Raw genomic sequence first — 576716 nt, forward strand, 5'->3', positions numbered from 1 at the left:
AAAAATGAAAAATGTAATATTCTTTCATATAGAGAAATATATAATAAACATATTTTATTATGCTTGAAAATATAACTGATTTTTAGAAAAGTCCCATATGTCTCCAGTGTGCTAATACCAAATATGAATAGTTTAATGGATAACGGTTAGGTGGAAAACACAAAGCAATACCAACGCAATGAACTACAAATAAGCATATCTTAGTTAATACAGTTAATCAGTAAAAATAAACCTAACATTACTGATGGGCAAAATTTTTCACCAGCCATGGATTCTCAGCAAAGTTTTGCATTTCACATCTGCAAATTTTTTATAGCGAAACTCAAAACTTCGCAGTGGAGAAATTTGCTGTGACAATACTGTCACAGAGACAAAAAAGTTGCCCTAAGAAAAAAAACTCCCATTGACTTTAATGCATTTGGTCAAAAAAGTTGCCATAAGAAAAAATGCTCATTGACTTTAATGCATTTGGATAAAAAGTCTCAAAGACAAAAAAAAGTTGGCAAAAGAAAAAACTCACATTGATTTCAATGCGTTTTGCGGCTTTTTCGCTGTTTCACAAATCTTTCGGCAAAACAGGACAGATTCGTTCTTCACTACCTAACATACTGTAGGTTAACCACAGAAAATCTGTTAAGTGTGTCAATAAATATAAGGTCATGCATCTGGGATGTAAAAATATTTGAGTCATGTATGCCCTTAATAGGAGTGCACTAGGCAAATCCATAACGGAGAAGGACCTTGTAGATAATAAACTTGTTTCAAGCAATGCCAGGCAGCAGCTGCACAGAAAATCAGAATTTTTCTGTTCTACCAAACTAAAAATATTTGCTGAAATCTATCCATGATGTGTCATTCTTGCAGCATAATCTTGGCAATCTGGGTGGCTAGTGGCAGATGACATTCAGTGTCGATAAATTTAAGGTCATGCACCTGGGAAGTAAAAATATTTGCGTCATGTATACCCTTAATGGAACTGCACTACGCAAATCCATAATGGAGAAGGACCTTGTAGATAATAAACTTGTATCAAGCAATGCTAGGCAGCAGCTGTAAGGGCAAATACAGTTTTGAGCTGTATTAAAAGGGGCATAGATTCAAAGGTTGGAGAGGGCCATTTTTCTACTTTACAGTGTGCTGGTAAGGCCCTATCTAGAATATGCTGTGTCTTTTTGGTGTTCCAATGTGATATTATTGAATTAAAGAGTCCAAAGAAGGACAACTAAGCTGGCAAAGGTATTGGAAGGTTGGGGTTGTTTACACTAGAAAAGAGGAGCTTAAGATGAGGTATGATAACTATGTAAAAATACAGTATATATGGGGATCAGAAAATAACCTCGCTTTTGCTTTATTTACTAGTAGGTCCTTCAAGCAGACATGAGGGCATCCATTCCAACTAGAAGAAAGGAGGTTCCATCTGTTTGGAAAAGGTGTTTTAGAGTGAAGTTGTAGAATCCTCTACCTGAATCAGTTGTACTGGCAAATACATAAGGTTTTAGAAGAGCTGGATTACTTTTTAGCAAGTGAGAAAATACAAAGTTATTAAAAATTAGAGAGGCTTCAGAAAACATCCCTTGTGATCTAGGGTACAAAGGCAAAAGATCATTAAACTCTTCTAACCAGTTTGGTACACTACAAGGCTCATTTACGAGTGCAGACACAGTGTGCAAAGTACAATATCAGAACCAAGATGCCATGTTTTTTTAACCACAATGATGCATTTTTACCCATAATCCCAGTATAAATCAGTCACAAAGTGGTGATGTGCCTGACACAACTGAGGCTGATGTGTTAAAACATATGCATTTGTACATATGATTTAACAGAATTAGAAATTATAATTGGACTGAAAAGCTGAAAAGTTTTAAGATTTTGTCATTTCAGGTGCTTTGTTTCTATATGATGTCTCTGCTAGGGATGGGTGAAATTTTTCGCCTTGTTTCGCAGCGGAAATGACGCCCATAGACTTGTATGGCGTGGTGCGACAAAAAAAAAGAGAAAAAAAATTTGACACCCATAGGGCGTCATCGACATTTTGCCGGCGGCTAATTATTGGCAGATCTAAACGGGTCAAATTCGCCAATCCCTAGTCTCTGCCTGTTTTTTAGGCAAATGTTTGCTGTGTCAATTGACATAGCCCACTGTAGGAACTCTTGAGCTAGAGTCTCTTTAGAGTATCTTATCTTCCACTAGCTCTTGGGTACAAAAATATTGCTCAGGAGAGATGTGAAATTCATATTAAGAACAGACAGATACAACCCAGTTAACTCCGCACGCTGCTTAGCGGTCATCTTTGACTAGTCCCTCTCCTTCTCTAATCATATTAATTATACTTCCAAAACCTGTTGTTTCTTCCTCCTCAATATAGCCAAGATACACCCATTTCTTTTGCAAACAACAGCCAAAACATGAATCCATGACCTTATCTTATCCCCCTTAATCTCCTCCTAACTGGTCTTCCTGAATCCCATCTCTCTCCCCTTCAATCAATCTTAAACTCTGCTACCAGGATCCTTCTGCTCTCTCCTAAAAGGAAACCTGCTCAACCCCAACTAAAATCCTTAGCGTGGCTGCCTGTTAAGCAAAGGATAGCATATACAGATGAAGCCACTTTGTGTTTGTGTGTTTGACACAGAATAACTAAACCCAGATATCCCACTTATACCATTTAACACAGAAAATTGAGTCACAGCATCCCATCTAATTAAAGCATTCACCATTGTGAACAATGGTGCTTTGGTATGCTAATGAAAAGGTTAAATGCATTAAATGAGTTAAGGTGACTTTAGATAACACAGTTTCTTCAGTTAAGTCATGACGCATTTAACACACAAATCCAAGTGGCTTGATCTGTAAAACCCTTCTAATAACATTCAAAGCCCTTCACTCCTCTGCTCCTCATTACATTTCTTCTCTTGTCTAACTATATGTTCCTGGTTGTCTTCTCCGCTCTTCACAGAGCCACCTTCTCTTCACACCATCCACATCCACTGCCACCTCTTGTCTCAGAAAAAAAAGGCCTGTTTACAATGTGTTTCACAAGATTTACACCTTTTGTGCATTTTTTCGCTCATCACTAACTGCAACTGAAGTAGAGCCTTTTCACTGCAAAAAAAAAAAATATTTCACTCCCTTATTAGTGCAACCACAAGTGTGGTGTGCTAAAACAGCTGCACATGCCATTCATAAAGAAATACTTGCACCCATACACCCACTGTGTGCCCTGTGCTAATGTATCAGAAGTGATGTATTTACAGCAGAGCTTTCTAGACTCTGTTGTAGCTGTTTTGTATGTTTAACATTCCTTTAACAATACTATCTTGCCACACACAACTTACTTATTCGCTTATACAGGGTGTATTCCATCCCGGACCACTTCCACATCTAACATACCTTCCAAGATGAGTGTAAGGATGAAGCACATCCATTTTTCAGCAATCTTGCTTCATCACATTTATTTGCAGAAATACAAAGCACCATTTTTACAGAGAATTACATCACTCCATATATCAAAAATTCACAGTGGTCTTCATGTTTCGTTATCTGAAAAATGTAACAAAATATACAATAAATACAAAGTATCACTATACCATTCTTAAATACATAATATCAAAGTTTGTATAAAGTATCAAAATGTATAAAAAAAGGATCATAAGCTAAAACTTTCGTTAAAACCTAAGGGAGAGATGGAATCCAATTTTTTAATCCATATTGCTTCTCTTCTTAATAAATGTTGACCAAGATTACCCCCTCTAGGCAAATCAACTTGTTCCAATATCACCCATCTTACTTTGGCTGTTGTATGTTTTGCATAATAAAAATGTTTTGTGACAGACAACTCTGATGTATATTTCTTTGCTCCCTCCTGTTTAATCGTTTCTTTTTTTTTCTCCGGACTGTAATTTCTTATATTGCTTTCATGTTCATTCAATCGGGTCTTAATATTTCTAGCTGTCTGTCCCACATAGGGTAACCCACTCGCAAGGGCGATCCTGGCCTCTCCGCCGCCTAAGGCAGCAGCAGTTGCTGCTGCCCCCCCTCCCCCAGAAATTCGCTCTTAAAGTACCAGGAGCAGCATTTTTGCCGCCCCCTGGTACCTAGTGGGGCACTGCCGCCTGAGGCGACAGCCTCAACTTGCCTCATTGGCGAAGCACCCTGCCCACTCAGGCACTTTATCAAATAAATGACCCCAGAGCTATTACAAGTATAGTGTCCTTTGATTTCAATTGGTGTACCTTTAGAGGGGTGAGACATAGTTGCACCACGTATAAAACCCGTACAATGTGCACATTGTCCACAACTAAAGGTAATTGTCCCAAGGCTTTTCTCAGTAAAAAATTTTTTCTTTATTTAAATTACCATTAAAAATTCGGATACAAACTCACCCCACCAGGCCCACCTTACGCGTTTCGCACCTTCCGGCGCTTAGTCATAGGTGTATACACCTATGACTAAGGTGTAGGTGTATACACCTATGACTAAGCGCCGGAAGGTGCGAAACGCGTAAGGTGGGCCTGGTGGGGTGAGTTTGTATCCGAATTTTTAATGGTAATTTAAATAAAGAAAATTTTTTTACTGAGAAAAGCCTTGGGACAATTATCTTTGGATAAAGGAATTTTTGAGTGCGATTGCCTTAGAACTGGGGCGAGTCCCTGGGGCTTAATTAGATAGAGATCAGATGTGGACTCCCAACTGATGCATAACACAACTAAAGGTACCCATTGTTAATGGGGGTAACAAAACTCTTTCCTTCTCTTTCTGCAAAACTTTTTTAGATAACATGCCTGTATGAAAATAGTGGGGTGTCCCTAAAAATCTTACCCATTTCTCTAACCGATTGTTGGACTTTCCAATGTTTCAATATGATCTTTTTATATATGGAGTTAGGGTGCCAAATGTAGAAGCAAACACTGCCCTACCTAATCTAGTTGTCTTTGGTTTTTTTTGCTGCTCAAAAAATACTTAAATTTTCTTAAAATCCTGTTTGATCAGATTAAGGTATATTTCTTTGTAACCCCGTTGTACAAACTTTTGAACCATTCCTTCTGCTTATATTTCATATGATTCGTCATCTGAAGTGATCTGTCTCACTCTACTTAGCTGACTATGAAGAAGACTTGTAATTGCCCCCGGGGATGGCAACTGTTAGGTAATAAGATGGTATTACAATCAGTGGGCTTATAATGCATGGCCGTTGCCAACATACCATTCTTAGATTTTATATTGACATCCAAAAAAGCCAATCAATGCTCTGAAGTAAATTTAATAGTTTTGTGTACTTGATTCAGTTCTTGTACCATCAATTCAAATTGTTCCACTGTGCCATCCCACACAAGGAATATGTCATCCACATAGCTCCAATAATGCAAAATGTCGTCTTTTTTCCAAGGTGTGTTATTTAAAATAAATTGACTCTCAAAATCATACATGAATGCATTTGCATATATTGGCGCCATGTTGGCTCCGATTGTGCAACCCATTACCTGTACATAAAATTGCTCAAGATACATGAAATAGTTATTAGTTAAAACAAGTTCCAGGGCTTCACAAGCAAAGTTAATCTCGTGTGTTTTTAGATTAAGTTGTGCCAGATATTTACATTTACACTCTATGCCCTCTGAATATGGGGCATGGACAGATTGATCTTGTTTAAATTTGTGGATTTTTACCAGCATTAATTTGCGTTCATATTGTTCCACCTCTGATCCCGGACATAAAAGTCTCCACGTCCTCACTGTTCTTCTGTACTTCCTGTTGTCACAGTCGGCACCCTACACCAGAACAGATGCCAAGCACCCTGGTCTCGGCTCGACTTCACCAGTTAAGTGACCGCCTTTGGCCTCGGGAGGAGCCCTCGGCGTACTCAGATGCCACCTGGACTTAACGAGAGGTGCAAGGCATAAGTTCTGGCAGGCAATGGGGCACGACTGTTTTACAAGGATGCTGGAAGATAGTAAGCCACCAGGAACAGGCAGGCCGGGCCAGCACAAGCAGTTAGAATAGTCAGACAGGCCAGAATCAGGATTAGAGATCGTAGAATAGTCGGAAAGCAGGCAAGGTCAGGATTGGAGAGAACAACGTAGTTTCAGGCAGGCAAAGGTCAGGATTGGAGAGGTCAGAGTAGTCAGCAGGCAAGCAAGGGTCAAACACAGCAGATCAAATAGGAATTACACAAAACAAACACCCAGGAACAAACTAATTGAACCTAACAACGGGCAACTTGCTGAAACCTAAATTCCCCTTAAATACATTTGAATTTCGCGCCAATGATGGCGCCAGTGCGACTGTGCCTTTAAATAATGCACGCGCGCAGCATAGGAGGAAGAGGGAGCTGCGCAGAGGGCGTCCATGCCGAAGGAGCGGCGGTGGACCCCGCTGCCCACTAGACCACCAGGGTAAGTCTTGACACCTGTCCAGCAAGTGTAATCTCTTGTTGTGTCTGTTGCATAGCCATCTGCAAATGTTGAACAGTTAATGTCATAAGATCCATTGAGCAATGATTTTAAAAAAAAAAACTATATCATTCTTAAATACATAATGTCTTTAAAAGTTTGTAAAAAGTATCAAAATTTATAAAAAGTATTGCAAGCTAAAAATTTTGTTTAAACGTAAGGGAAAGAGGGAATCCAGTTTTTTAATCCACATTGCTTAGTCAACATTTATTAAGAAGAGAAGCAATGTGAATTAAAAAAATTGGATTCCCTCTCTCCCTTCGGTTTAAATGAAAGTTTTAGCTTACAATCCTTTTTATACATTTTGATACTTTTTACAAACTTTGAGATTATGTATTTAAGAATGGTATAGTCATACTTTTTATTTATTGTATATATTGTTGCATTTTTCAAATAACGAAACATGAGGACTACTGTGAACTGTGAATTTTTTAAAAATGGAGTGATGTCCTTCTCTGTAAAAATTTGAATATATCACATGTTTGTACCACATGATATATAGGGTATTTAAGGACTTTGTGTTCACTAACTTGTATTGTACTTGAGGAAGGGGTTGTGCCCCGATCAAGCAAGATTGCTGAAAAATTGGTGTTCTTCATCCTTAAACACAGCTACATTCCTTTAAGCCATGCAATGCAGTTATAGAGAAGCATAGCTATAGCCTCACTGCACTTTCTGTTTTGCTGAGCCCAAAGCCCAAAGCACATTCTAATTAACTGTTCTTATAAAAGCACACAGCCAAGGCTGCACACTTTGAACACTTTGTGCTGGAAAAATCAGTTATAAGTGAGAACAGATGTAGTTATACTGTACATTCCAGTCTGCCAGGCAAAGAACTAATAGGTTAATGTCATATAAGGGTGCAAACATTGCCCAACAATGTCCTTAATGTGAAGCTTCATGTTATGTTATGCTGTTTGCACAAGAAAATAGTTTTTCTTTGCCAGTTTTGTGGAGTTCTCATAGCAAAGTAATACTGACACTTCCAAATATCACTCTTTACTAGAATGATTTGCAAGAACATTTTAGTTTTACTAAATAATTTGTACGACGGTAATCAGCAGTGTGTTCAGGACCTTAGATTTAATATTGATTACATCATACTCTCCTATAATATATATGGATATTTAAAGTCACACAGCGGTTTGGTAACCATACAGTATGAATTAAAAAGGCTGCAGGTTGAGTTATACAGGTCAGGTAACTCTGAGTTTCACTCTATTATAAGTGATAATTTACCATGTACATTAAATTATTAAGCTATTTGAAGTCACTGAGGAGTTCTATAACCATTAAACCCTGCTGGCCGATTAGGTCACTTGCAAACTTTTATTGCCAGAAAGTTTTTTGTTTAACATTTAGTGCTCTTTCACTTTAGGGACCTTTCCTGGAGGGGACTTAAAGTTTACCCTGAAAAACAATATATTGTTTTTTTCAAAACAACCTTAACTTTTAAAATATGCTAGAATTTTGATGTAATTCCACTTCTGTAATAAGATATAAGCGTCTAACTGTTAAAAAAAGATTTTCCATAATATAAACAAATGTAGTAGAAACATAATTTACTTTATGCATGAAATTACAAATGATTTGGAAAAGTCCTTGTCTCCAGAACACATCAATACCAAATATATAGTTGGAGGTTCCTGATTTGTATAGGACAAAAGCTCCCAGCGTACTACTACATTTCCTAAGCGCTGCTCCGGAAACCAGAATACTTCTGATTTTGACAGCAAAAACTTCAATATCAGTGCGCTTGCCCTAAAAACTAAACATTTTTGGAACATGTCAAATACAAACTAAGTAAATATGTCTTTCTATTCCAAACTACCCAGCCACAATGCTTTCCTAAAGTTACCAGTTTATATAAAATCTTCTGATATTTTTGAAAAATTAACTCAAAACCTCAAAGCTTCTAGTTTACATTATCTTATCTTCCACATATCTTTAGGTACTAAGATAAATCACCCTAACTATGAAGGCCAGGCATCCACTGAACAGTTTGGTGCCCAATTTGCATAGTTTTACCTAAGAATGTAGCCTCCAGTGGCCCTAAATTAAAACACTCCATATGCTCTGTCATTTCTGTCCTTCACGCTACTGCAACATGAACACATTTACTGCATTTTATGTGGGGTAAAGCTACAAAAAAGTAAGCTAACTCCAGAAAGTCATATATTTCTGAAAGTATACATCCCAAATCCAAAATGGGTAAACACGTCTTTCTCCTCCAAAGCACCAAACAGCAAAGCTTTCCTAAAGTTAGTGATTTTGATGAAATCTCTAAAAATCACCTCAAAGCTTCTACTTTGCAGTATTTTATCTCCCACGCGATCCGATTGCATCTGCTCCTTGGAGGTCAGCCCTGCAAAGATCACATCACAGGACCGATGTGAAAAAACTCAATACGATTTGCTGCCTGATTTATTTCAGGCATTGATCACTCACTAAACAGACACCCTTACTTTAAAGACAGCTAACTAAGGGAGCATATTTATTTCATTTGCTAAGTCATCAAACTCACTTTTTGCTAAGTCATCAAATGTCACTTTGATGGAACAATATGGGAGGATGAGTGAATTTTATTTAGTTTATGCTACTTGAAAGTGACATTTGGAGGACATACAGGTAGAGCTACTGTGACATAGTTACATAGTTAAATTGGGTTGAAAGACAAAGTCCATCAAGTTCAACCCCTCCAAATGAAAACCCAGCATCCATACACACACCCCTCCCTGCTTTCACATAAATGCTATATAGCCATACCTATACTAACTATAGAGTTTAGTATCACAATAGCCTTTGATATTATGTCTGTCCAAAAAATCATCCAAGCCATTCTTAAAGGCATTAACTGAATCAGCCATCACAACATCACCAGGCAGTGCATTCCACAACCTCACTGTCCTGACTGTGAAGAACCCCCTACGTTGCTTCAAATGAAAGTTCTTTTCTTCTAGTCTAAAGGGGTGGCCTCTGGTACGCTGATCCACTTTATGGGTAAAAAGGTCCCCTGCTATTTGTCTATAATGTCCTCTAATGTACTTGTAAAGTGTAATCATGTCCCCTCGCAAGCGCCTTTTTTTCCAGAGAAAACAACCCCAACCTTGACAGTCTACCCTCATAATTTAAGTCTTCCATCCCTCTAACCAATTTAGCTGCACGTCTCTGCACTCTCTCCAGCTCATTTATATCCATCTTAAGGACTGGAGTCCAAAACTACACTGCATACTCCAGATGAGGCCTCACTAGCGACCTATAAAGAGGCATAATTATGTTTTCTTTTTTATGTTTTCTTAATGCCCTTTTTTATGCAAGACAGAACTTTATTTGCTTTAGTAGTCACAGAATGACACTGCCCATAATTAGACAACTTGTTATCTACAAAAACCCCTAGATCCTTCTCATTTAAGGAAACTCCCAACACACTGCCATTTTGTGTATTACTTGCATTTATATTATTTTTGCCAAAAAATTAGATTTGATATATTAATTATATTAATTGATATATTAATAATTGTACAGGATTTTTCCTCATTGGATGAAATAATTGAACCTGACATGTGATATTAATCCTTTGTGAAGCCAAGGAAACATTCTACAATTTTTTTTAATGTCAATTTTGTCATCCTGGACAATGCTATAGAACAGTGGTGTCCAATTTCTGTGGTATGGTATTTTTCTGGCGTACATGGTGGAGGGCCGATAATGGAAGCCAGTGTTGACCACTCCCTGTTTTGAACCACATCCATGTTACCACAGGAAGTTTTAAGACTATATCCACATTAATGGTGGTAGCACACCATAAAACAAAATGGTTGGTGCTCACTGCAGGGATATCAATCATATGTGAAACAAGTTTATTAAACCATATTAAGACATACCCTTAAATCCCTATGCTTCATCCTCCCCTGTGGATAGCACAGCAACATCTAGCACATGAGTAAACACCTTGTGGACTCCCTAACAAGTATTTCCAAATGCTAGCAAACCCCCACCAGGTTCACTTCCCGCAGACAGAGCATGGCACACAGACAGTGTATGGCACACACAGGCAGCATAGGGAAGGCAGAGTATGGCTCATACACGGAGCATAGGGTAGGCAGAGTATGGCACACACAAGGAGCCAGTGGAGTAACTAATTATTATTGGGCCCCACAACAAGATAATTTTAGGGCCCCCCAAATATGCAGGGGTTGTCCTGTTTTACCAATACATACTAAAATGGATAATTAATTAGTACACAGGCCCCATATACATCCTGCAGAGTCGGCTTTCTCTGTAGATATCTGCAAGGAGCATAGTGCAGGGAGAGTATGGTACACACAGGCATCATAGGGCAGGTAGAGTATGGCTACCACAGGGAGCATAGGGCAGGCAGAGTATGGCACACACAGGGAGCATAAGACATGTAGAGTATGGCACAGACAAGGAGTGTAGGGCAGGCAGAGTATGGCACAGATAGGGAGCATAGGGCAGGCAGAATACAGCAGGAGACTTTATCAGGACCTGGTGACCCTCCAGCAGTTTGTATAAAGTGTGATCAATGTGGGCATTTATAGTCTGGGATTGAGGTGTGAAAAGTTATGGGTGTGAACAATAGAGATGTCATAGCTGTGAACAATTCACGGGGGATTAAATTTTCTCTGCATGAATCTAACAATTGCATAGCTTCTAGTGGTGGGCATGCAAGGTGCTAATTCGAAGGATTTTAGACCTTGATAAAAGTTGTTTATCAAAGGGTATCTTTAAATATGGTAAGTTTATTTCATTATCATGTCATTTTATCATACTGCAAAGTTTTTTTTCTGAGAACATTAGTATGGTTGTAGGTCTTATATATATAATAGAATAGTTCTGTGTAAAAATAAAACTGGAAAAATAGATGGACTGTGTGAAATAAATAATGCTTCCAATATACTTAGTTCTCCAAAAATATAATCTATAAAGCCTGGAGTAAATGGATGTCAACAATAAGCCAAAACCGAACTTCTCCTATGCAGTTCTCTAACCTCTTATTTAAGGTGGCCATATATTGGTGTTTGGTAACCTTGCCAAATGAATGAATCTTTCCTCCGATATGCCCACAAAAGGTGTACAAGGCATAGGTAAAAAGAAGTCAATGTAAATTCTATGTACAAGTAATTGTATATTCTCATTAGAATATCGGAATAGCTGATATTTATTCTTCTGCATCATCTGTGAAATCTTCTTTAGCAATATCCTTCTTGTTTTCCAATTCAATTATTTTTGGCCAAGACTTTTTTAAATTTGTTATTATCCCCACTAGTGATGGGAGAATTTATTCCCAGGTATGGATTTGCGACAAATTTCTGCATCTCGCCAACTGAGAATTTTTATGTGAAAACTGCTGCAAAAATTTGCCGCAGAAAAAAAATCCCTGTGACAAAAAAACAATGATGGCTACCTGCAGAGTTCAATGATGCCACCTAAATCAGCAATTTGACTCAATTGTTCACCACAACTACTGTGGTAATGTAGTTATCTCCTAAATAGAACATCTTTACTTTTAATTATTTGATATTTGGTATGCTTAACTAGTACAAGAAGAAACACCCATAGCATGAATAAAGGGTTCTTTAATGTGCCAAGAATATTATGTAAACCTTATGAATTTTAAGTAGGAGATTGTTTCATTAATAAAGGCTGAGCAGAATCCAAGCAAATATAGTCATATAGCATTCTGCTTTGCTCATCCAAGTAAGTTTTTATTCACCTTGTATTTATTCACCTTCTCCTAAACAAATGGATTCCTTAAAATATCCAGCATTTAGTATGATGCTTGTAAAACAGAGAATGTTCTGTTTCCATCTAATGTGCTACTGTGTGCATTCTGCCAACTCAAGCAAGTGAGCAGTTTCTCTTATATGCTAATCATGTAGGCCAACAGCCACAAGCAGCAAACCCAGAGGCATTAACTATCAATATAGACAAATTTATAATTATGCCTCCTCTGAATTGAAGTTGTTAATTATGTGGCAGAAGTATTAAACAAAAGACTCAAATCCCAATGATAAAACAGAACATCATAAGACTGACTATCTAGGCTGAAAAATGACAGGTTTCCCTATTAGAGTGGATTTCTTGAAGCATTCTAGCTGCCTCCTTTTCAAAGGATTATAAATACATGCCTTTAAATTAAGGCACTATTGAAGACCAGATAAATATATTTTAAGGACTGTGCAAATTCTTAATGTATTCATTTTAATTTTACCATGAAACTGAATTGATTGAAGCTTGAGACCATAACCTCAATAGCTCATTTTAACCAGTAATGTTTTTAACATCCCGGAAAAGGTAAGGGTTACTGGAAAGAGCATTTTGATCAAGTGATGCATGGAATGGCTTCTGTGGTTTTTTTTAATTAATGACCATAGTGGAGTTCCAGTGGATAGGGGAACCTACCACATCATTCAGAACATGCAACATGAGGTGCACTGTGGAATGCATGCAGATAGGAAGTGCCATTTTTAATGCATTAATGAGTTAAGTAAAGCACTCTTTGCTAGGGATGTAGCGAACGTCGGAAAAAAAGTTCGCGAACATATTCGCGAACTTGCGCAAAAACGCGAGCGGTTCGCGAACGGTTCGCGAACCCCATAGACTTCAATGGGAAGGCGAACTTTAACATCTAGAAAAGACATTTCTGGCCAGAAAAATGATTTTAAAGTTGTTTAAAGGGTGCAACGACCTGGACAGTGGCATGCCAGAGGGGGATCAAGGGCAAAAATGTATCTGAAAAATCTGCCTGTGTGTGCTTGGAAGAGATAGTGTAGGGGGAGAGCTGTTAGTGATTTCAGGGACAGATGATAGTAAGTTTGCTGGCTAGTAATCTGCTTGATACTGCTCTGTATTGGAGGGACAGAAGTCTGCAGGGATTTGAGGGACATTTTAGCTTAGGTAGCTTTGTCCCTCCAATAACAGAGCAGTATCAAAACGATTACTAGCCAGCAAACTTTCAACTGTCCCTGAAATCACTAACAGGCAGCAGCTCTCTCCCTACACTATCTCTTCAGCACACACAGGCAGAGTGAAAAAACGCTGCAGGGCTTCGGTTTTTATAGGGAAGGGGAGTGGTCCAGGGGAGAGCTTCCTGATTGGCTGCCATGTACCTGCTGGTCTGGGGTGAGAGGGCAAAAAAAAGCGCCAACAATGGCGAACCCAAAATGGCGAACGTCGCGCGACGTTCGCGAACTTCCGGCGAGCGCGAACACCCGATGTTCGCGCAAACAAGTTCGCCGGCGAACAGTTCGCGACATCTCTACTCTTTGCACTTGACAGTGCTCCAGCTCTGTGCCTTCTGCCAGGGGTTTACCCTGCTGCAAGGTTCAGAGCACAGCTTGAATTTCCAGTGGTACAAGCACAAGAGCTCATTTGAACTTTTGCCTTTACTTTTGGCACATGAGCCCATATGGCAAGTGTTAAAAGCATCCTCTTCTGTAAACATTTATACCATTTACTAGCTAATTAAGATAATCCAGCTTCAGATTTTACAATTTTGTTTTGCATGCAAAAATAATTTGAAAATAAAATGGGAAAGACTGACATTTGATGCTGAGTCTCAAATCTCGTACAAATAATATAATAATACTATTATTATTATATCTGCTATAATGCTTATAAACATATAAAATGACACAATTCTTTCAGAGATTAAATTGTCAGAACTAGCCTAGACAGCTTTTAAAATGGAACACCTTTTATTTTTCTTTTACATACAGGTATGGGATCCATTATCCAGAAAGCTCCGAATTATGGAATGGCCATCACCCTTCAGTTCAGTTTTATCCAAATAATCCAAGTTTATAAAAACAGTGCCTTGAACTTGATCCAAACTAAGATATAATTATTCCTGATTGGAAGAAAAAACTGCCATGTGTGTTTATTTAATGTTTACATGATTTTCTAGTAGACTTAAAGGGCAGATTTATCAAAGGTTGAAGTGAAAATTCGAATTTGTATTTCGAATTCTGAAATTTGGATTTTCAAGTATTTTTTGTGGAATTCGACTAGCGAATAGTTAAAATCCGATACGAGTTTTTAAAATAATCCAAATTAGATTTTCAAAATTTGTCATGTACCTTTAAGAATTTGCGTTTGGCTATTCGCCACCTTAAACCTGCCGAATTGCTGTTTTAGCCTATGGGGATATCGTGGGATCAATTTGAAGTTGTTTGCAGCTTTCCTGAAAATCAAGATTCTAATTCGATTTGACTTTGCGGGATGATCCCATTCACCAGAGTTTGAAAAATTCAATTTTTTTAATAATCTGTTGTTTTTTATTCGAATTTGAATTCATGGGAGTTTTTACAAACTCCCATGAACTCTAAATTCAACCCTTAATAAATCTGACCCTTAAATTATCCAAATTATGGAAAGATCCATTATCCAGAATACCCCAGGTCCCGAGCATTGTCCAATACCTGTACTAAAGTACTCATTTACTGCCAACTTGAAGTCGCACGCCAAGTGCAGCGGTAATGTTACTATATTGCACCTTTGGATACAAGTACCTTTAATGCATGGCATAAATGCACTCAATGATTGCTTCAAGTTTTAAACCACTGAAAATACTGCTGCAAATCTTAAATCCTCACCTCTTGTCACTAGTTGCTGAACCTTATGGCCAGCTGCATGACAGTGTATATGAATACTGTACATGTTCTAGGTCAACTGCCACCATTAACACCTTCCTCATATTTTTTTCTTCCTTTTAACATTGACTTATACTCTAGCTATATATATATACCACACCTATTTTTTTCACAGTGATGTCAAGCAGTGTTTTGTTTTCTATGTGACAATTCATATCTATATCAGGAAGTTTCTAGGACAGCAAGGCACAAGGATAAATTAATCCCTTAAGACACTGATGATGGACTCCAATGTCATCATCAGATAAACTGCAGTTCTACTGGATACTAAAATAAACATAAGAATAGTGTTATTATTACTGTTAGTAGAAAGTTAAATTTTTTGAGACCTGTTTTTAAATTTCAAGATTGTTTGCAATAACAATGGAACAGACAGTATTTTAAAAAGTAGACTAGAACAGGATACGTCTGTAAATGTATCCATTACAGAGCATAGACAACATTCACAGCATTAATTCAGAATAATTGTTCAAATCTCCAGAAATAAGTAGTGCAAATTAGACTGAACAATTTGTAATATATAAATACAGTAGCATGTGCAACACCATCAATATCTATAAAGATATTCACTGCTAATTTCAGATCTCCTAGTCCTTATTTAGGTCAAAACTGTTTGCTGTAAGTAATAACTATTACCAAAATAGCCCTTGAGGTATGATTTATATTATTCCAACCTGATTTTCTTGACTATGTAAAATCTAGGCTAAACAACAAAAGGCAAATCTCTTTGTGCTTTTCAAAACAGGATTGTACAGATTACCTCAGAAAGGCTACAGGAGTTTTGTACACTTAGAATAATGATGCAATGTTACGCATCACCTTGTGTTAACTTCTTTCTCTGTTTCCTTGGTGACCAGTTCAGCAGAATCCTTTTTATGATATTGTCTATGTTTATTTATACAACAATTTCTCTGGTAGCTTTACAGTTTATTTTTCAGGCTGCAGCTATGGTTTTTTTTGTTTATTAATTATACAAAGTGAGAGTGCTTACATTGAAAACAAATTAGAAAGTAATGTTACACAACAAAGAGGGCTGACAGTAAAGGCCTAGAAAAAAAAATTATATTTAGAACAAGAGAAAAGTCATACGGGGGAATGTAATAAAAATCGCTAACGGAAAAACTATTCGCAATGCGAAAAGTTATGTCTTTGCACGAACAAATTTTGCTTTGTGCGAATTTAATATAGCTTTTGCGAGCCCGGAAACTGTTTAGCGACCACTTCCGACAGTGAAAGACAGTTTGCGAATTTTATAGTTTGCACCAATGCGCAGTCAATGTAATAAAACTTCTTACTGAAAAGGTCGTTATGTTTGCTCCAAAAGATTACGACACCTTCAAGCACTTCTTATGAGTGTGCAATTAAAATTTGCAATGCGCAATTAAAATTCGCAATGCAATTACAGTTTAAGTAAGAATATTACATTGCAAGATGTGGATTTTTAGGCTTATTGGTGCGAATTGTTTTGCTCTTTGCAACTTTTATTACATTCCCCTGTTAGAATAAATTATAAAAAAAAAATGAAAATTTTGTCCAGTAAAAATCCCTCCATAGCCAGTTGAAATATGAGATCTATCCGTCCGTCCGTCCGTCTATCTATCTATCTATCTATCTATCTATCTATCTATCTATCTATCTATCTATCTATCTATCTATCTATCTATCTATTATCATCTATCTATCTATCTATCTGTCTGTCTGTCTGTCTGTCTGTCTGTCTGTCTGTCTGTCTCTCTCTCTCTCTCTCTCTCTCTCTCTCTCTCGCTATCTATTATCTATCAATCTACTGTATGATTGTTTTTAGCACTTTGTTTGGCTTCCTTTTTTCCTTTTAGAGAATACATTATGGGCTTAACTTCTAAACCTGGCTAGAGGATACATAATACATTATAATCAGGGTAGACTGTTATGCCTGGCTAGGCAATGCATAATGACTTCATTATAATTAAAACATACATTTTTTGAAGTAAAATACATGGCTTACAATACATTATATCTTAGTTTGGACCATGTACAAGGTACTGTTTTAATATTATAGAGAAAAAGGAAATCATTTTTTAAAATTTGGATTATTTGGATAAAATGGAGTCTATGGGAGACAGCCAATCTGTAATTCAGAGTTTTCTGGATAACAGGTTTCTGGATAACGGATCTCATTCCTGTAGTAAATAAAAGGCACATTTAGTTACATTATTTGTAAAAAGGATGAATAAGCTAACATACTTCTTAAGGCAGTGTCATTGAATCAGATAAGTACAAAGGTATCATTCTTGGGGGTGTCATTGAATCAGATAAGTACAAAGGTATCATGCTTGGGGGAGCAGACCTGCTGCTTTCTTTATCTGGCATGACCTTTTCCAAGAAACTATTCAAGTTTTAAGTACTTTCTTATCTTAAAAAGGCAGGGGTTGAAAGAGCTAACATTTATTAAAGGTCGAGTTGTAAAAATCTCCAAAAATTCAAGTTAGGTTATTCACTAGAAAACTTAAATTTTTAGAGGAAAGAAAACTGTTGGTTCTTCTTTTTAATGTAAACCAATAAATATGGAATTTTAGTTTTTTGTACAAAAATCCTGGTGTGCATCTTTTCCCTTGATATACATATATATATACAGACCAATAAATACAATCACATATAAAAATATATACACACATATCTTTGTGAAAAAGATCCCCCTCTATTTGTCTATAGTGTCCTCTAATGTACTTGGAAAGAATAATCATGTTCCCTCACAAGCACATTTTCTCCAGAGAAAACTACCACAACCTTGATAGGCTTTTCCTCATAGTTTAACTTTTGTTTAAATTCTTTTTAGAATTTCGTTTCACATATGTACACTTTTCCAGCTCATTAATATCCTTTTTAAGGACTGGGCCTTAAACTGAACTGCATACCAATGGGAAGGTCTTACCAGGGACCTATAAAGAGAAAAAAAATATGTTTTCATGCATTGGAGCAGTGATCCCCAACCAGTAGCTCGCGAGCAACATGTTGCTCTCCAACCCCTTGGATGTTGCTCTCAGTGTCCTCAAAGCAGGTGCTTATTTTTGAAATCCTGGCTTGTAGGCAAGTTTTAGTTGCATAAAAACCAGGTGTACAGCCAAACAGAGCCTCAATGTAGGTTGACAATCCACATTGGGGCTACTAAATGGCCAATCACAGCCCTTATTTAGCATCCCAGGAACATTTTTCATCCTAGTGTTGCTCCCCAACTCCTTTTACTTCTGAATGTTGCTCACGGGTTCTAAAGGTTGGGGATCCCTGCATTGGAGTAATGCCCTTTTTATGCAAGACAGGACTCTATTTTCTTTAATAGCTACTGAGTAACACTCCCTAGCTCTAGCCTAACACAGTTTATCCACAAAAATCCCTAGATTCCTCAGTATTGAATTAATGGTGTTTATAGTTTTTCAAGTATTTGTACATTTAGGGGCAGATTTATCAAGGGCCAAATTTCGAGTTGATGGGAGTTATTTTTAACTCCCATCACCTCGAAATTTGAATAAAAAAGACTAACGATATTTATTAAATAAATCGAATTTTTTTAACTTTGGGTGAATAGGCTGTATTCGATCGTTCGAATCAAGTTCGGAACAAATTTGACTCTAAGTTTTTCCCAGAGTCTACCATATGACTCGAAATTGGTTCTACAAGGTCCCCCATTGGCTAAAACAGCAATTTGGTAAGTTTTAGATGGCAAATAGTCAAAGTCAAATTTTTAAAGAGACAGTACATGATATATTTCGATATTCGAATTTTCCATTTTTTTTTCAAATTAGATTTGAATTTGGACTATTCCCTAGTCGAAGTACACTAAAATTACCTCAAAATTCGAATTTAAAAATTTGATTTTTCAATTCGACCCTTGATACATCTGCCCCTAAATCTAAAGTAGTATTTACTACACAGCTTGTTCTAAGTCTTAAAACAATGTAGTAGAAATCAGCTCTTTTCTAGCCAAAAATCAAGGGGGGTTAGTGGAAGCACTTTTAAGGCTAAATCAAAATATATTTAAGTATAATGGAAGTGCTACTTACAATGCATTTCCCTGGTCCCCTGTCTCATAAGTAATTCAATATAAATGCAAATGCATATGTTTACAAAACAGGGGTTTTTAGTTACAAAGTTATGATCATAAAGTTGAAAAGCCACCATACCACGTCAAGGTAAACCCCACATGGCGGTCCCTAACTTACTTAACTCAGGTATATACAATATAAAAAGATACTTCTCTGCATAATAGCATTACCTGTACACAATGTGTCTTGTGCATTGGTTTCAATCTGAAAGCTGAATCCTCCCCCGCCAGTAAGAGCTTTTAAGAGAGAGAGATTGCTCAAACCAACGCCCATATTTAAAAGCATAGGACCACCATTAGTATAAAGGGGTGGGTATGGGGTGCTTTTAAAAAACCACATAGAGCTGAGCCACAGCTTCAGGCGAATATACAAAAATCAAGGGAGGTTAGTGGAAGCACTCTTAAGGCTAAATAAAAATATATTTAAGTATAATGGAAGTGCTACTTACAATGCACTTCCCTGGTCCCCTGTCTCATAAGTAATTCAATTAATAACCTTGCAGCCTCCCATCCCATCTGAAAGCTGATTGGTAGATATGGGTGACTGCACCTGAGCTCTTGAACATTGTGCCTTTTTATTACATAACACCATTATAAGTATTTTAATAAGTTTGATGTACATAGCATCTATTTTGTATATATTAACATAGTTACACAGTAAGTTCATCATCAAAAAAAACAAAAAAAACCCTGAAAATTCTCAGTTTAGCCAGAAGGGGATAAAAAATATTACTGCAATATGAGTTATTTGTCCACAAAGGATGTTCATATTTCATTGGCATATGATAATATGACATCCTACCCATTCCAAAACAAAAAGAGAATAGTAAAATTCAGGCTGGTAAAATACCAAGCATTTTGACAATATATTTTTAAGTGATTTAAGGGATGAGCATCATCTAGCTTGTCCTAGAAAGATACTGCAAGACGGTAATAGAATTATGTGTTTCTTTACAGCAAAGGGCAATAGGAGGACAAAGAGCAAAACCCAGCAAGCTTGTTGTATCTATTCCAAGTGAGTTTTTGCACTAAATGGCATAATCCTTAATATTTCACTAGCTATAGCAAAAAAATAACAGCCTTATTTATTGTCTAAGATTTTATTAGTATATACTGCAAATTTTCTTTATTAGATCTTTGCTATTCTGCAAATAAATAGAGGCCTCTATCAAAATTCAAATTTGTATAATTCTAGGTTTTATCTACCGCGAATAAACTCACAATTTAAAAACTTCAGATGTTTGCTTATGTATTAAAAAAGCCAAATATGAAAAACTTGATTATATAAAATTGTGAAAAAAAAACTTGAATATTCATAATTTTTTAGTGATCTGAAAAAACTCGAATTAAGGGGGTTATTTACTAAAATTTAGTTTATCGCCTATTTTAAATACAGTAAATAAAAAAAAAAAGTTTGACTGAACTCCCATCCCCAATTTTGACTTATTTATTTATAAAATAACTCAAATTATTCAGATTGGGGAAAAACCTGCTAAAAATCTAGCAAAAACCTGAATCGCTCAATTTTTTCAGACTTTTTTCTTGATTCACTTGATTTTTTATGTTTTTTACCTGAAACCCTGAATTTATTGGATTATTGGGCTAAAACCAGCACAGACCACAATATCTTATAATTGGGATAGGTGAAATCTCTCGTTGATGCATACATGACCTCGACAGGTCTGAGATGGCAGATTTTCGGAATTGTACTTTTTGCAGCATCGAAGTTTCGATTTTTTTTTCCACGAAAAATTCATGTTTTTGGGCCAAAAAGCCAGACCAGATAAAATTGAGATTTAGTGATTAATCCCCTAAATAAATCATTTAAATACTGGCCATTAATTTCTACATGTTTTTAGATGCCGATGTCTACATTTGAGTTTTTGTGCTTTGAGCACTTAACGAAAAACATTTTAAAGTTTTTTAAAAAAGCAAACAAAATTAATGATTTACCAAGTAGTAATGATAGTTACTATTTGGTAAAACATAATTTTTTATTTAACAATCTGTTTTCATAGTGGATCAAATTGCTCCAGAGAAGAATCAAAAATGTCTGAGTCATTCATCTCTGCTTGAGATTTGCTTTAGGAATTAACAATTTAGATACTGTAGATGTTATTGCGTTGATGCCAACATGAACACCTCATTGTGAATGAATGCGTTCAGTTGCTCACAGTAGTCATATACATTTGGATGTCTTGACACCTATATTGACTTTGTTAAATTTGTAAATTCTTTAAAACTTACCTTGCAAGAAAGTGTTGGAAAATGGAGGGAGAAAAGCTCAACTGCTGAGATGTCTTCTGTACTGTATTTTCCAGTTCAATCTTTCATAAATCAGACTATCACCTCAAAAATGTGTTCCCTGTCTCCTTGAGACTCATGATGAAGGTGTTAGGTCTGATGACAGCTTCCATAGAGGCTCTTCCTTGGTCCAGGCTACACACGCCCTTCAACAGTAGATTTTGATGCTCTGTGATAGCTCAGAAGAGTTTCTAGAATCTACTTGGATAGTCTGCAGGAAGTCAGAGACTACCTAGACTGGATGCTTAAGTAGCCAGATGTGCCAAAGGGAGGCCGATTCAGGATCCAATGGGGCTCTTACTAACACAAATGCCTCTGCCAGATGATGGGGGGCTTAACTAGGAAAGCACACTTCTCAGAACCCTTGGGATTCCATAGAGAGGTTGCTTTACTCCAATTTCAGATAGATGACAGTGGTATTCAATGCCCTTGTGGCTTTATCCAATTTTATCTGAGGTCTGGATGTAATGATACAATCGGATAAATTAACAGTAGTCTCCTAATTGAATCATCAGGCCGGAACCAGATCCTGGATTTTCCTAAAACAATCCCTAAGAATTCTATATTGGGCAGAGAAGAATCTGTTGAATATTGCTGTGATTTTAATCAAGGGAAGGACAATCTTCTTGCAGATCAACTGAGCAGAGTAATGCTGGATCTAAAGAAGTGATCATTGAATAAGGAAATACTTGACAGGTTAGTCAGACACTGGGGAGTCCTGGAGGTCGAATGGCAACCGGGGAGAATGCCAAGCTTCCCAAATTCTGCTCCCGCTATTAACAGGATCACCCATGGGTTCAGGATGCAATGACAAGCAAATTGGGCTGGCCTACATCTTTCCTCCTGTTCCTATGATCAGCAGGGTTATCAGGAAGATTTCAGATGTTGCCATTCTTCTCTTCTGGCTGAAGAGGTTATGGTTCTAGCATCTGGTGAATATGTGTCACGGGGACTAATGAGTTCTTCCACAGACAGAGCAAGTTTCAGTGCCCCGAGCTGAGTCATCTAAGACTTTCAGCATGGAGGTTGATTGGCCCCTTTTAACCTCCTCTGGCCTGTCTGATAAAGTTCTCAGTACGCTCTTTCAATCCAGGAAATCATCAACTAATTGGGCTTATTCAAGAGTTGTCAAAATCTTTCAGAAGCGATGTTCTGTATAAAGGATGAATTTTTTGCAGCAGGGTTTTGACATGAGTTAAGTCCTAAGGTTCAAGTTTCTGCTATTTCTGCTACTTGGGTTCCTGAATGTCTGTTGACCCATTGATAAGGGGATTCCTTAAAGCAGCCCAAAGGATAAGGCCTCCTGTCCTGAATCCAGTTTCCCATATGGGAACCCCTGGAGGCAATATTTCTGAGGCACCTTTCCTTTAAAGCTGCATTCCTTACATCTTTAACCTCTGCCAGAAAGATAAGCGAGATTCTAAAGCTTCTAAAGCACCTTATTTGCATTTCTTTCCTGATTAGGTAGAACCTCCAAAGTAAACATAAATCAGGAAATTAGGCTTCCTTTTGCCCAAATCCATCTACGGAGGAAGAGTTGAGGTATCATTCCTTGGATGTCTGCGTGTAGTTAAGAGATGTTTACTGCAGACAGAAAGTTTCAAGAAGTTGTAAAATCTCTTTATAGCTTTTTCTGGGAAAAACAGAGGTCTAACTGTTTTGAAATTGACCCTCTCTAGATGGCTAAATAGCAGCTAACTTGTCTCCTCCAATTTTCATTAAAGCCCATTCTACCTAGGCAATGGCAACCTCCTGGGCAGAGCATCTTCTGGTTCTGCCACTACGTAGTCAAGCCTTCATACTTTCTCCAGGTATTACAGGCTGGATATTGTTGTTTGCAGGAGGTGGCATTTTGGGTACAATCCTTAAATTGGTGCATCAGAAGAAATACAGATGAAGCCACTTGGATTTGTAAATTAAAAGCATCATGACTCAGGATTAATTGAAGAAACTGTGTTATCTAAAGTCATCTTAACTCATGTAATGCATTTATTAGCATATGCTAACCTTTCATTAGCATACCAAAGCACCATTGTTCACAATAGTGAATGCTTTAATTAGATGGGATGCTGTGACACAATTTTCTGTGTTAAATGGGATAAATTGGATATATGGGTTTAGTTATTCTATAACACACAAACCAAAGTGGCTGCATCTGTAAATTGTCACCCACCCTGTTGTTATGCTATGTTATGCTATGTCCCATATGTGCTGCAGTATAGGACATAAAGGAAAGAGGAATTTTTACTTATCATTATTTCTTTTCCTTCAAGTCCATACAGCAGCACAAATTGTTTCCCACCCATAATAATAATAATAATAATAATAATAATAATATTAAGAGTTATTATGTGCATATGCTGGAGTATTTTTTTTTAACATGCATCATGTGGGGGGCGGGAGTATTATAATCTGCTTAATTAACTCTCACTCGTCCTACCTGACAGGAAGGGGGATTTAACCCATATGTTCTGCTGCTGTATGGACTTGAAGGTGTTAAGGAAAAACTGTTGGGTAGGCCAGTTCGATTGACGATAAGTTTATTCATGTGAAGAGAGTATACAGACAACTGTGACAGAGATGTGCAAAAGTGATACTCTGAATGCAGCTCAGAAGCACACACTTAATAGAGAGTACAGTACTGTATTCTGTTAGCTTCTGTTAGTTCACAGCCTTGATTGGGTGCTTCCCGGAGGCTTCAAGAGCACTTAAGTAAGAGGATAAAGTGATTTGTACTCACACAACCTCCGTATCTCCGATTCCGTCCTTGCCATAGGTCATGGGTCTTAATATGCGGACTGTATGGGTGTTGATTAATTAACAGTCTCAAGTGGATACAGAAGAGGTGCTCTTAGATGGCGATCTTCCGGCTTTACTCCACTCCGGGGTAAAGTCTCCCTTTCAGCCTGGTGTCTCCAGTTCAGGCATCTCACAGGTTGTCTGTACTTAAAGGGGAAGCCCCATCTGTACATAATCTTGTGGGAGCGTAAGGTCAGGGTCACCAGACGGAGATCCCTCCTTTTCTTTAGTGTAAAAAGAGAAATGTCATTAAATATCTGACGCCGTTGTCCTTGATGTTCAATATAGGGAGAATTGTGAGTCTTGCTGATGATACCTTGCCTTCATAATAATGCAAACAGACTACTATGTCTTTTGGTCTGGATGCTCCTGGTAGTCGCGGCGCAAGGGCTCTGTGAGCTCGATCAAAACACCAAGCTTCCAACGGGAGATCTGGATTGATACTTGAAAAAAAGTAGCGGAAAAATGTCCTGATCTCTTGCAGGCCCACTTCCTCTAAAATGCCTCAGATCCATAGGTTTTGGTGCCTAGACCTATTCTCTAGGTCCTCTGTGTATAGCTTACGTGTTACTACCTCCTCTTGTAAGGCAGCGTTTTTATCTTCCAGTACGTTATGAATGAGGATAAGATCATCTACGGTATTCTCCATCATCTCTTTCAATTCTCCTAGTACATTGACATCTGTGCGTATGTCTTTAGGTGCAGTGTGAATAGACTCCGTAATGGGCTCTGTGAGTTTATCATGAACTTTGGTAGCTGGGGGAAGAGGCCCATTGAATTTAGGTGGCGCTCATTGTCAGAACCTTCAGAGGCCACCGGGTTTTTTGTAGAAATGGCGACTTTGTGCCTGCCTGCTCTCTGGTTCTGCATCTCCCCATATAGAGATTAGTTTCCCACACCTGCTAATGTGCTCAGTGTGAAAAAATTAGTGCGAGTATTGGTTTGTTAGCGAGCAGTGCTACATTGGGTCACGGAGCTCTGTGAAGATATGTCTGCTCCTACTCCTTGCTGTGCATGCGCCCCCCCAGGTGCAACATTCTTTACCTATAATGGTGCAAAGCCCACTCTCAACTGCTAGTAGGTATTAAGGGCCATTATGTTCTGTAAAGCTACCTTTCTAACTTGGGTCAATTTCTCATGTATAATCTTAATAGAACTAGTGGTTTTATTGATTATCCCATCCATTATACTGGCATACTTATTTAGTCTATTTGCCCGTTGTATTCCCCATCCTGTCCATGCAGGGGCCCACATTCACACCTTATCTGCAGCAGAGAAGAACTCTTTTTTATATCTATCTCCTTTTAAATGTATCCTATGACCTTCAATTAACAAAATATTCAGGTGTGGTCTGATAGCAGGTACAATTCTTCCTATAGTACAATTTCCCCACGTCTCCACAGGGTACATTTTATTTCCACAAATGTACTATAGCCCCTGCCTCAGTACCCTAGGAATTATTGTACCGTGATAACTCAGCCATAATTGCACAGTGTTGAATTCACACTCTGTACATTCCAGCAGTTCCCTGACTGAGAGTTTTAGCCTCTGCCGCTGCTGTTTCAATTTGGTTAGCAACTGTAATAGCCTTTGCAAGGGTTAAATCCTGCTCTAGGAGCAGTCTCTCTCTAATGCGAGGTGAGTTTGTTTTTTCCACTATTTGGTCTCTTAGCATTTCATCTGTTAGAGTCCCAAACTCACAGGTAACAACCAGCTCTCTCAAAGCTGCTACAAATTGTTCTGTGGATTTGTGGAATTTATATCTTTCAGCAACCACATTTACTCTTGGCATGAAAAAGTTCTTTATAGCAGTAAGTGCAGTTTCATACATCTCATCAGGTAATGGTAATGTATAGACTATACGCTTTACCTCTGCTCCCAGGTAGTGAATAAGTAAAGCAAACTTTCAAGCAGCAGAAATCTCCCCTTGGTCAACAGCAATGATGTAATTTTTAAACATCCGGATCCAAGCAGTAAAAGGTATGGTAGGCTCACCAGGGTTCGGAAAAAAAGGTGCAGGCTGCTGCAGAGGTAGAAGTGACATCTTGTCACCAATTTGTTATGTTTTGGGTAGCTGAGGATGAGTAGCGTATAACAGTGCTGTATTAGCAGGCTCATGCAGCCATTACACAACAGTAAGCAACTCTAACACCACAAGCTGTAAAGAAAGTATGCACAGTATAAGGCTTGAGCACAGTGACATCTACAGGCCATTTGTATAAACACCACATATATATATATATATATATAAAAAAAATTATTTCCACGTTTCGGCTCCTATATTCCTGAGGAAGGCTCCAGTACAGGAGCCGAAACGTCGAAAGAAAAATATTTTTTTTGCACTTTTACAAGTCCTGTGAGTGCGGTTCTTGTACAGATTGGTTTACCTAATATTGTGAAGCTGGCACCCAGGCAGTTATTTTACAAGATTGCTCCAGTTTTGATGAATATAAATAAATATATATATATATATATATATATATATATATATATATATATATATATATATATATATATATATATATATACAGTATATACACTGAACCAAAGTCTGTTTTAGCCCAGAAATATACGTTTGTGCTCCCAGAACTGTAAAAGTTAGTACAGTGATTTATTTCCCCTAACTTCCAAATTTAGTTACATTAGCAAAATTAATTTTGACTAAACTCTTTTTTAGACTTGTCAACCCCAGTCAGTTCTAGACCTGTGAAGCAGAAGTGGAAAGGCTAACCAGCTCCTAACCAACAATAATGTGGAAAAACGGTATCAGCCGTAAGGAAATATGAGCTTTAAAGCAGAGTTATAAATTCCACTAATTAAGGTATCTGAAACCTTTTGTGCTACAGCTTCTGCTGAACTATAGCTCCCAGAGCATGTGACAGGCAGCACATTAAGAGGCACAGAGAGGCCTGTTTAACTTCTAGTAACATTTTATGAACACCTTTAATTGCTCTTTAATAATTAAAAATGCATTTGAAAAATAAACTACAATAGTAGTTTAAGCTCTATTTTGTTAATTTTTACTTGCATCAAATATTCAAAGTATACTGTAGTGTCATAGTAAAGCAGCCTTGTGTACAATGTGATTGTATAATGGTGGCAATTTACTTTAATTAGCAGCAGACACTTGTTTTTTTTTTTTTTTACATTGTGACTATAGTATACAGCACGTTAATGTCATAAAAGAATGTCTACTTTTGCTGCAACTGACAAGAAAAAACACAGTACAAATGTTTAGCAATTATATAGCTGTGCTGCTTCTGTAATTGTTTTCCTTTCTGTTGTATTGTTATGCATATCAAGGAAATGGGAAAAATAGATAACAATAGTCAATTCTGATTGCAGTTAAATGCAAGTCAACGTACAAAAGCCAAACACAATATATTGATATACACTTTTTTTCTATCTCATTTATCTATAATGTTTATTTGCAGCCAAATGTTATTCATTTGCACAGTATATATTACCTTATAGATCATTTCCTTTGTCTTGAATGTTTTTAGCTTGGGGTAAAAAGGAATTTTGTTTTACCTGCAATGGCATTGTTTTTGAATAAAGCCTTTCAACACTTTGGGAGTTATTTATTAAAATCAGAATGTTAAAATCAATACAAAAAATTTCCCTAAAAAACTTGAAATTTTAGAGGAAAAAAAACCTTGAATATTTCAAGATTAATTATACCCCGATGCTGCAAAAATCCCAGAATCCAAAAATTCACCATCTTAGACCTGTCAAGGTCCTGTATAACTCAATGGAAGAGACACCAATCTCAATTTGAAGTTTTCAAGGTCTGCTCTTGGTTTTGCCTGAAAATCTGACTTTTTCAGGGTTTTTGGGCAAAAACTGGAAAATTCATGCAATTCGGGAAAAAAAAACCCAAAGAATTTTCGCTCGATCTTATTGAGTTTTTCTGTGATCCAATTAAATCATGTCTTTTTTTTATCAATAAATAAGCTAAAATTGGGCATGAGAGTTTGGTTGTGGCCTTTTTAAATAAAAAAATTCGATAAATTCAGATTTTAGTAAATGACCCCCTTCACATAAGTTAATTTAACATTTTATTTTTAAGAAGAACTGGAGTCAAAATAGGAGGTATGTGGGAGCAGGATTTCTGATGTAATGGCAGTTCTTGCAGCTACATATGTTTTGCTATACTGTATATCTTCATGCAGAACCTTAAATGTGTTTTTAAGTGATTCCCTGTTTTGTTCCCAAAATTAAATAAAATTTCTGGATGAAGAATCAGCCATTATTACAAGGCTTGAGACAAAAACACATGAGAACAAGTCAGCTGAAAGTAATTAGACCATTATAGATCCTAGAGTAAAAAGAAGCATGGATGGATGGCATATATTATATTTCATTATACACCGATGCTCAATTAATTAAAACAGCCAAGTAAGGCTCTTCACTTAGGCCCTGATTTCATTTTCTGTCACTCCTAGGTGGTCTGGTAATTCATTGTATCAGCTCCTCTGAAGTTCTGTGGAGCCAGAAGTGACAGAAAGTGAAAATGACTTTATATTCTTGCCAGACATAAGCACAACCATATATAAATCTTTTTTTTTTTCAAACAATAAGCAAGTATACAAGTATATTCAGCACAAGTCCCATTTATTGAGCTCATGTTTTAAATGTGTGTGTACTGTTAGATAGTTAAATAGTTAAATTGGGTTGAAAAAAGTCCATCAAGTCCAACCCCTCCAAATGAAAACCCAGCATCCATACACACACCCCTCCCTGCTTTCACATAAATTCTATATACCCATACCTATACTAACTATAGAGCTTAGTATCACAATAGCCTTTGATATTATGTCTGTCCAAAAAATCATCCAAGCCATTCTAAAAGGCATTATCTGAATCAGCCATCACCCGGCAGTGTATTCCACAACCTCACTGTCCTGACTGTGAAGAACCCCCTACGTTGCTTCAAATGAAAGGTCTTTTCTTCTAGTCTGAAGGGGTGGCCTCTGGTACGGTGATCCTCTTTATGGGTATAATGGTCCCCTGCTATTTGTCTATAATGTCCTCTAATGTACTTGTAAAGTGTAATCATGTCCCCTCGCAAGCGTATTTTATTCAGAAAGAATAGAATAACCCCAACCTTGACAGTCTACCCTCATAATTTAAGTCTTCCATCCCTCTAACCAATTTAGTTGCACTCTCTCCAGCTCATTTATATCTCTCTTAAGGACTGGAGTCCAAAATTGCACTGCATACTCAAGATGAGGCCTCACCAGGGACCTATAAAGAAGCATAATTATGTTTTCATCCCTTGAGTTAATGCCCTTTTTTATGCAAGACAGAACTTTATTTGCTTTAGTAGCCACAGAAAGTAATGCCACGGATAGCAACAAGGATAGGAGGAGTGGCATCATGACCCAGGCTTAACACAGGCAGGACCCTATTGGAGGGTTAGGGGAAAGGGGGGTGGTTAAGCCTAAGGGTGGGTAATGGAATCCATTTTAGTGGCAAAGTAATTGAGGAGTGCCCCCATTTGATAGTAGGAGAGAGAAGAGAGGTTTCCCACCTGCCCTCCTTTAGAAAAGATTGATAGGAGTGGTCAAGAGGGTTGAGGGGTATTTGGTTAGATCTGGACAAAGTGGGGGTTATGGCAAATCTAACCTAGTTGAGATAATAGTCACAGCAGAAAGTGGTGGGCCCTTGTCAGTCTGCTGGGTACTAAAACTGTGCCACTAGGAGAGGCATACTCATGATGTGATGGTTTAACCCCTAAGGTGGGTGACCATCGGGGAAAATCAGAGGCAGGCAATTTATGCAGCATTAAAGGCGGGCTCCAGTTAGGGGAGGCTCTAAAGGATTTTGAGGCTGACGGCGTATCCTCTGAGCAGGATGTTGCGGCTAGAGGATATTGCTTGGGTCAAGGAAAAAGCAGACTGACATAGGCTCATGGGGATATTGGTTTACACAATATCAATGGTATATTCTGATGTTATAAATGTATAATACAATTTGGTTATGTTATATATTACATACACATGATGTTAATGTTTGGAGGATTCTGTGATAAGGTTAATAAAGCTGTGGCCAGGAACATTCCAATAAAGAAGTGTCACGCTGTGGTTCTTGTTAGATGGAGGGGATGTATGCAGTGGTGAATGCCTGGGTCATGACACTGCCCCGAATTAGACAACTTGTTATCTACAAAAACCCCTAGATCCTTCTCATTTATGGAAACTCCCAACACACTGCCATTTAGTGTATAACCTGCTTTTATATTATTTTTGCCAAAGTGCATAACCTTGGATTTATCAACATTGAACCTCATTTTCCAGTTTGCTGCCCAGTTTTCCAGTTTAGACAAATCACTCTGCAAAGTGGCAGCATCCTGCATGGAACCTATAGTTCTGCACAATTTAGTATCATCTGCAAAAATAGAAACAGTACTTTCAATGCCCACCTCCAGGTCATTAAAAGATATAAGCAGTCTGCAGAATGTCTTGTGAATCAAGAGCGCTCTTTCTGATTTTAATAACATATCAATATATAAATGGAATGAGACATTATTTCAGTTATTCCAGTTATTCAGCTCTAATGTATAAAGAAGACTAAACATTTGAAGACAACATGTATAGTAATTTATGTAAATGGAGATGTGTAATCACAAAAACAAGTTATTATTTTCAGATATCTTAAAGAAAGACAAAAAAGTCTAAAGGTAATTACCTTTCAAATTTTATCAATAGAACAATTTGATACAGTTCTTTATTCTGAATCCTTTTGGGGAAATTTTGTTTCCATGACAACACATCACAAAGTTTAAATATAGCAGTTAATATTTTAGGTTGTTCTGCTACATGTCAGACAAGGGATGTTTCATTTAAACAACTGCCAACAATAACATATAAAGTACTGCAGAAAACTATGTAGTCTATACATCACAGATCTTTGAAACATCAGACATAGAAGCTAATAGTGCATATTTATTAAAATATTTCTTATGTCATAAAATAAAAGAACAGAATAAATGCAATGAACAATTTGAAATGAACTAGTATTTGGTGTCAGATTTAGAGGAAGATTTATTAATGTTCGAGTTGTGTTCAGTTGTGTTTTCCATGGAAGATTCGAGTTTTTGAGTCAAAACTAGATTTTCCGGGTTAAAAAAAACTCAATTTTTTTCAAGATTTATAATATCCCAACCCTGGAACTAGCTTGAATCCGAAAATACACCATCTAAAACCTGTTGAGGTCATGTAGACGTCAATGGCAGAGGTTCCTTGAACCATTTGAAGAGGTTAACAGCCTTTAGGATGTTCAAGTTTTTGGGTTGTTAACCTCTGAACTCGTTGATTCAAGTTTTTTCTTAAAGGGGATGTATGGTTGAAATCTATAATCTTTCCTAGGCTTTGGGGAATGATTATAAGGCTATTTGTAATTGCCATGTATTATTTTTTTTTTTTACGGCTTTGATTCTCTAATAGCCATTACCTTGTCTGTCTGTGCATTCCCCCAGAATCAGCTCAGTTGACTTGTAAAGAAAACCTCATGGCCTGTGGCCATCTCATCTGCCTAACCTGCCCACCCACCAATGAAAAAACAGTAGGTGGTTATTTTTTTTCCAGAAGCACACACAGCTGAGGGGGAGACTCGGGAGAGAGGGGGAAGCCTAACACAATAAATTAAATAACCGTACAGAGACCAGCACATTGCTTATTTTTTATCCCCACCACACAGTGTTACCAAATCAGCACAATCTCCTTCCTTTCTGTGATTATATTCATTAATTAACTTGCCTTTGACATATTCTAGAGTTATTTCTGACTCTGGTCTGACTTCAATGGCATTTATCAGAGGACTATATGATTTAGGAAGGCTGCAAAGGAGAGCTGATAAATGACTGTCTATAATATCCTCTCCAATTCCTCTGAGCTGTTCTGCAATTTCTAAAGTTGGATTTAAATGTTCCTGCATTTCTTGATTTTTTTTTTATAGCTTACAGCAGGTACAGTTTATTGTTTAAGTTTGATCTCTCATGGAGTGCCTGCAGTGCATTCCATATACCTTTTGCTGTAGATTCCTTCCTGATGTTAATCAGTTGATCATCTTCCTCCAGTCGGCTAATAACTGCTTTAGACTGTCTGTTTCTTTTTATCCCAATCCTCAGGATTGTTTTCTGGTCTCTCTGTGCTGAGTACCTGAACTGATCTGAACATGTGCAGCTTCTCTGTAAGTGAGGACAGACACACCAACTTCTGTGTGAACAGTAACTTGGTTGCTTTATAGAACCCAGTATAACATGTCTGCAACAGGAACTTTTCATAGAGAGCATACACAGGAAGAGGAAGAAGAAAAACACACATGGTTACAGGTCAAACATAGTAACATAGTAACATATACCCTCCCTGCATTAAGTAACATGCGCTGGAACAATCTCTGTCTGTTATTTTCCAACATATTTCTTCCCTATTTGGGTTATTTGAGAATGTGCCATATTTATCTCAGTCTTGTTTGCGTCAGTGATTCAATGTCTGATCTAGATGGCAATGAGAGAATATGTGCTTTTAAAATTATATCTAATGTTGTTGATGGTGAGATATTAGGTTCAATCATGGTATCAGAGTTAGGTTCTGCTTGTGTTATTTATCCATCTTGATTAAAACGTGTTTGGGTCAGTAAAATTTGTTTGCTCTAACATGGGGCACTTTTCACCTGTGTCTCTTGGCCATGGCCAGACCACTCCCCCTAGATCATATTTTTTGCTAACTATATAAGAAATATTTGTTTGCACAGCCTATCTATTTACCAAGTTTTATTTTTACACCAAATTGTTCCTTTAAAGGGACAGTATACCGATAAAACACCATTGCTAAAAATAAGTTAAATAAAAAGGACTTCTGCATTCTGCATATTCTTTTCATTAAAAGTAAGATTTTTTCCCTAAGTGTTTGCCATTCTAAAGCACTAATTTAAACACTAGTTTTTTTCCACTAAACATCCTTCCCCTCCCTTTATAAAGTGGACAATCTGTTCAGAGCTCCTTATTTGTTCAGAGCTCCTTTAAACAAACAAATCCCTCCCTTTTCTAAGCAGTAGTCCTTAAGTAAGTTATTATCAGAGGGCTTCTCAGTGGACAGGTAATTGTGCTATGCAGGACCAGGAAGTAATAGGAATTCTAAAAATGAAATTGGTTTACTGCTAAAAATAACAAACAATATAGCTATTACTTAATTAAAACAGTAGGCAAAAAGCACAGAAGCTGGCCTGTTCATTCAGATCATTTTAAAAGGAGTTGTAAACTGTACGTTCCTTTGGAAAAATCTGCTTTATTCCTTAATAGCAAATACATTTAATGTTTGGTCAGTAAATTTATAAATATATTTTATTGTATGTTGTTTATATAGAAGTGACACATTATATGAAATACTTCACAGAAATGATCTCTGGATCAGTGGATAATACAATCTAGGCCCACTACCAGATTTATCAGGTTATTTAACCAGTTAATATGCCTGTATGTTTTTCGAGTGTGAAAAGGCACATAAGAACCCAGTAAAACCATACAAAATCATCCCTGCCGAGTTAAACTCAGGAGCCCAGCACTACAAAACAGAAGTGCTACTCACTAAGTCAATGTGCTGCCCATGTAAATAAACTTATCTTAAAACCTCCATTCCTTTATTCTCTCTTGGCTCATTTTACTCCTATTAAGTGTTTGCACAATTTACAAGTGGTGTATCTAGATTATTAATAGATTTAACATACCATTGTGGAAACTCAGATTAGATATAAAGGTTTTCCATGTCTAAGCCAAATAAAAATGACTGATAAATTGCAACTGAACTATTGATAAATAAGTCTCTTTGACTTTGACCTTGCCATTAAGTAATCAATTTTATCTAAAAGCTTCTTCTAACATATATTATATAAATGTTGATGAGCTAAGCATAATCCATCCACAGTCAAACAATTTTTAAAAGTTAAAGCTTTCAGAATCATACACATTAGTTATAATTGGGTCTTACTTTATAATCTTTGTACCTATAATCATTCAGTTGTTGTAACTCAAAAATTTCTATAACTCCTACAAATGTTTCAGACTCTGGAACACTGGAAGAACCCAGTGAGCTGTGGCACCAGTTGGCAGTTCCCTCAGTCCACCTACCTAGCTGATCTCCTTCACCACTGTTCATAGTATTAGTACTCTAGGAGGGTTGTTTACTAAAATCAAAATTTTATTTACTAAAATCAAAAATTTTCTGATTATTTAAATAAAAAAAAGTCAGACCAAACTAGAATCCACAATTTAACCTTATTTATTATTAAAGGGATCCTGTCATCGGAAAACATGTTTTTTTCCCAAAACGCATCAGTTAATAGTGCTACTCCAGCAGAATTCTGCACTGAAATCCATTTCTCAAAAGAGCAAACAGATTTTTTTATATTCAATTTTGAAATATGACATGGGGCTAGACATTTTGTCAATTTCCCAGCTGCCCCTGGTCATGTGACTTGTGCCTGCACTTTAGGAGAGAAATGCTTTCTGGCAGGCTGCTGTTTTTCCTTCTCAATGTAACTGAATGTGTCTCAGTGAGACATGGGTTTTTACTATTGAGTGTTGTTCTTAGATCTAACAGGCAGCTGTTATCTTGTGTTAGGCAGCTGCTATCTGGTTATCTTCCCATTGTTCTTTTGTTTGGCTGCTGGGGGGGAGGGGGTGATATCACTCCAACTTGCAGTACAGCAGTAAAGAGTGATTGAAGTTTATCAGAGCACAAGTCACATGACTTGGGGCAGCTGGGAAATTGACAATATGTCTAGCCCCATGTCAGATTTCAAAATTGAATATAAAAAAATCTGTTTGCTCTTTTGAGAAATGGATTTCAGTGCAGAATTCTGCTGGAGCAGCACTATTAACAGATTCACTTTGAAAAATTTTTTTTTCCCAGGACAGTATCCCTTTAAAAAAAAGCTTGATTGAATCGGTTTGGGTAAAAACCCGATAAAATTGAGCGAAAGCCTGAATCGAACAGTTTTTTCCCAAATCACCTTGGTTTTTTTTCAGAATTTTTCACAATAAGCTTGAAATTTTCAGATTTTTGACTGAAAACCCCAAAAGGTCAGATTTTCAGGCTAATTCCAGAGCAGACAACAGAAACTTTAAAATTGGATAGGGACCTCTGCCATTGACTTATACACAACCCTGGCAGGTCTGAGATTGTGGATTTTCAGATTCAGGCATCAGGCTTTAATAAATCTTGAAAAATTTGAGTTTTGCCCCAAAAAGCCTGACTGGAGTTTATTAAATAACCTCCTAAGTGTTGTCTTGTGTCAAATAAATATGACCAAATGGCAAAAGAGATGCAAGAGAAGAGAAAAAATTATATTAAGGGACTTCATGAATGAAGAAATAGGAAGGTAGGAATAAAGAAAATATTGGGGAGAAAAATCATGGGACAAATAGATTATAATATTGGTAAATAAATAGAAAACAAAGACCAATAGAATAGAGGAGGTGTTTGACAGTCTCCAGGAGGTTAGTCCAACACTTCAATCAGCATGGCTTTATAAAGAATAGGTCATGCCAGACAAATTTGATTGCGTTTTATGATGAGGTAAGTAAGATGCTGGACAGTGGGGGGGGGGGCAGTAGATGTGATTTATTTGGATTTTGCCAAAGCGTTTGATACTGTGCCCCACAAACGACTGCTTTCTAAACTACGGTATGTTGGGCTTAATGAAGTCTTTTGCACATGGATAGGAAACTGGCTACAGGATCGAGTACAGAGGGTGGTTGTTAATGGTACATTCTCTACTTGGAGTAAGGTTCTTAGTGGGGTCCCTCAGGGCTCGGCATTGAGTCCACTTCTATTTAACTTGTTCATTAATGACTTATGGGAGGGTGTTGTAAGTAATGTATCAGTGTTTGCAGATGACACAAAACTACCCAGCACAATTAATTCCATCCAGGATGTGGCATCCTTGCAACACGATCTTGACAAACTGGCAATCTGGGCAGCTAAGTGGCAAATGAGATTCAATGTTGATAAATGTAAAGTCATGCACTTGGGATGTAAGAATATCCAAACCACTTATACCCTTAATGGGACTGCACTAGGCAAATCCATTATGGAAAAGGATCTTGGAGTCCTTATAGATGATAAACTTGGCTGTAGCAAGCAATGCCAGTCAGCAGCATCAAGGGCAAATAAGGTCTTGAGCTGTATTAAAAGGGGCATAGAGACACGGGAGGAGGGGTCATTCTTCCACTGTATAGAGCACTTGTAAGGCGCCATCTAGAATATGCCGTACAGTTTTGGTCTCCATCACTCAAACAGGACATTATTGTATTAGAGAGGGTAAACTAAGGGCATCTAAGCTGGTAAAAGGTATGGAAAATCTTAGCTATGAGGAAAGACTGGCCAAATTGAAGATGTTCACGCTGGAGACGCTTAAGGGGTGATGTGATAACTATGTATAAATATATAAGGGGATCATATAATAATCTTTATTTACCAGTAGGTCTTTCCAGCTGACACGAGGTCACCCATTCCGATTAGAAGAAAAGAGGTTCCGCCTAAATATTCGGAAGGGGTTTTTTACAGTGAGAGCTGCGAAGATGTGAAATTCTCTCTCTGAATTGATTTTTTAGCAATTGAGGGAATACAGGGTTATGGGAAATAGCTCATAGTACAAGTTGATCCAGGGACTAGTCCGATTGCAATTTTGGAGTCAGGAAGGAATTTTCTCCCCCTCTGAGGCAAATTGGTGAGGCTTTAGATGGGTTTTTTTTGCCTTCCTCTAGATCAACTAGCAGTTAGGCAGATTAAAAAAAAACTAAAAGTTGAACTTGATGGACGTGTGTCTTTTTTTTGCAATTGCAGTTTTATTGGTGATGAAGTGCTTCTCAATATACAGACTGTGCATAATGTCTTATAAATGATTAGTATTTTGATCAATCCCTTACATATGTTAAAATTACATGCAAGAAATTAAATACCACAAATGTATCAGTCAACTTGCAGCTTTTCTATGCCTGCCTATAAGTCATGCATGAATTGAACTTATTAAGTTGTTTATTAAAATGCAGTGAATTGTGAAAGAAGGCAAAATAATTAAACTGAAGGTACAATAAGTAACATTATGTTATCAGTGCTGTGTTTAAAGAATTACAGTAATATTTAATATGAAAGCATTAACCACATTTCATAGATTGAAGTTACTCAGTAAGTGGTTACATTAATTTACTAATTACACAAACTAAATTGTCTAAAGGGTGGGTTGAATTATAAGGACATTCAAATGTTAACAAATATATTGAATGGTACAAATAGTTAATCCAATGAACATTACAATGGCCCTTAAAACTAATTTTTACTACACTGAGATTCAGAAGTTTTTAGACTGTCATCAGCAAATAACAAATGACAAATGTATCAAAATTTGAGGGGAAAAAAATGTGTGAAAAAAACGTGATGATTAGTCATGAGCGAAATTTTTCGCCAAGCTTTGCACTGAAAATGATGGCGATAGACAAATCTTTGCTAGAGCAAAATGGGTCAGACTCCCCATCACTACCTGTGATAAAACACAAAAGACTTTTTATTCCTCAATCATTGTTTTATTTAAAGGCATTGTTCACTTTTAACTTTTAAATTAACCTTTAGCATGTTGTAGAGCGTGACATTCTGAGAAAGCTTTAAAGGGGAAATTAAAACTCTAAGTATGTCATAGAATGGCCAATTCTTAGCAACTTTTCAATTGGTCTTCATTTTTTTTTATTTCTTATAGCTTTTAAATGATTTGCTTTACTTTTTTTTCTATTTTCATCAAATGGGGGTCTCTGGCCCCAGAAGCCAAAAAATATTGCTCTGTGAAGTCAATTGCATTGGTACTTTGAAACCACTACGTGGTTGCTAGGTTAAACTTCACACAAGCTGAAATTCCAAGCTGTTCAAAAAAAACGCTAAATAATTAAAAAAACATAAATAATAAAAAATGAAGATCATTTGCAAATTATCCCAAATCAACTATATCTACATCACACTAAAACATAATTTAAAGGTGTATAACCTCTTTAATGAACTTGGGAAATATATAATTTCACTAAATTGCCACTAGTCCCACCCACTAGATTAGAACCTCCGCAACTTTTAATTGCCAAGTTTTTTCTGGTGATCTTTTTTTTGTCAGAAGTAGACAACAAGCGGATAAAAGGTCTCTGAATCCACTCAATTAGAAAACAAACTTAGAGGAGTTTTTTGGCTTGTATTTGTCCCCTGTCAGCAGAAGAGCCTGTTGTAAATACTGCACAGTGAGAGCTCCAAATAAATTGGGTATTGCCTCCTAGGTTACAATAAAAGCATGGATTGAAAGTTAAACCATACTGTTTATCTGGTCCCAATTAATTAACATTTGATTTTATATAATATAAACTAGATATTTTAATGCAAAAGGCAACTAACTCTCCTCATATTTACAGGGATGTTTTAAGGCCAAAATGTGGGCTATAAGAGGAGGCTCAGTAATTAACGGTATACAAGGAACTTTTTAAGGGAAAATAATTTCCTTGAAAAATATTGCTTCTCAATATTGTTTAAAATTCTCAAGGTGATTAGCTTGGTTTATGAGTTAAATTACAGGGAATAGAGATTGTCTGTAGAAACTCTGCATAAAACAGTGTGTAACTATGGGCCTCAAAGATTACATGATTAGTCAAATTCATCATTTATTTTTCTGATTTTATAATACAAGTTTAGTGCATGTCAAATTACTTAGATTTTTGGAATTGAGCTATAGAACATTCTTATATTTGAAATATAAAATATTAAATGGCGACAAGCTGGAAAACCATTTTATTTACTTCTGAAATGTAAGGAGACAAAATAAAGCAGATATTGGTAAAATTGATCTCTCTCCTTCCTATATTTAATACACCTAGTCAATTATTCTGCTTCTATTCTGACACTTTGAAAGCTGGATTTAACTACCTTACTGACTTCAGGCTTTTCTTTAGCCCTCTATGCTAGTTTCATACTTCTGATAAAAGAAAAAAAGAACAAAATAGGATTCACAGACCTTAGAACAGAAGTATAGTAAAGGTCAAAGCATTCGAGCATATTCAACTCTTCTTTCTTCTGAAAGGTGAGGAACATGTAGATCCTTGCTTCCCAATCTGCTTAGGGCGGGTGAAAGGCTGCCTGTGAATAGGCACTCTTTATTTGTTCAGAACACAGAGCACTTTTTCAGAAGTGAGCTCTTGCCACCCTATGGTGTATTTAAGGTAGCTGACTGCTGTAAAGTAGATATGTTAAATTTACTGTGAGCAGCCCATGCCCAGGGGGGACATGGATAAAACTGTCCTTTTTAAAGTCTTTCTTTGAATGACTCAGTACACTGTCTGTGCCTTTTACTCTGCTGCCCAGGTTTTACCATTCTAAACTTTAAAGAAAAACGAATTCTTCTCAGATATGTTATCATTTGTAAATGAGAAAGAATATAAAGTACTTTGCTGCGAGGAATAATGAGTATATGGTTATTAGGTTTTCAAAGCACTGTGTAGTATGAAACCTTAAAGAGAGATAAATAAACTGGCAACCATTGGGAGTAGAAGAAGCAGTACTACATAGAGATGTCGCGAACTGTTCGCCGGCGAACTTGTTCGCGCGAACATCGGGTGTTCGCGCTCGCCGGAAGTTCGCGAACGTCGCGCGACGTTCGCCATTTTGGGTTCGCCATTGTTGGCGCTTTTTTTTGCCCTCTCACCCCAGACCAGCAGGTACATGGCAGCCAATCAGGAAGCTCTCCCCTGGACCACTCCCCTTCCCTATAAAAACCGAAGCCCTGCAGCGTTTTTTCACTCTGCCTGTGTGTGCTGAAGAGATAGTGTAGGGAGAGAGCTGCTGCCTGTTAGTGATTTCAGGGACAGTTGAAAGTTTGCTGGCTAGTAATCGTTTTGATACTGCTCTGTTATTGGAGGGACAGAAGTCTGCAGGGGTTTGAGGGACATTTAAGCTTAGGTAGCTTTGCTGGCTAGTAATCTACCTTCTACTGCAGTGCTCTGTATGTAGCTGCAGTGGGCAGCTGTCCTGCTTCTGATCTCATCTGCTGACTGCTGCAATAACAGTAGTCCTTGTAAGGACTGCTTTTATTTTTTTTTTTGTTGTTTTACTACTACTACTACTACTACTACTATAAGAGCCCAGTGCTATTAGTCTAGCAGTGTTGGGGAGTGGGACTGGTGTGCTAATCTGCTGCTCCTAGTAGTTCAGCAGCACCAACTTTAATTTTTTTTTTTAATATTCATTTTTTTTTTATTTTACTACCGCTGTAGTAGTGTATAAGTTGACCTTTTAGGCATTATTTGCCCTGTAGGCATTATTTGCACACTGTTTTCTTCAACCCGCCATCGAGCTGTGTGACCTTGTTCACATTCTGTCTAAATATCCATAATATTACCGTCTCCAGAAAAAACACCGGAGTCACTTTTTTCAAGCAGCCATAATATATTTTACGTAATCCGTATCCACCGCTGTAGTAGTGTATACGTTGGCCTTGTAGGCATTATTTGCACACTGTTTTCTTCAACCCGCCATCGAGCTGTGTGACCTTGTTCCCATTCTGTCTAAATATCCATAATATTACCGTCTCCAGAAAAAACACCGGAGTCACTTTTTTCAAGCAGCATTCATATATTTTACGTAATCCGTATCCACCGCTGTAGTAGTGTATACGTTGGCCTTGTAGGCATTATTTGCACACTGTTTTCTTCAACCCGCCATCGAGCTGTGTGACCTTGTTCACATTCTGTCTAAATATCCATAATATTACCGTCTCCAGAAAAAACACCGGAGTCACTTTTTTCAAGCAGCATTCATATATTTTACGTAATCCGTATCCACCGCTGTAGTAGTGTATACGTTGGCCTTGTAGGCATTATTTGCACAGTGTTTTCTTCAACCCGCCATCGAGCTGTGTGAGCTTGTTCACATTTTGTCTAAATATTGATAATATTATCGTCTCTAGAAAAACCACTTGAGTTACTTTTTTTCAAGCAGCATTCATATATTTTACGTAATCCGTATCCACCGCTGTAGTAGTGTATACGTTGGCCTTGTAGGCATTATTTGCACACTGTTTTCTTCAACCCGCCATCGAGCTGTGTGACCTTGTTCACATTTTGTCTAAATATTGATAATATTATCGTCTCTAGAAAAACCACTTGAGTTACTTTTTTTCAAGCAGCATTCATATATTTTACGTAATCCGTATCCACCGCTGTAGTAGTGTATACGTTGACTTTGTAGGCATTATTTGCACAGTGTTTTCTTCAACCCGCCATCTAGCTGTGTGTATTATCGTTTCCAGAAAAACCAACTGAGTTTTTGTTGTTGTTGTTGTTTTTTTAAAAATAATGCCAGGCAAAGGCAGGCCGCCACGCAGAGGCCGTGCTAGGGGCCGTGCTGCTATGCAATCCTGTGGCCCTAGCAAATTGCCCAGTTTTAAAAAGCCAATGACCCTGAACTCCCAAAATGCTGAAGAGGTAGTTGACTGGCTTACACAGCACACCCCATCCTCTACCGTTTCTAACTTTACCACAACATCCTCCTCATCCTCCACTGCTATGGCCACCCCACGTAACACTTCCTCCACCACCGGTGCCCCTTCTTCACTGGGGTCAGAGGAGTTATTTTCCAATGAGTTTCTTGAACTGAGTAATGCGCAACCATTATTGCCAGAAGAAGATGAAGGAGATGAGGACCTTACACCAGATTTAATTCTGGCAGAGAACACGATAGAGATGGACATAATGAGTGATGAGGAGGAGGTCCCCGCTGCTGCTTCCTTCTGTGATGTGTCAGAAGAAATTGATGCATCTGAGGAGAATGATGATGAGGAGATTGATGTTTTGTGGGTGCCTAGTAGAAGAGAGCAAGAGGAGGGTAGTTCAGATGGAGAGACGGAGAGTCAGAGAGGCAGTAGGAGAATAAGACTTAGAAGAAGCAGGGAGGACAGCCCGCAGGGATCAGTAGGGCAACAACATGTATCGGCACCTGTGTTCAGCCGGCCAACGCACCCGCCATTGCCGCCAATACCGCCAACTCCGCCAACTTCTACTGTTACCGCCAGATCGCACACTTCCAAAAAGTCAGCAGTGTGGGATTTTTTTAATGTGTGTGCCTCTGACAAAAGCATTGTAATTTGCATTTGTAGGCATTGTTTGCCCAGTTTTTTTGGCCACAGCCACTGAAGCACAGAGGCAACTGTGCTTCAGTGGCTGCAACCAAAAAAACTGGGCAAACAATGTCTACAAGGTCAACGTATGGCGAAAAATTACTATTTTCAGCATTTATATGGCATATTTTTTCTGGCAACTGTGCTTCAGTGGCTGCGTCCAAAAAAACTGGGCAAACAATGTCTACAAGGTCAACGTATGGCGAAAAATGACTATTTTCAGCATTTATATGGCATATTTTTCTGGCAACTGTGCTTCAGTGGCTGCGTCCAAAAAAACTGGGCAAACAATGCCTACAAGGTCAACGTATGGCAGTTGTTTAAAGAGAACAGTAGATTACTAGCCAGCAAAGCTACCTAAGCTAAAATGTCCCTCAAATCCCTGCAGACTTCTGTCCCTCCAATACAGAGCAGTATCAAGCAGATTACTAGCCAGCAAACTTACTATCATCTGTCCCTGAAATCACTAACAGCTCTCCCCCTACACTATCTCTTCCAAGCACACACAGGCAGATTTTTCAGATACATTTTTGCCCTTGATCCCCCTCTGGCATGCCACTGTCCAGGTCGTTGCACCCTTTAAACAACTTTAAAATCATTTTTCTGGCCAGAAATGTCTTTTCTAGATGTTAAAGTTCGCCTTCCCATTGAAGTCTATGGGGTTCGCGAACCGTTCGCGAACCGCTCGCGTTTTTGCGCAAGTTCGCGAATATGTTCGCGAACTTTTTTTCCGACGTTCGCTACATCCCTAGTACTACATAAAAATACTACATTGAACCATCAGGACAGGATCTTAAAGGATATTAACCTTTATATAAATAGAAAATATTTCAGAGATTATATAATTTGGATTATATCATTCTAATCATCAACTGCCCTAGATTATTGAACAATCTAAGGACACCATCACATTCACGATCAATTAGTTACTGGAAGAGTATCAATATAGCAGATGCAAAGATCTTCTTGTAGGTACAGTAACTGCGTAACTCGTAGCCCAGTCTCCCTGGGCCAAAAGAATGTGGCTTTATAACCAAGTGGATATAGGTGTGTCTGTACAAGTGAGAGTTTCCCTCACCAAACTCTACTATAATTTGAAAGAATAACCTATCCTGTCTTTCTAAGATTCATTTAATGCCAAAATATCAGGGTCAATAAGCTGTATAATGTATACTTGACTAACTGGTATGTTATTTTGTTATAGAGTTCCTCTGATAAAGGCCTCTGCAGTACATGCATATTTCTTGGGCTTCTGGTGATTAAGCAGTGTTCCTGGGAACTGGCTTTCTTTTAAGATACTTGCAACCAGTGCTGTAAGCTCTGTAAATTTGGAAGGAATATAATTTCAATTTTTTTTCACAAATCTAAATTTTTCTCTGAAACATTGTGGGTTTCTTAATTTCTCTAAAACTCTAAAAATTCAAGATTTATAAAGTGTAAAAACCATGAAAAACTCAAATACAAAACTTCAGCAAGTAAAAGCAGCCAAGGTCCTATAGAAGTCAATGGGAACTGTGCTGATGCCATTGGACCTTTTTTTTAGCCATTCTCATTTTATAGATGTTTTGATTTTTTTTTCACTAGTAATTGTTTGAAAAACTTGAATTGTTAGAGTTTTCGTATTTTTTTAGCACATAGTTCAGTAGGGATGTAGCGAACTGTTCGCCCGCGAACTAGTTCGCGCGAACTTCGACCGTTCGCGTCCGCCGAATGTTCGCGAACACTTGGGAACGTTCGCATTTTGAGTTCGCGTTCGATCGTTCGACCATTCGACCATTCGAATTCCTTCGACCGCTAAAAATCGAACGATTTCCATTCGTTCGAACGATTGTAAGCATTCGATCGAATGAAAAGCATTCGATCGAATGGCTTCGATCGTTCGATTCGAATGATAATCCTTCGATCGAACGATTAAAATCCTTCGATCGTTCGAATCGAACGATTTTAGCGGGTGTTCGAAGTTCGCGAACGTTCTCATTTTTTGCCGGTGTTCGCGAACGGCGTTCGCGAACACCAAATCGCCAGTTCGCTACATCCCTATAGTTCAGCATACTTTTCATATTCAGATCTTTTAATGAATAACAAGACATTTGTTTTTAGAGTAATAGAGTTTAATCGCGGTTTTAAAAAACTCTTAACCCACTAAAATTCGAATGTTGCTAAATGTGTAGGAATGACAATGTGTAGGACCGACTTCGTGTGAAAATGCAGGCAAAGGAGCAGGACTGGATTTGTGGGCTGGCCACAAAGGCCTGGGCCTAGGGCTGCAATATTCAGGGGGCAGTATGTGCCACCGGCTGGCAACATCTGGAATGAGTATAAGTGCTGGTGGTCAGGGGAACAGCACTTGGTGAGTAGAGGAAAGTAGGTGAAAGAAATATGAGCGGGAGTATTTTTTCCTCTCCATAGAAATAAAAAAAATGTTAAATAAAGAAAAGTGTGAAATGAGGTATAGACCAACAGCCACAAACCACTATTCTTCCAAGTATACAAATGAAAATACAGTTAAGCTGTACTGTACATTAATAGACATGCAGTATGCAGGAGAGACACACATTTCCATACAATAGCATGACATTACTCAGTCTGGTCCACCCTGCAAAAACATTTCCAGGTCCCCACCTGTAAACAGTGCACATGCTTACCCACCAGAGCATCATAAACTATTCCCCCACCATGTACACTTGCAGAAGACAGCAAGGGGCAGTGGGATCTTATAGACAAACCCTGCAATTGGCCATATTTGATAGTAAAGGTGGCCATACACGGAGAGATCAGCTCGTTTGGCGATGTCGCCAAACCAGCGTATCTCTCTCCGATATGCCCACCTTGAGGAGGGCAATATCGGGCTGATCCGATCTTGGGCCCTAGGGCCCAACGATCGATCCTAACGAATGGGAACAGGCGGACGGTTCGCGAGACCGCATTAACGAACAGATGCAGCCGCAATCCGACAGGATTTTTTTAAAATTAGCTTATAGCATGTAGACAATTTGCAGCTAACTTTTTTGTGATGCACTCCTTGGCATTAAAATGCTAAACATCTAGATTATTTTTATTAATATTAGTAGTAGTAGCATAATTATTATTTATTTATATATCAGTTAAGGATCACTTTATGGATGACAATAACGTCGACTTTTTTTTGATAAAAAAATTAAATAAACTCGAGTTTTAGTAAATAATGCTCTAAATGTTTTTTTATTATTTACATATAAATCACAGAAAAATATTAAACACAAATTCATTCTGTTTATTAACTATTTTTCTTTTATTAACTAAGTAATTGAAGTAGAAACCAAATTATGTAATTAATTTAACAAGTGTTTGAATCTGTTTTAATTTTTGGATTGAGTTAAATATCAATAAAAACATAAGCATACATTGATTCAAACAGAATCAATATGTGAAAAGGGGCCAAAACTCCTGCATGAAATACAATATGAGCAATAAAGAAAACAACAAAATAATTCATGTTAGAACAGAGATGAAAGTTGACGTAAGAATCCTGAATATGAAAATGTATTACTATTAGCAGTATATATATATATATATATATATATATATATATATATATATATATATATTTGTTTGAACAACAACATATTTGCCGATGAGCACAATAAATTTCATTCTTTATACATGTTTGAATCATCTTTTATGCATTTTACTGGCAAGCCTGAGTACATGTGAATGAACAATCTTTCTTTTAACTTATAACAGACACACTACAAATGGGTGGGGGGGAGGGGGGAGGACAGGGGTTAGGCCATGGAGATTACCCAGTTTACTCAAGCATTTCTGTCCTAAGTGTTATTTTATCTGTTGTCTTGTGCTGTAGCTGAGTACAGTGTGTCTGCCCACAGGCCCAAGACTTTCAAAATTTTGTCTGGACAAAGCTTTCCATCTTTTCAGGGTGGGTTAGTTGGGCAGCTTTCACGACAGAATAATAGTTTTCCTAGCATAAAAATACAAAAGTCTCAATAGGGAGTGCCTGTGCTTGTCAGGTACTATATTTTCCACCAGTCCCAGGAGACATACTTCTGGTGATCGCACCTTTGGCAAATCTAGAGTTTGTTCTAAGAACGTTGTTACTTTTATCCAAAATTAATCAATTAGTGGACAGTTCCAAAAAGTATGTATGAATGTGCCCGGCTGGCTCCACATTTAAAACATAGGTTATTTGACATAAGGCCCATGCAATGCAACCTCACTGGTGTGAGATATGTTCTGTGTATTGTATGGTACTGTATCAGAGTATCATTGCTACCAATTACAGAAGGTAAGTATGAGTGGGTAATGTCCTCCCAATTCTATGAGTCTAACAGATGCCCATTTAGTATAGCTTTGTGCAAAGGAATTACCCGTCTGCTTGTTGAGGATAGAATAGATCTGGGAGGTTAGCCCATTCGGGACAGATGCCCTGAGCCCTTCCTAGAGGGTTGAGAGGGAGACCCTGGTGGGAGTAGGAAACTTCTAGAGAGGTTATATTCTGTTGCTAGCGTTTCATAGGACTTAACATTTTGGATTTCATATAATTGTCTCAAATATTTGATTTTATATTTTGCCCACAGTGCTGGGTCTGGAATGGACATAAAATGGCTCATATGAGGGTTACACCATATAGATGTGAAGGGGGAAACACTATTTTGTGTCTCTTTTCCATACTTGAGGGCTTTTGCCCATATCCCAGGTGGGTTCTAGCAAATGCCAGAGGGGCTGCTATAAGGTGCCATAGAAAGTCAGTATTTAGTGGGCTGGTGGGGGCTGATTGGGCCTCTGTGTACTTGAAATGCCAGGGCCTATTTTAATTCTCAGTCCAGCTCTGCTTAGAGTAGAGGGGGGCAGCCCATTTCAAAAGTCCCCCATAAGAAAACGTTAGCAAGTGATTCAATTGACCCTGCTGCCTCCGATATGGGAAAGACTGTATTGTCAGCTGAGGAAGAAAACCACCATGCTACATAAACTAACTGTGTGTAATACAGGAAGAAGTGTGGCATTGACAACTCACCTTTGCTTTTGGGGGCAGTTAAGGTCTTCTGGCTTATGCACAGTTGTTTATTGGCCCATATAAAGAGGCGAGTCATTGAGTCTAGCTTGGCCAACATATTGGCAGGGAGAGGGGTTGGGGAGTTATGGAATAAATATAATAATTTGGGCAGTACTACCATTTTTTAGTTTTGTAGTAGGATCTAACAGCTACTGCTGCAAAGTGGATGAAGCCCTCACAATAAATTATGGGTAGTGATGATCTAATTTATTTGCTAGGCATGAATTCGGGTGAATTCCTGTGTTTTGCCACTGGCTAATAAATTAGCAAATTTGCTGTGAAAATTCGCTGGTGTCACAGTTTTTGTAAGACGCACCGGGAGATTACCAACAACTCTTACCTCCCGGCGCATCTTTCCTAAGCTGTTAGTGCACAGGTGCGCACTTCTGCATTCTGGCCCCAAGTGACGCTGGCGTCTGCGCTGTTTGAATTCTTGGCGCTAAATCAGCTTTCAAAGGCCAGTTCTCCATCTTGTGAATGACCAAGCTGGTTCCAGTTTTACTGATCCTGCCGAAGCATTGTTTTGTTATATTGATTCCTGGCTTTTGACTTTTTGCCTGACTCTTGACTACGATTTCTGCTGCCTGCCTTGAACCTTTTGCCCAACCTCGACTACGTCTTCTCTTCAACCCTGACGGAACCTCTCTTACGGTTTTGCTACGCACTTCCTTTTTGGATTCCGCAGCAGAAAGCCCTGGGCCCCAAAAGGGCGTCAGTGAACACCGGAACCCACAGGGTTCTTCTGTGTGTCCACAAGGTACAGTCACTGAACAAGGTTGCTGATAACGTGGTCGTTACAGTTTTTCAATGCCGGGGCTGGTTTCGCTGCCGTCAACAATTTAGACGCATTTCGCACATTTTTTTTGGCAAATGTCCCTGAAGTTGTTTCTTGACATTGTGATCTGTGCTGGATAATCTGAAAAATTCTGGGGTTTTGTCTGATAATCCAAAAAAATTGAGTTTTCGCAGCAAAAACACATTAAAATTGAGCATCAGTTTGTACGATCCAAATTGAAGCTTGAGATAAAAACATTCTTTTTGTTGTTCTTTTAGTGGAGTAAAGGCTTGGAAAAATATCACTTGAATTGTTTTCACTGGACAACTCCATGCCATACTTACCGGGATAGCCCCCACACCTGTGCTCACATCAGAAGGTCCCTCCCCAAAGCTGTAAAAGCCCAGTGTCTTTTTTTTCCTTCTGCTTCAGTTTATTATTGTTCCTGTTAGAAGCAAGTTTGGGTGAAGCATTAGGGCTTGCTGAAAAGCGTTCTAGGGACTGGGGTTTTGGCCCTTCTGATCCTTTCTGATCTTTTTCCCCTCCAGTGTTTTTTTCCCCCCTAAAACACTGATGTCTTCAGTGTTTCATCATCTGGATCAGGTAGGCACAGTGTCACTTCCTTCTTTTTTTCCCCCTATACTGGGGTATCATTTTTTTCTTCTGGAGGAATTTAGGTTTCAGAGCCAGCTGCCTCCCTCACAAGTCTTTCCCAAGGTTGGGAAAAAAAACCTGGGGCCTTTAATCTGCTGGCAGTTAAAAGCTAAGCTTAAGATGGGAATGCCATCCTGTTGCTGGAATCTCTTAACTTTTAAGAATGGATGAGCCTGTTTGGCCATTGGTGTTCTATGTGCAATGCTAATGTAATGGCAGTGATAATGGAATACTGATCTCAATGTTCTGGGAGCAGTGTTAATGCAATGATGATCTGCAAGTTAAGGCAAGGCTGGTCTGTATGTTAAGTGAGCATTGTTAATACAATGCTAGTCTCCTTATATGAGCAGTGTTAATGCACTGCTGATCTGCATGTTATGTGAGCAATAGTAATATATTCCTGTTCTGTATGTTCTGTGAGCAGTGCAAATGTTATGCTAATATGTATGTTCGGTGAGCAGTGATAATACAATGTGGGTCTGCAGGTTCTGTGAGCAGCAGCTGTAGGTAATTAGGTAATTACTCTGGAGGTCAGTGTTAAGGTGCAATGAATGAACAGGTAGATTCCCCTCCCACTCCCTCTATTAGTAGTTCAGATTGATTCTCAGCATCAGGTAAGATTCTGTGTTACTACTCTATTCTGTTATAGTAATGGTTAGTTAATTAAATTAACAGGTACTTCTTTTACTCTGATTTCTGAGTCTAGCTAGCTTAGAAGCTAAGGCAGTGCTGTAAGGGCTCTTACACATGAGCGTTCTGACCTGCGCTCCCCTGCGTTCCGTTTTTTGGCGTTCAGCCGCAGGGGAGCGCAGGAATAGACGCAAGTCATTATTTGAAATGGGGCTGTACTCACTCAGGCGCGTGTAGGCGCAGGAAAAATGCAGCATGTTGCGTCTGAACCTGCGTTCGGCGCCTACACGTGCCTGAGTGAGTACAGCCCCATTTCAAATAATGACTTGCGTCTATTCCTGCGCTCCCCTGCGGCTGAACGCCAAAAAACGGAAGGGGAGCGCAGGTCAGAACGCTCATGTGTAAGAGCCCTTAGGGAGTAGCACACTGTTCAGCCAGCGTATGAGTGTGTATGTGTGTGGATACTGGCTAGCTGGGATTTGGCAGCCAGAGAGTCTGTCCTCTTCTGCATAATGTAGCAACCAAACTGAACATATATGTGGAAACATTTTAGTGGTTCTGAAACTGGCAGTAATAACAACATTTGAATGTATATGTTATACATTTCTTGGTCCTGGCACTGCTTAATATTACAACCAACCTGTATGTATATGTGGAAACATTTCAGTGGTTCTGGAGCTGGCTTTAATAACCAAATATGAATGTAGACGTTATACATTTCTTGGTCTGGGCACTGCTTAATATTACAACCAAACTGCATGTAGATGGGGAATTATCAGTGGTTCTGGGGCTGGCTGTAATAACCGTATATGAATGCACATGTTTTACATTTAATTGCTCCTGCCACTGGTTAATATTATAACCAAACTTTTCAGTTTGGGGCTTTGGGGCTGACTAAGGTAATAACCAAATATAAATGTACACATTTCTCTGGTTTGGACACCAACTAATATAACAACCAAACGGAAGGTAGGTGTTAAACAGCTCAGTGATTTGGTGTAGGAAGGTTTTAGGTATTTCCAGATGGCGCCTATACAGCCTCCAGGTTTGTAGGTAAGCATGGTAACACAAGTCACTGCTCCAGTATCTCCATGTCATGTTTGTTTAATATAACATTTGAGTTAGGTTATAAGCATGGATTACTCTTGTAAAACAAGCCAATTGGGTATCATACGTTTGCTTAAGGTAATAGTTAAGACTGGCTTAAAGGCGGGAGCCAAGTCAGGTATAGGTATTATGAACTTAATTAAGTATAAGTATTATACTCTTATACACAGCAGTCCATAATGAATTAGAGGACTGTGCCCTGGTAAGTATGACCCAACCAATATATAAGTTATAGATACAGTAAATGTGATAACTGATGTAGACATATATCTTGTCCAAATGGATTGGCTAAGGCAAATTCTGACTCTTACAAAGGCTATGTAGTATATAGGATTATACACAGGCAAGATAAATGATCTGCATATTCCGATGATAAACCAAGGTCTATTTACAAAACTGGTATGATATTCATTAGGATCTCCTACTAAGAAAACAGGGTTTCAACTTATTATCTAGCCTCAGTCCAGAAGACAGTGGGAACATCAGTCAGTGCAAATTTTAGTTACTTTTGTATATACTGGATTCACTACTGCCTCATGGTTTTAGAGCCTTGCTATGAGGTATACTATAGCACAGACCTGTCCAGTTTGTCTCAAGTACAATAGGGGTCAAGTTAGCTTACTGAGGATATACTCATGGGCCATATTAGATTAATGGGTGCCATATAGATGTGGCTATAAAATAAGGTTCACACCATCAATGCAGCTGTAGCTAAAGTTTCAGACCCATAAGGGACATTAGGGGAAAAAAAACCTTTTCATCCCACAGGGTCATTATAACAAGTTATTTCTCTCATGTTAACCCTTATTGTGGACAGGAGGCATGCAATTATGGCATGCTGGATTTTTTCTAAGGGTCTATGTTACTTTGTGTCTTGCCTGTCAGACCACCATAGACTGGCCAGGCTAGTTGGGGTTGGTATCCGATAAGTTAACATCAGGACAGGGTGCTTATTTTGTCTTACTGAGCTTATACTTTCTAGACCAAGGCTGCAGTGTTTGACTTTAGGCAAGGCCCTGGTTATGGCATGTCTTAACCACAGGCTTGGATATGCTAGTATAGTTAGTAGGGGTGTTCCATTCCAGAATAATAGGTGGATAATTATATCCCCATACATAGATTAATTTTACTTAAGAATGGTCTCTATGAACTGTCCATGTTCCAGGCTGGAGCCCTAGGATAAGAAAATAACCTCTAATAATCTCTAGCAACATTGTATTGGTTGTTATTCCACCTGGAGTCAGTCAAATTCCTTCCTTTTGAGTAGATCCGTGGGACCATGCCAAACAGATTTTGGTTCTAGGCCCTTTCTATGGGATGACTAAATAACTTCAGTTATTTCCAGGTCAAATCTGTGAAGGCTCAAGATGACTATATCATAGCAAGGTTATGCATATTTGCATGCATTTCTGTTACGATGCCCACTCCATAGGGCATGCAGATTCTTAATACTATCCAGCCTTGTTAGGTGGAGGATCATGAGCTAATGATAAGAACAATTTCAACCCGTACAGGCTGCAGAATGCTCCAAGATAAATCACAGGGCAAATAAGGTATGCCCGCAGTGGCGGAAGTCCGTCTCCTCATCTTTGCGGCGACCAATCTCCCCAAATGCCTTACCTCTGTCTTGTGCCGGCTAAAATGAAAAGTCGCCTGCGGCATGGCACACCCGTCGCTTCGTATTCCAAAGTCGCCCGAAGTTGCCTCACGAAGAAACTAACCGACGCGTGTACCATGCCACATGCGACTTTTCATTTTAGCCGGCACAAGACAGAGGTAAGGCATTTGGGGAGATTGGTCGCCGCAAAGATGAGGCGATTATTTGCCAGGCAAGTAAATCTCCCCAAATTACCCACTGTGACCTTACCCTTATGTGGAACAATTACCCTCCCATTGGGGATATTAGCTTGCTAAGTCCCGGTAAGTATGACATGGAGATGTCCAGTGAAAAGGGAAGATTGTATCATACTTACCGTGATCTTCCTTTTATGGACAACTCCATGTCATAGTTCCCATCCCTTTTTCGGCAGTTTATAGAAGCTTATTACGAGACACTGGATTGTGGGGTGGGGTTGGGCTTTTAAAGCTTTGGGGAGGGTCCTTCTGCTGGGAGCACTGGTGCGGGGGCTATCCCAGTAAATAAGACATGGAGTTGTCCATGAAAGGAAGATCACGGTAAGTATGATACAATCTTCCCTTTTACTACGTCTAGAGACAAATTTTGGTCCAACAATGAATCCATCCTAAGAATATCTAGTCTGTTCTCAATTATTTTCCTAGTTTGTATAGCCTGCTTACTATACAATATAGGAATATAAAGAAAGTAGACTTAAGGTCATGTTGTTGTGTATCCCTATTATTTAGGAGGCTATACAATTAGGAAATAATTAAGAAAATACTAGATTTTCTTAGGATGGATCCATTGTGGACCAGACAAATTTGGACAACATCATTAGATTTACATTAGATAGTAAAACAATTTTGAGTGATATTTCTCTAAGCCTTTACTCTCCTAAAATAACAAGAAAAGAAGGTACACAATGGTTGATTAAAAATGGATGTTATAAATGTAGAAAAATAGATGTAAGGTATGTAAACATATATTGGTACAAGATACCTTTAAGAGCAACACAACAGGAGAAATAAACAGCCAAATAAACAACTATATTATACTTTTAAATGTTGTCAGATAAAATTAATTATGTATTTATTAACCACATTTCTTTTCTGCTTAAATGAAGCGGCCATGGAAATGACTAAATCTAACAATTACATTAACAAATTACTGAAACTGTTTAATGTTTTCTGTCTTTAAAATATTGAGTCAAAGAAGGTTTAACATGGTTGATAGTCTACATTTCTATTACTGATATCACCAATTATTATGCAGCTTCTAATTCTTTTAATGATAGTTACCTAAGGTAGTATATATTCTTAACAGGTAACAGATTCATGACCAATGAAACATAGATAAATTAAAAAAGTTTAAATAGGAAAAGGATTACCGCAATTCATATCTTGCTTTTTCATATTTACATTCAGAATTTAAATTGAAGTTTACTCTGAAATCATTTCAGTAAACTGGAAAAAGAAAAGACTAGATTTTCTTAGGATGGATCCATTGTGGACCAGACAAATTTGGACAACATCATTAGATTTACATTAGATAGTAAAACAATTTTGAGTGATATTTCTCTAAGCCTTTACTCTCCTATAATAACAAGAAAAGAAGGTACACAATGGTTGATTAAAAAGGGATGTTATAAATGTAGAAAATAGATGTAAGGTATGTAAACATATATTGGTACAAGATACCTTTAAGAGCAACACAACAGGAGAGGTTTTTTCAATACATAGTTATATTAACTGTGAATGTAAATGTGTCCTATATTTGGCTACATGCAACTGCGGAAAGCAGTATGTAGGTAAAACTTCAAAAGAGCAAATGAGAGACCCCCAATAGTTGCAATCAAGCAAGCTCACATCACAAAAGAATTTCAGCCAAGTAAACACATCATGCTAAAACATAGTGGTAAATTTAACCAAATAAAATTTTAAGGTATAGAAAATGTTAAATAAGGAGTGAGTGGAAGAGATATGCATAAAATTACTGATGAGAGAAGTACAGTATACTTGATATTCACTTTAAAAACTTGTTTTCCCCACGGATTAAATAGTGATTGGGAAGTATCCTGTTTTTTCTATATAGTATAATATTCTTTTGTATATTTTTGAAATACAGTATCTGATATAAAGCTTAACTTCCCAAATAGTTGTTCTAAACATAGTAAACATTGACCTGTGATGGACTGGATTTCTATTTTGTAAATTTTAATAAATTGATGTTTTTATAAATATCAGTATACAGGTATAGGATCCATTATCCAGAAAGTCATTATCCAGAAAGCTCAGAATTATGGAAAGACTCCTATAGACTCCATTTTATCCAAATAATCCACATTTTTAAAAGCAAATTCCTTTTTCTCTGTAATAATAAAACAAAAACAAAAAACCAACAGCAAAACCAGCCTACAGTATGGGGTTTATTTAATGTTTACATGATTTTCTAGTAGACGTAAGGTATGAAGAGCCAAATTACAGAAAGATCCATTATCCAGAAAGAACCAGGTCCCGAGCATTCTGGATAACAGGTGCCATACCTGTATAAGGCATTGAGCACTTACTGAATTCACCTCTGATGAAGTGCCAGAACGAGGCATGAAAAGCATCAGGTGATCATATTTGTCATAGTCTAGGAGATAAGTCTCATGAATAATACCTGTTAACTGTTTTTAATACAAGCTTAGCAATAAAGATTTTTTTAAAAATTTTACTCATGGTTTGGTTGACACCTTGTTGACCTTTTGTTCTACTAATTAACACATGAATATTCCCATCTATGCATAGGAGGAACAGTACCTAGTTGTGCAAACTTTAGAAGTTTAGCGCCCTTTTAATGGGGCAACGTTTGCCAAAGCCTAGTAACTTACAGCATCAGATCCTTGCTTTTAATAATCGAACCGAATGGAGGCCACCATTGATGACTATGAGTTACTAGACCAGTAGCAAGCATTTCACCTATTCATTACATTACTCCGATAATGTTTTGCTTGGCAGAATGCCTTTATAACTTCCCTTAAGTAGGGATGCACCAAACTAATAATTTTGGATTCAGTTGAATGCCAAATACTCCATAAAATATTTGACCAAATGCCAACTCTTATAACATTTTAAATGTTAGAAAGACCAAAGAAACATCATCATCTGCATTCCAAACTAAATCCTAGATTCATTGCATCCCTAGCTGTGGCCTTTGTAACTTCTTTGCAGCTGTTTGCCAGTATCTCTGTTTTTTATAGCAGAAGGAAATGTACAGTGCAGATGTGACCATGTGCTTAAATAACTGCTTTGCCTTACAGAATGTAATGCACATGAAAGTTGCAACTTCTCCATAGCTCATTTAGCCAGCAGACCAAATATCAAGAATTAAGTTGTAATTTTCAAGTATTTAATTATTATAGTGCTAGCATCACGTGCCTTAACAGTATTAATCACTTTCAAAAGTCTAATAATTCTTCTCTATATTTGGTACAATTTTTTTTGTGGATAGCTGATATGCATAGATAATACATTAATTGCTGTTCCCTGTGCTGCTAACATTGAGCATTGTAGATTTAGTTCCACTGACGGGTTGAAATCTTCCACTGCAAGATTTTTTATTGACAGAATCAATTTGTTGTTGTCTCACTTTTTCACAAGCTTATGTGCGGAAAGGAAAATGCTATAACTGATGCGGAAAAAAAGAGTTTCATAAATTATATGCAGCCAAATAAACAACTATATTATACTTTTAAATGTTGTCAGATAAAATTAATTATGTATTTATTAACCACATTTCTTTTCTGCTTAAATGAAGCGGCCATGGAAATGACTAAATCTAACAATTACATTAACAAATTACTGAAACTGTTTAATGTTTTCTGTCTTTAAAATATTGAGTCAAAGAAGGTTTAACATGGTTGATATTCTACATTTCTATTACTGATATCACCAATTATTATGCAGCTTCTAATTCTTTTAATGATAGTTACCTAAGGTAGTATATATTCTTAACAGGTAACAGATTCATGACCAATGAAACATAAAGTAAATTAAAAAAAAAAAAAAGTTTGAATAGGAAAAGGATTGCTGCAATTCATATCTTGATTTTTCATATTTACATTCAGAATTTAAATTGAAGTTTACTCTGAAATCATTTCAGTAAACTGGAAAATTAATATTTTAATGTCTAGCTCTCCAGTATTCAGAAGAGGCTAAAATGAAATAATACATTTTAAAGATGACAATATGTTTGTAGTTGCTTTAGTGCTTCAAATTGTTTTTTGGTTTTTTTTGCATAGTTTTTATAACAACAACATGAAGCCGATGATGGTGATGATGACTTTATTATCATTTATGTTTTTTTTTATATATTAATATATTAAGAATACTTTGCATTTTCCCTGAAGAATGTATAAACATAATCTAATAAATAATTCATTATTCTAACAATCTTTAAGGGATTACTTCATCTGTGAAGCAGTCCATGGTGCAGTATTCATTACAGGTAGTGAATCACTTATTAACATTTGCCATATTTATTTCTGGTGAAACATTTGATTTAAAAGTATTTCTACCATGACCAATTAGACATGCTGTTGCAGCTTCTTCTATTTAACTCTTTGTGGATTAACATTATCTTTGAACATGCACAGATTTTAAAAGAAGTGATTGGATATTCATCACTATTTAAACAGCAGACTGAGAAACCCATATGTTGTCTGTGAAGCAATGACTTTTCCTGTATTCTTGATGGCTTACAATCTGTGCTGCCACTAAAAACAAGTTGCAGTTAAGTGCAAACTAAATAAATCACTGTTTTGTTTGTGTTTAAAAATGCACAACATTAAACAGTGTATGCATAAGTATATGAAAAATAACATCAGTCTGTGTGTCAGTAGTGTTTTTCTAGCTAAAATTAATTGCATATTCCTTCTAGTTGGCAGATGCTGACCAGTTAGTTCTGAAAGCTACATTATGAGAACTATACTCCAATTATATAAATACACAGTTTGACATCCTTGCTCTAAAATGTTGAATTTAAAGACAGGATGTAATATTTAGCAAGATCAAAGTAAATGTTGTGTCCCATGTGGGGACACTTACTACATAGCCAATGGTGCCCCAGTCCTTCCATTCAGGATGCGGGTAACTGCAGACACAGGGAGGCCCATACATCAACGTTCTCATTTATATGGTTTAGTGTTTATTTTAAACCACAAATAAACTAATCATCTTTAAAATCATGAATGCCACATGTTAAAATATCCAAATATAAAAAGCCTGAACAAAAAAAAAATTGGAACAATGCACTAAAAAAATACAAAAAGCTCTAAAATCATCGTCATCGTCAGGGACATCTGTCATTAACTTCTACATGACCGCAAAAGGTTTTAGCTGGAGTATTTTAAAATTCAGATTTTTAGCAGCTTTGTGGTATAATAAATCTCTAAAATTCAAGATTTTTTACTCTCTATAAATTCAAAAAAAGCAAGGTTTAATAAATAGGCCCCTAAAAGTATGAATGGATAAATATAGTGTCCAATAGGATTAGTGCAGCTCTCATTGATTCTATGGGATCGTGACTGCTTTCACTTGGCAAAGTTTTTTGTGCTTTTCACACTTAGCGGCACATTTATCAGGGGTCACATTTCGTATTCATTTGTTTTTTTTTTATAACTTCCTTCAAATTTGAATAGACTCAAGATTTGACTAAGGGGGTTATTTACAAATCGAAAATCTAAAATTATGATGAATTTTACCGACTAGACAACTTGAATTGAATTCGACTCAAATTCGACCAAACTTGATTAGAGTCTTTCTTAGAAAAAAACTTGAATGTCAAGACGGCTACAAACAACTCCAAATTGGTCACTGCACCACTCCCATTGACTTATACATTCATTTGACAGGTTTTATGTGACAAATAGTCGAATTTGAACTCTTAAAGGGCCAGAGTATGATATAGTTTGAAAACTGAATTCAAATATTTAAAAAAAAAATACTTGAATCGAGTTTGGATGATTCCCTAGTCGAATTTGACAGTTTTGACCATAAAAAAAAAAATTAATTAAAATTTTCAATTTAACCCTTAATAAATCTGCCCCCTAATAAAGTTTAAACTAAAAAAAAAACACCTTTTATTGAAAAAACATAAGAAATGTGAATGTTAGTAAAAAGGCCCTGTAACTGGATCACAAAGCAGGACAGGCAGTATATCCATTGTAACAGAATGGCTTAAATACAGATAATTAATCCTCTAAAACGAATGGTGTCAACCCAGTCTAGCAGTCAAAGAGGGTTCTCCTCCACCCTTAAAAGACACTTTTCAAGATAGGATTGCTGTATACCTCAAAGGCAAAAACCATTGAGGGGGAAAAAACAGACAAATAATATAGTGTAGTACTTATGAGTAAAATGTCCACATATACTCATGTGGGCACATTTACTAAGGGTCGAATATCGAGGGTTAATTAACCCTCGATATTCGACCATCAAAGTAAAATCCTTCGACTTCGAATATCTGAAGGATTTTACTCCATTGATCGAAGGATTTTCCTTCGATCAGAAAAAGCTTAGCAAACTTATGGGGAAGGTCCCCATAGGCTAACATTGATGAGCGGTAGGTTTTAAGTGGCGAAGTAAGTAGTCAAATTTTTTTTTTAAAGAGACAGTACTTCGACTATCGAATGGTCGAACGATTTTTAGTTTGAATCAGTCGAATCAAAGTCGTAGTCGAAGGTCGTAGTAGCCTATTCGATGGTCGAAGTACCCAAAAAAAAAAACTTTGAAATTCAAAGTTTTTTTACTTCGAATCCTTCACTCGAGCTTAGTAAATGTGCCCCTAAAAGTTGTTCTAAGTGCTAAGTTCACACCCAAATTCCACAGAATGCATATGTATTAAGGTGGCATGCAACAAAAAATTTGAATGTGAACTTAGCACTTAGAACAACTTTTAGAGTATATGTGTACATTTTACTCATGAGTACTACACTATATTATTTGTCTGTTTTTTTCCCCCTCAATGGTTTTTACCTTTGAGTTATACAACAATCCTATCTTAAAAAGTAACAGAATGGCTGACAGAACACCTGGGAAATTCCTGGACGCAGTTTCTGTTTGTCCGAGTTTCTGACAGAATGGTTCCGGGCCATGTAGCTGCCCAGGTTTTCTTGCACTCATGTGAGCTAATTTAAATAGCTTTTCCCAGTGTATGAAAGAGTGTGTGAGTAGCTGAGAAAGAAACTGGCTGTTTCCATGCTGAGCTGCATCTTGCTTAAGTATCACCAAATGACTTGAGAAAGGAAAAATCCCTCCTAAGAGACTGTGTTTTGAAAGTTTGACAGAGGACTCTGGGACTCAATACTGCTCATGCTGTAAGTGCTGGACATTTGTCTTTCTGTATACAATGTGGGTGTTTAAGCGGGACTGCTATTCTAATGTTGAAGCAAGTGTGCAAAACCTCTTTATTTTGTTTATAGGCAGGGGCAAAGCAAAGCTTAATGCATTTCATGCCTACCTAAAGATGCTTCCTCAGAAACCATAGTGCCCCCTGCGGAGACAGTGGAATTTATAGCCCAATCATGTCAAAACATCACTCATTAAGTCTACAGAGCCCATGATGACGAAAGGATGCATTCATGATAATGACGAAAGGGCCACATACAAAACTATACGTTTAGTCTACATGATACAGCAGAATTAAATATTGTACATAATGTATGTTGCATGTATATGTATATCTTATTAGTGATGGGTGAATTTATTTGCCAAGCATGGATTTGCAGCAAATTTCTGTAGTGACAATTTGCTGTGGAAAATTCGGTGTGACAAAAAAAATTATTCAGATGGCCATTGCCTTTAATGCATTTGGACAAAAGATTTGCGCGTATAAAAATTGTCGCTCATGTCAAAATTATTTTAGTGCCCATTGACTTCAAATTGCATTTTGCAATTTTTTCGGTGTTTCGGAAATGCCGCTTTCCTTAGGTCAATTCCGACCCAAAATGAACAATATATACATTCTAAAATAGCCTTATGCACACCTTAGTAAATTTAGCACACTATGGTGTATGCAAAAGCAAAAAATGCTTTAATATACTTAAAACATACATACAGCAATATATCTATATTACAAACAATAGCATGTACATACCACCAGTGTTCAAAGTGCAAATTAGCAAATATTTAAAGTAGACATGTATGTTTTAAATATATTAAAGCATTTTTTGCTTTTGCATACACCATAGTGCTAAATTTACTAAGGTGAGCATTGGGCTATTTTAGAATACACAATTATGTCAATCAATTGAAAAGAAACACACAATCTGCCTTGGCATTCAATACAGTGTTTTGCAATAGCTGAGTCCATGTTTCTTCTAGACACACACAATTAATTGTAACATAATCGTCAATCAGGAACCTTAAGAGGCAACGGGTACACTCAGACGCACTAGGAAAATCCCAGCGGTTTCCGGTGTTCACCGACACCCTTTTGGGACCCCGGGTTTTCTGCTGTGGAACCAACGAGGAATAGTTGTGTTAGGTAGAAAACAAGTCCGAAATGAGGTACCAGCAAGGATTAGGCAAAAAACGTAGTCAATCAGGCAAAAGGGTCAAGGCAAGCAGGAATCAAGGTCAAAAAACAGGCAGGAGTCAAAAAACAGAATTATCCAATAGTATATAATGATTCCGCAGGGTCTGTAAACATAAGACAGCTTGGGCACTGACAAAATGGAGAATTCCCCTTATAAAAGGAATTTGGCAGCATGATGCTCGGCATGAAACGCGTGCATAATTACGCTCAGCGTCCATGCCGGCGAGCCGACGTCAGTGTCAATTCCCCTGTGACACCAGCACTGGTGCACGCCTGTGCCCGCAGAGCCGTGTCTTAAAAATAAGCATGGAAATAAATTGCGTTTTAGCAAGAGCCAACAGTAAGTAGAGTTAAGTATAATTTTTCATAAATCGTGAAAATAGGTATCTGGAGTATATCCAACAATGAATCATTTATAGTAGGTCAGCATTACAACACATCTCATAAAATACTTATAGAAAACCAGGTTAAATAGAAGCATTGTGTTTCTGTGATTCTGTGACAACTATTCTAAGTGTTGTAAATAAAGCTAGAATGCCCCCCAAAAGCTTTAAACACATTCACAATATTCCATATCAGACAGTTGACAGTGACTATTTCTTGAAATAATTTTGTCTTTTAGATTTACTAGATTGCTTTTGACAATCAAAAGTTCATCTTTATTGCTTTGTTATTAACAAGCACTTTGCATGTCTTCAAATAAAAACACCAAACCACACATATTGATTTTTGAAACTATGCCTCTGGAATGCTCTCCCACAGTCTGTCCGACTTTCTCCCAACCTTTCTGCTTTCAAAAGATCCCTTAAAACACACTTATTTAAATAAGCCTACCCTCACTCTGTTTAGCTACCAGATGCTTATGTACATCTCTCAACTGCTTATTTTTGATCTTGCCCACTTCCGCACCTTGTGTCTCATTCCCTTGACCTTTAGATTTTAAGCTCTTTTGTACAGGGCCTTCCTCACCTTTTGTACTGGCCCTCGTGGTTATGTTTGTAACTCTGTATGTTCTAGGTACGGTATGTAATTCATGTGATTTCTTGTATAAGCACATTTATTTTACAGCGCTGCACTATATGTTGGCACTATAAAAATACATGTTAATAACAATAATAATATTAATGCCTAGTAGTATGTAGACTTTGGCAGTGGCTGAGCTAAACATGTGCAGTATGTTATTCTGGATAACATGCCTCATACCTGTATCAGAATATATGAGAGTGTCATTTTTAATTATTTATTGGTTGAAATACCACCACCATAAAAAACAATGTATGCCATCATTATCTGTAGAAACTGGTACACCAAATCCTTGTATTTACATGTTTTATCCACTAATAAATGGCCAATGCATCTTTAGAGAAGCAGCGTGATTTCTAATAAAGGTGAGTTCAGGAGTCTTGTAATTTGCAGACAAATGTTGACACGTTGTTCCAGTTAAAACACTGAACAGTTTTGCCTGCATGACAGACTCATCAATATTTTTAACCATGCGCACTTGTAAGTTCATCCACTTTTAAATTAAAGTGCACAATTTCTTAACATTCCAGTAACCTGCACCAATTCATGATGCAATGACCTCAGCAATATACTGTGATTAAACCTAGTATTTCAAGATATAAGGCTCATTTACCAACACAGTCCCAATTATATATTACTTTAACAAAACACATGGTTGATGACTGCATGCACATTCTGAGCTATCCTCAAAATCGTTACCCAAGTGGAATGGCACAATAAATGGGAATGGGAATGGTTTCCTGCTTTTGAGCCTTTTTCATAAACTTTTACTTTTTATACTTCCCTACTGACGGTGGTGGGGGGGAGATGCATAATCTCTTATTACTTCGTTACCAAAGTTAACATCATCTTGACCTTCAGTTACCCAAAGTGGGTAAATCGGACCCATTTCGCTTTGCCAAAAATCTGCAAAATGGCAAAAAGTCGCCAAATGTACTGAGGTTAATCAGCATTTTTCACACAACAATTTTCAAACCATGCAACACTTTCTTTTAACTATCCATAGTCTATAGGTGTTTTTTTTTTATCGGCAAAAGAAGGCAAAATATTTCGCTCATCCCTAGCTACCCATATTATCTCAAACAAATATGCTCCTTCTTTTACTCCTCTATCCCACCTCTGCCTCTAGTTTAATGGACTGTGCGCTTGAGCCAATCTAATTTTTTATCATGATTTTACTTAATTTGGGGAAAGTAGTGCTAGGAGTAGAAGTGAATGGATAAATCTTTGAAAACTGAATAAATCACAAGTGACATGAAAAGGAATTAGATCAAAAAAGGAGCCACAAAAGAGGACCCTATAGCCTGTCTGACTGATTGATTAAATAAACAGATAATTAATTAATTTTGAGCATATACTTGAATTACAGTGCAAATGTTAAAATTACTCTTCTTAATTATGTTTGTCCTCTCTATGTTTTCAAAGGCAGGTTCTTTCTATATCCCTCCATTTGTCAAAAACTTCCTTCCTGCTCCCTTTCACATACAACTGTTCATATACACAATATAACTTTCAGAAAAATCTAGCTCTTTCAACTAATACTTCACAGAAGCATGGCCATTTCAAACCCTTCTCTCATACCCACTCTCAACGATTCCTATCACCACTACTCGAGTGCTCTTCTCAGTACCAACTCTGATCTGGTTTTTATCTTTTTCATCTTTTCATCTTTTTATCAGAATGATAATGCCGTTAAGGCAGCTCTTTTTATACTGATTTGTTCATTTCTCATACATAAATCTATGCCTCCTTTCTTCCTGTTTCCTTCTTTTGATTTGCACATACAGAAACGGAACCACCTTTTTTTTCATGTGTGGCTGCTGTTTACATACCTTCTTCTGCCACATCCTCTGCTACATTCCTCTCTTATTTTGAATCCTGGCTCTCATTCTTCCTATGTTTTTACAACCATGCAATTATCTTTGGTGATTTCAGTTGCCACATTGAATTATCTTTGGTGATTTCAGTTGCCACATTGATCAGTCCTTTCAGCTCTGGCAATCTCATTTCCTCAATCTAACCTCCTCCTTCCATCCTTAACAGTGGACAGATATAACCAACCAAAAAAATAGTCAGTTTCTTGCTTGAATCTTTACCAATGACCTAACCTTCCTTTTCAAAGTTTATTAATCACCCCTTCAGTATTTAATGACACCACACGTTTGGAGCTGAGCTATTTTTAAAGTGTTACATTTTACAAACCCATAAGCCTTTTAAACACATTACTCATAAGGAATTTTGGGCCAGATTCAATTCAGTGATAAAACGTTATCTCATGGTTTATCATGTGAAAACTCGTGGACAAGATTCAATTTGAGGAGAAAACTTTTCTCCTAATTCACTCTCAGAAATACAAAAATCTAAAACCTGTTGAGGTCATGTAAGAGTCAATGGCATAGGTACCTTGAACCGTTTGAAGATGTTAATAGCCTGCATGATGTTTTTTTGAAGGGTTTTGCCGGAAAAATTGATCAATTCGAACCATTCAAGTTTTTGGGTTTCACAACTCTTAGCTCGAGTGAAGGATTAGAATAAAAAATACTTAGAATTTCGAAGTATTTTTTTGGCTACTTCGACCATCGAATGGCTACTTCGACCTTCGACTATGACTTCGACTCGAATGATTTGAACTAAACCATTTGATAGTAGAAGTACTGGCTCTTTAAAAAAAACTTTGACCACCTACTTTGCCACCTAAAACCTACCGAGCACCAATGTTAGCCTATGGGGACCTTCCCCATAGGCTTTCCAGGCAATTTGGGATCGAAGGGAAATCGTTCGACCGATGGATTAAACTCCTTCGAATCGTTCGATTCGAAGGATTTAATCGTTCAATCGAACGATTATTCCTTCGATCGTTCTATCGAACGAATTTCGCTAAATCCGTCGACTTCGATGACGAAGGATTTAACTTCGAGGGTCAAATATCGAGGGTTAATTAAACCTCGATATTCGACCAATAGTAAATGTGCCCCTTAAAATAAAGTTGTTTTTTTTTTAGTGTTTTCTAAAATAAGAAACCATTCGAGTTGTGAGTTCATTCAACTTCATTTCAGGTATAAAAAACTCTACATTTGACCTTTGATAAATAATCCCCTTAATATCCTCCTCAGATTCTCTGACTCTCTCTCATCAAACATTTCCTTTCTGCATATGCTTTCTACATACCTTTTTAATCTGTTCTCTTGTTCCTTTTCTCACTTACATTGCTTTGGTATATTATTTTATTTGCTTTATTATTTGTTAGTTCTTTTGAGTTGTATTGTATACTACCACAACACATTATATATCTGCAGACCTTTGAAGAATACCAATATTTAATTTTCACATAAATATAAAGCAAAATTATTTGCATATTTTTATTGTTGATGCATATACAAATTGTCATTCGTTTGCAAAAACACCATAGGAATAATCAGACATATTTCTAAGTATATTCTGCTGTTAAAGACAATTTACCCTTAAGCTTTGATACAATAAATTACAGTATCAGGTGAAATATTCCCTTTAAATAATTTAATATATAAAATATATTACATAATCTGTATTGTTCTTTCATGAGAAAATAGTTTGAATAACGTTGATACTTTAAAATGAACCATTTCAAGCCAGAGTGATGTTGTAATAGCAAATTTGAAGCAGAAAGAAAGGGAAGAGAATGGATTTTGCACCAGAGTAGCTACAGCTAACAGAGGGTGAAATTTTCATTACCTGCACTTCTACCTATACAGTACTTATCCTTGATCTAGGTAAAGGACTTCATAGTTCATGCATACTACTCTAGGTTATTATTATAGATGTTGAAAGTGTGGAAATCAGAAGAGATAGGAGCTAAATTTTAGATAAGAATTGTCAAAACTGTTCAGCTATTTATATAGTCATTATTTATCTTTTCATTATATATAGTATATATTTATCTTAGCTAAATGCACCCACAGAAAATCTGAAAATTAATAATATAAAAATAGTATATTATTTAATGAATATTACAGTCCATTAGGGATTGGCATCGGGATGTAAAACACGAAGTAAACCGCAGGTTTAAATTACAAACATATTCAATCACCACTCACTCTCTTGATTTCAATATAGAGGGTGTTATTTCTTAAGGTTCACGTTGTGTTTTCCACAAAAATTCGAGTTTTAGGTGGGTTTTTTGGTAAAAAAAAAAAACTTGAATTTTTGGAGATTTATCATTCCTTGAACCATTTGAAGATGTTAATAGTCTCCGTGAAGTTCAAGATTTTTTCAGAGGGGTTTGCCCAAGTTGATTAAGTCAAGTTTTCTGGTTTTGTAAACTCTAACTCACAGAATCAAGTTTTTTTTTCACTCCAATTTTTTCTTAAATAAGAAACCATTTTAGTTGTGAGTTCATTCGAGGTATTTTTATATATTGCAATTTGTATCCCCCTATTTGTACTACTACTTCATTCTGTATATTCAGTTTCACTATAAGAAAAAACATACATACATTTCTTTGTGGATTAATTCATTAAATGTGATTATTTGCACAGTGATCAACATATTGCTATTACATTTTTGACCATATATATACAGTATCTATATATATATATATATATATATATATATATATATATATATATATATATATATATATATATATATATATTTCAACATTCATGCTGGTTCATTTGATCTGAATAGGGATCTATTCAGATACTGAGCTCTTGCGATATTTATTTTAGTGTGCAGGCCCTTTTGGTTTCATTATTGTGGTTTTAATCTACAAGTTATTTCTAATATGCATTTTTTAGAACTGATGGAATTGTGTTGAGTTTTATACTCATCCACATATTTTGCTGTTGCCTGATTCTGTTTCTGCCTGACATGAGATTGCAAGAATGTACCAGCTGAACTAATTCACCATCCAGGAGCTGTATGCTTTGTTTACCAAGACCAGGAGCCCAGCAAAGCACAATGCAATGCAACTTCCCAACTGGTATCAACCCATCTGATTGGCACCCTATAGGGCAGATTTATTATGTGGTATAAAAAATGGTGGAATAATTTCCCACATCTCGCCAAGCATCGCCGTTTTAAAAAAAATTGTAAGAATGGCTTTTTCTTTGAGCATCTTCTGCCGGAACTTACTTACAAACATAACATTGGAAAATCTGGCGTTCACATGGCATAACTCAAAACACACCTTGAAAAATGTCCATTTATTTTACACACCATTTTTTACACAGCATAATAAATTTACCCCTATTTGTAAGCCAACATTTAGCAGGTTACTGATTCAAGCTGTGATTCTAATAATAACACAACCAGAAAGAGTGGCAAAACATATTACTATGATGCTTATTTAATTTGTAAGTCATCTTTCTAATTTTATTTCAGCCTTAGAGTGATTCCAGAGGTCATGCTTTTTGGTAACTAAATTTGCCTAAAACTTTAAATCTAGGCACCATTTGTTCTTTTGTGGGACTGAGATCAGTTTTCCCCCACGATGCCCTCATTTTTATTAAAAATATCTTCAACAGTATTGCTCATTGGTCCCTCATCCCCATGTATAGTTTATATCCTTTTAGACACCTTCTCTCCCAAACAGCTTCACCATCATTGTCATCATCAGGGTAAAGTCTGGTGCTGCAAAGCACCCTATGGCCAACAGAAAAACCAGCCCAGTTCTCAAAAAAGAAAAACCCAAGGTCACCTCCCTGCACAAATTAATTTTCCAAATATCCTGTTTCTTCCAATTAACTGTATATCTGCTTTTCGCCTAGTTTTCTGAAGTCATTATTGACAACTCTTGCTACAGCATCATAAAAATGATTGGATTAATGAGCAATGATAAACAACCAGATGCAGGGGAGATGGGTTGGCTCAGATGTTAAGTCAGTTTTGGAGGCTTGGTGTAAAATCCCTTAATAGTATTGTAAAAATAACACCATTATATTAAACAAGATTATTAGACTGTATGAGAGGTCAGGGGACCTTACATGATAAACATGATTAAGGTCGTACATTAATCAATTCCATATTATCCTTAACACTTTTGAAATTAACTTTAAAATAACTCATTTTATTGTATTAGATCTTCTTCAAATAAATTGTTCTGAATCATTTAGAAGCATGCACTTGCTTGAATACATTCCATATGCATACTGATTGCAATAAGACACAAACCATAAGGGCAAATTCCCTAAGTGGCACAAATTCGCTAGCGACTGCTTCGCCCACTTTGCAACACTTCAAAGTTGCGCTACCGTTGGCTAATGTGCATATGGTGGGAAGTGAAAGTTGAATGGACGTATATGTTGCAGCAAATATACAGTATTACATTACACAAGACCAGGGAACCTTAAAGAAATAAAGTTGTTATAATGCCCTACACATGAGCCCAGTGTATAGTTTATGTGCCATATGTTACGGTCTTTTGCACCCTGAAAAAGTAAAAGATGTCATTGTTTTTTTGGGACCTATAAAAATCTTCAACAAAAAATTGAGGAAGTCCTATCCACTCTATTGCACTTCTCCTGGTCTGAGGTGGTGAAGGCAAGTCTGACGCAACGTTTAGTAAAATCCGCATCTTACTGAATTTTTGGAGTGACGCTATTTAGCCAGAGCGAAAATGCGCCTGGTGTTAGAGTGTGAAGTATCGCTAGAGTCTATCTCCTTTGCTAGCGAAGTTATGCCTGCGCCTGTTAGGGAATCGGCTTAGTTTCAAAATAACGCAGTGCTGGCGAATTTTCGCTAGCGTTAGTCACTTTGCCCTTTAGGGAATCTGCCCCATAGCCTTATATGGATCATTATTTTAGGGGTGTGAGGTATGGAAGTAATAGAATTCATGGAAAATGTTAGTAATTAATTTTGATTGATACCATCATACTTGCATAATGAATTGATTTGACTAGATAGGTCACTAGAATAAAAACTAGATGTTAGATTGGATTTACAGTATTTGAGCAAAATGGTTTAGGCAGTCTCTCTCTCTTAAAAGCCGCTCAGCAGTTGGCGGGGGAGGATTTAGCACACAGTTTGAAACCAAGGCACAGGAGATGTTTACATAAAGAATAGTTACCAAACAGAGGTAAAATTCCTTTTTTACTATGATTAGAGGTTAATAAGTTAGGGACCACCATGTGGGGTTTTACCTTGACGTGGTATGGTGACTTATCAATATTATGATCATAACTTTGTAACAAAAAAACCCAGTTTCAAAATTACATGCACTTGCATTTTTACTTGAATCATTTAGACAGGGCTCTAAACGTTTTGAAATTGGCCTCAGGTGTGCACCCACAACCCCCCATTTTTATACTAAAAGTTAACTTAAATGTGAGTCACCTCCATAATGTATGTAAAATACACTGTAATATATAATATATATATATATATATATATATATATATATATATATATATATATATATATATATATATATATATATATATATATATATATATATATATATATATATAGTTTATGAGTGTACATAACAACACAGAGATGTACTTCTGTATTGGAGCTTCCAAAATACAGGTATGGGATCTGTTATCCAAAACCTGGGGGTTTCTGGATAAGGGGTATTTCCGTAATTTGGATCTTCATACCTTAAGTCTACTAGAAAATCACGTAAACATTAAATACACCCAATAGGCTGGTTTTTCAATAAGGATTAATTATATCTTAGTTTGGATCAAGTATATGTACAAGTTACTGTTTTATTATTACAGAGAAAAAGGTACTCCTTTTAAAAATTTTGGATTATTTGATTATATTGGAGTCTATTGGAGATGGCTTTTCCATAATTCTGAGCTTTCTGGATAACAGATTTCCAGATAACAGATCCTATAACTGTACTCAAGAAGAGTAAAAACTAAAAGTAGTCAAGAGAAATATGGGACAGTTAACAATTGATCATGTGAGGTGGTACTCATATCGAGTGGAGCTTTAGAAGGTACAGGCTATGTATAATAGATATAACGAAGAATATGTGTCAGATAACATAGTAAGTTCAGTTGAAAAAACACACACGTTCCTCAATTTCAACCTTAAGTCTGTATATAACCTGCCTAACTGCTAGTTGATCCAGAGGAAGGCCAAAACCTCCATTTGAAGCCTCTCAAATTTGCCTCAGAGGGGGAAAAATTCCTTCCTGACTCCAAGATGGTAATCAGACCAGTCCCAGGATCAACTTGTACTATGAGCTTTCTCCTATAGCCCTGTATTCCCTCACTTTCTAAACAAGCAATCCAACCCCTTCTTAAAGCTATTTAATGTATCAGTCAGTACGACTAATTACTCTCACTGTAATAAAAACCCTTCCGAATATTTCGACAGAACCTCCTTTCTTCTCATCAGAATCCCCTTATATATTTATACATAGTTATATCCTCCCTTAAGCTCCTCTTCTCATGCTTGAACAACCCCACCTTGGGCAGTCTTTCCTCATAGCTAAGATTTAGCATAGCTTTTACCAGTTAATTTGCCCCTTCTCTGGACCCTCTCTAATACAATAATGTCCCATTTGAGCACTGGAGACCAAAACTGTACGGCATATTCTAGATGGGAGCTTACCAGTGCTCTGTACACTGGCAGAATAAAAATCTGAATATTGTATTAATTTCAGTGACTTTAAATATTACAAGACATTAAATGCTGATTGAAAAGTTGCAAAATATGTGATATGATTACGCAAGTTCTGGTCTAAGCCTTCATTTTCCAGTTTTAGATATATTTTTTTTTATGCAGGCACTCTAATACATTTTCTGACCATATGTGTTTTTGCACTGGAGGACTACATATGGCTTAATATCTAGGCCACAAAGGTTAATGTGCCCTCAAGTCAGAAAGCTGGCCGACAGCTTGTGACTGAACAATGTGTATGATTTATAATACAACAGAGAGAAACACATTATACCGTGGTAAATTAAATGATAATAGAACAGGGGAGCAAAGAACCAGAACATAAAAGGAACTTTCTAGAAAAAAAATCCATGAATAAGGAATTTAAAAATGTTATGTAGCAATAAAGAATGTATCAAAGTATTAAATGCAATACAGACATTTTTTGCCTCTGTTTGATCACATTTCTGTAAAATTAATTTTGTGTTTGGCAAAATAAATTAATAACAATTATTTAGCTGTAAGTGTAATACAGTTGATACTTAACCATCTGGAACTGGTGAATTTGTCTCTGTCTCAATACTAAATCTTGATATGTAATTGTATAGTTTTGTTACAGAGTATTGTACAAGAATTTTGTACAAGAATTTTGTTTAATACAATGCACCAAATATGTTTTTTTTATTACCAATCATTAAAATATCAGCACTTTTATCTCTTGCATCTCAGAGAATGTATTACATTTCTTTTATTTGTTTGCACCACTGATCTAAGTGGCTTCAAGGTTCTACTGTTTTATTACCCAATCTACCATGAGTACGGAGAAGACTGACAACTTTCGTTTAACTGTCAAGTTCTTCTGGGGTACACAAGTTCCTGTAAAATAGCTGTGCATTTCACTTAACGAACCATGAAGATGGCAGAGCCAATAAAAAAAAAAAAAAAAAGAAAAGATTTCATGGCCTTATAGCAAGAGATTGGGTTCATCTTCTATTAAAGTTGTTAAACAGCCCACAGCTATCGCCGGAGATGCTGAAAAAAGGTGAAAAGTCTATGTATTAGAGCTCCTCGACTAGTTTAATGAAGCAGCTGTTCTAAAAATATATAGTCACATTTCTCCTAATAAAAGAAAGTTTGACAGAGCTGGCAGAATAAGCCGCATGGAATGAGATATCATATTTTGTCCAAATTCAAAGAAAAGAAAATGTCGCTGATCTAAAAATAATACAGAGTAAAGCAATTTAGAAATGATTTATTTCATTGCAATAGAAAAGAAATATCTGTAACAGAGTCTGCATGCCTAGCATTATTGCATTCTAAAGTAGCTTCACAAATAAAATCATACATATACATCAGACAAATGCTGGCTTTGGAAGTAATTGAGTGGAAACAGTGAAAGCAGCCGGATGTTTGTTAGGAACAGTCCAGCGGTATGTATATAATATGTATCCAGGGAAATTATTTCATATGAAACATCTCCAGCAAGCTGTGCAAGATACATCAAAAGGTTAGATATACCCATCTTATAAAAAAAAAAAGATTCTGTTCAGTGAGCTTCTTTTGTAGAACAAGCGCTTGCCCTATAGTTGCAGCCTTTTAAATCCATACTTTAGAAAAAAAGGTTATTTCATATTTAATCACCTCTATTTCATTGAAGCAACTGTTAATAAAAAGAAGAGTTACTTTCAGTCCAAGATGACCCAGCTCGCAGCTTTAGTGAAATAAAACACAGACCTGTTTCTTAAACCTATACTGCCTCTTGTGGTTATTTCTTTATGTAAAAAGTAAGTCCATTTTGTCCATTACTTACATGTTAATTACTCTTTTTATTTTACTGATTTGCTTATTGCCACTTACCTTTAAGTACAGTAAAATAGATTAATTAAAAATAGAAATAACATGACACAATATCGGTTAGAAACAAACTGAAATTGAAAATATGAAATGTGTGCTTAATTATGAATTCAATTCCAAACCGGAAAACTCGATTGTTTGGAAACTTGTAAAAGCAACTTATACGCAAAGAAATCACATGCTAAATTTCCTTTTTTTTTGTATGCCAAATTCACAATTAATCTACATTAATCTACATTAAAACTACAGAAACTTGACAGCTTTAACATGCAATTTTATTTTTTTTTTTTATTGTGCTCAATAAATCTCAAGTCATGTTCTTGATCGGGAATGTTGCTAAATCTGCCCCCTAGTTGCATAATACTTTTCTAAAGGTCCAAACTGGTCTGCAAAACAAAATGTGTTATTTACAGTTATTTACAAATCTGAGGACCCTAATTCATGCTACATCATAATCATGAAACTTGTTTTAGAAAAACAAAGGTCTTATGCACCCATTATACTGTATAATGGGTATTATTTGCCAATTATGTGTTATAAGTTGACACAGTTTTCATATTTCACTCTTGATCAGAGGCACCCTCCATCCACTAACTTTTTTATGTATATATGTATGTATCGCTATATAGTGATAGGAGTGATATTAGGAGAAAGAAGGTTGGAGAAAAGGGAGAATCTGCCTACTTCTATGAACACTGTAACTCTGTTCATGGGGGAAATCTTAAAGATCTTATGTTCTTGTCGATAGATGGAGTTCCAACTTTGAAAAGAGGAGGTGATAGGGATAAACTTTTGAAATGTAGGGAACAAAAATGTATATTTGATCTGAATGCCCTTCATCCAAAGGGTTTAAATAGTAGATTTGAGTTGGGACCTTTTCTGTAGGAGAATATGCTGGTTATAAGCTGAATGTGTTTCCGTTTTGATGTAACATGATTTTAAAGGCTAATATGCTTGTGGTCCCTTTAAGATTAGGGTATTTAAAGTGAGGTACAACATCACTTCCGGTTTCTAACTGCTTGAGAAAGCCCTAGTGTGGCGAAATGCGTTGCAGTACCCAGGTGGGATCATCCCTTAGGTTGGACTTTTAACTTTGTATGCTTTTACTTCAAATATTGAAAAAGATCGTGAAAACCTGTACCTTGTTGGTACTTCGTGATCTGCTAAATTGCGAAGATCGTGAAATCGGTGAAGCAGTGTAAAATCGTTAAAGAAAGATCCGGAGGATTGTGTTCTGCTGTGGAACGCACGCACTGAAACGAACTAGGCGCCATCTTGGCTCTTCGGGAAAAGGGCATCTGCCGAGTGGAGAAATCATAAACAGGCTTGAGATTATTGAAACCCACCTGCGCCTACGAGGAAAAACCAGAACAGAGAATCTGGTGAGATCAATCCAATTACTTTTTGGGGAGCTCTTACAGCTGGAAAGGAGGAGGGAGTGGGGGACTCCCCAGTATATCTCCTTGGAAATTGGCTTTACAAAAGCATGGGTACCCATTTTAGATTTAATAGAATGTATACTTTCCAAAAAACATATGGTTTTGAGGGGTACACATATATTTCTGTGTTTTTACCCCAAAAAATGCAGTCAATGTATTGATTTTTCATTAGCTGAAGTTACCCACAGGACTATTTGTATGTGCTAAGTACATTTTGGGGCCTCTTAATGCCAGATACTTTGGTAAACCTATGCACAATGGGAACCCAACTGTTTGGAGGACCCCTGGCAATCATATTTAGAGTGCTTTTTCTTAGTGTATAATGATACATGGGCTATATGATGCTTGAAAAATTGAAGCAATTTTCAGGTATTTCATCAAAACCGACAAATTTGGCTAAGGCTTGTGACTTTGTAGTTTGGAGTAGAAAGGCATTGGTATCCATTCTAGATCTGGTAGAATGTGCACTTTGTAAAAATATATAAAGTCCCGGACAATTTGGATGCAATAACTTCATATTGAGGTCTCTAAATGCCAGATACTTTGGTAAACCTATGCACAATGGGCATCAAACTGTTAAGTGGACCTCTGCCAATCAAATTCAGGGTGCTTTCTCTTGGTAACTAATACAGTGTGGGATATGCAGAGCAGCAAATAAAACCTTTGAAGTGATTTTATGAAAACCGCTAAGTTCAGACAAGCTTTGATGTTTGGTAGTTAGGAGTAGAGAGACATAGTTACCCATTTTGAAATCAGCAGAATGTGTACTTTTCTGCTGGCTAATATATTCTTCTTCCTTGTGCCTATGTCAAAATGAAGTGTTGTAAAAGGTGCATGGGTGTAGAATCCTCAAGCCCCTCAATTGAGTGGGATATATCGCATGCCATTTTTTAGAGGATGTGATTTGCAAATTGGGCTCTGCATTTGGTCATTCTTCTATTGTCCAAATAAGACAGTACAAAATACAAGAAAAGAATACCAGACGAATGGCTAGTTGGAATCAAAAATCTGCTTAAAGAGGAACTAAACAAATAGGCTACACATGCTTCACATTTTGAAGGGATGACTCATTACGGTTATATGGCTACTGCTCTGGTCTGGTACATTAAGACCAGGGCATAATATACAGTACTTGTAGACATTTTTATGTATTATTTTTTCTTTCTAAGAACTAAAGAATCAGTGGCACAACTACAGAGGCAACAGCCCCGCGGGTTAGTGGGAGGGGCTGGTCTGTTTTCTATGCAGGGGGTCCACTGGGTTTTTCTGCCCGACGACTCCACCATGATTTCAGTAAGGGTGACCTTGTAAAATTTGTAGAACTTCAAAGCTTTCATTCTTCGGTGAACTTTGGGGCAGGACCCCTTAAAACGTTTTTTTAACTGAATACATATTTCTATTACATTTTTTTTTAATTTATGCTTTCTCTCCAGCATTTGAATGTCCCGAAGTCTGCAAATACTTGGTTGCAAAACACTAAGAACACCAGTTGTTTCTGTTTTCTCCCCTCTCTAAGAACAACATCCAACATACGCAAGCTATGTATAGCTTTACCATAGTTTGCATTAACCTTGTGCCACAAAAATGAAAGCAGGATTTCCTAATGTTGGTTATTTATACACTCAACCACTATACTGAAGATAATCATAGTAATATAAAAAGAACAGTTGGTATATTTATGCGATTCAGCACAATGAAGAAGAGGCAATAGAAGCAATGCAATACCAAGGCAATCAGTTCATTACTTTAGAACACTTTGCATTCACCTTCCATATCGAGGGGTTAATGGGCATTGAGGGTGGGAGTTTAAAACAAACATACAGTTAAATATCACTCCTTTAGAATATTGTTGAAAGGAAATAAGGTTTTAATGGCTCACAGTTACTATATATATTACTAATTGTTTGCTTTTTTGACTTGTACGTATTTGGTTTTGTAGAAATTGACAAAAAACGCAAATGCTTTTAACAATTATGTTTACTGAAAGCTACAATGTGCATTTGATCAGTAGTACACAGAAAATTTTTCAGGGTGGAGCAAGTGTAGGTAAAAGTATCACAAGTAAAACATCTACAAATATTTTGCTGGCAACAACACAAATCTAGAGGCTGGAATTGTTAATACACTTGAAAGAAAGAACTATTGTGCAGCTAAAATTGTTATAGGGGTTAATTAGCCTGATGGCGAAAAAGAAATGCTCTGCAGAGGAAATGATATAATAGTGTATAGAGGTCATAAGCTACACTGGACTCTGAGCCAATGTGGCCATCTTTATCCACTTTGCAAGCAAATCCATGCCTTAGGCTCACACATTAGCAGATGAGCCAATGCATCAGATGCAATGGTCAGTAACCTTAGTTTGTCTTATTTAGTCAAGAGTGAGTTTATTCTCATTTCATCCATATACATTTGAACAGTACACAGTGGAATGAAACAACGTTACTCTAGGACCATGGTGCTACACGACACAACATATATGTACCGGACAACAGACAAAAAGTGCAAGTGCAAAAATATGCAACTCTTGCAAGACAGGTCAGCAAAGTGCAGGGACAGGACAAGACAGTGCACACTCAGCAGATGTAATATGTTAACTAAATAATGCTAAACGTCAAACATGATGGGTGTATCATTGTGACATGACAGTAGCAAGAACATGATAAAGAACATGACAAAGTGCAGATGTGCTCATAGGGAACAACTGCATCCAATGGCTATTCATCCATGGCGTACAGTGGCTGTGTAACGTTGTCGTATATAGTAAGGTAAGATGGAGTGTGTGTGTGAGAGAGATCTGTCCGGTCCCTGAGTATTCAGGAGCCTTATGGCCTTATGTTACACAGTCTGGTAGTGAGGGCCCTAATGCTTCGGTACCTTTTTCCAGATGGCAGGAGTGTGAACAGTGAGTGTGAGGGGTGTGTTGGATCTGCCACAATGCTGGTGGCTTTACGGATGCAGCGAGTGGTGTAAATGTCTGTGATGGAAGGAAGAGAGACACCTATGATCTTCTCTGCTGACTTCACTATCCTCTGTAGGGTCTTGCGCTCCATGACAGTGCGGTTCCCAGCCCGACAGTGATACAGCTGCTCAAGATGCTCTTGATAGTCCCTCTGTAGAAGGTTTTGAGTATGGATGGTGAGAGATGGGATTTTCTCAGCTTGCGCAGGAAATAGAGGCGCTGTTGGGCTTTCTTGGCTAAGTAGCTGGTGTTGTGGGACCAGGTGAGGTTCTCCGCCACGTGGACACCAAGGAATTTGGTGCTTTTGACGATCTCCACATTAGAGCCGTTGATGTACAGTGGCAGGTGGTCACTTCTAGTCTTCCTAAAAGTCAACAACCATCTCCTTTGTTTTGTCTACATTGAGAGACAGGTTGTTGGCTCTGCACCAGTCTGGTTACTCGTCATTATTGCTGATGAGACCCACCACAGTCGTGTTATCAGCGAACTTTATGATGTGATTTGTGTGGTGCTTGGCTGCACAGTCATGCGTCAGCAGAGTGAACAGTAGAGGACTAAGCACACAGCCTTGAGGGGCTCCGGTGCTCAGTGTGGTGGTTCTGGAGATGATGTTTCCAATCCTGACTTACTGAGGTCTGTCAGTTAGGAAGTCCAGAACCCAACTGCAGCCGGAGGTGTTCATTCCAAGCAGGCTCAGCTTTTCTATCAGATGCTGAGGAATGATAGTGTTGAATGCTGAACTGAAGTCTATGAACAGCATATGAATGTAGGTGTCTTTTTTTTGTCCAGATGAGGGAGGGCCAGATGGAGGGTGGTGGCTTTTGCATCGTCTGTTGAGCGATTTTGATGGTATGCAAACTGTAGGGGGTCCAGTGCTTGTGGCAGCAGGGTTTTGATGTGTTTCTTGACAAGCTTCTCAAAACACTTCATGATGATAGGGGTGAGTGCCACAGGAAGGTAGCCATTGAGGCAGGACACTGATGACTTCTTCGGCACAGGGACAATGGTGGTGGTTTTGAAGCACTTCGGGACAATGGAGGTGTTCAGGAAGATGTTAAAAATGTCAGTGAAAACATCTGCCAGCTGATCTGCACATTCTCTTAGCACTCTTCCAGGGATATTGTCTTGTCCTGCAGCCTTCCGTGGGTTTACTCTTTCCAAAGTCATCCTCACGTCAGCCACCGTCAGGCGCAGTGCCTGGTCACTAGGCAGAGTGATGGTCTTCCTCATTCCTGTGTTGTTCTGTGCTTCAAACCGTGCATAGAAGTCATTCATCGCATCTGCAATGGAGGTGTCACTGTCACAGGCAGATGGTGTTGACCTGTAGTTTGTGATAGCCTGGATTCCCTGCCACATGTACCGTGTGTCGCCATTCTCCTGGAAGAAGCTGTGTATTCTATGAGTGTATGCACACTTAGCTAATCTGATGGCATGGGAAAGTTTGGCTCTCTCTGTTTTCAAGGCAACTTCGTCACTTTCCCTGAAAGCAGAGTCTCGGGCCCTCAGTAACACACGTACCTCTCCAGTGAACTATGGCTTCTGGTTGAGGCGTGTAGTGATGCACTTGGAGACAGTGACATCATCAATGCACTTTGTGATGTAGCGGATTACAGATGACGTATACTCATAACAGACCTCCACCACGATTCTTACCACTCAGAGCAGCGACTCTTGTCAGCTCGAACTGTGACTAGCCCATCTAGTCCATTTTATTTTCTATAGAGCAGATGTTAGAGAGTAGCATGGATGGGAGAGCGGGTCAGCTGGGATTAGTTCTTAGCCTAGCACGGACTCCTGCTCACTTTCCGCACTTCCGCGTCCTCGTACACCGTTTCCGAGCGCTTCTCCTCCCGCCATTGGCCCCGACTCACACATTTGCACTTAGTCTCTGGCTAGTGAGAAATAGCAGATCAGCTGGAATCCACTTGCTTTGGGTCGGCCTGGGTGCAAACACACAGAGCAGACTTTGAAGTGAAAACATGCATATGTGCTGAAACCCATTCAGTGTTTCTTTTACCAGGAAAACACAGTGTCAATTCAGTGCAGAGACCTAAGCAAGTGGGTTGAGGCCCAGAAACACGTATGACACTAGGCTGAGATGAACACACATTTGCATTGGGAAGAAAGAACGGCATTAAGTCAAAGTAAACTTTATTGCCATCTCAACTGTATACGAATACACAGTGAGACGAGACTACGTGGCTCCAGCTAGTACATATCACAAAAAGGCACTTAAAAATACACAATAAATATGTAAACATGAAATGTGCAATATATAGGCAGAAATTGGATATATACATGTGTAAACCTTTAGAATTGTGCAAATAAATTAACAGTTTACAGAGTTAAGTTCAGATGTGTCTGGAATGTAGTGGGAGGGTAGGCAATGAGTTTGAGTCTGATCGCTTGTGTTTTTGATGCAGCCTGGTTGTTCGGGCTTTAATGCTGTGAAAGCGTCTGCTGGATGGGAGCAGCGTGAACAGTCCGTGTGAGGGAAGTGTGGAGTCCAGTGCAATGCAGGAGGCGCTAGTAGAAGATGTCCTGCAGTGATGGAAGAGCTGCTCCAATGATGTTGCCAGCTGCTCTGACAGTCCCATGTAGAGTTTTCTGGTCAGCAGAGATGAAACTACTGTACCAGATGGAGCTCATCAGGACGCTCTCTATGGTGCCCCTGTAGAACACTGTGAGGGTGGGAAGCGGAAGGCTGGCCGGTTTCAGTCGTCTTAGGAAGTGAAGACGCTGCTGAGCCTTTTTGGTGATGGAGGCGGTGTTGGTGGTCCAGGTGAGGTCATCAGAGATGTGGAATTTGGTGTTCTTTACTGTCTCTACTGTGGAGCTGTTGATGTTGAGTGGTGTGTGAGCAGGGCGAGTTCTACTGAAGTCGACGATCATCTCTTTAGTTTGAGTTAGTGAGAGGTGGAGAGCAGAAGATATGGCATCCTCAGTTGACCTGTTTGCAAATTACAGTGGGTCCAGTGAGCGGGGGGAGGGTGCTCTTGATGTGTGCCATCACAAGTCTCTCGAAGCATTTCATGATGACGGGGGGAAGTGCAACAGGGCGGTAGTCATTCAGTCAAGATTATTTTGCAAGAGATACTTCTTTGATTCATTGCACAGTATTGGTGCGGGAGCTCCAGTCTGCAGGCACAGACAGAGGGTGATGTTTTGGTGTGAAGAGGCTAATTACAGCAATGTACTCAATTATTTGTTTCATAGTCAAATGGCACAATAATTAATGCAAGTACATAGAATGCAGTACAGTAATAGGATTCATCCAGAAACCCATTATCCAGAAAGCTCCAAATTACAGAAAGGCCTTCTTCCATAGATTCCATTTTATCCCAATAATACAAATATTACAAAATGATTTCCGTTTTCACTGGATATATTTTTATTCATCTGTTAATTAGGGTTAAAGAATACTGGGAGCAGTAAAATAAAATTCCTATAGCAGAACTGCTTTCCCGAGCTTTCCAGGGCCAGCAACCCATTTGATGCAAGAAGATCATCCAATGAGAATACTTGTCACCTACTCTGAAAAATGAAGGGGCTCAATTGAAGATTTCTGCAATAGGCTGTAATTGCCTTTCATGGTGATTTTTTAGGGAATGGCCAAGAGTTAAATCATTTGAAAGAACCCTTTTAATAATTTTGCCCTTTCACATGAAGTATGGAATACACTTCACTCATGGCATTAATTCTAAAAAAGCTACACATTTACTGTAAGCATGCAACATCAACCTCAAGTGTATAGTATCTTGTGCTTTGGATATAAACATGATGTTCTGTTTGTAGTATCCAGATTTAAAGTACATTTCCCACTGTCAAATTATTCTATATATCTTCAAAAAGCTTGTGAGCTGAAATATAATATACAGCTATGGACTTGAATTTTCAATTTCAGTTAGAAAAGATTTACAATACAGAGATATGCAGTTTCATTTTTTTCTCGCATTGAATCTGTAAGGAGCCATATAACAATTTCACACACCACTATTTTCATGCAGCAACCCATTATACATAACATTGCATTTTCTACACTTATTATTGCTGTAAAAGTTTCATTCCAAAAGGCTTCTCTCTCTATTCCGCTCTTCTTAAAATAGAAATAAGAATATTAAGTGCTTTGAAACTTGCTAGTTCAAACGTTTCATATCAGGCAACTTTGAAAATATAACACACTATGAAAAACAAAAAAAGCTTTAGCAGGGAGCAGTACCTGAAAATGCAGTTGCACAAAGATCCCCTTCAGAGGTAGTAACACCTATAAGTGCCCCTAATCCTTTACTCACCTATAAGTGCTGAGTAAGCACAGCGGAGCTCGCGGGTGCGATCTTCTGTTTCTTTGTACTTCTTCACCGCATTGGCACATGCGCAGTTGGAGCCATCTTCCAGTTCATAGAAACTATGCATGCACCAAAAGTGACGGAAATTGCTAAAGGGAAGGAAGATGACCTGAAGAAATCCCAAGAAATTTGGATCTGCCATTGACTTTATACATGACCTTGACAGGTTTGAGATGCCATGTTTTCTGGCTTTTTGCAGCATCAGGGTATAATAAATCTTGACAAGCCCCACCAGAAAAAAATAGGTTTAGTAAATATCCCCCATAGTGTTAATTTTTTTTCTTCTTTTCTCCCATTTTCCATTTTCTCAATCAGTTGTAAATAAAAGTTGTATGATGCCATGAATTATCCAACAGTAATAGATAACTTCTAGTGCTCCACTTTAATTACATAACAGACTCTAATGATTTTCACTTCCTGCTCTTCTGTAATAATTTCTGTGTGCTCAATTATATACAGTAGCTGTTACACCTTTTACAGCTGGTCTTGGGGCAACCAGCTGAGACCAGACATAATGTTTACATGCAGTCAAAAAGTCTTCAAAATAGTCTTTTATCATCTAGATAGAAAGGTTCTTCTAGAGGTATATTCTAGGTGGCATTACCCACTCAGCACCTGCTTGACAATAAAGGAATAAGGAACTCCACAACTGGCCATAGCTAAGCACGAGATGTTGGCCAAACCTAGGGTTATCAAGTCATACCTTTAATTTCTGGCTGTGTAAATCTATGCAAACTTGCATGAGATATATTTCATAAGCATTCTTGATTTTTAAAAAAATCTAAAACCTTCATTTTTTCAACAAATCTCAAAAAATTTGTTGTTTCCCCATTTTCTTTAAAAGCTCTAAAAATGTGAGATTTATTTAGTGTAGAAACCAAGAAAACCTTGAGGTCCTATAGAATTTAATAGGATCTGTGCTGATTCTATTGGACCGTTTTAAATCAATTTGGACTTTTAGAGGTTTTTGGATTTATTTTCGCTAGGAATTGCAAGAAAAACTAAAATTTTTAGAGATTCTTGTATTTTTAGCTCATTGTTCGGGGTATATTTTCATTCATACTTTTTTTTATTTGGATCTTTTAATAAATGTCATGACATTTGTGGTTTTAGAGAAAGAGCTTAGTCGTGGTTTCAAAAACCTCTAAAACCACTAAAATGCCACCTTTGATAAATAGTCCTCAGCTCCACTAGTTAGTCAGTCTCAGTGATCCTTAGGGAATGATACATCACATAGCGCCACAGTGAGCAAAGCTGTCGCTTATATGATCATGGCCTCTCACTTAAGCAGCTATTTCCTGAAATTAGCTATTGTATTAGGAAAGGTCTTCGATTTAAATTTTTATTTAACAAAATATGAAGTAGACTTATCTTTTCTAACTGTTAAAAGCTTTGAACAAGTTTATTGAGGGTCTTTTCAAAGACTAGTATGACCTTGAATGGCTAGAAATTAACAGGGCAATAAAAAATAATATACCAGGTTTATGCACTGATATGTATTTAAAATTCTATTTACAAATTGTCTTGACATATTATAATTCAGTTCTATGTTTTATCATTGCAAAATTCTTGTTCTGTGCATAGAAATAGAAGAGATTTCTTTTAAAATGTGCTCAAATCTTGTATGTTAATACAATAACCTAAGAAGGTCACTCACATAATCAAGCATATAAAACTTGCAGATTAGATTTCTGATTAGCAGACCCAATTGCAGATAAAAGTCTCATGTATGTAATGTATGACAGTACAATCTCCTTACTAATTGGTTCTTCTCAAGTGGAGTTAATATTGAGGGTGGTTTAAAACTGATGAGTGCAATTTGGCTCTGAATTCTTAATTAGCCTTTAATAGCCCAGGGTGAAAAAAATGGGTGCTGCAGTAACCATGTTGTGCTCTAAGTTTATCAAGGAGCATTTTAGTGCATGCTGCTTCACATTATGTTAAAATCATCAATTTGAGGTTATACATAAAATAAGAAAGTAATTGAGATGCATTCTGTAGACTGAACTGATTTGTGTGCAGCCATGCAACATGCATTTAAATGTATTACGAATTTGCCATACAGCATGTGAATTCAATACGTTTGATATTAAATGGTTGAGTGGGCAACCCTAAGCACAGGTTTGACATTAGCATTGCAGGGCACTGTTTAACGCATAGAGTGTGGGTTTTGCATTGAGAATAAGCACTACAGGGCTGATATACAAACACAGGTGCACAAGTGCAGTTGCCAGTAATAATAATATAATCAGGTTTGTGCTCCTGACTACTCAAATCTTATAGCTGAATGGTTGATATTGCCAACTACAATTTAGCAACTGTGCTCATAAATTATTAATATTTGGCTTTATGATCAATGCAATGTCCATTGACTCCAATGCATTTGGCAAGAGCTTGGAGAAATCTGGCCATGTTCTCAATGTTTTTCTTTGGTTTCACAATTTTTTGAAAAAGCTAAATGAGGTCGTTTATCGTGTCACTAGTAACAGGTTATATGTAAGTATTAATATTCTTTTTCATTAACAGCTTAGAGCCGTGTAGGTATGTGCCCATTTCAGATAGATTTACCCATAATAATCCCACCTGAACACTCCATAAACAGGAGCAAAGCTGCAAGGCATTTCATTATCAATACGTAGTATAAACCTTAAAGCGGTATTGTTGGACTGGATGAAAGGATGGAGGTTTTTGAAAAACCTGCTGTATTTCAATATACATGAAATAGAGACATGTACTGGTTAGGAGTACACTAGTCAACAATGGCTGGTAATGACTTTCCATAGTTAGCATTAATAAGTATGACCCCTAACCTGTTCCTAAAAATAATAATTAGCAGGATCCTGAGCTTCTGGAATCCCTATATTTTCAACTGCATACCTGTTAAATATCAGTTAAATAAGCTGTGTATATAAATATATATTAAATCCCCTAACAATTCTGTTCTGAAATAGCACAGTAGATTTGTAGGGGCTTTATTTGTATATTACTTTTAATAAGATGCATTCGAGTCTGCACTAGGGTTTGCTTTGAATTTAATTGGCATTGCTGTGGTTAAAAAAAAACTAATTGAGATGGCAAAAAAGGTATTGATTTTGTGGTTTTAGGCTCAGCTACAAAACAAACATTTCACATAAGAACCATTTTTAAAGCACTTAAAGCAACTTTCCATGCCTTTGGGCTTATAGCGCTTTGATTCCTTGCAATCAGCTGAGCAGCTACACTGTGGGATTATAAATTCTTTTTTTTTAATTGCTTTCACTTAAGGAGTGGTTACTTTTGACACATATATATTACACATGTATTGGTATGTATATAAAATAAGCAGACTAATGCAAGGACTAATAACATGTTACAAACTCGTTTCTGGCTTTGTTAAGGCTTATAAGTGTAGTTTACAGGTTCACTTTAGGTAGTGCAATTTAAGTAAAACATAAAATTATTTTTTTAATGATTATAGAAAGACCCCTTATCTGGAAAATCCCAGACCCCAAGCCTTCTAGATGATAGATCCCATACTTGTATACTGTACATATAATATAGAAATGCATGGGGGGGTTATGTTGAAGTGTGTTCTGTTCTCAATATGCATAATTTATAATAAATGTCTTACAGCCTCACATTTACTTATTTGTGCAAACTAAAAACATAACTAAATAATGATTTTAGGATTATCATTTCTAAAAAATACTGACCTTTCAATCGTATTATCTTGCCTCCCTAACATTGTAGATACAGATTGCCTAGTTTTTACCTGCTGGGTTGCTCATATACTGGCAACATTCCCATTTATCCAACAAGAATGGGATCCCTTATATAGAAACCTGTTATCCAGAAATCTCCAAATTACGGGAACCAAATAATGACCAAATAATTATATTTTTTTAAATGATTTCCTTTTCCACTGTAAAAATAAAACATATCAGTATAAGCACAGTATATTGTATGGGTACTAATTTCAGAACTCTAGTCAATACATTTGATATATTTTAATTACAAAGTAAGGGTATCACAATTAAATACATACACTTTAATACAGAAAATCTTTCACCTGAGGAAAGGATGTTCCATCAAATATTCTGAAAGGGTTTGGAATTTTCTCGCTGAATCAGTTGTACTGGCAGATACATTAGATAGCTTCAAGAAGGCAGCACTGTATTCATGAAGAACCGTTTGGGAGAGCCATATAGGCATCTATCCTTACCCATCCACTAATATGCACAATGCTCAGGTTAGGAAGAGGAAGCGGATGCAGGATGTAGTATGCAGAGTGCAATGGGGCCCTTAATGCTCTTGCACTTCTGTTTTGGGTCCTTGTAAATGACCCCTTATATATCCAGGATCTAATTTTAAGGTTTGCAATAATCTAATCGCTTGGTGTTTCAGAAATGCATTACTCTTTCATTTCTAATTGGAAATATTTTTTTCTGGTACAGATCTTTTCAGTTTGTGAACATTCTTTAGAGAAGGGAATGTTGTAAATGTCAGTAGCTGAAAAACTAAATTACAGCACAAACACATTTGATATTTTCATGATTTGAAAGTGTGAACATATTTATTTTTATAATATTGCATTTTATTTAAAACAAGAAAAAAGCTTCTTTGGTGACCTTTAAGATATTCCAAAGAGTAAAGAATTTGGTCATTACTGATAACCTTTCACCAGCAAGTACGTAACAAACGTAAACCTTTTTATTGTAAAATGCAGGATGTGAGTTAGATTGTAGCATTTTCATCTAGTCAGGAAATAATATTCCATATATATGGCATTTATTTGTAATTTCAAAATTAAAGAACAATGCAGCTAATTTTACTTCTTACCCTGTTACCATACCAAAAATAAAAATGTTAATTTATACCAATGCTTTCTTGACTCCTCAGTTTTATAGTTTATCTTAAAACTTGATTAAAGAAAGAAAATACAGATGAAGGCATTAGATACACCAAAGTTTTGACAGAATCGATATTCTTGCTTACATCTGGGGGCACATACATCATGATAAATTGCCCATTATGCAAAAAATCATGGCTAGGCACAACTAATAGCAGTTAGACATTTTTCAGCTAATTGCAATTTTGCACATATTTAACAAAAACACAAATAGGTTAATTACATTTGCAAGTCTTAGAAAAAAAACTGTATTTACTGCAATGTAGGTTGTTATATTACTACAGTTTCTAGGCCTGTGGTTGTGCCAAAAAGAGCTGATCTTGCAGCTTTGTTGCAAGTGGGTAAAATGAGACTGGATGAGTAAAAATGTAGTTGTAGATACATCAGATACAGGTGAAGGTGTAATATTATTAGTGAAAGGTAGTGATGGGCGAATCCCGAATATTCTCGAAACGAATTGGTCTATGGGCGTCAAAATAATTTTGACATGCAACAATTTTTGACGGGAGCGACAATTTTTATACACGTGACTATTTTGTCCAAATGCATTAAAGTCAATGGGCGTCCAAATAATTTTGACACATGACAATTTTAATGCGCACGGCAGTTTTTACGAGCAACGATTTGCTCATCACTAATCGCTATGTCATACAGTGTAATCTCCAAGGTTACCAGCAGGGACATATGAAACAAAAACGAATAATGAGCACAGGTCTTAATGAAAAGCAAAAATACAAATGACCTTATTGGGATCTTTCTTAAGACCAACAAAGTAAAGATAAAAAGATTTATCTCCTATAAATACCCGAAGTGGCACCCTTTTGCTTTGAGTATTTCAAAAGGATGGCAACATTAATGCTTCCTCCAAGTGTGCTCCTACAATAATGTATACAAAGCAAGCAATTAAATATAATATTACCATGACATTATTCAACATGTCCTTTCTCAGAATTTTAGGTTATCATCCCTAGCAGGCATGTGGCATACTTTAAAATCACTCACCAGAATGTTGAACACCACTAGTGCTTACTGTAGTCATATTACATTTATACGCTTCAAGGAACCAGCCCATTTGCTAGGAATTTTGGATGTTCAAAATCAATGAAGCTATATATTTTTCCAAGTTATATATACTGTGTATCACTTAAAAAAGAAGACAATTGCCTTATAAATTGATGCTTTAAAATTGCATTACTTTTCAAGTATAATTCCATTGCTATAATGTACTACACAATTGTAGGGGTATTGAAAATTCTGCCTTGCTTGCAGGATGTATTCAACGCCTTGCAGAGATTCAAGAAGAAACTAACATAATGGAACAGACTCATTAATCTATCGATAAAGTGTTGCCATCATTACAAGGTTAAGACTTTAGTAATGTTTAAAAACAAGTTGCTCTAATTGTCAGAAACAGGTTGTAAGACGGAGAGAGATCTATACCCTAATGGAATTTTTGATTGTTGCATAATGTAAGTTGGTTTCCAGCTGGCCAGGAAAATATATTTCTGCAGGCATCTTTACAAAAACTGTCAATGACAAGTAGTTTTTTTTTTTTTTTATAGAAGAGCAGTCATAGAGTTTGGTACTTGCAGCTTGTTACAAAGGTAGAGGTTCATGTTATTTCAGAGCGCTCTGTGTAACACAACATTCCACTTCAGCATAAGAAAATAGAAGTTCACATTAAAAAAAACTTCTGTCTAACTGAAAAATTGCAAAGGCAGCTTTGTAGAAGAGAATGTTTGTGTATTATAAAATACAGCAGTGTATTTCTAAAGGCCTTCTTGACAATGCAATAAGTTCTCATTTGTGAATATTGTGTCCATGTTTTTGTGTTAGTTAATGGGGGCTGTAAAAGTGTACCCTATACGATATGTACATTGCACACTGTAAAAATATAATGTCTGCTATAACAGGTTGTTGTAGCTTTGTTTCTTTACATGGTCAAAGAACTCCTTGGTAACGCCTAATAATATTTAGAAGTATATCAACTATTTGTCAGTTACTAAAGAGGGACAAATACAGTATAAAAGGTATAAGGGTATAAAACAACTGCATTGTGTAAAGTGATTAGATGCAACCTGCCCACAGCCTGATCCATTATCAGGAAACCTGCTATCCAGCAAGTTCCGAATTACAGTTAGGCCACCTCCCATAGACTCCATTATCCAAAAAATCCAAATCTTCAATAATGATTTCCCTTTTCTCTGTAATAATAAAACAGTGTCTTGTACTTGATCCAAACTAAGATATAATTAATCCATATGGAAAGCAAAACCAGGCTATTGGATTTATTTCATGTTTTTTCATGATTTTTTAGTAGACGTGGGGGTTATTTACTAAACTCAAATTTATCTGGTTGGGGCAAATACTATTATAACCCGATACTGCAAATAGCATGAATCCGAATATCTGCCAGATCTCAGACCTGTTGAGGTCATGTATAAGTCAATGAGAGATGCCCCTATCCCAATTTGAATATATTGTGGTATGCTCTGGGTTTAGCCCGATAATCCGATAAATTCTAGGTTTTTGGGAAAAAAACACAAGAAATCAAGCGATTCGGGGAAAAAGTCAGAAAAATCATACAATTCAAGTTTTCCCTCAATTGTATCTTACTTTTTTTCAGATCCGATTTATTCAAGTTATATTATTAATAAATAAGGCAAAATTGGGAATGGGAGTATGATCATGCTTTTTTAATTTTAATTATGAGATAATTTCGTAAAATTTTAGTAAAAAAAAAACCTTTGATGTGTGAAGCTCTAACTTACTCCTTTATCTGCAAACCCCAGATGCCTACATTTCTGGATATGCTATGGTGAAAAGCAATTCACCTAGTATTATGGTTTTACTGAATTATATGACAAATCTGTGTCAAACCCTTACTTCTAGGTGAAGCCCCAGAATAGTAAGCTCTTTCTGAAAAACACCCTATTGACTCTTCATGTGACTCTAGAGCAGGGGATAATGGTTCTAGATGTTCGAAACACAGCACATCATTCTCAAACATTTTCTGCAAGTATTTGAATGTTCCAAGTGAGGGAAATTTTTGGAGCATTGAGATTTGATATAGAGATTTGTGGTGAAAGTATTTTTTCTAAATATATCTTGAATAAGAACATTAGAAAACTAATTTTAAGTTTGAAGGCACCTAAAAGTATTTTTAGAGTTTCTCTCTTGCCAAATTGGTTATACAAAACTATATGGAAAATATAAAATATAAATGGGTATACACAAAAGTGTTCACATATAATTGGGAGTAGGATCCAGATCTCACTATCCCCAGTTAATGTCTTCACATTGGGGGAAAAGAGAAAATATTTTGCTTCCACATTTTCCCTGTGAGAGATGTATCTTCAAAGTCCAAACAAAATGCTGTAATAAACTGTTTGTTACAAAGATTAATGCTGGATGCCCAAATTTCCACTTGTCAAAGAGTACATTTTGGCAAAATCACATAACTCACAAAAGGACAATGTCAATGTCAAATGCAAAAGCGCCTTGGCTACTCCATTAGGTTTATACTTTGTTTCACAGGGATTAATAAATATTTCAGAGTTCTCTGTCATCACTGAATAATATACACAACTGTGGTACCTGAATAAAATGTAATCTACAGTAAACACTGGAGGGTACAGGGTAACAGGTTCAGAGTGGTACTACAATAACTAAGAAAGGCACACAACATGGATCCCCCCCCCCAAAAAAAAGTATAGGTACTAGCTAAGGATGGGTCCAAATACTTTATGCGAAATTGAAGTCAGATTACTGTGTTTTTTTATTTTGCAGCTAAAGCTTTATTGTTATAAGAAACAATATACTGTAACTTTCTGCATAGAGCTGCATACTCTATATACGCAGTAATATTATTTTTGTTATAATTCACTTGACAACATATTCTGCAGCTCTGCAGACCTGCAACAAGTGATTCCTTTTCCTAGGATAATACTGTTTGTTATTAATGATTGGTGGGTATTCCTCAATGTTTTGTAGAAAGCAGCGCACTCCTGGGCCCTTTTCAACTTATCGCATGTTTTTCAGACCATAAGTAAAAGCATTGTTCTTTATTTAAACATCAGATTAATTGTGAACAGCGTCTGAGGTCTGACGTGTTTCGTGTTTGCTCACTTCCTCAGAGATGTTGCTGCAAACACAAAACGCATCAGACCTCAGCCGCTGTTTGCTGTGTAGCCTTAAACAAATGTATGGGTATTCCTTAATGTCACTTTAGTCAGAGATCAATAAAGTGCTCTATGTGATATAATGACATAATTGACCCTCATTTTGCATGTGATTCCACAAGTTGTGTTGTGTGTGTGTGTGTATATATATATATATATATATATATAGCGTGCGTTAACTCATATGTGGCGAGTCAATCCACTAATCCAAGATTCCAACAGAGTCACACACCATAATTGTAAAAAGTTTAAAACGTAGCATTTATTGTCCATCATACAAAATAGATATGCAGCTTAGATCAAATACTAATCTAATAGATATGCATCTTAGATCAAATACTAATCTATGTTTCAGGGGCCATCCACACCCTTTTTCAAGCTTATCTCCATATGAGTCAAACAGCAATAATGATAGAAGCGTCTTTAAACTCCTAGGGGCAGATTTATCAAAGGTCGAGGTGAATTTTCGAATGAAAAAAATTCTAATTTCAAGCTATTTTTTGTGTTCTTCGACTAGGGAATAGTCCAAGTTCGATTCGAATTTGAAAAAAATTTGAAAAATTTGAATATCGAAAATTAGCATGTACTGTCTCTTTAAAAATTTGACTTTGACCATTTGCTATCTAAAACCTGCTGAATTGCTCTTTTAGCCCATGGGAGACCTCCTAGAACCTATTTGGAGTCAATTGGTGGACTTGAGTTTTTTGGGGGAAAAACTTTGAATCGAATTCGATTGCATGCGCTATTTGATTCAATTGAAAACCGACCTATTTGACCCCAAAAAAAAACTGACTTAATTTCGGTTGGACTTTTTGAATTCAAATTTCGAAGTTTTTTCAATTCGAAATTCGACCCTTGATAAATATGCCCCTTAGTGTCTGCAACAATGGATGCACAGGTTGAAGTAACTGAGTCCAACTGGATTAAATAAAGATTTAGATCTTTATTTGCTTATTAAATAGTGTTTATTAATCTGTTAGTCTGTTATTGAATGGCACCTTTAATATATATTTATTTCGAGGAATGAGTATGGGCTCTTACAATACTGATGAGCCAAGTGTATGTGTATATGTGAGATATTGCGCCAATATTGCGCCAATATTAATTTGCCTATAGACTGCTTGGTGGGAGGATAGAATAAGAACATAAAGTTGTTAAATACATTTAGGGCATTTTACACACCTACAATACGGCTCATACTACTGTGGTCAGCGGATGTGCGAAGAACGCTTGTTGTGACATAACGTAGGGACGCATTTTGCACCATGTAGTCATGGTGACCAGTCAGCTCCGAGAGAGATATATGTTGGTCGTTCTTTATGTGATTTAATAAATGAGCTGCAGTCTTTTTCACCAAAGATATCGGGTGTGTTTTTAGGAGGGGCCAGTCAGATTGATGCTGCCCCTGTCATGTGCATTTTTAACATTTTGGACCATGTGGGTGTAGTTCCCTTCTTAATGTTTTAGCACACAAATGAAGCAATACATTGCAAATGATAGAAAGAAAATCTGAAATTCAAACTTGCAGTCAAATTCTAACTTTTGGTAATCCTTTTCAATGTTAAGCGTACTGAGGCATTGAAAACTGACAGTGAAGGATGGGAGACCTTTTTAAACATTCGAGAATTATGGCAGGTTAATGTGTATTTTTTCTGACTTTTTCATCTCTATATTGAACATGACACAAAATGTGATATTAGTAAGCACCGATCCATAACAAAATGCAAATGAAAATGTCTCGGAAATTCAGTATGTGAGCATATGGGACCCCACGGGGCATTTAATTCAGCCTGTCATTTTCTTAACTTCTTTATGTTTCAAAGTTTGCTAATTTTGTATGCAATTATACTTTTCGACTATTTGTAAAAAGGGTCCCTTGTTACTTTGTTAACAATGCTATTTAATACTTTGCATAGTTACAGTCAGTTATAAAGTTATTCCCCTAAGGAAGGTTCATGTTTGTATTAACTAAAATGTTCTTAATGCTTCTGACCATGTTTCATTAAAATACAAAAAGAAAAAGGAAACATAAAAAAAACCCTATATTTCTATTTTAGTTACAGAAGGTAGAAAAAGCTTCCTTCTAAAAATATTTTATGTATTAAAAATTACAAATAGTGATGGGTGATTCGCCGCCGGAGAATAAATTTGCCCATCACTATTTGTAATTTTTAAGCCTTACGCTTGTTACCATTTTCACCAGCTCCCCCCTTAGGGGAGTCCCTTCCGCTGCGACATTATGCTAACACTGCCCCCCTGCCCCAACGAAACGGCTGAGAAATTTGCTGGTGGAAATTCGTCCGTTTTTTGGACGCCGGTGCATTTTCACCAGCCAAAAAAATGGACGCCAGCGTCCAAAAAACGGACAAATTTTCGCCAGTGAATTTTCAGGGCCATTTCGCAAATCTTTCGCCGTTTCAAGAATTTCACGGGAAATTCGTGAATTTTTCGGCAAATCTAAACCATGCAAATTCGCTCATCACTAATTACAAATTATTTCTTCCATAATGTGTCAAACACTTTCTCCAAAATATACATCTTGTATAGATCATTACTCGATTGCAATATCTGCAATATAAAACAATCAGTCTATGGTGTTTTTGAGCAACATTGAGCTTCCACATTCCTATTGTACTGAATCCATAAAGTATATATAAATATACAAAGTGACCATACCAAACCCATATGAGCAAACCCTTTCTTAATTTTGAGAATTTATTGGAGTTATTAATGTAGTTAATCTTGTTGTAATATTTCCTCTTTCTGGAGGATGAACGTGTAAATATGGCCCATGCTGTTATATAAATCACTAAAAGCTATATATGAAATGTATTAACCTTATTTTTATGTATTATAATTTATGTATTTTAATTAATAATCCCCTCTGCAAGCATTGCAGTATTTGTGTCTGGATAACTGCCCAGTTTTTGACAAACGTCATCCCAACCTAGATATTAAAATTATTCTTTATTTATATATTCCAAAATGCTTTATAGAGAGTATACATCATTTACATCAGCCAATGCCCCAGTGGATAATATGCGGCTCACATTCAGGAACCAACCAGCCTTCCTGTTTTTTTGGAAATTCAATGCACTAACCAGGCAGTTGCACCTTTACATTACATTACTTTGATTAGATTCCTTGAGATTAATCACTTAAGACCAGGCTAGAACATTTGTGTGTTTTTCAATTGAGAAGGCCTTGAGAAGAAGAGCGTAAAAATGTAAAGTTACAATGATGAATGTATATAACAGAAATACTTCCATACCTGTACAGATATGGGACCTGTTATATTAGAAACTAGTGATGGGCGAATCTGTGCAGAAAATTTTCAACGCATTGAAGTCAATTTTTATACGTGCAACTATTTGGTCCTGTAACGATGGCTTACCCTGGTGGTATAGTGGCCGGCGGGGATGCCCGCCGCATGCTTCCTCTCTCCTTCAGCGCCACTTCCGGGTTTCTGCGCAAGTGCAATGATGTCACGGTGCAATGGCGCGAAATTCAAAAGGGATTTAAAGGGATATTCGTATTTAGGAAGTTGCCCATTGTTAGCTTCTATTTGTTAGTTTCCTGGGTGTTATTCTACGTGAACCCTGCTTGATATTCCTGATTGTGACCCTTGCCTGCCTACTGACTATTCCATGCTCTCCAATCCTGAACCCGGCCTGTCTGTCCACTCCCTAGTAACCCAAAAATCCAAGGCCTTATCCATGTGTGTAAACAATATGCATTGTAAAATTTTCTTTTCATATTCTTGATGGTTCTTTGTCCTCATTAATTCTGGGTTTACCACGGCTACAGGTACACAAACCCCACATTGATTTGGGTAACTGTGGAGGTTCCAAGTGTAAAGATTCTTGTCTAGTTTCCACTCTTATGGTGGCAGTTACTTCCCTAGAGAATCTCCCTTATGTTATGCATTGTTCTGGGACTCATTCTGGGGTACATGATTCCCTTTTGGCAGCTATACCTGCTCAAAGTCAGCCATTAAGTGCTGTAGGGAGGTATCCAAATATCAGGTTGGGGACTTGGTTTGGTTATCCACAGTAAATATTAAGCTTAAAACCTAGGGGGCCTGGGTTTAATGGTCCATATCCTAATGTGGAGATTGTTAACCCTACCTGTCTGTCTCAAGCTACCTGATATGTTTATGTTATCTAACTTATTTCATGTTTCAATGGTAAAAACTGTTGTACAGGTCCACCAGCAATCATTTCCTCCTCCAGTGATGGCAAAGAGTCGGGCCGAATCTGATGTCAGGGCTGACCACCTTAGGAGACAGTTCCATCTCAGGTCTCCTGGTAAGCTTGAGGGTCCAGTGGCCCCTCCTCGAGGGGGGTAATGTAACGATGGCTTACACTGGTGGTCTAGTGGCTAGCGTGGACGCCACTCCGGTGGGGACACCTGCCACATGCTTCCTCTCTCCTTCAGCGCCGGTTCTCCTATGGCGCGCGGCCGTGAGCTTCCCTTGCCTGCCTACTGACTATTCTACGCTCTCCAATCCTAAACCCGGCCTGTCTGTCCACTCCTTGTACTCTGCCTGCACCGACCTGGCCTATCTGACCGTTCCTTGTACTCTACCTGCACCGACCCGGCCTGTCTGACCATTCCTTGAACTCTGACTGCACGACCCGGCCTATGTGTCTATTCTTGTACTCTGCTTTTGGTGGCCCAGCCTGCCTGACCACGCTATATTGTCTGGTCTGTCTTCCCAGCTGCGTTGCCTTCCATCCAGTATCTTTGGAAATACGATTGTGCCCCTTTGCTCGTCCAGAACCTTTTGCACCTCTCATTAAGACCTGGCAGCATCCATTTAGCTGAAGGCTCCTCCCAAAGTGAAAGGTGGCCGAGCGAAAGAGCCTAGCACTGGCTCTATGGTGCAGAACATGACAGCTCCAAATGCATTAATGTCAATGGGCGTCTGAATAATTTTGCCGCGCGTCAATTTATACAGGTCATGGAACTCCGAGGTTACAAAAATGACATCACTTCTGACCGTTTATAACTAATGACATCACTTATAGTGGTGAGCACAACTTTCCCTTGTTTGTTATAGTTATACAGGAGCAGTGACCAGCTCCATGTTGTAGCTCCCACCCCTCCCAGCTATAGTCAGGTGCTCCCACTGGTGTCTAATAAAAGGGCAGCCAAGTATGGAGGTTTACTTTGAAAGCAGCAAGTAAGTTGCAGGTAAAACCTAGTCCCTTTGTAAAATGTATAATGATTCAATAGAATTCTTAATGAATCAGATAAAATTGAGCATAGGACTGGCCAGATATGGGATGACTTTGACGTAGTTGGCCAGCTTAAATATATTGCAATATATGGACAAACAATCCTCTGTTTTGTTTAAAGGGTAAGGCATTTTTTAGTAGCAGTATGCACAAAATGTCGCTGTCTTAAATATATTGATAATGGGTTGAGTGCAGAGGACTCTTGTGTTTGACTAATGACATCACTAGTCACTGTTTATGGATATACGGTAATTTACAGGATATTCATGGCTTTTGTGTATTATATATATATATATATATATATATATATATATATATATATATATATATATATATACACATATACAGACCTGTAGAAAGGCAAAAACTATTATACTTACTGTTCTTTGTGCCTTGGCTTCTTCCTTCACCTAACACACTCTATGTAAAATTTAGCTAAGTAAAATATTTTTGCTTGTGTGTGTGAGTGTGAAACTCTAAGATAAAACTGTGAATGCAGTCAAGTGGCATGTAAGGTAACTCAGCTGACTATTAATGGTAAAAAACTAGATTACTGAGATGTTGTTCACAGGCTGTATTTGATCTGTATCAGTTGTAGCTCTTTTGTTCTCAAGATAATGCTGTCCTATGTATTATAAACAAAAGATGAACTATAGTTCACTTCTAAAAATAACCTGAATAGATGTATGTGTTCTTTTCATTATCCTTATCTAGAACTTATGGTCTCTAAAAGGCATGCAGCAGGTTTTTTTTTTACTGAAGAATACTAAAAAAAAAAACAGGCCCATGTTAGGAATAACATTTATTCATTTTCCCTGTAGTACTCTCTTCAACCTAAACCACCATATGTAATAAAAGGAAACCAAGAAGAAGTTTGCTTTGAAACAGGTGACCAGGAAATAATGATTGGTTGCATTAGGAGTTAAGAACCATAACTTCACTTTATATTACATAACCCATTAGGTTTTAAGGGAACTTGATTATCTGTACATGTTAGAAAATTCCAGCAATTCTGAGCTTAGGGTGAAAAAAAAAGCATAAAATTGTTTTATTGTAGCAGAAACGTTCATATATTCAAATTGTATATAGTTTTATACTAGTCTTTAATTGGGCCTAATCAAGAAAGTGCAAATCTGCAGACTTAGCTCACTAAAGAGAACGCATTTTAGGTTTTGCATCACTTCCATTCCCAACCGTGCATACACACATGTATTTCATATTGAACAAATCAGGTCTGTCAGCTTTTGCTCACTCATAGTCTGCATAGGCTTCCTAGGGACCAATTTCTCTTCACTTTGGCACTTCAGAAATATGAGGGCAGCAAATAAGTTGCATCAATCTAGTCTTTTTTTAATACATTTATGCATGTTCTACATAAATCTGTGTATACTTACACATGGGAAAAAATCTTTGCACATGTGATGCATGCATTAACAAATAAAAAAAGAACTATAATTGTAGCATAGGAAAGAGAACATTCTTTCAGTGCAGCAAACCTGTAACCTCTTAGGAGTAGACTAGTAGCTCCCGCATAATGTTGTAACCTTCCAGAACCTCAGAAGGTCAGAATTGACTCTCAAAATACTATTTAACCCTTCACTTGCCTGGCAACCTAGATTCTATATTTTGTAACTTAAACTCTCCCAGTAAAATGTGTCCTCCACAGAGTTACACTGAGCTCTGCTCCACTACCACAGTCAAAAAAAGAAAGGTATCATAATAATTAAAGGAAAACTATACCCCCTGAACAATGTACACTGTAGGTCTCTATACAAACATATTGCATGAAACAGCTCATGCGTAAACCCCTGCTTCATTTAAATAAACCATTGTCATAATAATATAGTTTTTTAGAAGTATGTGCCATTGGGTAACCCTAAATAGAAATTTCCCATTCTAAAAAATAAGGGACACCCCCTGGGATCCAAGCATTCACAGTGCACACAAACCAAACATGCTGAAAAAAGACAAAGTCCATCAATTTAACCCCTCCAAATGAAACCCAGCATCCATAGATACACACACTGACCCCACCATACACTCACATAAATTATATATACCCATATCTATACTAAGGGGCCGATTCATCAAGGGTCGAATATCGAGGGTTAATTAACCCTCGATATTCGACTAGGAATTGAAATCCTTCGACTTCGAATATCGAAGTCGAAGGATTTAGCGCAAATTCTGCGATCGTACGATCGAAGGATTATTCCTTTGATCGAACGATTAAATCCTTCGAATCGAACGATTCGAAGGATTTGAATCCAACGATCGAAGGAATATCCTTCGATCAAAAAAACTTAGGCAAGCCTATGGGGACCTTCCCCATAGGCTAACATTGACTTCGGTAGCTTTTATCTGCCGAACTAGGGGGTCGAAGTTTTTTTTAAAGAGACAGTACTTCGACTATCGAATGGTCGAATAGTCAAACGATTTTTACTTCGAATCCTTCGATTCGAAGTCGTAGTCGTAGTCGAAGGTCGAACTAGCCCATTCGATGGTCGAAGTAGCCCAAAAAACACTTCGAAATTCGAAGTTTTTTTACTTAGAATCCTTCACTCGAAGTTAATGAATCGGCCCCTTACTATAGAATTTAATATCACAATCGCCTTTGATATTATGTCTATAAAAAAAAACATCCAAGCCATTCTTAAAGGCATTAACTGAATCAGCCATCACACCATCACCCGGCAGTGCATTCCACAACCTCACTGTCCTGACTGTGAAGAACCCCCTACGTTGCTTCATATGAAAGTTATTTTCTATAATGTCCTCTAATGTACTTCTAAAGTGTAATCTTGTCCAGAGAAAACAACCCCAACCCTGACAGTCTACCCTCATAATGTAAGTCTTCCATCCTCCTAACCAGTTTAGTTGCACATCTCTGCACTCTCTCCAGCTCATTTATTTCACTTTTAAGGACTGGAGTCCCAAACTGCACTGCATACTCCAGATGAGGCCTTACCAGGGACCTATAAAGAGACATAATTATGTTTTCATCCCATGAGTTTATGCCCTTTTTTATGCAAGACAGAACTTTATTTGCTTTAGTAGCCACAGAATGACTGACCAGAATTAAACAACTTGTTATCTACAAAAAACCCTAGATCCTTCTCAGTTAAAGGAACACTATACCCCTCAAACAATGTAGGTATCTTTAAAAATATATTGCATTAAAACAGCTCATATGTAAAACCCTGCTTCATGAAAATAAACCATTTTCATAATAATATATTTTTTTAGTAGTGTGTGCCATTGAGTAATCATAAATAGAAAATTGCCATTTTAAAAAAATAAGCGCAGCCCACTGGGAACGATTCACAGTGCACACAAACAAACCGTACATGTTAGGTCACATGAGCCAATTAACATACAGTATTTTGCTTCCCACACTTCTTCCTGTTACAGTTAGAGCTATAATATTTCTGGTCAGGGGATCTCTGAGGCAGCACACAGACCATACCGAAATGGTGATCCAAGGCAAAAGATGTAAAAGGGCAATATTTACTTACTTATATATACTATATATATATATATATATATATATATATATATATATATATATATATATATATATATATATATATATATATATATAGCAAGTCCAAAAACTGGAGCACACTTTTATATAAAGGCAACTGCCCAGGTGCTGGTTAAATTACTAACTTGTATATATCTCCATACAAACCGCACACATAGGACTTGTAAGTCCTATGTGTGCGGTTTGTATGGAGATATATATATATATATATATATGTATATATATGTATATATATAAAGTTTGGTAGGATTCTTTAATATGCCACTTAATTTGATATAATTTTGATATAACTGTTGCTCAAGTATTCATTTTAGTTTTCCTTTACGGAAACTCCCAACACACTGCCATTTAGTGTATAACTTGCATTTATATTGTTTTTGCCAAAGTGCATAACCTTGTTAATTCTAGTTAAAAGATAAAAAACCTAGCACATTTACACAAATAAAACACTTAAAGATATATAAAACATAATAGAGAGTAGCCATTATGGAAGAAAACGGCACCCTTTTCTATATCACTAGGTCACTATTAATCCTTCTTAGGAACTGATTCTTTGTATGCACTAATCCAAGATTTAGAGAACCCTGGCAGATGATGCATGGCAATAATATGATATAGGTGGGTTGTGTAATAAATATAACAAAAATAAAACAAAATAATACAATAGGTACAGGAAACTTGCCACAATAGCCTACATTTACCTTCATTGTGATGCAATCGTTTTGCTAAACAATTGGATCAGCGTGATATCACCGACCTCAAGATGTACATGTCAAAGAAAGATATATTTGTCTGGCAACCTTGCCAAATGAGCAGATCTTTAAGGGGCATATTTATCAAAGGTCGAATTTTGAATTGAAAAAACGTCGAAATTCTAAATCAAAAAGACCAACCGAAATTAAGTTTAAGGTTTTTTTTGGGTCGGATAGGTCTGTTTTTGATCGAATAGGTCCGTATTCAGCAGAATTTGAATCACTCAAATCGAAGGAATAGCACATTCGATCAAATTCAATTTGAAGTTTTTTCCCAAAAAACCTTGTGTTTTTCAAAGTCCACCAATTGACTCCAAATAGGTTCTTGGAGGTCTCCCATAGGCTAAAACAGCAATTCGGCAGGTTTTAGATGGCGAATGGTCGAAGTAGAATTTTTAAAGAGACAGTACATGATAAATTTTGATATTCGAATTTTCTAATTTTTTGGAAATTTGAATCTTATTTGGACTATTCCCTAGTCGCTAAGTACACAAAAATGACTTAAAATCCAAAAAATTTTAATTCGAAAATTCACCTCGACCTTTGATAAATCAGCCCCTAATAATATGGTCAGCTTCACATGCAAGGTCTATATTTTGGTTATATACTTTACATTAATGTAGGAATGAACAATTCATAGATAGACACTGTTAAATTCTAAAATATGCAGGATCTGCTGAGTTTCTATAGGAGGTTTCTTAGGTTTATTTATTATATAGGTGCCAAGCCCTATAAACCTATCAGTATAACGTATTGGTGGCAGGCCTGGCAAATATGGTTATTATTGTTGCGCCTAGGCACAATTATTATGTAAATGTGCATTTCCTTACACCTACAGTATTTTTCATTATGTATTGATGCTTATTGACCTGTTGAGTACTGTCTTTGACTACTGATAAAATAATTCTGTACATTTTGAGTGTTCCAGTAATTGTCCTTTTTTCCATTTTGAGTTTCTTTATTTTATTCACTAATCTCTGTGCCTTTGTGTAAATAATTTTAATTGCTCCTCTTGGGCTTTCACATAACCCACAAGTTCAGATTTTTGAATGCACTTCAAAATTATATGTTGAGCTTTTCTTTCTTTTTGAAATTGATTCTTAGCCTATTAATTTTGTGTTTCATTATTTTTGCTCATACTGTCTTTCTAATTTGCTTCATGTACAACTAAAATTTATCCTGCACTTACATTTAATAGCTCGCTCGTCTTACATTGCTGCCTATTGCGCGCAGTGTTACACAGTGTTCCTTCGTAAAACTAATGGCATAAACAAATTGTGAAAACACATCCGTCTTAACAGAAAGCTCAACATTCCATCACAGTGATGTTACCATATGTACAGGGATGACTGGGAACTAAAGTTTTGCAATTTGGAGCTTATTTGAAACACATTAAAATTAATGTGAACAAAAATTTCAAATACTTAAAAGTTATTTTACTATTTAAATCTCACATAAACATTGTCTGAGAAAGAAAAGCTAAAAGAAGATATGATTCTTTCATATAGTTCTATGGCCTGAATATCATCTGTAAATTACTGGAAGTCAGCATCTTTATTTTGAATTTAATTCCTAGTGCCATATGCTTTAATAATACAAAGAAATAAATATTATAGAACAATTAAAGTTTGATTATGGATGTCAGCATATTTTCTTTTTCTTTTTTTAGCATCTGAAGATGTAGTCATTTTATATGGAAGTATTTGGATTGCTGAGATTCTAGGGATTAGAATTTGTTGGTGATGCACCCTGAGTTTCAAGTTAGTTAAGAGGAATGTAAACCCCAAATATAAGAGTTTCATCCTCCAGTCAAGCTAACCAGAGTGACTTCATGTACAGTAGCTTACAGTACTGCAGGAGGCTAGTAGGTGTGCAGTTGAGAAAACACAGGCACTACTAGCAACTGTTCAGAGTCTTGAATAGAGAAGTTTGATATTAAAAGTCTTCTGTATATAAGCAGCTGCAGCCCCGGTACCATTGTGCATATTCAGTGATAACAGTAAATATATATCAGTACATTGATGGACAAGTAGCAAAAGGCAAACTTTTACAATTGTTCAAGTTTTTTTTAAATGTTGTGCTAATAGTTAATGCATTTTCTGAAACATTGTAACCAAAATGATGTTTGTGCATTAAGTAGTAGCAGCTATCTCAAGAAAGTTAATCATTGACCAGGTGTGGTAAACAATGAACACAAACAAAAATATAGTTCACTTGTAATTAAAGTTCACTCACTTGTATTACCCAATTTAAGGTTGTGTACTGGACACGCGTCCATCTTTTTGTGTTTAAGAAGAACAGGTGTTTGGCTTCATGGGTATCAAAGAGTTTGTATAGCTCTAAGAATTTGGGGGCAGTTGAGCCCAGGTTGCGTTATAAGGGTTATTTTAAATGTGGCCGATCAAGGTGCAAATTATGCCAATATATAAAGGTGTCGAAAGAGTTCAGGGCTACGAATATGGGAAAAACCTATGTGATTAACAGATATTAACAGATATTATAATTGCACATCGAAAGGAGTGGTATACTTAGTGACATGCTTATGTGGCTCTCAATACATAGGAAAGACTGTGAGAAAAGTGGGGACCCGCATCCGTGAACATATCTCAGCATTGGGTAGGAAAGATTATAAATCTACAGTGGCAAAACATATCCAGGATGTACATGAATAAATTATTAATATTCATTTTCAGATAATCGATTAGCCACATTTTGACGTAAGGGGTGGTGATTTCAACAGGAGACATTATGATGTGTGAAGCATGTTGGATTCATCAGATGAAGTGCATAGAAACCTATGGGAGTATGAACCGAGAATGGGAGGTGTCATGCTTTTATTGAATGGTTTGGGGGATTTTGCCTCTCATGTAATATATTTAAGGCTTCTGTTTGTCTACGGTGAAGTTTTTAATGTGAATGATACGTTGTATATATATGTCCCCTTTTTTTATGATATATCTTTACTGATACTCTTTTGATACAGGCACAATGTTACTAGTTCAGAGGGATTGAATTCTTACCATATTTGTATGTTCACATGCTAAGTGATTGGATGCATAATAAGTTATTGTTGGAGCATTTATTCTTAACACTCACTACAAAGGGTTAACAATGGTTTTGTATGTAGTTGGTGGGGGTTGTGCACATTTAAGGGAGGTGGAGGCTGGCTGCCGACAGCTTCTGATGAAGTGGCAGGGAGCCACGAAACGCGTCAAGCGAGCAGCCTAAGTGTGTGTTTTGCTGCTGTAATTATGGAGAATTTGGGAATGTAACAGATGAAATGCTAAGAGACCAAATAGTGGAAAAAACAAACTCACCTGGCATTAGAGAGAGAGACTGCTCCTAGAGCAGGATTAAACCCTTGCAAAGGCTATTACAGTTGCTAGCCAAATTGAAACAGCAGTGGCAGAGGCTAAAACTCTCAGTCAGGGAACTGCTGGGAATGTGCAGACTGTGAATTCAGCACTGTGGCCTAATAATTCACAGTCACAGGCAAATACAGTGCTAAGGAAAGGGATTCACCTACACTGCAAAATCGTGCAGCAAATACAAATAAAAAATACTGCTTTCGCTGTGGTTCAACACAACACACTGCAAATTATGTTACATGTCCTACAAAAGCTGTACAATGCTGCAAATGCAAAAAAGTAGGACATTTTGCTAAGATCTGCCGTAGTTCTGCTAAAGATGTTCATAAAGTCACTACTATAAATGTTACGGTATTAAGTGCGGATAAAGCTGATACATTTATTCCAGACAAGTTTATATGCACTGTCAGTGTCAATACTGCTTCTGCTGACAAGGGACACTCCATTAACCTGATGCTTGATACAGGTTCAGCTGTTTCTATACTACCAAAGGATATTTTCTTGAAATACTTTGCAAAAGATCCACTTGTTGCACCTGCCCTGAGACTGGTCAGTTACTAAGGATCCAATCCCTTTGCTTGGTTGCTTGCCAGTGACTGTACACTTTGAATGAAATACTGCAAAATGTGACTTTTACATTGTGAATTAGGGTACTGCTATACTTTGAAGGAATCTCTTTGCTGCATTAAACCTACAATTAGTTTATGGTCTCATTACTACAGCATCAGTGCCTGTCACACAGCCAGTGTCTAAAATTTCACCACAAAGCAACACTTCACTGGGTTCTGCAAAGACATTTCTACACAAAGTTAAAATTAATGCCGATGTGGTAACTGTGATTCATTCTTGTTATCATGAATCATGACAAAACAGCTATCACACATACACCACCACTTCAGCCAATACCATTCCCTGATTCAGCAATGGAAAAACTTGCTGTTGATATTGTCGGTCCTTTTACAGATGCTCCTATAGACTGTAGATTTGCTATAACCTTGATAGACTATTACAGTAAATGGCCTGAAATTGCATTTGTTTCTCATATAACATCAGCTAAATTAATAACATTTCTGTCTACAGTCTTCAGCAGAGAAGGTAATCCAAAGGAGTTAATATCAGACAACGAACCACAGTTTGCCTCATCTGAGTTTGAATTTCTTTCTGAGAGAGAGGAATATTGTGCATTGGAAATCTTCAGTGTATTACCCACAAGCAAATGTACAAATGATTCAACAGAAGTCTAAAAGAAGCACTACAGACAGCAAATCTTACTTGGAAATCTTGGAAAGTATTTACAACAGAGTTCCTACATAACTACAGAGCAACGCACCATGCAACAACCCAATCATCTCCAGCTGAATTATTACATGGCAGGTAACTAAGTTACATGTTGCAGACATCAAATTCCACAAAATACTGTGCCTACAAAATCATCTACTGCTGACAAATGCAAGGCTTATACTGACAGAAAACGTGGTGCAAGAGAAGTACACTTTCAGCCTGGATCCTTAGTCAGAATTAAGAAACCAGGATTCCTGATTACTGATTACACTACACCACTTGAAGTGAGACGCCAGCGAGGACCATACACATATGAACTGTCTGATGGACGCCCATGGAATGCAAGTCATCTTGCTCATTTGATGAAGGACATTTTCCTACTCCTGATGCCAACTGCAATAGGACTGAAGAAAGTGAACCTATTAGGCGTACTGAGAGAATCTGAAAATTACCTGCATGGACGAAGGACTATGTGATGTGAATAATGCATAATATTGCTTTAAGATGCATACTGTTTAATTGTTGCTGTTTATTACATTTGCCCAAATGCTTTCCTACTATAGGGGGAATATGTGATGTTTATACAAAGGGCCTGTAGGTGTCACTGTGCACAAGAGTTATACTGTGTACATAGTACTTTCTAGACTGTTTTTAAAGTATTAGAGTTGAAGTGTAATGGCTGCATGAAGTTGCTAATAAAGCACGGTTATACTTTACTCATCCTCGGTTATCAAAACATAACACTTAGCACAATTACTAGCCAGCGGTTATAGAATGTTATTCCATCTAGAGTTCTAGTTACAGCTGGATACATACAGTGAAGCCTTCATTTTACATACCCCCATTTTAAGTTTTTCCATATTTTATACCATTTTTTTGTGGTCCCACCAATATATAATGCATAACACATTTCCCTGACTTTACACCATTTATTTCTGGTCCTCTGAAAAATGTAAATGGGGGTTCTACTTACATAAAGTAACATAACAACAGCAGGGAGAGGTTGTTCACAACAAAATGTCACTAGTATGTTTATATTATATTTCAGTCTAGTGGAAAGCTGCTTTGTTCCCAAACAGGCAGAAGGGTTAAATAATAAGAGTTATCCAAAAAGAAACAATGAGGTGGATACAGGACAGGAGTAGGAGAGGGGGATGAGGTGCTAAAATATATATTGTAATATTATAGCTATTTATATCTATACAGATATATAAAACGAGGCAGAGGGCCATTGGAGATGGAGAGGTGAGTGTGGGGGTAACTCAGCAGAATGAGAAGGAAAAGGGTAAAAGAGGACAGTGAATAGAGTGAGGTCATAGATAGGTGGGGGATTTAAAGGAATTGTTCAGTGTAAAAATAAAAACTGTGTAAATAGATAGGCTGTGCAAAATAAAAAATATAGTTAGTTAGCCAAAAATGTAATGTATAAAGGCTGGAGTGATTTGATGTATAACATGTCAGTCAGATCACTACTTCCTGCTTACACTGACTGGTTACCCTGGTTACCAGGTAGTAGCCAATCAGAGATTTGAGGGGGGGCCACATGGGTCATATCTGTTGCTTTTGAATCTGAGCTGAATGCTGAAGATCAATTACAAACTCACTGAACAGAAATGTATCATGTGGCCCCCCTTCAAGTCGCTGACTAACTCAGAGTTATAGAGCTGAAAAGCAGGAAGTTGGATTCTGGCTGTTTTAATAGACATCTGTTCACTCCAGCCTTTATACATTACATTTTTGGCTAACTAACTATATTAGAAATATGTTTTATTTTGCAAAGCCTATCTATTTACCCAGTTTTTATTTTCACATTGAACTGTTCCTTTAATGGAGCAGCAAGACTAGGAACTGTAGGGTTTAATGTGCTTTGTGGCAAATAGTTGTAGGCAAAATCCACAGGCAACCTGTACCTATAAGATACAATGCGTAGTTACACAGGTTAATTAAAATCTATAAACACAGGGTTTGTCAGAACATAAAAACAGTTGCCCTTACACACATTAACACTAAGGGGCAGATTTATTAAGGGTCGAAATTCGAAGTTAAAAAAACTTCGAACTTCAAATTCAAAAAGACCAACCGAATAGAGGTCGAAGGTTTTTGGGGGTCGAAGTGGTCCGTATTCAGCCTACTTCGAATTGTACGATCGAAGGAATAGCTCCTTCAATCTACTTCGATTCGAAGTCCCCCCCCCAAAAAACTTAGATCTCTCAAACTCCACCAATTGCCTCCATATAGGATCAAGGAGGTCCGCCATAGGCTAAAACAGCACTTCGGCAGCTTTTAGGTGGCGAATGGTGGAAGTTGAAGTTTTAAAGAGACAGTACATGATAAATTTCAATATTCGAATTTTGATGTTTTTTTCAACTTCGAATCGAAGTTGGACTATTCCCTAATACACAAAAAATATCTAGAAATTCAAAGTTTTTAACTTCGAAAACTCACTTCGACCCTTGATAAATCTGCCCCTGACAGTTCATTTTACACACAGACACATATACACACACATACACTGGCATTGACACTCTAAGCTTAACACAATAGATTCACATTCATCTGCCATGGGAAAGAAGCTGCTTCATCAGGACAAAATTCTCTACTCTGATTTTCACATTCCACACACAGTTAAGGAGCAGAAAGTGTCTCACAGAGGGAAGGGGCTGAATCCGGACTGCTGCTCTGAGCAGTTGAATAGGCATTGGGATGGTCCCTTATTTGAAGGGGTGCTGACCATAAGATTTAAGCCTTTTATAAGCTTATTGCAGGTTCTTAATAGTAATTTTAAGAAATATGTTAATATAAAATTGAACAAAACAATATATGTAGACATATGACAAGAGAATATCCTTTATAATAAAGTTCAAGTCCGGAGGGCCCCCCCCCCTTGCCTCTATCTGTGGATGTCGATGACTATATATATATATATATATATATATATGAATATATGTGAATGAACATACAAGATCTGGAACAGAAAATAACACATCTAAAACCAATGTAAACAAAAGGTATTACAGTAAAAGTGGTAATCATGTGATGACTGAATAAGTGATGACATAATCCATTCAAATTCCTTTCCATTGTATTAGAACTTAAATTTCCAAAATATGTTAAAAAAAATATCAAAAGTGATTGCTCATCATTTATCATTATGTCAAAGGCTGCTTTACAAGAAAGAGCAGTAGTAAACTTGTACAACAGTCATGAAACAGTAATATGAAATAAAAAAATCTAATCCAATAAAACAAATAAAATTTAGACAATATATACTTAACAGCTTGCTTTTTTATTTTATAAAAGTATTGGATTCATTAATTTATATTGCTCAGATTCACATTTCTTCAGTCGCCCATTATATGTAGTTAAAGAAAATTAAGGCTGTATAAACTTTACAATATGTTTTTAATTGCTCAATTTAACCATCCAACAGAAATTTTCATTGCAATGAGTTTTTCTTTTCTAACTACGGGCCTCAAGGTAAAATTTAAGCTCATTACTGTCCAGATAGTAGTTTTATAGTTTGTAAGACTGGACCTTTAATTTGAGGTACATTTCTATTATTAATCTTTTATTTATAAGGGGTAATGAAATTAAGTTCCAACATTTTCTGCAGTTCTGTATAAATATGGAGTGATTACTAAAGCAATTTTGTCTTGTAGATGAAAAATGAGAGAAATGATAATCAGCAAAATAAAGTCTTTGAGGTTATGGATTTCTATTTGCTGTATTTTTGGCAGAAGGGAGAAGTAAAAATTCATCACTCTTTGTTTATATTATATGCTCCATTTAATGGAGAATTCAACCCTCCATTAATAAAATACCCTACCCTACATAGTCCCACCTCCCTGCTCCCCCCCCCGCACAGGTGATAACACCTGTAAGTGCCTTTAATCCTTTAATAACCTCTCATTGCAAAGTCAGCATAGAGGTGCCATCCCTTTAGGGCTGGATTTCTGTGGTGGATGCCCCTAGGATATATGGTCCAGTCACTCGGCCACGCAGTCCTAGCACCCTCCAGCACTACCCCCCCTGCCGTGAGTTTGTGTGCATGAGCACAAGCGCTGGCAAACTGGGGTTGCAGAGCTCCCCATGAAGCGGCTGGGTTACATGCCGTCCCTACTTTTTTGCCGCCCTAGGCCCGGGCCTTTGTGGCCTCGCCACAAATCTGGGCCTGCTTTCCTTGGGCAATTTTTATGGAACTTTTGGTGCATGTGCCGGTGTCACGAACTGAAAGACTGCTTCAACTACGCATATGCCGATATGGCGATCACTTCCTGAAGGAGACAAAAAGGCCAAAGATGTCGCCTGTGAGCTCCACTGCGCTGACTCTGCAACAAGAGGTAATAGACAGATTAGGGGCACTTACAGGTGTTATCAATTGTGTGGGAGGGGAGCAGTTAGGGGGAACTATGTAGGGTGGGGGTTATATTAGTGGGGGGTTGAGTTCTCCTTCAAGGGTAAAGAACATTGAACTATATTGCACTAGTTAAGTCTCCCACATTTTGAGGTTTAGTATATGTTGTATACTTCCTGTTAATTATTTGCCCTTCTGAACTAGACTCTTCCGGCCAATTTAAGATTGCTCATGTAAAGGGATACAGTCACGGGAAAACATGTTTTATATTCCTTCAAAACATCAGTTAATAATGCTGATCCAGCAGACGTCTGCACTGAAATCCATTTGTGGTAACAGAATTTTTATTATTAATTCTGAAATCTGACATGGGGCTAGACATGTTGTCAGTTTCCCAGCTGCCCTCATTCATGTGACGTGTCCTCAGATAAACTTCAATCACTCTTTACTGCTGCACTGCAAGTTGAAGTGATGCCACCCCCTCCCTTTCCCCCTCAGCAGCCTAACAAAAGAACAATGGGAAGGTAGCCAGATATCCGCTCCCTGACACAAGATAACAGCCCCCTGCTAGATAAAAGAATACTCTAGTAAAATTCCAAGTTCCACTGCAACTTGTTCAGTTAAAATGAGTAGGAGAAACAATAGCCTGTCTGAAAGCAGTTGAATCATGAAGTTTTGGCTCGTTCTGAAAGCACATGACCAGGTAAAATGACCTGAGATGACTGCCTACACACAAATTTAATTACATTTATATAGTAGAGTGAATTAATTGCACTGTAAAAAATATTATTTAAAAATAAAAACTACAATACAAATCATGACAGAATCCCTTTAACATGACCTTACTAATCGTTGTGGGTTTCGTGCTGAGTAAACCTCTGCAATCCTTAATTTACCTGAACAGACTTTTGAAGATTAAAAAAAATCTGGCAAAGTTTTTATTTTTCAAAAATAAATAAAGAAGATTATGTAAAATTAATTAAAAACCCATGAATGGTTAATAAACTCGTATTGGGTATCCTTAAACATTGCTGATAAGTGTGAATTGGCAAATTGGCCCCTTAATGTGAGATTTTACAAAAGAGATGGGAAGAAGCATTCACAGCTATGTGGTGCAGTCCACATTTTTATTATCTTAATAAAATGGTGCTGCTGATTTTAGATTTACAACGTAGCAACTGACAACTCATCTAATGAATTTGTAATTGTTTGGTGAGCTGAAGAACCAACAGGCTTCAAGACTACAACACCTACAGAACCTCTGGTTTTCCACTTGGAAAGCTTAGGCACTCCTACTATTAAAAATACCAACAACCTCTACATCTTCCTGGGGGGATTTGAAATCCTGGGGGAGGGGAGGGTGAAGTTTATATTTCTGACTCGGGCCACTTCTATAACTGTCCCCACCATGTACAAGAAATGCATTTCCTCCCTAGTATACACTGAAGATTCACGGTTCCTCCATATGTTCATTTGCTACTATACTCTCAAAGAAATCCTTTTTCTTCTCCATCTCCAAGGCAGTAAAACACCCCCCAAAAAAAATTATTTGCTTCATTTTTCCTATGCAAAATGCTTTGAAGTCAATTGACATTTTTTGTGTTTCTTTCTTCTGCACAAAATACATTGCAGTCGGTAGGTCACAGAGGTATTTTTTCATGGAAAATGCATTTCAGGGAATTGGGTTTTTTCTGCTGCATTTTTCAAATTGGCCATTTTCATCAATCCAAACAAAATCATATCTGTTTTAGATACTGAATTCCATAGAAGACTATGGACGTATTTTCAATTCATTTTTATATTGACTGAATCCACTTTTATGGAAGCATGAACATTCTTTCCTTGGTGATGGGTATTCAATATCTTCCATAATGAATTGCAGTGATTGTTATGGATTGATCAGGATTAATAGCTCCACAACAATTGTTGACTTGCATCTTATTATTTAAAAGTTCTAGCTCTCTTGACTGATGTGAAGAGGAAGGGAACATCTGCAACAGAAAGAAAATCTATAGTCCACAAACATTAATAAATTCACTTAATTTATATCAGAAATTATGGACATGCTTTAAATTTTTAAATGGCATGGATGTTTTTATTAAATTTATCAAAATATGCAAAACAATGGCTGCCTTGGAAACTAACAATTCTGTATTTTGCAATACTTATAATAATAAATTATCATAATAAATTGATATAAGCTCCTTTTAAACTAGTTATATCTGAAACTCTCTGCTTTCAACATATTTGTGTAAATGATCACTACAATATGCAGTTTGGTTTAATGCCATCAGTGTAATTGTCTATGAAGGCTTGATCAAATGATAACTGTAAACTGTCTAATTGTAGTTGTTATTTATAATATAAACTAGCAGATATGAAGAAGCAAGATAACAGAAACCATACTGCTTTAGCCTATGGGGGACCTCCTAGAACCTATTTGGAGTCAATTGGTGGACTTTGAAAGTTTAAAGTTTTTTTTGGAGAAAAACTTTGAAAAACTTTGAATTGGATTCGATTGAATGCGCTTATTCCTTTGATTCGTACAATTTGAATTTGGCCAAGTATGGACGTATCCGACCAAACAGAAACTTCAACTTAATATCGGTTGGTCTTTTTGAATTTGGATTTCGAAGTTTTATCAATTCGAAATTTGACCCTTGATAAATATGCCCCTATGTGCTGTCCTTGAAAAGTCTCTAAAATATTTTACAATTTTACATGTTTATTCATATATATATATATATATATATATATATATATATATATATATATATATATATATATTTGGCTTGCTCTGAGTGCTCAGTAATGTAAAAATAAATCGGCTGAAGCTTAATTGGGAAAATTTCCCTTGAACCATAGACACCATGTTATGACCAATATCCTGGGATGCACCCCAAAGAGTTCCAATAAAACACCACTAGCTTGTAGCCATCTTATCACAAGACCACACAAGGATTTGCTGCTGCTATTGACCTATTATTCCAATACAAATTTGTAGAGTTGTGGTCCCTGAAGTTTTAGAAATGGCTATTTTGGTATAATTAGTATCAATTAACATTCTGGGTGCCCTTTACCTTAATGGAAATAAATTATTATCTAACTAGTTGACTATGAATTCATAGCTAGTAAATGCCCATGCCAACAAAAGTATTAAACTGTAGGTTTCCTCTTAGAAAAAAAACTATACATTTCTCTCAAGTATTCTGAAATTTTAAATTATTAAACCAAATTTTGTAATGAACCAAAAGTAAAAATTTGCCTATGCTGATTTGTTTCGTAACAAAAACATAATTTAGAGTTATCTTCCATTGCATTGTTCAGAAAAATGGACATGCTTGCTTCATTGCACCTGGAACCACAATTCTGCAAAAATTGTGTGGATTTCCCTCCCTTTCACTCATTCAATTATTGCTCTGAAGATTTACAAATAAAGATAATACATTATCTTTAGTTGCAAAATAGTAATACTGTACTTTGGCCTTAAATGACTTCAGTACTTGTATTGTGCAGGATTCTTTCAGAAAACAGTTTTAATTCTAACTACAAAATGTAAGGCATTACTGTATGGAAGTATATAAATAGCAAAACTAAAAGTAGAAAATAGTTCCTTTCAGCTGTACCTATCATCAACTTTGACAGAGTTTTATGCATGTTTTATAACCTATCAATATCTTTATCCTGAAATGTAGCAGATACTTTTCTACTCCTTAAAGATACAAATGAAACACAAAATAATAGTTAATTGCATGATAATGGGAGTGGTTGCTTCAATTGCCAATAAACATTTACTATATCCAGAAAAAAAGCAATTAGATCACAAAAGCACAGACTCATTTCAGACAGCAGATGATGCTTTATAGGAGCTTTGTGTTATTATTCTGGGGGAATCGTTCCAGCATTTGTGCTGGTTACCTTTGACCATAGTAAATGGTTGATTTAAAAAAGATTTCGCCCTTTAGCAAAGGGATAAAAATAATTATTTACAGAAACTATGACTATAGACAATATCCCCACCTGTAAGATCTGGTTCACAACCTATCCTATTTTAAAGGATAATCAGATGAGCCAATTGACAGGGGGACTTTGGGATAATTAAGAAGAGTTTAGCACAGAAAGAGAATAGTCTCTTATTATAAGGAAGATAGAATCTGCAAGAAACATTAAAAACATATCTGCAAATTTAAAGGAATATTTTGAAATGGTAATATACTTATCCATTTGTTGCTTCAATATCTGTATCAACAAATATAGAAAGGTGTGAGTATTTTTAACAGATGTAATAGAATTCTAGATACTGTATAAAAAAATCCAAAGCAAGCAATATAACAATATGAGTTTTATAAATAACAAATAAGCAAAGACATAATCTTGGAACACAGCAAAATCTGTTTGGCTAATTTGGTTAGACACTGGTAGCCAAATAAGCAAATACCAGTTCTGATCTATATGTATACCAGTCACCTAAATAGACAAATCAGGCCAGATATTATATATTGATTTAGCTGATGATCATTTATACAATTCATGCATCAAATTTATTTGCCATCATATTTTAATGGGATTTGCAGTCTCTTTCCTTATATATCACTGAGATAATAGGGGTAACATGAAATCCTCTACCACAAAATCATTCCCATTAGGGCTTAGCTATAGAGAACTTGGGTAGGGGATTTCGGCATAGCCTGTACTTTGAGCTAAATCAAGCACCAGGCTCAGTTTTGAGGACATATTTCAGCACTGTATGTAATGTCTGCTGGTGATCCTTATCTTACTCGTCTGAATGATGTGCAATTCCGGGGGCTAATAGAAGGCAGGACACGGTTACCTTCATGTTAACACCCAGCACACCTCTCATGATAATATAACTGCTTGTTGCAGGCAGCACTGTATTCATTGTAGAGGTGAAGGTCTTTGCTCTCCATTTTAGAACACAAATATCAACACCTAGGGGCAGATTTATCAAAGGTTGAAGTAAAAATTCAAATTTAAAATTTTTTAATTTTGAGCTAATTTTTGTGTAACTCGACTAGGGAATAGTCGAAATTCGATTTGGATTTGAAAGAAAATTGAAAATTCAAATATCAAAATTTATTATATATGGTCACATTAAAAATTCGACTTTGATCATTTGCCATCTAAAACCTGCCGAATTGCTGTTTTAGCCTATGGGGGACCTCCTAGAACCTATTTGGAGTCAATTGGTGGACTTTGAAAAACTTGACTTTCTGGAACTGAAACTTTGAATCGCATTTGATCGAATGCACTGTTACTTCGATTCTTATGATTCGAATTTGATCGAAAAACTGACCTATTCGATCGAAAACTGACCTATTCAGCCAAAAAAAAACTTATTCTAAACTTATTTTAATTCGAATTTCGAAGTTTGTCAAATTCAAAATTCAAACCCTTGATAAATCTGCCCCCTGTCAGTTTGCATCTGTTTTTTTTGCACTTTTTTAACTGTGTTCCATGCTAAGTAAATTAGCTTTAATAAGTTGTCATGCTACAGTCAGCCCAGAAGCATGTTACATGGCTGCTTAAAGGACAGGAAAAGACCATTGACCAGCTGAAACAGCATACAAATATGTTCCCTTTACTGTTAGTAGGGCTCCAGCACTTCCACTCATTTACTTTGTATCTCAGGCTAAGAAAAAACGCATATGCATAACAGTTCAGGCTTGCACATACATATCTAAAGAGATATGCTGAAGATTGTGGCAGCCATGAGGTCACAAAGCGGATCCAAGATGGCAGCTCACTTACAAAACAGCACTGTTTTTTACTCTCTGATTATGTAATTAGAGAACTTTTTATTTAAAGAGGGGATGGGGTTCATTCATCAGATGATCAACAGTACCGGTTTATAGCCTTTCCTTGTCCTTTGATGAACAAGTGCTGTCTATAACTTGCATCTTTCACTGAATACATACCATAGAATCTATGCAATATGCAGATATCTATGGGGTTTTTATTAAAATCTGAAATTATCTCATATTGTATAAAATAAAAAAAAACGCAACCAAACTCCAATGCCCATTTTGCTTATTTGTTAATAAAAAACTTGATTCAATCGGATTCTGGAAAAACTCAATAGTCTATGATTAAGTGTCCTTGAGGGACACGAAACGCGTTAGGCCTTTAGTTTTATACATAATGTAAAATAAAGACTTTTTTTGTACTATTCATAATACTTTGGCTCCTGGATTCCATTGATTGATTGACTTGGTGTTCCGGAGTGGTGCCTGACCACTATTCAACTTTTTCGTGTGTTACTCCCCTTTGCTGAAGGTCTGGGGCATGAGCACCCGGACCCACCGTGGAAAGCGGTAAGTTTGTCCTTTTATTCAAATAATCCATGCTTCCAATGATTCTTATGTGGGTTATATATATTAAAAAAATAAAATTGTCGAAACTATGCTTAGAAAATACTACCTCACCTAATTAAGAAGGGAAGGATTTTATATAATTTTTTTTAATATTCTCCAAATAAGCTTTATCAGAGGTTGTCAAAAAGCATTTTAAAAACATAATGTTGTCAGAATACTTTTGACATTATTCATAAAGTATGGGGTTGTCAAGGATTAGGTAGGGGAAGCTGTGGAAACTGATTAGGGAAGGGTAAGTCATTGAGGCAGGAGCTGTATATGCCTAGGGAACACGTAAAGGGAAGGCAGGAACAGGTTGAAGTGGGCGATGAGTCAGACTGAACAGGTGCAGAGCTGAACAGGATGGAGAGGGCGAAGAACAGGACTGGACTGGACAGGAAGAAGAGCGCGTAGGTCAGGACAGGAACAGACTGGATTAGGACTGGACGGCGCGGGTGTAGATCAGGAGCAGACTAAAATTATAGGACAGGACTGTGTGGTTGTAGATCAGGAGACAGGAGCAGACTAGAAGTATAAGACAGGGCGGTGCGGGCATAGCTTGGGAGCAGACTTGAGATCGGGAACAGGAGGACTGGATAGCGGGAGGAGACTGGAGCAGATAGCAGGAAAGGACTGGATAGCGAGAGGACTGAAGCAAAAAGCAGGAGAGGACAGAAGCGGATAGCAGGAGAGGACTGGAAAAGGCAGGGAAAGATGCAGAGCGAGAGGAGGGAAGATAAAGACAGGGTACAGGTCAGAATAGAAAGCAGGAACCAGAAAGGCAAGATCAGGTCATGGTCAAGGCAGAATAAGGTTAAGGCTAGATCAGGTTTGGCGTGAGGAGCAAAGCAAAATTCAGAATAGCAAGGAAAGCTGAGCAGGGCAAGGTCAAGGCAAGGTTAAAGCAAGGAAAGATCAAGGTTTAAAACAGGACCAGAGCAGAACTGGAAAGGGGAAGATAAGGCAGATCAAGACAGGACAAGGTTCAGAGCCAGGCAGGACAAAACAAGGAAGGGTTCAGACAAGATAAGGCAAGGCAAGGCAGAATAGGAAGGAGGCTAGAACAGGAACCCGTAGCTAGGGACAATGCTGCACTGCTAGTATGGGAACCAATGCTCAGGCAAGGAGTGTTTGGAGGGCTGGCCTTAAATAGGGCAGAGTCGGAAAATAGGTCCAAGGCACTCTTTAGACTATGCACCTTGCCTGGTGTATTGCACACTGAGGTATAATTTTTAGTAGAACTAGGAGCACAGAGAGAGCCTTGATCAGTGATGCCTACATAGGGAGCAGAAGGTAGCCAGTACACTGGCATCATTCAGATTGTACAAGATAGGGAACCCTGGGAGATGCAAAGCACTGGGTAATCCCGTTCTAACAGCTTGCCTATGGTAGGCCTCCCTTCTGCCTGTCAGTGAAGTGATCTGCACTTTGTGACAGAATCGTGATGGCTCATAAAAAAGTTGGTGGGAGGTTTTAAACAGTTTGGGAACTTCCCAAGTTATTAATGCATCCTTCCTGGATGACATTCTTGGGTGGGGCAGGGATGAGACAGAGGTTGGAAGGAGCGCTTGTCAATAGAGATGTCGCGAACTGTTCGCCGGCGAACTTGTTCGCGCGAACATCGGGTGTTCGCGCTCGCCGGAAGTTCGCGAACGTCGCGCGACGTTCGCCATTTTGGGTTCGCCATTGTTGGCGCTTTTTTTTGCCCTCTCACCCCAGACCAGCAGGTACATGGCAGCCAATCAGGAAGCTCTCCCCTGGACCACTCCCCTTCCCTATAAAAACCGAAGCCCTGCAGCGTTTTTTCACTCTGCCTGTGTGTGCTGAAGAGATAGTGTAGGGAGAGAGCTGCTGCCTGTTAGTGATTTCAGGGACAGTTGAAAGTTTGCTGGCTAGTAATCGTTTTGATACTGCTCTGTTATTGGAGGGACAGAAGTCTGCAGGGGTTTGAGGGACATTTAAGCTTAGGTAGCTTTGCTGGCTAGTAATCTACCTTCTACTGCAGTGCTCTGTATGTAGCTGCAGTGGGCAGCTGTCCTGCTTCTGATCTCATCTGCTGACTGCTGCAATAACAGTAGTCCTTGTAAGGACTGCTTTTATTTATTTTTTTGTTGTTTTACTACTACTACTACTACTACAAGAGCCCAGTGCTATTAGTCTAGCAGTGTTGGGGAGTGGGACTGGTGTGCTAATCTGCTGCTCCTAGTAGTTCAGCAGCACCAACTTTAATTTTTTTTTTTTAATATTCATTTTTTTTTTATTTTACTTTTTTTTATTTTACTACCGCTGTAGTAGTGTATAAGTTGACCTTTTAGGCATTATTTGCCCTGTAGGCATTATTTGCACACTGTTTTCTTCAACCCGCCATCGAGCTGTGTGACCTTGTTCACATTCTGTCTAAATATCCATAATATTACCGTCTCCAGAAAAAACACCGGAGTCACTTTTTTCAAGCAGCCATAATATATTTTACGTAATCCGTATCCACCGCTGTAGTAGTGTATACGTTGGCCTTGTAGGCATTATTTGCACACTGTTTTCTTCAACCCGCCATCGAGCTGTGTGACCTTGTTCCCATTCTGTCTAAATATCCATAATATTACCGTCTCCAGAAAAAACACCGGAGTCACTTTTTTCAAGCAGCATTCATATATTTTACGTAATCCGTATCCACCGCTGTAGTAGTGTATACGTTGGCCTTGTAGGCATTATTTGCACACTGTTTTCTTCAACCCGCCATCGAGCTGTGTGACCTTGTTCCCATTCTGTCTAAATATCCATAATATTACCGTCTCCAGAAAAAACACCGGAGTCACTTTTTTCAAGCAGCATTCATATATTTTACGTAATCCGTATCCACCGCTGTAGTAGTGTATACGTTGGCCTTGTAGGCATTATTTGCACACTGTTTTCTTCAACCCGCCATCGAGCTGTGTGACCTTGTTCCCATTCTTTCTAAATATCCATAATATTACCGTCTCCAGAAAAAACACCGGAGTCACTTTTTTCAAGCAGCATTCATATATTTTACGTAATCCGTATCCACCGCTGTAGTAGTGTATACGTTGGCCTTGTAGGCATTATTTGCACAGTGTTTTCTTCAACCCGCCATCGAGCTGTGTGAGCTTGTTCACATTTTGTCTAAATATTGATAATATTATCGTCTCTAGAAAAAACCACTTGAGTTACTTTTTTTCAAGCAGCATTCATATATTTTACGTAATCCGTATCCACCGCTGTAGTAGTGTATACGTTGACCTTGTAGGCATTATTTGCACACTGTTTTCTTCAACCCGCCATCGAGCTGTGTGACCTTGTTCACATTTGTCTAAATATTGATAATATTATCGTCTCTAGAAAAACCACTTGAGTTACTTTTTTTCAAGCAGCATTCATATATTTTACGTAATCCGTATCCACCGCTGTAGTAGTGTATACGTTGACCTTGTAGGCATTATTTGCACACTGTTTTCTTCAACCCGCCATCGAGCTGTGTGACCTTGTTCACATTTTGTCTAAATATTGATAATATTATCGTCTCTAGAAAAACCACTTGAGTTACTTTTTTTCAAGCAGCATTCATATATTTTACGTAATCCGTATCCACCGCTGTAGTAGTGTATACGTTGACTTTGTAGGCATTATTTGCACAGTGTTTTCTTCAACCCGCCATCTAGCTGTGTGTATTATCGTTTCCAGAAAAACCAACTGAGTTTTTGTTGTTGTTGTTGTTTTTTTAAAAATAATGCCAGGCAAAGGCAGGCCGCCACGCAGAGGCCGTGCTAGGGGCCGTGCTGCTATGCAATCCTGTGGCCCTAGCAAATTGCCCAGTTTTAAAAAGCCAATGACCCTGAACTCCCAAAATGCTGAAGAGGTAGTTGACTGGCTTACACAGCACACCCCATCCTCTACCGTTTCTAACTTTACCACAACATCCTCCTCATCCTCCACTGCTATGGCCACCCCACGTAACACTTCCTCCACCACCGGTGCCCCTTCTTCACTGGGGTCAGAGGAGTTATTTTCCAATGAGTTTCTTGAACTGAGTAATGCGCAACCATTATTGCCAGAAGAAGATGAAGGAGATGAGGACCTTACACCAGATTTAATTCTGGCAGAGAACACGATAGAGATGGACATAATGAGTGATGAGGAGGAGGTCCCCGCTGCTGCTTCCTTCTGTGATGTGTCAGAAGAAATTGATGCATCTGAGGAGAATGATGATGAGGAGATTGATGTTTTGTGGGTGCCTAGTAGAAGAGAGCAAGAGGAGGGTAGTTCAGATGGAGAGACGGAGAGTCAGAGAGGCAGTAGGAGAATAAGACTTAGAAGAAGCAGGGAGGACAGCCCGCAGGGATCAGCAGGGCAACAACATGTATCGGCACCTGTGTTCAGCCGGCCAACGCACCCGCCATTGCCGCCAATACCGCCAACTCCGCCAACTTCTACTGTTACCGCCAGATCGCACACTTCCAAAAAGTCAGCAGTGTGGGATTTTTTAATGTGTGTGCCTCTGACAAAAGCATTGTAATTTGCAATGAGTGCAGTCAGAAACTGAGCCTTGGTAAGCCCAACAGCCACATAGGTACAACTTCTATGCGAAGGCACATGAGCGGCAAGCACAAAGCACTTTGGGAGCAACACCTCAAAGGCAACAGGCAAACTAAAAGCCACACTCCTTCTGGTCCAGCATCTTACTGCTCTACCTCTGCTCTCCTTGACCCGTCTGAACCACCCTCCACTCCGCCTTCCACCTTGACCACCTGTTCCCATTCCCAGTCATCTGCCACCAGCCAAGTTTCTGTGAAGGCCATGTTTGAGCGTAAGAAGCCAATGTCTGACTGTCACCCCTTGCCCGGCGTCTGACAGCTGGCTTGTCTGCACTCTTAGCCCGCCAGCTTTTACCATACCAGCTGGTGGACTCTGAGGCCTTCCGCAAATTTGTAGCAATTGGGACACCGCAGTGGAAGGTACCCAGCCGCAATTTTTTTTCTAAAAAGGGAATACCACACCTGTACCAACATGTGCAGAGCCAAGTTACCGCATCTCTGTCACTTAGTGTTGGGCCAAAGGTCCATATGACTACTGACGCATGGTCCTCCAAGCATGGTCAGGGCAGGTATGTCACCTACACTGCCCACTGGGTGAACTTGGTAATGGCTGGGAAGCAGGGAATGGGTAGCTCAACAACAACAGTGGAGTTGGTGTCACCGCCACGGATTGCACGCGGTTCTGCCACCACCTCTACTCCTCCATCGCTCTCTACCTCGTCTTCTTCTTCTTCTTACTCTGCTGCTGGGTCCTCCTTCTCCTCCTCCACACCTGTGCACCCCCAGCTCCCCCTAGGCTATTCGACGTGCCAGGTACGCCGTTGTCACGCTGTCTTGGGGATGACGTGCCTGGAAAGCAAAAACCATACCGGATCTGTACTCCTGTCATCTCTGCAGTCACAGGCCGATCGGTGGCTGACCCCACACCAACTGCAGATCGGAAAAGTGGTGTGTGACAATGGAAGCAATCTGTTGGCAGCGTTGAGACTAGGCAATTTAACACATGTGCCCTGCATGGCACATGTGTTAAATTTAATAGTCCAACGTTTTGTCTCCAAGTACCCAGGATTCCAGGACGTTCTCACCCAGTCCAGAAAGGTGTCGGCCCATTTCAGACGTTCCTACACAGCCATGGCACGCCTTGCTGACATTCAGCAGCGCTACAACATGCCAGTCAGGCGTTTGATTTCTGACAGCCAGACTCGCTGGAATTCAACGCTCCTTATGTTGGAACGTCTGCTGCAACAACAAAGGGCCGTCAACGAGTACCTTTTTGAACTGGGTGGTAGGACTGGATCTGCACAGCTGGGGATTTTTTTCCCCCGTTACTGGGTGCTTATGCGCGATGCCTGCAGGCTCATGCGACCTTTTGAAGAGGTGACAAATATGGTCAGTCGCACCGAAGGCACCATCAGCGACCTAATACCCTTCGCTTTCTTCCTGGAGCGTGCCGTGCGACGAGTGACAGATGAGGCTGTAGACCAGCGTGACGAGGAGCTGGAAGCGCACGATTTCTGGTCGGAATCACCAGAACGAACCCAGGCACCTGCTGCAACGCAGGGAGAGGTGCCAGAAGTGGAGTCAGAGGAGGAAGGTGGCTTTGTGGAGGAGGAGGAGGAGGACCAACAGGAGCAGGCTTCCCAGGGGGCTAGTGGTGACCTTTTGGGGACCCCTGGTCTTGTACGTGGCTGGGGGGAGGAGACCGTGGATGATGCAGTCCTTGATAATGAGGAAGCGGAGATGGATAGCTCTGCATCCAACCTTGTGAGAATGGGGTCTTTCATGCTGTCATGCCTGTTGAAGGACCCCCGTATCAAGAGGCTTAAGGAGAAGGACCTGTACTGGGTCGCAACGCTACTAGACCCTCGGTACAAGCATAAAGTGTCAGAAATGTTACCAACATACCACAAGTCCGAAAAGATGCGGCATTTACAAACCAGCCTGCAAAACATGTTGTACAATGCTTTTAAGGGTGATGTCACTTCAGGAACTCATCAACATTCCAGGGGCAGAGGTGCCAGTAATCCTGCCACGAGCACACCTGCAAGGACAAAGCCCTTTGGCCAGTCTGTAACGTCAGACATGCAAATGTTTTTCTGTCCAAGGCAGCGCCACAACCCTTCTGGATCCACCCTCAAAGAACGCCTCGACCGGCAGGTAGCGGACTACCTGGCATTAACTGCAGATATCGACACTCTGAGGAGCGATGAACCCCTGGACTACTGGGTGCGCAGGCTTGATCTGTGGCCAGAGCTGTCACAATTTGCCATGAACCTCTTGTCTTGCCCAGCCTCAAGTGTGCTCTCAGAAAGGACCTTCAGTGCAGCAGGAGGGATTGTAACTGAGAAGAGAACTCGCCTAGGTCACAAAAGTGTCGATTACCTGACCTTTATTAAAATGAATGAGGGGTGGATCTCGGAGGGTTACTGCACGCCGGAAGACTTGTTCTGACTTCTATGCAGCTGTCCTTCTCTTCAAGCCTCATGACTCCACACACAGCTGTCCTTTAGCGTCCTCCTCCTCCCTCCGCCACCGTTACAAACTAGGGTGCAAACCCTACTGGTTTAATTTTTTCTGGCCTCTGTGCTTCAGTGGCTGCAACCAAAAAAACTGGGCAAACAATGTCTACAAGGTCAACGTATGGCAAAAAATGACTATTTTCAGCATTTATATGGCATATTTTTTCTGGCAACTGTGCTTCAGTGGCTGCATCCAAAAAAATGCATATTTTCTGCATTTATATGGCATAATTTTTCTGGCCTCTGTGCTTCAGTGGCTGCAACCAAAAAAATGCATATTTTCTGCATTTATATGGCATAATTTTTCTGGCCTCTGTGCTTCAGTGGCTGCAACCAAAAAAATTTATATTTTCAGCATTTATATGGCATAATTTTTCTGGCAACTGTGCTTCAGTGGCTGCGACCAAAAAAATGACTATTTTCAGCATTTATATGGCATATTTTTCTGGCCTCTGTGCTTCAGTGGCTGCGGCCAAAAAACTGGGCAAACAATGCCTACAAGGTCAACGACGTTGACCTTGTAGGCATTGTTTGCCCAGTTTTTTTGGCCGCAGCCACTGAAGCACAGAGGCCAGAAAAAATATGCCATATAAATGCTGAAAATAGTCATTTTTTGCCATACGTTGACTCAACGTATATGGCAAAAAATGACTATTTTCAGCATTTATATGGCATATTTTTTCTGGCAACTGTGCTTCAGTGGCTGCGACCAAAAAAATGCATATTTTCTGCATTTATATGGCATAATTTTTCTGGCCTCTGTGCTTCAGTGGCTGCAACCAAAAAAATTTATATTTTCAGCATTTATATGGCATAATTTTTCTGTCAACTGTGCTTCAGTGGCTGCGACCAAAAAAATGCATGTTTTCTGCATTTATATGGCATAATTTTTCTGGCCTCTGTGCTTCAGTGGCTGCAACCAAAAAAGTTTATATTTTCAGCATTTATATGGCATAATTTTTCTGTCAACTGTGCTTCAGTGGCTGCGACCAAAAAAATGCATATTTTCTGCATTTATATGGCATAATTTTTCTGGCCTCTGTGCTTCAGTGGCTGCAACCAAAAAAATTTATATTTTCAGCATTTATATGGCATAATTTTTCTGGCAACTGTGCTTCAGTGGCTGCGTCCAAAAAAACTGGGCAAACAATGTCTACAAGGTCAACGTATGGCGAAAAATGACTATTTTCAGCATTTATATGGCATATTTTTTCTGGCAACTGTGCTTCAGTGGCTGCGTCCAAAAAAACTGGGCAAACAATGCCTACAAGGTCAACGTATGGCAGTTGTTTAAAGAGAACAGTAGATTACTAGCCAGCAAAGCTACCTAAGCTAAAATGTCCCTCAAATCCCTGCAGACTTCTGTCCCTCCAATACAGAGCAGTATCAAGCAGATTACTAGCCAGCAAACTTACTATCATCTGTCCCTGAAATCACTAACAGCTCTCCCCCTACACTATCTCTTCCAAGCACACACAGGCAGATTTTTCAGATACATTTTTGCCCTTGATCCCCCTCTGGCATGCCACTGTCCAGGTCGTTGCACCCTTTAAACAACTTTAAAATCATTTTTCTGGCCAGAAATGTCTTTTCTAGATGTTAAAGTTCGCCTTCCCATTGAAGTCTATGGGGTTCGCGAACCGTTCGCGAACCGCTCGCGTTTTTGCGCAAGTTCGCGAATATGTTCGCGAACTTTTTTTCCGACGTTCGCTACATCCCTACTTGTCAAGTCAATATGGTGGTAGTTGTAAAATTGCCTCTGGGCTGGTGCTTTCCATGGACCATCAGCAAAGGGAAAATAAGGAGTTGCTGTTAGTCAGGAAGCTCTACATGTTAGTATATCAACACATACATTTAAATAAATGCTGTGACCTTTTATAATGCAAATTACACATTGTTTGTCACGTGATTGCTGTACAAAGGTAAGCATCAAGGTGTGTGTTTAGCAGAAAAGGGGTGGGGCAAGAATGCTTGTTGCTATGCTTTAGGGCAAGAATTTTAGACACACACAAAAAAGCAAGACCAATAACATTTTTCTGAATAACTCATTAACATGTATTATATTATTGTTCGCAATGATTGTAAATAATCATAATGTAATAGCTCTAAAGCTGCTATCTGAGTCACAACTAGTGATGAACGAATCTGTTGCTTCAACCAAAAATTAACAAATGTACAGGAAAATTCCCAAAACTGCAAAAAATTTGCAAAACACATTAAAGTCTTTTTATCTCTGGCTCTTTTTTTGTAGCAAAATAAATTAGAGTCTACTGCTGTATTTCCGTGGCACCTTTTTCTTCTTTTGGGTTACCAATAAAACATTTTTTTCTTACTTTCAAGTTTTGTTGACTGTGTTGAGTAAATCTAGCATGTGTCGCTTTGTGTCACAATTCGCAAACTATTGACTAAATTCTCTAAATTGCATTGGCGTCAATAGGAAGGCAAAATCACGTGCATTTTTCTCTCAGCTACACAGGTCCTACATTGTTAGAGGACCTCCTATCCACTAGGCAACAACTGTTTTTTCAATAGAAAAAAAAAGGCTCCCATGTTACCAATTTCTCAAATTGTTATTTTTGACATTACCCCTGGTCGGCTGGTAATGGTATCTGCTACCTAGTAGCGGTCATACCAAAAATTACTATTTATAGTTTATATACAGTATTACTAGCTTATAAATACAGGCACAACCAATAAATCAACAATAGATAATATCTGGGCCCTCAAACCACATTGGTTAATGTGGAAGGAGAGGCTAATATAATATGATGCAAGCAATTTTTCTGTGTACCATGAGACTTCTTTGTCTACCGCACAACTTTTTTGTCTACTGCATGTGGCAAATGTTTTGGTTCTGTTTGATTAAACTGTTCATCAGCACTATTCAGACCTCTTTTAATGAGTTGTTGTCCTTGATAGGTGAGTACTGCTCAGAAAAGTTTGCTTTGTGGTTTTCAAGAGTTGCTTGGCATTGGAAGCATTTTCCATAAAGCAAGAATTTCCAATTGTTTTCAACAGGATGGATATTACCTAATAGTACTTGTCATAGATGGAAAACTATCTGGATGATGTCCCTGTAATAAGACCAAGAAGCCAGTATGTATATGTATATTTTTATTTGTATAGTGCTCCTTGAGGGCACTGTACAGCAGAACAATAAATAAGTAGAACAAACAGGGTATTATTGTAATAATAAATAATAAGTACATTATTAAAATAAAATTCACATAATTATAAAGTGTAGTTATAATAAAGATTAAGTGCTCAGTGTCAAGGAGACAAAGGGATGGTGGTCTTAACCCCCTAGAGCATACAGTCTAAATGGTAGCGTAACTTACTGACACAATTCAGAGGGGTATTAAGTGCTGCAGGTTACAGTGTGTGAAACTGACAGTTCAAGTGTTATGCAGGTGCTCCAAGAGGTAGTCTTTGAGTTTAGTTCTGAAAACATCAAAGGAGGATTCTCTCCGGAGAGAGCCATTCAAAATATAAGGAGCAGCAAGAGAGAAGGGTTTGATGCAGGAAACAGCAGTAGTAGTGGGGGGTGCAACCAAGCAGAGCAGAGGTTTCAGCCAGGAACATATAGAGAGACAAGATGAGATGTAGTTAGGTGCAGAGTAGTGAAGGGCTTTGATGGTTAAGAGGATGAATTTGTAAGATATTCTTTATTTTACGGGAAGGCATGATAGGGATTTCAGCAGGGGAGGGGCCAGTATTTAATAACGACTGTAGAGGGGAGAGATGGAATTTAGGGAGGAAAGTTATAGAAGATTACAGTAATCTAGTCAGAATAGAATGAGAGTATGCATGAGCATCTTGGTTGTAGCAGGAGAAAGAAATGGTTTGATTTTGGCAATATTGCATAAGAAAAATTACATGTTTTGACAGTGGTGTTAATATGATTGCAGAAAGAGGGAAAGGAGTGAAAGATTACCCCCAGACAGCATTCTGACAGGGTTAATGAGCATGCCATCTCTGGAGATAGTAAATGGGCTAGTAGGACCAGGCTTTAGTGGAAAGATGATTAGTTCAGTTTTTGTAGGTTGAGTTTGAGGTGGCGCTGGTTCATCCAGTTGGAGATTGCTATTTGAGCCTCGGTTCCAGCTGTTAATGAAGGAGCAGATAAATAAATTTGGGTATCATAAGCATCCAGATGATAATTAAAGCCAAATGAGCAGATGAGATCTCCCAAAGACAGTGTGTACAGGGAGAAATACAATGGACCAAGTACAGAGCGCTGTGGCACCCTACATGAAGTGGAACTGGAGATGAGGTTTCGTTAGCATAGGAGACAGTGAATGATCGATTAGAAAGGTCGATCAGTCAAGAGTCAAGTTGCAGCCTGGTTACGGATACCAAGCAAATACAGAATTTGCATCAGGAAAGAGTGGTGAACCGTATCAAATGCAGATGATAGGTCAAGGAGGTTAAGGATAGAGAAGTGGCCTTTGGCAACCTGAAGATCATTTGTAACTCTGCACAAAGCAGTCTCAGTAGAGTAAGCAGGCCGGAAACCAAATTGCAGAGGGTCCAATAGATTATGGGGGTGTAGAACGTTAGTACTATGGGAGAACATAATATGTTCTAAGAGCTTAGAGGCAAGCAGTTGAAGTGACACAGGACAGTAATTCCACAGACAGGATGGGTCAAGCGTGGTCTTTTTAAGAATAGGCTTTACATTGGCCTGTTGGAAACGAGAGGGGATGCTTCCAGAAGCTAGAAAGAAGCTCAGAAGCACAGTATTTAAGCAGAGAAGAAGGCATAGGGTCAAGAGAACAAGTTGTGAGTGGGGAGAACAAGAGAAGCTTGGAGACATCAGACGTTGTTACCGGATGGAAGGAATTAAGACATGCAATAGGGGTTAGTAGAGGTAGGGATCTGATTGCAGATGGACTCTACTTTGTCTTTAAAGAAATCAGCAAAGTCCTGAGGAGAGTGTGTCAGGTTGACCGATAATGTTGATGAGGGATGGAGAAGAGCATTGAATATAGAAAACAGGCATTGTGGGTTGGATTTTTAATTGTATATAAGGGTACTGTAGTACAAGGCCTTTGGCAAGGCAGAATTGAGGCATAACAGTAGAACTTTATAGTGAATAAAGTCTGCTTGCGTACAGGATTTTTTCCACATGCGTTTAGTAGAACATGTACAGGAACGTAAGAATCTGGTTTGTGAATTCAGCCAGCGTTTTGAGTTTTGAGCACTTGGCATGTTATCGAGCAAATGAGCCAATGATGATTTTCATAGATGGGAAATTCTGCTGAAAAGGGTCAGAATTGTTGTCCATTTATGAATTTGTGCATCAAATGAATGCATCACTCATGTTTACTAAAGTGTGATGCACCTAATCTGTTTTGTGAAATATGGTAATACTTACTGTATGTAAAATGCATGAATAGCTATATATTGTCATTATACTGTATGTCGTGCTAACAATGAAGTCACTAATAGTAAATGTATATGTAGCATCATTCCCCACCATCACATACCACCCACTAGACCATCTTGCTGTATTATTTCACATTTCTCTCTGGGTGGCAAAAGAAATTGTTGAGTGATTTTGGTGCTAGTCAAGAACTATGTAACATCTTATTTTTAGTGAATGTGATAATAAAAAACCTTAATTCATTTCAAGGTACATCATTTAAGACCCCTTCCATATAACACTGTAAAAAAAAAAAAGCACTGTACATTTATGTTTATGCATGAGATATTGCTTTTAAACACCCAAAATAGAACTTTGCCTAATCAGAGAAAATTCTAAGCAACATTCAAGTATACATTCATTTCAAAAATGTTTATTTGTAGTTGCAACTGAAGCCAGTACTTGACTGTTCTTTTCTGTACTACAGGTTCTGGCTTTTAAAACAATGTAACATAAATCAGCTCTTTTAATAAAAGTATACTTGCTTACATATTCTTTTATGGTTTATACTCCCATTACGAAAGTTTGCTACTATTGTTGTTTCTACAGCATACAGCTGACTCAACTTTATATTTTGGGAAAATTATTTTTTTTTCTATCCATTTGTTTCTATTTAGTTGGAGAAAAAAACTGCAGAAGGTCATGTCATTTTGCAATTATTAAGTAATCTCTATTTACTGGTTTGAGAATATTGTCACTGATGCACAATGATATTTTTAAAGGGGACCTGCGAGCCTAAGAAATTATTCCACATTATTTTTTATCATGTTTGTTGAGCAAAATAAAACTTTCTTACGTCACATTTGTTATTTAAATTGTGTTTCCTTCAGTCTTAGAATTACACAATCACAGGACGCAGGCAAGGGCCATTTTGTGGACATTGTTATTAAGATAAGTTGTGTATCACCCCAAAATCTTTTGTATGTACCTGAATGGGAGACCTAATGCCCATACACAGTGCCCCACACAGTTATAGAGTGTGAGGAGGAAGGGGGAATGTGGGGAGAGCAGTGATATCTAGGAAGTGCTGAATGGAAACTGAAAGTAACTGACCACGCTTCAGGCATAGAGGCGGGGCAGGTAATATTTGACTGACAGCTCAAATATTTAAACACCTTTATAACAGATATGGATGCTTTAATGAAAAAAAAATGTGGGTTCCATGTTTAATTTGCAAACGACTTTTGTTATACAGCTTTGTATGTGCAGGTGACAGGTCCACTTTAATTAGTTTTATAAGCCTACATTAGAAAAAACACCCCAAAATGCAGGATCTTTCATTTCAATTGTGGCACTGTACTATTTGCTCTTTCCTTGCATATTGGAGTCTCAAGTGACAACTGTATTTGTCATGTACAAACTTTCAAAATCACCACGTCTGAAATGTTTTCAAGCCAATATATATATCAAAGCATGTCGGGTGGAATGAGATTGATAACCTTATATAAAGAGAGGGGTATTTATAATTTATATGCAGTTACGCCGGTATATCAAGTTAATGTTGGTCAAATGAAAGGCCTGACAGTATTTTACTATTCTCCAGGAGCAATTTAGATAGTGACACAGTGAATGGTGTGAATAAGCAGTCTATAGTGGTAGTTACTTGTGGATAAATGAGATGGAACTATTATTGCAGTGTCTATAATATAAAATTCATGTGCTTTTGTTCTATTCAGCTGTTTGTATGCATATTACAAGGGAAAACTGAAGTAATGTCTACAACAGACATACTTTATTAAGACATTTGGTATTTGAGTTGCAAAATGTCTGTCATTTGTCTACTAAACTGATAATATGCCAGGATTGAACCAAAAATGTTTCTCTTATCAACAAATGGCTAGTATTTATATTTAAACATATCAGGATTTATGGAGGAACATGTGACAGGCAGCCCTAGAAGCTTTGCTTCTTATTTCAGACCAGGAAAGTATTTCTCAGTTTTCTCTGGAAGGTGTCAAACAGCACAATGCTTCTATTATGAAGTGCTAAGTGCCTTGACAACAGCTCTTATGTCATCCGATTAGTAAATATTTTGTGTTATCGTGTTAAAGTACAAGTGGCGAACCCCTGGGAACTAATCACATTCATGGTATTAAATAACTGCCTTCACAAGGATCTTGCTGACCTCTACAGACACAAGTTAAAGAAAAGGGAATGACTTACTGATGTGGTGCATCTTAAGATGTTAATGGGAAACTCTTGGAGGGTTATTTACTAAATTCCAAATTTTTCTGATTATTTAAATAAAAAAAAGTCCAACCAATTTAGAACCTACGATTTTACCTTATTTATTAAAAGAGCTTAATTTAATCGGTTTGGGTAAAACCCTGATAAAATTTGGAGAAAACTTGAATCGTACGATTTTTTCCTGAGGTTTTTCCCGAATCGCTCGATTTCCTGGCCTGTTTCCAGAAAAGCCCAAATTTTTCTAATTTTTGCCGGAATGAAAAGGTTGGATTTTCGGGCTAATTCTAGACCACAGAAACTTCAACATAGGATAGGGTCCTCTGGCACTGACTTAAACACAACCTCGGCAGGTTTAAGATGGTGGATTTTCAGATTCTGGCTTTTTGCTGCATCAGGCTTTAATAAAATTTGAGTTTAAAAAAAACTAAAAATTAGAGTTTTTCCCCAAAAAGCCCTACTGGAGTTTAGAAAAAAAAAACCCCGATGTACCAGTCCTGTAGTTGTGGGCACAACTGTCACAGTCGGCACCCTAAATCCAGAACCTATTCTAAGCACCCTGTTCTCAGCTCTTGCTTCTGCCTTTAACAGCCGCCTTTCACCTCGGGAGGAGCCCTCGGCTAATCGGATGCCGCCAGGTCTTAAAAAGAGAGGTGCCAAGAAAACGGTTCTGGATGAGCAAAGGGGCACGACGGTAAAGCAAAGTCTTTGGGGCAGAAGGTCACAGTACAAGGTCTAGACGGGAAGCGTAGTCAAATCAGGCCGGATCGGTGCAGGCAGAATACAACGAAGTCAGACAGGCAAGGGTCAAAGCCCGGATATCAATCGAGAGGAGTTAAGACAGGCACAGATCGGATAACTGAGAGTAGAATATTTGAATTACCAGTCAAGAGTCAGGATATCAGAAGTCAGATTAGTCAGGCAGGCAGGGGTCAAAAACAGGAGTCAGATATCAAATAACAGGCAGGAATACAAGTACAGAGCACCAGGAACTCACGAAGATTGATCCTATAATGGGCAACTGATTCCCCTTTTAAGGCATTTGAATTTCACACCAATGCGCCTTTAAATCTAGCAGAGGTGCTCCACGCACGCACTAGAGAACCGACGCTTGAGAGGAGGAAGACCGGCGTGGCGGGCTTCCCTGCCGAGAGTGTGGCGGGCGTCCCCTCCGGCCCACTAGACCACCAGGGTGAGTAGCCCTCACAACAACAATTTGATGTGGCTTGACACATTTAAAAAATAATACATGATATAAGAAATATTATATTGTCTCTATCACACTTTTAATGATATCTTCAGCAGCAGGTATGTGGAGTTGTTAAAACACTGTTAAGACTACAATTAAAATGCTCTTATAAAAAGCAGGTTATTTAAACCCATTTACAGATGTCAACAATATGTAAATAAGTTCACTATCAGGTGGTCATTTTTTTAGGTTCTCTATCCCTGCTGGTCCAAGCATCAGGCACATAAAGCATATATATTTGTAGGGGATCAGCCAAATAATTCCCCTGTTTTTCTGTCTGTGACATCATCCAGCCCAGTTACCCCAGTGCATCCTTGGAAGAGAGGGAGTGCCTAACTTTGGAGCCAAATGTACAGGGTCTCCCACCGAGTTTAAAAGGGGAATCCCTGTTGCAGCAGCTAGAGAGAATCAGATCTGTGGAGAGTGACACGGCTGCTTAAAATGAGTTTCGAGGAAGAAGGAGAAGAAAAAGGCTGTGTTTTGCTCTGCTGGAGAAAGTATTTGAGCATTAGGGGGAGCCAGTTTCTATTTCCTGCCTGTGGATATTTTGGCTACTGTTTGTTTCCCAAGGGTTAGGACCAGGGGTGCTTCGCCAATGAGGCGAGTTGAGGCTGTCGCCTCAGGCGGCAGCGCCCCACTAGGTACCAGGGGTGGCAAAACTGCTGCTCCTGGTACTTTAAGAGAGAATTTCTGGGGGAGGGGGGGCAGCAGCAACTGCTGCTGCCTCAGGCGGCGGAGGGGCCAGGATCGCCCCTGGTTAGGACAGGTCTTGCTCGCAGGCCCGGACTGGCAATCTGTGGGTTCTGGCAAATGCCAGAGGGGCTGCTGTAAGATGCCATAGAAAGTGACTATTAAGTGAGCTGTTGGGGTCTGTTTGGGCCTCTGTGTACTAGGAATGGCAGGGCCCATTTTGAATCCCAGTCCAGTCCTGCTTTCTCGTATACCTTCCACGTGGGAGCAGCTACTACTTTCAAAGCGAAAGGTACCTTGAGGCAGGTAGCGCTACCTGGGGACATAAGAGCTCTTGGTGAAGGGACATTGAACTGACCGGAGTGATTTTGCATTTATCCACCCGGTGTGGGACTGTGGCATTGAGAGACTGTGACAGGGGTTGATAGTCCATACAGGTTCCCCAAAGTAAAAGCTATATTGTGTGATTTGCATTTACAGTTGTTAAATACAGTTTACATAAAGTTATATTTGTTTTATTGCAAACTTTATTTTTTCCTAGTGGAAATCCCCTGAGCTGTGCTCCTCAGTGTTCCCTAGGTGGAGGCACTGCACTGTAAATCCCAGTTCCCAGTACTTTTCATACGCAAAAGGGACTCAGGGCCCTGGATTGCCTAGGGTTGATTGCTATTTAAAGAGACAGTAACCAAATTAGGGTTATATACTGCTCTCTGGATTCCTGCCCCTATACACCTCTTACCAGTCCCAGCTGTGCCTAAATTTTCACGGATATAAGCTTATTCAGATGAATGTGCCATATATGCTGGGGGAAAAACAATAAAAAACAACTGCAACATAAGATCACATTTTTGCAGTGTCCCCACACTATTGCATAAACACTCCAGACTCTACAATGACTACAAAATCTTTCCATAGTTTAATATCATTTATTCCATAAAAAGATTCAACTGTTGAATGCAGCACCAGAGCATGCTTTTAAAAAGAACTACAATTAGAATATTAAGTTGATTTTATGTATGCCACTTTTGTTCTTTATCGTGTATGCATTAATCACAGAGGCTGTGACACAACTGCTTGTGTTGAAGGTTTTGGTTATGTAGTACAATTTACATATATATAATATTATGATTTAAAGTTTCTTTCCATAGGCTTCCTCATAGATTTTGTGGTATTTGTAAAATTTTATTGGAAAAAAAATATTAGTGGGGGGTCATCCAGTAGTCTCATAGGATAGACATTCAGATTTTGTAATAGAATCTCATTTTGTAGAACATTAGTGATGGGCGAATTTGCCCCATTTCAATTCGCTGCAAAATGTGCGAATTGCCAGCAAAATTTCGCGAAACGGCGAAAAATTCACGAAACGACGAATTTTCACGGCAGTTTTGCGTCACCAGTGGCGAATCGCAGGAATTCGCTGTGAATTTGCGCCTGGAGAATAAATTTGCTCATCACTATAGAACATCTATATTCACAATATTTTCAGTACTGCTTAATATGAGCTTCTTATAAAATTGTAAGTCCAAATAAATATAACCAAATCCTAAAGAGCATAACTTTTACCTATCTTTAATTAAGATGTTTTATACTTTATGTTTTCAATAGTAATAGGAAGAGTGATATGTTTCGAAACATTAGAATCAGAAAGATGTTGCCTACATGGGAGGAACAAAGGGGCCACAAGGCTAGATTATTTCACACAAGTCTATTGGTCTAAAGGCATATGGGGTTGGTTTAAGCAAATGAAACAGACCCCAATGGCTTAAAGAAGAACCAAAGCTTAACTAAAGGCTAGAAATGTTGTACATTATGTTTGGGGTTCTGTACCAGTCCAAGGCAACCACAGCCCATTAGCAGAAATGATCTGTGTCTCCAAAGATACCCCAATAGCTCCCATTTTTTTTGTTGATTCACTGCACATGCTCTGTGCTGCTGTCACTTACTGAACTTGGGGACTCACTTAAAATATACAGTACACATAGAATATAAATGTCACAATATAAGGCGGATTAGTAGTTAATACAGATAATTACTACATGGCAGCACAGAAACCAGTGCAACTAGCATGATAATAAAATATTCAGCCTTGTAGCATCAGGTTATTTTAAAGGCTAACCTAATTTTCTGCTTGATAATTTGTGACAACCCATAATCTTAGCTTCTCAACAGCTGCTCACAGCCCACTGAATATGTGAGTGTCGCAGATACTTTCTAAGATGGTGATACCCTGTGACAAGTTTAAAGTCCTGGATCATTGCTGCTATTGATAAACTGTCACTTTAGGCTGGTGCAATAAGTGCAGTACATAAAGTATGGCATTTTAGCCATATTCATATTTAGGGTTTACTTCTCCTTTAACACTGAAATCGTCAAACACTTGTCAAGTGTTACTTGACTGAAAAGCCTCTCTGTACATTTTTTTCCAGGCAATTTCATTGTTTGTTTATGGAGGCTGTTTTGCAGAGCTTCATCGTTGCATTTCTGTCACAGATTCAAGTGAATTGCCCTTATAAAAATAGACAAAATATTAACATGTAGTAAGTTAGTTTGAGAAAGCCATAACCCAATCCCATGCCTCTCTTTAAAATGTCAATTCTGTTTTAATAGAGAAAGCAATTCATGCCTAAGCACAGAAACGTGACCCTAAATTATTGTCAGTTTTTAAAAAATATATGGTTTCTTTCTTGCCAAAACAGAATGCAAACATTTTTGAGTGTCCCCAATAAATCATTACAACTTTTCACATAGCTCATAGCAGAAAAGATAGACTGTCCTATATTAGGGAAACCCTTCCTAAGCTTATAGCCACAACTGTTTTAGTATATGTTTTACCTTTATCTTGCCCCATTCTAGGTGGAAAAGCATATTATGTAATTTTGTACATATTCACTGTGTTACATCCCCTCCAAGGCCACCCTTCCACTACAGCAGTGGTCTTAAGACTGTTAAATCACTTTGAATTCCAACATCTGTCCAAGGCCTCACAACAAATTCAGAAATAAAAAAATTGGTACATTAATAAATTTGTTGTAGAATTCTGTTAAAACAAATAATTGTGAAAGCTTTCTCTAAGTGCCCACAAACTGATTGATCTAACGCTAGTATTCAGACTGGCCCCTGTATGGCCCAGTTTGTGAACCTGTACCCTAAGGGAAACTATTTTGTTACAAAACATGTATAGTCACCTTTCTTTGATTACTTTCCTGATGCCAGCAACAATTTCTCACGCCAGCAACAATTCAAACGCTGGCGACAATTATGATGCCCATTAAAGTCAGTGGGCATCGCCGGCGTCGGAATTGTTGCTGGTGTCGGAATTGTCGCCGGCAATTTTGCGAATTTATTCACTGGCGGAAATTCACACATGGTGAATAAATTCGCCCATTACTAGCCTTCAGTACTCCTCTTCAAACAATGAATTGCCTGGAATGTTTTTTTAATTCTAACTATTATCGTCTATCTCTTACTGTGTCACTTTTCTACTCAAGGACAAACCCCTAGTCCTAATGTCCTAATTCAGTGAACCAACCAATTAATTTTGATTTGATTAGCATGTGTGACCCTTTATAACACCTTTTAAGATATTAAGTAGTTTATATTCAATAATGTATTTCTGAACACATTCATTTAATAGTTTCTTTTAAATAATGGTACCACCTCAAAACCTACTATATGATAAGCTTATAGCCCCATTTTCTATCTTGCTTTGCTTCTTAGGTTATTGTTAAATATGAGGGGCAGATTTATTAAGGTTCGAATTGAAATTCATATTTTCGAGTTTGATTTGTGGTCAAAACTCACAAATTCCAGTTCGGAATAATCCAAACTCAACTTTGAATTTGAGATTTATCATATCTGTAACCTGGGAACAATTCAAATTTGACTATTTGCCACCTGCCTATTGCATGTATACGTCAATGGCAGAGGTCCAGTGACCAATTTGAAGATGTTAGTAGCCTTCCTGACATTCAGGGTATTTTGGGGGGAAAATTTTGCTTCAAGATTAGTTAAATTTGATTTTAGTTTTCGGCCGGTAATATTCATTTGACTTTTAGATATTCAAGTTTTTTCTTAAATAAGATACGATTCAAATTTCGAGGTCATTCAAGTTCATTTGAATATTAAAAAAACTCTAACATTCGATCTTTGATAAATCTGCCTCCAGGTGTTGCTTCCTCTAAAGAAAAGGGTGAAATAAATGAATTTACATGTATTCTACTTAAATGAGTTCTTCACCTTCCAACACTTTTTTCCATTCAGATATTTTCAGATAGTTACTACATAAAACAATTATTTTCTATTTACTTTTGATTGTCCTATCTATTTATTCCATAGAAATAAGCGAGATGGGAGCACCATCCATTAATCAGAGAAACAGAAAATCGTGTGCAGGGTCCATTGAAGTGATCACATGTAGGGGAGAGAGAAAGACTGACTCATAGAGCTGTACCTTCCCATCTATAAGATCCAAATGTATACATTTTAAAACATAACTAGAGGCAGTAGGCTGACAGCATTTAAATGAGCTGTTGTGGGACCAGGTATTGAACCTGCCCAACCAATGTACTATACTGGAGCCTGAAGGCACGATCCAGCAGTTTCTATTATGAGCGTTTAGGTATACCCATATGTTCAACACCCACCATCACACCCCTTCAATCACATAGTATCAACTTACTGACATATTATATTAAGTATAAGTATAAGTACGAATATATGACACAAGGTAACTCACAATAAGAAAGGGTCGGTAGGGAACATCTATCATTTGAAATGACCAAAAATTGATGCTATTATACATAGTTCAGTACAGGGTATTACACAAAATCTGGTTTTTCTATCAAATGGGTATTTAAATTAAAATAAACACATTCATGTCAATGCTTTCATTAAGACCCGTGGGGCTGAGTGCATTCATCATGAATATTCATTCACTTTAGACAGAAGGGCTGTTTCCAGATCCCCTCATCTTATCCTAAGGGAAACCTTAGCGAGACCCATGGCCTTCAGATCATTGCTGGAATGGTTGTGGTGTTCAAAGAAGTGATGACTAACAGGTAGTGATGGGCCAATTTATTCGCCAGGCGTGAATTTGCAGTGATGCCCATTGACTTTGATGGCCGCTGGCGTCAACTTTGACTCGGCGGCCATTTTGTCGCCAACATCAAAATTGGCGTTTCGAAATTTTTTTGCCAGCTTGAGAATTTTGCGCGAAATTCATGGCGAAGTGAAATGGGACAAATTCGCCCATCACTACTAACAGGTGGTAATTTCTTATTTGCTTTAATCCAATCTGGTTTGTTGTCAATACTAGTGACATGCTCCAACATGTCTCTTAAATGCACAGTTGGTTTTGCCAATATAAATCTTGTCACAGGGGCAAACAAGCATGTAGACAAAATCTTTTGTGGCGTATGTAAAACTTTGTGTGATTTGGTGTGTCTTCAAGAATCTATCTCCCACAGAATTTTGATTATACATGTATTTGCAAGCTTTACACTTGCCCTATGCAAAAGTACCCATTCGTATTGGCTTGCTCACAGGTTTGATGAAATGGCTTTTTACTATCTCTTAAATTAGGTGGCTCACCGACAGCAAGTGAGAGGCTGTGGACCAAGTATTGTTGCTAGGACTGGGTCAGTTTGCAAGATATGCCAGTGTTTTTTTAGAACTGAATCAATAACTGACCATTGCTTGCAGTATGTACCTATAAACCAGATGGGTTGTTCAGCCTTCTGCAGAGGTAAATTTTGGCCTTCTAGCAGAATATTGGCTCTCGAGTAGGCCATCGAATCACAGTTAGTGAGTAACCCCTTTCAGATAGCCGTGTGGTTAGTTCCCTTGACCTCATTTTAAAAGTTTGAAAATCAGAACAATTGTGACCTAAGCATAAGAATTCCCCAACTGGAATTCCCTTCTTTCGTGGCCATAGGGTGGTGGCTTTGAAAATTTAAAATTGAGTTAGTCGCTGTAATTTTGCGAAATAAGTCAGTAGAGATACTAACCTTCATCATGAATAGCTAGTGAGGTATCTAAAAAATCAGTGCTCTCACTACTGACGGTATGGGTGAGTTTTATATTGAGATTATTGTTATTGAGAAGTTGTAAACATGTGCAGAATTCCATTTGATCACCTGTCCATACAAACACCAGATCATCGATGTATCAAAACCAATGTGACACATACTTGGTATACCGGGATATCTGATCCCCAAAGACCCAATTGGCCTCTCACCAATCCATAAACAAATTTGCATAGGTAGATGCAAAGGTCACCTCCATTGCGACATCTCACACTTGTAGGTAGAAGTTTCCATGAAACACAAAAAATTGTGATTTAAGCAAAAATCAAAGACATCAGAAATAACATCTATATGTTGGCTATCCTAATCACTTTCAGTTTCTATGAAAAAATGAATGGCTTCATGCCCTTGTTTATGTAAAATGGAGTAAGAAAGGGATTCAACATCACACCCCACCAGAAATGTGCCCTTATCTACTCTAACATAAGGTTATTTCTGTATTAGATCACCAGTGTCTCTCATATCAGAAGGAAGAGTGGTCACTTGTAACTTAACATCGATATATTTGCTTGCTTTTTCACAAAGATTGCCATTTCCTGACACAATTAGACGACCTGGGGGTTTCAATAAATTTTTGTGCACTTTTGGAAGCATGCAGAAAGTTGGAGTGAACAAAATATCATTATGCAGTGCCTTAAATTCACTCTTAGTAATCAGACCTGTTTGTAAGTCATCTGTAATGAAATTATTATACTTTGATCTGAAACATGCAGTTGGATCATCATGTCATTTATGATAACACAGGGTATCATTACGTTGTTTGAGGTCCTCTGTGAGGTTCATTACTCGTGGTCAGATAACTATATTACCCCCCTTATCAGAAGGTTTAATGATTACATCCTCCCATGATGTAATCTGTTGTATGGCCAATCTTTCATCCTCACTTAGATTATCATGGCCACAACTGGGTATACACATGAAATCCCTCATCACTAATTCTCCAAAGGTAATTACTGTGGAGCTAGTATTCCTTGGAGGCATAAAACGAGTTTTACATTTCAAAGACCACATTGATTCAGTCTGTTCTAACAGTAATTCATTCAAATCGAGTATGGCTTGCTCAAAGGATACCCGTTCAGGCATCGTAAAGGTCGATAAATGTGATAAGTCATGGGGGTTTTGTTGGTCAGGTATAGCCATGAGGGGGTTAACAAGAACTTCACCATCTTTGTTGAAATGTTTTTTAAGTAACAATTTGTGGCAAAAAAAGAAAAAGATCTTTTATATGGGGTAAAGGGAATAATGTTATGACTGGGAGAGAAAGATAATCCCTTCAATAAAACTTTGTTCTGCGCTTCAGTGAGGATGTGGTCATCTTCGATTAACCTTAGATTACTAACAATTACAACGCCAGTGTCAATTAACTTTTAATTGTCGCCGGCATCAATTTTAGCCCGAGAGTTGTTGCCGGTGTCAAAATGCGCGTTTCAAGGAAACATTTGCCCATCACTAGCAGTTACATGAACGTTATGCCCATTATGTTTTAGTTTTAGAGAATAGTTGGAAAGTTGCGTTTTTTTATTCTGAAAAAAATATTATCTAAAACAGAAATTATGTATACATAAAACATCAAGATCCCCTACCTCTTGGGAAAGTCTATAGTACAACCAGATAATGTGGTCAAGCCGATATCAAAATTTTATAAACTTCTAATAGATAATATTAGTACTCCAAAACAAGTTGCCCAGAAAGAGTGGGAAAAGGAGCAATTCCAATTCCGGATGCTTTATGGAAAAAGACTTTGACCACTATACATAAGACATCTAGAACAGTAAGATTTAGAGAAATTAATTATAAATTGGCCATTAGATGGCACTATACTCCAGTCAAACTTAAAAAACATGCATCCAAATATTTCTGAAATTTTCTGGAGATGCAAACAAGATAAGGGAACACATGTACATATAAGGTATTTGTGCTTGAAATTTAGTGATTTTTAGAGGGAAATTATAAAAGATATAGTGAAGGTAACAGCGATTACAATAACAGATATGGATTTCCCCCTAATTTTGTTAGGCATCATAACAGAAAAGAATAGTTTAATATCAGATCCACTTACCTTACATCTACTTAATGCAGCCAAATCTTTGATACCGAGATATTGGGAGAAGACCACACCCCAAACACATATTGAATGGAGAAGTCTGGTAGAGGAAATAAGGAAAATGGAAGAAATCAGACATGATTTACTACAGTGCTATTGGAAAATCTGGAATCCCTGAATTTAATTTTTAAAAACAACGTAGAGCCCCCTTAATTTTTGGATATAGGTACAGGTATTGAGTATTTGTGTAATATATGATAGAAAGTTTTTCAGGCCATATTACTGTTATTACTAGACTGAGTTATATGGAACATGCCAATTTACTTGGTTAAATTAAGCTGCTGTGAAAAAATGGAAAATGGATAAACTGAATAGTGTAGAAATTTTTTTGTTTATATCACCATATCCTTTTCCTTCCTTTTTTTTTGCCATTTGTAACCCTTTCCTTTGAAAATGTTTAAAAAAACATCCAGACATCTTCAGTCAAATACTGTAGTTTTTAATGTCCAAGTGGAATTTTCAATGAAGCATAATCTGCATTCTACATAGTTACATAGTTACATAGTTAAATTGGGTTGAAAAAAGACAAAGTCCATCAAGTTCAACCCCTCCAAATGAAAACCCAGCATCCATACACACACCCCTCCCTACTTTTAATTAAAATTCTATATACCCATACCTATATTAACTATAGAGTTTAGTATCACAATAGCCTTTAATATTATGTCTGTCCAAAAAATCATCCAAGCCATTCTTAAAGGCATTAACTGAATCAGCCATCACAACATCACCCGGCAGTGCATTCCACAACCTCACTGTCCTGACTGTGAAGAACCCTCTACGTTGCTTCAAATGAAAGTTCTTTTCTTCTAGTCTAAAGGGGTGGCCTCTGGTACGGTGATCCACTTTATGGGTAAAAAGGTCCCCTGCCATTTGTCTATAATGTCCTCTAATGTACTTGTAAAGTGTAATCATGTCCCCTCGCAAGCGCCTTTTTTCCAGAGAAAACAACCCCAACCTTGACAGTCTACCCTCATAATTTAAGTCTTCCGTCCCTCTAACCAATTTAGTTGCACGTCTCTGCACTCTCTCCAGCTCATTTATATCCCTCTTAAGGACTGGAGTCCAAAACTGAACTGCATACTCCAGATGAGGCCTTACCAGGGACCTATAAAGAGGCATAATTATGTTTTCATCCCTTGAGTTAATGCCCTTTTTTATGCAAGACAGAACTTTATTTGCTTTAGTAGCCACAGAATGACACTGCCCAGAATTAGACAACGTGTTATCTACAAAGACCCCTAGATCCTTTTCATTTAAGGAAACTCCCAACACATTGCCATTTAGTGTATAACTTGCATTTATATTATTTTTGCCAAAGTGCATAACCTTGCATTTATCAACATTGAACCTCATTTTCCAGTTTGCTGCCCAGTTTTCCAGTTTAGACAGATCACTTTGCAAAGTGGCAGCATCCTGCATGGAACCTATAGTTCTGCACAATTTAGTATCATCTGCAAAAATAGAAACAGTACTTTCAATGCCCACCTCCAGGTCATTAATAAACAAGTTGAAAAGCAAGGGACCTAGTACAGAGCCCTGTGGTACTCCACTAACAACACTGGTCCAATTAGAAAATGTTCCATTTACCACCACTCTTTGTAGTCTATCTTTTAGCCAGTTCGCTATCCAGGTACAAATACTATGTTCCAGGCCAACATTCCTTAATTTAACCAGTAACCTTTTGTGTGGCACTGTATCAAATGCTTTAGCAAAGTCTAAGTAAATCACATCCACTGCCATCCCAGAATCGAGGTCTCTACTTACATTCTCGTAAAAAGAAATTAAGTTAGTCTGGCAAGATCTATTACGCATAAAACCATGCTGGCACAAACTCATAGTATTATGATTTGCTATGAAGTCCAGTATCTTATCCTTTATTAACCCTTCGAAAAGCTTTCCTAATACTGACGTCAGACTAACTGGCCTATAGTTTTGAGGCTGAGAACGGGATCCTTTTTTGAATAGAGGCACCACATTAGCAATTCGCCAGTCTCTTGGCACAATACCAGATCTCAATGAATCCTGAAAAATTAAGTAAAGAGGTTTGGCAATCACAGAGCTAAGCTCGCTAATTACCCTGGGATGAATACCATCTGGCCCTGGACCTTTGTTAATCTTAACCTGTTCAAGTCTCTTTTGAATTTCTTCTTGTGTGAACCATGCATCATTAGTTGTATTACTAGAATTGGGAGTGTTAAGAAGGAAACCTTCACTTACTGGTTCTTCATTTGTGTAAACAGATGAAAAATACAAGTTCAGAATCTGCGCTTTTATTTTGTTTTCATCAACCAGCTGATCCCCCTCTGATAGTAAGGGTCCCACCCCTTCCTGCTTCATTTTTTTACTATTGACATATTTAAAAAATAATTTGGGATTTTTTTTACTGCTTGCTGCAATATCCTTTTCTATAGCAATTTTAGCTTGCCTTATAGCTTCTTTGCATGATTTATTGGCCTCCTTGTACCTTATAAATGTTTCGGCTGTACCAGCTAACTTGAAAGCCTTAAAAGCACGTCTTTTCTTACCCACCTCAACACCAACGCTTCTATTGAACCAAAAAGGTTTTGCTTTGCAACGACGTTCCTTACTGACAAGTATATTTATTAAGCAGCATTTTTAAGACATCCCATTTTTGTTCTGTGTTTAACCCTGTGAAAAGCATTTCCCACTTAATATGTTGCAGAGATGCCCTTATACTGTCAAAGTATATCAATGACTTTGATGAATGAGAATTTATTAAAAAGGCCACATGGCAGACTAAAATAATTGAAGCAACTATTTCATAAGAGTTGCTACAATTATGATAGACCAATTCATTTTGTAAGAAACAGTATTTATATATAGTAGATTGTTTGCGTATACCAAAACACATGATGATAAGGCAAATTGCATGAATTATTTTAGAAATAATTAAATATTTTAAGTTTATTGTACTACAATTGAAATCATTTGTTTTTCAGATCATCTTAAATGATTCCTAGGGGATTATTTACTAAACCTCGATTTTTTTTCTGGTTGGCTTTTAAAGGGGAAAGCCTGGGGAAAAACTTAAATTTTTCGATATTTTTTATACCCTGAAGCTGCTAAAAGTCAGAATCCCAAAAAACTCCATCTCAAATCTGCAGAGGTCATGTAGAAGTCAATGGCAGATGTCCTTTTTACAATTTGAACATATTGTGATCTGTGCTGGGTTTTGTATGATAATCCAAAGAATTTGGGGCTTTTGGGCAATAATGCGAAAAAAATTTGAATTTTTTTTTGGGATTCAAATCCAAAAAAATCATATGATTCACATTTTTTCACTATTTTATTGAGACTATACCCAATCAGAATCCCAATCAGAATTTTTCAAGTTATTTAATTGTTAAATAAGGGTAAATCATGGATGGGAGTTTGGTCAGGTTTGTTTTAATAAAATAATGAGAAAAAATGGTGTTTTAGTAAACAATCCCTGTAATGTTCACAATGGAGCAAAGTCCTTGTTTAATACTATAGTTTTTGTTTTTCTTACATAATATTCAGCATTTAAATTTGCAGATTTTTAACTAGATATGAAACCTTTCAAGTAGTTCTCAAACCAGATAAAAACTCTTCCTTGAAACATGCATGAATCATGTGATAAAAAAGCCCTTATGCTGGTACAGTATGCATATGCCCATCCTTAGTCATTATACTGTACATTCATCTTCCGTGTCCTCTAGGGCAGGGGTCCCCAACCACAGGGCCGCTCACAGTCCTGAACTGGGCCGCCGAAAAATGACCCCCTCTGACCCCCCCTCCCCAACTCCTTCCCAACCCCCCCCCGGTCCTTGGAAAAAAAATGGCTGTTTTTTGGTCCCCGGGCCAAAAAAGATTGGGGACCCCTGCTCTAGGGGAAAATATAATTGGCATTACTGGGTAAGTATAAGAGAAACATGACATTGTATTCAAAACTTATTTTATAGTATTATATGATAGATACATTGTTTCTACCTGAGAGAATTTGCTTATCCTTGGTTTTTAATCAATCTGTCAAAAATCTGGATTTAGACAAACTCTACTTCCAGTTGCTGATTTTTTTTACATATTTAAAAATGCCAATATAATATACTTTAATATGTGTTCATATTAAGTGATTGAATGTCTAGAAAAAGCCATCAATAAAAAAATCTTAAACAATAACTTTAGTTGTTGAGATATTGTCAGAAATGAAACAAATAAATAGTTACTTATGGGCTATGGACAAATTGTGTATTGATTGCTGGAGCTTTAGTCAATATGTCTTTTTGTAAGCATTTTGATAACAATCAATAGAAGAAATTGCTTGGTAGCTAACAAAGTAAAGGTTCTAGCTAGTATGGACAGAATATGGATGGAGTAGGTGGTTAAGGATAACATTTGGAGGCAGGATTCTGCTGGCCCTCAGGTGGACTTTCTTTTAGTGTTTTGTAATTGGGGAGGTTATTCCTATTAGGCCTGCTTGCTGCTTTGCAAATTGAAGGTGTGTGGTGCTGGGATGCTGAGTCACAAAGCCTTGGTAAGTAGGTCAGAGTGCTGTCTGAGATCAGGATGTGTGGGCAGATTTTGCAAAGCATGCTACACCTCTTATAATCTATAGCAGCCAATCATCAGGTAGTATTTACTGGTCACCAGTTTAAAAGCAAGTATCCAGACACTGACTGGAACAATGGGGTTGCCAAGTCAGAAAAGCTAGCAGCGTTGCAAATATGCTAAATAACTGCTTTTTATTTCAGGTAGTTCAATAACCTACTAGGAATTATTTCATTTTGGACCTGGTAATAACTAATAATACCAAACAAATCTCTAGCATTTGTGTGGGTGAGCATTTAGGGGATAGTGGTCATAACATGGTCTCCTTTCAGATTATGTAGCAGAGACAACTCTATAAGGAGGTAATTTTAGGCGGGCAAACTTAGAAGAACATCTCTGCAATTCTGGAAAGGCTTTTCATAAAGTTAGACACAGCAAGGAGTAAAAATAATCAAAAATTATTTTTTTTCTAAATACTGTATATAAATAAAAAAAAGAAACAGGAAGGGGTGGGACCAGGTATCAGAAGGGGGTGTGTTGGCCAAGAGGACAGGGGAAAAGTAATTTTGTTTTCATATATTGATAACCTTCTTATAAAGTTGGAGTAGCTTCCTGTTTCCAATTCCTTGCTATAAGGAGTATTGCAGCTTCTAAAATATGCTACTTGGAGTTTCTGGTTAACGTCAGTGAATCTTATTCCAAGTTAAGGTCTGTAATTGTTGCTTTTAGTGTTAAAGTAAATCTATACCCCCAAACAATGTAGGTCTCTATAAAAAGATATTGCATAAAACAGCTTATGTGTAAAACCCTGCTTCATGTAAAAAAACATTTTCATAATAATATACTTTTTTAGTACTATGTGCCATTAGGTAATCCTAAATAGAAAATTAATTTTGGGAGTAGAGTTTTCCTTTAAGGAACATTCAATCACTATTATAAACTTACGCCCCGTGCCTCTTTAATTTAGGGCAATTCTAAGCAAAATTTCTGGAATAATAATAATCGTAAAAAACTCAAGAGGATTTGATCGGAGTGTGTAGCAGAAAATATTGAGATAAATTCGGACTTTGATAAACAACCTCCCAAGTGTCTGGAGTTCTTTATTAAGCCCTCGGGAAGGTTCCTCCAGGAAATGGTTTCACTTTAAATTTCTCTGTGTAAACACTGCATAAAGATTTATTTTGTTTTATAGGAAATAACTTCTGTGCTGTGTTAGTTCCAGGTTTAATATTTACAATAAGGTCATTTCGATTTATTTTCAATAAACACTGAACCTGTCTGGCCCTCGACTTGGAGCATTCTTTACATTTTGGCCCACTGTGTATTTGAGTTTGACACGGCAACAAAATTATCTGGCTGATAAATGGGAGGGGGCAGCAGCTTAAAAACGTACATTAGCGTGGCACTGGCAGTGTTAAGATGTGAAGGGATGCAAGTGGAAGACTGTAATAATCCATCCACATTGCACTCCACCTTGCCGGCTGATGAGCTAGTGTAAATCCTCAGACTCTGCTACTCTCACCTGCTATGCTTCCAATGTAAGTTTAGACCACCAGCAGAGAGAGGGGCTACAATGAGAAATCACTGAGCAGGGAAACTCATGTAGAGAGGTGCAGAAGTTGTGTAGTATAACATAATAAGCACACAGATATTAATTTATTTAACTTAACTACTATGCTACAGATTGGATATTACAGTAAATGGGAGCTAAAGGAATGTTTGCAATGTTTTACATTAGTGTAAGCAAGCTTGGATTTCCACAAAATAATAGTATCTATAACACAAGCCGGCGCCAGAGGCACGGGAACAAACAAACAAATATATATGGTAATATTGGTTTAAATATGTCACCACTTTCTGTGCTCAAAGGATTTGGTTAACTCCACCACAATATTTGTTAATCCCTTCCAATTTCACCACCACCATAGTTGATACAGAAGAAGTTTCTTAACTCTCCGTATATAAGATCTTTTTTTAGATGGGTACTCACAAACAGTGTATCTTCAATTTGCGTACATACATCTCATCAAATGATGTAGCATGCCTCCTGGTATGAACTGTAGGATATATGCAGCAGCAATAGTGTAAAACTACCTTTTTTATTTTTAAAATACAAATATTAAAATGCACTCACATGGCATTCACAGTTTAAAAGCATATCTTTGTGTCATCCTGTTGGGAACTGCCCCCCCCCCAGTGAAATGTCAGAGTCTTTCAGGCCAGAACGCTCAAATGGACTTGGAAACTTTCTGCAGCATTCCTTCCTCATGCTCACCAACGGGGCGCTCTCCAGTGATGTCACCAGCCTTAAAGGGGAAGGAAACCTAGTCGGCGCAAACCCCCCACCCCCCTCCCGTTTGTTGCCCACCCTCCCTCCTCCCCCCTGGCCTACCCGTCCCGCTGGGCAAATGTCCCTAACTTGTTACTTACCCTTCTGCGCAGGTCCAGTCCATGGAGTTCACAGACGACATCTTCTTCCAAGCGATCTTCTTCCTGCTTTGAACGGCGCATGCGCAGTAGGATCATTTCGCCGGTACGATCTACTGCGCATGCGCGTGACTTTTGGCGCATGCGCAGTAGATCCGTACCGGCGAAATGCTCCTACTGCGCATGCGCCAAAACGCCATTCACAGAAGAATGATCGCGTGGAAGAAGATGTCGTCTGTGAACTTCCTGGGGGGTTTGCGCCGACTAGGTTTCCTTCCCCTTTAAGCGTTTCGTTTGCGTCTTCTTCAGAGGCTTGTTTGTGCTGCTCATCTCCTCCTACTTTATACCGCACTTTTATTGCTCGTGTCACGATGGCAACTCCTTTGCAAACCTTCTCCTGCTTGCCTGTCATTACTTGCCCTGGAGACGCGTGCACACACAGATATTCTTTTTCTGCGATTATATTCTCTTCTCTGCTATGTTCTATTGTACCAGGTATAATCATCGCTCTAAAAACTTTTTACATATTACCCAAATGGGCTGCCATTCCTTGGTATAATACATCATAATAATTTACAATAACTTACTTTAAATTATAAGAAATAGGCACACTATAAATTATTAAAAACAGCTTGACCAAATATAATAAAACATTTGCAGTCCCACTATGTTACTTTTTTTTTTAAGTTGTCCCCCAAAAACCCCAACTTTTTTGGATTATCGTACGAAAACCAGCACAGATCACAATGTCAGGAAACATCTTCAGGGACATCTGCCATTGACTTCTACATGACCTCAACAGGTTTTAGCAGGAGTATTTTCAGATTCTGATTTATAGCAGCTTTGTGGTATTATAAATCTATAATAATTCAGGTTTTTTTCTCTTGATATTCTAGTTTTCCCCTTTAAAAACTTGTGCAGTCTGTCTGCAGCTTAGTTTTGCGAGCGCACGTATTTTTCACGCATGCACGCTCACATTTTTCCACGCATACGCATGTTTTTGGGAGCTATGACCAGCCAGACTGCCTAGGGTGCCTGGCCGGGTTGGCCCGGTGCTGATGGAGGGGGAGAGCAATAGGACTGAATGGAGTTGCAAAAAATTCAACTTAAAGGACTGTCATCATTAAAAAATAAAATTCTGTTACCCTGCATGGCTACAGACAGCAGTACTATAGAGTTAGCAACATGTCTGCGACCAAAAAAAACATATTGTTGGTAAATGGAATGTGCTGGTGGTCATTGCAGATAGATGCTTACCCAAAACAAATGGAATGGAATGTGCTGGTGGTCATTGCAGATAGATGCTTACCCAAAACAAAAAATTACTATCCATCTATGGTTTTAAGGGGTATACTTAAAGCAGAAACTGGAGATTTTTGTAGATAACAAGATGTATAATTTCAGGCAATTTCATTCTGTGGCTACTGAAGTAAATAAATAAAGATCTGTTTTACATTAAAAAAGGACTTAACTCAAGAGATGAAAACAAAGTTTTGCCTCTTTATAGGACATTGGTAAGGCTTCACCTTGAGTATGCAGTGCAGTATTGGGAACAGTCCTAAAGAAGCATATAAATGAGCTGAAGAGAGTGCAAAGACATGCAACTAAACGGGATAAAGGGGGTGGAAGACTTAAATTATGAGAGCAGACTGTCAAGGTTCTGGCAAGGGGACATGGTTACTTTTTACAAATAGAGGACATTATGGACAGATAGTGGGGGATCTTTTTTCCCATAAAAAGGATCAACCATAGGTCAACCCTTTAGTCTAGAGGAACATAGCTTTCATTTGAAGCAGTGTAGGTGGTTCTTCAAAGGGAGGGCAGTACGGTTGTGGAATGCCCTGCAGGTGATGTTGTGATGACAGATTGTATTAATGTATTGATACCTTTAATCGGCTTGGATGATTCCTTGGGCAAGCATAATATCAAAGGCTATTGTGTTACTAAAATCTAAAACTAGCATAAATTTTGATATATATAGTTTATATGGTGTACAAATAGGTCTGTATAAGTATGTGTGTAGATATATATATGTGTGTACTGGGGTCCATTTTTGAACTATGTAAATCTTATTGGGTTTTATTGGTTACTGCCCCTGTTCAAACTTTGTGCCTTTTATTACATACAGTATAGGGGAACATTTTTCAAGGTGTAGTAATCCATAGCAACCAATAAGATTTTTAACCAAATAAGCAGTAAATGCTACAGGTACCTGCTGATTGGTTACTATTGGTGCCTAGACCTCTTTGCACTTGTTATTGGATAACCCCCTTAGTTTGTGATTTATTAGTTCAAGACAGTTACAGAAGGAAAAGTTAAATATTAATTAGATTAATAGAAGAGGGTTACCAAGAGTTAGTTTTTTTGCATGTTGCTCGGGAGAATGATTGCCTCTAGTTAGGGTTCAGAAGATTAGTTATTAATAAAAAGTATGTTTGTACCAGGTCTTCTAAACAACAGAAACCAATAAATTGTTTGAAACAGGTGAACTGTGTACTGTATGTTACCTGCTTTTATAGGGTACTTGAGCTGGCTGAAAGTGTGCACCTTTTATTACCTCACCTGTAGGTTTCATTGTGCTAGTTAAAGCTATCTAAGGTTGATTCTGACTATTGCTGGTATATATAGTAGGTACAGCAAAATCTTTTTAGGGCTTCCGCATGACTGAAAAGCATAAAATCATGTACCAGTAAGGTTTTTTATACTCTTTTGGTGGGACTGACATTTCTATTTTCTTCCCCCAGCCCTTTTGGCTGCAAGAGTTAAATACCCCTGACAATATTTTCCCAGCAATTCCCTTTTGTAATTTCAATGGCCTTAAAATAGGAGAGGGGATCATACTTCAGCTCATATGTCTGCTAGAAATCACCAGATCATGGGCATTTCCAATAAGCTCAACAAAGGCTGAGTAAATGCACTTAAAGTCCACTTAACTCACGTGACACATTTTAAGTTCGACATTTATAAAATAACTACATATAACTACTTATGTCCTATGGCAAGGTTGCATATGTCAATGGACAATCATCTTTTATTTTGGTTGGTGATTCCTGGGATAGTTCTGTGCATTCACTAACTACCATCTCATTCCCAGATACCTATATAACACACAGTGGGGCTCATTTATTAACGCAGCGCAGCGCTAAAAAGAGCGCAGTGGCCTGACATTTGCCCAGCGCATGCGAGTATTTAATAATGTAGCGCACGATACCTTAACAGTGCGATTTGTGCGCTAATGTAGACACAGACAGGTGCGACGTGTGAAACTGCGTATCAGCTGTCGCAGTGCTTATAATAAATTGTGCGCACAGGAAGATACCGCAAAGGTAAGGATTAGTTGTGCTCATGTATGAATGCGCTGCTTTAATTAGTTGCGTCACATATTGCGCATATTGCGTTCACTTAGACGCATCTGCATTTGTTTCTGTGCTAATATTTGTTTGGTTGCAAAGGTGTTTAGCCTACCTGATACCCTTAGAGGAACCTTGGTCAATATAAACATGTTGGGTGGAAGCGTGGTTAATATGCACTTTACAGGGGTTGTTCATCTTTGAGTAAACTTTGAGTTAACAAACATCCCCACCAACAGCAGCACCATTGTATTTGCCAGAACCCAGTTTAGCAGTGTGGCTCTGCACACATATATAAAATTCTCTTTTAAGCAACATGAAACGCAAAAATGTGAATATACTAGCGCAGCTGGGCAGGAATGCGCATTTTGAAGAGCGTTACTATTACGCCACGAAGAGGCAGTCGTAAAAATTGTGGTGCTGTTGCCCGGGTGCAGTTTTGCACATATACAGACGCAAATCTGCGACGGCCGCAGTGCAAGCGCATTGTAGCCACGCCCACAGCCACGCCCCTAACAACCACGGCATCGTTTGCGACATAAATGACCAATCTTTTGCGCAATGCGCATAAACAAAACCATCGCAAAAGCTCTGTGTTATGCGCAATATCACGCAAATATATTAGCGATCACGCTCGTGATGGCGCAAACAATCTTTTGCGTCCACTTATGTGCTGCGCTGCTTTAATAAATGAGCCCCAGTGTTTGTACTGTATTTGAATAATATCATTAAAGCCAATCGTTGAAGGTAAACTATGATCTAGCTTTGACACATGCTGCTTTGATGTGTATAAGAATTTCTATTTTAGAAATGTGTGCATTTTTATTAGGTTTCTAATACAAGCATACAAAAAAGAGGGGGGGGTTTATCATTGCACATTCCTGGTTTTCTGTCTCATAAGTAATCTTGTATCTATGCAAGTGCATGTCTTTCCAAAAATAGGAATTTTTAGTTACAAAGATATGATCATAAAATTCATAAGCCAACATACCGCATCAAGAAGGTAAAAACCCCATATGGTGGTCCCTAACTATTTACCTCCAGTCATAGTATTCAAAGGCTGGCACCTTCCTGCATGGTAGCATTTCTTGGCATAAGTGTCTCCTGACCTGGGCATTGGTTTCAGTCAGTGCTTCAGGAGTGCTTAGTCCTCTCCTGCCATTAGCTTTTAGAGGGGATAGATTGCCAAGACCACAACAAAATGGTTTCACAGACCTAATTTTCCCCCGCTTGCGGCTTTTAAGAGAGAGAGAGACTAGCCAGACCAAAACCCTTTTTTAAAGGCATGGGACCATCATTTAAAGGGATAGGTACGGGAGTACTACAACTACACACAAGCATCACCTGCAGCATAACTGCTAAACTGATGCCTATGTCAGACACTTATCCCAAGAAATGCTACCATGCAGGGAGGTGCCAGCCTTTAATACTATAACAGGAGACAAATAGTTAGGGACCACCATATGGAGTTTACCTTGACGTGGATGGTGGCTTACTGTCACGATCGCCGCCCGGAGCAGGTCCTGGAGCTCCGGGCGGCGCGTCCTCCCCTGCCGGCGTCGCTCCCAAAATGGCGGCGCCCATGGCCGCCACGTGGGTGGCGGCGCCCATGGCCGCCACGTGGGTAGCGGCGCCGGCGCAATGATGTCAGTGCGCCGACGTTGGCGCAAGGACGTCAATGACGTCACAATGGCGCCAAATTCAAAATAAAAACGCCATCTAGACGCCAGAATGGCGCCCAAGTATAGGAATACTTTCCCTAAGTGTATCCTGGGTTTCCTGTGAGCTTATTTGCTAAATCTTGTTCCTGATTGATATCCTGACCCTTTGCCTGGACTTTGGACTTTGCTGATTTCTGCCTGCCTGTGAACTCTTGCCTGGATCCCGACTACTCTTCTGATTAACCCTTTGGACACCGCGACCTTGCTCCCTCCTCGATCCTGACTACCTCCCTGGAGGGACCTCCCGGCTCCCTGACACTTACCAATTTTATGATCATAACTTTATAAATATCCCTGTTTTTGTAAATACATGCACTTGCATAGAAAATAGATTATTTATGAGACAGAGGACCAATGACTGTGCATTGATCAATCCCCCCCCTCTTTCTTTTATGCTTGTAGCTAATTTGGCCAGATCAGTATCACTTCCATTGTATTTATAGTGCTCCTACAACTCCTTTTTTGCATATTAGATTTCTGAAATTACATTTGCTTGTTATTTTAAGCACACTTAAAACAAAGTAGATGATTACTCTGAGCGACAACGAAGTTACTAATGCCAGTGATATTTCCCCAGCTACAGCTGGTGTCATGTCCCAGCATAAGCTGTCATCATGTTGTTGACTCAATTTTACAGACCATGCTGTGGAAGAAGCAAGCACAGTTTCATCTCTCCTCATGGTAGCATCGCTGGTAAGCAAAAAGTTGCACCAAATCACCTCCACAGCTGCCAGCACTCCCAGAGACATTGCTGCATAGACTTTCATGCAACATTCTGATGTTGCATTTATATGCATATATGTTTATATTGCACTCTTCATTGCAATCTATTTACCCTATTTTCTGTTATTTGTTACAGTTTCACCTATTCCCCTTTGCTATCCAGTAAAATCTACAGACTTCAGTTCTCAGTCTCTTTATTGGAGTGTGGGGAGGTTTAGCTGTATGTTGAACTACACACTGCCCCAGGGTAATACGTAGGGAGGACAGAACAGCTGGCATTCTGAATGGTTATGAAAAGACAGCATTAATAAAGCCCTGTGGTACAACATGATTCCCTAATTTGATGCTGAAAGTAGGGAAGTTGAGCCTATTAGACCCCAAAACCCCAGTTGCTGCATCCATATTTACATGTGAAGTACAGTATGTTGGATCCATTAGCTGTGCAGATGGAGCTAGATTACATGCAATGACCTTGCAATAGCCTGACCCTAAATTAAATTCTAATTTAATGATGCACAAATTCGGTGATACACAAATTATGTGATACTCAAATTATGTAATTGGGTAAGTTAATTCTAAGAGTTATTTTTCTGCAGGAAGTAACATCAATTTGCTGTTTGATATTTCTGTCCTCTGATGAACAGCAGTTGCTCTGCAACACTAAAAGGAAACTGAACCCATAAGGATTTTTCAACTTTTTTTTATCTTGAAGTTTTTCAAACTTTTGCAATGTTACAGTAAATAATCATAAATAAGAGCAGTTGCATAAAGTGATGGGCGAATAAATTCGCCAGGCATGTATTCATAGTGAATTTCTGCATTTCGTCACCAGCGAATAAATTTGTGAAACTGCAGTGAAAATTTGCTGGGAAAAATCTGCTGCAACAAAAAAATTGTCATGTATCAGAATTGTTGCGCGCATAAAATTGCCGTCGGTCAAGATTATTTTGACGCCCATTGACTTAAGTTAGTTTCACAAATTTCGCCACAGATTCGCTCATCACTAGTTGCATATTATTTACAGTTTAAACTAGGGGAGAGCGCTAATACAGACCAAAAGACTGCTAGAAAAGAAGAAAGAAAAGTTCTTACAAATAATTTTAAGTGCAAACAGGAAGAGATAAGAATAATATAGGGACCAATATCCTGACAAATAATAGAAGGTCATCAATATGCTATATTACTTTTAAAGAAAAAGTCACATATATTATCCAATGTTAATGGTTATCTGTATTCAAGAGCTAAAAGTTCTGAATGTTTTTTGACTAAACAGACCATTTATACCTATAATTTTGCATAGAGTTTTTATATCTCAAATCAAATACATCCATTAATAAAGTTGATAAATTCCAGTAAATTTGAAATAGATTACTGTTTTCAATTTTTTTGCTATAAGGAGTCTTGCAGCTTTTAAATTATGCAATACTAGGAGTTTTTGGTAAATGTTGGTAATCTAATTCCAAGCTAAGGTATGCAATTGTTGCTTTAAGTGTTAAAGAGTATTCAGTCACTGTGGTTAATAGATTAGAAACTTGAGGCCAGTACCTCTATAAGTAGCGCAATTCCACTAAATATGAAGGTATCTGCATTACCACAATGTCTCCAACAGGAATTTTTAGGTGTTTGAGAATATAGTTTACTTTGTTGAAACTAAATAACAGCGGTACATGAGTTTAAAACTAGTTTCCAAAGGTCTAGTTGTTTGAGTCCCTTACTAATATGTGAAAGAAGGCCAAATGCCTGTGTATTGGGTAATCTGTTTCTATATCTTATTGCCACCAGAGTCTGGTGTTTTTTCTTAGGCACTGTTCAATTCTATCACTACCATCCAATTTTCCGCTTCTGGTAGTTTTATTGCCAGAACGGTTTTAACCATTTTGTATTAGGGGCATAGGGTCATTTTCCTGGGGGGGGACTTTTAGTTTATCCAGGAAAACTATATAAAATATGCTAGAATTTTGATATCAGAAACATGATTTATTCTATCCACAAAAATAGAACTGATTTGTAAAATCTCAAGTACACTTCCAAATTTCAAAAGCACATCCAGAAATCTGCATTCCATTGACTTGGTTTACCCTAGCAAGCCATACATTTTTGGAAATGAATATCAGGGGTCTGCTGAACGATTTAATTTCCATTGTCCATAGGTTTGTAGGGGCCGCAAAATTACATCAATATGATTCCTCATTTCTTTCATTTCAACTACTGCAAAATTAACACATTTAGGGGATTATTTATCAAAGGTCAAATTTTAGAGCTATGTGAGCTTTATTAGACCTTCATTGAACTTGAATGAAATCACAAATCTAATGGTTTCTAATTTAAGAAAAACCTTGAATGTAAGAAACTCAAATCAGTGAATTCGGAGTTAACAGCAGTGCTGTATATATCATTAACTGTAGCAAGATAGATAGATATTTACCTACCCCATCCCTGTTTGTTTTTAATTGTAAGGGGGTTATTTAACAAAGGTTGACTTTGTGAGGTTTAATATACTTAGATTTTTCAAAGTCCACCAATTGACTCCAAATAGGTTCCTGGAGGTCCCCCATATGCTAAAACAGCAATTTGGCAGGTTTTAGATGGCGAATGGTTGAATTCAAATCTTTAAAGAGACAGTACATGATAAATTTCAAAATTCGAATTAAAATCGAATTTGGACTATTCCCTAATCGAATTAAACAAAAGTAAAACTGGAAATTCGATTTTTTTTAATTTGAAAATTCACCTGAACATTTGATAAATCTGCCCCTGAATGTTTTCTGATTTATGAAAAAAACTTGAATGGAAAAAACTCAAATCAGTGTATTACTGTTAGATCTTTAATGTTTGGTAGTTATGAATCCCTTGTTATGCAGCCTGCCAAGTGTAAGTACCTTACAATGATGAACCTCTGGTGTGTTCATATGAGGAGAGAAGAGTCCTTAGGAAATCTGAAGAGAACAGTGCAACACCCAGGAAAGTACACTTGTAGGCGGGCAATATTCTTAGTAGAGCAGTGATCCCCAACCAGTAGCTCGCAAGCAACATGTTGCTCCCCAACCCCTTGGATGTTGCTTCCAGTGGCCTCAAAGTCAACTTTTGGTTTCATAAAAACCAGGTGTACTGCCAAATAGAGCCTCCTGTAGTCTGCCAGTCCACATATGAGATACCAAATAGCCAATCACAGCCCTTATTTGGCACCCCAGAAACTTTTTGCATAACTGTGTTGCTCCCCAACTCTTTTTATTTTAGAATGGGGCTCACTGGTAAAAAAAGGTTGGGGACCCCTGTAGTAGAGAATCGTGATGATAACTTCTTTCCACAGGTAATTAATGCAGAGGTCCCTATCAGAGGTAAGTATGCACAGAACAAGGACAATACTGACCAACCGGCTGACCAGACCAAGGTAAGTGAGCAGTTACCACTGGGGGCACACAGAGCAGACCTGGTGGGGATACCAGTGTAGACAAATGTCGGATGAAGCCGCAGCGTTGATCCGAGGCGACACGACTGTCGACATGCATTTTGTCGCAGCTCATTGGATTGTGCTGAAAACGTTCGTGTAGTCCTACCCTTAGTGTTGCAGGAATACAAAATTCAGCAAGGATTATAGCACAGTCTTTTAGCAGGAGTAGTGCAGCATGACATACAGTCCCGCAAGGGTTAATATCACGAACTGTTAGCAGGAGGAGTGCCGCAGTTCAGCAAGGATTATAACACAGTCTTTCAGCAGGAGTAGTGCAGCATGACATACAGCCCTGCAAGGGTTAATACCACAAACTGTTAGGAGGAGTGTTGCAGTTCAGCAAGGATTACAACACAGTCTTTTAGCTGGAGAATGCTGCATGGCACGCAGTCCCGCAAGGATTAATAGCACAAACTGTTAGCAGGAGTAGTGTTGCAGAATTCACAGTTCAGCAAAGATTATAGCACAGTCTTACAAAAACAATTTAGAGTCAAGCCTTGAAATCCGTCCAGCCGAGCAAGGTACCGAAGGGGAAAGATTGTCCATCCAAGTCTGAATACAAAAACCAAGATCAGAGCCGAAGATTTGTGGTGCAATGCTATTGGGAGTGCTAAGTATAACTGCACACCACCCTGTGCATGTGCCAGGCCTGGACTGGGAGTCAACATAGGCCCTGCCATTCCAAGTACACAGAGGCCCAAACAGCCCCTCCCAGCCCAAAAAGCCCCCTATATGGTAACTTTCTATGCAACCATACAGCAGCCACACATACATTTCCCAGAACCCACAGATTGCCAGTCCGGGCCTGGAAAATCGAGTTTTCCTGGAAAATACCCTCGAAAATTTTCTTCCTTAAAGTGTCCCGGTGCCTCATTATAGACAGTCTGTCTATCCATCACTTATGTTTCATTTACCTGGTTGAATGTTCATCAAAAAAAAAAAAACAGAAACTAATGATCTAAGCAGCAGCAAAAGTTCAAACCCAGCATGAAAAGTAAATCAGCTTCCAAGGAGATAAGAAGCATCGGCTTACTAATACATTTCACACAAAACAACATACCATATGGTTCTCAGCTCATTCTAACTATGCAATCCTAAAACCATAAGGTCCATAATCTATAGTTCACACACAAAACTTTTCTTATTTATCAAAATGGATAGAAAGGCAGTATCAGCCATATCTATACTATTGATATCAAAGCTTGCAGTTCAATATAATGGAAACCACACATGCAGCAGAAGCTAATTTACACTTATAAAATTAGATAGGAAAATAATAAAATCAAGCAAATAACAGAAATCATCCAAACAAAATAAGACATTTGATAAGTCTACAATTACAAATGTTGCTAAAATGAAATACGTTCAATCTTAAATTCATTTCTCAAAATTAAGACAAAGAGCAAAAATGATACTCTAGGATTAAAATGTATACATTCAAAATAACCCATACTGTTACCAAAAGACGGATAGCGAAAGAAGCATCTATTGAGGTGCTGGCAATACATTATTGCAAATGCACTTCCTGAAAAATGTTTTATTGGTAGCTCCAAAGCAGAAAAAAGGTGCTACAAAAAAACACTCTTACCCCCACATGTAATAAAAGGCACTAAGTTTGCCCAGGATCAGTAACCAGTAGCAACCAATAAGATGTTTGCGTTTAAACATGTGGCCAGGAAATTCTACCTCTAATTCTGTACCTCAATAAATATACTGCATAGAAAAGCTTTTATGAAAAAAATAACACAGGGCACCTTTAAAACTCTTGGACGTTTGCAGTTGTGGTGAGAGCTATGATGGCGGAGACAGCTAGACAATGTTTCTCCACAGGCCGAGAATCAGCTGCCCCGCTGGGCTTCTGCTACTGGTCTGCCTGCACCCGGAAGCATTATTTCCTCTTGGGTGCAGGCAGAAGCAGGGCAGCCATCAGGGGGGGGACAGGGGGGAGAGTTGTAGGGGGCCCGAGGGTAAGGGGGGCCCCAGCCACGCCACACTTACTTGATTAGCTGGTCCCCCCATCTTTCTGAGAGCTGTTTACACAAATGAAGAACCAGTAAGTGAAGGTTTCCTTCTTAACACTCCCAATTCTAGTAATACAACTAATGATGCATGGTTCACACAAGAAGAAATTCAAAAGAGACTTGAACAGGTTAAGATTAACAAAGGTCCAGGGCCAGATGGTATTCATCCCAGGGTAATTAGCGATCTTAGCTCTGTGATTGCCAAACCTCTTTACTTAATTTTTCAGGATTCATTGAGATCTGGTATTGTGCCAAGAGACTGGCGAATTGCTAATGTGGTGCCTCTATTCAAAAAAGGATCCCGTTCTCAGCCTCAAAACTATAGGCCAGTTAGTCTGACGTCAGTATTAGGAAAGCTTTTCGAAGGGTTAATAAAGGATAAGATACTGGACTTCATAGCAAATCATAATACTATGAGTTTGTGCCAGCATGGTTTTATGCGTAATAGATCTTGCCAGACTAACTTAATTTCTTTTTACGAGAATGTAAGTAGAGACCTCGATTCTGGGATGGCAGTGGATGTGATTTACTTAGACTTTGCTAAAGCATTTGATACAGTGCCACACAAAAGTTTACTGGTTAAATTAAGGAATGTTGGCCTGGAACATAGTATTTGTACCTGGATAGCGAACTGGCTAAAAGATAGACTACAAAGAGTGGTGGTAAATGGAACATTTTCTAATTGGACCAGTGTTGTTAGTGGAGTACCGCAGGGCTCTGTACTAGGTCCCTTGCTTTTCAACTTGTTTATTAATGACCTGGAGGTGGGCATTGAAAGTACTGTTTCTATTTTTGCAGATGATACTAAATTGTGCAGAACTATAGGTTCCATGCAGGATGCTGCCACTTTGCAAAGTGATCTGTCTAAACTGGAAAACTGGGCAGCAAACTGGAAAATGAGGTTCAATGTTGATAAATGCAAGGTTATGCACTTTGGCAAAAATAATATAAATGCAAGTTATACACTAAATGGCAATGTGTTGGGAGTTTCCTTAAATGAAAAGGATCTAGGGGTCTTTGTAGATAACACGTTGTCTAATTCTGGGCAGTGTCATTCTGTGGCTACTAAAGCAAATAAAGTTCTGTCTTGCATAAAAAAGGGCATTAACTCAAGGGATGAAAACATAATTATGCCTCTTTATAGGTCCCTGGTAAGGCCTCATCTGGAGTATGCAGTTCAGTTTTGGACTCCAGTCCTTAAGAGGGATATAAATGAGCTGGAGAGAGTGCAGAGACGTGCAACTAAATTGGTTAGAGGGACGGAAGACTTAAATTATGAGGGTAGACTGTCAAGGTTGGGGTTGTTTTCTCTGGAAAAAAGGTGCTTGCGAGGGGACATGATTACACTTTACAAGTACATTAGAGGACATTATAGACAAATGGCAGGGGACCTTTTTACCCATAAAGTGGATCACCGTACCAGAGGCCACCCCTTTAGACTAGAAGAAAAGAACTTTCATTTGAAGCAACGTAGAGGGTTCTTCACAGTCAGGACAGTGAGGTTGTGGAATGCACTGCCGGGTGATGTTGTGATGGCTGATTCAGTTAATGCCTTTAAGAATGGCTTGGATGATTTTTTGGACAGACATAATATTAAAGGCTATTGTGATACTAAACTCTATAGTTAATATAGGTATGGGTATATAGAATTTTAATTAAAAGTAGGGAGGGGTGTGTGTATGGATGCTGGGTTTTCATTTGGAGGGGTTGAACTTGATGGACTTTGTCTTTTTTCAACCCAATTTAACTATGTAACTATGTAACTATGCTGAATTCGGGAAGGCATGGACGTTTAAGGGGCCCTGGCCACCAATTTTCTTATAATGTGGGGGGGGGGCCTGGCCACCAATTGTTTTTCTCATATGGGGTCCTAGCGACCAATATTTTTTTAATGGGGGGGCCCTGGCCACAAATGTTTTTTTATGGGGGGCCCTGACCACCAATATCTTTTTTTTTTTTATTAACATGTGGGAACCCTAGCCACCAATATTTTTTTCGTTTTTTTACTGTGTGGTGGGGAGGGCGGGCCTGTAGGTGGGGCTTGCGGTGGGCGCAGCACAGGGGGCCCAGGAATTTTTGTTGTATGGGGCCCTGCAATTTCTGATGGCGGTCCTGCCACGTGGTGGATTTCGGTGCAGAAACGTAACAATTTGTGCCAAAAGGGTCATAAGTGATGACCTGAAGTTGCGTAACTAAATGTCTCATTTATGACTGCAAGAATAGTAAGCAACTTACACTTTTTCTATGTTGTGCATTAAAGAGATTGCTCACCTTTAGATTAACTTTTAGTATGATGTAGAGAGTGATATTCTGAGACAATTTGTAACTGCTTTTCCTTTTTTTAGAATTTGTTGTTTTTTGAGTTAATTAGCTTTTTATTTAGCAGCTCTCCATTTTATAGGTGCAGCAATCTAGGGTCCAAATTACCCTAGCAACCATGCATTGCTTTCAATAAGAGGTTGGGATATGAAAAAGAGAGGAACTGAATAGAAAGATTAGTAATCAACAGTCAGTAGCAATAACAATAAATATGTAGCTTTGCACAGCATTTGTTTTTAGATTGGGTAAATGACCCCCATTTCAAAGCTGGAAGAAGGTAAATAATTAAAAAAAACACTAAATAAATAGATAATGAAGACCAATTCAAAAGTTGCTTAGAATTAGCCGTTCTACAACATACTGAAAGTTAAAGGTGAACCGCTCCGTTAAATCACATTTATTAATGCAAAAAGGCACTCTTTGCACTTCGGTATAATTGTCACTCAGTCCTTCCTGCCTTCTGAATCACAGTCACAATTATGGAGCGCTCATCTCCCAGAATAAAACACTGTTGTTGTGTCAGGTGCTGAACCGGAAGACCCAATCCTGTCCTAGGGTCACATCAGTACATCGAAAGAATCCAGCAGCACACTGTTGAATTTGCAGAAGTGCTCAAATGCAGAGTTTATTTAGCCCATAGCATACATAAAGGCAATATTTCGAGCCAACCAGGCCCTTTATGAAGCGGTTCATAGTTGCAGGGTTTCCTTTACCCCCAGTATCAATAGGCACAGTGTCACTTGTATGACAGACACTGGCAGTGACACATTAAGTTTTGTGAATCAGATGCAATTGCACAAGTCGCAGCATATCTGCAACACCCTCTTGTGACAGCGACAATGCATGAATTCTGGGCAAAAATACTATTATTGGAAAAAAATTGTAACTCTGCTCAAAATTGTACTTTGCTCACTGCATTTGTGGTAGTAAATCACATGTGAAATATGTGAATGCCTGATTGTATCAGAGGGCACAAATCAGGCCTTGCACCCTTTGAAAAAGTCACAGGCCAAATCTATAAATCGTTCCTTACTGATGACAAGTACTACCTGGGGACCACCCTCCTAGCACTTTCTAAAGTCTATTGGGCAATGAACTAGCAGCAGGGCACCCAGCAGTTACTGTAGCAACTTCCTACATGTGGTACCTGCCTCTGTAACTATGCAGGATAAACCATTCATCACATTAGAACATTTGGGTCATTACATTTAGTCACTTACTACAAGGAATACAGTACAAAGCTGTGAGTATCCAAATGGTTGCTATTAAAGCTTCAAAAATGAACCTAATAGTGGTAGTGTAGTTTTTTCTGTAGTCTTTTCGCCCACATTTTTAATGATTATAAATGAATCTTTCACATTTAAAATGGTGACTACAACATGCTGTTTAATAACATGAATATACAGGCCAATAGGAGCTGTGTGGAATGTAAATACCTCCAAGACACAGAATATAATAATGAGGGGTGGGAGGGGGAGACACTTGCACAGATGCCACTGAAGCTGTTGCCAGAGGTACAGAAGAGAAGTTGTTATGCCATTATCACATATGTATATATGGAAAAGGGAAGGACCATTGAAAGACAGGACAGAATTATAAGTTGTATAGCCCAGACAGGTAGTCACTAGGTTGCCCCAGGAATCAGGAAACAGATAGAAAACAGGATAGAAAAAGCTGAAGCCCTTCCACCATTGTTAGACTACAGCCCCCCTTGCAGCCAGCTGCCAAGCAATAAAGGGATATGATTGAAGACCATAAACTGGATTTGAATATGAAAGGGGCACAGAATTTAAACTGGGTCACACAAACATATTCATAACGATTCAATGCTTCTATAAAATAAAATCAGCTGCGTGTCATTTCCTAGCCAATATGCCTGCATTGCCCGGAGGCCCCCGTCTCTTGCAGAATAGGAGAAGACACCAGGCGTAGAACAGTTTACAGCAGTTGTGGTTTCTGTGAGAAATCCCCTCGTGCCCCCCTTCACAGCCTCTCTAGTTCCGTCTAATCGATACATTCCATGTACAGCCGCAGCATCTGCACCGTGTGAGTCAATAAGTGTCTGCTGTACGCTGGGTGATGCAGTATCTCTGTGCTCCATCACCTGCAACACTCACTGGCTATGGTTGCTAAGGAAACGGCCGCATGGCAACCGGCTGAGAGCCTGGGGGCCGTCTGCTGCTGCTACTGCCGAGCCTGCTCTCATTCTCCAGAAAAGCTTCTCTCACTAGATGGTGTGCGAGCCACCCGAGAATAGAATCGACTCCTCCACTCCTCCTCCTGAAGGTTCGTAGGGAAGTCTCAGAGAGAGAGAAAGAGAGAGGCTTTGCCGTGCCAGGGATCCCAGGCTGTGAGCTGACAGGGGCAGCCCCAGCAGTGATGGACATGATGATGTTGGTGCAGGGTGCTGCATGTTGCTCAAACCAGTGGCTGGCCGCTGTCATCCTGAGCCTCTGCTGCCTGCTGCCCTCCTGCCTTCCAGCTGGACAGAGCATGGACTTCCCATGGCCAGCAGTGGACAATATGGTCGTCAGACAAGGAGAGACAGCGATGCTTAGGTAGGATCTCTATGTTTGCTTAGCCTGAGCCTACAGTGTAGCTGCTGATACTTTTTGTTATCTTTTGTGTTCATATTGTTATCAAACCTATAGCTGCATTGATTACCACAAATCCAGTTGTCATGTTCTCTGTTGCTTCCCTGTTAGAGCATGAACCTTGATTTATAAAAAAAAAAAACATGTTTATTTGCCTTTAAATGATTAATATGACTGCGTTCAACACATTGCAACTACTTTTAGTGCTGTTGGGCCAGTGGCTGCATTATGTTTGTCAATGGATCTGTCTGTGTACGGAGATAGGGGGAGCTTTAAGCAAGAGGAACAATAATGTTCCTTTTGGGGGCCACAGGGGGGACCTAGTGTAACTTGTGTAACTGTAGCTCTGATTCGCAGGGTGTTCTTTCAGCTGGCCATGGGGGGGACACTTCTGGCCCAAGGGGGGGGTAGAATAAATGGGCCAGTTATTAATGCCGGAGGCAGACAAAGCCATGTTTATATGAACACACCTGTGTCCTATTTCGTTAATTGCATGGATTGCAGCTCTGCAAGGCAGTGGAGGGGTTAAGGGGGCATGGTGGAGAGTTGAAAACAACTGCAGTAAATTAAGTCCAACTGCTTTGCATTTTAGACGGACTTGCTTAAAAAAATCCACAAAGTAAACAATGCAGGGATGGCACAGTGCTTCTTTTTCACTAATGGTTCAGAGATGGAGTTTTAAAGACCGTTTTGGTGTTAACGCCTCTGATCAGCTCTTAGCCAGAGACAGTGATCACTTTGCCAGCAGATGTCATTAAGCAGCCCTGTTTACTTCATCTACATAAACCGAATTCCAACACTCATGGCTCTCTGGTTACCCCTTGGAACAAAGTCAGCTTTAGTAAGGAGCTTGCCTTTTGGGTGACTATTCTATATGCGTGCTTTGTATATATCAGAGAAATCATAAAATACTCAGTAAAATATTTCTTGCCTTACCCTAGAACAAGGATAATAATAATTAATATTATCATGTATAGGTAGTGTAGTGCTAACATACATATTAACATACACATTACAGAACATACAAACACGGAGGAGGTAAAAAGAGTGAACAAATCCGTATAATATCCACTCTCGTAAATTCATCTTTCATGGAAAATCCAGATTATGGATGGCTTTTTTTATTGTGATCAGCTCTTTATAGCATGCTATTATCATTCAGTTGCGAGATTTAATAGAGTACATAAGATTATACCTAGAGTCATTAGTGAGCCAGTGCGTTCTCTCTGATAAGCCAAATTCTTTCCAACAAATACAGACAGTACAGTGGGAAAACACACACAGATATAAACACATAGGAAATCATGCATATCTTTCTATAAAACGCAAATGCATATATTTATCCATTGAACTGTTATAGTTATCAGACACAAAGGTACTGTGTTTTTACTTAACTGCTCACCTCACTGTGACTAATGATAAGCTATGATCTATCCAACCAGGGGAAAGCCATTTGTATGTTTGAACCCTGTATAAGGTTTAAGTGGAGGGAATAGAATGATTTGCTGATAATATCTCCAATCATGTTCAAGTCCTCCCTAGTATATGTTGCCTATATTTACATACCCACAAAGTTTTCTGCTGAGAAAGTGATGTATGGACACAGTAAGGAAAGGGTTATGTGTAATGACCTTTCTCTGCAAAAGCAGACCTAACCCTTCTTTGTGAGTCATTAGTAGACGGAGATTATAGGCTAAATCCAGCTTCTGTCATCTCTTAATGAATCGTGCTCACATATGGTCCCAGAGTCTATTCAATCAATATTTGCAGGATGCTCCTGAGCCCACTATTCCTTATCACCAGTCACTGTTTTTTTTTCTGGAAAATAAAATGGTTAAAACCACTTCCTTTCTACAGTTCCAGCCACTGTTTCACTTTAATAACAGTCCTATATATATTTACTCATTTCCTGCACCTCTAAATCAAAATCATTTTAGCCAAAAAAGCAATGTGATTAGTGTTCTATGTGCCGGTAGGAAGTGCAGTTTTTGTTTTTATTCTAAGGAACTGGGTGCAGACTCCAATGTGCATGGTGATACCTAGGTATTTGTAGTACACATATCTGCAATAATGGATCTATTAGTATCTGTTTTGCATTCATTTTAGTCATATCAAATTACCATGGTTGGATGGGATTACAGTCCAGCAATTTTTTTAAAAATGTAGCACTGAAAGCAGATGCAGCATCATATTTCATCTGATTGTTCAATCCTTCCTCAGCACAAGAATAAAATTAGAAAATAAACACAAAGAACCAAAGCGGAGATACAGTATGGGAAACCTTCCCCAGCATGTTCACCATATTACAGTACTCTGCTAGTGTCTATATGGTAACTATGAATCAACATAGCACAAAGCAATGCCAAATTCCCAAGGGAAAACGAAGATATGGAAATGATATTTGTACAACAAAATGGATTTCCTATATACAGTCATTAAGAAGGCATTTCTGTAATTTGAATTGCTGTCAGTTTGATCTTTATTGTTCTGCAGTACAATGCTCACTTTTTTTATTGTTACATACAGGCTGCTCTTACAGAAGGATAAGCAGAGAGCAAATACAGTGTAACCCTTTTCCCATAGCTACATGTTGCATAGTCTACTGGAAGATAAAGTGTTAATGCTTGTCTGGTTATTGATTCCCATGGATGCTGGCTAAACTTCCCACTTGCATGTTTTGTATAGTGATCTTGGACATTGTAGGAATTAATCAGATTGACAGAAGCTTAGGGATACATTTACCATATTTACAGAGAAATTTGCTATGAATATGTGCAGTTCTCCTCTCTCCCTGAGCCTCTTTCTGCATGTTCCAAGGGCTGTTGCTTTTTTTTTTTTTTTCCTCCTTTTTTAGTCTGGGATCCTAGGAACATTTCATCATATACCAAGCAATTAGCATCCACAACACTCTCAGATCAGAGAAATTTCACACTCCCTGTTTGACGCAAGTACAATTACAGTATTTTGATGCCAATTAGAAGACACTGCAAATACCGTACAAATACTGTACAATTACAGTATTTTGATACCAATTAGAAGACATTGCATTGCTGTGTTTAAGGGGTTGTTCTTCAAAGTCTAAAATTTACGAAACCACGAACAATGCTCTCAAATAATAGAGAATCCATTTTCCATAAAAAAGGTAGAAACGTCATTACAATAGCTACTTGTTATTCATTATAAATTAGTCCTTCTCTTGCATCTCTGATCAGTTTTCTGAAGGCATGTGTGTGGGCAATTTTGAACCTGTCACACTGAGAACTTCCGTCCCCACACAATACACATTCCTGCCCTGTGCCACACAACCATGCAACCAATCATTGATATATCATTCTGCAAAACAGGAAGGAGTGACCTTGTACTCCCTTCCTGCTCTCATTCACTTCCTCCCTAGGCTATGCATTAATAGCCTGCTATAGGTTTGCAGCTTTTTTTGGCAAAGCATACTGGTCTTCCTATATATTTAATCTTTCTTCCCTATTAATAACTTTGTTGTCATGCATATTTTTTACTGCTCAGCATGCCTACAGTAAGCACTGAAATTGCTTTAAAGAAAAAGGAAAGGCATGGTACACCAAATGTTAGGCACCCCCAAGTGATTGTACTGACTTACCTGAAACCCTGTGCCAGTGCTCCTATCAGCAGAAATCTGCACCGGCCCGGGGTTATGCCAGTGAGCACCATGGAGCAATCTACTGCCGTCTTTTTCTTTCTTCGAATTTCCCTGGGCAAACACATGCACAGTTGAAGGAAAAAGCCGACTTTTTCATTAAAGTTCGGCTTTTCATTCTACTGCACATGCGCAGCCACGTGAAGAAGGAGGAAGACAGAAGAAGATCGATCCGTGGTGCTCAATGGTATAACCCCGGACCGGTGCAGTTTTCTGCTGATAGGAGCACTGGCCTGGGATTTCAGGTAAGACAGTACAATCACTTGGGGGGTGCCTAACAGTGTACAATGCCTTTCCTTTAACTATCCACTCTCTCGCTATCTGTATTGCTTGGCAAGCTGTTCCAGCGTTCTGTGTTGTTGCTGTCTTGGAGATTTCTGATTTGTATAGTTCAAAAACTCTAAGCAGTAAACTAACACATTTCAAAAGCACAGTTTCAGAAAACTGCATACTTCAGATTTCAAGGCCAAAAATTCCACCAACAGTAGTTTTACCTCAAGAAACCATTAGTGACGGGCGAATTTGTTTACCGAAAAATTAGCAAAACACATTGAAGTCAATGGGCGTCAAAATAATTTTGATGCGCGTCAATTTCCACGCTCGCGACATTTGTTATCCGCATGCCTATTTTGTCCAAATGCATTAAAGCCAATGGGCGTCCAAATAATTTTGACGCATCACAATTTTTATTGACGCGACCCCAAATTTATTCGCTGGCTACGAATTGTGGAAATTTGACGCATTTTCACGAATTTATTTGCTGGCGACGAATCACGGAAATTCAGCGAAAATTCGTGCCTGGCGAATTTATTCGTCCATCACTAGAAACCATATATTTTCACCCCAATATAACCCTATGATCTTTCACACGGGCCCTCTGCCCAGGCAGAATGTGCTTCAAGTGCAGCTCTAGCTGCTAAAACACATTACACTGTCAAAAAATGAACGAGATAAGTTCTTTGCACTTTGTGCCTTTGCCTGTCAGCATGTAACATGTTTGCCAGGCAAATGGTTAAAGGTATTGTTTACCATAAAAACTTTTGGTATGGTGCAAAAAATTATAATTAGCATTCTTGCATTTGTTTTGGTATTTTATTTATTTAGCATTTTGTTCAGCAGCTCTCTAGTTTGAGATTTCAAGTTTCTAGGGTCCACTTTGGAAACTGGACTGAAAAAAGGAATAGACTGTTAAGTAATAAATAGTTACAAAAAAATTGAAGCCTCACAGGGCAATAATTGTTGAATGTCAACTGAAAAATTTCTTAGGAAATTTGCTAACATACTAGAAGTTTATGTAAAGGTGAACTACCCCTTTGATTTGTGCTAGTGGGATAATGGTATATTCTTCAGTATTGGAATCTATTTTATTGTATACTGCTTGGAATTGTTACTTGACATCAGTGCTGCTGGGTTATACTGTATGTGAAGGCTGGGTCTAGTGCCATGTAAAATGGAGGCACAGACTGGTTCAGGCCCGCCTTTGTATACTATACTTTTCAAGTTCACATAGCCATTCTTTCATTTACCTCCATGTCAGCACAAGCCCATGCATGCACTCTAATGAATTGCACCCCTAAATTACTTAAAGGAAAACTAAATCCTAGAAATCAATATGGCTAGAAATGCCATATTTTATACACTGAACTTATTGAACCAGTCTAAATGTTCAGCATCTTTATAGTAGTAATTATCTAGGCCTCCAAAGTTGGCACAGACCATATGCAGGGGATCAGCAGAAATGAAGATGGGGAGCTAAAGGGGCATCTTTGGAGACACAGATCTTTACTGCTGAAGGGCTGTGATTCCCTTGGGCTGATATAGAAGCCCAAAACATAATGTACAGGTAAGGGGCCTGTTATCCAAAATTCCTGGGACCTGGGCTTTTCCAGATAACGGATCTTTCAGTAATTTGGATCTTCATACCTTGTCTATTGGAAAATGGCGTAAATGTTAAATAAACGGAATAGACTGGTTTTGCTTCCAATAAGGATTAATTATATCTTTGTTTGGATACAAGGTACTGTTTTATTATTACAGAGAAAAGGGAAATTAGATTATTTGGATAAAATGGAGTCTATGGGAGATGGCCTTTCAGTAATTTGTAGCTTTCTGGATAACGGGTTTCCGGATAAAGAATCCCTTCCCTGTACAACATACCTGCCCTACTTCTTTAGTTAAGCTTAAGTTCTCCTTTAAAGGTGTTGTCAATATTTAAGTTAACGTTTACAGCTTCAAATACAGGCTACAACTGTATTGCTATATCATTATTACTTTTTTGCTTTCAAACCAGGCCTCTTTTATTTATAGAACTGCCTGGTTGCTAGGGTCATTTAGAGCCTAGAAATCAGATAGCAGCTGAAATTCCAAACTGGAGAGCTGCTAGACATAAAACTAAATAATCAAAAACCCTACAGGTAATAAAAATAAAAACCAATTGCAAATTTTCTCAGAATATCATTCTCTACGTCATACAAAAAGTTAAAGGTGGACAACCCCTTTAAGACATCAGCCGTCTTTCTATCAGGTCTCAGCATATGGACATATCTGGAATATCAGCTTTACAGAGTGACAATCATTTTTCATAGGGCAACAGAGGACATTGCTGGAAACAGTATGTATGTGCACTGCTGTGCCAAGAATATTTGAGTTCCATCACCTTATAGATTGCATGAATCACTTTCATGTAATATTTTCCCTAAGCATCGCCCGTGCCCCTTCCTTACGGTGGCCATACACATTGTTTAGCGATTTTTCCAAACGAGTGGATCTCTCTCTCCGATATACCCACTTTGAGAGCGCTATATAAATAAATGATGATGATGATGTGCGATAGGCTGATTCGATTGTGGGCCCTAGGGCTAGGAAGCCCATCGGAGGGCCACATATACGGGCCAATAAGCTGCTGACTTGTCTGTTGGTAGCTTTTATTGGCCCGTATATGGCCACCTTTACAGCATCACCCACCACAGCCTAAACATATAAAGTTTTTCTTCAGCACACCTGGACCTCAAGTTCCCCCAGCATTGGCTGCAACACTCCTAGCCCCCTCCCCTGTCTTCTATAATTTTCTCTCTTTAACCTTCTGGACTGAAATGCACCCATTTTTAAAACAAACTGCTCAAATTCACTGCTTTTTTAGAGATCAAGGCTTCCTGTAAAGAATCAGTAAGTAATCCTACTCTCGCGAGATTTCCACTCTCTGCAGCCCTTAGAACCAGTGAGTGGGAGAAAAAGAGTACAGGGAAGCACCAAGGAACTGAGCTTTATCTGATCCAGCCTTAGATAAGAAGCAAAGAGCAGCAGCTAAGCAGCTACTAGGTAATTAACTGCTAAAAGCTGCTGCTCTTTGCTTTGTTTAGTAAAGGTAACTTGTTACTGCAGTCCCTTTGCCTTTTGGATGCATTTTCTAGATTAACCCTTCAGTAAGTCAGTGCTTTCTTAATTTTTTTTATGGAAATTGACTGTTTTATTGCCATACACAGAAATACCAAAAGTAGCAGTACAAGTGGAATAACATCAAGCTTAATGAGAGTTGCTGCAGCAGAAAACATGAATTCACAGGCTGGAGAGTATAGTAGAACTGTATGTCTCAACCAGAAGTTTACTTCAAAAATGTAATGATATTCTATGGCAAAGCTGTATGTTTGTCTCTGCCCAGTCCACTGCAGGCTGCATCCCTTCAGTGGCGCGCGCACACACACCCCACCTTCTTATTACTCAGGCTGTCCTCCTGCTTTCCCTAAATGTAAGAGTAGCCCTCCTGCACTATACATACTCCCTGCAGCTCATATATGGCCCTAAGCAACCCCCTAAAGTATACTGGTAAAACCCTTGCAGTCCTCTATTGTAATTAGTCAGCCCCTACTTCTGACCTATTACAACAGAGGAATGCATTAGTGTTTCGCCCTGCGTTTCCCAGTGGTCAGTTTCAAATCGTTCCACCACAAGGGAGGGCAGGCTCAAACGCAATTAGTTCTTTCTTCCAGGGCTGTCAGTACGAGCTCTTTTCATGAATTATAAAGCACCAACATATTCCGCAGTGCTGTGCAATAAATGGGTGTGCACACTGAATAAAATGGGTGTGCACACTGAGCAAAATTCCTAGCCAGGAGTGGATTTGCAGTGAAAAATTCTATGGTTTGCCATAGTCAAATTTTTTCTAGCAAAACGTTGTTGTGGAAAAAAAAAAAACGCTCACTATCTTCAGTGCATTTTGCATGCAAAAATGCCCACTGAGCATTAAACACTGGCATTATATAGGACCAGCCTATATCAGGACTCTATGATACAACACAACATGATTTGGTTTGGTATAGCCCAAAGAAAGAAAAGAGAGGGGTGCATTTCAATATGTTTCCCCCCCCCCGAGAAGAACTTTTTACAGGATTGGTCATTGAGTCACAATTACTACATATTTTTTCCTCTGATAAGGGCTAATTATATCTCAGTAAGGATCAAGTACACGGTACTGTTTTTTTATTACAGAGAAAATGGAAATCATTGTTAAAAGTGTAACTTATTTAATTAAAGTGCAGGTGGCCTTTCCCATAATTTGGAAATGTATGGTTAACCGGTTTACATTTTTTGAATGTATTTCAAACCAGGAATCAGCACAAAACAGACAAATGAGAGTTTGTTATACACATTAAGAAAGTGTGATTTCTACAATATGTACATGCAGTGGTTTTTGTGCACATGTAGCACATGTTGAATGGAGCTGGATAGCAGATGAGTTTGCAAATACAAAGCTGTGTCTGATGCATTTTGAAGGTTGCAAGATGCCTCCAAGCTACTGTATTTGATACTGGATACACTTTATATACAGGGAATCATTCTTTTATTTGCAGCAAGAGAACATGCTGTTATGCCAGTGTACAATGGTTATGTAGATTTAGTTATTCATTTCTTTCCGCACAGGTCTTTGCTCTTGTAGCTAAGTCACCAGTTTTACACCAATGCATAATACACCTATATTATAATCAAGGTGGCAGAGGTGTCATTTCAAATGTTTCCATATATTATCTTGATGATATTCATGTCTCCTTTACCCCTGATGCTTATATCATTAGCATGTCTGCTGTTTCTTGACTTAGCTGTCTTTTGTCTGGTGCAGCTAGGGACTGATATATTATTCACCATCCTGTGTAGAATACTGGCAGAAATAAGTATGGCCCAAATATTATATGCTACATACAAAATAAATTGTAAGTTCAGGAAGATTCATTTTCAATGGATTGTACTAATGATATGTTAGAGGAGCCTAGGGTGTAACTCACCCTAATCTGCAAAGGTAAGATTTTCTGCAACCTGAACCTGCCCTACCCATGGGTTTCAACCAGTTACCATGTCATTGCAGGAGACCATTAACTTACCAGTATACTTTTGATCTATGAAAAGAAAATCCATTTGGGAGAAGAGCAGTGCCCTGGTCAGATGTATACCCAACATCTCAAACATTGTAAGGCAGTAATGCTTAACCACCTTGCAATGCTGCTGGCCACATGGGCTTTATTTTCCTTAATTTGCCCTGAGCTAACATTCCATAATTTATTTTGAAATTATACACAAAATATATATTTTATAAAATACTTTGAAGATTCAATTGTACAAACAAATTGCTGCTTTATTACTGTCACTTCCTATATTACTTTCACTGTTTTATCTCAAACAGAATTTATGCATTTCATTACCATCTTTCTGATTTCTGCTCTTTTCATTGCTCTATGCAATTTTGATGTTATTATTTGCGCCTTCTGTCCTCCTTGTCTTTTGCTTACTGTCTTCTTTTTTGATACCTATTGCTCAATACTGGAAGACTCCATTTTTCTTATGATTCTATTTTTCATGTTATTTTTCATAAGCAAAAATGGCTGAAATTAGCATTCTGATTAATAGCGTCCCTGTACCCATGGTATGACCTTTCCTTGACAGAGCTAAAATTTTAATTTCAGTATTTGTTAGCATGTACTTATTAACTGCCAACATATTCTACAACACAGTACAATAAAATACAACACCCTGGTTGTTTAAAGCATAAATAAAGCAGCACCAAGATTAGTTTTAAAGATAATCTGCTAGTTGTTTCTTTAGATATTTCCACACACATCAGCCTTTTGCCTCTCCAGTCTCCCTTGACTCCCTTGTGATTGTTTCTGTTGTTACCTACCACCTTCCTAAACTCTTGCATAGTGCTCATCCTTGGACTATGAGTCTTGGTTATTAAATATACATGTTAAATTGGGCATGAAATCATTGAATTTGAAATCATTGGGGGATGAAGAGGGGCTCCTTTCAGGCACTGCCTAGAGGCAAATGAAAGATGATATATGTAGAGCTTAATCAGCATAAGGTTTCTATGCCAGAAAATCAGTACTATAATCCTATGAATTAATCCTGCCAGATTAACTGGCTCTTACTTGGCATTATCAAACCTCTACAATTCTCTCATTGTAAAAGTTTAGTGTGTTAAATTTATAGTAAAATTTGCAGGTCAGCCTAAAGACCTTGTTATAGAAAATAGGGGGGGGGGAAGCAAACATTGTAAGTTGTAAAAGTAGGACTTTTAGTGTTGTTAGAAATATTAAACTTTTATAATTTTAGAATGTTATAATAATAACAGGGACAGAAATGTTTCATTGCTAAAATGGCTAGTTACTGGACAAAAATTAGGTCTGAATAGGCACAGTAACGATACTGCTGCTACATGCATTATTCCAAATATCTGTACCAATTGCTAGGTTTTTATAATTGTTGTCATGCAAAACTGTGTACTGTACAACATAGCTTGGGCATGATTCATTAATTCAGGATAGAAACTTGCATATATTTGGTACATTTTTCACTAGCTGTAGGTGTGTAATTGTGGATATGCAATGTCAATAAAGTTGTTGTTTGGGATTTAGTTAATTCAAGTAGGAAGGTCTGTTGGCACACCACAGAAAGGAATCACTGGAATTACCACATGCTAGAGGCAGATGTAAGCAAGAGGACATGCTGTTATGATAGTGTACAATGGTTATGTAGATTTAGTTATTCATTTCTTTCAGCGCAGGTCTTCTTTGCTCCTGTAGCTAAGTCACCAGTTTTACACCAATGCATAATATAGCTACAGTATATTATACTCAAGATGGCAGAGGTGTCATTTAAAATTTTTCCATATATTATCTTGATGGTATTCATGTCATCTTTACCACTGGTTAACGGGGGTGGCAACTGGCAAAATGCACAATTGCGCTTCTCTGCGATATCGTCTTGGACCCCCTCTACACCAAAAAGGTGAGCACGCAGGGCAGGGGGCAGCAGCATAGGGTTGACACCTTTTCTTTTGGGTGAAAATGGGCAGGGGCGCACTGGTTATGTACATCGGGGATAGGCCAGTGATGTTGGAGGGCATGGTGGGCGATATCAGTGGTGGGACTAATGACGTGGCAATCAGCGATTGGCCGATTACCATGTCATTCACTTCAGGGCAGGACTACACGGCCGATTTCGCGTTGTTGATGCAACGCGACATGACTGTAGGATGCAGACGCTGCACGCTGCATCTGTATCCGACAGTCGTGTTGCATCAACAATGCGACACGATCCGACACTGCCAATACTTACCTTGTTTCCGTCGCATCCGACGTGATGCCTGAGATTTTGCGCAGCGCGTCGGATCACTGTGAAATCGGCCGTGTAGTCCTGCCCTTAATGTCCTGTCCAGATTTTCTAATTTGGAAATCCAGACAAGAACTTTTCACCCAGGCAGTCCTTACAAAAATCTGTCTGGGTTAAATCCAAACAGATGGCAACCTTACAGCAGCAACAAGCCCCCTCAGGCGGCAAGGGGGCCAGTATCGCCCCTGGGTGGGGCTGCATCGCTAGTGCAGACAGAGGAATATTGCTCTTTGCACTAGAAGAGCTTTGTTAGTTTGCAAATACACTTCCATCTAAAGCAAGGTTCTCACTTTGCCTCATGGCAGGAGCGGCCCTGCAGGAAATTAAACTTTTCTGGCAAAATGTAAATCTGCACACAATGCACAATGGCCAAGAGCATGAGTGCAATTACCGTTTACAGTTTTAAATAAAGGCAGGTATATCTGTCATTTTTCTGTCACTTATAATACACACAAATGTCAAATACTTCCAGTTATTCATTTTTATGCAATGTCAGCTTTTATCACCATTTATATTACAAGTGGTGTCATTGTGACAGTTACAATATTGTGTGAAATCCCCCTCTTGAAAATAGACACTGGTGTGAATTTAGTAAAGGCAATATCTAGTAGATATCAAATAAAAAGGCAGAGCGTAAGTGGGAAGAGCACATGTCAATTTTACAGGTTGAGTAACTCGTGCTAATTACTTGGTGATCAAGGTGATTGGCATTGTTAAGGAGTGACCATGACTATAGCTCACTTTTATAAAAGATTTGTACTATATGGAGATTTTTACTCTAGGACTGCACAGAAATATATATTATATATAGTGTGGCTCACTGATTTATAACAGTGTTGTTTTTACATCAATTTATGATCTTATTTGGTAGCTGCAATGCACTAAAAGTTGTTATAGCAATATCAGTTGTTTATTGATTTGGTATACATGAATGCAAAATGAAACAAAATGGCTGTTCTTTAAAATTATATGAAAGCATAATAGTAGTCAGTGTATTCCCTTGGAAAAATTATTTTCAAGCATTAAAGTTCCATATATGTGGCTTAACTCACATGTAATAAGAAAATATAAACAAGAGGAAAACATTTTAAATCAGAGGAATCTAATGTAAAGGGGCAGATTTATCAAGGGTCGAATTTGAAAAACTTTGAAATTCTAATTAAAAAAAAACTGAAATTAAATCTGAACTGTCCTGATTCCCCTGGGCAGATGGTCCTGGGGTTACCATCATGTGCATGGTACCTCTGTACCGCTGCACCCTTCAGACTTTTGTTTACCCATCAGCCACATGGTATTTTAATTATTTGCCACCAGGGGACCCCATGCCCGAGTTGGCCATTGATACATTGTTCCTCCTTCTCACCGTAACCCATTATAGTTCCTCCATTTTTTAACTCACTGTTTTCCCAGGACCATCGCCAACGCTGCGACAATAATCACCTGTAAACTTACATCTTCTTCCGAGACGCCCCTTTCCTGATCATATATCATCTTCGTTACCTATTTGTGCTCTTTGATACTCTGGAAAGAAAGAAAATAAAGGGAGGGAAGTGTGGGACTGCTCCTATGCTCTGTCTTGCCTAAGGAAAAAGAAGTAGGTTTTCCCGCACTCTCTTTTTATCCCCCTAACTCTATACCCCCCCTGCCTAACCTATCCTGTCCCCTAAAACTTTCTTCCACTCCCCCATGCTTTACAGTCTTGCCCTCCTTTTCCTATACAGGCTCACTCATTTCTCAAGCTCAAAATTTGAATTTTTTTAATTCAAATTTTCACTTCGACCTTTGATAAATCTGCCCCATAGTATCATTATGGACCTAGAAATATTACAATAAGCATTCCAAGGAAACCATGAAGTTAAAATAGAAAATGGGTTGCATTTTAAGTATACCTGTATTAAAAAAAAATAGTGATGTGGTATAGAGCATGGGTCATGAAATAAAGGAAATGTTTACTTACCAGAGACACTGGAAAATCAAAAACACTTAAAGATGTGTTTTATAAGGTAAACAGGAACAGGAACCTAAAGTACTGATGCTATAGTAGTACAGAAGGCTTAACTTAAACATATTTCCAGTGGCTGGTACAAGACATTGTACAAATTGTATACATTCATGTCATGTTTACAAAGCTCTAAGCCTCATGAAATATACCCTTGAGCACAACATTTTTTTGAGCCATCATTGCCAATCTGATTTTGGTACAGATGGATGGGGAAAACCAGACTAAATTCTAATATTTATAAAGAGTTTATTTGCTGTCATAAGTTTGTAAATTTGTTAAAATTAAAATAGTAGAACATTCCTTATTTTTTTGTCATTTTGTAATGGGTTAGTAATTTGGCCCATGGATAAAATCTAATGACATCCTATAACATGATATTCTGTATGATTTACTGTATAAGAGTAAAGAAACATAAAGGGGAAGGACCACGTGATAATGCAAAATTATTACAATACAATACAGACATTATTTATTTAAAACAGTAAAAGCTCTGCTTAAAGGGGACCTGTAGCCCAAAGCAAAAATCCCACTTTCATTTCTATCATCTTAGTTGAGTAAACTAAACTTTACTTACACTATATTTATTATTAAAATTGTATCTCCTTCAGTCTTGGAATTACACAATCACAGCAGGCAGGCAGGAGCCATTTTGTTGACACTGTTATTAAGACCAATCGTGTATCACCCCAATATCTTGTTTATGCACCAGAATGGGGAACCTAATGCCCATGTGCAGTGCCCTACATAATAGAGCCTTATGAGGGAAGGGCAAATGTGAGGAGAGCAGTGACATGTAGGAAGTGCTGAATGGAAAGTGAAAGTAATTGACAGCCCCACCTCTATGCCTCAGGAATAGAGGCAGGGGCAGATAATATTTGATTGACAGCTCAGCTATTTTAACACTTTTATAACATGTATGGATGTTTTAATGATAAAAAAAATTTGTGTTTCATGTTTAATTTGCAAAGGACTTTCATTATGCATCTTTTTATGTGAAAGTGACAGGTCCACTTTAATTAGAATTTCCTTTTATGATATTTTTATACAGTATTACACTCCCTGCCATCATGTAATATACACTTTATATACATTTCATATAAAACTAAATTGAATGATCCCCAGACTTCTGAATAGATAATCTCAGGTCTCTCACTTACAATAATAAAAAACACAATGGATATGTGTGTAAATACTGCAGGACAAAAATGACGAATTTCAGTGTCACTTTCATATACAGCACCTTTCTTTGTAAAACATGGTATATTCAGTAAGATTCAGTAAAAACTGAACTTGAATAGAAGCCAGTTTAGCTAGTAAAAGTTCTTATGCTGACTATGCTGATTTCTACTTGCTTATTAGACTCCCCTAGCTTTATTCCCGCACACTTAAATTATTTTGACATAAATTCTAGTGTAACTCTGGCAAATGCATTGCAAACTTTTACATATGGACTATCAAATGCAAATTCAATTGCAGAGCAATGCCATGATTTCAGAATATTTGTTCCTAATGGACCTAAAATGTTGTGTTATTTTATAATATACCAATATTTATTCTATTTCATGTATATAATGTATACAATGCTATAGTTTCAGCTGTAAAACCAGGTCCACACTTTCTTCCAAGCTATCCAAACTGCATCCCTATACAAACTGCTCCTTTTATTCCTTTTTTATCCACTCAAAACAAAAAAAATGGAATGTATAGATGGCAGATATGAATTACTGGTGTATTATTCTTTATTATGTTTATAAGAATATGGAAGGAACATCTATTATCAAAGTTGAAAGGTTTTAGAGCACTACTACAAACTCTATGATGCATATATTTTCTAAAAACCTCTTTAAAGAGTAACAGTTCTGTCTGTGAAAAGCAATTGCTTCCCAAGGATATAGTTATATAAATAAGTATATTTAATCTGATATACATATGTGCATATGTATTCCTGGTTATGAGGATTCATTTATAAAATAGATAATTCAATCAAAATATACTTTTATTAACAAAAGCTACTGACACACATCTACAGTAATAATAAATACAAAACAACAACGAATTTACATAAAATATATAATATAATATGTAATAGCATGCATGTCTAGCTGCACACAGAGCTGTCCTTGGAGGGGTGTTGGTTAGGGAAGACAATTGCCTGTGTGTGCAAATTCTGTATTACCGCATTAGGCAACACACAATACAATGCAATGATACAATGGGTATTTCTGGAATCTTTGGCTCAGATCCAGCCAGGGCACTATTTGCAGAAGAGTTTGTATGTTAATGCCATGTTTGCATAGTTTTCCCTCTTGGTTCTTCAGTTTCTTCCAAAAACTTACAGTCAGGTTAATTAACTCCTGATGAAATCTATAGTGTGACAAGGAGCTTAGATTGTAAGCTTTATTGGGGCAGAGATTGATGTGACTGATGTATTACCTCTGTTAAGTAATGCTAAATGTGTTGGTGCTATATCAATCAAAAACAATAATACTACTCAAAGAGATCAAAACTTCACACCAAATATCTCCTTAGCCTAGCTGCTACATGCCCTACCCTCGGAAATTCCAAACCACTGCCAAACTAATCCACTGATCCACACCACAATTGAAGCATGGCAAAAAATCAGAACCAAATTATTCGGTACATACAAACTATCACTATTTCTGCCCCTATTAAGCAGTAATCGCTTCAAGATGCTAAAGCAGACCCCCGTTTCAAACTATGGCACTCCAAAGGCTTAACCATGACTCCTTAACCCCAACGCACTATATAAATTCCCAGAACTACAATCCAAATATGGCATCCCTAACAGCCATATCTTTGCATATCTGCAAGTCAAAAGCTATGCAGAGCTAGTCAGGGTATAAAAACACAATTAACAAATAATCCATTGGATGTCTTAATAAAGGCAAATAAGGGACAGCTTCTCACAACTTCTGGAGTATATGCTATCATTAGACCAAATATAGACTACAATTTACGTACAGAGGGAATATCGAGATGGCCAAATGTCATACCAAATACCACAATAACCCAAATTACAACAGCATGTATGAAGCACACAAAAGCTTTATTAGCAGTATACTTCCAAGACATGGCCCTTAGACTCTTCCATAGAGCATGTGTGTCACCCAAAATAGCACACAAAAACGACCTAACACAGTCACCCAAATGTGCAAAGTGCAATCACGCTGACGCCGCTTTAGAACATGCACTGTGGTCGTACTAAATTAAATGCTCTATGGAGTAAGGTTCTATCACATATCGCAAGTTGGTGCAAAATCACAATAACACGGATAATCCCACAAATACTGTTGGGATTATATCCCACACCCACTGACAACACCATCAAAGTTAATGTCAGAATCGCAGATATAATGGTACTAACCACAGTTAAGACCATCTTGGAATATTGGACTAACACACAACCACCTCCAAAACAATTATGGGAACGCAAATTACTGTACACAATGTAACTCCAATGGGTCTTGGCATTGCAAGACAAGGAACTCAAAAGCTCACTTTTCTTTGATATTTGGAGCAAATACCTAGACACATTGGAAGGACAAAAACAACAAAAATTAATAGCCCCCTTTCTTTCTATTCTGTTTCGTACTCCCCATCAGTCTATTTTCAAATTTTATTGTGTTAAACTGATATAAAGAAACCTTGTTAAAAGTGACTGATGTTGATCAACAAACTCATGGAACAAAGATATTTGTATACTCATTTTGTCAGAACAAGCATACAGTACAATGTACGGTTTCTCCATTTTAAATTATGTTATTTACCTTTTGAAAATACAATAAAAAGTTTGAAAAAACCCCAAAAAAAAACAAAAAAAAAACAAAACAATAATGCTTTTGATCCCCCAGCATCACAAACATAAAGGTGCCCTTGTTGCAACCATAGTTGGAGGTTAGAGATAAACAGTAAGAACAATGCATCCTGTAGACATCCTTCTCTATACAACTTTTATTTTTCCTTTCCCATTCTTTAAGAATACCATTGTGATATATGTAATTTTCAGTAAATGAAATTGCCAGACATTTCTAAGCCATCGTTAACAACTCTGTACCTCATATTTATCAAAAAGTTGTGGCTGGTTTCTGTTTGTAAATAATGTATTAAAATGTTTCAAAACTTCACAAGTAAAAAATGTCCCCAATGGTTAGAATGTAAAGAAATAAATATGAAGGCTAAAAAATGATGGAGATATTTAGGCACAGTTACTTCTAAAGAGCAAACTAAATATCGGTTCACATGTATTGTAGGTCCATTTGAAATTTACATTTTATTTCTCTTCTGTAATATTTACATACCCTTCCTGCCTCAAGGAACCAATTCACAATTGTTATGACTTCTACAAACATTAACTAACAATTTATATGGCTCCTGCTGATATGTATTTGCAGTGCCTCTTGTTTTTAGGTTTAGAATATCTAATTTCATGAGAAGTATAGCATACACTGACCATACTAAAAATCTGTAGCTTTCAGCAGGTGGTTTCAAATATTTATTGTGCCCATTCAATGAAAAAGATATTAACTAGTTTTTAAGTATTTAGTAATTTCGGAACAATACATAGGAAAACAATAAATTCTAAAGGGAAGCACCATACAGCTTTCAAAAATACTTACAGAGTTATAATGCACAGTGGGGGTTATATTGTCTCATTCTGCAGCACTGTAGGTCAAGAGCCATTTTATCACTAAATTAAAAAATGTGAACAGAGTGCATGTCATTTTATACTTTTATTTCATTTGTGGTTGCTTGAATTTAAAGCAAAGTAGTTATTTTCAGAATCCAACATGTATTTCCTAAAGTTATATTGTGATTTGTGTTGGTAAGTATGCCTTTTAATCATTACACGCATAATTCACTAGTATACCTTCTATTTTTTATATACAGGAAAACCTCAGTTTTACATCGCCTAATTTTGAGTTTTTCTGCATTTACACTTTTTTGGGTGGTCTCACCAATATATAATGCATAATAAATATATTCCCTGATCTTATAGTTTCCCAGATTTCACATTATTTTTTCTGGTCCTGTAAAAAAGTAAAATGGAGGTACTGTTGTAATTTATTCTTGTAATTTGCAATTATCAATAATAAAATGTACTTCTATATGCTTGCAAATGCATTACAGTGCCAACATATTGTTTCATTGTAACATTTTATACAGTTGTATGGCATTCTTGAAATACCCCTGCAGTTAAATTGTACTTTTGACAATATCTTGCTAATGCGTATCTCCCTATTGTGTTTTTTTACGTGCTCTTCAGAGGCCCCCAGTAAGCTTGTTATGCATAGCTCCTCAGTATCATTTCAGCTGACTTGCCACCTAGTATGTGTGCATTTGCAGTGAACAACCGCTTGGTATTTTCTACACACTGTACTTACCCCTCTAATATGAAGAGCAGCCTAACCCCTTAATATACTTTACTAACTTATATGAAGAAGGGCCAGTTCAACCACCACCTCCTATGGAACTGCTGCAGTATATGTTTCCCCTCTCGATTCCCATCTTCCCCTCTTAATCTTTCACTTAGCATCTTTCTCACTTTAATTCACATCAACGTTCAATCTGGGGCCACAGAGAAGAATAAAGCTTGTGGCTTTATATATTATACCTTTCCTTTTACATTTACTTACTCATAGTGAAGAGCAAAATATAACTTAGAATTCATCCGTACTGTCATAACAATTAATGGGGAACATCTGACGCAGACAATGTAGGCAGTGATGCGGTTGTTTATCTGGGCACATGCAGATCCCCAAAACAGCAATCCAAAGATGTAGCCTTTTTCAGTCCTTTTTATATTGGCTTAGTCCCAGGTCTGCACCAATGTATGGTCATAATGTATAACTAGAAATGTCTTATTTGCCATTCCTCGACCCAGTGTGAAGCAACTGTGCATTAAACTTCAATGAATGAGGACTATTACTTGGTGTGTACAACCCCCCATATCCCCTACAGTATGTCTTACTATTACACTACTCTGTATCAACTTGTACCTAATGCTTGACTCCATGTAACTTATATGGGTTGTTTTGTTTTAAATGTTTGAAAAACAAGAAGAAATGTCTTATTACTAGAAAGCTCTTCCTGGGGTGTGTGTGTATATATATATATATATATATATATATATATATATATATATATATATATATATATATATATATATATATATATATATATATATATATATATATATATATATATATATATATATATATATATATATATATATATATATATATATATATTGTAGGATATGGGCTTCAAAAGGGCCTAATATTGTGTGTATTTTACCAGCATTAGGCTGGTGAAGTATAAATGCCAGGAAAAAGTCTGTGTGGCTGCAACAAAAAATGCTGTTAATTCTATTCTGGCTTAGGAAAAGATGGATAGTGGGTCCTTTGAGTGAATGGAAGAGAGCAGGGTGGGCTTCCATTCTTTGATTCAGTAAGGGTTTTCAGCTGCCAAGCTAGAGGCAATAACTAATTAAGCTACAGGTGAGCTGTAGTTAAAAGGAGGTGTGGAGCAACACCTCAGGGCTTCGTCCCCTGGATATCTCCTGGAGCTGGAGGAGGGTGAGAGGCCATGTGAGGATCTTTTTGAGTTAAGGAAGGTGCCTGTGTATAGCTGGGAAGGAGAGTGATTCCCTGCTGACCTGTGTTGGAGAGAGCTCTAAAAAGACTGGAGAGGAAAAGAGAAACCCCTCCCAGGAGACAAGTGTGTCTTGAGTGTGCCCAGAGAGGATTCTGGGATTTGTGGTCCACCAAAAGCCAGTGAGGGCTAAGGAAACCGTGAGTTACAGTTAACACCCGTGAGGGTGTGAATTGGGACTGTTAATGCTTATGTGAAGCTAATGTTATCCCCAATGTGAAGCCAGTGGGCTGAAGATTTGTGTTTGTGCCAAATAAAAGTCAGCAAAGCTGCATTTAAACTTAAAGGCGGTGTCAGTCTCCATTCTCTGTGCTGAAAACTGTGCCGGGGCCTTGGGTTTCGCTACCTGAAGCTCACAATATATATTATACAACTGAAGACTAAACTGTGCTGGGTTGTGTGTAATATATATATATATATATATATATATATATATATATATATATCATATATATATCAAGAAATATTAAAAGATGTTTCCATTGTGGATACCATTAATCCACATTTGAACAATACAGTAAAGTTCATGTAGTAGCTCATTCTTTTCTATAAATATGTAAACATCAGCATTAAAAAGAAATTCAATTATATCACATATAATTACTAGAAAATATACAAAAGTTTTTTCCTTTCTCAATTTTAAATTAAGTCAATTTAAACATCTGGGCATGTGGAAAGTAAAAGTCAAATCTATAATTGACTGCAGTGGAAGGAAACAATCCATTTGGTATCTCAGCTTTAAACACAATATTCATTTTAAATTTATTAAATATTTCTTAAAATGCTCTGCTGAAGTGTTGTTCATTGAAGATATGTTAAATGGAAAATGCAAATTGTGCCCATGTTTTCCACTTCATGAATCAGGTATTTCATTGCAAAAGAAAGTGTTTCTAGAAACAGTAATGACTGAAATGTGTTCCTTGGAGAACTCTTATTCCTACTGATTAACAGGCCAGCACTTGACAGCAAATGTAATAAACAATTACAATTTAAGAATCAACCCAGGATGTCATAAAAATGCCTGTTAAATATTTTATAACTATATATAAGTCTTACATAATTTAACTATTCAAACAATACAGTTGCCCTAAGTGGAAGATTACAAATCTGTCATCACAATTCAAGCTAGTGTTGGTTTTAGTATAATGTAGAAGTATGCAAGTTTGTAAGATTAATTAAAGCTCAAGGATCATAATATGTAATAGTTAATAGTGGTATAATTATCTTACTATTTTTATTAAGAACTGTCTATAGGGTTCTCTATTTAAAAGTTAAGGTGTCAAGGCAAAGATCATGCAAAACCCAACCTTTTTATTGAGTCTAAACTGAAGGACACCAATCTTTCTTTCCAAATAGGATGCTAAAACCACCACCCTCTAAAATATTTAATTGTTACTTCTATAATTCCTTGTATGTTCTGTTTTTATCATTATTAATGTGATTTATTTTTGTGTCTTCCTGCCGTAAAGACTATTTCCCATGTGTAATATAATGAATTAAGATTGCACAGGAGCAGTAACCCATGGCAACCAATGGTGCTTCTCTCTTAGAAAATTACAAAACTTGGGTTTGGCATTTAGGGGATGTGTATGCTAACTCTTAAAAAACACTACACTGCAACTGTTCTTTGTTTATTTTTTATTTCTCTTTCTCTCTCCCTACCTTTGCAGTGCATGTATATACTATTCAATAATGTCCTGCTTCTCATTTATGACCTCTGGAAGGTCTAACTGTTTTCCATTGATATACATGCCTGATCTTTAATAAAAACAAGTTGATAAAAAAAAAAAACACTACACTAATTAATTTTTATAGATGAGCACTCATTGCTTTGTCACCTTGCTCTGCTCGGCATTCATAACATTTCATAGTATAGGCAAGAAAATGTAAAACAATATTTAGATTTTTTTTAAGCATAATAAGGGTTATCAAACCTATTATATCTAGGAAAGAATCATATTGAAGGAATTTGTTTAAAACAAGCATAATTTTTAAACACATTCGGGTTCTAGGATATCCTAAAGTTAATTTCATTCTAATTGTTTTCTCTAAGTTTTCTAGATAGAGGAGCATGTTTGTGGGTTGTTGCACAACATTGCTTAGTGAGACCATTGGAAAAATCAATTTAGTCAACCCAAGCTGAAGTAATTTGTTTGTAGTTCCAGGAAAGAAACAGTGAAACTATATATTTGTAAAGTCAGACACATATTGAAGTATGGGGTCTCTTTAATGCCGTATTCCAATAGTATAAAATGTAAAAGGTAGGATTAATCAAGAGAATGTTTATGCATACATACCTTATATAAATAATTTGATATTGGTTTAAATAAAAACAGTTAGAAAAGCACTGTTATATAGAAAATGCTCTGTGTTATGCAGGTTTTCCCATGTAGCAGAATATTTACCGTATCTTTCCTGTTCAAACATTCAAATGGCTCATATTTTGGTCTTTGCAAACCCAATGCACTCAAGTGCCTACAAAATTATTTGCAAATTACTATATTCTGTCTGTTCTCCCAAATGTTTTAGCTTTGAATGTAAATTATATATTAATATGTTCTTCAAAGCTTAATGTATTCATCTAAGTTGTTCTGACATCTACAATTTGCATCTAATAGGAAAAGGTAAAAGAATCTGCAGACATCCACTGAATTTAGTTTGGGCAGCCTTTTTTTATTGTGGGTGTGTACACACTAGGCAATATATGACATTATGTTTCATTTTAGCTTTTTAAAATGTGTGATTTATATTCAAAACTCAACAGGCAGACGGCACTTCTGGGATGATCCCTTAGTCATAGGATCATGACTAAGCCTATGACTAAGGGATATACTCCCGAAACGCGTTAGGTTTTCAACAGCAGTAACCCCAATAAACCTTATCCCAGAAGTATTTACAGTGGGGACACTCTTGACAGAGCACCTGGAATAAGGGAAGAACGGTGAGCTGTAGTGGTCTTTTTTGTGTTTTATCTATTGATTTATATTCATGCATGCAGGGGTATTCTACATAATTAGATAGATAGGTAAATACACCAATAGATAACCAGGGAGAGTCATAGAGCAATAGATTTTTTGAGAAATATACAGATAAATGATGGGAAATTTTTCATATTAAAAGGTCCCCATAGGCTTTGCTAGCTTTTTTAGGTCGAACAAAAATCGTTCGATCGAAGGATTTTTAGTTCGATCGAACGAATAGCGCTAAATCCTTCGACTTCGATATTCGAAGTCGAAGGATTTAACTTCGACAATCGAATATCGAGGGTTAATTAGCCCCTAGGATTATACTTTAGAAGCATTTTTGGTATCATATAAAAGAAGTTCAGTGCTATAGCTGACAGCACCATAGTAAGATCAATGGTTGGCCAAATTACATTGCGAAGGGCATTTAAAAAACAGTAGCAATGAGCAAAATTTTCACCAGGTATGGATTTGTAGGGAAATTCTGCTAAATTAAGCTGCAAAAAACACCCATAGACCCTAATACATTTGCAGCAAAAAAAAAGTTGCCATGTAAAAGAATACCCATAGACACCAATGTAGTTTGCATTGAAAAACTTGCCATGAAAAAAACGTCGTCCCAAAAAAGTAAACACAAAAAATACTCATTAACTTCAATGCATTTCATGAATCTTCTCATCTTACCATCATACCTTTAGTTGAAGAAAGCAAAATACTCAGGAATGTCTGTCTGCATTGCATTGTTGTATCCCTATATTTCTTAGTTACCATATTTTTTACTTAACCATAGGGGGTTATTTACTAAACTCTGAATGCAAAAATCACAAAAAATGTGTGATTTGTTTTTATAAAATCGGACTTTTAAAAAATCATGAATTTAAAATCATGAAAATCTATCTAGCTAGCTATCATCTATTATGTCTGTGTAGAGATAGATATATAAGGACCAACATTTCTGCTGAAAATGTTATTGTATTATATTATTGAATGTGCTATTGGATAATCTCAGAAACATTTCCATATTTAAGGGGAACTATTGCAAAAATAAAAAATGATTTTAAACTTTATGATACTGAAATAAGACATTTTCTAAATATAATTAGGGATGTCGCGGACTGTTCGCCCGCAAACTAATTCGCGCGAACATTGGCCGTTCGCGTCCGCCGAATGTTCGCGAACGTCGCGCGACGTTCGCCAATTTGGGTTCGCCTTAGCTGGCGCTTATTTTTGCCCTCTCACCCCAGACCAGCAGATACATGGCAGCCAATCAGGAAGCTCTCCCTCCTGGACCACCCCCACACCCCCTGGACCACTCTCCTTCCATATATAAACTGAAGGCCTGCAGCGTTTTTTCATTCCGCCTGTGTGTGCTTGGAAGAGCTAGTGTAGGGAGAGAGCTGTTTAGTGATTTGAGGGACAGTTGATAGTAACTTTGCTGGCTAGTAATCTACTTGATACTGCTCTGTATTGTAGGGACAGAACTCTGCAGGGATTTGAGGGACAGTGAGTTTAGGTTAGTTAGCTTTGCTGACTAGTAATCTACCTTCTACTGCAGTGCTCTGTATGTAGCTGCTGTGGGCACTGCTTCTGATCTCATCTGCTGACTGCTGTAATAACCCAATAGTCCTTGTAAGGACTGCTTTTATTTTCTTTTTTGTTTTTTTACTTTGCTACTATAAGAGCCCAGTGCTATTAGTCTAGCTGTGTTGGGGAGTGGGACTGGTGTGCTGCTCCTCCTAGTAGTTCACCACTACCAGCACCAACCAGAGTCAAAATTGTTACAAAGTATCTTATTTGCACCTGTTAGCTGTTCTGAGCTCTCTGCCAAAAGCTAATTAAGTTAGAAACTGTTTTTTTTCTGGCTGTTCAGTGCAGAGAAAAGAGGGACTGGTGTGCTGCTCCTCCTAGTAGTTCACCACCACCAGCACCAACCAGAGTCAAAATTGTTACAAAGTATCTTATTTGCACCTGTTAGCTGTTCTGAGCTCTCTGCCAAAAGCCAATTAAGTTAGAAACTGGTTTTTTTCTGGCTGTTCAGTGCAGAGAAAAGAGCGACTTTCCAGTACAAAAGAGGGACAGGGGGTTGAGTGGTCAAAAGAGGGACAGTTGGGAGGTATGCAAGTGCCACCTAGCTGTGTGAGCTTTTTCACATTCTGTCTAAATAACAATAATAATTCCGTGTCCGTAAACATCCCCTGAGTGATGTTTTTACAGCAGCAATAATATATTCCGTATCCACTACTGTATACGTTGCCCTTGCAGGCATTGTTTGCCCAGTCTTTAACCAAGTGCCACCTAGCTGTGTGAGCTTTTTCACATTCCGTGTCCAGAAACATCACCTGAGTGACGTAGTGTGATTTCTGCCCTTTACAGCACAAAACGCAGCGCTGTGTCAACAATGTATTTTTCAGATACATTTTTGCCCTTGATCCCCCTCTGGCATGCCACTGTCCAGGTCGTTGCACCCTTTAAACAACTTTAAAATCATTTTTCTGGCCAGAAATGTCTTTTCTAGCTTTTAAAATTCGCCTTCCCATTGAAGTCTATGGGGTTCGCGACGTTCGCGAACCGTTCGCATTTTTGGACGCAAGTTCGCGAATATGTTCGCCAACATTTTTTCCGCCGTTCTCTACATCCCTAAATATAATCAATTAAAAAATCTGTACTGTTTGTGAAAGCTATTCTCTCAACATCTGTTTCTCTTCATTCTGTCTTCATGTAGGAGTTGGGAGTCTGATTTTGAATGACAGTTAGATCCAATATTTTGGGGGTGCTCCTATTGCCTAGAAGATGCAGGATGTGTGCCAAAGTCAGTCATTTTGTTAGTTTGTGTTTGTGTTAATCAGTTATTTGAGTGCTAATACATCTGCTAGGAAAGGGAGACTTTATTAAAATTAAAATAAAATCAATGTGTTGTATATATGAATGTTTGTTACTCTGTTAAAACGCTCTGCAAGACCACATGAAGACTAGTTGGGCTATAAAAAAAGAGATATTTGCAGCAGAGCCTTAAGCAGAAAAATGTTTATTGGTAACTTGGAAATCTGTATAATTAAAGCAGAGTCCAAGTGATCTGAGGATTTTATCAGGAACAGGTGGCATCCACGAACACAAAGGCGACCAAGCAAATTTTAGATGTTGTTAGCAGTAGTGATGAGCGAATTTATTCGCCAGGCTCGAATTCGGTGCTAATTTCTGCGTTTCGCCAGCGGCGAATACATTTGAGAAATTGCCGCAAAGATTGGCCAACAAAAATTTGCTGGCGTCAAAATATATTTGACGCCGGCTACAATTCGAGGCGCCCATTGACTTTAATGGGCATCAGAATTGGCCTACCTCGCAATTGGCGCCGGCGTCAAAAATATTTGCACATCAGCATTCGTATTTCGTGAATTTTTCACCTTTATCGCTAATTTTTCGCCATTTCGTGAATTTTTCGTCGAAACGGGACAAATTTGCCCATCACTAGTTAGCAGTGCTAACCCTTTAAAGGCAGCATGCATGACCAAACCACTCACTTGTATAACTATGTGGTAACATTAGGACTAGTAGCTTTTCTCCACCCACATTTTTTTGAAAAATTTGGTGTGCTCCCATCCATCCTTCTCACAAGTTCACTGACAGGCACAAAATCAACCTGTGCATAGACATATGGAGCAGATTTTGTCTGATACCGTGCCTGTTTGTGCACTTTTAAGAAGATGTGGATGGAAATAAATTAGCTTTCTACACAGGCAGAGAAAAACTAATCATGAACTTAATGTGCCACTAGCCCAAGAGTCACTTGCAATTACATGATGACGACATATAGAGGTGGATTGTGATCCTATACACATATATGTTAGTCTTATCTCAAGATAAGATTGTGATATGGCATCCAAATGTACACAGCATCTGTAAGGTCACCACACCAACCTCTCTTACATGTCCCTAGCTCTAATACATCTTCTAGGAAAGGGAGACCCCCTAAAAGATATATGTGATTTAGCTGAATTCAATGAAAATCTGACACCCAACTCCTGCACAATGAGAGAATAAAGAGAAACCGATGCTGAGAGAGAGGGATTGTGAAGATAAACTTGATTATTTCAGACATGGTACAGAATTGTTAATATATTATATTTACAATGTTTCTTATTTCAGTATGATATAGGAACAGTTCATTGTAAAGATAAAAACAGGGAAAATTGATAGGCTGTGCAAAATATAAAATGCTTCTAATATGGTTAGTTAGGCAATAATGTAATCTATAAAGGCTAGAGTGAGCGGATGTCTTCTATAACAGAACAGAATACGACTTCCTGCTTTTCAGCTCTCTAACTCTTAGTCAATCAGCAACTTGAAGGGGGCGGGCACATGGGACATAACTGGTCAGTGAGTTTGCAATTGATCCTTAACATTCATCTTAAATTCAAAAGCAAACAGTTATGACCCATTCCCCCCCCCAAAGTCAATTATTGGTTATTGCCTGGTAACCAGTCAGTGGAAACCAAGAGAGCTGCAAAGCAGGAAGTTGTTTTCTGACTATTATGTTAGGCATCCAGTCACTCCAGTCTTTATACATTACATTTTGGGCTAACTAACCATGTTAGAAACATTTTTTATTTTGCACAGCCTATCTACTGTATTTACCCAGTTTTTATTTTTATACTGAACAATTCCTTTAAGCTTGTAATAACTTTTAATTGTCTTGATAGTACTAAATGGTTGCCTCCTGGCTCATAAAATTCCTAGTGCTCACACAAACCAAGGTCAAAAATATATTCTAGGGTACATCAGCCAATTAATGGACAGAGTGCATACTTTTACTTCCAAACTTCTTCCTGTTACAGTTAGAGATGCATTACTTCCTGTCAGGTGATTTCTGATGGAGCACATAGACCATTACTTTTAGTATGATGTAGAAAGTGATATTCTGAGACAACATGCAATGGTTTTTATGTTTTATTATTTGCAGTTTTTGAGTTATTTTGCTTTTTATTCTGCAGCGCTCCAATTTGCAATTTCAGCAGTCTGGTTGCTAGGGTCCAAATTACCCTAGAAACCATGCATTGATTTGAAAGGGAGACTGCAATATGAATAGGAGAAACACTAAATAGAAAGAGGAGTAATACAAATGAGCAGTAACAATAAATGTGTAGCCTTACAGAGCATTTGTTTTTAGATAGGTTCAGTGAACCCCCATTTGAAAGCTGGAAAGAGTAAGAAGAAGAAGGTAAATAATTAAAAAACTATAAAAAAATAAATAATGAAGACCAATTTAAAAATTGCTTAGAAATGGCCATTCTATATACTGTATATATATGAAACATTTACTTGAAGGTGAACCACCTCTTTAAGTACAGCCATTTTTTTAGATTCTTAAATAAATCACTAATGATATAAATTATATTTCGGTTAAGCATTAATACTAAATTATCATAAACGTAAAAAAAAATTATATACATTAACCCATACTGACAAATATAGAATATATTTTCATGATGGTTCATCAAGAGGTTCATCTTTGAAAGTATTATGTGCCTATTCCTTTCAGTACATCAGAATTCTAAGCAATGCAATGCACTAAAATCTCTAAAGTCTCTGCTACCCAGTTGCTTGGCAACACCATAAATGTTGGTGTAGCAAAGCCTAAAAACTACAAAGTGTTGTTTTCTGGTATCGATCTATAGCTACCCATGCATATTACATATATGGGATGTGGTGACATGTGAAATTTGCCCAGATCTAGTAACTGTTATGTTTTGGTATATGAGGATGAGTAGAGTATAACAGTGCTTTATTAGCAGAGTCATGCAGCCATTATACATCAACAGTAGCTTCACTCTAACACCTTAACCTGTAGATAAAGTACTATGTATACACAGTATAACTCTTGTGCACAGTGACACCTACAGGCCATTTGTATAAACACCCCCTATAATAGAAAAGCATTTGGGCAAATGTAATAAACAACAACAATGCATCTTAAAGCAATAATATACATTCTTCACATCACATAGTCCTTGGTCCATGCAGGTAGTATTCTGATTCTCTCAGTATGCCTTAAAGGTTCATTTTCTTCAGTTCTATTGCAGTTGGCATCAGGAGTAGGAAAATGTCCTTCATCAAATGGAGCTTCACCAAAGTCATATCTAACAGGAGCAAGATGACTTGCATTCCATGGGCGTCCATCAGACAGTTCATATATGTATGTTCCTCGCTGGCGTCTCACTTCAAGTGGTGTAGTAAATTTAGATTGTCCTTGTTTCAGTATTCCTTGGTTTCTTAATTCTGACTAAAGATCCAGGCTGAAAGTGCACTTCTCTTGCACCACATTTTCTGTCAGTATAAGCCTTGCATTTGGCTTGTTGATGTTTCACAATGTCAGCAGTAGACGATTTTGTAGGCACAGTATTTTGTGGAAGTTTGATGTCTGCAACATGTAACTTAGTGCCCATCTTTCTGCCGTGTAATAATTCAGCAGGAGATGATTGGGTTGTTGCATGGTGCATTGCTCTGAATTATGTAGGAACTCTGTTGTAAATACTTTCCAAGATTTCCCAGTAAGATTTGCTGTCTGTAGTGTTTCTTTCAGACTTCTGTCAAATCGCTCTATTTCTCCATTTGTTTATGGGTAATACACTAAAGATTTCCTATGCACAATATCTCTCTCACAAACCCAGATGAAACAAACTGTGGTCCGTTGTCTGATATTAACTCCTTTGGATTACCTTCTCTGCTGAAGGCTGTAGACAGAAATGTTATCACTGTAGCTGATGTTATATGAGAAACAAATGCAATTTCATGCCATTTACTGTAACAGTCTATCAAGGTTATAGCAAATCTACAGTCTATAGTAACATCTGTAAAAGGACCGACAATATCAATAGCAAGTTTTTCCCATGCTGAATCAGGGAATGGTATTGGCTGAAGTGGTGGTGTAGGTGTGATAGCTGTTTTGTCATGATTCTGACAAGTAACACAAGAATGAATGGCAGTTACCACATCGACGTCCATTGCTGGCCACCAGTATAGTTCTCGTAGTCTTTGTTTTGTACGTACAATTCCTTGATGATTCTCATGTCCAAGTTGTGAGCTTTTCGCGCAATGTCTCCAGTACCAGTAAGCGGTGAGCTCCATGGACAACATAGCCATCTAATAAGGACAGTTCATGTCTAATCCTGTAGTAAGGTTGAAGATAAGGACTGAGTTTCTTCTCAGCATTTGGCCATTTGCTTTGTAAGATGTCCTGTAGTTTTACTTGAATTGGACATGGGAGGCAAGCTTGTTTAAAATCAGCAGCTGTAACTGTAGATGAGTAAATCAGTCAGTGCTACAACTTCTATGTTCCCATCCAGTGTATCAGAAGCTGCAGGTAAAGGTAAATGTGACAAACAATCAGCAGTAACATTTTTCAAACCTGGTTTGTATTGCATTTTGTAATTGAAATTCAGTAGCCTTGCTGACCATCTAGCTATACACATTCCAGCTTTTCCTAGTTCCTTTGTTGTAAGCAGTGTAGTTAAAGGGCTATGATCAGGGCATCAGATACAATTTCTACCCCATAGGTAGGTTCTCCATTTTTCAATAGCCCAAACACATGCTAGAGCTTCTTTTTTAACAGTTAAATATTTACGCTCTCTCTGTAAGTGTTCTGGATGCAAATGCAACAGTTTTCTCTGCATGATCATCATGGATCTGTGTGAGAACTGCACCAACACCATAGTCTGAAGCATCAGTAGAAAACATAGTGGGTAGTGCAGAATCAAATAAAGCTAGTGCTGGACTGTTCACAATTAATGGTTTCACTATTTTGAAGCTATCTTGAGCAGTCTCTGACTAAACCAGGCTCAGAGTTCCATGTAGTAGTGCTCTAAGTGGCCCCACAACTGAAGCATAGTTGGGAATATACTTAGAATACCATGAAGTAAGACCTAAGAAAGCTTGTAAGGTCTGAAAATCAGATGGAGTAGGTGTTTGTGTAACAGCATTGACATGGTCAGGGTCAGGCAGTAGTCCATCTTGTGAAATTATATGACCCAGAAATGACAGCTGAGTTTGTCTGAAGTGGCATACGGAAAGGGTTAGTTTCAGTCCTGCAGAATCTATGCATTTCAGAAAAAAATTTAGGTACTTGTCATGAAGATCCATAGTTGGAACGTAGACAATTATATCATCCAAGTAGCATTGTACACCAGCTATGTCATGGAGTATAAAAGACATCAGTCTGAAAACAACTTGGTGCTGAAGCAAGTCCATAAGGTACACGCTTGAACCGAAACAAGCCATCATGAGTGATAAATTCAGTGAGGTCTCTGCTTTCCTCATGCAATAATACTTGATGATAAGCACTCTGAAGATCCAGAGTAGAAAAGAATTTTGCTCCTCGGAGTTTTGAAAATATTTTCTCTGTGTGTGGCAAAGGATGATCATCCATAACAACTGCTTTATTAGGTTCACGGAGATCAACACACAATTGAATACCTCCAGTTTTCTTCATTGTTAGAGGATTCTGAATTTTCAATCACATCTTGCTCTACCAGTTTCTTTAGTTCCTGTGAGACAGTCTCCCTTATAGAGTAGGGCAATTGCCTCAATTAGTGGTGTACTGGTTTTACATCTGGTCTCAACTTAACTGTGTGCACAAAGTTCTTCGCACAACCCAGTGCTTTCTGGTGAAATTTAAGACACTTGCTGTGTGGCAGGCACTAGTGCTGTAGTAATGAGACCATCAACTAATTGTAGGTTTAATGCAGCAAAGAGATCCATTCCAAGTATAGCAGTACCCTTATTCACAATGTAAAAGTCACATGTATTTATGTATTAATGTATTTAATTCAAATTGTACAGTCATTGGCAAGCAACCAAGCACAGGGATTGGATCCTTTAAGTAACTGACCAGTCTCAGGGCAGGTGCAACAAGCGGAGCTTTTGTAAAGAAAACATCCTTTGGTAGTATAGAAACAGCTGAACCTGTATCAAGCATCAGGTTAATGGAGTGCCCCTTGTCAGCAGAAGCAGTATTGATAGTGATGGGCAAATTTATTCGCCAGGCACGAATTTGCGGCGAATTCTTGCAATTCGCCGGCAGCGAATAAATTCGCGAAACGCCCGCGAAAATTCGCGGAAAAAATTCGCCAGCGTCAAAACTTTTTTTTCTAAAAAACGGACGCCGGCGTCAAAAACAAGACGCCGGCGCCGTTTCGCGAATTTTTTGCCGTTTCGCGAATTTCGCAAATTTTTTGGCGAAGCGAAACGGCGCAAATTTGCCCATCACTAAGTATTGACACTAATGGTTCATATAAACTTGTCTGGAATAAACGTGTCCGCTTTATCCACACAATACTGTAACATTTGTAGTAGTGACTTCATGAACAGGACAGATCTTAGCAAAATGTCCTACCTTTTTGCATTTTCATCACTGTGCAGCTTTTGCAGGACATGTGACATAATTTGCAGTGTGTTGTGTTGAACCACAGGGAAAGCAGTATTTTTTATTTGTATTTGCTGCAGGGTTTTGCAGTGTAGGTGAATCCCTTTCCTTAGCACTGGATTTTGCCTGTGACTGTGCATTATTAGGCCCCAGTTTGTACAGTACATTCCCAGCAGTTCCCTGACTGAGAGTTTTAGCCTCTGCCACTGATGTTTCAATTTGGCTAGCAACTGCAATAGCCTTTGCAAGGGTTAAATCCTGCTTTAGGAGCAGTCTCTCTCTGTGTGGTGAATTTTTTTTTCCCACTATTTGGTCTCACCAGGGTTTGGGAGAAAAGCTGCAGGCTGCTGCAGAAGAGACATTTGTTCTGTTTTGGTAGCCGAGGATGAGTAGAGTATAACGGTGCTTTATTAGCAGATTCATGCAGCTATTATACATCAACAGTAGCTTCACTCTAAGGGGCAAATTTACTTACCTCCGAAATTGCGCAAGCAACGACTTCGCTGACATCGCAACACGTGGCCAGGCGTAGATTTGCCAGGACAGTGCTAATTCACTATATTATTGGTGGTGGGAAAGCATTTGCAAGAGATTAGTTACCTGTAGAAGAGGAGATTTATCACAGGTGACTAATCTCCTAGTGTGCCATAAGCTTTAGGGCCTATGCATTGAACAGTACACAGACCATTAGCCTCTCTTTAGGCTGCTCTCTGAACCTTACCCCAAAGAAAAAATCTGGAAAAGGGGAAAAAACACAGAGCTGTCTGCTCAGCTGTGTGGTGTCATAAAAGTCAATTTTTACATTGTCAAAAGCGAATAAGAAAAAACCATGATTAAAACTAGAACATTTTGACCTGGATTAGTCAGAACAGTGGGATTTTAAAATATATTGTTTTAAATGTTGGAAAATGTTGTGCGTTTCCAGAATTTGCAGTATCCTGAATTGACCCCAGAATATTAAACATTTAGCAGCTGCTGTTCATTTTTATGTGTGACTGCAAAAAACACTAATCATGCGCTCTACCAGGATTTGAAGTGCTGGCATTGTTTGCAGTTTTACTTAGATATGTGAATACTTGGTATTCCTTTATTACTGTAAAATATGTATGTAAAATATTTAAAAAAAACATAAAATAACACCGGTCCACTATCTCAGGAATTGAGTCCTTTGTAACACCACATCATTTCTCCATATCATTTTACATGAGTATATTGTATTTTGTGACAAGATAGAGCTTTTTATTTTGTATTTCTTTACCCAGATTATAAAAATCAATGTTGCCATGCTACATTCTCCAGAGATATTACATCATGTTTAATAAAGTGGATCTGTGCTTGTAATCTAATATGCCTTTGATTATGTTTTAAATAATGTATTGTAGATTGCCAGGAAATGTAAATGTAGATAACTTAATTAAAAGAAAAAACAATCCATGTGGGTTTTTCTGTTAAAACCATGTGCGAGACCATGAGACGACTAGTTTGGCTATAGAAGAAGAGACGTTTGCAGCAGAGCCTTAGGCAGAACAATGTTTATCGGTAACATGGAATTCTGTGGTATTAAACAGACTACTAGCAGAGTCTAAGGGGCCCATTTACTTGGCTCGAGTGAAGGAATAGAATAAAAAAAACTTTGAATTTTGAATGTTTTTTTGGCTACTTTGACCATCGAATTGGCTACTTCGGCTTCGACTTCGACTTCGAATCGAACGATTCAAACTAAAAATTCTTTGAAAAAAACTTCGAGCCCCTACTTCGCCACCAAAAACCTACCGAACCTCAATGTTAGCCTATGGGGAAGGTCCCCATAGGCTTTCTAAGGTTTTTTTGGTCGTAGAAAAATCATTTGATCGATTGATTAAAATCCTTCGAATCATTTGATTCGAAGGATTTAATCGTTCGATCGAACTAATTGCGGTAAATCCTTTGACTTCAATATTCAAAGTCGAAGGATTTACCTTCGGCAGTCGAATATCGAGGGTTAATTAACCCTCGATATTCGACCATATGTAAATCTGCCCCTAAGTGATCTGAGGATTTTATCAGGTAATAGCTGAAACTGGCCAAATCCAGATGATAAAAGCAGGAACAGGTTAGCAGGCCACAATAGGATTAGAACAGATCAGTAACAAACAGGAACAAGTGGCATCCACAAACACAGGTGACCAATCGAATGTTAGATGTAGCTAGCAGTGCTAACCCTTTAAAGACAGGATGCATGACCAAAACAGTGTCTTGATTATGTGGTAACATTAAGGCTAGTGGCACATAGGGCTGATGACTGCATTTTCTCTACCTGCAGCCGGTGAAAAAATTTGTATGGAGCAGATATTGGCTGATACGGTACCTATCTGTAAGAATAGATAGGAACACTGGCATTGGCATACATACTGTGTGTACAAAGCATCTGTAATGTCACCACACCAACCTTTTTTACATGCCCCTAGTCAGTTACAAATAAGGCAAAACATCCTGCACCATGTAAGGGAGATTTGGAGTATTAAGTAAGTGATAATGCCAGATCTCTTCTTTCTAAAAAGACAGCCTCCTCTATTATTACCATTTCCAACAAAAATTTTACATTTTAACAAAGTCTAAAAGATAAAAGGTATATAACCTGCCTTCAAAATGTATAATTGTACCTGTCACTAATGTATTACTATTTTGTTTCTAAATCTACTGCATGCTAATCCTTAACACCACCCTCATTGGTGGCTGTTTTAGGTTTGTTTTATCTTCAGTAACTACTATTTGTTCTATGCTGACTGCTTTGTGTATGAGATGTTCAGCAGTTTCGACTGTGCACTTAATTTTCTTACCAGAGATCTGCTTTCACCTTTAGACATTTCATTAAAAGGAACTTATTTTATGTTTCAATTTGCTTGGTCGATCTTTGATTTTCAGTAAGTAAATTAACGAAACTGGTATAAATGTACTAGTGCGCTCACAACTGTAAAATATAAAATAGCTGATATTTCTTATTTTGACGTCTTGCAACAGACCCATCAATTAGTATATTGGGCAACAAGGAACAGGCATTTTATAACTGAGAAAATTAGTTCTCCCCCCACTCTATTGTTCAAATTTTCTCCAATCCTGTATACCTCCCACCATTACTTAGCAAAAAAAGAACAACATGACAGATTAAATTCGTTTTCTGTTCTTTATCTTTAAAATGTATTCCCCCAAATTCTGCAGGATTTACATTATTATATCACCTTTTAAAAATAATCAGCCAAAAGCTTAACTAAACCATTAAATTAGTGCTCCAAAAAAATCAACATAGCATTTTTATTGTTAAAGTTTTAAAAAAACCTTTTGGACCATACTGTGCACAACATTACCCATTTTTAAAATTAATTTTATAAAGAGGGTATTATCTGTCACAAGCGAGATTAAAATATAATAAACCAGTAAAATATTTTTCATGGAGTTTTTATCCTTTTATAACAAAAAATCTGTCCACAATTAGTCTTGCACGAAAAGGTTGTCCCTGAGTACAATCTGGTGGTCAAAGAATCTCCATTACTCACGTGTAATCATGATAAACAGATTGTCGAACTGTTGCCACATTTTGTTTTATGTAATGAATGTGCATAAATTCCAATTTAGAGTTTCCTAGTGTCTACTTTTAATTGAGCAGGAAGAAACAGTCTACAATGAATGTGCAGTTGTCTTAGTTAGATAGCAAGACCATATATCCTAACCTTTATTAGGTCTTATATTAATAAGATGAACAGGACATCACTGGGGTGCTGGAAACTGATAATGTTTTGTTTCTTCTGAGAAGTTTATAAAATATGAATAACATTGCTAAAACAAATCAATAGAGAGTACAGCAAATGTCTCTTGAAAGAAATGGACTATTCACTATTAATGATCACTCAGTGTTACAAAGTGGCAATTCGTTATCTAATTGATCCCAAAGCTAATATTTGAATTTTTCCAGTGCATTAGACTGGCAGTGCAATAATTAAAATTTTAAAAGTCTTTAAAGCTATAAATAACGGTAACTCTATGTAAGCTACTTATATATTAACATATATATTAACATATACATATCCGGGCCAAGTAGTTTTAATAACAGGCAATTAGGGGCTCATTTACTAAGCTCGAGTGAAGGATTAGAATGAAAAATACTTCGAATTTCGAAGTTTTTCTTTGGCTACTTCGACCATCGATTGGCTACTTCGACTATGACTTCTACTTCGAATCGAACAATTCGATTATTCGACCATTCGATAGTCTAAGTACTGTCTCTTTAAAAAAAACATTGAGTACCTACTTCGCCAACTTAAACCTACTGAGCACCAATGTTAGCCAATGGGGACCTTCCCCATAGGCTTTCTAAGTAATTTCTGATCGAAGGAAAATTGTTCAATCGATGGATTAAAATCCTTTGAATCGTTCGATTTGAAGGATTTAATCGATTTTTCCTTACAAAAGCGGTAAATCCTTCAACTTCGATATTTGAAGTCGAAGGACTTTACTACGATGGTCGAATACCGAGGGTTAATTAACCCTCGATATTCGACCCATAGTGCCCCTTAGTATATAGTCTACTGTAGAAAAGGCTAGAAAACTTTCTATGAAGCACAACAGTACTAAACACTGTGGTTTATTGTTTCACTGTAGTGCCAGTTAAATTACTTAATTTACATATATATGATACTTTAAAATTATCATTGTTGTTTACAGCAGTTCTCAGTGGTGTATAAAAAGTATGTTGTGTGCCTATTTTCTTCTTAGGAGTGCAGTTCTATGGGTAGTACTATTGGAGGTCAGAAGTGATACATTGAGCCAAATATTTGGATTACTAGTATAAAAATATGGAAGAATAATCTGCATTGAAGATTTAAATGTGCATTTTGTATAATCTGCTCACATTGCTTCACAGAGATCTCATTATGCGCCTCTAATACTACTTCTTAACATTTGCCTAGAAGTACATTATCATATGTAAAGATGATTCTACAGGTAACACATGTTATTTCGAGGTTCCAATTAGAGTTGAATCAACTGATTTACATCCTTTGAATGAATTGTGAATATCTGCAACAAAGGAAATAAGATGCATCACTGGTTCTAAAGAAGAACCTATGTTAATGTGTCTCAAAGCTTTCTGAAAGTATTGTCTATTATAATACATAATAATAATAATAGAAAAAAATATAATTACTTTGCTAGGAAACAATATGATTTAAGTAACCTAGTAGTGTCTTGTACCTAATGCATTCATCCTAACGTTTTGAAAACAGTTTTGAACACATGTAGAGAACAGGGGTCAAAGGCAAAAGTGGTGTAATATTTCTTCAGAACTAGATTTTAGCCCTAAAATGTATGTTTTCATTCTTAAAAAATCAAGTATTTTGTTTGAATCCACCATCTGATCAATCTTTTTAAACAAATGTATCTGTACCAAAACACTTTCATATTATGTCTGATGAGCTGTGCAACATGGGAGTTAAGGCTAGTGATGAGTGAACTTTTTAGCAGGTATGGATTTGTAGCTAAATTCCATATTTTGCAGTTGGCAAATATTTTTTAAAAACCGACACAAAAATATTATGCCTTAAAAAATTTAGCTGCAAAATATGCAGCGACAAAACATCCATAGACCTAAATATATTTAGCGAGAAAAAAAGTCACCATAAAAAATGCCAATAGAATACAATGGATTTTGCTCTGAAAGTTGCCACACAAAAAGTTGCTGCAAAAAAGTCCATTAGCTTCAATACATTTAGCACAGTTTCTCGCTAATTGTACAAAGTGAGATAGGACAGATTTGCTTATTATAAGTCAAGGCAAATACACCTAAAAATATACACACCTTTTAATCTGAGAAATTCCACATTTACTGGGAAATGCTTTCATACGTTTAATGGCAATTATAATAACAAATTATAGATTTTGAAAATAATACATTTTTGTAAAGCCTGTGTCTTCCATGTTGAAATGTTGTTTAGTAACATAACCAAGCACACCTACATTTTCCTTTGCAATTTGCTCACCAAAATAATGATTGGTAGAAATGATATGATTAGACAAATATGAATATAAATAGTGCGACCTGTGCAAATAAACATGAGGTTTTGTGTTGAAGTGCTTCACTGAAAAAAACAACTTATTTTTGGAATTCTCTACAGGATTTATGTGTATTCTGTAGTTTTAAGAAACCGATCAACTGTGTAGTATGTTGAATGTGCCTCATGTGGGAAACTGTGACTAGGGAGAAAGGTTTCCTGGAAAAAAAAAAAACTTCATTTTGACACTTGAACAAATATGATTGAAACCAAAGCTGGCTGCTGTAGTGGAAAGAAGTATATTCTATTATCAGTGGATACCATACTCTTTTCAGCTTTATGAGCCTAATGCACATTTAAAAATGCATAAAATGTTCCCATGCACACCACTTAAAGACACATGCTAGAAAATATTATCCAGCTTCTGTTAGTTTGGTAATAGTTATGTGGTTAGGGCAAACATTGCTCACTTTAATGCATAACCCAGATAGTAGATAGCAGATAGAAATCTGTATGGAAACTTCTTTATTTGTTCAGTGTTAAAGGGATACTGTCATGGGAAAAAAATTTTTTTTCAAAATGAATCAGTTAATAGTGCTGCTCCAGCAGAATTCTGCACTGAAATCCATTTCTCAAAAGAGCAAACAGATTTTTTTTATATTCAATTTTGAAATCTGACATGGGACTAGACATTTTGTCAATTTCCCAGCTGCCCCAAGTCATGTGACTTGTGCTCTGATAAACTTCAATCACTCTTTACTGCTGTACTGCAAGTTGGAGTGATATCACCCCCCTCCCTATACCCCCCCAGCAGCCAAACAAAAGAACAATGGGAAGGTAACCAGATAACAGCTCCCTAACACAAGATAACAGCTGTCTGGTTGATCTAAGAACAACACTCAATAGCAAAAACCCATGTCCCACTGAGACACATTCAGTTACATTGAGAAGGAAAAACAGCAGCCTGCCAGAAAGCATTTCTCTCCTAAATGAAGGCACAAGTCACATGACATGGGGCAGCTGGGAAATTGACAAAATGTCTAGCCCCATGTCAGATTTCAAAATTGAATATAAAAAAATCTGTTTGCTCTTTTGAGAAATGGATTTCAGTGCAGAATTCTGCTGGAGCGGCACTATTAACTGATTAATTTTGAAAAAAAATTTTTTTCCCCCATCACAGTATCCCTTTAAAGTACATTATCTAAGAAGCCACCTGCTATTTAATATTTCCTGATTTTGATGGTTTTCTTTATATTCAGCTATGTTATATTTAATAACAAAGATCTTTTACTCTGCAATTAAAATAGTTTGTGCCTGTGTTATAATGAGTGTTAAGTCAACTGATTCACTTAATTTCATATGAATTATAACATACGTAATATATGCGTCAATGAGTAATTCAAACTGAAGGTAACAGTTGCTCAACTGGTTCTAATTTAAAATCTCATCTCATGCTTACCTAAGTATTCTTTTTTTGTGATAAGATAAAAATTATATTAGCATTTGGGTGGTGTGGCTTAAGGTTTAATATCATTTATATAATCTGCATAATTGTAGAATGGTAATTAATATTGTGTTTCCACTTTTCTTTCATTTTTAAAATTCAATATCGTCCGTAAATATATATTTTTATATATGTGAGTGTATTATTTTTAACGTATATTTTTAGTGACAACATATTTGACTTTAAGCAAAAGATATATAATCTCATTTTTTTAAATTGTGAAACAATTTCGGCAACTTTCTCTATTCTAGAGAGATTAAGAGATCCTAAACAGAAACGACACACGAAGCAACGATTAAATCACTGCAGCAAAAGAACATGCAGTAACACTATTTTATCTGAAAATTTAAACAGGGCAGCCTACTGAATAACAAATAGAGCGTATGCCAAATAATTCGAATGACTGGCACTGTAAACAAAAACTATTGAATAGTTGTTTAAAGAAGGAGACCCCCCAAATATACGTATATAACTAATATATCATAATATATATTTAAATACAGTGTGTTGGTTTTTTATAAACAACTATTTCTTGCATTACTCACTTAAGCCTCTGTTACTGTGCGTTAGAAAGTAATTATTCTTTCCATCACAAAAGCTTGCATCTTATTATTTGCATGCATTAAGTATTAAGTCAGTATGCGGTCTCTTCATGCTTATTAGTTATTGTGTAGAAAATGTAAAGCAGAGCAGTGTGTATGTTATTAATGCTAAATATTATAAGGTTATACTATGGTATTACACAAAGGCATACTTGTATTTAAACTCAGGTAAAAAAGGATGATTCACGTTATATGTGATCTTTAATATTGAATCTTACATTACTGCAAACATTCATACTGTAAGACATAAGTAAATTCAGGTCAGGGCACATGACTTTATGTAGCCTAGCAACCGCAACTGTATTGTTATGACTGATGCAGAGGGAAGCAACTGCCACCATACCTCAATCGGCATTTTATTAAGGGCATAAAAAAAGCTGCCTGCAAGCAACTATTCACGTGTAAGAAAGCACAATCGTACCGACTAGCAACTCCCCCCCCCCAACTAGGTTCTCAGAATATATTACTATATTTACTCTGGTGACAAAGGGAATTTTATATTTTATTCTTAATTCACAAACACTATGTACCACAAATAATGGATACAAGGTGTTACAAATAATGGATACAAGCTTTACCTTTTAGACATTTTTGCTTCAAGACCTAATTCATTCTGAAAAAGGGGCCTTAGGAAAAAACCTTGAATTATGATATTCGATACCTTGCCTATTTGCCTTAATTGGATTTTCAAAATCAATTCCATATATGTGTGTGTGTGAGGACAGCCCAGAAATGTTTCTCTTTGTAAGTTAGCTTTGCATTACATAGAAAGGGAAGAAAAGGCAGAGAATATATCTGGTAGAACTGCATAAATGAGCTCATATTAAGCATTTACAGCAGGTGCAATTATAGCAAGTGTCCTTCATGATTTTTCTGTGCTATATTGTGAAAAAAAAACCTCATACAATATCTCCCATTCATGTCCCGTTCTTTTGCACGACCAAGCAATGGCCTGCCTGAGCAGCCCTCAGGGAAACGGACATGAATATTACATGCCATGCAGTTATTGATTTTATTAGTATTTTGGTACAGTATATTCATTTAGCTTAATGAAACCATTTACAAAAGTTAGCTTTTTGGTTAATAAACGTAAAGACTCAACTTGCTTAATTATCATGCGTTACAATGTTTTTCAGCTTTATGTGTTTAGCAATTATATGCTTCAGTTGCTGTGTAGTGTTATAATTGCTATGCAGGTGATTACATGTCTAGAATTTAGCATTTTTAAGGATAAGCAGTCATTTTAAGTAAGGCAGCTATCTTGCTGTTGCATGAACTGGTGACTAGAATATAAATCATAAAGTTATAGAAATAAAACGCTGTTACAATGGAGAAGATTTAATGGCAAATGCGTACTGGTATGTCATGTGATTTGAATGCACTGATTGCATTTGTGAAATTGATGTGATGAAACATCATGTATCACCGCACTTTTACCTTCCACCCTGCTGAGACAAATGGTCCCTGCTCCACCAGCTATTGGGCTCTGGAGATCTGTGTTATTGTTAGTTTAGCTGTTAACCCTTGTTTGACACCTCTTAAAACTCTTCTATTATGTCTGAGAGCAGCTTTGTCTCATAGATTATATGTGCATCATTAATTTTTTAAATCAATTCTATTTATTGGATTTCATTAAAAAAAAAAGTTTGTAATAAATATACTGATGGATTGCTTATGATAGGATGTTGTATCTGAAGTAGCCTAGGGGTCTGGATACAATTTTATCTTCTTTTAAGTTTGGAACTTCAGACAATCTGTATTGTTTTGCTAGATATGTGTGTGTGTGTGTATATATATATATATATATATATATATATATATATATATATATATATATATATATATATATATATATATATATATATATATATATATATATATATATATATATATATATACAGTATATATATATATATATATATATATATATATATATATATATATATATTTATTAATGCTTGAGCCTCCAGACATGAGCATTCAGTTCCCAAAACCATGTATGAGTGGGTTTTTCAAACAATAAAAATCTTGGCGTTTAAACGCCGATCTTTTTATTTTTTGTTGGGGAAATATTCAAAAAATCGCCAGCGGGCCATGGTATTCAGATGCAGAAATCTCTTGTGATTTTAGGAATTCACACGTAGGTTTAGGAACCAAATGTTCGAGCCCAGAGGCATGCACATTAATAAATGAGCCCCTTTTCATTGTGGGCTGTAATACTGTAATGCTACTAAAATATGACGGTACTGATTGGGTTTAATATGTTTGGAAACTCAGTAAAGTAAATGTATTTGTAAATGTAATTGCAATTGAAAGCACTGTTTATCCCATTCTCCACTGTCAACTCCAATTCCAACAATACCTTCCATAATCCTCCCAGGGCTGTTAATCAGATAGCTTTTGCTTTGTAGTACCTAAGAATAGATAGGGACTGACAAATACTGCTTTTAATAGCAACTCAATAGCAATTACATGTATGAATAACTCTAAAATTAATTAAATTAATTTATATTCAAAAATAAATTAGAATTACATTTTATTTGATTATGCAGCTTGGGGCAGAGTTTCCCCTTATCACACGAGACGTTTTCTATACTGATGTATCTATGCTGCAGATACGCTTCCTTCTTATCTCCTGCATGACTAGGACTAGCAAGGCATCAGGCAGTTAGTACATAGATGGGGTGGATTGCAGTGCGAAAATGCAAACTTTCACATTTCTGTTTAGTACTTAAAGGGGAACTCCACACAAACATAACGTAAGCTTTTTGAAAAGTAAAAATAATTTCAAGCAACTTTGCAATATACATAATTTAAAAAATATGCAGACTTTTCATGATTTTCAATAGTTTAGAATAGTTCCCTAAGCCTAGCCCCCTGCTCTCATGCTGATCTGTCTGACTACTTTGCTGAGCTGGCTGACTATTGTTACTTTGTATCAACAGCCATCTGTCCTCAGCCTGCATCCTTCAAACCCCACAATTCCCTGCACACATGATTTCAATAAGGAAAGGAACATCATAGTGCAATGCATTGTGGGTTATGTAATTCCTGCATGCTGTCTGTATGCTGTGGAGACGTTGTTACAATTTGTAACATCAGTGTTTAGTCCCTCCTTCCCTGCTAGGATTTCAAATGATGCAGAAAGAGAAGAACTGTTAAACAGCTGGATTTCAGCATAGAAAATGGCATTTATTCATACGTTTTGAAGAAACAGGTAACTGTGGTGGGTATATTATTGGGTTCTGTGTTATGTGGGCCTCTTTATGAAATTTTGGTTTGAAAGCCGGTAAACTGAGCATTCAACAATGTCTTCCTACTTGTTTATCCCTTATTGCCTGAAAATTACAAAAATTATATAAAGGGGTAAATTAGTTTTTTTATCACTGAGATTCTGCCTGTGATTCATATTCAAAAGTTTATTTTTGACCCTCATCTGTCTCCTAGTTTTGTGTCAGACAGGAATAATACCATGGTTGAGTTATGTGGTAAATTTATAGAATTAAATTATTACAACTATGTCAGGTACAGTATGTTACTATACCCAACATTTTTGTGCAATTGTATTTAATTGTTGAACTTGCTGACTTTTGGCATTTTTATGTTTATCTTTATGGTAATCCTATACTATCTTACACTTGCTATTTCAATATGAGAAGTTTTACATTTACATTATTATATAACCTTCGGTTTTGATATAGGGTTAAGCATATTAAATCTGTCCTGCGATGTATATATGTATTTGAAACTAAATTTTTCTTGTTTAAGATAATAGTTTGTGCCATGGATTTCTATAAAATAAAGTATAATTTTCTCTGCTATGAAGTGAAATAAGTGAAACTAAAAAACAGAAGCAAAACAGCATTATCCATTTGTTAGAAAAAATGCAGTATTATTTAGGGCTATGGAATGTAAGACAAATGCTTGGCAGTTTCCAGTGTCGGACTGGCCCACCGGGATACCAGGAAAACTCCCGGTGGGCCAAGGTGTCAGTGGGCCCTCATGCTGCTAAACTTTTGGCCTATTTCATGGCCATTCCCTATTTCTATGAGAACAAAGAGGCTAAATAGATGGAATAATTGATTATAGTATGTAAAGAAAACAGACTAGGAGAATAGAGTTTGATTGAGGAGATGAAGAATAATAGTACTGAGAGTGGCCCCTGGTCTAAAGTTTTATGGTGGGCCCCTGGTCTAAGGTTTTTGGATGGGCCCCTGGTGTCCCAGTCCGACACTGGCAGTTTCTCTGCAGTAATTTTTCTCCATTAAAATTGCTCCATTCTGTTTCCTATCGGTGACAGTAGGAACCACATCAAAATAGAACAAGGCATTTGATTCTTGCTAGATAACTTTGTACATCATACCCCTATTTTTCTCTAACATTAAGGGTTCAGATTTACTAAGGGTCAAAGTGAATTTTCGAAGTTAAAAACTTCGAATTTTGAACTATTTGTTGGGTACTCCGACCATCGAATAGGCCTAAATTCAACTTCGACTTCGATTCAAATTGAAAATACTTTGAATATTTGACCATTCGATAATCAAAGTACTGTCTCTTTAAAAAACTTCGACACTTCGCCATCTTAAACCTGCCGAATTGCTATGTTAGCCTATGGTGACCTCCTAGAACCTATAGCCAACATTTGGCTAAGTTTTTAGAAGTCGAAGTTAAATCGTTCGATCGATCGAAGGACTTCATCGTACGATCGAACAATTTGACTTTGACCGAAAACGGCCAAATTCGATTATTAACTATTATTAACGATATTACAGAATAAAGATACAACCTGGAATGAACTGACTGTATTAGGCATAAAGTAGAATTCTAGTATTTAGCAAAAATATGGCCACAACAGCTATCCTGGCTAGCTGGATACATTTTTTGCTCGTTTGGCTACATCTTTTTTTTTTTTGCAGTGACACTTTGCCTTCAATAATTTAAGTGCATGTCAGGTTTGTGCTATTGACCTGTGAATTTTGCATTAGTAACATTGGCAACAACAAATAAAATATTAACAAATTAGGGAATTAAAAATGTATCTGGCACATACATTATTTTCTGGAAATAAACTGCTGTTCTCAGAAGAGGTCAGCTGTTTTCTGTAATATGATAGCATACTCCTTAGTAAAAATATATACATTTTTATGGAACATGAAATGTTGTATATTGGGGGTTTTTTTTGTGTTTGGTTTGTAAAGATAATTCAGTGATGCCATAGTCTAAATTTCTAACATCTAATTATATTAGCAAATGTATCAATTGGTTACTCAAAATAAAAATGTAGATTTACAAGGTTTAGGAGCATATGGTAGCTGTTAGATAAGATTACATTAATTCTTTAAACATGGGATTTTAGTGGTTTTTACACTTAATAAATCTCAGATTTTAGGGGGAAATGTAATAAAATTTACAAAGAGCAAAACTTTGCGAATAAAGATTTGCAATATAATTTTCTGTTAGGCTTTTATTGCATTGCAAATCTTAATTGCACATTGCGATACCTTTAACACATGCTCTGGAGTTTCGTTAAATATTTTGCTGCAAAAAAACAGTTTGCAATTACAAAATTTTATTACATACACTGCAAATGTTCACAAAAGCAATTTGGTCACAAACTTTTGCGAGGAAGGCTGAGGTCTTTAATCAGTTAAAAATGGCATAAACATGGTCGCTAATGTTTGAAAATATGCACTAACAAAGCATATTACATTCCCCCATTAGAGTTTAAGAGAAATGAAAAACCCACAGATTTTTAGAGAAAAAAATATGATTTGTGGAAAAAATAGGAAATCCGAATGTTAGGAGATCAGCCCCTTAAGTAACAAAGTACACTTTGTTGGAAAATATAAGGATATTATAAGTTACCGAGGAGTTCCATGACCTGTAAAAAAGCACTCGGCCTTAGGCCTCATGCTTATAATTTACAAGAGGGGTACTTTATTCACTATATATTTCTGACTAAAGTTGCAGTTGTTGTCTGGACTAAATAATTTAGATATTGCAATTAAGCTACAGCCAAATCTACCCATTCAATTTTAAAACATAGTTGGAAAGTTCATACTATTGCTTACCAATGATTAAAAAGCATACGTTTTAAGCTAATTAGTCATAAATATTTGCTTTGAATTCTTATTTTCTTTTGTAAAAATGTTATGTTAACAATGCATCATAAACCAACCCAAAATTAAACTAATACATATTAATTGATAACATTACACCAGTGTGTATTCCTAGTTGATGAATTTGAATTTTTGTAGTTTTTATTTTTATTTTCTTGACGGATGGATTGAAATAGAAATAGGGTTTTCCATAATTTGGAGCTCCATGTCTATAACCTACTAAAACATTGAAATATTAAAGCAGATTGTTTTAGCATCAGTATGGATTTATGCTTGCCTAGTTGCCATCATATAAAAGGCCAGATTCAATTCAGTGAGAAAAAAAGTTATCTCATGGTTTATCACATGAAAACTCATAGACAAGAGTCTCCAAATGTAGTTCCCATTTTTCCCCATAGACTTTCACGTGATAAACAGTGAGATAAGTTTTTCTGAATTGAATTGCATCTCAAATTGAATCTCGTCCATGACTTTTCACGTGATAGACCTTTTTCTCACTGATTTGAATCTGGCCCATAATGTACTTTCTAATTATTACAGATAAAAAGTATAATATTTCTTTAAAAAATAGGACTCAACTGGAAATGCAGTGCTATTTTCGGATTTTCAGATAACTGGTTTTCAGATAGTAGATTCCATGGCTGTAGTTATTTCTTAATACATGTATGGGATCCGTTATACAAAAACCTGTTATCCAGAATGTTCCGAATTACGGAAAGGCCATCTCCCAAAGACTCCATTGTAATCAAATAATCCAAATTTTTTAAAATGATTTCCTTTTTCCCTGTAATAATAAAACAGTACCTTGTCCACTTGTCCACACTAGATAAAATTAAACCTTATTGGAAGCAAAACCATTTTATTGGGTTTATTTAATGTTTACATGATTTTCTAGTAGACTTAAGGTATGAAGTTCCAAATTACGGAAAGACCTGTTATCCGGAAAACGCCAGGTCCTGAGCAATGTAGAAATGGCTGAGCTCTCAAAACTCTCCATGTCTCTTCTCTGTAGCTGCTCTCACGAGAAGCCAGCAACTTCTTTTGAACTTTAACAGCAAATGCACACTCACTTGTAAGCACTATCTATATAAAATAACATTTTTACATAATGACGCTAATTGCAAGCAATTCAGATGTGCATGGGTGAGTGCATATAAGGAAATAAAGTACCAATGGTATATAGCCAGGGAGGGTTTCAGAGTGTGCCCACTCTTTTTAAAAGGTTGTAGTGTTGCATTATCCTTTATTGTATGATATACAATTTTCTGCCAGCAGGATCTTTCAAACATTTCTTGCATTTTAACATGTTTTATGTTTACCAGAATAGTTAATAAAATTACATAGCTTGTGCTTTTTGCTGTCCTAGTATACGCTGAAACAGTGATATTAAATCATACTCATTGGGGACCACTTAACAAGTATTTCCAACTGCTAACAAACCCCACCAGGTTCACTTCCTGTAGGCAGAGCATGGGACATACAGACAAAGTAGAGCTCACACAGGGATCATAGGGCAGGTAGAGTATGGAACACAGGGATCATAGGGCAGGTAGAGTATGGAACACAGGGATCATAGGGCAGGTAGAGTATGGAACACAGGGATCATAGGGCAGGTAGAGTATGGAACACAGGGATCATAGGGCAGGTAGAGTATGGAACACATGGATCATAGGGCAGGTAGAGTATGGAACACAGGGATCATAGGGCAGGCAGAGTATGGAACACAGGGATCATAGGGCAGGTAGAGTATGGAACACAGTGATCATAGGGCAGGTAGAGTATGGAACACAGGGATCATAGGGCAGGTAGAGTATGGAACACAGGGATCATAGGGCAGGCAGAATAGAGCAGGAGACAGGGAAACTTATCAGGACCTGGTGCCCCTTCAGCAGTTTGTCGGAAGTGTGAACAGATGAACAATGTGGGCATTTATAGTCTGGGATTGAGGTGTGAACGGTACAGGAATTTAGGGTTGTGAAAAATAGGTGTCAAAGGTGTGAATAATACAAAACTGATTAAAGGTGTGAACGTTGCAAAAGTTTACTGAATCTGAGGTGTAAACAATGCAGGGGCCAGTAAATCTCAGAACTGATACCTTTTAAATCTTACACAAGGTAAAATGTCACAGCAGGCAGACTTTCATGTGTTGGTGGGGGGGGGGTTGCGTGCTGCCAATTGGACAGCACTGATCTACTATATCAACTAATATGGCAACATTGCCTTTTTAATGTGAGAATCAAGCGCTAATACATTAATACTGACATGCACTGATATGTAATTAACAGTGTAAACATCAAACCGTGTTTTTATTCGTGATACATTTTTGGAAAAGAAAATTGGAGCTTTATGACAACATTGGATATCTCAGATGTCCAAAATATAATTTGGTCTGAAGTATATTTTAATATCAATATTGATGAAATACACTCTTCTGGAAGATCAAAAATACTTTCCAGGATGACCAGAAAGAATCTGTAAAAATGCGATTGATCCAAAATGAATTCACATCTGTCGACCCCTAACAAAACTGATCTCATCTGTCTGTCCATCTGTACATGGCTACTGAATACCAAGATATATATGTTGTTAAATATGCATTTTTCTGTTTGTCATATATCTGGATGATGTTTAAAGGAGAACTAAGGTTCAAGAAAAAAAATTGCAAATTTGCACATTGGCAGTAACCCAGAGCAACCAATCAGTAGTTGGCTTTTTTAGCTACTGTAGCTGCAGGTTGAACAGTTTAATACATCATCATCATTAAGCCATGGGTTACTATCCATGTGCCTATGTATGTATAGATAATGCCCTCTAGTTTTGGTATTCTGTAGCAGCTCAAGGCCTCTGATCCCTAAGATTAACCACTCAACAGCAGCCCAGAGCACGCTGAGCATGTACCACAGCTCTGGGCTGCTGGCATGTAGAAGCTGGCCTAGTAGAAACAAATACTGTATAGTGAGCTTCTATGGATGTTTTTGAAGAGATGGAATTTTATTTTTACAGGGTTACTGAATGCTGGGTTGGTACAGTATTATGTATGTACTATGAAATGCAGCATTTCTAACTATGATATGGTTTAGGCTTATTTAAAGATGGAACTATGAAAATGCTTGCTCAGCCTAAATTAAAATGAGATGAATTAGATTGTGTGTATGGGAACTAAAGACAGTTCTGCTTTTGTATCAGTAAACGGAACCTGGGGAAGGAAATGGCTGAGCTCTCACAACACTATGTGTCTCCTCTCAGTAGCTGCTCTCACGAGAAGCCAGCAACTTCTTTCCAACTTTAACAGCAAATGCACACTCACCTGTAAGCGCTTACAGTCGAGTGTGTATTTGTTGAATATTGTCTATTTTCAATCCAAATCACTCATTAAACATTATAATGTAGCAACCTTGCGTGGAGACATCCAGCCTGGATTAAATACCATTTTTAAGGTTACACAATATTTGTTGCTTATAAAAAAAGTTTACTATGTTATGTTTTTTTTTGTCTATATATGTTCATTTTGTCTATATAAAACAACATTTTGACATAATGATGCTAATTGCAAGCAATTCAGATGTGCATGGGTAAGTGCATTTAAGGAAATAAATAGCAATTATCTGATTATACTAATAAAAATGTCCTGTTTTGTTTGGTGCACTGCCACCTCCACCATTTTTACAAAGCATAGAGATGGAACTATTACCTTTTAATAGCTTTTATCCAGTACTGAAAAATCATTAGTACCAATGGTATATAGCCAGGGAGGGAGTTCAGAGTGTGCCCACTGCTTTTAAAAGGTTGTAGTGTTGCATTATCCTGTATTGTATGATATTCAATTTTCTGCCAGCAGGATCTTTCAAACATTTCTTGCATTTTAACATGTTTTATGTTTACCAGAATAATTAATAAAATGACATAGCTTGTGCTTTTTGCTTTCCTAGTTTACCCTGAAACAGTGATATTAAATCATACTCATGTAGAAACCATAGATGCAGTCACATTTTCAAATTACAAAAAGAGAAACATATTATTTCATCATTTTATTTAGTTATTTTTTGTTGGTGCAGCATGCATTGACATCGTTACATAGTTAATTTGAATAGAATAGAGTCATCATTTTCAACACCCTTTTGTATTTGTCAGCATCACTGACCCACATTTGCATCTTTTTATGAGCATTTATATAAGGATAGATAGATAAATACTTAATATAATGACCTACTGCTGCATACCATCATTTTTCCAGGTGCATGTCTGAGGAGTGTTTTGCAAGCACAGCCCACTGCAAATCCCCCCTGTACATCCTAATGAGATTAAGTGGAAACCAAGAGAGCTGCAAAGCACGAAGTAGTGTTCTGGCTATTATGTTAGACAGCCTTTATAGATTATATGTTTGTCTAACTAACTATATTAAACATTTTTTATTTTACCCAGTTTTTATCTTTATACTAACAATGCTTTTAAGCACTGCCATACTCTACTTGCTCTATCTACTACAGTGCTGTCTAACTTCTGTGTTCACTGCAGGGATATCAACTATATGTAGTGATGGGCGAATTTATTCGGCAGGCGCGAATTTGCGGCGAATTCCCAAGATTTACCGCCGGCGAATAAATTCACGAAACCGCCGTGAAAATTCGCCAGCGAAAATTAGCTGGCACCAAAAAAAAAGGACGTCGGAGACCAAAAAATGGATGCCGTTTCACAAATTTTTGGCCATTTTGCGATGCCCCAAATTCGCCCATCACTAATCATATGTGAAACAAATGTATTAAATCCTCCCCTGTGGATAGCACAGCAACCCCAATACATGATTTTACACCTTGGGGACCGCTTAACAAGTATTTCCAAATGCTAACAAACCCCACCATGCTGGGTTGGTACAGTATTATGTATGTACTATGAAATGCAGCATTTCTAACTATGATATTGTTTAGGCTTATTTAAACATGGAACTATGAAAATGCTTGCTCAGCCTAAATTAAAATGAGATGAATTAGATTGTGTGTATGGGAACTAAAGACAGTTCTGCTTTTGTATCAGTAAACGGAACCTGGGGAAGGAAATGGCTGAGCTCTCACAACTCTCCGTGTCTCCTTCAGTAGCTGCTCTCACGAGAAGCCAGCAACTTCTTTCCAACTTTAACAGCAAATGCACATTCACCTGCAAGCGCTTACAGTCGAGTGTGTATTTGTTGAATATTGTCTATTTTCAATCCAAATCACCCATTAAACATTATAATGTAGCAACCTTGCGTGGAGACATCCAGCCTGGATTAAATACCATTTTTAAGGTTACACACTATTTGTTGCTTATAAAAAAAGTTTACTATGTTATTTTTTTTTGTCTATATATGTTCATTTTGTCTATATAAAATAACATTTTTGCATAATGACGCTAATTGCAAGCAATTCAGATGTGCATGGGTGTGTGCATTTAAAGAAATAAATAGCAATTATCTGATTATACTAATAAAAATGTCCTGTTTTGTTTGGTGCACTGCCACCTCCACCATTTTTACAAAGCATAGAGATGGAACTATTAAAGGTACCTTTTAATGGCTTTTATCCAGTACTGAAAAATCATTAGTACCAATGGTATATAGCCAGGGAGGGAGTTCAGAGTGTGCCCACTCCTTTTAAAAGGTTGTAGTGTTGCATTATCCTGTATTGTATGATATACAATTTTCTGCCAGCAGGATCTTTCAAACATTTCTTGCATTTTAACATGTTTTATGTTTACCAGAATAATTAATAAAATGACATAGCTTGTGCTTTTTGCTGTCCTAGTATACCCTGAAACAGTGATATTAAATCATACTCATGTAGAAACCATAGATGCAGTCACATTTTCAAATTACAAAAAGAGAAACATACTATTTCATCATTTTATTTAGTTATTTTTTGTTGGTGCAGCATGCATTGACATTGTTACATAGTTAATTTGAATGGAATAGAGTCAATCATTTTCAACACCTCTTTGTATTTGTCAGCATCACTGACCCATATTTGCATCTTTTTATAAGCATTTATATAAGGATAGATAGATAAATACATAGACAGCCTTTATAGATTATATGTTTGTCTAACTAACTATATTAAACATTTTTTATTTTACCCAGTTTTATTTTTATACTAACAATACCTTTAAGCACTGCCATACTCTACTTGCTCTATCTACTACAGTGCTGTCCAACTTCTGTGTTCACTGCAGGGATATCAATCATATGTAGTGAATTTTTGGCCATTTTGCAATGCCCCAAAATCGCCCATCACTAATCATATGTGAAACAAATGTATTAAATCATATTAAGACATACCCTTAAATTCATATGCATCATCCTCCCCTGTGGATAGCACAGCAACCCCAGTACATGATTTTACACCTTGGGGACCACTTAACAATTATTTCCAAATGCTAACAAACCCCACCAGGTTCACTTCCTGCAGGCAGAGCATGGGACATACATACAAAGTAGGGCTCACACAGGGAGTATAGGGCAGGTAGAGTATGGAACACGGGGATCATAGGGCAGGTAGAGTATGGAACACAGGGATCATAGTGCAGGTAGAGTATGGAACACAGGGATCATAGGGCAGGCAGAGTATGGAACACAGGGATCATAGGGCAGGCAGAGTATGGAACACAGGGATCATAGGGCAGGCAGAATACAGCAGGAGACAGGGAAACTTATCAGGACTTGGTGCCCCTTCAGCAGTTTGTCGGAAGTGAGAACAGATGAACAATGTGGGCATTTATAGTCTGGGACTGAGGTGTGAATGGTACAGGAATTTAGGGTTGTGAAAAATAGGTGTCATAGGTATGAATAATGCAGAGGGGATTAAAGGTGTGAACGTTGCAAACGTTTAGTGTCTGAATCTGAGGTGTAAACAATGCAGGGGCCAGTAAATCTCAGAAATTATACCTTTTAAATCTTACACAAGGTAAGACGTCACAGCAGGCAGACTTTCATGTGGTGTTGGGGGGGGTTGCGGGCTGCCAGTTGGACAGCCCTGATCTACTATATCAACTAATATGGCAACATTGCCTTTTTAAGGTGAGAATCAAGTGCTAATACATTAATACTGACATGCACTGATATGTAATTAACAGTACTATTGCTAATGGAACCTAAATCACTAAAGCATCAAATGGTGTTTTTATTCTTAATATATTTTTGGAAAAGAAAATTGGAGCTTTATGACTACATTGGATATCTCAGATGTCCAAAATATAATTTGGTCTGAAGTATATTTTAATATCAATATTGATGAAATACACTCTTCTGGAAGATCAAAAAATACTTTCCAGGATGACCAGAAAGAATCTGTAAAAATGTGATTGATCCAAAATGAATTCACATCTGTCGACCCCTAACAAATCTTATCTCATCTGTCCATCTGTACATGGCTACTGAATACCAAGATATATTTGTTGTTAAAAATGCATTTTTCTGTTTGTTATATATCTGGATGATGTTTAAAGGAGAGCTAAGGTTCAAGAAAAAAATTGCAAATTTGCACATTGGCAGTAACCCAGAGCAACCAATCAGTAGTTGACTTTTTTAGCTAGCTGCAGGTTGAACAGTTTAATACATCATCATCATTAAGCCATTGGGTTACTGTCCATGTGTCTATGTATTTATAGATAATGCCCTCTAGTTTTGGTATTCTGTAGCAGCTCAAGGCCTCTGATCCCTAAGATTAACCACTCAACAGCAGCCCAGAGCATGCTAAGCATGTACCACAGCTCTGGGCTGCTGGCATGTAGAAGCTGGCCTAGTATAAACAAATATAGTGAGCTTCTATGGATGGTTTTGAAGGGATGGAATTTTATTTTTACAGGGTTACTGAATGCTGGGTTGGTACAGTATTATGTATGTACTATGAAATGCAGCATTTCTAACTATGATATGGTTTAGGCTTATTTAATGATGGAACTATGAAAATGCTTGCTCAGCCTAAATTAAAATGAGATGAATTAGATTGTATGTATGGGAATTAAAGACAGTTCTGCTTTTGTATCAGTAAACGGAACCTGGGGAGGGAAATAATTAGATTCTTATTCTAAAACATCTGCATCCAATATGGGAAACAGAAAAAAAAAATCACTCAAACCTTATGGAATTTTGTTTCATGTTTTGAAGATAAATGTTCCAATTTATTAGTTGCTGTTTTTTAAATGAAGGCATTTCCAAGAGAAGCTATATGAGCAGAAATAGATTTATCAAAAACAAATTCATTATACAGTACTATGATTATTACTTTGATGTACTGAATATTAAGTAACACCTCAAAAGCAGCACACGTGGAGAATAGTAAAATAACAAAGCAAGATATGTGCACCTGTAGTTCAAGTTCCATTTTTTTCTAACGCTTTTATAATGTACCATTTTACCTTTAGAACCTGTATTAACCTAATGTTATTTTGGTTTCCCTCTGCTGCCGCACTAAATGGGATTAAATAATGAATTTTGCCACACTTCAGCACAACCAGAAAAAAAACTATATTAAATTGAGAGCTATCACTTCTTTGCACCTGTGTTTATGGTATCAATTTAACAACTGAAAGTGAGAATAGATAAACTGGCTCCTTCTAAAAGATCAAACAGGGCACTTGCTGAAAAGGTATTTACTTGGCTTAACAAGTGCAGTATGGAAGAAAACACCTACTCGAAAAATAGAGTGTTTAGTCAGATGAATTTATCATGTGAATAGCTTTTGGTGAGATTACAACCTCTAACCAAACATGAATTATATTAACTATAGCGCCATGACCAGATTCTATTGATTATGTTTCAATGGTATAAAGTTCATTTATTAACATGCACAAGTGCAAAATGGATGTAAAATTGAGTGCCTTTGATGCCTTAAGGTGAGTCCCTTTAGCTTCCTCTTACAAATTTAGCACAGTTGTGAACATTGACTCAAGGTACTTTGGGATTTATATCAGCCTGGACCTGGTGGTAATTTCAAGGTTCTTAAAGTTGTATCCAAAGTGAAGACTGACGTTATCCAAGGGAAATACATTCTTATACTCTCATTGATGCTCCTCCAAAAATGACATAATTCATAAATAAATTCAGTAAGAAAAACATGCACCATAGTTTGCTACTATTTTTTCTATGTGAAGAAATCCATGCATAATGTTGCAAACTATAGAACAAAACATCAGTCCATAAGAGTAGAGCTCTATTATAAACATGGTGCTCTATTTGGTACTTCTGTTCCTTGCATATACATCCATACATGGCACTTGACTTAGCAATGTGCAATCATTGTGAAATCTATCAAGACTATTGGAGACTGTAATGATTCCTCCTGGAAATAAATGTTATGTCGCCTCCAAATCAGCAAATGTATAAAACAAATATATAAAAAAATGTTTTTGGAAAATAGATTTATAAAACTACTTATAACGTCTAGTATTGTTTAGCTTTTTTTTTTAACATTTATTCCTCTTTAAATATTATACAGATATATAACTTGGACCACTTGTTATAGTTGTGCATACAGAGCAATAATGTTATTCATTGGATATATGTTAATTGTGTTAAGCTTATTCATACTTAAATAATTTACATAGCTCCACCTATAATTATTTCTGTGATGGTAAAGGCCTTTCATTTCTTGTTTCATGACTGTGTTATATGTGTAGCATGAGGTATACAAATTATATCTATTTTCAGAAGGTGTGTTATTGCATTTTTGGATAATGCAGAAAGAAGGACTTTTGGACTCCTTTCATCCCGTCTCACCTTGATGTTATTTTCAAGTCCAAACTCTTCTAAGCCATGTTGCAATATCTTGCAATGGTGAGATCTAAAAAGGTCAAAATAAACTGCCTGCAAGTTTAGATTTATGTCTCTGAATTATTAGGCTGTGTCTGTGCTATTAAACCAGCAGTTCTGCATGAATAATTGCACACAAGGACATAAAATAGTAATTTGCATGTCTTTGCCCTTAATTCCTTAAATTAGAGAATGCCTTTCATTTCTTGTTTAAGGTAAATATAGCATAGGTAGAAAAAGGAGTTATAGCACAAGTATTGAAACAATGAAAAGTCACACTTGTAACATTTATTACAACCATATTATTATTTAGATTTTATTTTTTTATATGAAATGTTCATGCAAATTTATAGAGAGATATTCTTATCTTTTGGTCACAGCAACATATTGCTTGTGAGATAGTACATTTTAGGTATAAACCATATGCTGCATATGCTATTTATACAGGCCAAAGTTTTATAACAGGTTAAAATACACATGTTTTCATCTATTCCTATTCAGGAAATATACAATAGTTCATAATAAATTTGATATGCTTTTTGATAAACTAAAATTTAAATCAATAGACTACCGCAGCTTTTCACAAGATCAGGAATTCATTGTTTCTGCAATGACGGCAGCTCCCCAGGAGTTACCATAGGCGGCAAAAAGCCGCTCCTGGTAACTTTGAGAGCCGAATTTCTGGTTATGAAACCTGAAATCCTGCTTTTCTATGTGCAGACAGCGCAATTTTGCTCTCTGTGCTAGTGTTGCGGCCCCCATCGGACCCCCCATTGGCAATCTGGAGGTAAGCACAACGGGGGAAGGAGGTGGCATTCCGAATGCCATCTTAGGCGGCATTAATACCTGAAACATGCCTGATTGTGATGACTTGCAACATCACAAATAACAAACTAAACTCAAGTAAATGGACAATATAATGTTCGTTTTGATAAATAATGTTCATGCTGAAAAACAATTGGGAGCAGGCACTCAAAAAAGGCAAACTTACACCAGGCCAGTAGTTCAAAGTGAAGAAAGTTTATTGTGTCCACAGCCTTACACGTTTTGTCTCATAAACACTTAATCATAGCCTAATCAGAGCCTATGATTAAGTGTTTATGACACAAAACGTGTAAGGCTGTGGACACAATAAACTTTCTTCACTTTGAACTACTGGCCTGATAGAAGTTTGCCTTATTTGAGTGCCTGCTCCCAATTGTTTTTCGGTTTGTTGGCTCCCCGTGCTGAGGGCTCAGGGAGGTGCACCTGGGCCACTTCCCCTTTGTGGTGAGTAATTATTTACTTCTGACGACCCTAATACCACAGATGTATCATTGAAATAATGTTCATGGTTTTGCAGCAAAGTTGAAAGTATTTAACAGTGATATGTCATAATATTTAACTGTTTTCAATTTTAAATTAATGTACTGGAAGAAACATTACCCAGGGTTCAGATTATTGTAAAGTGCATGTATAGTTTTCCGTTCAATCCTGTAGAGTATATCATTGCCAGTTGATTTTTTTTAAGCACAAACATGACATGGAAACCTAGAGACCTAGGGGCCCATTTATTAAACCTCAACTTTTTAGTGGTTGAGTTTTTTAGGGGGGAAACAAATTTTTCGTGGAAAAATAAAAACTAAATTTTGTTGCAACATTTTGTTGCATTTTGTCGCAGACATTTTAATTTGTGGGAGGGAGTTTATTCGACTTTGTTTCCACAGAAAACGGAGATTAATTCTAGTAGCTTAGACATTGGAAGTCTGCTCATTCCTAGAACGTGGGCTAGGGCTACTATGCATCCCCAGGGCACCAGAGCAGACAACCCAAGAATGACCCAGTGACATCAGCCAGTGTGCAAATAGCCCAGTGATTTCTAAAGAAAGCTCAAAATACTTGGCAGGAATGAGAGAACGTTATGAGCATAGATGTTAATAATGTTTCGGTTGCCTTTACTGCAAAGAGATACATTTTCTTCTTTCTTGCCTCAGGCATAATTTTGTTATTAAAAGCACAAAAATATTATTAACATTTGCCAATTATTAAATATAAGAGCCACCAGGTGTGAGCATGACTGTTGTTTGAATCAGTAGACATTTTAAAAGATCAGAAGTTGTAAAGTAATTTATGAAATCAGCAAAGCGGAAGGATGGAAATCATTATATATTGTAGGTTGTTTTGTTTTGTGTAGCATATTATATCTGAAATTATTAAAAATAATTAACATTTTATTGACTTACTTCTACCCATCTTTACATTTTCAAGTTATTGTTTTAAATAAGTTACACATTTTAGGTATATCTTCAGCCTGCAGATAATGTCATCAACAGCTCTAATGAACTAAAAAAATAGTTCCATTTACCAATTTCCTTACAAGACATCATACCAGTGGTTTAACTACAGAATAAGCAGACCCTGCAGCCACAGGAGGGGGGCACAGAGCGCAGGGTCAGCTTCCACTATAGTTGTGGACCTGTATCCTGTAAGAGCAGCTGCGTGCACCAGCTCGCCAGTGTAGGGAGGCTGTGGGTAGATTGCAGTGCGCACCAGTTTTTCTGTGGGGGGTGGTGGCTGGCGACACATTGTTTTGCCACTGCATCATACAATTTGTACAATCTAAACCTATTATATGTAACATGTTTTTGTTTAGATGGCATTGACAGTGCCAGTGCTACAGATGCTTGGATTTTTTTTGTCATGTTTAAACTTTCAACCAGTCTTTTACCTTAGTAGTAATGATGTATCAGCCTTATACAGCAGCTACGCTAGAATTACAGTGGACAAGTCTTAAGGCAGATAAGTACAGAAAATTGAAGCTAAACAGTTTTGTCAGGCCTAATAAAAATGCAAATCTTAATCAGCAGTGGGTATTAAGAGCTAATATACAAGTTTCTAGAATGTATGCACAATTCACTTAAGAGCTGTAGTATCGTTTATTTTGGTAAATTAGAAAATACACAAACATCACCCAAACGTATATTTTAATCTTTAAACGTCAATTAATTTATGACCTGAAAGTGAAGAATGCATATAACTATAAAACAGATAACTATCTGCCACTGCTTCTGACCACAAGGTTATGCACACATGTTTTCTAAATCTCTTTTAAATGCAACTATCTATATACTTTTTAGTAAAAATTATATAAGTATGCTTCAAAAAGAAGCCTTGCAGACATATAGTATACTGTAAGTTGTGCCAAATCTTTAGTTTGCTTTAGGTATCCAAAATAAATATGTAAATATGATTGTTGATTAAAAACGAGAAACCGTGTTATCTTGATCTAATATAGTTTAAAAGTAAGGGGGTATAAACAGAAGTTAGCTTTAATATGCTTTTACTACAACCTTCACTTCAAAGATATGCAGTGAAGTCACAATTTTACATACTTATTTTAAATTTTCCTCATTTTATACTGTTTTTGAAAGTCCCACCAATATATAATGCATTATTCATTTTCCTAATTTGAAATTTTCCTTTATTTTTAGTGATGGGCGAATTTGGGGTGTTTCGCTTTGCCGAAAATTTTTCGAATTTCCCACGAAATTCGCTAAACAGTGAAAAATTCGCGAAACAGCAGGCGTCTCGTTTTTGACTGCAGTGTCCGTTTTTTTGACACTGGCGTCCTTTTATTTTACGCCGGTGAATTTTCGCTGGTGAATTTTCGTGGCAGTTTCACAAATTTATTTGCCAGTGGCGAATCATGGGAATTTGCAGCGAATTCGCGCCTAGTGAATAAATTCGCCCATCACTATTTATTTTACATGATTCTTCTTTTTTGGTCTGAAAAATGTTACATGTGGGCTCTACTGTATTTTAAAGATTTGTGAGAGTCTCTTTATTAGAAAGACAGAAGTTAGGAAATGAGTGAAACTATAAGAAGTAACATTGTTATGTTTTATTGCAGTGTGGTTGCTAAGTTTAGAATAGAACTAATGTTCATTAGTCTGCACTAAAATAATTTGTTTCTAGAGAGTAAGACTGGTACATTTATTTTAATGTTTCTTGTTTTTTTATCACAGCATATTACTTAAGACCAATTATATTCAAGGCTGGGCTACGACAACAAATCAGCCATAACATTTAGCTTAATGTTCCACCAGATGTTTTATCACAACATTTTTCTCAAGAAACATGTGATACTCTCTCCTGTGCAACATAGGGATTCCCATGCAGAAGCATGACAAGTAACTGTTGGCTATGCTTGCTGTGATCCTGTTGTTAATGCTGGTCATGATTCCTCTGAGAAGTTTTTTTTTTGCTCAAAATTCCTTTCCCAGCATTACTTTTCTTATACACCAGTCCACATTCAGATAGGGTTTATGGCCAATATACCTATTTGTGCCTTCATTGTATAGATGCTTTAATAATTTTTAGCCTTAAAATAAAAGGTTAGGGATGCTGAAGCAAGGATGATAACCCATATAGTATTTTAGTATTTATGTATAGGTGTCTCTGACACTTATGACTAAGTGGCAGAGGGTACGAAACGCGTAAGGTGGGCCATCTGGGGTCAGTATGTATCCAACTTTTAATGTGAATTTGAATAAATAATTTATTTTTACAATTGAAAAGCCTTGGGACATATATCTTTTGATATTAATGATCAAGCAAATGTTCTGCCAAACTGTGGCACAATTATATTAAAAAATGCTTGTTTGTTTTTCTTTGCCATTTATATATTTGATTTATTTTGTAAGTTGCTCAACCTAATTTTTTTCCAGCTGCAACCAACTCACTCATGCTGTGACTCACTGTCAGATTTCACCTGGTCTAACTGACTCCAGCATTCGTCAACAATTTGCACTGAACTACAGACAAGGGGCATGGTTAAGATGCTTGCAGTAGGGAAAATGTTAGGTAAAAAAGCACAATCTTTATATCACAAAAACTGTAAGAACAGTATTATAAAACCTGTTTGTAAAAAATAAATATACATCCATTACAATTTTTATATTTTTATATTTTTGCAATTGGGATAGTTCCCATTTAAGATTCAGTTAATGTACAAATCTAAAAGGTCTACATTGTAATAAAGTTTTTAATCACTATTGTCAGAAAATGTATTCCTAAATACATTGTATTAAGGTTAATTTTGATTCATTTCTAGCCAAATATATATTATTTACTGTATTTTTCTTATAGCCTAACACAGCTGAAAAATTCAGCCAGTCTTTTTTACATTTGTAATTGTTTTCCTTGCTCCATTTTAAAGTCTCTAATGGGAATTAACTAACAGAAATAGAATTCAACTTTCATTTTCTTCACAACTCAGAAAATATGAAATTATAATCTCTGTGCCAGCTCACTGAGCTAAAAATTACACTATTGAGGCAATTATATAAATACCATATTTTCATTATGTTAATTATATTTTAAGATAGCTATTTTGGTACTTAAGGGAAACATTCACTTCTTCAAGGAAGTTGTCCAAAGTGATATTTTTTGAAGCTGTTTGATTTGGTTAGAAAATGTTTGCCCAAATACTGTACATATATACTGTACATATAGTGAGTTTTTTTTTTTTATAATAACCAAGAAAACATAATGTAACTTAATGTAATATTGTATTGAATTTAAAGGTAAAATAATTAATCTAAACATTTATATGCAAAAAAAAAATTAATAAACATAATGGAAGAAGATACTGTATGTTTCCCTTAAGCTCTTACCTTAACCTTTAAATATTTTCTTTAGATCTTGATATCAAGTGGTCCTGTACTACCTCATGCCCCTTGACTACCCCATCTTAATACCAGCTCAAAACCACACAAGAACCACACAAAACTGGGATGGTGAAAATAAAACTGCTTGGGCCAAGGTGTATTTATAGCTCATTATAGCCAAAAAAAATAAATAACAGAAAAACGACATTTATAAGAGACAGTCAACCAAAATAATTAGCATCCCTCTACTTGAGATCACAGCCTCTTTTCTACAAACAAGAATACATAGGCTCAAAAAAAATGTTGGTCAAACAGTGGATAAATCACCCTATTTCCAATATTAAATTAAATTTAAGGATGTGCAGACTGAAACAACATTTTTCTTGTGAACTGTATTGTGGAAAATAATACATCATGTTCACTGCCTTTCACACTCCCATAGCTGTGTATGTATAATGCAAGGTTTACACTTATTTTATTTTAATGAATAATAAAATGGATAAATAATATATAAATGTACAGTTGTATTGATCATATTTATGGACACAATTCCCCTGAGAATAAGATGAGAGCAACCTTTCATGGTCATTTGTACTGTTTGAAAGGTGTTTTTATGTTAGTCTCTCTAATTATAGCTCTGAAAGTGTTAGTGCAGCTAAAAGTGGGCTTTGTGTGCAATTTTCTTTTAGCATTACAGACTATATAAGTCATTTTACATATTAGATGAAAGCCTTAAAAATAATCTCTATGCTAAAGTATTTAACAAGGACTGTAAGGAATTGGCACACATGATATTTTGACCACTGTTGTTTTCCTTTGTAACTACATTGCACCACAAATTGCCTATAATGGCTTCCTATTATCGTGAATGGGATTTTAGGTTGCTAATTTGTAGTTTTATAATTAAATACTTAATAGTTTGTTTTAAATTAATTTATACTAATATTTATATTACTATTTCATTATTATCAAGGGTTGAAAAATTTGCAAAACAGCGCAGTCGTCTCATTTTTGACACCGGCATCCTAATTTTTGCCAGCAAATTTTTGCGGCCTTTTCGCAAATGTATTCACCGGCAGCGAATCGCGCAAATTCCCAACAAATTTGTGCCTGTTGAATAAATTCGCCCATCACTAGAAATGGTGCCAAATTTGGCACCATTTCTGATGGGGGTGGTAAAGGTATTTAAATGAGCACAAATTCATTTGCAAATTGTCTTTGATAAAGGCCCTAATGTAGGCCAAATTTTGTGGGCACCAGGTGTAAATATATATATATATTTAGTGACATGCCTCTCGTCTGCACATGCACTTTTTGGGGTAATTAGCATTTGTTAGGCAGGTAAGCATAGGATTTGGATCTTAGAGACAGGGACACCAAGGCTTCGGACCAAACACAGGTTTATTAGGCACTAGGTATTCACAACAAAAGGCAACAGAAAACATTTATCAACTTCAATGTAGAACATTCAGGGTACAGTTCAGCAACTTCAATATTCAGGGTTTTTCACCATCCATGGAAAATCTCAACCTCTGGAACTTCAGAGCATTCAGGCTTCTCACTCAGCCCTGCTGGCTTCCCCTACTGGGACTCAGACTCACTAGACTCTGCCAGTCCCTTCTCCCCCTCCAGGGATTTAGGCTCACCAGCCTCTGCAACTCTCTGGAATAAAGGGGAAGTAGAACTTAAAAAAATTGTGAAACTATTGAACCAACATGATTTCAATCTTGAATTCTCTTTAACCTATAGTTCGGAGAGAATTGATTTTTTAGATCTACAGATATATATATAGAGGAAGGCTTAATACACATTTTTTCAAACTGTAGATACAAATAATTAAGTCCTGGCAAGCAGCAACCATAACCCACAGGGGATTAAGAACATCCCACAGGGGCAGTTCAGGAGAATAAGAAAGAACTGCAGTAATTTGAGTGACTATGATGAACAATCTCAGACCCTTACAGAAAGATTTATAGAAAGGGGATACAAAGAAAAAGCTGTAGAAGAAGCATATGACAGAGTGAAAAAAGAAAACAGAGATGAGATACTAGAGTATAGAAAAGAAAGACAAACACAGAATACCATAAAACAAGAAAAATAAAATGTTGATATGTGTTTTATTACACAGTATAATCCTAAAGTAATAGAAATAAGGAGAATAGTGGAGAAACATTGGAATGTTCTCAGTTTGGATAAAGAATTAGAAGCAGTTCTTCCGAAGAAACCTAAAATAATTTTCCAGAAAGCTCCCAATTTAAAACAAAAACTGGTACACACTTACAACCATTCACAGGTTAAAATCCTTATCCCCCCATGGTCTAAATGTTGACTTTAATCTTAGAGCCTTTCTAACATAAGGATTTCCAGGTTACAATGTATTTTATATGGGACACTTTGGGCAAATTCATCAAGGGTCGAATTTCGAGGGGTTAAATCCCTCGAAATTCGACTGGGGAATAGAATCAAATATAATCGAATAGGCAATTCGGGCGAATTTACGCGCTGGTGAATAGTAGAATTGGCGAATAATCGCCAGGCGAATAGGCGCTCGATCAAATATTCGCTCAAAGGATTTTCATTCGATCGAATGCCTTTTTATTCGATCAAAAACTTGGAAAACAAGCCTATGGGACTTTCCCATAGGCTTTTAAAGCAATTCGGTAGGTTTTAGGTGGCGAAGTAGGCAGTCGAAGTATTTTTAAAAGAGACAGTACTTTGACTATCGAATGGGCGAATAGTCACAGCGTTTTTGCGCTCGATCCTGTACTTCGACTATCGAATGGCGAATAGTCGCAGCGTTTTTGTGCTCGATCTATTCGAATCATTCTACTCAGGCAAATTTACGCCAATTCGATAGTCGAGGAGCACAAAAAACACTAGAAATTCGAAGTTATTTTACTTCGAATCCTTCACTCGAGCTTGGTGAATTGGCCCCTTTGTATTAGTTACTGTGTTGCAATTAATATAAATGGGATGTTTTTAAGAGATAAACCTAATGCTCGGGGGACAATAAAGTTTTTAGATTTGGAACTTTTGTGGGTAAAAGGAGCAACTATCCGGAAACAAGATGCATCACTCTTTGGAAGAAGCCAGATGGCGAAACGCGTCAGTGGTGAAATAGGAGTGTGGAAGCAGCAGCCGGAGACCTGAGACATGCGTGCTGGAACAAGAGAGATGCTAAAAGACTCGGATCACCAGACGGATGCACTGCATTGTTCTTAAAGCGGTTTTAAAGAAGAAATTTATTTTCTACTATTCATTAAAACTGTTTAAACGCTTCCACACATGTTGCATCATTTTACCCACTAAGGATACAAGAAGATTATAAGCGAACCAGGACACTTACCAATCTTAAAGCCTTTCTTTAACTTACTTCTTGTAAGTATGATCACCTGCTAAACTCACTAGGAAACCAGATTGTGGGCTCTTGTGGAACTACAACTAGACACCATGGGTGCAATTTCTACTTTTCAATACCCTTTGTTTATAGGGGATTGTATTCCACAGAATACATATGTATTAAGGTGGCATGCAATAAAAATTTGGGTGTGAACGTAGCACTTAGAACAACATTTAGAGTATATGTGGACATTTTACTCATAAGTACTACACTATATTATTTGTCTGTTTTTTTTCGCCCTCAATGGTTTTTGCCTTTGAGGTATACAGCAATCCTATCTTGAAAAGTGTCTTTTAAGGGTGGAGGAGAGCCCTCTTTGACTGGGAGACACCATTCATTTTAGAGGATTAATTATCTGTATTTAAACTCTCTTGCTGGCAGCAAGACCCCATCTGCCAGTCACTGTGTCTCCCAGCAGCACCCACTTCCCTCCACTCTAGGATGCATCTGCATCTGACAGTCATGTCATGTTGGTTCAATGCTGTTCATCTGACAATGCATTCACTTACCTTACTGTATTTCCGTTGCATCCAATTTGACATCGCTCAAATATTGTCCGTGTAGTCCTACCCTAAGGTGTAGTAACACAGGTCTTCTTAGGTAGCTCCTCTCTCAGCTGCCACTTCATTACTTGGCTGAGAGGGAATATTAAACCTACCTGTGCTGGGTATCCCTCTGCAACCTATAAGTGCACTCTCTTCCAATTTAAATGCACTCTTTTCAGAGCACATTCCTCCAAGACAGTGGTGGAGTTGGGATCTGTTGCTATTACAAACTACACACTTATTCCTATACTTTGCTAATTTACTATAAGGAAGGATTTAGTCTTCATATGATTGTATACAATCTTGCCTTCAATTATCAATTAAATTAACAACTGTAAAACACAGTGGGGGTCATTTATTAACTTTGCGCAAGGCAGATTGGTTCGCAAAGTGAATTTATTTGCCCTGTGCATGGTTATATTTATCAAGCTAAATACGATGGTTCAAACAGAATTGCAATTTTTTTTTTTCACAATGCGAATGTCTATAGCAACTTTTTAAATATGTCAAAATTTGCAAATTGCGAATATTTATGCGCACACTGCGACTGAATTACGCCACAACTTTGGTGGAGGATAAAAAATTCACAAAACAGTTTCGCAAACTGTGTATTTAAGTTACTGTCAACGCTATTTTCATGCACAACAACCTTGCACATTGGGTGCACTCGCGCAAACTCCCATCTCATTTGCGCACAATTTGCGAAAATTTATTCACACTGCGAATTCACAAAAAACGTAAATACAGGCAGAGCAGTGCAATATATTAGCATTCAGGAAAAAACATGCGCAATACAACCATTTGCGAAAAATATGCGCTGTGCCAACTTTATAAATGACCCCAAGCAAGTTCTGCGGTCTTGGATTCTTGGGCATTTATACAAGTTTAGAAGTTCTTCCCTAATCTTTGATTCTTCCAAACCTTAAATGCAGGTTATTTTTCTTCTGATGTTTTCAACGCACATTAAAGTCAATGGCGTGCGTTTGATTGTCGCTGACGTCATTGCCGGCGAATTATCGGCAGTGAATTTTCACTGAAGATTTTCGAATTTGTTTGCCACCAGCAAAATGCGGAAATTCGCCACAAATTCGTGCCCGGCAAATAAATTCGCCCATCGCCAATGTGATAGAGACCTTAATTGTAAGCTCCACTGGAGCAGGAACAAATATGAATGATAAACAGGCTCGGTAAAATTGCATCAACGTGTCAGCATTATATAAATAAAGAAAATAAATGCATTCATAATAATAAATATAGAAGCAAGCTCAGTGTTGAAATTAAATGACCCTCAGACACATACCAAAATGTAAATGATATCTGATGTGCCTTTCTTTGACATCTATTAATTTTGGTCAACATAACAAGCTGTGATGTCTTTTTATGTTGCCTGAAAAGGTGCAATTATAGGGATTTCATCTCTGAAAACATGTTGTTTCTCTGACAAGCTATAGAAAGGGCACATTACTTTAAAAGACATTAATAACTTTTACATGAGAGTTGCATTATCATATAATTATATTCAATGGATTTAAAATATTGACTTTGCCACAAGAGAGATATTTCTAGGTCTTTGAATTGAATTAGATAAAAAGGTTGGCAAAGACTGTATGATATAAATATATTGTAGGTAGGTGCATACAGTATGTACATAGTACAGGTATAGGATCCCTTATCCGGAAACCTGATATCCAGAAAGCTCCAAATTGCGGAATAGCTGTCTCCCATATTTTATCCAAATAATCCAAATTTTTAAAAATGATTTCCTTTTTCTCTGTAATTATAAAACAGTAGCTTGTACTTGATCCCAACTAAGATATAATTAATCCTCATTGGAAGCAAAACCAGCCTATTGGGTTTATTTAATGTTTAAATGAATTTCTAGTAGACTTAAGGCATGAAGACCCACATTACAGAAAGATCCGTTATCCAGAAAACCCCAGGTCCCGAGCATTCTGGATAACAGGTCCCATACCTGTAACAGCAATGAGAATGATAGCTTGTAGATACTGTCAAGTACAGAAGTAGTGCATTGAAAGATAATTAATTAAAATTAATTAAAAAGTGTTGTCCCTAAGAAGTTTTACATTTGTAAGCAACTACCTAAAAATATTGATCTCAATATTAACAAATTGAGTTTCTTCTTTTTCATTAACCAAAAAGTTACAGTGACAGTGACATGCAAGATATTTTTTTATCTTGGGAGGCAAAAGAAAAGCGTGTATTACATTGCTATACTAAACAATTAAGCAGCCAGAACCCCCCGCCCCGACTGTAATTGTTTTCTTTTAGTTTAAAGGGAGATTTCTACTCCTAGCTCTCAATTATTTATCCCTATTTTTTCAATAGTGGAAATGTTAAGATATAAATGAATAATGTAGATTACTGCTTCAGTGCTTTCTTCGTTTCTAAAGGTCTGGCCTATTATAGAGAATGGGTCAAGCACTAATGCTATTTGGGGATCATGGTTCAATGTCGTGGTTTTTGAGAAGAGAGACTAATAAGCTTGGGGAATCCAAAACATCCTTTTAAATTTGCTTATTATATTTATAAAGTTAAAGCACACAACTTTAGCTAAAAGAAAGGTAGAAGTGTGTTTTAGTGGCCCACGAGAGAAAAAGTGACAATGCATGCAGTGTATTAAATGCAATATTAGGTTATATTTATTGGCTGTTAAAGAAGAACTAAAGACTTACTAAAGATATAGGCTAGAAATGTTGTGCATTATGTTTTGGGCTTCTGTACCAGCCCAAAGCAACCACAGCCTTTTAGCAGGGAAGATATGTGCCTCTGAAGATGCCCCAGTAGCTCCCCATCTTCTTTTCTGCACTGCACATGCTCTGTGCTGCTGTCAGCTACTAAACTTAGGGACGAACTCTAAATATACAGTGCACATAAAATATAAATGTCACAATATAAGGCTGGTTATTAATTGAGATAATCACAACATGGTAGCTCAGAAACCAGTGCAACTAGCATCAGAATTTAATAATCAGCCCTGTAGCATCAGCTTATATTACAGGCCAACCTCATTGTCTGCATGATAATATGTGATTACCCCAAAGCTTAGCTTCTCAATAGCTGCTCAGAGCCCACTGAGTATCACAGACACTTTCCAAGATGGTGACCCCCTGCGACAAGTTTGAAGTCCTGGATTATTGCTGATATTGAGAAGTTGCTGAGAAGACTGATGCAATAAGTTCAGTATATAAAATATGGTATTTTAGCCATATTAATTTTTTGTTCATTTTTTAGGCTTTAGTTCTTTAACATGGTTACAAAGGTAACTTAAGGAGGAGCCATTTATTGCATAACTACCAGTGATGGTTCTGCCATTAGGGTTCAGCTTGTCATGGTGAGTTCAGTCTACATACTGTATGTCTGTCAGTTTTAGTGATATTACATTTAGGGGCCCATTAACTTAGCTCGAGTGAAGGAATAGAGGAAAAATAGTTTGAATTTCAAATGGTCGAATATGGCTACTTCGACCATCGAATGGGCTACTTTGACCTTCGACTACGACCTTCGACTTCGAAACGAACGATTCGAACTAAAAATCGTTCGACTATTCAACCATTCGATAGTTGAAGTACTGTCTCTTTAAAAAATTCTTCGACCCCCTAGTTCGCCACCTAAAACCAACCGAGGCCAATGTTAGCCTATGGAGAAGCTCCCCATAGGCTTCCTAACAATTTCCTGATCGAAGGAAAATCCTTCGATCGATGGATTAAAATCCTTTGAATCGTTCGATCGTAGGAATATCGGTAAATCCTTTGACTTCGATATTCGAAGTCGAAGGATTTTACTTCGACGTTCGAATATCGAGGGTTAATTAACCCTTGATATTCGACCCTAGGTAAATGTGCCCCTTAACATTCTCCAGCATAATATACTTGTACTCATTTTACAATTAGCAGAAACATTTTTTAAAGTATTTAACATACACCGCACTGAAAGGTAGTTCCAGGCTATATACTTCTAATTTATTTTAATAATAGGTCACTGGTAAGTCTCAACTAGGAAAATATTTAGTGATGACTGTAACTTTTATATTTATGGTTTAATTACAGGTTTAACATTGTTGTCATTTGAAATCTATATTACCTTAACTAAATTGGGTCAAAAATGAAAATGCCAGAGGCCATTGCCATCATCTAGAACAGAAGGGAGTTTTCATTAAAGTTTTTCTATAAGAACAGAGCAGATTCATTTACAAAGATTAGGTCAGGTCAAAGGATAATTGCATTTTACATTTTCTAAGTAATAAAATTCTTATCAAGCAAAAAAACACATTAAGAACCCATATTTTATCTTTGCTTTTCCATCATTAAATGAAAAATTCTAAATATTGTAATTTGTGGTAATAAAACTGCTAATTTTAAATTAAACTTGTGCATGTTTCATTTATTTAACCCAGTTTTTTCCCTGTTCTTGGGATTAACTTGGCCGGTGTATATGGAATGTTAAGTATTTAAGGTAACCATTTATAAAAGGATTAGCTGCGTTCAAGACCTATAGATAATTTCACACAAATAATTCCTTTTCATAAGTTCTTACCAAAACTATACATGCTAGGAGGTCTCTGAGCAAATCATATGTTTTATTATATGTGATGAATTATTGCTGCTGTTTGAGATTGAAAAAAAAACAACTGGAATGTATGCAAATTGCCTCCAAATATCGCTCTCTACATCATACTAAAAGTTAATTCAAAGGTGAACAACCCCTTTAATGAAATGTAAGATGTTACAGTTGCAGTTTTGAGGGGCTATTTTGAAGAACTGCTTGACATTTGTGTGACTTTTGTATTCTCCAAATGGCTGATAGACCTCGCTAACAAAGTTGAACTTGCATAAAGTATTTTATCTTCAAGCTGACAAATGATTAAAATAGTTTAAACACAGATTCATTAACTCTTTATTGAGAATATTTTAATTATTCACAAGGGAGAGCTTATAGAGCTATTTGATTAAAAGTGGATAGGTTTATTTAGATGACGGCTGTTTACTTTTAGAGGAAAACTAAACTGGCTAATATGACATAAATCTGCTAAAGTCACTGTCAACTCATTTGTTTAGTTTGTATTTTATGTTTAAATTATTGTCTGTTCGTCATTTGTATTAGTATAGTTAACAGGTAGTGATGGGCGAATTTGGGGCATTTTGCTTCACCGAAAAATTAGTGAAACGGTGCCGGTGTCTTGTTTTTGACACCGACGTCCAAGGGTCGAATTTTGAATTGAAAAAACGTTGAAAATCAAATTCAAAAAGAGCAACCAAAATGAAGTCAAAGATTTTTTGGGTCAAATAGGTCAGTTATCGATCGAATAGGTCCGTATGGATATATGGATAGTGCATTCAATCGAATTCGAAAGTCTTTTCACAAAAAAAACCTTTGATTTTCAAAGTCTACCAATTGACTCCAAATAGGTTCTAGGAGGTCACCCATAGGCTAAAACAGCAATTTGGCAGGTTTTAGATGGCAAATGGTCGAAGTCAATTTTTTAAAGAGACAGTACTTGATAAATTTTGATATTTGAATTTTCAAATTTTTAACAAATTCTAATAGAATGTGGACTATTCCTGTTATGTTTTGGTAGCCGAGGATAAGGAGAGTATAACGCATGTATAAATTCATGCCGGCATTACACAACAGTAACTTTCACTTTTAAGCTATCAGAAAGTCTGCACATTATGTCTAAGGACAGTGACATATACAGGCAATTTGTATAAACACCACAATTCCCTAGTTGAAGTACACAAAAAATTGTTCGAAATTTGGATTTTTTTCATCCGAAAATTCATCTCGACCTTTGATAAATCTGCCCCTATATATTCTAGAGTTCCATAATGTGCATTGTAGCAATGGCTTTCCATGCTTAAGAGAAAAGAGTAATGTTAATCTCCATTATCATATTATTAATTTGTCTATGCAAATTAAACCATCATAAATGTTTATTAAGTCATGTGGTTTTCGATTGGTCTTTTTTATTTTGTATTACTTTTGGCCTATTAGCATTTCCAGGTGCGGACTGAAAATTAAAATAGGCCCTGGCATTTCAGGTACACAGAGGCTCAAACAGCCTCCACCAGCCCACTAAATACTGACTTTCTATGGCACCTTATAGCAGCCCCTCTGGCATTTGCCAGAACCCACAGATTGCCATTCCGGGCCTGAGCATTTCCATTCTGCTTCTTTTCCAGTTTGCATTTGAAATGTTACATTTTTGTCACTGACAGTAAAAACCAAACACAACACTGACTTTGATGCTTCAATGTTATTATTATTCTTGTTATTTTATTATGTATCTATCTGTTCAAGAGTCATCAAGCCCTAGCAACCGGATAACAGTTAAAATCCCACACCTAAGGCTAAGGCCGACACAAAGCTTCCGGATGCGAAGAAAGAACGAGATTCTTCTAGTGGCCAGGGGCTGAAATTGATGGGCAGATTTCAGCAGGCTGATTTCAGACCCATCTGAGCTTTAGAACAAAAAAACACATAAAACTAATGCATGCAAACTAATTAAAAATAGCAATTTGTCTATTAAGGTGTCTATTTATCCAGGTCATGGCATACAGTATATAGTATTGATATATCTACAGCAGACAGACTGTACAGACAATGCTTTGAGCATTGAATTTAAGAATCCTCTCCTTTGAGTGGGGGTTCATGGTACATTGTATATAGCTATACAGAGGAATGCTCCTTTTTTTGATGCTTATCACAAAGCAGTAGCAGTAAGTGTGAATTTCCACTGTTACTTCCATTTTCAGTAAATGTTTCACATTGTTTTGTTCCTCATAATTTAAAAGTGAGAACATTTAATGTGTGCAATAGTTAAGAAACAGCTAAATAATTACATGCTATATCAGAATAAATTGTGGTAGAATTAAAAAAAACAAAAAGTATTCATTTAAAAATGTATTTACCTTTAGGCGTTTTCAGTATATGTGTTGTTTTATCATAGGGAAAGTAGGTTTGGCATTGTCTAGCCTCAGTGCTAATGGATTTAAAAGAACAATGCCAGAATACATTATATTTTAGTACTAGTATGGGATCCATTATCTGGAAACTCCTTATACAGAAAGCTCCAAATTATGGAAAGGATTTCTCTCTCAGACTCCATTTTATTCAAATAATCCAATTTTTTTTTTAAAAAAAAAATCCTTTTTCTCTGTAATAATAAAACAGTACTTTGTAGTTGATCCAATCTAAGATATAATTAATCCTTATTGTACCAATTGGGTTTTTTTAAGTTTAAATTATTTTAAAGTATGAAGATCAAAATTACAGAAAGATCTATTATCTGGAAAACCGCAGGCCTCAATCATTCTGAATAACAAGTCCCATACCTGTAGTAATAATTACTCAAGCCAGTTATTTAAGCAAATAATAACATCTAAAGAAGCATCTTCCTTCAAGTGACAGAAATATATTTCCTTTCATTGTGTGAATTATACTGAAATATATGGATTTATCTTGTGTGGTATGCTAAATTATATTTCTTTCAACTTGAATGCATCCTAGATTTTAGGGTATTTATGCATTTTTCTTATTTAGACTTGACAGATCCACTGTAATTTAATATGATGCATGTTGAAATAACTATTTCTTCTCGAAATATTTGATATTCTTCCTCTCAATATCTACACAAAGTCCATTTTTTATTGTAGCAATATTTCTTGTTCCATAGGCATTTTGCACTGTTGACCTAATCACTACTTAGTTTGCTAAAGCTATCAATCAATGCGCTTAGTCCTCCAAACCAGTATTAGGTGCTGGTGTCACTGTATGATCCCCATGCCAATATAAAATCTGTAAGGTTTCGGATTCCCTACATAAATTGTCTACAAATATCCCTCTCCAATTAAGTGAACATGGTGTAGGGCAAATTATCATTTGAATTTAGGGTGCTAATGGACCCTAACTTGGACTTTTTTATAACTTCCACCAGAACACACCAACATACACAAAGTGGTGGTTTTTCAAATGTTTATTTTTCACACCTTTTGGCATCAGGTGAGGTAAAAGGGACATGTACACAACCTATGCACATGCACAGTAGGGTTTAAAATACTCCTATTTCTTTAATGATACTACCCACAAATCATTTCTTATTTCTTCAATTCTTATATTGCTCAAACATCTGGCTGAAAATCAGAATAAAATGTATATCATTAGTGTCAACAGACAATGATTTAACTGAATGGTCTGAACAATGTACAGTGTTAAAGATAAAACAGCTTAAGGTCAAGAGTTTTCTAACAACATGGCATAAAACTCCATTCTGACATCTGAATAATACTCTTTGTCAAGTGGTTTGAATTAACATAGCTTGGGTTAAGCTGACTACAACTCTAACTAAAACAATATATAAATTTTAGCATAATTTGCCTTTCTTTTTCAGCAAATATGTCTTAAATGATTTTGATCCTTAAAAGAGTTACAGACAATTTATTTTTGCATGCTTAAGTGCACATTCTTGTAGTATCACTAGATTTGCTTGCCTTCTGTATAAAACTGCAGTCCTATATTCCCCAGTACAGCTTACATTCTAAATGCCCACCACTTTCATATACAAACTATGCTCAATCTTATCATGAACCAGTTAACCAATCTGTATGTTTTTAAAGTGTGGGGAAACCAGAGTACACCCACATAGAGAACATTTAAGCTCCTTGAAGATAGTGTCATGACTGGAATTGACGTTAGGTCCCCAGTGCTGCATTGCAGCAGTTCTACACACTGTGCCACCATGATGAGAGTACTTAAATATGCTCCTTACTTTATTCAAATGTGACATAATCCTTCCTAGATTTGTTTTAAAAGTAAAGGCCTTTTTGTGAAATATCTTCGAACTTAGCAGCCCATTTATTTAAGGCGTGTTGATAAGCACACCATAAAATCATATTCATACCTATAGATACTTTTTGTTTTTATTTTAATCATATCTGTAATTTTACATATATGATTAATTTTAGATATGTGCCATATTTTTTAGAGGTAACCATAAGTTGCGGTCTAGATGGTACTATTACTCTATAAATAGTTATATAAATACTTTATATACATTTTGGCAACTCATTTGATTCTTTTAAATATATTCTGGCAGTTGACTTTAGTACTGAATCATACTGGCTTTATGAGAGAAGATCATTTTGTGACCTGTATGATGTTGTACTATTGGTGACTGCTAATAGCCTGCTACAGTTCTACTATCAGCCTTTTCAAACCTGTTTTCATGTTGAAATTAACACATTAATATCACGATTCACATGGTCTGATGAATTCCAATCATCTAATCTAATAACTTGTTTTGCTCTAAAGACCTTTGTGATTTGAGTCCTTTCTCCAGATAATGTACTCTGAAAGGAGTAATTCCAACTGAATTTTCATTAATCAACCGTGCACCATTCGCTCCATTTTGGAGATGGCCATGGACATCCAGATTTTTTTAAATGTTTGTTGATAGGCATATTTAATTAAAAGGTAAAATTTACAGAGATACTGTACAGTCTGTAAATTTGATAAGATATGGAGTCCCTGGTGGGAGTCGGGCCCTGTCTCTCAACCTAGGTATGACGTGGCAAATAAATAAACTAGCCCTGTTGCGAGTAATTACTTTATATGTACAGTTGACCTGTAAGTAAGGGAGCAAGACTAAGACATAATGTAAATCAAATACAGAGATACAAATGTCTTAGTAGTGTTTATTGTTTTGTAAATGTTCAATGATCTTGAAAACAAAAAAAACATTACCTTTAAAAGAAAAGGTAAAGTTTACACACTGTCACTTCTTTATGTAGGAACATGTAATCAAATGATTAAACTTTATTTCTCTCACAAAGATGTTGCTGTTCCATGCTTTATATCACAGATTCTAATTATCTTTATAACAAAGTATTCAGACCATAAGACTCGGAGATCATGTCTGAAACTCGATCACTCTTGATTTCATAACCGAGGTAAAAAAGTTGAACTCTAAATTGAATGACTCCATAGTAGATTTAAAAACTTTGTATTGTGAAACTTCAACACCCTGCCCCAAGGAAAGGCATATTATATAGAGTAAAATGCTATCAATAACAGGAACATACATTTCAAGTCACATCAACTCTGATACATACAGGCAGGCATCTTTTTACAATCATATATAGGCACTGTGTATTGCCCCTTTCATTTATACTTCTTCTTTAAAAAAAGAGAATCTGGGTTGGGCTGTCTGAGGCTGTACTGCATTGTTAAATCATGATTGGGGATGCCATATGATTCACTGGTCCTGGCCAGTTCTCCTTGTACATCACTGGCATTGTACCTTCTGCTTCATCTCTCTTCCCATCTCATTATCCCCATCTGTATTTTATTATTCAATCCTGACCCTTAGCCTGCCCATGACCTTTGCTCGAGGCTTGGTCTTTAAGCTGTTGCTGTGATCTTGCCTCTTGTTCTTGTGAATCCTGAGCTTGTGTTCTAGTATCCATGTTCTCTGGACCCCCTCTTGTTCCTTGTTCCTGATTCCCAGTCCTCTTCCAGTTTTCGGCCTTGTTCTTCTTTTCTTCCTCATCCTGCTCTTGGATTGCCTGTTTCTGAATCCTGGCCTCTGCCTCTTTTTTGCTTGTCTGTCACCAGTCTTGACTTTTTGTCCTGATATTGATTGCTACCCACCACCCTTAACCACTGTTTGAGACTTCCTGAGGCATCCCCCTGTATTCTTCACACTTGTGACACCTCTATTGTTCACATCCCTAACTCCCTGTACTGTTCAGACCTGAGACCCAGACTGAACTGCCCTCATTGTTCATCTGTTCACATTTTAGAGTGGTCCTGATCAGTGGAAACTGTCTCCTTCTGCCTTCCATATGCTCCCTGTGTGTGCCATAATATTTGCCTGTCCTACTCTGCCTGTGTGTGCCATACTCTGTCTGCCCTATGCTCTCTGTATGTTCCTTACTCTGTCTGACCTATGCATCCTGTGTGTGCCATACTCTGCCTTCCCTATGCTTCCTGTGTGTGCCATACTATGCCTTCCCTATGCTCCCTGTGTGTGCCATACTCTGCCTGCCTTATTATCCTTAGTTGTGCCATAGTCTGCCTTGCCTATGCTCTCTTTGTGTGCCATACTCTGCCTCTAGAACATATGCCTGGTATTTGTTTTGGGGGTTTGTTAGCATTTGAAAATTATTGTTAGGGGCCCCTAAAGTGTTTAATCATGTGCTGGGGGTGTGTTATCCACAGGGAGAGGCGGAATATGGATTTAATGGTAGGTCTTAAAGGAATAGTTCAATGAAAATAACAACTGGGTAAATAGATAGGTTGTGCAAAACAAAAAAAAAATCAAATATATTTAGTTTGCGACAAATGTAATCTATCAAGGCTGGAGTGAGTGGATATCTAACAAAATAGAACAGAACACTAATTTCTGTTTTTCAGCTCTCTAACACTGTGTTAGTCAGTGACTTGAATGGGGGGGTACATGGGACATAACTGTTCAGTGAGTTTGAAATTGATCCTTAGCATGCAGCTCAGATTCAAAAGCAACAGTTATCACCCATGTGGTCCCCCATCAAGTCACTGATTGGTTGCTGCCTGGTTACCAATGAGTGGAAACCAAGAATGTTCTGGCTATTATGTTATTCCAGCCTTTATACATTACATTTTTGGCTAACTAACTATATTGAAAACATTTTTTATTTTGTATAGCCTCTTTTTTTCTATTTTTATCTATTTACCCAGTTTTTAGTTTTACACTGAACTGTTCCTTTAATATGGATTCATGCAGCTTAGTTACTTTTTCACATATGAGTAAAAAATTACATCCCTGCAATGAGCATCATTTAGTCTTTTGGTGTGCTACCACAATTAATGTGGATATGGTCTTGTGGTAATGTGGGTGTGGTTTAAAAACAGGGAGTGGTTAACATTGTCTTCCATTATTGTCCCTCCACCATGTGGAGGGACGATAATTTTAGAGTCTAATTTAGAGTCTTTTTAGAGTCTAATTGCTCTATATTTATTTCTACTATTCTATGGCACTTGCATATTTTACATGCATATTGAGGGTTTGCTTATAAATCCTTGATGAAATAGGTATGTTTCTTCAATTTAAAAAAGTTATTACATGTATAACTGTTATTGTAATATTTACCAGTTATGTGACTTTTGTTTAGAATTGTAAATTATTAATTCAAGCACGTCTGCTAAATGCAATAAACCAATGATTCAATAGTAAATTTAAGTATTTTTAGTACTTTGCAAACACCACATAGAAAGCATATATTAAGTATATTTTCATCTGTTTCCAAGAAAATGGAAAATACTAATTACCTTTTCAGAAGCAATGTCTATCAGTTGGTTGGAAGGTTGGATAATAAGGAATAGATAGTAATTGTAGATGAAGTACTTATTTGGAAAAAATTAAAAATGTAGATATGAATATAAATATGCTATTTTAATTAAAATCAGATTCTTAACTTCCTAAGAGAAGTGTAATAACTCTTTAATATAATGATAAAAAGATTTTTCAAGATAAAATTGAATGAAAAATGTTTTCTTTGCAGATGATTGTAAAGTGAGATCAAGAAATGTGAAGTTTATTATAATTCTTCTACAAAGGAATCTAATTAATCCTGAAATAGGATTTTAAACTTTGTGAGTTAATTTCTGCTTTCAAGAAGGAAATATCTGTATGACCAGAAGTCCGAAGGCTAATTAAAAATATTGAATAAAGACCTGTTACAGTGCTTTGCATAATATCACTACTTACCAAAGAAATATAATGCTTTTCAAGATTTAAAGTTAAACTTAGATAATATAACACACTCTTCAAATATAATTTAAAGTATGTATGTACATTTTTTTTAAAGCCATAGCACTCACAAAAATATTTGTCACAAAATATTTACATGTGGATGCTGAATGAGCAATGTAGAGGAAATAAGGCTGCATTGCATTTATATGATCAAAAACAAAAATCTGGATTTATATTTTTTTTACGTTTTCAAGGTTGTTTGTTTGGTCATAACTCACATTTTCGAGTTAAAAAAAAGTTCTAGTTTTTTTAGAACTTGTTTTTATTTAAGGTGATTAAGCAAAATCACAAGATACATTCTGACATGTTTCCACAGAGCAGAGATTGTAGTGATTATGATATCAAACATAAACATTTCAATAACAATTTAAACATTCAGCTCAGTTGCGATGAAAAGCATGGGGGGGGGATATAGGTCCTATGAGGGGAGAGTTAGATAAGAGGTCAGCAATCTGTTAGTTTGATGACTTCTGGGAGGTGCTGTATCGGATTGTAAAGATTCTTGTTGCAATGTAGTCAAGTGTTGAGATGATTCCATGAGCAAAGGGTGGCCCTTGAGAGTTTCCATATCATACCATGGCGTATGTCTGAAAGTGTAGATCGTGAGGCATTTGATCCGTTGTGGGAGGTGTGATATATAGGTAGACCAGGTGTTGAAGAATTTCGGTGTATCGTGTTCTTTCTTGGTTACAGTTTCCAACCAGTCCATATGGAACATATGATGTAATTTTTGTTGTACTAATACCAATGGAGTGGGATCAGTGTGTAGCCATTAAGTTCTAGTTTTTTGAATATAATTTTTTTTTAAGAATTATTACACCCTGACCCTGGAAATTGCTCAAATCCTAAAATACATCATCTAAAACCTGCCAAGGTCATGTAGGAGTCAATGGCAGAGGTCCCTTGAACCATTTGAAGATGTTAATAGCCTTCATGATGATTATTTGGATGGTTTTGCCCAAAAACTCAACAATTCGAGCAAATTTGAGGTTTTTTCATAACTTGCTGAATCAAGTTTTTTCTCATTCAAGTTCTTTCTTAAATAAGAAACCATTCGATTTGTGAGTTCATTCAAGTTCATTAGAGGTAAAAAAAAAAACCCTCTAACATTCAACCTTTGATAAATAACCCCCTAAGTGTAGAAACCACAAAAACTCTAATATAACACTGCATCAAGTACAAGCTATCTAGGTACCACAGAAGTCAATGGAAGCTGAGTTGATCCTTTGGGCCTTTTTTAGCTATTCAGACTTTTAGAGGTTTTTGGATTTTTTTTCATAAGAAACTGTCCACAAATGTTAAGGGGTTTTAGAGATATTCGTATTTTTAAGTGCATTGTTTAGCATTTTTTTCCTTTCCTACTTTTTATATTTGGATTTTTTATTTACTTTCATGGCATCCGTGTTTTAAGAGAACTATCTGGGCATGTAATATAGGACACTAACGGAAAAATCTTTGCAATGTAAATAAAACATTGCAAAAATGTTACATTTGCTCAAGTGTAACAAACATTTTGCAAACCCTTTGCACCTCACGTGACAGTACAATAGCAACATTAATGGGCAGTGTAATAAAGCTTTTTACTGAAAAAGTTGTTACGTTTGCTCCAAAAGTTTGTGTCACCTTCAAGCATGTCTTAAAATGTAACATTGTAAATGTACATTGTAATGTAAATGTGCAATTAAGATTCACAATTTAATAAAAGTCTGAAGAAGAATATTACATTGTGACATGCAAATTTTTAGTCTTATTTGTGCGCAAATTGGTTCTGTTTGCAAACTTTATTACATCTGTCCAATATTGTTTAAACATGGTTACATAGGCCTCCACGTAAGCAGTTGGTAGGAACCATTTACATTCTAGACTAATGTATAGTAAATTGTATTTAGCAAATCTTTTTGCTTTTTTGCTAATTTTTGGTGAAACAGGTCAAACTTCTCAACACTAATCATTGTATGTCTCAAAAAGGGACCAGTAGAACAAAAGAAGACTGTGGGGAGGCAGTCCCTTATTTTCTCATTTAATAGGAGAGGTCAGCTACAGCTTTTATTAAAACCATGTTTGACAAAAAACAATAACCCCGTCCTTGCCATGTAATACCAAGCCTAGGTTACAACAGATGCCAGCCTACATATGAATTCAGTCAGAAAACATATTTTTTAGTATATTAACCAAATTAATGTACTAATCCACTATTTTTTTATCTTTATATATTTGAAGTATTTATATATTATATTTAGATTTCAGTGCAGATTTCAGATCACATATTTTAAAAAGCATTGAGCCTAATTTTTTGGTGTTAAAATAAAAGATTGGATTCTCTCTGTTAACGGCATTGAATGTTTTGTTGTCTTCACTTTTTTCTTTTGATTCAAGTGCTTTCCTCCAGCATCTGATTTTGCTCTTTCATTAAACGCAACCATAATCTCTTCATATCGCCTGTGCATGCAGGGCTCACAGGCGGTGTGTTATTGTACTGCTTCTGCACTTCTTCACGTCTCAGTATATTGATGTTTGCAGGTCATGTTTTAAAATCAATAATATAAGTCAAAACAGCAGCGACAGTATAACACAAAGATGAACAAAAGCTTTTCCTAAAACAAGGAAAGTGTTTACTTCCCTTTTAATAACATAATACTATTAATATGTATTACACAGTGGTTATATGTATAAGCAATTCACATAAAAGTTCAAAAATTGTCCAAATAAACATAACACATTTTATTTAATTTAGTACACTTGCTTGTGCAAACTTGCAATATAACTGGTCTACAAGATTGTTTTAAAATTAATGATTTACAGTGCTTTCTTTAAATTCTTAAATAACTTTAATTAATATATTTTTTCAACTACAGTTAGGGGCACATTTACTATTGCATTTACTAGCGGCGAAGTAGGTGGTCGAAGTTTTTTTTAAAGAGACAGTACTTCGACAATCGAATGGTCAAATAGTCAAACGATTTTTAGTTTGAAGCGTTCGATTCGAAGTCGTAGCCGAAGGTCGAAGTAGCCAATTCGATGTTCGAAGTAGCCAAAAAATACTTCAAATTCGAAGTATTTTTTATTCTAATCCTTCACTTGAGGTAAGTATATGTGCCCCTTAGGGATTGCCGTTTTTTTCGAACTTGTGGCCTATTTAAAGGCTTTGATTTTTTATTGATTTATTTTTTTTCACCTATATTTTCAATGTTAGATAATTCTAAGGGGCTGATTTATCATGGAAGTGAGGAATGTGGCATACATTACATCTCTAGGCACTCAGTATAACTGGTGCATCATTTATATGAATATAATTTACAGGATACTCTCTTTACATACTGTATAGTGTTTTTTTCCCGGTTAGTCTCTTGCCTTGTAGTGTAAGAAAAGTAGGAGAGTGGCAAATCTAAAAGCTGAATAGGTTGGATAGGATAGGTTTTGGAAGGAGGAGAATGAATACATCAGTGAATGAGATGCTAATAAATTAGTAATAGGGAGAAGGTGTCGTTTTTTTTCCAGTGGATTGTATTTTTAGGATAGGCTTCCACTTGTACAAGTGTGCTGTCTTCTCTTTAAACCTTGAGGTGAAATGGATTATCTTGTTGTCAGAATGGTTTTTCTTCAATTACAGCCCTCTGAGGATACAGTTAAAGTGCATAGAATATAACACAACAAAGGTTGTTCAAAGTAAAGCTGCCTTTGTACTGCTAAGGAGGTTTAAAAACATATTTTAAACTGCATGGCAAATAAAGACATCCCTGTGAGAAAGGTCACCTGAAGCATCCTAAAAATATTCCTTTATTTTAATGAACTAATATAAACACAATTCACCAATCTATTATGATATTTATGTTTTTCCAGATTTTTTTAAAAGGTGCGCCCCCTAGGCTGCACCCCACCCCGACCCCACTCACCCACTTCGAAATTCTCCCATTTGCCGCCACTGGATGGGTGGGTTCAGATGCAGTGCTGGGCGGGTTTAGAGTGCCAGGCTTGCAGTGTGGTGGGGACAGGTTCAGTTCCAACCAGTGGGTGGCATGCCACCCTCAGCATTTTGCCACCATAGGCTCGGGCCTTTGCAGCCTGCCTGCCAAGCCCGGACCTGGCCACACATAAAGGACATAATGTATAATGTAAAGCAAACAGGTGTGCAGAAAACCGTGCTGTTATCTGTGCTGCCACCACAAGGTGTACCTGTATTGGAAACTGCAGGACATGACTCAATATATAAATGCGAGAATAAAAAAGATGACTGCAAGGGAAAAAACATGACAAAATGGGCAATCCATTTATCCTCTAACTTTCCCATCAAGCAATCAGATCTGAGCCCTCCCCAGACCTCCTCTTGTGTCTGTCTGGGTGCCATGTTTGGCAATATGAGAACTTTTTTTTTCTTAGGAAGAACAGTTGCAACACTTTAGAAAAAGGCTTCTGTAATGAAGTAGGGTATATATATAATATCTATCTATCTATCTATCTATCTATCTATCTATCTATCTATCTATCTATCTATCTACATATATATATATATTTTTTTATATATATATATATATATGTGTGTCTGTGTATATATTAAATTAAATTAAATGTCACCTTCCTGTTGCCTCCAATTCATTTCAGTGAAATATTGCCATTTTGTAAAAATTTTTGGTGAATCTAAATGAACCATTTTCATTCATCACTAGTTAACAGTATACAGGTTGCATCCATTTCACAATAGATTCATTAGGTTCAATACAAGGAGTATTCTCAGGTCACTCTTAGGTCCCAAAGATACAGTATATATTTCCACCTTAGTATGAATAGCATCTAAAATTAGCCCATAGGCTTGGGCGAATTTGGCCAGGTTTGCTTCACCAAAAATTTGCTGCAAGCGAAATGTCGCAACACCTTTTAAATTCTATGGGCGTCAAAATTTTTAATACAAGTATATGGCCATCATTTTCGCGAAACAAGGCGAAAAAATTTGCCAATCCCTACATGTAACCCCAAACCTTCTGCTGTGTATTTAAAGTAATACAGTGAAGATAACTATTTAAATTCTCAACAGAGTGGTACAGGTATGGGATCCTTTATTTTCTGTGGAACAAATACTCACACTAAAGTGAAAATCAAATTAATATAATGAATGTTCCATTAAAGGGGATTTTTGCCTTTAAATTAACTTTAGCATGATGTGTAGAGTATGATATTCTGAGACAATTTGCAGTGGGTTTTCATTTGTTATTTGTTGTTTTGAGTTATTTCACTTTTATTCAGCAGCTTAACAGTTTGCAATTTCAGCAATCCAGTTGCTAGGGTCCAAATTCATATGAATAAGAGACTGGAATATTAATAGAAGAGGCTATGAATAGAAAGATAAGTAATAAAAAGTATCAATAACAATAAACTCACAATTAGCATATTTTTAAAAGGGATATTATTGAAAAGGGTCCAAGAAGAAAGCCTAAGCTGATAGGGTATGGAGACTGGCCTTTGCTATTTCAATAGATTGGAGAAGAGGCGCTTAAAGTGATACTGACATGCTCCTATAAAAATAGGAACGTGTCGGTATAAGTGAAATACGAGAAATACAAGCTGCTAAAAGCCCCCCTGAAGCTGCCCCTAGCCTGGAGAACCTTAGTAAAGGCGACCCGCCAACACTATTAAATCATCTTGCTGGGTTGTTTGTCACGCTGGACTGGGGGGTCCTCTATAGGCTTATTACAAATGAAACCAGGACTCCAGCCTATGGAGGGATCTCGCTGCCCCAGCCTAGCGTGACTGAAACAACTCAGAAAGATAATTGAATGGTGTTGGAGGGTCGCCTTTACTAAGGTGAGCTCGTGCAGCTTCTTTTCACTGATACCGACACGTTCCTATTTTTATAGGAACATGTCAGTATCACTTTAAGTGGGGATATGATACATTATATAATAATATATAATATAAAGATGTGACGTTTTTACACCTAAATTACTATGTAATTATACATGATTAGTGAATTTCTTGCCAATTTTCACCATGAAAATGACTCCCATAGACCACAATGGGATACAAAATGTTGACGCATTTAGACGAATTTGCGCTGGTACTAAAATTTTCTGAAAATTTTCAGCAAAGCGAAATGGGTCAGATTCACCCATCACTATACATGATATGTTGCATTAATAAAAATGTGGGACTGGTCCGACTTACACTTGTATACCAAATAAAATATTTTTATTTATGTTTCATTAATTTCCATACTATAGAACTGAAGGTTGGCAAATGTAAATATCTTTTCTACCTATAATCTATTATGTCAGTAATTGGAACAGAAGCTATGCTCTCAAAATGCCCAGCCATCTTCATAAATGTTCTGGCAAAGAAGAGTCCTATGAGGATAATTGGAGAGAGGATTTTTAAATTGTATTTGTGTCCCTATAAAAGCGACAGCCAGTCTACTTTTTAAAAATAATAACTTAAGCAATAAATGTCAGCTGCATAAATAGTACTTTCTTTTTATATCAAAATGAATCAACAGACATTTGCATGCACACACAGCAACTTTACCCTTGGAAATTCCAAACAATAGCCATTAGCAAGTACAAGACATTCAAGACGTTTTTGACAATGATGATTTTTTTATTTTCTAAATTACATTCAAATAAATGTTCCTTCTAATTCCTTCTTAGTTTATGTACAAAAAATATTTAGTGCGCACATTTTAAACTTGTGCATGGATTTTTAACAACTGTGTGCTCTGGTCAGAATAAATACAAAATGTTGGGGCACATTTACTTAGGGTCAAATATCGAGGGTTAATTCGACAGTCAAAGTAAAATCCTTCGACTTCGAATACTGAAGTCAAAGGATTTACCGCAAAAATCGGTCGATCGAACGATTAAATCCTTCGAATAGAACGATTAGAAGGATTTTAATCCATCGATCGAACGATTTTCCTTCGATCAGAAAATTGTTAGGAAGCCTATGGGGTCCTTCCCCATAGGCTAACATTGATGTTCAGTAGGTTTTAGGTGGGGAAGTACTTGGTCAAAGTTTTTTCTAAAGAGACAGTACTTCGACTATTGAATGGTCGAATAGTTGAACGATTTTTAGTTTGAATCGTTCGAATCAAAGTCGAAGTCGTAGTCGAAGGTCAAAGTAGCCAATTCGATGTTCGAAGTAGCCAAAAAAAAAGTTTGAAATTCGAAGTATTTTTCCTTCTATTCATTCACTCAAACTAAGTAAATGTGCCCTGTTGTGTTTTCACACAAATTTCTTTGTGTGCACCAAAAGTCTTTATGTGTGCTGGCCTTAAAATATTGGTATAGATTTATGTTCCCTTTATGCATAGTCATGCTCTCATTTATTCCGTAGCCTATGATACAATCAGAAGAACAAGCCATGTGCTAACTGGATCATGACAGAGTGCACTCCAAAGGCTATGGATTTTTATCCTAAATTAGTATACCAGTTTGCACAACACAGCAAAATGTGTTGGCAAAACACTCTACATTACAAACAGCACTGATATTATTTTTTAATATGCTTGTTCAAATTTTCCTAGTGGTGGCAGCTAACTCCTATATGGCATCCCCAGTATGTCAATATATCATGGAATTCTGATTTTGCGTATGTTCATGTAGTGTTCATTTGAAACACCTTATTAAGAAATATTCAACAGTGCACCTTTTTCTTGTTTAGCTGACAAAAAATTACAATTTCCTTGCATTGTGTTAATTTTCCTTTTTCCCACTTTCTTTGTGATAGCATGGAAACCTGTGAGCCACTCTGAAACTGGTTTTGTGTTACTGAAATGTGGAGCTTTTGGCATATTGTCTTCTAATTCGGTGGTGTAAAGTTGATTGTACAGTATGAGTTAAGTGCAGTGGACATGTCATCAGAGGGAAACCAGTGAGCAAAAAAAATGTTTATTCCCATGGGGCCAAAAGAAAAATACATTTGCTTTAAAGACCAAAACAGTTGTAGAATATTAAAGCCCTTCTATTATAATAGACATGATTTTGCACCTCGTGCAATATATATATTGTGAGCTTCCAGTAGAGAAAAAACACAGCCAAGAAAATGGAGACTGACACCACCTTTATGTTTGAATCAAGCTTGGCTGGCTTTTATTTGCAACACAAGTAGCTTCACATAAGCATTAATAGTCCCGCTTCCACACCCTCACTGGTGTTCACATTAACATTTCCAGCCCTCACTGCTTTCAGTGGACACAAGTCCCAGAATCCTCTCTGGGGCTCACTCAAGACACTCTCTCCTGTGCGAGTTTTCTCTCTTCCACTTTTCTCCACTCAAGGAGGCATCCAGGGGGAAGAGCCCTGAGGTGTTGCTCCACACCTCCTTTTAACTATAGCTCACCTGTAGCTAATTACTTGTCTACCTCTAACTTAGGCAGCTGCAAAACACCTAATGGAGAAAAGAATGGACCCATTACCCAGCTTTTCCTAAGCCGGTACACAATTGCACAGCTTTACTTGCTGCAACAACAGTTTTCCCTGGAGTTTTCATTTCACCAGCCTAATGCTGGTGAAATACATACAAGATTGTGCCCTTTTAACACACATATCTTACAATATATATACATATATGTATACATATATACATACTCAACACTTGCCTACAGGCATCTTTTTTTATGTTGTTAACCCTTTTTCACCAATGTAGAAGGATTTATTGGGGGACATAAAAATAGGGGGTTATTTATGAAAGGTTAAAAAATAGTTTTTCGTCAAAAATAGTTTTTTTCGGGTAAAAAAACCTTGAATGAATGGAGATTTATTATAGCCAGTGATGGGCGAATTTCTCCCGTTTCGATGCAAAATTAGCAAATTTCCAACAAAATTCGGGAAACATTGACAAAATTATTTTGACGCTGGCAAAAAATCTGACGCCGGCGACAATTCTGAGGCGCATTAAAGTCAATGGGCGCCTATTAATTGTTAATTAATTTCAACGCCTGCGTCAAAATATTTTTGACGCCGGCTAAAATTCACTGGCAAATTTATGTGGCAGTTTTTCGAGTTTATGTGGCAGTTTTGTGAATTTATTCGCAGTGGCGAAAAGCGGAAATCTGCCGCAAATTCGCACCTGGCGAATAAATTACTAATTATAGCCCGACCGTGGAAAAAGCTTGAATCCAAAAATACACTGTCTAAAACCTGTAGAGGTCATGTAGAAGTCAATGGCAGAGGTCCCTTGAACCATTTGAAAATGTTAATAGTCTGTAAGATGTTCAATTTTTTTTCGGTGGGTTTGCTCGAAAACTCCATAAATTTGAGCAATTGGAGTTTTTTTCCACCGAAAACTTGTTTTTTCTTAAATTAGAAACTATTCGAGTTGTGATTTCTTTTAACTTCATTAGACTTTAAAAAAACCTCCATATAGCTATGGCTTTTATACTGTATATATATATATACACTATATATATATATATATATATAGATATATATAGATATATATATATATTATATATGGTATATAATATAATGATTTAATATATGATATAATGATTTTACATTAATTGTGAAAAGTACAGTAGCTAAAGGAGAGATAAAGAAATTGTATTCTGTAATACCCCACTGTGATGTCTGTCAGTTTAGGAATGGCAGAGAGTCTTCTTAGATGTTCAGAAGAGTGCCATGTAAAACTGTCAGGGATAGCACTTGTGGTACATAGTATGGTTTACTTGCATCAGCAATTCAACCAGAACACTTAGGGGGTTATTTATCAAGGTCCGAATTTATCTCAATATCGGCTGCTACAAATTCCAATCTAACCCGCTCGGGTTTTTAACGCTTATTTATTATTACATTCTCCCGAAAATTTGCTTTGCGAGAAAAGCTCAGATTTTAATGATTTTTTCGTGAATTTTCTCAGAAATCTTCGAATTTTTCCGAGTTTTCATCCGAAAGCTACGAAAACATTGTGAAATTGCCCGAAACCCCTGACACAACCAAAAATCAATGGAACTGTTCCCATTGACTTTTATGCAACCTCTACAGGTTTGAGATGCCGTGATTTTATTTTCGTGCTTTTTAATAAATTCTGAAAAATTTGTGATTTTTTTAAAAGTCCAATTTTATAAAAAAAAACACAAATTTTTTGAATTTCGGGTATTCGGAGCTTAGTAAATTACCCGCTTACTGTATATGGTGAGGTGCAGTGAAGGCCATATAAAACATGGCAATGACTGCTTTAAGGCAGAGAAAGCATAGCTTTTCTTCATTCTTTGAATTCAATGCCATCCTGTACCTCTTAAAACATTAACAAATATAGCAATCTTAGTCATTGCATTGCGTGGCAAAATGATTCAGCAATCACCTTCTTAATATATATGTGGCTTCCTATGGTGTCAAAACTAGTAATCAGCAAGATCCTGCTTAACATATAAGAAATCCAAAACATAAATTGGTCACAGATGATTAATTGCTTACTGTTTTGGAAATTAGATCTATGTAGAAACACCTTCGTTCTATAAACTGTGTTTTCCAAATTGATTACGTTTTTCTTGGTATATATGTAACCCAATAACAAGGAATAGTTTAAATGTGATTTGACCTAGATTTTTGTAAAGTGAAATAATATAGCATTTATTTAAAACAGGTTTAGAATTTTCTCATCGTTTTAGATTAGCACTGACATGGTCTTGAAAAGATATGTTTTTCTTCTTGCCTTATGATCTTGAATGTTTGATGGATTTCTACTCATATACAAACATTACTTGGCAGAGCTCCACAAACAGAATGGACATCTTAATTAGAAGAAATATCTGCTATGATCTGAACTAATGTATAATCTATAAAAATTCCAATAATTAGCTGTAATGATTTCCAGGAAAAAATCTGGCAGGGATGGCTTCCATCACCATAAAATTAAATACTTTAATAGATTGTATAGCATCACTCAAGACTAAATGGATGCTTTTATGATTTAATAACAGGACTCAAGAATTACATTTTAATCTTTCAAGATTTTTTGTCCAATTGCTGTTGAATTTACTGTAAAACATTGGACACATTCAGGCATATACTGTATGTTTGCTAAAAAGCAAAGTTTCTAATGGCCCTTCAAACTGTTTTCAAGGAGAAGGGATGGCAAAACTGCTTTAAGTAATTATTGTTGAAACATTTTTCATAATACATGTTAATAAGCTGAAATTAGAAGCCTATTGGGGAGATTTCATTTTCATTAAAAAATGTATTGCAAACTGAAAGAGGCTCTGATGTACTTGAATATTACTGTAATGCAATACCTGTTTCTGTTTCTATAGAAACAACTTTCATAATACCTAAAGTAGATGAACACAAAACTGCTTTAAGATATTAACAGCTGTGTAATCCTCTAATTACAAAAACATGTATTTATTTATTAATTTTTTTGCCTCACTTAATTAATACATCTGCAATAATCAATCCAACCTGCTATTTGGCACCCACTTTCTGTAACTGACTTTCTCCTGCACTTTATGAGGAGCATACAATTACATGTTATTACTACTTGGAGTGTTTAAATCTACATAGAAATAAATTATACATGTGGATTGCTTTAATCTCTCATGAATGACACCTCTCAACATGAAGTGTCTGCTGAACAATAACAATATTCTCTTTTTTATTTTGCTGTTGATTGGCACAATAAAGTCAATATATTATATTAGAAGGCTAGTATATTATATGAGAATGAACTGTAGATTAATGGTACTTGAGTAAAAAAGTGCTTTATTTACAACATTTCTGACTTTTGATTAGCCATTGCATATATTGGCATTGTTTTCCAGGCAGCAAACAGAATCAGATACTAAGATGTAGATTTACATATTTACAGAATCTATTATTATAATCTGTGAATCCATATAAATACAAAGCAATAACCCACGTCTATTGGACACTTGTTGTTACAACAATTCCTGTGCGGATAGAATTGTTGGAAATCCTACAGGAAATTTCACCACTTCTTCTGCTTTGACTTGGGTGTATATTTATCAAGGTAGAGAGAGTACTTTTAAAACAGTGCACAGAGGGATGTCTATCTCCTATAAAATGGGTATTCCAAAAAGCATAGTTCCTGGAGCTAAAAACATCCAGGCAATGAGATACACAAGCAATTTGCAGCATATCGTCATTTGGATGAAATTTTGTTTTCAATGGAGTTTTTGAATGACCATCATTGCTTCTGTTGTCTTATTGCTGAATAGACAGCCCTAGTGGAGATTATTTTGAGGTTTCTGCAATTGTTTGTGCAGTAATTGGGATCTCAGTTTTACAGAGTCTCACTAGAAGTAATTTATGTGCAAATAAGATGCTATTTCGGCAAGTGTGTGTGTGTGTGTGTGAGGATGAGCCTGAGTATTATTGGGAATCTAGGGTAGACTGGGCAGTGGCATTAGTAAAGGGCCATGGGGAGGAGTGAGGGGGCATACAGTTTACCAGATAGGGAGATCCCTATGTTACGAGAAGAATAGACTAATAGTGGAATTCTCCATTAAATAATGTAAATATGAGAGGGAAAAGTAGTAGCCTTAGGTGTATTCTGGCAAATGTACGGAGTTTGTCAGGTAAAATGGGAGAGCTAGAGTTAATTGCATGCACTAAAAATTATAATTTGTATCACTTAGACCTGGTGGAAAGAGACCTGTATTTGGACTGTCAATTTAAATGTCTACATCCTTTTTAGGAGGGACAAAGGGATTAAAAAGGTTGGAGGATTTTGTCTTTGTGTGAAAATTGAATTAAAGACATGCTCTAAAGAAATAATCATGGATGGCACTGGGGAGGGTGTGGAATCCATCTGGGTTGAAATTTTGACTGGGCAAAAAGCTACAAAGATAATTATCATTGGTGTATGCTACAAGCAACCTCAAATAAATGACAAGATTGAGGCCCAACTACTATTAAAAACACACTAAAACTAACGCACTAAACTTTGCCAGCATAAGGGCATCTCTGCAACATATTTAATGGTAACGGCTTTTCACAGGGTTACAGAAGTAAAATTGGATGTCTTAAAAATGCTGCTTAATAAATATACATGTCAGTATATTCCCCTTGTAAGCAAGTAACATTTTTTACATAGCAAAATCTTTGTGGTTTGACAGAATTATTGGTGTTGAAGTTGGTAAGAAAATACATGCTTTTAAGGCTTTCAAGGTCGCCTGAACAGCTGAAACATTTGTCAGGTATAAGGAGGCCAATAAATCATGCAAAAAAGCTATCCGACAAGCTGAAATTATTATAGAAAAGGGCATTGCAGCAAGGAGTAAAATGATCCCAAAATTATTTTTTAAATATGTAAATATGAAAAAAGCTGATGAGAACAGAGATAGAGCAGAGATTCTGAACTGTTATTTTTCATCTGTATACACAAATGAGGAACCAAGTAATCACAATTTTCTCCTAAATAGTCCCAATTCTATTATTTCAACAAATGATGCATGTACTCAAGGGCAAATTAAAAAACAATAGAACATCTAAAGATGAATAAAGGTCCACGCCCAGATGGTATTCATCCCATGGTACTAAATGAGCTTAGCCCTGTGATTGCCAAACCTTTTCTTAATTTTTCAGGATTTATTGGGGTCTGGCATGGTGCTGGGAGACTGGCGAATTACTTATGTGGTGCCACTATTCAAAAAGGGATACCATTCTCAGCTTCAAAACTATAGGCTGGTTAGTCTGACGCCAGTGGTAGGAAAGCTTTTCAAAGGGATATTTAGGGATAAAATAGTCTACTTCATTGCAAAGCATAATACTATGAGTTTGTAACAGCAGTTTTATGTTTAACCAATCTTGGCAAACAAATGTAGTTGCCTTTTATGAGGAGATGAACAGGAACCTCGACTCCGCAATGGCATTGGAAGTAATCTGCTTGAACTTTGCTAAAGCATTTGATATAGTACCGCACAGAAGGTTAATGGTTGCAATAAGGAATATTGGCCTGGAACATAATATTTGTAAGTGGATAGAGAACTGGCGGTAAATGTAACATTTTCTGATTGGACTAGTGTTGTCAGTGGAATACAGCAAGGGTCTGTACTTGGTCCTTTGCTTTTCAGCTTGTTTATTAATGTGGACATAGAAAGTACCATTTCTATTATTGATGACAATGATACTAAATTGTGCAGAAATATTAGTTGCATGCAGGATGCTGCCACTTTGCAGAGTGATTTGACTAGATTAGAAAACTGGGCAGAAAACTGGAAAATGAGGTTCAGTGTTGATAATGCAAGGTTATGCACTTTGCCAGAAATAATGCAAATGCAAGTTATACACTAAATGGCAGTGTGTTGGGGGTTTCCTTAATTCCAGGCAGTGTCATTATGTGGCCACTAAATCTAATTAAGTTTCGCCGCCAGCGAATAAATTCTCAAAATGCCCACGAAAATTCGCGGCAAAAATTCGGCGGCGTCAAAAAAAAATTTTTTCCGAAAAAACGGACGTCGGGCGCCGGCGTCAAAAACGAGACACCGAATTTCACGCGCAATTCTTGAATTTTTCGGTGAAACGAAACGCCGCAAATTCGCCCATCACTATAAATGAGCTTAAGAGAATGCAGAGATGTACAGTACAACTAAACTGGTTAAGAGGATGGAAGATTTAAACTATGAGGGTAGATTGTCACGGTTGGCGTTTGTTTTCTCTGGTGAAAAGATGCTTGCCAGGGGACATTAGAGGGCATTATAGACCACTATCAGGAGATCTCTTTTTCCAAAATGGATCATCAGACAAGAGGCCACCCCTTTAGACTATAGATAATATAGATATTGGTATATATAGTTTCAGTGGGTGTGTGTAGTAATGTGCACTGGGATTCATTTTGAGGGGTTAAACATAGTGGGTTATGGTATTTGTTGAACCCAACTTAACTATGTTAAGTACAATTTATTGTGTGTGCAATTAATCCCAGTAGATTGATCACGGGGTCTGGGAGTAGGCTCAACCACATTTACAGCAACATATGTTTATATTTTTTTGTTTTGATTTTGTTTGCTTTCTTTTTTTAGCACTAAAGAGGGATTACAATATTCAGTTAATGCTATATTTTTCATTATAAGTCTCTGTGGTGCAAGGGTGAAAAAGCCAGACAATTGGCCACTTTGCTTGTGTTGCCCAAAAATTCACCTCAGATCCTTTACCCATATTCTCATTTTGCCTCCATTGTCCCTCTTAAAAATAACTAAAATTTGTCTACATGTATTGTACCCCAACCAGGATATAGCTTCCACCCTGGACCAATAATTTTGTTTGGCTACTTAATTATAACAGCACTATTAATTTATTTGTTACTGTAATGCCATATGTTTTCCCCATTTCTATTTGCATACAGATCTCTGGTACAACCTCCAAAAAAGCTACAGACCACAGCAGTTCTTTCTTCTTACCAATTCAGTCAAGCTCATCTAACACATTTTTACAAACATTATTTCTCTAGTTAAGAACCGGGAAGGGATGAGAGCACCTGAATAGCTGCCCAGCTTATTTTTCGAAAACTAGGGTTTCATGCACATATGGCTAAAGCGTTTGTTGGCTGCAATTTCATACTAGTAACTGGGGAGGCATGAAGGCCAACAAAACATCTGTGTAGTGCACAAGACAGAGCTTTGTGTTTTTCTTGTTGATTGCAGAGTTTTTCTGCCCAATAAAGCTCTTTATAAATGGAAGTTCTGTTTAAATGATAATGCATTTCAGTTCAGTGTAATGGCCATGTAATGAACAAAACCTTCAATACAGCCCTGCCCGTACATCATTTACAGGACAGTGTAGTGTGGTTCCCATCCACTGTATGAATTAGGCACATGCCAATGAAAGCACAATTTTGGTATGGCAAACTCAATACCAGAACTGAATTTTATTCTACTCACATATAAACAGGACTTACTCTATGCATTTATTACAGATGCAAGAAGCACAAACACTTGTCTTGCAATAATACATGGCATAGAAAAAAGAATCTAAGGTTTATCATAATCCATGTATGTGTTTTTCTGCAAAATGGCTTTAGCAAGATATTTACAACTGATGACATTCAGAAATAGGAATCTCATTATCCCTACATTGTATCTGCTTCTTTGTCAATTGAAAAAAATCAGGAAAAATTTCAATAGTCAGTGGTTGTGCAAATGCTGATAACAAGTCCCAACATACGCAAAAGCACTTTATGTGTATTTAGGTGCTTTAAAACATCTTAGACATTGCAAGTAAATTAATTCTATTTGGCATGATGGTTATTTTAGATGTGTCATTATGATTAGTTTCTTAGAACAAGGGTATATTTTGAAATAGGTAGAAAGGGACTCAGAAATCCTCAAAAGTGAACAACCAAACAAAAAAGCAACATTATGTAAGAAAGAAGTGAAAGCCTAATTAATTAATACATATACATTTGATGAATTTAAATATGTTGTAAGAACTGCTTTTTGACATGAACAATTGTTAAGGAAACCATTCTTGAGTTTCCTAACTCATGCTGGGTTTCAAGCCAAAAATACCTTGGCAATTTCGATAATTTAACAGGTTTTTGGAACAAAGACAAACGTCAGCAATTAAAAGATGCCAAAGTTTTTCTTTGTCCTAAAAGCTAAGGTTTTTTTTTAGCTCAAATCCCATCATGAGTTAGCAACTCCTGAGGCTTTTCCAAAAAACACAAGCAATCTTACACATGCCCTTTACTCACAGGCATATCACTACAATTAATATCTGACTGTATGTATTTTAGTTAAACCCTTCCTTGACCTTACTTCCTCCCTTTCTCACTTCCTCATTTCCACAACTTGAACGCTGTGACTTGACCCTAGTTCTTGCTCCTCTTGCTGTCACTCCTGCCCCTGTTCCTGCTCCTGTTCCTGAGTCTATTCCTGCCTAATCATGTCCATTCACCCAAAACTTCTGGCTATTGTCTGATGTCTCTTTGCTGGTCTACCCTGCTCCTACCTGTCCTGTTCCTGACAGTGGTGGAACATTTTCTACTCGATACTGTATATCATAACCTGGATGATTGAAATATTTATAGAGATAATTATAGAAATTCTTCCACAAATTATAGCCACATACATATTTTATCCACTGCACCTTCTAACCATTATAGGCTTTCTATTTCTGTTTTTTTTTTAAAAAAACATAATATGTATGTGTCTGGACATAATGGTAACATTTTTTGAAGTGATGGGACAAAATATGTGAGAGTTATTTTTTGGTGGTCATGATTATAATAAAGTCGAGCATTTGGGCAGATTGAGCACCATAACAAATTCTTCAATGACCAACTCTGGGCCACAAGTAGGGCAGAATTCTTATGCAATAAAATGCTTATTCAAAATATGTTTTTTTGTGATTTTCAAATACATTCCTTATTGCACATGATAAGACATATATTGCCACCAAATGAGAACACTAATATTATAACATTCTGGTATAGCTCAGTTACTAACAGTGGGTGCAAGTGCCATAACCTGTAGCAACCAGTCAGAGTTTATCTTTATTTGACCTACAGTTTTCTGATAAAGGAGAATGAAAGACTTGGTGCACTTGGGGGGTGCCAAATGTTAGGCACCCCCAAGTGATTGTATTGACTTACCTGAAACCCCGGGCCGGTGCTCCTATCAGCAGAAAACTTTACTGACATGGGGTTATACCCAGGGGTGCTTCGCCAATGAGGCGAGTTGAGGCTGTCGCCTCAGGCAGCAGCACCCCCACTAGGTACCAGGGGCAGCAAAAATGCTGCTCCTGGTACTTCAAGAGCGAATTTCCAGGGGAGGGGGGGCAGCAGCAACTGCTGCTGCCTCAGGCGGCAGAGGGGCCAGGATCGCCCCTGGTTATACCAGTGAGCACCACGGAGCGATCTTCTTACGTCTTCCTCTGTCTTCACGCGCCAGCTCGTGCACAGTAGAACGAAAAGCCGAACTTTAACTAAAAAGTCGTCTATTTCATTCAACTGCGCATGCATTTGCCTTGGGAAATTTGAAGACAGAAGAAGACGGAAGTGGATTGCTCTGTGGTGCTCACTGGTATAACCCTGGGCCGGTGCAGTTTTCTGCTGATAGAAGCACCGGCCAAGGGGTTTCAGGTAAGTTAATACAATCACTTGGGGGTGCCTAACATTTGGCACCCCCAAGTGCACCAAGCCTTTCCTTCTCCTATAAAGCTTATAACTGATTTGTTGTCATTGATTACTGCATTGGTAATGTGCCCAGTATTAAGATTCAGTAACTTTATTGTAAACCTTTTTCAGATGACTAAAAGAAAGGTAGCAAACTGTCTTACAGACAGCTTTTTAGGGTTGGGAACTAGGGACCTGCATCATTTAACCTACCTGACATTACCATTGGTGTAGACAGAAAAGTCTGTTCAATATCTAATGTTGATCATTTGTACAGTTTACTTGGTCAAAGTTGTTTCTGGGTATGTTGCCTATGCAATCCTGTTGTTCCTCCCTAGTTTTTGTCCTTTGAACAAGCTTACTGGTTTTTGCCTTTGCCTGATTTCAGAATGCACTTGTGCTCTGTTCTGACCTTTGCAAATGACTAGAACTGTGTTTTTCTTTAAGCCTTTGTACTGCTGAATGCTATCCCCCTAGAGAAGAGGATGCAGGAACTGGTGTTTCCATGTTGTTTGGAAGATCCTTATGACACTGGGCTTTGCATCTGCCTCTACATTGATGTGTATGGATGATACTTTACCTTATAATAGGTACCAGCATGGCTCTGCCATATGATTAACTATTCATATAAGCAAATATTTAATTTCTTACAGCATGTGCACATGTTAAAATGTTAAAAGGTAAAATTTTCTTTAAAAGGTATTTAATTATATGCAGTCGAATGTTACGATAGGTACAACGGTGTACAAAGGTGTGCATTGTATTACATCATTGTAACCAGTAAGTGATGCATGTCCTCTGTTGTTCTTTAAGGGTAGTAACGTTCTACAGATAAATACGTCATAATGCATTGCATTGCAAAAATTTTGTGGAGCCTGAGTGCTAGATTATTTGGATGATTCTTAATGACCATAAAAGGGAATGCACATACTAGATTGATAAGGGATTTAATTATTACAGCAATTGAATAAATTCTATATCATTAGAGGTCTATTATTTACTACTTGTCTTGTAACCTATAGAAACTGGGTAGAATTTACTTAAGACTTATTACATTACACCATTTGGTGTTATGAACTACTTTATCAGCATTATTTAACAATGAATGAGATGAACAGATTTGTCATATTCATCTTAACAAGCCGTTTTAAGAATAAATTCTTCCCCAAAATTAAATCATATGTCAACACTGAAGCTTTTAGACAAATCCAGCTTGCAACTGTATCCTTGGGATATATTTTTACTACATCCTGATACATCATCAATTCTTATAGTGTGTTTAGATATCTGACATATAAAAGGTTGTATCACCCAAGGCTTTCAGTGACTGTTGATGACCTAACTCTAGAAGAGGGCAAATCTCTGCAGGCTGTTATCTCATAAAAGTCAGTTTAGTGATGAGTTACACAAAACATGAATTAAACAAAGTCCATTGGTAAGGTGTAAAAATTGCTAAACATTGAACATTGTGTCAGAAAAAGCATATTGCATGGTCAAATAACTGATCAATTCTAGTCAAATCAAAAACTTAACATGTAACATAAATTGAGTTGATTTTTTTCAATGTGTGAATTAATAAGTATTAACTCTGAGAAAAATTAAAAGTCACTATTTGTTCAAAGAATATTAATGATGGAGTTATGATGGCTCTATTAGTAATTGATGTAAGGGATGTACTTGAGCCACATTGCTTGAACCACTATATGTGAAAAACATTTAGCTACTTCTCATGGATGAATGCAAAATGCACACATGTGGAGTGTGGAAATCAAATATGGGCTTAAAAACTGGTTTATTATATAGTTCTGCTGGAAGACTGGGAGGTAAACTAGATTCGTGATAATGAAATGTGAATTGTGTCATTTTATCTTTCTGTTTGAGAAAACTTAGAAAAGAAGGTGCAACTTCAGCTTTCTTTTCATTGTGTAGCAAGTTACTGTATCGCACATTTATAATTTAAGAAATTTTTGAGAAATGGTAGAGCTAACCAGTACTTCATAAAAGCCTTCTTTTCACTGAGTGTTCCCCATGGTGTTAATTACTGTGAAAACACAGCACTCAGCTACAGAAAAGCCTTCGTTAATTGTTAAATTACGAGAGTCCAAGCTGGCCATCCCACAGGCAAAGTTGGTGTGCCATATTCCCTCTAGTAGCTTCTCAGTACTTCTCTTTCTGTTTATTTACAGTAAATCACTTTTTCTGGTGTTTTTCAGGTAATTAAATGTTTCTACTTGAACCACAAGCATGAAAGTATGAATTTGAAAGCCCAGTTTTTGTCACAGAGGCACATACAAACTTGTACTTAAAATCAAATTATTCTTATTCTAATGTGCAAATTGAGTACAATTTTTGTTCTTAGACATGGGGACATATATTTGTTTTTAAAATATTGCATTAGCTTAATTTTATCTGTTCATGTAGTCAGCTAAATACTTGTGTAATGAAAATTGGTTACATATATCAATATACCCTTTATATTAAATCATCAATTTAGAATAAATAGAGACACTTTATAAGAGCACTTTAATAAAGGGGCAGATTTCTCAAAATGTGAGATTAGATTTTAGCGCAGAAACCTTTACTTACTCACTATTTAATCCTATGGGATTTTTAGAATTGTATTTATCTATGGGCAAAAGTTAGAGTATACTGTTTGATGAATACAATTCTGAAAATCCCATAGGATTGAATAGAAAGTGGGTGGGTTTTTCTGTGGTGAGCTCTAATCTCACATTTTGATAAATTTGCCTTTAAGCATCGGAATAATTACCATGTAATGTGTCAACTGCCAAACTGTCTCATTTACTACTAATCAAATGATAACTGCAGTTTTGATCATTGACCACACATTTTTTGTACCATAAAGGGCATATGAGTGCCGTCTTCCAAATGAAACATTTTATTCAGCATCACTCTTATGTTTTATTAGTAGCTTTCTCATGTAGGTCTAGGTGACTCCCAATGTATACACTAGCTCATACTTTTTTCACACACATCTGCCCTAAAAATGTTCACATGAAATTATAAGGATGGATTTCAGTAACCTAACTAAAGATTAAAGATAAACTTTAGGGGTTAGGCATCAATTGTAATTGAAATGTATAATTTACATATCTTATCATTCATTTGTTAAATATGTCTAAATAGTAAAATACTATTTTATGCTAAACATTACTATGATTTAGTTTATGCATGGTTTTCAGTGTCGGACTGGCCTACCAGGATACCAGGAAAGCTCCCGGTGGGCCCAGGTCTCAGTGGACCCTCAAGCTGCTAGACTTTTGCCTATTTCATGGCCATTCCCTATTTCTATGAGAACAACGTGGCTAAATAGGTGGAATAATATATTATAATATGTAAGGAAAAGAGACTAGAAGCATAGAGGTTGAGTGAGAAGAGGAAGAAAATAGTACTGAAGGTGGGCCCCTTGTCTAAAAACTTTTGGTGGTCTATAATTTTTTTGGTTGGCCCCTGGTGTCCCAGTCCGACACTGATGGTTTTGCAAATAGAGTTACTGTATCTCTACAAACATGGCAGCCATCAGTAATCCCAGGGCCTCATGCTATTAAGTTAGCAGGGTCCCTTCCCCAGGAGGACTCAACTATTAGCTTATTAGTACCCTGCCAACAAGTAAAATGTAGCCCCAATGGATAAAATACCACTTGCATCCACAGCCACACCCCTGATCTGTGTTGACCCTAACCACTCTCCAATTATACAAAACCACACCCCTGAAATGCCCCAGCCACATCCCAATGATGCCAAACTCCACCCATGTTCCTTACAAACCAAGCCCACTCACCCTGACCCTTTTGCAATCCATAACTCAGCTTTTCCATCTCGGGCCCCCCTCTGCCACAGCTCCCTTAATTACAGTAACCCCTCCATGATGGTGGCACTGACATAGAGAAGTTTATCCACATTTAAATATGCTATTATTTAGAGAGTGTTTTCTGCATTATACCACACAGTCCTATACAGATAAACTCAAATACATAAATTAAGATGAGCTTAGTGAGGCTACGAAATTCAATATTATATTCTGCTTTTACATTTTATAATGAAGACCTTGACAGCTGGAAATTACATGCTTCCTGGAACTTTCTGTGGTTTAGTGAAAAAAGTCTAAGAATAATGATACTTAATGATTCACCTTTGCTGTATGATTTAATTACTCATTTCAAAGGTATAGGAACTCCTATGAGAAACTGGCAGATTATTGGTAGCAGAAATTTAAGCATCAGCAAGGAAAGTTTACTGCCATAAGCTTTTTTAAATGGGATAAAGGATAGTCTGGACTATGCTAGTTTCCCTCATTAACAAAACATGAATGTTATAAAGAAATGACACAGGCAGGCACATTTATCATGGGTTGAATTTTTAAACTCCCCTAAAATCCCATAAATTCAAAATTTGACCAAAAACTCGAATCAAATTCTATTTGAATTATAAAAACTTCAATGTCAGGAAGGCTGCAAACATCTCCAAGTTGATCCCTGGACCTCTCACATTGATTTATACAGTAATTCGGCAGGTTTTAGGTGGTGAATAGTTGAATTTCAATTCTTAAAGTGCCATATGACTGTGATAAATCTCAAAAATTGAATTCAAATTAAAACTCCAATCAAGTTTGGATAATTCACAATTTGAATTTTGACTAAAAAAAAATAATTTGAATTTTCACTTCGACCCTTAATAAATCTGCCCCCTAATGTACCTACTTATTCTGAGAAAATGAGAAGCTTCTTATATATAATTTACCTTAAAGGGATACTGTCATGGGAAAAAAAATTTTTTCAAAATGAATCAGTTAATAGTGCTGCTCCAGCAGAATTTTGCACTGAAATCCATTTCTCAAAAGAGCAAACAGATTTTTTTAGATTCAATTTTGAAATCTGACATGGGGCTAGACATTTTGGCAATTTCCCAGCTGCCCCAGGTCATGTGACTTGTGCCTGCACTTTAGGAGAGAAATGCTTTCTGGCAGGCTGCTGTTTTTCCTTCTCAATGTAGCTGAATGTGTATCAGTGGGACATGGGTTTTTACTATTGAGTGTTGTTCTTAGATCTACCATGCAGTGGTTATCTTGTGTTAGGAAGCTGTTATCTGGTTACCTTCCCATTGTTCTTTTGTTTGGCTGGTGGGGGGGGAAAGGAAGGGGGGTGATATCACTCCAACTTGCAGTACAGCAGTAAAGAGTGATTGAAGTTTATCAGAGCACTAGTCACATGACTTGGGGCAGCTGGGAAATTGACAAAATGTCTAGCCTCATGTCAGATTTCAAAATTGAATATAAAAAAATCTGTTTGCTCTTTTGAGACATGGATTTCAGTACAGAATTCTGCTGAAGCAGCACTATTAATTGATTCATTTTGAAAAAAAAAGTTTTTCCCATGACAGTATCCCTTAAAATGTCCCTGTTAATCTATGGTGGCTCTTTTGTGGCTATTGCTGAATAATAGTTAAAAATGGATAGTTATCTAGTGCAAGAATATTTTTTTAATGAGAATGCAATTGATGACAATCTTGTAAGCCATTTATGCGCCCTAATAAAATATAGATACCATTTATACCATTTTATTATAGTACCATTATAGTACCATATAGGTTCAATATTATTTCCTTTGTTTTGCATACAGGCGTATTGAAATAGGCAAAATTATCTGTAGTGGAACAATTCATTTTAGCATGTAAAATATTTTTGGAATGCTTTATTCAAGCTCCAGTGCAGCAGGGACTAACAAGTGTTGATAATTAAACATTATCAAATTTTTTCACCTTAACCATAGTTTTTTCACTGGAAAAAAATTGCCCATTGGTTCCAATGCATTTTGACTCAGTTGCATTTAAAGTAAGAAAAAACATGAGAAAAAATGCACTTGTCATGAGAAAAAACACCCATATACGCCAATGAATATGGTGAAATTACGCCACTTTTCATCAAATCAAGGATCAGTCACCCTCATCACTATTAACAAATATTGATGTTCCAATATTTTATTTACATCTGAGATGTGAAATAGAACAACTGGATAACTACAATAATAAAATATTAGCATATACATTTAAAAAGTTTGCATTTATTTTGGCAGTGAGTCTACTTTCAACTGGCTGTTATGCGTTATCGCATCTCTCTAGACAGACCTCAATAGGCTTCATTCATGAAACAGAAGTATTAGTTGCCAGCTTGTAATGACACTGATTTATGAATTGAAACACAGGCTTAGTCTCATTATGCAATTAAATACTAATGCATAATCAATGTCTTCTTTCAGGACAATAATGATTCACTTCATATGGTATTCAGGGATTATACATACATACAGGTGTACAGAAAATGAAAAAGAAGCAGAATATAGACAGATCAGTGTTCTCTGTAGGCACTGACAAACTGCATTTGCATGGCTCAGTCAGTAGAAAACAGACTACTTGATAGCTTTACAAATTGGGCATTGCCTACACATACAGAAAGGGAAGACCGACATATACAGTTGATTGCCAGTTAAATGGAATATGTGTTCCGCTATAATTCTGAATAATTAAATGTTCTATTTAACATTTACACTGATCTTATGGAAGATGAGCTCCTTTTTAATTCTAAGGCACAACATAGGAACAACAGGCATGTAAAAACAGAACTATATGTGTGCCCTGATGTTTTATCTGGAGCAAAGTGCAGACAGCAGCAGCATAGAGGGGAGTGCTGGGAACTGGGTACAAACTTTCTCCGCAGATATTATGGGGCACATTTACTAAGGGTCGAATATCAAGGGTTAATTAATTCTCAGACAAAAAAAAATTTGAGTTTTTCGAGGTTAGTTTCAGTAAAAAAATGATTTTTTCAGGATAAAAAAAATATAATTTTATTAAATGTATTATGCCCCCAAGCTGCAAAAAGCCAGAATCTGAAAATAATCCAGCTAAATGTAGGAGGTAATGTAGAAGTCAATGGCAGAGGTCCTTTTGAACCATTGAAGATGTTTTTAGCCTTCATGATTTTTGGGTTTTTTTTGGTCCTTTGCCCTTGAAAACTCGATCAATTTGTGCCTTTTTTTCTCCAATAACTCAATCCATTTGAGTATTCAAAATTTTCTCCCTAAATGCATTGGAACTTGCTGAAATATGTGTCCACCCTAAAAAATATATTAGCAATATGTGGCTCTTTATTCTTTTAGTAATGGTGTGCAGCAGCCTCTCAGTATTATGGCTGTTACCTTTCTCAGACAAAGAGAAATACTGCAATGCTGCCAATCAGTTTTATGACTTTTACCTTGCTACAGACAAAAATACCCTAACAAAAAGAAAAATCAATTGTATCTAAAAATGAAAGATGACACCCCATCTTTTTGTGAACGTAATGGGAGGCAGGACACACAATTTTCTTTACATCTTCTAGCCCTCTGAATATGTGCTGAGATCTGCTGAACCCTGTGGTTGAAATCATTTTGAAAAAAAAAAATGCTGAGATAAGGTTATGGTCCCTTTTGTTGATTTTCAACATTCAACATTATTTTTAAAGACCAAGCATTATAGTCCCATTGGCAGAGTGCTGGATATTTCACTTTTTTGTTACTTTTTAGTGGCACATGCATTTCTTTCACTCAATACGAGTTGGAAAGACTTTCAATTAAGAATGACCTTTAAAGCTTTTGCTGTTTGATATGGGAGATGTTGAAGCTGATGTTAAATTAGTTTTTGCAATACACTTTGTTCCTTTTCCTGGGTTATTAGTTTCAAACAGTTGTCAGTAAAAAAAGTCTGTTGAATTCAATGTGAAGTATGTTAATAATGGCAAAAAATGGCAATGTTAAGAACAGGAAAAGCACACTTTTATTCAGCATATTATTAGCGCTTCTTTTAAATTAAAAATAATGTCTAATATGATGTAATTAACAGATAATACACATCATTTACGGATCATGTATAGGTGATACATATTTTAAAGACATGATTAATCTTATACAATATTTGATTTGAACATGTTTCTTTTTAAATAAATTAACTTTTGCATGGACTGAAACACCTACTGTTTATAAGGTATATTTAATAGTTTACCTATGTGCTCATGAATAAATTTACCATCTACTGGAGGTCTGTAGAAATTTCTTTCACCAAATTAACTCTTGTTATACCCCATTGTTGGATATCCTGGATATAATTTTTAATTTGTTACAGCAATGGTAGGACCTTGCCAGAGTACTGCACAGGTAAATTTAGAAGAGGGAGAAAGGAGGTTCTCTCCTGTGACTGCACAGTGGGTTTATTGATACAGACGCTACTGCTTGTGCTAGGGGGCAGTCTGCTTGGATTTCCTATGATCGACACAGATTCCGGGCCGACAGCAGGGCTGCTGAACTTCTCTCATGGTGGGAGATGTAGCTCCTGCTCGTAGCAGAGTTTGGGGCCATCCTCTCTGTAGGTAGAGGCAGCCTAATACTTAGTGGTGGATACAATGACATAGTGCGGATCTCAAGTGAGGAGCAACAGAGCATAGTAGTGACCCCTTATGGAATTCTCTCTTTGAATATTGCCTTGGGGTGAGGCTGGCAAGGTCCTATTTATTTGATGTTAATAAATGCTGTGGCCATTTTCACCATTTATGGCTCCTTGTGTTTCATTACTGTGTGAAACTAAGGGGTTCAATGGGAAAGCTGAAGGCGAAGGGTCAATTGAGGAGTCCCATTGTCATGTTTTTATCACAAAGCATAGGGCACAGTTGCAAAAATATTCTGTGATGGCAATTTAAATCAATACCTGGCAAAGTAAATCAATACAGAAAAGGTAAAAAAAATACTATATATGGAGAAGTGACTGACTTTTTATCACAGATTATACATTATATGATCTTATATTATATGATATATAGTAGGTAAGGGTTTTTGTTTGTTTCTAATAATGATGTTAACTTCTCCCTCAAAGGAAAAGGGCCTAAATCAATTCCTTTATTTTGTGATATATATATATTTTGTGATGCATAGATGTTTTATGCAAAGGGTCCTTTTCCTGTCAGGAAAATTTCTTCTATTCTCTCATGGGAGCTGAAAAAGCTTTCAAACGAAATGTATATGTCTCTTGCTTCTTTCCTTACATGGCATCATTGTGGACATCCACTAGGTTGCAGGTGTCAACACCTGCTAACACTTGAAAGATTCCAGGTACCGTGGCTTCCTCCAACATCATGTTATGTTATGTTTTATAAAGGCAGGTTAAGTGACTCTACCCTATGGTTTGTGTATGTGATAGAGAAGGGACCTTGAATTGTAAGATAGACTGGGATAGGGACATATTTGAAAGATGCATCATCTCTGTAAAGCGGGACGGAAATGTGTCAGCATTCTAAAAGTACCGAAAATAATTATTTATGCATTTATGCGTGTACATACACATCATTTATGTGTAGATAGAGAGATAGATGGTCCGAACTATATTCCAGTACATTACTTCTTTTGTAAATATTTTGCCCGCATAAGAAGATATTCCAGTACCTTTTAAAAGTATAAAGGAAAACTACCAGGACTGACCAACCTCACAGTAAAGAGCCATTTGTGTTGCCTATGATTAAAATATCGTTTGTCCAATCTAAAGTGTTGGCCTCTCGTCATTTGTTAACTTTGTGAACTTTGTTAGTGACCAACTTGTTTCATTACTATTAGTTTAGATCTGCACCTATGCACTAATACTTATGCAAGTGTAGAAACTCTTTAAAACCACGCCACAGTGGGTAAGTGTCATGTAATGCTACAAATTTACATATTGTAGCAGAAACCAAAAAAGGGTTGTCCAGAACCTGGAGTTTCCTATAAATCCAAACAGAATATATGTATTTTGCTCAATCACATATCTAGCATAACTGTGTTGGATATCTAATTTTGTTTTATGGTCCAGTGACTAAATGATGAAACTTCTACTGATTCTCTAATCATTTTGTTTCTGATTTTTCTATTTTGGGCTGAAGTCCTCCAGAAGCAATAGCAATTAGTGATGGGCGAATAAATTCTCCTGGCACGAATTTGCGTCAAATTTCCACGTTTCGACGCAGGCATCAATTTCCGTTTTTCACAATTTTTTCGTGAAAATGTCAGATTTTCACGATTTTTTTGTGAAAACCTTCAAATTTCAAGATTTTTGAGTGAAAACTTCAGAATATCACGATTTTTTCGTGACTTTCTGATTTCACGATTATTCGCGAATTTGTCTACTATTTAATGCTAGCAATACAACCTTTGCTAAAACTTTCTGGCACTGTTGCCACAATGCTTCTTATCTGGTACATTTTCTTAAATTATTTTCTATTTGTAATGAATTCCCCTGTCTATAACTAGTTACATGTACTGTATGATGTAACTATAATGTTACTATACTAAGTTCATCTTTTATTTCCAAAGGTGTTTCTTGGAAGAGGGAGCGTCAAAAGGTGCCTGGCTTAATCGATCCAGTATTATATTTGCGGGGGAGGACAAGTGGTCAGTGGACCCTAGAGTTTCAATTACCACATCAAACAAACAGGAATATAGTCTACGGATACAAAAAGTAGATGTTTCCGATGATGGACAATATACTTGTTCAGTACAAACTGAGCACAGTCCAAGAACATTGCACGTACATCTTACAGTTCATGGTAAGTATATTTATTATATCTGGTTTTATTTATTTTCATATGCTATTTGTATAAGTATGGAAAATGTCTACAACCTTATAGCACACTCTTTTCCTTCAAGTCGTTTAGGTATATGTAACCTGCAGACATAAAACTGAAATACTGTATGCAAGGTAATGCAAAGATATATGATTCCAGCTTTTTCCAACAACACATTTGACATAGTTGATGATTGTGGAATATTGCTACACCTGTATTATTTATCATGCACAGGTTTAGATTTAAAAAAAAGATCAGTAAATACAAATAATTCTTTCAGTATGACATTCACATGTGCCTTGTGCACTTAACAATGTTTTTGGGGTGTTACCTTAGTCATAACTTGTCTGTTGCCAGTCAGCACTTGAAAATACAAATTAAAGCAACATTCTGATTAAAAAAAAGAATGGCATATTTATTCAGAAGACTGCTAAGGACACTGGGCCTAAGGTGTTTCGGACATCATGCCCTCAGTCATAGGCTCACAAAGATGAGGTCATCTTTTGCAATATAACCTGTCAAATGTAGGATATCAATACCACAAATACGTGTTTTTTTATAATTAAGGTTTCACAGAGTTACAGTAAGTCATTATAAACATGTAACTGACTGTTGACTGTTGTCAGCTACCAAACTGGTCCATGCTGGTCTATTAAATGGCCACGACAGACATTTTTCAGCATCTCTGTTTCCAGGTTGAAAACCAGATCTGAAATAATTGTAAGAATATACTACCCTTGCACTCCCTGGAGACAACCAAGACAGTAACAAAAGAGATGGGGTCTTCTAGACAGAGCAAAACCTTTGTTAAGTTTGTTATGTTCCCAGTTATCATTATAGATGCCATACAGCAAGCTCCCTGAGCATAGACTAGTTGAGCAAATACAAATGGATCAGGGCCTTGATGTTCACTCTGTGTGAGCATGTAAATGTATGAGTATATTGGTGACTGAATGAACAGAGCATTATTTTTTGTTGCTTATAGACTTAAAATTGTGAGAACTTTACACTCAAGAACCATTTATTAATTTCCACTTATTTAAAACGCCTTCATAGTGGCATAATTTGAACCTTTAGTTAAAGGAGAAGGAAAGCTACTGAGGCATTTTATTGCCAATAGATTAGCTGCAATAGTGCAAGCTAGAATGCTATATTTATTCTGTAGAATGTTTTACCATACCTGAGTAAAAAGCTCTAGAAACTCTCTGTTTGTTTAGTATTGGAGCTGCAGTATTAATGTGGTGTGACATCACTTCCTGTCTGAGTCTCTCCCTGCTCTGGGCTCAGATTACAGCAGAGAAGGGAGGGGAGGGGGAAGAGGGGCAAACTGAGCATGCTCTTGCCCAGGGCAATGAGGTTTAAGATGAAAACAGGAAGTCTGATACAGAAGCCCATGTGTACACAATAGAAGGAAAGAAATGCAGTGTTTCTTTTGACAGGGGACTCAGAGCAGCACTACTTTGGGGGTTTACTGGTATATTTAGATGGACCTTTCTGATAAGGCTTACTTAGTTTTAACCTTTCCTTCTCCTTTAATGCAAATTATATTTGTTTATTTTTAGATTTACAATAGAAAATTTACTTAGGTACATAAGATGCCAAAGAAAATCAATATATTTCCGGTGCTATTCTCTTGAGACAATTTTTCAGACATTGGCATCAGTGGTCTGTCCCATTTTGGTACGTGGAGAAATTTGCGAAACTCCAGAAAATTTTGCAAAACGTTTAGAAGTCAATGGGTGTCAAAATAATTTTGACGTGCAAAATTTTTATGCGTGCGACAATTTTTATATGCACGACTCTTTAGTCCAAATGCATTAAAGTCAACGGGCATCCGAATAATTATGACGTCGACAATTTTGATGAGCAAATTTTTTTTCTATTTTCCCACGGTGAATTTTTGTGGCAGTTTCACAAAAACATCACCGTTGGCAGAATCCATAAATTCACAGAGGATCCATCCCATGCAAATAAATTCACCCATCACTAATTGGCATATAACATACTTTTTGTTGTTGGAAAATGTATTAACTGGACAGTTTTCTAGATGCCTAGTAGGTGCCCGGAAACTGTACATGGTAACGAAAAATAAACTAATTTATTTGGCACCATTTAAACTAAATTACATATTTTAACATATAGCTGTTACCAAATTGCAGCCTTTAAATGTGTTTACATGTTCTTGCCCTTTACCTTTTTGATAAATATTAATGCAATATTTATGTCAGTTACTATATTCTTTTATACCAGGGCTGTCCAACTGGCGGTCCGGGACCCTCTCTTATGTGGGCCCCTACATTAAAGTCTGTCTGCTGTGTCTGTTTACCATGCCTAAACTTTAAAAGGTATCACTACAGAGATTAACTGGCTCCTGCATTGTTTAATAAAATTCAGAATTCCCCCCTGCATTGTTCACACTTTCAACACCTCTATTGTTCACACCTGTAACACCTCTATTGTTCACACCCTAAAGCCCTGTACTGTTCACACCTGAGATCCATACTGAAACTGCCCACATTGTTCACCTGTTCACACTCAAACTGCTGGAGGGGCACCAGCACTGTGTCACTGTATGTAGCAAATCTTAGAGTGGTCCTGATCAGTGGAAACTGTCTCCTGATCTTTTCTGCCTTCCATATGCTCCCTGTGTGTGCCATAATTTTTGCCTGTCCTATTCTGCCTGTGTGTGCCATACTCTGTCTTCCTTATGCTCCATGTGTGTGCCATACTCTGCCTGTGTGTGCCATACTCTGCCTTCCCTATGCTCCCGTTGTGTTCCATACATATGCCTGTGTGTGCCCTGCTCTGCCTGTGGAACATAAGCCTGGTATTTGTTTTGGGGCTTTGTTAACATTTGAAAATTATTGTAAGGGGAGTTCTAAGGTGGAGCACTTCGGATCAAAAAGTTAAATGATTGAATTAGTAAAACATGAATACCAATTGCTAATTGTCTTAGAATATTAGTGCCTGGATCATACTAAAAGCTTATGTTTTCCTTTCTGAACTCTTTCAAGTTCCCTAAGGCTCTATTTGTACATAGATGACTAAAAGTGATGTCAATATTCATAGCTTGTTCTAATTACACATTTATGTATAACTTCAGTTTTATTTCCTGTCTTACATGTATTTCAGCTTTGCAGCTTTTGCAAAACTGAACTATCCACAATCAGTTCATTGCAGTTGTGTTTGGAATATTCAGGTGGTCTCAGGACCTAAAAGTGGAGGTATTTTTTAATGGATTAAGAAGAGAAGGGGGCTTATACTGTAGTATTTTTAAGGACCATAACTTGTCTTCTACTGTCCTACCCCTCCCATTATGCATTCTCCTCTAAATATTATATTTTGTGCTGATTTGTCTTTCTACTCCTGGTTACCAATCAAAGAATTATATTTTTAAACTATTTTTATATAGCTGTAATTATTGCTCATTTAGGGGCAAGAATGGAATGTTTCAAGTAGGAGGCAGGCAACCAGGGCCAGAAATAGGGGTAGGCAGAAGAGGCAGCTGCCTAGGGCGCAAAGATTTGGGGGCACTGGAACTAGACTTCCAACCGTGAATGATTCTGGCACGCATGCGCGTGAACTGCACGGATGAGAGCAAATGACGCTGATACGCACGCAATGGGCGCTAAAGCGCCTGCTCACGTGTGCGATGCTAATGCGCGTGTGCGCGCAAGTGCCGATAACGAGGTTGGGGACGAGCTGCCTGACTGGGGTGCCTAGGGCACTTGCCCGGCTAGGCCCGCCTCTGCAGGCAATATCTCTGTTAATAACTAGTAAAATGTTCTTTGTTGTGTATTTTGCTACTTCAAAGAACAACTTGTGTTTGTCACAAGGAAATGCATCATTTTAGTTTTATATTTACTTACAATAAAATATACAACATGCATACATCCAATAGCTCTATATGCATAATTAGTACTGTCATCCTGGAATGCAGTGGGAGTTTTTGCTAATCAAAAGTCAGAGTTGACAGATCAGCAATCATTGATGCAGTGTTAGGATATTACACAGCATCAGTTTATAAAATACATTTTCTAGCCTGGAGTTAAGCACTTGTAGTGCCTATTAAGCATTTTTTGCTCTCTCAGCACAATATACGCCTTGCTTATTTTTTCTCAACAATATATGTTCAGAAACATGAAACGAGGTTGATTCATAAGCCTCTTGCAATAGTTGTACTTATGTTCCCTTATTTGTTTTCTTGACTCTGATTAATTATATCAGTTTAAATCAATTTTTTTACTAACTTATAGTTTCCCTTTCATGAAATTAAAGAAGGAAAAATCCCACTGGCTTCCTTTTATTGCTTTCTTTTTAACAATCAGACATTCTGAATGTTGTTGCTTTTTTTACAGACTGTTTGTACATTGTGTTATTTTAATATATTGTTATGAACTGTAACAATATGTTGTAATTTTTAAAATGTCATTAAAAATTGGAATTCATATTTATATTCAATTCCCAGGTAACAACATTGTCTGGTGTCTTCTATTGCATTTGACATATCAACTCATCTCAACTTTTTTCATGAGTTGCACATATCGCTAATGCTTGTAAAAAATTAATGATGAATAATAAATCATTCCCTAAGAGTTTATTCAAATAAACTTTTTTTGCGCAATTGTTTTTTCTTTCTCAAGCACTACCTTGTTTAAGATTATGTAGGAAAAAAACTTGCACACAAGTGAGACTCACATTTTCACATTTTAGGGGTTATTTACTAAACATCAAATTTTTTCTGTTCGAGTTTCAAAACTTGAATTTTTAGAGGAAAAAAACCTTGACTTTTTGAGATTTATTATACCCTGAAGCTGCTAAAAGTCCAAATCCGAAAATTCCCAAATTTACAATTTGAAGATATCGTGATCAACGCTGGGTTTCATCCGATAATCTGAAAAAATCAACCGTTTCGGGCATCAAATTCCTACTACCGTATATACTCGAGTATAAGCCGAGTTTTTCAGCGCTCAAAATATGCTGAAAAAGTGTACCTCGGCTTATACTCGAGTCAGACCTGCTTGCACAAAAATTCTCCTATGTACCTCGCTGATCCGGCATGGAGATCCATGCAGCCCAACACAAAACTATCCGGTGCCTTGTTGAACATCAGGAGTAAGGTCACGGTGCCGCGGGACATGCCCCCCTCCCGCGCAGCTACTCTGGATTGGCTGATGGAGTCTGTGTGTGCGCTGCGTGTGACATGTACAACAGGTGCGCTGCGTATAACGTCACCACAGGCGCGATGTGTGTAACGTCATCGCAGGTGCGCTCCTCACTGCTCCGCACTGGCCACATTGGTGCTGCTGGGAGACGAGGCGAGCAAATCGCATGGTGGAAGCGAGCAATAGAGCAGGACGGGACTCGGGCTGGAGAAGGAGAGTACCGGAACTATGAAGGACAGGGGAGACCAGAGGCGACAGAGAAACACACAAAAACAGGAGAGCGTTCCCTCGCAGCTGCTGCTCAGATGGACGAACAAGGCAGGCTGATGCAGGCCAGGGGGATGGGGATTCCAGGACTCCCCATCCATGGGGGACCCCAAACTCTCACTCCTCATCCTATGCACGACCCCCCCAACAGACAATGGGGAGCCCAGGAAGCAGGATGTCAGCAACATATTTCAACAGATCATGACTATCACTGACCAGAGCCTTGACGAAGCCCAGGCAAAGTGAGTACAAGAGGCAGGGGGTAACTTTAAGTTCTGGAGAAGAGGCCTTTGTGTGTATGAGCGACTGCTCCATGTATATGAGACCCTACATTATGGCCTTTACCCTCTGCCCACCAATCCCCACTCAAATCCTTCTTTCCTCCAAAAAAGGTCCACAGCTCCCCTCACAGCACAGCTTCTTAATCCCAACCTTTCACTTCCAAACTTAGTGCCCCCTATGATTTGATAATTGAATGGTCGCTGGAGGATGCTGGGAGCTGTAGTCCAGTTAAAGAAAGCATTGAAAGCTGCTGCATTTTTCACCCTAGGCTTATACTCGAGTCAATAAGTTTTCCCAGTTTTGTTTGGTAAAATTAGGTACCTCGGCTTATACTCGGGTCGGCTTATACTCGAGTATATATTGGGTTTTTGCTAGATTTTATTGAGTTTTTTCTCAACCTGATTTTTTAAAGTTATTTTATTGATAAATAAGATAAAATCGTGGATGGAAGTTTGGTCAAGCTTGATTTAATAAAAATATAAGAAAAATTTGTGTTTTAATAAATGTTGAAAATACAGTGTTTTTTAAAAAACAAAATCCTATTTTCGGATTTTTTTATGGTCAAAAAAATCTTAATGTTAGTTTTAACTCAAAACTTCTTTATTTATGATGTTGATGTTGATAATTGGATTGCTTAGTTAGTCCCTTGAAGAGTATTGCTGAACAAAGACACATTTGTCTGGACAGTGGCATGGTTTTATTTTATCCAACAGGCCATGAAATATATTAACTTGCTAAATGGACTTTAAATAGTCTTTAAACTTTAATTGAAGTAATTTACCCATTTTTACCCATAAAGAGAATCACCACACCAGAGGCCATCCCTTCAGACTAGAGGAAAATAACTTTCATTTGAAGTAGTGTATGTGGCTCTTCACAGTAAGGACAGTGAGGTTGTGGAATGCCCTACCGGGTGATGGCTGATTCTGTTAACGCACATTTTTTGCTGTTTTCCGTTTTTATTGCTGTTTTGCGAATTTTTCTGAGTTTTGCAAATTTCTCGGTGATGCAAAATTGGACATATTCACCCATAACTAGTAACTATATGTTATTATATGTTGAGAAAGCACAACATGGGTTCCTCCGTCATTATTTGAGATTCATGGCATTTACAGTGTAAGGATCTTCTTAATAAATGTATTTTGCATTTTACACTAAAACAGTGGCATGCTGAGAAGCTCCTAAAGGACAGTCCCTAACATAAATGGTGTCTTTTAGACAGTAGCATTCTATGAAATGGACATTTCTATGTTGGGTTTTGATTTGGGTTCAGTCATGTTCAGAAAGATAATGTTCACTGTTTATCTTTCTGTCTCCTCTTCCTATTCATGGCTGGGGGCATTTGTAATTACTCTTGTAAAAGGAAACGCAATAGTGAATTCAGGATATGAATTGTATTCCTGTTTATCTGATATTTACACCATGTTCATTTAGGTTTGTTCACTGAACTGTGATACTGGCAGTGAAGTTCTGTGAGAGTTGCTCTTTTTGTCACAAATAATGCTATTTACAAGTACAGGAATGAGTCTGACCATTGTTTAATAAAGCAGTAGGGCCCACAAGACCTTATTAATGGAGTTAGAAGGTATTTAAACAAGCCACATGTTTTGGGCAACCCATACTTGCCTCCACAGTATTTTATAAAATTAGTATTTGTAAACACTACATGACTAAACTGGAGGCTTTAATATAGAAAATTATAGAAAACAAATGCATAGGCAGATTTTAAATTCTCTTTCCATTCACCGCAATTAAATGAATGCAAAATAAATCAAGCTCAAGTTAATCAGGGGCTAAGAGTAAGCAGAGCTTAGAAGCATGCTGCTGTATTTTCTTCAAAACATGGATAAGAAAAGAGGAAAAACTGCTAGGGATTTCCTATTAAAGCCTCAGTATGTGTACTGAAAATGTGTTTTGTGGCACCTGATAATGTATGTCTCTTATGTTTAAGATGGCTACAGAATGAATTCTAAATATTAATGTAGTGATTCATTCAGCTTGCAAAGTCTAATTTGTTTTCTTGATATGGCTTTGCAGGGTTAGAATGTGGAACTAATAGGATAATTCTTAAACAGATCTACTTGAAGTCAAGTGATGTGATTTGCTAGGGAAATGTAAAGTATACTTACTAGATAAGTGACAATAGTTTGCCTTCTTGAATGCTGATGCTTTAGCTGGATGTTGTACTACAAGCCACAGAACTTATCATTTGGCCCCAGTACTAAATATGAAAGTATATTTATCTGTTTTTCATTGTAATTCAGTTTGGTGAAATATATACTTGATGAAAAGAGGTTATTTTTATTCATGGGATTTTATTATATTGGAGGGGAGATTTAAGTTGTACAGAAACCTTATTTAGTCCTAAAGTTACATGGATACTACAAAAATGCTACAATAAAAAGAAGTTTACTCTAGTGGCTACAGTGTGCCTGAATTATAAGAAAATGTTTGTTTTTAGAATTTGCAAAAGCCCTATGGAGCAAAACATGTTAGTTACTGCAGTTCTGGATGCCTAAGCAGAGGGACTTCAGGTCTGTGACGTTAGGTATCCCAAACCCAAAATTAACTCTAAGCCCACTCTTTTTCCTGTAGCAGCCGCCTTTGGCTTCAGGAGGAACCCTCTGCTACTCAGATGCTGCCAGGTCTTAAAGTGATACTGACACAAAAAAATGAATTTTAGCATATGAATGTACATTAAATGTTGCCTATAGGTCACATTGATCATTTTTTGCTGAGAGGTTTGTTTTTGCATATAATTGTTAGTTGAAGTTCCTAAGCCTGACTCTCTGACACTCTGACTTTGCCAACCTGACTGTCCCATCTCAGCCTGTTAGTTACAGTTTCTAGTGCTAACGGACTCCTGCTGCACAAATATGGCGGCCCCCTCATACAGGAACATGGGGGATCAGACAGGTAATGTAAAAGCATCATGCAAATACTTTATGGCAAAGTTAGAAGTAGCTTGCAAAGCCAATATTATAATAGATGTAAAAAAAAGTTTAATTTCAGGTGTCAGTATCTCTTTAATGCCTGAGAACAAGGGAGAGAATTCTGGGCTAGCAAGGGAACTGTATGTACCACTGGAACAGAGAATAGAAGCGTTGCCAAGGGCAAGCAGATACCAAGCTGGATAATATGCAGTACACAATCGAGAGACAGGAACGTAGTTGGGGTCACAGGCCAGGTCAAAATACCAAATCATGCAGCGCAGTACAAAATCGATAAAACAGGAACATAATGAGGGTCTCAGGCCTGTCGTATAAAAAAGTAGTGGGAACAAAACCAGGGTCTGGAAGAATTGTCAGAAAACAGGCAAGAGTCAGGACAGGCAGCAATCAGGACAAGAATCAGGATCAGGCAAGGTCAAACATGGAATAACAAACTATTATTAGCACCCAGGAATAGACCTACATTTGGCAATGAGTACACCGGGGCTCTAAATATTTGAATTTTTTTTGCGCCATGTACAATGACGTCAGCCACACGCCGCATCAAAAACCAGTAAGTGACGGACACGCCTAAGGACGCACACGAAAAGATCGGATGGTGTCCCTGCCGGAAGCCCCCCACTAGACCAACAGGGTCCCAGAATCCATTTTTACACAAGGGAACATGGTGAGGTAGGGGTTGGATCTGTGAGGTTTATTTTCCCTTTACATTCATAGCAAGACAAATTACAACCTATGTGCCTCTGATTATTTGTTAATAGTTATTGTTTTGTATGTTGTTGTTTACTTTTAAGGTGTACACGTGTTTACCTGTGCACTCTTTTCACTCCTGAACCTGAAAAGTGTTTCTGGTATGTTGCTGCTAAAGGACCTCAAGTCCTCATTCCTAGCATATTTTCTTCTGTGTTGTAGAACCTATAAAAGCCCAATTTATTGAGTTTCTATTCCAGCATTCACCTTAGCCTGCTCTGACTTGTGATTCTTGTTGCTTGCTCTGAGATTGAACTGTTTACTTCTGACATCTGCTACTTACACTAATCTTTGGCTATCCTTGTTTGGTTTGTTCTACTGGTTTCCTGACATGTTTTAGATCTCTGCTGGGGTCAAAAAAGAAGTCAGAACTCAACTGAAAGTAGCCAAGAGGGAAGGGAATTCCTTGATTTCTTTTTTAGTTTTGAAGAACCCCATGATACTGTGACCCTCAAATCCTTGACTGAGAACAGAAATGGGGTGCAACAGGCTTTCCTGTTTTGTTGGCATTAACATAATACCCTAGTGCACTCATTTGCTACACTGTGTCAAAAGCTTGATGTACAGCTCTTATCATAATTACAGATGCTATCTTCTCTAGAGTTTGGCAATCTTGTAGCGTCAAAGTACATTTGACACATGAAAGGGCTGATTTACCAAAACCCTCATTTAATCAATTTTTTTCTGAAAACAAAGTCGACCTAGCTCCCTTTCACAAACTGAACTAATTTACCGATAATTTTTCTTGAAAAAAAATCAGAGACAAAACAACACAACAAAATTGAGCATCAATTTGTGTAGTACGATTGGGCCTCTAAATGGCCCTCACTGAACACATGCATGCTATAAAAGCCAGTAAAAACTTGCTCACTTGGGTATCTGAAAATACCTTATTAAGAATGCACACAGGCTTAACAAATCACAACTTTGTATTCTGGACAAATGCAAATTTGCAACCCTGCTATGTGACCAGGTCTGTCTGCTAACCGCATTTTGTTCACTTACAAGCTGGGATTGTTCATCATTGCTTTCTATCTAATTCTGATATTTCCCAGCTGTCGCATTTCCCTGTGTCTTTGTTCTCCGTATGTTAGCACAATTCCCTATGCAGCCTTTTTACTCCTCGTTTTTGCTAGCCCTATTCTGTGGATGGCTGACAGGAGAAAAACCTTCTTTTCCATACAAAATTAGTGAAAGATATTTCACCATATAATAATTAGCCCTTTTCCTAATTTTGGGATTAATTTAAATTCAGTGTTTCTAAACTTGCCATATACATTATGTATTATATAGGCATGGACATAGCTTTCTTAAACTCTACTGACACAGCTTCATTTCAAACTCCTCATTAAGGGGAGAATAGAATTTGAAACTAGATGTAACTGTTCTAAACCATGCTATATCATTCTGAACATTTTTGTGCATCGAGGACCATCCTTCCTATACAACCGTTGGATAAATGTTAATTGCTATATGATGAATGTTAATTATTTTTAGAACACAAAAAAAATGATATAAGGAAAAAAACAGGTCTGTTAATCATAGAGCATGCAAGGCAACATTTGCATGGGAGTATTGGCTAGAGAAGAGCTGTTTCAACAAGAAAGTAGTGCAAAGAATTAAAAGAGGTGGCCAGATATTACTTTTAATAGCAGTGTCCTTGTCTATGAAGGGCCGCTAGAATCAGGAAATGTAAATAGCCAAAATGTATCATGCAGATGCAACATCATTTATACAAACTTGATATTTTAAATTTGAAAATATATTTCAAATAGGGCTATTGGTGACAGCTTAATATCTTTGGTTGGACTATTGTTGATAGCTTATTAATATGTTTTATCTATGGCTGCATTGATACAGCAGACTGGTGTGATAAAAGATGGTTGAACACAGCAGAGCTGGTATCAAACCCATTTTCAAAGAAAAAGTGATGTTATATGGAAATGATGATTCAGATGTTCATTATTAGTGCTACTTGTCCTTCAAACAATAATACCAAATCAGAAGTGTATGTTAATTATTGTAACTGCATAAGACAGGCAAAAGGGATATAGTATAGAAAGTTATGGGTATAGAAATAAACTGTGCTGTGTCTATGGATTCCTCCCACAACATAGTGTGTGTATTCCCATATAGCAAACTTTGCTAAACTCAAATTCAGCAACTGCCATGACATTTATATAAAAGAGCCAGAATGCAAACAAAAATCTACTATTTGCCATTTAAAAAATACAAAAAATATAGAGAACTTTTCAAAGTTGAGAGAAAGATATATTAAATAGTAGGCACACTTAAAACTGTCTGCATCATTTGCTCAGCCCCATGGTGCATTTTGCTGCAGCTCTATCTAGTGAAGCTTGCTCACTTCCAACAGTGCACCAACACCATCAAAATACAAACTAGTGTTGTTTTACATTTTTAAGATACACAATGTGATTTACAGAAAGGGATCCATAATATTCTAATTATAACACCTTGGTATGTGTCAGATTTAATAACCAGAGGAAAAAAAACTCTCTTATGAAAACAAAATATCAACTTTCCTTGTACCAGAGAAAAACTCATTACATTTTATTTTGACTTGTACTAAACACCAGTAGGAATAGAAACATTATTCCTGTAGCCTAATAGTATTTTAACCCATCTGCAAGCATTTTCTCAACTCTTCTTTTACAATGTTCTGTGGGCTCAGTTTGTTCGTCCCCAAAATACCCTTATATAGACAAAAGCGAATCACGAAAAGTTTTGTTAAATGTTTTTGAAGAGTAGGAATTATACATACAAAATGAATTTGCATGCAAAAATGTATGTATGTATGACTCTCTAGTCATATTATTCTAGAGTCAATAATTTTTTCAGTAACACATTTTTCAAACACAAAACGTTTATGCCATGGTACACCATGTAGAATCTTTCATTAAAAAAACAACTTTTCAAGCATGTGTGTATCTAATGCAAAGTTGCTTCCAGGGCGCCGAACGATGGCGAAGTTTCGCTAGCATTAATTCGCTAAGCAGATCGAAGTTGCACTAGCATTGGCAAATTAGCATACGTCGAGAAGTTAAATTTCAATGGACGTATATGTTGTAGCAAATACATTACACTATACAAGCCCAGGGGACCGTAATAAAATAAAGTTGTTATATTGCCCTACACATGTGCCCAGTGTATAGTTTATGTGCAAGATGTAAGGAAATTTAGGAGGGAAGCCGGTTACCCTAAAAAAAGATCTTTTGCAGCCTATCACCCTGAAAAACTGAAAAGTCGCCAGCGTTTTTTGGCATAGGCAAGTCTGGCACAAGAGGTAACATTCATTAAAATCCACATCTTAGTGAATTTGCATAGTTACTTCGATTCGCCAGAGCGAAAATTCCCCTGGCCTTAGAGTGCGAAGTAGCGCTACAGTCTATCTCCTTCACTAGTAAATTTACACCAGTGTCCGTTAGTAAATTGGCAAAGTCCCAAAATGACGTCACGCTGACGAATTTTCACCAGCGTTAGTCACTTCGCCCTTTAGTAAATTTGCCCCAATATGTATAAGTCAATATGTATTGTAATTAGGACTTTATAGTTGACTATTGTTTCTCTGAGATGAATTTATTAAATAAATAACAATCAATTATAGAAAAGGTGTCACGTTTCGTATCCCAAAAGCCAGAACAGAAGGTTCCGGTCACAGCTCATGCTTCCGCCTATAAAATCCGCCTTTCGCTTCGGGAGGAGCCCTCTGCTTCTCAAATGCCTCAAGGCCTTAAAGTGAGAGAACCAAGGCAAGAGTTCTGGGCAGACAAGGGAACCATAATATTTGACTGAAGGGACAGGGTTAGAGCTAAGGATCTTATAGTAGCATGCAATAATTCCAAAGCATTAATATGGATAAGTTCAGTGTTTATCTAAAATATACTATATGTTACATCGAACTATTTGCGGTAAATCCTTCGACTTTGATATTCGAAGTCGAAGGATTTACATTCGGCAGTCGAATATCGAGGGTTAATTAACCTTCGATATTCGACCATATGTAAATCTGCCCCTCAATGTTAACAGGTAGCCCATACATCATCATCTGTATCGGGATGTAACCTATTCTCTGGTAAACAGACACTTTTTGTCTGCAAGACCCCATTTAACGACATCACTACATTCACTCACTTCTTTGTCAGAAAACTTTGAGATTTTAAATCACACTCAGGCAGACTTTCCTACTCCTCAACAGAAGGCACATATTTATAACTTTAAAAATTCCATGACATACATTTTTCACTCCATTATATTGTGTTTCATCTCACACAGTTGGGCTCACTGGAGACCAGTTCTGTGCCTTGTACATGCCCACACACATGATAAGGAGGTAGTTTTACATTTTCTTCCTCAGACACTCTGTCTTCTTTATCACCACTAACAGTCATGGTACCATTTTCCATCTCATCATTTACACTGGCTATGTTCACACACACAGCTTGGCAGTCAAAGATTTCAGGACTTTCATCTGACTTCTCACTTAACACACTTTCAGATGTCTCATGGTTACCTTTTCTAATGAAAATATATCACAATTTTGCTCCTCCCTTCACTACACACAAGTGCAAACAATTCTGGAACTAAACCTGAGACAATATACAACAGTTTTATGAAAAGATTATTTTTAATGTTCAAAGATATAATTAGTTTGGTAAATAGTTCTTTATATTAATTTAAAATACTGTTGCTGACTCTGTTATTCTAAAAACAGAAAGGAACTGCTTTTATCTCCTTTTTGAATGCCATACTACAGATTCTGTTCAGATTCTGTAATCTTATTTTTGTCTTTTTCTCTCTCTCTCTAACTACACTAAAATCATAACATCCTTTTTTAGCAGTCATCTGCTTTTCTGAGATTTCGTTTGAATTATGTGAAAATGTGATACAATTCAGGTAACCACCCAGCACATCCTGATCTCTCCCGTCAATTTTCGTCCGGTGTTCAGCAAAGAAGGGGATCGGCACCCCCAACAGCATAAGGTAAAGAAAGAAATTACCTTTCAGTCTGATGAAGTGGTACACCCCCGAAACGTTACATTGAATAAACACGCAGGGCTTGGCACGCTTGCATCAATGTCCTGAGTGCAGGTAATTTCTTCTTTAACATGTGATATAAGCAGCAAACCAGGGATAACTTCCTTAATTCTATGACCTATATTTCGTGCACAGAATAGAAAGCTGTCCCTGCATCGCTACTGCTGACTCCTTCTAATCAATCTTCATTCATTATAGATTTGGGTCATTTTTACACAACCATGGTTTATATCTTCTAAGGAAAATTCTTGGCTTACAGTATCTTGTAGCTATTACTTACTAGAAATGCATGTACCCTGAAATACATGCAATGTCATCTGCTAAAATGGTGCAGTTCATGTAAATGATGTGTAAACTGTTTAAAAAACTGTGGAATTTATTTGTGCCATCTAAATGTGACAACTTGGAGATCTCTGCAGGAGTAGGCCTACGCCAAAGCCTTTTGGACCCCAGAATATTATTCAGGACACCAGTAGCAGGAAACAGCAGTTAGCATCAGGCAAATAGGGGGAATGTTATATGTTTCGTTGCTCAAAAAATGTTTGCAAAGACCATTGCGAATGTTAGCGACCATGTTTGTGTCCTTTTTGACCGATTACAGACCCCAACGACTTCCTTGCAAAGTTTTCAACCAAATGGCTTTTGCAAACAAATAAAAGTGTATATTAATATTAAAGCAAGCGTCTTGTTCTGGGCCTCAATAGCTAGGGAGCCTGACTTGAGAATGTGAAAACATCTTGCCGAAAATGCCGTTTGGTGCCAACTGCTTTATCCATGGTCTGTAATTCCAACCTGAGCCTTCGAGCCCTGGCACTGTGGGAGGGTATGGAAAGGCTCCAGTGTGTGTCCCCTGTGTGAGGACAGGTGTTGTTGATGCGCCTGCTGTGTGGGAGCTACTACCTCTGTCAGGAGAGATGTTTGGGCAGGTAGCAATACCTAGGGAAAGTTAAGAGCTCTTGAGGAAACTCGGAGTGGAGTGTGGGATTTTGCCTGGTAAGGACGGTGCCAGGGTTGGACTACCATAGGTTTATCCCCGGATCCCACTAGGTGGAAGCACTGCCATTAATTCCCACTACCTTTCCATTTAGCAAAGATGATTCTGGACCTGTGTATGGTAAGATATTAACGTATATCCTATAATACAAGGGTGGACAAAATAGGGTTACATGTATCTAGATACATGTAACCCTATTTTGCCCACCAATAGGTCACTTAACCAGGAAATCAGAAAGCAGGAAGAATTAAACTGGGATTCCACAATTACAAAAGCCAGCATTGTCAATGTGATGTCCCAGGAATGCATAAAAAGAAAGGCCCACCAACTTTCAATAATGCCAATTATTTTTAGTAATTTGTTTGAGAAAGCATATATTATTCACAACTTTTGAAAATATCTGATTACTTCTGGCATTTTGAAATGTGGATGTTTAGAGTAATAAGATAATCGACCTTCACAAATGTACTAGTAACAGAGCCTGGCTCAAATATAAAAAATATTTTACATTAATGCCAGTGCAGCAGAATGCATTCATGTTAATAGGAGATTTGTCATTCCTTAGAGTAGCAATAGATTATCTTGTGATAAGAAAGTTAGAACATGATTGATCAATATCTTCTGATAAGAAAAAAAATCTGATTTATTTCAGGTTGCAGTTAAAAATCCCATTACTGAATGCAAATAAAATGTGTGGGATGTGTAGCATTGCTTAATTAATTCCAGAGACAGAAAGGTATTTTTCCCTACTTTGTCACAGCTTTTTGCTCATGTGATTATAAATATGAACCAGTTAGAAATGTTAAATGGGTGGAGTAAATATAAAGACATGAACATAAAAGTAATACCTCCATATGTAATAAAAGGTACATAATTTGCCCATTAGCAACCAATAAGATGTTTGTATTAAAACAGGAGACCAGTAAATACTACCTACTGATTGGTTGTTATAGGTGATTTAGGCATCAGTTTACTAAGGTGCAATAAGCAGCGATAATAGCCTGCACCAGAAAAAACACCAGAAAATCGGCAAGAGCAAGTTTACTAAAGTGCAACACTTCCGTCATTGAGAATATTCTGGCTAACAAATATATTAACGCCTATTATCTCATTCATGCTAAGTAATTTGTTTCGAAAAGGGTTACTGAAGATTATCCCCAGAATTTTCGCCAAATAGAGACAAAATTGTCTCTATAGTCTGTTTTTTTAAACACAAAAATTAGTGATTGCAGTGGGGAAAAATATTTCTAAATGTATTTTTGGTGAATTTATTAAGACAAATTAATATATATATTTCCCAAAATAATTAATATATTAGGAAAATAATTTGTTCCTTGGCCATAGGTATATTTAATAACACATTATAGTCTGGTAATAAATACTATTTTATATAAACTCATTTATACTAGATATATATTCATTAGTGTGGCCATTGTTGCCAAAAAAAGTCTGCAATATTTAAAGCAGATTATGCAGTTAACCTAAATGAGCACCAATATTCAAGAAATAAAGCTGAAACAAACTTTTTTTTTACAAAAAGAATATTTTCAGCGAAAATGGGAGATGGGTTATAGACAACTTTTACTAACATTAGTAAACTGGCCTCTAAAGGAATAGTTGTCTTTTCTCTGCAAAATTAAGTAAAATGGTGGTGCAAATATTTTTCCCTTCTATAAAAGTCGAGTTCAGCAAAAATTCTAATAATGGATGTCTATAGAAAAGTTTTCCTTGCACAAGAGTATTTCTTTTGCATATTTTAAATAATGATAAAATGTAACTGCTGCATTGTTGATTGACAGTCGAATAGGTAAATTAAAAATAATGCAGATATTGAGATATACTAGGTATCCAAACCCATCCGCACTTATGGCCACCTGGTGGTCATAAGAAAAACAAGTGTTATTATGTATTGGTTTGGATTCCTAATATATCTCAACATCTGCATTATTTGTAATGGATTTACCTATTCTACATGAACAATGCAGCAGTTACATTTTACAAGCAGGAGAAAAATTCCCACATGGTTTTTAAGGAAGAGCTTCCTGTCCCCTAAAGGGGCAGCACCTATATTTTTAAATATTTCTCTTAAAATGTATAGACTAATGGGTGGTTAAACTCCCTCCTTCCACATGGGTGAGGCACAAGATCACACCATGCTCCCAAAACCAGTTATATTATATTATATGTTGCCAACCCACAATAAGGTAGGCAGAAGGGTGGAAGCCTACAATATACAACAGTCTGTTCTACAGAAGTAATGTAATAACAACACCATCGTAAACTCTCTGTCTTCTTAAAGAATGACTATTTGGGAAGAATGGAAGCTCAATAGAATTCCAAGTAAGAGATTTTGTGCTAGGATCAATGAAAGAAGCAGTCAAAGAATTTCTTTGGTTTAGTAGGGGTAGATAATATATCCTTATTGTAATTTTCTAGGTTGCCAAAACGTTTGCTCCATACTATGATAATTACAGCTAGCCACCTAGTCTGCTGCCATCAGGGCACCCAACAAATGAGTGAAATTACATTAAATAGCACTTCTGGAGACTGACCATTGTAGATAAAAGTACCCCAATTGCAGCTATTTGTGTTACACAGCAGGGATTACATTTGTAGCCACTTTCTATCACCAGCAATTATTTAAGCATAAAGTAGAGCAGTAGTTTGGAAAGAAGGGATTACAGTAAATGTTAATTATAGCTAGCTTTGTTTCTGTGCAGCTGCTTTGATGCGTTCCTGCAACTGAGGTGCTGCTTGGATTTTAAATCTTCAAGCTGGCCTGTTAGCATCCACAAATATCACTAGCATGGAGGTGGCAGATTAAAAAACACAATTCGTTTTTATAAATAAAGGTAATATACAGTAGGTAATTAGGGAATCCCAGAATTACACAGTATTTCTGAACAACAATTAAATGGTAGCATAGACATCAACATGCACTTCAGACATGTGTATTAGAAGGCCAGATTAAGCTATATGTTCACAGTCTGGTAATATCATTAATATCATTAGGTAAACCTTAGTTCATTATCAATGGGTTATTCTCCAATGAAACTGCTTGCATTTATCAAATCTATTTATCTATCTCTATATCTATCTGTCAATCTATGTATAAATATATATATATATATATATATATATATATATATATATATAATTATTATTACTATTATTATTAATAATAATAATTATAATATGCTTTTTACAGGGGATGTAAACTCTATATGCAATATAAATATATTCAATTTATTTAGTAGACATTGTATAATAAACCTAGCTCAAGTGTCCTTGATTCCTTTTTCTAGCAGACCTCCTGTTTTGCTGGTATCAATCTTACCTCCACTAGCCACATATAGCCCTATTTTTCAATACAAAACTGGAGCAGTTCTTGGGCAAAGAGATTGCTTTATATTCATCAACAACAACATCATTTTGACTTCCAAGTAATTTAGTTACACGATTAATATGATGCAGTTGTTTTGTTTCAGAAATGCCCCAGTTTTGTCTTGATACATATCTCATACTGTATGGGGCCGATTCACTAAGCTCGAGTGAAGGATTCGAATGAAAAATACTTCGAATTTCGAAGTATTTTTTGGGTACTTCGACCATCGAATGGGCTACTTCGACCTTCGACTACGACCTTCGACTTCGATTCGAACGAAAAATCATTCGACTATTCGACCATTCGATAATCGAAGTACTTTCCCTTTAAAAAAAACTTCGACCCCCTACTTCGGCAGATAAAACCTACCGAAGTCAATGTTAAACTTTTTTAAAGTTTTTTGCTAAACTTTTTTTGATCGAAGGATTTTCCTTCGATCGTTGGATTAAAATCCTTCGAATCGTTCGAAAAATCCTTCGATCGAACGAACGTTTAGCGCTAAATCCTTCGACTTCGATAATCGAAGTCGAAGGATTTCAATTCGAGGGTCGAATTTCGAAGTATTTTTTACTTCGAAATTCGACCCTTAGTGAATCTGCCCCTATGTGTATGTTTTTCTTTCATTCAAATGTTACTATCACTTCCTATCCATTAGGGTAGCCACCTGTGCAGTTTTGACCTGGATAGCCTGGTTTTCAGAAAGGCTGTCAAGGTCAAAACTGCCTGCCCAGTTTTCCAGATTAGGAAAACCGGGCAGGATTCATTAGATCATAGGCCCGTCCTGTGTTGTCACCGGCCTACCCCATGATGTCACAGGCCTGCCCAGACCATGCAACCTTAAAAGGTGGCAACTCTACTATCCATTAACCAAAGAGGCCTTTATTTATAAATCATTTACAAATTTAAGTGGATCATTTACAAATTTAAGTGGAGTGCTATAACTAATTATATTATTTAATAATTATCATTATTTTGCATTTCTTATACTTCATACTTCAGTTACACACAAATGTGCTTCTTTTGTGTGTGTGTGTTTATAATATACTAAACCTAACTTAAGGGCAGTGAGGTCGTGGAATGCACTGCCGGGTGATGTTGTGATGACGATTCTGTTGAGTGGCTTCGATGATTTCTTGGACAAGCATAATATCCAAGGCTATTGTGATACTAAAATCTATAGTTAGGGGCAGATTTATCAAGGGTCGAAGTGAATTCGAGGGAATTTTCGAAGTAAAAAAAATCAAAATAATTTTTTGGATACTTCAACCATCGAATAGGATACTACGACTTCGAATTTACTTCGAATTTGATTTGAAGTAAAATAGTTTGAATATTCGAATATTCGATAATCAAAGTACTGTCTCTTTAAAAAAACTTAAGTTTTTGAAGTTGAAGTAAAAATCGTTTGTTTCGAAGGATTTAATCGTTCAATCGTTCGATTTCACTTCATCAGATTCAACCTGATTTGCACCTGACTTTGTTTCCCAGTGAATTCCTTTTTTCTAACTTGGTGGATGTGACCAGTATCAGGGACCTCATACCATAGGGAAAAAATTAAACCAGGAGTGCAGAAAGTATTCCCACCTGCACTAGATCTGAGAAACAAAACCAGTTCCAGATATTGGCCTGTCATTGAGATCTGAGACCATATTAGTAAATACTGATAGATTTTGCTTTCAATCTATAAGAAATAGTTTCAATTCAAATATTGAAATATTTTAGAAAACTAACCAAAACATTAGAAGGCAATATTAGAGATAACCACCGCTACTGGTTATTCAAGAGTCAGAATATAAATAAGCAAGAATCATATGTAATTCATATTACATTTACTTTCCTTAAAATAGTCTTACACTATCATGTATAATATAGTATTTGCATTGGATGAGCTCCCTAAGGTACTGAATGCAACCTGCTTTCAGCTTAACTAGTTCTGTTCCTTAAGTGGGCCTAGTGCCCATGTATTAAATAGTTAGGTTAAATACGGAGCAAAAATATGAATCCACTCTTCTTCACAAGATTATTATTTGTGACAATCAGATTATCACCCTAGTAGCATCTGTGGGAATAATACCATCAGAGCTGAATATTAAAAGCACAGAAATACTTACACAGTGGTGCCACTGATGCTAGCAAAGCTGTTTTTTTACAAAGATAATATGTATTTACTGTATGTCTACTTTTGTTAATTTTTTACTATTTTCTCTAGTTTTTTTATATATATTTTTTCTGCTGGCAGGGATAATATAACATTCTTTATGAATATTAAAAGTAAATGTACTTTCTTTTAATGTTTTTTTGTACCTCTGTATAAATCACATTAACCCAAACACAGTTTTTCAGGAAAGAATGGCTTCTTATACCTATTCCTGTTTTGCATAGTAACATAGTAAGTTAGATTGAAAAAAGACACACGTCCATCAAGTTCAACCTTTTAACTTTTCTTAACCTGCCTAACTGGCAGTTGATCCTGAGGAAGGCAAAAAACTCCATCTGAAACCAAAAAATTCCTTCCTGACTCCAAAATGCCAATTGGACTAGTCCCTGGATCAACTTGTACTATGAGCTATCTTCCATAACCCTGTATTCCCTCACTTGCCAAAAAGTCATCCAACCCTTTCTTAAAGCTATCTAATGTATCAGCCAGTACAACTCATACAGGGTGAGAATTCCACATCTTCACAGCTTTCACTGTAAAAAACCCCTTCCGAATATTTAGGCGTAACCTATTTTCTTCTAAACAGAATGCATGACCTTTTGTCAGTTGTAAAGACCTACTAGTAAATAAAGCATTAGAGAGATTATTATATGATCCGATTATATAGTGAATAAAGTACCCCCTCTTGTAAAATATAAGGATATTATAAGTTACCGAGGAGTTTCATGACCATATAAAAACACGAGGCCAAAGGCAGAGTGTTTTTATACAGGTCATTAAACTCCAAATCCAAATCCAAATGTCCCTAGAAGCACCCCATCTTCTTTTTTGCTGATTCACTGCAAATGCTCTGTGTTGCTGTCCCTTACTGAGTTTAGGGGCTGATACACAAAATACTGTCTATATAGATTTAAAAAGTCAAAATACAATCCCCTAAACATATCTTCTCTGCAGCTGCCCAGAGTGCAATGTCACTAACACTTGTAACAAAATCCAAGATGGAGAGCTCTTATGACAACTAAAGGCCTGGATCATTACTGATTCATAGAAGCTCACCGTTCAATATGAAGGGGTTATTTATTAAAGGTCGGGTGTGTGAGGTTTTTTCTACCTTGAATAAACTCACAATTTAAACAAACTCAAATGTTTATTTATGAAAAAATTTGAATGTAAAAAAGCTCAATTGAATGAAATCTGGAAAAAAACTTGAATACCTTGAATTTATTGAGTTTATAAACTAAAAAACATTGAATACCTCGAATTACCAGCATCAAAAATCATGAAGGCAAAAAACATCTTCAAATAGTTAAAGGGACCTTTGGCTTTTACATGAATTCTTCAGGTTTTAGTATTTTCAGATTTGGACTTTTAGCAGCTTCAGGGCATAATAAATCTTGAAAAAGTTGTGTCCCCCCCCTGAAAAATTGTAGTTAATATTCAATTGATACATATACCACAATGTTGATCCAAGATTTGGTCCCATTTTAGGTGAAATGTTCCACTTTTGTGACAAATGGAAAAGCTGAACAAAAATTATTTGTGGAAAAGGTGGAATGGCTTTAGTACGTTTCTTTTTTCAACCCTAACAACTACTGAGCTACTTGATGTTGGTATTATAGTGTAATGTTATTGGTCTTAAATTTTCCATCCTGCAAGTCCCGGGACAATGAAATTCAGGTTGGGAATCATGGGTTATGTTATGATCTGTTTTGGGTTTTAGGAGGAGAATATCCTGTAACCAACCATTAAAAATAAAACTGGAAAACATTTTTTTTCTAAACCCAAAGGCTTTATCTTTTGTCTTTTGCTATTTAAATTACTAAAAATGGAGCTTCCATTAATTTTTTAATCTGAAGTAAATTTATCACTATTAATGTGAACAGATATTCAGAGGAAGACATTTCAGCTAGGCTAATATTTTGCCACTTTCAGTAAGCGGCCTCAGCTAGTGTAAATATATAGAAGACTAAACCTCCCTATTTACATTAGTTTAATTATACATTTTGAACTGAGGTCTGATGTTGAAGACCCTGAGCACTGCATATGACAGATTAAATCTTACTGTCAGCCACCAAAGGTTTTTAATGTATCTGCCTAAACATGGTTGTTGGCTTTACAAAGCAGGCAAATAAGAGCTCCTGTCAGATTTTCCCATGCCTTCTTAAGTGTTAGGCATGGGAAAATTCTAATAAGAACATTTTTTATTTCACAGCAAGCCTATCATATGGATATATTGCAAGAAAGTGATGCATTATGATGCATGTTTGTAGCAGAGTCAAAAATTTTGGGTAGTTCAAAGATTCAGCCAGTTATGGTGATTTGTGCCACTTGAAATAGGTCTTTAGTCTGGTCTTCAGCGTAATAGAGATGATGTCACGTAAAGAATTTTTCATAGCATATACATACTGTGCAAAAGGGTATTGTATTAACCATTATTGCGATGATGGCAGTATCATCAGCCCATCTTCCCTATCTTTGGGTGAAGAGAAGATTAAAATTTAATGCAGATCTGCAAATATTTATATAGTAGTACCAAGTTTGTAACTGCTACCCATGTTTTCGATGTCTTTAAACATTCTCTTTATCAATAGGCCTATTCTGTAATTACATATGAAGAAAAGAAGAAAATAACTGACCCATGTGTTTGCACCTACCCATCCAAACGTATCCAGAGACTCGTGTATATATACAATTTGAAACATAACTTTTAATAACCAAATAAATAATAGGACCAGGGAGACGGATAAACAAGAGGTAGTGGGCTGATGGTACATGAAAGCGGCAATGTATTTGTGTAAGGAGCCAAACCTACAATCTAATGTGCTTTGACCAATTGACACACTTGACCTCCTAAAGTAACCACCGCTCATTAACACACATGAGTTCCCCACACCCACGGGTCGGTGGAATTCAGTACAAATCACTAGGTTTGCATCAGATCCATGTGCATATAGATTTGGAGCGACAGTACTGTAAATCGAGGAGCGATTGAGCGGCTCTGCCCACAGGCACAGTGGAGCAATTATTGAGCAGTCAGACCCCGTGCTTCAAACCAACCCCTTCACCCAGAGTGTAACCATCCCGGTTATTAGAGAGTAACCGGCAATGTTGCCTGAGAAACCGATTCCATGCCAACCCCTTCACACACAATACTTTCCTCCCAGGAAGTCAGCCCTTGTCCAGGCAGTAGGTATCTAACCAGAGAGGCTATTAAAGAGTACAGCAATATTGTCTTGCGTACCAACCCCTTCATCCACAATACTAAGCTCTCCTGGTTGGTAATATCAGCCCCTTAATTTGTTTCGTCCCAGCGCTCCTGCCTAACCAAATTAAAAATTGGCGCCTGACACACGTTTCACCCACACCATGTGGGCTTTGTCAAAATGTGCCTTTGACAAAGCCCACATGGTGTGGGTGGAAACGCGCTTCAGGCACAAATTTTTAATTTGATGGTAGGTGCTCCCCTTTGTTCTCTTTACCAATTATTGTTTGAAACTGTCCCAATTTAGGTTTTAAGCACTGGAACTGAACCTCTATATTGTTTGTTAAGAAAACTGCACATACATGGCTTTACGAGAGGGAAATAGCTAATCTGGGAGAAAATACAAAGACAGGAATACCTGGACTGGTAAATATTGCAAAGATCTAAGAAATAACAAGATGAACAGAATTTTTAAACATTTAAGCTTATTTTTTAAGTAGTAATGTAACCTTTCTCGATGGATTTATTGTGTGCAGTGACAGTGTGGATGGTTCCCTCCAGTAAGCACCAAGATGAATTTTGGGTACAAGTTGGTAAGCCTTTGAGACTTTTGGACTATAGGAAATGACATAGAATAATAAAGTGGATACCTGAAGGCAGATAGCAAATAAATGGGGGAGATAGTATTCATTTTACTATTAAATGTGAGGCAAATATCATTCAATGGTGGGTGTGGCTAATGAAATTAGGAGATGCTAAACTGAGTTGATATGCTTATAATTGTACTGTACACATACATACTCTAAGGGGACTATTCAATAACATTTGGATTTCTATTTTTTTCACAAATCATATGTTTTCTCTACAAATTTGTGTTTTTTCAATTCTCAAAAAATTTGAGATGTATTAATAAAAACCTCTAATACAAAACATTGCCAAGTAAAAGCAGTTGAGGTCCCATATAAGTCAATGGGAGATGCACTAATCCTATTGGACCTTTTTTTTGCCATCAAACTTTTCAAGGTTGTCGGATTTTCTTTCACTAGTAATTATCTGAAAAACGTGATTTTTTTGAGGTTTTTGAGCTTTTAATATTTTTTTGTACTTTTTATATTTGGATCTTTTAATACATTTTATGGCATTTGTGGTTTTAGAGAAAATGAGTTTAATCATGGTTTCAAAAAGCTCAATCTTTAATTCAATCTTTAATAAATGGGCCTCCACAAATATTTTGAATTATTTTAATTATTTAGACTTGGTGGTCAGTGTCACTTTCCTCTAGTAAGAAAATTTAATTGGGCTTGTAAAAAGTGAGTCTTGTCTATAAACAGGCCCAAATTTATGGGCAAGCCACAAAGACCTGGGTCTAGGGCAGCAAAAATCTGGGAGCAGCATGAGACCCATTTGACTCCACTGAGAAGGAAATTTCGACAGCCTCTTGAATCTCCTGCCCACCAAGAGAAGAAGTAGCAGCGGCCCTGCAAAAATGAGTATGTCAGGTTTTGTGTCATTATAGTTGAAACATACTGAGTTTTCTAATCATGATAACATTGCAGGCTAGACTGCCAGTGTATCAGTGGATATTGTGATAAACAGACATGTCAACCTAAACTTGGAGTACCCTGTTCTCCAAATATTCATTTTCTTGTTAGAAAAACTAACTACTAATAGTAGTAGTTTATTGCTGCTTTTGGTTTATGGAGAAATAAGTACGTCATCCGCCTAGGCTTAGGCAGAGGACACAATAAATCGGTTTTAATTGCACCTGGGTCACTTCCCTTATATGGTGAGTAAACATTCTTCTTTATGGAGACCCCCTCTCTCATCTAATCACAATATTGTTTTTTTAGTTTGTCTAAACACAAATTAAAGGATAATTATAATGCCATGCCCTTTGTCAAAAAAGTATGCTGCCACGTGAGAGAGTTTGTGTACTCCGTATCGACAGCTTGTTATGTGTGAAAGCCAAGTCTAGTGTAAAAATGCAGAGGTGTAAATATTTCAAGAGTGGAGATGTTCAGAGATGTACAACTTTGTTGACCTGTTCGAGACTGGGATCTTACAAAAATGTTGTGCTTTGTAATGCCAATCCATGCATCTTGTTTGTGAAGAGCGAATTTGAAGTGAATTCGTTTTATTTCACTATTGTTGGTGATTTTTTTCTTATTTTTTTGTCTATGTTGTGCTCCCCTTATATTTCTGTTTCATGTCATTCTTCATGGAGGTTTGCTTTTTTGTTTTTTATATAATTGCAACTTATCTTGAAATCACATTAGCAGTGCTAGTTTTGCTTTTCATTTTATGAATAATATATTACCAAGCTTGTGTAGGTTTAGTAAAGTGTGACATCTTGAATGTGATAACTTGCTTCTAAGATAAATGCCCAAGGCAATCTCATGTCTATTATGGGATTTTACTTCTTTTATCATTCTTTATTTCCATAGCAGTCTGTCTCTTGTTAAGTCTTGAGTTCTTCTAATCCATACCTACTTATAATATGGTATTAAATCCCCAGGGGGTACATCAGGTAATAACTACAGTATCTTTAAATTTTGATTTCATGACACAACTTTTATAATTTCATATTATATTCCTTATATAATGTTTTTTTCTGCTAAACTCAAAATAAAATCCAGATAAACATTACAATATTCTGACATTTAGCTGTTTACTTTTCTACTTGCCACAACATGTATTTTAAGTAGCCACATATATTATTATTCAGTGTATCTTTATTCTCTTCCATTGTCTATACGTGATTTAAAAACTGAAGTAGCAATTATAAAGACACTACTGCATTCCATCACAAATAAAAGCTAAGTCCCACGGGTACATAAAGTAATAACAACAGCATCTGTGATTCATTTTTAAATCTTTTTTTCCAGACAGCTATTGCTACATTACTGATTTAAGCAAAAGCAAAAGATTTTTATATGCACTAAAATAACCAAAGGCTAGCTGACTAATTGGTCAGTATTGGTTTGTAGTCATAGTTCTATTTGTTTTCTTATTTAATGTATTTGTTTTTTGTTTGAAAAAGACAATTTTATTTAAGACTTGAGTTGTGCCACTCTTCAGGAAAACTGTCAGGACCTATTGTATTCCTGCCACTGCTCCTCCCACTTGAGCCACAGGAGGCAGTTTGGCGGTAGCCTGACCCTGAGATTATATCTACAGTGATTATATGTCATGACGATTGTGTCCCTGATCTTGATTTTGTCTGGTTCCCGTGATCTGTTCCTGTTTTTGACCATGTACCTGATCCTGTTGCTGATTCTGTTCCTGATCCGATCAACATGTCCCTGTTCTGTCCCTGTTCCCTTTGGTTCTGACTACCAGGTTTGACCGCAGCCTGTTTCTTGACTCTGCAAGTCCTCTGCCCAATTGAAATCAACCCATTTAAAAAATGTTTATAAATACCAAAACAAAAACAGAATTCCAGCATTTTGTTTGCACTTTGCCATTTATCAGTAGCGATGGGCGAATTTATTCGGCAGGCGTGAATTTGCGGGGTTCGCCGCCAGCGAATAAATTCGCGAAACACCCGTTAAAATTCACCGGCAAAAATTCGCCGGCAAAAATTCGCCGGCGTCAAAAAAAAAAAAAATTTCGCTGGCATCTAAAAAACGGACACCGGCGTCAAAAAACGGGTGCCAGCATCAAAAAAACGAGACGCCGGCGCAGTTTCGCGAATTTCGCCCATCACTATTTATCAGACACAATGGCTCTAAAAATTTTGGTTGGTGTCATTTCCAGCTTGGAGTTGTAAATGACCATTATGATCTTGGAAAATTCATAATCACATTTTTGTAGTTATTGAGTTTTTTTTCCCCCCCTAAACTTCTCATTTCAATATATATGCCCCAAAGTGTTTTTGCAGCTGATATTCAAATTGCAAGATGTTACACATCTATTAATCATATTGATTTTATAAAATAAAAATAAGAACAAATGACAAGCACCAATAGTGTAGATTGTAAAACATTTTAAAAAATGTATTCATTGAAATACTACTCACAAGTATGATTTTAAAAGCCTTGCGCTTTGCACTTGCTTCATAAAATATCCCTTAGATGTGTTTTTGGATGGGGGGCTGACTCTTGTCTGACCATTTTTAGATGATTCTAAATACTTTTCCTAGGTGCCCCAAACATGTACACATAGTTTTATCAATCTTTTTAATATTACTTAAAAAGATATCCTGTGTGTGGTCAAGTTTAATTCTAGGATTTTACAGATACATATCAATTAAGAAGAGCAATTAAGCATCTTTGCTAATCTAGCAGGGCTCAGGGGAAAGTAAAATAGAAAGAGACTGGTAGAAAACAGATTTGATACATATTTTAACTTCTGGATTTTTTTTTTTACACATTTTGTTCTAAGATGCATTGTTATTAACAGATATAATCACATTATCTGACAATTAAAGATATTTTTACCACTGCACCATGAATAATTCCCATCATTGAACTGTATATTTTCGTTGATGTCCATTTTGCCTTTGTGAAAGCAAGCATTGTAGCAACAATATTCTGAATTTTCTGTGTAGACTATAATCAATCCATACAGTATACATGTTTCCCTTAAAGAAACTTAAATATATGACTTTTTGTTTTCCCTAAATATCAAGTAAAGCATCTCTGTTATGTGGGCAATTTAGCTAAATCATTGTTGAAGGATAATACATTTATATAAATGTTTAATGTAAATATCAGAATATGAAATTAGTTTACGAGAAATTGATCTAAATATTGATAGAAGAGCAGAAACTTCATGATGCAGGTTTTATTGAACATTTTGGACTTTAAAGCATCACTTTATTCTACCTGATCATTAAGTATGGGAAATATCAAACGTCATTCTGACTGATCCCATACTACCTATGTACAAATATAGATTCTAAGCTGTTGGAAAAAGAAAAATTGACCTTCTGTTATTACTGTTCTGTGCAAGAGACTATTAACAAAAAGGAATTCAATAAAATCTTTAAGCACATAAACTTGAATGTATTATATATTTACCTCATTTAATAATTTTGTATTTCAAAGTAATTTTTATTTTAAAAAAATGTAATGTCTGACTGGGATGCCAGGGCTCACCGGAAAAAATTAAAAGCCTATAGACCCACTATCCATACTATTTTTCCATCTCTTCTCACTCAACCTTTTCATTCACCTTGTCTCTTTTCTTTACATAATGCAATCCATCCATCCATGTATGTCTCCTCTTTGTTCTCATAGAGAAACAGTAACTGGCCTTAAAATTCTGTAGGCCAAATGGTAACGAGTCTGGAGGGCCCACTGACACCTGGGCCCATTGGGTGTTTTTCCTGGTATCCTGGTGGGTCAGTCTGGCACAGAAATATTTTCCACATCCAGTCACCCTAACATAGCATACATATGATAGTTTATATATGTTCTTATCTTGAGAAGTAACAATATGGATTGTTGCTAGCTGCCACATTTAGGAGCTTCTTCATAGAGTGATAGTTATTTTTAATACACAGTATTTTAGCAGAAATGTTAACGTCCTAATGAAATTAACGTCTAAAAATGTAATTGGGTATTCACCTTTACGTTAACTTTTAGTATGTTATAGAATGGCTAATTCTGAGCAAATTTTCAATTGGACTTAATTTTTTATTTTTTAAAGTTTTTGAATTATTTGTCTTCTGCCTCTTTCCAGCTTTCAAAAGAGGGTCACTGACCCTAGCATCCACAAAACTATTCCTCTGTGAGTCTACAATTTTATTGTTATATTGCTTTGTATTACTTAGCTTTCTATTCAGGTCCTCACTTATTCATATTCTAGTCTCTCATTTAAATCAATGCCTGGTTGCTAGGATAAATGTAACCTTAGCAACCAGATTGCTGCTGAATTTCTGAACTGGAGAGCTGCTACATAAAAAGCTAAATAATTAAAAAACCACAAGTAATAAAAAAATGACGACTAATTGCAGATTGTCTCAGAATATCACTCTCTACGTCATATTAAAAGTTAATCTAAAGATGAACTACCGTATATACTCGAGTATAAGCCGACCCGAGTAGACTTTTTCAGCACATTTTGGATGCTGAAAAACTCGGCTTATACTCGAGTATATACGGTACCCATTTACTGAAACAAAAATAATTGACTCATATTAAGGGACTGATTTATCAACATTTAAATTTAAATTGTTACTGCAATTTGTTTGTTTTGCTCTAAAACTTATGAATTTACGAATTTTAGAGATTTTAAAAGAGCAAAAAATGTTAAAAGCTCAAGTTTTTTATATTCTACTTTTTCGTAAATAACCACACATTTGATTTTGGAAGTTTTCAAATGTTTTCAAACTTTTTTTAAAAAAAATCTAAAATTCACAGAATCAAATTTTGATTGGATGATATGTTTAATAGTGGAGTAAATGCATGACTTGCAGATTTTGGTGCAGGTAGAGTATTTTGTCAAAATAAGGGTATAAGAAATAACTGTTCTCAATTATTTAAACACCCTCATCCCCTTAAAGTAGACATTCTCAACAATTATACATTATAACTTTGTCAGGTCATGATATTAAAATTTTTACTGCAATTTGAGTTTGTTTTGCTCTAAAACTTATGAATTCATGAATTTTAGAGATTTATTAAGAGCAAAAAACTTTAAAAGCTGTTGAATTCTCTGTTTTTTATATTCTACTTTTTCATAAACTTTGAGAAAGGCTGAGGAGTCAGCCGAAACGTCAGTCTGCTGCTATTTTACTAAATAAATTCCATTTAATTTTTAAGGCTTGAGTAGTGCTGATCCCCTTTTCGCGATTGTATGGAGATGTTTATTTATCGTGCACACAGGCAACTTACTGCATCTTATCGAGAGTGCTGGCTCCACGTGGCTTTGTTTATATATATATATATATATATATATATATATGTATGTATATGTTTTGTCATTTTTATATGAACACATTTCTTAAAATTACCATTAAGAACCTGCAATAAGCTTATAAAAGGCTCACATCTTTATGGCCGGCACCCCTTCAAATAATGGACCATCCCAATGACTATTCTACTGCTCAGAGCAACAGTCCAGATTTAGCTCTGCCCCTTCCCTCTGTGAGACGCTTCCTGTGTGAAGAATGAGAGAATCAGAGTAGAGACTATCGTGATAAAGTAGATTCTTTCCCAGGACAGATGAGTGTGAATCTGTTGAATTATAAATGTAGTTACACAGCTATACACAGTTCATTATAGTCTCTATAACTCAAATAACAAGTAATTTGTGTAATACAGGTATGGGACCTGTTATCCAGAATGCTCGGAACCTAGGGTTTTCTGGATAAGGGATCTTTCTAATTTGGATCTTCATACCTTAAATCTACTATAAAATCATGTAAATATTAAGTAAACTTATTAGGCTGGCTTTGCTTTCAACAAGGATTTATTATATCTTAATTTGGATCAAGTACAAGCTATTGTTTTATTATTACAGAGAAAAAGGAAATAATTTTTACAAATTTGTATTATTTGGATAAAATGGAATCTATGGGTGATGGCCTATCCATAATTTGTAGCTTTCTGGATAATGGGTTTCCCGATAACGGATCCCATACCTGTATGTTTTCCTCCTTGCCCCCCCCCCTTTGGACACGCATACTGGTTGCATACAAATCAGTCAATGGATGTTTTTTAATATATATTAATGATTTTTAAATATCGGCTTTTACACAGTTCATCCATAGTACTGATCTATGCATGTTTAGGAAGAATACTGCCAGAACCATTACAGTGGAGAAGTCTTTATTCCTCTTGTCAAATGTATTTTACTTATCCTGTTGATATTAAAAAATATTTGAGTCTCAGCCACAGAGATAGATTGTGTTTTTTCTGTAGCAGCTGGTACTTAACCTACTGTTTACTATATACTTTAGGTTAGTAAATGAGGAGAATGTCAAGTGTCAGAGAAGATTTATAGAAATAGAAAAGTGCTATTGTTTTGTATATAGCTATGTAGCATTGTATTTAAAAAATGGAAAGCAAACTATTTTTTATAAAATAATGAAAAATAATGAAAAAAAACAGTGTGTAGTAATTGAGGTTTTCATAATGAAATATGAGGACAAGGAACTAACATATAATTTAATGTAGTTCCACATTTTCAGTGCAGAACATATTTTAGCAGCAACACCAGTTTTCTCTTTATAGAAAGTCCCTATATATAGCAAGCAATAGGGGAGAACTTTGAGTTATGCTTTTCAATCAAAGTGCGAAAGATCTAATCATGTAAATCTAAGACATCACTAGATTTCCCAGCTGGTGACTGATTGCCTGGTAAGCTCAAATGTCCTTTAAATTCTGCAATGTAAAAATATTACTTTCTGCAGTTTGCTTTCCTAGGGTATTCCATATTTATTGTTCCTTGACAATCACTGGCAAATAAAAGCTGCTTCAGAATTCTGAATGAGTTATTATTGTTAGTTTATTTCCATGCTAATGCAAGAAAAAGTACAAAACAACATTATGTGCCAATTTTTATTCAAAGTGTTCAAATAAGAAGAGGTTAAGTTGATGTACAAACTGAGGCTTTCAGCTCAGTAGCACAGTAATGATACAGTAAATATAAAGATTCAAGAGTATGCTAAGTTATGCCTATACATGTATCTTACTTTGACTGAAGACAAGGCATATGAAATATATGTGTGTTTATATACACACACACAAATTAGAATTATTTGCTTAAAATGGATTCTATGAATGAAGGCAATCCCCTTTTCAGGACTCAGAAAGCTCCAAATTGCAGGAAGGCCATATATACTGCACCACATATACTGTACATAACAAGTCTAAAATAACAGCTTGTAATAATGGAATAAGTAGCTGACACAAATTGGTTCCTAGTGGAATCTTTTCTTAATTTTCAGATGTTGATAATAAGCCATGTTAGCTACCCATAGTGATATCATAATCATAACAATTAAATGAAGCAGATAGAGATCACTGAATAACTGAAACATTAAGAGACTGGTATTAGGGTTTAATATAGAAAAACAAGGAACAATACGCCTATATAAGGTTAAAAAAATTCTATGCACTTCCTTTATTCACATTGATATTTATGTACAGCACTATGCAGAATTAGATAAAATGTTTCAAAAATGTGGGAGAAATCACTTTCTTCTGCACAAATATGTTTTATATGATAAATATTTTGATATGATGCAGCAAACAGTATCTCTTGAAATATTATACAAATTCAGTAGTAGTCTCAATGGTTTAATATTTGTTGTGCTCTGTTTGGCCTTTTCTTGTCCTTTATCTTTGGGACAAATAAAATCATCAAATGAAGCCAGGATGACAAAGAGACAAAGTTAAATCGGGGAGGGTTATTTACTAAAATCTTAATGTATCTAATTTTTTAAATAAAAAATCCACAACCAAACTCCCATCCCCAGTTTTGCATTATTTATTATTAAAAATGCTCGATTTAATCAGTTCAGGTAAAAACTTGATAAAATCATAATTTTTTGGGGGGTTTTCTCAAATCACTCAATATTTTATGGCTTTTTCCAGAAAGGCCTGAATTTTTCGGATATGTGCCCGAAAAACCCGAAATGGTCACATTTTCAGGCTACAGTAAATCCAGAGCAGACATTCAAAATAGAGGGACCTCTGCCATTGACTTACAATATCGGCAACTCTAAGATGGCGGATTTAGGAGTTTTTTTTATTAGTCTCAGAAAATTTTAATTTTAAAAAATAACAAAAACAATTTTGAGTTTTGCCCCAACAAGGAGTTTAGTAAATAACCCCCTTCATGTTGTCTTGCCATGAATATATAGAACATTGCAATTAATGTTCAGTTATAATTGTGACATGCATTTCATTATTTGGCATTAATGGAATATACCAGCCCGTCCAAAGGAATTTATTTGTAAAATCAAAATAGTTTTTATAAGCTAGGCTGTACTAGTATTGGAATAAGAAATGTCCATTACTGTATTTCAAAGTAATTTAAAAAAGACTTTTCATTTATTAATTATACATTTGTACAATGAATTTCAAATGAAATAGAAAAAATTCATAGACTTAGATAAAAATGTGGGGTTCTATATTTACAGCTGCATTTTGAACCTATTGTATAAATATATCCTTATCTGTAATGACACATTTGGCTGCATGGTGACATAAGGAATATCAATACCCATCTATGACAGTAATGCAAACTTCTAACTATTCCAACTTAAGTCACTTCACAGAACTGATAAAACTGATAAAAAGGCCGTATAAGCTCACCTGCCCAGATTGCTTCTTTGAATGTTTTCTTCTGATGGCTTAGAATTCACCCATCACATTTTCCACAAAATGCACACAACAAATGTACTTTTACAGCAGTACTCCAACCTCAAAGCATTGTCCCAACCACAGCCATGGGAATCACAACACACATAAAGGGAAAGCAAAGATACATCACTAGCCCTTAAGAATGTTTTGGTTAGTGCTGTGCAACAAAGGGTAGCAAAACAGATAGCAACCGAAAAGAACATTTAAAAAGGCATATTTTTATTTACATAACTTTACTTATATATACCATACAGCAGTGTACATTGAAAGAGCACTTTAATAGAATAGGCTTTGAACAATAAAAAAATAAACAATATATATATATATAAGTTTAAAAATACTACAGGTATGGGACCTGTTATGCAAAATGCTTGGGAGCTGGGGTTTTCCAGATAACAGATCTTCCCATAATTTGGATCTTCATACGTCTACTAGAAAACCATCCAAACATTAAATAAATAAACCCAATAGTCTGGTTTTGCTTCCCATTAGGATTAATTATATCTTAGTTGGGATCACGTAGTAGGTACTGTTTTATTATTACAGAGAAAAAGGAAATTATTTTTAAAAATGTGGATTATTTGGATAAAATGGAGTCTATGAGAGATCCACCATGTAATGGAACATGCGAGATTAAGGGCGTTATTTATTAAAATCTGATTTTTTTTTAATAAAAAAGCATTACTAAACTCTATCCACGATTTTGCCTTCTTTACTATTAAAATAACTTTTTGGACTTTTCTGCCGAATCACTCTTTTCACTTTTTTCTGATTATTGCCTGAAAACCCTGAATTTTTTTGGATTATTGGGCTGCTAAAATATCTTCAAGATGGGAAAGCTGGGAAAGGGACATGACCTCGAGAGGTCTCGAAAAAAAATTGAGTTTTTTTCCACAAAAAAAATCTACTTTTTTCCCCAAAAAGCCTGACCAGAAAAAATTGAGTGTTAGTAAATAACCCAATAGGCATTAAGTGAGAAGAGAATCGCTTTGCAGAATTTACACTCTAAGAGGGTGGGTAATTTACAGATACAAATAGAAGGTTAAACATGCTGCTAAACATGATGTTGCTAAACATGTGTACAGGGGTTAAGGCATTGCCTCATACAGTATGTGCTGTGTGCCAGTTGTTATGCCAGTGATCCAAGAGAAATCCTTTGGAAGAAACTGGTTGAAAAAAAGAAAAACATCAGATTAACATGTCGGTATATAATTTCCTTGTTAACATGTATAAGCAGAATAAGAATTTAGGTTCAAAATGTCTGTATATGCAAATTTAATTATCTTGTCATTAAACCAACTTGTTTTTAACGAATATTTTGTGAATTACTATATTTTACCCATGGTTTAATAAAGAATGTAAGTAATGTTTATGTGATCCTTTTAAAGAAATTTCACCAACTTATAGGGGCATATATCTTTCTAAGTGTACTATTTCTAGGTGATTCATGACAGAATCTCTAAATTCACTATCATTCACCCTTTTAGCTACTTGCAGCAGAATGTATCAGAAAGTGTGTCAGTCCAAAGCAGTGATGTAATTAGCTATACATCAGACCCTGCAGCAGCAGAGAAGGCCTACTCTATCTTGTCTCCCCTCCCCAGCCCTTCTAATACTTTAGAATGGCGGCAAAGGGAGATCTGATGCAAAGATGCGGGAGGGGGGCCTGGGGAGTAGGGGCCTGGCACAACCAAGTTATGCCACTGGTCCATAGGAAGGATATTATGGAAACCAGTTCAAAATAAAGGCAGTAATAACCCAGAAACAACACAGAGAAGTTCAACTTTTGTTATGCAATACATACTTTCAAGGTTTTTTTTTATGAGAAGCCCTTGTGAGAGCACATGATAACAGTAACAACAGTACTGTACAGATTGGGCAAATATTTTTGCCATGCTAAAACAAACAAAAGGAAAAAAGTCCATCCTTTTAGACTGAAGGAAATGGAATTACACATCTAGCAATGCACATAAATCTTCACCATGAGGGTGATGAGGGTTTCTAATGCTCTGTCAGGTTATGTTCAATTGACAGATTCCCTTAATGTCTTTAAGATGCCTGCTTGAACATGCAAAACATCAGGGACTTTGTACACAGTGAATATGTTTGCATGTGAGTGGATATATATGTATATACAGTATAGTCACATTGGGTATCGGCACTCACCCAATTTTCAGCCAAGTCCCTGGTGCATCTCCCACAAAGTATCACAGCAATTGTAGAAAGTGGAGGCACTCACAGGTCTAAATGTTGATAAATTTACTAAATTCTTTCATATTCCCCCACATCAACGCATTTCAGCCCCTTTAGAACCATCGTCAGGAAGAACCCAGAAGTGATCAGCACATACAAATGCTACAAACCCACCAGTGAATGGAAGTGACTAAGGGGGTTATTAAAACTCAGATCAAATCCGCTTGGGTTTTTTACACTTATTTATTATAACATTTTCCCGAAAATTTGCTTTGCTGGAAAAAAGTCTGATTTTCAAGATCCTTTTGGATTTTTTCCTCCGATTTTCACAAAGTTCACATTTTTTTCTTAATTTTCATACGAAAACTTCAGGTATTGCACGAAACCCAGCGCACAAAATCATTGGGACTTCTCCCATTCACTTATATGCAACCTTGACAGGTCTGAGATGCCGAATTTTCAGATTCTGACTTTTCCAACTGACTTTATTAAATTCTGAAAAATTCGTAATTTTTTAAAAGTCCTATTTTATAAAAAAAAAAAAAAAATCAAGAATTTTTCATGATTTTTGCATTTGGGGTTTAGTAAATAACCCCCTAAGTGTTTTGACAAATTTGCATATTAATGATTTTGCTAGTTATGCAATAAAATAAGTGCATTTCAATAACATTTATCGTGAAATGCATCATAAAATGTATCAAAAGACATATATCAAGCATATATAAAAAAGTGTCTATAAAATTGTGTATCTATCACGTGCAATAAAATTACAGATAATTTATATATATATATATATATATATATATATATATATATTAGCGATATTACATTTCATTGCTTAACTATGTGACAATGCTGTGTGTAAAGGATTCATGTGGAAACCTGTGCTACTGAGATAAGAAAAAAAGATTTGCACTGCTTACCATAAATTTTTCTGACTTTGCCATCCATTAAAACAAAGTTATGGTTCATGGAAGCAGCTGTGTGTGTGTATGTATATATATATATATATATATATATATATATATATATATATATATATATATATATATATATATATATATATATATATATATATATATATATATATATAAATGCTGATGGTATAAAGACTTGAATGCGTCATTAAGGATAGTCATTTAAAAATTTGGGTTTTTTATTTACTAAAATCTGATTATATCTCCTTTTTTTTTTATAAAAACCAAACTCCCATCCACAATTATGCCTTATTCAGATCACGGAAAGACTCAATAAAATCAAGCGAAAACCAGAATCATTTTTTTCCAAATTGTCCAATTTTTTCTGGATTATTGCCCGAAAATCCTGAAGTGCAAGCAGGATAATATTTAATTAAAAATAGACTTCACTGGAATAATTAACAATACGCAAATTCGGCACATTTCCACTACATAGCTAGCCCAATTAAAAAAAAAAAAGAAATCCCCTTGAGGTATAACAGTTTATTAATCATTACAGGTTACAAAGAAATGTCATGATAAAGGGGCTATTTATAAAAAGCCAAATTTTAGAGTTACCCAGGAGCAATAACCAATAACAACCAATAAGATGATTTTAAACATGGGACCAGTAAATGCTCCCTGCTGATTGGTTGCTATGGGTTACTGCCCCATGGCAAACTTTGTGCCCTTTATTACATAACCCCAATGAGTGTAAAACTTCAAACTATGAAGTTAAATTAAAGGGTGGCTAAGGTGATTAAATTCAGTGAAGGAGTTTATTTAAATATTTCAAGAACATTGTCTTTTAAATGTCACTGCACACTAAATTTTGAAATGTTCCTCCTTATTGACTCATTCAAGTCTTTACACCGTCAGCATTTATGTATATATAAATATATTGTATATATACATACATATACACATATATACACACACCAGAGGGGACCGAAACGTAACGTTGGCTGTATATGCACTTTAAAAATATAGACGTTTGATTTGTTTCACCAAAACTCCCAGTGTTGCTGGTCTTTTTGAATGCTACACACATGATTTTGCCGTGCACCTGGGTACTCAACAGTTGAAGCGGTGTGCCACCCTACGCATAAATATACACACACAGTTTTGCCCACTGCCAGATATGATTTGGGGCTAGTGCTTGCATGCCTTAATAAAGTAAACAAAGTTAAAAACAGATTCTCAGAGGAAACAAGATCAGGGCCTTAGCTTGACCATTTCAGTTTTTTTTGTCCTTGAACCACTTCAATACAACTTTCACCTTGTGTTTGGGATCCGTGTCCTACTTAAAGGAGCCAACCTTAAGTTAGTTGCAAAAGAATATAGGTGGAAAGTATCTCATCCACAGGAATGATATTAGGAAAACTAGTCCATAGGAAAGATAGCAATGAGCGGTAAAAAAAAATGCAGAGAATTAAAATGATAAAAGACCACTTAAACTTGAACATCTAGGGGGTTATTTATCAAAGTCTGTATTTATCTCAATATTTTCTGCTACCAACTCCAATCAAATCCACTCTGGTTTTTTATGCTTATTTACTATTGCATTTTCCTGGAAATTGCTTTGCGGTAAAATATCAGATGCTCATGGTTTTTTGGATTTTTTTCAACCAATTTACAAAAATTTTTTTAAATTTTCATCAGAAAACTCAAAAAATCATTGGAACTCCTCCCATTGACTTATATGCAACCTCGACAGGTCTGAGATGCAGAATTTTCAGATTCTGGCTTTTCCATCCTCGAAGTTTAATAAATTCCAAAAAAAATTAGATTTTTTTTTAAAAATTAGATTTTATTTTAGAAAAATCATGATTTTTTGGTGATTTTTGCATTTAGAGTTTAGTAAATAACCCTCCCTAGAATACAATAAATACTCAAAGTGTTCTCTAGAAGAGAGAGGGGACTTTTTAGTGTGCTTTTTAGGAGTATATTTATCAAAGAGTGAAGTTAGAGATCGCCACAGTCCTTTAGAGTGAAATGCCACCACTCTCCATTCATTTCTATGGGATTTTGAAAGGCGTATTTATCAAAGGAGGAACTTTCACTTTCACCTTTTGATAAATGCTCTTTTAACAATCCCATAGAAATGAATGGAGAGTGGCGGAATTTCACTCTAGAGGACTGTGGCGATCTCTAACTTCACTCTTGATAAATATACTCCCAAAGGTTTTTTTTACTAAAATCCAAATTTATCTCATAAAATTAATAAAAAAACTTGACCAAACTCCCATGCCTAATTTTAGCTTATTTATCAATAAAAAAACTCAATTCAATCAGATCATGAAAAACCTTGATAAAATCAAGCGAAACCCCACATTTTCCAATCTTTTTTCCTGAATCACATGCTTTTTTACGAGTACTTTTGCAAAAACCCTGAAAAGGTCGGAGTTTCAGGCTAAACCCAGCACAGACCATGATAATTTTAAAAATGGGATAGGTGCCTCTCCTATTGACTTATTCAGGACATCAACAGGTCTGAGATGGTGGATATTCGGATTTGGAATTTTTGCAGCATCAGGGTTTATTAACTTTCATAAACTAACGATAACGTCATTTGTAGAGATTATAGATGTTTCAGTAAGCACATGTCAGACCAACAAATGATTTTTTCAATATCCAAGAAGTTTGTATCCTGTTTTTCAGTGACAAGTACACTTGAATTTTAATTTAAAATAAGGGATTTCAAGCCAACTCGTGCATTATTCGTTGAAATGCTGCCACAGCAAATACTTTACAGACCAGTTCCCATTCACAATATGGCTTTGCTTCAGTTCTGCCAGATAAAGGCAGTCTTGGGAGATACTGTATTGCCTGAGATAAGAGGTTTGCCAAAATTGCTACAGAATTTAATTTAACTAAAAAAAAAATTACCCCCCCCCCCCCCCCGGTTAGAAGGAGGTGCGGCAGATGTTTCTTTTCTATCATTTTAAAATTGCTATTCATGTATTCACTGCATTTTTAGATATTTACTTTTATACAGTATTTATAGCTGAAATATTGAACAGTCTGGGAGTTCTTCATGGGGAAAGAGTTGCTGCGGTGTAAGTGATGGGAATTCATGACAGACAATTAGTAAACGGTGCCTGCAAGAAAGGATCTTTTCAAACTTTATTCAACTTTCAAATAATGTAAGGTTTAGCATTTTATAGGTTCACATGATGTAGATGAGTAGCTACAAACTTTCACAATATAAGAGAATTGTGAATTTTTGAATACTGATGGAAGTCAGACCTCTGCTTGAATCAGAAGGATAAAAAACTTATAGTAAACAAAGGGATAGTGGTGTGGTTTGTGTTTTTTAATTAGCTACAAACGTTATATGCTGTATCAAGAATAAACAAAGCAGTTTTGCAAGTTTTTAAAATATATTTAGGATAACGATATGGTGTTCTAACTGCTGCCTTTGAATTTTACATTTTTATTTCTACTAAATTAAATGCAATAAGGACTATGCACAGCTAAAGGTAAAATAGGGAAAGCAGTGGATTACAATTAAATATGTAATATGTAAATTAAATAAACTGAATCCAAAAAAGTAATTGATTTTGTTTTCCATAATTTCCAAGGTTATGTAGGAATCATCTTTTATAGCTTTATTTGATGCAGTTACAATGTATAGAATGTGTGTTAATTATTTTGTTTCCTTCTTTTTTTCAGTTTCTCCAAAGATCTATGACATCTCTTCTGACATGACTATTAATGAAGGAACAAATGTGTCATTAACATGTCTGGCCACTGGAAAACCAGAACCTTCAATATCATGGAGACACATTTCTCCTTCAGGTGAGAAGAGCTGTAAATGTAATATCGAATATGGTGCAGAATATATTTTATTATTTTTACAAACAATTTCATATTTAGGGTGTGATGCATATGTACAGATAAGAATTGCCCCATTCTTGTATCCTATTGCTAATTCAAAGAGCACTTCTGCTTAAAGGAATTGTTCAGTGTAAAAATAAAAACTGGGTAAATAGATAGGCTGTGCAAAATAAAAAATGTTTCTAATATATTTAGTTAGGAAAAAATGTAATCTATAAAGGCTGCAGTGACTGGATGTGTTACATAATATTCAGAACACTACTTCCTGCTTTTCAGCTCTCTTTTCACCATTCTTTATTCTGGGTTTTCTGGGTAAATTTTTTAGGATCCCATAAGACACCCCAGTTCCCCAACAGTTGCACATTCCTTCTTGGTTCCTTCAGAATCTTCTATGTATTTTATTGCTCCTAGCCAATTTGGCGTTTCCTGGTACAGCAAGTAAAATCGCCATTGGCCATAAATTGTAGAATTAACAGGCAAGGAGCAGTAAGATTATTAGATATCATTAAAGTATGCAAGTTGCATTACTTTCATCTTTGAATGCAAGTGCTAATAGCTACCAAAGGAAGTTTTGTGTTCCTTACATTAAACAGATACAGTAATTGTTTTTAAAAGTAAAAAAGAAAAAAAAGAACAAAAATATGTTTGTTATAGGGTTTATTTTGTCCTACAATAAGTCATTTAATTTTTCAGAACTAGAAAGCTAAACTAATATATTCATATTCTGAACAGCAAAAGAGCATACTCAAGATACACTGGCTTCCTTGTTGTGTAAATTTCTCATTTTCATATCTCTAGATGTGGAAAAGGTAACAGATTGTCAGAGTTAAATGCCAAGAGACACCTCCATGCTATTCTGTTTCATCAATTTTTCACACACAAAGCAGTGCAAGCATTTATTGTGTTTCAAATTAATACTTACATCTTTAAATTCCTGAAATCTTCAGGATAGCCTCCTGGCTAACCCAACCAATTTTGTTTAATTAAGAAATTAGAATGTACTTTCCTAGCCAAAAGCACTGTTGAACCACACTTGAAAAAAATAAAAGTATTCTGAAAACCAAAACTAAGAAGCCTTAACACTTTTAGGGGCACATTTATCAAGGGTTGAATTTCGAAGTTAAAAAACTTCGAAATTCGACCATCGACTTGGCCAAATTCGATAGTTGAACTTTTCTTTTTGATTTTTTTTGTCCATTTTGGGTCAAATTAAAATAGTTCGATCGATCGTAGAAATCGTTCGAATCGATTTTCAAAAAAAATAATTCGGCTTTTTAAAACTTAGCCAAATTTTGGCTATAGGTTCTGGGAGGTCCCCATAGGCTAACATAGCAATTCGGCAGGTTTAAGGTGAATTGTCAAAGTCGACGTTTTTTATGATGATAGACTAACCGGCCTATAGTTTTGAGTCTAAGAATGAGATCCCTTTTTGAATAGCGGCACCACATTAGCAATTCACCAGTCTCTCGGCAACAAGACCTCAATGAATCCTGAAAAATTAAGTACTCTGGGATAAATATCATCTGGACCGTTGTTTATCTTAACATGTTCTAGTCTCTTTTGAACCATGCATTAGTGATGGGCGAATTTATTCGCCAGGCGCGAATTCGCGGCGAATTTGCGCGATTCGCCGCCAGCGAATAAATTTGCGAAACTCCCGCGAAAATTCGGCGTCAAAAACGGGCGCTGGCGTAAAAAACCGGGCGCCGGCGCCGGAAAAACGGGCGCCGGCGTCAAAAACGAGACGCCGGCGCCGTTTCGCGAATTTTTCGCCGTTTCGCGAAATTCGCGAATCACTACCATGCATTATTAGTTGCATTACTAGAATTGGGACTATTAAGAAGGAACCTTTGTTAATTGGTTCCTTATTTGTATTGACAGACGTAAAAAAAAAACTGTTCAGAATCTCTGCTTTTTTTCTGTTCTAATCAAGGTCCCACCCCTTCCTACTTTATAATTTACTATTTACATATTTAAAAAATTATTTTGGATTCTTTATACTGCTTGCTGCAATACGCTTTTCCATACTGATTTTAGCTTGCCTGATATTGACAACAGTGTAGATCGCTGTAGAGCTTTAAGGCATGCACAGCTTCTCATAGCAAAAAAACTCTGTGACATAAAGAGACAGAATTCACTGCCTCCAACGCCTTTTGACAAATAGTCACCTATCTGCCTTCTATATAGAATGAGAAAACTGGATCCCAGTGTGACCTCCACTTCCAGTAGTCACACCAAGGGTGCAAATGGCAAAGCTAATGAATACCAGAAACAAACACATAAGGCCACTGCAGGAGGTACAGAAGTGGACTTCAGTATATCTAGATTTGCCAATTATGTTGAAGTGTCAGAACACTGATTTCCATAAAGCTCAGGGCATTTATATAACTGTAATGATGTACATGCATTTGTGGAAGTTTAGAGAAAAAGTAAAGATAAACCAGAATAAAAAGGTGCAAATAAACATAATACATTGCAATCAAAACAGCTTTTTCAAGATATTCACATTCTTTAATAAAATAAATCACCATAGTAAAGCATAGAGGGACTCACCATGTAGAGAGGAATAATTTATCAAAAAGGGGCAGGTTGCAAAGTACAAGAACAATAGCATTGTTCTAGCAACAAAGAGCAAAGTTTACATTCAGTAAACTTTCAGTTACAATAAACAGTTGTAACAGCTCATACATTTAGTGCTGAATATTTAATACTAAAGCAAAGCTTCAAGGTAAACCTCACCACTACAGCCAAATAAATCTTTAGTCTGCATGAGTCTTAAAAAGTCAATTCAACTAGCAATTTCAAAGATGATAGCAGTTCTCACTTTAACAATTTATCTGCATCATTTTTAATGTTTTGTTGTTGCGGGATACTGTTATTATGTCATCATAACATGTAAACATATTTCTAATATTGTTTCATCTAGATTAGATAAAGCACCTAGCATTGCAATTTTTTACACGACTGAAACAATAAATGCTTCATTATATGAAATGCACATATTTAATTTTACTCAGGCTTAGTGTTTAACCCTACTATCTAATCTTTGGATTTTAAGGCAATGGAAGAGAAAGCAGCTTGTCTAAGGTCACAAAGAGCTGACTCAAAAATCAGACGTTTCTTCCCTGTTTAAGAGCTTAGTGTCCTAGCAACTGAGCCTCTCTTTCTTTCTTTCTTTCTTTCTTTCTTTCTTTCTTTCTTTCTTTCTTTCTTTCTTTCTTTCTTTCTTTCTTTCTTTTTCTCTTTCTTTCTTTCTTTCTTTCTTTCTTTCTTTCTTTCTTTCTTTCTTTCTTTCTTTCTTTCTTTCTTTCTTTCTCTCTCTCTCTCTCTCTCTCTCTCTCTTTCTCTCTCTCTCTCTCTCTCTTTCTCTCTCTCTCTCTCTCTCTCTCTCTCTCTTTCTCTCTTTCTCTCTATCTCTCTCTCATTCTCCCTGTCGTGTTCCTCTATCACCCATCCTTTCATTGTTATCTATGTTTTCCCCTTACAATTATTTGACATAAAATGCAGTATTACCTGATAATGAAGTATTACTACCCAACTCATATGCAGCTTGTACAGAAGTTCCGTTTTGCAAAGACTGGTGTAAATTGTGTCTTTAGTATAGATATACTTTATACAGCACAGCTTGCAGTTGTGAATCTGTAAATCCAATTACAATTTTCAGTGCCCCTCTCCCTATCACCATATATAGCAGTGCAATTTGCCTCCCTCCTTTCATTTACTTCTATAGCAACACATGTAAAAATGTATTATTATACTGTTATTTGCTAACCCGGTGCAATTTATAAAAACACTTCTCTGTTATCTCTATATCTGTTAGATAAACAAAACAAACACATGGATGTATGGAAATGGTGCAAGAAGTGAAGATAACCATATAGAGTGCATCATTTAACAACTCTCAGTGATTGCATTATATATTCCAAAACTGGATTTTATTTTATATGCTGAAAAAATAGAATTTATGGAAAGGTTTAGCTCAGCAGATTTGGAACAGTATAACAAATATTATTTCTGAGAACTGCAATCTAAATGTCGTTTTATTTCCAATATTTTAGCCAGCAAGTTTTGCTACACGTTCCAGCTTTCAAAAGCTTTTATAAATACAATGCAGCAAGATTTTTTTTTAAGCAGAGCTTTGGAATGGGCACTTGCATCTTTGTCTTGCTCCTTCATATGGCTCTGCATGGCTCTGCATTTATCATAGACTTTACATTAAACTTGGGTAATGTAGAACAACTAATTAGGGAAAAAATGACATCAGCTTTCCTTGATTCTTCATACACTTTGTGCTCTGTAAGTGCTTTATTAAACGGTGACAGCTAATTAGTGTATGATCGCTGCATTGGCTATTTAAAATTAAATATTTTCCAGTCACTACAATCACTTAAAATAAATTAGGAATGTTTCTGTCCCAGTTTTATACTTGGGCTCTGAACCTTCAATAACCTTTCTCCAATAAGGAATACTCTAGAGTTTTATTTTTTGTTTCTCTTTATTCAAGAGCATTCAGTGCTATCCCCACTGTCGCAAGGCATCAGCAAACCTCCAAAGATATATTGCACTAATGAATCATCACACCCATACTGTTCTGGCTGCATATTAGTGTAATACATCTTTACATAATCCAAATAATGTTCCCATCCAAAAAACAATGATCCTGGACAATATTCAGTCCCATTATAGAACAAAATGGATCATTAGACAAGATCACAATTGCCCCTTAAAACGTTGGTGTACATATATATAATTGTTTCATTATGGTAAAAATATCAGCAACGGTAATATCTACAAAAGTTTGGGAACCAATCTTAATTCATTGGCTGAGCTTTCAAAGTAGCAACTTCCTTTTAATATATAACGTGCCTTATGGAAACAGTAGTAACAGAAAATATGCCATATGCATCTTAACAAAATTAGACAGGTGCATAAATTTGGGCACCCCAACAGAGATATTACATCAATACTTAGTTGAACCTCCTTTTGCAAATGTAACAGCCTCTAGATGCCTCCTAAAGCCTTTGGGCTGAATTCATCTGTCCCTCGACATTGACAAGGGCCCCAGTCCCTGAACTAGTCACACAGCCCCACAGCATGATGGAACCTCCACCAAATTTGACAGTAGGTAGCAGGTGTTTTTCTTGGAATGCAGTGTTCTTCTTCCACCATGCAAAGCGCTTTTTGTTATGACCAAATAGCTCAAATATTGTCTTATCAGTCCAAAGCACTTTGTTCCAAAATGACTGTGGCTTGTCTAAATGAGCTTTTGCATACAACAAGCGACTGTTTGCGGTGTGAGTGCAGATAGGGCTTCTTTCTCATCACCCTGCCATACAGATGTTCTTTGTGCAAATGGTGCTGAATTGTAGAATGATGTACAGATACACTATCTGCAGTAAGATGTTCTTGAAGGTCTTTGGAAGTGACCTTTGGGTTGTCTGTAACAATCCTCCACATATGCCACTCCTGTATTTTTCTTGGCATGCCAGACCTGGGTTTTACAGCAACTGTGGCCTTCCATTTCATATGACTATGTCCCTTGAGAAAATAAAGCAAATAAAATGTATGCCAACCCTGTTATTATATAATTACATACATGGGGGGGGGTTCTTTATCAAAATACGAATTTTTCTGATATTTTATTTAAAAAAAAAAGTCTGACCAAACTAGAATCCATGATTTGACCTTATTTATTATTTAAAAGCTTGATTTAATCAGATTGGGGAAAAACTCATAAAAACCCAATTCGCACAATTTTTTCAGAGGTTTTTTCCAGAATCAAATGATTTTTTCAGGCTCTTTCACAAAAAGTTAGAATTTTTTGGATTTTTGCCGAAAAGCTTGAAATAGTCAGATCTTCAGGCTGATTCCAGCGCAGCCCACAAAACTTCCAAATAGGATAGGAACCTCTCCCATTGATTTATATACATCTTTGGCAGGTCTGAGATGGTGGATTTTTGGATTCAGACTTTGTGCATCCTTGGGGTATAATAAATATCAAAAAATTTGAGGGTTTTTTCCACTAAAAATTCAGATTTTATAGTAAGAAAACTCATTTTTTACTTCATTACTACATTCAGCTTTAATAAATAACATGGCATTAAGTTTTTTTTTATTCCAATCATAATTATAAAAAAGTTACAAAATACTAAAACAAGGTAAAATGAAACGTTATATACTCATGCAGCATGTTGTTTATCCACTTATAATACAAATATAAACATTTTTAAAAATAAGAGCTGCTTGTATTTATATTTACTCACTGTATACTGTACGTATCTGCTATGGTGCATTGAAATGTTGGTACAGTTCTGGCAATGCTGTAGGCTGGGTCAACTTCAGTCATTCTGCCACCTGAGGCAAAATAGAACAGCTGCCCCTGTGCTTCTCTGTGTATCATTTGCATAACACTGTAACACTGTTTTTTTCTCCCAGTAGCTAGACCTTGCGCTTACTCTGGTCCTGTGTTTTCATTTGCATTATTTGTTTTATTTTCGTGGCTATTTAGCTGGAATTAGCTCAAGGTAGGGCTTTCAACAATTTTGACAAAACACTTCTCCTTCACCCCATTGTAAACCCAGGGGGAAAGTGGTTCATCAAACTACTTATCAAAGAAGTATTTTGACCAATAGAAAGTACCTCACCATTCCCTAAATCTACTAAAAAACATTTAAACATTATGGGGCTGATTTATCAAGGGTCAAATTTCAAGGTGATGGGAGTTTTTTTTAAACACGATCAACTCGAACTTTCATGAAAAAAGACCAATCGAAATTTATTTTAAAAATCAATGTTTTTAGCTTTGGGTGAATAGGCTGTATTTGAATCATTTGAAACAAAGTTTTACCTCATTTGATTGAATTCGAATTGAAGTATTTGCCCCAAAAAACTTTGATTTTTCAAAGTCCACCAAATGACTCCAATTATGTTCTAGGAGTAACTCATATTCAGGTTAAAATTGTTAAATTTCTTATATATCTTTATATATGTTTGTTCAGTTTATACAAAATCAGATCAATCCTTGCACTACCTAGTCTGGTTAGATTTTTTAGAGGAGTTGTTCACCATTGAGTTGACTTTAAGGGGCATATTTATCAAGGGTCAAATTTCAAATTGAAAAAACTTCGAAATTCGAATTGAAAAAATTTCGAAATTCAAAATCAAAAAGACCAACTGAAATTAAGTCAAGGGTTTTTTGGGTCGAATAGGTCTGTTTTCGATCGAATAGGTCTGTATTTGGCTGAATTCGAATTGTATGAATAGAAGGAATAACGCATTCAATTGAATTCGATTCAAAGTTTTTCCCCAAAAAAAGTTGATTTTTTAAAGTCCACTGATTGACTCCAAATAAGTTCTAGGAGGTCCCCCATAGGCTAAAACAGCAATTCGGCAGGTTTTAGATGGCGAAAAGTAGAAGTCAAATTTTTAAAGAGACAGTACAGCTAAAGTACAGCTAAATTTTGATATTCAAATTTTTGAATTTTGTTCAAATTTTAATTCGAAAATTCTCCTCGTCATTTGATAAATCTGCCCCTTAATATGATGTAGAGGGTGATATTCTGAGACAATTTGCATTTGGTGTACTTTTTTTATTTGTCGTATGTCGTCTTTTTATTCCGCAGCTCTCCAGTTTGCAATTTCAGTAATCTGGTTGCTAAGGTCCAGAGTCAGAAGAAAAAGTATAAAAAAAACTATAAAAAGTAAATAATGAAGAACAATTGAAAAGTTGCTTATAACATACTAAAAGTTAACTTAAAGCTAACTAAAGAAGCAGGGCAGAAATATTGTACATTATGTTTTGGACTTCGATACCAGCTCGAGGCAACTTCAGCAGTAACATTATGTGCCTCTGAAGATGCCCCAGTAGCTCTGTCCTGTAGTATCAGCTTATATGACAACCTAATTTTGTGCTCGACCTCTAAGCTTATAAAGAAGTCCATCCAGCAAACTGGGAAGCAAGCAGTCCAGGCTGTTCAACATTGAACCTTATCTTGACATGAGATATTTTTCTGAAATCAGGAAAGCTTTTAACAAATGGCACATTCATCAAGCCTGATACTGGTGTCAGTTTGTTAGAATGTATTTGACTGTTTTACTTAGTACAATATTATTTTGTTCTGTGGAGTAAAAGTGCTCAACACAGCTCATCAGCAGCTCTGAACACTATAACCTGTCCAAATCCTTGCTCCCAAATACATAGTAAGAAAGGATTTGGAAAAATATTTTTTCACTATAACTTTTTGTTCCAGTGCAGAAAATATATTGAAAAGAAATGGTTAAATTAATTGTTTAAATGCAATGTACTATATTTCTACATTTTTGTTGAAGCAGCAGAACTAAATGAATAGCTTTGATAGTATTTGTCTTTTTTCATAAAAATATGCAATGCTGAATTTAATATGACATTTTTGGGGTTATGTAATAAGTACAAATTTGCTACAGGTCTTGATATCTATAGCAATCTATGAGCAGGAAACATTTACTTGTTTAAAAGAAAACATCACAATGGCTGATATGGGTGACTCCTCCTGGACATTTTTTGGGCCTTTAATTGTGATGGTCGAACCTGACCCGTTTCGTCCAAAAATTCATGAAACGGCAAAAATTCTCTAAAATGCGATGCAGCACGTCAAATTTTTTTTGTTGCACGACAATTTATTTCATCCATTAGGGTCTTTGTGCATCATTTTTGTGGCGAAACTCAGCAAAAATTTTCACTCATTACTTTTTTCATTAGGGCCACGGGTTATACAATTTTTTATAGTATATGGTGCTGTTTTTAGTGAGCCTGTCATACAATGAGGTCAGCAAGGATTACAAAAGGTATCTAATAAATGTATTACTATTTCAGTTGAGTATTGCAAGTCTTATACAAAGAATATCAGCAACTACAGCAAAACAGAATCAACCGACATTTCATTTTGCCCACACCAAACCAAATAAATCAACAAAAAAATGTTCTTATCTCTACCACCCCCCACGCTATTTATATTTAATGATTCTGCTATCTAAGACCGTAAATGCTCATACAGCAAATTCAGAAATAAATTTGCACTTTTTGATGTGATGGCAGTTCTTTTACCCCAGTCAGTATCTAAGTAATTAAAATCTGTTATGATATAGGTAGATATAGATTTACTCCATTGTGTATCCTTGCAGTCTCTAATATTAGCTGAGTCGTTTCCTCTTCATTCATGTGAGGCATTGTGTAAAAACCCTACAATTTGATATGCTTACATATAATAACAGATAGACCTTTTAAATAACCACACATAAGCAGTAAAAAGGGAAAACGTAAAAAAACGACACACACACACATACAGTATTATATTTTAGAAATTGCCATACTAACAGTAAAAGCTATGGCAAACACAAGAATAAAACAAACCCAATGTCTTACGAACTCCACCTTGCTTCCAGGCATCTGGCATTCCCCCACAACAAGTACACATTCATTATAAAGAGGTGGCCTTTAATTCTTTTAGAGCTTGAAACTGAAGAATCTGTCTTATTCTCTAAAATTTTCAAACCAACTTGCCTAAATTCATTTTTATAGCCTTAGAAACTAAATGCATTATATATCTGTTCGTGTTGCTGTGCAAATTTAGACAGGACAGTAGTGTGAAATCATGGTGGATTTTCACTCTGCACTGCGCTTAGTAAATAACACCTAGGGACAGATTTATCAAGGGTCGAAGTGAATTCGAGGGAATTTTTGAAGTAAAAAAATCTGAAATTCAAAGTAATTTTTTGGATACTTTGACCATCTAATAGGATACTACAACTTTGAATTTACTTTGAATTCGATTGGAAGTAAAACAGTTTGAATATTGGATAATCGACGTACTGTCTCTTTAAAAAAACTTCGACTTCAATAGTTCGCCACATTAAACCTGCCGAAGTGCTATGTTAGCCTATGGGGACATTCTAATGCATTTTTCGAAGTTTTTTGTAGTCTAAGTAAAATCGTTCAATCGTACGCGGAAATCGTTCGAAAACGTTCAAATTCGGTAAAAAAAACCTTCAAAGTATAGCCATTCGATGGTTGAATTTAAAAGTATATTTCACTTCGAAATTCGACTTTTGATAAATCTGCCCCCTAATTATTTTTCTTACATTACAAATATTTTGAAACTCTGTTATACAGGCCTGCCATCAGAGAGGGACAGAGGAACATTTGTCCATGGCCCGGTGGGTTTTTGAGTGAACCCAAGCATGCTGCACTTACGTACTTGGATTAGCCAGGCCCCCTGCTGTCAGTGAGCTGCATATTTAAGAAGGGAGGGCAGGAGGTCAGGTGCCTGCATGTTCTGCATGCTGCTCTTAATTTTGGATGGCAGAGTGTCAGGGAGCCGGGAGCTCCCCCCAGGGAGGTAGTCAGGATCAAGGAGGAAGCCCTCTTGAGGGATCAATGTCTCGGTGTCCAAAGGGTAAATCAAACGGATAATCAAAGTTCAGGCAAGAGTTCAAGGGCAGGCAGATAAGAAGCAAGATCCAAAGTCCAGGCAAAAGGTCAGGATAACAAACAGGAACAAGATTCAGTATAATAAACTGCTCACCGGGAACCAAGGATAAACACAAGAAATGTATCCTATACTTGGGCGCCATACTGGTGTCCTGGGCGCCCTTAAATACACAAATATTGGTGCCATAGTGACGTCACTGATGTTGGCATTTTTGGATGCGCTGGCATTCCTGTGCCGCTACCCACGTGGCGGCCATGGGCGCCGCCATTTTGGGAGCGATGCCGGCGGAGGAGGACACGCCGCCCGGAGCTCCTGGGACTGCTCCGGGCGGCGATCTTGACACAGAGCAGCAGTGTGCAGGGTTGTTTCATGCATCTGCTGCTAACCTCGGTCAGAAACAACCCTGCAAGTTGCTTTCCTCAATCAACTTAAAAATATTACAATGTATATTTCTGTCACCGAACAAAACAGACATTATAGAAGTATGGGGTCTGTTATCCAGAAACCCCTTAAAATATAGAAGTAGGGATGAGCAAAATATTTCGCCTTGCCTCGAAAAAATGACCATTGACAATGAATTGTAAAAAAAAATGTTGCACAGTTAGAAAATGTGTTGTGTGGTTTGAAACCCATTGACAATTCGTTTACCAACTTTTTTGCCATTCCGCTAATTTTTGGTGAAGCGAAATCGGTCAGATTCGACCTGTTAAAAAGCTCTGAAATATAGTGTTGTCATTTTTCTACAGTCTAATTTAAAACAAGTATTTCTGCATTTTTAAGAAATTATGATAAGTAATCTAAGTAAGCTAGTATAGATCTATATTGCTGGAAAACCAGTATATATTTTTTAAATTTCATTTATTCATTTTTCTAGTAGCTTTAAGGCATGGTGCTAAAAAAATAACCCATATCCGAAAAAACACAGGTCGCAAGCATTCTGGGTAATTTCTTTTAATCAGAGTTATTAAAAAAGGCTGTAGCTGGTTTTGTTTTAAACATTTCCTTATGATTAATTAATCCTTTCCACCATTATCGCTGTCCAATGTCTAAGTCAGTATTAAATATTTATACCTGTAAACATTGATTATAAGTAAAGCTACATATACCCATATTGTCTTTTAAATATATATATATATATACACATACACAAACACACACACACACACATGAATACCATAATGTATGTTTATATTTTGTATTAAAGGGCTTTCAACATCAATACGTTAATACTGGAAATTTTTAGACTTATTTGCAATTAGTGTAGCCACCGTAGCTGGATTTCAAATCTAATTCTATAAACTGTTCACATTTATGAGCCAGGTACATAAAGATTAGCAGAAATTACTCATTTAAAATTCCTTTGGTCTTTTATTAGCTCTCAGAGCATTTTTATGTGATTCCCTACCAATGTACTGTATGTGTGCTTCCACAGTTATTTTACAGTGGTTTCAAATAATAAAAATATGGTTGCATCTGTCACTATAAATTCTATGAGCTCTATGCAAAAGTAAAGCTGACAAGTAATCTGTGCAGATGAAGAGAAGACTGTATAATGACATAAAATGTAGTAATATACCATTAAGAAGTAAACGGATTTTAGACAGAGTTTAAGTTGTGTTTATGAAACACATACAGTAATTCATAGAGGAAAATGGTATCCATTTAGTAGATAAAGGATCCATAAATGCACACACCACATATTTTATATGCAATGCCACTTAAAGACACCATTGTTTGTGCATAACCTTTAACAAACCAATGAGAGAGAATATTCCCTACTAACAAAATTTCCAAGAATGAGGAGAGCACTCATAGATAGCAATTTATGCTGTGATGTGTTTATTCAGGCTTTACACGACATGTTTCGGATCCATGTTGATCCTTTATCAAGTGTAACTAATACAGAACAAATCAGGCTTATATAAGCCCTCCCAAAAAGTGATTAATTAGCCCACAGGCGTGTCATAAATTAGTACAAAACTAAAAGGCGACATTTAACTAATGAAACCATATTTGACATCAAGTGACTGAAAAATCCGTATTGTCCATAACATAGTGCTTAATATTTTTCAGTATTCGAAAAGTGCTGTAAAACAACATATAAAAATATTAAAGTCTATTTAAAAATATGCCACATACAATTAAAATATTTTAAAACACCAAATCTTGACAGGATGCTTTCATTTTTTGTCTAGTGATTACTAGTAAACTGATACTTTGCTTTCAAATTACATTGTATCTAAAATGTACTGCAACATAGTATTCAAATGTCACTAACTTACTATGGATCAAAACGTTACATTTAATCTGCTGACATATATTTGCACTAGTAGTTAACTCTTACCACATAGCTTTACTCATCTATGCTGATGAAAATTCAGGGCCTGCAAATTCAAAGAAGAAAGAAAGGTATGAAAAAATTATAAAAATGGTTTCAAACTCCAACTGTCATTTAGCCCATTAGGGGTTAGTGTATTCAGCCTTCTAATCCACTTCCCTTCAGCTTGAAGTAATTTCTTCTGTCTGTCTCCACCTCTGATATCCATCCCAATCTCCTCTAGTACACACCATCTAAGTTGCATTGGGTTATGACTGCATTCAAAAAAATGTCTAGACACCTGCGTGTCTGTTTGTGTACCTGTTTTAAAGTTCCTAATATAACCTCTATGTTCCTGAATCCTCTTTTTTACTTCTCTTTTCGTTTGACCGACATACCCCATGCCACACGGGCATTTTAGCAAGTACACTACAAATGTAGAATTACATGTGGTGTGACATTTTATATTAATTTCATGTCCCTTTGTCGGATGATTAATCTTGTTGCCCTTAATTATTGAAGAGCAACAATTACATCCTAGACATGGGTATGTACCAAATCTTGGTTTACCATTAGGGATGGGCGAATTTTTTCGCCTCGTTTCGCCGAAAAAATGACGCCCATAGACTCGTATGGCAGCGTGCGTCAAAACAAAAAGACGCGCGTCAAAACAGTTTCGCCGCGCGACGAATTTTTTTTGACGCCCATAGACTTTAATGGGCGTCTGCGACATTTCGCCGGCGGCGAATTTTTGGCGAAGCGAAACGGGTCAAATTCGCCCATCCCTGTTTACCATGAAATTTGGTCTTTTTGGGTCTGGTGTCTGAGGGACATAATAGATCTTTAAGGGTACGACCACGTTTGTAGCAAAAAAGAGGCAAATCTACAAACAGCCGACCATATTGTCGGTCTGATTGTATTATTGGCCAATATTTTCTAATCACCTTTTCAAGCCTGTCACTATTTTGACTATATGTGGACACGAATGTTATTCTCTGTTCAACTTTATTATTTTGTTTTGTAGTCAATAAGCTGTCCCTTGACATAGGTTCAACCTCCTTAATGGCCTTTTCTATACATTCTGGTCTATATCCCTTCTCCAGGAAGCGGCCAGTCAAGGTATTCGAGGCTTCCACATATCCCTCTATATTTGAAGAACCTTATTGCAGATATATTTTGAAATATTTTCGTTTTGTGGATGATATCCTACTTATTTGGACGGGCTCTAAGGCAGACCTTTTAAGTATGATACAAGAGGCTAATTTGAGTCACAATACCATAAAATTTACCCATGAGTGCTCAGAAGTTGAACTCAACTTTTTGGATGTTACAATAACTATTAATAATAGTGTGATTCAAACTAGCCTCTATAGAAAATCAGTTGATAAAAACAATTTGTTACATGTTAAAAGCTTTCATAACCCCAAAGTGAAAAGAGCAATACCAAAGGGTCAATTTATGAGGGCAAAAAGGATTTCTTCAAATATAGAGGGATATGTGGAAGCCTCGAATACCTTGACTGGCCGCTTCCTGGAGAAGGGATATAGACCAGAATGTATAGAAAAGGCCATTAAGGAGGTTGAACCTATGTCAAGGGACAGCTTATTGACTACAAAACAAAATAATAAAGTTGAACAGAGAATAACATTCGTGTCCACATATAGTCAAAATAGTGACAGGCTTGAAAAGGTGATTAGAAAATATTGGCCATTAATACAATCAGACCGACAATATGGTCGGCTGTTTGTAGATTTGCCTCTTTTTTGCTACAAACGTGGTCGTACCCTTAAAGATCTATTATGTCCCTCAGACACCAGACCCAAAAAGACCAAATTTCATGGTAAACCAAGATTTGGTACATACCCATGTCTAGGATGTAATTGTTGCTCTTCAATAATTAAGGGCAACAAGATTAATCATCCGACAAAGGGACATGAAATTAATATAAAATGTCACACCACATGTAATTCTACATTTGTAGTGTACTTGCTAAAATGCCCGTGTGGCATGGGGTATGTCGGTCAAACGAAAAGAGAAGTAAAAAAGAGGATTCAGGAACATAGAGGTTATATTAGGAACTTTAAAACAGGTACACAAACAGACACGCAGGTGTCTAGACATTTTTTTGAATGCAGTCATAACCCAATGCAACTTAGATGGTGTGTACTAGAGGAGATTGGGATGGATATCAGAGGTGGAGACAGACAGAAGAAATTACTTCAAGCTGAAGGGAAGTGGATTAGAAGGCTGAATACACTAACCCCTAATGGGCTAAATGACAGTTGGAGTTTGAAACCATTTTTATAATTTTTTCATACCTTTCTTTCTTCTTTGAATTTGCAGGCCCTGAATTTTCATCAGCATAGATGAGTAAAGCTATGTGGTAAGAGTTAACTACTAGTGCAAATATATGTCAGCAGATTAAATGTAACGTTTTGATCCATAGTAAGTTAGTGACATTTGAATACTATGTTGCAGTACATTTTAGATACAATGTAATTTGAAAGCAAAGTATCAGTTTACTAGTAATCACTAGACAAAAAATGAAAGCATCCTGTCAAGATTTGGTGTTTTAAAATATTTTAATTGTATGTGGCATATTTTTAAATAGACTTTAATATTTTTATATGTTGTTTTACAGCACTTTTCGAATACTGAAAAATATTAAGCACTATGTTATGGACAATACGGATTTTTCAGTCACTTGATGTCAAATATGGTTTCATTAGTTAAATGTCGCCTTTTAGTTTTGTACTAATTTATGACACGCCTGTGGGCTAATTAATCACTTTTTGGGAGGGCTTATATAAGCCTGATTTGTTCTGTATTAGTTACACTTGATAAAGGATCAACATGGATCCGAAACATGTCGTGTAAAGCCTGAATAAACACATCACAGCATAAATTGCTATCTATGAGTGCTCTCCTCATTCTTGGAAATTTTGAAGTATATATCGGGATAGCGGTGTACCCGTGGAGGATTGGATGCATTCTACTATTAAGCTGAGGCAGTGCGGGGAACGTTCCTAGAAATTCCCTACTAACACTATGTTACAGAATGCTAGAAAACATATTTCACGGGGTTGATTTATCAACCTTCGAATTCCAATTTCTACAGTGATTCAAGTTTTTTGCTCTTAAACTTTTAGAGGCTCATTTATCATCATTCTCATTTGTGGTTTTGTAGGTTTTAGAGGTTTTTGAAACCACACATAAACGAATTCTCTCTAAAACCACGAATGCCATGTAATTGATTAAAAGAGCCAAATATAAAAAAGTGTGAATGAAAAAGAAATGCTAAACAATCCATATAAAAACAAGAAAACCTCTAAAACCTTTGAAAATGTATTTTTTTGGACAAAAATATACTGATAAAAACATGAAAACCTCAAATTCTGCATGGGTAAAAAAATTTCCAATGGGATCAACACAAGTCCTATTGACTTCTATGGGCCTCAACTGCTTTTAACTTGTAAGTTTTTGTGTTTGAGTTTTTCATGCCTTTTACACTTGATAAACCTTAAACTTTTAGAGAAATAAAAAACTGAATATTTAGAGAAAAAAACTGATTCATGAAAAATATAGAAATGCCAATGTTAGTAAATAGGTTCCTTAGAGATGCATCAAGTGCAAAATCGAATAAAAAATACAAATTTAAAATCTATAATGTAACAACTGCTAATGTTATGCACAAGTCAATGGGTGTTGTTCCAGGCAAAATTGTAAAGAAAATATTAATATTGGCACATTCCCAGACCAAATAGATAAAACCTGCATTAATGCTATGCCACATTGGGCATTCTATATTTCTAGCTCTGCCTATACTTTTCAGGCTAAGTGGTGTAATTTTGATGGTTAAACTTGAATCCAATCAACCTTTCACAGATTTAGATAAGAAAACAATCTAGAGCATCGGTTGCTTTGTCCCACTGTTTTCATTGTCTAGCTATGGGAATATATTGTTCCATATGTGTTGTTCGCTGATAAAGGGGTAAGGGGATACATTTGATATCAGCCTATGTACCTGTGAGAGTAATTTCTAGGGGTTAGTCGCATAATCTAATTTCCCAGTTATATAAAGAGAAGTTTGAAATTAACAAGCTAAATTTGGAATTAAAAATATGTCTTAATTGAAAGTATTTGTGGAATTGTAGGTTAAGCTCCTTCATTTTGTCCTTAGAGCTGCAAAAAAGCCATGGTGTCCTTTGTGTCACCAGCTGAACATAATATATGAATACATTGGGTAGTGCAAAGCCACCCATATTAACAGGTTCTGTAAGGGTACGCCATGCTATTTTAGGGGATTTGTTGACCATATAAAGGAGACTATCTCACTGTTGACACCTCAACTTAACCAAGGGGGGGCCTCTTCAAGCTCACTATCCCATATAACTGCTCCTAAACTTTCTTCCAGGTGCTCAGTCCACAGCGTCCCCACTGCATATCACATTCAAAACCAGGTTACTGCAATAAATCTGCCTTCCTTTACCGGAGTGCCATCTTTTTCCTTGGTTTTGAATATCTCACTGTTGAGCTTATTTACGTTTAGTCTACTCTAGTGACCAATATGCAAGGCTTGTTGGAGCAACTGCCCTTGATCGGCAAGGAACAGAATCAAGTTGACTACATGCAAAGCTATTTTTTCCTCCACTATGCCTATGGAGAAGCATATTATTGGAGCTAGACGTATTATTATGGGAAGCAGTTCAATCACAAGTGCAAACAGGAGGAGTGAAAGCAGGCCTCTATTAAGTGTGGAAGATAACCTATTGATAAACATTATGTATAATGTACACAGTAATAGACATTTGCAATTGGCAAAGACAAATGGTGGTAGGCCTGAATAGAAAGCTAGGTTATAAAAACCAATTACTGTTACTCAAACCTTAATACATTTGCCCCGTAATGTGAGGTCCTCTTAGTGTTCTATCATTGGGGCAGACTTATCAAAATGTTAGTTTAGATTTTAATACATAAAAACTCACCAACATTTTATTCATTCCTACAGAATAAAATAAAGTATTTATCAAATGGTGAGTTCTAATTTCCACCCATTCATAAATATGCTTCTAAAATTCCCATAGGAATACTATATCCATGCAGACAGAGCTCAGGACTCCAGCAGTACAAGGCAGAAATGTTAACTATTGTGGCAATATCTTCCCAATGTCTTATATGCAGCAATTAATGTGATCTTTGTATTTATTTGTAGTTATATTGTTTTGATGCATTTTAATTTACATTGCAGCCAAAAAGTTTGGAAGTGGACAATATTTGGATATTTACGGCATTACAAGAGACCAAGCAGGAGATTATGAATGTTCTGCTGAAAATGACGTGTCTTTCCCAGATGTGAAAAAAGTAAAAGTAACAGTAAATTGTAAGTACTGCTACAAATAATATTCCCTAATGATCTTAAATGATCTTAAATGATCATGCCTGTTCAATTTAAGAATGTTACTGCTTCTATTGTATGATAAAAATAATATAGATGGACAATCTTTTGTTTTGAATGTTGGTCTGGGCATTAGAAAAAAACAATGTAATGAGTTTTGATATCAAAGAAGATGATAAAGTTTAGTTTTATTGAGTATTTATTTGAGCAATGTTCTGTATTATAGCTAAAGAAGTTTGAATATTCAGAATGTAATATAGCATTTTATCATACTGTAAATTGTAACAGCAATTCCATTACATTTTATTAGCCATATATTGATCTATGGAATAAAGTCTGTATATGCCTTCCTTTTATCTAAAAAGCAGTTTGAATATACAACTTAGAACTAATTATTTACATACATCACATTTGGTGATCAGTGGTTATTTTGTACATTCATTAACTTCGACACATGCTCTCAGTTTCTATAAATGATAGCCTTTAAAATACAATTGCTAAATGTTTCTCAGGAAGGGCTTCAGGTATGCAGGATTGAAGCATTCTGAAGCATTTAAGGTAGGTGGCAAAATGTTGATTTGTCTCCACAAACCAAGTTCAAATTATCAAGCGCAATAAAAAAATAGAATCCAACACAAATCAATGCTATTTAGGAAAAATTAACGTACAGCCGTTTAAATAACACAGTAGGAAGAAAGACATATTGAGTCAAACTGAAGTTGTAAATCAAAAAGATGCAAGCTATAATTATTTAAGCAATGGGAATCATGCTTGCTTGCTGTGCTTTAAACCACACATGATTTCTTTGTTAACCAAAACTGAATACTAGTTGACTGATCTTACTTATACCCCTTATATACATATGGAAATTTAATTGGAGAAACACTGCATTTTGTAATAATGATCAGAATACATGACTTTCTTGCAAACACAAACAATCTCATTTCAGTCAGATCTGAATGTTTAATTTTACCTTGTAATGTATGCAGCATTGTTCCTAGTTCTCTTATAAGCTTGAAAAAACATGTTGCCTATGCGTAGGGAGAGCATCACTTGCTTAAGTTTGCTGAAACAATATACTGTAAATTCTAGTCTAATTGCACACTGTTTATGTGATTAAAGTATGATTCTCTCTACCCTGTCTGGTAGTTTACTTTGAATGTGTATTTGGTATTACTGATTGGCCACATCATGATTCCTCATATATAATGTTCACTTGACAGTTGCAGCTTTTGTCTTGTGTTACATTGGACCTAAAAGAAGCTAATTGGAGAAAAACTCCTAGTGCCATTTTAGCTGATACTGAATATATTTCACTAATAGCTGTCAAGAATGGCAGGGGTCTATATATGTAACCTAGTAGTCTGCAGTAGTAGATAATGTTTTTTTTCAATTATGCTCATGGAAGGAATGCTCCTTTGTAACTCATGATAATACCTGAAGATGCTGCATGGAATTTGGATGTAGATAGGTCACCGCGTGAAGAAAAATAAGGTTTATCCAACAACAACTAAATAATTAGACAATCACATTCTAATTGCTGAAATTGCTAAGATAATTACTTCTCTTAGCATTTGTCCCTCTGGCCCAACAACAGTGACAGTGCTGTATAAAGAAACACTCTATGGAGCCCATTTACTAATTTACTTATTGAATTTTTTCCATAAATCTCTAAATATTTGTGCTTTAAAAAGCTCTAAAAAATTGAGATTTATGAAGTGTAAAAACCATGAAAATCTCTAATACAAAACTTTGTCAAATAAAAGTTGTTGAGGCCCTATCAAATTCCATGCGAGCTATGCTCATCCTATTTGACCGCTCTAAATCAATTCTGACTTTTAGAGGACTTTTTTTATTTGGATTTATTAATAAATCTCTTGACATTTGTAGTTTGTGAGTTTAGCCATGGTTTCAAAAACAACTAAAACTACAAAAATGAGACTTTTAATAACTCGACCCCCCTATGACACAATCTATTGCTAAATCTTTCAGCAATAGGCCAAATTTGTATTCATGTATTGTACTCAGTTTCAGCACAAGATAGTGTATAGAGCCTCTTTCCAAACACATTAAAAAGTAATGCAGACATTTCCTCCCTTTCTTTTCTATCTTTCTTTCCTCTTTTTGTGCTTTGATTGCCTCTATTAAAAATGATAAGTAAAAACTTGAAAAAAAAGTAATGCAGACATTTGCATTAAAACAATCTTAATTAAAGCCCTTAAGAAAAAATAAAATAAAAAGTAGCAGTCACAGTCACAAACAAAATCTTGCTTTTTTCTGATTACTTTTACTTATTTGGTGTTGTGTTTTGTTCATATTGGTTATTGGGGTTTGTTTATTTGTTCATATGTAGGAAATGGTGGTTGCATTTTACAGCTACATATCAATGGAATATTAGAAGTTTGTCTAATAGCTTGTGATACTGCAACTGTACAACAGAAGTCTACTTTATTAAAGCTATCTTTGGAAAGTTCTTATTATACCCCTGAATAAATAACTGACTTTAAGCAATTGCAGAGGTCTTATTTGTGCTTTTTGCAATATAGGAATATAAGACTGATAAATAACTTTGTAGTGCAAAGTGTCTGTGTTGTTTATTTGGTCCATCTCCATTATAATGTTTAAAGAAAGAGAGGCAAAAATGTATGTCCTTTTAACAAAGAAAAACTGTAAATATATTATGTATGGCTAATAAAAAAAAATTCAGCTACTTCTAAAGAAGGTAGATTCGTTGTATCATATATAAAGTATGTGTGTATATATGTTTATACACAGAAAGAAGGGCTCGCAAAAATGTTTGTGCTGTATGAGACTATTTTGTGCACCGAGGCATTTGTTCTACTATACTGAGGGGGTTATTTATCAAATGTTTGAATTTTTTATACCTCCAATGAACTTGAACAACTGGAATGGTTTCATATTTAAGAAAAAACTCAAATGATAAATAACTTGATTCTGCAAGTTCGAGTTGCGAAACCTGCAAACTCAAATTAATTAATCCAGTTTCCCTTGGGAAAAAACTCGAATTACTCTCATTATTCGAGTTTTAGGGCAGAATTTTTTTTTATCACCCGAAAATTTGAGTTTTGACAAAAAAAATCTCAAATTTTCTTAGAAAACATAACTCAAACATTAAAGGAGAAGCAAAGGCTACAATTAAGTAAACTTTATTAGAAAGGTCTATATAAATACATCAGTAAACCTTCAAAGTAATGCTGTTCTGAGTCCTCTGTCTTCTGAAATAAAGCATTTCTCTCCTTCTATTGTGTATAGTATTAGACTTCCTGTTCAGCATAAATCACCAGGGCTAGGGCTTGGGCATGCACAGTTTGCTCCTTTTTCCTCCTCCCTCCTTCCCTTCCTGCTGTAATCAAGTCAAGAGCTACAGTATGAGTGAGCAGAGAGAAACTAGGTAGGAAGTGATGTCACACCAAGCTAATATGGCAGATGCTATCCTAAACTAACAGAGAGAGCTTCAATAGCTGTTTACAAAAGCATTCTGTAGAATAAATATAGTGTTATAGCTTTAACTATTGTGGCTAATCTATTGGCAATAAACTACTTCAGTTGCTTTCCTTCTCCTTTAATAAATAACCCCCTGAGTGTGTGATACTTTATTTTCAATACATACCTGTAGTAAGCAAGTGACCAACGAAAAAGCAGGGTAGACAGTTTTGTCTTTTATTTCTCCGTAGTGAAAGATGAAAGCTCCAGTGAAGATGTTGCTAAGTAGAGAATAGGTTTTGCTGTTTCCTGCAACCTAGAGTGGTCTGGCAGGAACAAGTAGGCCAGACACTCTGTTCCATTGCTCCAATTCATATATTGGTGCTCACCTTCTCCAGGAATGTTGTCCTGTTGAAAGGACATGTGAAAGTGAGTAAGGTCTCTTAGAGCTGGGCCAGGGCAACAAGGTTACCTGTATTTGTAAAAAAAAAAAACTAAAAAGATCTTTCCAAGGGGGTGGGGGATCTGTCTGCCACCTCAAGGATCAAAAGGAGCAATTGTGATTGATTGATTAATTAAGTGTACATCCAAGAGACTGAGCAATCCATCAAGGATGTGTCATGTATTGTTTTTGCAAGCAGTCTAACAGTGGCCCAGTATGGACCCAGCCTAGTGAGGGAACTCATCAAAAGTTTAAAGGTTGCGCCCAGAGGGCAAGAGTTATTTTTATGGTTTATGTTTTGTATCAACACTGAAGAAAGTGACTGTTGTGTATTCTGCGAGCTTACAATATATATTAATAACAATTATATTATAGATGGATGGATATCTGGGGCCAATGATAATGAAAGTAAGCAAGTGTGTGTGTGTGTGTTTTTCAGTAATTAAGGGAATAAGATTCACATATTGGGGATTAAATATAAGAATACAATCACTTTTTATAAATCTCTTAACAGTCTTGATTTTTATTCACAAACAATTCTTTCCAAAGAACATAGCTTCAGATCTGAAGAAATCAAGTTTAATGTGATGCTGAAAGAGTGTTTTACAATGAAAATTACAAAGTTGTGGTTTATTTCTAAAGTGGTTGTAATGGCAGATAACAATTGATTGTGGGAAAATGCAACAATACTGCTATTAAATTGTTGATACAGGAACTGGTTAGATTACCAGGAAGGATTGTTTTTCTCTTCTGTGGCAAATTAGGGACAACGTTAAATTTCATTCCTAACAGTACAGTAATGAAGTAGGAATTATGTTAGTGAAGTCATAGAAGGGATGGTGTTGATATTGATATTACGTGCATTGTCAGCATGTTATGAAGCAAGAAAAAATCAGGAGATATTTACTTACCTACACAGAGATGATGACAATAGTATCCTTCTGTAGTATCCTAGTAGTGCCTTCTGAATACGGCAGACTCAACATTGCTCCCATATGCGATTTGAAGCTCTCATTACGATAAAGGTACAGCTCATACCATTCTCGATTGATATCCCACTACCTCAAATTTTTTCTAATAGCTGCCACGTTATTAGCAAACTGAGACAGTAGCGCTTCCCTTATTGATCTTAATGTATATACCGAGGGTGCTTATGTCACGCCTCCATGAGCAGTGCACCTCAATTACTTGTATCGATATAATATATAATTATATATATATTATATAATATATATTCCTAAACATTTGTACACAGTGATACGGTTGTCTAATGTAAGGATTGAGGCACAGCCACTAACAACTCCGTTCCGATAATTTAGATACATGCAGCTTCGATACATGCAATTTTGAAACATTGTATTATAAGTATTATTAATTTGCTAGAAAATTTCTTTTACACATCCGTTCTGGACTGATTTCGTACAGATAAGATCACCTACTATTATTTCCTTATTTTATGTTTGTTTGTGGTTTTTTAACATGCATTGTATATATATATTCTTTTCGTCAATAATGTGTAATGACGTCACTTAAGTTCTTTTCCCACCGCTGAGAGCAGGTTTATTAGAATCCAACATTTCAGTTCCTATCTGGAACTTTCACCAGGGAATACCCTGATGGAAGTTCCAGATAGGAACTGAAACGCTGGATTCTAATAAACCTGCTCTTTCTTCACCTTTGAACTTTGTTTAAAATCCTTGGAGTGCTGCCATTTTTGCATATATATATTATATATATATATATATATATATATATATATATATATATATATATATATATATATATATATATATATATATATATATATATATATATATAATATATATATATATATGCAAAAATGGCAGCACTCCAAGGATTTTAAACAAAGTTCAAAGGTGAAGAAAGAGCAGGTTTATTAGGTTTATTTTTTCTGTATACATATATATATATATATATATATATATATATATATATATATATGTATACACAAAAAATCACTAGCAAGTGTACTCGTATTTACTCAAATTTATTATTATTATTACTACATCCTCCAAATGTTAACAGCAAAACCTGTATGATGAATAATGTTATTTGTCACTAAAAAACCTAAAACCCAACCCAAGTCAGGAGAAAAGGTATAGCCATCCCACTTATATTACAATATGAGGTGATTTTATGTGCATTTGACTTTCCAAAACTCATGTTTACCATTAAAGGGGTCCATAGCATCTGAATTTTGCAACATGCTTTCTTACCTTATGTAGAAAACGAACTGATACAGTGGAGTCTATGCAAGACAATCTTTCTGTAATTCAGAGCTTTCTGGATAATGGGTTTCTGGATAATGGATCCCATACCTGTACTTTGAAACTGCAGTAAAAAGGCATCAATTTTTTTTGCAAGGAGACCAAAACACAGTATATCATCATTATACATTCTTTTTGTAAGATCTCCCATAAATGACACAGTTAACATACCCCTTGTGTTTTATGTGCAAGTATACCAGTAGTTTAATGTTAAACACATCAGTAATGTGACTGAACTGAACTTGTTCTATAATTACTAATTACTAATTCTACAATTAATAATAAGAGATTGCTATACTTATTATTTTCAAAATAGTCTGGGCTTCTTCCAAGGCAAGTGGAAAAGTACTTTACCACAGGGGCTTTGTGTCAGGGATGAGGGGGCCCCTGAGACAGCAGCCCTGGTGGACCCAGGCCCCCCAGTCTGACCCTGTTGTTAAGAATTTTGTATAATTTTTATTTTGGTCTGACAAATATTTGGCAAAAAAGGTATCTATACAAGTGTTGTTGTAAAACTGGTATATTTACACAGCTCCATTGTTGTCCTTATGCTTGAATTTATGCTATGCATCAAAATAATTCATTACAAAAATCTAAATGATATTATTTCTAAAGGTGTATTTCATGGTAAATTCATACCTTAAATTACAACATTATTTTATGCCACTTTAGACCTGGCGTAAAATAAATTGCATACCTTTATAAATGTCCTAATTAGCTCTTTGTAATGGATTACTTCTTTGACTGTAATGCATGGCATTAATTTATAAAAAGGGATAACAACAACAGAGATTTATAAATAGGTAATTTATTTTATACCAAAAAAAATTCAAACGTAAATAATATTAAACAACTTACATATGATCCTCTCTTTTTATTTTTTAAGAGACACTATACAGATTTGTTGAGAACAGAGAAACCAATATATATATTTTCCAAGGTCCCTCTCACCTAGTAAAACAAAAGGTGCCTACACGTTGGAGGGTTTTTTAGATCAAAAGTTATTTACTTGATGAAGCCAGGCAAGTATTTTATTATTCTTCATGATAAATTGACTACTGGAAGGCACCGTTTATTTTGAGTCCTAGGAGTGGGAACAACTGTTGTTTCTCTGACAAGTAAATCTTGACTAAAAAATACTCACCAGAATGGGAATATACTGTATACTGCTAATAAAATAAAAATATTTTCTTTTTACTTAAGAAAATGTATGTTTAAAGGTTTGTACATTTGTTTCTGCTAGTTTTTAATCGATCTGTAAATTCAAAAATGAAAAAAAGACACTATATTTTTCATTTTTTTTAGAATCTTCCCTCGTCTGCTTTTGGCTTAGGGGCTGATGTATAAAATTGTAAAATTAGAGCTCACCATGATAAACTCATCCATATTTTATTTATTCCTATTGGGGTTTAGAATAATATTTATCAATGGTAATTTAGAATTCACCATTTGATAAATACAATTCTAAAAATCCTATAGGAATACATAGAATGTGAGTGAATTTTTTTGTAGTGAGCTCTGATCTTACAATTTGGTAAATTTGCTGCTTAGGGGCAGATTCATATAATTTATGTGAGATTAGAGCTTACCACAAAAAAAACTGTATAATTGTTTACCATGTCTTAATTATTACTCAACATGTGTAAGAAGGGACTAAACATGTGGTTTAGTCCATAGCCTTACCAACACTATACACTGTGTTTAAGAAACATTCTATATGTTCACACATTATCTGTACATTACATTTTCCTACATATAAAAGGTGCCCCCCCCTTTTCTAAGACTCTCAAGTCCTATATCAAGACTATTAATTCACTCGTTCTTTGTCTCTGTTTATCTCTTATTCTCTCTTTGTATATATATATATATTTATATATATATATATGTATGTATACACTGTACATGTGTCTTTTAAATATATCACACTTCTTCCCATCTCTGTTCAACAATACCAGTTATCCACTCTGTTCACAGCAAAAGCCTTGACTTCACTTCACAGACCTGCACACAGATGTTCCTCTTCAGTGAAGGACTTTATCCCTGACTGCTAGTGTATTTTCTTTGTGATGCACATCTCTGGAGATCTCCTTCAAGCTATCAGGGCACAGGCTGCTATCACTCCTGGTGATGATATACATTTTTAGCTGACCTCTACCTATCAAAGTTGGAAGATTTTGACTGAAAAAAAATAATTCCATTGTTCTCAAAGTGGCATTTTCCTTAATAACTCAGACCTCTTTATTCTTAGGATGACTGTGTGCTTATCAACAAGGTCAGGTGCTGAATTGCTACGAATATGAAAAGGAAGGGGTGCTAAAAAGGCATATTAAAAAGTATATAAAGCTGGCCACAAATCACAGTCATAGTTGTCTTAACCTGCCAAAAAGATAATACTGTAAATATCCAAAATTGATCCAAAGCAACAATGTGTAAGGTTAAAAGTAGTGTTGTATATCAATGTGCAGCCTTCTTAAATGTAGCTTGGCTTAACTACCAGTATCTGTAAACAAGAAAAAAACAAGAGGGGCACACTCCAATAGCATAAAATCAATGGTACAGTTTTATTAAAATATAATGTTGTACTTACACCATAAAAAGTAAGTTCAGGTCATCAATATAATAGCCCAATGTTTTTTGTTGTTAGTTCTGACTTTCTCAGGGGCATTTTTTGTTGTTGAATTGCTTTGCTATATTATGTGTCCCCAACTTTATTAGCTACCCATTTGCGCTTCATTACTCTTACTTTGCTTCCATTTTATTATATCCTTTATCATCATTTTATTATATGATATATATATATCTATATCTATATCTATATATATATATATATATGTATATATATATATATATATATATATGTATATATAAACAACAAATAGTCCGCACGCATAGGTCTTACTTGAAAAAATTGGTGTTATTTATTCAAAATAAATAACACCAATTTTTTCAAGTAAGACCTATGCGTGTGGACTATTTGTTGTTTTTATATACATATACATTTATTATAAATACATTTATTATTTGATATATATATCATATCGGCTACTAAAAAGGTTAGGAGCGGTAAAGAGATCCTAACCTTTTTTAGTAGCTGCTTCCTTACCAGGATGTCTTATAATAAGGTGTTCCCCCGTGTATATACAGAGCGTGCAAGTATACCAGTATAGATACGCTTTAAATAGAAACTTTGTTCTGACTACATTGTTGTAAGTATTTTAAAACATTATGCTTTGACTGCTTATTTTGTTAAAAATGGATACATTGATACATCCTCTCTATACCTACTCTGTATTTATAGGGATATAAATCTGTTAATAATATATATATTATGACTTATTTTATTACTGTTGTAATTTCTTTGTTGCTTTTAGGTTTATTGTCAGTAGAACAGCTGATCATAATGATTTGGTATGACATACAAATAAGGAATCGTAACAGTCCAGATTTGCAGCAAATTGGAGAAATTTGGTAAAAGAGATGTTCTGCAACTCTGTAGATTACAAAGGCAGGATAAAAAGTAAATCTTCTTTAACAAACTAAGCATATCCTGTGGACCATAAGCCAAGAGGATGGTTAACATGTTATATGGTTGGCTAAACAACATCAAATGAGTTGTGAAAATACGGGATGATAGAATTTATTGAATGTATCTTGCTGCTCAGTGTACCAGCAGAAAGCAAATACCAGTGTACATGCAAGATTAGGCATCTGGAAATAAAACCACTATCTTCACAAATGAAAGATTTTTTTTATATGAAAACATATACCTGTGAAAAAAATGATTTACTGTTTTATAGTAAAAATATATTATATATGTAATCAATACGCATTATCATTACATTTCATATTTTCAGGTGCCTTTGTGTAGATATTTATAGCATCATAAAAAGTGATGGAAAGACTTGTTTTAAAACCCAAACTATTTTTGCAATTGGAACATTTATGTTTATTGTAAGAAAAAAAAGTTTATGTTGATGTAAATAGCAACAACTGATTGCATGGCTTCCCTTCTTTATTGAAGCTGGCTACATATTAGGGGGTTATTTATCAAATAATCTGGCCTACAGATAACATCCATTAATATGTGTGCAAGAACGTCAGCTACCGCAGGTATTGTAGGGGTTGGCTCATGTGTGGTCCTTTATTTTTATTGCATACTTAACTTTAAAATATAGGTATACCAGTTTTATACACATTTATTGTAGGTGATAACAATAAAAGTTTTGTGAAACAGTCTATGATTAGATAAGGGGGGTGGCATGTGAAACTTGTTAAAACCAGTGTCCTAAGATTACTACCTAATTAAGCATGCCATTCTTCTACTTCATTTTGCCGTTCCAATCTTTATTTTTAAGCAACAAAGTTTAACATCATTATTGTTGGAAAATAAATGCAGATAAGAAAAAGCAGAGATAAGTAAATGACGATGGGTGAATATAAATCTGTGACATTGTCAAAGTGATGAGCGGTCATTTATTGATGTGGTTTATTATAAAATGTTATGTTCTGATGCTAAACTAAATATTTGCTTGTGACTGCCAAAGCCAAGAAATGTAGGGTAATAAAAATGATACATGATACCAGCTGTTAGAATGCACTTCTGTTACAGACTGTACACTGTTTACAAAAAACTAAATCATTTCTCACTTCTATTTAGTCAGACTTTCAAGAGTTTTTTCCACAGATTGAGGAAATCATGTAGGTTTTTTTCCTAGAACAACTGAATTATGTTACATTGTGATTGGCTGCAGCTGTGGGTAAATATTTGTTTTGCGCTATGCTATGCACTTGAAAGAAGTGGTGTTATGAGGCGATCATTGTATTTTAGATTGGCACATTGAGGGAATAGGGAAATACACAATTATGTAAAGGGAGAAACCTAGGGGCCGATTCACTAAGGGTCGAATATCGAGGGTTAATTAACCCTCGATATTCCACTGGGAATTAAAATCCTTCGATTTCGAATATAAAAGTCGAAGGATTTAGCGCAGATAGTACGATCGAATGATCGAAGGGTCATTCCTTAGATCGAACGATTAAATCCTTCGAATCGTTCGATTCGAAGGATTTTAATCCAACGATCGAAGGAATATCCTTTGATCAAAAAAACTTAGGAAAGCCTATGGGGACCTTCCCCATAGGCTAACATTGAGTTCGGTAGGTTTTAGATGGCGAACTAGGGGGTCGAAGTTTTTTTTAAAGAGAAAGTACTTAGATTATCGAATGGTCGAATAGTCGAACGATTTTTTGTTCGAATCCTTCGATTCGAAGTCGAAGGTCGAAGTAGCCAAAAACACTTCGAAATTCGCAGTTTTTTTACTTTGAATCCTTCACTCGAAGTTAGTGAATCGGCCCCCTAAAGTTTGCATTTGTACTTGGAAACATTGAGTTTTGGGGAAAATTATTTAGGGACAGGGCATGATATTTAGGGGCAAATTCACTAAGATTCGTAGTTGCGCCAGGCGTAACTTCGCCGCACTTCGCCACACTTCGCCAGGCGTAGTTTCGCCAGCGCTTCGCAAATTCACTAAAATCCGAAGTTGCGCTCAGGGGTAGCGTAAGGTTGCGAAGTTGCGCTAGCGTTGATTCGCTAAGCGAAGCGAAGTTACGATAGCGATGGTTAATTTGCATACGGCGCCAAATTAAAATTTCAATGGAGGAATATGTATCAGCACTACAAATGCCTAGAAAACCTTCAAAACATCAAATAAAATTTTTATTTTGCCCTACACATGTGCCCACTGTATAGGTAAGTTGCCATGAGTCAGGAGATGTAGGGGGGAAGGAGGGGAGCCCCAAAAAAATTTGCGATCTTTTTCAGCCTATCACCCATAATGTAGAAAACACGCCAGCGTTTTTTGGGACTTTTGACTTTTTTTGAAGCAATCCCTATCTACTCTATTGCGCTTCGCCTGGTCTGAGGTGGCGAAGGAAGTCTAGCGTAAAAGGTAGCGTTCAGTACACTGCGCGCGTTAGTGAATTTGCGTAGTTACGTCCGTAGCGATAATTCGCCAGGCGTAAGGGTGCGAAGTAACACTAGCGAATCTACGCCAGCGTTCGTTAGTGAATTTGCATGGCACAACTCCTGACATCTTAGGTATGCCGAGATATATATCAGGCAGGACTGTGAGCATAGGACAGACACTGGACATTTAATAGTTTGACTTTTATTCAAGGAATAAAATCACCTTTGGATCTTTAGGTTTCACAACTAAAACTGTCTGTAAGCAAATATGGCTGGCAATGTGCGGATCAAAAAAAAGCCGACACATGCATCAAAAAACCAGGGGCACGCATAAAAAATATTTTGTGCGAAAAAATTGAAGCGTAAGGCAAACCGGTTTCGAAAATTTTTCACCATTTTGAGAATTTCTCTAGAAATCTGTGAATTATTCTGCGAAGTGAAATTCAGCAGATTCGCCCACCACTAGTTAATAGCCTTCCTGACATTCCAGTTTTTCTCCAAGAGAAAAAACTTGATTCCAGTTTAGCTGAATTTAATTAAAATTCAATTAGAGTTTTCGAAATTGGTAAGATTAGATGCTCAAGTTTTTATCTTAAATAAGATACTATTCGAGTTTCGAGATCATTCGAGGTAAAAAAAAAAACTCTATCACTCGACCATTGATAAATCTGCCCCTTATTGTTAGCACAATAAAATGTAGTATTTGATTGAGATTAAACAACGCAAAAATGGCACATGCTGTAATGTCCAAAAGGAGACTTAAAGTTTACAATTCAATAAAAAAAAATCTTTGAAATGGAACAAGACTTTTTTGGTAAAAAGTACACAATAACAATGTTTTTATTAAGGTCTATTACAGAAACCAACCTGGTTAGACAAATTTTCTAAGCATTTCAACTTTGGTTAGTATGACTCTCAAGTGAGAGCTATCACTACATAACTTGAACTATGCATTGTTATTGAACAGAAATTCTGAGAGACAGGAATTCTTTGGAGACATAACATTTATTAAGAAAAGCTGTCATTCTCTTTAGTAAAAGCTGTTAGGTATTCTACAGTTACACCATACTGCATTGATTTGGCCTAGGCACAAATATAGTTCATGAAATAAATATTCAGATCAATGCAGGCCAGAATACAAAAAAAAAAGACTCAAAAGACTGAATAATGCTGTTTTTATTTGTAGATTTTTTGTTCATACAGTTATGGGACCTATTATCTAGAATGCTTGGGACCTGCAATTTTTCACATATGATGTCCTTCCATAATTTGGAGCACCATGCATTAAGGCTACTAAGAAAAATATTAATATTGAACAAAAACAATAGGATTGTTTTGCCACAAACATAGATTAGTACGTTACTGATTAATTATTATAGTAAAAAAGGAAATCAGTCAAAAGTAAAAATAAGAATTGTTTGCTTAATGACATTCCTGTATTTTTTGTTTAAAGCGTTCTGGATACAGGTTTCCAAATAATAGATCTCTTACAGGTACTATAATTTTATAATAAGAATGCAGAAGATAAAGATAAAGATAAAAAAGAAAATGAAGGGGAATAGTAACCTTCATCAAGATAACAGAACTTTATTATCTAATAATTGAAATGGTTTGGATACTTTCTGGACATTTTGAAAAAAATTATGATGAGGAAAAAGTGCAAGATAAAATGTTGTACAGTATATTGTTTAGTAAAGGAACCTTAACTTCATTCTGAACTTTAGCAACTTTTTGTGGAGTGTTGAAGAGCTGGGTATTCTGAATTCTATCCCTTCAATATTTTTTAAGCAGAGAAAATGCTATTTAGTTGGCTGAATATTCCTGAAGTTGTGCATCCCTAATGGTAAGCTTCTAAGAAACAATTCCTGTTCTTAGCATTGTGACAGGGTGTTTGGGAAACACCAATATCTTGAAGGAAAGTGCATTGAAAAGAGTGCATTTAACTGTATGATACATGTTGCAGAGGGACACACAGCACAGGTAGGCTTAATATTCCCTCTCAGCCAAGTAATTAAGTGGCAGTTGAGAGGGGGGCTACCTAGGAATGTAAAGGGCTATCTTACCACACCTCAGAGCTCTCCGGACACCTCCTAGAGTGGAGGGAAGTTGGTGCTGCTGGTAGAGTGCCTAGCAGAGGGGGTCTTGTTGCCAGTAAGAGTGTTGCAGAGGCTGGTGAGCCTGAATCTCTAGAGGGGAGAAGGGACTGGCAGAGGCCAGGAGGGGAAGCCAGAGTGAGAAGCCCAAATGCTCTGAAGTTACAGAGGGTTAGAGCTTCCATGGATAGTGAGAGCCGAGAGAGGGGGGGGGAACCCTGAATGTTTTACATTGAAGTCGCTGAACTATGTACCCTAAATGTTTTGCATTGAAGTTGCTGTTTTCTGTTGCCTTATGTTGGGAATGCAAGGCACCAAAGTGGGTAACGAAGGGTGCCCAGTACTGTGGGGAGGTACTGGGAGCAGAGTGAACCCTGGGAATGGCTATATGGGATAGAAGGATTGGTTGATGGCACTAAGGGAGGGCTGTTATAAAAAGGGGAAGCTGCTTACTCTCCTCCTCTTGTGACATCAAGGGGACCTGGAGTGATGTGCCGGTTGGCAGCGTGTCTGGTCTCCCCTAATGGTGGCCGATTATCCCACCCCCACACCCGTTGCACTGTTACACTTTTGTTGTTACATTTATTTGTTTAAAAAAATTCAATAGATTATCTTCCATATTGTTTAGAATTGTGTTGTATTATATATATATATATATATATATATAATACACAAAAGCTAGGAATATCTTGTAAATTATATCCTTATAAACGGTGAGTTCTGATGTCATCAGTTATAAACGGTGAGTTCTGATGTCATTTCTGTCACATGACTCACTGAAATTTGTGTATTATAATAAATAAAGTACCCCCAGTTGCAAAATATGAGGATATTAGAAGTTACCTCGGAGTTCCATGACCTGTATCATGAAACTCCTCGGTAACTTATAATATCCTTATATTTTACAAGAGGGGGTACTTTATTCACTATATATATATATATATATATATATATATATATATATATATATATATATATATATATATATACAATCCAGAAAGCTCCTAGCGCACACCGTTAAAGTGAAATACCTGGGTGGTACCTTCAATGGCAGATTACGTAGTTTGCAAAAACGAAGATGCACACCAGGATTTGGCAAAAAAGTTAAAAATTCATTTTTATTAATTTACATTTAAAAAGAGCTGGTCAACATTTCGGTCTAATTCTAAGACCTTTATCAAGACCGGTCTTAGAATTAGACCGAAACGTTGACCAGCTCTTTTTAAATGTAAATTAATAAAAATGAATTTTTAACTTTTTTGCCAAATCCTGGTGTGCATCTTCGTTTTTGCAAACTATATATATATATATATATATATATATATATATATAAATACGTTGTAGATGGGTGCACACCAGGAACGTTTAAAGTCAAATTACTTAAAGATTAAAACATACTTTATTGAAAAATTTTTTAAAAACAGGCCTGTTTTTAAAAAATTTTTCAATAAAGTATGTTTTAATCTTTAAGTAATTTGACTTTAAACGTTCCTGGTGTGCACCCATCTACAACGTATTTATCTATTCCATTACGGGTAGCACCTGGGTCACTTACTGCTGTTTGGAGTGCGGAGAAAACACAAGGACTTTATATATATATATATATATATACACACACACACACACACACACACACACACACACACACACACACACACACACACACACACACACACACACACACACACACACACACACACACATATATACATATATATATATATATAAATCAAACTGGGGAGTACCGGCACTCACGAAAAAGAAGTATATAAGTTATATAGTCCATGAAAGGAGCACTCTCAGGTCTTACAAAAAAGCAAAGAGTCTTTTATTGTGGGCACACAAAAAAAAAAAATACAAAAAAATATATATATTTATTATTGTCACAGCTGTTGGCGGGTAGTTGTTTTTGGTCCTTGCCATTTGGGTATGGCCAGTCGGTTTTTCCATTTACATGCCCACTGCGGCTGCGGTGGCTGGCATCTGTGGTAACCTGGGCTTGGAATAACATGGCAAGGACATGGTTATTGGTTTTTTGACAAATATGGTTTTAATAAAAGCTATGACCGACCTTCACCCACAAAAAGGAAAAACTTAGTCTTGTGTTTTATTTAAATGTTCACGCGACTGCCTCCCACAGTCTGCCCAGTGTTTTTTGTCCTTGGTGTCCCTGTCTCTAAGCTCAAAATCCTACACTTGCCTACCAAACGCTAATTACAAAATGTGCAAGTACAGGCGAGTGGCATGTCACAGCATCTATGAGTACAATCATTTGTTGGTGTTGGTTTCTCTAAAATCGTCTGCCAAAATCTTTTATTTAGCCATAACACAACTTGGCATTTCTGGATTATGTACCTCTCTTCTACAAAAAGTATTTATAAAGTATACATTTGTAAGTCATTTTAGTTAAGTTATTGACTGTGTACAGATGGAGCATGTTTTAATTATACTTCTAACCCTAAGCTGCTCAAATATTGTAAGACTATAATAATGTAGAACTTGGTTACAAAAAAAGTCATTGTTTTTTAATCTTTTATATAAATGGTATTTTGTGTCCTGTATGTTTATTTTTTAAATCATTTGTTCCTTAATTAAATGCATATCTTCAGCCATCACAGAATTCATGCTGATTCACTGATCAGAAATATCATATCAATAAAATCATAGCTATATGATTCACAACATATTTAGGAAGCTAAGAACTACAGTATGCACAAAACATAAATCACACTGTGAAGAGCACAAAACCTACATTTAAGAGCAGAAGTCCACAATCTGCACATTATTGTTTCCATCACCTGTACGTATTGATAGTTTTAGTCCTCAGAAGCAAATTTTGTTTTTGTAAGATGTTGCAATACTTTTAATTTATAACTTAACCATAATCACTGACAAATGTATTAATAATTGGTTGTAAATATATTATAAATTGGACTAATCAGAATAGGAGCCTATTTATCTCTTGGTAAAATGCAGACTAGCAAAGAATTGGGATATACCTCTGTTGAGACCCAATATTTTTGTTTAACATTTGGATGAGGATATGTCAGGACCAGCCCAGGACTTGAACTCTATGAGGTGTGCTCCCTGTGTGCTGCACTTACTCCATGAGCCACTGGAGGCTCTTAGGGCTGGTCCTGTTCCCTTTGCTATAGGTTCAGGTGTTCTCTCTCTGTCTTTAGTTCTCTGTCTTCTCCTACCTGTTCTCCACCCACCTCATTTCCCTCATGTGTTTCCCATTCTTCATCACCATCTCTTTATCAACCCAGCCCTGTGCCTTGCTCAGGGCTGAGTCATTGTGTGTGTTCCTGTATGACTTTTGTTCCTTGTTCCTGTATTCCTTGTTCCTGAATTCCTTGTTCCAGTGTTCTTGTTCCAGCATTCCTTGCCCTCCTGGATTTCCTGGTAATGACCTTGGCTTGACCTTGTTTTTTTATTTCTGCCTGTTCCTGTTATTATCGTCTGTTGCCATTAAACCTGCAATATCACTATGTCATCTCCAATTGTTTATGGGTATTCCGATTACAGCTGCTCCTCGCTGTGAGCTTTACAGGATAGGAACAAATTTAAGGCTAGTGAGTAGTACAAGCTATGGTCAAAGGCAGGGATCAGTGATTTGTTCCTGAGGAGTCAAGCCATAGAAAATATAAATAAAAAGGCAACATACAAAATCGTGTCTTGAACACTCATCATAACACAGCTAAATATGATTTCAGCAAGTCAGTTATTTCTTATTCATGGATTATCTTGACTTTACATGGAATTAAGCAATGGCTATTTGCATCCCAAATTCAAAGGTTACAACTGTGTTACAAACAGGTTTATTATGCAATGATAAAACACTTTAGCATTTGACTGTCAATCAAACCACTTGATGATTGACTTATTTGTAATATATTAGAATGTGTTACCCTTGTCTTATTTCAATACATAAACTTAAAAGCCAAGAAGTTATCAAAGTCTACTTGAGCTTTGTTTTTTTTTTATCTCCTACTGTTTCAAATCACAGCAAGCCTTTAAAATGTTTACGGTAGTGGCTATAAGAGAAAATTGCATTCACATAATCTATAAAAGTTTCTCTAGCATAGGATGTCTTCCAGCTGTGATATGCCTCTCTGCTCACAACTAAACCATTTAGTACCAGTTCAAAGGGTATCAAAAGGCCTGTGGGGTAGTGAAGTGGCATCAAGGAAAACACACTGTATATTGTCCTTTGGCTTTATTTAGGTATCTACTATTTAAAATTATTATTGTTATACATGCTTATTATCATTACTGCTAAATGAACTGGCCATGTTTAGCAGGCCTAAAAAAACACAACCTGCTCTTGATTTCCCATGGTGCATATTTAGGTAAAGAGCAACTGCATTAGATATTTTAGATAGGTATATCAAAAATATACTAATAATCTCATTTACATGAGCCATTTGGGGTACATAGACTAGTTGCATGCAGTGCATATAAAAGGCAGCCCTCTAATTTGACATTGTATGCTTAAAGAGGAACTTTTCTAGTCTAAATTACAAAAATAGATTGAATATTGTACATACCTCTCAATCTCCAGAAAGTTCTGATTAAAATACTAAAAATACACACATTGGCTTCTTGGCTTAGTATAGCCCTATTTGATATAACGTTTCAAATTTAACCTACTGTAACTGCATCTTTAATGCCACAATCTTCCATCCAGATGTATTCCCTTCCCCTACATTACTCCCTTACATATTCCTTTAATTCCTGTACCCTCTACTGTCTTCTTAACTAAAACCTCTCCCTTCAACATGTCTCCATTTTTAATTACCTTTTACTGTCTTTTAGTATGAAGCATTTATAAAGCAGCATCATATTTCACATTGTTGTACACTAGAAGAGTGCATACATTACAGATTTCTGAATGTAACAAAGAGATACTTACAATCTTAAGGAGATGTCTGTATGTGACTCAAGGTGTGGGGAAGTTGTGCCTGATGACAGAGAACAAACACATTAACCTGGTTATTAGAAATCACTAGCAGATTGCTGATTGGTGTCTATTAGAAGTTGTGATTGCTTGGTATTTTCAGCATTAATACATTTTAACACCACAGAGCGATATATTTAGAAGCAGCTCTTGCCTTAATATATATATATATATATATACTGTATATATATATATACTGTATATATATATATATATATATATATATATATATATATATATATATATATATATATATATATATATATATATATATATATATAAGAATGTACAGTATGTATGCCATTTATATCTTATAATATTAAGTAGAAATGGGAGGACACATCTTTATAAGTCACAAGCAGAAATTCTTTGTCTCTCTGTCAACCCTATTCCTCTGATTTTGATTGTTTTTATATGGCATGTTTCTCTTAATAAACAATCCACGAGTCATTCTCTGCAGTGATTTTAGAAAACGTGTTTTTGGTATACAATTTATCATTCCTGACAAGTAAACAAAAAGGAATTCTCCTTTTGGCCAAATATGTGGCAATAACATATGACAGATGACAAGTGATAATAGCAGACCTGGGTAAAACAACACAAAGCAAGCATTCTCACCAAACACTTGGCCAAGTGACCTCCAGACATTTATGGTCTGATTTACTGCTGATATTATAAGTGCATGAATGGAATTTCAAGAGGGGCACCAACATCAAAGAATATTTCCTTCGTAACAGTTCCTTGAAGTGCTTTCAATGAATACAACATAAAAGCATTATATAATATTACATAAAAGGGTGTAGCCATTATTTTCATATGATGGCTACACCCTTTGCCCTCAAGCAAGCATTAAGTCCCCAAGCAGTATTATACAAGGAAGTATATCATGCTAGGAAAACACCAGTCTAGGAGGTCAGTGAGCTTTTTTAAAATTTGTAACTTGGAATAAAATTGAATTGAATTCATAAATGTCCACCAAGCTTAGGCTGCCCATATCAAACAGCTTTGGCTGCGCAATTTAAAAAATAAATAAACATACAGCAGAGCAAAGCCAGAATTTAACCCAAAAATGATACACTTTAACCGACTTAGCAAAGTTCATTGAGTTATATTGGAACTAATATATGCAAATTTAGTAAATATTAGTAGGATTTGTTGTAGTTAGTTGAATTGCCTTTTATATCTTACATTTCAGCTCTGCTTTATAACTGGGCTGTTAGTGACAAATTGCTATTTACAAGTAAAATAAGGTGCAGAAAATTGTATTCATGTGCTGCTTTTTTACAAAGCTTTCTGAATATGACTCTTAGATGTCTATGGGCATATTTCTAAAAGTGAATATTTTATTTTACACTGAATTAAATGTAAAACTTTTGATGGAAAGTGCACATACAAAGACTCTGGAATGGGCATTGAAGTTTCTGGAAGAAATGGGTACTGTATGACAAGCAAATAAATTGCATAAAAACTTAAATTTCATTGTCTAGCAATGCTGGTTTCTACATATTGCAATTAGAATTCATTCATTATTTTATGAAGCATCATACACGGAATTTGCGATCCCTATAGAGTGATTCACGCTTAGCCTAATGCAACCAGTCTAGTAACCTATAGGAACCAGGTAGAATTTACTGCTCACCTCAAAAAGTGCATGGAAAATGTTTCTTTTGGGTCTAGTAACTTCAAGTTACAGCCATCACTTAGGTTCCGTAGTGTTCGTTTATGAACACTAAGTGCAGCACTGGGTGCAAAACTAGGTAAAACTGCATCAGTTAAATGTCACTCACAAAGGTACCTATATGTGCCTCTTTTAACTTGTATAGAATACAAATGTATTGGCTTTAATGCATGTTGTTCCAGTTTGCACAAGTGCAAGAGTCCTGGAATGACCTTTTGTCATTGCTGGCTCAAGTTCTTGTACTGTATGCCCACATTGGTGCCACCTCAACTTCAACCCAATTTGTTTTTTGTGTCTGTATTGATAAAACCACTGCTAGTTGCACTGAGTGCAATTTTCTGACGATGCTACATTTTGGCTATACAATATTTTACAGCCTAGAAAATAAGCACTTATTGAGCATTTTTTTCTAGAAGCTGTTAATTTATAGCTAAAAAAAACAAACATGGATAAAATAGATGAATTCATAAATTGCTATCTTTAAAATGTAGAATTAGGATTCCAACAATAAATTATAGGAGGTATAAGTTCAAAACATCAAGTAGGAATTCAAACTGAAACACGGCATTCATCAACGTCACAGCATACATCAGTGTAATACTATCTGACAAAGCAAAAAGTGTTTTTCATTTTTCATGCCTGAAAAGGGGAGCTTAGCTATAGGCATTGATTCATACCTATCAGCATCAGAGTTCAGTTTAAGTGCCTGCCAAAATACTTCATGTTTTTAGCTTTAAAATGTAAACAAGAAATAATAATAATACCTCATTCATTAAATATTCTGGCAATTGACTCTTTGGTTGTTTGCTTGTGTACAAGAGGGATGGGTTGTATCTATTATTTTTTTACCATAAGCTGAATATGTGCATTTAATTTTCTTCTTAATGATGGCTTTGTGCAGCAGATATGGTAACAGTATTTATAGGACAGCAATAAAACATTCTTACATACAGATAAGTATCTCCATTATTTACCAATGTGATGCTTTCCATTTCCATTTTCTACAGATGGTTGTGGGGATGTACAAGGACTGATTAGCGTTTGTGCTGGATTACCTGACAAAAATAGCACCAGCAGGCATTATGATGATTTAAAACCATTTCAATTAGGAAAAATCGCACAGAGCCATGGTTAAGGAGAGCTAATGCATCTTTATCTAGAGGCCAATGCATATATTAGCAAGTCAAGTCAGCAAAAGCAATGAAGAAATTGCATACATTGGAAGGATAAAGAATCTGTTTAAATTATGATCTTCCTTTCTCATTTTGCCTGTTAATGAAGTAGCACAATAAAGTATGCCCAACATAACTGTATGACAGGAACTCAATTAGTAAAGAAAAAAATCTACTATCTCAAGGAGACTCAAATCTCAACCGACACTCATCACATATTTAAATATGCCATTCAGTAGAAATAATCCAGGATTCGGTTTGGGATTCAGCCAGGATTTGGCCTTTTTCAGCTGGATTTGGATTTGGCTGAATCCTTCTGCCTGGTCGATTTGAATTTGAGTCCTAATTTGCATATGCAAATTAGGGGCGGAGAGGGAAGTTGCATGACTTTTTGTCACAAAACAAGGAAGTAGAAAATGTTTCACCCTTCCCACTCCTAATTTGCATATGCAAATTATGATTCGGTTCGATATTCGGCTGAATCTAAGCAAAGGATTCGGGGGTTCAGCCCAGTGGCGTAACTACCGGGGGAGCAGGGGGTGCGATTGGGCCAGGGCCCGCACCCCCTCAGGGTCCCCCCTGCAGCTCGCACGCCACTCTCTTCTAAAGGAAATGCAGCTAATTTGTACACTGTGCGCTCGTCATGGTGCACACAATATGGTTACACACTTTTGAATATTAAAGTAGCTTCACTTAAAACTATGCTCAAACTAGGACTTTGGGACACAGTATCATATACAGCTTGGTCAATCACTACTGTTTAGGAATAATTGTAGATTAAAGGACAAGAAAAGGATTAGACACTAGGGGTACTAATTTGTTAGACACCCCTAAGTGTTTTCTTTAAAAAGACATGTCCATAAGGAGTCCTTTATGGCATATTGCTGCACCACAATTTTTTTTAATTTTACTACCAACCATCTGTCTCTTTGATTACAGGAAAAAATGTAGAAAAAGAGAAAGCTCTGCATAAATGATTTACTCCTTTATCCTAATTAACACCGATGTTTAAGATTTAGGAATAGGAGGGCATGATAGTAGAGTTTATCTGTGACTGATAATTTGATTAACTACTTTTTTCTCCTGTCTCTGATCTGAATACCAAATAGGTAAATTCAAGTAAAAGTGCAACTTTTAATTTCATTGTTCAACACCATTTGGAGAAACCAATACAAATGTTTTGAATAAAACTGTAGAAAGAATAGACTATAGATAGAATAGTCCAACAAAAGTATTTTCTTTGAACCCATGTAGAGCATGTTAATATATAATACAGGTATGGGACCTGTTATCTAGAATGCTCGGGACCTGGGGTTTTCTGGATAACGGATCTTTCCATAATTTGGAACTTCATGCCTTAAGTCTACTAGAAAGTCATGTAAACATTTAATAAACCTAATAGGCTGGTTTTGCTTCCAATAAGGATTGATTGTTTTTTTATTACAGAGAAAAAGGAAATCATTTTAAAACATTTTGATTGTTTCATTATAATGGAGTCTATGGGAGACAACCTTTCTGTAATTCGGAAATTTCTGGATAACGGTTTCTGGATAATGGATCCCATACCTGTATGTTGTGAATTAGTAAAACCGGAATTTAATTTGCAAAATAAAAAGACACCCAAACACATATATGTACAGATATTATTTTCCATACAGAATTGAGTCACAATATGAACAATAAGCACATTCAGAATTCATATTGTAATTAAAATATGGCAACACTATGCTGAGAAATCTGGGTTGGCAGAATATGTTCCCCTCTGACAGTTTGTAATTCCAATTTTAAATCTATGTTAGTGTTTCTTTGACTGGCTATTTTGCTTTTAATAATCTGATTATTCCAAAACAAGCATATGGGTCATAACACTGCCAATATCTACAAGTTATGTTTCCTGTCACTGAAGAGAAATGCAGTAAGTATGTGTTTTACATTTAGCTGAGCTAATTGAGGAAATCACTTTATTGCATTTTGTTTCTGATTGATTTCTTTAATTTAATCACACCTGAAGAGCAAAAACCTGCCAGATATATTATAAATGGCAAGGGCCTTATTTTTATTGCAGTTTGTTTTCTATTAGTGTCATTATTGTCAGGTATTGCTGGGAGTCGAGCCGGGGACCTTTGGGTTTCTGGCTCGATACCCTAACCATTTGGCCAGGTGAGCAGCCTGTAGGGTTACTCACTGTGTGTAACCTGGCCTCTGCAGTCCCAGCCCAGCTGCCGCCTGATTGGCCTCTCCAGCCCCAGCTCAGCTGCTGCCTATCTTAATCAACCAATCAGGGCTGCCTCTTCCCTATTTAAGGGCAGCTCTCAGACCACTCCTTGCCAGAGCATTGCATGGTTTTTTAGTACTGCGGCATCGCCCCTAACTAGGTTTCTAGCTCTTGCCCCTTCTCCCTTGTTAGTCTGCCTTGTCTTGTCCTGCTTACCTTTCCTATCTTGTACCTTTCTAGCCTCGACCTTGTTCCAACCCTACCTTGTACTCCTCTCTTGCTATCCAGCTTCCAGCTCTCTAGCTATCCTGCTTCCAGTCCCTTCTTGCTATCCTGCTCCAGTCTCCCTCTCTTGCTATCCTGCTCCAGTCTCCCTCTCTTGCTATCCTGCTCCAGTCTCCCTCTCTTGCTATCCTGCTCCAGTCTCCCTCTCTTGCTATCCTGCTCCAGTCTCCCTCTCTTGCTATCCTGCTCCAGTCTCCCTCTCTTGCTATCCTGCTCCAGTCTCCCTCTCTTGCTATCCTGCTCCAGTCTCCCTCTCTTGCTATCCTGCTCCAGTCTCCCTCTCTTGCTATCCTGCTCCAGTCTCCCTCTCTTGCTATCCTGCTCCAGTCTCCCTCTCTTGCTATCCTGCTCCAGTCTCCCTCTCTTGCTATCCTGCTCCAGTCTCCCTCTCTTGCTATCCTGCTCCAGTCTCCCTCTCTTGCTATCTTGCTCCAGTCCTGTCTTGCTATCCGCTCCTGTCTCCCTCTGCACTCTATCCCCCAGTTTGATCTACGCCCGCACCGTCCTGTCCCATCCAAGCCGTTCCACTCCTGCCACGTCCAGTCCTTTCCTGTTGAGTCGTCGCCCTCTTCTTCCTGTCTTGTCCAGTCCTGATCGTCGTCCTATCCGTCCTGTTCCAGTTTGACTCTTCGCCCTCATCTACCTGTTCCTGCTTCCCTTCAAGTTTCCCCTTGGCACATACAGCCCCTGCCTCAAGGACTCGCCCTTTCCCTTCAGACTCTACAGCGCCCCCTACCTAATCCTTGACAATTATTACCATTGGGGATCAAGGATTAAGGTGATAGATATCTGCATGTAGCACTGCCATCCCTTAGAACAGAATGCCGTTTGACTGCTCAAAATAATGGGAAATATCCTGGTGAATTGATACAGGTATTAGGAAAAGCAATGAAAATTGCAAATTAGAACTGCTTGTAGCTCTAATAAAAAACAACCCTAAAATCTAGAGATTAAAGGAGAAGGAAAGGTTAAAACTAAGTAAGCTTTATCAGAAAGGTCTATATAAATACACCAGTAAGCACTCAAAGTAATGCTGCTCTGAGTCCTCTGTCAAAAGAAACATCACATTTCTTTCCTTCTATTGTGTACACAAGGGCTTCTGTATCAGACTTCCTGCCTTCAGCTTAAACCTCCTTGCCCCGGGCATGAGCATGCTCAGTTTGCTCCATGTCCCTCCCCTCCCTTCTCTGCTGTAATCTGAGCCCAGAGCTATAAGCAAGTAGAGAGAGACTCGGGCAGGAAGTGATGTCACAACAAGCAAATATAGCAGCTGCTATCCTAAACAAACAGAGAGAGCTTCTAGAGCTTTTTACTCAGGTATGGCAAAGTGTTCTAGCTTGTACTATTGCAGCAAATCTATTGACAATAAAATGCCTCTGTAGCTTTCCTTCTCCTTTAAGTAGGTCATGATGGAGTCAATGTCTGTGCCCAACTTGCCATGTGAAAATGTGGTTCATGTCAGAGTGTGTCCCTGAAAACAAATCATTTTTGTATACTTACATTTATGGTTGTTTTGCCAAAGTAAATGTGGGCATTGTTGTTTCAACATAAAAACATTTTCTGTAAAGATTTATACCCTAGTAAGGCACTGATATATAAATGGGAAGCTTCTATATTATGCTTAGAAGGAAATAGCGTCAGCAAAGACATTTGTTTAGTAGCTATATGTACTGTATATGAAATAAAACATTAGGAAACTGCATGTATTTTTGTTGTTACTAATATTAATATCATTTTATACTATACAGAGTGAAACAGGCACAAATCCTATGCATTTGCATTATCTCATTCCAGCAGCAACAGATACCCATAGCTGCTCATAATGTGCAGCGTAATACTACGATGGTTTCTTAAAGGATGACTAAAGAATGTTAAATACTAAGAATGCAAACCGCTTTGCTTTGTATATTTAGATTATAATAACCACATTGTATTTCCTTTTCCAAATCAACCATCTATAATAACGCAGGCAGGTCTATATAAATGTTAGGATAATGTTTTATGTTTAGATAAATCTGGCAGATGAATAACATTTAAAAAATTAACTCATATTCCCTCTCTAATCCGACTTTTTCTACATGCATTATTCATTTGGCCTTTATACCCTATAGTTTTTGATGGCATAATTATTGATTTCACTCTGACTTAAGAATCAGTAACTAGAATACTGTACACAAATATAAAATAAAATTTTTTTTTCAGTGTTCATGTCCTCTGGATGGTAAAAGATCCACAGGATAGATTGAAATGATATGCTGCATTGGTGTGCTATGGAATGCATGACAATGGCCTGCCCACTACATGCAAGTCAAAAGCCCTATTTGTACAGAGACTTATATTTAAGTGATTCAGAGAAGGATATACAAAATAAAAGCACTGGTCTAGTTTGTATCATGCACAGGTTTTCCATTTTTAATTAATACAGTGAATTAGTATACTTGCCCTGACCTTACCACCAGCCATGGGTAGATAAGTATGGGGCACCAATGCAGCCTGCAGCACCATCTCTCACTGGCTTTCCCTCATGAATACAGTGCTGCCAAGCACAGTCAGAGATGTATTCATTGTGGCAGCCGCAGATTACCCATTATGGGTATTATGTCTTCTATTTCAGTAAATAGTTGGTAAATAGTATCCCATGTACAATTCTACTGATAATGACACTTTGAAGCCATGGATTATAATTCAATATTACTCTAGCTACTTAGTCTATTGCAGAAAAAAGTGTTCTTCCTGTCTGAATTCATCTTCAGTCTGGGCTTCTTTAATCTGTGGAGCCAGTTGACAAGGCCCCAGCTGTTGCTCTATCTCCTTCTTTGGGGCAAAGTCAAACAGTTTGGTTGTTACTGGACTTGAGAAACCATAGAGCTGCAATGCATCTGACTTTGCATGTACTACACCATCCTCCCAGGCAAATCAACATTGAAAACAACAGCAATTATTTTCAGGGAATGCATTCACTATTTGTCCTTATTTCTTATCCAGTACACAGTGAATATTGTCTCACATAATACACTAGGGACTGTGAAGGGCTATAAAACATGCTTCACGAATATTAAGGACAAATGGTAGTTGCTTTCCGTGAAAGTCTTTGGCAAGTGAGAGCTTGATAAAGAATACTCACAATGTAGCTGTTCATCTTGTCCCGAGTCTAGATATTATAAAGGATTTTTAAAGAAATAAGAATGCTATCTTAGTCTGCTATTTTTAAAAATCAAGGGACACTATTAAGTAATACATTTTTCACCATTCAAGAACATAAAACCAACTAGTTCTCATAAATATCCCCATTAAATTTTGCTCTGCTAAAGCAGCAACATCTTGATTTTGATGTCTAAATTAGTCCCATGGGAACAGTGAAACAGAAGGTTCCAAACTGCATATGTGAACAGACAACTGAATAATGTTGATATAAACTATCGTAATGAATACAGTATCTATGTTATCATTTATGTCTCTCATAGACTTCCAAAAATGTTAAGCTCATATTTTCAACAATAAATGAAATGGTCAATATGTATATTACCAAAGAAATAGCAATGTAAATTTAAATTACACTTTAATACATGTTTATGGTATTCATGTAAGCAAAAGTTATATTTTTACTGATAAAATATTCATTTTTTGTTCTAATTTTGTTTAACTGAGATTGTGCAAAACAAAAAGAAAAACCCATCAACAAAAAGAATCAGTAGCAGTCATTCATTTTTTATGTAGAGGTATTCAATCACAGCGCTAGGGCATTATGAGTACAAATCACATTGGCACTTGCTGGAATTATCAAAAAGGCTGATGGAGACAGATTTACAAAAGAGCTCATTTAGGTGGGCAAACAGTAGCATTTATTTTGGTTTACTTTTGGGTTACTATTTGTATGCAATCCCTTAGTAATCTCTTAGGCTACAGTTGGTTTGGGTATGTAATTGAATGTTTACTGTATATATATGTGTATATAAGTATATTTGTGCATGTAATTACATACTATCAGGGGCATAATCGGTAAGACAAAGTATAATTACTTATACAATTCTGCTATAAAGTCACCAGCAGCTCCCCATTTATACACAGAGCTGTCCAAGGCATACCCACCCACCCCTCTCCTGTCAAATTGTAAAAGCCTAAGCATCACTCATATAGACAGCAGTACTTGTATAGGAACTCAATAGGTAACTAATTTTACTAACTCAACGTTTCCCCTCTCTGATCATAATATGCTCACATTTCAACTCTCACTAACTCCCTCCTAAACCCCTGCTTTTCCCCCAAACACGTACCTACCATAACTCGCAAGCTCTAGACGTGTCGCATCTCTCTTCTTCCTTTGACTATCTTAACTCTAATATCTCAGCCATCTCTTGTCCTAATGTGGCTACCTATGACAACTATAGCACACTCACCATTGCCCTTAATGAGCTTGCTCCTGCAAAAACTAAACGTGCTAGACCCAATCCACTTCATCCATGGCATACTTCTCATACAAAAGCTCTAATCGCTTAGAATCAGACTTGGAGCTACAAATCTGCCCTGCACTCCTATAACACCAGCCTTTCCCAAGGCAAACATATGTTACTTCACTCATTAACTCCCTTTCTAAAAAAACGGCACAACTTTTTTCCACCTTTAACACTCTTCTTTCTCCTTATCCACCCCCTCATCTGTCTCTGCTCAAGATATTGCTGAGCACTTCAAAAACAAAATTAACACTATCAGAAGTGACATTACACTACTCAACCCCCCTAGACTAACACCACCCTCCCTCCACACTCCCCAGTCTCTCCTGTGCTCCTTCACCCCTGTGACTGATGAGGAAGTCTCAAAACTTTTGGTGTCTTATTCCCTTCCCTTTAGATTGTAAGCTCTTTTGCACAGGGCCTTCCTCACCTTTTGTACTGGTATTGGTTGTGATGCACAGTATGTAACTCCATATGTTCTATGTACAGTATATAATGTATGTGATTTAGTTGTATAAACACATTTACTTTACAGTGCTGCACAATATGTTGGCCCTATATAAATACATGTTAATAATAATAATAATAATAATAATAATAGGTATCTGCCACCCTGATGAAAGAAACATGTAAGAGGTTACCTTTTCTCTAGGGATATACACAATACAGCTTTAAATTGTGTTACCTTGAGAATATAGGGGCAGATGTGCTGTATAAGATAGTACCTGCCTGTTCAGTAGATTGCGTGGTGCTTTCTAATTACAGATAAAATTAAATAAATTCCACACTTTTTTTTTAAAACTGAATTATAGAAACAATTTCCCCAACAGGAAATACATAATTTTATAGGTTACATTCCTGCTGTAAAAAGAAATTTGTTTTAAATATAGGATGTTCCATACATTTCGAAAAAATGTACAGTACCCCCACCTTGAATGACCTATAGTTATGGGTAAATGGCATGTAAAATGTTTCTGTCATACTTTTCATATATCCACCCTGTTATAAGTAATAGTAAGAGAGCGCTCTTCCTGGTTGTCTGTGTCACTTCCACATTGATCAAAAGCAAATCTTATATTTTTCTAGAAAAAATAAAAGTACCTATTTTAATCTAATTGACAGTGACGCACGTTGAACGGCTGGGAGAACCATTTTGTGGTCTGTGCAGGAGCTGATTCATGCTTCTCTACTTTTATGAAATGTAGTTAGATGTAGATAGATGATGGCGCTACATAAAAATGACTCCTGGGTTCATTTTATCATTTTGAGAGAGTGCTTATTTTCTCACTCAAGCATCTTATTATATTCTCATTCACTTATATTTGGGATATATAAATAGTCGTCAGTAGCAGCACTAAAATACAAAGTGATGTATGCTGGGTGCTAGGTGGATATATGACAATGTGTCTGCAGACAGCAAAAAAGTGACGTAATACAGTAACTTCAAAAACATAGAGGCATATTTTAAACTGAACTGGGAAATCCAGAAGGATAACCAGCAGTTTAAGGTTTGTTTTTTTTGCCAGATATTAACACTTTCCTGGTTGGAACAAATTTACACAATTATCAATGTATTAAAAGGTTCAACATGAGTTCAATGAATAGGGCTTATCCATACTATTTCCTATTATCTTTTTAGCTAACTGGACAAACAGGGAAACTAAAACTACTCCATGTTTGGTTCTTATAAGGTAGATAACTAGATTAGCAGTGTACAGATTGTCAGGGGGCCTATCAGCTCCCAATGGGAGTAGTCAGGACCGAGGAGGAAGCGTAACAAGGGTTAAAGTCCGAGTATGCAGTAGAAATAGGAATCCGGCACAATCGTTAGTAAAAGTCCAGGCAAGAGTTCAAACAGGTAGGCAGATAAGGATCAGAGTCAGGATCACAGCAGGAATCAAAACCAGGAATCAGACAAACAATGATACACCCAGGATTGAAGACCTATAATTGGGCAGGGTTTCAGCATCCAGGGCACCCTTTTATTAAAAAATTCCGGCACCAGCGATGGCATCATCATGCAGCGACGCTGCACCCATCAGCATGGGCACCACCATCTTCGATTTTCATTGCGACCGCCGGGAAGGTAAGCATCGCTGTCGGGTGCCTCCAGCAGTCCTGACAGTACCCCCTCCCCCACGTGGGGCCACTGGACCACCAAGTCTTGGTTTCTGGGGAAACTGTTTGTAGAATAACTTCACCAAGCGAGGGGCATGGACATCATAGTGCTTTTCCCAAGAACAGGCTTCGGGTCCGAAGCCCTTCCATTGGATCAGGAATTGTAAGAGTTGAAACAGGCAGGCAGATAAGGATCATAGTCAGGATCACAACAGGAATCAAAACCTGACACGTATACCCTCTGTATAAACAATCCCACAGTTTGTTGTGACTGTTCTGGTTTACACATTAAGACGTCATCACGCAGCGACGCCGCACCCATGTGTTCAGCATGGGCGCCGCCATCTTGGATTTTCATTGCGACTGCCGGGAAGGTAAGTCGCAATGAATAAGTCGCAGGTAAGAGGTGCCCCCGGCAGTCCTGACACGTATACCCTCTGTATAAACAATCCCACAGTTTGTTGTGACTGTTCTGGTTTACACATTAAGAGAAGTCCATTATGCAGAGGGGATTATTTATTAATTAACTCGGCTAATTAATGGTAAAAGGTAGGTTTATACTGCCCCTTATAAAAATAAAGGTGCATACTGTCCCTTATAAACAATATATTTGCATATGGCCCCCAAACTGCCCCTTTACTATATGAAAAAAATTACTTAAATATAAACCAATATGTAATATGAAGTAGTGCATGGCTGGAATATATAGATTCTGTTATACCTGACTGCCGTCTATAGTTTTTTGAAAATAAAGCAACCCTTATATCTTGCTTTATGGCTAGGATACTAGACTTGGAATTAATCCAATAATCTTACAGAAGTCATGACCTTTATCATAAAGGCTCATTTACGTTCACAACTCTGCTGACCCAAAAGGTCTGTGATATTTAAGGACTGTTGGGTGAGACAGAGAAAACCACTTTTTTTGAAAAAGGAAAAATATATATTTGAAAGTTATTAGGTTTACTATTGTAAAAAAAAGTTTGAGATAAGCTCTGTCTTTTGTAACATCCCATTTTAATACAAGTAGTTTGGTTTTTGCCTGGTGATCTCTATCAGTATTTTGTAGCCCTCCTTAGAGTTACATTGTGGAATTAATACAATGCCTTTGCGTTTAACACGTTTTCATAGTGTTATTTGCAGTCCCTTGTGCTTCAGTTTTTAATAAGTTTTTATGAGATGCTGCAATAAAAGTTACATTTTATTATACATTTAGGGTTTGCAGGGCAACTAGGGCCTTGGATTGCTTTCCCTTTAATAAACAGCTTCTGTCAATGTTATAGGAAAATAAGGCTGTCTTAGTTAATCACAGCCTTGCGTGAACATTTGTTAGCCTAGTTTAAAAATGAGTTCATGCACAGTTTATAAACGCATAGTGAAAAGTGGGAAAGTGATTTCTTGCCTAGCTTTCTTTCATTTACTGTAAGATGATACAGATATTTTCAACTTGCAGTGCATACCCACTACACAGTATGATATATTAGACTTGATGGCTTTTCTTTACCTAATAATTGATTGATTTCAGTTATATTGCCCTTCAATTACTATAAGTAGGAACTTAGTCTGCAAATCACTGTAATTAGTGACTAAAACAATATATCACTGCTGTTCCTTTCTTCATTCTCCAGGCACATTAGGCTTTTTTGCCAAGTTCTGTAAATTGCAATCTCTCTATCTCTCTCTTTGTCTTTTCCACCATTCCCTTTCTCATTTATTTATAATCTATCTATCTATCTATCATCACTATTATTGTTTACTTGTAAACATCTGTCATTATTGTACAGGTATGGGATCTGTTATCTGGAAACCTGTAATCCAGAAGGTTATAGTGAAAATATTAGTTAACAAATATTGTAGCAAAAAGAGAATACTACACAAACTTTTATTTTTACCCAGATCATACTTGGGAATGAAACGTGCTGTGTAATGATACCACATTTTCTGTAAAAAAAATACCAGCCTTATTATATTTTACCTTTCTTCCCTATCATGGCATTGGCATTAAGCAGCATAGTTAATGGCCAAATGGCTACCCTAGTAGTGATTTATAGACAGTGAAGTATATTTGTGATGGTGAACTGGCTAATAAAAAATGGCACCTCATATTAAAGCCAAAACAACTGGCTAAACCCAAAAGAATATTAAAAATTAAGGTTATGCAGCACATAATTTCCTCCTTCTTATTCCTGTAAATGACCCACCCACTTGGAATGGAACTCTACAAGACTGGGCCCTCCTTCCTCTTGTCTCTTTTACCCTTAGCACTTAAACTTGAATTTAACTATTTTTTATTTATTTTTTATGTGTTATTAATGTAATGATCTACTATGCAGTGCTGTGTGTCTCATTTTAAGGGAATAAAGATAGAATTAATTTATTTATTGATGAGTTTGGTTATTTGTCTGAGATGCAGTTTAAGCTAGTATTTTGTTCAGGATTCTGTTAAATTGTAGTGCTTTTAAATTACTTGGATTTTGAGTTCAGATGAACCAAAACAGAACCTTAATATCATATTAATAAATAAGTTAAAATCATGGATGGGAGTTTGGTCAAGCTTGGTTTAATAAAAGATGAGATAAATTTGAGTTTTAGTAAATAAACCTCTAAATGTAACAACACGAAAAACTCTAATACAAAACCTCTCCAGGTAAAAGCAGTCAAGGTCCCATAGAAGTCAACAGGAGATGTGCTGAGCTTATTGGACTTTTTGTAGTATTTAGACTTTTAGGGGCAGGTTTACTTAGGGTCGAATATTAAGGGTTTATTAACCCTCGATATTCGACTGTCGAAGTTAAATCCTTCGACTTTGAATATCGAAGTCGAAGGATTTAGCACTATTTGTTGATTGAACAATTAAATCCTTTGAATCGTCCGATTCGAAGGATTTTAATCCATCGATCTAACGATTTTTGTTCGACCAAAAAATACTTAGGAAGCCTATGGGGACCTTCCCCATAGGCTAACATTGACCTCGGTTTAGGTGGTTTAGGTGGCGAACTAGGGGTTCGAAGTTTTTTCTTAAAGAGACAGTACTTCGACTATCGAATGGTCGAATAGTCTAACGATTTTTAGTTTGAATCGTTCGAAGTCGAAGGTCGAAGTTTTTTTTCCTCTATTCCTTCACTCGAGCTAAGTAAATGGGCCCCTTAGAGATTTTTGGATTATTTTTGTTCGTAATTATCCAAAAAACTAAAAAATTTTGCAAAGTTTTAGAGATATTCATGTTTTTTTCTGCCACATTGTCCAGATGACCTAATATGAAAATACATTGTCATACTTAAAGCAGAACCAACTTTCAAGGAATTGTTCAGTAGAAAAATAAAAACTGTGTTAATAGGCTGTGCAAAACAAAAGAAAATTCGAATATAGTTAGTTAACCTAAAATTTAATCCATAAAGGCTGGAGTAACCGTGTTGTAAATGTGTAGCATAATAGCCAGAACACTACTTCCTGCTTTGCTGCTCTCTTGGTTTCCACTGATTGGTTACAAGGCAGAAACCAATCAGTGACTTGGGGTGGTGCACATGGGTCATAACTGTTTTCTTTTGAATCTGACCTGCATGCTAAGGATCAATTGCAAACTCACTGAACAGTTATGTGTCATGTGGCCTCCCTTCAAGTCACTGACTAACTTAAAGTTATGTTCGACATCCACTCACTCTAGCCTTTATAGATTACATTTTTGACTAACTATATTTAGAAATTTTTGTTTAGCACAGTTTTTATTTTTACACTGAACTGTTCCTTGAAACAATAAGGCACCTGCACAAACCCCATTTAACAATTACATCAACTTGCCCCTCTACCCATGTGTCAATTGCAGATCGTCCATTGTGGAGCCTCAGACATGATGTAACATAGCTATATATGGTCTGAAAATGGCAAACTGGTATTCTGAAACACAGGCCTCTTTTAGGAATCTGGTTAATTCTGGAGGAGGAGGGTTCTATGCAGGGGTCTATGCAGGGAGCTATTGTTTAAAATTGACAATAGCAATTACAGCATTAGTTAATTCTGACAGTATTAACTGAACCTTTTTTGTGGTAAACTGAAATCAGTTAAGAGGAATTCTGTGATAATTAATATTCAATGAAGCATCCATTGGTTTGTCTGCCTATGAGAACAGCTAACAGCGTAGTGATATTATTTTATTGTATGCTTGCATATATAAATAGATTTATAAGTAATGATTAACTGAAATTTCTAATTTTATTATAGTCATTTTCCCACAAGTAGAGTTGAATGCTTGTGATATAACTAAAACACATAATTACAATGTATGTCTTCTGGGTTTGTCCCCTTTTTTCAGTGACATTAATTTTTTATAGGCAAATAAACATTTTATTATCAGATATGGATTTATTGTAGTAAATTAGTAATTACTTGGACATTTTTTTTAATGTTTTCTAAATCAAGTACAGAAAGGTTTTGTATTCAGGAAACATCAGGTTAGCATGAAACTTTCATCAGGATTTTATGGGCTCTTATAACAGAATCCATTAGGCATACCAGTGGGAGACGAAAACTATGTAAGATTAAAAACTCCTGGTATCACGCAAGATTAAAAATGAGCGTAACAGTTACAGTCAATATTTTTGTGTCTGCACTTCCAGTTTCAGGTTAGACACTGCTATATGGTATTTAAAAATATTGATATGCATAGGCAATAAGTTTCATTTTAGAAGATTACTTTATACATATTTTTAAAAGGTTTATTTTTACTTACTTAGTTTAAACTGAACCAAAGGGAAGGGGAAACACTTATATCTGATTAATTTCTGATGCTTTGACTGAGGCATGAAAATTAACAAAAATATCCATTTGGTTATATATAAATTATGTCTATGTCAGATTCCACAACTGAACAATGATAAAAGTTAGTATGTGAAGCCTGTAGTAGCTAGTGGTCACCAGACAATCCACTTTCCTCTTTCTGGGATCAAATTGCACAGCCCCTTACCATTTTATATACATTCACGCTGTAACATGGACATCTTTATTTTTTTTAAATATAATAAGTATTTCTTTTTATACTGAACACAAACCACAACACAATAGCACAACAACAATTTAGGGCCTCATAATCCCCTATACACTTGAAAAAGGGTCTATGAAGGCCTGATATGCTAGATTATTGTGTTGTGGTCTGGGTCCAAGATGTAAATAAAGGCTTTTTATATAATGAAAAAGGAAAAGCTTGATGTCCACAATTTTATTGGTAAATAGCAGTTGAAATACAGATTGCATAAAGGTAAACTATGTCCCCAAACATTGTACTTTTAAATAACAACAAATCAGATAAAACAAATGTAAACCATTAATATGTAATGTGTACTATTGGATAATCCCATATAGAAAAGCTGCCATTTTAATGACTAAGATCCACCCTAGTTTATAAGGCACTGTGCTCACACAAACAAGGCAATCAAGATAAAGGGACAGTTTTATCAAAGGTCGAGGTGAATTTTTGAATGAAAAAAAAAAATCGAATTTCAAGATATATTTTGTGTACTAGGGAATGGTCCAAATTAGATTTGAATTTGAAAAAATTCAAATTCAAATAAAAATTTGAATATCGAAATTTATCATGTACTCTTTAAAAATTCAACTTTGACCATTTGCCATCTAAAACCTGCCAAATTGCTGATCTAGCCTATGGGGGACCTCCTAGAACCTACTTGGAGTCAGTTGGTGGACTTTTCCCCACTTTTCCCCCAAAAAAAAAATCGAATCGAATTCGATCTAATGCGCTATTTCTTTGATTTGTACAATTCGAATTGAGCCAAATACGGACCTATTCTATCGAAAACGGACCTGATTCAACCAAAAAAACCTTAGACTTAATTTCGGTTGGTCTTTTTGAATTTGAATTTCAATGTTTTTTCAAATCGAATTTCGACCCTTGATAAATATGCCCCAAAGAGTAATAACAATAACATTTTAAAATTTAGTTTAATAACCCGATAAACTAGCAAACTGCATCAAAAAAACGTTCAAAGTTCTTCTTTTTTTATATTTTTTCATGTCTTGTAATTCTTTCAGAATAAGAATATAATCTAAAATGAACACCCCAAAGTATAGTATGCCTTTGCCACTTCATATAAACTTAAAAGAATAGTTCACCTTCAAGAGGGCACCTGTGCAGGTCGCTGCTGTTGTGACATGTGAAATCTATACATGTAATTTTGCTACTTAACTAGACAGTGGGGCTCATTTATCAACAATGGGCAAATTTGCCCATGGGCAGTTACCCATAGCAATCAAACGGATTGTTGCATTCATTGTTCTACCTGCAGCTTCCTGAAAAAAGGCAAGTACTGATTGGTTGCTATGGGTTACTGCCCATGGGCAAATTTGCCCAGTGTTGCCACTGTATACATGTAGCAGATACTGAAATCAGTATGCAACAAACATACCAATGAAAACATATAAAAAGAGTAGAGGAGAGTTAGTGTAGAGAATGGAGACATTTCTTTTCTATAGCACAAGGTTTCCCAAAAAGTGAATTGCAATCAACCAGTAAATCTCAAGAGCAGAGCGCTGCCTACAAACAGTTCTGTTAGATTATGTCCTTTATGCTTTATTTTAAGTGATGAGCAAAACTGACCCATTTAACCTTTGCAAAACCATTGAAGAATATGCATACTAGTAAAATGTTTGCTGAAATTTTGACAAATGCATTTGAGTCAATGGGTGTTTTTTTCTCCAAACTTTTTTCTCACGTCAAATGCATTTGTGTCAATAGGGGCTTTTGTGTTTATCCTCATGTCGAATCCATTGGAGTCAAAGTCTGCATTTTACCCAGTACAAAATATAAAAAATTAACAAGGAATAATAAATGTATTAGTATATTTAAGTTCTTGGAAAAGGGAAAAGGAAGCACACCATACTTTGGCTCCTGCCTTTTTCCCTTTTCCCTTGTTGTGCTGGGCTTGGAATATATATATGTATATATATATATATATATATATATATATATATATATATATATATATATATGTATATATATATATATATATATATATATATATATATATATATATATATAATATATATATTCATGAAATCTGATAAGATGAGAGGACTGAGAATGTGCACAAAGGGTATGCTTATCTAGTAATTTTCTTACAAGTTACAAGCTGACCTTGCACTTATTGGTGCAAATGTGGACACACATATATGGATATGGATATGGATATCGATAGATGAGTATGTGTGTATTTCTATGAAATTGCCATAGAATGTTTCAGCTGATTATATTCTGGACTGAACAAATTCAAAGACTTCAAATAAATACTAGTATTCTTATAAGCATGGCATACATAATCTTGATATGCTTCAAATAAAAAAAGAAAAAAGGAAAGAATACAAATATAGTACATCAATCTAAAAAATTTTTACCTGTTATTTTAATCATACATGGTTCCAGAATATAATTAATTATTGTCCTTTTGAAAACCATATAGTGCATATTTTGAGTCCGCTGAGTGGCAAGCCTCAGAAGACAATGGCCTGCCCGTTCACATAGGTCAATAAGACCACAATCCTTCAAATTATGCTTAAAGAAAAAATATACAGAAAGACTGAGCTCATCAGTCCATAGTTATTATGTTTTGACAGCAAAATCTTTTCTGTCTGAAATATTAAACTGAGAATAGTTTTAATAGTAGAGAGAAAAACAAACATTATACAAGCTGCCTAGATATTATCCTTTTTTTCCTAAAATTCTTGCATGTGGAGAACAGCTCATGAATACTGGAAAAATAACAACAAATGTTTACCAAAAACAAAATCAGTACAAGACCAAATAATAAAAAAAGTGTCTTGCTTTCATTGGTATACACACAAAAAAAGATTCTCACTCTCCTTTCCATATCACTCTAAAGCAATACGCGAAGTGAGTGTAAGTAAGCCTTCCAGAAAAATAGAAACAATGTAATTAAACCTTTCCAATAAACGGCAACTGTATGTAAGACATCTGCTCTAATCCTGTATGCACTGTATATCTAAAATATTAAAGGACTATTTTTATTATTATTTTTTTTCAGGAAAGGAAGTAGAAACAGTAATATGAGTTGTATTTTTTTCACAAAAAAATAATTTATGCTACAATACGCGATTTCTGTTTTGGAATACAGTTCAACATTGTCACAAGACAGAAGTTCTAAACTGTAATTTAAGAGGCCAACACATAAAATAGTGATCTGAAAATTAAGCCAATAAAAGCTATCTTGGTCACATTGTTGGGCATTGTGATTATGTGAATATTTTGTCTGTTACATACATTGACCAGCTTAATGTCTCCTCCTTGATTTCTTAAAGCCTCTGCTTTCTTGTTTCTTGTTCTTCTGCTTTCTTATTTTTTGTTCTTCTGTCTGTTCAAACTATGGCACTGTAGCTTCTCGTAGATTAAAGAAAGCAATTATTTCATATTTATTACTAATAGATGGTCTTGTGCTACAATCTGAAAAACGATTAGGAACATATAATTTATAATAATGCAGCTGGGTTTTATTGGGTTATGTATGAAAAGATAGGAATGTAGAAGAACTATTTTCAGAACATTTAGCCACTATTTTAGATGTTTGGTGGTTAAGGTGTCCTTTTTGTCTCTTTAACCATTATACTAGCGATGAGCTAAATTTTTCACCAAGTTTCGTCTTGAAAATCACTCCCATAGATTCTAATGGGTGAAAATTTGTCACGCGTCAAAAAAAAATTGATGCCCGTAGACTTCAATGCATTTCGGCTAATTTTTGCAGTTTCTCAAATTTTTGACAACGCAAATGGGTCAAATTCACCCATCACAAATTATAACCATTGTTACTTGTATGTAAGCTTGTCAGGAACAGAGCTTCTGTTAAAAGTCTTTAATTGCTTTAGAATTGCTTTTATCCTTTGATTTTTTTCTCCTTTAATTTAGTTTCCTCAAGCTCTATTCATGATCGACTGCCATAAAACATTTCCCTTTTGAATTCTGATCATTTCCTTTGGCTCATTTTAAGGCTTATATGTTATCATCTCGCATATTTCTGTGTAGTACATAGTCTTTTTTCCATATGTAATAAAAGGCACTAAGTTTACGCAGTAGCAGTAAATCATAGCAACCAATAAGATGTTTGCTTTTAAACAGGTGACTACTATATAGTGATGGGTGTATTTATTCGCCAGGCACGAATTCGCTGCAAATTTGCCAGTTTCACCCCCTGAGAATAAATTTGCGAATTTGCAGCGAAAATTTGCGTCTCAATTTCGAGATCTCGATTTTGACACCGGTGGTAGTCGACTTTAATGGGCACCAACGTCAACTTTGGCAAATTTTTCGCCAGTTTCGTGAATTTTGATGCGAATTGAAGTGGGACAAATTCGCCCATCACTACTAGTAAATTCTGCATGCTGATTGGTTGCTATGGTTTACTGCTCCTGGGCAAACTTAGTACCTATTATTGCATAACCCCTTTTGAGCCCTTTCTGTTTTTTTGTAATCTATGCCATAAATCATATGATAATATATTTCTGTAAACTGGGTGTCTGTAATAGAACATAGTATTCAAGGTGGGTCATACCAGTGATCTATAAAATTGCAGTATGACCCCCTTCATCCTAAACTTTCCAAGCAACTTTGTACTAAGAGCTAATTTCAGTAACCCTGGAGTTTCTCACTTGCTAAAAAGGCATCCATGAAAATGCAATTAAGCCAGCGCTCACCAGGAACTCCAATTCCTTATAAATAATCAGGTGCACGTCATTCGGTGTCCACTCCAACCGACTTTGAATATCCAAACAAACTGTAACAGACTGCACCATCAAAGATTTCTATTAAAAAGCCTTTATTTTGCTATGTTTTGGCTTTATGATCTGGACAGTTACAATGTTTCAAGCCAAACAATGGCCCTTTATCAAGCTTGGTGCTGTCTGCTACAGTTTGTTTGGATAAAAAGTCATCCAATCCATTATTGAAACTATGTAAACTAGTATATCTGCAAGTACAACCACTTCAGGAAAAGAGAGAAATCCACTAATAGCTCTCAATAATCCTTTTCTTGACTGAAGACCAAACCTCCTTTCTTCTAATCACAACTGATTCCCCTTGTTTCTGCAACAAGATCTTTTGTTGATATTGATTAATAAAATACAGTATTAGAGAGATAATTGTTATCTAATATTCGATCAAATGGTTCCGACCAGAAAAATTGGAATCGTATTCGATTCGTACAAATCAAGTTTTTCTCCTAAAAAAACTTGAATGTCAGGAAGGCTATTAACATCTCCAAATGGCTTAACGGACCTCTGCCATTGACTTGTATATGAACTCGGCAGGTTTTAGGTAGCAAATATTCAAATTAGGACTGTTTCCATGGTCGAGGTGTGATAAATCTTACATTCGAAATTACATTTGAATAGGGGGATTAAAATTCGAATGTGAGAATTTTGACACTTAAAATTTCAAATTTGAATTTAAAATGTATTATCCACAAATATTCAGTTAAATGTATTATCCACAAGTATTCAGTTAAATGTATTATCCACAAGTATTCCTAGGTCCATCTCCATCAAGGATTGGCCCATTAAGAGTATACCTTTACCAACATTGGATTTTATCAGATACCAGATTGCAAGTGTGTCCAGATACCTCTGCAAGGATGGCATATCCTGGATGGAATTAATTGGTTGCATACTGTAGCTTTGTGTCATTTGAAACTAAGACACATTGCTTACATTACATTAAGATTAGAATGTGTAAATTTTGACACTTGAAATTTCTAATTGAATTTACTATTCGACCCTTGATAAATCTGCCCCTTACCTTTCATGTCCCCCTTAAGTGCCTCTTCTTCAGTATAGACACTCCTAACTTTGCAAGCGTTTCTTTATAAATCAGACAGGTCATGCCTTTTCTCATCTTAGTTGGTACTCTTTAGACTTTATCTATTGCAATAATATCCACTGGAGACCAAAACTACACTGCATATTCTAGATGAGGCCTAACCAGTGTTTTGTCAAGAGGAAGGATTACCCTTTACTCCTTTAATCTATACCCCTTTTAATACAGATCAATGCCCATTGCTTACATTACCCTGCATCAAGTCATTAATGAACAAATTTAAATTGATCCTTAGCACCCAATAAGAACCTTAATCCAAGTACAGAAGGTTTCTTATTTAGAGCAACTCACGCTGATCTGATCTTTGGCCCAATGTGGTCTTTGCCCAAGGTTCATAGCTGCCTGACAAATATCCCAAAAGCCCAATGTTCTGTCACATATTGATCGGGCTGTCTGAGAGGCTTCCATACACATAAAACATCAAACATACAAAATGGGATATACATGGCCAGCCAGGAAAGAGCAATATTTAATGGGAAACAGCTCCAGCACCAATGGCAAACTCCACAACACATAGCAAAAAGTATCCCTTCCGTAACCAAAATGATTTCATTAGAATTCCTTTTATTCAAAAATCCATGTTAAAAGTACAATATACATACAGACCCCATGGTATTCTGTTTAGCTACCAGTTTATAATGGCCCATATACTGTTGTCACTGTAATTAACTATTCATCCTGAGCTCAATTTTTGGGTTTCTGTGCTCTAGGGCCACAGCTTGATAGAGAGGGTAATTTTGACGAGATTCCAGTGTACATGTGCTTAGCAGGTAAAGCTATGGAATCCTGGCAAAAAGTGAGATGCACAGAGTGACAAATATCAATTATTGAAATGTGATAGCAGATGTCATTTTAATGGTATACATTTGTTTTGGCTTTGTTTTTCTGAGATGCAGTGGATTTTTATTCTTTGTAATTCTTTATTAGCAATAATCATAGTAGTATATTTAGAAAGTAAGAGAACTTTTGCTTAGTTATGTAGAACATACTTAAATGTTTTAAATGGTCGAAATGGCTAAGCTAAATATATTCATTTTAGTGAAACTACAGCTTAATCATATTTGAAATATGGAATTAATAACATTAAAAAGTTTGTTTAATCATATTATGTGGATAATCAACAAAGGTAAATTTGAAGTTTCTTTATGTTAGATTCTGGTGTAAAAGTTAATAAATGTGGCTCATATTCATTAGCCACATGCTAGTTATAATAATTTACTGTCCATTACAAAGCTTTAAAAAGGAATGTAATTAAATATAAAATGCACATTAGAATTATAATGAGTAATTAGGGCAACATAACTAATATGCATGAAAGTCCCAAAGCTCATTAAAATGTTTAAAGACAAAACCTATTCTTGCAAATTATTTTGCATATTATATGTAATTGTGTGAATGCCATTGCACCTAGCACCATGACATTTATGAATTGTATGCAGAGTGTTGCCATATTAAACATATTAAATTTCACTTTTGTACTTTAAATTGAGAATGAATTCCACACACAAAATGATACATACTTAGTTATATACAGTATTATATTTAAAATAATTATATTTCTAACAGAATGGTCAATGCATATACATTTTCCAAGGAACATTGGTTTGTCATGCAAGGACCTGTTCTCAACCTTTATATGTTAGGCCAGCTGTAGTGATTGGCCCATTAATAATTCTTTGATTAAGTGAAGTGAATGTAAGTATATAACTGGTATGTCTGTCACATTGCAAGACAGGACTTCTATTAGTTTACTTGCAAAAAGAGAAAAAGAGCTATGTTGAAGAAATACAATGCCTTATGTAAACACCAAGGGACAAATTTACTTTCCTCCAAAGTTGTGCCAGCGTTGACTTTGCAGAAATTCGCCGGACTTAGGCAGGCAAAGTTTTGCTAGGGCACTGCTAATTCACTAAAATCCAAAGTTGCACTCAGGGAGGCCAAAGGTAGCGAAGTTCTGCTACCATTAATTTGTCAAGCAAAGCGAAGTTACTCTAGCAATGCCTAATTTGCATACGGAGCCACGTTTAAGTACAATGGACGTATATGTAGCAGCAAATACATTACACTACACAAGGCTGGGAAAGCTTCAGAAAATAAAATAGAGTTGTTATTTCGCCCTATACATGTGCCCACTGTATAGTTTAGGTGCCATATGTTAGGAAATGTAGGGGGAAGGAGGGTACCCCCAAAAAAATGTACGATCTTTTTCAGCCTATCACCCTTTAAAAAGGGGACGTCACACTGGCGAATTTTTCGCTAGCGTTAGCCACTTCGCCCTTTAGTAAATTTGCCCCCAAATGTAACTTGTTTTTTTAGAGATAAAGGGGGTTTTGTGAAAATTTATTATGGATTCATTATCTTGCAATTATCTTGTCATTAGAAAGACAATATGTTGCTCTGTTGTGTTGTTCTAGATGCAATGTAAAAGTTTGTTTGTTGCATAATCATATTAATGATGTGGGTTTTTTTTGTAGTTGCTCCTACAATTCTTGAAATAACACCAACTGGAGTTTCATTGGGAAGAACGGGATTGATCAGATGTGAAACAGCAGCTGTGCCAGCCCCAGTGTTTGAGTGGTACAAAGGAGAGAAGAAGTAAGAGGCTTTGTTCATTTATTTTATTTATATTTTAATCAGTGTGTTGTAACAAAATGCTCAATTTGCATGTAGCATAACTGAACATCAAGTGCAAATGTTATTCTGTATATATCAATTTAAAGAATTCTCCCCACGTTACCATCATATATCACAATGTAGAGTATTTCAGCAGTTGTGGCCATAAATACCTACTAGTTCACATACTGTATACTAAATAATTGCATCATCTTAGAACTGCACAAACCAAACCCAAAATTCAGTGGTTAGCACTGCTGCCTTGCAGCACTGGATTGAAGGTTTGATTCCAGCCAGGGCACTGCATGTATGATAGAGACATTAGATTGTTAGCTTTGTTGTGGCAGAGACATGGACATGTGGAATATAATTGGCATTAAATAATTAAAAGGTACAACCCACTTTGAAGGAGGTTAATGTATTGTGGTCTATTTGACAATGTGTTAGAATTTACTCAATTCTATAATAATATATAGGCATTAGACCTAAATTCTGAATAAATAAATCCTAATAAGTCTTGCATTACAATAATGTGTTTTAGCTTAAAATACAGTAAAATAAAATAGGTTAAGTAGTTTGATGTCCAAATGGTGCAACATGCTTCAGAGTAACACCATTCACTATTAAAATAAAATGCTTTTAAAATAGAAAAAAATGCTTATGTGGACAGGAGGTCTCCCTTGGCTTCTTTATTTGTAGTTTTGCTAGAGTGATTAGATTTTACTTTAGCCCAATGGTGCTATGCCTTTAGGATTGGTAGGCAATAAATGGCCACCTTTTATCTTCTCATTTAAATGCTTGTCTTTTTATTTGGCTACAGGGATTTTAATTTGTTTCAATTATGTGTGTTTCTTTTGGGACTATAGTGAGAGCAATGTTTGTGTAACAACCTTTAAATGGCTTTTCATTAATCATATGGGATTCTTTCACTAAATGTTGGTCCCGGTCTGAACTACAGAAATGCCCTTACAGTGCTAGATTTTGTTCATCTTTAAAGGATTTTTGTTGATGAATTCATTTTAATTTATCTCAAAGGAGATCATGGTTAGTTCTGATATTTTTCAGGGGAGCTGGAAAAAAGATTTGCTATTTTAGTGAAAAATAAACTTAAACTGAAAATCCATCCAAAGTTTTTTTTTTGTTTTGCCTAATTAAAGGAAATATAAGTACAAGTAGCTTTCCAATATACTTTACAGGTATGGGATTCATTATCCAGAAATCCGTTATCCCGAAAGCTCCAGTTTATGGGAAATCAGTCTCCCATTGTTTTTCTCTGTAATAATAACATAGTACCTTGTACCTGATCCCAACTAAAATATAATTAATCCTTATTACAGGCAAAACAGTCCAATTGGGCTAATTCAATGTTTAAAATAATTTTAAGTAGACTTAAGGGTAGACTTAAGGTTATTTATTAAGGTTTGAGTTGTGTTTTCCGCCGAAAATTAGATTTTTCAAGTTTCTTTTAAATGGATCCTTAGCACCCAATAAGAACCTTAATCCAAGTACAGAAGGTTTCTTATTTAGAGCAACTCACGCTGATCTGATCTTTGGCCCAATGTGGTCTTTGCCCAAGGTTCATAGCTGCCTGACAAATATCCCAAAAGCCCAATGTTCAGTCACATATTGATCGGGCTGTCTGAGAGGCTTCCATACACATAAAACATCAAACATACAAAATGGGATATACATGGCCAGCCAGGAAAGAGCAATATTTAATGGGAAACAGCTCCAGCACCAATGGCAAACTCCACAACACATAGCAAAAAGTATCCCTTCCGTAACCAAAATGATTTCATTAGAATTCCTTTTATTCAAAAATCCATGTTAAAAGTACAATATACATACAGACCCCATGGTATTCTGTTTAGCTACCAGTTTATAATGGCCCATATACTGTTGTCACTGTAATTAACTATTCATCCTGAGTTTCTTTTTTTGGTCAAAAGTCACATTTTTGAGTTTAAATAAAACTCAAATTTTTCAAGTTTCTTTTAAAAAAAAAAAAATCATAACCCGACCCTGCAAATAGCTTGAATCCAAAAATACACCATCTTAAACTTGTTGAGGTCATGTAGGTGTCAATGGCAGAGATCCTTTGAACCATTTGAAGATGTAAATAGCCTTCATGATGTTCAAGTTTTTTTCAGAGGGTTTTGCCTGAAAACTCTATGAATTTGTGTGATTCATGTTTTTTCCTGCCAAAAACGTGCTTTTTCCCATTCCTGGCTTTTCTTAAATTAGAAACCGTTTGAGTTGTGAGTTCATTCGAGGTATAAAAAAAAATTTGACCTTTGATAAATAAACCCCTTAATGTATGGAGATTGAAATTACAGAAAGATCTCTTATCTGGAAAACCCCAGACCCTGCGTGCTTTGGATAATAGGTCCCATACAGTACCTGTTATAAAAAATGTTTAATTGTCAAAGTAATTTCTAATGAAAGCAGTATCTGTTATTTGTTCTCAACACTGCTGATAAACTGACACATGAAAAAGCATGTGCATGGGACAATTACATGCAATTATATTTACAATTATATTTACAAATAAATAAAACCACTGAAAACAGGATTGGATTTGCCCTTAATATGAATCTATGCTAACTTAATTACCATCAAATGCAAGGTACTGCTTTTTTACTACAGAGCAAAAAAGGAAATAATGAAAAAAATATAATTATATGCTTAAAACAGATTCCTTCCAGTAATTTGTGTCATTTGCACAGTTTATAATGTCAGATACTCCATCTATAAGTGAAAATAACCAATCCCTTCACATTACTGATGCAATATTGTTTTAGTGATAACATTACTATTGTTCATGTATTACTTTTTCTATATTTACAAACAGGTCTAAAAAGTGAAAGCAATATTATTTATATATAAACATATTTTTTTAAATTATTATTCAGCCTGCTTACAATCCAATTTACAATCCAATTTTAATAAAACACTTTGAGTTTGTCTTATATATATTCTCTCCATGGGAATGTTATTGTGTCATAGACACCAATAGCTGTCACACTGTGTCTTTTCAGATATCAATGCATGCAATCATAAAAAGATTTGTTCAATTTTTTTTTTCTAAAATGGATAGAGGATTCTATCACCATAATCTACTCCTCAAGCTTTAGAGTGTTATTGCAGAAATATTAATTTTGATGAATTATATGTAATAATATTCTTAAAGCTTTAGATCATAATATCCTGTATGTATGCAAAAGTGATATGATTGATTGAAATGACTACATTTAAGAGTAACAGTACCTTAAGGATAATATACAGACATTTTATTTGACTTTGCAAAGACTTCACAAGCCTCATGAGTAAAACACAGGTTTATTGAGTGGCCTTGAGGTAAGAGAAGCAAGAAAGTGTGCGGCATTCATATTTTGTGTAAAATTATTAGAGCAGATCTTATAAGCAACAACAATCTCTTGTAATTATGGGTGTAAATATGCATAGCCTTAATATCCTTAGATGCAGAGCACTTCTTGGAAAAGATTAGATGTGATGAAGCACCAGAACCCCCAATTTTTTGTCTCCTTTGCCCATGGCATGAGGGAGTTTAGAGAAACCATAAATACAAATGCACTCCTTCACTAAAAGAGCAGAACTACATGTTAAAAACTTGAATAAACTTTGAATACGTCAGAAATATAATACTGTGGATGGTTGCTAGAGCTGCCCTGTACTTTATTCTTATTTCATTTTTGCTCCTGCTGTATTTCTGTTCTTATCTCCGTGGAGCTTGCATTTCTTCCATGAGAAATAGGAGAAGGAGGACACAAGACATGACTGCCCTGTGACCTGACATTATGGTGCTACTCCCACATCATCCTGTCGGGATGCTTCTATTGGAAATTTAAGACTGTGTTTTACATTCCCATTTGTGACCCATCCTTCCCCCAATGGATTCACTGACTGTACAGGTTGCACATGTCACCCAGGTCATGCGACTGGCATGTCAAAAAAGCTGTGCTTTGGAGCCAGATGCTGGGCCTTTTGGTTCCTGGACATATGCCCAGTGACCCGTTAATGTGGTGCAGTGCCAGTGGTATGGCAGCAGTGCTAGAGCAATTTTTAATCTCTGTGGGTCTGGCTCATCATCATCAACAGCACACAGTTTCCACTATGTAGCGGATATTCTGGGACAAGTGGGTTCATGGGCTGCACAACTACGACCATGACCATGAACAACAATCTCCTACACTACACTAGCTACAGCTAAAGATATTTTCCTTAATTCACTACAATGTTCTGAGCAATAGCTACCTAGGCAGTTCCTTATGCAGTGGGAGGGTTCCCATCTCATTGGTTGATGTGGAAGGCAAGATAACCAGTCAAGGAGCCTGGAGATCAATGATCTATGAAATCTAGCTAGCAGTCTATATTAAGGTACTGTATTTATCTTGACCAAATCTGAATTTAATTTAAAACTTTCTTGCATGCATCTATTGTAAAAAGATTTATCTGTTTACTAACCTAGGACAAGCACTGTAGGTTGCACCTAAAATATACCATGATAGTATATTTTGAATGATGCTTTTGTCCTATCTCGTAGCTATATTATATAAGGGAGTCAAGGAATTTTCATAATTATAAAATTTAGCTTTATGTAGTTAATAATTAGATGTTGGAAGAAAAAGGTACAACTAGATTACAAATGTAACGTGTGTTAATGGTGCTATTTTTTGTTGCTATGTATTTTGTTTAAATGATGTGCTTGACCTTAAAATTAATTAAATGATATTGTGAGATAAGAAGGGTTTCCTGAATAAATATTTTTTTATAGAGATGGAAATTTGGAAAAGAAACCCTACCATATACATTGGTTTTAGTTATACATTTGGGGTCAATTTGAACTGGGTAATCAAGAGGAATTGCTTTATTATCCAGCTTCTCAGATTTTTTATGTCAGATTTATATTTAATGTATTTAAAGAAACATTCAGGTCTCCCCTATGTTCTCTCTTCACCAAGTTATACAGATTAATTGTCAAGTCTATCCTGTCAATTTATTCTTATAAAACATCTAGTACCTTTTCTTTCAATGGTCTCTTGATGTCCTTCTGAAGATATGCTGCAAGTACAGAGTAAAATATTCTTTGTGATCTGACTAAAGGTCTGTACAGTGAGTTCTTGACCTGAAGTGCTTATATTTTGTATTGGTACTTGAAGTGTAGGGACACTTAGTGACTTACCTATTGTAGAATAAAAGGGATAATGCATAGTATTAAATTAAAAAATGCATTGAACATACTGGGGGTCATTTATAAAATTCACACAGCACATATTTGTTTGCAAATGGTTGTTCTGCACATGCTGTTTCCTGAACGCTAATATATTGCACTGCTCTGTCCTTCTTTCCGGTTTTTGCGAATTTGCATTGTGAATACATTTTCACAAGTGGCTTGCAAATGAGATGGGTGTTTGCATGAGTGTGCCCACTGTGCAAGGTTGTTGTGCACGAAAATAGCGTTGACAGTAACTTAAATTCCCCATTTTTCAAAACTGTTTTGTGAATAATTTCTCTGCCAGCAAAGTTGTGGCATAATTCAAATGCCATTTGCGATTTTTGACATATTTAAAAAACTCTCATAGACATTCGCAAAAAAATTTGCAAAATTATGTGTTGAAAGATTTGATTAGAAGAGCTGCCAATATCATATCACAGCTGAGTGTTCAACACAGTGAGCTCAGTGGTCAGTAGCAGCCCATTACCCTAAATCCATCTGTCTTTTGCCTGCTCAAACCCAAAGATTCTATGACCCAACAATTCTGTCATGATTTTTATGGTGTAGTAAGTATTTCTAAATTACACTGTTTACACTGCAAATAATTCACTCTACCAAATAAAACTTAATACCTGATCCAGCAAGTGTATTTTTTTTAATTGTAATATAATTGTGCCTGGTCATATGATTTTATAAAGAGCCAGCACTTTAGGAAGGAACTGCTTTCTGTCAGGCTGTTGTTTTTCCTACTAAATGTAACTGATTTAGTGGGACCTGGATTTTTACTATTGAGTGATGTTCTTAGATCTGCCAGAGAGCTGTTATCTTGTGTCAGCGAGCTGCTATCTGGTTACCTTCCCATTGTACTGTTGTTTGGCTGCTGGGGGGGAGGGGGTGATATCACTCCAACTTTCAGTACAGCAGTAAAGAGTGACTGAAGTTTATCAGAGCACAGACTGGAGGCTGCTGGGAAACTGCCAATATGTCTAGCCCAATGTCAGATTTAAAAATTAAATATAAAAAAATAGGTTTGCTCTTTTGATAAATGGATTTCAGTGCAGAAGTCTGCTAGAGCAGCACTGTGCTTTTTTTTTTTAAATTTTTTTTAAAAAAAAAAACACGTTTTCCCATGACAGTATCCCTTTAACTACGTAGTTGACTTCTCTTTTACTTTTTATCACTATTAGCCTAAAATATTGCAAATGAAAAAGTTGCACTCACCACTACAGAATTCCAAACCATTAAGCAGGGTTTCAATAAAGAATTCATACAGACACCCATATCAATATATTTAGGATGGATGCATCCACCTATCGAAAACATTTTAAAAGCCAAACATGAAAATTCACAATCAAATCCAAATTCAACAAATCTCTGATTTAGATTGCATAAATTGGTAATCAGTGCATAAATGTAAACAAATGAATTGTTTAATTTCCAAGGTTTCAAAGTATCTATGGCATCTGTCATATAGGAGTGAGCATAGTCTAATATGCTACCTTCCTGCGTGAACCTGCTTTATTCAGTGGTTGAAAGAGGGTGCTGCATATGGCATGCTACCTCACCCAGTGATGAAGAGGTTTGGTGTATCCAACAAGTTGCTGTTTGGTGCATCCAACAAGTCTACAAATGCAGCCCCCAAACAAATCACCACTTCTGTTTTGCTCTGAAAACAGAGCTAAATGATTTATTATAATTACTATGGGTGCCCACAAGGTTATTTTTATACTACTGAATGCATATTTTGTAATTGCAATGTTATCAAATTACCCCATTATAAAAGGAAAAATGGTTGGATCTCTAAATATGATACATTTATAGCTTTCTAGGCATATCCATAATCATTGCATATCTGCTTTATTTAAAGTACTGTATCATTTATTCAATATAAATCTGATTCTTTATTTTCTAGACTCACAAATGGTCAGAGAGGCATACGCATACAGAACTACAACACGAGATCCATTCTCACCGTTTCCAATGTAACAGAAGAACATTTTGGCAACTATACGTGTGTAGCTGTAAACAAGCTAGGAACCAGCAATGCCAGCCTTCCTCTCAACCGTAAGTAATGGTAACTTCGCTGTCTGGAATTTAAATAAAGGCCTGTGTTTTAGAAGGATTGATGTGCAGCAATATTCGTGTTTTGTCTGGACTCATAAAAACAATTTCTGAGCAGGATAACACTTTATATTTATCAAATGAAAGTTGCTGTTTGCAAGACTTGGTAGAATTGGGAACTTGCAAGTTATTTATTTTAAATGTTTTGATTTAATGCAATTTAATGTGAAATACATTTGTTTTTCTACTTTTTCTCTAAAATTTTATTTTATTGACCCTTCAAAAAGTAATTTTTTTCGAAGCAAACAAGGAGCCTTGCTAAATCACTTTCTGTACCTTGTAGCACTTACCAGAATACCAATTATATAAGAAGGGCTGTCTCAAACTGTGCACTGATCGTGACAGATGCATAGCACAATACACTGCTGTACTGCATATTCTGGGGGGCATAGGAAATTAGAAATAGAAGAACATATCCTCCATGACTGTGAGAAAAATAATAAAATGGCACCTTACTGTCCTAATAATTATAGTACACTGTATTTACCATTCGTAGATTCACTGTGGTGTTTTTATACAGGTCGTGGAACTCCAATAATGGAAAAAAAAATATATACAAATCAAGACAAGATAAAAACAGTACAAATACAAAATGAATGTTCATAGAGTCACATTTACTATTTACTAGTGATGTGCAAATAAATTCACCAGGCACAAATTTGTGGTGAATTCCCGCGTTTTGCCGCTGGAGAATAAATTTGAGAATCTCTCGTGAAAATTCGCCGGTGAAAATTTGATTTTTTTTTTCGTGAAAAGGTTTGAATTGCTCGATTTTGCATGAAAACGTCAGAATTTCACAAATGTTTTGTGAAAACGTCCAAATTTCACATATTTTTCGTGAAAACTGCAGAATTTCACACATTTTTTGTGAACTTTACGTTTCCATGATTTTTCGGGAGAGATTTGCCCATAACTACTATTTACATTTACACACATAAACATAATAACAAACCTATACTTAATCCACATTTTACAGCACAATATCTTTATGAACTGTGTATTGGTGTCCTTTATAATGGTGCACAGCAGGTGTGGACAGATCCTGTACATAAGCAATTGCTTATAGTACATTTAGTGAGTTGTTTACTAAAACTTGTTTTTTCTCCAAATTTTACCAGAAACAAACTTGACCTAACTCCCATCTATGAAATAGGCCAATTTAGTAACAATTTACTAAATTAATAATTTGAGTTTTTAAGAATATCTCAAAATTTTTTTAATTTTATAGGCTTAAAAAAATAGAATTTATCAAGTTTCTTGGCTTTAAAACTTTAATCTATTGAGTTTATGAGCAACAAACACCCTAAAACACCAGAAAATCATGAAGGCAAAAAATATCTTCAAATGGTTAAAGGGACTTCTGCCTTTGACTTTTACATGAATTTGACAGGTTTTAGCTGGAGTATTTTCGAATTTGGATTTTTGCTGCTTAAGGGCATTAAAAACCTCTAAAAATTCTATTTTTTTCTCTAAAAAATCTATTTTTTGTAGAAAAACTTTTGAGAGAGATTGAAACCTTTAATAAATAGACCCCCTAAAATGAAGCTAGTTCTCGTGATTAACCCCACAAAATAGTGTTGTGTACACTAATGACTTTTACACAGTTTTAAATATTTAGCTCTTGTCCTTATATAATATTTCACCTCAATAGGCCTTTATAATTAGTCAAACACAAGAGTCCTCTGCACTCAACCCATTATGAATATATTTAAGACAGAGACATTTTGTGCATACTGCTACTAAAAAATGCCTTACCCTTTAAACAAAACAGGGATTGTTTGTCCATATATTGCAATATATTTAAGCTGGCCAACTACGTCAAAGTCATCCCATATCTGGCCAGTCCTACGCTTAATTTTCATCTGATTCATTAAGAATTCTATTGCTTCATTATACATTTTACAAAGGGACTAGGTTTTACCTGCAACTTACTAGCTGCTTTCAAAGTAAACCTCCATACTTGGCTGCCCTTTTATTAGACACCAGTGGGATCACCTGACTATAGCTGAGAAGGGTGGGAGCTACAACATGGAGCTGGTCACTGCTCCTGTATAAACTATAACAAACAAGGGAAAGTTGTGCTCACCACTATTTTTTAAAAACCATTAGGCAGGGGTGCAATGAGGCTGTGACCACAAAATACATATAGACAAACACAAGAGTCCTCTGCACTCAACCCATTATGAATATATTTAAGACAGAGACATTTTGTGCATACTGCTACTAAAAAATGCCTTACCCTTTAAACAAAACAGGGATTGTTTGTCCATATATTGCAATATATTTAAGCTGGCCAACTACGTCAAAGTCATCCCATATCTGGCCAGTCCTACGCTTAATTTTCATCTGATTCATTAAGAATTCTATTGCTTCATTATACATTTTACAAAGGGACTAGGTTTTACCTGCAACTTACTAGCTGCTTTCAAAGTAAACCTCCATACTTGGCTGCCCTTTTATTAGACACCAGTGGGATCACCTGACTATAGCTGGAAAGGGTGGGAGCTACAACATGGAGCTGGTCACTGCTCCTGTATAAACTATAACAAACAAGGGAAAGTTGTGCTCACCACTATTTTTTAAAAACCATTAGGCGGGGGTGCAATGAGGCTGTGACCCCAAAATACATATAGTCAAACACAAGAGTCCTCTGCACTCAACCCATTATGAATATATTTAAGACAGAGACATTTTGTGCATACTGCTACTAAAAAATGCCTTTATAATTAGTCTTAGTAAAGCAACTAAATACAGACACTGGAGTAAAAGGGTTGTTAGTGGTCTGTACAGCTGGACAAATTTGTATGTTCTACTTCCATAAAAGTTTCTCTGTGCTAACAACTCCACTGTGACATTAAATAAAAAAAACAATGAAAAATTATGGAGAACTCCAGCAGAATCTCTGCAAAATGTTTATTCCAGGTTGTGGCTCCTTCCTTTTTTATTATTTTCTGATTTACTGGCACAGTTACCACAACCTGGAATAAAAGTTTTGCAGAGATTCTGCTGGAGTTCTCCTTCCTTTTTTATCATTTTTTGATTTACTAAAAACAGACATTAAGGGGGTTATTTACTAAACTCAATTTTTTCTAGTTTTTAGGAAAGAATAGAATTTTTGGGATTTATGATACCCCGAAGCTGCAAAAATTCAAATCTGAAAATCCGCCATCTCAAACCTGTCGAGGTCATGTATAAGTTAGGTGTTGATTGTATAAGCATGATTGGAGCGATTTTTCCTACGATCGTTCGAACAAATGAATTGTGATAAATCCTTCTACTTTGATATTGAAGTCGAAAGATTTTACTTTGATGGTCTAATATCGAGGGTTAATTAACCCTCGATATTCGACCAATAGTTAATGCCCCTTGATGTTGCAACCCCAGACTCTACTCAAACTTGGTTTTTCAATGCTCCAGTCATGTTAATACAATCAACACCTAACTTCATGACATCGTTGTGGGTTATCATAAACAGATTATGCTTATTGGAGCAACATTCCAGAGGATATATTCCCAAAAAAAATCCTATTTACAAGTTATTCTGAACTGAGAAAGCCAGTTGGATGACTGATGAAACGTCTTCAAGAAAAACACAGCAAGTCCAGTTGATTTTACTTATTTCTACAGATATACCATGATATGGATAAATAAGAATCTTCACAAACCATCAATGTTTAATTATGCTGATTGGAGCAACATTCCAGAGGATATATTCCCTAAAAAAATATCCTATTTACACGTTATTCTGAATTGAGAAAGCCAGTTGAATGGCTGGTGAAACATATTCAAGACTGTGGAGAGGCACTCGCTTGTGTGTAAAAGCCATAATTGCAGAAGAACTAACTAGCTAAAATAAAAAATAAAACACACAACTCAGTTTCCCTTTTAATGGGTGGAGGTTGCCCACAGCTTTTATTAAAACCATATTTGACAAAAACCGATAACCCTGTCCTTGCCATGTTATACCAAGCCTAGGTTACCACAGATGCCAGCTACCACAGCCACGGTGGGCATGTAAAGGGAAACCCAACATTCCCAACTTGTGAGGACCAAAAACAATGACCCTGTCACAGCTGTGACAATAATAATATTTGTTATATAACACATTCTTAACAATATGGAAACCAGTCCATTTTAACTTTTTTAACAAATAAGTGGAACAATGTAAGTGTAACAGTGCAATGATTGGGATGATATGCTGCTATTTGGGGAGACCAGACACGCTGCCAGCCTGCACAGCGCTCCAGGTGCCCATGACTTTGCAAGAGGAGGAGAGCAAGCAGCTTGATTTGACTTATTTCTACAGATATACCATGACCTCGATGAAGGAGAATCTTCACAAACATATTGCAACTCATTTTGGGGAGAAAACCCTGGTACAGGAATATGAGAAAACAGCAAGAAAACTGACAGACTATAGAAACCACCTGCGCTTCAACCTCATATGTTGACAACATGGGCTCATACCATGCAGTATACCTCTGGATTCCATGGTAGAGGGCCACAAAGCCAAGTAGATTCTACAGAAGGCCCCAAGACAACTGCTAAACGAATGTATAAGAGAGACCCATTTTACAGTTGATGCCTTACAACACAAATCACTCAAGTAAAACAAAGCTTGACTTCACTATTACCTACGGCAATCTGGGAGAGAGAGTGAGGGGGTTCATGAAACAAGCACAGCTTTTTCAGCACAATAAGAGCAAGGAAAGGAAAGAGAACAAGTTTTCCATTCTGGTATCTGGTTCTGGGAACAACCAAAAGGAGGAGAAATTTAACTTGGAGGAGAAAAGAAGCAACTGGAACACAGGAAAACAAAGAAAAGTGGGTAAAGAACCTGTCTGACAGGGCTCTTTCCCAGCCAAAGATAAAGGTCCTCGCCAAAGGGTTAAACTTTGCAATTGCACCAAAAAACATCAATGTGGTAGATATTATCGCAGCTACCTAGCCAACACCCTAGCCCCCTATGATTGGAAATAAAGAGCATCACATCCAGACCTCCCAGGAATTTGCTAACAAAATCCAAAGGTTGGTACTGGGCATAAAAGAAACCATTGTGTCCTATGATGTTACTTCTCTTTTTATGTGCATTCCCATCGCAGAGGCAGTTAAAACAGTTAGAAAATTGTTGCTTAAAGACAACACCCCTGACAACAGAACAAAGCTTAACCCAGAGCAAGTATGTTCCTTACTGGATCTATGCCCAAGTACCACATATTTGAAGTACAAGGATATGTTCTATAGGCAGAAGCATGGCTGTGCCATGAGATCACCAGTTTCCCCCATTGTGGCAAACCTATACATGGAGGAAGTGGAAAGAATACTTGGTTCTACCATATGTAGCTGGGGTGTTGGAAAAAACTTTTTAATAAACACTGCATCCTATCTGCTTTAAACCCAACAACACACTGTGGCAGCAACTAGTTCACCCAAAAGACCCAACCCCAAAGCACAAGAAGAGTAACATTGTGTATGCAGTGCAGTGCAGTGCAGTCAGGAGTGGTCTAATTTGTATGTGGGAGAAACCAAACAAGAGTTACACCAGTGTATGGCGCAGCACAGAAGAGCCAGCTCCTCTGGTCAAGACTAAAAGACATGACATCCTTACTAATTATGATAAACAGATTATGCTGGAGCAACATTCCAAAGGATATATTCCCTGAACAAATCCTATTTACAAGTTATTCTGAATTGAGAAAGCCAGTTGGATGACTGGTAAAACGTCTTCAAGAAAAACACAGCAAGTCCAGTTGATTTTACTTATTTCTACAGATATACCATGACCTGGATGAATGCGAATCTTAACAAACCATTAATATTCCACCACTTTTACACACTGTTTGGAGTAATATTGTTTACACACTACTAAAATATGCCCCTTAGTGTATGGTAATACACTAAAAATTAAATTTTAACTTCTTTTCTGTTATGGGCATAGACATAGTTATGCTTGGTTCCAGAGTGGGGCATCTGTCTGCTTTATTAAAAAGGAAAGAAACGAAGATGGATTTTTGTATTGGAGTCTAGGCAACCTTCAGATTTAAACTCAGACGTTGATGACACATGACGTGGATGTTATTTTTGAATAATTTTTGTTATTAAAGATTCCTCTCTTTTTTTGTTAATTTACATTCTCTTTGGTTTTATTTTTTTTTTTATTTGCCCCTGTAGTCGGTGGACTACAAAGATAGTAGTCCATATTCTGTACACTAAGTGGGTTGTTTATCAAAGGTCACGTGTTTTCCATGAAAAATTCCAGTTTTCACAGGTATTTTTTGCTCAAAAATCTATTTTTCAGGTTAAAAAAAATCTACATTTTTGAATTTTTTAAAAAACAAAACAAAATGACAACACAAGATCTGATCCAGAATAATAAAACATGGTTTCTTACTGCACTATAACAACATGTAAAATATGTACCGGTATGTATTAGACTTGATTTATGACAAAAACAATGTGTTTCATTCGTATATAGAATTATTGGCATTTATGTTTATGAGTGCCACATTTTATATATAAATATATATATATATTATATAATTATCTCTAAGGGTCAGTATGGATACCCTTAATCTTAATTCTAAACATAACTGGGCAAGAAATTAAAAAGGTTGGAGGTTAAATGTGTAAAAGGGATTTGTCTTTAGAAGGAAAATTTATTTGGTAGCAAACATTTCAGAGCTGATGGGGTTCATAAAATAACTTGCCAACTCCCTGAGGCTTCCTTGTATATATTGCAGCAGGCGATAACTGTGTCTTGTGCCAGAAATAGTAAATCTATGCAGTGACAGTTTCAGGTGAAATACCATGTCGAGATGAACAACAACAAAATCACTCTACACAATTTACAAAGACTTCTCCTTGAAATTATTATATTACATATAAAAGTAAACATGCTTAATTGTATATCTGTATACCACATATTGATATTTTAAGTGAAAGTCATATTAAAATAAAGAGTTTAAATAATGCTAGCCAAATTTCTGCAAGGTGCATATACAAAAAATAAAATAACAAAGTTTATTCCAGGGTCTAAATTGTATGAATGCACAAAATGAATCAGGGGGGTGGTATGTGTACCTATAACCTATTTATTGAATCAATATAATGACAATACAATGTATATGTGTATATACTGTATGTGTGTATATATATATATATATATATATATATATATATATATATATATATATTTAATTTTTTTTTTTTTTTTGCACATTATTCCACACTCCTACTGGTCTTAAGGACTTGATAAAGGTCCTAATGTGGGCCGAATATATATATATATATATATATATATATATATATATATATATATATATATATATATATATATATATATATATATATATATTCCTAACTGGTGCACTCCACAACGAAAAGTTAACTGCCTGGGTGCTGGTAAAGGTTACATATAATAAATGAAAAAAAGGCCGCACTCACAGGGCTTCTCGTGGAAAAAAGAGCCTCAAAGGGCTGTGTGTGTATTCCTCTTTTTTTTTTTTTTTTCGTGCAAAAAAGAGCCTCAAAGGGCTGTGTATTTATTCCTCAACGTTTCGGCTAGCAAACTGTAGCCGTCCTCAGGAGGTGAAACATTACACAAAGTGAGACCATATTTAACATACAAATCATGGCGCCAAAATCAGTGCTGTGACATCATAATAGTGCGTCCACATACCCATACATATTAAAAACATATAACCCGTATTGAAGGGGTTAACCTTGTAATCACCCTGAGCTGATCGTGCGCTCAGTGACTAAATGTGACCCCCACAAGGGGCCAACGGTGAACCAAGTGAACAGTGGATAATGTGGTAAGGAGCAAAAATTAACATATACTCCATAGCTCTGCCCGTTTCAGTGCCGTGAGTGTGAACAGGCATGCTTGTTACTTACCCCCTGAGAGACAATCGCAACCCCACGCGCCCATCAACATAGGAAGAGCCCATGTAACGCTATCGATCCTGTGACTTGTACCCTTGTGTTACCATCTCACCGGTCCGAAACCTTTCCCCTCCAGTGCTGCGGGCGCTCAGGCTCCTCCTCCCCTTCACTGATAGGGGGGAGCTCACACACCTTTAAACTGCCTCTTCTCAATGATCCAATAGTCATTGCCCTCTGTTCAGGTGTCCGCTCCCAACTAATCGTAGGGGTTGACAACTCCCAGAGATCAACACATGGGATTTTTTCATTGAGGCTCATTAGCCCATATATAGCTTACTGAGGTGTCAAGGTGTCTGGTGAGTTTGTATGGCCGTGGTTCATCGGTACTTAGTACTGGCTACCCGAGCACAGGGGTATTAGTGCGGGTAGTCACTGTCTTAGTCCCATTAGGGTTACCCACTAGGTGGCAGGGTATACTACCCAAGGCAGATTCTGGGGGGCTGTCAACCAGGGGGGAGAAACATCCTGCGGATCTACAAAAGAAACAAGAAGATACAGAAATGTATCATTAGTAAGCAAAGGTCACCATATTCAATATCAAAGAACAAAGTATGTTAATATGTGGCTGAAACTTTTACTCGCAACAATCGTCCTATGTGCAAAAAAATGTTTATTATACAGTCAATCACTGTTGATCAAACGGCTGGATGTAGGATCACGACCCAGAGATAGTTAAATTCAAATAACCCAGTCAGTCTTCACAACCCAGGCTTAATAAAACGGAGAAATAGGGAGCGTCTCGTTGAGGCCCTTCGGAGCCAAGGTATCCAGTTTATATATCCACATCGACTCCTTCTGGACCAATAGTAATTCCCTATTCCCACCCCTTTGGAGAGCCGGAACATGATCAATCGCCATGTGTCTAAACTGAGGGAGGGTATGGCGATGTTGTAGCCAGTGAGGAATAAATTTCTATGGGATTTTTAAAGGCGTATTTATCAAAAGGTGATAGTGAAAGTTCACCATTTGATAAATATGCCTTTAAAAATCCCATAGAAATTAATGGAGAGAGCCGGTATTTCAATCTGCGGACTGTGGAGATCTCTAACTTCACTTTTTGATAAATCTACCCCAGGGACTCCACAGCTCTTCAGAGTAAACATGGGTTTATTTTTGCCTACCATTTAACAATTTTTTACAGAATTTAGGTGTACAAGCCACCAGTTTGTCACAATATATATATATATATATATATATATATATATATATATATATATATATATATATATATATATAAATATATATATATATATATATATATATATATATATATATATATATATATATATATATATATATATATATATATACCCTAATTCATTTTGTCATTTTGTGCATCTTTATTATTTAACCCACTGGCTCCAGTGGATAAGGATTAGGATAAGCTTTTAAGGGAAACTTTATCTCTGAATATACTATTCTTCATTCCCCAAAATATCTTATTTTTCTATTTTTCCTAAAACTCTCTCCATGCCTGAATTACCACATTATTCGTCACCAAATAAGTTTAATGAATAAACAGATGTTGAAAAAAAGAGCTGAGATCAGAGAGTGTGGAATACACTGTTGTTGGTTACATGTCTATTTTCAAAATTCTTCACTGTTTTAAGGAGTGAAGATATTGAGGCCCATTTATCAAAGTCCAAATTTATCTAATTATTTTCTACAAAATCCTCCGACCAAATCCGCACAAGTTTTTTCCCCTTATTTATCAATACATTTTCCCAAAAAATTCCTGAGTGGGGAAAAACCCCAAAAAATCGTGAAAAAAAGGAATTGTACGACTTTTTCTGATTTTCCACCCAAAAACTACTAAATCTTCGGGTTATTGCACAAAACTCAGCGTGATCAGTGAATATCTTCTGGACTTCTCCCATTGGCTTTTATGCAACCTTGCCAGGTCTGAGATGCCGGATTTTCGGATTCTGACTTTTTCCATCCTCTTGGGTATAATAAATTCTGAAAATATTGCGGTATTTTTTTTCCACTAAAATTCAGATTTTATAGGAAAAAACACGATGGTTTTCGGGTTTTTGGCATTCAGACTTTAATAAATAACTCCCATTGTGTTGTGATAGCTTCTTTTCTGAAATCTACATTCAGAACAATCAAACATTTCTTTTACCTACCAAATGTTCATTAACCATATATAAATGGAATGCTACCGAATTTTTATATTTCTTTTAAAAGAACCTTATGCAAAACACCCTTATACTATTGTATATAGTATGCTATGTGTCCTCTGCCATTCTACAAACTGCTGTTTGCAAATAACAGTATTGTCATTGTCATTTAGTTCCATTAGCAAAACATTATTATGCAAACACCATCTGAGCGTTGATGTATTTAACCTTGGCGTTATTATGTACTGATGTAACTTTTTGATTAAGGTCAAGAGTGTATGAACAGTTATGAAGACACAATTGGAGAGCACTGACCCAAACATGCGAGTCAGGAGCCGACCAAAACAGGCTGTGCTAACAATGCAGACACGCCTCCGGATAAAACGTAGCAATTAGTATCTGTAAAAGTCTTTGATCTACGGAGCACTAGACCAGGTCAGAAGTTAAAATGTTTCAATTTATTGAAGATTAAATAGCATAGATGGACATACACCAACAGTGCATCAAACAAAGCCCATGCTTTAGGCGTTTCGTGCTTCACTTCCACTTCCTCAGAGGGTCAAAGACTTTTGTATGAACAGTTATCACTTGCAATAAGACACTAGAAAATGATCATGCCAGTCAGTCAAATTGTTCATAGATTACCAGATTTGCCTTGTAAAAATGTACTTTATAGAAATAAGGCCCAGTAACATTACAGAGCTGATTTACTCAACCCAAAGCTATCTAATTTTTTTATGAGTCGACCTTATTCCATTCCACGAATTAAACCCATATATCAATAATTTCTCTTGAAAAAATCGGAACGACAAACATCACAACAAAATCGTGTGTCAATTTGTATTGTATGATTGACAATCCAAAAAAATTGGACTCAACGTTTTCGGATTATCTAGAGCAGATCACGATGTCAAGAGACAACTTCAGGGACATCTACCATTGACTTCTACATGACCTTTGAGATGGAGTATTTTCAGATTCAGATTTTTAGCAGCTTTGGTGTGTGATAAAGTTTTAGCCCAAAAAACCTCAACCAAAAAAAAATCAAGGTTTAGTATACGGGCCCCTAAAAATGCAAAAACTTAATTTATACATACTTATTGAATACAAGTGTATAAGCAAGGAACTTCAAGGAAGTTTTTTTTTTTATATCTGGTAATCAGTCAGATATCAGTCAGACAGGTTCAAAAATTCTGTTGGAAAAGATGCCCATCATTGTGCTGATGCAGCACCAGTGACTATAGGAAATGGCTGTGCACTGGTTAAGATAGACATGCACCTTGAAGTATGTTGCAAGGTGGGAAATAATGCTCTTATAGGGCATATTGGCAAACCATGTGCCCTGAAAACCTGCCAGTATCCAACTGGTTTGATTTAGGGGCAGATTTATTGAGGTTCAAGTTGTGTTTTCCACAAAAATTCTTGTTTTTGAGTTAATTTTTTTGGTCAAAAGTCAAATTTATGGGTTACATTTTTTTTCTGGAGATTTAATATTTCCGGACCCTGGAAATAACTCAAGTCCAAAAATACACCATCTTAAACCTGTCAAGGTCATGTAGGAGTCAATAGCAAAGGGTTCTTTTGAAGATATTAATAGCCTTCATGATGTTTGAGTTTTTTTCTGAGGATTTTGCCCAAAAACTTGAAACAATTCTAGCAATTTCATGTTTTTTTGCTGCTGAAAACATGTTCAATTTTCGGGTTGTTAACCCAAAAACTTGCTGATTCATGTTTTTCCCATTCAAGGTTTTTTTTTTTAGTTAGAAACCATTTTAGTTGTAAGTTAATTCAAGGTATATAAAACTTTGATAAATAACCCCGTAAATGTGAGTTCATTTTACAAACTATGTTATGGGTCTTCACATTTTTCCCAGGTGTTTATGGATTAGTTGTTTTCCTCACATCTGTAAGAAATGAATATGTTAACATAGGGTTGCCTTGTTTCTGGACCTTGGCCCCTGGGAAATGTCCTCTTGAATTAGGTAAATAAATACCTGTTTATAGCTTATTACTATCTTCCTCTCAAAGGCATTTGATTATTTTTAAATTATTACATGTCTCCCATTGGCTATACTGCAGATACAGTGCGAAAGGCAAACAGCAGTCATGTAAGGCATTTCCTGTCAGCAGTGCCCACAAAGGATAGGACAAACAGTAGAAAAAGTGAAATGGCAAGAAAGCTGGAGGCAAGCATTAATTAATTTCTGATTTTAGAAATGGTAGTGCATGTCACGGTTTGAGTTCTTCTCAGACTACGGTACTCATTAGTTTAGTGCAGCAAGTCTGATTATACTGGGGCAGTTGGGCATCATTTAAATTTTTGAAAGGCCCAGCTTTCAAGAGTAGTAGACCTTTCCAAAGGGAACTTGCATGCTACATTTATCACCCAAAAAATTATAAGTTGTCAGTTGCCCTGGGTAGTTCTTTTCCCTCACAAGTTAAAAACTTTATGTTCTCTTTTTATGGGTTTCACGATTCTGGAAAAAAATGTAAGTGTGTGGGCAGATCACAGAAAAGGAGGAGTGAAGAGGCAGCAGGTAGTGCCCGTTTGAATCTCCTGCTGCTTCTCTATTCAGTGCAAGATTTGCAAAATTCTTTTGCTATTTTACTAAAGCAGAAGAGTTGCTTATTGTAAATATGAGAGCAGTGCAGAGAGCAGCGAAAGATTCAAACAACCATCAACCAAGTCCCACTGCTTTCTCTACTGCTGGTGTTTTATTACTGTACAGAGAAACATTGTTTTCATTTATTGTCATCTGCTACTTTTAACCCCTTCCTCTTCAAACTTCTTTCTGTTATGATGCAATGACGAGTTATTCATTGAGTTATTCCGGTTATTCTTAAGCTATCCTAGAAGTATTTTTTGGTCAGTAAAACTTCAGTTTTTTATGCTATTTGTTCTGTGGGCTTATTACAGGAAGTCAGCACCATACTGTGACCTTGAATGGGTGTGGTTAAAAGGGAGTGGTCAAACAATGGGAATGTCATACTGGAAAATTTAAAAGGGTTGCTTTGCATGCTACAGATCTCTGAGCATCCTTGGATTGCACTTTGTCAAATATGCAGTGTTAACATAAGGTTATCAGATTTTCAAAGGCACGATCAGAATGGAGCACAGCACTGCATTAAAACTCCTTTTATAGCTGGTGGTTTGATTGACAATGTGTAACAACTACTAACCACCCTGGTGGTCTAGCGGTACAAGGGGGTCGGCAGGGATGCCTGCCACCCCCTCAGCTGGGACACCTGCCTTGCTGCCCATCCTCTTCTTAGGCCGGTTTCCTTAGGGCGCGAGCAGTGCGCATCTGCTTCTTTTATAGGCACATTCGCACTGGCGTGTGACGTCAGCGCGCAATGGCACGAAATTCAAAAGGTATTTAGGGGATTTTATGTTTGCAGTTCATTGCCCGTTATAGGATCATTCTTCGTGAGTTCCTGTACTTGTATTTCTGCCTGTTATCTGATATCTGACTCCAGTTTTTGACCCCTGCCTGCCTGACTAATCTAACTTCTGGTATCCTGACCCCTGCCTGGTAATTTGACTGATCTACTCTCTCTAATCCGATCTCTGCCTGTCTTGACTCCTCTCGATTGATATCCCAGCTTTGACCCTTGCCTGTCTGACTTTGTTTGAATTCTGCCTGCACCGACCCGGCCTGATTTGACTCAGCTATCTGTCTACGCCTTGTACTGTGACCTTCCGACATCAGTGCCTTCCACCGGTGGTATTTTTAAACCTGACAGTTTTTATGCCCAGATACTGGTGAGGTATGCCCTCTAGGAAAACCTGGACTATTTCTTTAAAATTCTGTGACTAATTAGCAATCTTGCCTAATGCAACATTTTATATAGAATATCTCAGAAACTGAAGAATGAAGCCAATGTTTGTATACCATTTTTAACAAAAGAAATTTTCATATATACAGTATTTTACTTTGTGATTATATTGGATTCTGCATTTTAGTAGTTCCTGATCTAAGATCTTTATGCTAAACTGTTAAATATTGTATAATACAAAATACTTATCTAATCAATCATATCTAACATGTTATATTAGTAAAATGACTAAACCTCTGTGGTGTATTTTTTAAGCAGCAAAAGAATATACAGAGCATTCTGAGAGACAGAATAGGTTCATAGGTTACTCAGAACAGTGGCAATGGTTTGGCAAGTATAATATCCTGGCAGGTCTGCTAAAATTACTTACCACTGGCATTTTTATACAATAATCATCACTGTATTATACATGCAACATTGATCTCAGCATGTGCTCAGCACTAGTTTTTACAGCAATGAATATGGATATCTGTGGTGTGAGATCATTTTCATTATATTATTAACAACATGGAGTTAATGCTTAAAGTCTGAAAGGCATAAAATATGATTAAGCGCTGCATACTAAAATACTATATTTATTCAATCTACATGTAATATTTTATCTTTTTAATAATGTTATTTTATAGGTTTAATGTAACTATGGAATGCAGTAAAAATTTATTTGGAAAAACAGAGCAAAGTTTGCAGCAGTAACCATGCAGCTAACTGTAAAACATGGCCTAAATTTTAAACCACTGGAACGAATGATGTGCCATGTACCCAAGATGTATTTATGAAGTCCACTCCATCTGTAGGTACGGATTTCATGAAGGCATATATAAAATAATTCAACCTATTCATTATCGATCTTTGTATTATAGATGTAATCATAAATATGCACAGCTGGTATTTTAATGTTGAATCATAAAGTTTGTAGCTGATATTTTTTACTTTGCAGTGGAGAGACGAGACCTATTACAGGAAACTCACATTTGTTGTTTTATGGAACATAATTGCTATGTTTGTTCATGTCAGTACCAAATTGATTATTGCAAATGAATGCGTGATAAAAAAAACAGTTTTAACTGACTTGCAGAATATTTATCTGACAGTCTTGAGATGAGGATTGTCCCTCAAATTCAGAGTTTATATTTATAAAGCTGGATAAGACTGGTGCATTTAATATGCAAACATAATTGTGAATTTTTATTTTCTCTGCGAATGTCTATAAGAGCTTTTTAAATATAGTCACATTTATGTGCACACTCTGTGTGAGTTATGCCACAACTTTGGAGGTGGAAAAAATATTCACAAAACAGGTTTTGCAATTTTTTAAATAAGTTATTTACTAAAACTCTAATTTATCTCGTATTTTTATTAAACCAAGCTCAACAAAACTCTCATCCACAATTTTGATAAAATCAAGAGAAAACCCAACTCTTATGAATTTTTGGATTTGACGCCCGAATAACTCGATATCTTTGGGTTATCACCCGAAAATCCCATTTTATTTGGATTATCAGATGAAACCCAGCACAATATCTTCAAATTGTAACAGGTTCATATACTATTGACTTATACATGACCTCTACAGGTTGAGATCATGGATTTTCAGATTCAGCCTTTTTTTCAGCTTTAGGATATAATAAATCTGGAAAAAAAATCTATTTTTTTCCCTCTAAGTGAGTTTTTGCTCAATAAAAAAAAAATCGAGTTTAGTAAATAACCCCCTTAAATTACTGTCAATGCTATGTTCATGTACAACTACCTCACACAGTGCCTGCATTCACCCAAACCCATTCCATTTGCTTTTCAAATATTTGTGCACAATGAAAATTTGCAAAATAAAAAGGAAAGATGGGCACAGTAGTGAAATATTTGAAAGATTAGGAGTGAGTCAATATGCACTGAGGGAACTTTTTATAAAATACCCCAGGGTATTTCATTCTTAATGAATTCTAGATAATAAAAAAGTCATGCTATACAAGAAAGTGATCAGCATAGGCCTTGCTGACTACAGCATTTAATTATTTTAACAATATATAAATATGGAATATGCTCAGGAATATAGGTGTTCCTGAGCATCTCATTGTTGTCTCAAAGATACTCTACTCTTGACAAGAAACCATATGACAGAAAATGAATAAATGTGCAGGTTCTGGACTGACAAGGTATTTAAAAAAGACTACATACTATGCCCATATAGTATATAATCAACCTTATTCAATCTGTAATTACCATATGACAGAAGCGGAGGAAGATAACTGAGGAATATAAAATTTAAACAAACATTCAACATAGCGATGAACCTACACTCAAAGCTAAATATGTATAATATCAAAGGACTGTTATAAGGAAAGGTAGAGCAATGGAAGAAAATATGGGATTACAGCTATATATATACTCAAAACCAATAACGTGACAAAAGTAACTTGAAAAGAGCATAGCCTGAAAGTTGTCACTTTTACCAGTGCCCTTTTAAAGATTACTGCAATTTAACTACTGCTTGGAGCTCTCTTCCTTCTTTTCTAAGTTGATAGTATAAAAAAAAGACAGACAATTTTAAAGTTAATAGTGATGATATGGAAGCTGTAGAGAGTTTTTGTCCCTTTGTATCAAATGCAGACTTGAACTTGTTAGAACAGAGGATAAAAGACCTTGAAAATATCTTCAAATGTACTGATGTGTGACTGTGACTATAAATGGATGTGAAAACTGGACAATGCAATAAGCACAAAGGAAAAATAATTGATGCCTTTGAACTTTGGTGTTGTTGAAGACTGTTGAGATTGTAAAGAAAACAAGCAAATGGATTACTGAACCATTATCAAGTTTGATATTCTACATGAAGTGCAACTGATTGGGAAAAGACTGCTTTTTTAGTATTATTAGGAGAAGATCCATTTTATTGGTAACAATAATTATGCTTAGAAATTTTCAAGGGAAAAAAAGGAAAAAGACAAGAAACAAGATGGATAGACTAAATCATAATATTCATGAATATGCCTATCAAGTTGCCCAGAGACCCAGATAGAAGAGAGGACATTCTGGAGAAATACTATATTTATGGTCACCTGAAGCTAAAACTTGTTTCACTGCTAAAAGCATGTTTTAAGCCAAATATTGTTACATTAATACATGGAACATTACTCGTTCAAAGGAAAATATAATCCAATGTAGCTCAATTTATAGAGAAGAACTGTCTTCCTAAAAAATATCTCTTAAAAATAAGTGATACTATGAAACACATGACAAAGGTAGCATTGGAAAAGTTCGCACTATTGGTCCTATAAAAATGGGACAATGCAGTCAAATACATCAACACTTGTAGTGCAGTTTGCCAGACCATGTGCCCATTAATGTATTGGCATCTGCAGAGGTTATTAACTGGCAACCTTGTACAATCCTAGAGGTGAAACCCTGTACAGTTTCCCTAGATTTCTCAAGATGGATGCATGCTACACCTACCCATTATAGCTCTCATCTTTTTGGATACAAAAGTGGATACAAAAGATTAGTATGAATTGAGGGAAAAAACTTTAAAGGAGTTGTTCAGTGTTATAATAAAAATTAAGGCAATAGATATGCTATGCAAACATTTTCAAAAATGTAATGTATAAAGGCTGGAGTAACCTGATGTTTAGCAGATTAGCAACACTCCAACTTCCTATGTGGCAGCTCTACCAGTAGGTAACCAATCAGTGACTTGAGGTAGGGCAATATGGGTCATAACTGTTTACTTTTGAACCTAACCTGCATGCTCAGGATCAAAAACAAATTTACTAACACTTATGTCCCATGTGGCCCCCTTCAAGTAGCTAACTAAGAGTTAGAGAGCTGCAAAGCAAGAAGTTGGGTTCTGGCTATTATTGTATAGATTATTTTTAGTTAACTGTATTATGTAAATGGCCAGGAGATCTTAAATTTCTTACACCTGGTAAAGGCATTTCAACAAATTCTTTACACATAGCAAAGGATTTTTTAAACAATTTGTAGCATTAAGTAGAAAAAAATTTTTTAAGTCCAACTTTACTGATAGATAGAAGAAGAAGATGAAGTGGATAACAACGAAATAGAGTTGATACAGCAATGTAAGTATACTTGGGAGAAACAAGCCTAGAAATAGGTTTGAACTCTTTAAAAGTATAGTGAAATGTGCAGACTAGAGGCACCAATTATTTCTTATTGGCTGTCAACGTCTATTTTTCTAAACATTTCAAAAATGAGTTCATAGTGTTCCATGCCAATACTGCTTTTAACTGAAACATCTATTAATGTCAACTAATGTCACTTTCACACCAACTATTCAGGCTCACTGTCAAGGTTCTGTCTTTTACTCTGCTCCTTTATTCTCCATATTCAATCTCAAAGGTTTGTCATTTTCACCAATGAAATAACTGCAAAATACAACATTTCGTGTACAGCAGTGCACTAATTCACTTTAAAGTATGTCACCTTTCCTAGTAGCAATCTACTATTATTTAGGTTATGCTTTCTGCACCACTTTGGAATACTCCTCGTCTTTTCTGTCATCATTCCAATTACTTTAGTGGATCCATTACAACAAGAATCACATTAAACATAGATCTAACAAGATTGAAACAGGCTGTCTGCAAGTTTGGATATATGGCTCTGAATCATTATAAAACCAGCGTATACATAGTTGGCGAAAGGCACATAAAGGAGTGATTTGCGTGTCTCTGCCCATGATGCCTTTTGGAAGAATTAAAACTCTAATTCTTAAAAATTGTGTGTGTGGAATGTACTTCAGCTATCAACTACTGTAGGATTCTCATACTTTTCTCACTCATTTATCCCCAATATGGAATTTGGTATTTTCACCTAAATATAACCCAAAACCAGATGTAATAGTACAACTTATGGAACAGAAATGACATTCAAGTTTTATCTCAGACATGTCATTCCATATAAGGTCTGTGGTTAAACTTTGCTACTTTCTTTTTTGCATAATATTGGCATAAGGCCACATGAACTGTTACAAATTTCAATTAACATACTCCCCTTCTATACTTTCTTATTAGCAGTACTTTATAAACTCAAAAGTTTGTGCTTGTCTTCCTTTCAAAAATTTTGTACTAGCTTAAATAATAGTAGACTATCCTGCCAAAAAAGTGGTAGGACTTTGGATCAAAAAATACTTTTCCCGATATAATATTTTTTTAAAAATGCCCCTTTTGTTGTCTACAAATAGATGCTTAACCAATTCTTAGGTACAGTGCTTGTGCAGAGATCTGCAGTAGGGAGAAAGGAAGCCAGAACTAGGAGAATTACACTATTGTGCCTGTGCTGCTCCTCATTAATTTGTATAACTTTGATCTGATTGGCTGACAATATGACTTTGATACGACTTTCCAAAAAGGTGCACACCCCCTTTAAGTTCTGATACTAATTGTTACATACTGTTCAGTTAATGAATTATTCATATGTCAGTATCATCTTTGATTGAGGTAGATGTCAAACCTCTGTATATCATTCCTCCATGAGATATTCTTAGACTGTATACTATTTAAACCTTTAGGGGGAAATCTTGATAAAAGTTGTAAATAGAAAGAAAATTCACATAAATAAGAACAAACATTGAATTGGTATTATTGTTTCAATGGGACTGTACAAAGTTGTAAATAGAAAGAAAATTCACATAAATGAAGATCAACATTGAATGCATAATTAAGCAAAGACAATTCAGACCTTTCTCTTTGAACATTAAGCACATTTGCTGTAAGAAACACTATCTATAATTTAGGTTATAACTCTAAATTTTCAAGTATGATAGGTCAGTTATTGTGCAAGTCATGCAAGTCATAAACATCTTCATATAAAATGTTGTATTTTATATCAATTAAAACAAAAAAGTACACAGCTAAATATCTCAAAATACTAATGCAATAGTTGATAAATATTTGGGTAATCACCTATGGAAGTAGTTGAAGAATGAAGTAAAACTATTAAATAAGAAATATTTCCCATTTTAAATTATGAAAATTTACTGTGGGAAAATTTTCAGGGACAAAAAAAGTTGCCAAGTCAAAAATGTCATAAAGACAAAAAAGTTGCCTCAAAAAAACGCCCATTGACTTCAATGCATTTGGAGTGAGAAAAATAGTAGTGCGTGTAAAAAATTGTTGCATGTAAAAAAACATTTTGACACCCATTTACTTCAATGTGTTTCGCAATTTTTTCACCGTTTCGCAAATTATTTTGCAGTTTAGTGAATTTTTCGGGGGAAACAGGACAGATTCGCTCATCACTGATGATGAACAAAGCATTTTTATGTATTACCTAATTATCAAATGTTCCACTTTTTATTAAGGAACATTACACATTTTTTGTTGGATTTGCTTTCATGTATTTCTTTATTAGGTTACATAAGGGAAATTTCTCACAATAAGATTGAACATAGATTTTTTGTACAATGTGATAAGTAGTGTGTTTAAATATATAGGAAGCAATATATGCTGTGGTTCAGCAATGCGCGTGCTGAAAATGCCAATTTGGCTGATAGAATGCCTGTGGCTTTGAAAGTTTATCCAGTGTAAAATCTTGTTTTGTTATTCTTACTATTCTTAGGCATCCCAGACCAGTACATTTTCTTCTCTCTAGGACCTGCAGTTAAAGCCTGCAAACATATTCCAGCGTGTTGTAACATTTTATACAGAAAATCAGAAAATTCAATAACTACAGAGAACCATCTTTCATAACATAGAGTATTTGTAGTAATGGGGAATGTTTGCCCTAGTCTAGTAAGCCATAAGAACCAGTTCCCCCTGTAAAAGCTAATTGCTGCTAGAAAAGAGCAACACTTGGGGGTTTATTTACCAAAAACTGAAAATATCTCATTATTTTCTGAAATCAAATCAAATCTTCATGGGTTATTTCCCTTTATTTATCAATACATTTCCAAATCTTTGGATTATTGCACGAAACCCATCGCGGATCAGGATCTTCGGGACTTCTCCTATTGACTTATATACAACCTCGGTAGGTCTGAGATAATATACTAACTAGCCAATATCAGCAGACATCTAATGATTTTTAAATCCAAAAACTGTAAATGCATGACTAATTATGTCCTGGTTTATTTGCATAAGCTTTTCACAAGCCAATGACCATCTATTATAAGATGCATCAGGCAGAAATTGTGCCTGCGTATGTGTTTAGAATATATAAGTTTAAGCCTTAGAAGTTGAAAACAATAAAATGGTAAAAACATCAGTTGCCACTTGACAAACAACTGTTTTTGTCATCCTTCAGTAAAAGCACTTTGGCTTTCACTGTATCTTGGCAGCAATCTGTAGGACTTAATTTCAAATACCAAATATCTTATTCTCAGGCCAGATGTCTTTGAATAAATATATTGTTGTTCATTGCTTTAGGAATTAATTGCATCCCTCTGTACCACTAAAGGTGCTAATTAAAGCACTGTACATAAGTAATATGTTTACAATATTTGGTTCCATATTTTGGTTGCATTTAGGGTTTGATTGGCACATCATTAACTCGAAAACATATTAAAATGTCACCATGAAAAGAAAGAAATAGTGTATTTAAGAGTCATCAAAGAACTAGGAGAGAATGCCAAATTATTCAACATAATCATTGTACTGCTAGATTGATTCAAGAACAGGCAATGAATATAATTAATTACTAATTATAAATTAATACTCAGACTGTGAAAACACAGATGGCATTATTTTTTGTTTCTATAGTTAAAAATATGGCTTAATAAGAAGAGACACAAATGATAAACATTTAAAGAAGGTAGTCACAGTATATGAGGAAATATGGTTACACCTGCAAAATTGCCTACAGGTCTTGCCAGCCAAACATGTCAGAGGCAACCAGTCTGATATTTTGCTTGAATCATTATAACAGCAGGAGTTCAGCAAAAGCTCATTGTGATTGGTTTTCCTGACAATCAGGGGCGTTTTTAGTGACTAACCTAAAATTAAAACTGCCTTTAGAATTTTTGTCATTTCTTATTTTAGGTAAATCTGCTCCATTGTTTTTGGAATACTGTACATTTATGGTTTGTCGGTTGTATGCAGAATATATATATATTTTGGTGATTACTTTTTACTCATTTTGAACTCATTTTTTTGTTGATAGCGACATGTGTAATTTTCTTTTTGTAGAGTAATGCATTAACTACTGATAAATTAGTGTAAAGTACAGAAATCAGTACAATTGGCCTTGATTATTACCCACAATGAACCATTTTTTTGCAGAGTTAGTGTGGCACAAAAATGAATGCCACAAATTCTTGGGAATAGACATCACTGCAGGTGAACTGGAATTTTTAGAATTTAAAGCATTGCTCACCAGTATGTAAAAGACTGGGTGCAGTCCAATTCTCCAATTTGTAGTCATGTCAACAAGACAGAAGACTTTGAGAAAGGCTGGGGTTCCAGCTGAAACATCAGTTTTGCTACAAATCAACAAGATAATGCTTCACACAGGCCTGGAAATGTGGTGAGGCTACAAAGGCCCCAGTCTAGGGCGGCAAAATTATAGGGGAGGTATGACTCCCAGCCGCATCCCTAAGGAACACTAGGGACTCAAAGCTCCCCAGTGCTCCAGTGCTTGAGAGAGTGCTCACAGTAACCAGTTCACGTGACAACTATATATATTTTTTTATATATAATGAGGAAATATAATTATAAAATAATAATTTTTAATGATGGACATATAAATTATTTTACTGAGGGAAGAAAAGCATTTTAAATAATTGGTGACCAATGGGTGTCTATCCTAATAAGATGGAGGCAAATACTGTTGTGTGTGTTTGCTATTCCTTGGTGACTCTAATTTGCTTTTAAAAAATGCAAATTTTCTTCTGCAACATCTTGGCAGAATGGCTTATTAATAGTTTAAGATACTAATTACTGTAATTCTACAACCAGCTTCCAACAAGTATTGAACAAGTCAAGTTCCTCTGGAGAATTTAGCTGCACAGAATGATGATCTTGTTCTTCACTACAGGGTTGCTTTTCAAACTGTTAAATTAAATTTAGGAACTTTGATTTTGGATCTCTGTATGTGTTTTCTTAGTCTTTTTAAAGTTAAATTGCTGAATAATGAGGCCTGTATGAGAGGCCAGACTTTAATCAAATTGCTAAACTATATATAGTTTACTGGATATTCAGTCAGATACAAATCTGCTGGTTACTGTATTGCACAAAAAGTGTATGTCTAGAAAGTTGCATTTCCTACTGTGAAATAGTTATATAGCCAATAATAATAATAATGATAATAATATTAATCCCTAGACCAATTCTTTGGTGGACTGTAAAAGTCACTACCAGTATGAATTCTTTATTCTTTCAGAAGTTTGATAGGTAATAGCCCCTTGCTTCCAGTTTCAGTGTGATTATTATGCTTCACACAGGGACTATGGGTGCCAGGATACCAAAACAAAATAAACAGGAAGCGTTAAAGGGCATGTAAAGTCTAAAATATAATAACGCTAGAAATGCTGTATTTTGTATACTAAATATAAACATGAACTTACTGCACCACAAGCCTAATCAAACAAATAATTTATGCTTTCAATGTTGGCTACAGGGGGTAACCATCTTGTAACTTTGTTAAACATCTTTGCAAGACTAAGACTGTGCACATGCTCAGTGTGGTCTGGGCTGGTTAGAGATTGTCATAAACAAAGCTGCTTGAGTTCTGCATAGCTAGGAAGTAAGGCAGGGCTCCCCCTGCTGTTCATAAGTATGATTGTTTCCCTGCTCAGCAGTTAGGGACCATCTGGCAATTCCTATCCACAGCAGTAAATGAAGGGAGAATTTCACTGTATACAGTCAGGTTTCTTATAAAAATGGTACACATTTTTTTAATTAAAGTATATTGGAGATAGGATTTTTTTTTCTTTTTCATTAAAGAAAGCAAAAATGTGATTTTATTTTTTTGCCTTTACATGCCCTTTAAGGAGAAAGTGCCTCGAATGCAAAGTTAATACAATTAGAGCAACTTGTGTTAGTCTACTAATTGCCTTTGAGTTTTCTCATCTAAGAGATTTAAGGAGGCAGTACAATGGCTGTCTTTGAAAGCCCAATATGTCAAAAAGTGGAAAGTTTTATGTACTTACAAACAAATATTTTTTTGAACACAAATGTCCTATACAACATTTGTATATACTTACAAATAAATATTATTTTGAACACAAATATCCTATACAACATTGGTTTTCACTCTATAGTTCTGTGGAGAGCCATGGCATTTGACTTCTGTTTATCTTCCTAAACCCATTGTATTGTGCACAGCTTATCTGTTACCTGATGTATAGCCTGTGCCTTTTTGCCAGGTTCAGCTTGAATGGCCATGGCCATGGTTACACAGCAGTTATTTTTTCGATAAGCCATAGTAGGGTTTCTGTAGAAAAACAGTTTAGATTAACTGTACATTATATTAACATGAATATAAAACATTTTTTGTCACATTGTTCCTGTAAAGTTTTCACTTTGCGCACTACCTTCTTTGATTTAAGAATTTCAGCAGGCCTCTGTACTCTGTTTTGGCAGCAACCCTATTAAACACTGTGCTGCTTGCATTGGTGTTTTCATGAGGAGATAAAAAAGGTAAGTAAGTTTCCCCTACCTGTCCTCTGGCACCAGAGGACAGAGGACAAATTGTCTTATAGCAGAGGGTTAGGATAGCTGTGCTGTATACTATGGGGCTGATTGAAGAACGCTCAAGCCTTCGGGCTTGAGCATTTGGCTACTTAAAACACGCAAGAGTTCCCAAACTCTTGTGTGATTTCTTCATTCAAGCTTCCCGAGGATCTTTTTTCCCAGACTAAAAAATTAAAAAGCTTGGCAGGATTTAACCTGCTTGGGGGGAAGATCAGCAGGAAACCAAGGTGTTTGAATGAAGGAACCATGCAAGAGTTTAGTAACACCCACATATTTTAAGTAGCCAAATGCTGGAGCCTGAAGGTTTGAGACTACAGATATCATGCTTTGTACATTTTCAAAAGGACAGACCAAGAGTTTCTTTGGGCAAGACATTTTTGTGTGAATTAATAAATGTGTATTATCGAGTGTTCAGCTGAACAGAGCAAGTTGAGGTTTTCGTTTTGAAGAGAGAAGATGGTGATACACAGGGGTGAGGACAGCAAACAATGCAATAATATTTCTTCTGTTTTAAGGAAATTAATATGTACAGGATAGAAATACATGGGGGCAAATTCACTATCCGAAAATTTGCCAGCGACGGCTTCGCTCACATGGCAACAATTTACCAGGCGTAGATTCACTAGGACAGGGCTAATTCACTAAAATCCAAAGTTGCGTCCAGGGCGCCGAACGCTGGCGAAGTAGCGCTAGCATTACTGCGGCAAGCGAATCGAAGTTTCGCTAGCGTTGCCTAATTTGCATACAGCGGGAAGTTAAAGTTCAATGGACGTATATGTTGCAGCCAATACATTACACTACACAAGCCTGGCAAACCTTAATAAAATAAAATAGAGTTGTTATATTGCCCTACACATGAGCCCAGTGTAGAGTTTATGTGCCATATGGTAGGAAATATAGGGCGGAAGCCGGGTAACCCAGAAGAAAAAATCTTTTGCAGCCTATCACCATGAAAAATGGCGTTTTTTGGGACTATTTTTGAGGAAGTCCTTTCTACTCTATTGCACTTCTCCTGGTCTGAGGTGGTGAGGGCAAGTCTGGCGCAAGAAGTAACGTTTAGTAAAATCTGCATCTTAGTGAATTTGCGTAGTTACTTCCATTTGCCAGAGCGCAACTTTGCCAGGCGTAAGGGAGCGAATTACCGCTAGAGTATATCTCCTTTGCTAACGTTAGTCACTTCGCCCTTTAGTTAATCTGCCCCATAGCATGTAAAGTCAAATTAACCATTTTTATTTTTAGTAATATTTAGCTTAAGAGTACCCAGAATTAAAAAGTTATGCCAATTGCTATTATGCAAGTATAAAATATATATGTTAACTTTTTACAACCATAATTTCTGTGATATTTTGCCAGAATCATTAAAGTGTTTTTCCTTATTTATAAAAGCTTTTCTCATGTTTCTACACTGGCATTTTTGTCAAAAAGTATTCATAGTAGTAGTAGTAGTCATAGTAAGGCAAATTGTATTGCTTTCTGTGCAGAAAACTTGCAAAACTGCATAAAATTTTATCAGGGAACCGATTTGTAAGTTACAATAAAAAAAAGAGAAAATTACATTTATTTAAATGTTTACTAAACAGTTACTGGAGGATAGTAATATATCAGAAATGGAAGGCCACAGGCACACTACTTATTAAAGCAGGAAAATATTATGCATTTAAAAAAAAGTTATTTTTTTACATTTAACATAGAACGTATGACATATAACTGCTATGCAGTGCTAAAGTTTTGTTTACCATGGCATTAAGGCACATGCTAATAATAACATCCTAAAGTTCTCCCTTGCTCATGTAATGTTAGCACCTGATTTATAAAGATGCAATAAATACACAAAAAATTTGGATCAAACAGTAAACATCATATTTTCATGTACCGGTAAGGAATAAATAGAAATAAAACTGCTTTCAGTTATACAGTAGTTCAAAGTGTTTGGAGCTTTGGTAAACACACTGCAAAGTCTGAAGTGCAAAAACAAACATTTCCTTGCCACTTCAAACAGACAGGAATATGTGTTTTTCTGAATGTATAATAATGAAGTAAAACTGTGCTACTATGAGGGCTTCAGGTCTTATGCACACACTGTATTTTGGCAGATTCTGAAATGTTCAGAAACACAGCAGTTCCTTTTCATTTATCTTTTGCAACTTAACCCCCTTCCATACCCTTAAACCAAGAGGAAAGCATTGCTTATGACAGGTATGCTAGGAAATGCCACACATTTTCCACTAATGAGATCCCTGTTTCAGAGGCTGCTCCACAACTACAGCTATTTTTTCAGGTTCCTGCAGGCTCACAAACTAAGCATGGCACAGCATTTGCTGTCACATTGACTTGAAAGTTTTCTCTACTCTTCTCGTTCTGTTTTTCTCATTGTGTAATTCAGGTCTATTTTCTAAAAATAAAAGAGATAATTTAAACATGTTTATTTGTCACTGTTATAATTAGGATATCTATGGAAGCTTGGGCATTCTAGTTGAAGTCCTTCACTGGTTCATCAGGTTACTGGTGATAGCAGAGCCTTGTGATTCATTAAACCATGCTAAGTGCAACATATTTAATTTTGCAGTGCCCTAGAAGATTCCTTGGCAAGTCTAGTTTACTGCTCCATGTGCAACATGCAACCTATACAGTTTGCCTTCAGCCCTCAGGTGTGTAAGGTGTTAGACACAAATTGGCATATAGATGATTAAGCTGCAAATCCATTTCTGGCTGCTTTAGGTAGACTATGACAGCAGTTACTAGGTGCAAAAAACTTATTTATTGGCTACAGTAGCATAAATAAAGCCACTGCAATACAGAGGAGGCCCTGAGTCCTGAAGTGTCCCTCTGCCACTGGGGTCTGATGGGATCTAAATTGCTGCCCACTGAGCCTGCTGCTGTGCCACACCCACTGGCACGTCAGCTTCCACATACTTCCACGTGACATGTAGCTGAAAGTGAGTCAGAAATTGTTTACGGTGCAGCTGCAGCTCTCAGAAGTCACTCTGTTGCCAAGGAGCGAGGGAGCGAGGAAGGTCAAAGGGAAACACAGGGTGGAGCCACACAAAGGGGATAGGAAGGGAAGGGTATGATGATTGAGGTGATTGGAAGGGAAGAGAGGGGAAGGAAGAGAAGGGAGGGAAGGGGAGGTCCAGATAGGGAGGACAGATTGACTTATGCTCCTCTGGTCTCGCACAGTTAGTTTAGAGGCAGCAGCAGCAAGAGACAGTGTGCAGGCTGCAGCTGAGATGACTCAGTTCTCGGAGTAGGCATCATGCAAACCTGGTCCTGTGAATGCAGGGTAATTTTTCTTAGTGAAAATGGTGGTGGATCTTGAATTTTTTTTTAATGCTCTGAGACCATGGCAATTCTGGGGCAGGGGCACACAGTAGCTATTGTACCTTGCCAAACCCGGAAATTGGAAAATAATAAAGGAAAAAACTAAGTTTAATCTTCAAGGACAAAGTTATATTATGGAATAAACTATTGTAACATAATATTCACCTTAGATATGCATTCTCTAGTTGCCCTGTAGCTGCAAATGCATATTCATATAAATTCGGTGTGCATTCCATATGCAAATAAGTTTACATAATTCACTGCACATACACAATACAATTGACTATCATCTATCAATGTTCCCAGACTGCAATCAACACAGACCCAGTGCTACATGTATATATGAAGTAGAATCTCATTAATATTAATAAGAACACATAAATGCTATTAATATGCTAATATATAAATAGCACTTATGGATTATACTTCATATATCTTTTCATATGTACATGGTATTTGGATGTAAGTTCTTTACAATAAATAAATAAACAGCATTAACTAATTTATTTCATTTAATGATTCTTTGAGACAGACAATTGTCTACTAAAATAAAGGATTTAATTTCAATTTAAATTACAAGCTCAAATAAAATCACCTTGAATAAATTACAAGTTTTAAAAAAAATAAGGTGAGCAAGTACTGAAAGGCGAAAGCAAATAGAATCTTCTAATAAAGGAGACTTGTTTCGGAACCTGAGATCTTTTAACCAATCAGAAACATATCTAGGTTAACCACAACAGGGGGCACATTTACTAAGGGTTGAATATTGAGGGTTAATTAACCCTCGAAGTAAAATCCTTCGACTTCAAATATCGAAGTCGAAGGATTTACCGCAAATACTTCGATCGAACGATCGAAGGAAAAATCATTCGATTTAAAATCATTCGATTAAATCCTTTGAATCTAACGATTCAAAGGATTTTAATACATCGATCGAAGGATTTCCCTTGGATCAGAAAAAGCTTAAAAAACTTACGGGGAAGGTCCCCGTAGGCTAACATTGTAGCTCGGTAGGTTTAAAGTGGCGAAGTAGGTAGTCGAAGTTTTTTTTAAAGAGACAGTACTTCGACTATCGACTGGTCAAATAGTCGAACGATTTTTAGTTTGAATCGTTCAAATCAAAGTCGTAGTCGAAGGTTGTAGTAGCCTATTCGATGGTCGAAGTACCCAAAAAAATACTTCGAAATTCAACGTTTTTTACTTCAAATCCTTCACTCGAGCTTACTAAATGTGCCCCCAAGTGTAAAGTAATTTCAAAATGTATGTTTGTTCCAAAAGGGGCAGTATAACATTTGACAATGCATTGTGGCCATCGCTACCAAAAATCTGCAGGGAGATCACCAATTTCCTAACAGGTATGAAGGACAATTCACTGGTGTTAGAGTACATCGCTAACGAATTTCCACGCCCTTTCACCAGGCAAATTTTCACTCAAGTGAACAATCGTTACGCCTCAAATTCACTAAAGTGTGAATTTTACATAATGTTACTTTTTACCAGAGTTTCCTTCAACAGCTTAGACCTGGTAAACTGATTCAATGAAGCTACATCCTCCTCGATCTTATGTTAGTGACATCATATCCTGTATGCAGAAAAGTCATCAAAATTTTAAAGTGGGATTGTCTTTAAAAGTTGTAACTATTGAAAATTTTTATTTTAACATTTTTTTTACCATTTGAGTGACATGCCACATTTGTTTTAGGGCGGGCTCAAGTCTAGGGCATTAAAGGATCTCTTTTGTCTTTATTATGCTTCCTTGAATATTAATATTAATGAGTGGCCACTTCAAGCATTTGCACCATCTCTAATAAAGTTATGTATATGACCTATATGATCCCACCTCATTGAAATTGACTAATGCGAAAGTTTCACTCGGCAGAAATGAACAATAACGAAAGTTCACTATGAAATGCTCACGCTGACAAATTTAGTGAAACATCGCCAGCGCTTGGCTGCAGAGATGCAATTTCGCATTTTAGTGAATTAGCATAATGGTAGCAAATTTGCACCTGGAGAAGTGGCACGAAGTGTGGCAAAGTCTTTGCAGGCGAAAATTCTGTGATTTAGCCCATTGTCTTGTGGACCAACAGGTTGATAAATCAATTACTGTAAGATAAATATGTATATGATAGTATTTGTATTGTCAATATATTGGATATTTTCAGTCCATTGATGCAGACTAATTCTGATAATGAAGTTTTCCTGGCCTAAAATTTCTACATTAGCAACTGTTTGACACATGGGGAAGATTTATCAAGATGTGAGAAAAGAGTTTACCATAGAAAAATTCACCCACTTTCTATTCATTTTTATGGGGTTTTTAGAATCATAGAACTCTAATTTTCACCCACTGAATAATACACTTCTAAAATTCCCATAGGAATGAATAGAAAGTTGGTGAATTTTTCTATGGTAAACTCTAATCTTATATTTTGATAAATCTGCCTCTTATTGTACAATATCATCTGGGCATGTATTCTACACCATATTCCTTGCAATTGTCTAACAGTACCCACCTTCCTCTATGTTGTCCTGTTTTCATGTCACTTTCTTTTGGCCTGATCCCTGTCTTCATGTTAGCATGTCTGTCTCATTATGTGAAAAATGTTCCTAACCTAAAGTTACATTTATATTGTATTGTCACCAAAGTTATCATTTCATATGAAAATAGAGTGAATTGAGACCTGTGGCTTCCAGTGGAAATAAGCAAATTGGCTGCTTTATATTCATCTCAACTTAAATTATTAGTGTACATTTCTGATGGCTTTGGGCTGAATCATATTACAAATTGCTCCAAGAAAAACTTGAGGAATATTTAGTCTAATGTAAATTACCATTATTCACCTCAGGATGAGATTTGTTTAAACTGCTTTTGTCCTCTAACCAGCAGTCCTGAACTGTGATTCCCATCATCCATTGACAATCAATAGCATTCTAGCTGGACACTAGCATTGCAGCTGTACTTCAGATAAATGAATACTGTATGTACCCTTGTTTAATGGTTAGATATTCATGGGTGAAAATTCAATAGTTTTGCAGAAGTATTGGTCTGAAGCCTACCCAGCAAGGTACTATGCTAGGTAGCAGTACTATATGAAATCAATATTTAGCCCACTTCACTGCAATTCACTCAAATCATTTATTGGTTTGAAGAAATGTATTCTGCTTTTCAGGAGCCACAGGTGAATTACAGGAAGAACTTATTGTTCCGTTTCATTATTCTACTAATCACTGTAAATGGTGTGCATGTTGAATGTCTCATTTTATGTCTGTCTTCCATAAAGTATGTCATTAATACCCAAACTGTTCTTTTTTTGTTTTTTCTTTCCTTTCCCTTTTTGTAGAAATAATTGAACCTTCCACCACTAGTCCTGTCACAAGTTCAGGTCAGTATCCACATACACTCACAAAGTATGTTTGGGTACTCAACTGTCATGCCATTCATCATGTGTCATATCAAACAGCTGCCTTTAATAATCGTTCCCTTTGCTCTGTGTAATGTGCTGCTTTCTCTACATGTTTGTCAGGCTTTTCTAAATGGTAGATATGTTACTGCTTTGTATAATATGAATATAACACACAAACGAGAGTGCACGCCATCTTTTGCTATAATGATATTGTGAGGCGTGGGGGGGGGGCATGTATGAAATGCAGGCACAGCACTATATAAACATTGTATTCAGCTTTCCAAATGTTATACATAGTGCTTGTGCCTTTATATATGTATATATATATATATATATATATATATATATATATTTGTGTATGTGTGTAGGAGCTTCTGTGCATGGTACACTGTTAATTTTTTCAAGATAGTTTTATACCATAATAAAAATGAAATGTAACTGTTGCAGTGAAATTTGTACTATTCACTTGTTTTATGCTCTGGCTTGCCCATACATGTCACTCACATGCAAATTTCAATTTCAATTCACCTAAGGCCATGCATTTGTTTCAACTTCAGACATATTGATGCCTCCCTTTGAACCACCAATGTTTGAACATTAGTAGGTCTATATTAGTATCAGCAAAAGCTGCTTGAAGTTGGAGCTCATTAATACATGCCCCTTAACATCTTTACTTACTATTCATGCAACTTGTCCTGCTTGAATACCTGCTCAATTGTGATATTGTTTGCTTTGTGAATAAAAGAAACAGCTTTCAATCCTTCCCATGTTATTTACATTATAAAATGAAGGGAAAACGAAAGCAAATGAAAATTCACTCAAACTAGGTATCTCTTACTTAAAGGTTAAATAAATAGTGATTTAATATGATGTAGAGTTGACTCTTGAGAGTTATTTTTATAGATTCATATTACATACTCCTGAAAAATGAATCTTCTAGATTTAAAATTCATATACTTGTCTATTTCTATAACTTACTTTGCCTTTTGTATTGATTTACATTTCGAAATGGTTCAATAGACTACCTAGGATACGTACATATGTCTATATTCTATGGCAGAACATGTACTGGTTCTTGTACTCTGTGAAGTGATACGTCTGATACACTTGTTATTTGTGAGCTTTTACTCTCTATAGCAAATGAAGCGCTACTCTGGTTCAACTTGTCAGCAACTTGTAAACTATTGTGTTACTTTGTCATTTTGATTTTGTTAGCTTTTTATTCCCGTGCTCCGTAAAATGTGTTTGCAGTTGTGAAAGCATTGATGATGGAAGTTTGTCTGTGTAACCATTAGAGCTGCTTTGCTATGGTGCTGCTTGAAAGCAAGCCAACAAAATGAATTCAACCCATTATTCATTGACATGCATTGTTCCTTTGACACATGAATGTGCATTGTTGATGAGGTTCTTCAAAAGGCCACACTAAGAAAGTTGTACTAAACAAATTAGGTAACACAAGACAACTATAACAAAAATGCATCTAATTTGTATGACCATACAGTATTGTGAGCTATTTCAGCATTAGCTAATACATTCATTTAAAGCGAGTGCCTTTATTCCTCATGCTTACCATCCTTTCTTCTAGCCAAATATTCCGTGAAACATTATGCAAGATCTTCATCTGATAAACCACACTATGCAGGTATAAAGTGACCTCTTTTTGCAACTTCATTTAAAAACAAATAACAATTAAATGGTACGATGCTATAATGAAATGTCATTATCAGTCACATCTTTAAGATGTATTCTTAATTCCTCGTGGCAGAATCATCTGTGTTTATGGTTCCTTATTTCCCTGCAACAACTATTTACTTGATGGATATTAATGTAGCAGCTATGCTCTCAATAGGTGATATGAAAAAGTGACAAGTCTCTGTTGATTTTAATGCCCCCATACTGAGCAAATTCTATCAAGCAGACATAAAACAGTACATTACGTGTTGTTTCTCCCCTTTATTTTTTTTTAATTCCATCAACCCTATTTTTACATATTTTCTCACTTTCTGACCTTTCTACTTCTTGCCCGTATTGTTTCCTGCAATACTTTTTATCTTAAATATACAAATGATTATATTAGACAATGCTTTTTCTCTTTTTATTTTTATAAATTCTATTTTCTTGACCTCTGTTGCTACTGTATATTTTGGAAGGCCAATATTCATATAGCAGTAAAATAGAATTAAGACATCTAGGGAAGAAATATACGTTTAGTTGAAACTCATTTGCAAGTAATTCTAATTGCCAAACATGAGCACAAAATAGGATTTCTGTTGAAAAGGTATTCTGCCTGTTTTTTTTTTTTTTATAAACAAAATGATTTGCCGTACTAAAGTTATACTAAATCTCCCACACCCACAAAGAGAATAATTTGATTAAAGGAAGACAATAAGCTTTGTATAAATAAATCCTAAAATGCAGCTTTTGTTGAGATTTAAGATAAGGAGCATGCACAGGGCTTTTCTGTAGCTGCTAATTTGTTTTACTAGATTATTCTATGCAGAAAGTAATTTTGCAAAATGAGTAAGTGAGACAGAAAGTGTTAAAGTGATTTCATTTTCATGTTTAATAGTAGAAATAATAAAAAAAAAAGTACTGATTCTTTTTAAAATAAACAATTGGCACTAATATGTTCGATGCAGCCCCTGTTCATTGAGTTCATGATGAAAGGGGTATTGAGTCAAGTTGTTTTTATTAATAAATAAGCTAAAATCAGGCATGGGAGTTTGGTCATGGTTTTTTTTAATAAAATATGAGATCAATTTGGATTTTAGTAAATAATCCCCTTAAAGAGTTGCTTACACATACAGAATACATTTATAAAGTTTGTTCCACCCTAACTCCTTGGTTTTAATTGAGATCTTTATTAGAACTCTATTCATGAAGATTATGGATCTTGCATCTCTCATTTTGTCAGTGGAGGGAGGGAAGTCCAAAGTGAAAGTGAGTCAGGTGACAGATACCAGTGAATAAAATGATTTGCATAAAGATTAGATATTGTGTTGTAGCATGGCCTATATCCAGGCAAATTAATAGTGCAGCAAAGTGGTTTTAATACGTTATCACCTTACATCATGACAGAGAGTCATCACCCCACAAACCGGGGAAGATAGTATATACCGTAGCAAAAAGGCTTCAGCTGTGTTATTAAGCTATACAAAGAGGCCTAGGAGTATATGTTTGCAGGTGAATCAATGTTTGGGCTAACAAAAGCCTTAGGGTATATGTGTATATGTTAGAATGGTAGTATTGAAGAGTTATCCAGAATATTTATAGATGTACTGCAGTTGTGCTGAAGACATTTTTGTAAGAGTATATTTACATTGTTTATAATAATTATATGCTTATATGCATGTTTAGTAATGATATATTCAGATATGCTTATGTACATAAATCTGCCCTGACAGATTCTATCTAGAATATCCATTATCACATGTAGCACATGTATACACAAACTACTTTATTTGAATGTGGTAAAACATTCCATTCAGCTACTGCTGTGTGAATCGCAATAAATGAAGATATCTACAGGCAGTGTGGAGGATAGTGCTCTAAATTACAGATATAAAGCCATATTTGTAAATCCCAAGACCGAATTGCATTTCACATATGACCAGGGAATAGCTAAGAGCATGTATGTCTGTTATGCAGCGCAGGTGCTAATGTTTGCCATTTGAGAGAAAATACCATTAAACAAAAGAATGGCAACAGGCTTTTCTAATACCTGTACAGCATGGCTTATTTATTTCTGCAGTATATTTTTTTTTGGAACTACATAACAGTATTTTTGTAGTTTCTTGGCTCTGATGGATAGACTGTCTAGCTCCCAGTTATTTTTCCTCATAATTTAATAATAATACTGTTGTCTACACAGTAGTGCTTCTTTTATATTTATTTATTATTTGCTCTCTTTAATCTTCCCCACCTTTCAAGTTACTGACAAATGAACTGAACAAGCAACCTTAGTCCCTCACAGTCCTTCTTACAGCACAAAAACATAAAAATAGTTATTTAAAAAATCAGCAGGAAGAAAATGTGTTTGGTAGCCCTGCTGAATACGCTTTACAAATAGAAAGATAGCAGTGCTAGGGCTAGGTTTTTGGCATAAAAGCAAAATTCACCTGAACCCACCCCCCAATTATTAATAATAATAATAATAATAATAATAATAATTGTAGCTACTTTTGTGCTTGCATATTTTCTGGTACACATGGGCTGCTCCACTAAGTTATTTGATTGTATCTTTGTTACCTTCTTACCTAAAAAAAAATCTGTTTTTTTTGTTCTCTTACATTAGGGTCCAGCAATGCTTTGATTTGCTTGCAAAATGAAAGTGAGGAAGATTAGAAAATAAACAAAAGAAGAGAAACAACAGAACCTTTCATATAAATTGTTTTCTTTTTCAAGAAAATGTCACTATTTATTAGTATATGTGATATGCTAGAGCCCCTTCGTCTTTTCTTACTTCCCCATCAAGAAACAGTATTTGTCATGACTGCTATTCAGACATCTAGAATCTTCTGAATAGAAGTATGTGAAATTAAATCTATTTCTATTCAACAAGAATAGTGCTCATGCATTGAACACTTCTGTCCAGGATCTGGCTATGGTCTGCATTTGTTATGCAGTATGAAGTACAGAGCATGGGCCCATGTGCCTCTCCTTGTCTGCCCCTCATGAATACAGTGCTGCCTAATGTAGACAGAGCTGTATTCTTGCTGATGGCTGTAGGTTCCTTGCTCTGCAAAGGAGTTCAGAAATCTGATGCAATTTAAAAAGAGTGAAAGGCGGGAGCAAAGTGCAAAAAAATTGGTGCATTGCTTCTGTTTATTGATCTTAGCACCCAGCCTTCCATTCGGTATGTAAGCCTTTTTTTTTTAAAGAAGTATAAAGGTTTTATATGTATATAGTAGTGTTTTTGCGTGTGTTTTTTTTGGGGGGGGTCATGATGAGAGATTCCATTTAAAGTAATCTTTGCTTGAACTAAGTTTTTCCTTTCCAATATTGCTATCTCTATAATGCAGGTACCTGCCCAAGGGAATCAAGAAGCAAAATTTACTAAATTGCCATGAATTAATCTACATACTCATAGAGTAAAAGCAATTATGCAGTTTGTGGTTGGTAATTGGATACTGATTATCCTAAGCATCTTAGTGATTACTTACGTTGCCTTTTGGATACCAAACAAACACTACAGATACGCTTAACAAGATTTCAATAAACTGTATGTCACCTACAGTACATCAGATGCTATTGGGTTCTGATATGAAGACAATGGCAGCCTAGACAATGTTAAAAATCCAAACTAAGACATTGCTTCAAAGAAACAGTTAAGAAAAAGGCATTGGCCAATTAAGGGCATGGGACACTGGGGGATACCAAAGATTTAGCCTCCCCCCAGTGAAATAGATCCCTAACTTTATTCCTTGCTGTTGCCCCTGTTAGAAGAAAACAGCACCATCTCTTGGAAAAACTACCTAAGTTCTGCCCCAGCATCCCTTTGCCTTAGATCTTCTTTGCTTTGGTGTAAGGTAGATCTCACTGGGTCTTCTCTACTGCGAATGCACAAATACAGATTTTCTGATGGACACCTGGAACGCTGGTAGGAATGCTGGTAGCCACCCTAATGTTTTGGCAACCCCAGTGAAATAGACTTTACATGTCCTTTAAATAGTTATGTGTATTTGCCCTAACACCAATATATTTTGCAGTGCTTTACAGAGACTATACATCATTCAAATCAGCCCCTGCCCCAGTGAAGCTTAGAACCAAAGGCCTCTTTACATTCACACACAATAGGGCCAATTCTATCAGGAGTCTGTCTGTATGTTTTTGGGGTGTGGGAGAAAACCCATGTAAGCAAAGGGTGAACTTACAAACACCTTTGGAAATAGTGCCCTTGCTGGAATAGAACACAGCAGCTTTGCACACTGTACCACTGTGCTGCCCAAGCTTGCATGTATGCTAGTCTTTGTTTAGGTTTGGCTTGAAAATGACTGTCCTACAGCTGCTATAGCATTTAACATACTACCCCTCTCATTAATTTAATTTGCAATGATTGCAGTGATTCGCAATGATGCAATAATGTTTTAGTTGGAAATAATTACGTTGGTCACAGCCATTTTTATCTAAAGCTTGTGTTACCCAAAGTTACCAATATGAGTGACTCCTTGTTCTTGATCAGAGAAGCAAATCCATCATTTTCCATACATGAAAATACTGCTAATAAATAAATATGGCAAATAAAGGGTAACATTTCCATCGTCCCCTTAATGTACCATTCAAGACAATATTCGCACAGCATGAGACAAACATATTATTTGTACACAATATTGCATATATATGGGAAGTTAAGTGCTGCATTAAAGAAGGGGAAAACATCTCTCTATGTGGTCCGCTTCCCTGGGGTTGATGGGCAAATCCAAATATTTAAGATAGACAGGAACAAATCGCTCTGGAGATTAAATAAGCAATGTTCATACCAAAATACAATCAATTTTAAAAGACATTTAATATTCTGAGAGCTGGATGTGGTTCAAATAACCAAATTAGCATTTTATGGTAATACAATCCATCATTACAAGTCAAATCTAGCTTTTCTTGTCCCTGGGAAAGCATTTCACATGACCTACTTTTTAAAATTTAATTTACAAACTCCATGTTAAGTGATCAGGTTGCGTATCTAAAAATTTGCATATTAGAACTAACTGTAAAATAAACCCCCAATATAATAGAGATTAATTTCATCTTGATGTAAACCGAAATAAGATGTTTTCGAGCAGCCCCTGTGCAATGTGTGATTTATTCATCAGCTTCTTAATTGCTACTCAGTATAAACTTCAGATTTTTAGACATTTATACTATTTGATGTGTTCCCATATGCCATATGTTCATTTCCAAATGTGTTTCCTTACTTTCTGTTTTCAGGGTTTTTTTTCAGCTCCCTCAAGGCTTTGTCTTTATTTCATTTCTTGTGGTGTGTGTTTTTTGTTTGTTTGTCCTTGACTGTATTAGAAGCTGTTATTGTTTGGTTCATTCACATTTGTCATGTTAAAGTAAAAGTGTTCATCTGAAATATGATTTTTTATTATGTTACCCTTGTATCCTTAAGTCCCCCTGTGGTAGACCTTATGTAGATTTTTACCCCCACATGTCTGTCCAGCAACAGAAATGTTTCAAGTCACCTTTTAAACTCCATCTATCCACTCACTTTTCTGAATAGGGTTGCCACCTGTCAGGTTTTCATCCAGACAGCCCGGTTTCTGGAAGAGCTGTCCATGTCAAAATGGTCTGTCCAGATTTCCAAATTATAACTCTGCCCCTGATAGGCCATGGACAAACCTCCAGACCATTACCCACTACAGCCGACACCCTATGTCTGAATGATGTGCATATTGTAGTGGGTGGTAGGAAGGATGCCTACATGACCCCTCTGCTTCTCATGTTAAGCACAGGTGTATGCAGGCAGTGATGTATTTATGGGAAGGAACACTGGTCCTTGCATAGAGGGCATAATTTCGAAATTTCATTAAACTATAAAATACAAAGTAAAGTATGATGGCAGCAAAGTTTGCCTTTATTTTGGCTTTGCAGAGCTTATGGAGCTCTGCATTGCAAATAGCCCAGAAATATTATGCAGGAGCCATCTACAATTAGATTTAAATGTGCATATAATGAACTTGTACCTTTGCCTGTTTTGACTATTTCACTATTCGTTGGGTGCTTTCCAGCAGACATCCACCATCCTCAACAGGTAGAAGCAGAACCAGGCTTCCATTTAGTATATAAAACGACAACAGGAAGTGGTCACCACTCACCCAGACCAATTGGGAACATATCCTTCTTAGTTATACAGGTTACAGGTACCAGCACTTCCTTTGGAAAATTAAGAAATGCAACTTTCATTGGAGGTTGCATAGGTGGTTCTTCTCAGCAAGGGCCATGAGGCTGTGGAATGTTGTGCCAGGGGATGTTGCAATGGCTGATTGTGCTAACTCATTTAAGAGTTGCTTTGATATTTTCTTGAACCAACATAATATCCAAGGGCTATATTATCTGAAGATGTACAAATGGTTTAGTATGGGTATCCTTATATACAGTTTATACATGTGAGAGTATAGATAGGTCTGTATTAGTATGTGATTACTTGTGTAACTAACTATGTAACTCTACTCTACTCTGAACCCTACTCTAAAACTTGTTTGTGCAGTGTTAAGCTGGTACGCTGACCCTCTAAACTCCCACCCAATTTCCACCAACATACAGAGACAATGAGGACAATGAATTTGGGGTATAAAAGGCCATAGCTATTGCTAGTAAACATTACATTTTAATAAATAACAATATAGCATAACAATAATATAGTATAGGAATGCTTGCCCAGGTTCATTTAGCGAGAGAGATATGTGGGCAAGTACTGTAGGAGCAGGCAACCAGGATACCATTGTCCTCGAACCCTTGTCCTAGCATTTCATCCTTGACAAGGGCAGGAAGTTGTTTGCTCAGAGAGGTCAGGAGGAAGTGGGAGTGCCTGCAGGGGAGGAAGTTGTAGGAAATACTTGCTGCAGTGTGGGCTGGTGGCTGCACAACAGAGTGGTATAAGCTGCAGCATCCCCTCCATTTGGACTGTGATTCCTCAGAGCTGCACCCCATGTAATGTTACTGGACTGTTAATCTATAACAGGGGTGTCCAAACTGCGGCCCGAGGGCCAAATGCGGCCCAGGATGCATATGAATGCGGCCCAGTTTGGTTCCCGAGGAAAGGTCATGTCGCAAAGGATATAGGAGGAGGGGGGACTCTGCCCATTGCCCAGTTATTAATAATAATATAATAATAAGTCTATTTAATATCCAGGTGTCCCATATTCCAGTGTATAGCTCCATCTGGTTATCCAACTGGCATTGTATTTCTTTTCTGTGTATTTCCTTTACTTTTACAAATCAAACGTGTTTGTGTATATCATGTGTGGCCCCAGACAATTTTTCTTTTTCCAATGTGGCCCTGCGAGCCAAAAGTTTGGACACCCCTGATCTATAACCTTGTTATACACAGCTGGAATACTCGCACTGACTTTCCCTCTTGCTGGACTGACTGAAAGAGACTGGAGGTGAATTTTATATGAGAATCTTATGTGACTGTTGGCTGGGGCCAGGTGCTGCCTGAAGGGACTAGGCCACAAATACACACTATGTTATGCTCCTATTGAGCAGTTGTCCCCTACCAGATGCCTAAAGGGATTGCTTGTTATTAAAGTTTCCTTGTACTGTTTCTTGCCTGTGTGCTTCTTATGTTCCCAGAAACCAGTCCCGTGCTCTGGGACTTCACACCCCCTGGTAGTGATTCCCACAAATCAGGGCAGGTGGGTGGAATGATTTTATCTTCTGCTCACCACTCTAATACAGAGGTATTTGCTCCTCCTGCTTTCCCTATATACAGCTGCCCTCCCCAATCTCTCACTTAATTTCTCCTCCTGCTGTCTTAACTATTAACCTGGCACTGCCAGTAATCTTTCCCCATTCCTGCCTTTCCTTCCTTACACAGCTCCTTTTCATAAGTCTGAGCCCTACCCCCATTCCTCCATATGCTAATATGGATATTTTAACAAGGTAACAAGGAAAACCACATGTGAACACATATTTCAAAACCTGCTTTCTCTGAACCATTCTGTAAAATCAATCCGTCTTCTCCTTTTGTAGGATTCTGAAACAAACTAGTAAGCAAATTAGATCCAGTGCCACCTCCTGTTATTTCATTGCAACACATGTTTGATTACTGTGCCTCATCCTCAGCAGTATGCGAGAGCCCTAGCAGTTTAATAAGTTTGGGTTGGTATATTTGTATTACATTTTAGTAGCTTTGCTGGGATTTTGCCATACCAGACTGACAAAATTAAATTTACCCAGCATGGAAACTTTGATGAGTAAGACAAGAAGAATATAGATTTTCCTGAATGCTCCTAGCATTGCTTGTCACAAAGGATCTCTGTGTCATGTGCAGTTGTATTTCATTTAATGCAATATACATTACAGAAAAAAAATAGATTATATAGATGATAGATTTCTATTTCCCTATGAAATCAATAGAAACATGAAATGGAAACAGGTAGTAAGCAATCAGTTTTCTAAGTCTTGTTTTAGAAATAAAGCTTGGGAATGAGAAATTAAATACAAAATCTGACATGCTGAATTCAACAACTTTTATTAAATAAATTGCTAAAATAAGCATTGCACCCTCTGGTCAAAACTGACAATTTGGTTTTCATACTGTAATTTGGACAAAAAGAAGTATAACTGACAAATGGCAGTCAGATTGTATTGAGCTTTTCCTAACCTGCTGCATATATTAAGATACATTGAGACTTGCCTGCTTCTTCCTCTATTGTAGTCAATTTCAGAATCCATGTGGCCGTGAAAAAGAATGGTATTGCTCTCTTCAAAAGCCTATCTTCACCCGCCCTGACCTGAAAATGGAATTCAACTTCCCCCTCTACAATCAATCACCTACCAGGTTACTGGAACAGAATGTTAGTGTCACTCAGACCCTAATGCACCACACCAGTTAGCCCCTGTATGTCACAGTGAAATGCACAGAGGGGATAATATGGAGGAACTTAATAGGGCACAGAGCTACATGTCTTTCTTTTAGATTTCATACAGTACTATGGGGCCGATTCACAAAAGGTCGTTATTCCTTAACGCACAGTTTTGTGCATTATTTAAGGAACGATTCATAAAAGTATTTTCGCGCAGCGGTATTCTAATTGCATTGTGATACTTATAGAATATAATTAATCCTAACACATTATTCACTAACATCTTTTAAGCGATAAAAGCATAAAATAGTTTGATAATTACTGTGAAATGTAACACCTCCCAGGAGTAGGCGTTACTAAACAACATCAGATGGATTAATAGAGGAAGATGTAGTGAGACAATATCATATGCCTTAAAATATCTCACAAAATAGCGCACAAAATAATAACACATACTATAAAATACCACACACAATTCCGCTAAAATGAACAGAAAAATATCACTAGACAAGTGAACTTTTAGTGAATCATTAATTTTAAAAATATAAGAAGTGATATAATTTTTTAGGCATGCTATAAATAGCACTCACTTTTTCGACCTTTAGGGTATCCGCTTCTATGGTTCATAACACAATTGTGAGAACAAATACAGTATGTACTAAACATTACTGGATAAATTGGGTTGCTAAATAAACTACCAATTATATTTATCAAGACAGCATGTCTAGGGACTGATTTATTAAGCCATTAATTTTGGGATCAGGCTTTTTGACTTCAAAAATCCCAAAAATTTGTGAGAAAAAAGTGCGACTTTTTCGGGATTTACTATGAGACAAAACTGTGACAATTCAGAATACAGAAATGCTCCAGCTAAAACCTGTTGTAAACATGTAGAAGTCAGTGGGGGTCATTTATCAACACTGGGCAAATTTGCCCATGGGCAGTAACCCATGGCAACCAATCAAATTGTTGCATTCATTGTTTTACCTGCAGCTGGCTGTCAAAACTCAATCACTGATCGGTTGCTGTGGGATACTGCCCATGGGCAAATTTGCCCAGTGTTGATAAATAAGCCCCAATGACAGTTGTCCCTTTAACAACTGGAAGATTATTTTTTGATTTGTGGTTTTTGGGTGTTTTTGACGATACGAAAAAGTCATAGTTATTGTGCGACAACTCGAAAAAGTTGTGCTTTTCATTACTTTTTCCATTCATGCATTTTCAGTTTGGATTTTTTAATAAATTTCATGACATTCGTGGTTTTAAAGAAATTGAGCTTAGTAATTGTTTCCATGGGTTGACCTCCAAATGTCTCCTTAATTATTAAAAAAATACTACTGTAAAAGCACAAATGAACAAACGAATATAAATAGGAATACCTGTTTACTCGTGATCTTTTGTGTGATTACAAGCGATAAAATCCATACTACTGTGTATAATGTGCCTATAGTACAGGAGCCCCTAGGGTTCAACATTGAATGTATTCTGGTTAATTTGTGGTCGGTCCTCCTATTCGGTCCTCCACTGAAAAAGCTTAGACTGAATGCCTGGGGCAAAAAGAGGATTCACCAGGATAGGAGCTGCAGGAATATGTGGTGAGAGGAAGGTAAACGTTTGAGCAACTTGGTCCCATAATCAAAGGGAATACTTTAAAAAGTAGCTTCCTGAATTTGGCCTACTACATTGTGGTTCCCAAAACAGGGTGCTTTGTTGGCATGGGTGAAGGAGTCTTCCACATAGGAACAGTAATGTCACTATGTACTGAAGGTATGGCTAATAGTTGGGTGGCTGAATAGTAGTTATAGAGGGGTGGAAAACACAGGCCTCCAGAGTTTCTGGATCTGTATCGGATAGTGCGGTTGACTCTCGGACGCCCTCCATCACAGACAAAGGAGAGTATAATAATAAAGGAGAGTTTAATTTCAACTAACCTAAGGTCTGATTGTGATTGGAAGCATTCTAAAGTAATATAACAATTTAGGGAGCAGGGTCATCTTGATTGCCCAGATTCACCCAATCCAGAAAATATTTTTATTTTTACCCCAGTCCTCCAGTAGCTTCATAAGTGTCTTAAATACATAGGGGTTATTGCTCTGATATCATTTCTCTGGAGAACTGGGAAATTTAACACCGAGTATGGAAATAGAAGTGAGTTGCCACTGAAATTCAAAATTGAGGGTCAATAATTTTGTTGTTCCTTAGACAGATTAATATTAAAAGCCTAGGGCTTGGTGTGATTGACCTGCAAACCTGAGAGCTTCCCAAATAGTGATTAGGTTATGGAGATTTGGGAGAGATGTCAATGGTTTAGTTACTAGCAAAGTAACATCATCTGCAAAACAGATACCGGAAATATCTGTCTCAATTGATTGATCAAATAAAAGGAGAGATATGGGGTATCCTTGACTGGTACCTTGGGAAAATGGGAAGGTGAGGGAAATGAATGGGCCCACTATAACTAGTGCTACTGGGGAATGGTATAGGCTTTCAATCCATTTTAAGAAGTTATAACCTCCATTTACTCAATGCAAAATACAAGTAGTCCCAAGATAGACAGTTGACTGCTTTCATTATGTCAAGTTTCAGGAGCATAGCTGGGGTAGAGGCAGCTTTGGCTTTTGACATCATAAAAAGCAATCAATAAATTGCATTGGAAGCTTGTCGTGCCAGAATGAATCTGGAGATGGAGATACCCAAATATGATATATGCGAGTATACAGTTTATGAGAGTGGGAATAGTGAGTAAATTGTTCTACTCCTGCATAAAGCTCACTCCATGCATCAATCAAGCCTATCTCAGTAAATTGGGATTTGACAGCCTACGAATCTGGCCCCAGCGGGGAGAGTGTTGAGGGCTTGTCTATCCCAATATCCATCAAATATCAGATTTGAGTCTCCAGATAAGATTAAGTTAACATGGTCAAAATCCGAGATCAAAGCCATGAGATGAATAAAAAAATTATTTTGCCTGGTATTTGGAGCATAATAAGATTTAATCCTAAATGTGATTTGGTCAAAAGATACTTTTAATATCAAGAGTCTATCCTCAGGATCTATGTGCTGAGCTAAAATGCAGTAATTGAGTCCAGTTCTAAAACATGTTGCAACTCCTTCAGTCTCCCTCTCTTGGTAGAAATCACACAGGTAGAATATTTTATGTAAATATTTGAAAGTGGAAGTCTTGGAGAAGTGTGTCTCCTGTAAACAAATAATATCAGCTTTGACCCAGTTATTGTAAAGGCTTTAGAGTTAAAACCTTGTTCATTATGGTATACAATTTGGAGACCCATCATTAGTATATGGAAAGTTATTGATAAGTTACATTGGCTGGGTGCCAGAATCATCTCTTGGTATGATACTTCAAAGCAGGGGAGGTCATTCCAAACTAATAAAAAAGTACTATAAAAGGAAAACTTAAGTTAAAAAAAACAAATAAACAAACATGATGAATAACATAACCAAACAATTAACCTGTGCCAATGTAGTTGACCCAACTCTGGGGTCTCCCATTGGAGAAGGGTACACATTACTAACCGTCTCTCCACTGATATAGAAAATTGAGTGTGACTAAAAATGGTCATTGGTAAGGAAATAAATAAGGGAGAGAGGAAAGGGGAGAAGAGGGAGAGACCAAGATGGAGGGGGGGGGAAGCAGGGGAGGGAAAAGAGGTTGGGGAAACGAGTTAGAGTTAGGATGTTAAGCAAGGAGCATAGAAAGGGGTCTAGGGCCTAGGTCACATAGGAATCGACCATCTGGTTTTGATAGGATGGTTTATTGTGTAAAGGCTAGATGTAAAGTTTAATAATCTATATATTAGACCACTATAGTTATTGCCATAGATATCCACTATGGAAGTAACCTTGTAATAAGTAGCTGTATGGCCTTGGTGAAACTGAACAGAAGGTGTGGTACAAAAGAGACTTTGCCCTAGTAGAGATGAGTTTCCCGGAACGTTTATGAGGAGATCACCCTGGTAGTTAGTTGGTGGCTCATAAACAGAACATACTAGTAGTATTGTTCCTAAAGGTGTCCCTGGATGTGTAGGTTAAAAAGACCCTAAGCATTTTGGGTAAATTGAAACTGGTCATGACAACCAGATTCAGTTGAAGCAAAAGCATAAGGATATAATCTGATTCGAGGGACTGGTGGAGATGAATGCCAACGGGTCTAAAGCAAGCCTTACAGTTTTGACATGTGTTGGTGTTCCTTAGGAAGCAGTGAATCCTGGCTTTTTTTTTTTTTTTTTAAAAAATGGGGAGAAAAGGAGGGGGGGGATGGATAAGGAGGGTGTGGGTTCTGGGGCAGGTGGCTACTAGTCAGCCTTCAGGTCAGTCCACCGCTACAACGCACACATACTGTATGTGCCACAAATCCATCAAGTGGGTGAGGTTGACTGTGCAAATATTGGAGATCTGTAAAGTTTTGGTGAGGATGGGTGCAACATGCCACGGGACTGATCATGGGGTAGGGGCTGGAGAAATGGTGCAGAGGCATCAGCTAAATGAATCTTAAATAAAAATCTTGAGCCCGCCTTAAGTGTTGCCATCCAGAAGGATTTGTTATTATAAGTGAAAGCCAGGCCTATAGGAAACCGCCAGCAGTAGCATATTTGGTGGCTTTGTAAAGTCTTAGTGACAGGGGCAAAAGACAGTTTTTTGTAGAGTGGCTGGTGCAGTGTCAGCATATATCTGGAATTTCACACCCTTGTAGGGGAGATTCCTTGGTGCCGAGCCACTTGCAGAAAGGCCACCTGTGTCTGTGCCTGGTGAATACAGTCGCGCTCAAACCATCCCGTTGAAAGGTCCAGTAGCAGAGTATTAAAGATGCCTTGGGCCACTGCAGGCAAATCTATTTGGGATTCAGACATGCCCCTGATCCATAGGTTGTTCCTGTGTGACCTATTATCTGCATCTTCAATTATGGTTATGAGCCCTGGGGCCTAGTTAACAAGGCTGCAACACTCCTGTCGGCTTGGTGGGGGATCCTTCTGTGTCTCTAATGTGCCATATGAAAGGTCTCCCATGGATGGTCAATGTTCGTCGTGCACCCTCTAAAAGCTGCTGCACAGAGATTTTGAGACAGTTCAGACTGTGCGGGTGAGGAGCAACCTTATGTTAGCATTTTTTATGAAATGTGCTTCCTTACATTGTAATGTGCATTCATATGGGCCATCCACCACCACTTGCCTTTGCATAGTCAATGTTCCGTCCCAATTTCCACTTTTTCTTAAAGATACAGTTCTGAAATGCAAATTTAAATGAAAGTGTTGTGTGTGTGTGTGTGTGCGCATCTTGAAAGCTTAATTTCTACTGTACCCTAAAATAACTGAACATATTATATAATATGAATATATTATTTCAGTTGCTTTGTCTGTGTCTGTGTGTGTTTAACTTGTCTGTTTCTATATGCACTTGGTTTCTGTTTACCCATGTGGCTAAATGACGACCGTCCTGCATTTTATTATTTTTTATGGAAGAAGGCTTTGTCATTAAACCTTTTCATTAGCATACCAAAGCACCATTGTTCACAATGGTGAATGCTTTAATTAGATGGGATGCAATTTTCTGTGTTAAATAGGAGTGGGTTAAATGTGTTTAGCTATTCTGTGTTAAATACACAAACCAAAGTGGCTTCATGTATCTCTGGGGTCTTTCCCAAATGCACTGTGAGAACACAGTATAGTATGTCTAGCTCAGAAAATACATTAATCATCTTGAAAAGTAGGAACAATTATACTTGGACCGTATCTGAACTACGTCCAAATTCAATGAATACTTAATATGACGTATAACATTTGAGGTAAAATGCTATCATATCTTAAGAGCAAATAGCTCATGTTCTGTTTGAGTTATAGTTTTTTTTTTATTGCAAATACAGGACATTGGAAATTGCAATCATCTTTTATGAAAAGGCTGGGTAGTTTTTATGGTAGGAGAATAAGGATGGCCTTTGCATTTACTAACTAATATAATAAATGTGGAATTACTAGACTGACATACTTTATTATTTATGCTTCTAACCAAATAATGTCTTCACAGCTTCATAGAAACATATATTACACACAGTTCTGTTGAGTGCCCAATATATCTATTTTATGCATGCAGCTTATCGGATTCTTTCACATGTTAGCAAAAGCTAGTAATGAGTCAAAACACTTGGCTGCATTAAAACTTGATTAATCGCACATTCAGTTAATAAAAAAACTTGTGATTGAATGTAAGACAGTGAAAAATTATATTGGGGTGGTCTACAGGCATATTTGTTTTAAGGGAAACATTGAAGGATTATGGGATTTCTCTATATAAAGTATTATATATAGTATTTGATATTAAAAAAAGTATCAATTTTTTTTAAAATCCAGCTTGCTGCATATAATTTCGGAATGTTAAACAAGGTGATAGCTGATTAAAATATTACATATATCCTGTGGGTTAGGGATGCTGATGGGGTACAAACTGGAATGTTGAACTTGATGGACATTTGCTTCTTTTTCAACACAAATGAACTAAATAACTATATATAACATAGAACATGATTTATTAAACATGGGATCTATTTACTGTACCATCTCAGATAACAGATATGCAATTCATCACCGTACTGTATGGGCAATGGCATTTGGAGATTTTGACTCCCATAGCAAGTCTGTTCTACCCACAAGTAACATTTCTCCAGAAAACTGCCTGTCCAGGCAATTTTACACAATCAGTAAACAGGTTTACTGGTGGTGATTTCCGCTGACTACGATATAAAGTTATTCTAAGGAGATTGGTCCCCATGGTAGAACAGATTACCGACAGTGTCAAATCTGCCTATGTACCATCACACTAAATAGGTGCAAGGGTGCTCACCCCAAGTTTCCAGAGCATGTATGGGCACAAGTACCTCACGATTAACCCTAATTTGGTCTCTTTAAATTAACAATTAACCCCTTTCAATACAGGGCCCTGAAGCTCTCTTTGCTTATGAATGAAAATGGGAACTGGGATTTACAGCACAGTGCCCCCAGGAGCATACCTTAGGGGGGTTCCATTTGGAAAAATAAAACACACAGTTTGCAGTGAAACAAAAATAAACTTTATGTAAACTGTATTCAATAATTGTAAAAGCAAATCACACAATATAACTTTTTTCTGGGGAACCTGTGTGGACTATCAATCTTCTCAATGCCACAGTCCCACACTCCACTCCGGGTGGATAGATGCAGAATAACTCAGGTCAGTTCAATGTCCCAGGTAGCGCTACCTGCCCCAAGGTACTGTTCCATTTGGAGTTAGTAGCCACTAATAGCATGTTATATTTGCAGTTGCAGTGGTGTTATAATTACTGGGCACCAGGATTTTAGTATGGTATTATTATTGTATTTTGTTTATACTGTTACAAAGCACTTTACAGTGTGTATGAATTACCTCTGTTTCTGCCCCAATGGCATTTATACTACATTTTTATTATACCCAGAGGAAACCAAGACTGGTACAGCATAACAGACCTTATGCACAGCCAGAGTAATACTCTATTTGGCACCCTTTCTATTTGTAGAATGTAAATGAGGCTGAGAGTGCAGAAAGTACACACTATACTAACCTCTGCACTATTATGTTAACCTATACATTTGCAATTGCTGTATGGACAAAAAACACACACCTGTATTCTAGGGTCAGTAAATTGAAGCTTAGTAATACAATTAGCTACATACCAGCAGGTGGTGCTCAATAGTGCATTGCACTAGGGGTTAATTTGAGAATCAAGCTGACATTAGTAAAAAACCATGTTAATTACTATTTTTGTGCTCATATGTTCTAAAAAAAAAAAAGTTTTGTCAAGGCTCATCTATGTAAAGTCATAAGTGCATATCTAGTAAGAAGGTTTTTCATTTTTCAGACACGCTAAAAAATAATAATACAAGTTTGTCACAAGCAGCTTCAAAAGCATTGACCAATCCTTTTTCCATCAGGTCTAGCAAATGGTGAACTTGTTTTGCCTCTTTATGTATATAAAAATAGCTACTCAATCAGTTTTGCACATTTAAATAACAAAAGGATACTTAAATCAAGTGTGATATATAAAATCATTTGTACCCTTGAATGCTCCTAAAACACACTTGATGAATGAGGACTTTAAAAGTATAGTGGGAAATATGCCCTACTTAATGCAAGAACATGTTCTCAATGTGCAGCTTCGTGAAAGGAATGCTAGTTTGAGATTTTAACAATCACCTTTCATAATGTAGAAATATGACTTTGTTTTTATGTTGGACATACTTATAAAGCAATTTTCACTAAGTTCTGCTCAGCTATTAAAGGTGATATAAAGCCAATAATCAGAGCACTAGTAACAGTATCAACCTTTAAAGACAAATGGGCTTAAGCAATGTAGTAGTATTAGCAATATTAAACTAAAAGCATCCCCATAAATAAACAGATAACTATAGATGGCCTTGACACTCCCTGTTCTCTATATCACATCATATTTCTTTATATTCCTTTATGATTCTGGACCACTATCTATCATTATCAACATTTCTATATCACAAAGCATACACAAAACATTGGTAACTCCTAATTAAAATGGGTCCTAAATATAAGTAACTACAATGCCTCTAAAAGGATGCTAACAGTAAATGATATGATTGTAAATATGACAAAGGGAACAAAAGCACAAAGACATACACCATTACATTTAAAATGACATCACAAACAAAGAAGAATTGTTTTCCAAGGCAAAAGTTGCCCCAAATACATATGAACTGTTCACATATTGTTAACTTTCACTTATTTTGTTTGCATACAACCATTTAAACATATTTTTGTGTATTGTTCTAAATAAATAAATATAGCTGTGTTCATAAAACCGGAATGCTACATAAATTCAAAAGCTATAAATGTATAAATTCTATTTGGGTAGCGTTGAACTTCCTTAACAACATAAATTGCTTACCCTGCAGACTCTCTAACCCAGATGTATATACCCCAGGTCCCATGCTCAAGGGTTTGCAAACACTTTAACAAAGCATCAATCTTGAAAAGGAAAACACACTCACCAAATTAGACAAGTGGCCTGGGTGCATCGTCCTGAATTCATTGCTGAAGGTAAAGTGCAAACGAACAAATTTGGCTAGTACTCCTTATTTTCAAAGACCCACCAGCACACCCTGGCCTCTCAAAACACAGTTGGTCTGGTGCTCCGTTGAAATGGATCAGCAGCCTTTGAGTAACACTCTTAGAAATGGGGCAGGTCCCCGAAACGTTACGTTGCATTAAACACACAGGGCTTGGCCCACTTGCATGGAGTCCCAAGCACTCCGTATGCCATTTGTTGCATACAAAGATCGACTGTATTTCAGCAGTTTAAAAACATCCTGACGCGTTTTGTATACAAATATATGTAGTCATAGGCATAACTCACTATTCCTTAACTTACGGAATATAGCAATAAAATTTGAAGTTTAGTGATGAAAGGTTGCAAAATACTGATATTGAAAGTTATTGTCGCATAAAAAGTCTAAATGAACAGACTAGATATGATTCAGGCATTTTGAAGTATAACTTCACAAAGTTTGAAAAAAAAAACTAAAAAGTTTGAGAAAAAGCATTGTTTGTTAGTGTCTAAGGGTTAATAATTTCATTGATGTTAATTGATGATGTCATTTTCTGAACTGAGATTTAAAAAGCCGTTTTTAAACTGCTGAAATAAAGTTGATCTTTTTATTCAAGATGCTTGCCAATTGTTTTCTATTTTCAATTAAATCACTAAAATCCAATAAAACCACTAAAATCAACGCTTTTTTTTTTTTCGCCTAGTGTAATCAGCAGTCAGAATCACAGTCTGATTATTTTGGGTTGGCCAAATAGGTTTTATGGACAGAAACAAGAATACAACATCTACGCAGAACTGAAAAAAATGCACCAAAATTACAAAAAAACTTGGTATAATCACCGAAATAACATACAAAAGGTATTGCACTTGACTTTGGTTGACCAGTTACTAGCTTTATATTATTCATCAAGTTACATTAAGCAACTCTTTATGCAAACACACCACATGGCTGCTGCAGTACTGTAATAGCTTTCATTCACCTAATGGCCCCTTGGAAGAAAAATTATTAATGGGAGAAAGAGCTTTTTAGTGAATGTAATATGGGGAGGCCTTTGGCAGTTGTTTATTAACAAATTGCTTAACATAGTTAACAACTACAAAGATCGAAAACATATTGTAAACTGTTTGTACAACCAACATCTTGCAAAACAGCGCCAACACATTTTCCCAGACAAATTCTTTCTCAAGTCCCCATCCAATTCTGACCATCTTTTCCAGGCCTACCTATTTACCCACTCAACTTTTCAAATACCCATTTCAGTCCCCTTAGGGCTCAGATTCAAACTACCTATAAAAAGATACTAACAGGAGGGCGAGATGCTGGTCCAATTGCTGGTCCACCTGCCTGCTGCACCGGAACTGGTAAGCTATACCTGGAGCCTCCCCTTTCTCTTAAGACAGTGAATCCCCAATGACAATGGCAGATTCACAAAGGGGGAGGCATGTCCTCCTAACCTTGTCAAGTCCTGCTTCCCTACGGGTCATTGGGTCAGATTCCCTTCCTGTTGTTCTTTTTAACTCAGTCAACAATATGCATTAAGCTATAAAAAAAATGATTGCTGTTTTGCTTTGGAAACAGATATACAGATATCAGAGCAAGAACTTAATGCAACAATAAATTAAAAACAAATAAAACAAGACTTCTTCAAGATGAAACAGAGAGATAAAATAGGAAACAGTTCAGTTTAAATTAATTATTACTATTTTTTCAGTACTGTTATTTTTTCAGTAATATTGAAATAAAAGATAATTAGGAATTTTATATTAAATTTCACTACCCATATTTACAACAGGGAAAACACTGGAGAGAAAAAAGACCCCTTTGCAAAATCATTGAAGAGCTTCTTTGAGAAGTTAATGTGGCTGGTAGCTAATGTAATATCATTAGATATGATGTCCATTATAAGGAAATTGAGGAAATTCTTTCTGTCAGTTTGTGTAGAATAAGCCTATGGGCACATCTGATCTTGTATCCAGAATGCAGGTACCTGACACTGAAATTCCTCTTTACATAGAAGTCATGGATGTTTCCAGTATTTATTGACAGCAATTAAATTTGACGTGGTGTTTATAGCGGCAGGCTGACTGGATCTCTCCAGGATTTTTGTACAGATCAATGACCTTATCTACAGTAGTGAGAAAAGACCCTCTAGCCAAATCTAAAGCTTACAGATACAGTACTATGTACTGTATTGTAGTGGTTTTATTTGACAGTTGACTAAAGCTTTAATTACTATAGGCAATGTAGTAACCTTGTATTTTTCTACATTAAAAAAAAATGGCCTCAAAAAAGTGCACTTATTCTAGGAAGGCAGTTATTTCTTTCATTCTCACAACAGTTAGATCTGGTGTAAACACACAGTATTTCAGATGGAAAAAAATTTAGTGTCCATAATATTTTACATTTTTTGTGTCCCTTTTAAATGTCTTTTGGAAATTTTAAAAGAAGGAAGCATAGTATTCGTGTTATCCTGCTGTACACCATTGACTGATTCTTTGTCCCATAATCCTCTTCGTACATTTCCCAAAATTTACTGTGAATATAAGCCTTGTATGGATAGCTCTCGAGTATGGACAAATAGGGGGAGTAGACTTCATTGGGGAATGAGGAGATCTAAGACTGATGTCACATGAGGTTTTTTGACCACCACTACCCTAAGGCAAAAAACAGGAGTCTTTAAAAACATTGTCCTCCATACCCTTCTGAGTAGTAAAAACACCCAAAAAGTTTGAGCAATTATAAATGGGCCCCTGAGTATTTTACTCCAAATCTCCTTTCAGATACAGTTAGAACCTCCATTATTTTCTGTCAAGTAACCAGTGAGTGAAAGCACAGAACATCCCAATATAGTGGATATAAAATGGCTACATAAAAGTGTAATATTTACTGATATGTATGTGCTATTTTGATAAAAAAAAATTAATAGGTGACCTATTACGATACAATTTATCTGTTGGTTAAGTATTTGTTTGGAAGGTATAGATTTTCTTTAAAGGGCAAGCTGACCTTTCAATAAACTTTGAGTATGTTATTGATGGCCTAAGTATATTTTTAATTGGCCCTGGTCACTATAGAAAGTTTTCATGTTCTCTCAATGTTTCCTTCAGTTTCATGATCATAAAAAGCTGTTATAAAAAGTCATGGAACTCAGAGGTGACCGAATATCCTCCTATTTTACAACAGTGGTACATTATTTTTTTTTAATAATACACAAGTTTGAGTCATGATTATAGCCTATGACATCAATAAGCACCATACTGTATATAATTATATCAGTTCCAGGATATTTATGACTCTCATGTATTATAAAGAATATGAATTAGAACATTATCAAAGATAATTAATTAAGATGTCCTGATAAGTTGAAGTCTTCTGTATTGTGAACCAGATTAATCAAACAAGGACATGGCAATAAGGTTTTGAAAGAGTTTCCATATATGACTAGCTAAAATATCCTGAAAGAGCCTTTGGTTTCCATCTGTATTACATTTACCAGACCATCAGCCTTGAAACATTTTTACTTAAGGATACACAAAATATACAAAAGTATGCATTGACCATATACCATGCGGTCCCGAAACGTTTGAACATGGAAGTGTTGTGAGCACCATTGAATAAAGTTTGGGATTCACCCGTTTGTAGCAGACAAGGTATTGGCTTTCCATTTATTTTTGCATATACCTTTAAAGCCTACACCCCTATATGTAATATAAGGCAGTAACTTTGCCCAGGACCAGTAACACGTGGCAATAAATAAGATGCTTGCATTTAAACAGGTGACTAGTAAACTCTGCTGATTGGTTGCTTTAGGTTACTGCCCCTGGGCAAACGTAGTGACTTTTATTACATAACCCCATTTACCTCTTTGCTCCTTGGGGGCGATATTCAACCGCTCTTTTATTCCTGGCTGTGCTGTTAGGTTCTTATGACTCATGTCCCTACTGTTCACTATAAAAAATTACAATAGTTATTCCTTTAATTACTCCCATCACAGGTGGCTCCAGTTGTGTAAGCCAGTGTAAAATATGTTCCATCAAAACGTCAACACACTAAGCACCTTGTTTTGCTGTACCTGGAGCCAGTGAGAAGGAGCAATAAGCAGGTGCAGGTGTTTTATCACATAGCATTTTGAATCCTTGATTTAACCAGTGTAAAAATCAATAGTCACGTAATTTTATATTATCTCTGTCTCTTAATGAAAATCAGCAGACAAAATCTGATTGACAATTGCCACAAATGAATCTGTATAAAACTCTCAAGCTCTTGGATGGCTTGTTAATGTAATGAAAGCCAGCAAGTTCTATTAAAAATGATGTTCTTTGTCAGGGAATGTAATCTTGCCATAGTTGTTTTGTTCTAGATATAGACAGAATGTTAGGTAAAGAAGAGAGGTAGGTTTTATGCCTTTTCATGGACCAACATATTCTATGAAATCAGCTGATCCTATGCATCTTGCAAAGCTATAGAGGTTGCTAGTCAGATCAGGTTAGGTTTCCTAACAGAAAAACTTTTTTGCAATTTCAAAAATGTACTCTTCTGATAATCTTTAATTTTTATTATTCCCTTTGCTTCAAAAGAAATTGTTTTACTAAAGTTGAAAAAAAATCAATTCATTCAACCTAATCCAGCAGCAGGAAAGTGCCTGTACTTTTTTCCCTCAGTGATATGAATGGGAGGCCACATACTGTAGTTCTCTACGCATGGTTAATTATCCATAAAAACTTGCCATGGTCTTTAAGGGGGAACTATGATTTTCAAGACACTTTGCTCCAAGAATGTGGTATTTTTGACATATTTTGCCAATAATTTGCCACACTTCAGTAATTTTAAAGTTAAAATTGAAGCAGTATTTAATTATCCCCTTCTTTGACGTTCAAACAATGTTGGAGAATCCAGGTCACCTCCAGGTCTACTAATAAGCTAGATTCTGCTATTGTTTCAGAAGTCAAAGTTGGTATTGCAGAGAATATAAACTGTCAGACAAATACAGCTTTCAGCTGCAATTACATTTATGTATAGCTTATAAATACATTTTTATCTATTGGAAAGTTGCTTTGAATTTCTTTCATTAAACAAAAAACTGTTTTTGGGTGAGGAGCCCAAGTTTTTTATGTAACAAATAAAGGTTTATGTAATGTGTACGTTTGTCTGTGTGTGCATATATGATTGCACACACACCCACAAAACAGTAAAATAGAAAATACTTTATTTAGGATCAACAGTTCAGTCACGGTGTGGCCAATCTGCGCAGCCTAAAGAAAAGCTACTGTCCCTCTTAGCATTAGATTGCATTTGTGGTTAATTAAAGGGGAACCCTCAAAGGTGGTGGTAGCTCCAGGGTTCCCATAGTGTCACGCATTAATTGCTGCAGCAATCTTGCTCCTAAGAAACAAGTGCAGCCATAATTTAAATGGGGATTGCTGGAAATGAAAGAAACCGGAAAACTTAGCATAGTTTTGTCCTATTTACATAAAAGTGCACAATTGCTCTTCAGGCACAACTGCATGAGATTGCAAGCATGACAATTGTATACAAAGTTGCACTTTACGCACTGCAGATCCGTAAGTAAATGACTATAATCTGGTAACTACTTACTAGAGAGAGAGAGTTTTGAAAATATTGCCTATAAAACTCAGACAATCTCACATTCATTAATCCAGGCCAATATTTACTAGATGATTTTATTATGATCCCTTTAGGCGTCAATTGTTGTCGTTCTTGTAAAATGCTTATTTCAAGCAGGTTCAATGTAATTAGACCATGTCCACGAGGAATTTGCTTCAAACCTGCTTCAGATTAACTAGAGTAAAGCTAAACCCTTCTAAATGTGTTTATTTAGAGGTGTCAGACTTTGATAAAAGGCATTTGTCCTCGAGAGGATAAAACATTACCATATAATGGCATGTTTGCAGAACTTGTTAATCTGTACTTGCTATGTTTCTAGATCTACTCTACATCATGCTGTTTGACAAATCTGTAAACCTCATTGACTATGTGATTCATTGTGCATGTATGCTGTAGTAATGTATAATGTTTTACATTGCCTTTGTGAATCCTGCCATTATATTTTGCTTTACTATCATTTTGCAATTTTGTTACACAATGTGTCTTTTCTAAATGAAAACTGATTGTAATGTTTTATACCATGGAATATAGTGGAATATGCCCCAGCATATAAAGGGTGGTAACAAATGCTTCTGTTGGATGTTGGTATATGTATAACAGGTTCTTAAACGTAAAGAATAATTGCACACATTTTAAATATTTTATTTTTTTCTTTGATCATAAGACCTTTTGCAAAATTAAACAAAATAAAGGCAGATACATGTACAGATACTTTGTTCTGTACAATTTTTCAGCTTCACCTTGAGAAGTTTTGCACATTTTGTGTTATAAGGTCCTGGTAAATTATTTTCAATGTACTGAATGCTGTCTAGACTCTACCTTTCATTTTTAGTCTCTGTAAATCTTGGCTTAGCAGCTAAGCACAATGAGACACCTTAACGCAACCCTACCGAATGCTTTAAAGCATTCCCTTGCTTTGTCTGATATGTCAGTGTAAATGTCTTATATAATTAGGAAAGGAGAAATGTGTGAATTAAAAGGGGCAATAACTGAATCCTGTAAATACTGTTTAAGTCCCAGGATTCTATCCATGTTACAAGTTACATAATTACTTCAAGATGGTAAAATGTTATGACCAAGCATCAGAGTGCCTACGTATCCAGTTTTGGATAAGTGGCCAAAAGGGTCTGTGCTCCAGATGGCCGAATGAAATCTGCCTTGCTGATAAGGGGTTGGACAAACAGCTGCTGACAATTATGAGTCTGAGAATCCTCACCAGGCACATCAAATAAAGTCAGTGCACGAAGATGAAATTAAGCATTTCAAAGTCAAACGGCAGCAGAGATGAGAATTAGATGAGGACATAAAATCTTAGCCATTTTCTCCAAATGTTTTTTAGTGAATATACTTATTAACCAAGTACATAAAGCCATACCAAGAACAATGCCTGCATAATTAATACATATTTTTAGAAGCTATTTTTGAATAGGGAAAATGTTAAATAATATTTAATATATATATATATATATATATATATATATATATATATATATATATAAATATAGATATAGATATATATATATATATATATATATAGCAAGCGTCTGATTCAGGTTATATATATATATATATATATATATATATATATATATATATATATATATATATATATATATATATATATATATATATATACTTCCAAATAATGGGAGTCATAGAGCTAGAGGTGCATTGTCGTTGGGTGTTTTTTCTCACTCCAATTGCATTGAAGTGAATAGGCATTTTTTTCTCAATGAATTTATGTTGCAGTTTCTTGAAAAAAAATGGCAAAATACAGAATTTTGCTGCGAATCTATCCATAACGAAAAAATTTGCTCATCACAAATAAACAGACACACACCACACAGAACTGTGCTCCCGACATGAATACAGTGCTGCTTGGTACTCATCAGCACTGTATGCATGAGGAATGGGCTGCAGGTTACATGTAGCCATCCCGCATTTCACCCCTATCTGTCCTTTAACTTGCACATCATGCAGTGGTCTCATTGTAAACTGACTGTGGCTAACATGTGGCTTTATTTTATTTATTATTTTTCACACAGTGAGTTTTAACTTGTGTTCAGTTTGCATTTTAAAATGGATTCCTCTTATAGGACCACATTTTAAAATATTTTTTAAGCAATACGTTTTTAAACTGTCTGCAGTTGGTTTCTACTTTGCACTTATTAAATTCATTGGTCTATTACTCTTGTTAAGACAATCTGAGTTATTTGTTTACCTACAGGCAAAAATGTAAACTAGGCTGTTTAAAAAATGTTGTTATACATGCCATTTAATAATAGGTGAGGTTTCCCCATACTGCTACTTTTAAATTGCTACCAATAAAGAGAAGAGCTTACTTTGATAGCATATTAGTAAATTCAAGTAAATAAAAACGTCAAGACAAGCCAGTAGGGCAGGAGTTCCATTGCAAATTGAACAATAACAGTTTGTCCAATGATGTTGTATTGGGTGGTATACATTGCCTTGCTATGAGATACCAGTATCTGATTGCAGGAAAGGTATTCAAAGTTAAAATTAAAGTAATAATTAAAAGAAAGAAATGCAAGGATCCCAGTAGGGATTCCTCAATATATTGCTGAATCTCCATGCTCACATACTGCATCTCTCACATATCACTAACTGAATAAGGGTAAGAAGTGCCAACACAATCCCAGTCCATTTCTTTGGACTTTTTCCACACGGTTCATGGGAGAACCAAAGAATATTGTAAAGCTTCCATACTTGCCTATACCTCACTGTTGTCAAAAACTAGCTTAATTTGGTAAACTAATGGACAGTTATAAATAAAAACACAACACAACAACCAACCCTCCCAAAATTATCTATTTATTTGGCTGTGAAATTACTCAAAACATTGTGCATCTGACAAAATCTGACCAAAATATTCATAGGCTAACAAGTCCTAAAATATACTGGCAAGATCTGATACCCCTTTAGACTTTAAAGGACAAGGAAAGTCTAAAATAGAATAAGGCTAGAAATGCTGTATTTTGTATACTAAACATAACATGAACTTACTGCACCACAAGCCTAATCAAACAAATGATTTATGCTTTCAAAGTTGGCCACAGGGGGTCACCATCTTGTAACTTTGTTAAACATCTTTTCAAGACCAAGACTGTGCATATGCTCCGTGTGGTCTGGGCCTCTTAGGGATCGTCATAAATTATCAAAACAGGGAAACAAACAAAGCTGTTGGAGTTCTGAAAGGCTGGGAAGGTTCCCCTGCTGTTCAAAAGTATGATTGTTTCCTTGTCAGCAGTTAGGGACCGTCTGACAATTCCTATCCACATCAGTAAATGAAGGGAGAATTTCACTGCATACAGTCAGGTTTCTTATAAAAACGGTACACATTTGTTAATTAAAGTATATTGGAGATAGGTTTCTTTTTCATTAAGGAAAGTAAAAACGGATTTTATTTTTTTGCCTTTACATGCCCTTTAAAGTAATCATGCATCCTCCCAATGTCATGTGCACATACAAAGGACATTATTGTCAAATGATTTGGTTTGATAGTGGCCTTTATAATAGAAAAAAATTACATTTTATTGTAATTTAACTGTTGTAAAGGGATTTAGTCCCAAATGGACCTGTTTATTATAATAAGAACGTTTTATTCTTTGTACGTTATTGAAAGTTGGGGTTAAGCCCATAAAGTTATTTTCTTCTGTTTCAACTTTTTTACATAAAATCATTATTGTTACTGGATTTTTTTATTTGGATCACTGTGATTTTAGAAATGTTCATCTTTGCTCCAGGTAAACAATTTTGGAATTCTTTTATGGTCAGCCTGAATAGTTGGAAGAAGGTTATTATAATCTTTCTTACAGATTCAAAAGCCATTTTCAATTTTTATTCTTGATAAACTTTCTCATGGTCAAAACAGTCAATGTCAGATATGATAAACTTCAAGCCGATTATCTATTCCATCTCAGCTCATCACTCTAATTCTTTTTATAGGCTGTCAACATACAATTTGAAAAGTTATAAATCTTCAGTGAACACCAGCGTAACACAATATTTGGAAGTTTATCTCTAACGCTCTAGAGAAAAATGAAAATCCTTCCAATGACACCTTATTTTACGATGTCTTGACATTTTTATGATAAAGCAAAACATTGTTCCAGTTAACAATAATTTGTGCCTTTAATTTTATATACATATTTAGCAAATCCAAATTCAATGAGGAAGAAAGTTACATTTCTAAAATGAATAACATACACATTTAATAATTTCAAAAGCATTCTGGACAACACTGTGGGGTTTATTTATCAAAATCTGAATTTTTCTGATGTTCTAAATAAAAAAAGCCTGACCAAACTAGAATCCATGATTTGCACTTATTTATCAATAAAAAAAAATTTGAAAAAATCGGATGGGGAAAACCTTGACTTTATCAGATTGTCGCACAAAAACTGCTACTTTTTCAGATTTTTTTTTTTAAACTATAAAATCTGAATTTTTAGAAGGGACATTAGACTACTCAACCCCCCCTAGACTTCCACCACCCTCTCTCCACACTCCCCAGTCTCTCCTGTGCTCCTTCACCCCTGTCACTGATGAGGAAGTCTCAAAGCTTTTGGCCTCTTCTCACCTTACCACCTGCCCGCTTGATCCAATTCCCTCAAAACTTCTCCGCAATACCAATCCTTGTCTAATCAAAGCCTTATCTCACCTATTTAATCTCTCACTCTCAACTGGACTGTTTCCTTCTCAACTAAAACATACTCTTGTCACTCCCATTCTGAAAAAGCCCTCTCTTGATCCCTCCAATCTTGACAACCTCCGACCTATCTCTCTGCTACCTTTCATCTCTAAACTACTTGAGCGCCTAGTCTACAACCGACTAACCTCATTCCTCTGTGACATAACACTCCGCTGAAACTGCCCTGACCCAACTAACTAATGACCTTTTAACGGCTAAAGCCAACAATAATTTCTCACTACAAATACTGCTTGATCTCTCAGCTGCATTTGACACTTTAGATCACCCTCTCCTCCTCCAGTCCCTCCATTCGCTTGGCCTTCGTGACACAGCCCTGTCTTGGTTTTCTTCTTACATCACCAATCGTTCCTTCAGTGTCTCCTACAACGGAGTAGCATCTTCTCCCCTACCTCTTTCTGTTGGGGTTCCTCAAGGTTCTGTCCTGGGACCCTTACTATTCTCCCTCTATACTTCCTCCCTCGACAAATTAATCAACTCGTATGGTTTCCACTACCACCTCTATGCTGACGATACTCAGATCTATCTCTCATCTCCTGATCTCAACCCAGAACTCCTAACTCGCGTCTCCTCCTGCCTATCCGCTATCTCTACCTGGATGTCGCAACGCTACCTTAGATTAAACCTCTCTAAAACTGAAATGGTTCTCTTTCCTCCAACTAACACCAGTAACATCCCGGAAGCATCCATCATCGCTAACAATTACACTATCACCCCCCTCTCCCCAGGCCCGGTGCCTTGGGGTTATCCTAGATTCTGTCCTGTCATTCACTCATATCCAGTCACTTATTAAATCATGTCACTTCCACCTAAGGATTCTGCCTATGACTAAGTGCTGGGTAAGCATGAAACGCGTTAGGCGTTAGAGGGAATACTATACATGTTTTTTAACTACCGATGTGAATAAAATTTATATTTTTTTACTTTAATAGCATGTGTTGGAGAAATTTTTGAGATTGTGGTTTTACCTCTGTTTGGTCACTAGAGGTCTCCGACATGCTTACTAATAGTATTTATTGCTTCTGCTCCCAATTTGATTTAAATACTTCCACCTAAGGAACATATCCAAAATACGATCATTCATAACCCAAGTTGCTGCCAAAATTCACTCTCTTGTCATATCACGTCTAGACTACTGTAACTCTCTATTAATTGGCCTTCCCCTCCAGAGACTGTCACCTCTCCAGTTCATAATGAACACTGCTGCAAGGCTCATACACCTCAGCAACCGCTCCTCCTCTACCACGCCATTCTGTCAATCCCTGCACATGCTTCCGCTACCTTTCAGAATCAAATTCAAATTAATGACCCTGTCATTCAAAGCATTTCATAACTCTGCCCCACCCTACATCTCTAAACTTATCTCTATACACTCACCCAACCACTTACTACGCTCCTCTACTGACCTGCTACTCAACTCTTCTCTCAATACCTCCTCACATGCTCGCATTCAAGACTTTGCAAGGGCTGCACCCCTCCTCTGGAACTCTCTCCCACGGTCTGTCCGACTTTCTCCTAACCTTTCTGCTTTCAAGAAATCTCTGAAAACTCACTTTTTTTTGAGATGCCTACCCTCACTCTGCTTAACTACCAAACGCAACACCACATACAGTACCACATTTCTCACCCACTTAATTCGATCTTGACCACTCCCACACCTTATTAATTACTACCTTCCCTTTAGAGTGTAAGCTCTTTCTGCATAGGGCCTTCCTCACCTTTTGTACCGGTATTGATTGTGATGTATGTAACTCCATATGTTCTATGTATAGAATTCATGTGATTTAGTTGTATAATCACATTTACTTTACAGTGCTACCCAATATGTTGGTGCTATATAAATACATGTTAATAATAATAATAATAAGAGTGGAAAAAAAGTCAAAATTTTCAAGATTTATTATACCCCAAGGGTGCAAAAAGTCTAAATCCTAAATACTCCATCTTCAACCTGTCGAGGTCCTGTAGAAGTCAATGGCAGAGTCATATTTGCAATTTGAAGATATTATTGTCTGCACTGGGTCTCGTATGATAATCTGAACATTTCGGGCCTTTCCAGGAATATCACAAAAAATACACACTGTAACCATGCTTTTTATGTACTGTAGCTGTTATACTGTTTCCCAATTATTTTAGAGCCTTTAACTAAACACAGTCAGAGAAAAACATCACCATGCCTTTTCTTACATTCCTTCTATCAACAGTAATGTGATATAAAATTATCTAATTTTATTTGATCAACTGATGGTTCTCAAGTTATTCTGCAGGCATGCTAAAGGAAACAGAAAATCAATGGAAATGAAAAGGTTTGCTTTTAGCCGAAGAAATACTGTAAAAAAAATGTCTATGACATGCATCTACATGAAAATGTAATTTTTGGCTCATCTTCTTGTAATTCCAGGAATCGTTCTTATTTATAATTCTTAAAAGAAATTAAATAATTTTTATTTCTTCAGAACAATTGAAAATAAAGCATTATGCTGCTATCCAGTCCTTGTGGTGCAAACAATTCAAAAATTCTAATTATTATTCCAAAACAGTAAGCTGGATCTAGAAAGCTTTTTTATGCCTGTAAAGCAAATATTTGAAAAGTTGCCCACTCTCAGTATTTTATTTTACTTTTGCCAGTTCTACATGATACCCATAAGTTTAGTTCTAACATACAGTATACTGTATATCTGCATGCATGTTGTGTACTGCATGTCATAAATAAGTAAGTTGGTAAAAGAAAAAAAATCAGCTGTTACTGTCATTATTAAAAAGGGCTATGTTTTGTAAACATTTTAATTTGCATTTGTTTTTATTTTGGCAGCAAGTGTAACAGACAGCTAAGACAATTGACATATTTAGCTACAGGGGAACAAAATTATGGCAACTCACTGATGCTACAGCTGTAATTCATCATGCCAAAAGCAATGTCAGAAATTACTGTATTCTCATTACATCGTGTTATGTCTAAGAGCAGAAACTCAGTTTTCTAAAGGGAAACAACACTAGATCACCTACCCGTTATCCTGTTTGCTTTTGAATTTTTTTTAAAGTCTGAAAATAAAAATAATCAATTTTATACACAAAAGATTAAAATACAGAAAACATTTTATCAAAAACATGCCCATAAAAAAGGTGCATAATGATGGCATCTAATTTAGTTCTGTCTTCTGTACAACATGGTTCATTGAAACTTGTGATTATAAAGGAGTTATGTACCAAAAACTTTAAAATATTGTATTTTGGATGTAACATTAGAGTTCCATGACCTGTGGAACAGGGCCGGAACTAGGGTTAGGCAGAAGAGGCACCTGCCTAGGGTGTCTTCTGCCTACCCTAGTCTGTTTTCGCAGCCCTCTTTGGTTTCTCCCCTCCACTGCTTTCCCAACCTCCATAGCTCTCCCCCCCCTGCCTCCCCTCCATTGCTCTCACCTTTTTCCTCTCTCTTCCTGTCCTGCCAACCTGTGAATGCATCTGGGCGTGAAAAGGGGGAGCGGGGTGGCCGGCTGGGTTCCCTAGGGCGCCCGGCTGGCTTGGCCCAGCCTTGCTGTGGAATAACAATCTGTCTGCAGATTTGTAGCTACCTATGGTTATCTAATGTCTAAAATCTTTAATTTTGCAAACGGGAATTGATATTCTCTATAAACAGTACATCCATATAATTCTTGCAAGTTCATTCATTATAATTTTTACTGATTAATTCATTACTGAACAAAGCATTATAGTGAATAGGACTTTGCAAGAAAGCAAGATATCACGTATAAGGGGTTATTTACTAAATACCCAAAATCCGAAAAATGTGTGATTTTTTTGTGTTATAATAGGCTTTTAAAAAAATCACGAATTTTTCGGAATTTATTAAACCCCAAGGGCTAAAAAGCCCAAATACACGGCATCTCAAACCTGTCGAGGTTGCATAAAAGTCAATGGGAACAGTCCCATTGATTTTTGGTTGTGTCGGGGGGTATTTTCAGGAAAATGTAATGATAAATAAGCGTTAAAAACCCGAGCGGCTTAGATCGGAGTTTGTAGCAGCCGATAGATATTGAGATAAATTCGGACCTTGATAAATAACCCCCTAAATGTAGAGCATGTAGAAGCATGAAGTTTACATGTGGTTATGTCAAGATTGCAAAATACTAATGCAGTACTCGTTTGTATGGGAAAATGTGCTGTGCTGACCATATGTGTGGTTTATATTATTATTTTAACTTATTTTTTAAATAAATAACTCGAAAAATTCGGTGCTATAAAAGATTCGATAAAATCTAGCAAAAACTCAAATTGTACAAATTTTTCGGATATGACGCCTGAATCTCTAGTTTTTTTTGGGTTATCGGATGAAACCCAGAGCAGATCATGATATCTTCAAATTGTAAAAGGGACATCTGCCATTGACTTCTACATGACATCAGCAGGTTTGAGATGGTGGATTTTCAGATTCTGATTTTCAGCAGCTTCAAGGTATAATAAATCTCAATAGATTCGAGTTTTTTGTCCACAAAAAATTTGAGTTTTTGTCCAAAAAAACCTTGGCCCCTTATAAGTTTCAAACATAAACAGTATGTATTTACAATCATGATATTATCATGGTATTATAACAGAATGCAAACTTTCCATCTCACTAAAGTTAAAAATGATTTAATTGCTCTCAGCTTAGGTAGAGGGGCAGTGTTAAAATTATATGTAGTGCAGAACAAGCTAAACAGGGATGGACTGATCTAGGTAGTCGGGGATATGAACATGGAAGAAAATTCAAGCAGCAGGATTAATGATATATAGGTTGTATGGCATCGTAATACAGTAACTTTCTTGTTTTTAAAACCTGTGTGATCATAGCTGAGTGGTGTGTGTGTTTGTGATAGTGGGAAATTGCTGTAGGAGGCTGGTACTGCTGGCAACTGTAATTGCCTTAAGAAAGCTTTATATATTAATCAATATGTAAACCTATTCTTGTATAGCTCATGTAATGCAACTATACATAATTCACAAACAGATTAAAAGAGGCTGTGTATAATGGTGGCTTGGTAAAGAAAAGAGAAAAAGGGATATTAACCTTATGGTAGATAAGCAGTGAGAACACACATTTCCCAGTGCAAAGGATAAAGACTAGAAAGGACATTGCTGCAAAAGCAGACAACAAAGTCACAGCAGTAAACAAGAATAATTCAGAACAAACTACAGTAAAAGCATTAACCCAGCAAAATGTGAACTGGTAAAAAGCTTAAAATAGTAAAGGATAAATAATTTGTACAATCGGGTTTTTGTTTATTATTTCCTTTATTTCTACTGTACAATGGCAATGGTTATGCAGTACTTTACTGACCTTGTTCATCATTTACATTAGTCCCTGCCGAAGTAGAGCTTACAATTAGGGATTTGCAAATTTTTTCACCTCGTTTCGTCGAAAAAATGACGCCCATAGACTTGTATGGCTGCATGCGTCAAGAAAAAAGACGCACGTCAAAACAATTTCGCCACGCGACAAAAATTTTTTGACACCCATAGACTTTAATGGGCGTCTGCGTCATTTCGCCGGCTGCGAATTTTTGGCGAAACTAAATGAGTCAAATTTGCCCATCCCTACTTACAATCTAAGGGCCGTACACAATACACACACATTGGGGTCAATTTTATCAGGAAAAATCCACACAGACACTACGAAAACATACAAAGTCCTTGCAGATAGTGCCCATTGAAATACATAGAGCCAGTAAATAGGAGTTAAAAATCAGTATTTTTTTATTATTTTGATATTTTGAAATATTTACACATCCCATATACTGTGTGTTTCCATACATAACTTATTTGCAAAAGACCAGATTGATGTTTTAGTTCATCTAACTCTGGATGTACACATTAGTAATAATAATTTTATATCTTATTTGCACTTGACAGGCATTCTTCGTTCCTCCTCATAAAGCAGTACTTCATGATGATTATTCCCTCTTACACCCTTTTCACATAACTCACCTTTTCAAAGCTTAGACGAGTTGGGATATTGTTTATGACAATATAAGAAATCTTCAGCCAGCTGAATTATAGCTTAGATTTTCAGGAGCCGTTATTTATGGTTAAGTGATTCCTACTCACTCATTGCAATAATTCAACCTTTTCTCTTTCTAAACATATTGCAAATTATATTACATATAATATTAACTCTTGTGCAGTAGGTCATTGTTATAATACAAATAATTTAAATTTTATGTCGTGATTTTAAAGAGAAAAAGGAAAATCAGATCCCATACTATGAGTTCAAGATTTTCCCATCTAGCCATAAAAAACAATCAATAATTGGAAAAGCTTGATGCATGGCCATTGCATATTCAGGGGCAGGTTTACTGCTGATTGCCTTAGAATGATGGATTCTGATTGTTACATAATGATTAACACATCGGTCAATTAGCCATGGATCGATTTGATTTGATTCAATCAATCTTCCTGGAAAGTGTGGATAAAGTAAATACAATCAATATCATCAATTTTCCAATACTGGTGAAATACACTATAAAAAAAGTAAAATGTCCATAGCCTACAATAGAATTGAAATACCCACTTTTCAACATGAGTGTAATGAATAGGACTTGTAGGGCTTGTGCTAAAGATACTTATGCTTATTGTTTTAATTTTTTGTGATTTATTCAGCTAAACAGAAAAACTGAAGATACTGCATGTTTGGTCCTTGTGAGGTAGACCCTTGTTGGTTCCTTGCAAGTTTTCAAAATTAAAACAATAGGCATAAAGTATGCTCAGCATAAGCCCTATTCATGGAACTCATGTTGCTAAGGAGATATACTGTCCCTTTAATAACTAGCTGCTCTATTGGGGCTGAGGTATTGAATCTCAAAAAGGCTTGGACAATGATAAACACTGATTTTGGTTGAATAGATAAATTGGATGATATGATCAATTCAATCAAAATTCAATGAATGATGAAATGGCTAGGATCTCTGGGAATTCTGTATTTGACATTTTCAATGCCCTTCACTGCATTGATATTGCATAATTGTGTTATATACAGCATCACGTTTACTGTTTTATTATTCTATACTGAAATCAAATTATATTAGAAATGTATGTTTACAGCAATGCATATGCACATGTCACTGTAAACTAACAAAATCTATAAAAATATAAATCTATAAATCCTACATTGGTGTTGTATAAGCTTTTATTTGCTAACAACAAATTGTAGGCATAGAAAGGCAACAAGCAATACTTTATACATTTGTGCTGTGATGAATTAAAAGTGCTTTACATAGACAGCACTTGTGCTAACTGAAAGCCCTGTGTGTGTGATGTCTGCTATTCAATGAGAAAAGCAAGGAACAGAAACATTGTGAAGCCGACCCAGATCTTCCATAATGTGTCAGAAATGTAATGTGCATCTGTTTTAGATTGTAAGCTGCAACTACGATTAAAAGGATAAAAGAAAATCATGCCAAAGAGCGTTGTGTCATTGTATTACAGGCATCATTTATAGAGTCACTAATGTAAGAAATCATCATCGCTTACAAACAGACTCTATTTTATTTTTAGAAGGGTAACACATGAAAGCTGAATCTTACAAAATTAAGAGCAGTTAATTGCAGCAGGGTGCCAAACAGAACAACAGTGTAAGCTGTTTCTAAATACTTCTATTTTTAAAATCTCATTTGGTAATAGGAAGTCACACAACTTATGAGAAAAAAAAAGACAGGCTCCTTGCTAGTCATTTGATGTAAAATGTTGCCTTTAGTAAGCACCATTGGGTTCTCATAATGCTCTACGTATATATACAGTAACTCAATTAAATAGCTATTCAGTTTCCTATTCTGTTAACAGAATCAGAGAGAATTTACAGAATTTAGAGGTTATATGTTAACAGAGAAAACATAGGCCCCAGTCTCTAGTAATTCACAGCAACCAGTTAGATGGTTGTACATTTTGTATGAGACATTTTAAAGAATGACAGAGGTAGGGAAAGAACTCGGGGAAGGTGAGGTACGTTCGGCAGCAGTCATGTGAGCAACTTTTGCTTGGCCTGGCACTGGATAGAGGTATTGGGGCATATTTACTAAAGGGTAAAGTGAAAATCTGGAGCAATTTCACCAAAAATGAAGATTCCCCTCAACATTGCCAATTTTATTAAAAAGGAGAACACAAGAATTTTTTTATAATTAACTTCGCAGTGGTGAAAATTCTCTTTGCATTGGCATAAATTCCCATCTCTTCTCCAGGTGAAATTTCTCCAGTGAATATTCTCCAATTTACTAAGAGCACAAGAACTAATTTTTGGAGAAAAAAAAAATGTCTCCAGGTTCAGGCTGGCAAACTACCATTATAAAGTTAGAGCAGTTATTTTTGAATCTGATTATCTACATCACCCCCTCCAAGCTAATTTTCCATATACGTCATTTCTTCATGGCGAGAATTTTCCCCAGTACAATTGTATTATATTCTGGCAAGTTTTCACAGAGAATTTACACCAGGAAAAAGTTCACCAAATTTCTCTTAAAAACGTGTACGATTTTTAGTAAATATGAGATGAGTTGTGAAAATATACCTGGCAAATCAAAGTGAATTTTGATGAAGTTAGACAAGTAAAAAATTCTTTAGTAAATGTACCCCATTGTCAGAAGACCTAGTAAAATGAACTGTTCAGTGATTAGTTTAAACATGTTTAATACCTTAAGGATTCATTTTTGGGATCCTATTATAGGCGATTAATGCATGCACAGTAATACCTAAGAACAGTGTTGAATGGGTCTGCCCATAAATATAAAATTCTCCAAGGCAATGATAATGGGTTGCATATGTGAAAAGAGCTGCCAGTACTATGGAACAGAGATATTATTCTAAAGATTGGACATTCATTATGTTACTTAAAAACATGTTGTTCAGACAGATAACTTCCAGATAAGACCCTATATGAATTATAACTTAATAGGGGCCATTTACAAGCATGCAAAGTACAGAAACACAAGCAATTACATGCAGTTTATCTGTGTGGATTCTAATTAACGTCCAGGCTTCTAATTAACATGCAAGTTGTGTTTATCTTGTTTGCTTCAATAGGGGTTCATATTGGGTGAAGTACTTTTGTTATTCACATTTGAGAATAATGGCACACTGCCAGTGAGTTTACTTCCCAGCGGTAGTAGTGTAAATAGTAGTAGTATAAATCACCAGTGGGAAGATGTATGCGTCACTTCTTTTTCCAAAGTATCCCAAAGTTGTGAGGAAACTTCAGTCTATTTCACACGGCATTGCCTTCCCACTGGCAACTGACATTACTGGGGACTAAAAGTAAACTAGGGAGCAGATTTATCAGAGTATGAAAGAAGAGGTCGCCACAATAAAATTGCACCACGCTTACTATGGGATTTTTAGAGGCATATTTATCATATGGTGAACTCTTAACCCATTAATAAACATTCCTCTAAAAATCCTATAGACATGAATAGAGTCTATTAGGATAGTGGTGGAATTTTGCTTTAGTGAGCTCTGATTTTACACTTGATAAATATGCCCCAAAATGTGTGCAATTTTGTTCACAATTTTGCATTTGTAAAGAAGGCGTTTGCAACATTATTTTGTAAGGAACAATGTTGTATACAACAGAATTCTTTTTCCAACCTTCCTTTTCTTTTGCGAGCTGTCAAGTTATTGCAAAAACAAGTAAAATATATGGTGGTTTGTTTATCTCTCCTGTTTTATGTTAGCGTTTATCATTTAAAGGCTAGCTAAAGATTTTAAGCAAAATGACACCAAAAGGTTACACTTGCAGTTACCTTTCCTCCTATATATACTGTATTATCTGTGAAATTAGAGACATTGATTCTCTTTTCTTTTCTTGTCTTTTCAGCACCAAGTACAGCCCAGTATGGAATCACCGGAAGAGCTGAAATTCTATTCTCCTGCTGGTACCTTGTGTTGACACTGTCCTCTTTCACCAGCATAATCTACCTGAAGAACGCCATTATACAATAAATATACAGAACCATAAAAAGGCTTTAAAGATTTCTTTGAAAGTGCTGATGACAGGATGCAATCTGGTAGAGTTTGTTTGTAGCAGTATGGGATATAATCAACAGCGCTTACATGGGGATGATCGGCTTCTGTAGAATTGCTCATTATGTAAATACCTTAATTCTCCTCCTTTTTTGATTAGCTGCATTACGTTGTGAAGCAGTACACATTGTCCTTTTTTTAAAAATGTGAAAGCTCTGAAATTACTTTTAGAGGATATTAGTTGTGATTTCATGTTTGTAATCGACAACTTTCCAAAAGTGTTCATTGATGGGTCTGAGACTCTGGGTGCAGGCTGCTGTTTACAAAATACAAATATTGCAGAGGGAAAAATTAAGAATGCTTTAAAGCTCCAGGGCACGTGTTCTGTTGCCTCTCGAAATAAGATTTTGAACTCATGTGTATCAGACATTTTTCCATTTTTATTACAAAATTATTGCCTTCAAAAGATTATTCCTGTTACATTCAGCTAGATCTACTGCAAGCTTAATTTTGGGTATCAAGAAACAGTATTATAAAATAAACTGCATGAAGCAGTTTGGATTTATACTTGTATGTTTCGCATGGGTGTGCCTTCATAAAGTTTTATTATTTTTTTTTTATTCAGAAGGGGTTTCCTAGCTTAAGGGGTAAGTCTATTACAAAAAATTCTAAATGTACAGAACATATTTTTAGGAGATCATATCATGTAACCATCTAAGTATGAAAGACTTCTCTGTGTGCTAATCAGAACCTCTGTACCTTAAACCAAGTGTTCTATTACCCCCTGCAGATTCTCTAATGTAACATTCTTTTGTTGGCAGTTCATGTAGTCCAATAGAAGACGCAGTTGTGTCTATGGCTGAACTTCTTGGCAAATTACACCTATTCCATATATTTTTGCAGATCCCTAATTATAGCACAATTCTCACATGTGTTTTGTGATTTCAGAGCTATTTCTCTTCAAAAGTATTCAAAATCCTTTAAAATGTTGTGCAAATGAGAATGTGACAATCCATTTTATCATCTGATCTTCATGGAATCTGTATTGTTTTGCACTTGATTTTGTACTGAATTTGTGAAACTAGCTAAAATAGTCAAGAAAAAAGTGGATATATTTGGAAATGGATCTACTCAGCGGAAAATAAAACTCTGGTAAAAATCCACCTTTGTGTCAATTGTCTAGATATCATTCAGTGTAGAACATACATTACTACCGAAAAACAAAACATACGATTAGAAGCACATCAGTGATACTGTATCTCAAGGCTTGTTATACAGTGTGTAGTTGGGTAAGTATGTATGTAACTTTAAAAAGTGTTATTCAGTTGGGACTGGGGTGTCCGGGACCCAGCTGGGACACTCCTGGCAAGTCACGTTGTTTCTTTCACTTGCAGCCACCACTCCCTCGTGCATGCGTATTGCTCTACTTTTATTTGAGCACAAGTTCAAGGCACAAGGCAGATCTAGGCTGTCAGGTTTTCTCCTGCTGTCCTGCCAGCCCAGTTCTACCTTGTTATTTTAATAATGAAAAATCTATGGTTTTTGTTATTTTTAATCTTAACAAGGCAAACAGGGAAATTGAAGTTATTCCATGGTTGGTCCTTTTGAGGTAACTAATTAGATTACCATTGGAAAAGATAATCCCTCTGTATAATGGATTTATGTTTTTCCGTGCACTGGTAATCTAATTATCTACCTCACAAGAGGCAAACATAGAGCATCTTAAATGAGTCTGTTTTCTTTATTTAGCTCAGGAATTAACAAAAACCATAGATTTTTTTGTGGTAAAAATTCACTTAAATCATGTTGAACAAGGGGCAATTTGTCTGCTATAAGCAATGTCTTTGATTTATGGCTGTTCTTTTAGAAAAACACAGAAGTTGATTTACAGGTTAAAGTACTATATGTATACACTAGTTATTAAAGACAGCAGACCCTGTGCCTGCCAGTTACTGTAGGGATTAAAACGGCCCTGATGCACGCACAGATACAGTGTCTAAAGTGTGTGCAATAAGATAAAGTGGATATAAATATTAAGATCTAAGTATTTCCTGGGATGCTAAATGATCAGATCTTTGTTCAGTTCAATCATCCACATGGCTACAAGCAGTTAACCCTCTGCCAAATAGCAGATCACACGGAGGCCATGTAATGAACTAGCCTTCTATTAACCAATCTGCTCCCAGTCAACCAGATTTTACAATTGCGCCCTTTCAGTAATTGAATAAACCTAGGACAAGAGCAATTGAGAAAATTGAATATAATGGTTCTCTTTGTGGACGCAGAATCAAAAATAATGTTAGAACATATATAGCAACCTCTACAATAACTATGCGTTTTGATATGATAAACTCACCCAAGGTTTGATAGGGACTCTAGCCATCTTTGATGAGGATCAAAAAAGTAGGATCCAGTGCTTCCTATTTGTTTCCATTTTTTATGTGCATGTATCTGTGGCAGAGAAGGTAGTTACATGTTTACTAAGAAATGAAAAAAAATAAAAAGAGACAGGTAAATAATATTATAATAAATGATACATTGACAAATAAACCCATAATTGATCTGCTAAATATAAGAAAATTGCTCAGCATTTTCACACTTATCTACACTGGAAGGAAGCAGCAAAAAATGGAGGAGACATAAGATGTCTTGCAGATATAATCTTAAATGAGCTAGCTGTTTATTAGCTCTATTACAAGTACAGACAGAAAATGCTATGATATGTTTATGTCTCTTGTAGAAGGCATCATTTAAAGGTTTTGCTTTTTGGTCCCATTTTGAGTATTTAAAAATAAACACACATGTATTATAGGGATCTCTTATGTGGAAACCTGTTATCCAGAAGGCACTGAATTTCAGGAAGGCCATTTCTCATAGTCCATTTTAATAAAATAATTAAATTTTTTAAAAAGTATTTCTTTTTCACTACACTGTATAATATTCTATATAATGATTTTCAGTAATGTACGTTTTGAGTATTTAAATATAACCACACAGGTATTACAGGGATTCCTTATGTGGAAACCTGTTATCCAGAAGGCACTGAATTTCTCCAGTCCATTTTAATAAAATAATTAAAAAATTTTAAAAATGATTTTCTTTTTTTCTCTATATAATATTCCATATAATAATATACAGTAATGTACCTTTACTTGATCCTAACTAAGCTGCATCCGTATTAGCAACTGTATTGGGTTTATTTCATGCTTAAATTATATTTATCAAATTTAATGCAAATTACAGAAAGGTCTCTTATCTGTAAAACTCCAGGTCCAAATAGGTCTTATAACTGTATATACTATATATAACAATACATGCTTTCAAATATTAAAAGAGCTTCATATGTAATCATCGACTTTCTACAGAAACGTTTTACGTCTGGGCAGTTACACTGAAAATGCTATTTAAAAGCGGAAACATCCTTAATGTTGTGCTAAGCACCTTTGTGTCCATCCGGTTTGCTCTGATGAATCATGTACAAGTGCATTTCTCAACGCTGCGGAACTATCAAGCTGTCTCTCCACTATTGACATAACACCAATTCCAGGGTTACTGGTGAAATATAGGACTCCTGTTTAGAACATGATTATCCTGTGTACCAATAAACACTGAAATCTCTCCATCACTCCACTTTCTTGAGAATTCTGAAATTGTTCTACCATTAGAGTCTATAGTAACCCTTGTGTACTGCAAGACAAATGTTATTAGGTGAATCTAAGTTACAGACAACAAAAAAAGTGAGAGTGGCTCTGCAACATTTCTCACATGTAAGAAAAATTGGAAAGTATTTTTAAATCGCTAACTAGGTTATATGAGACTTCATCTAATGATTATTTCAAGATCTTTAATTGAATGAAATAATGAATTAAATTGTTCTGTTAACTTCATATATCACAGCTGTTATATACATTTTACAGTGTTTCTCTGCACAAGGATATATAGATATAAACAAATATAATTGTGAATATATCTGACTATGCCCTGAAGCCATCACTGAGCTACTGAATCTAAATGGGTGATGCATGACTGAATGTTTTAAACACTGTATGGTCAAAGGTAAAAATATTTGTATTAGGAATTCAGAATTCACAATGTATTGAAAATAATCAATCTATAAGACTTGGATATGACAACAGGGGTCATTTACAGAGGAGAATGCAGTTTGAAAAGTGCAAAAAAAGTACCACAATGGGTATTTATTTTTTACTTTTCACACTATGCACTGCCCTTCTTGTATTGCCATTGGTCTCTTGTGCTTCTTAGTGCACTTGTACACCAGGGGAAAAGTAAATGACTCTGAATGTGTTCCAAACATTAGCTATTTACTCCCCTGAACAAAAGTACAGATCACTAAGGTTATTAAACACATGGCTCTCTTGTGCCTCGCAACTGCTGTTGCTCCATAGATTGAGCATCTCAGGACACACATTCTAGGGGGCATGACTGTTGGCACCTATATCCCACCCTCCCACCTATCACTTATCACTTGACACATTCAGAGCAGTTATCAGCAGCACACCATAGATTTGAACAAACGTGAAATTTATTGTATCAAAACATTTCAAACAGGGCAACGTTTCGGGCCCTTTATCAAGCCTTGATAAAGGGCCCGGGTGGCCCGAAACGTTCCCCTGTTTGAAATGTTTTGATACAATAAATTTCACATTTGTTCAGATCTACGGTGTGCTGCTGATAACTGCTCTGACTGGATTACTTGACCCTGAAACAGGCGTGGGTCCTTCAGTACAGCACCTGGTGCCACAAAGGTATGTGTTCAAGGCTTTAAGCTCTCCACCTCAGTTTCTGCTTATCACTTGACACATGTCATGTGAATTAAACACACTTTGCTGATGTATCAGCTTTGGCTTTCTCCTTTCCAACACTACAAACTTACAATAGCATGTCGAATTCATTTGCTGTGAAGAGTTGTGGATTTGGATGCAATGTGGAAATTGATTGGGGGAAAGCACACAAATCATGCACCTGTTGGGGCCCATTCACTAAGTTCGAGTGAAGGAATAGAAGAAAAAATACTTCGAATTTCGAAGTGTTTTTTTGGCTACTTCGACCATCGAATGGGCTACTTCGACCTTCGACTACGACTTTGACTTTGAATCGAACGATTCGAACTAAAAATCATTCGACTATTCGACCATTCGATAGTCGAAGTACTGTCTCTTTAAGAAAAAACTTAGACCCCCTAGTTCGCATAACCCTCGATATTCGACCCTTAATACATCTGCCCCTTTGTGTCTGTTTTTGCATTTTGCACCTTATTGCATAATCTCTTTCGTTAAAGAACCCTTATAACCAGGAATACTTATGGACATGTGTATATAAGAATAAATATACATATTTATATAAATATATCCTTGGTCAACACACCTTGGCTAATATTGTTTTATAATAAATAAGACCTCAATGGGTTAATGTAATAAAAGTTTTCCCATGTCTAGTTCCACTAGTACCTGGTCCTGATATACCCCAGAAGCAAGCAGCTAAAGATCTAAAGATCTAATAATAAATGGCATAATATTGGGTAGAGGCTAGATTGTATGCACATTTTCTACCCAGTTCAGCCGATGTATAAAAGTGGAAGGGCACTGGTGACAAAAGGAGTAACTATTACAGCACTGTGCCAATTTCTCATGCTGAGCAGTCTGGTGCAAAAAACGCTTGGCTGTTATAAATAATCTCTGCTATCTGCTCATGGATCAAAGATTTTAGCTGGTACAACTAACACACTGTACCAAAACAAAATATTCTCATCCAGATAATGCTCTGTAATATGCAGCCATAAAGCAACATTTCTGCCATTTGATGAGCACCTACCTTGAAATTGTGGGAGGCACAATTATATTTTTAGTACAGGTATGGGATCTGTTATCCAGAAACCTGTTTTCCATAAAGCTCCAAATTACACGATGATCACTGACTCCATTTTAATCAAATAATTAATAGGTTAAAAAATGAATACCTTTTCTCTGTAATAAAACAGTACCTTGTGCTTGATCTTAACTAAGATATAAACAATAATTTTAAGAGGATATTTTTCATTGTTTATTTAGTAGACTAAAGTATGGAATGGTCACTCATCCGGAAACCCCAGAACCCAAGCATTCTCGATAACAGGTCCCATATCTGTACTCTCCAAACGGAATTCTAAAAAATCAAGTAGACTTTCATAATACCGAGGTTTCTATAAGGTCACTATGACTATATGAAAAGAATAGATTATAAGGAGAAACAGAGAACATTAAATTCAAATATAATGTATAACGCTCTAGATAAATGTGCAAACAGTTTTGTTTTTAAATGTACAGTATATCATGATAGTAATTCATGCTATTTAGTTCATGGTAACATACTGTATGAAGTTTTCTTCTAAGCCCAAGAGATGAATCATATTAAAATGTGTTCAGACATTAGAATGAAAGGTTCCCTTGGGTAAAACTGTGCATTGAACCTAATATAGTTGTTTATTGGATTAATGTCCCCTTATGGGTATTTTACTGGTTTACATTAAACAACCCCAATTTGCTTCTGTTATACTTTTTATTAAAATGCTTCATTTACTTGTTTAATTGTCTTACCCTTTTCTGAACTCTTTTCAGTTGAATAATATATTTTTATAGGGTACCCAAGACTGTACTCTCAGTTCTTTAGGGCATCTCCAAAACTGAAGGAAAACATTTTCTTCCTATGTAAATATATCTCTGATGAGATGTTTTTTATCTCATTGTGTCCGTCTCCTACTGATTTTTGCAAATGCTGGCAAACAATAAACACAGCTGAATCTCTGGCAATGGAAAGAATGCAATACAATTAAGCTGAATTAAAACAAAGTTGACAGTAGTTGACATGTTACGTATAACATATTTAAATAAAAAAAGATGAAAGAAACCAAAATCATTATAAATTGAATATACTGTATATTGCAGAAAACATACAGAATTAAAAACAAATCCCGCATTGTATGTTTTCTTTTATTAAGATGCACATTTTTCTGTTTAAAAAATGGTTAGCGATGAGTGAAATGATTCACAAGGTATGGAAATGTGGTGAAAATGCAGTAAAAAAAAGATCATTGAATTCAATGATATCTGCATCAAAGAAAAATGCAACAAAAAAGGCCACTGATTTTTTGCATGGAAAAAGACGCAAAAAATGCTCATTGACTTCAATGCATTGTGAATGAAAAAATGCAGTGAAAAGCACCCATGAATACGTTTTGCAAATTACCTCCATCTTGAAATATTTTTTGTGGCTTCACAAATTTTTCTTTGAAGTGATACAGGCCAGATTCGCTCATTACTAATTATGGGTTGAAATACAATAATGTGCAAATTTACTAATATTCATGAAGAATTCTAAACTGTTCCCTTTTTTCATGGAAACAATTTACTTTCATTTTTTCCAATGAGAAAAAAAAACACACTTATAAATACACATAGTCCAGTGTGAAAGAATCTTCTGCAACTTTTCAATTATATATTAACACACTGAAATCTTTCTACAGTTTAGTCATAGAGCATACTGGTTTTGGTTTCAGACCAGGAAATAGCTTTTAGATTAATAATCATTAGATTAATGATTGTTATGGTTTACTTTTCTAAATTAAACTGTATACATTGCAAATAATTCACTCTACCATTTAAAATTGTTCTTGATCCAACAAATGTATTTTTTTTAGCTGTAATATTGGTGTGGATGCAGCCATCTCAGTGCATAGTGCCTGATTCTGAGCTTTGAGAAGGAGCCAGCACTTCAGGATTGAACTGCTTTGAGACAGCTGTTGCTTCTCCCCTTCTCATTGTATTTCACCATGACCCAAGTCATGCTCCCTAGCCTGCTTGGGTGCTACTCTCATGTCTACCACTAGATGGGGCTAGAAATGCAAACAAATCCTTCAGCAGAGATGTCAGGTAGCTGCTTTCTGGTAAGCTGGGGAGTATCCCCTTTTATTTGCCACCAAACATTCAACGTTTCGGGGGGGCACACCCTCCCTTCATCAGGATGAAGGGAGGGTGTGCCCCCCCGAAACGTTGAATGTTTGGTGGCAAATAAAAGGGGATACTCCCCGACTGCAACAATCTGTGTGTGCGGATCCGTTTCTTCAAAAATACACGTTGTTTGGGTGGCCCGGCCGGGTCAACGGAAGGACGCACCACTACTGCAGGATTGGTGAATTGGAGGTGTGCGGTAGGAATCTAAAATCATTGCTTTCTGGTAAGCTGCCCATTGTTCTGTTGATTGACTGCTGATGGGCTGCTCGGGGGGAGGGGGTGATATCACTACAACTACAAGTTTAGCAGTAAAGAGTGACTGAAGTTTATCAGAGCACATGTCACATGGTGTGGGGTACCTGGGAAATGGACATCATATCTAGCCCCATTCCAAATTTCAAAATGAACTATAAAATAATCTGTTTGCTCTTTTTAAAAAATAGATTTCAGTGGAGAATTCTGTTGGAATAGTACTAAACGATTAAATGATGCATTCTGTTTTCCACTACAGTATCGCTTTAAAAAAAAAATAGAAAATTGCAGTAATAAGTAGGTTTTTCTGAATTGCATTTCATATCTCTTCATATCTCTTTCACAAGATAAACCTTTTCTCATTGAACTGAATCTGGGCCATTGACTGTATATATATGAAGGATTAACCACAGTTTGGGCAACAAAACTTATTGGAAACTTGTGAAATTGGTGAAATACAAGAAAATCAGGTGGATTCATACATACTTTGCAAATACAGGTCTAGATGGGTCTAGATAGATTAACAATGGGAGAACATTACGAAGAACAAATATATAAAATGGACATTTTATTTGTCCCTTTCAAAATATTTGAAATCCACCATTCTGTATATTTAGCAGTACAGGTGATCTCTCAGGAGCACAGGAAGTAGACAGATGGAGTAGCAATGGGTGTTAAAAACACTATATCCAAAAAAGATGTGAGGACCTCCAATAATAAAGAAAGAATTATATAAAAAATAGAAAAAATTATTAGGACATGAAGACCTAACGCGTTTTGTGCCTATTGGGGCACTTACTCATAGGCAATGGGTGTTGGGTGTTGCCTTGCCACCATCTATTCAACTTTATTTCTGAGATGGTGGGATGCAAATCATGTTTACTAACAATATGGTGGAATATATCAGATATATACCATTGTGATTTTCATTTTGGATAATTCTATTTTCCTTTGGAAAAATTTAGAGCAGTTAAGAAATGTAAGTTTCTGATATCCTTGAACAATTAACTTTATATTAGGAAAATATTTGCAGTATATTGTGTGAAGGTGGGAATCCAAAGTCTAGCTGTTAAAGGGTACCCAGTCTATATGACAAATAGGTAACTAGTACTTTTAAAGTCAGACGTCTCCCCCTCCGCAAATACTCCTTTCACCTCCTGATGACAGCCTTACCCTAAGTACCTGATCAGAAAGGATATCCCAGGGCTCCAAGCATGATGGAAGCCAAGACCAGATTGGTTTTCAGCACACACGCTCCTATTGTTGATCAGTGCAGGTGAGCCAAGAAGGGATGCAGCATGACATTGTAGTCACTAGTCCTGTTGCACTCCTTTGTTTTGTTTGATTAGGTGTGAGGGAGGAAGGCCAGCTTCAAGAGTTTTGATGGAGGGGTTAGAAAAAGGTAACCCATATTGTGTGGTTGCCACTTTACCAGTTTAATACAGGTCACATCTTGAACCCACATACTTCATAGCTATTTAGCAATTAATTTAGATGCATGCTGCATACTGAACTGATTTATGTGCAGCCATGCAGCATGCATCTAAATGAATTTCTAATTAGCCATGCAGTATGTGGGTTAAAGATATGGCTGCTATTAAAGGGTAAGGTGACAAATCTAGAGTGATGTAAGGTGCAAAACTCTTTATGGAGCTTATTATTAATCTGAATGCAAAAAAACTCGAAAAATTCTATTTTTTTTACTATAAAATCCAAATTTTTAGTGGAAAAAAAACAATTTTTTCAAGATTTATTATATCCCAAGGCTGCAAAAAGTCAGAATCCAAAAATACTCCATCTTCCACCTGTAAGGTCTTATTTGCATATTATTGACTGCAATGGGTTTCTTGCGATAATCCGAACATCTGACGATTTCAGGAAAAATTCTGACTTTTCCAGGCAAAAAAATCCTAAAAAAGTTGTGGTTTTTGTGCGACAATCCGAAAAAGTCATGTTTTTTATCGATCTGATTTTTTTGTGTTTTTTTTAAATTATAAATAAGGGTAAATCATGGATTCTAGTTTGGTTGGATTTTTTCTTATTAATTAATCAGAAAAATTAAAATTTTAGTAAATAACTAGCAATATTCACATATATGTGGTATATATGCATTAATCCTTAGATATAAATGAGATCCGTGTGTCTACTTCATGATTAAATAGGCAGGTGCTTCTTGCAACAAGGTTTAGTACATTTATCATCTATTCTCAGATATTTCTGGCTAATACACTGATAGTAACAGACAGTAACAGTATATTAACTACCCAGCATTGCTATGAGGGAAATTATGTGTTTTGGCACAAATGCCCACTGAATACTAAAGAGGATAAACCAGGGGTAAGTTACAAATCCAAATGGTAAGCTGAAACACTCTTATTAATTCCATGGTATTAGCTTTGATCATACTTTATCAGATAAATAACATTATAAATTAGCTCTTTAATTTTGCATGAAGGGTAAAAGGGGATTTGCAGCCTAATTGAATTCTGTATTGTGAATTGTAAATCAGGATCACAACCCACAGTGGGGCACCAGAAAACAACTGTGCCTTGCATGAAAAGATACAGCTACCTGTGAAATCAATAACAATGTTGAGTTACAGCTAACAGATATAAATCATTTCACTCTTGGAAGGGCACAGCACATCATAGCAATCTGTGCAAATATCACTCTGTAAAGGCAAATAGATCTTTATCACACTATTTATCTACCAAAGCTACTGTGTGTCTGCACTGGCTGCTTGGAAAAAAACAACAACGTTTGAATGCTATTGCAAATATCAGGTCTCACATATAGTATACCAACATCATTTGCTTTATTTATTTAGCATTAGAAGCATTATTTTTGAATTAAACAATGACAGCATTGTAACAATATGCAGCTTTTGCAAAGTCATTCAAAGAACAAATAGCATTTTGTGGATAGAAATGTGATAGTAAGTTTAAACTTAATATAAAAATGTTAGTAAGGGCCGAGACACACGCTGCTATTTAGGGAGATTAGTCGCCCATCGACAAATCGTTTCTTCTTCGGGCGACTAATCTCCCTGAATGTAAATCGCCGGTGGGATGGCACTGGAAACAATTTGTTTTCTGAAGTCACCCGAAGTTGTCTCACGAGGAAACTTCGGGCAACTTCGGAAAGCCAAAGCGATGCGAGTGTCATCCTGCCGGCTACAATGTAAATCCGTTCGGGGAGATTAGTCACCCGAAGGAGAAGAGATTTGTCGCTGCTGGGTGACTAATCTCCTGAAATAGGAGCGTGTGTCTCTGCCCTTAGGGATGCATTCATTCTTTTTTTATATAAACTGTAAATGTGTTATTGTTGAGATAAAGGACTAGCATGCTCCCTTTGTGACCCTGGTGCCAGAAGTGAGCAATTGTCATAACATAAGCCACATGACTCCCAATATATGAATCGGCTTTGTAATAAGTTATTTGACACATGGCATGCATTCCCTTCTATATTGGCAGCAATAAAATTGCATTAAAGGTGTTGTTTAACCTTTAGATTAACTTTTAGCATGATACAGAGAGTGATAGCTGCTCCTCCAGCTGCTCTCCAGTTTGCAATTTCAGCAATCCAGTTGCTAGGGTCCAAATGGCCATAGCAACCATGCATTGATTTCAATTAGAGACTAGAATATGAACAGGAGAGGGCCTTAATAGAAAAATGAGTAATACAAAGTTGCAATTAGTACACTTGCAGAGCATTTGTTTTTATATGGGTCACTGACGCCCATTTGAAAGCTTGAAAGAGTCAGAAAAAGAAGGCAAATCATTTTAAAAATCTTCAAAAAAGATTTTAAAAAAGCCAATTAAAAATGGCTTAGAATTAGTGGTTCTATAACATTCTAAAAGTTCACTTAAAGGTGAACCACCCCTTTTAAGTGATCAACGACATATTTGTTTTGCTGGGGTTGATATGCCACTTTGAGATAACTGAGCCTGAAGCCATTTCTAACCTTATAAAGTTATTTGAATATTTTAAAACTAAAGGACAGCAAGGTAGAACAGAGGCTCCCTATTTTATAAAAGTGATACAAGATCATAATCATTCAGTGGAAAAAATGGAGGAAAAGGAGAGAGATAGGAAACATCACTTTATTTAACTCTGTCTAGATGATTCTTTACACAGGGATGCTGCAGGGATGTATTCCATTATTTTAGTGCTGTAGAACACATTTATAATGTGCCCCAGGCAAAGGGATAATTTGGTCAGCTGGCTTTTAGTTTCTCATATAGAATAAATGTTTTCCCATGTGTAGTTTTTATTTCTGATTTCCAGAAAACATTGCCATAACTCCAAGCTTTTCAGTAAGTGTAATCTAAAAAAGTGTCCTTCATAATATGCCATCAATGTTATCCAGTTAATTCATAACAAAAAGCCAAACATGTACTATATTTATGGATATAAGGGTCCCCCCATCCATTGCTTTTATTAATAATTCAGTTGTAAATCATAGAGACAACTGAACTAGGTAGTATATATTTTTGTAGTATATATTTAAGCATTCAAGCAAAAATACATAAAGAGTACAAACAGATGAACTCCAAGTAACTGCAAGAGTGCCTTGTGATGCTGTAAATCCTTTTGCTCCTCTGTTAAACAAATGAAGAAATTATTCTTCCTAATGGTACAGAAATAAGTGGCTCTTAATTTATTGCTGCTTCTGAAGTAAATACATAAATAACAGGCAGAACATACTGTAAAGCTGTGAGATACAGAACTGTATGTCCTTGTAAGCCAAATTGTGTGGAAACGGAGATGACATATTATTTGGCAGATTTTCTACTAAGACTTCCACATAGAAATAAAAGGGAAGGAAAAAAACAGCATTTGGAAGCCAGTTGAAGCAGCTGGAAATAGTTTATCTAGTTATCCCAGAACGATCACATATTGTAAGAAGAATGATGTTGACATAAAGAGAATTACTGAAGCAGTCCAAATATCCAAGAGATCTTGATCCAGCTCTTCAAAATCCAAAGTAATTGAAAGGATACAAAGAATAACAGTGCTGTGACAAATCCTCATAGTTGGATCTAATAAATAATAAGAAAAAGGTATAAATATAAAAGTATATGATATAAGCACATCCTTTAGCAGAATTTTTTAAACTCCCATGGAAGAGCCATAGATTCAGCTTCACAATCAAACACTTGTCCTACAGTTATGTTTGTTCTATAAATTAATATTAATTACTATTGCAGAATAGTGATGGGGGCAAATTCATGCCGACGAATAAATTTGCGAAACTGTCGTGAAAATTTGGACATGACAATTCCGACGCCGACGACTACTCAGATGCCGGCAACAATTTTTTGCACATATGAAGCATACTTTAGATTAAATTAGGGCTGATAAATGAGTAAAGCTGATTTAGAGGATAATCTGGCCAGTTTCGCCAAAAACATTTGCAAAACTGCTGAAAAATTTGCAAAACGTTTGTGTAATGCATTGAAGTCAATTGTGGTTTTTTTCACGTGCAACTTTTTTCTCGCTCCAAATGTATTAAAGTCAATGAGTGTTTCTTCTCAAGTTTTTACTCTCTCCAAATGTATTGTCAGTGGGCCTTTTTTTCTCACTCCAAATGCATTGCAGTCAATGGATGTTTTTTCTCAAACATTTTTATTTGTGTCAAATTTTTGTCGCAGTTTCAAAAAAAAATAAAAATATCTGCTGATGGTGAAATGCGGTTTGTTTTATTTCAGATAAAACCGTTTCAAGTTTATTTGAAACTGAGGGTCTGATTTGTTAAAATAGTTGTCATATTGAACCAGTGCAGTTGCCAGTAGCAACCAATCATATTTTTTCTTGCATTTTGTGTGTGTGTCAGAAATGGAGGTAACAGGTTAACATTAAAGTAAGATGGTTAGACTCCTGCCACGTAGCAAACTATAGACCACGCTTTCTGAATGTAGCATTCACTTTAGTAAGAAAGCCTTAACCATTACAAGTAAATGTGTTAGCTGTGGCTCTCTGAAAAGGTTACTTTTGTAAAACAACCCGATTTTCACTCTTCTGTCTTGAAAATGTTATGCGTGAGCATGCTTCTAAATAAACTCTGAAGTAAAAGGTACAGGAACACATGCCACCACACAGAGACAGGCTGTTGTCATAAAGCAGGATTTTTCAGCTTCAAGGGGTTTTTCATCATTTTATGGTGTGTGGCTGGTTGCCAACTCAAGGATCAAAAGAAACCTCTGAAAAATGTTAGCGTGATCATCATTATCCTGCAGGAAGGAATATAAATTGCTCGTTGCACAAGAGATATATAACATCCACTTTACCTGGATATCTATTGCATCAGCAGAGGCTAATAAAAAGTACTGTATGTCCAACTCCAAGGATTACAGATATACAGTTGGAATCTCTGTATACCCCCACTGTATTTGAGTATGTTTGCATGTGTTTATAATAGATACTAAGGGGCACATTTAGTATTGGTCGAATATCGAGGGTTAATCGAGTAGGTAGAAATTCGAAGTATTTTTTATTCTATTCCTTCACTCGAGCTGAGTAAATGTTCCCCCATATGTAATGTAAATGTCATCTTCATACTAAGGGGCAGATTTATCAAGGGTCGAATTTCGAAGTTAAAAATACTTTGAAATTCGAATTTAAATACTTTGACTTTGAATTTCGAAGTCGAAGTTTTTTTCATAGAATTTGGGTATCCTGCGGTCTTCTATCAGCAGAAAACTGCACCGGCCTGGGGTTATACCAGTGAGCACCACAAAGCATCCTCTTCCGTGTTCCTCCTTCTTCCCGTGGCTGCGTTTGAGCAGTAGAGTGGAAAGCCGAACTTTAACTAAAAAGTCTGCTATTTTTTTTCAACTGTGCATGCATTTGCCGTGGGAAATTTGAAGACAGAAGAAGACGGAAGAGGATCGCTCCATGGTGCTCACTGGTATAACCCCAAGCCGGTGCAGTTTTCTGCTGATAGGAGCACCGGCCCAGGGTTTCAGGTAAGTAACTACAATCACTTGTGGGTGCCTAACATTTGGCACCCCAAGTGCTGCAAGCCTTTCCTTCTCCTTTAAAGGAAACTATACCCTCAAAATGAATACTTAAGCAACAGATATAGTACTTTGTATCATATTACTGTAAGTGGCATATTAAAGAATATCACAAAAGTGGAATATAGATATCAGTAAATATTACTCTTTTACATCTCTTACCTTAAACCACTATTTCATGATGGTCTTTGTGCTGTCTCAGAGATCACCTGACCAGAAATACTACAACTCTAACTGTAATAGGAAGAAGTGTGGAAGCAAAAGGCAGAACTCTGTCTGTTAATTGGCTCATGTGACCTTACATGTATGGTTTGTTTGTGTGCAAAGTGAATTGTAGCATCCCAGGGGGCCGCCCTTAGTTCTTAAAATGGCAATTTTCTATTTAGGATTACCCAGTGGCACATACTACTAAAAAAGTATATTATTATGAAAATCGTTTACTTACATGAAGCAGGGTTTTATATATGAGCTGTTTTATAGAGGCCTACATTGTTTGAGTGTGTAGTTTTCCTTTAAGAGAATGGGTTGGCATCTTAAAATTGTGAGGGTTGCTTACATCCCTAGCTACTGCCCTGGTGCACTGTAGTGTTTAAGTCTCTCTGTTATTACCTAAATATTTAGGGAACCTTCATGGAAACTTAAACTTAATTTTAAAAACATCTAAAAAAAAACTTGAAACAAATAAATTATTATTAACATTTATTTATATAGTGCCAGCATATTTCGCAGCACTGTAAATAAATAAATAATCCCCAAAATAATCATGGAACATAATACATAAGTGCTTGTGTGTGTAAACATAACAGAGCATACAACTGTGTCATTCTCCACACTACTTCATAGAACAATGGTATAGTACCAATGACAATGAGGCAAAGAAAAAACAAATAAATAACTATGACCTCCTATATGGAATGGTTGGTTAAGCATCCAGACATCAGTGGTTAAAGTGAAAATATTTATCAAAGGAAAATCACAATGGCATCAGACCTGACGTAATGGATCAAAAACAACCAACTCAACATAGCACATAATCTGCTGGGTATGGATTAAGCAATACTTGGAGTTCCTCAGGAGGAGCAACAGGTAAGCCACTGTAAGGTCCTGTACTACTGCCATCTGCTCTATACCTGTGTAGATACCCTCAATCACCTACATCTCTACAAATGTGGTAAATACCATTGTGTGGCAGTATGGAAATATTTCAAAGATAAATAAAGTATGGATATACTTCCCCAATAGTGACTCTAACTCTCCCACTCCTAGCCCGACCCAACACGACTCAGCATTCCACAATTACTTATAAATTCATGTCTGATTCTCCCATCTCTGACATCTTTGGAGGGGGCAAGGCAGGTGCACATATATAAATGAACAGTCAGACAGGTGGAGGATGAATGGCGAAGTGGTTAGGGTGCTCTGACTTTGTGGGTAAGGAAGTCCATCAGCAGAACCCCTTTTTGTCGGCAGGCTGTAGTAAGAAAACAACATTTTCCTAATGGAAAGGATTAGATCCTTAGTATAGTAGGAACCCTGAAGAGAGACATACATGCAAACAGAACATCAGCTTGTTTTTTTCACACCATTTTTTAAGCTTTCTGAATGCTATAGTAGATGTCATACTTCTCATTTACTGTTTTGTTGCTAGCCCAAGGCATACCCTAAGCTGGAGATTTGTCATACAGCACTTGCTCAAAGGCTAGTAAGGACAATGGTCTAAAATAAAACCTCACAAATTGAACAGTATTAACTCTTACAACAAGATATTGCCCATAAGAACATAAATGATAGTATACATAAGGTACTGTATGATTACCTAGAACCAAGTATTGCTGCAGGTCTCTGTGCTCTATTTCTCTGCAACTGCCCGAATGAATACAGCACTGCTGTATGCTGAACTTCAAGACATACATTTAGGGAACTGATGTATCCTTTTGTGTATGAATGCAAAATATTGGGATGGACATAATGTATGTTTGGGACATATACAAGGAGGGACAATATTTTGGTAAAATAGTACACTCTAATGCTGGGAAAGAAGCTAAGTGCTGAAGAGCTAAAGACAAATATTCACAATGACTGAGATGTGTCCTCTATCACCCACAGTCTTTGTCCTTACCCTTTGGCTTTAACATGCCAGTGGAGGGAATGGAGATTAGTGGTTGAAGAGAGATATTGGGTTAGTGAGAGGGAACCATATGGATACAGGTTAAGAAACTATGAGCACACAATGATCATACTCTATATTTGTTGCTCAGTACTATAATTTACCTGTGTTCTAGTTATTACAGAGCAAAGTATGTGAAGAAAACAAAAAGCTCACATGCTGGATATACATAACTGTAATCTTCTATAAGTATTACTAATTTCTGCAAATAATGGTGGCATAATAGTAGATTTTCATGGTACTGAGGGAGTTTGCAAAGATATCAGAACAGAGGAGGTAATATAGACAAAGATCTGATACAGATGGGGAAACAAGGCAGATGTATTGATCAGATACTTACAAACCATATTTGGTTCTGAATGAGCAGTTGTACTTTCTGCCTTTTTTTAAAAATAGCATTTCTTAATTGTATGCTTTATGTATGTATTAGATAAAAAAAAGCTGTAATGAAGTCCTGCCTCTTGTGATGATGAAACCTCCTTTCCTATAGTGGTGTTTTTTACCCAAGTCCTGTATTGTTCACCACTTCCTACCTTATTTTTGTAAAATGTTTGTCTACCTGATACAGAGACATATTTATCTTAACAAACACTCAGGGGGTTATTTAATAAAATCTGAATTTATCTCATAAATTAAATTAAAAAAGTTTGATCAAACTCCCATCGCCGATTTTGCCTTATTTATTGATAAAATAACTCAAATAAATTGGATCAGGAAAAAAACAGATAACATTTTGTGAAAGCCCAAATCATACAATTTTTTTGGACTTTTTTTCCGAAATGCTCAATTTTCTTTATCAGGGGTTATTGCCGAAAACCCCTGAAAATATTGGATTATTGGGCTAAACCCAGGACAAACCACAATAACTTCCAATTGGGATAGGGACATCTCCCATTGACTTATACATGACCTTAATATGGGGGGGTTTGTGGATGCACACCTAAGGCCAATTTCAAAAAGTATAATTTCAAAAAGTATAAAGCCCTGTCTAAGTAATTCAAGTAAATATGCCAGTGCATGTAATTTTGAAACAGGGTTTTTTTGTTACAAAGTTATGATCATAATATTGATAAGCCACCATACCACGTCAAGGTAAATGCACTGGCATATTTACTTGAATTACTTAGACAGGGCTTTATACTTTTTGAAATTATACTTTTTGAAATTGGCCTTAGGTGTGCATCCACAAACCCCCCCATATTGTTATACATGACCTTGACAGGTCTGAAATTGCAGATTTTGAGATTAAGGCTTTTTGTCTACACAAAATTTTTTTTGAATTTTTGCCCCTAAAAGCCAGACCAGATAAATGTGTGGTTTAGTAAATAACCCCCTTAACGTATAATGTGGCATATTTTTCTCTGCAGCAACATTACTCTTTTGCCACGTTCTTTTAACTTAAACAATTGGCTTAAATTTACATAAAGCTTTCATCAGTATTATAAAGTGTGTCTTTGGATGGTCTCTTATGTGGTTTTTGTTTTTGAATTCAGACATTTTCAGTGTATTTCAAGACTACTGCTGTGTGTTGAGTCAGTCTATCAAATAAACACTAGAGTCTATGCTTGCGCATTCTGGAATGAAAAACTGAAAGTTGGCTGGTGTTCCTCCACTCAATGCTAATGAACCAGTTTATTGCAGGAATTTCAACTTAGTAGAAACTACAGGAGGTAGCATGCTTCATTAGGATTTGAAAGCTGTAAAATTTGAAAGGGCAGGTCTTTCTTTCTTATTTCAAATCATATAATTGTTGAAAGCATTGGGATGTAACATTTGGTGCATGGACAGAATTACAAATTCCCCTAAATTTGTGTTATCTCGTATGTTTTTTTTTTAAAGAGCTGAATTTCCAACAGTTTGGATGTGAGTTCCCTGCAGCATCTCTAAAGGCATTCATCTGAAGAGTACAGTATCAGAATAATGTCATTCTGCAGTGGCAGATATGATGTTTAATAGGAATCTACAAAGACTATGGAGCTAATTAATTTGAGTTCAGTACTTAAAATAACTAAACACAATCGCAAATGTTGCTTAAAGATATATTTCAAATGCAGACACCGTATGACACAAATAGCCCTGCCTGTGAGATCTTGACAAATACACAAGCTGAAATATAAGGGTTCCTGTTGTGCAGTGCCCTCTTGCCTGTTATCTGCCTGTTTTGCACTCTGTTATGCAATTTATTTTAATTTGGTTTTAAGTTTTTTTATTTACGGTATGTTTGGACATCACATATTTATAATGCTAAGTTACTTGAAAATAACAATCTATATGTTTAGCATATAACACTTGTTTTATATATATTTTTTTAATCATAGCCTTTAACTGCACATTTTGGGTTTTTAGAGTACTAAAAAAAAATCATTGCACTTTGAGATAACAAAGAATGAAATAATATTTTGTGCTACACAATTGTTTAGCCGCCTGGAGCTTTGCAATGTTTGTTTGCAGAACGACTGCTGCTGGGTTCAGCAGATAAAATGGGCAAACACTTAAAGGAGCGGCTCTTCTTGAAACAAACCATCATATTACATTAACATCATTCTCAATACATAGTAGCACAGTTGTAATTGCAATTATTATACAAACATTCAAAAGGTGCAGACACTAGCTTCCAGTTAAAGTAATCCTTGTAACAAATGATATGGTACATAAATATTTCAAATCATTCTAGGTTTATCTTGAAAATAAAATTAGTAAAACCAGATATTTTCTTTAAAGCATTTCAACCCCAACCCTTCCCCCCCCACACACACACACGCATAAGGCTATCAGTAACTTCAACAATAGTGGCAGAGTTGGACTCCAATCTTGTAAAGTTGTTCTTCTGCCAGTCGGACAGTACTCTTTTCCGAGTTTTTTCTCGGCTTCCATGTGCCCATCATTCCTCAAGTAACAAGGTTTTGGTAAAACTATTAAAAGTTGACCATACTGACACTCTTTTCTCAGTGTCACTATGGGTCCACCCAACCCTTTTGGGGTTGTTATTCAAAATTCACGAACCTTGCAGATTATGCCAAATTCAAATGTTTTATATCTGTTCTCTCATATGCAATATTGCTGTCTAAAGTTGATGTCAACTTTTAATGCATCTCATAATTTAATGTAAAGATACAATTGAGCTAATTTCAGGTGGGAGGGACAGGTGATGTTGGGGGGCTGAGCGGGTGACGTTAGGGATAGATAGCTATTATGAAAACTGGGCTGTCAGGTCAAAACTGGACAGGTTGGAACCCTACTTTGAAAATCCTTTTGCACCCAATCACATCCCAAGTTAAGCCTTCTCTCTTACGGTACAAAGGTGCAAATGCCTTTCATCATTGTGTTGCCAGGCACATAGCATGGACAATCGATGGTGATTTTCACACACAGTATAAACTATGAGGATTAGAAACCTTAAGCTGAGATTCCCAACAAAAATTGGACAATATCACCAGGATGGAAGAGAGAATATTTCTGCAATGGAAGTTTAATTTCAAAATCTGCAGAGGAAATAATGCTGTTTTGTAGCTTGATTTTCACCCAGCAAGAAGTGTTGCTTGGACATCATAACTTTTTTCTATATTTGCAGACCAAAATGGTTGTTTATTCATTTGCCAGCTCTGCACTACTTTTCTAGATCCTTTAGTGATTTTCTTAGTAGTAGTAAATTCCTTTTGTCACTATAGCAGTTTTTGGACATCTGTTGGGCATCTGCCTGAAGAAGGTTACGTAACAAAATCTTGTTTTAATGTATTGGGGATATGGAAGCAATCACCATAAGAAAACAGCAGCAGATTCTGAACTAATCCTACAGCACAGTATTTAGCAACAAGTTCAATCAAAACAATAGCCCTAATTTCTACATTCAAACTAATGTTTTTATCATAGAGTACTGTAATTCTGATTGTGAGTTATACAAACCAATATTACTAAAGCTTTGTAAAAGAATAATTTGTGTTCACAGGATAGTGAAGTCATTTCTATTAAAGTGAATTATCCTTGACCAACTGTACTTTAGAGCAGGTACTTTAATTGCTGGTACTTAGCTCCCTCATAAGGTCATTTAGATCTCTCCAAGCTGTCTAATTATTCAGCCCCATCAGCAGCACTACTTGAATACTTAGCAATCTGTCTGCTTAAGATATTACCTCTAAGAAGAAATTAAGTGGTAATAAATGTTAAATCATATATTTCTAGAGAATGGCAGCAGTGCGTTTTAATCTGAGCACTGTGACTGCCAAATATGAGCTCAGGAATACTTCTGAGATATATGTAGGTGGACTCAATTCCAGCTTTTTAGTTGTGGCTGAAATGATTGGTCTGAACGGACACTCCTGACAATATATATTATGCCATTGATTATAACATATATGTGACAGTGGCTAAGGTTTAATTTGCATCTAACAAGGTAATTAACCTGTAACATCTACATCACTTGAGTTAAGACTTTTCTCACTTACAAGTTATACTTGTCATTGCTATTTTATATCAGGTATAAATCTTAAAGATAAACACTGTGCATTATGTGAATTAGTGATGGGTTTAATTGGACTCCATTGGGTTAGAACACAGTTCAAGCCTCTTTCCAAAATGGTGCACTGCTCAAGGAATTTTTTTTTTGTAAAGCTGATAGAAAGCTGCATTATCAGAGATACATCACCATAGTAACAAGACACTGGGGTATCTAATGTTCATTGGGATGAAATGTGAATTTAGTGGAGTTTATTCAAAGTAATTGCATTAAAATCTGTAGTCTGTTGCTATAAATGCCGAGACCTGTAGTTATGGTTCTTTCCATAACTACAGGTCTCGGCATTTATAGCCACATGACACCATATTATAAGCTGTTTATGATCAGCAGTAGAACAGCAAAGGGAGGCATTAAAGGGAAAAATAACTCCCCTTCATGCTTTATTTTTTTACTTTCAGCATGCCTTATGTAAACAGAATATGTATATATATCTATCTATATATATATATATATATATATATATATATATATATATATATATATATATATATATATATATATATATATATACGTAGAGACAATCGGCACTCACCATTCACTTAGTCAGTTGCTGGGTGCTAACCAATCAATACTTATTATTCACAGTCCATGAAAGTACTCACAGCGAACGCCATCCAGCGTGTATCAAAACATTATTTATTGTGCATGGTGTATCAACAATTGTCTCACCTGGAGCCCCTTCCTGACGACAGCTCCAGGTGAGCCGAAACGCGTTGATACACCATGCACCAATAAATAATGTTTTGATACACGCTGGATGGCGTTCGCTGTGAGTGCTTTCATGGACTGTGAATAATATATATATATATATATATATATATATATATATATATATATATATATATATACTGTATATACATATATACTGTATATACATATATGAGTTTCTTCAGCTAAACAGGTCTATCTATGTTTTGTCCATAGATAGCTAGGTAGATAGTTAAAATACATAGTTCAAAAGGATGTTACTGAATGGACTTGCTGAGTAATCAATGAATAATCAACTTGCTCAGCAAGTCCAGTTGTTTTTAGATTGACCTATACTAGATATACCATGACCTGGATGAATGAAAATCTTCATAGTCATGATGTTACTGAATGCACCTCAGAAGGGAGATTAGGGAAGAAACAATAAAAAAGTGTAGCGTTAAAAATACTCCACTTTAGTGTTACCACATTCACTCATTGTAAGAAAACCCCCATTGTAGACTTTTGAGTGCTAGTGCTTCATTACCAAACATACATCAAAACAACGAAAAGCCGTGTTTTGAGGAGGGAAAGTTTTTAAAGAATATGTTTAATAACCACACTTCTAACAGTGCTGATTTTGGTAGTTGATCATACTCACAGACAAATGCATTGTGTCTCGTTTATCAAATCCCTGTCTTAGGTTGCCAGTTTATCTTCAACATTCTCCTTTGTGGGCATTAAAGAATAACATGTGGAAGCATTTTTACATTGCAATAAGGAAATAAAAAGTACACTCACAAAATTGTCCTCTTTAAAAATCGCATATAAAACCAACGAATCTCCATGCAGTGGTTCCTATAAAATCTTAAGGGGCAGATTCACTAAGGGTCGAATTTCGAAGTTAAAATACTTCGAAATTCGACCCTCGAATTGAAATCCTTCGACTTCGAATATCGAAGTCGAAGGATTTAGCGCTAAACGTTCGTTCGATTGATCGAAGGATTTTTCGTTCGATCGAACGATTAAATCCTTCGAATCGAACGATTCAAAGGATTTTAATCCAACGATCGAAGGAAAATCCTTCGATCGATGACAAAAGTTTAGCAAGCCTATGGGGACCTTCCCCATAGGCTAACATTGACTTCGGTAGGTTTTATCTGCTGAAGTAGGGGGTCGAAGTTTTTTTTAAAGGGAAAGTACTTTGACTATCGAATGGTCGAATAGTCGAACGATTTTTCGTTCGATTCGTTCGATTTCGTTCGAATTCGAACTAATTTAACCAATTCGATGGTCGAAGTACCCAAAAAATACTTCGAAATACGAATTTTTTTCATTCGAATCCTTCACTCGAGCTTAGTGAATCGGCCCCTAAGTGTTCGTCCATCTCTACTGATCGTGTCTTTTTCATTCCGCTTCCACATTTCTCATCACTGCTGACGCGTTTCACCAAAAAGGGCTTCCTCCAAGAGCACAGATAGTACTGTATGAAGGACTTATGCTAGCTAAAAAGTCACAACAAAGGGTAAAGGGGAGGGATTGTATACTAGTGTAGGGATGTGAAAATTTAGACACCCTCACATATTATTGACAGGCACATCCCTAGTAATATGGATGCCTAAGTGGGTCCTAATGGGGACCTTGTGCTTATGTAACCCCTGTAGTTCTCACAGTGTACGCTAGATGGCACTGTGTCATAGTATAAAGGTCTTGGGAACCATGCGGTCTGGGTTCATTACTTTAGTACTGGAACAAGATAGAGCAGACGCACACCCACGGCAATCTCCTGAAGATAACGCCTGGTGCTCAGTAATAGAGGGTACGGCAACCTCAAAATGTAGTCAAGAAACAAAGATACCGGCACACAAGGCTTGCTTGCAGGGAAACCCTTGCTTTAATTCAAAAGTGCGGAAGTGCAACGTTTCGGGGACACGCCCCTTTCTCAAGCATACGGAATCATTAGTGAACAAGGTATATATAGGTAAAACAATTAAAAATTTGCATAATAATTAGATTTACATAATTAGAAAAAAATATTTTCTTTTAAAAGTGAATCAAAATACGAAAGTGCATACATAATAAAACAGTAGCAGTCCACATCTCGCCTTTCCTGTGCACGTGGTGATAAAACCAGATAATGTCCATAATTAGTGAAAAGATCCGGATTCCAATAAAAAATTAGAAAGCCTTAAAAATTGTGATGAAGTCTGTTTGCAAAGTCAATAATATAAACATACAGTGCAACAATTTGACGCAGTAACAATTTCTTGAGAAGAAAGAACTCACAAAGTAGCAGTCAGTAGAACTAGAAACAAAATGGCAATTAGTGGTTACAAAAAGTTGCAAAATAACTCACCCTGCATGTATGGGAAAGGGAATAATTATCTAGCCCTGGGTGGTACTCAGAAAGGATTTCTTATCTGTTAAAAAGGAAAAAAGCATAATTAGCTAGCAGATAAATATTAATAGGAATAATTTACAGAATAATTTTATAAAAAGCAAGATAAGTTATATTCCTCATTGAGACCATTAGGACACCTAGATTGGAGTAGCCAAATCCAAAAACACTCCCGTTGATGAAGTCGACATTTTTTGTCCTGACCTTGTGTTACCATCACTTTTTCCAAGATTTGCCAACGTAATTGTGCAACCCGGTGTCCTTGTGTATGGAAATGTTTTGCTAATAAAGTCTCTTTTTTAAATTTTTCCTTTCCCTTGTTTTCCTTATTTGCCATAGGTTCCATTGGCATGGGTGACGGTTGGTAATTTCTTACTGTAGATTTATGTTCATTTAATCTTACTTTTATGGGTCTAGAGGTCTGTCCCACATATGCCAACCCACATGGGCATTTAATGCAGTAAACTACATCACTAGTGTCACATGTGAAAAATCCTTTTATGGTGTGTTTAGAACCATGTAGGGGGTGTGTGACCATGTTACCAGGTATTATTCCATTACAGTGGCCACAGTTTCTGCAGGGAAAAGTTCCGTTAGAGGTGGTCAGAACCTGGCATTTCCGCCGATCTACAGATCTAGTTTTAATAAGATCGCCAATATTTCTGCCACGTCTGTATGAAATCAACGGTGGTGCCTGGAATAAATGGCCATATTTAGGGTCAGTACTCACAATGGGCCAATATTTAAGTACTATCTTACGAAAAGCTCATGAATTACTATCAAAAGTTGAAATGAAAGGAATTCTCTGAGACTTAGTACGATTTGCAGGTTTTTTAGAAAGCACTTCCTTCCTGGGAATGGCTCGTACACTCAACCTACTGGTCTCCAGGTTATTTTTATCATAACCCTTTTCTGAAAACTTGTTCACCATATCATTTGATGCCTTATCATACAGGGCATCTGTGGAAGTTATCCGTCGCACCCTAAGTAGCTGACTTTTGGGCAAACCTTTGCATAGACCTGGAGGATGATAGGAAGTGGGTCTTAAAAAATTGTTTCTATCCGTTGGTTTAATGTACAGTGAGGTAGTAAAAGATGTACCTGGGAACAAAATATTTACGTCCAGAAAATGTATCTCAGTAGGACTGAACTCCAAGGTAAATTTAATTGTGGAGTGTACCTGATTCAAATATACCAAAAATTCTTGTAGATCATCCTGTGTGCTGGACCAGAGAAAAAATGTATCGTCTACATAGCGCATGTACCCCTGAATGAACTTTGCAAAATGTATGTTAGAAAAAATCCAAGTTTGCTCAAAATTGTCCATAAAAATATTAGCATACGCAGGCGCCATGTTGGCACCCATGGCACAGCCTTGCAATTGTAAATAGTAATCCTCTTTGAATTGAAAATAATTTTTAGTTAAGACATTTTCCAGCAAATTGCATATAAAATGAATCATGTGGTTGGGTAAATTCCCTTGTGACAGATACATCCTAGTACTCTCAATCCCTTCGTCATGTGGTATTGAGGTATACAAGTCCTTCACATCGAGGGAGCATAAAAGTATATTACCTGTAGGAATGGCTAAACTCTGTAGTCGATTCAAAAATTCCGTGGTATCAATTAAGCAGGGTTTCAAACCAGACAGAACCTCCTGTAAATACGTATCTATGTATATTGCCAATGGCTGCCAGATAGAACCAACATTGGAAACTATAGGACGTCCTGGCGCCTTAGTGATAATTCATTACTTTAGCCCAACCAAGAAGGCTGGAAGGGAATGGGTAGTGAATTCTAGGAGCAGTGGCCCTAGTAAAGTGGATAGCATACTCTTTTATAGATCACTCTAGGAGAGGTTATGTAGTTGAGCAGCTCAAGGCTCCAAAAAGGATATTAATGGGATTAAGATCCCAGGGTATTACTGACCCAGAGTAGGGACAAAGTGTTGAGACTAGGGATGATAGGAATTCCCCTAAATGCCACTTAAATAGATCCTGAAAACTGGGCAATACCTCCTCCCAAGCTGCATAACCCTCTGCTGATGTGTCCCTGGCCTGCAGGGATTCAGCCTATACTGGTACTGTGAGTATATGCTACCTTTATGCTATCTGTGTTCTAAGCTCCATTGTGGATCTGTGCTATGTTAACTAAATACTGTTCCTGGATAAGCATAAAAGAACTTCTGGCGCCCAATTCTTGTGCATTGGCACACAGTTACAGTTACACGACACCCTGCCTCCACCCTGCTGCGAGGGCTTACCCCTGAGTAAAGAGGGTCTCATTTGTGGTTCCACACCACATGGAAAGTAACTAAAATTGACTACAGTGGTGTCAATTTACTATAGCGCTACACTAGTAATTTGATTATTTACCTCACTCCATACCCCAATGTATGGTTACTATTGTGAGGTATCTCTGATGGAGCAGTGATGCAGCTTCTATTTCATTTTAACAAAAAACATTTTCCTTGAGCAGTGCGAAATTGTGGTAAGAGGCTTCCAGTTCCAGCCCTACACATTGAACTCATGATGAACATGGCTACGCTGGCCCCTTAAACTGCCTCTTTAAATTGTGTCTCTATTCTAACTGAATCTCAGCGTTAAATATGACATCCTTTTCTAACTTTTTTGCTTATGCACTGCTACTAAATCCAGAATTTTATATTTACCATTTTAATCTTCTTCTCTTTTTAGGAAGCAGACAGAAGTTTAAGTTCAAATAAAAGAGCTGCGGCATAAAAATAAGCTAAATCATTCAAACGTGCACACACAAAAAAAAAGTTCATTCGTAGTTCAATCTCAGCTGAAATCCCATGAGGGGATTTCAGTTTCATCCCAACTGGCTACTCCTTTTAAGTCTTTGTAGTTGTTTGTAAGCAAATGAACATAGCAGAATAATAAATGGCATCTGAGAACAGCTAGCAGAGATCAGAGGGGCTGGCTTTTCCTTTACTCTAGAGAAAATGTAATGGCCATACTGCTGTCTATTCAATATGCATTACTGCCCACTATGACTACATAGCTATCCAACGTGAGCTGTCTACATCTATTATATAGAGCTTAAGTAGATGGGTTCCTGATTTAAGCTCTGGCCTGCCCCTGTTAAGAACCTACTGTACCTATCCCCACCAAAAGGAAACACAGGGTACAATAGAACAGCGTGTACACTCAAGCAAGTAGTAAAGGAAACAATGTGAGTTAAAGCCTTCTACTGGAATAAGCCTTTTTGTTAATTTAGCTCTATTTTCCACTGACTAATGCTCTAGTGTTTGCATTCCAGTCTGAAGGCCCCATCTGTCAGTAGAACAGATCACTAATTTTAACAGTAGGTACATAGATGTGACCTATTACTGTGTGAGTCTGTCATTGTAAAAATCTCTGCCAATAGAGTAGATAATGCAAAGCCTCTGCAACAGGACACTGAAAATATAAGGATTTCTAGAACACTAACTGCTCTTCATTTCTAGGTACAAACATAATCGGACTGGTTCAATGTCACTGTTCTCTCTCTCTCTCTATTCCTTTTCCCCCCAACAGTTTCTGTGTACTGTCAGTGCCCTTTCAATGCACAATAGATCACAAAAATATTTATAAAAAAATGTAAAAAAAAGCACGGTCTTCCAATTCCACTCTATTATTTCCAAAACATTTCAAAACTACTAAATCTTGCCCATTGGTGGACTCAAAATACATTCCCAACAATTTCACTAATAAATGGGGAAATGTAATATTGGTTGCTAGTTGCTAGTGGAAAAATCATTTGTAATGCCAATAAATGTTCACAATGAGAACCATTTTGACTTTGCAAACCCTTTGCCCTTCAAGCTACATTAGGATATTGTGAATGTTTTAGTTTGTGATAGTGTGTATGTAATAGAACTCTTAATAAAAGTTGTTACATTTGCTCAAAAAGTTTATGCCACCTTCAAGCAGGTGTTAAAAGTTTGCAATGTGCAATTAAGATTTGCAATGCAATAAATGCCTAATGAAGAATTATACATTGCAACATGCAAATGTTTATTCTTATTTGTGCGCAAATTTGTTCTCTTTGCGAATGTTATTACATTTCCCCCATAGATTTTAAAAATCACTTTCTATCTTGTTGTGAAGATAACTGCTCCAGTGGGGCAGCGGGGACGCACGGCACTCACCTTGCAGGGATAGTGCTGCAGGTCTAAGCAATGAGCCAACTGCCATCTTTTATTGCACGTTGCATTCTGCATTGTACATTAGGTCTAGCGTCTAGCGTCGTTCTTTTGCAAGTGCATACATTTTCAACAGGAGGTTTAATTACAAGTTGTTATTCAACCAGTGTATTATTGGTTTATCCTGATCTTGATCTTTATCCTTTCCCACTGTAGCCTTTAATAGGAGAGAGATCTCCAAGACCAACACCCATTTTTAGATTCATAACAACACCATAAACGAGCCAGGTCTGGAGGTGCAACAGACATAAGGGAGTTTGTACCTGGCCAAAATTGCTTCCAATATTCAAAATAAAGATTGCTAAATGCATACTGTATATTAGGATGTACAAGAGAGTTCCAAGAGAAAGATATTAGTGTTAAATATTCAGTGTCTTCTTGGGTCAAAGCTGATATAATCAGGAAAAAAAGTCTTATTAGTAGAAGGCCAGGTCAAGCAATGGATTGCAAGCAAGAGAAGACATCAGATGCCAAGCACACACAAGCAAAAGTGAAAAGGTGCAGATATTGCAAATTTGTATCAGCTTTATCCAGGAGTAACTTCACATAGTCCAGGATGACACTCCGGCCTTCAGCTTCCTCTTCATTTTTCAAGTATAAATTGTAAATATTTCCATTGAGATTGTTTTAGTGCTTGTAGCATAAAAGAAATTAAAAAAACAGTGCCAATATATGCCAAACTCAATTTGAGTAGAATTTTAAAATGTGTGAAGAACCCATTAATTATTTTACTATTAAGAGCTGGCACACTTAAAACATTATATACAAACAATGGTGGCATTACAAAAGAAGTCAATTTATAGAAAATTCCTTAATTATACAACAAATGTGCTTCATACAATTAGGGCGTTATTTATTAATGTCCGAATGCCAAAAAAATTGAGATTTATTAAACCAAGGATGGAAAAAGTCAGAATTCAAAAATCCAGCATCTCAGACCTGCCGAGGTTGTATATAAGTAATTGGGAGAGGTCCCTATCCTATTTGGAAGTTTCTGTAATCTGCCCTGGAATTAGCCCGACAAAAATTTAATAAATTCTGACTTTTCAGGGAAAGAGACCGGAAAAATAAAGCTATTTGAGAGAAAAAATCCAAAAAAAGTTTGATTCTGATTTTTTTTGTGGTGTTCACTTAATTTTTTCTTGTTTGTCCCCAATCTGATAAAATCGTTATTTTTTTAAAAAGAAATAAGGTCCAATCATGGATTCTAGTTTTGTCAGACATTTTCCATTAAAAAAGTCTGATAAATTTGAACTTTGGTGAATAAAAAATCAAAAACAAGTCAAATCAATAATCAAAGATATTTAAATATTTACCACCGAATTGTAATCAGTAAGCAATACAAGGAAGCAGATACCCTTGCGAGAGAATGAGAATTACCCCAACATTTCGGCGTAAAGTCTTTCTCAAGGGGAATTCTGGTATAGAGGAAATTGTTGACAATTATATATTTTTTTTTAAGGGGCAGATTTATCAAAGGCCGAGGTGAATTTTCAAATGAAAAAAATTTGAATTGTGAGCTATTTTTTGTGTAAAAAAATTCATCATGTACTGTCTCTTTGAAAATTCGACTTTGAGCATTCACAATCTAAAACCTACCGAATTGCTGTTTTAGCCTATGGGGGACCTCCTAGAAACTATTTAGGGGCCGATTCACTAACTTTGAGTGAAGGATTCGAAGTAAAAAAAACTTTGAATTTCGAAGTTTTTTTTGGGCTACTTCGACCATCGAATGGGCTACTTCGACCTTCGACTACGACTTCGAATCGAAGGATTCGAAGTAAAAATCGTTCAACTATTCGACCATTCGATAGTCGAAGTACTGTCTCTTTAAAAAAAACTTCGACCCCCTAGTTCGCCATCTAAAAGCTACCGAAGTCAATGTTAGCCTATGGGGAAGGTCCCCATAGGCTTGCCTAACTTTTTTTGATTGAAGGATATTCCTTCGATCGTTGGATTTAAATCCTTCGAATCGTTCGATTCGAAGGATTTTATCGTTCGATCGAAGGAATAATCCTTCGATCGTTCGATCGTACTATCTGCGCTAAATCCTTCGACTTCGATATTCGAAGTCGAAGGATTTCAATTCCCAATCGAATATCGAGGGTTAATTAACCCTCGATATTCGACCCTTAGTGAATCAGCCTCTTAGAGTCAATTGGTGGACTTGGGAAAAACTTTGAATCGACTTCGATCAAATACGATATTCCTTCGATTCGTACGATTTGAATTTGGCCGAATATGGACCTATTTGATCTAAAATGGTCCTATTCAACCAAAAAAAAAAAACTTCGACTTAATTTGAGTTGTTCCTTTTGAATTCAAATTTCAAGTTTTTTCAATTCGAAATTCAACTCTTGATAAATATGCCCCTAAGTGTGCCATTTTTACATTGCATTTGGTCGAGTATAAATACGCCAATGAAACACACAAGATAATATGCATTTTTTCAGCTTGTTTCTTTTTCCAACATGCATTTTTGTTTTTCATTACACTCTGAAGAATTTTAGTAAACTTTTGTGAAAAAAAGCCAAGTGGAAAAACAATTTACATGCAAAATGTAGCCGTACTGATCATCAATATGCAACATAATTGCATCACCAGCATACAAAGCCGCAAATATGTATATGTGCAATCCATCTTGCGAGAGTTTTGCCTCCTTATTGAACATTTCAGTGAAGTGTATTTCCAAACCTGCTGATCCCATAGAGTTCAATAATATGGTGTTTCCTTGGCGTATTGGCGTTTCTGCTGAAAAATGCAAATAATGGCGTTGCGTGGCTGATGTTGGCTAGCAAGTGCCCAATGGGAATTGCTATAGTGTGTATTCCATTAATTTCAATCTGGCTTCATTTTGTGCCTATTTATGCTCGGCTGCACGTTTTTAAAAACACAACGTAAAAACTCCATGTGTGACCTTGCCCTTAATAGTAAAGTAGTATTTCTGAAACTAACTTATGGGGGTGTACATATTTTGACTTCATTAGAGTGCCCTCCATTTATCTGTTTTTCTGTATGAAGAAGCCATGAAATAACCTGACAAATTTTTACATTTCACAATGACTTTAAAGATTGTTATGAACCAAACTGATCATTTTGACCTCTGGTAAACCTTGTTTGTGTATTACATGATCTAATGAAGGACAGAATCAAATTATTTCCAAATAATTTAATAATAATTATACTTAGTTTGTAACCTATTCATAGAGCTAATTTACAGTAATCACATCCATACAAAAGATTTAGATGATGCGATAGTAACTAGCTATATAGTGTAGATGAATTGAAGGTACTTGATTATAAGTTTTTAATGTAAGCTTTTGCTACAATCTCAAAAGGTTAGACATTACAATTTAATAATGAAACTAATGAGGCATTGCAACATAACTGGAATGCTCAAACCAAGATAAAATCATTGTTACCAGGCGAAGTAAAAATGAGTTTAGCATAAGAACCATTGTAGTATGAACTGAATATTGTTTCATGCATTCTGGCTGTAAGAGAGGAATTGTAATCATAAAACAACTGTATTAATTTAGAAGCTGCCTTCAGCTGAAGCCACATGCTGAATCAAATAAAAATGCTTGTGAATATCTTTGGAAATACAGGAAAAATTATAGGAAAACTTTTACTCTGTGAGCGGAATTACTACAAAGTGGGGATTAGGTAAGGCATTTTTATACCTATTTAAGCATTTCAAAGCAGAGATGTTCATGTTTGATTCAAAGGCTTTATGTTGTAATTGCTTAAACGTGTTAATTAAAACTTGTGCATTTCTCAAGTATACAATTTACGCAATATTCACCCATAGTAAATAATTAAGTCAAATGGGACATGGGGTGATTCCAAGCTTTTATCACCCATGTAGCTTCTTAGGTGTGAGACAAAACATACAGGGGGTAATTTATCAAAGGTCTAATGTTAGAGTTTTTTTTACTCTATTCTGCTAGTTAGAGTTTTGAAAACTGAAAACTCAAATGAATCTATTTTTCTACGGGAAAAAAACATTAAAATTTTCGGGCAAAACCCTCCAAAAAAAAAAAAAAACTCAAACATCATGCAGGCTATTAACATCTTCAAATGGTTCAATGGACCTCTGCCATTGACTCCTACATGACCTTAACAGGTTTCAGATGGTGTATTTTCAGATTCGAGCTATACGAGGTTTGGGCTGTAATACATTCCCAAAAATTCAAGTTTTTTCTTAAAAAAACATCAATAATTCGAGTTTTTACCTAAAAAAATCAACGTGAAAGCTCAAATTTTCAAGGACAAACTGCCTTGGGGCTGATAAAACAAAGATACAACAATTGCAAAGTATAGCACTCAACAGGACTTAAAAATAGATCCAAAAGATTTTATTACAAGTCAATGTTTTGGTACTGAACACCCAGAACACATGACAAGATAAATACAAAGCAAATTTCATAAACCCCAGAACCCATTCCAATTCATATATAATGCCACCAGAACACATGGAAGTATTAATACAATGACCAATTTGTATATAATAACCCAGAACACATGACAGGTTGAATGGTTAAATAAATTCAATACTAGCTTCATGCATGATACCTCCATCCTGCTTGTTGTAGGAAAATTCATTGAAGTTGACAAGGCTTCCCAAAACCTTCATTAAAACAGCCAGTGCCCACAAATGTTATTTTTTTAAGTAGTAATCACACATCAACATATTTTAACTGCACTCTTAAGCTTCTAAATGGGACAATTTCAAACATAATGTTCCTTGCTCACCGTTAAAAAATGCCCTGGCAAAAAAGTCTCAGAATCACATTCACTAAGGGGTTATTTATCAAAGCTTGAATTTTAGAGTTTTTTATACCGCTAATGAACTCAAATTTGAATGGTTTTTAATTTAAGATAAAACTCAAATTGAAAAAAAACTTGAATCAGTGAGTTTGGGGTTAACAATCAGAAAATTCAAATTGAGCAAAAAAAATTGAATTTCTTGAATTTTCAGGCAAAACCTTCTGAAAAAAGTTCAGACATCATGAAGGCTATTAACATCTTCAAATGGTTCAAGGGACCTCTGCCATTGACTCCTACATGACCTTGAAAGGTTTTAGGTGTATTATTGGATTTCAGCTATTTGCAGGGTCTGGTATAATACCGTTTTTAGAAAAAATAAATATACATTTTCATAGAAAACACAACTGGAACTTTAATAAATCTGCCCCATAATCTATGGCTCCTTTACCAAAAGGAGCAAGTTACAAAGGCAAAAAACAGGTGCAGATGTATCGTCAAAGACTTGATATGTGCAATTGCTAAGTAAATGGTGCCCTACGTGGTACAATTTTGTATGGAAAGGAAGTGGGCAGAGACCATATTTCAAAGGAAACATTTTTTTCTCCTTGCAAAATTGGCCATTCTTATATTACTACTCAGAAATGTCCTGTGAATTAATGTTGCTCTTTTAGATGTGTCTGATGATCAGTGTAACAATGTGTCCCCAACAAAAGGGAGCAAGTGATCCTAATTTGTGACAGGGAAGGATACTTGAGGGGAAGAAATTATACAGAGAGAGGGATATGTTTATGAATTCAAGATAAATAGGAACAGATCACAGATGCAGCAGCATAAAAAATAATTTTGGATAAGTACCCAAAAATAACCCAAACAGTAGTGATGGGCGAATTTGCGCCGCTTCGCTTCGTCGAAAAATTAGCGAATTTCGTGCGAAATGGCGAAAAATTCGCGAAACGGCGCCGGCGTCTCGTTTTTGACGCCGGCACCCGTTTTTGCCGCCGGCGCCCGTTTTTCGACGCCGGCGCCCGTTTTTGGCGCGAATTTTCGCGGGCGTTTTGCTAATTTATTCGCTGGCGGCGAAACGCGCAAATTCGCCGCGAATTCGCGCCTGGCGAATAAATTCGCCCATCACTACCAAACAGCTATATCTAATACATATATATAATGTAAAATAACATATTCTCATGGGAAATGCTCAGCACTTGAGCACCAAATCACTCTCTATTTTGTAAATGTAGTTTGCTCTTTCCTGGTTACAGTTATACTGTAGATGTTTATAAACATATTCCAATTTACAATCGGGCCTTATAGCCCTATAAAATTAAACCTAGGCTGTAAAAAGATAAGGGAATAGTATGAGGGTGTATTCAAGTAAGGCCAATGGTTGCAAAGAAAGATTGGCAATTATCTTAAAAGCATTTATCCTATGAAAAGATGTTTATTAGATTATACATTTTTAGAGGTCATCTTAAAGGGTATACATTATAGATAACATACTGGGGCTCATTTATGAACACTGGGCACATTTGCACCTGGGCAGTAACTCATGGCAACCGATCAATGATTAGCTTTTTTCAGCCAGCTGCAGGTTGAGCACTGAAAGCAATCATCTGATTAATTGTGATGGGTTACTGCCAATGAGCAAATTTGCACAGTGTTTATGAATGATCCCCACTATGTTTATAGTTACTAAGAGGTCTCTGTTATTACTTATAAAGGTGTAATACCTGTAAATAGCTGGCCTAATTGTGTACATTTCTTACTCTGAAAGCGCTCCAAAAATACAAAAGCCTGTATCCTGAACTCAGGTAACTAGTATGCTAAAACAATATACCGGCTACAATCTGGTTCCCATATTCCACCAAAATAGCCCTTACAAAAATAGATATCAAAGCGCTTGCTGACAAACTCAAAGATCACAACTCTCTTGATTATGTTGGACATGTCCTTGCTAATCTATATATGTAATTTTTTGGGAGGCAAAATACTTCACTATCATACATTTCATCAAAGGGGGAGCACTCAACAGCTAAGTTAAAGGGGTGTTTAAAGGGGTGGGAATGGGGTGCTACAAAGCACATGAAGCTTAGCCTGCAGCTTCTGCCCCCCTATACAAAAAGGGGGGTTGTGGGAGCACTCAAAGGCTAAATTAAAATATGTTTAACTACAATGGAAGTGTTACTGATTTGGCCAATTAATCAATGCACATTCCCTGGTCCCCTGTCTCATAAGTAATTCAGTATATATGCAAGTGCATGTGTTTACAAAAACTGGGGTTTTTAGTTACAAACTTATGATCATAAAGTTGATAAACCACCATCCACTCTTTCTGATCACTGGCTCCATCTCCTCAGTTTGTTATCTCTCTCTCTCTACTGTGGAATTGCAATATTCTATCATTGGTCCCTTCTATGTTTCAGTATTATTTTATACAGATATACTTAAATTGGTCAGATGTCTCCTTTTTTGATACCAAACCCATAATCTTTCCACCATCTAAAACTGTCCTCACCTGAAATAGCTAACAATGTTGGTAACATCAATATCTCCTGAATGCACCATATCGATTTGGGGCTGTGTGGATTTGTTTAAAATGATTTATCAGACACCGGAAAAGGTTGCAGTCAGCTGGTTCAAGAGATTCCAGAAAGCAATCATTAGTTTGTTTGGGCTGGATCACAGCTGAGGCTCTCATAGACAGTACAACTTTGGTGGCTGCAGTTGATGAAGGTGGCTTGGGTCTTCCAGATAAGAAAATATATTATATTGCTGAAAATCTCCTCTAACTGTTTTACAATGGGTAAATGTGGTTTAAGGAGTACTCCCATTGTATAAATCTACTTATATAATGAGAGGGTAATTACAATAATTTTTTTAAGGCTGGATTTATTGGTTCATTAATTACTGTACAAAATTATTAAGAATGTTCTTAGTAGAAATTGTTTTTTTTTCATTCCACTACTATTCTTATTCTTACTATTCATATATATATATATATATATATATATATATATATATATATATATATATATATATATATATATATATATATATATACAAAAACTCGTAGGAATTCCGCACACCATTGCTAGACACAATTGACCCGAGTGCTACTCACAAATTGTAATTAAATGCAAATCATGCGAATGGTAAAGATATATATATTTGCAGAGATGAGGCCGCACTCGCAGGTCTTATGAAAGGGTATCAGATTTTCTCAAAGTGTCACTTTGACAAAGGCTGGTGTACCAACCGAAACGTCAGTCATGCCTAATAAAATCTGATTCCCTTTCAAAAGACCTGTGAGTGCGGCCTCATCTCTGCAAATTTATATATCTTTACCATGGACAGCACCCAGGCATCCGTGACCACCATATCGTGAGTGCCGATACCTACCATCATTTTATATATATAAATATATATATATATATATATATATATATATATATATATATATATATAGTCCCATTAAGTACAGCACTCAACTGGTCTTTGCAAACAAAAAATTACAGACCGGGTTTGTAAATTAAATAAAAAACCTTATTTTAGTTTGTACAAAAATAATTTATAACATGCAAGCATATGATAACAATTATATCTATATGATAAATTTGGAAATGTGATTTCAGCTATGCAGCAATTTAGACTCCAAAATAAAAAGACATATTTTACATCCTTTCACCCATGAATGCATTTGGCAGTGATATTTTAGACACCAAGGCTGGCTTGTGAGAACATGAAAACTGATGTATTTTCAAAATATCAGAGACTACCATTATCTAGCATTGCTAGGAAAACGCTCTTTTTGTTCCATACAAAAAAAATAAAATATTCTCAAAGATAAGTGAAGTTGCTTTGCGTCTGTTGGATAAAGAAAACAATAAGGCTGTCATTGTTCTATTCAGCCACCTGGCAATATTTTGTTAGCTTTTAAGTTGTAGACATCTTTAGAATTTTTTGATAATGTACAAAACCTCTGCAAGAAGATAATAATATGCACAGTAGATTAAGCTTTTAGCTATGATTACAGCTTCATGGGACAAACTAAATACATGTTTGCCAAGTTGGCAAGTATAAGAAGAACTTTTTTTGAAGCATCTTAGATAAGAATATATATGGACTTCCACTGATGCCAAAATAAGAAAGCAGAATATTAGTTTGGCAATATGACACAACATCAAACATTGTAAATTCTGACCTTGATTGCTGTCTTTTTTCCAAACAAGTGTCATAAGACATGGATGCAGAAGTCATGTTTGTGCTTCTCCCCAGATAGTTTACAAATAGAATATTTGCATAATCTTCAATTTTCCCATAAGCTTGTTGATTCATATTGGTCTGAAGCAGCAGTATCATTTCATAATTGTATTTTGGTTTTTATCAGAAGCTTATAACAATCAGAATAAGTAACGTATAACCCAAAGTCAAATGAGTAGGTTTGGGAACTGTACTTTAGTGATAGCTGCAAACATTTCAAGTATTTCTTAAGTGTATGCTACAGAGGTTGATTTGCTGCTTAAGCCATTGGATGACCAGCAGCTAGAGATGAGTAAATTCCCCACAATTCTGTTGCAAGTCAGTTTGTACTAATTATATTTATTCACAAATCATGTATTATTTCATACATCAAGTGACATGCATCATGGAAATTAATTAGTAGAGCTCTACAAAAAAACAAGTCTTAAAGGAAAACTATACCCCCAAAATGAATACTTAAGCAACAGATAGTTTATATCAAATAGAATGACATATTAAAGAATCTTACCAAACTGGAATATATATTTACATAAATATTGCCCTTTTACATCTCTTGCCTTGAGCCACCATTTCGTGACTCAATCTGTGCTGCCTCAGAGATCACCTGACCAGAAATACTACAACACTAACTGTAACAGGAAGAAGTGAACAAAAGGCAGAACTCTGTCTGTTAATTGGCTCATGTGACCTTACATGTGGTTTGTATGTGTGCACAGTGAATCGTATGATCTCAGGGGGCGGCCCTTATTTTTTAAAATGGCAATTTTCTATTTATGATTACCCAATGGCACATACTACTAAAAAAGTATATTATTATGATAATGGTTCATTTACATGAAGCAGGGTTTTACACATGAGCTGTTTTACTCAGTATCTTTTAATAGAGACCTACATTGTTTGGGGGGTATAGTTTTCCTTTAAGTTATTCAGTACAATCCAGCAGACAAGTTTTTTTATATCCTTAATACTCTATACTAACCCTAGGGGCAGATTTCTTAATGCTTGAGCCTCAGTGTTCGAACAATTGGTTACTGAATTCCTGACTCAAGCATGGTTTCCACTTCAGCTTGCTACAGATTGTTTTTAATCTGAGTAGGTTTTTTTAAAAAAAAAACTGCAGAGCTTGTTATTTTTTGAAAAATCTGCTCAGGAAAACAAAAACATGATTGGCAGCAAAACAAAGTAATCATATACAGAAGCAATACATGAGTTCAGTAACTCACGTGTGCTTTCAGTAACCGATGGCACTCTGGTTAAAAAAGATTTATTGCAGCAGACTGCGGATAAATTTCACCTAACGTGTTTTGGGAACAACTCCCTTACTCATAAGCTTGTAAGGAGTTTTTAAGCTACTGTTTATATTTACAGATTTTTTAAAAAAAAGTGACATTACTAATATTAGTATATATTATCATAAAAGCTAAAAAAATATTTTGACTTTTGCTAGGGTCTAGGAAAAGTAGCCTCCTGATTTCAAATAAAAGTTTCTGTTAAGATTCCTTTTTTGGATCAACTCCTCTCTTTAAATGTAGTCTGTTATATATATTTATACTGCAATATGAGCTATATTAGATGATAATATCAAATGAAAGTTTAAAGGGTTATTTATTAAAGTCCACATGCAAAAAACTCGAAAAATTCAATTTTTTTTACTATTAAAAAAAAAATCATACGAATCATGCTTTTTTTTATTTAAATACTCAGAAAAATTTGGAATGTGATAAATAAGGCCCTTAACAGTTTCATTTTAAACTAAATCCTGCAAAGAAAGCATACAGTATGCTGTCTAGATGGTCAAGAATTAAGTGATCACACACACTTTTCCTTGTTCAATTGTACTCCATTCCATTGAGAGAGAACAGGTAGTTATTTATATTGACTGTTGAAGCAGTCCCACTTGATTCTTGACATGCACCTTCTCCTCTGGGACCATCCCCTCTGGACTATCCCCTCTGGGAATGCTTGCCCAAATATGCTTCTGCTACACAATAACTAACACTTGTGAAAAGGAAGTATATATGTATACTTTAACTTCTTATAATTTGTCATAATCTTCTAATATTTGTTACCTTTACCTGATCTTATTGCTACTTTAGAAGCAGTGAATTCATTTTCACTGATCTGAATACATATGAGTTAAAGTTGAAAGAATGTTTCTCTTATTGATTCTACACGTTACCATGGGAATGTAGCAGATCCTATCTTATATAACTGCTGATTCTACATGTGTTTTACAAAATATATGTTTTATATATTTGAGTTTGAATTCACCCCTTTATCAAGTAGGAGTTCATCTTTCCTGCCTCTCCTTTTTGAAGTTAAAGGTGTGGTTCACCTTTAAGTGTACTTTTAGTATGTTATAGAATGACCAGGTCAACTTTTCAATTTGTCTTCATTATTTATTTTTTATAGGTTATGAATTATTTGCCATTTTCTTCTGACTCTTTTCAGCTTGCAAAAGGGGGTCACTGACCCCATCTAAAAACAAGTGCTCTGTAAACCTACAAATGTAATGTTATTGCTATTTTTTCATTACTCATCTTTCTATTCAGGCCTCTCCTATTCATATTCCTGTCTCTTATTCAAATTAGCGCAGGATTGCTAGGGTAATTTGGAGTTTAGCAACCAGATTGCTGAAACTGCTAACTGGCGAGCTGCTAAATAAAAAGCTAAATAATAAAAAATAAAAACCAATTGCAAATTGTCTTAGAATATTACTCTCTACTTCACACTAAGGGGGTTATTTATTAAAGTCTGAATGCCAAAAAAATGAATTTTAGTGGAAAAAAAACTTGATTTTCTTTCCGAATTATACCCTGAGGATGAAAAAAGTCCTAATCCGAAAATCCGGCATCTCAGACCTGCCAAGGTTGTATATAAGTCAATGGGAGAAGTCCCGAAGTTATCCTGATCTACACTGGATTTCTTGCAATAATCCGAAGATTTTGTGGTTTTCGGGCAAAAATCTGAGTTTTCTAGACAGAAAATCCAAAAAAATTGTATGTTTCGATATGATTTTTTCGAGTTTTTCCCCCACAGGCAATTTTTGGGAAAATGTATTGATAAATAAGGGGAAATAACCTATGAGGGTTTGTAGTAATTGAAGTATATTTCAGAACATAATGAGATAAATTCAGATTTTGATAAATAACCCTCTTTAAGTATATGGAGGGTACATATGTATATGGAGGGTACAGAGGTACCTAACCACATAACTCACAAGTTCTGGTATGGTACCTATGGATTGGAGAAATGCTGATGTCATTCCAATATTTAAGAAGGGATTATGATCTCAGCCTGGCAATTATAGGCCAGTAAATTTGACATCTGTGGTGGGCAAATTATTTAAATGCTTGTTAAGCGATCACTTTCAAAATTTTGTCCTAGTGAATGGCATTATGAGCAGCAATCAGCATGGCTTTATGAAGGATAGGTCATGTCAGACAAATTTGATTGCTTTTTATGATGAGGTAAGTAAGATGCTGGACAGTAGGGGGCAGTAGATGTGATCTATTTGGTTTTTGCCAAAGCGTTTGATAACGTGCCCCACAAATGACTGCTTTCTAAACTAAGGTCTGTTGGGCTTAATGAAGCCGTTTGCACATGGATAGGAAACTGGCTACAGGATCGAGTACAGAAGGTGGTTGTTAATGGTACATTTTCTACTTGGAGTAAGGTAAATCTCACATTCAAATTTACATTCGAGTTGGTGCTTTTATATTTGAACTTGTGAGTTTTGGCACAAAAAAAATTTGAAAATTCCAATTCAAATTTACCATTTGAACGTTAATAAATCTGCCTAAGTTATAGATAAACCAGAATACTTCACATCACATGGAAAGTGTTGATGCCAAAGAAGAGAGGCTATAAGATCTTGACAATACAAACTATATAAACCCATGTGTTGCCAAACAGGCAAGTGGGGAAGATTTACTTAGGATTGAGTTTTTCCCCTGTACAAATTTGAGTAAAACTGGTGTTTTCCCAAAGCCTTACGTCAAACCTAGCTGCATTTCAATAATTTTCAATAAGGACTAAATGACTAAAGAAGAATCCATGAATATTAGACCCTAAATTCAATAAAAAAAGACATTTAAAAAGACATGTAATGTGGATCTGCAGAAACAATGCATGTAATCTGGTTCCCAGTGTCATAATCATGGCGTGTTCAGCACACATACACACTTGTGTCATGGCATTCGCAATGTGCATGTACTGACGGATGTGCATACACACTGGGTTTAAATAGACACTTAGGGGCAGATTTACTAAGGGTCGAATTTCGAAGTTAAAAAAACTCGAAATTCAACCCTCAAATGAAAATCCTTCGACTTCGAATATCGAAGTTGAAGGATTTTTAGTGTATTCGATCGATTGAAAGATCAAATAGAAATCGTTCGACCGAACAATTAAATAGTTTGAATCGAACGGTTCGTGCAATTTTTAGCGATCGATCGAAGGATTTCTATTCGATCAAAAAAACCCTTAGAAAAGTGCTGTGGAAGGTCCTCATAGGCTAACATTGCACTTCGGTAGCTTTAATTTGGCGAAGTATGAAGTTGAAGTTTTTTTTAAAGAGACAATACTTTGATTATCGAATGGTTGAATATTCGAATGATTTTCACTTCGAATCGAAATCGAGATAAATTCGAAGTCGTAGTATCCTATTCGATGGTCGAAGTATTCAAAAAATTACTTCGAAATTCAAACTTTTTTAACTTCGAAAATTCAGTCGAGCTTAGTAAATCTGCCCCTTGGGGGCAGATTTATTAAGGGTCAAATTGAAAATTCTAAATCAAATTTTCAATTTTTTTATGGTCAAAACTGTGAACATCGACCAGGGAATTATCCAAACTCAATTCGAGTTTTTAAAAAAATTCAAATTACATTTTCTTGATTTATCATACTCTGGCTCTTAAATTCAACAATTCGCCACTTAAAACCTGCCAAAACACTGTATAAGTCAATGGGAGAGGTGCAGTGACCAATTTGGTGTTGTTTATAGCCTTCTTCACATTTGAGGTTTTTTTCGGAAAAAAACCTCAAATTGAGTTTGGTTGAATTTGATTCAAATTTTATTCAAGTTTTCGAGTAGGTTAAAGTTTTACATGTTCCATTTTTTAAGAAATAATCGAATAATCATATTTCAAGTAAAATCTAATTCATGTGAGTTTAAAAAACTGTGACCCTTGCCTCTTAAAGGAACAGTAACGTCAAAAAATAAAAGTGTTTTAAAGTAAAGAAAATATAATGCAGTGTTGCCCTGCACTGGTAAAACTGTTGTGTTTGCTTCAGAAACACTACTATTGTTTATATAAATAAGCTGCTGTGTAACAATGGGGGCAGCCATTCAAAGGAGAAAAAGCTCAAGTTACACAGCAGATAGCAAATAAGCTCTGTCTGTCTAATGGTGTTATCTGTTATCCATTAGTTAACCTGTGCCATTTAGCCATTTTGTCAATTTCCGCCATTGCTCCACAGCAGCTTGTTTATATGAACTATAGTAGTGTTTCTGAAGCAAACAGATCAGTTTTACCAGTGCAGGGCAACACTACATTATATTTTTGTTACTTTAAAACACTTACATTTTTTGGTGTTATTGTTCCTTTAAGATTTTCAAGTGATCACAGCTTATTTCATGACACTGAGCTTTTCTCTTGTTTCCTTGCTGACCCAGCCTGTTCTTGACTTCACTCCTGCTTGTTCACAGACTCTGCCTGCTTCCTGCCTCTGACCTTCAGCCTGTTCTTGACCCTGATTTTGCCTGATGTTTAGATACCTTGCTACTGAAGTGTGGTACATCAATACAGCACTTCTGCCACTCAGTGGAGTAGCTCTGCACCCCACCTCCACCAAAAGAATCTCCCCCTCCCCTGTCGAAAAACCCCCTGTCCTGCCACCGAATGCTTGCATATCTCAATTTAAAGAATAATAGCGGGATTAATTTTATGGCTATAGAGGAAAAAGACCCCACTGTCCAGGTCCCCTGTTCCCGGACCTGTGATTGTGGGGTCTACTTCCTCTATAGTTACACCACTGCTGCAATTCCTCCACGTGGCCAGTCCTGTTGTCAGGCCCAGGTTTTATTCCATCTCTAGAGGTGCAGGAGAGGTGTATCCTCATCTTTGACTTCTAAAACCCGAGAACTCGATACACCATTTGCTTCATCTGATTTTTTTTTGCATTAATTCTGTGACAAACAGTCTTGCTTTCTTGATACACGTATAGGATTAGAGAACATGTATCGACAACAAACAGTTACTGTCTCTGATATATAAATTTTTTGCATGGTTCTCTACTTGTTTCTGTATGATATATTGACAACCTAGATAATGACAATAAACCTTTAAAGATGTTACTGGTCCTATTCAGCTCAGCCAAAGCTTGTACATTTAATTTACATTAAACATCAGCTTCTCAAATGCTTTTTTTTTTTTTTTGAAGTAGAAGTACATACTGGCGTAGCTTAGAAGGACAACCCCAGTTGGAAAAAGGGGCAGCAAAGTGGAAGGCGGATGATGGACTTCTGGCACTTGCCCTTCCATCACTCTAGAGAGTTGGTTAAAGCACAGCGGACCAGAGCTGTTCTGGAGTTGAGTTATTGGCAGAGATGGGAATCGAACCCACAACCTTTTGGACCAGGTTATCGACCAGAGCCGTGCGCTCTACCGACTGAGCTATTCAGGCAGGCTCTTTTAGGGAGAGGCCTCAGGTTGGTATTGACTTTATTAGGCAGAAGATGGACTTCCGGCCCTGCCGGTCAATGCAGAGGCACAAGGGGACAATGGGTTATTACAGTTATCCGGAACCTTTAACCAAAAGGTCGAGTTTCCTGTGGTGTAATGGTTAAAGCGCCTGTTTCTGCCCGTGGGGTCCTGAGTTCAAATCCTGGTTGGGTGACTGTTCAGGTTTCTTTATGCCTGTACAGAATCCTTTATTGTGTGCAGGCTCGCCGATGGCATTTTCTTCATGCTGCATTTAAGAGCGACTGCTACTTTGGAGACAGTTAAATCAGCACCCCCACATGGCTGTTTTTTGTTGCATGCAGCAAATCACCTGGTTTCTTTACCCAAAGGGCCCAGGTTGCGAGTGCCAGGGGTGCATTTCAGGGAAAGGTGCCTTTTCTTCAGGCTACATTAATGAGTAACCAATATTTCACATTTGTTACAGCACCAAAACTTCCTTCGCTAAGCAGCTTCTCAAATGCTTAATTTCAAGAAGGTTCATCTGTGCCATCTTCTGCATCTGCATTCAAGTGCGACCTCTACTTTTTTTTCAGCAAAATTGCACCAAAGCTGCCCTCGCTAGTCAGCTTCTCATATGCTTTTTTTTTTGTTTTTTTTTGGCACAGAACACTGTCCTCATTAAGCAATTTCTAATACACTAACATATGTGCTGGTTTACCATTTCAATCATGATATACCTGTACACCATTAGGTATACCAGAACAGATAAAACAGAATTCCACAGTAAACCATAAAGGTTAATTATTTTACTAGTTGTAACATCTTGTTTTTGACTGCCCCCTTCCATGTCTGGTTGAGTAGGGGAAATTATGAAATCAAGCCTAAATCCCTTTCCCCTCAACTTTCCTGATAGGGATGGGCTGGATCTCATTTTAAACATTAGCAAGTCTCTGAAAAGAATGCCCTTTGTGATTGGCTGTAATTCCACAAGATGCCTGAAACAAGTTGTTAAAACAAACAATACTGTGTGATTGAACCACAAAATGAAGGTCTAGAGAAAGATTGCATAATGATGCATTAAGGCTGGTAATCTTCAACCTGAAACTGCCATTGCTCCCTAACACCTAACCAAATCCTAACGTGTTATAGCACTGCTATTCACTGCGTTTCAGCCTGAAAAAGAACCCATTCATTCTAAAAAGCACCAGTACCAGTGCTAACATTTGCCTAACTATTCTAGCGGCTTTATTATGTCTGGCAGTTTTCTTTTTAAATACTATAAGTATTCATTCAAGTATGTGTTGTAAAAGATGCAAATTGAGATGGAAGCTGTTATTAAAGGGCAATACATCTTGACAAGTTCAGAAATTCTACAATTTTTAGAGATTTAGCACAAGTGAAATGTATTGCTCGACATAATTAAAATGCAGAGATTCCTACTTCTATTCCTTCTGCCTTGCACTATTTACTGTTGTATGTGGGCGAGTGACAATGAAAGGTGATGATTTGGGTCAGAGTGGAATAGGGTGAGTTTGGAGGCAAGGGACATTACATATATTATGTACAAGAGGCTTCAATTTGGTGTCAGTTTAAAATATTTTTGCTCTATAATTCTTTGGCAGGGCCAATCCTGTATGGGAAGCAGTCATATTGCTAATACTAAGTGGTGCGATTTAAACAGGTAATTTTCTTCCACCATGTACTTAACTTGATAAATGCCTACAAGCAGGATATTTACTTTTTAGATATATTTTAATTTTGTAAAGTAAGACATAATAAATGTGCGCAATGCAGAGTGCATTAAGTGTAATAAAGCCTATAACCAGCATTGCACCCCATGACAGTTACATAACAAATCGAAGTGGATCTCTTCATTTGTTCACAATTCCCAATTTAAGGAGGTGATGAATCATTTTAAAGGGAAGATAAAGGCAAATGCTAATTTGTATTATGCTATTGTTCTCGGCTCGTCATGCATTATGTATTTCTTTTCACTTGTGGATGTCTCTTTCACCGTTTGTCATTTGTCTTCTCTTATTTCTCTTGATTTTTTCTCTCCGGTAATTATCTGCTTCCCTGCCTATTCTGGCTTCTCTCCAAGTACCCATGACACACATATAGCACTTCTCTTTGTCTTGCACTGTCTCCTGCTCTTTTATCCTTTTCTCTCTAATTACCGATTTGTTCCTATCACATATTTTTCAATAATTTAAGGTAATTAACCTTTTACCTTCTAGGCTTGTTTTGCAAAAAAGTTATCTTGAGTACTTACATATAATCAGTGACAAAACAACTTAATACATGTAGGCAAGGCAACAATGATGACAGTAAATTCCCTGTAGGAGGAATAATGTGAGAGGCTTTGTCAATTCATGCATGTTACCTTAAGGATTTTATCTTGGCCAAATGCTAATATATTCAGCTTCCTCCATCAATGCTTTGTGCAAGCACAGTCATAAAACAGCATCTGGGAATGCAAACAAAACAAGTTTATCTGCACAGTTTTGTGTCTTTCTCTACATTTTTCTATCAGTTGTATTTCCTGTTACTGAATTCATTCACTGTAAAATGCCTCTGCAATTTGTCATTTGACTCAGCTAAAAAACGTTGTCACGCAAAACCACTCTTACGTTACGTTATTAAAAGTATCATGTTTACTCCAGTTTCTAAAACGGGTAATATGTTAGATGAAAGTTAATAATGATCAGAGAAATGAAGAATCTACACAGTTATGTAACAATGTAAATAAGAAAGCCGAGACCAATCAGACACTAAATTGTTCATGAGATGGTATTTGTGCTATAGATACAGCCAGTGCCAACTTTACCCAGGAGAAATTTGATTTATTCTAGAACACTTTACTGAAATTATACACTTGCATCCATTTTAATAGATGGCTGCAGAGATAACTATCTTGCATCAGATTACCAGATCAACGGGGACACTTGTAGGAAATACAGCAGGTGTAGCCCTGATAACACACTTTATTAGAGTTGTATCTGAATTTTACACTTGGTTTCTTAACCTTAATCTTAATCAGTTGGGATAAATATTGCCATGTGTCTATTTTAGTGCATTTTAAATACACTGTATATTACAGTCCTTGCATGAGCTTTGGCTCACAAATACACAAGGGCTTACTAATACTGAGTATAAATATTATTCATGTAAATGGATACACCATTAAGGGGTTTTTTATTAAACTCTGAATGCAAAAATCCTCAAAGATTTGTGTTTTTTTTTATAAAATTGGACTTTTAAAAAAAAACACAATTTTTTTCTGAATTTATTACTCACACAGAATGGAAAAGTCTGAATCAGAAAATCCGACTTCGAGATTAAGACCTATCGAGGTTGCATATAAGTCAATGGGAGAAGTTCCAATGATTTTTTGATGTGTGCTGGGTTTCGTGCAATACTCCGAAGTTGTCAGGAAAAAAGCATAAGAAATCTGAGTTTTCGGGTGACAAATCCAAAAAAATCGTGAAAATCAGATTTTTTTTCCCCGCAAAGCAAATTTTCAGGAAAACTTAATAATAAATATGCGTAAAAAACCTGAGCGGATTTTATCAGAGTTTGTAGCAGAAAATGTTGAGATAAAATCAGACTTTAATAAATAACCCCCTAAGTTCATTAGTGTGCAACGCACATAGCACTTTGCCCCACAGTTGCTACACTCTGTATACTGATGAGAAAGTGCAAAGTGTAGCATTGTGTGTGCAAGGGAACCCTGTACTTAACAATTGCTGCAGGCGAGCATTAAAAGCGTTCATTGTTGATGGATTGTTATTCTAGTAAATTGTTGCTCACATGCTGATTCTTAAGTAGGAGTTTTGAGATTACCCCCCCATATGTAATAAAAGGCACTATGTTTGCCCAGTAGCAATAACCTATTGCACCCAATAAGATGTTTGTTTTTAAACAGGTAACCAATACATTCTACCTACTAATTGGTTGCTATAGGTTACTTTACTTTGGCAAACTTTAGGGGCATGTTTACTAACATTGGAGATAAATATCTCCAGAGATGCTGCCCATGACAACCAATCAGCAATTAGATCACCTACAAGTTAGAAATCTCCAGAGATATTTTATCTCCAATGTTAGTAAACATGCCCCTTTGCGTCTTTTATTTAATAACCCCCTTTTTTCTTGAGGTAATTAACAAGGGTTAGGGCTCTTACTGACGAGCGGTTGAAGCTGCGCTCCCCTACGTTCCGTTTTTATGCATTCAGCTGCAGGGGAGCGCAGGAATAGACGCATTTAGCTTTTTTTCAATGGAGCTGTACTCACACAGGGGCATGTAGGCGCCGAACGCAGGTTGAGACGCAACATGCTGCATTTTTCCTGCGTTTGGTGCCTACACGCGCCTGTGTGAGTACAGCCCCATTGAAAAAAAGCTAAATGCGTCTATTCCTGCGCTCCCCTGCAGCTGAATGCAGAAAAACGGAACACAGGGGAGCGCAGCTTCAACCGCTCGTCAGTAAGAGCCCTTACTGTAGAGGTAGAGGTTTTTGGAATGTTTCTAAACTGGAGTATTTTACCTAAACTTTAGAGAATATTTACAAAGCTGTATAAAATGATCTATACACAAAAAAGTACAGAATGTGGTGTAAAATAAATAAGATATGTCTAAAGCCCCATTGCACAAGAATTCATTTTATGCATTTCACTGAACTCATCTATTATACAGCACCAATTACTGTATTTATAAAGGTTTTATTATTTTATGCCAGACTGAAATAATTAGTACGGTAATTTTCCAATTTCACCTCACCTCAGATTTAGGGGCAGATTTACCAATCTTTGCCCATCCCTGTTTGGGAAAACACTTGTTTTTTTTTTCAGCAATCGGCTGGCTAACTGCCAAATGGTAAGTCGAAAACCTTTGTATTTTTTTTTGTTCCCCATGAGTGGGTTTTTTACAATCGAGCTGATGCACTTTTCATCAAAGAAGAACACCAGCCCAGGGACCAAGGTTAGCAATTATTTTCACTTAGGGGTGGCTAAAAAATTGACACCCCCTAGTAAATATAATTTTCCTTGCCCTTTTTAAACTTTCATTTTCTATTATTGGTTAAAAAAAAACAGCTCACAGCATTATTACATTTGAGGTTTAATATAATAGCTTCCTGGAAAAAAAGGTTTGTGGATGTGAACCATCTGTCTATCATGCAATTTTTTGAACTGTGGTATTGAGCAGGTGGTAAGGGCATGTCATGTAATCATATTTTTTAAAGCAATAAATAATGTTGATTGAAGATACAGATAAAAATAACAAATCAGTAGGAGAATGAAACCGAAGGTTATTGAGTGTTATTGAGTAGCATTCTGTTTCCTGGTACACTGACCTGCTTTTACTATAAAGGTAATATAGGGGTCACAGCATCATACAGTAAGTTAGTGACGCTGTTCATTTCTGGCTTGCATCTTTCTTTGAATGTCAGTTCACACAGCAATGTCAGTGACAGGTCACCATGTACTACAATATTAATACCCTACACTTAATAAGCTTAGAGGAGAAATATGATGCAACTGCAAACAATTTAATCTGGACGCAAGGATCCCATATACTTTATCTAGATAAAGATATCTTATTCTCGCTTCCACAATTTTTCTTTTATTTAATACAGAACAAAGAAAATACTGCATTTTGGTGAATAATTTAGCCATTCTTTAAGCTTGTTTTTATCTTTTCTTTCATAATTTTGCTTCATGTACTTTGCTTTTAAAATAGAACGTGGTAATATATACAGTAGAAGGGGCCATTTACAGTGTAGTGAGCAAAGTGCAGTGTCAAGAGCACTCAACATATTCTTTTTCCATAATGGGATTAATTCAATACAATGTGACATTTTACATTTTGTATAAGTGCACCTTTTTGTATATGACCATTATTATTGTAACTGCATTAAATTATCTCGTTAACCAATATAATTTTTAGAATATGCCAGAACTGGGACTTAACCCCCAAGACTTCAACTCTTACAATATGACAAAAAAATACCAGCTATAATGCTAAAAAGGCAATATTTATTCCCAACCATGCCATGAGTATATAAATTAAAACCATATTAAAAACAAGCAGTACTGCATCTAGAGAGAGGGATCCCTCTCCTGAGGATACTTGACCTCGCCACCCGATGGGTGGAGATCGGATACAAAGGAAAGTACAGTAAATGATGTAAAGTTGTGCTAAACACGATATTGTGTAGCTCAATGAGCAAATTGCAACATTGAATTTATGAGCATGATTTCCGCATTCTCAATATGCATGACAAGGATTAGTGAGCCAGCATGAATCCTGTTAGTCCAATGTTAGTAGGCGTAAAAATGATCACAGGCTGTAAGTTTCCAGTAATGCTCAAAGGATATTCCGCAAAATTATTTGATAGCTGTGGCTAATAAGCCTATCAAGTTGTATACAGCCCAAGTGAGTCCTGGTGGTACTGGTATTGTGCTTTTCAATATGTTACTTGAAGCTTAAACCGTGGAGTTAATGTGTGATGACTGAAAACTGATCGAATTGGATGGGCATGAGCAGGATAATCAGTCCCATAAGGTAATTCGCGATTCAGCGATCGCAATGATGCAAATCATCAGTTGCGCCCACCATGTTAGTAGTACAAGTAATTAGCCACAAGCGCTCCCGGTATTAGTTCAAACAGAAATAAAGTTTATACAGACCATATGTCCGAAAGTATTGCCACCAGACCACCTCCAGTGCGTGAGATCCGCATGGATATTAAGCAGCACCTTGGACTTGTTCCATGGATCATTGGGATGGGGGCCCCCTTCTCCCTCGCACAGCACTGCACCTCGACAGCCGTTTAAGTCCCAGTTCTGGCATATTCACAAATAACACATTTGATTGAGGACACCCCAACTCTTCTAACTCTTGGCTGTTTCACCAATTACTCCACTCTGCTTAAATCCCAGATATTTCTAAACATTGTATTCAGGACTAGTATTCCCATTACTAAGCAGAGCTCTATAATGATATATAACACATAGAAAGACTACTGATAAGTTGATTATAATTTTTTTTTTCATTATGGAATTTTTTTCAGATGATAATAAATGGGCACAATTGGCCAAAATGTTTTTTTCAGGAACCACTGCCCCTGGGGACACACGTTCTCCTTTTTCACTTTCACATTTACTGGTTAAAAGTAAGAATCTGCTACGTAGGAGATTGAATATATTTTCGAATGTAATATGCTTGGAGGAATACATGACATGTCACATTATTCCAAGAGGTTGACGGGTACAACTCTTCCCCTCTTTTGAAGATAACATAATATGGAGGAATTGGAGTCCTTTAAGGGAACAATTGAGGGGGTATGAACATAATGAAAAATTCTAAAAACTAGATAATGATTTAAAAATGTTCATGGAAAACCTCAATATTGAAATCATGCGGACAAAAAAATGCAAATTTGAAAGGGACATCTCTGATTATGAGAATACACGTATTTACTTATGGAACAAGAAAAAATATAATTCCACGATAAAGGTACGGGCATTAGGGATGTAGCGAACTGCCGATTTGGTGTTCGCGAACGCCGTTCGCGAACACCGGCAAAAAATGCGAACGTTCGCGAACAGTTCACGAACTTCGAACACCCGCTAAAATCGTGCGATTCGAACGATCGAAGGATTTTAATCGTTCGATCGAACGATTTTCATTCGAATCGAACGATCGAAGCATTCGATCGAATGCTTTTCATTCGATCGAATGCTTACAATCGTTCGAACGAATGGAAATCCTTCGATTTTTAGCGGTCGAAGGAATTCGAATGGTCGAATGGTCGAACGATTTGTATTCAAATCGAACGCGAACTCAAAATGCGAACATCGCGCGACGTTCGCGAACATTCGGCGGACGCGAACGGTCGAAGTTCGCGCGAACAAGTTCGCCGGCGAACAGTTCGCTACATCCCTAACGGGCATTAGAAAATTTCACAGAAATACACTGATCAGGGGACCCACTCGGATTGTGATATGAGTTTCTCTGACACATCTTTGTAGAAACATTGTGAGCGCACACACTAGCCTTCCTCACTCGATTGCCTGGTGCACAATCCTCTAGGGAGACGGCACTCCCCCAAATTCTAATGAAACAAATTGAAATGAGGAATAGGCACACAGGAACATATGCAATATGGGGCAATATGATGTGCATCATTTGACGCAATAAACACATAGGGGTTTACCCCATATTGCATATGTTCCTATGTGCCGATTCCTCCTTTCACTTTGTTTCTGACACATCTTTGGGCATACATAAGCACATGGATAGCAAAAAGCAAAAATTCACAACAGTATTTCACAAGGACAACACCACTTCACAGTTGGTAGAAGAGAGGAGCCATAGAGCTCCCTCTCTCTTTAATTTTTCCAGGGACACCTAAAAGGGGGGGGCAAGTTTTTTTAGAGTCACTGAATCTCTAACACATATTGATAACTTCATCTCACATGCACCTCCACACAATGATGATTTACAAATCATCAATTTATCTGATTTATAGCTTTCTCCTACTCTTTCTCCTACTCTCACCAATGTACTTTGTGCCCTCTAAACCTATTGATCACTTTTCTATGATCAAAGATGTCCATCTATTTGCTCGTAAATTGCTCCTCCAACTTCAGTGGTTGAAGAATAATGGGAGGGATAATGTGGATTTCAGCCATTTTGATAGAAACAATTTCAAAACTCTTAAAATCTTACTGGATTTGTGGGATGACCCCAGAATCGAGGAAGACCAGGCCACATTGACAGACATTCATGATCTGTGGTTAGAGAATTTGGGAAATCACACCAAATTGCCTTGTTGTAGAAATAAATCTTGTCATTACCCCAATATTACTGAAAACTGAGCCATTTAAATTTTTGTCCGCAAAGTGACAGAAGATATAAGCAAGATTACAAGAAATGTTAAATACCCTAATCTCACTAGAGATGAAATTTCAAAAATTAAACAATTGAAGGACAAGACAGACATTATTGTTAAACCCTCGGACAAAGGGTCCAACATTGTGGTCATGAATCTTCCAAGTATGTCAGCATGTGTAAAAATTTTGGAATACAAACAATGGTACGAACCTATTCTGTTGCCTCAGTAACAGAATTATAGGGATAAATTATTCACTTTGGTGGACCAAGCGCGTTTGAACGTTATTATTGATCAGAATACATGTGACTTTTTAAAAGTCAAACATCCAAGAATTCCAACCTTTTATACTCTACCAAAGGTCCACAAATCCATCAGAGACCCACCAGGGAGACCTATTGTCTCTGGCTGTGGCTCACTTACTGAACCAATCAGCGAATTCATAGATTTAGTACTACAACCACTAGTGACACAACTAGACACTTTTTTACTAGACACATTCCATTTATTGAAAGAAATTAATGGACTAACTCTGGATTTAGATTGAATACTAGTTGAGCTAGACGTGGAGGCCCTTTATATGAGTATACCACATTCGTCAGGATTATAAGACATCAGGCTGATTTTTGAAAGAATTCATAAACCAATTACAACACATCATAACTTTATTTTACATGCCTTAAATTTTGTTTTATCTCACAATGCTTTTTTGTTTGACGGCATTCATTTCTTGCAAAAACAGGGCGTGGCCATGGGTGCCAAGTGTGCCCCGAGTTATGCAAATTTATATTTGGGTGAGTGGGTTATGACATGTACCTGGGCCACATTATCAGATACAGTAACATTATCAGATGGCACAGGTACGTTGATGATATTATGCTAATTTGGCAGGAAATTGTGACAAAACTCAATGTGAAGAAGTTTAACCTATCTTTTACAATGAACTATGATAGCTCTAAACTTGAGTTCTTCGATATAGAAATTAAAAAGGACTCACAGGGTCTTGTGTCCACCAATTTATTAAGGAAACTAACAGCAAGTAATAGTCTCTTGCATGCCAAGTCCATGCATCCTTCCAAATCCATTGAAGGCATTCCCAAGGGCCGTAAGATTGAGGAGGATTTGTTCCTCCGATGAGAATTTCAAGCAGAAGGCCTATTAATTATATCAGAGATTTAAAACACGGGGTTACAAAACCCGGTCCCTTCATAAAGCGTATCAATGGGCCCTTGCACAAAATAGGGAGGACTTAATTTATAGTCAAAAAAACTTAGAAACCATAAAGAAGGTTCATATAATCAGGGTCAAACCAGACTCATCTTGACATACAATGAGAACGACAGAGATATTAGATCTATAATATATAAGCATTGGGACATCTTGTCCAAAGACTCTGCCTTATCGCATTTGGTTCCTCCACGCCCACTATTTACGTATAAACACTACACCAGTATTGGGGACATGCTGACTCAAAGTCATTTTCAGAAACACACAAAAAAGACTTGCTGCAAGACACCGGCCAGCTTTAGTTCCTGCGAACAATGTTGTTTCATTAAATTGTCTAACACATTGGAAGGGGTGAACTTAGATTTGACATGTGACATTACAGTTGTTGCACCACCACTCATGTAATATATCTGTTTACCTGCCACTGTGGCAGCTTATATGTAGGCAAGACAAAAAGACAGTTTAATAGGCGAATCTATGAACATCTATTAGATATAAAAAATTGTAATTTATTGTCCAGCATTGCTAAGCACATTCATTGTATGCATAAGAGGCAATTTGCAGGTTCCTACTTTCAGGGTATAGACCGCCTCCATGGGAATCCAAAGGGTGGTGACCTTGATAACAGATTACTACAGTTAGAAACTACTTGGATATTTAGACTCAACACTATCAAATTCAAATTTGGTCTAAATGGACATTTACAATTTCAGGCATTTATTAATTAATAAATAAACAAATTACATTTTCAGGCATTTATTAATAAATAAAGAATTATGGTAATTTAAAGATGGTTTACTTTATTCCACCTCACAGTTTGTATCATCCATTATATTGCAACCACATTTGCATTTTCATTCGTGAGGTTTGCTTTTTGTTTTTTGTTTGATTTCTGTTGTTTTGTTTCCCGTTTCTATTATTTTTTTTTGTCATTGTGTTTTTTGAATTTTTTTGATTTTTGAAATAATTCTTTCATTTGTATTTACATTTTTTTTGTATCATGATTAGCTATGGCTAAACACTGAGGTTCGACGTTCTCTTTAAGACTGTGTCACTTCCTGCATTCGGCCTCTTGACAAAGCTACTGTGGTAGCGAAATGGCTGTCGAGGCACAGTGCTGCGCAAGGGAGAAGGGGGCCCCTATCCCGAGGATCCATGGAGCAAGTCCAAGGTGCTGCTTAATATCCATGCGGACCTCACCCACTGGAGGTGGTCTGGTGTCGATACTTTCGGACATATGGTCTGTATAAACTTTATTTCTGTTTGAACTACTAATACCAGGAGCGCTTGTGGCTAATTACTTGTACTACTAACATGGTGGGCGTAACTGATCATTTGCATCATTGTGATCGCCGAATCGCCAATTACCTTATGGGACTGATTATCCTGCTCATGCCCATCCAATTCGATCAGTTTTCAGCCATCACACATTAACTCCACGGTTTAAGCTTCAAGTAACATATTGAAAAACATGATACCAGTACCACCAGGACTCACTTGGGCTGTATACAATTTGATAGGCTTATTAGTCACAGCTATCGAATAATTTTGCAGAATATCCTTTGAGCATTACAGGAAACTTACAGCCTGTGATCATTTTTTACGCCTACTAACATTGGACTAACAGGATTCAGGCTGGCTCACTAATCCTTGTCATGCATATCGAGAATTCGGAAATCATGCTCATAAATACAATGCTGCAATTTGCTCATTGAGCTACACAATATCGTGTTTAGCACAACTTTACATCATTTACTGTACTTTCCTTTGTATCCGATCTCCACCCATCGGGTGGCAAGATCAAGTATCCTCAGGAGAGGGATCCCTCTCTCTAGATGCAGTACTGCTTGTTTTTAATATGGTTTTTAATTCTCTCTAGATGCAGTACTGCTTGTTTTTAATATGGTTTTAATTTATATACCGTACTCATGGCATGATTGGGAATAAATATTGCCTTTTTAGCATTATAGCTGGTATTTTTGTCATATTGTATTGTACAAGAGTAGAAATCTTGGGGGTTAAGTCCCAGTTCTGGCACATTCACATATTTGATTAAGGACACTCCAACTCTTCTAACTCTTGGCTGTTCACCAATTATTTCACTCTGCTTAAATCCCAAATATTTCCTGATATAATTTTGTGTTACCTATGTTTTCGCTACACAACGGCTCATTGAAAGTACTGGGAATGCTTACTTTTCCCAAATTCAATTCAACCTGAAATCATCTTTTGAGTTTTCTTCTGGTTTACCTAATGCCACCTTGAACATGGCAGAAATGCTCTTTCTCTTATCTCTAAAGCTTTTTTGCCTTCTGGAGGAGAGGATTCTGCAGAATTAGCTGGCATACAATTATTACAAAAAGGGTCTTTCACCCTGCAGGGAGGCGTTTGCGACATTTGGAGCACGCTAGATATTTGACTTTAGAAATGGTTTGTTTGGACCTGACAAAGGGTCCTTCTGAATTACCTTCAGCCATGGGCCAGTAAAAACAAAAGAAACCCCTTTCTTTTCTTTTTTTTATTTTAGTCAAAATATTTATCCACCCCCAACCTCTTAATGTGAGGCTGTAATCCCCTCTTTACCTAGAACCTGTCCCCTGTGGTTACCTTCCTTTTCTCCCCCCTTCAGGGCCCCTGTGTCTGACCGTAATTCCGTTGCTCTGTGTTCAGGATGGCAAGGGTTAACTTCCGCTGTCGTAGCTGTGATTCGGAATGTGGAGTTGGCACCTGAGACTAACTGGATTACCTCCTTAGAGCCACCATGCGTCCTTCAAGCAAGTGTGCACGGTCGGACTGTACCCGGTAGGAAATTACGTCACCCAGTTTGAGCACGAATGTATTATCTCATCCTATGTGGAAGTTAGCTGCACGTCGGATGCATTCCGCAGTGGAACCCATGAGACTTTTGTCGCGGTTGAATACGTTTCCTGGTCACAAAAGAAAGACACCTGAGGGGAGAGAGGCGGAGAGGCTGTACACTGGTTTAAGGCTCAAAGGGACTTGCAAGAGGGAGTAGGAAATGTGACGGCTTGGAGAGGGAAGGTCATGAATAGTGAACCCACTTTGGCACTCTAGTAACACCAGGTATATACTCATGATCCTACATCTCACATGAACTGGTTGTGTAGGTTTCACAAGAAGCCAAACCCCTGGTCACTGTGTTGGAGTCTTACTTGCTTCAGTGCAGAGGTCCCACGTAGGGGGTAGCCTGGATAAGAGATTCTCTATTTGAGAAACTCTAGGACAGTCCCTTGGGCCAAAACCGAAGTCTGGCAGCAATATTTCTGTTTCTCTTTCAAATACTCTGTAGAACAAAATAACAGACGTCCTGTCTCCTTGACAACACTAAAAAAACTGAAATCCTCCAGTACATCCGGGGGTATAGCACAAAGGGGAGGAGTCATTTCTTCTTTATCTAGTGTCCTGTCTCCTAGCGGTGGAAGCTATACCCCAAGGTACCTGTGTCCCACAGACACCTGTAAGAGAAATATAATTTGTGTGCAGATGGCTGGAAAGAAATTAGAGAGAATATTAATAATAACTGACTCACTATATGGAAACATTTTTACAATTCATGCCCTCAAGTTTGGTATTTTGATACTAAACTGGAAACAAAGGAAAGATATAGTGCTCTTTTAACATTATCTTTAAATTTGGACACATGGATCATTCAGTTATCTCTGCATTTTAAGCGACTTTATGTGGAAGCAGGCAACCAGGATCCTATAGAGAACAGTATTTTAAATGAGCACAGTAAATGAGAGAGGAAAAAGGTCAAAGCCATGGACTGATCAAACAGTGAGAATGTGGATGTGTCTGGATACAAAGGATTAATAATATATCATTATAAAGGATTATACACATAAAAAAGGATTTACTTTGAATTCAGAGTCATGCAGGCTTTAACTTCAAAAAATAGGTTTTATGACAATGATGAGCATGACAGAAGTAAAAAGGAGGACATTTCAGTGATGTATATATATATATATATATATATATATATATATATATATATATAGAATATACAAAAACAAAAAATGCAGCTCATCCATGTGTTGCAATTAAAATCAGTCTGGTGCATGGGTGTATGGCTTATATCATATACTGAACTAAACAAATTAACCCAGCACTATCATTATACAACTTTAAGGAACAATTGGATTAAAGAGAACTTATCTGAATTTGGCAAAAAGAGACACTTTTGGTTACATGGTTTGTACAAAGTATGCATAAGCTGATGCGCCCCGCCAAGGCAGTGTCCATGCATCAGTCCTACCTAAGTGAAAAAGGGTATTTTCTTTGGGAGGAGAAAGACCATACCTGCTTCTCTCTTTATTTGGCATGACCTCTTCCAAAGAAACATTCAGCATTATGGGCTTTTAAGTAATCTGTAGGACTGTGTTTAGAGGGGCGGGGGTTGGGAGAGCAAGCATTAAAGGGAAAGCCACTTTCCTTTATAGAATATACAAAAACAAAAAATGCAGCTCATCCATGTGTTGCAATTAAAATCAGTCTGGTGCATGGGTGTGTGGCTTATATCATATACTGAACTAAACAAATTAACCCAGCACTATCATTATACAACTTTAAGGAACAATTGGATTAAAGAGAACTTATCTGAATTTGGCAAAAAGAGACACTTTTGGTTACATGGTTTGTACAAAGTATGCATAAGCTGATGCGCCCCGCCAAGGCAGTGTCCATGCATCAGTCCTACCTAAGTGAAAAAGGGTATTTTCTTTGGGAGGAGAAAGACCATACCTGCTTCTCTCTTTATTTGGCATGACCTCTTCCAAAGAAACATTCAGCATTATGGGCTTTTAAGTAATCTGTAGGACTGTGTTTAGAGGGGCGGGGGTTGGGAGAGCAAGCAACTATAGATATATATATATAGATATATATATATGGTGTACATTGTAAAAAAATGTCTGTTTTTTCTTGTACGTAAAAATATTGAATGTTGTAAAATGTACCATATATAAATATTGTTTGCATTTATTTTTCCATCAGTTCTAAGTAAAATGACAATTTAATATTTGCAAAAGTGCAAGAGCTCTCTCCAGTGTGCACATACAGAGAGCACATACACCCAGGGCCTGGAGGCAGCTCGCACCAGATAAAGAATAATGTATATAAAGTACATAATACACAGGCCAGCCCTGTCCTTTGGCAAGCAGAAATAAAGGGCCTGATTGTGGACTATGTCTTTTTCCACTCCTTAACTTTCATATCTATGATGTGCAAGTTAATGGACAGAAGGGGAATGGTAGGAGATGCCTACAGACCTCCTGCCCATCATAAATACAGGGCTGTTTCAGGTTTTTCAGGATTTGTACCCTATATGTGAAGGTTGCAGACTCAAAACTTAAAGCAAGGAAGTCATTGCAGGTGTGTAGGAGGCTGCGACTTGGATGCAGCCTTGTGATTTCTGTCAAATCAACATCAAGAATTTAATAGGGTTAAATTTAAGCATATATATCAGGAAACCAAGAGTAGTAAATATATCCAGTATAGCAGTTTGATTTCTATGAGTTGGCTTAGTAGTAGTAGTCCAGTTGTCAGGTACAGGTTTAACATACTGAGTTTTAGGGATTTTGGCATTGGAAATACATTACACTTAGTTAAGACATCCCTAAAAGCTCAAACAATAAGCACTAATTATATATGTGCCCAGCAGGGCTTACTTACGTATTAACTTAGGTCATAACTTGGGAAAGTGAAGTTGCTGGTAGCATCTGTAATAAAAGGTGGTGAAACTTTATTAGTATTAATTAGTATTATGCAGGATTAACGATTAAGCCTTCTAATCCACTGCTAATGAGCAATAATTTACACATACACATTAGTTGATAACAAATTCCTGATTGACTGATACTGACCAATGCACTTGTTCAATTTAGTACCTATGAGTGTAAATTAGCCTCAAAGAGTTTGTCTAAAAGAAAAAACTCCTAGAATAAGATCTACTCTGGAGTGCCAGCAATCTTGAGATAGCCAACGCACGTAGACCAAGAAGGGGTTAATCTAATAAAAGTGTTACAGATCTATTGGGGATGCTCTTACATTGCTTAACATAATTTGTCATAAAAGCTAGCATTTTACATATCCATAACTAGCAAGTATAATAGGTAGAATAGTATAATTTACTGTACAATGTAATATATTTTGCATTGGTGCTTTGTGGTTACAAAAAAGAAAAATCAATATATTTAATTGTTAAGGCAATCATATTTAAGATTTTATTTGCCCTGTACCATTGATTTTTCTTCTCTTATTTTTGCTAAACTGCATTTTTACATGGAACAGTGGAATAATATATATGAGCTTTGTCCCTCCGAGAATATATTAACCTCCTGAGTTTTGCTTCAAATGGGAAATGCATTATTACAGAAGCTGTTCAAAAGAATATATTTTTGAAACAATTATATTGTTGTAACATTGCTTTTATAAATGTTAAAATCCCCAAATTACACTTTATTAAACAGAACTATGTAAAACACAGAAATGTACTATGAGAGTATTAACATTACACCGCAGTGCTTAATCACAGCCTGTTAATACTAATTTTCTGGATAATGCCCAAATAATGATACTTCTAACAATTTCAAGGGTGCTTACCTTAATTATGAACTTTTGCTTTATGTAAAGAGCATGTCAAGCTTAATTACTCATCTTGTTAGGATTTCTGAATAAAGCAAGTGCAAATCAACTGTGTAGCAATGTGCTTGAATATTTGTAGAAAAGCTAATCACCACTGTATAAATGTATTTCTGTTATTTGGAAAATATGACATGTTATCTGTATGCATACAGAATGCTTTACCATATTTTCTTATGTTGCAGCCTACAAGCACTCCCATACATGATATTGTGTAGATTACATTATACAACTATGTATTTATAGAAGAGACATATTTATATTAAAATATAGAACAAATTACAATAAAATGTTGATGGAAACCATTACACTAAATGGCACCCAGTAAACACCATCTGTCAATGTGCGTTGTAGTCATCACTTTGGGTGAACAGACTCTAATGCGATTGTAAAAGAGTTGGTCAGTCTACAAGCAAACATACTTGGGAGTCGGGCATAAGATGTCTCAAAATGATATTGCAAAATAATGCAAATGATATACAAAAAAATTGGGTTTATACAAATAGATACGAAAAAGCACACCGGCACACAGGATTTGAAGCTGCAGGGATAAAGGAATCGGCAAACCTCTCAAATGGATACGAAAAAGCACACCGGCACGCCTGCAGCTTCAAATCCTGTGTGCCGGTGTGCTTTTTCGTATCCATTTGAGAGGTTTGCCGATTCCTTTATCACCGGGCACCAGGTACCACTATATTGGACGTCTGTCGTGGGTGTGCGATTTCCTCTACAGCTACCTGTTTATACAAATAGGCCATTGGTAGAACAAAATGTGTTGTGGTTTAAATGTGTGTTAATGACACATTATGACATATCAAGGTGAATAATAATAATATTGTCTATAAAACTGTCAGGTCACCAGATTAACACAGTTCCAAATGTACCTTTCTTCTAACACAGTGATCACCAACCAGTGGCTTGTGAGCAACATGTTGCTCCCCACTCCCTTTGATGTTGCTCCCAGTGGCCTCATATTAAGTCCCCATTTTGAAATTCCTGGTTTAAGTTCAAGTTTTGGAGGCAAAAAGACACAGGTGTATTCCAATAGAGGCTCCTACAGCTTATCAGACAATATGAGCCTACATATTAGCCCTCATCTGGCATCCCAAAAAATATTTCTTGTTTGTGTGGTTCCCAAACAGTTTTTACAATTGAGGGTGTCTCACAGGGAAAAAAATGGGGACCCTTGTTCTAACATATTGCATAGGTACTTGGAGAAGACAAAAAGTCTTTGCCCATTTGCACATCCCTGAAATATAAAAGTGTGGATTAAGGTCAAATTAACACATTCAAGAATAAAAAGGCATTGCTGCAGGTGTTACAAGCATTATCCATATTTCAGCACAGATCATTGAACTGGGCCATTTTTTGCAAAACTGTCTGTGTCAGTGGTCTTGTGAAGAGCCATGCCTGCTTTGAAGAACTCAGTAAATACAACGTTGCATTTACTCATACTGGCCCATGCACTTGATTCACAAAGTGCATTTCCTTTAAATTTGCAATAAAACAGTACCTTGTACTTAAGGGTGATTAAGCTAGAATGTATTTATATTTGTACCAAAACAATTCTACTGCTTTTTGAATTATGTGTAGGGCCATGCCTGCCCTGAAGAATTCAGTAAATGCAAGTAAATGCAGTGGTCGATGCACTGTGCCAATTCACTAAGTGCCTGTCTACTTAAGAGAAGAGAGTGAGGGCTATAGATGCTAGGGCTGTAGATGTTTGGGCTGTAAAAAGAAAGCATGCATACTAGTGCTTTGCGCCTTCTTTATAAAATTACTGAAGTATGTTCTCTCAACGTTGATACAGTTAAGTACACATTTGCTTAAAGTAAAAAAAGACCCAAAAATGCAATACATTTATTAATGCATTTAAACAGTACAAAGGGGGGAATTGAAGCTCCATGATCAATCCATGTGAGGCAGACAATTAGATTACCAGTGAATAATGGTCTTCTAGTGACAAAATAATCACAACAACGTTTGAAGGGAGGGGTAGTCTGATTAGCTTGCAAAAACAAAAATGGAGTAGCTTCCCGGTTTGCCCTGTTCTTCTCTAGAAACAACAAAAGTTATACATTTTTCATGATTAAAGCAATAAGCAAAAATTAGCCCTACTCATTGAACTCAAACTGAACAAGGAGGTTATATATATATATATATATATATATATATATATATATATATATATATATATATATATATATATATATATATATATATATATATATATATATATATATATATATATATATATACTAAATCCAAAGGTGCACTCCGTTAACACAGTAAAATCCTGGGTGCCAGCCAAAGTGGGTAAATATTTGCGAAAAAGAGCGACACTCACAGGTTGTTTTCAGTGTAGATAAGTTGTGCTTTGTTCCACTCAACGTTTCGATCCCTCACAGGGATCTTCGTCAGGAGATTACAAATCTCCTGACTAAGATCCCTGTGAGGGATCGAAACATTGAGTGGAATAAAGCACAACTTATCTACACTGAAAACAACCTGTGAGTGTCGCTCTTTTTCGCAAATATATATATATATATATATATATATATATATATATACTGTATATATATATACTAGATTCTGAATCTATTTGTAAATGTGTTACTGTGATTCGACATTATTTCCTTCACAGTCATCTGCAATACTTATTTTATTCCTGCATTAAAAAACAAGTTCAAAATGACAGTTCACGGCCAGAGTTTCCTTAGTAAAGGGCAAACACTGTATATTAAAATTAGGTATTGCCTAATTTTCCACAATTCAAGAAATTCATTAAAAACTTCTATTATGGTTTTATACATTTTGCATTTTGAATATTTCAAAGTATTTAAAATGCAAATTAAAGCATTGAGCAAACCTAGTAAACCTCTATAGAACTGAAAATACTTTGGTTTGTGCTACTGCCACATAACAAAAAGTATCTATGGTACCACTCAACAAATAAATGTTAGATGAGTAAAGATACAAAAATATATAATAGAAGAAATAATAAGGAGAAATCACTCACAGTTCACCTCAGTCCCAAGGTGCAAAAACCAAAAACACTGTATCCAAAAGGTGTGAGGGTCTCCAAAAATAAAGAGACAAATATAAAAAGTAGAAAAATTTATTAGGACATGAAGACCTAACGCGTTTCGTGCCTATAGGGGCACTTACTCATAGGCCCCTCTATAGAAGGCAACGGGAAGTATATTATAAACATTCAAGTGTTTTTTTTTTCACTTTTTAAAATGCATACAACTTTTTCCTCTTTTCATGTTTTTAGCTTGGACTGAAGATTTTAATTACCGGTACCTATTTCTGAAGTCTAAACTGTAAACCTAGTTTTATTTTTCCCAATAAAATTGTGTCATCATGGCATTTTATTCCACGATAACCTGCTCTCTCCTGGTAAGGGTGTGGGTGGCTAAGCATTCTCTAATGATGCAATGTCATTAATCTGTCCAGTACAGTTTAAATAGTTTAATTCCAAAAAAACTATAGCAGAAAATGTACCAACCTTTTATAAAACACTAAACATGATAAAACAATGATAAAAATGAATAATTTTTGCCCACATCAAAAAATGATTTATTTTTACCTTTGTATATGCTCCTTATAGTGCTTTGATTAAATGATTCTAAAATTATTGTAATCAAAAGTAATAGAAGAGGAGATGAAAACTGAGTTCAAAACCTTTTTATTATCATCCTTGAAGTTGAAATCGTTCATGCGAAACATTCACAATCGTGCAACTCAGCAGGTTATCGTTTAAGGTGCTGTCAATGAGATTGGAAAAAAAGATTTACTGAAAGTCTCGAATAATAATTACAATGAGAATAATAATGTAATTGCAAAAAAAACATGTATACCTTGATTTTCCTTCAGAATTTGCATATTTGGAAATCTTGATTATCAAATTATGGTTTAGCTTAAAATCTCATTTTTATAAATGTTTATGCATGTTTGCAGCAGTAAAAATGTTTTAATTGGATGTGAGCAAATTCTCTGAATTATAGTTTGAATTAATTTGGTCCAGTTTGGACCACTCCTGATTTGTATCTATAAACACATTAGCTTGGGTGTGCTGGCTGCTTACTTGATGAGTCTAATATGTGACTATTTTCAATGCAGAGGCTGCCGATCATAGTAATCCAGTGATCTGTTATATCCCTAAAGCTCCTGAATCTGCGAGTGCCATTTTCCTTAAAAAGTTCTTATTTTTTTAATGATTTTCTTTAGGTTTGTAATAATAAAACAGTACTTTGTACTTAAAGGTGACTATGCTGCCATTTATCCAGATTGGTACCATAACAATTCTACTGTTTATTGATGATCCGATCCAACCATTCCAGATAACAGACAGTTGTCTTTCTTCAGTTACCCAAATATTATACTGTAGATATGATAAAGAGACCTTGAGTAAAGAAATGGGTGTACTCCATGTGGAAGAAGGGTTGGTGAAATAATCAACTCAGTTTTGTGGAGATTCTGCTTGGAACTGAATTTGTTCCGAGGTAATAACAAAGAAACCAATTTGTTTCAAAATGACACAAGGGATTGTTTAGAAGTCCTATAATGCCAGCTCTGCCACTATACAATGCCACATCTGCAGTCTAGAGGTAACAATAAAACACAGCAGTCTACTATTCATTATAGCGTTTATCTTAATCCTGGTCCACATCCCCAATAACTATATTTAAGTGAGTACATTGACAGTTAACTAGACTGGTGTAATAAAGGTGATAAAGACCAGACAAATTTACCAATCTACTCAAGGTCCATGAGAGATGTTATAATTTTTCCTAATAAATTCTATTATAATTCATTTTAGTCCCACTTAAATCGTTCCTATAAAAATCATAGGAATGCGATCCTTCCATAGGCTAATTGCAAATAAAAACAAGACTTCAGCCTATGGAAGGATCACCCTGCCCCCAGCCCAGCATCACTGAAGCAAGGCAGAAGATCCGTTCGTAGTGTGAGCAGTCAGTTGCGCAAAGGTTCGCAGGGCTGGGGGCAGCTTTGAGGGGGGCTTTCAGGGAAAATATTCCGGGTGCAGCACATACTTGATACTGACACGTTTGTATGATTTTTATAAGGTAGTTAATCCATATATCTATTTACACCAGCGTTGGTTTTCTCCAGAGTTTTTCTATACAACTCTTCAGCAATTTGATTTCACCTAGCCGCGCTTATTCTCCTTATATGCTGGGTGTCATAGAGTATTCTGAGAGATATGTACCTTCCTTCTAGAGCATGGGTCCCCAAGCTTTTTTCCCATGAAAAAAGATGTATTTATATATATATATATATATATATATATATATATATATATATATATATAAATATCTTCATGTGGGCAGCACTCCGCTTTTGAAGTTTGCCTGGGGTGCAAAGTAAAAAGATTGAATAGTAAAATATGACCAGCAACACAAAGATGTCTTTGTGAAATGTTCAAAAAGGTGTACACGACAAGCCGATGAGATGTTTTGGTCCACACAGGGACCTTTCTCAAGGACAGAAACGTCACGTCCTGTAGGGCCACACACCGCCAAAATATTTTGCCTCGGGTGCAAGGTAAAGGGTTTACATACTGTAAAAAAGACCAGCAACACTGAGATGATTTAGTGAAAAAAAAATTTCAAGTGTATTTAAAGAGCATGAACGGCCAACATGACGTTTCGGTCCCCACTGGGACCTTTCTCAAGGCAACCATGCCTGTATCCCAAACCGATTTATATACCCCACCCCTCTATCAATAGGAAATTACATAATAACGTCCTGGTGCTATAACGTGACAAATACATTAAAAAAAAATACATGACACAATAGTAATGCCAGTGCATTAGATTGTTAATTATAAACAGTTAAATATTGCATCTCATAAAATACTAATAAAAACTATGTGCATCTTAGTCTTAAGTTAAATACCATTTCTGTATAAAGTGCATGTGTTAACCTGGAAACATGTCCAGCGAATACTGTATATAAAAATTCAATAAGTGACTCGTGCACTTGTATAAATATATGATATGAAAGTTATAAAAACAGGGCCATTCTTTTGTTCCGCTTGCTAATTTCGTATATTCGTATATTTATCTATTACCAAACTGAGCACAGCACTCGGTGTGATTTGATCTTAATACAAAGAAGAGTGAGTACGGACATCTTTGGACAAAGTATATATATATCCATATAACTAGCACTTATAGGAAGTTTTGAAAAAATAAAGAATTTTACTGTGTGATCAACAATTTGTTCTAAACTTTTTCAAGATATTGTGACACTGCCGTGACAATGTAACATAAGCACTAGAAAAGTTATAAACGGTTACTAGGGTCAATAGTTATTACAGATATGTTATTACCTAGATGTATGTTAATCTATGATTCATTTTCCATCTTTGTCCAGACTGAAGGTGTGAAAAGGTTTCACAAGTGAGTAATGAACTACACAAATTTAAATGATTGCACATGTAACATCCATTCTTAGGGGCATATTTATTGTGCTGTGTAAAGAACAACGGGAAAATATATCACACATCTCCAGGCTTTGCGTGTAAAAAATGGTATAACATTTTAATGCACTTTTTTTTCTGCCTGAAGCAATGTAAGGTTATGGCAGCAAATCTGGCGTTTGCATCGTGCAAAAATCACACACACCTTGATAAATCCGCCTTTTATTATACACTGCTTTTTACACAGCTTTTTTTTGAGAATTTTGTTTTATACAGAATAATAAATATGCTCTTTATCTTTTTGAACAAGTGTTTACTATGGACAGTCTGTAGTGACCAACATATTTCTTAGACTTGCTCCTTTCTTATACCCCATAGTGGGTGGTTTTCTATTGCAAAAGGGTAATTACTTACAATGGACCAGAATCTACAAACATAATCTCTTAATTGGAGGCTTGCAAAAATGGGAAATAAAATATATTTGACTCCAGCGCCTTCCTATCATTTGCTGTTTTCAAAGTAGCCTTATTCTGTTGTCAGTTAATTCTATCCCACAAGAGCCATAAGCAATCTATCATTTCCTCACACTGTTGTATGGCTGAAATTATATTGGTATTATTCATGGCAACCTTTTAGTCAATCGTTGGTGGTGAAAGCTGGTCAAATGTAATATACAGTCAGTGGGTTTCCTAAATAGTGTGCTATTCACCCTCTGGTCCTTAATGAACACAGTCATATCCAAAAACCAGGGGCCACAGGACAAAGACAATTGAACTTGGGCTTGTGTTCTGTTTATATTATCTACAAATGTTTCAAGTCGACCCATGGACCCATCCATATGAGGGACAGTTCATCTATAAACTGTTTGTAGAAAATAAATTGTTTCTGTTTATCAAAGACCTTAGTTTCAAATACATGCATTAAAAGGTTAGCATAGGACGGTGCCAAGGATAACCCCATTGGCGTCCCAGAGTTCTGTGAATAAAAAGTATCCAAGAATATGATGTAATTAAGCTCACGAGTCATCCTTAGTAAAAAAATCAAAAATTCAGTAATTGGAGCTGTCTGACCAATTTATGTGAAACCTTTCTAAAAAATTGAAGTACCCATGTTGTGTGGAATGACAACATCTGAATGAATTATATTGTACCCCATGGATCTCTTTAATCTCCTTGCTAAAATGGCCACTATCCCAAATGTAACTCATAAGGAGCAAAGGAATCAATATTCACAAGCGTTATTTAAAATTGTGTTTTTGGGAATGTTTAGTACTGCTCAAAATATAAAATCATTTGCTGTTGAATATTGCATTGTGCATTATCGATAAGCAAAAGTTTAGCGTTAACACATGTTTTGGTGTTCACTTTGCGCTTGTGAAATATAATTGCATATGCTTCAAATGTTCGCAAAAGCCCTTTTGGCTCAAAAGTCATTGAGGTCTTTGATCAGTCAAAAAGGCTAATGTTCCCAATCGTCTTTGTGCAGGTTTTTTACACAAACACATAGGGGGAAATTTACTAAAGGGCGAAGTGGCTAACGCTGGAAAATTCGCCAGCATGACGTCATTTTGGCACTTCCCCGATTTACTAACGTTAGCTGGCATAATTTCGCTGGCGTAATTTCACCAATGAGATAGACTCTGGCGCAACTTCGCACTCTAACACCAGGCGAATTTTCGGTCTGGTGAAAGAGCGTTACTACGCAAATTCCCTAAGTTTTTGATTTTACTGACCGTTACCTCTATCGCCAGACTTGCCTTTGCCACCTCAGACCAAGCGAAGTGCGATAGAGTAGATAAGAGTTCCTCAAAAAAAGCTGGTGTTTTTTCCTATTTAAAGGGTGATAGACTGAAAAAGATCGTAAATTTTTTTTGGGATACCCTCCTTCCCCCCTACATTTGCTAACATATGGCACCTAAACTATACTGTAGTCACATGTGTAGGGCATTATAACAACATTTTATAATTTTATTAAGGTTCCCAGTAGTGATGGACGAATTTGCGCATTCGCGAAATGGTGCCGGCGCCCGTTTTTGACGCCGGCGCCCATTTTTGAATTTTTTCGGGCGAATTTTCGCGGGCGTTTCGCAAATTTATTCGCTGGCGGCGAATTGTGCAAATTCGCCGTGAATTCACGCCTGGCGAATATATTCGCCCATCACTAGTTCCCAGGCTTGTGTAGTGTAATGTATTTGCTGCAGCATATACGGCTATTGTACTTTAACTGCACGCCGTATGCGAATTAGCCAAAGCTAGCGTAACTTCGAACTGCTGAGTGTAATTTCCCTGGCGTAATTTCGCCAGCGTTCGGTACCCTGTGCACAACTTTGGATCTTTGTGAATTGGCGTTGTCCAGGCGAAGTTACGCCTGGCGAAGTGTTACGATGTGTGTGAAGCCATTGCTGGCGAATTTTCGCCGGTTAGTGAATTTGCCCCATAGTTTTTTGCACCAGGAGTTGTAAGAAAGAGACTAGAAAAATCAATATGGGTCATACCAAAGACCCATAACCCAGTAATATATTCTTAACCTGACCAATTATAGGTTCTGGTTGCTGGGTCTACAGCCTGGGTTGTTTGACAGGTATTGTAATGATTTTCCATGAATGGAATGAATGAATAGAAATTCTGTAAAAAGACAAATTAAAAAAAAAATTAAAAATGTAAGTCCTGTTTGAGAATTGTTGTGTCTTTTATCATTGATGCCAGAAGTGGGGGTTTGATAAATCTGTGTCAATGTATTGTTTTTTTCTCAATTTTTAATGTGTAGATATCTGCCAGCTTTCACTTCTTAATTGGTGATTAGACAATACTTCTATTGCAAACCATTAGCAAGATTCAATTACAAATGAAAAAGTCAATACATTTTCATAGTTTTCAGAAAATCAATTACCAAGTGTTCAATTTCCAGTAATTCTTTTCAGAGTAAGATACATTTTTACGTCAACTATAAATGCATTTTGGCAAGGACCACTGGAAACTATCAATTCAATCCACATTTATTTCTTTTGTTTTTTAAGTGCAGGGTTTTAAAATCATGGCTTAAAAATTAGAATAGTAAAGCTGCATTTCTGCTTCTTACAAAATTGTGCTGCAACTGTCATGGGAAAACATGTTTTTTTACAAAATGCATCAATTAATAGTGCTCCTCCAGAAAAATCCTGCATTGAAATCCATTTTTCTAAACAGCACACAGATTTTTTAATACTTGATTTTGAACGCAGACATGGGGCTAGACAGGTTGTCAGTTTCCAAGGTGCCCCCGGTCATGTGAATTGTGCTCTGATAATATTCAGTCACTCTTTACTACTGAGCTGCAAGTTTGAGTACTATCAAACCCATTGACAAAATATATATTGAAGATATTAAGGCATATAGTGTGTAAGTGAATATTTAAGGATCAGCTTTAGAAGTTGATTTGAATTATTTAAAAACAAACCTCTAAAAATATTTCCATGTTCTCTCATGCACAAAATTGATATCTGTGAGAGTCAAATAGTGGATGTTCTGCTGACATACAAAAAATTCTCAGTGCAACAGTGACACTAGGTCAAAATGCAACTAGAAAGCTATAAAAAAACTATAAACTGTAACATAGATTGCAGATATTGTTCCCATTCCTGTCATTGTTTTACAGATTTCCGACACCCCCATCTTGGAGATTTATTACCAACCTCATCATTTTCTATCAGCGATATCTTAAAATATGCATTATTTATGCAAAAACATTGAAAGTATTTGACATTTGTCCTGCTCATATTTGCTACTTAATTATATCTGCTCTGTGTGCGCTGTGAAAATGCAAATTCTCCGTACTAAAATCTCCATGCAATATAATGTCGCACAGTTTGAAGTTTTCCTAGTATTTCACAGTATGACTCCCCCACATTTGGAAAATCATTTAGTGAAATTATAGCCTTCAAGAACCAAGTGACTTAAAGAACAAATCAGGTCAAAAAGACATTAGAGATCTGTATTAGAATATGAGGATGATTTATCAGTTCAGAAACATCTTACTATTGTGTCAGATGCTTACAGTTTATTCATAGAGTTCTTAATAGTTTGCATATAAGTTCAGTATCTGTATAGAGCCACACCTAAGTGGGAGACAGCAGAACAGCAATTGAATAGTGTGGCTATAGCAAACAGTGAAGGGTAATATGGAGTCTACAGAGTGAAATGGGAATATTAGCACTTTTGGGGTATTGCAATAACAGGCAACAAGTTTTCCAGCTCTAACAGCCTACATCAACCAATCAGATGTATGTAGGGATGCCACAGTCTGTATTGAACCAGACAGTCAGGTTTTTACACTTGCTGTCCAGTTCAAAAATACCTGCCCGGTTTTTAGAAGTCTGAGAACCGGGCAAGCCTGCTCCCTGCTTCCTGAGCATTTTTGCCAATCACGGTCTGCCATATCACTGCCCGCCCCTTTGAGTCACTGGCCCACCCCTTTGCATCACTGGCTTGCCCCTTTGTGTCCTTAGCCCCACCTCTGATGTCCCTGGTACCACCCCCTGCCCCGATTCCAAGGGAAGAAAAGGTGGCAACCCTAGATGTATGCTTTCAAACTCAAGGCAGTGAAATGGTACCTGCTGACTGGTTTCTATGGGTCACAAAGACTGCCCTGAAAGAAAAACTACCGTATATACTCGTGTATAAGCCGACCCGCGTATAAGCCGAGGTACCTAATTTTACCTATGAAAACCAGAAAAACTTATTGACTCGCGTATAAGCCTAGACACAACTCAGAAAAGTCTCAGAAATATCAAACAGTCGGTTTAATGTTAAAAATCAAGCCATGATCACTGCATCACTGAAATGTATTACCTGGCCCGAGAAATGAGCAAACGAAGCAGGAAATAACCCTTAAAATAACCCTTAACAAGTTCAAGTTCAATTCAGACTGAGAGATATACCGTATATACGGTACTCGTGTATAAGAAGGGGAGAGCCGGGGATACTGCTTCCTGCAGCCGGCGCTGAGCTGATGACGTCAGCGTGCGGCTGGGATGCCTCACTACAACATGCAGGAGCCGTGAATGCGCTGGTGAAAGTGATAGCTGGACAACAGATGGAGGGCCGCAAACATGGCATCCCTGCAAGTGCCCATAACAAACACAGCGCGTCTCAACTGGCCTGTTCCCTCCCCCCTCATCCTCCTCACCCGCAGCCTCGCTTACCAGGAGTACGTCTGCTCAGCCATGGCTCCTCCGGGGGAAGGTGTTAGGGCTTTGGCCCAGGAGGATCACTCAACGGCGGCTCTGTGATTCGCTGCTCAACATGATGGTCGCTGCTTAAGGCGCTGGGAAACCTGGATTCCGGCTGCCCTGACCCATGGCGAGGAAACTGGAAGGCCAAAAGGAGACGTCGAGAACCGTAGCTCACACTGAAACTGAGAAAGCACGGTTGCGCGCACGGGACTAGAGAAGAAGGTGCGCGCACTCGTGAATCACAGAATGGAGGAGGAGACGCGCAAGCGCAGTTCAACAAAGCTGTCACGTGGGGCAGGTTGAGGCGGGGTTTGCCTTATTACGCCTAGATGACACTTGCGCTGTTGCTCTTTCTTCGCGGCTGGGAGGGGGATTCATCGCTACAAATTTACCGGTAAGGCAGCTGACCCGCGTATAAGCCGAGGTAGGATTTTCAAGCACATTTTGGGTGCTGAAAATCTCGGCTTATACGCGAGTATATACGGTACATGTTTAGAATGAATACTTAACCAACAGATAATTTATATCATAAGTGACGTGGCAATGAATTGTACCCAATGTGGTATAAACTTACCATTAAGTATTGTCCCTTTTACTCTGAGACACTGTTCTCTGAGCTTCCCACCAATTACCTGACAGTAAATAATACAAGTTCTAGCTGTATGTGTGTATAAGAAAGAAGTATAGGAGTGCAATGGAACTCTATCCATTCATTGGCTGATGTAACCTAGCAAGTGCCCTTGGTTAGTATGTGAGAATAGTGCCATGTAATAGCCAAATGCCAGACTTTAGTACTTAAAGGGATACTGTTGCGGGAAAACATGTTTTTTTTTCTCAAAACGCATCAGTTAATAGTGCTGTTCCAGCAGAATTCTGCACTGAAATCAACATTTTTTTTATATTTAATTTTGGAATTTGACATGGGTCTAGACATGATGCCCATTTCCTAGGTTCCCCAACCATGTAATTTGTGCTCTGAGACTTCAGTCACTCTTTACTGCTATACTGCACTGCAGGGTGATATCATCCCCCTCCTTCCCCCCCTCAGCAGGCTAGCAACAGAACAATGGGCAGTTAGCAGCTACCTGACACTTCTGCTGAAGGATTCAGACATGAGAATAGCACCCAAGCAGGAAAACCCCTGCATGACATGGTTTGTATTTAAATACAATAAAAAGGGGAGAAACAATAGCTGCCTCAAAGCAGTTTCATCCTGAAGTGCTGGCTCCTTCTTAAAGCTCAGAATCAGACAAAATGTACTGAGATGGTTGCCTCCACTCCAATATTACAGCTACAAAATTAATTTGTTGGTTCAACAATACAATTTTAAAAATTAGAGTGAATTATTTGTAATGTAAACAATATAATTTAGAAATAACAAGTACACCATAACAATCACAATAATTCCTTTAATATGGGAGTTATTCTATATGGGATTAACTAATGGCACATACTACTAGAAACATATGTTAAGATATGTGAAGATTCTCCTTCATAAAGGTCATGGTATATCTGTAGAAATAAGTCAAATCAACTGGACTTGCTGTATTTTTTCTTGAAGACGTTTCACCAGTCATCCAACTGGCTTTCTCAATTCAGAATTACCAAATGGTTAAACATATCATTTTGAATTGAGAAAGCCAGTTGGATGACTGGTGAAACGTCTTCAAGAAAAAACACAGCAAGCCCAGTTGATTTAACTTATTTCTACTAGAAAAGTATATTTTAATGAAAACATTTTAATAATATGAAAAGAATATTTTAAATATGGATTGCTTTAAGTGACATGCAATGTTCAGGGAAATAATTTCCCTAATAAAAATGAAAAAAATAGATGTAATTTAATATGTGAACATAAACAAAGTGTTAAAAATAGTCAAAAATTTCCATGCACAATTGTTTTGTACATAATGTAGGGTACATTATGTACAAAAAAATTGTCCATGAAACTTTTTGCCCATTTTTTCCATTAAATACAATGGAGCAAAGAATTGCACACAGGTATGTATGTGGCACCTGCAATTTCACTCCTACATCACTTGCACCACTTCCCATAATAAAGAATCCCTACAACTTAATAATACACCAGAGCCACAAATAAGCAGTATAATATATCCTTACACAAATATCCTAACATGGGATCAGTTTACTAACATTCGGATTTCCTATTTTTTCCACGAATGTTCTCTAAAAATGTAAGTTTTTTTTTATTTCTCTAAAACTCAACTCAAAAAAATCAAGACTTATTAAGTGTAAAAACCACAAAAAACTGTAATACAAAAATTCAGCAAGTAGCAGCGTCAAGGTCCCATAGAAGTCAATGGGAGCTGTGCTGATCCTACTGTACCTTTTTTAAAGGACCAGTAACATCATTTTTTTTTATTAAAAAAACAACAATTACAGCCGGCATACAATACCCATGAACTAATGAAAAACGGCGATATGGCGACTAATCCTTACCCATGGAAGTACATGCGCGCCGCCGCCAGTGCTCCTCCTCCCTGGACTTTTACAACACATAGTATAGTATATTTTCGGTAGTAATTGTCTGAAAAACTATAATTTTTAGAGGTTTTAGACATATTCATATTTTTTTGCACATGATTCAGCATTTTTTAGTTTGTACCGTTTATATTCGGATCTTTTAAAAACTTTAATGGCTCTAAGAGAAATATAGATTAATCAAGGTTTCAAAAAGCTCTTATACCACTAAAATTCAACCTCCCCATCTTCGTTTATAGTTGCTGCTCGTGTCACATGACTCTGAAACATGTCTATTATAAGAAATAATTTACTACGTGTTGTAAAATATGAAGATATTAGAATTCACATAGTTGTTACATTACCTATATGAAAGCCTTTATAAGGAAATGTGTGGCTTTTAACCCTTTAAACACCAAGAGCATAGTGTCTACGTTCTGACATAAAAAGGCTCTAAGCGCCAGGAACATAGGAGCTACATTCTCTGTTTAAAGGGCTGCTCTCTCTGCACTTCTGGAAAATCGAAGTGCAGAGAGGCGCCCCTGGCTGCTCAACCCCCTAGACAATGAGCCTAGGGGGCTGCCATGTGGGTCCCGTGAAACTATTAGGTGATTTTATTGGCTCATTGTAGACCTTAAAACATGGCCATGTTTTAAGGTCTATAATGAGCCAATTAAATCACCTTTTTGCATTCACTACAACGGATTGGTGTGCTTCAACGATTTTGAATTTTATGACAGATTGATCTGACCCTGAGCAGGGGGTCTTATATGCTGTGTAGCACCAGACACCTGAAATGGTTGATAGAGTAACAGGTGAGAACTCTACTACTGTGTAAGAAATTGGGTGAGATAAATGCGGCCCATTGCAATATTTTTAGGCGATTTTCAGAAATGTCATAAAAACCGCTGCTTTTAGCGTAGCTTTGCAGTTGGGTAGTTTGGAGTAGAAAGACATAATTAACCATTTTGGATTCATCAGAATGTGTACTTTCCAAAGATATATGGGTTTCAGGTGTCACCATAATTTTTTGTACCTTTTATTCCACATAAAACTGTCAGTGTTTATAAATTAGTGTAAATGTAAGCCATCAAATAAGTATGCACAAGGTAGATTCTGCTCAATTATAGACAAGTTGCTACAACTATACTTGCGCTTTTTGTAGAGTCGGGTGTATGCTGCTTTCCCACTGCCAAAGGAACCAATTGAAGCAACGTAGGGGATTCTTCACAGTCAGGACAGTGAGGTTGTGGAATGCACTGCCGGGTAGAGATGTCGCGAACTGTTCGCTGGCGAACTTGTTCGCGCGAACATCGGGTGTTCGCGCTCGCCGGAAGTTCGCGAACGTCGCGCGACGTTCGCCATTTTGGGTTCGCCATTGTTGGCGCTTTTTTTTGCCCTCTCACCCCAGACCAGCAGGTACATGGCAGCCAATCAGGAAGCTCTCCCCTGGACCACTCCCCTTCCCTATAAAAACCGAAGCCCTGCAGCGTTTTTTCACTCTGCCTGTGTGTGCTGAAGAGATAGTGTAGGGAGAGAGCTGCTGCCTGTTAGTGATTTCAGGGACAGTTGAAAGTTTGCTGGCTAGTAATCGTTTTGATACTGCTCTGTTATTGGAGGGACAGAAGTCTGCAGGGGTTTGAGGGACATTTAAGCGTAGGTAGCTTTGCTGGCTAGTAATCTACCTTCTACTGCAGTGCTCTGTATGTAGCTGCTGTGGGCAGCTGTCCTGCTTCTGATCTCATCTGCTGACTGCTGCAATAACAGTAGTCCTTGTAAGGACTGCTTTTATTTATTTTTTTGTTGTTTTACTACTACTACTACTACTACTATAAGAGCCCAGTGCTATTAGTCTAGCAGTGTTGGGGAGTGGGACTGGTGTGCTAATCTGCTGCTCCTAGTAGTTCAGCAGCACCAACTTTAATTTTTTTTTTTTAATATTCATTTTTTTTTATTTTACTTTTTTTATTTTACTACCACTGTAGTAGTGTATAAGTTGACCTTTTAGGCATTATTTGCCCTGTAGGCATTTTTTGCCCAGTGTGTTATTCAACCAACTGCCATCTAGCTGTGTGACCTTGTTCACATTCTGTCTAAATATCCATAATATTACCGTCTCCAGAAAAAACACCGGAGTGACTTTTTTCAAGCAGCCATAATATATTTTACGTAATCCGTATCCACCGCTGTAGTAGTGTATACGTTGACCTTGTAGGCATTATTTGCACAGTGTTTTCTTCAACCCGCCATCTAGCTGTGTGAGCTTGTTCACATTTTGTCTAAATATTGATAATATTATCGTCTCTAGAAAAACCACTTGAGTTACTTTTTTTCAAGCAGCATTCATATATTTTACGTAATCCGTATCCACCGCTGTAGTAGTGTATACGTTGACCTTGTAGGCATTATTTGCACACTGTTTTCTTCAACCCGCCATCTAGCTGTGTGAGCTTGTTCACATTTTGTCTAAATATTGATAATATTATCGTCTCTAGAAAAACCACTTGAGTTACTTTTTTTCAAGCAGCATTCATATATTTTACGTAATCCGTATCCACCGCTGTAGTAGTGTATACGTTGACCTTGTAGGCATTATTTGCACACTGTTTTCTTCAACCCGCCATCTAGCTGTGTGAGCTTAGGTCACAAAAGTGTCGATTACCTGACCTTTATTAAAATGAATGAGGGGTGGATCTTGGAGGGTTACTGCACGCCGGAAGACTTGTTCTGACTTCTATGCAGCTGTCCTTCTCTTCAAGCCTCATGACTCCACACACAGCTGTCCTTTAGCGTCCTCCTCCCTCCGCCACCGTTACAAACTAGGGTGCAAACCCTACTGGTTTAATTTTTTCTGGCCTCTGTGCTTCAGTGGCTGCAACCAAAAAAACTGGGCAAACAATGTCTACAAGGTCAACGTATGGCAAAAAATGACTATTTTCAGCATTTATATGGCATATTTTTTCTGGCAACTGTGCTTCAGTGGCTGCGACCAAAAAAATGCATATTTTCTGCATTTATATGGCATAATTTTTCTGGCCTCTGTGCTTCAGTGGCTGCAACCAAAAAAATTTATATTTTCAGCATTTATATGGCATAATTTTTCTGGCCTCTGTGCTTCAGTGGCTGCAACCAAAAAAATTTATATTTTCAGCATTTATATGGCATAATTTTTCTGGCAACTGTGCTTCAGTGGCTGCGACCAAAAAAATGACTATTTTCAGCATTTATATGGCATATTTTTTCTGGCCTCTGTGCTTCAGTGGCTGCGGCCAAAAAAACTGGGCAAACAATGCCTACAAGGTCAACGACGTTGACCTTGTAGGCATTGTTTGCCCAGTTTTTTTGGCCGCAGCCACTGAAGCACAGAGGCCAGAAAAAATATGCCATATAAATGCTGAAAATAGTCATTTTTTGCCATACGTTGACTCAACGTATATGGCAAAAAATGACTATTTTCAGCATTTATATGGCATATTTTTTCTGGCAACTGTGCTTCAGTGGCTGCGACCAAAAAAACTGGGCAAACAATGCCTACAAGGTCAACGTATGGCAAAAAATGACTATTTTCAGCATTTATATGGCATATTTTTTCTGGCAACTGTGCTTCAGTGGCTGCAACCAAAAAAACTGGGCAAACAATGTCTACAAGGTCAACGTATGGCGAAAAATTACTATTTTCAGCATTTATATGGCATATTTTTCTGGCAACTGTGCTTCAGTGGCTGCGTCCAAAAAAACTGGGCAAACAATGCCTACAAGGTCAACGTATGGCAGTTGTTTAAAGAGAACAGTAGATTACTAGCCAGCAAAGCTACCTAAGCTAAAATGTCCCTCAAATCCCTGCAGACTTCTGTCCCTCCAATACAGAGCAGTATCAAGCAGATTACTAGCCAGCAAACTTACTATCATCTGTCCCTGAAATCACTAACAGCTCTCCCCCTACACTATCTCTTCCAAGCACACACAGGCAGATTTTTCAGATACATTTTTGCCCTTGATCCCCCTCTGGCATGCCACTGTCCAGGTCGTTGCACCCTTTAAACAACTTTAAAATCATTTTTCTGGCCAGAAATGTCTTTTTTAGATGTTAAAGTTCGCCTTCCCATTGAAGTCTATGGGGTTCGCGAACCGTTCGCGAACCGCTCGCGTTTTTGCGCAAGTTCGCGAATATGTTCGCGAACTTTTTTTCCGACGTTCGCTACATCCCTACTGCCGGGTGATGTTGTGATGGCTGACTCAGTTAATGCCTTTAAGAATGCTTTGGATGATTTTTTGGACAGACATAATATCAAAGGCTATTGTGATACTAAGCTCTATAGTTAGTATAGGTATGGGTATATAGAATTTAATTAAAATTAGGGATGGGTGTATGTATGGATGCTGGGTTTTCATTTGGAGGGGTTGAACTTGATGGACTTTGTCTTTTTTCAACCCAATTTAACTATGTAACTATGTAACTAACTAACTATGTAACTATGTAATTGTTTATAGAAGAATTCATGCTGCAGCACTCCAAAATGGTAAAATCTGAATTTATTAGTGCCAAAGGCTAGGCAATGTTTCGGCTCCTGCCCTTTCTCAAGCCTCAAGATAGATTCTGGGGTCTTTACATGCCATGTACTTTGATAAACCTAACCTTAATATGTGGGGTGATATATCTTGATACCTAATTGTATGTGGGAAATAAGTTGCTGCAGGGTGGAAGTTTTGAGGTGATTTTTGGAAATGTCACCAAAATCGCCAAATTAGGAAAGGTTTGCGGCTTGGTGCTTTGGAGTAGAAAAAAATGCATACCCAATTTGGATTCGGGGGAATGTGTACTTTCTGAAAATATATGGTTTTCTTGGGTGAAAGTACTTTTTTCTTCCTTTGCCCACAACAAAATGATGTAAATGTGTTGATTTTGCAGTACCTGAAATAACAGACCATATGGGGGTCTTCATTTTGGGGCCCCTATATGACACGTGCTTAGGTAAACCTATACATATTGGACATAAAACTGTTCAGTGGACCCCAGGCTTTCATATTTTGGTGATTTATCTTGATACGTAATAGTATGTGGGAAATAAGATGCTGCAGGGCAGAAGTTTTGAGATGATTTTTGGAAATGTAACCAAAATTGATTTTAGGAAAGGTTTGAGGCTTGGTGCTTTGGAGTAGAAAGACATGCACACCCAATTTAGATTTGGGGGAACGTGTACTTTCTGAAAATGTGTTTTTTTTTAGGTGAATGTACTTTTTTCTACTTTTGCCGACCCCTATGTGATGATTTTGCAGTCTCTGGAATTACACAACTGATTGCTCGAATGGGGTGCCTACATTTTTGGGCCCCTATACATACTTTAGTAAACCAATACATATTTGGCATGAAACTGTTCACTGGAATCCTGGAATTCATATTTAGGGTGGTTTACATTTGTACCTAATGATTTGTGGGAGATATGATGATATATATATGATATATGATGATGCTGTAGATTGGAAGCATTCTAATAATGGGTCGTTTTCTATGGTAAACCTACTGTTAGTGGAATGTTTGGCCTTGAAATCAGAAGTATACAGTTTTGTGGAGCGGTGCTTTGGAAATGCTTTGGAGTACTGCTTAGAGATTTTGATTTATACAAGTTAGAAATCTCCATAAAACTATATACAGTATATTTCATATTGGCGCGTTCAGGAAACATAGAACTTTCCAAATTTGCTGTGTTCTCATACATAAAATAAATTATGTTTCTGATATATGTGATTGTACTATGTAAAACATGATTTATTTTCATTTTTTTACACACTGAGAAGCCTATATACAGAAGTGGAATTGAACCAAAATTGTAGCATATTTTTAAAGCTCAGGTTGTCCTTAAAAAAATAATAAATTGCTTTTCTGGGTAAACTTAAAAGCCCCCCCCCCCAGGAAAGGCCTTTAAAGTGAAAGAGTACAAAATGTTCAAAAATGGTCTGGCAATAAAAGTACCAATCAACCAAATCGGCTAGCAGCAAAAGGGTTAATAGTCTTCTCTACATTAGGGGTACATTATCTTCTAACCTTACCAGCAACTCTTCAGCTGTTGTTTACAGCCGGCCCTGATTCTGTTGCTGAATAAAAGATACAATCTTTATACATGACCAATAAATAACACTCATCTGTCTAAAGGCTTTAAAGAAGAACGAAATATTGTTTGCAACCCATTTGCTTGAGATTAATGCTCTTTCCATCTTTCCTACCAAGGAAATTATTCTGCATTGAGAAACTCTGTAGGAAATCTCCATATTTTACAAACATACAAAAAGTACAAATGAGAAGTGATTTAACAAGAAACGCATGCTAAAATGACTTATAATCGTAAGTGTGGAGTAATTTAAATACACAATTTCATTAGTTTAAGCTGCAGTATGTTCAGTGCGTATTTTTGTTCTTTAAGGTTTTACATCTAACATATTTCAAGGTGTAATGATTTCTTTTCTTCTGTCATCCTGATTTATTCTCTATTATATAATCCGTTTGCAGAACTGATCATTCGGGTGCATTTAGATAATCCTTTTGCAGTACTTTTTACTCATTGCACCTTTTTTCTCCAGCAATGTGAATATTTAACAGTTACAACAATCTACTGCTAGAACTTGTCTGACTATAATACATGTGATTAAGAGATAACATTTTGGGCTCCTGTACCCTTTTAAAATACCTAATATCTGACTTTTAAATGATATGCAATAGTCAGGCAAAATGGATTGCTATAAATCTGAAGCACAGTTAGGTTCCTGACTATTTACTCTAGAGATATAGCATCTATCAGTGAGGTTCTCAGAGTAATGGAAAATATACTATATTTACTAAAAGTAGTGCTCTGAGCACTTTCAGACTTTGATGTACCAACCAGCTCTTTTTCAAAAGGATTAACCTATATGGGTAAAAATTCTGTGTCTTGGTTACTTCTGTATAGAAACCTTCCAAAAATGCATTTTAGATTTAATGGTGGTAAAATGTTGGCTATTTACGAGACTTTAGTTCAATTTTATTCACATTATAATTTTTAGAATGTACATTTTTATTTTTTCTAGTAACTGGCAAACTAAAAAAAACACAACTTTATTTTGCCTTGAGAAGATTTTGCCTCCGGCAGCAGTGTGTTTCTTTTCTATCATCAGCGTATAACAGCAAATATCTCACAAGTTAAGGCATTGCACCCTTTATCAGAAGATAAAGATCTCTATTGCTAGTAAGGTGACTTACTTCATCTGTTAGCCTGTTGGGCCTAGTATGGGGCCTATAAAACATATAATACCTGCATACTTATCTCAAAGCAAATTAGTGCCTTAAAGGGAAACTATATCCCTGAAATAAATACTTAAGCAACATTAGTTTACATCATATTAAGGGGCATATTTATCAAGGGTCGAATTTCAAATTGAAAAAACTTTGAAATTCTAATTCAAAAAGACCAACCGAAATTAAGTTGAAGGTTTTTTTTGGGTTGAATCGGTCTGATTTCGATCGAATAGGTCCGTATTCGGCTGAATTCAAATAGTTCGAATTGAAGGAATAGCGCATTCGATCGAATTTCATTCTAAGTTTTTCCCCCAAAAAAAGTCCACCATTGACTCCAAATGGGTTCTAGGAGGTCCCCCATAGGCTAAAACAGCAATTCAGCTTTTAGATGCCGAATGGTCGAAGTTAAATTTTTAAAGAGACAGTACATGATAAATTTAGATATTCAAATTTTTAATTTTTTTTCAAATTACAATAGAATTTCCCTAGTCGAAGTACATAAAAAAAGCTTGAAATTTGAATTTTTTTCATTTGAAAATTCACCTCGACCTTTGATAAATCTGCCCCTTACCCAGCAGGAATATAGATATCAGTAAATATTGCCCTTTTATGTCTCTTACCTTGAGCCACCATTTTGTGATGGTCTGTGTGCTGCCTCAGAGATCACCTGACCAGAAATACTACAGCTCAACTGTAACAGGAAGAAGTGTGGAAGCAAAAGACAGAACTCTGTCTGTTAATTGGCTCGTGTGACCTAAAATATGGTTTGTATGTGTGTACAGTGAATTGTAGGATCCCAGGGGATGGCTGTTATTTTTTAAAAGAATTACCCAATAGCACATACTACTAAAATTATTATGAATATGTACATATGAGCTGTTTTATGCAATATATTTTTAAGAGACCTACATTGTTAACTATAAAAATTACATCTGACATACCTTAAGCAATTATAGTGTTGAAAGTACTCTGAGGTTAGGTTGCCTACATCCAGTGTTTAATAACTCTATTATTATTCTTTCTTTATACAGCAGTGTTACAGTATGCATCTAATTACAGAGATTATACATCATTCACATCCGTCCCTGCCCCAGTAGAGCTTACAGTCTAAAGAACTTATCACACTCGCTCAATCATCAATTTTATCAGGAGTCCATTAACATGCCTGTATAATTTCAAATTGTACATGAAGAAACTGGAATACACAGAATACCCATGCAAGCATATGAAGAACATATAAACTCCTTGTTGATAGCGAACTGGCTGGAATCAAATTGAGGACTTCAGGCAGCAACAGCTGTGTCATATTGTGTTAAATGTATTAAACATATTGAACTACTAATGAAAGGTAATAATTTTAGCATACTGGATTAAGATTGCATTGTTTCACTGTCAAATTCAAAAACATTCCTGAAAAATGTTGCTAGACATCACATCGAAACTTGCTATTTTTTGCTTGATTTTCAAGCAGTTCATCTAAAGTCAGGTAAAAATTATTTTCAGCTGTCAGTAATGGAACAAAAGTCACTCATTCTTTTATAAATATTGTGCTGCAGAGACATGAAAAAGAACATGTTCACTCAACAAAAAAATCTCCCTACAATAAACACATATAATAAAGGAAAAAAGCATTGCTATAGTCTTTAAGGGTCTATTGAAATGCTAGGAGAAATGTTTCTTAAAGCTAATAAAAGCCATAACAGCATCGCAATTACAACACAATTTTCAGAAATTCAAATAATTGCTTGTGACGTAAGGTTTATTTCAGCAAAGTGCTTCTTACTAACAAGCATTCATCATAAATCTGTGGACAGAAGTCATATGATCCACTTTGGTAGCTTTAATAACCTACAGTAACGTAATCCAAAGGCACGATGCTTCAAGAGCCAGTAATGAGATACAATATGAGAAACTATACTTGAGTTCAAATAGAAATCTTTAAATTGGCATCATAGCAGATAATGAACAAATAAACAAACTTGTTTCTACCATCTCTAATCATACAATCACAAGGAAAAGTTTAGAAAGATACCATTTGTCTCTAAGCATTTCAATGGCAAATGTCATAAAACATTTCTGGCTCACGACATTTGGTAATTTCTTTCTCTTGCTACTAATGCTTTAATCTTAAAGAGGCTGGGAATTCTTTGCTTTCTCTGCACAAACTAACTGGTAATAGTCACTGAATGCCTGATGCAGACACATAAGTGAATATAAGCTGAGAGACATGCTAGACAACCCTGCATTTTACCAGCAATACTTGCTTTTAATGCTGAGTTTCCGAGATGCATAGCTGACCTCTGGTTAAAGGGATACTGTCATGGGAAAAAATGTTAAATTTCAAAATGCATCAGTTAATAGTAATACTCCAGCAGTCTTCTACACAGAAATTCAATTCTCAAAAGAGCAAACAGGTTTTTTTATATTCAATTTTGAAATCTGATATAGGGCTAGACATATTGTCAGTTTCCCAGCTGCCCCAGTCATGTGACTTGTGCCTGCACTTTAGGATGGAACTACTTTCTGGCAGGCTGTTAGTTCTCCTACTTTATGTAACTGAATTAGTCTCAGTGGGACTTGGCTTTTACTATTGAGCGTTGTTTTTAGATCTACCAGGGAGCTGTTATCTTGTGTTAGGGAGCTGCTATCTGGTTACCTTCCAATTGTTCTATTGTTAGGATGGGGGGGCGGGGGGGTGATATCACTCCAACTTGCAGTACAGCAGTAAAGAGTGACTGAAGTTTATCAGAGCACAAGTCACATGACTGGGGCAGCTGGGAAACTGACAATATGTCTAGCTCCATGTCAGATTTGAAAACTGAATATAAAAACAATCTGTTTGCTCTTTTGAAAAATGGATTTCAGTGCAGAATTCTGCTGCAGCAGCACTATTAACTGATGTTAATAGTGTTATAATGTTTTAATATTTTTAATAATAAATCTGTGAATTTTTTGAAAAATGACTTTAAAGCTTCCAATCTACAGCATCATATCTCCCACACATCATTAGGTAAATATGATTGCCAGGAGTCCACTGAACAGTTTGATGCCCAATATGTATAGGTTTACCTAAGCATGTGGCATATAGGGACCCCAAAATGTACACACCCCATCTGAGCTATTACTTCTGTAATTCCAAATACTGCAAAATCAACACATTTACATTTAGTTGGGGGGGGGAGCAAAGATAGAAAAAAGTACGTTCACCCCAGAAAACCATATATTTTCAGAAAGTACACTTTCCCCCGAATACAAATTAGGTATACAAATTTCTTACAATTGTAAAACACCATAAATATTGATGCCAAGGGTCTACTGAACACTTTGATGCCCAATATGCAAGCTGGCATGTGCGGACCCCAAATAAAAATAGTGAATATGAATTTTCTCCGCTGTCAATTCGCCTTCTGTGAACAAAGCCTACTGTGTATTATGTGTCATAAGACCCTCTAACAGCACAAATACCCCCCAAAACAATATAACGGTACAATGAATAAGTAAAAAAAAAAAAAGACCTGTCCATGAGTTTTCATGTATACATGTTTGTGGACTTCTAAAAGATGTCTGAGTGTGTAAATATATGCAAATAAGTGTGCAAAAGGGAGCAAGTGTGCAAAATAAAAAAAAAATACCAATCTTTACTAAAATGTGTGTGTGAGTGTATAAATGTACTGTAAGTGTATGAAAGCGCATGTAAGTGTGTAAAAACGAGCAGGAGGATTGCTGGGTCCTGAAGATCAATCGCGCGGAGCTGTTGCACAGCAGGAAGTGAGTGGGCAGCTGTGTAGGGAGGGGGAGGTAAGGGAAGTAGCATATGCGCCATCTTTGAAGTTGGACCTGCGACGATCGCATTGCAGATCCGATGTGACAGCCCACCAGCCTCGTTGCCCAGGGGGCTGTCATCCCTCCCCATTATCTGTGGATGCGGCAAAAGCCACCAACGCACAGTGAACAGCTCGGCTGCTAAAAAATGTACGTCGTACAGTCTTGGCTGCATGAGCATTTGCCTGCCAGAACATATGCTGTACGTGCTTGGCAGGCAAAAGGTTCAGGTATGAATATCCAAGGAAAGATCCATTATCTGGAAAACCCCAGGTCACAAGCATTCTGGATAACAGGTACCATACCTGCACAATTCAAATCTTGATATTATCAGCAAAGTTATAAACATTTTTCCACCAACTGAAATCTGTACTGAACTCTAGCAAATATATATGTGAATCTAAGTGCATGTTTTACTTTTTTCTTATTTCATTGTAGATGCAGTTGACTAAAGGAAAAGTATATTCAGTTTTATGAATATGAAAATGTCAGTCAGTCCCTTACTGTTTATTGGAAATGGCAATAAAATGTCAGTGGGCTGTATTCTGTCCCAGACCTATCTCACTCATTATAAAATTCTTATTTCTCAGATGCACTGTTCTCTTAAAAGAGTGAAAATTGAAAAATGTTCTTTTTAAGACCAATTATTTTCACATTATTCCTCAATGTATTCTGCCCATTACAATTTCCTTTCTATTAATGTCAAATGTCATTTTTTTTGGGGGGGGGAGTTGTTGAATTTTTGATTGTTCAAAGCATTAATTTTATTTATACAAATATTGTTTTTCTGCAGAACAACAATTATTTTTTACCAATTTATTTTTACAAACTCTATCCAAAACACATATTCGAAACACGTTTTAGAATGAAGTGGGGATTTAATCGTAATTTGAGATCACACAATTATATTTTATTAACTGCAATAAAGTCAAATATGCAAAATATATATATATTATCAGTATTATTTCATAAAAGTATGTGACAGTCATAAGTGCTTAGTACAAATACATTCCTATAGATATATGGAAATTCACCTAATTAACTTGAAGTATACAGTAGATACAACTATACTAACTAAGCAATTTTCATTAATCTTCATTATTTATTGTTTATGGTTGTTGATAAGAATTGCTTTTTTGCGTATTTCCAGCCTGCAACTGAAATGCTATCTGGGTTTCACTGACTTCAACAGCTAAAAAGAAGACTTTTTGTGGTGCTTATATTCTTTGGTTACATTTCTGTTTGGGTCTTTTTCTGTTTTTGTTCCATTTTGACTTCAAATATAAGGTGATTGCAGTTGAGTTTGCAGCCTAAGGGTGGTGGCACATGTGCAGATTCAGGGGAGATTAGTCTCTCAACGACATATCTTCTCTTCTTCGGGCAACTAATCTCCCTTAAATGCCTTTCCGTCGGCAAGAATGTGAATCGCTGGCGGGATGGCATTCAGATGCTTTATTTTTCAAAGTCAACCGAAGTTTCCTCGTGAGGCGACTTCGGAAAATAAAGCGATCTGAATGCCATCCTGACAGCGATTCACATTCTTGCTGGCGGGAAGGCATTCGTTGCCCAAGAAGAGAAGATATGTGTGCCACCACCCTTAAGGTGCCAACATTTTAAGGAATGTGGAAAAAAGACCCACACGTTCCACTTAACATATAATTAATATATCAGTGCTTCTTGTACTTCAAATACCAGTGCTTCAAAGCAATGTATGTATACAAAGAGGCATGACTGTATTTTTAAATCTCTTCCACCCCAAGTCCCGTAAGTAATCTCATGCAGGATTAGATAGGTAGAGGCTATATTATGTGGGGACTCCAGTTGCAGTTGTTATAGTACATCTAAATTCCATTCTTGAAAGTAAATTCATACAAAGAAAATTGATAGGTTTGGCGAGCAAATGAAAAACTGTCACACAAGGCATAATTTACTCTGTTCCTCAACAAGCACATGAAGATATGTTCCTAACAAAAGACTCTAACAGCTTTCCCAAAGTAAATGGTGACTGTGATTTTGTTATATTGTAAAGCTCATTTATTTGGCATACTTTACAATAAGGACTACATGATTTTTTTTTTTTTAAATCTGCATAATTTCTAAAAGAATCACTGGCTGGGCTTAACTGTTTGCAATAGATTGCAATCAGCGCAGCTAGTAGCAATGCCTTGATATTTCTCCCCAATTGTATAACCTTGTATTATTCCAAAACCTATGGAGACATGGAGAACTTGCTGGTGAGCTCAACTCGAAGGCCGTTCAGAGTGGTATTTCTGGGTAATAGCTATTAGCCCTAGACTGATATCTGAAGCTTTTGGAGCTAGTGATGAACAGCTGATACAATAATGTATTTTTGTATAGCGTGCATGAGTTCCCATGCAAAGAACAATAATATTCACTAAAGAGTTTAATGAGCCTAAGACCCCATCTAAAAAAGAAGATCTCTCTATAATTAAATTTTTATGAGAGGTTCTGAAAATACAGCTACGAAAGAGTTTCCAAACACAAAAAAAGATTTTGGTGAGAAGTCTCAGGGTAGAATATTGGTTTAGCAACCCTTTAAAAAGTTACAAAAACAATTAAGAGTTATGAATGAGACAGCAACAATGAACACACATTTATTAGTGTTACTATTTTGGTACTTGCATCAAAAGGCGTTCCTTGCAAATATACATAATTTCCATAATCACAGCTTAGTCCATCCTGCCCCCTTGCAAATCACACAAGAGCAATCACTGACATAGGGGAACCATGAACGACCACCAACTCCAAAGTTGGTAGTAGATCCAGGGTTCCCACAGTGGCCTGAATCAATAGTCACAACACTTCCACCTAAAAAATTACACACAGACAGCCTTTTGATGTTGAGTGTGGGAAATGAAACAATCCTGGCTTCAAAAACTTTCAAAGCAATTACATTTAGTCATGTGTCAAAGAGAAAGTACAATTGCATTTTGACACATTGTTTGACAATTGCATCAGGTTCATCTCCCCCTTGCACCCACAATTACACAGGAAAAAAACTAGGAACAATGCATTGTGGGTAATAAAACATAGCAACATTGACCGTTGCACACTATACTAAAGCTCCCCATAGACGATTCTTCTTGCCGAACGACCGATTTTAGGGAAGCCCGACCAATCCTTCGAAATTATCGTGTGGTTAGTGGGATTCGAACGATCGCACATCTTACGATTTTTCGGCCGACATCTGTCGGGAAATTGATCGGCCAGGTCAAAAAATCTTTGTCGGTCCCAGTGCAATCTATCTATGTTTGCAGGGCCAAGCAGGCAGCTCCCCTTTGTTTTCCTGGTAAATTGGTCTTTTTAGTTGATGGTAAATTCAAGAGAAGATCGTGGTCTCACGATCAGGATCTGATCTTTTAAAAATCTCAACATCTATGGCCAGCTTTAGGGGGTTATTTACTAAACTCTGAATGCAAAAATCCTGAGAATTTTTGATTTTGTGGGGGTTTTTTATAAAATCAGACTTTTAAAAAATCATGAATTTTACAGAATTTATTAAACCCGAGGATGGAAAAGCCAGAATCTGAAAATCTGGCATCTCAGACCTGTCGAGGAGTGTCCCACTGTTTTTTTGATGTGCACTGCGTTTCGTGCAATACCCCAAAGTTTTCTGGGTTTTTGGACAAAAAGCATAACAAATCTGTATTTTCGGGTGAAAAATCTGAAAAAAATTGTGAAAATCGGATGAAAAATCGGAGAAAAATCTTGAAAATCTGATTTTTTTTTTTCTCGCAAAGCAAATTTTCGGGAAAATTAAATAAGAAATAAGCGTAAAAAACCCGAGGGGACTTGATCGGAGTCTGTAGCATAAAATACTGAGATAAATTTGGACTTTGATAAATAACCCCCTTACTCTTGTAAATAGCTTTTAAAGCCTCTTTGACATTGCTCTCCTGGAAAGTGGTAGGGTACAAAAATAAAGAAGCTTTATGTTACTGCTTTCATTTTGTTTCTTGTAAATGCCTATGTTTGCATCTTTAAATGCTCTTACTAGAACAATTCCTTACAGTTCTCCCCACATAATTGACAGTGTCTTTCTTGTACTGCATATAATGTAGTTTTCGAGTTATACTGAAAATACTGACTAATAGCTAGTAATGTAATAAATATCATGTCCATAATTAAACTGTTATTTTTTTGGCCACAAAAGAATGACTAGCATTTTTAACCTTAAAAATGTGTATTACTAGGGGGCACATTTACTTAGCTCGAGTGAAGGAATAGAATAAAAAATACTTCGAATTTTGAAGTATTTTTTTGGCTACTTCGACCTTCGACTACGAATTCGACTTTGAATCGAACGATTTGAACTAAAAATCGTTCGACTATTCGACCATTCGATAGTCGAAGTACTGTCTCTTTAAAAAAAACTTCGACCACCTACTTCGCCACCTAAAACCTACCGAACATCAATGTTAGCCTATGGGGAAGGTCTCCATAGGCTTTCTAGCTAATTTGGGATCGATTTTTCCTTCGATCATTTGATCACAGGAATTGCTGTAAATCCTTCGACAGTCGAATATCGAGGGTTAATTAACCCTCGATATTCCACCCATAGTAAATGTGCCCCTAGGGGTCTTTTCTTTTTATACCACCTCTGAATCCTTTCTGGAATTAATTTAAGAACACTTTTTTAGCTTTTATTACCATCTCTTTGTGCCATTGAGTACCCAAATAAGGGTAATAAGGAATTACAGAAAGGCCATCTCCCATAGACTCCATTTTATCCATATAATCCAAATTTTTCTAAAGGATTTCCTTTTTCTCTATAATAATAAACCAGTACCTTGTACATGATCCAACCTAAGATATTACTAATCCTTATTGGAAGCAAACACAGTCTATTGGGTTTATTTAATGTTTAAATGATTTTATAGTAGTATATGAAGATCCAAATTATGGAAAGATCCATTAGCTGGAAAATCCCAGGTCCCAAAAATTCTGAATAAAAGGTCCCATACCTGTACTCCTTTTTAGCAGCATGTCATTTACTGTGCAGGGGCACTTTATTAGGCAAACTGCTGCTAAGCAGTTGTAGCTATAGTGGTTTATACTGGGACATCTAAAGCCTATGATATAGAGCTGCTGCTAAAACCTCATTTTAATTTTGATGCTTCTAATGTTTGTCTCAGGACTGCAAAGTGGTTTAGGTAATCTTTAGTTAATCTGTTAATCTTTGTGTGATTGAGTTTTTATGGTATATTGTAAGAAAAAATGCTGCTTTTTTCATTACTTGTTTTTAATGTTTGAAGCGGGAAGAACAATAAATAAAAATAAAATAAATCAAATACTTCTGACAAGTTAAGCATGTTCTGTGTACAACTTTACTCCAATAGGAGGAGAACATTTTTTTCTATAGGACATTTTTAATGGATTTGGGTTTTTCTGAAATGCTGTCCTTTTTTGTGTGTCTTTCGTCTGACTTTATGGCATTTTTATGGTGTCTCTAATGACATTTTTCAGAAATGACATCTCCTATTAATTTTGATGACATCATCCAGTGTCATGCATTCCAATTTATTATGTGACTAAGAAGCCAAAGGTGCTGAGTTATGGGTCTCAATTATCCTTCGTAGAGGCAGTTAATTAAGCTTTACTGTCTCCCACTTCTGTGTGGCAAAGATCCAGATAGCCGCCTTCTCTTTTCCAATTTCACAAATGATATTGTGTTTGATCCTTTTCAAAAAGGTGTAGCAGTATATATTTTTGAGTTAATAATATTATTGAGATAGATAAATAGATATAGATGATGATGATAGAGAGAATGATAAATAAATGATAGTTAGATAGATAGATGGATAGATAGATAGATGGATAGATAGATAGATAGATAGATAGATAGATAGATAGATAGATAGATAGATAGATAGATAAAAAGATGATAGAAAGATAGTAGATTGATAGATAGATAGATAGATGACATTGAGAGATGGCATTAGAGACATTTTTACAAGAAAATAAGTCCCAGATGATTTCTATAGTAAAGCTAAATTAAGAATAAGCTTTTTGTTTTATATTTCATGAAAAACTTGTTTATATACTGTGTAAGAGTTGCACAGGAGCAGGCACTGGCAAGCCATTGTCATCACAGTTTTTAACTTTTAACATGACCACTAATGAGCCTTACTAATTATCTACAGTACCACTGATAGGAAGAGAAGCCCTGCAAAGAAAGAGTACGATCTAGTAATAAACAAAAAATAAATAATAACATGGTGGGCAGCAAACAAATATGCATAAAAGAAATAAAAATTGCACTTTGCTATCCTTTCAAATTGGCCTAATCACACAGAATCTTACTCACAACGGACCTGTCACGTTCGGCACCCTATTTCCAGAACCCAAGCTAAGCTCCCTGGTCTCGGCTCTCACTTCTGCCTTTAACAGCCGCCTTTCACCTCGAGAGGAGCCCTCGGGCAATCGGATGCCGCCAGGTCTTATTTGAGAGAGGAGCAAAGCTAACGGTTCTGATGGGGGCGTGGCCAACTAAGCAGCAGAGCGGTCGCACATTTTGGGATCTCCCAGGGCTCCGGCGCAAATCACACCCCATCCACCTGGCTCATACCACCCAGCATATCCCATCATAGGCTCTGACAGCCTGGGGAACGCTCCGCTACCCTTTTCCAGCAAATCCGAAGTTCTGGGAGCGCTCAGAGCTGGAGATCCGATTGCGGCCTAGTGGCGTGGTTGAAGCCGCGGCCTCGAGTAATCCTGTTACCCAGCCAAGGCCTGACGTCGGCGCGGTTCCCATTAAAAACGGCCTGGCAGCGCTGTGAAAGCTGCAAAAAGACTGCAGGTGACCTGGACTAGTGGGTGAGTGGATTTGGAGCCCTGGGGGCCTCTTTTTTTATGACTTTGGCAGCCTTTTAGGCAAGCAGATCAAGCCACTGACTGCCTATATGGGAAGCGTCCAACTCTCCCTTAGAGTGAAGGGGTGTAGTCCACACTCGGATTAAAAACTCTAATAGTCCAGGTTAGGTGAAGGGGGGCAAGTTTGTGCCCAGAAGTCCCCACAAACTCCAACATACCTGAGCCCTGCCTATTGAGGATTGCATCAGCAATAACCTGCATCTCCACAGTGACTACATTTACTCCAAGCTATATAATGCTAGCTTTATGCTGCTTGAGATCCATCACAGCTAGCACCCCCGGGGGCGTGGATACCGTATCTATGTGAGGGGTCACTTCTCTGTTGGGTTCCGCCAGCCAGCACAATATTTCTTTCCGGTGAGAAGTCATTGCTCAGCTACTGACTACAACTGACCTATTTGACTAGCCCTGCCTCCTTACCCTAAGATGGGCCCTAGCAAAACTCTCAAAAAAATGCCAGAGGCGGCCGCGCGACTGGGAAAATTTGCCCGGGATAGTGGCCATATCAAAGATAGTGGCAACCAGTCTACATCATCCTCCCCAGATTCATCTCCTGCGCATAGCCCTGCTGCAGTACAGGAGCCAACGTTGGCAGATTTGCTTGCGGAGATAAAGGCTACCAGGGAGACTTGCACAACATTAATTACTGCCAAAACTGAAGAGCTCAAAGTTGAATTTTCCATTCTTAAGCAGGACATACAAAAACTTCGTGAGCGCACGGTAGAAGCTGAGCACCGTATTAACACATTGGAAAATACTTGTGCGCCGATCCCACAACAGATTAACGAGCTCCAGCAGGCACTCACAATATGTCAAGCAAAATCAGATGATCTCGAAAACCATCTGCGCAGGAATAATATCAGATTTGTGGGCTTCCCTGAAAGGGTGGAGGGAGCAGAGCCGGAGAAGTTCCTAGAATCCTGGATAAGAGAGACTTTTGAAATGTCCCTACTCTCCTCTGCCTTCACAATAGAAAGAGCTCATAGGATCCCAATGCGCCCTCCTATTCCAGGGGCCCCTCCTAGAGCTTTAATTGCACGACTATTAAACGCTAAGGATAGAGATGCATTACTTAGGATGGCGAGAAAGCTGCAACAGATCACTTTCCAGAACACCAGAATTTCTCTCTACCCTGATTTTTCATTGGAGGTTCAACGGCAAAGATCGCGGTTCCAGGAGGTAAAAAAGCGTCTGAGGGAAAAGAAGCTTGAATATGCCATGCTGTATCCTGCTAAGCTTCGGATCCAGACGAATGGCAACACTCACTTTTTTTCCTCCCCACAAGAAGTTTCTGCATGGCTGGAAAACATGGCGCTATAAAGCCCATCTTTTTGAAGTCCTCACTGACCTTTAATTTGGATTACAAAATTTGTTGCTTTATCATTGGTCGGTAAGACTCCTGCATCTTCTCTCGGTTGGCTACTACTCACATGAGCATGTGGTCTGCATAACACTAATGCTGTTTATCTGCATATTTACATACAGGTTGCTGTGCACTGACTTCTACTGTTATATTTTTGGCACACTGTGTCGTACTATCCCTCACGCAGCCTAAGCCTATTTTGCTTAGTACAGCCTGCAATATACTCTCATTCCATACCCATGTCTCACGCTATGAATCCTGGTTGTTGGCCGGCGGGCCCAAGATTCTCAAACTGTAATCAGAATCCTCTCAGCTGTCAAGTACAGCATTTGAACGGTTTAACTACGTTTCGTTAAAATGTGTTTTGCTCTTAGGTTCAGGGATCAAATTCTGCCAAAATTGGGGTTCGGCAGAAAGGGAGGGACTCCCCACACATATGTGCAGGGGACGGGGGGTGTTAAGTTGTCAAGGTTCAAAGTTCAACGGGTAGCTCTTCAATGTTTACATGTCCATCTATTCTATAGACTTAAGTGCCTATGTTCTGTTTCCAGGTTCTCATTAGAAATGTCACTGAAGTGTTTGCATGTTTCTATATGTTACAGGCCTGAGAGGTCTATTTTGTTTTACCCTCCTGAGTACAATGTATACAAAGCCTCCTCATGGCATCCGATTTAAAATTTTCCTTAGTCTCCTGGAATGTGAGGGGTCTAAACGACCGGGTTAAAAGGAAGCTAGTCTTAGATCATGTCAAATCACTCAATGCTGAAATAATACTATTGCAGGAAACCCACCTTACAGGAAGTAAGATCCTGTCCCTTAGGCGCCCCTGGGTGGGATGGGCCTTTCATGCTACGTACTCTCCATATACCGGTGGGGTATCAATTCTGGTTAAAAAATCCCTAAATTTTCAGTTCCTGTCTCTGAAATCTGATCCCAAGGGAAGATTTATCTTCCTAAATTGTAAGATCAACTCGGTAGACACAATTTTGGCTAACATCTACATTCCTCCCCCATACACAGATGAGTGTATTATTCAATTTGTAAAATACATAGCGGACTTCCCACATAGCCAAATTATTTGTGGAGGTGATTTTAATACGGTTCTTGATGAGCACTTGGATAGAGTGAGGAGCTCTGGGCTTACTTCCTCTATAAGGGCATCTAACTTAGCAGACTTGATGGCTGATGTTTCTCTGGTAGAAGTATGGCGTCACTGTCATCCATCACAGTCTGGTTTTTCATGTTTCTCTACAACCCACATGTCTCTGTCAAGAATTGATATGGTGTTTCTCTCTAGGGGTCTCCTTTCAAATATACAAAGTGTTCAATACCAAACAAGAGGTATATCTGATCACGCCCCCCTTAAAATTTCCTGGCTTTCCGGCCCTGCTTACCAAGGCGCTAGACAATGGTCTTTTAACCCAGTCTGGCTGGATATTATCAATAACGATGAAGCAATTGCCGGCTCTATTAAGGAGTACTTCTCCTTAGACCATGCCCCAGTCACCACTCCGACAATTTGGGAGGCCTTTAAGGCCACTCTTAGGTCCACCCTTCACACCGAAATTACTGCCGTTAAAAAAGCCTCACGCCGCCTCGAAATGCAGTTGCGTCAAGCAGTCGATACCCTCTCAGCCAGTATACAATCTGACCCGTCAGCATCCACACTCAATGAGTTACGCCAAGCTGAACAGGTCTATGCTGACCATATGCATGAGAAAACTAAAAGAAAACTGCTTTTCTCTAAGGCCAATTTCTATGAGCAAGGTGAACGGGCCGGAAAACTATTAGCATATATAGCCAAGGCGCAAACCACTCCCCCGGTAATTACTGAACTGTATAATGATCAAGGAGAGTTGCATAACCAACCCAATGAGGTGCTAGGAATCCTAGAACATTTTATACCCAACTCTATTCATCTAAAAATACAGCTTCCCCAGAGGCCATGGCAGCATACTTCACTGATATTCACCTGCCCACTTTGTCGGTAGAACAGGCCAATGCCCTGGATGCAGATATCTCATTAAAAGAAATATCAGACGCAATAGATGCCTTCCCTAATGGTAAGGTGTCTGGCCCAGACGGTCTCCCGATTGAAATATACAAACGATTCAAAAACGAAATTACTCCAAAGTTATGTGAGACCTACAAGGATGCTGTCTTACGTCAATCCTTACCACCATCTATGTACAATGCCACTATTGTGCTACTCAACAAACCTGGTAAAGACCCCAAGCATTGTGACGCTTACCGCCCAATCTCACTATTGACAACTGATGTTAAAATTCTCGCTAAGGTCTTGGCCACGAGGTTGGGTGAGACAATCCACTACCTAGTTCATGAAGACCAAACTGGTTTCATGCCAGGCAAATCCACAGCACTAAATATCCGTAGACTATACACTAACCTTTCTCTTTCCCATGATAATCAAGGTCAGAGAACTGTAATTGCCCTTGACATCGCAAAGGCGTTCGATACAGTGGAATGGCCATATCTTTGGCAACTGCTTAAAACTTTTGGATTCGGACCAAATTATATTAATATGGTCAAACTTCTCTATCGGGCGCCCTCTGCCTCTATTAGAACAAGTAGTATGTCTACCCCCTCTTTTCATCTCCATCGTGGCACCAGACAAGGCTGTCCGCTCTCCCCTCTATTATTCGCATTGGCTATTGAACCACTGGCCTACCTCATCAGGTCTCATAATAATATCACAGGGTTTGTTCTAGGAAGTAGGGAAGACCGCATCCAACTATATGCAGACGATACCCTCCTATACCTGGGAGATAGAGGTACTTCACTAGTTAATGTCCAGAAGGTCTTGGCCGAGTTTGGTGATATGTCCGGGCTGATAATAAATAAGTCCAAATCCACCGCCCTCATGTTAGACCCGCTTACAGAAGAGGAAAGTAGGACTTCCTTTCCTTTTAAAGTAGTCTCGGAATTTACGTACCTTGGAGTTAAGATCACTGCCTTCCCCCAACAATACCTAACTCTTAACCTGGATCCGCTGAATGATTGGATGTCCCAAAAACTTAAGTCATGGGCTAACCTACCAGTAGGCCCCACGGGTCGGGTGCATCTCATAAAATGATTATTTTACCCAAACTTCTATATGTATTACAACAAGCCCCTGTATGGATACCAAAACCTTATTTTCTTAAAATAAACGCTATATTTAGGCAACTCGTGTGGGCTCACACCAGGCCACGACTAAAACTTGAAACGTTAATGCGTGCAAAAAGCAAAGCTGGTTTGGCCCTCCCAGATATGCACTTATACTATTTGGCGGTGCAACTGTGCCACTTAACTACATGGGTAGAAAACTCACACCATAAAGTACTGCATTCACTTTGGGCTCAGCTGACAGGCTTTATTGACAATCCAGTAAGCTGGGTGCTAGGAAAATCTATTACCACATCCCAAGCATTGACTTCCCCCCCTATTAGTTCCCTTCGTAGGGTATGGAAAACGGCTAACACATACCTTAAAGCTCCTGCCACAGACCCTCTTACGCCACTATGGAACAACCAAGATTATCCCCTATTGGTAAAATTAGGCCCTATGAGCCTCTGGTCCGACCGTGGGGTGACTACTCTAGGAGATGTCTGGCATGATGGTAAACTAATCTCCTTTGCACAGTTGAAGGATCAATTTCAAATTTCGCACAACCAATGGCTGACCTTTCACAAGCTCAGTCGTGCCCTTAATATCGTACACAAGCGTCATGCCATATCGCTGTCCACAAACCCCTTCTTGGTGTACATTAAGAGGGGACATTCCAAAGGCCTGGTTACTATGATATATGCTAAGCTGCTACAAGAGGTGCATGGAAGTGAACTAGTCGAGCTACGAGCTAAATGGGAGGTGGACGTTGGCAGTATCTCAGATGAGGAATGGCAGGAAGCACAAGAATCCCCACAGTTAGTATCTCCCAATCACAGATTACGGCTAATTCAATTGTATATTCTCCACAGGGCTTATTACACCCCAGTCAGGCTCCACTATATTGACGCCAATACCCCGGATGTCTGCACCAGGTGTGCCTTGGATAGGGGAACTTTGCTACACATGCTGTGGAGTTGCCCCGATCTTACTTTATACTGGAGGGAAATACTAGATACTCTAGAAAGGGTTCTTCAGGTGACAATTACCAGAACACCTAAACTATGTGTCTTAGCCATAATACAAGATCTTAAGTTAAACCGATATCACTCCCTCTTTCTCTTGGAGGCACTATTACTAGCTAAGAGATTAATAACTCAGAATTGGAGAGCAGTGACCCCTCCTACCTTTTCCTCATGGAAAGCTATAATGCGGGACACCTGTAGCACTGAGAACTTACTGTATCTAAAAAGGGGAGTTCCCACTAAATTTCACAAAATTTGGGGTCCCTGGACCGACATCTACCCCAACACCCAAGACGACCCTTAGCAGATCAAGATTAGGAGACAGACACTACACGAGGTCATTTATTCTTATACTAATAGTACTGTGTTTGTTATATGGCATGCTCCCTATTTTGTGTTTAATTCAGATATGTGACATGTAATTCTATGTGCTCCTTTTTCTGACACTTTTGATGTACACTGTTTGCTTTATTTCTTCAATAAACTACCCGAATTTAAAAAAAAAAAAAGCTAACGGTTCTGGATGAGCAAAGGGGCACGATCGTCTCACCAGGATACTGGAAGGAAGAACACCACCAGGAACAGGCAGGCCGGGCCAGCACAAGCAGAGAATCGTCAGACAGGCCAGAATCAGGATTGTAGAATGTAGAATAGTCAGTAGACAGGCAAAGGATCAGGATCGGAGAGGTCAGAATAGTCACAGGCAGGCAGGATCAGGATTAGAGAGGATCAGAGTAGTCAGGCAAAGCAAGGGTCAAAACACATAGGATCAGTCAGGATTCAATAAGAATAGAAGGAAGCACAAGGCAATAGCACCAGGAACAAGCTAAGTTGAACCTAATAACGGACAGTTACCAGAACACTGAATTCCTCTTTTATACAATTTGAATTTTGTGCCCTTGAGCGTGACGTCATCACACCGGAGCATAAACCAGGAAGCCCTCCCGGCACGCGCCATAGGGAAACTGGCGCAACAAGAGAAGGCAGCATTGCATCGGGTGTCCACGCCGAAAGATCGGCGGTGGACCCCGCTGCCCACTAGACCACCAGGGTAAGCGTTAGTCATTACAGGACCCATGTAGTTTTCTTTGTTTAAGTCAGTTAGAACATTGCATTGCACATTCTGTACTGCATTAACATTTTTCACAATAAGAAAAGAAATGTGAATATTAATGCTATATACTATATCTGCCTCATTTATCTACTTTCCAAGAAAATGAGAAATGGGTGGAAATGGGCTTTCTAGAATTCATACTGTATTTAGCTTGAAGCTTGTAGGTGGAAATCCTCATCAAGATAGAGGATTGAGAAATCTTATATCTGAAGAATAGGGAACATAAAATTACATCAATAGGCAAAATTCAGTGGAAGAAACACAATTAATATAGCTGATGTTATATTGAATACAAGAATAGCAGTATATGACACATTAAATTACGCCTACAGTAGAGCAAGTTGTGTAGTGGCCGTGCATTAACACATTAAAAAAATATATAATAAAGACCAGAGGCCTCAGTTACTACAGGTAAGCGTTGAGGCATTAAAAAGAGGTCACTATTGTGACCTTTTGAGATGTACGCATTCAGCATTTACACCAACCTATAGACCATGTAAGATTCTAGCCTTCCATGGGTATCTTTATTATCCCCTCCCAAAGCCATCATGGATCATAAATCATGTAGAAGTTGCCAAGCATGGTCTGTCATCTTTGACTTGTGGAAATTAGCTGAGCAATTTTGTCTGCAAACTGCAAAAGGCTGGGATAATATGTATATTGCACACAGAGAGCAAAAATAGTAAATTCTTACAATTTCCGCATTGCATTTTACATCACTATTTGCCTCTCTGATAGGCTATACATAGAGATATCTTAAAATGAAGGATAGATAAGTTCTCCCTAAACCAAAAGTTCACTTTGAAAGGTACTTTTAGCATGACCTAGACAAAGGTATTCTAATATAATTTACAAGTTTATTTTTTTTCTATGTGGTCTTTGACATTTTGTTGTATAGATCTTAAGTTTAGAATGTTAATTTGTTTTAGCTTCTAAAGCATTATTTGCCCTAGCAACTACAAACTACAAATGACAGAATACCATAATGGAAGGTGTTGCTGACCAGAAAAGACAGGTAAGTAATTATAGCTAGTAATAACATATACATTTAGCATCAAGATGAAGCTGCTTTCTTGATCTGGGATCAGTGACAGAACACTTATCTCTGCATTAATAAACGAACCCCAAGAAATGTGATACATTTCCAACAAAATGTGTTTTATGCAAATTAGCCTTTATTACATGAGAATAAAATGGTGTTGTGGATCTAAACACACATGTGATGAATCTAAACTAGTCTATCATCTTAATCATTACTTATATCTTGTTTTCCATTCCTCACTGTAACTAGCTAGTCGTATAATGTGTAAATACAAATTACCAAGATACATGCATTAAAATGTATTAAAACTTATGAATCATGTATTGCATTTAATACAGATTCTGAAACATACTGATCATGCACATTTCATTTGACAACTGTATTTGGCTCCTGCTCTATCTTCTGTAATATTTTAATAGAAGAAAAATGTTTATTGCAACAGATTAGAACATTTTCCTTGAAATTGTGTTCTTAACACATCCAATTATTTTTGAAAATCTTTTGACAATTCAAAGAGGAGGCAGTGCCAAACTGAATAATAATTGCAGCGCTGTTTATCTTATGCAGCATAACATGGCATATATCAAGTGGCAAAACGATAATGTTGTCAAGCCAAAAAATACATGTCATTCCTGATAACCATTGTGCAATTAGGAGGCTGATTTATTAAACAGAATGACACTGCCCACAAAAAACACTGCCTACCATATATTTCAATGTATATATAAACTGTTCACTTTTTTTAATGTACTGGCTCTTTAAAAAGAGAGCGATAATGTAAAAAACCCAGAAGCTAGTAAGATAATATGAGCATACTTTATAAGAGAGGATGGCCAAGAATGAAGCAAACTCATTGATGACTGAGAAATGCATCTTATACGATCAGGCAACATATACATGGGCATTCCAAACATTCATTGGGTTTGCAGAGTTAGTCTCAGTGGAGTTTTACACTTAGGGGGTTATTTACCCCAAAAAGAGTTCTGTATGGAGAAGAAATAGCCAAGTTGATGCAAAGGTAAGGGCAAGGTGCCAGATGGGGAAGCCCTGGCCTGAAGTAGAAGTACATACCGGCGTAGCTTAGAAGGACAACCCCAGTTGGAAAAAGGGGCAGACAAATGGAAGGCGGATGACGGACTTCTGGCACTTGCCCTTCCATCACTCTCGAGAGTTGGTTAAAGCACAGCGGACCAGATCTGCTCTGGAGTTGAGTTTTTGGCAGAGGTGGGAATCGAACCCACAACCTTTTGGACCAGGTTATGGACCAGAGCCGTGCGTTCTACCGACTGAGCTATTCAGGCAGGCTCTTTTAGGGAGAGGCCTCAGGTTGGTATTGACTTTATTAGGCAGAAGATGGACTTCCGGCCCTGCCGGTCAATGCAGAGGCACAAGGGGACAATGGGTTATTACAGTCATCCGGAACCTTTCCCATAAGATCGAGTTTCCTGTGGTGTAATGCTTAAAGCGCCTGTTTCTGCCTGTGGAGTCCTGAGTTCAAATCCTTGTTGGGTGACTTTTCAGGTTTCTTTATGCCTGTACAGAACACTTTATTGTGTGCAGGCTCGCCGATGGCATTTTCTTCATGCTGCATTCAAGACCCACTGCTACTTTGGAGACAGTTAAATCAGCACCCCCACATAGCTGTTCTATGGCGCATGCAGCAAATCACCCGGTTTCTTTACCCAAAGGGCCCAGCGTGCCAGTGCCAGGGGTGAATTTCAGGGAAAGGTGCCTTTTCTTCAGGCTACATTAATGAGTAACCAATATTTCACATTTGTTACAGCACCAAAACTTCCTTCGCTAATCAGCTTCTCAAATGCTTAATTTCAAGAAGGTTCATCTGTGCCATCTTCTGCATCTGCATTCAAGAGCGACCTCTACTTTCTTTTTGGCAGAATCGCACCAAAGCTGCCCTCGATAGTCAGCTTCTCAAATGCTGTTTTTTCTTCTCAGCTTGGCACAGAACACTGTCCTCATTAAGCAATTTGCCAAGGTCAACTTCAGGCTGATGCTAGGCAAACCCCAAAAAGAGTTCTGTATGGGAAAAAAATAGCCAAGTTGATGCAAAGGTAAGGGCAAGGTGCCAGATGGGGAAGCCCTGGCCTGAAGTAGAAGTACATACCGGTGTAGCTTAGAAGGACAACCCCAGTTGGAAAAAAAGGGCAGCTAAATGGAAGGCGGATGATGGACTTCTGGCACTTGCCCTTCCATCACTCTCGAGAGTTGGTTAAAGCACAGTGGACCAGAGCTGCTCTTGAGTTGAGTTTTTGGCAGAGGTGGGAATTGAACCCACAACCTTTTGGACCAGGTTATCGACCAGAGCCCTGCGCTCTACCGACTGAGCTATTCAGGCAGGCTCTTTTAGCGAGCGGCCTCAGGTTGGTATTGACTTTATTAGGCAAAAGATGGACTTCCGGCCCTGCCGGTCAATGCAGAGGCACAAGGGGACAATGAGTTATTACAGTCATCCGGAACCTTTACCAAAAGGTCGAGTTTCCTGTAGTGTAATGGTTAAAGCGCCTGTTTCTGCCCACGTGGTCCTGCGTTCAAATCCTGGTTGGGTGACTTTTCATGTTTCTTTATGCCTGTACAGAACCCTTTATTGTGTGCAGGCTCGCCGATGGCATTTTCTTCATGCTGCATTTAAGAGCGACTGCTACTTTGGAGACAGTTAAATCAGCAACCCCACATGGCTGTTCTATGGCGCATGCAGCAAATCACCTGGTTTCTTTACCCAAAGGGCCCAGCGTGCAAGTGCCAGGGGTGTATTTCAGGGAAAGGTGCCTTTTCTTCAGGCTACATTAATGAGTAACCAATATTTCACATTTGTTACAGCACCAAAACTTCCTTCGCTAATCAGCTTCTCAAATGCTTAATTTCAAGAAGGTTCATCTGTGCCATCTTCTGCATCTGATATTCAAGAGCGACCAACTTTCTTTTCGGCAGAATCGCACCAAATCTGCCCTCGCTAGTCAGCTTCTCAAATGCTTTTTTGGGTTTTTTTTTAAGCTTGGCACAGAACACTGTCCTCATTAAGCAATTTGCCAAGGTCAACTTCAGGCTGATGCTAGGCACACCCAAAAAGAGTTCTGTATGGGGAAGAAATAGCCAAGTTGATGCAAAGGTAAGGGCAAGGTGGCAGATGGGGAAGCCCTGGCCTGAAGTAGAGGTACATACCGGCGTAGCTTAGAAGGACAAACCCAGTTGGAAAAAGTGGCAGCCAAATGGAAGGCAGATGATGGACTTTTGGCACTTGCCCTTCCATCACTCTCGAGAGTTGGTTAAAGCACAGCGGACCAGATCTGCTCTGGAGTTGAGTTTTTGGCAGAGGTGGGAATCGAACCCACAACCTTTTGGACCAGGTTATCGACCAGAGCACAGCGCTCTACCTACTGAGCTATTCAGACAGGCTCTTTTAGGGTGAGGCCTCAGGTTGGTATTGACTTTATTAGGCAGAAGATGGACTTCTGGCCCTGCCGGTCAATGCAGAGGCACAAGGGGACAATGAGTTACTCATCAAGAATGCTACTCATCCAGAACCTTTCCCAAAAGGTCGGGTTACCTGTGGTGTAAAGGTTAAAGTGCCTGTTTCTGCCCGTGGGGTCCTGAGTTCAAATCCTTGTTGGGTGACTTTTCAGGCTTCTTTATTCCTGTACAGAACCCTTTATTGTGTGCAGGCTCGCCAATGGCATTTTCTTCATGCTGCATTCAAGAGCGACTGCTACTTTGGAGACAGTTAAATCAGCACCCCCCACATGGCTGTTCTATGGCGCATGCAGCAAATCACCCGGTTTCTTTACCCAAAGGGCCCAGCGTGCGAGTGCCAGGGGTGCATTTCAGGGAAAGGTGCCTTTTCATCAGGCTACATTAATGAGTAACCAATATTTCACATTTGTTACAGCACCAAAACTTCCTTCGCTAATCAGCTTCTCAAATGCTTAATTTCAAGAAGGTTCATCTGTGCCATCTTCTGCATCTGATATTCAAGAGCGACCTCTACTTTCGTTTCGGCAGAATCGCACCAAAGCTGCCCTCGCTAGTCAGCTTCTCAAATGCTTTTTTGGTTTTTTTTTAAGCTTGGCACAGAACACTGTCCTCATTAAGCAATTTGCCAAGGTCAACTTCAGGCTGATGCTAGGCACACCCAAAAAGAGTTCTGTATGGGGAAGAAATAGCCAAGTTGATGCAAAGGTAACTGCAAGGTGGCAGATGGGGAAGCCCTGGCCTGAAGTAGAAGTACATACCGGCGTAGCTTAGAAGGACAAAGCCAGTTGGAAAAAAAGGGCAGCCAAATGGAAGGCGGATGATGGACTTCTGGCACTTGCCCTTCCATCACTCTTGAGAGTTGGATAAAGCACAGCAGACCAGAGCTGCTCTGGAGTTGAGTTTTTGGCAGAGGTGGGAATTGAACCCACAACCTTTTGGACCAGGTTATCGACCAGAGCCCTGCGCTCTACCGACTGAGCTATTCAGACAGGCTCTTTTAGGGAGAGGCATCAGGTTGGTATTGACTTTATTAGGCAGAAGATGGACTTCTGGCCCTGCCGGTCAATGCAGAGGCACAAGGGGACAATGGGTTTTTACAGTCATGCAGAACCTTTACCAAAAGGTCGAGTTACCTGTGGTGTAATGGTTGAAGCACCTGTTTCTGCCCGTGGGGTCCTGAGTTCAAATCCTGGTTGGGTGACTTTTCAGGTTTCTTTATGCCTGTACAGAACCCTTTATTGTGTGCAGGCTCGCCGATGGCATTTTCTTCATGCTGCATTCAAGAGCGACTGCTACTTTGAAGACAGTTAAATCAGCAACCCCACATGGCTGTTCTATGGCGCATGCAGCAAATCACCCCGTTTCTTTACCCAAAGGGCCCAGTGTGCGAGTGCCAGGGGTGCATTTCAGGGAAAGGTGCCTTATCTTCAGGCTACATTAATGAGTAACCAATATTTCACATTTGTTACAGCACCAAAACTTCCTTCGCTAATCAGCTTCTCAAATGCTTAATTTCAAGAAGGTTCATCTGTGCCATCTTCTGCACCTGCATTCAAGAGCGACCTCTACTTTCTTTTCGGCAGAATCGCACCAAAGCTGCCCTCGATAGTCAGCTTCTAAAATGCTTTTTTTCTTCTCAGCTTGGCACAGAACACTGTCCTCATTAAGCAATTTGCCAAGGTCAACTTCAGGCTGATGCTAGGCAAACCCCAAAAAGAGTTCTGTATGGGGAAAAAATAGCCAAGTTGATGCAAAGGTAACTGCAAGGTGGCAGATGGGGAAGCCCTGGCCTGAAGTAGAAGTACATACCGGCGTAGCTTAGAAGGACAAAGCCAGTTGGAAAAAGTGGCAGCCAAATGGAAGGCAGATGATGGACTTCTGGCACTTGCCCTTCCATCACTCTCGAGAGTTGGTTAAAGCACAGTGGACCAGATCTGCTCTGGAGTTGAGTTTTTGGCAGAGGTGGGAATTGAACCAACAACCTTTTAGACAAGGTTATCGACCAGAGACCTGCACTCTACCGACTGAGCTATTCAGACAGGCTCTTTTAGGGAGAGGCCTCAGGTTGGTATTGACTTTATTAGGCAGAAGATGGACTTCTGGCCCTGCCGGTCAATGCAGAGACACAAGGGGACAATGAGTTATTCATCCAGAATGCTACTCATCCAGAACCTTTCCCAAAAGGTCGGTTACCTGTGGTGTAAAGGTTAAAGTGCCTGTTTCTGCCCGTGGGGTCCTGAGTTCAAATCCTTGTTGGGTGACTTTTCAGGTTTCTTTATGCCTGTACAGAACCCTTTATTGTGTGCAGGCTCGCCAATGGCATTTTCTTCATGCTGCATTCAAGAGCGACTGCTACTTTGGAGACAGTTAAATCAGCACCCCCCACATGGCTGTTCTATGGCGCATGCAGCAAATCACCTGGTTTCTTTACCCAAAGGGCCCAGTGTGCGAGTGCCAGGGGTGCATTTCAGGGAAAGGTGCCTTTTCATCAGGCTACATTAATGAGTAACCAATATTTCACATTTGTTACAGCACCAAAACTTCCTTCGCTAATCAGCTTCTCAAATGCTTAATTTCAAGAAGGTTCATCTGTGCCATCTTCTGCATCTGATATTCAAGAGCGACCTCTACTTTCGTTTTGGCAGAATCGCACCAAAGCTGCCCTCGCTAGTCAGCTTCTCAAATGCTTTTTTGGTTTTTTTTAAGCTTGGCACAGAACACTGTCCTCATTAAGCAATTTGCCAAGGTCAACTTCAGGCTGATGCTAGGCACACCCAAAAAGAGTTCTGTATGGGGAAGAAATAGCCAAGTTGATGCAAAGGTAAGGGCAAGGTGGCAGATGGGGAAGCCCTGGCCTGAAGTAGAAGTACATACCGGCGTAGCTTAGAAGGACAAAGCCAGTTGGAAAAAGTGGCAGCCAAATGGAAGGCAGATGATGGACTTCTAGCACTTGCCCTTCCATCACTCTTGAGAGTTGGTTAAAGCACAGTGGACCAGATCTGCTCTGGAGTTGAGTTTTTGGCAGAGGTGGGAATCAAACTGACAACCTTTTGGACCAGGTTATTGACCAGAGCCGTGCGCTCTACCCACTGAGCTATTCAGGCAGGCTCTTTTAGGGAGAGGCCTCAGGTTGGTATTGACTTTATTAGGCAGAAGATGGACTTCCGGCCCTGCCGGTCAATGCAGAGGCACAAGGGGACAATGGGTTATTACAGTCATCCGGAACCTTTCCCATAAGGTCGGGTTTCCTGTGGTGTAATGGTTAAAGTGCCTGTTTCTGCCTGTGGGGTCCTGAGTTCAAATCCTTGTTGGGTGACTTTTCGGATTTCTTTATGCCTGTACAGAACCCTTTATTGTGTGCAGGCTCGCCGATGGCATTTTCTTCATGCTGCATTCAAGAGCGACTGCTACTTTGGAGACAGTTAAATCAGCACCCCCACATGGCTGTTCTATGGCGCATGCAGCAAATCACCTGGTTTCTTTACCCAAAGGGCCCAGCGTGCGAGTGCCAGGGGTGCATTTCAGGGAAAGGCGCCTTTTCTTCAGGCTACATTAATGAGTAACCAATATTTCACATTTGTTACAGCACCAAAACTTCCTTCGCTAATCAGCTTCTCAAATGCTTAATTTCAAGAAGGTTCATCTGTGCCATCTTCTGCATCTGTATTCAAGAACGACCTCTACTTTCTTTTCGGCAGAATCGCACCAAAGCTGCCCTCGCTAGGCAGCTTCTCAAATGCTTTTTTTTTTTTTTTAAGCTTGGCACAGAACACTGTCCTCATTAAGCAATTTGCCAAGGTCAACTTCAGGCTGATGCTAGGCAAACCCCAAAAAGAGTTCTGTATGGGGAAAAAATAGCCAAGTTGATGCAAAGGTAATGGCAAGGTGCCAGATGGGGAAGCCCTGGCCTGAAGGAGAAGTACATACTGGTGTAGCTTAGAAGGACAACCCCAGTTGGAAAAAAAGGGCAGCCAAATGGAAGACTTCTGGCACTTGCCCTTCCATCACTCTTGAGAGCTGGTTAAAGCACAGCAGACCCGAGCTGCTCTTGAGTTGAGTTTTTGGCAGAGGTGGGAATCGAACCCACAACGTTTTGGACCAGGTTATCGACCAGAGCCCTGCGCTCTACCGACTGAGCTATTCAGACAGGCACTTTTAGGGAGAGGCCTCAGGTTGGTATTGACTTTATTAGGCAGAAGATGGACTTCTGGCCCTGCCGGTCAATGCAGAGGCACAAGGGGACAATGAGTTATTCATCCAGAATGCTACTCATCCAGAACCTTTCCCTAAAGGTCGTGTTACCTGTGGTGTAAAGGTTAAAGTGCCTGTTTCTGCCCGTGGGGTCCTGAGTTCAAATCCTTGTTGGGTGACTTTTCAGGTTTCTTTATGCCTGTACAGAACCCTTTATTGTGTGCAGGCTCGCCAATGGCATTTTCTTCATGCTGCATTCAAGAGCGACTGCTACTTTGGAGACAGTTAAATCAGCACCCCCCACATGGCTGTTCTATGGCGCATGCAGCAAATCACCTGGTTTCTTTACCCAAAGGGCCCAGTGTGCGAGTGCCAGGGGTGCATTTCAGGGAAAGGTGCCTTTTCATCAGGCTACATTAATGAGTAACCAATATTTCACATTTGTTACAGCACCAAAACTTCCTTCGCTAATCAGCTTCTCAAATGCTTAATTTCAAGAAGGTTCATCTGTGCCATCTTCTGCATCTGATATTCAAGAGCGACCTCTACTTTCGTTTCGGCAGAATCGCACCAAAGCTGCCCTCGCTAGTCAGCTTCTCAAATGCTTTTTTGGTTTTTTTTTAAGCTTGGCACAGAACACTGTCCTCATTAAGCAATTTGCCAAGGTCAACTTCAGGCTGATGCTAGGCACACCCAAAAAGAGTTCTGTATGGGGAAGAAATAGCCAAGTTGATGCAAAGGTAAGGGCAAGGTGGCAGATGGGGAAGCCCTGGCCTGAAGTAGAAGTACATACCGGCGTAGCTTAGAAGGACAAAGCCAGTTGGAAAAAGTGGCAGCCAAATGGAAGGCAGATGATGGACTTCTGGCACTTGCCCTTCCATCACTCTTGAGAGTTGGTTAAAGCACAGTGGACCAGATCTGCTCTGGAGTAGAGTTTTTGGCAGAGGTGGGAATCAAACCCACAACGTTTTGGACCAGGTTATTAACCAGAGCCGTGTGCTCTACCAACTGAGCTATTCAGGCAGGCTCTTTTAGGGAGAGGCCTCAGGTTGGTATTGACTTTATTAGGCAGAAGATGGACTTCTGGCCCTGCCGGTCAATGCAGAGGCACAAGGGGACAATGGGTTATTACAGTCATCCGGAACCTTTCCCATAAGGTCGGGTTTCCTGTGGTGTAATGGTTAAAGTGCCTGTTTCTGCCTGTGGGGTCCTGAGTTCAAATCCTTGTTGGGTGACTTTTCAGATTTCTTTATGCCTGTACAGAACCCTTTATTGTGTGCAGTCTCGCCAATAGCATTTTCTTCATGCTGCATTCAAGAGCGACTGCTACTTTGGAGACAGTTAAATCAGCACCCCCACATGGCTGTTCTATGGCGCATGCAGCAAATCACCCCGTTTCTTTACCCAAAGGGCCCAGCGTGCGAGTGCCAGGGGTGCATTTCAGGGAAAGGTGCCTTATCTTCAGGCTACATTAATGAGTAACCAATATTTCACATTTGTTACAGCACCAAAACTTCCTTCGCTAATCAGCTTCTCAAATGCTTAATTTCAAGAAGGTTCATCTGTGCCATCTTCTGCATCTGCATTCAAGAGCGACCTCTACTTTCTTTTTGGCAGAATCGCACCAAAGCTGCCCTCGCTAGTCAGTTTCTCAAATGCTTTCTTTTTTCATTTTTTAAGCTTGGCACAGAACACTGTCCTCATTAAGCAATTTGCCAAGGTCAACTTCAGGCTGATGCTAGGCAAACCCCAAAAAGAGTTCTGTATGGGGAAGAAATAGCCAAGATGATGCAAAGGTAAGGGCAAGGTGCCAGATGGGGAAGCCCTGGCCTGAAGTACATACCGGCCTAGCTTAGAAGGACAACCCCAGTTGGAAAAGGGGCAGCCAAATGGAAGGTGGATGATGGACTTCTGGCACTTGCCCTTCCATCACTCTCGAGAGTTGTTTAAAGCATAGTGGACCAGAGCTGCTCTGGAGTTGAGTTTTTGGCAGAGGTGGGAATCGCACCCACAACCTTTTGGATCAGGTTATCGACCAGAGCCGTGCGCTCTACCGACTGAGCTATTCAGGCAGGCTCTTTTAGGAAGAGGCCTCAGGTTGGTATTGACTTTATTAGGCAGAAGATGGACTTCCGGCACTGCCGGTCAATGCAGATGCACAAGGGGACAATGGGTTATTACAGTCATCCGGAACCTTTCCCATAAGTTTGAGTTTCCTGTGGTGTAATGGTTAAAGCACCTGTTTTTGCCCGTGAGGTCCTGAGTTCAAATCCTGGTTGGGTGACTTTTCAGGTTTCTTTATGCCTGTACAGAACCCTTTATTGTGTGCAGGCTCGCCGATGGCATTTTCTTCATGCTGCATTCAAGAGCGACTGCTACTTTGGAGACAGTTAAATCAGCACCCCCACATGGCTGTTCTATGGCGCATGCAGCAAATCACCTGGTTTCTTTACCCAAAGGGCCCAGCGTGCAAGTGCCAGGGGTGTATTTCAGGGAAAGATGCCTTTTCTTCAGGCTACATTAATGAGTAACCAATATTTCACATTTGTTACAGCACCAAAACTTCCTTCGCTAATCAGCTTCTCAAATGCTTAATTTCAAGAAGGTTCATCTGTGCCATCTTCTGCACCTGCATTCAAGAGCGACCTCTACTTTCTTTTCGGCAGAATCGCACCAAAGCTGCCCTCAATAGTCAGCTTCTCAAATGCTTTTTTTTTTTAATCTTGGCACAGAACACTGTCCTCATTAAGCAATTTGCCAAGGTCAACTTCAGGCTGATGCTAGGCAAACCCCAAAAAGAGTTCTGTATGGGGATGAAATAGCCAAGTTGATGCAAAGGTAAGGGCAAGGTGCCAGATGGGGAAGCCCTGGCCTGAAGTAGAAGTACATACCGGCCTAGCTTAGAAGGACAACCCCAGTTGGAGAAGGGGCAGCCAAATGGAAGGCGGATGATGGACTTCTGGCACTTGCCCTTCCATCACTCTCGAGAGTTGGTTAAAGCACAGTGGACCAGAGCTGCTCTGGAGTTGAGTTTTTGGCAGAGGTGGGAATCGAACCCACAACCTTTTGGACCAGGTTATCGACCAGAGCCGTGCGCTCTACCGACTGAGCTATTCAGGCAGGCTCTTTTAGGGAAAGGCCTCAGGTTGGTATTGACTTTATTAGGCAGAAGATGGACTTCCGGCCCTGCCAGTCAATGCAGAGGCACAAGGGGACAATGGGTTATTACAGTCATCCGGAACCTTTTCCATAAGGTTGAGTTTCCTGTGGTGTAATGGTTAAAGCACCTGTTTCTGCCTGTGGGGTCCAGAGTTGAAGTCCTGGTTGGGTGACCTTTCAGGTTTCTTTATGCCTGTACAGAACCCTGTATTGTGTGCAGGCTCGCCGATGGCATTTTCTTCATGCTGCATTTAAGAGCGACTGCTACTTTGGAGACAGTTAAATCAGCACCCCCACATGGCTGTTCTATGGCGCATGCAGCAAATCACCTGGTTTCTTTACCCACAGGGCCCAGCGTGCGAGTGTCAGGGGTGCATTTCAGGGAAAGGTGCCTTTTCTTCAGGTTACATTAATGAGTAACCAATATTTCACATTTGTTACAGCACCAAAACTTCCTTCGCTAATCAGCTTCTCAAATGCTTTATTTCAAGAAGGTTCATCTGTGCCATCTTCTGCATCTGCATTCAAGAGCGACCTCTACTTTCTTTTCGGCAGAATCGCACCAAAGCTGCCCTCGCTAGGCAGCTTCTCAAATGCTTTTTTTTTTTTTTAAGCTTAGCACAGAACACTGTCCTCATTAAGCAATTTGCCAAGGTCAACTTCAGGCTGATGCTAGGCAAACCCCAAAAAGAGTTCTGTATGGGGATAAAATAGCCAAGTTGATGCAAAGGTAAGGGCAAGGTGCCAGATGTGGAAGCCCTGGCCTGAAGTAGAAGTACATACCGGTGTAGCTTAGAAGGACAACCCCAGTTGGAAAAAAAGGGCAGCCAAATGGAAGGCGGATGATGGACTTCTGGCACTTGCCCTTCCATCACTCTCGAGAGTTGGTTAAAGCACAGCGGACAAGAGCTGCTCTGGAGTTGAGTTTTTGGCAGAGGTGGGAATCAAACTCACAACCTTTTGGACCAGGTTATCGACCAAAGCCCTGCGCTCTACCGACTGAGCTATTCAGGCAGGCTCTTTTAGAGAGAGGCCTCAGGTTGGTATTGACTTTATTAGGCAGAAGATGGACTTCCGGCCCTGCCGGTCAATGCAGAGGCACAAGGGGACAATGGGTTATTACAGTCATCCGGAACCTTTACCAAAAGGTCGAGTTTCCTGTAGTGTAATGGTTAAAGCGCCTGTTTCTGCCCGTGGGGTCCTGAGTTCAAATCCTGGTTGGGTGACTTTTCAGGTTTCTTTATGCCTGTACAGAACCCTTTATTGTGTGCAGGCTCGCCGATGGCATTTTCTTCATGCTGCATTCAAGAGCGACTGCTACTTTGGAGACAGTTAAATCAGCACCCCCACATGGCTGTTCTATGGCGCATGCAGCAAATCACCTGGTTTCTTTACCCAAAGGGCCCAGCGTGCAAGAGCCAGGGGTGCATTTCAGGGAAAGGTGCCTTTTCTTCAGGCTACATTAATCAGTAACCAATATTTCACATTTGTAACAGCACCAAAACTTCCTTCGCTAATCAGCTTCTCAAATGCTTAATTTCAAGAAGGTTCATCTGTGCCATCTTCTGCATCTGATATTCAAGAGCGACCAACTTTCTTTTCGGCAGAATCGCACCAAATCTGCCCTCGCTAGTCAGCTTCTCAAATGCTTTTTTGGTTTTTTTTTAAGCTTGGCACAGAACACTGTCCTCATTAAGCAATTTGCCAAGGTCAACTTCAGGCTGATGCTAGGCACACCCAAAAAGAGTTCTGTATGGGGAAGAAATAGCCAAGTTGATGCAAAGGTAAGGGCAAGGTGGCAGATGGGGAAGCCCTGGCCTGAAGTAGAGGTACATACCGGCGTAGCTTAGAAGGACAAACCCAGTTGGAAAAAGTGGCAGCCAAATGGAAGGCAGATGATGGACTTTTGGCACTTGCCCTTCCATCACTCTCGAGAGTTGGTTAAAGCACAGCGGACCAGATCTGCTCTGGAGGTAAGTTTTTGGCAGAGGTGGGAATAAAACCCACAACCTTTTGGACCAGGTTATTGAGCAGAGCCATGCACTCTACCAACTGAGCTATTCAGGCAGGCTCTTTTAGGGAGAGGCCTCAGGTTGGTATTGACTTTATTAGGCAGAAGATGGACTTCCGGCCCTGCCGGTCAATGCAGAGGCACAAGGGAACAATGGGTTATTACAGTCATGCAGAACCTTTACCAAAAGATTGAGTTTCCTGTGGTGTAATGGTTAAGGCACCTGTCTCTGCCCGTGGGGTCCTGAGTTCAAATCCTGGTTGGGTGACTTTTCAGGTTTCTTTATGCCTGTACAGAACCATTTATTGTGTGCAGGCTCGCCGATGGCATTTTTTTCATGCTGCATTCAAGAGCGACTGCTACTTTGAAGACAGTTAAATCAGCAACCCCACATGGCTGTTCTATGGCGCATGCAGCAAATCACCCCGTTTCTTTACCCAAAGGGCCCAGCGTGCGAGTGCCAGGGGTGCATTTCAGGGAAAGGTGCCTTATCTTCAGGCTACATTAATGAGTAACCAATATTTCACATTTGTTACAGCACCAAAACTTCCTTCGCTAATCAGCTTCTCAAATGCTTAATTTCAAGAAGGTTCATCTGTGCCATCTTCTGCATCTGCATTCAAGAGCGACCTCTACTTTCTTTTCGGCAGAATCGCACCAAAGCTGCCCTCGCTAGTCAGCTTCTCAAATGCTTTTTGTTTTTTTTAAGCTTGGCACAGAACACTGTCCTCATTAAGCAATTTGCCAAGGTCAACTTCAGGCTGATGCTAGGCAAACCCCAAAAAGAGTTCTGTATGGGGAAAAAATAGCCAAGTTGATGCAAAGGTAAGGGCAAGGTGCAGATGGGGAAGCCCTGGCCTGAAGTAGAAGTACATACCGGCGTAGCTTAGAAGGACAACCCCAGTTGGAAAAAGGGGCAGCCAAATGGAAGGCGGATGATGGACTTCTGGCACTTGCCCTTCCATCACTCTCGAGAGTTGGTTAAAGCACAGCGGACCAGATCTGCTCTGGAGTTGAGTTTTTGGCAGAGGTGGGAATCGAACCCACAACCTTTTGGACCAGGTTATCGACCAGAGCCGTGCGCTCTACCGACTGAGCTATTCAGGCAGGCTCTTTTAGGGAGAGGCCTCAGGTTGGTATTGACTTTATTAGGCAGAAGATGGACTTCCGGCCCTGCCGGTCAATGCAGAGGCACAAGGGGACAATGGGTTATTACAGTCATCCGGAACCTTTCCATAAAAGTCGAGTTTCCTGTGGTGTAATGGTTAAAGCACCTGTTTCTGCCCGTGGGGTCCTGTGTTCAAATCCTGGTTGGGTGACTGTTCCGGTTTCTTTATGCCTGTACAGAACCCTTTATTGTGTGCAGGCTTGCCGATGGCATTTTCTTCATGCTGCATTCAAGAGCGACTGCTACTTTGGAGACAGCAAAATCAGCACCCCCACATGGCTGTTCTATGGCGCATGCAGCAAATCACCTGTTTTTTCCCCCCAAAGGGCCATGCGCGTGAGTCCCAGGGGTGCATTTGAGGGAAAGGTGCCTTTTCTTCAGGCTACATTAATGAGTAACCAATATTTCACATTTGTTAAAGCACCAAAACTTCCTTCCCTAATCAGCTTCTCAAATGCTTTCTTTCAAGAAGGTTCATCTGTGCCATCTTCTACATCTGCATTCAAGAGCGACCTCTACTTTCTTTTCGGCAGAATCGCGCCCAAAGCTGCCCTCGCTAGTCAGCTTCTCAACTGCTTGTTTTTTTTTAAGTTTGGCACAGAACACTGTCCTCATTAAGCAATTTGCCAAGGTCAACTTCAGGATGATGCTAGGCAAACCCCAAAAAGAGTTCTGTATGGGGAAAAACATACCCAAGTTGATGCAAAGGTAAGGGCAAGGTGCTAGATGGGGAAGCCCTGGCCTGAAGTAGAAGTACATACCGGCGTAGCTTAGAAGGACAACCCCACTTGGAAAAAGGGGCAGCCAAATGATGGACTTCCGGCACTTTCCCTTCCTTCACTCTCGAGAGCTGGTTAAAGCACGACGGACCAGAGCTGAGTTTTTGGCAGAGGTGGGAATCGAACCCACAACCTTTTGGACCAGGTTATCGACCAAAGCCGCGCGCTCTACCGACTGAGCTATTCAGGGAGGCTCTTTTAGGAATGGGCCTCAGGTTGGTATTGACTTTATTAGGCAGAAGATGGACTTCGGCCAAGCCAGTCAATGAAGAGGCACAAGGGGACAATGGGTTATTACAGTCATCCAGAACCATGACCAGAAGGTCTAGTTTCCTGTGCTGTAATGGTTAAAGCGCCTGTTTCTGCCCGTGGGGTCCTGAGTTCAAATCCTGGGTGGGTGACTTTTCAGGTTTCTTTATGCCTGTACAGAACCCTTTATGCTATGCAGGCTCGCCGATGGCATTTTCTTCATGCCTCATTCAAGAGCGACTGCTACTTTGGAGACAGCAAAATCAGCACCCCCACATGGCTGTTCTATGGCGCATGCAGCAAATCACCTGTTTTTTCCCCCCAAAGGGCCATGCGCGTGAGTCCCAGGGGTGCATTTGAGGGAAAGGTGCCTTTCCTTCAGGCTACATTAATGAGTAACCAATATTTCACATTTGTTAAAGCACCAAAACTTCCTTCCCTAATCAGCTTCTCAAATGCTTTCTTTCAAGAAGGTTCATCTGTGCCATCTTCTACATCTGCATTCAAGAGCGACCTCTACTTTCTTTTCGGCAGAATCGCGCCCAAAGCTGCCCTCGCTAGTCAGCTTCTCAACTGCTTGTTTTTTTTAAGTTTGGCACAGAACACTGTCCTCATTAAGCAATTTGCCAAGGTCAACTTCAGGATGATGCTAGGCAAACCCCAAAAAGAGTTCTGTATGGGGAAAAACATACCCAAGTTGATGCAAAGGTAAGGGCAAGGTGCTAGATGGGGAAGCCCTGGCCTGAAGTAGAAGTACATACCGGCGTAGCTTAGAAGGACAACCCCACTTGGAAAAAGGGGCAGCCAAATGATGGACTTCCGGCACTTTCCCTTCCTTCACTCTCGAGAGCTGGTTAAAGCACGACGGACCAGAGCTGAGTTTTTGGCAGAGGTGGGAATCGAACCCACAACCTTTTGGACCAGGTTATCGACCAAAGCCGCGCGCTCTACCGACTGAGCTATTCAGGGAGGCTCTTTTAGGAATGGGCCTCAGGTTGGTATTGACTTTATTAGGCAGAAGATGGACTTCGGCCAAGCCAGTCAATGAAGAGGCACAAGGGGACAATGGGTTATTACAGTCATCCAGAACCATGACCAGAAGGTCTAGTTTCCTGTGCTGTAATGGTTAAAGCGCCTGTTTCTGCCCGTGGGGTCCTGAGTTCAAATCCTGGGTGGGTGACTTTTCAGGTTTCTTTATGCCTGTACAGAACCCTTTATGCTATGCAGGCTCGCCGATGGCATTTTCTTCATGCCTCATTCAAGAGCGACTGCTACTTTGGAGACAGCAAAATCAGCACCCCCACATGGCTGTTCTATGGCGCATGCAGCAAATCACCTGTTTTTTCCCCCCCAAAGGGCCATGCGCGTGAGTCCCAGGGGTGCATTTGAGGGAAAGGTGCCTTTTCTTCAGGCTACATTAATGAGTAACCAATATTTCACATTTGTTAAAGCACCAAAACTTCCTTCCCTAATCAGCTTCTCAAATGCTTTCTTTCAAGAAGGTTCATCTGTGCCATCTTCTACAATCTGCATTCAAGAGCGACCTCTACTTTCTTTTCGGCAGAATCGCGCCCAAAGCTGCCCTCGCTAGTCAGCTTCTCAACTGCTTGTTTTTTTTAAGTTTGGCACAGAACACTGTCCTCATTAAGCAATTTGCCAAGGTCAACTTCAGGATGATGCTAGGCAAACCCCAAAAAGAGTTCTGTATGGGGAAAAACATACCCAAGTTGATGCAAAGGTAAGGGCAAGGTGCTAGATGGGGAAGCCCTGGCCTGAAGTAGAAGTACATACCGGCGTAGCTTAGAAGGACAACCCCACTTGGAAAAAGGGGCAGCCAAATGATGGACTTCCGGCACTTTCCCTTCCTTCACTCTCGAGAGCTGGTTAAAGCACGACGGACCAGAGCTGAGTTTTTGGCAGAGGTGGGAATCGAACCCACAACCTTTTGGACCAGGTTATCGACCAAAGCCGCGCGCTCTACCGACTGAGCTATTCAGGGAGGCTCTTTTAGGAATGGGCCTCAGGTTGGTATTGACTTTATTAGGCAGAAGATGGACTTCGGCCAAGCCAGTCAATGAAGAGGCACAAGGGGACAATGGGTTATTACAGTCATCCAGAACCATGACCAGAAGGTCTAGTTTCCTGTGCTGTAATGGTTAAAGCGCCTGTTTCTGCCCGTGGGGTCCTGAGTTCAAATCCTGGGTGGGTGACTTTTCAGGTTTCTTTATGCCTGTACAGAACCCTTTATGCTATGCAGGCTCGCCGATGGCATTTTCTTCATGCCTCATTCAAGAGCGACTGCTACTTTGGAGACAGCAAAATCAGCACCCCCACATGGCTGTTCTATGGCGCATGCAGCAAATCACCTGTTTTTTCCCCCCAAAGGGCCATGCGCGTGAGTCCCAGGGGTGCATTTGAGGGAAAGGTGCCTTTCTTCAGGCTACATTAATGAGTAACCAATATTTCACATTTGTTAAAGCACCAAAACTTCCTTCCCTAATCAGCTTCTCAAATGCTTTCTTTCAAGAAGGTTCATCTGTGCCATCTTCTACAATCTGCATTCAAGAGCGACCTCTACTTTCTTTTCGGCAGAATCGCGCCCAAAGCTGCCCTCGCTAGTCAGCTTCTCAACTGCTTGTTTTTTTTAAGTTTGGCACAGAACACTGTCCTCATTAAGCAATTTGCCAAGGTCAACTTCAGGATGATGCTAGGCAAACCCCAAAAAGAGTTCTGTATGGGGAAAAACATACCCAAGTTGATGCAAAGGTAAGGGCAAGGTGCTAGATGGGGAAGCCCTGGCCTGAAGTAGAAGTACATACCGGCGTAGCTTAGAAGGACAACCCCACTTGGAAAAAGGGGCAGCCAAATGATGGACTTCCGGCACTTTCCCTTCCTTCACTCTCGAGAGCTGGTTAAAGCACGACGGACCAGAGCTGAGTTTTTGGCAGAGGTGGGAATCGAACCCACAACCTTTTGGACCAGGTTATCGACCAAAGCCGCGCGCTCTACCGACTGAGCTATTCAGGGAGGCTCTTTTAGGAATGGGCCTCAGGTTGGTATTGACTTTATTAGGCAGAAGATGGACTTCGGCCAAGCCAGTCAATGAAGAGGCACAAGGGGACAATGGGTTATTACAGTCATCCAGAACCATGACCAGAAGGTCTAGTTTCCTGTGCTGTAATGGTTAAAGCGCCTGTTTCTGCCCGTGGGGTCCTGAGTTCAAATCCTGGGTGGGTGACTTTTCAGGTTTCTTTATGCCTGTACAGAACCCTTTATGCTATGCAGGCTCGCCGATGGCATTTTCTTCATGCCTCATTCAAGAGCGACTGCTACTTTGGAGACAGCAAAATCAGCACCCCCACATGGCTGTTCTATGGCGCATGCAGCAAATCACCTGTTTTTTCCCCCCCAAAGGGCCATGCGCGTGAGTCCCAGGGGTGCATTTGAGGGAAAGGTGCCTTTCCTTCAGGCTACATTAATGAGTAACCAATATTTCACATTTGTTAAAGCACCAAAACTTCCTTCCCTAATCAGCTTCTCAAATGCTTTCTTTCAAGAAGGTTCATCTGTGCCATCTTCTACAATCTGCATTCAAGAGCGACCTCTACTTTCTTTTCGGCAGAATCGCGCCCAAAGCTGCCCTCGCTAGTCAGCTTCTCAACTGCTTGTTTTTTTTAAGTTTGGCACAGAACACTGTCCTCATTAAGCAATTTGCCAAGGTCAACTTCAGGATGATGCTAGGCAAACCCCAAAAAGAGTTCTGTATGGGGAAAAACATACCCAAGTTGATGCAAAGGTAAGGGCAAGGTGCTAGATGGGGAAGCCCTGGCCTGAAGTAGAAGTACATACCGGCGTAGCTTAGAAGGACAACCCCACTTGGAAAAAGGGGCAGCCAAATGATGGACTTCCGGCACTTTCCCTTCCTTCACTCTCGAGAGCTGGTTAAAGCACGACGGACCAGAGCTGAGTTTTTGGCAGAGGTGGGAATCGAACCCACAACCTTTTGGACCAGGTTATCGACCAAAGCCGCGCGCTCTACCGACTGAGCTATTCAGGGAGGCTCTTTTAGGAATGGGCCTCAGGTTGGTATTGACTTTATTAGGCAGAAGATGGACTTCGGCCAAGCCAGTCAATGAAGAGGCACAAGGGGACAATGGGTTATTACAGTCATCCAGAACCATGACCAGAAGGTCTAGTTTCCTGTGCTGTAATGGTTAAAGCGCCTGTTTCTGCCCGTGGGGTCCTGAGTTCAAATCCTGGGTGGGTGACTTTTCAGGTTTCTTTATGCCTGTACAGAACCCTTTATGCTATGCAGGCTCGCCGATGGCATTTTCTTCATGCCTCATTCAAGAGCGACTGCTACTTTGGAGACAGCAAAATCAGCACCCCCACATGGCTGTTCTATGGCGCATGCAGCAAATCACCTGTTTTTTCCCCCCAAAGGGCCATGCGCGTGAGTCCCAGGGGTGCATTTGAGGGAAAGGTGCCTTTCCTTCAGGCTACATTAATGAGTAACCAATATTTCACATTTGTTAAAGCACCAAAACTTCCTTCCCTAATCAGCTTCTCAAATGCTTTCTTTCAAGAAGGTTCATCTGTGCCATCTTCTACAATCTGCATTCAAGAGCGACCTCTACTTTCTTTTCGGCAGAATCGCGCCCAAAGCTGCCCTCGCTAGTCAGCTTCTCAACTGCTTGTTTTTTTTAAGTTTGGCACAGAACACTGTCCTCATTAAGCAATTTGCCAAGGTCAACTTCAGGATGATGCTAGGCAAACCCCAAAAAGAGTTCTGTATGGGGAAAAACATACCCAAGTTGATGCAAAGGTAAGGGCAAGGTGCTAGATGGGGAAGCCCTGGCCTGAAGTAGAAGTACATACCGGCGTAGCTTAGAAGGACAACCCCACTTGGAAAAAGGGGCAGCCAAATGATGGACTTCCGGCACTTTCCCTTCCTTCACTCTCGAGAGCTGGTTAAAGCACGACGGACCAGAGCTGAGTTTTTGGCAGAGGTGGGAATCGAACCCACAACCTTTTGGACCAGGTTATCGACCAAAGCCGCGCGCTCTACCGACTGAGCTATTCAGGGAGGCTCTTTTAGGAATGGGCCTCAGGTTGGTATTGACTTTATTAGGCAGAAGATGGACTTCGGCCAAGCCAGTCAATGAAGAGGCACAAGGGGACAATGGGTTATTACAGTCATCCAGAACCATGACCAGAAGGTCTAGTTTCCTGTGCTGTAATGGTTAAAGCGCCTGTTTCTGCCCGTGGGGTCCTGAGTTCAAATCCTGGGTGGGTGACTTTTCAGGTTTCTTTATGCCTGTACAGAACCCTTTATGCTATGCAGGCTCGCCGATGGCATTTTCTTCATGCCTCATTCAAGAGCGACTGCTACTTTGGAGACAGCAAAATCAGCACCCCCACATGGCTGTTCTATGGCGCATGCAGCAAATCACCTGTTTTTTCCCCCCCAAAGGGCCATGCGCGTGAGTCCCAGGGGTGCATTTGAGGGAAAGGTGCCTTTCCTTCAGGCTACATTAATGAGTAACCAATATTTCACATTTGTTAAAGCACCAAAACTTCCTTCCCTAATCAGCTTCTCAAATGCTTTCTTTCAAGAAGGTTCATCTGTGCCATCTTCTACAATCTGCATTCAAGAGCGACCTCTACTTTCTTTTCGGCAGAATCGCGCCCAAAGCTGCCCTCGCTAGTCAGCTTCTCAACTGCTTGTTTTTTTTAAGTTTGGCACAGAACACTGTCCTCATTAAGCAATTTGCCAAGGTCAACTTCAGGATGATGCTAGGCAAACCCCAAAAAGAGTTCTGTATGGGGAAAAACATACCCAAGTTGATGCAAAGGTAAGGGCAAGGTGCTAGATGGGGAAGCCCTGGCCTGAAGTAGAAGTACATACCGGCGTAGCTTAGAAGGACAACCCCACTTGGAAAAAGGGGCAGCCAAATGATGGACTTCCGGCACTTTCCCTTCCTTCACTCTCGAGAGCTGGTTAAAGCACGACGGACCAGAGCTGAGTTTTTGGCAGAGGTGGGAATCGAACCCACAACCTTTTGGACCAGGTTATCGACCAAAGCCGCGCGCTCTACCGACTGAGCTATTCAGGGAGGCTCTTTTAGGAATGGGCCTCAGGTTGGTATTGACTTTATTAGGCAGAAGATGGACTTCGGCCAAGCCAGTCAATGAAGAGGCACAAGGGGACAATGGGTTATTACAGTCATCCAGAACCATGACCAGAAGGTCTAGTTTCCTGTGCTGTAATGGTTAAAGCGCCTGTTTCTGCCCGTGGGGTCCTGAGTTCAAATCCTGGGTGGGTGACTTTTCAGGTTTCTTTATGCCTGTACAGAACCCTTTATGCTATGCAGGCTCGCCGATGGCATTTTCTTCATGCCTCATTCAAGAGCGACTGCTACTTTGGAGACAGCAAAATCAGCACCCCCACATGGCTGTTCTATGGCGCATGCAGCAAATCACCTGTTTTTTCCCCCCAAAGGGCCATGCGCGTGAGTCCCAGGGGTGCATTTGAGGGAAAGGTGCCTTTCCTTCAGGCTACATTAATGAGTAACCAATATTTCACATTTGTTAAAGCACCAAAACTTCCTTCCCTAATCAGCTTCTCAAATGCTTTCTTTCAAGAAGGTTCATCTGTGCCATCTTCTACAATCTGCATTCAAGAGCGACCTCTACTTTCTTTTCGGCAGAATCGCGCCCA

The 576716-nt window shown here is 37.0% G+C and overlaps 1 protein-coding gene across 4 annotated transcripts; it reads left to right on the forward strand.

Annotated features, from left to right (window-relative positions):
* The first annotated feature begins 162377 nt into the window (after window positions 1–162377).
* On the forward strand, window positions 162378–454602 carry negr1.L (neuronal growth regulator 1 L homeolog). Of its 4 annotated transcripts, XM_018258196.2 has the most exons (9): window positions 162378–163016; window positions 270303–270535; window positions 311903–312028; window positions 330099–330230; window positions 374716–374836; window positions 382003–382154; window positions 413415–413456; window positions 415063–415119; window positions 453294–454602. In XM_018258196.2, the coding sequence occupies exons 1-9, from the start codon at window positions 162838–162840 to the stop codon at window positions 453416–453418; spliced, it is 1167 nt and encodes a 388-aa protein (XP_018113685.1). In that variant the 5' UTR covers window positions 162378–162837; the 3' UTR covers window positions 453419–454602. The 4 variants fall into 4 exon arrangements, with proteins under 4 accessions (XP_018113685.1, XP_018113686.1, XP_041446285.1 ...); XM_018258197.2 differs by lacking the exon at window positions 415063–415119 and having other exon boundaries at window positions 162379–163016; XM_041590351.1 differs by lacking the exon at window positions 413415–413456 and having other exon boundaries at window positions 162379–163016.
* Window positions 454603–576716: the final 122114 nt, after the last annotated feature.

Source organism: Xenopus laevis, chromosome 4L (assembly GCF_017654675.1).
Source record: "Xenopus laevis strain J_2021 chromosome 4L, Xenopus_laevis_v10.1, whole genome shotgun sequence".
NCBI classification, from domain to species: domain Eukaryota; kingdom Metazoa; phylum Chordata; class Amphibia; order Anura; family Pipidae; genus Xenopus; species Xenopus laevis.

Coding starts and splice junctions, on each gene's coding strand:
- negr1.L (XM_018258196.2), top strand. CDS start 162,838: ATGGACATGATGATGTTGGTGCAGGGTGCTGCATGTTGCTCAAACCAG. Junction 374,837..382,002: donor TGGTACAAAGGAGAGAAGAA/GTAAGAGGCTTT, acceptor TTTATTTTCTAG/ACTCACAAATGGTCAGAGAG. Junction 415,120..453,293: donor TGATAAACCACACTATGCAG/GTATAAAGTGAC, acceptor TTGTCTTTTCAG/CACCAAGTACAGCCCAGTAT.